The 541,442-nt window shown below is 35.1% G+C and overlaps 12 protein-coding genes and 2 long non-coding RNA genes across 17 annotated transcripts; 9 read left to right on the forward strand and 5 right to left on the reverse strand.

The window, feature by feature from the left end:
• Positions 1-9,758: 9,758 nt before the first annotated feature.
• Positions 9,759-15,469, forward strand: LOC111516252 (uncharacterized). The gene is made up of 2 exons (XM_023172429.2): positions 9,759-10,242; positions 14,608-15,469. Exons 1-2 carry the CDS (start codon positions 9,816-9,818, stop codon positions 15,423-15,425), a joined length of 1,245 nt encoding a protein of 414 aa, XP_023028197.2. The 5' UTR covers positions 9,759-9,815; the 3' UTR covers positions 15,426-15,469.
• A 42,207-nt stretch (positions 15,470-57,676) lies between these two features.
• LOC111516253 (uncharacterized) lies at positions 57,677-69,209 on the forward strand. Its single transcript, XM_074186831.1, has 2 exons — positions 57,677-58,207; positions 68,348-69,209. The coding sequence occupies exons 1-2, from the start codon at positions 57,766-57,768 to the stop codon at positions 69,160-69,162; spliced, it is 1,257 nt and encodes a 418-aa protein (XP_074042932.1). The 5' UTR covers positions 57,677-57,765; the 3' UTR covers positions 69,163-69,209.
• Positions 69,210-78,619: 9,410 nt separating this feature from the next.
• Positions 78,620-85,406, forward strand: LOC111514347 (uncharacterized). The gene is made up of 2 exons (XM_023170583.2): positions 78,620-79,122; positions 84,533-85,406. Exons 1-2 carry the CDS (start codon positions 78,696-78,698, stop codon positions 85,345-85,347), a joined length of 1,242 nt encoding a protein of 413 aa, XP_023026351.2. The 5' UTR covers positions 78,620-78,695; the 3' UTR covers positions 85,348-85,406.
• A 9,204-nt stretch (positions 85,407-94,610) lies between these two features.
• On the reverse strand, positions 94,611-103,939 carry Gmd (GDP-mannose 4,6 dehydratase). The gene is made up of 5 exons (XM_023170582.2): positions 103,695-103,939; positions 98,283-98,718; positions 97,544-97,776; positions 96,711-96,926; positions 94,611-94,855 (listed from the first exon to the last, which is right to left on the reverse strand). The coding sequence occupies exons 1-5, from the start codon at positions 103,755-103,757 to the stop codon at positions 94,724-94,726; spliced, it is 1,080 nt and encodes a 359-aa protein (XP_023026350.1). The 5' UTR covers positions 103,758-103,939; the 3' UTR covers positions 94,611-94,723.
• A 2,451-nt stretch (positions 103,940-106,390) lies between these two features.
• LOC111514349 (uncharacterized protein CG1161) lies at positions 106,391-107,536 on the forward strand. Its single transcript, XM_023170587.2, has 4 exons — positions 106,391-106,586; positions 106,645-106,772; positions 106,831-107,071; positions 107,120-107,536. The coding sequence occupies exons 1-4, from the start codon at positions 106,524-106,526 to the stop codon at positions 107,264-107,266; spliced, it is 579 nt and encodes a 192-aa protein (XP_023026355.1). The 5' UTR covers positions 106,391-106,523; the 3' UTR covers positions 107,267-107,536.
• A 4,932-nt stretch (positions 107,537-112,468) lies between these two features.
• LOC111514348 (ADP,ATP carrier protein 1) lies at positions 112,469-119,470 on the forward strand. Of its 2 annotated transcripts, XM_074169191.1 has the most exons (5): positions 112,543-112,684; positions 112,764-112,792; positions 115,766-116,027; positions 116,229-116,463; positions 119,004-119,470. In XM_074169191.1, exons 3-5 carry the CDS (start codon positions 115,768-115,770, stop codon positions 119,244-119,246), a joined length of 738 nt encoding a protein of 245 aa, XP_074025292.1. In that variant the 5' UTR covers positions 112,543-112,684; positions 112,764-112,792; positions 115,766-115,767; the 3' UTR covers positions 119,247-119,470. The 2 variants fall into 2 exon arrangements, with proteins under 2 accessions (XP_074025287.1, XP_074025292.1); XM_074169186.1 differs by lacking the exon at positions 112,764-112,792 and having other exon boundaries at positions 112,469-112,684.
• A 2,765-nt stretch (positions 119,471-122,235) lies between these two features.
• On the forward strand, positions 122,236-125,392 carry veli (L27 and PDZ_signaling domain-containing protein veli). 2 transcript variants are annotated; one of them, XM_023171100.2, is made up of 4 exons: positions 122,236-122,388; positions 122,483-122,576; positions 122,625-123,025; positions 123,161-125,392. In XM_023171100.2, exons 2-4 carry the CDS (start codon positions 122,540-122,542, stop codon positions 123,314-123,316), a joined length of 594 nt encoding a protein of 197 aa, XP_023026868.1. In that variant the 5' UTR covers positions 122,236-122,388; positions 122,483-122,539; the 3' UTR covers positions 123,317-125,392. The 2 variants fall into 2 exon arrangements, with proteins under 2 accessions (XP_023026868.1, XP_074025341.1); XM_074169240.1 differs by lacking the exon at positions 122,236-122,388 and having other exon boundaries at positions 122,395-122,576.
• Positions 125,106-132,480, reverse strand: LOC111514859 (Vacuolar H[+] ATPase PPA1 subunit 1). Of its 2 annotated transcripts, none has more exons than XM_023171099.2 (3): positions 132,286-132,480; positions 131,647-132,073; positions 125,106-130,693 (listed from the first exon to the last, which is right to left on the reverse strand). In XM_023171099.2, the coding sequence occupies exons 2-3, from the start codon at positions 132,062-132,064 to the stop codon at positions 130,467-130,469; spliced, it is 645 nt and encodes a 214-aa protein (XP_023026867.1). In that variant the 5' UTR covers positions 132,065-132,073; positions 132,286-132,480; the 3' UTR covers positions 125,106-130,466. The 2 variants fall into 2 exon arrangements, with proteins under 2 accessions (XP_023026867.1, XP_023026866.1); XM_023171098.2 differs by lacking the exon at positions 132,286-132,480 and adding an exon at positions 132,125-132,267.
• Positions 132,481-134,749: 2,269 nt separating this feature from the next.
• Positions 134,750-136,587, reverse strand: LOC141487567 (uncharacterized). The gene is made up of 3 exons (XM_074186695.1): positions 136,349-136,587; positions 136,128-136,256; positions 134,750-136,065 (listed from the first exon to the last, which is right to left on the reverse strand). Exons 1-3 carry the CDS (start codon positions 136,410-136,412, stop codon positions 134,750-134,752), a joined length of 1,509 nt encoding a protein of 502 aa, XP_074042796.1. The 5' UTR covers positions 136,413-136,587.
• Positions 136,588-138,285: 1,698 nt separating this feature from the next.
• On the reverse strand, positions 138,286-481,737 carry LOC111514858 (uncharacterized). The gene is made up of 7 exons (XM_074169249.1): positions 481,363-481,737; positions 227,160-228,420; positions 173,897-174,028; positions 160,888-161,075; positions 147,500-147,643; positions 145,578-145,702; positions 138,286-142,586 (listed from the first exon to the last, which is right to left on the reverse strand). Exons 1-7 carry the CDS (start codon positions 481,578-481,580, stop codon positions 142,495-142,497), a joined length of 2,160 nt encoding a protein of 719 aa, XP_074025350.1. The 5' UTR covers positions 481,581-481,737; the 3' UTR covers positions 138,286-142,494.
• On the forward strand, positions 241,779-242,344 carry LOC141480603 (uncharacterized). Its single transcript, XM_074170796.1, has 2 exons — positions 241,779-242,019; positions 242,129-242,344. Exons 1-2 carry the CDS (start codon positions 241,906-241,908, stop codon positions 242,342-242,344), a joined length of 330 nt encoding a protein of 109 aa, XP_074026897.1. The 5' UTR covers positions 241,779-241,905.
• On the forward strand, positions 267,923-270,692 carry LOC141479917 (uncharacterized). The gene is made up of 2 exons (XR_012464063.1): positions 267,923-270,193; positions 270,313-270,692. It is a non-coding gene; the product is annotated as an uncharacterized lncRNA (long non-coding RNA).
• Positions 273,982-277,611, reverse strand: LOC141479913 (uncharacterized). The gene is made up of 3 exons (XM_074169200.1): positions 277,090-277,611; positions 276,899-277,001; positions 273,982-276,608 (listed from the first exon to the last, which is right to left on the reverse strand). The coding sequence occupies exon 3, from the start codon at positions 275,331-275,333 to the stop codon at positions 273,984-273,986; it is 1,350 nt and encodes a 449-aa protein (XP_074025301.1). The 5' UTR covers positions 275,334-276,608; positions 276,899-277,001; positions 277,090-277,611; the 3' UTR covers positions 273,982-273,983.
• On the forward strand, positions 277,623-278,241 carry LOC141479921 (uncharacterized). The gene is made up of 2 exons (XR_012464065.1): positions 277,623-277,742; positions 277,862-278,241. It is a non-coding gene; the product is annotated as an uncharacterized lncRNA (long non-coding RNA).
• Positions 481,738-541,442: the final 59,705 nt, after the last annotated feature.

Consider the following 541,442-nt stretch of genomic DNA (forward strand, 5'->3'; position numbering starts at 1 on the left):
CAGTCTCGACCACAAGAGCAAAACGGTATTTGTCGTGGAGTTTTCAGCTCCTAGCGAGACGAATATCGTCAGAAAAGAGGAAGAAAAACAGATAAAATATCGAAATTTGCTCTTCAAACTCCGCAGACTCTATCCAGATCACTCTGTCGAAAAGATTGTTCTGATTAATGGAGTCCTTGGTGGAATGATGTCCTCTCTACTCTCGAATCTTAAAATCATACCGGCTCGCCGCACTAAGGCAGAAATCTCAGCTGCACAGATGCAGAAGGCTGTCATTCTTGGCTCACTGCGTTTGCTCAGGGCACATGATTCTCGGACCCAGTGATCACTTACCCCACGGTGTGGGGAGTGGTCATTGGTTGTTAATGCTGGCACGCCCCCTTCCAAATGTATCGGGGCTTCGGGGGATAGAGCCTGACCAGCGCCCACTACGGTGAAAAAATAATAATAATAATAATAGACCGAATGTTCGAAATAAGATATGAGCACTGAGGGTCGAAGAGAGGAGTCGCTGGATGTAAAGAGAACCTGCTTATTGATAGATGTGTAACGCAGGACTCGATACAATATAAGAGTAACCTCTATATGGCCTGGATCGATTACCGTAAGGCATTTGATACAATTTTGCATGAGCTCATTTTGCATTTGCTCAAATGCCTCGCAGTACCCGACAAAATAGTGAGATGCATTGAACAGCTGATACCACTTTGGCGAACTCGCTTCACCATAACATCTGGTCAAGCAAGAGTCCAAACAGGGTGGGTCACTTTCAGAAGGGGTGTATTTCAGGATGATTCCCTCAGTCCCCTTCTCTTCTGCATCTCACTATTGCCATTATCCGTTGCGCTCAGAAATACGCGAGGGTTTAACTGTGGCACCCCCGAAAACCGGAGGCACAAGGTCACCCATTTGTTTTATATGGATGATCTTGAACTTTATGCCTCTGGAGGGAAGTATCTCCATCAGTCCTTGAGGGTGGTGGAAGAGTACACGCATGATATTGGTATGAAATTCGGGATAGACAAATGTGCAATGGTCCATCTCAAAAGAGGACAATGCGGGGACTACAGGGAGGATGTGCATCTAGTAGATGGAAGCATCCTACGCCATCTGAATACCGGAGAGGCGTATACTTACCTCGGGGTGGAACAACGCCACTCACAAGAGGTAACAGCAGCGAAACACTCTCTCCGCGGCAAGTATCAGCACAAACTTCGATAGATCTGGCCATTGGAACTGTCAGGGAAGAACAAAGTTGCTGCAACAAATATGCTTGCCGTTCCAGTCTTACTCTACTCGTTTGGAGTAGTGAAGTGACTCGGAAGGAGCTGTATCAACTCGACGTAATGACCCGAAAAATGATACATCTCTATAGGAGTTTGCATCCAAATCGTCCGTTCCACGGTTGTACTTCCCCCGACAACAGGGAGGCCATGGACTTTTGAGTTAGGAGTGTACACATGACAGATTGGTACTGGATACAGCCTGTAAAGTTGTCAAGACTTCAGATCCTCTTCTCTGCATGGTCCGTGACCATGAGAGAGCAGGTGACCACAACTCTGTCAACGAGTTGGAACCCGTTCAGCAAAAGTCCAGATAAAAGCCGCAGAGATCAACTTACTTCTGCGGAAACACAAGAATAAGACAATACATGGGGTCTTTTTCAATAACATTGGAGACCTTGGCTTATCAAAACGCCTGACGTTCGCTTTTCTCAGGTCGAGTGGGCTGAAGTCGGAAACTGAGGGGTTCATCATGGCTTGCCAGGATGGTGTCTTCAACACCTCAGTCTACCGCAGTCGCATGATGGTTATACAGGTTCCTCACACAAGGTGCAGGGCCTGCCGCCAGGCCCCCGAGACCCTAATGCACTTGCTATCAGCATGTCCAGCATATGCGGTCTCGACCTATGTCCATCGACATAACGCGGCCCTAAGAGTGCTATATTACCATATACGACAGTCTTACGGTATTAACGAGACATCGGTGTTGCCCTACGCTCCGTGGGACTCCGCTGACTTTTTCAAGTCAGCTGGTAAGGGTGGTTAGATCGGGCACCAATAGCCTATTAACTGCATGTACTTTTTGCTTACCACAAGATCCAGCATATTTTGAAAAATGTCCGTGAAGTACGATGAACATATTTTGATGTTTGGGCTATCAAATTATTTATATCACTAACGATCGATTTATGAGGTCGAATGAAAACTTCAAATTGGATTGAACAAGTTTCACAAATGAACTATAGTCATGGAAAATCCTTAAGAAAATCCAAATGATTTTTCCAATTTCCATCTATATACCAACAATAGGTTCGACTTGTGTGCGGTGATTCGACCAATTAAGCTCTCTTGAGAAAGTTTCAATTTTCTTACCAAGTATTACTAATTCATAAATTCTTTTTCAAGATATGATAGGAACCTCAGATAATTTTCATTTTTCGGATTCCTCAATCAAGAACAGCAGTAAATAACATTTTTAATATTCAGTAAACAGAATAAAGTTTAAAGTTCATTTCTTTAGATCTAAAATAATATGATATGTGTCTCAACATGCACGACCTATATTGTCTCAATTCTATAATTGAGGATAGAAAATTAATGTTTCAGTTGTCACTCCTCAATACCCACAGTAGATTCACTCAGTCATTAGTTAGGGAAGCTATGGAATATACTGTAGACGACCCCTCCCGATATAGTAGTGAACCATATAGGGCTTTTCATAATGAGCGTTAATTAGCCGTTTCTGACAAACTATTTAACGGATCAACCTGAAAATTTCACAGTATGCATAAATCAATATGACCTACACGCCTAAAATATTTCAGACGAAGCGGCGTTGTCGCTTCTACTATAAAGTAGCGGCTTCTTTAATTTTTCAAATGGAACACCCCGTATATAATATCATATTATGATTCATTATCACTTTGTAAATAAATTCATATACTATTTCTCTATACGTATCTATTACCGTTTAGAATATATAAATTAATTTCGATATTTTTTTTTACCAAACCTGAACTTTTATAAATCTTGAACTCCCTTGCACTAAAATGATCAAATTTGAAATGGAGTGGAGTGATACTATGAGGATCTTCATTCCGAGTCATATTTTCATTTGCCTCATACAGGGTCTTCAAAAAATGCAGATACTTTGATCTCATGAAAAAATGAGTGGAACTCAATTTTTTCTATTGGAACACCCTGTATATTTCAACATTTTTGAGCTCCACATCCAATTTTAGAATAACTTTGTTCAGATGATACTATTTCTATTTTGAACCGTTTTCGAGATAAACTGTTTCAAACGGAAACTGACGTGGTTTTCTTGCTCGTTTTTTTTGAATTCATCACTTATTTTGGATATTCAACATTTTTTTTATACTTAGTAATATTTCTTTTTGATCCAGTTTTTTAACTGTCTCAGATCAGTCAATTCGAAATTGGTATGTACCTACCTTAGAAAAAGTTACAATTTGTATACATTGAGGTATTGGTCTCTAAAGTACAACAGTACACATTAATATTTTTTAATAGTGTGCTTTGAAAAAATAAATAAACCAATTATTTAACGTCAGACTTTCGTTGGTGGTTTTGACTGATTGTGATAGCTACCAATTATAATAGAATAATGTCAAGATTAGGTTACAGTAATGAAGATTTCTTGAATTTATTAATAATTCATGGTGAGTGTAATAGAATTGTAAGTAGAACATGCCGAATATTTCACGAGAAAAGATATACACAACTTCCAAAGCTGAATAATAATGTGATAAATCGACTACTAAAAAACTGTAGGTTGAATGGAACCTTCCGTCCAAAAATCATTCGTAAGAAGACTAAAGTGGATGATGATGACAATGGTATAACAGTTTCGAGATACTTTCATGCATTTCCAAATGCTTCTCTGCATGAGGCTGAAAGGGAGATAGGTATACCCTACGTGACAATTTGTCGAATTCTTAATAAGCATAAATGGCATCCCTATAAGTTCTACTGTGTCCAACATTTGAAAGAGACTGATTCACCTCGTAGAGTGGAATTCTTTGAATGGTTACTTGTCAAGACTCAAGAGGATGAACATTTCGTTGCCAATATCATATGGACAAATGAGGCCAAGTTCACAAAAAATGGAGTTTCCAATAGACACAACAGTCATTATTGGGCGCCAGAAAATCCCCATGTTGTCCGCCAAAGGGGTTTTCAAGGTAGATGGCAATTCAATGTATTTTGTGCCATAAAGAATGAGTCAATTTTTTATATCGAGTTTTATGATGATAATTTGAATGCATCAAAATATGAAGATTTACTGAGGAATGAAATTCAAATTATTTTAAATAATAGACCAGGAAGAGAACATATTCCGAAATACACTGACAAATAAATTAACTCATTAATTTATGGGTTTATTATTTTCAGTTCGTGTTTCAGCGTTAATAAAACTATTGTTTGAAGAGAAGTTTCATTCGATGGTTGAGGAGTATTTTGATAATTATCTTTTCATTGTATTATATGTGACTAATTGAGAAACATCAAACAAAATCTGTTCTACAAAAATGAGTTATGAACAAGGAAACCATGTCAATTTCCGTTTAAAACAGTTTATCTCGAAATCGGTTCAAAATAGAAATAGTATTATCTGAACAAAGTTAATCTGAAATTGGATGTAGAGCTCAAAAATGTTGAAATATACAGGGTGTTCAATTTGAAAAAATTGAGTTCCACTCATTTTTTCATGAGATCAAAGTATCTGCATTTTTTTAAGATCCTGTATGAGACAAATGAAAATATGACTCGTAGTGAAGATCCTCATAGTATCACTCCAGTCCATTTCAAATTTGATCGTTTTAGTGCAAGAGAGTTCAAGATTATCAGCATTTATAAAAGTTCATGTTTGGTAAAAAAATATCGAAATTAATTTATATCTTCTGAACGGTAATAGATAGGTATGGGAAAATAGTATATGAATTTGTTGACAAAGTGATAATGAATAATAATATAATATTATATACGGGGTGTTCCATTTGAAAAATCAGAGAAGCCGCTACTTTATAGTAGAAGCGACAACGCCGCTTCGTCTAAAATATTTTAGGCGTGTAGGTCATATTGACTTATGCATACTGTGGAATTTTCAGATTGATCCGTTGAATAGTTTGCCAGAAACGGCTAATTAACGCTCATCATGAAAAGCCCTGTATAGAGATATGGTTCACCGATGACTCGGTGAACCATAGTTCCATTGCACCTGCCATGCTGCGCAGTCATTAAGAAACTATACACCCCGAGTCTAAAGACAAGAATGAAACATTTTTTGTACGTAAAAAAGAACAGTTATTGAAAAGTCAGAAAACTATGATGCATGTAACCCAAACTATCAATGAAAAGGCCAAGGAGATATACACATTTAGTTAGCTATCACATTGCGCAAGCAAGTGCAGAGCTATTGCTGGTTATCGTGAGATACGAGTATTCATATGGACGTTCTTTTCAAGGAGACATGCTACCCATTAACACTACCGAAGCTTTTTTTTAAATAAATATATTTTTTGAAGAAAATAATTCCAGCTGAAACGATTGCATAGACATTTGTACAGATGGGGCCAAGGCAATGGTGGGTAAAGCAGCAGGAGCAGTGTCACCAATAAAAAATTAAGCGCCTAATTGTAGTTCCAGGCATTGTATCCTGCATGGACGAACACTTGCGATGACGCAAATGCCGTCAAATCTAAAATTAATTGTGGATGAAGTGATAAAAATCATTAATTTTATCAAATCACGACCACTACAATCTCGATTATTTTCATTATTGTGTGAAGATTATGGCAGCAAACATAAAACACTGCTGCTCTATACAGAAGTACGATGGCTATCTCGTAGTGAAACTTCAACAAGGATATTTGAACTTGAAGCCGAGTTACAAATATTCCTTTCAGATTCCTTCAAGTTGAAAGACCGTTTGTATAATAGAACTTGGTTGTTTCGACTGTTTGGATATCTTTAAAAAACTGAACAAATTAAATTCATCACTGCAAGGTGATAACTGCCTTTAAAAGAAATTTAGATTTTTGGATTACTTGCTTTGGTAAGAGAGGAGTAGGAAGCCTTTCGTCATTCAGTAAGTTTGTTAGGGATAACGACTCAGATATGTTTCAAGATGATGTATTTGAAAAATTGGTTCAATATATCACTTCAATGCGCGCAGTACTCTCCCGAAAGACAGAATACACTAATGAAACTAAATTCATGGATTCATAATACCTTTTTACCCAACATGCAGAAGCCAGAAAGAATGTTAAACGAGATATCATCAAACACAAGTATGGAGTCACTGTTCAAAATGATGCCTCTCAACGATTCATGGTGCAGAATTCGTGAGGAATATCCAAAGCTTGCCAAAATGGCTCTGAATATCCTTCTCCTGTTCCCTTATGGTGAATCCGCTTGTTTGTTTTCGACCCTTTTTCGCAACCAAGTGTTGCCTATCCTTTACACTTGGCTGTACCGTACTTTTACTTCTTCTTCGACTACCTCTATTACCTTCTCATCTCATCAAATTGTGGAAAATTCTTTTCACGCCTGATGCTTTGTTTCAATTTTCCCCAAATAAACTTGATGGCACTGAAAACACACAAAATGAGGGAAAGTCTCAATATGGTGTATCTATACTTTTCAACAATACTCTCAAGGGCATATACGTTATCAAATGTTTTTCTCTGTAAAACTTCAAGTGATAGGCTTTTGATATAGTTATCTTCGAAATACATATTGTTATCCATTAAAAAACTCTGTATTTTATTTTTTGTGAACTTTTATTCGGTACTTTGATAAGCTGTTGCGAATGATAGGAAGCGTTGTCAAGAACTATTACACTATTCGCATCCAAATTGGGATCAATGTGTTTTCAAACCATTCCTCAACAATATCAGCTTCCATGTTCATTGCAGTTGCACATTGCAGTTTTCAAGTTCTTATCCACATAATTTCAGAGAATTCCGAAACCATCCGTCACTTCCTCCGCAATGCACAATGATTGGTTGCGATCCTTTGTTTGTAGGCATGTTGGGCGTACACATTCTCGAACCATCAGTCCACCCTTTCGTAACTGTGTCATGAGGTCATGAGTGTAATAGCAAGTTTCGTCCGAATAGAAAATTTGCCGTTGTTCGTGTCTACATTTAATTATTTGTTCTAAGTATTTATTACGCAATTCCACTATTCTTCTGCTTTCCATAACTGCTTGACGTTTGTTCATTATTTCAAATTTGAATCCTAGTTTCTTTATCCAATTCTGAAGAGTTTTGTCACAGCAGCTCACGTTATGACCGAAAGTATTCAATTTCTTCCTTATGATTTCAGTTGTAGGAATCTCATTGCTTTTGTAAGAGTCGTATATTTTATTAGATGAACATTTAAAGGTTTTTGGTAATCCCGTATCACATCGCGTCTTACGTTAATGAGGTTTGTTTACAGGTTTACGTACAGTTGAGAAAGGAATTTCGGTCAAATCTGATATTGCTTTGATAATTGTTTTGTTTCCCTCGAAACCAAATTTGGGATGTTGATTCTTATATACATTGAAACATACTCTCTGTGTTCCAATATTCAAATACATCTGAATCTGATTCACTGGTATATCTTTTTTGCATTGTTCACCATCGCTATTGGAATCACTACACAGAAAAAAGTCTGCATTGTTATCACATTCGTTATTACTATCAGTACTTGTTCAAGGACGACACATTTCAAACAGATAAAAATTTCAAGTAATTATAACTGCACCACCGTAACATGACTCACCGTCACCGTAACATGACTAATAATTTAATTTTATGACTATTCAGCCAATTATTAAACTCGGTTAGTAAAAATCATCCAGAACGAACCGACAATTTTTCAGTCCACGTTGACTAGTTGGCAGCGTCTTTATTTCTCTGTGTTGGTTTTTTTGGCCTTTGAGCTCGCCGACAGCTTTAACTATGCACTATACCGGTTACTTCGACTATAACTGTTACAAGCTTATTAATAGAGAATACATTTTTAAGAACTATCATTTTGTTGTAGGGTTTCGTCAAGTATTTCGCTTTTCAAAAGGGTTCCGTCACAAAAAAAGTTTGATAACCGCTGCCACAAAAAGATGTAACGTAAAAAGTTTAATTTTATCAACAATCCAAAACACTTGTTACGAAATGTATCATTTAATTGTGGTAATCATAAAATACATGTATACAACTTCAGAGTTCCAATCTAGTAAACATCAGCTATTTTATTTTCTTGATAACTCTGTATTTCAGTGCATAGTTGATGTACTCTGGGGAAGAGAAAAAGAAACGAATTATTATTAATGAAATAAAATTCCAAAAAGAAAGAATGCTCAATGAATACTTCATACAAAGTAGAAGTATTGCCATTGGAGTACACAAAATGTCGTCAACGTATACGTCACGGCGCAAAGGACGAGTTTGTGTTAATACTCCTGGTCGGATGTCAACCTGAAAGGATTTTGGGTGACGGTTGAGAAACGAAAGTAGAGTGTGTCACGTCAGTTACCATTTTTGTGTTGCGCATTATTTTAGTGGAAGCCTTTCCCTTAGAGGAGGTGAGTTTTTTTAACCATTTGATTTCTGGAACCAATATCACAACCGAGATCACTTTCTGTAGATCTGCCGGTTTCCATTAAGCTACGGACAAGTACAACCTTTGGTACTTTCCAAGAAGCGTGGGTCGTCCAACCATCCCGAACGTTTCGTTCTGGTTTGGAACCTTTTGGATCCCCAAATATCGTCTTTTGCTGCCGACCAGTTTTGAAAAAAAAAAAGTTGATTTGCTCCAGTTCGACATATACCTTTCGAATCCAGGATATTTATAGTATCGCCTGACAGCGGAACTGTTTCGTTCTCTGATCCTCCATACTACATCCAGAATCTACTCGACCCCTCAGACAGCCTGTTGCTGATAACATCCAGGAAAGAAGGGACTCATTTGGTGAGGAATTTCCAATTTTTTACATCGGAGTTGATTTCCACTACACAGACAACCTATTTTTGAAGACCAACTATATACCTGTTGTTTCCTTTTTGAATAATATGTACCTACATGCATCTAACGTTTCAAAAATTATTTCCAACGTTTCAATAATTATTTTGTGTAGACGTAATGAAAGTCATATGAATTTACTTTATAACGTTGTTTTGTAAGATTCTACTACAGCTGCAGCCGCGTCGTATTATTTCATTTGTTGTGTTACCGGATCACATACTTTTTTTAATGAAAACAATAACCGCTTTTTTGTCTACCATATTTTTGGAGTTTTAGGCTGCAGCAACTATTAAATAATTTTCTGACGTAGGTATTCATATTTTTATTTCTTGATTTTAGCAAAATCAAATCAAGTGGCGCCCTATCCCAAAAAAAAGGTTGTTCCACAAAATAAAAAAGCCACGACCACTGCTCTCCCAATATATTGACTGCCGTTAGCAAATTTCATTCGATCATCATAAAAATAAATATCAGAAAGAGGTAATAAGGAAACACTGTGGGAGTGTATAAGGTGATAATAATAGGCCAACAGATATAGATATTATTATTACTTTTTTGATTTATTTATAGTCAAACTAATAAATGAGAGATCGCCTCAATTTTTTGACTCATGCTAGTCATAGGTAGTACAATTATTATCAGTGATATTCATTTACATATAAATCACAAGGTTTATTGTATGATAAGATTTGCTTTGAAATATCTGTTGTGTAAATGATTATAAAATTTTAAGTTCAATGTAATTTTCTCTACAGTATTACGTGAGTGAGTGTGAGAACAATGTCTGAAATAGAGCAAATTGAAGATTTGTTGAAGAAACATATAGGAGAAAATAAGTCCATCGTGGATGTAAAGATCGAGAATTTGGTAGCTCCAGGAGAAAATTATGGGGGAGAACTTCTTAAACTAGAATTTGTTACGCGTCATGAAGAAAAAGGAACAGAAGAAATTCATTATGCAGTGGCTAAGAAAATACCTCCAAATGAATTCGCCCAAAAAATGTTCAATATTCAACAGACATTCAAAGGTGAAATAAACTTCTACGACAAAGTTGTACCGGCTCTTCAGAACTTTCAGCGTGAAAATGGAGTCAAGAATGTTCTTGATTGTTTTGCAAAATGTTATGGAGCTAGAATAAATTTGGATGAAAACAGTGAAGTTGTTGATAAGAAAGCGGTTATCATGTTAGAAAATTTACATATTTCAGGTGAGAATCTTTTACCATTATGAAATTTATAACTTGAGAGATTTATTTCCACATCATTTCCTTCTTGTTTTTTTTGAGAAGTTGATAGTTATTGCTTTACAGAATGTAATTGGTTTCTGTTTAATGTCAAAGTTTCATCTGAAAATATCATGTCTGAAATCGAGTTACTGATCAACTTTTCGATAGATGATTATTACCATCATTTTCCAGTGATGACCTATGTTTTCTTTCGAAATTATGAATTGCGGGCACCTTCCCCTTTTCTTTTCGATTCAGATTGAATGCATTATCATCCAATATATAATACTGAAGTGAATTGAGGCTTTGAAAAGGTCAGCCATTCGTTCATTTGTTCAATAAAATGCGTTATCGTCGTGTACCTCGCAAATATAACAAGCTTCTCTTTTGATAATCATATCGCCCACAATTTTTCCAAATACCTTTTTGTTATAATATTCATAATTGAAAAGATATAAATATCCTTTATGTCCTTTTGAAGGATTCCTCCAAAAATGTTCAACAAAGCCATCTTATAATAACCACTCAACCAAGAATACAGAATTAGAAATATATAAATAGATTTTCAGATATCTGTTGAAAAAAATGAAACGGGAAATATCCTAAAGCACTTTTTTTGGTAACTCGAATTCAAGATCATTGTGTATTCAGGCATATTTTTTTAAATCTATATCTGAAAGATAATAATGAAAGCTCTTTCATATTTTTTTCGATATTATTATATGAATATAGATAGTAACAGCCTGATGAGATAAGGATTGCTGAAACTGTTTGGTTTTATTAGTCCGGTCAATTTAGACATTCGAAGCTACCTAAATTCCCACCAAGCTGAAAATCAGTATAATTGTTTGAAATATAATTGAAAATTAAATTTGAGAGTTCCCCATCTTTCCCTTGCATGGAAAAAATTTCATTCAATGTCAAAAGTCAAAAAAATTAGTTTTTCACGATTTTCGGCAAAACTGTGAGTTTACCATAAAAATACTTCAGACAAAAATTGTAGATCATAAAAAATATTTCAAAATGTTTTTCCTACGAGCCACCGTTTTTAAGATATAACGATTCAAAAAGTTGTAAAAGTTGTAATCGTCATAATATGCGCATACGTTCCCACGCCACCTATGAGATACTGTACTTGGCGCATTTTTTCAACGAGGTTTCTCAGTAGCCTATACCACGGGTCAGTTGTGATCCTGTTTAGTTTGAAACTATTGCAAAATAATGGATATTAGCAGAGATTGAAAAGATAAAAGCAATTTAAGTCGAAAAAAAGTAGTGAAATTCAATTGGCCAAATCGTAACTTTCAAATTCTTCTTCTTTTTCTTCTTCTTGATCTTCTTGTTCTTGTTCGTCTTGTTCTTCTTCTTGTTCTTCTTCTTCTTGTTCTTCTTCATCTTCATCCTGAGTACATGTAAACTGCGTTAATAGCGATGTATCGCATGTTGCCTCGTTGGAATCAAACGGGTCCTCTTCTGTTGGTGATTCAATATTAGAGCACGACCGGCCTTGACAAAGTACACATGCCAGAGAACAAAACAGTTCGGTTTTTTTGCAACCACATTTATCACTGCACCCCTTTTTGCATTTGCAAAAAATTGTGTTCAACAGTTTTTCCGGCGCAGGTGGAAGCAAGGTTTGGACTGGTTCCAATGAATTGTTGGCCAACTTCCAGCCCCAGTCTGTAGGGTCTAGCCAATAACCAAGCCACGCTTGAACTGAGTAATAAACCTGAAAAACATGTTGATGAGCAGCAACTGAGTTTGGAGAAAGACAAAGTAATTGTACTTGTTTTTTACTTCTGGTATTTTTAAAGAAACGTGCATATCTATACTTATCTAAGCAAGTAGTTTTTTTAGGAGCTCAGTACATAGAAAGAAGAAAGCCAATGCTGTTAGTGACTATTTCTTGTCGAGTTGAATTACTTTTTTCTTTAAAACTTCAGCACATTGAACTGAATTTTGTTTCTCAAACATTCTGAAAACTGTTATTTGACCCCTCCTGTAAAATGCAGATATCGTATCACAGCCAGTTATTTCGTGTAACAATAGTACTTGATTTCAACACTTTGCCAAAGTAGATAAACTTTTTGATGAATATACTTCCGATTGATTTTTTTCCTGGTTCTAAGAAGAAAATAGTTTTTTCGGTTGGAGTTCAGTTTGACTGGACTATATTCTGTAGGATAGAATATTCATTTTGATTTCTGAGACCTGTATCATGTGCAACGTGTCTAATTGTCAACATCTTCAGAAGATATTGAGGTTGTTGATTCAATCTGAGGTTATGAACGAAGTTAGCCAGATGCTTCTGTTGAACATTTTCAGCCAGCCAATCTGTGATATAAGAACGGAGATACATGATCTCTGAATTTTAAGCCAAAAATCAATATTGTATATTTCTGATCTGTTTGTATTCTTAATGACGATATTTGATCGAGACAATGGCCATGAGTGATATTGCAGTAGTTGCATGTTCGAATTGAATTTTTTCGTCAATCCATAGGCCCTTCACATTATTGAATTTTCATGTGATTGGAGAGTAATTTCCAGTTAGTATCAAGTCCCAAACATTTAATTTCATATTTTCACAAATAGTCAGTGGGCATACTTGAAGACTGGCCAGTCTCTACTACAGGATCTACACCTGCACTGTAGTTTAATGAACTGGCACCTATCAGAAAACATCTACTCCCCTGGCTAACACCACGAAGGGCGTTGGATTATATCCGACAGGTGTCTGTCCAGAAATCTCACAGAAGTATTCCCTGTGTGTTAGCGATACAACTGCCGGAACTGATTTTCAATTACTGAAACGGACACACTTGCAGACCAGTTTCCGGCTATTTGGCCTCTCGTCACTGCCAGATAGTGGCAGTCATCAACATAGAGTCGATATATTCCATGATTAGAAATCGAATTCCTTAAAGAGTATCATTTCTCGAACCAGGCTGAAGTGAACGACAAACAACACATTTGTCATCGCTCCATCTAGTAAACGGGGTAATAACCAACTGCATATCCAAAGTTGCCCAATTCATCGTATAAGGAAAAAAAACTTGTCACATATAAGCAGTGGGCATACTTGAAGGCTAGCTGTAAATTCGATTATCTACTCTGAAAGGAATTCGATTTTTAATTAATAAATATCATCGACTCTATGTTGATGATGGCCATCACTTTGCACTGACGAGAGGCCAAATCAATTTCGACAGTTGTGTCGTCAACAGCATATGCAGGAAATACTTCTGTGAAGATTCCTGCACTGACTTCGGACAGATGTAACCAACGCCCTTCGTGGTATTAGCCAGGGTAGTAGTTGTTTTCCGGTAGGTGTCAGTCCATTAACCTACAGTGTAGGTGAGTAGATACTGGCCCGAACGAATTGTTCTTGTAGATTATTGGTTTTAATTTCGTCGATATTTTCAATTTTATCGACCCATCTTTAGAATTTCCAAACATCGTAAAAGATGATTTGTTGAAATTTATGTTCAAGCAATGCTTTTTAGAGATATTCACAAGTTTGTTCAAAGAATCCTCTTGTGAGATAATGACAGTAATTCAAATGATACGTAATGGAATAAGCCAACAATTGATGAAAATTCGTAATGTATCCAAATAACATTCTATTGTGAAATTTCCAAAATAGTGCAGTTTGCAAAACCGCAACACATATTTCGCTATAATATAGCTTTCTCGGGAGAAGAATTCAATTATATTTGGTCATTCGGTAAATTATTCGAAGTCTTAAATCTATACGTTTTCAAGCATTCCAAAAGATTGAGTTTTAAACCTTTCTCTTTGAACTTCTGAAATGTTGGGAAATTGATAGAATCAAGAATCCGAAGAATTCCCTGAATGACCAAATTGAATTATTCCCTTCTGTTGAATCAGTCCTCTGATGTGGAAATTGGTAATCATTTTATATCAAGTAAATGCTCTCACTCCCATTTGTGAGTGTGTGTCAAATACCTCATCAAATTATCGGATCTATGAAACCGTAGAAACATCATTCTTTCAAATAATAAAAATGCTATGATTTATTCTTTCATTCCCACTATTTTCTCGGGATTTCGTAAAAAAATAAATTGTAGTGTGAGATCTTTCTATCGCTTCGTCTGAATCCAAGTCCATGAATACTTATTCAACTACTTTATTATTTACATTTCAAATCTGCTCACAAACAGATTAGCTATGCTGCCTTTAGGAATAGTTTCAACCTCTAGTAATATTATAGATCATCTATGATTGATAGAACACATCGAAAATAATTTGCTGTCAAAGATGTATAATGTTACAATGTGCTAGTAGTACAATAAAAGTTTTTACTTGTTCGAACATTTTTTCTAGGATTCATGAATGTGGATCGCCACGTCGGGTATGATTTCGAATCAGCTGAACTACTTCTACGGGACTTAGCCAGTTTACATGCAGTTCCACTGGCCATGAAGCTGAAAGATCCGGAGATGTTTGAAAATAAAGTTAAACGTTACTGTGTGAATACGCTTCATCTCGAAGAGTCAGAAAAAGATAAGCACGCCGAATTTTTTTCACTTTTCATCCAAGAAATACTTTGGGAATCTGACAAATGCAGTTCTTTCATACCAAAAGTAAAGGAGATATTGAAAGCCCCAATACAGTTGCAGCCTGAAGTCCGAGAACCTTTCGCTACCTTTTCACATGCTGACCTGTGGGTGAACAATGCCATGATCAAAATGAAAAATGGCACACCAGTAGCGAATAAATTTGTCGATTTCCAGATATACACTTACGGGTCCCCTGCTTCGGATCTTCTGTTCTTTTTATTCACCAGCGTGCGGCTGGATGTCCTAAAGACGGACCTGGATACTTTAATAAATCACTATCATTCGGAATTTATCAAAAACTTGACTGAGCTTGGATGCGACACGACACCTTTTCAATTACCTAAATTCAAAGAGGAGTTGGCTCTCGAAGCTAAAGGTTCGCTGGGACACATTTTGATGTTCCTTTGTATGGTTATTTTTGGTGAGAAGAATAAGGCTCTCACGCCTCCACCCCAAAACGGAGAACCACCAGATATGACTAGTAACTTAGTCAGAGACGAAATGAGAAAAAACATTCATTCCAAAGCTAAAGAAAAAATTTGGTTCACAATACAATCATACGGGAGTAAAGGATGGCTGTGAGAATTAGGAACTGATTACCAATTAAATAAATTTGCATCTACTTATTTTCTTTGTCAGTATCATTTTTCTTCTACTCCTCTTTAGAAACATGTCCTACGGTAGCCGGTCGGGTTGACGTGGGTGCTTTGCTCCACTCAGTCAATCGACCGCTATGCCAGTCGGTCGTTCAAGCCGCAGTTTGAACGATCGATTTTCACTTGCCAGTGTAGGGAATCACACGTTGAAAGGTAAGACCAAGTTAGTCCTCAGGTAAGAAGTCTCCTTCAATGGAGACTTATTACCTGATGTACGATCATAGAATTTCATTGAAAAATATTCGAATAAACGAGAAAGAGAGCTCAGATGAGTGAGATAAAAGTGAGAATAATATCTGGAAAATTATAGGAAGAAATAAGAAATGAACATACAATATTAGAAAATATTAGAAAATGAACATACAATATTAGAAAACTAGAAAGCTTTGGTATTATTGATGATGTTTTAAAATGGATGATGGAATATTTAGATAATAGAAAACAGAAATTAAAATTAAATAACATTTTATCTTCAGAAATTATAAACGAGTGTGGTGTACCGCAAGGTAGCGTGTTAGGTCCTCTTCTATTTTTATTGTATATCGATGATATTTCATTTATAATTGATAGATGCTTTGTTCATCTGTTTGCAGATGATACTTTAATATATTATGCATCAAATGATCTGCTTGATATAATTAATGTAATAAATGAGACACTAAAATCTGTATATAACTGGTGCTGCTTCAACTCGTTAAAAATTAATAAAAATAAAACAAAATTCATGATTATAGGAAATGAGAAGCAGTACCATGACTTCAAAAAATATAATTACAATATTAAAATATCAAATAATAAAATTGAGTTAGTAAGAAAAATTAAATATTTGGGTGTAATTGTAGATAATAGAATATTTTTTAAGGAACATGCTTTATATATTATTAAAACAATAGCATTCAAAATTAATTACATAAGTAGGCAATCTAAGCACTTAAACCAATGGTCGCTTTTACTTTTGTATAATAGCTTGATTTTACCTCATTTCACTTATTGTGGAACCATCTTGTACTTACTAAACCAAAATGAAATTGGAAGACTTCAGAAACTTCAAAATAGAGGAATGAGAATAATATTATCTTGTGATAGAAGAACACATATAACATTAATGTTGAATACATTAAAATGGTTATCAGTAAAAAATTACTTTCGTTATTTAGCATTAATATTTATTTTTAAAATTAAAACTGGTGATGTTCTTGTATATCTATGTGACAAATTAAAGTATAACTTTGAATATCATGAATACAATACAAGAAATCGCAATAACTTTCATATACGTCAGACTAGTAATGTCAATTCAAATAATACAGTTTTCATTAAAGGAGTTCAAGCATTCAACGAACTACCGGAGGATATTAAGAATGCTACCTCTCTAAATATATTTAAAAGAAAATTAAAAGTGCACCTTTTAGACCTACAAAGTGTTTAGTATAGGAACCTGCTAATACAGTTTTTTTTCTTCATTTTATTTTATTTATTGTGCTGTTTTTATTTATATGTTTCAATGTACATGATTTTAAATTTTAAATTTTAATTGTGGCATTTAAATTTTTAAATTAGATTAAGACTAATATTGTAACTGCATTAGCTTGTGCTAAATAAACGATACATATATATATATATATATATATATATATATATATATATATATATATATATATATATATATATATATATAAAAATGTACTCCAATGTGTGAATGAAATAAATTGTGTCACGACTAGATATAAAATTGAATAAATAATATGGGTTGAATGACATAAAATTCAACAAAATGAAGTAAAATGTTAATAACATGCAAAAATCGTGTTACTCACACGTTTAGACTTCTAATCAAAAGTTTCCACACAGTGCTAATTTTCAGTCTGATTAGCAGAAGGTACCGTTGTTCGCAGGTGCGTTATTCAATGCCATCAATTCAAATTCAATTACTCAATGCAATATCTCAAGAAATGTCTTGCGTTACTTAACAAACACACGAGATGCCATCAACATTGGGTGCTAATGTGGAAAACGCGCTTCTTATCTAGAGATAAACAAATGTGCAATATTAAAGAAATAATTTATTGCGAGATTTTCACTATGCAGTTTTACAAAAAATGCAACACGTGTTTCGCTTTACAAGTTCCAGAACTGAACATTGACAACACGACTCTTATAACCATTCTCGCATTCTATTCGTCACCCTAACATGACTTCAAATGTAATTTTATGACTCTTCAGCCAATCATAAATATTGGTTAGTAAATAAAACAATTATTGAAGGTTGGGATTTTAAAATTATTCTGATAAGGGAACAGATTCTAAAATATAGTTCAACCCATTTTATAGTATCATATCTTAGTACCATCATCAATATTCTGATGTTCATCAATTTCTATTTTGTCCCCTTCAAATTAGTCCTCAGATATAAAACACTTATACCAGCGTTTTTTCCAGCCAAAGAAGTAGTTCCGATATGCACCTTTTGGTTTGTCTTTGAGCTCTCTCAACGATTCGAATGTATTCTCCTCAATTGTCGCAAAACCACGTGCTTCCATGGGTTTCTGCAATTTCGGCAACAGAAAATAGTCGCAGGGAGCCCCATCTGGTGAAAACAGTGGCTGAGGCATGATCACGGTGTTGTTTTCGGCAAAAAAAATTAGAACAAGCAATGAGGTGATGCATTGACGTGATGCAAAGTCACGTGTTGTTTCACAATACCGGAGGTTTTCTTCGTAATGCTTCTCGCAAACGGCGCATTACTTCAACATAATAGTTCTTATTGACAATACGACCATGTGGCAATAACTCCCGATACACTTCGCGATAGTTATCGAAAAAAAACAGTGAACAAAACCGTGTCATTTGATTGAACTTGGCGTGCTTATTTTGGTCTTGGATCTCCTGGGCTCTTCCATTAACATGATTGGAATTTGGTTTCGATGTCATTACTACCCAAACATCACCAAATATTCATGGAATATTCCCTCTATATCATAAAATGGACGTATATATTCCAAATATTCATAGAATATTCTTGGAATATATACATGCCTTTAGAATATTTATAGAATATGCTTGAATGAATATGGCAGGATTATACCCAAAAGAATGTGCATAGAATGTCTATAAATGGATTATTCTCCCGTGAATATTCTAAGAATATTGTCGATTGGATATATCATATGGTATATTTTTAGAATATACCATAGGGTATATTTCGGAATATTCTATACGGTATATTCCTGGAATTTTGAATTATCTTATGATAACGTATTCAAATAATTAGATATTATTAAAAACAAAAATATTTGAAGATTTCAATCGAATGAATAACCCTTATAGTGTTAACCAGTTTTTGAACTCATCGCGAAGAATCTGATTGGAAACGACAAAAAAATTCGAATGGTCCAATAAATGAATCAATTGCACTAATAAATCGGTTTGTTCTCACCCTATTTTTATTTTTGTATTCGAAATTATTCAATTACAAAGCGACAAATCCTGGCACAGAGGAATGGGGAAGTGAAGTATTGGAGTAAACATTTCTCATTGGTCAATTGAAGTGTAGCGCGCGACAATCAAAGCTCTGTGAAAGCGACTGCCCCTTAACGCTTGACAGCTTTGCTTTGAAATCGACAATAAGTCATGGTGCTTAACCTACAATACCTCATTTTAGGTCCGAGGAGAGTTGGTGTGTGGGATTTGTTGGTTTGACTAAGTACATGTTTAAACTAGCGTGATTTCAGTTGTGTATCTTCAGTAGAGAAAAGTAAGTGAATGACACATTCTTTTGTATAATTTGTTTTCATAATTTTTATAATTTTTTTGTCAAGACAGTTTCAATATGGTCAAAAGTAAAAGGAGTGGTACCTGGCCAAGAAACTGAAAAAGTAATGAGTACTTTTCAACAACGGGAATGCAAGTTGCTCTCCAGGTCATAAAAAGATGTAAATGTTCATGGAAACCTATGAGAAACATATCTATTTGATTTTTATTCCAATTTTGTTTTGCCACCTCCAAATAGCAATAATGCATTCCAGGTATCAATAATGAAAGACTGACTGATGCATTGTTAGACAAAAATAGGAAAACTCTTCTGATGAGCAAAGTTTGGATAACTTTAAGTAAGTGAAACTCATTGAAGAACTCATCATACCCTTTATTTAAAATACTTCTTTTGTGGATTTAGTTTTTGAAGTAAGAAACCTATATCTCGCTTTCATGTAAAACATGATATATTTATTATTTTTCAATCAATGCTAATGCATTCACAGAATTGTTATATCATTATACATTTTTTTGAGAGTAGGAACTTCCAAATTTAAATACATTTCTAATATTTGTGACATGAACATATTCAGGAATATTGGTAGTGTTTCTAGTTAAACCTCTCAGTGTGTATTGTTTTTGGAATATATTTGTTTATGAATATTATGTCTAATTACTCGTGTGGATATATATATATATATATATATATATATATATATATATATATATATATATATATATATATATATATATCATACACATCATACTCACACTAAAAATTAGTGAAAAACAATAAATTGAAGATATAAATTGACGTAAGAGTTAACATGTATACAATTTTTTTGTGGGTTTGACAAATGTCATACCTTCACATAAATGTCATTTTTCAATGGGTATGATGATTTGATAATTTTTTACTGTAAAGAAAGAGTTATTGATTGATACATCTTTCATTATTATTATGTTTTTGATGTAGTTCTAGTAAATTACTATATATACTGCTGAGATTATCAATGTCAGTTTTCTTATTCATATAATCAAAAGACTTATTAATTTCCACCATTTCAAGAAAAATAATTTGAATACTAAATTGAAACATAAAACTGATACAACAAAAAAATCAAATGTGATTTATAACATTCCTTGTAACAATTGTAACTTGAATTATATTGGAACAACATCTAGAATTCTTAATGATAGAGTAACTTCACATAAAAGTGATATAAAGCTCAATAAAAAATCATGTGCATTAGCACAACACTCTATAGAAACAGGTCATAAACCAAATTACTCTGATATCAAAGTTCAACATACAGAAAAAAATATTTCCAAACGCCTTTTTCTTGAAATGGTGAAAATTAATCAGTCTTCTGATTGTATGAAAAAGAAAACTGACATTGATAATCTCAGCAGTAGATATAGTAATTTACTAGAACTACATCAAAAACATAATAATAATAATGAAAGATGTATCAATCAATAACTCTTTCTTTACAGTAAAAAATGATCATACCCATTGAAAAATGACATTTATGTGGAGGTATGACATTTGTGAAACCCACAAAAAAAATCGTATACCTTACAACTTTTACGTCCATTTATATCTTCAATTTATTGTTTTTCACTCATTTCTACTGTAAGTATGATTTGTAATGTTATTCTAAGGCAAAAATATTCACAAATCATCAAATTATAGGCCCTGAAGAAGCTTCCCATTAGAAGAGAAAGCTTGGCAAAGTAAAGAAGAGTTTGATTTTTGATTTTTTGACTGAGACCCTGTTAATCCATTTCACCATACATTTCTCTAGTCGCTAAGATTATTTACTTTATATATATATATATATATATATATATATATATATATATATATATATATATACATGTATATATATATTACAATGTAGGTTTTCACGGATGGTAGAATATGATGTGTTGTTTTTCCGGGTGTTCATCCGTTGTGTACTATTCGATAGTCGACGTTTCGCCATCATCTCAGATGGCATTATCAAGACGAGTTACTGCTTCGCTTCGAGAGGTGTAACTGATGTCAGGTTCTTCTTGTGGTATTTTTATATGGTGTCGCTTGCGTAAGTAAGCAGTAACTCGTCTTGATAATGCCATCTGAGATGATGGCGAAACGTCGACTATCGAATAGTACACAACGGATGAACACCCGGAAAAACAACACATCATATTCTACCATCCGTGAAAACCTACATTGTAATATTTCACACCTCTACGGGGAGGAGACATTGAGAAATTTCAAACATTTTGAAAAGCTCCGATGAAAAACATCAACACTCGCTTGCGACATCATCTTTTTGATACGATGCAGAGACAACCATATAACACCAACATGCACGAGACTATCCTACCACCTGAAAACAAGAAGAAGTAGCGAGATCCTGAAAAAGGCAAGCTTGTCACTTCTAAGAGAACACATAAGAGAGAAGCGCAAAATTTTAGCAGCTACAGAGAAGGAAACATATCAACTACATATACAACTGAGCCAGACCCTGTACCCTTACATCTGGACCGAAATTGACAAAATCACCGCCTGGAGAACAGAGACAAACACACAAATGAAAACAGAAAAACTTAAGAAAACGTTTGAGCATCTCGGACACACCACCAAGTCCCATACGACTTCCGAAACCAAAACGGTAGTGTATAATATTTCGGATCACACTCTCACCGACGACGAAATACACATACTCAGTAGAGGTTTCAATTTTGCCATCACACCAAAAACAGTCCCAAATGAGGAAATAATCTCCAGTTTGGAAGCCACCTTACAAGACATGCCACCAGAGACCACAGAGGATATACGACATGAAGTTGCACATGTCCTAAAAACACAAAAACCACCCAAATCCAACTTACCAAGGAAAGAAAGAGATGCCCTTCAGAACTTGAAAAATAACAAGAACATCATAATAACACCGGCAGACAAAGGCAATGCGACAGTAGTCATGAATACCACGGACTATCAGAAAAAGATGATGAACATCCTCCAAGACGGTTCTTATAAACCATCAGCCAGAGACCCGACGACATATTTAGAGAAAACCACAAAGGCCAAAATCCAGTCTTTCAAGCTAGGTCGGGAAATCGAGCAGAAAACCATACCTCGGGAAAAGTCCAGCAAATGCCCGAAGTTGTATGGCCTTCCAAAAATTCACAAGACGGACGTTCCACTAAGACCAATAGTGAGTGCCATCAACTAACCGACACAAAAGCTAGAGAAATACTTATCCAAAATCATGCAACCAAAGACGGAGCTGGCAGAGTCTTATGTGAGAAACTCAGAGCACTTGGTGGATATCATTAAAAACATCAAACTTAACGACACCGACATCCTTGCCAGCCTAGACATAAAATCCCTCTACCCGAGTATACCCATAAACGAAGCCCTAGCCACCATTAGAACTGATCATAACTTTCCGCAACATATCACGGATCTAGCAGGGCACTGCCTTAAAAACACCTATTTCATATTTGACAACCAGATCTATAAACAGGTAGAGGGAGCTCCGATGGGTTCCTCCCTATCGCCCGTGATCGCAAACGTGTTCATGATGCACTTCGAGAAAGAAGCACTTAACAACGCCCGCCTCAAACCAACCCTGTGGAAAAGATATGTAGACGACATATTCATCATCTGGCCCCACGGAAAACAAGAGCTAGACCGGTTTGTGACCTACCTGAACAACATCCATCCCCGCATCCAGTTCACTACCGAAAGAGAGGAGAACAGGCAGCTACCTTTCCTAGACCTACTCATAACACGAAAACCAACTGGCAACTTGGGTTATACAGTTTACCGAAAACCCACACACACCAACCGCTACCTACAAGCAGCATCACACCACCACCCTACCCAGCTACAATCCGTAGCCAACACGTTAATATCCCGCAGTTTCCGCCTAACAGAACCAACAAACAGGGCAACAGAATTGGGGGAGACAACAAAGGCTCTGCGACAAAATGGCTACGGACCAAAGATCATTCAAAAGGCCATCGACAGACAAAGAAGAACCAAAAAAACATCCACTAGATCGACAGAAGACTCTCCACATGACAGACAATCTGTGACACTACCTTATATCAAAGGTGTGACCGACAAAATCGGGAGAATACTAAGACGTAAAAACATTCGGACAACCTACAAACCGCACAAAACGATATCCAGTTGGCTGCCCAGACCGAAAGAGAGAATTTCCCTAGAAAACCAAGGAGTATATAGCATCACATGTAAGACCAACAGACGTATATCTGCCAGAACCCAGGAGCACAAAAACTCGATAAGAACAAAACAAACCTCCTCTGCCCTCTTTCAACACCATCTACAAACAGGTCACAAGATTAATTTTGAGTCCACAAAACAGATAGCACAGGTGCAAAACCCAAGAATTCGACAAATCAGAGAAGCTATCGAAATCGAAAAGCAAGGCCTCATCAACAAAAGGGATGACTCACTAAACATCCCAAGGATTTGGAAAACAATAATTAAAAACAACCACCAAAGACAACCACAAATTGATAATGAACCATCGCAGGTAGGAGAACCGCCAGAAGCCATTAACAACCCTCAGGTAGAAAAACAGGTAGGATAACTACCAAAAGCCATCAACAACCCGCAGGTAGAAAAACAGGTAACAAATCCATACAACTTAAGCAAGCGAAACCATATAAAAACACCACAAGAAGAACCTGACATCAGTTACACCTCTCGAAGCAGTAACTCGTCTTGATAATGCCATCTGAGATGATGGCGAAACGTCGACTATCGAATAGTACACAACGGATGAACACCCGGAAAAACAACACATCGTATATATATATATATACAGTGTGACCCATTTTTAATGGAAACACCCCCCTAAAATTTGAAGTTGTAAATCGATTCTAATAATTTTTTTTTGAAATGTCAAGTACTAAAAGGTCTACCTGGATTCAGAGTGCCTCTAAATGGGTGTGACCAAAATTTCATGAAAAATATTCATTATTAACAAAGTTATGACAACTCAAAAATTCGAAAATTCACACAGCCAACAGTCACAATATATAATTTTTTTTATGATCTCAACAATAAAGTGCCGCCAGATGAAAAAAAAAACAAATAGTGTAAATATTTTTAGTGAAAATAACGGAATTACATTCACACAATTCAACTAACAATGAAGCAAAAAATTTTAATAAACGTAGCTAATAACTGATTATTGAAATGTTTCGATTCAGTGCAACAATCAATTCTAACTCATATTCTAGTACCCTCTACTAATCCACCACGTATTTCGATACATGTGTCGTAGCGCTTACGAATGTTTCTGATTACATTCCTTAGTTCTTGAGGGCTAATATACATACCTGGCGAATTCTTGCACAAAGTTCATTTCTATCTCTTGAGCGCTTTTTGTAAACCTTTTGTGTGAGAAGTCCCCAGAGAAAAAATTCCAAAACTGTGAAGTCTGGAGATCTGGGTGGCCACTCTATAAACGGACTACCACGGTCTATCCATCCATCGGTTTGGAAAATGTTCATTAAGCCATTGCCTCACAGCTCTGGCATAATGAACTGAACACCCATCTAACTGGACAATTAAATTTGATCGTTCATTGATTGGCAGCTCGTGAATAGCATCCCAAAGCAGTGTGTTTAAAAATTCTAGAAACCTCTGCGCATGTTTTCCCCAAAAAAGAAAGGAGCAATAACTCGTTCGTTATTTTTTAGGAAATTTCTACTGTTAAAATATTCCCCTTGGGCCCATAAACAATATTCCAGGCGTCTTGCTTCGTCGTCTTCTTGAAGTGTGTGTAAAAATTTTGGCTTGAAAGGTTTAATATTCTTCGCCTTGAGACATCTCCGAATAGTTTCTCGTGGAATATTCAAATCTAAAGTGGCATTCCTTATACTGGCATTAATCCTTATACTGGCATCCGAAATAATCTAAAATGATTTGATCATTCCTGTTTCGTCTTTGTACAGGATTACTTTTTAACATCATTTTTGATACTGCACCAGTTTCATTGAATATTTTATTTATTTTATTTACCGTACCGCAGCTAATACGAGGACGATCTGGATGTCTCTCATTAAATACTCTACAAACCTCTCTAGCACTTCTAATGTCATCTCCCGAAAGGCGTACAATTTCAATTTTCTCTCTTACGCCCAATCTTGCAGCCATAACACAAAATAATTCGAAGAATTATGAATATTGTTGACAATAGTACACTTAAATCTTACACAAGTGTCAAACTATAATATCATTTCCTTGGCAACTAAGATTCAAATTTAAATACTAGGTCTTAGTTTTAGTTAATTTGCGTGAAATCTTGAATGTAATTCCGTTATTTTCATTAAAAATATTTACGCTATTTGTTTTTTTTTTTCATCTGGTGGCACTTCATTGTTGAAATCATAAAAAAAATATTCTCATGGCTATATGTTTTTGATGAATATTTTTCCATTAAATTTTGGTCACACCTGTTTAGAGGCACTCTGAATCCAGTGGCGTAGTGATTTTTTCAACATGTTCAGGGTTGCCCCTTCCCTCTCATGCAGACCTACGACTTTGTAGGTACGTGTGGCAGATTCCCAATGGAATCTGCCACAATGGAAAATCAAAATAAATAGATAAGTACTTTTTGATCACTCCCATATTGATTTCAATTTAAGAGCCACCGGTAGACAGCCTAGTGAGCATCGTCAGTACCAGGCAGGCGGTCCTCGATTGAAGACAAAATACAAAATGGGAAAAAACCAAGAAAGTACTTGATAAAAATAGCTGCGTAAACGCAAGCGAAACATAAGTGGAACCACCTATTGGTGTGACACCCAAGTCAACTTGCCAAGTTTTTATGTCAGTGTTGGTGGTTTGATCAATCAACCGACAACTGCGGTTGTCGGTCTGCCTGAAATGTCATCGGAAAACGAATCCACATGTTTCTAGAAATGATATGAAACCTAGAAAGGTTAATGCAGTCAAGTTGCTCGAAAATAATTCCATGAAAATAAAAAAATAAATAGATAAGTACTTTTTGATCATTTCCATATTGATTTCAACTTGATTTCAACAGACAGTTGTTTCAGCCTATTGGGCATCGTCAGTACCGGGCAGGCAAGTTGACTTGGGTGTCACACCAATAGGTGGTTCCACTTATGTTTCGTTTGCGTTTACGCAGCTATTTTTATCAAGTACTTTCTTGGTTTTTCTCATTTTGTCTTCAATCGTATATGTGTATACATATATATATATATATATATATATATATATATATATATATATATATATATATATATTATTTATATATATATATATATATATATATATATATATATATATATATATATATATATATGTATATATATGTATGTATACATATATATATATATGTATATATGTATACATATATATATAGTCCTGGAATAAATATCTTTTGCTATTTATTGCTACAATACATTCATCCATCATCACAAACTTTACTTATTTATAATATTATTGGTAGTAGAATTGTTAGTATTTCCAATGTATTTCATTCTGGTATGCTGATACCAGTAACCTATATTTCAAAAATGGAATCAATATAGATACTTTCTGTTTCTATTTGTCACAAGAAAATATACTTGATGGAGATGACTGTGAGAATTCCGCTCTGATTTTCAAATATTACTATTTGCAATTGTTTCATTGATTTTTAGGTACTTAGGTACTTAGTAGATTTTACGAAGTTACATTGGTTCAACTTCATAGTATCCCTGCAAAATTAATTGGTTATTATTATATATGAGTATTTTAGATTTTGCCAATTTTGTTGCACCATTATGAAAAGAAAACATTCAAAAGTCATATATATATATATATATATATATATATATATATATATATATATAAAATTTAGAGATTACATAATCCTATAAGAATCAATGAAAGTCATGGCTACTTGAGCAAGCTTTCATTATAAACAGCAAACAGAGTAGTAGTTCTAATCTCATATAACCAGACACTAATTTTGAGGGGTGGAGAGGGGAAGAAATAGAATGAATATGTAGATAGAGAAATATATTTGTGATGCGCTCTGGAAAGCATCTCTAGTAATAGTTATTCCTCATTCAAGTACGAGTAGAAGCATATCATAATAAATGTCATGGGAATGCTTTCTAAATCAACATTCTTACCATCCAACATTCCCGAATGCTTCTCGCCCACGAGAAGTACCCAGACATCAACGTTTTTGCAGAAACTGAGAGAAAACTCAAAAATCTTGAATATCAAACTGCTTGTATGAAAAAACAGTTGAAAAGATGTAAGGCCAAATTGTAAAAAAAGTAAGATACACCAGCAGAGATAACAATAGATGACTCTAACTCATAATTTTTTTTCTGAAAACGCTCATTTAGCAAATTTCATAAATATGCAAGTGTCATAATTGAGAAAAAAACGAAAGGATGACATTATTTCGCATCTGGAGAGCTGTATAGCATCAAACTCATATACAGTGTCATCCCAAAGTATGCACCGTATGGGAAACTTCTTTATTAAGGGTTTTTCGACAAAAAGTTATTCTTGATAAAAGTTTGTGAATCCCTTCAAACTGAATATGCACTAACGAAATACAGTAAAACACACGTAATATACGAGGAGCCTTCAAATGATTGATTCTGAGACAAGATTAAAGTACCATTATTTTAGAAAATGTTCAGCATTGGAAAATACATGTAGATTTGAAGTCATGGCTATCTGAGTGAAGTTTTATTTTTTTACCAATTTTTTTTAAATGGGGACTACGAAAAAAAAATTGCTAAAACAATAAATAGACAGGCATCGTTTATATGACAGTTTATTTTGGGAGCCTATAGTATTACGAATCACACAACTATGGTGTTAACCACGCTCAATTTTTTTGAAGAGTGAAATAATTTTCCAAGTTTTTGGTGCAAAGTTATTTTTATTCTTTGTTAACACCGAAAATTACTCAAAATTATGCAGTATTGTAACAAGAACTTAATATTCAATAATATAAAATCACAAAACATTAAAATAAAATAGGTATTTTGGAACAAACTCATTGATTTTCTGAAGATTATTTTGGAGAATTATTTCGGACAAGAAAATCTCCAGAAAATCAATGAGTATGTTCCGAAATACCTATTTTATTTCGAGGTTTTTTGATTTGATATTATTGAATAATAAATTTTCGTTACGATACTGTATAATTTTTAGTAATTTTCGGTGTTAACAAAAAATAAAAATAACTTTGCACCAAAAACTTAGGTACTCTTCAAAAAATTAACCGTGGTTAACACCATAGTTGTGTAATTCATAATATCACAGGCTTTTGAAATAAACCGTCGAATACAGGATGCTGTCTATTTATCGTTTCAGCAAATATTTTTTTCGTAGTTCCGATTTTTTTAAAAATGGCTAAAAAAATAAACTTCACTCCGATGGCCATGACTTCAAATCTAGATGTATTTCTTAATGCTGAACAATTTTTTCAAATAACATTTCCCAAGATTTTCCAAAATAAGGTTACTTTACTCTTGTCTCAAAATAATATATTTGAAGGCTCCTCGTATATAACGTATGTTTTACTGTATTTTGTTGGTGCATGTTCAGTTTTAGGAAATGCACAAACTTTTATCAAGAATAACTTTTTGACAAAAAACCCTTAATAAATAAGTTTCCCTTATGGTGCATACTCTGGGGATGACAGTGTATAATATACGTTAGAAATTTTGACGTGAGGCTCCGTGAAAAGTTTGGACAAAAAATCTACAATGCATGAACATCTACAAGAATCAAAACACAAGACAAGTAAACATAACTTCAAAATTCTACAAATATATGTATAATGAAGGGAAGAAATTTAACAAATCAATTGAAAACGCCTACAAGAGCAACTCGATTTATGTAGGTCCCCACTCTTGAATTTATGAGTTTAACAACCCGTATAATCTTCAGTGTTGAATTTTTTAGTTGGCACCCTTGTTCATTTAACTACGACTTCATCTAGCTTAGCTAAAAGCTCCCGATGTTAGTTTTATACTTGGTAATGAGGTAAAACCCGAAACCGGTCGAAAGAAATAAAATAACTAGTGGAAATTAGACAAAAGTGTCATTTCATTAAAAATATCGTATTATCTCTATCATTCAACATGTCCTGTTGAAAATTATTTGAATTTGTCAATGACATTATTATTAACTTGAATGAAATAGATTTGCAAATGTTGGTAGTTGTAAGCGATATCGGTCCAAATTATATAAAATTCATTTATTCTTCAGATATTGTTCCTGAAAAGCCCTTTTTTATATTAATAATAAAAAAGTTGTATTCAGTTTTGATACCCCACATCTTCTCAAAGCAATAAGAAATGATTTGACAAATCATCATTTTATATTCAACGACATGAAAACTTTATGGGAACATATTTTTACATTTCACAATCTAGATAAGAAGTATCCCATAAGAGGTGCCTCAAAGCTCACTCATTACCATATCAATCCTTCAAACTTCGACTAAATTGAAGTGAAGTTGGCTGCCTAATTTGGGTGTAACTGTTTCTAGTGGTGTGAATTTATATATTTCTTTAGGTTTTCTTTCTGGGGAGGCAGCAGCTACTTCACTGTTCATTGAAAAGATCCACAAACTGTTTGATTTGCCTAATTCATCGAGAACGAAAGCAGCAGAAGCATACAAGGAAGTAATGGAGGAATGTTATAATTTTGTTAGGACTCTCAAAGTTTCTAATAGCGAAGGAGTAGATATAACAAATACGTTGAATTGTATTGAATGCTGGCAAGTTTAAATTGAGGGGATATTAGAATTATGAAATATTTTGAAATCAAAGGGGTTTTCTCTTTTCATAACAGGAGAGTTAATCATGATTGCCTTGAAAACTTTTTTTGGGAAAATTCGGCAACAAAATGGAAACTGTATGAATCCTACCCCAATTCAATTTGTAAATTTTTTCAAAAAGATAATCTGTTTGGATATAATGAAATGCGGGTCAGAAAATTGTGAAGGGGCCACAGAAAAAATATTGTTCAGAATTATTGACCTATATCCTAAACAAGAAACTCCTCACCAAATAAAATCAATGAAGTTATAAATCCAGATTACCAACATTCAGATCTTTCACAAAACAACTTAATTAGATACGTCTATGATTATTTGCTCCAAAAGTGTTTAAAAGGCTATTCTACATCATAATGTAGATGACTCTAGTTCATTTTGATGTATTAAAGTATTTCAAAATGGAAATTTAGACACTTTTTGGAAATTTATAAATGCCTCATAATAGTTTTGTAATGTATATTATGAATATAGCTTCAGATCTACACTGATGCAATTATGCAGACATCTTATAGTATCCTAACTCAACCAACATTCACAAAATGAAGATTCAGAAAGTACAGAATCCATGCCTTCGGTTCATATAAATATCCAAAACAAGCACAGTTCCAAACATCAGAACTGCAACGTTCTTCTCGATGCGCGTTCCACCAATCAAGTCTTCAGGAGATGATGTAAACTCGTGAGGTTATTAGTTCAAGTTCTAGACCCCAACCATGCGGTCATACAATTACCAGATCACAATGGTTTTGGCAAGCCAGGATATCTCTTGCTTATCAGTCACCTACTTGTGGTGAAAATTTCAGAAAAATCAGCAAAGAGACTTCACAATCGACGATCGATGTCGAAGCTTGCTCTTACAATAGATCGCGATAGGAACCCTTATTCATCTTAGATAGCTTCGAAAATCTCTGTCGATCCCGTAGATGGAGGAAAAATGTATATTATCACTATCTATAGGAACGTTCTTCAATAATGCATTCATGGCTCAACATGACACCACTTATGAGACCTTTGGAAAGTAAAAATAGCACTATCTGTTTACATTACAAAAAATATGTTTTTGAGCTCTCGTGTCCATCTAATTGTCCATAATGATTAGTTCCCAGTAGCTCTTCTTGATGTAATGGTATTTTGATTTTCAGTTTCTTCTTATAGCTTCTTCTGGCAGCTCCTACTATTCAAAGTAATAAACGAATGTAACAAACTCCATTCACTTCTCATTCAGAAGTTTTATTCATTTTTATTTCACTTCAACTTTTTGTATATATTCGTATGAATCGCTTCATTCAAACATACACCAAACATTTTGCTTATCCGAGTAATGAAAATCAAATTACATGAAATATGTATTTGCGTAGTACGATTCAGTCATTTACCTGGACCAAGGTCAGAAGCAGTTATCCAAGATATATTTCAATTGTAAAGGTATGTTTTCCTGGCGAGGTGTTTTTCGCGCAGCAGGAACCGGGTTCGTCCCAATCGCGTCGGCAGGGGCGTGAAACTTATCAGGGGCCTTTTAATGTTTTCTTGAGCGAAGCGTGTTTCTCTGTTCAGTTGAAGTACTGACGGACAACGGACAGTGTATCAGTGTGTTATTATGTAACGAATCTAATGAAGAAAAAAAGATGGCAATGATTATTTTTGAACAAATGAAAAATAATGAAGAGGAGGATCATATTTTCTGGAAACACACGAAAATTAAAAAAGAAATAGGTGAATTTTAGAAAAATCGGAAAAAAATCATTTTGCGTTGGAACTCTTTCATCAATCACTTCTGGATCAGAAAAATCACCTTCCGCAGTCAAAGTTGGCTGTTGATTTTTTGCTGCAGTTCGTGAAAACCTACAGTTCATCCTCCACTTCGTCCAAAAATTGCAAAAGTTACCACTAAATTGCCCTATATTTTTCAGCGGCACTTCCTGTGGATCCTTTTTCTAATTTTTTTCCCTTCTGTAAGGGTCTCTGACACTTCTCCTCCGTTTCTTGCACTTACCTCTTGTAACGCACAGAACAAGACTCCGTAAACCTCAAAAATAGCATAATTATATAAAATGTAATAGTTGAATGATGGTTCAAACTCTATTTGAACAAAACCGATGGCAATAACAGGTTCTGGTTCGATGAAGCTGCTTACATCACCCTCCTTTGCAAGGGAGACAACAGCTTCATTGCCAGAGACAATCTGTTAAGTCTTCCTATCGAGAACAGTTGTTTTTGGCAATTTGCTACCAATTTAGACGTTGCTCGGTAGGAGCCAAGAACTTCCAACGCCGCTTAACTGTCCAAGAATATTTTTATTGACTTGTGTATGAGGTTGAATTCTTCCAATCTCTTCGCACACAATTCAATAGCGTAAATTTCCACTTGAAATACAGTCGCATAGGTTCCTAGGCGGGTTTATATCTATGTCCTGGGTCCAAAACCGGAAGGTGTTTTTGATTCTTCTGTGAACCAACAACTATCTGCTCTTAATATTTCCTTCTCCCTGAGGATCCAATCCTCTCTACTCGGGAACAGTACTTTATGAAGCAGTTCGTAGTTGACAGTTGGATGCATAAAGTTAGAGGTCATTTCCAGAATGCTGTGACTTCAAGTATCAACCAACAGTCTGTTGCACTATGCATCAAATTGATTTGTGCAATTGGCAATGTCCACAAGTCTATATGCAGTCCATCTAGCGTCTCTCCAAAATAATGTGGAGATGAAGTAGATCTTGAAAGATCTCCATGGCCGCTGACGATGTGATACTGATAGCATCACTGATGGCCAGACGTCGTAGAGTTTACTGGCTTTTGGATACCGCATATCACCGTCTGCTAAAAGTACGATAGTAACTGAGGTGTTGGCTGTGCTTCAAACAAAGTTTGTGTCTATTGTTTGTCCCCTGCTAACCACATAGAATAGGAAGAGAAAGCCAAGGAGTTTTGTAAGCGTTGGGGTTTTCCCACTGATTGGAAGCATGGCTCCGTCATAATCAGGAAGTCACTAATAACAATAAACGAAACAAACGATCTCAGACGAAACCTGAGAGACGGTGTAACACGTTTACCGCATCACGTCGGCGTGGAACGTGTTGCGCTCTTTGGAAAAAAGAGTCCTATTGGATCCCTATGGTAGGGTAGGCGATGTATTAAGCTGGGCGTAACACATCGCACGCGACGCGATAAATGCGTCGCTAGGAAAACAGGGCTTAATATTCATAAATATAGTAAACTGATATCAAGAAGAAACATCACTAGTCCGTAAACTAGAACTGATGGATAAACTGTTTCAAAACCTGCCAAATTTTGTTAACAAGAACATCAAATTTGCAATATCTATAATATCATTATGAAAATGATATAAATATTATCATGTATAGTGTTATCAATTTCCAATCAAGTAACGGATCAGAGTGCATATTCATAGGTTTGCAATACTTTCTTGAGCAGGGACAGGTGGGATTCAGATCTGCTATACATATTACAAAGTAATCGAAAAACGAAAATCGATTTTCTGAAACAACTGATGCATTTGTTTGTACTGGATAAACTGATTTCAAAAATTTGTTGACTTGTAGGGAGCAACATTATCGGCGATTGACATGGGCTGTATTTCATTTTTAAAAAAATTGTGAGCTCTATAAAAATCGCCTCAAAGTTCATTTGACGTGTCTGGGAAAAATGTCTAATCAATTTGACAGCCCTACTTTGCTGCTCAATTGCTGTTCATTTTGTGATTGTTATAAAGTTATCTTTTATTTTTGTTGGACAGTAGTTAAAGATAATGTGCACACTTCCTAGTGATTTAGTACCTATGACACGTCTGTCAATGCTGACACGTAACCTCATTTTCGGTGACACGCATCTTCAAAAATACAAAAATTCATAATTCAAATATTTGTCTCACATAACGGCCAAAATTGGCTTTTAATTATAATATCATTACTTACGTTAAAAATAATCGATAATTCAATTTTGAAACTGAACGTTCATCTACAACCATAATAATATTGCGTTACATATGTATATATTGAAAACATTGTTTCAATATTTATATTAATATAAAAATTCCAAATTCTGGAAAAATGTACTTCGGGCATTCATCGAGTGTGCTCGGCTACATTCGGTAGTCGGACGCACTTGATTGTCATGTTACGTGGTTGGATAAAGATAAAGATGTACAGTGCAACAGTACTGTACGGGACATTCTCTGTGTCGGAGAAATATATAGAAATATATACTTTGAGAACAGTCTGACAAGGTTGCAAAAGAAGTATACACATATTCTCTTAACTTGAGACAATAAATAACCTCTTGATTTCATGAGAACCAATTTCTCATCAAAAACATTATATGGTGGCAGCGGAAAAAGTGCTTAATGGTTATGCAAAGAACACTACTTGGAAAAGTGCTTGAAGGTTATTGAAATTCGTGCGAAACCAGTCTTGAAAAAGTTCGAACGTTGAGAAAAAATGGCCAAGTTGAAAACATCGAAAATAATACTGACAGTATTTGTTAAGTTTTATAGTCGAGAAATGGTGTTTACGAAACATTGCAGTCCTCAAGTTTCTTTCCACATAATTTGAAATAATTTGGAACCCATCCTTCACTTCCTCCGCAATGCACAATGATTAGTCACGATCCTTTGTTTGCAGGCATGTGAGGCATACACATTCTCGAACCATCAGTCCACCCTTTCGTAACTGTGTCGTAAGTGTCAGCAAGTTTCGTCCAAATAGAAAAATTGCCGTTATTCTTGTCTATATTCAGTTATTTGTTCTGAATATTTGTCATGCAATTCCTCTACTCTTCTGATTTCCATAACTGCTAGACGTTTTCATATTATTTTAAATCTAAATCCTGGTTTCTTTATCCGAATCTGAAGAGTTTTGTCACAGCAGCTCACTTTATGGCCGGAATGCTAGTGAAACTTTATGAAGTCAACAATGTTTATAGGGTTGAAAAACGTACATATACGAATACACATAAATAAAACAATATATAAACCATTACAGATAATAAATGAATAAATCATTACAGATGTGTAAGCATCTGAAATACTAAGAGTTAAAATACATCTTCGTAATTTTCAAAATTTTTTATTTCCCTATAGCACATTGGAAGGTGGTTGTATATTTTCTTGCTCTCAAAGAAAATTTTCTAATTGCTGATTTTGGGATTGGCAAGGGTGAATGACGTTTGTCATTATTTGCTGCTGAGTTGGAGTATATTTTTGTGAATTAGGTAAAAGTTTTCTAAAAGGAATAAACAAAGTACAGTAAGAATTTTGTGACTGATGAAACGTGGTTTGCAGTGGTCCTGTGATTTTGCCCTACATATGTATCTGACAGCCCTTTTTTGTAGAACAAATACTGAATTTAGTGGTTGCTGATTACAAAAGCCCCAAAAGGCAATTCCGTATCTCAAGTGCGACTTTATTAAAGAAAAATACACAGTTCTGGCTGAGGATTGATTGAGTTCGTTAGAAACAACTCGAACTGTATAGCAGCCAGATGCTTTTTTTTGCATAAATTTGTTATATGCTCATCAAATTTCAATTTATCATCTATAAATACCCCTAAATATGTTGTGTGAGTTTTGTTAACTATAGCGTGATTTTCTATAAGTAAGTCGTCGAAATTGAGTTTGAAGCAAACTAGGTTTGTTTTATTTGTGTTGAAATATAAGGAGTTTGAATCGCACCACTGTTTAACCCTATAGAGATCCAGATTTATGATGTCTCTGAGATTGCCAAAGGATCGTGGTGTCATCCGCAAAAAGTGTGAACTTCTCTTTAATGTCAATGGTTACCAGATCATTAAGATAAAGCAGAAAAAGGATAGAACCCAGAACCGAATCTTGTTGTACACCTGATGTATTATTCTCGATATGCGATGATTTCCTTGGAGTTTTAGTAACTGCTTTCTGCCTGTTAGATAGCTGTAAAGTCAATTATATGACAATCATCTGAAGGCATAGCACTGAAGCTTAAATGAAAGTGTTTCATGGTTCACGCAGTCGAATTTTGAGAAATCACAGAATACTGCCCCAATAGATTCTTTATTCTTTTAACCAATACAGGGCTTTTCATGATGAGCGTTAATTAGCCGTTTCTGGCAAACTATTCAACGGATTAACCTGAAAATTCCACAGTATGCATAAGTCAATATGACCTACACGCCTAAAATATTTCAGACGACGCGGCGTTGTCGCTTCTACTATAAAGTAGCGGCTTCTTTGATTTTTCAAATGGAACACCCCATATATAATATCATATTATGATTCATTATCACTTTGTCAATAAATTCATATACTATTTTCCTATACCTATCTATTACCGTTTAGAAGATATAAATCAACGATAAAAATAAAATAAAAACAACAATAAAAATTAATTGGCTCTCCGGGGCGACTTCATTGATTCCAGTGGCGCATTTGCTTTTTCAGCTGCAGGAAAACCCGGAAAAACCTGCAGCACCACATCATCTGAAGATCTTGATCTAACAATGTCCTCTCTCTTATAAAACGAAATGTAGGGTGTCTCCAGAGGCTCCAATAAATTCAATGCATCACCAGAACACTTCGTGACACGACTATCGTCAAACTTAAACCAGTCCATAAATTAATTTCGAGGTTTCTCACTCCGAGTCATATTTTCATTTGCCTCATACAGGGTCATCAAAAAATGCAGATACTTTGATCTCATGAAAAAATGAGTAGAACTCAATTTTTTCAAATGGAACACTCTGTATATTTCAACATTTTTGAGCTCTACATCCAATTTTAGATTAACTTTGTTCAGATAATACTATTTCTATTTTGAACCGTTTTCGAGATAAACTGTTTCAAACGGAAATTGACATGGTTTCCTTGTTCATCACTCATTTTTGTAAAACAGATTTCGTTTGATGTTTCTCAATTAGTCACAGATAATACAATGAAAAGATAATTATTAAAATACTTCTCAACCATCGAATGAAACTTCTCTTCAAACAATAGTTTTATTAACGCTGAAACACGAATTGAAAATAATAAACCCAAAAATTAATGAATTAATTTAATCGTCAGTGTATTTCAGAATATGTTCAAACACATCTCCACCTCTACTTAAACAAACATGTAATCTCTTCAAAATATTGTCATGTGTAGCGCTTCTGATCAAGTCTGGAGTCAAACTATTGAAAGCAGTTGTAACTCTCGATTTCATATCTTCCATTGTTGTTATTGGAGTAGAGTAAACCATATTTTTAATGAAACCCCTCACAAAATAATCTAATGGATTGCTTTCTGGTAATCTAGGAGGCCAACGAAAAGGTCCGTTATTACCAATCCATCTGTCTTCGAAGATTTCGGTTAAAGCTTCGCTGACTGAATGAGAATTATGGGGTGGAGCACCATCCATTTGGTACCATACACGTTCTCTTCCTGGTCTATTATTTAAAATCATTTGAATTCCATTCCTCAGTTAATCTTCATATTTTGATGCATTCAAATTATCATCATAAAACTCGATATAAAAAATTGACTCATTCTTTATGGCACAAAATACATTAAATTGCCATCTTTCTTGAAAACCCCTTTGGCGGACAATAATGACTGTTGTGTCTATTGAAAACTCCATTTTTTGTGAACTTGGCCTCATCTGTCCATATGATATTGTCAAGGAAATGTTCATCCTTTTGAGTCTTGACAAGTAACCATTCAAAAAATTCCACTCTACGAGGTAAATCAGTCTCTTTCAAATGTTGGACACAGTAGAACTTATAGGGATGCCATTTATGCTTATTAAGAATTCGACAAATTGTCACGTAGGGTATACCTATCTCCCTTTCAGCCTCGTGCAGAGAAGCATTTGGAAATGCATGAAAGTATCCCAAAACTGTTATACCATTGTCATCATCATCCACTTTAGTCTTCCTACGAATGATTTTTGGACGGAAGGTTCCATTCAACCTACAGTTTTTTAGTAGTCGATATATCACATTATTATTCGGCTTCGGAAGTTGTGTATATCTTTCATGAAATACTCGGCATGTTCTACTTGCAATTCTATTGCACTCACCATAAATTATCAATAAATTCAAGAAATCTTCATTACTGTAACCTAATCTTGACATTATTCTATTATAATTGGTAGCTTTCACAATCAGTCAAAACCACCAACGAAAGTCTGACGTTAAATAATTGGTTTATTCATTTTTCCAAAGCACACTATTAAAAAATATTAATGTGTACTGTTGTACTTTAGAGACCAATACCTCAATGTATACAAATTTAAACTTTTTCTAAGGTAGGTACATACCAATTTCGAATTGACTGATCTGAGACACTCAAAAACTGGATGAAAAAGAAATATTACTAAGTATAAAAAAAAAGTTGAATATCCAAAATAAGTGATGAATTCAAAAAAAACGAGCAAAAAAACCACGTCAGTTTCCGTTTGAAATAGTTTATCTCGAAAACGGTTCAAAATAGAAATAGTATTATCTGAACAAAGTTAATCTAAAATTGGATGTAGAGTTCAAAAATGTTGAAATATACAGGGTGTTCCATTTGAAAAAATTGAGTTCCACTCAGATTTTCATGAGATCAAATTATCTGCATTTTTTTAAGACCCTGTATGAGGCAAATAAAAATATGACTCGAAGTGAAAATCCTCATAGTATCACTCCACTCCATTTCAAATTTGATCGTTTTAGTGCAAGGGAGTTCAAGATTATCAGCATTTATAAAAGTTCATGTTTGGTAAAAAAATATCGAAATTAATTCATATCTTTTAAACGGTGATAGATAGGTATAGGGAAATAGTATATGAATTTGTTGACAAAGTGATAATGAATCATAATATGATATTAAATACGGGGTGTTTTATTTGAAAAATCAAAGAAGCCGCTACTTTATAGTAAAAGCGACAACGCCGCTTCGTTTCAAATATTTTAGGCGTGTAGGTCATATTGATTTATGCATACTGTGAAATTTTCAGGTTGATCCGTTAAATAGTTTGTCAGAAACGGCTAATTAACGCTCATCATGAAAAGCCCTGTATATACATCTTCCAGAAAAGAGAAGATTGCATCGCCTATGTTTTTATGGCTTTGGAATCATCAATTTATCGAAGTGAACTAAAAGATTGTATTCTCGGCATACATTTCTCTAATACTATTTTCAGATGGTGGAGGGTGAAAAATTCCCAACAAGTTAAAATCAAAAACTTATTGTCTCCACAAAAAAATGAATTTCTGTATGTTAGTACAAGGTATTGCACGAGTGAAATCATCAACATCATATCTTGCCTCCTTTACTGCAACTTTCAAATTTTTGAGGAAGATCCAAAGATTTATTGTGTTTACTATTCCGTTTCTTAGAAAACACAAGTTTCAGGGTGAAATTTTAAAATAAGAAGTACCTCACGTTTTGTTTTGTCATCTTTGTTTCGGCTTCATCAGCCGAAAGTAATTCAAAGTAATATCATTATGGAAACTTTTTAACAATGATTTCCATTGTTTCGATAATTGTTTTGATTCAAATACTTTCTCAAATAAATTAATCGATAAGATAAATATTCGATTACGAGAATAAGAATTGTAACATTGATTAGGATAAAAAAAATACAAGATTTGTTGTTTGAAAATTCAGAATATCAGAAGTGACGCTGATAATTACATAATGTAGATAAGAAACCTGACGAAATATTCAATATTAATGAAGTTAAACTGAATAAATATGAAGAAACAATGAAAATGTCTTTCGAAACTATTTGTTTTCAAATCTTTTTATGGCTTTCTATTACACTATCAGTAAACAGAGATTATGAGAAACTTTCAAATAAGGGAAGAAAGAAAATCAATATAAGGTAGGGCATACGGAATTTTTTTCAGTTACGAAATGAAATAAAAAACGCTTTCGAAATGACAGCTCTCATTTGAACATTGAATTACATGAAAATCACTATTCCTATTCATTTTGTGATACAAATATTCATTACGGATTTGAAACAAATATCATAGGAACCATACACAATTGGGATCGAATACTATGAAACTCGATGGTGTACTTTGAAGTTTTCGAACAAAACACTTGTCTTACCACCTCACAGCAGCATTTTGGAGAACAGTAGAACATGAGTACTCTTTTCTTCCATAATATAACGACTTTGTTTCGCCGGTAGTGACAAATATGCTCCTACAGCGCTCTAAGAGCGCCTCAAAAATCTATCAAAAACACATTTTCCGCATCAGAACAATTATACTATATCTTGACTCAAATTGTGAAAGCTCAAGTCATCTTTCGAGAAAGCGAACTTGATTAGCGAAACGCCCGTCAAGAGACAATATTTTTGTTCTGGGGTAAAAAAATTATTTTCAATAGATTCTTGAGGCCCTCTTCAGGCGCTACCTAAGCAAAATCAATGATTCTGGCAAGATTGAAGTGTCAGGCTGTTTCTGTCAAGCTTTTACTGTCTTCTAGCTCCACAAGGAAGAGAAGCCGCCACAACCAGTACTTGTACTTCCCTACATCAGAGGATCATCGGAAAGGGTAAGAACGATTGGGTGCAAGTATAACATTAGAACATGCTATCCGTAGCAGCCTCACGAAAACCAGGCCACCAAACGCGGACTGCGATTCCAAGAATTGCATTTACCGGATACTCTGTGAGTGCGGAGAATCATACATCGGTAAAACTAAGAGGCCATTGAAAGTTCGCATTGCTGAGCACAAGAAACACACCCAGCGAGGAGAAACCAGCAAATCCGAAATAGTAGATAATGTTTGGACTCATCAACATAACATCAAGTGGCTCAAGCTGAACTCATCCACAAGGAGGAACACTGGTTCAGGAGAAAATTCAAAGAAGCCGCGTATATGTTGTCCAACAACGCATTTAGCCAAGCTAGCGTAGAGATACGTAGCATATGGAAACCTCTAATTAAACGGAAAACGACCAACTCCCGCCAAACGGTCATCTCCCGCTAAAACCAATGAAGCGGATAGAGGGAAGCGGGGATAGTCAGATCTAGAAGTTCAATTATCACCCGATTGTGGATACTAATAATCGAAACGTCGTGACGTAACTTGGTTTGCAATCTTTCAATTTTTAATTTAAATTTTTTAGTTATTAATTTTTTTTTACAAAATGTCACTTTTCATGAAATTATTTTTCCCCGGTCCCCGTGTGGAAAGTGAGTAGTTTTTTCACGGATATATATATATATATATATATATATATATATATATATATGAAATCGAGAAAGGTTAATGCAGTCAAGCTGCTGGAAACTAATTCCATGAAAATCAAAAAATGAATAGATAAGTACTTTTTCATCATTCCCATATTGATTTCAATTTAAGAGCCACCGGTAGACAGCTGTTTCAGCCTATTGGGCATCGTCAGTACTGGGCAGGCGGTCCTCGATTGAAGACAAAATGGGAAAAAACCAAGAAAGTACTTGATAAAAATAGCTGCGTAAACGCAAGCCAAACATAAGTGGAACCACCTATTGGTGTGACACCCAAGTCAACTTGCCAAGTTTTTATGTTAGTGTTGGTGGTTTGTCCAATCAATCGACAACTGCGCTAGCAGAAATTTGGGAAGCTACCCTGAAATGCCATCGGAAAACGAATCCACATGTTTCTAGAAATGATATGAAATCGAGAAAGGTTAATGCAGTCAAGCTGCTGGAAAATAATTCCATAAAAATCAAAAAATGAATAGATAAGTACTTTTTTATCATTCCCATATTGATTTCAATTTAAGAGCCACCGGTAGTCAGTACCTGCCCGGTACTGACGATGCCCAATAGGCTGAAACAGCTGTCTACCGGTAGTAGTATTGAAATCTAATACTTTTTTCCCTTGTATAATAAATAACTATAATTTTCAGCTTGTATTAATATTTCAATTTTTTATTTTTTTGGTCGTTGCTTGTATGTTATTTTTTTGTAATTTCAGTTTTTTTTGTTTGATAAAATTGTTTCGGTCGATCTTTTCAATTTTTTTACAAATTCTTTCAGGGATTTCAAATCAATTTATATTATATTAGACAATGAAAGTCCAAACTGATGAAATACACTACGAAACATTGTCAACCATCTTCAAACAAAAGCAGATATTTTGTTGTTTTTTATATCAGTCAACATCTGTTTTCCAGGGGAGAACCCTAATTTACCTGAATCCTACCGACCCATATCTTCATTAACATGTATGTACAAAACTTTCGAACGAATAATATAGATAATACTGAAAAACAGTTACAAACCTGCATATTGTCTTCAGAATCTTAAATAATATCGATAATAACGGAGTTTAACTTATTGGAATTTACTCTAACCTCCGAAAAAACCTAAACTACAGAAGATTCGTTGCGTTTTTTGTGCTTAACAAAATACTGTTTTCCGGAAATATCAACACAGCTCAAAACCAAAAACAATTACCTTGTTAATATTCTTTTCAGTTTCGCGTCTTCATGTTCAGATTTACTATCCGACGTTTCGTCTTCTGGCAATCATCATCAATTTTTTTCTATTGGGGGCCCCATATTTTATACTGATTTCTGATTTCACTGATGAATAATTTGTTATGATTTGCTCTTCTGAAACCAGAGGTACTTAAAAAAAAACTCTTCATTTAAGATGGTCATGAAAATTTTGTTCAATGAACACTATTTGTCAGAACTCGTCAAACATCATGAGTTTGCAAAAATAATTCATTCGAAATGTCCTCGTTCACAAATGATGAAAACAAGAAATGTTGAAACTTCATTATGAATTTGATAGGAACAGTACGAAAACAGCACAAATTTATTTTGAATTATATCCGCAAAGACAACAGCAGAATGGAACATTATTCAGAATTTTGGACAAACACTTGGCTGAGTACGGTGCGTTTCAAAAACCAAGAATGAAGTATGGAAGCAGAATGGAACAAAATACTAGAAATAACTTAATAGCCGAGGTAAAATAATTGTTCTTTCGATATTCGAAGAAGAATAATAATTTTTGATACTCGACAGATATAGATGTGCCACAGACGAGCGTTTGGAGGTAATTCAAAAAAAGGGGTTTGAAATGTTATAAGATACATATTTCACAGAAATTACATCCAGGGTATCCTGGGAGAAGGAGTTTTGGATACTTTCTTGTGGGGCACTTTGAAGAACAGACTCTATGGAGAGCAAAAATAGGACATTGCTCATATTTTCAAGAGAAAGGCAATCTCTTCGAACACTTGTTCTAATACTTTTTGTGATTTTTAAATAAGCTCATGATTTCATTCTTGGTTTTTGAAACGCACCGTACTCAGCCAAGTGTTTGTCCAAAATACCGAATGATGTTCTATCCGGCTGTTGTCTTTCCGGAAATAATTCAAAATAAATGGGTGCTGTTTTCGTACTATTCCAATCAAATTTATGATAAAGTTTCAACAAATGTCGTTTTTGTTCATTTGAGAATGAGGACATTTCGACTGAAATATTTGAGCAAATTTATGATGTTCTATGAGTTCTGACAACTAGTGATTATTGAACAAAATTTTTTGAAGGAGTCATGACCACCTCAGATGAAGTTTTTTTTTATACCTGTGGTTTCAGAAGAGCAAATCATAACAAATTATACACTAATTGAATTAGAATGAGAAGCACTACTTTTCTGTATAATGGAACAATATGGCGTCCATAATAGAAAAAAAGTTGATGATGATTGCCAGAAGACGAAACTTCGGATAGTAAATCTTCGAATAGTAAAATATGAAAACGTGTTGCTGAAAAAAGTATCAATGATAATGTGTTTTTAGTTTTGAGCTATGTCGTCAAATAACGCTAGAAAAAAATAATAGCGACATTTCCGATTTTCAGTTTTTTCAAAGATTCCAAACAGTAATTTGTTTAGCACAAAAAAACGCAAATCTGTTCCAACTCTAGCTTCGGCGTATCTCCTGTAGTTTAGGAGATCCCAATGGTGGTGGTCGAATTTGAATCATCCTGTATATTACACTGTATATTACAATTTATCCAACATTAATACCGTTACAATATCGATCTCTCAGTGTCCCCCAAAATTAGCTACCTCGGTATTATGTAGACAAGAAGCTAACCTCAATACGATATTTTTCGTTTTTATTTAAATTTTTCACAATGAGTGTGGAGTCATCTGCATAAAAAATGGAAGACACATCAGAGTTAATACTCATACCTAAATCATTGAAATATATAATAAATAGCAAGGGTCCTAAAACGGAGCCCTGTGGGACACCAAACATAACTGGGTACTCAGCAGATCTCCGACCGGAGACACTCACAAAATACTTTCGTTCCTCCAAATATGACGAAAAAAGCTTCAAAGCCACGCCTCTAACCCCATATCTTTCCAATTTTAATAGCGAGAAATCATGTCGTATCGTATCAAATGCCCTTGACCGGTCGTAAAACCTCGCCTCACAAAACTGACGACTCTCAAAGGCATCCACAACAACTTCATAAAATTCACATAGAGCCAATACAGTAGACCGGTTAGGTCTTTAGCCAAATTACGTATTACACAGTAGCCTATTTGACTCGAAAAATTGGAGTAACCTTTCCTTAAGAATTAGTTCAAATATTTTACCAATTAGCGGAATGATAGAAATTGGTCGATAATTATCAGGAAGGTTAATATCACCCTTTTTATGCAAAGGGGTCACCTTAGATATTTTGAAAGCGCCGGGAAATATTCCCTGACACATACACTCATTGAAAAGGTTAGCCAAAGGTGCTGCGATGTCCTTAATTATTAGTTTTATAGCAGTGGCATGCAATCCATAAATGTCAGCAGTTTTTGAATTTTTCAAGTTGGTGACAATTCTCAGAATTTCCATATCATCAGTGGGATGCAACCAAAAGGTTGAAGTATTGAGAGGAATTTTCATAATTAAAATTTCAAGATGACTGTGATTGAAGTCTGTTATAGTTTTCATCAAATTATCTACATAGTCATTGAAAAAGCTGGCAAAATCGTCAGGTAATATGTTATTTTTGTTGACATTATTGTTTTTTCCGCGCTGTTTATTAATTATTAGCCCTCTGTCTATTATCAGATTCCGATATTATTTTGTCATTTAAGAAGATTTTTGTTTTATCAATAAGTATTCTATATTCCTTCTTTAGTTTATTGAGAAGTGCAAAATTATCCGAGGTCCTAATTACTTTTGCAATGATTTGTATTGCATCTAGCTTGTTTTTAAGATATTTAATTTCAGGAGCTGTTTCAACATGCTTACTAAAATCTGTAGTTTTAGGATTAATTTGCTTTACAGGAAAATAATAATTGAACATGTCAGACAAAGTATTAACAATATAAGTTGCCAATTCATTAGGAATATTATTGGATCTCTGTCAATTCATAACACTAACTGCAGTAGTGAAATTAGAAATTGACTTTTTCGTCATAGGACGGCATACGAAACTATTATTACATTTTTGCAAGGTACCTCTCACTGTCAACACAATTCCATGATGATCAGATAGAAATGGATCAATAACATTAACTTTTAGTTTATGGTCATCAAAATTGGAAAACAAATTATCAACTCAGGTTCCAGTTGTTTTTCTCACTCGAGTATCAACGAAAATCCTCTCAAGCATGTTATGCGACAGAAAAATATTTTTACATGCGCTGGTATTGTAATCAATCAGCTTAAAATTGTGATTGAAGTCTATAACTATTATATTATCATTCAAGCATGTTTTCTCTGTTAGCATTTTATCCAGATTATTCAAGTAAATAGCACTGTTACCACTAGGAGAACGATATGTGCAACATATTTTTAATTTAAGACTTTTTACTTCAAATAGACAAAACTCGGAATCTATTTCCAGACAAAAATCAGTTACATTTATGTCACACAGCGTTAAATTTGTTTTTGCATATACACATATACCGCCATGAATATGACTACGGCGAATAAAACTAGAAACTAACGTATAACCGGGGAAAATAATAATATCTACGTCATCCACTCCCAACCAAAGCTCTGTAAGAAGCAACACATGAATATTATATTTCTTCAAAAGTAGTTCCAGTAAGTTTACCTTATTTCTAACACATTGTATGTTAATATAAAAAAAATTAATTTCTTTTTCGTCACCTGGAAGTGCATGCGCATCCGAGTTTACAACTGGATGTTGTCCCATGTTTAGTTCATCTGAACTCGTCTTGTCTCTTGAGCCCTCCAACGAGTTTTTGGGTATCCCCTGTGCTGGTATTGTTTTTTCTGTGTGAGGTGTCGATATAAAAACTGGTTTATTTCAGCCCCCTCTGGCCATAGAGTAGGATTCATTGCACTTGACTCATTTGAATCATTTATTATCACCTTAAAAGATGAATAATAGTGTGGGTATTTTGCTACTATTTTTTCAGCAACAACTTCAGGAAAAATTGGATTTAAAAAGGCGGTAACATCGTCAACAGTCATGTTTGGATCTAGCTTACATACATGCAGGTGACTTTTTTTGGAAGCCACTTTAAGAATACAGTCAGCATTACTCTTGGTACCAACTATGGCTGTATCTCTCTTCTTTCTAGCTCCCACAACTTTCCATTCTTCTTTATTGGGCACACTGCTACTTCGACGTGCATCTTCATTGGAAACATGTTTGTAGCTAACAGTGGAAGTAGCATCTTTTAGAGCCACTTTCACTTGTTCTAATTCAATACACTCCTTGTTAGACGAATTTTCAGTATTCATATTTCTTTCACAAAACTCTGAAATTGTCCCCGAATTCGTCACAGTTTGAATAGAGCTGGCAACATTGGCTTCATGTGTACCATTAGAACAGTTTATATTTCTAGTTTTTAACAGATTAATAATTGTCTCTTGATTGCTAATGGTTCTTTCGAATTCCTTAATTAAACGTTTTGCACATGTTAGTTCCGTATTCAGACATTTGATTTCACACTGCAATGCACTTAACCTTACTTTTTCATTACAGTTTGTTAAGTCCCTATTGCTGTCATAGAATACGTTGTCCCCATTTTCTATGAAGGTTGTCACGTTATCACTAACCTTGACACCATCTGGGACATTTCTGGTCACTATAATTTCTATTAAATCACTTTTCTTTAGTTGATTTAACTCTTGGTACATGTGTTCATTCACGGCCGTGGTTAAAAAAAAAATATATATATATATATATATATATATATATATATATATATATATATATATATATATATATATATATATATATATATATATATATATATATATATATATATATATATAGTTAATCCAGTCACTAATGATTCTGTTATATATATATATATATATATATATATATATATATATATCTGTTTAAAAAAATGTGTTTAAAATCTGTTTTTCCGTTAACCAGCTGTCACACCTCTACGAACGACAACCCTCAGAAGTCAAAACTTGTGCGAGGTAAGGATTAACGAGTCTAACCTCTTAACGTGTGATTCCAACCGCACATTTGTGGTTCCAGTTAGAAGACCTAAAATTCCCAGGCTACATCTAACATGACCACGTAGGCAGCTATAGCTACCTGCGTGACATCCGGGTCCAGGATATAAATACAAAGAGAGATTTCATCGAGTGGATGTGATATAAGAATCAAAAATGAAACAATTAGTGGACACAACACTCCAAAAGTGGGGCAAACCGCAGACAAGTGTTTCTGGCTATTGGCCTCATCAGCGCGGTGCAGCCAAGTGTAAAGATGGGCAACACTTGTTTGCCGAAAGCAGGAAACAACATATATGCACGGAGTCAACAACAGGAGCCAACCGCACATTTGTGGTTCCAGTTAGAATTTCCAGGCTACATCTAACATGACCACGTAGGCAGCTATAGCTACCTACAGGATATAAATACAAAGAGAGATTTTATCGAGTGGGTACGTGGTCATGTTAGATGTGGCCTAGGAATTCTAGGTCTTCTAACTGGAACCACAAATGTGCGGTTGGCTCCTGTTGTTGACTCCGTGCATATGTGTTGTTTCCTGCTTTCGGCAAACAAGTGTTGCCCATCTTCACACTTGGCTGCACCGCGCTGATGAGCCAATAGCCAGAAACACGTGTCCGCGGTTTGCCCCACTTTTGGAGTGTTGTGTCCACTAATTGTTTCATTTTTGATTTTTATATCACATCCACTCGATGAAATCTCTCTTTGTATTTATATCCTGGACCCGGATGTCACGCAGGTAGCTATAGCTGCCTACGTGGTCATGTTAGATATAGCCTGGGAATTTTAGGTCTTCTAACTGGAACCACAAATGTGCGGTTGGCTCCTGCTTTCGGCAAACAAGTGTTGCCCATCTTCACACTTGGCTGCACCGCGCTGATGAGCCAATAGCAAGAAACACGTGTCCGCGGTTTGCCCAGTTTTGGAGTGTTGTGTCCACTAATTGTTTCATTTTTGAGTTTTTATATCACATCCACTCGATGAAATCTCTCTTTGTATTTATATCCTGGACCCGGATGTCACGCAGGTAGCTATAGCTGCCTACGTGGTCATGTTAGATGTAGCCTGGGAATTTTAGGTCTTCTAACTGGAACCACAAATGTGCGGTTGGCTCCTGCTGTCGGCAAACAAGTGTTGCCCATCTTCACACTTGGCTGCACCACGCTGATGAGGCCAAAAGCCAGAAACACGTGTCCCCGGTTTGCCCCACTTTTGGAGTGTCCACTAATTGTTTATATATATATATATATATATATATATATATATATATATATATATATATATATATATATATATATATATGAATCAAAAATTGAACAATTTGTGGACACAACACTCCAAAAAGGGAGGTAAACCGCGGACACGTGTTTCTGGCTATTGGCCTCATCAGCGCGGTGCAGCCAAGTGTAAAGATGGGCAACACTTTTTTGCCGAAATCACAAAACAAACGCACGGAGTCAACAACAAGAGCCAACCGCACATTTGTGGTTCCCCCTTTTTGGAGTGTTGTGTCCACAAATTGTTTAATTTTTGATTTATATCATGCACACTCGATAAATATATATATATATATATATATATATATATATATATATATATATATATATATATATATATATATATATATATATATATATATATATATAAACCGTAATAAACCACGCTGGTTTATTACGGCCCTACATCTATCGTGCATCGACAAAATGAGATTGTCAATGTCTTGTTGAGGTACATTTGCCCATTCAGCGATTAAAAGCTCTCTCAATTGAAACGTTGGGTGAATGTTCCCCATATGCGGAGTAATTCTTCGTTGAAGCATGTCCCACATATGCTCGATGGGATTCAGGTCCGGTGATTGTGCTGGCCATGGCAATATATCAATTCCTTCGTTGGTGAGCCAGTCAGTCACTAGACGCGCGACATGTGGACGAGCATTATCGTGTATTAGGTGGAAGTTTTTACCAACAGCACCAGCAAACGGACGGACGATAGGTAGAAGAATGGTGTCGAGGTACTGTCGAGCTGTGAGGGAGTGATTCGGAAAAACGAGATCGGTTCTGCCGCCGATCGTGATTCCGCCCCATAGTATTACTGTACCACCTCTGTATGTGTGGACTTCCTGGACGTGTCTCAAACGTTCATTATTTCCAGGTCGTCTCCACAGTCTTACTCGACGAGAATCTGGATGAACTCCAAATCTGGATTCGTCTGTAAACAAAACTGTGGCCCAATCATTTGCATCCCAGTTTTGATGTTCTTGACACCACTCTAATCTTCTACCGCGATTGCCTCTCGACAAAGGTGGACATCTAAGTGGCCTTCTTTTGTGGAGATCTGCTTCATGCAGTCGATTTCTGACAGTATCACGACCAATGGTTACCTGGTTCGTCTGCTGCAACACGTTAACCAACTCAGGTGCTGTGATTGTTGGTTGTCTTCTTGCGGTTAAGACCAAAAATCGGTATTGAACTGCAGTTGTAGCACGTCCTCGCCCTGGATGTTGTTCGGCTGGACTGCCAGTTTCACGAAAACGCCGCCACAATCGACTGATAACACTTTGGGAGACCCCCAAACGAAGAGCTACATCATTTTGTCGCATGCCACCTTGAAGAAGTCCTACATCTCTATTCATCTCAGCCAATGGTAAGTGATGGCGTTCCATGTTAAAGCACAATATTTCCAGTTTAATTGCTGAGCAAGAACTGCATAGAATGTACAAACTCGACACTTTCAGATTATTCATTTCAGCCGAAAACCTACAGTTTGTAAAAAACTTGATAAAAGATTAGTTACCGTTTTTGCAGGCTTTGTTCAACCCATAGAAATCTACAGGGTGGTCGAGTGTACCAATTTAATCGAAATTAAACGACCTCATGCATTTATTTTTATGATATTTAGTATGTTATAAAAATATCCCTAGACTTTTCCGATGTGTGTATATATAAATGGGGGCGGTTTTTCCCCATTTTTTGAGTGTTCTGTCCACGAATTTTGATTTATTCATATATATATATATATATATATATATATATATATATATATATATATATATATATATATACAGGGTGTCCCTGGACTTCCTCTTTTCCTCTCGGAAATGTATAGATGAGGTCAAAATATCACCAGTACTTCATATAACTTTTTTTCCCAAAATCCTTCGTTACCAAGTAATGGGCCCTCGAAGTTACAAAATGAAAAATGTTTTTCTTTGATAACTTTTCAAGTGAATATTCAAAATCATCCAAATTTTGGTAATTGACTAAACAAATGAATTCCTTCGATGAGCTTTCATGCAGGAGTCATTTGTTTTGCTACAAAGTCAGGAACGGACTACCCCCGATGGTCCACACCCCAAAACTTTGAAATGACAGATATTTTTCAATATTTTTCAACAAATTAAGGTTACTTGGACAATTTTATGAATAAAAGTACTCGTGTGGAAAGTCGATCGGAGCAACGAGTCTTGATAAAAATGTAGTTTCACTCGACGACATCAAACCCGCTCGTCCACCATTATTTGAAATGAATAATTATCAAAGCAGAAATAATAATGATAACGTTAATTCAACAACATTTATCCTGAGATGTGTACCATTATTCGAAAATATTAGTTTTTAAGGAAAATGGAAATGATAGGTAAAATGTTCATAACGAATTTTTATAATGCAAACACGTTTAACTAACGAAACTCAAGAGCCTCAAGAGCAAACAGAAATGAAAAATCAGCTACAGAAACTGCTCGATATGACCACCTTCTCTCTCTATACATTTTCTTAGTCTGCGAAGACACCCTCTCTGTACTTGAAATAGCATTCCAGGGTCGTTTCGTATGGCTTCACAATGTAATGTTATTCTATTCAACAATGCATCTCTTGTGTGAATAGGTGTAGCGTAAACAAGGCTTTTTAGATGCCCCCACAGAAAGAAATCCAATGGATTTAAATCCGGAGACCGCGATGGCCATGAATATGGCCCACCTCTACCAATCCATCTATTGTGGAAAATATGGTTCAGATGGTCACGCACAATCAAACTAAAATGAGGAGGAGCGCCATCATGCATAAACCACATATCTCTTCGGGTTTGCAATGGAACATGTTCCAAAAGTCCATTCAAATCGTTCTGAATGAACTCCAAATAACGTTCTCCATTCAATCGGTCCTGTAGAACGAATGGTCCTATAAGATGGTTTCCTATGATACCAGCCCAAACATTCACGTTGAATTTCCGTTGGTGTTTGGTTTGCAATATCCCATGGGGATTTTCTTCGGCCCATATATGGAGATTATGAGAGTTGATAACTCCATCTCTACTGAAATCTGCTTCATCAGTCAATAAAACTCGATTAATAAAAGTCATATCCTCTCTTTGCCTATCCATGAACCAATTGGCATATTCCAGTCGTGCTGGAAAATCTTGAGGTGTCATGGCATGTACCTTCTGGATGTGAAATGGGTGGAGCAGTTGTTCCCTAATTATTCTTTGAATAGTGGACTTGGATGTATGGAACTGTTCTGATAGATTTCTGATGCTCATTGAAGGATCATCAGCGACGGCTTCCAAAATATTTTCCTCCAATACAACGGTACGTACAGTCCTAGGAGCGCCCTCACTACCTCGTTTTGGCAAAACTGTACCTACAATAATATCGAAATAAAACAACGTGCTCAAATTAATTATCAATTATTACATACCTGTCTCCCTCAAGCTGCGATCGACACGCTCGAATGTTTCTCTTGACGGTACCGTTCGATTGGGAAAATGCTCGGAATACAGACGACGAGCTTCTGCAGCATTACAAAATGCTCGTCCATAAAATACATGCATATCTGCATATTCATTGAATGTAAACTGTTCGGCCATATCAATAAAATTCAAAATATCCTATAGAATATTGACAATACAATGATAGTCATATGGCAACGCACCACTCAACAAAACAAAATCGCATTCCAGTTTCTCATTTTTTATCAAAACTTTCTAAAAGGTTTTTTTGTCAACATCTGTGAAAGAAATGGAACATAATTATTCCCTGGATATTATTCACCTGATCATGTGCAGCCGTTTTTGTAGTTCATTCGTTTGCTTTTTATTAGTATAGTAAATATTTTTTCCGATGTGCGTTTTTTCAGCTAAATTTAGATTCGTGTTAAAGAATTTCTCCCATAAAATTATAATTATCAGTGAAACTCCTCAACAGTTTAGCTGTGAAGAAGAATTTGAAACATTCGAATGTTGAGTTTCATGAGATTCAGATAACTGATCAACACGAAACGTGATTATTCCTCACGTATTATGTACATACAAAATATGGAATGAATTCGATATTTCATAGTAGAGTAGCTTGTTAGTTCAAAAACACCACGATCTACAGAACTTGATATTTCTTTCGAAAAAATATCTGCTATCACAATTGTGACTTAAACTTCCATATAGGTACTGTACTTTTTGTTTACGACTTCATTTTAGCATACTTTGTATTATTCCTGTTATAAATGTTGTTGAATTAACGTTATCATTATTATTTCTGCTTTGATAATAATATTCATAAAATTGTCCAAGTAACCTTAATTTGTTGAAAAATATTGAAAAATATCTGTCATTTCAAAGTTTTGGGGTGTGGACCATCGGGGGTAGTCCGTTCCTGACTTTGTAGCAAAACAAATGACTCCTGCATGAAAGCTCATCGAAGGAATTCATTTGTTTAGCCAATTACCAAAATTTGGATGATTTTGAATATTCACTTGAAAAGTTATCAAAGAAAAACATTTTTCATTTTGTAACTTCGAGGGCCCATAACTTGGTTACGAAGACTTTTAGGAAAAAAAGTTATATGAAGTACTGGTGATATTTTGACCCCATCTATACATTCCCGAGAGGAAAAGAGGAAGTCCAGGGACACCCTGTATATATATATATACAGGGTCCTGCAACAGTGGCGCGGTGTTCCATATCTCTATATAGGAAGCAGATAGGAATCTAATTTTCTATAATATTACCTTATTGCTCGAGCTCGACAAAATAAAAATATTGGCGGTCACACAGGGTGTTCGATTTTTTCTGGGCGGATCCCAACTGTGTCTTTTTAAATGGCAACCTATATTTTTTATCGCTTTTTCGGTTTCTTCATAGAAAATAAAATAAACTTCATGAATATCTGCACTTCGAAAATATTGATGGTTTTCGAGATATCTAGCATGAAAGGTTTTTTTTTCCAATATTCGTCACTCAGAATATTTGAAATTATAAAGTGGTGCCAAGTCCAGTTGAAATTTTTTTTGGTCGAATATTCTACATTGGTAACTCTCTCAAACGATATATCTGAAATCCACCTGTGATATACAGGGTATGAAAAACCGCTTGCCAAATATTGTAAATGAAAATTTGCAAAATCTTCCTTATATTAAATGGAACACCCTGTATATTATTGATCCATAAGAAGCGCCAACGAAACCTCTACAAATTTCATTAAGTATTCCCTATGGCTAAGTTCAATAGTTTTTCTTAAATGAGCATTTCTTTCGAAAAATGGTCATTTTTTCAAAGCGAAATCCATTTGACGACTGATAAAAATATACGAAAGATATCTTGTTTCAATTTTGTACATTAGAAGGTGTCCAAACAAATATTTTTTAACGAAATAAATGTATGTACCTATCACTTTTTGCTAAATGGAAAATTATTTTTTCATTGGATGCAGAATTTCACTCATAAATCGTGCAATATCAAACCAAACAAGTTAAAAGAAAGAAACATTATAAATAACTATTTTTTTCATGTTATTATATTCATTCAGAGCTTGAGTTCTAGATATTCAAATTTGTCAACTGGCAAATTACAAAACTACAAAAGGGAGAGTTTAATTAAGGTTGATAATGAAACTTTTATAAAATATGTTCAACATGTCTTCCATTTTCTTGAATGCAGAGCTGAAGTCTATGTTTGAAAGACTGTTCTACCCTGCGCAAGACAGCTGGTGTAATGCTGCGAAAAGCATTCGTTATTCTAAGTCGCATATTCTCGGGAGAAGTTGGTGGCTCAACGTAAACCATATTTTTTATGTATCCCCATAATAAAAAATCTAGTTTCGTCAAATCTGGTGATCTAGCGGGCCACCGTACAGGCCCATTCCGTCCTATCCATTTATTGGGAAATACTTCATTTAGATGATCTCTCACTTCTGCCGAATAGTGAGCAGGTGCACCATCATGTTGTAACCACATTCTATTGCGGAGGTCAAGAGGAATATCATCTAACAAACCTGGTAAATCATTTCGTAAGAAATTGAGATACATTGCACCATTCATATGTCCTTCAAAAAAGTATGGACCAATTACATATTCTCCAATGATGCCTCCCCAGACATTTATCGACCACCTATGTTGATAATCCACCTGTCTCAATAAGTGAGGATTTTCTGTCGCATAATAATGGTAATTATGTCGATTTACAAATCCATTTTTATGGAATGTCGATTCATCCGACCATAAAATATTATTGAAAAAATATTCGTTTCGACGAATTTTGTTCATGGCCCAATTGCAAAATCTCACTCTTTTCTCGAAATCAGCATACAGTAGTTCTTGATGTAACTGAACGTGGTATGGATGCAAGCGATGTTTCTTCAATACTCGTTGCACTGATCTCTCACTTATATCCACTATTTCCCCAATTTGTCGTTGACTCCTACTAGGATCTTCTTCAACAGCAAGAAGAACTTGCAATTCATTATCTTCATTAGTAGCTGGCTTGATGCGCTCATGTTTGGAATAATTAATAGATCCAGTTTCAACGAATCGTCCCAAGACCTTTCGGAAAGATCTTTCATCTGGATGCCTTCTATCTGGATACCGTTGAGAATAAATTCTACTTGCCAATAAACAATTCCTGTCTGATTCACCTAATATGAAAATCATATCAATCAAATCACTTTTTGATAACAACATTCTGATGAAATTATACCGACAGTTCAACTTCACGATTGACTAAAAATTTCAATATTCATTTGCAGCCAAATATTTTGTTCTGTCATTTGCCAGACTACTTGATTTCCAATAAATATTTCATTCGCTGAAAGGTTGTTTTAGACCGAAAGAATATGGCACAAATTCCGAGATTTTTGAAATTATTGTAACTATTCAAGAACGTCCATTTTGTGGTGTAATTCGCAACTTGTTTATCTAGCAACAGGTAATTTTAGGAATGGGCGATATTTTAAGGAAAGGGTATTTTTTGTATATTCTTATCAGTCGTCAAATGGATTTCGCTTCGAAAAAATGACCATTTTTCGAAAGAAATGCTCATTTAAGAAAAACTATTGAACTTAGCCATAGGGAATACTTAATGAAATTTGTAGAGGTTTCGTTGGCGCTTCTTATGGATCAATAATATACAGGGTGTTCCATTTAATATAAGGAAGATTTTGCAAATTTTCATTTACAATATTTGGCAAGCGGTTTTTCATACCCTGTATATCACAGGTCGATTTCAGATATATCGTTTGAGAGAGTTACCAATGTAGAATATTCGACCAAAAAAAAATTTCAACTGGACTTGGCACCACTTTATAATTTCTCTATAATTTCAAATATTCTGAGTGACGAATATTGGAAAAAAAAACCTGTCATGCTAGATATCTCGAAAACCATCAATATTTTCGAAGTGCAGATATACATAAAGTTTATTTTATTTTCTATGAAGAAACCGAAAAAGCGATAAAAAATATAGGTTGCCATTTAAAAAGACACAGTTGGGATCCGCCCAGAAAAAATCGAACACCCTGTGTGACCGCCAATATTTTTATTTTGTCGAGCTCGAGCAATAAGGTAATATTATAGAAAATTAGATTCCTATCTGCTTCCTATATAGAGATATGGAACACCGCGCCACTGTTGCAGGACCCTGTATATATATATATATATATATATATATATATATATATATATATATATATATATATATATATATATATATATATATATATATAAATAAATAGATAAGTACTTTTTGATCACTCCCTTATTGATTTCAATTTAAGAGCCACCGGTAGACAGCTGTTTCAGCCTATTGGGCATCGTCAGTACCGGGAAGGCGTAAATCGATCCCTCCACCTGCCATTTTTGAGACAACGACGCTCAGTCCGATTCTCAAAAAATAAAGATCAAAAACATAGGAAAACATGACCAGAACCTTTACTAGCGATCATTATCAAATAAGAAGAACAACAGCACTTCAACATCATTTACATTTTGAAAAGTTATCAATAATATCAAGCAAGGAAACCAATCAAATACCCAATGCACGGAGCCACCAGCAGGAGCCAACCGCACATTCAGTGGCTCCGTGCATTTGTATTTCTATCTTTTGGTAACCAAGTGTTGCCCATCCTTACACTTGGCTGAACCATACTGATGATGGGCCAAAAGTCCCAAACACGTATCTATGGTTTGCCACTTTCTTGAGTGCTATGTCCGATATTAACTTCTGTTTTTATATCAAGACACTCAATAACTTTCATATTCGTATATATATATATATATATATATATATATATATATATATATATATATATATATATATATATATATATATATATATATATATGGGTTGGCTTGATCCTTGTTCTGTATTTTTTGTTTGATTCTGTTTTCTAATTTATCTATTGTCTTTAGGGTGTATCCGTTTTCGTTCGCTATTTGGTATATGATTTTCCGTTCTTACCACCAAATAGCGAACGAAAACAGATACGGAAAAGGAGCCCTCATCTTCATCTAATGATTCAACAAATTGCCCAGTTTTATTTGTATGTCACGATCTACTAATGAATTCTGAAGTACACTGCCCAAGAATTCTCATATTCATCCACGACCATCCCAAAATCAGATACTAAACAGATACAAACTTCAGATACTAATGTAAGCACAGTAAAACACTCACATTATCGATAAAAAAAATACGCTCAAATGGTTAAATCGAAAACAAAATAACTCGAGCTACACTAAATCTTTTGAGGGTCGATTTGACAAAATAGATCATAAGTAAACACTATCGATCATAAAATTCGCGGCAAGAGACAAAAAGGTAAATGTTGTAAACTAGTGATATCAGGGACAGTTATTGTTACCGAGGTTCATTGTATGATAAGATGTGCTTTGAAATATCTGTTGTGTAAATGACTATAAATTTGAAGTTGGTGTGATTTTTATATTGTATTACGTGAATGACTGGGAGAACAATGTCTAAAATAGAACAAGTTGAAGATTTATTGAAGACGCATATAGGAGAAAATAAGTCCATCGTCGATGTAAAGATAGAAAATTTGGTAGCTCCGGGAGAAAATAATGGGGGAGAACTTTTCAAACTAGAAATTATTACGCGTCATTCAGAAAAAGGAACAGAAGAAACGTATCATGCAGTAGCAAAGAAAATACCTTCAAATGAAGTCGCCCAAAGGATCTTCAATATTCAACAGACATTCAAAGGTGAAATAAACTTTTACGACAAAGTTGTACCGGCTCTTCAGAACTTTCAGCGTGAAAATGGAGTCAAGAATGTTCTGGATTGTTTTGCAAAATTTTACGGAGCTAGAATAAATTTGGATGAGAACAGTGAAGTTGTCGATGAAAATGCGGTTATTATGTTAGAAAATTTACAAATTTCAGGTGAGGATATTCTACCATTATGTGATTATTATTTGAGAGATTCATTTTCACGGCATTATCTTCTTCGTTTTTTTTTGAGAAGTTGATACTTACTGCTTTCGTGAATTATTATTATGTCTGAAATCGAGTAACTGATCATCGTTTCGATAGTTAATAATTACAATCATTGTCTGGCTATGACCTATGTTTACTTTGAAGATTATGAATTCAGGTTGAATGCATTATCATCCAATATATAATACTAGAGTGAATTTAGGCTTTAAAAAGTTTTTCTGCCGTCGGACGCATAGTCCATAATAGTCAGCAACTTAACGTTTTTTTTTTTCTCAATTTTCGAAAACAAGGAAAAGGGTTTTAGGATATTACTTTTCACACCCAGGGGTCGATTAGGATGACTTTTCACACAATAGGTAAACCGCGGAGGGAAAAAATTTTAAGGATGGGGACATATGCACATAGAATTCACATCACGTCTCCTCTACAACTTTAAGTTACAATCATTCACGAATTTCATCATAGCGTCTATTACTTGTGGTTTGTTCAGTACTTGTAAGTGAAGCATTTTTAACGGTGTTATTATGTTTTCCCGTCTTAATGTTTTCATGAAATCTTTGGTTTGTTCCTGATATTCAGAACAGTTAAAAAATATATGATCAATATCAGATATTACGTTACATGTGGCACATTTCTTTGAATCACCGATTCCTATTTTGTAAAGATGAGCTGGATAGCATACATGTCCGAATTTCAGTCTGGTTATTGTTACAATTGTTTTCCGTCCGTACTTCATTTTTTTGGGCCATATTTCCGCTGGGAAATAAGTGTATATGTTCAATGAAACGCGTTATCGTCAGCCGCCATCTTGATAGTGTAGTTGTGATAATTTTTTAGTTCATCTCACGAACTATAACAAGCTTCTCTTCAGATGATCATATCGTTTCAAATAACTTTTTTTATAATATTCATACTTGTGATGCACTGCTGGAAACCTTTGGTGCAGTAATGAATTATATTGGAGTTCTATCCCAACACCAAACGTGTCAACACCTCGACACGTGTTTCAATCACCAAGTGATCATCTTCAAGAGAAAGATTAAAGTAAATCTGCAGACAATGTTGTCCTTATTACTACCATAGATACCTCTGCTAGATACCTACGTCTTAAGGTGAGTATTCACCAAAAAAGCGAGCACGAGCGAACAAGAGCAAACAAGAGTGAAGGAGCATTCTGCATCAATAATCTTCTGGTGAGTACGGGCTAGCGAGCGAGCGAACGTATGTTTGTTCGCGTTCAGAAAAGATCGAGAAGAAGGCGGTACATCAAAAGGTGCTCGCACAAAGTAGATGGATCAACTACGACTACGAACTTGAAGATATTCGCTCTGGTGTGGACGAGACATCAATATGTCGAACAAACACGAACGAACATGAGCAAACACGAGCAAACATACACGAATGCTCGCTCATGCTCGCTCGTGCTCGCTTTTTTGGTGAATACGCACCTTTAAGTGTCTAAAAATTAATTTCAGGTAATTCTGATGACTAAAAATATTATTTTCATAAGCTATATAGTAAACAATTAGGCATTGGTCCAACATCGTAATTCATAATATTGTGGCAAGATGATGACCTATGCGGTCAAGGACTCTACCCTTATCACTGAATTAATTGAAGGGGTTTTAAACCAACCTGTTTGATGGATGATCCAGCTGCTGGATACGCCTCCGCAGGTCCTCAAGTTCTTCTTCTGTCGTCCTTCGGTAGTTATCTGGGCCTCTCTTAGACGCATCTCTGGAGGTGGAAGGCGGGGTTGTAGTAAACAAAGGGCCCTCTTCTCTTCTCTCTAGCATGAAGTTTGTTGTTTCTACCTTCTATAGATTCTCTCGAAAAGCCTTCATGGAATCATTCTTCATCAAGTTCACCTTTTCTAACAGGGTAGGTTTAAGTCCTCGTAAAACAAATCCAATTATCTCACTTTCGTCCATCTGAATGTTAACCGAAAAAACACAATTTCAAAATGTCGTGTAAAAATGTCCAAACGTTCTCGTAATGTCATTGTTTCCGTTTTAGTAGTTGGAAATAACACTGTTCTCCTTTCATAGAACTTTGAAAAGCAGCTTTCAATTTTGTTTTTTCGTCTTCAAAAGTAGTACATTCATTTTTGGGAAAGAAAGTTTTTGGCTTTCTACTACTCCATCTTGATACAAAAAAAGAAGGATGAGGGAATCTTCCAAAGAAAGGAAGGAAGTAACTCTATACATGGATGTGTAGATCATGCAAAGAAGTAACTTTCAGATACAAACTGAAAGAAAGTCCTCCTGAAACAGCTACTTTCATATAAAAATTTAATTATACGAAAGAAAATAATTCTTTCGAGACAAATACTTCTATATGAATACTGAATTATACAGAAGATACTTTTTTCTACTCAGTTTGTATTTCAAACATTCGTTGTGAAATAAAAATCAGATATCATTCACATGAGTTCTACTTTAAATGAATAGTAACAAATTGCACTTACATAGAACACTGTCATCCTCACTGGTATACACCGATTTTTCGCCTTAAGACTTGCCCTAAGGCTCTTTAGTACCAAATTGGATAACATTATAGAAAATACACACACTTCATTCACGAATTACGATTTTTTAATGTCACGGAATAAGCTTGATCTGCTTATGTCATCGATGACATCGTAATAACATTCGTTCACCTATTTGATGTAATCCCAGCCAAGAGGAATCTTATTTGAATTGAAGGGGTTATATTCTTTAGGAGTGATTCATTTTTGGGAAAGAAAGTTTTTGGCTTTCTACTACTCCATCTTGATACAAAAAAAGAAGGATGAGGGAATCTTCCAAAGAAAGGAAGGAAGTACCTCTATACATGGATGTGTAAATCATGCAAAGAAGTCACTTTCAGACACAAACTGAAAGAAAGTCCTCCTGAAACAGCTACTTTCATATAAACATTGAATTATACGTAAGAAAAAAATCCTTTCGAAACAAATACTTCTATATGAACACTGAATTATACAGAAGATACTTTTCTCTACTCAGTTTGTATTTCAAACATTCGTTGTGAAATAAAAATAAGATGTCATTCACATGAGTTCTACTTTAAATGAATAGTAACAAATTGCACTTACATAGAATACTGTCATCCTCACTGGTATACACCGATGTTTCGCCTTAAGACACTTGCCCTAAGGCTCTTCAGTACCAAATTGGATAACATTATAGAAAATACACACACTTCATTCATGAATTACGATTTTTTAATGTCACGGAATAAGCTTGATCTGCTTATGTCATCGATGACATAAGCAGATGAAGCTTATTCCGTGTGTGTGTATGTTCTATAATGTTATTGAATTTGGTGCTGAAGAGCTTAAGGGCAAGTGTCTTAAGGGGAAACATCGGTGTATACCAGTGAGTATGACAGTGTATGTAAGTGCAATTTGTTACTATTCATTCAAAGTAGAACTCATGTGAATGATATCTGAGTAGAGAAAAATATCTTCTGTATAATTCAGTGTTCATATAGAAGTATTTGTTTCGAAAGGATTTTTTTCTTTCGTATAATTCAATGTTTATATGAAAGTAGCTGTTTCAGGAGGACTTTCTTTCAGTTTGTGTCTGAAAGTTACTTCTTTGCATGATCTAAACATCCATGTATAGAGTTACTTCCTTCCTTTCTTTGAAAGATTCCCTCATCCTTCTTTTTCTGTATCAAGATGGAGTAGCAGAAAGCCAAAAACTTTCTTTCCCAAAAATTAATCACTCCTAAAGAATTTAACCCCTTCAATTCAAATAAGATTCCTCTTGGCTGGGATTAAATCAAATAGGTAAATGAATGTCATCACGATGTCATTCCCAAGAATTATTCATTCCTAAAGAATATAACCCCTTCAATTCAAATAAGATTCCTCTTGGTTGGGATTGAATCAAATAGGTGAATAAATGTCATTACGATGTCATCGATGACATAAGCAGATCAAGCTTATTCCGTGACATTCAAAATCATAATTCATGAATGAAGTGTGTGTATTTTCTATAATGTTTTCTAATTTGGTACTGAAGAGCCTTGTGGCAAGTGTCTTAAGGCGAAACATCGGTGTATACCAGTGAGGGTGACAGTGTTCTATGTAAGTGCAATTTGTTACTATTCATTTAAAGTAGAACTCATGTGATTCAAAGATTTACTCCTAAAGAATATAGCCCCTTCAATTCAAATAGTACATTCACTCTCAATTGTTTCATAAATGTCTAGAGCAGCTCCTTCAAGATAGTAGGGAAATTGCAAAAATTTCGTTTTTTCACACCAATGATTCGCCTTCGCAGCTCTGTTGAAATTTTTGAAAAATCTTCCACGTTTTAATTTGGCTTGCCTGTGAACGTTTTCGGTGTAACCGAAGTGAAAACTTCTTCTATTGGCATCTTGGTTTCATCATCTGAGTTCTGAAATTCTTCGTCGGATTCTTCGTTTTTACTTGCAGTCAGTGAACCACTTTTTAACTGAAGTTTTTTGAGTCGGAGTCTAGTTAACATCAAGTTGTAACACTTTTACAAATATTCACTGGCTTTTACGGGGTGTCCGCTGGCTAAAACGGGTTGCCCGGTGCCTTCACCAAATTGGTTACAACTTCGGTTTGGAGGTGACTCACTTGTCTAACTAATCTCAATGAACTAAAGTCCATGAAATAGTTTTGTTTCAAAACATGCCGTTTGACCAGCTAATTTTCCTGGTCTTACATATTTTAGGTGTGCTAAGTGTTTCTTATATCTTATTTTAATATATTTTCAGTCTGTACATATCCTGGATCGCAACATATTGAGGTCATTGTAAACTTGAATGGAGAAATATATTTTTAGGAGAGATAATTTTTGGGAAACGGAAGTTTTGGATTTCTACTTCTCCATTATATACGAACAAATGTTGGAGTCTTCCAGAGAAAGAAATAAAGCAATCAATTTCAAAATTCTAAGTTCAAACAAAGATGTGTAGATCATGCAAAGTAGACAAACTGGAAGAAAAAACCCTCTAGAAATAGCTATTTTCTCATGAATATTGAATTACGAATGAAAAGTACTTTAGAAACAAATGAAAATCATGATCCCATGAATAATTCCATGAGAATCATGGAATTATCTTCCAGCAGATTGACTGCATTAACCTTTCTAGATTTCATATCCTTTCTAGAAACATGTGGATTCGTTTTCCGATGGCATTTCAGGTTAGCTTCCCAAATTTCTGCTACCGGAGTTGTCGGTTGATTGGTCAAACCACCAACACTGACATAAAAACTTGGCAAGTTGACTTGGGTGTCACACCATTTTGTCTTCAATCGAGGACCGCCTGCCCGGTATTGACGATGCCCAAAAGGATGAAACAGCTGTATACCGGTGGCTCTTAAATTGAAATCAATATATATATATATATATATATATATATATATATATATATATATATATAAAGAGATATTTTATCGAGTGGATATGATATAAAAATCAAAAATGAAACAATTAGTGGACACAACACTCCAAAAGTGAGGCAAACCGCGGACACGTGTTTCTGGCTATTGGCCTCATCAGCGTGGTGCAGCCAAGTGTAAAGATGGGCAACACTTGTTTGCCGACAGCAGGAAACAACACGAACGAACGGAGTCAACAACAGGAGCCAACCGCACATTTGTGGTTCCAGTTGGAAGACCTAGTTGTATTGTTATACTTTACGATATCAGGAATATAATTATATCTGACATTATTCCCGTTAACTTTTGCAAGTCCATTGAAAGTCCACACTGCCCTTTCTCCGAACGCTGCCTTGGCTTCTAGAAGGATTGTTTTATGTTTCTTGGTAAGATCTTCAACGATGAAGATATTACAACCTTTTAGTTTCCCTACATTTTTCATAACCAGAAGTTTGTGTTCATACTGCTGGAATTTCAGGATAACTGGCCGGGGCTTTTGGTGCCTGATGCGGAAAACAGTTCTTATGTCATCCCTCTTGATATCTATTTGACCCTTTTTTTCAAATGATTGAATCAAACGCTGGGTTATTTCTTCATCCGTGTGTTCGAACATCCTATATAGGCATATATTATTGAGTTTCTCCTGCTGTTCTAAATTATCCATTTTTTGTTAAAGATTTTTAATTTTATCATCCAAATTGACTGTTTTATCGACATTGGTTCGTTTATGATAAAGCAACCCATTTTTTTCGACATATTGATTGGGATCAAGTTTTCCATCTCGAAGTAATGTCAGCATGTTTTGAATTTCTTCATTTCCTTTCTGTTCTATGTAGGCCCAATTATTATGAGAAATACGGCTAACATTGGTTGACGGATTTCTACTCAAGTAGAAATCCGTGGTTGACAACAATGTCAAAATTGAAATCTTGCATGTACACCCACCATCTAGCTACACGAGGAAGCAAATCCCTTTTTGTAGCCGTAGCTTTCAAAGCATTGCAATCGGTAACCAATATAAACTTGATACCAAGCAGATATGTTCGAAAATGTTTTAATGCTTCCACCACAGCCAACGTTTCGAGTTCATACGAATGGAATTTGGAGTCACTGTCAGTAGTTCGTTTACTGAAATATGCTACAACTCTGGGCTTATCCTCATACTTCTGGATCAAAATCGCACCATAGCCCAGACTGCTAGCATCGGTGTGGAGCTCAGTTGGTTGAGCAGGATCATAAACTACTAGAAGGGGTCTTGAAGTTAAATGACCAATCACATAAGATCTGGCGTTTTCTTGATCTTGGCCTCATTCAAATGGCACATAATTTTTTGTAAGCCTAGTAATGCAAGCCGTCCGACTTGCAAAATCTGGAATGAATTTTCTGAAGTATCCAGCGAGGCCCATGAATTGTCTTACTTGCTTCACATTCTCAGGTACTGGGGAATCTAACAATGCCTGAATTTTTCGTGAACCTGATCGAATACCCTCTCTCGATATTTCTCTACCCAGATAATCGATGGTAGATTGGAGAAATTTACATTTGCGGATATTCAACGAAAAACCAGCTAATTTCAAGGCATCTAGGACTTGTCGCAAGAATATTAACCTTCATCAAGGGTTTTGCTCGGAATCAAAATGTCAATAGATCTTATATATATATATATATATATATATATATATATATAGATCTATCAAATTGAAGCCACTAGTTAAAACATTATATACTGAGCCACCCATTAAAATTCATTGAAAATGGTATTTTGAAGATAATACTTCATTAATAGGATATAAGCCACCTATTTATCAAAATATACATGTGATCTATCAATTTTTTCAGATTGAGTGAAAATTAAAATATATGTGCATTCTTTTCATACTATCTTGATCCACTAAGAATATCCATCAAAACTGAACCATTTATATAACTCTATGGACCCGTGTAGACAAATCTGAGCCATACATTGTTGCCAAAGTGGATGTTCTTTTTATAAATTAAAGTTGAAGAATTATTACTTGATGAGATCAGTGCTACACACCATTTAAAGCTAGTAATTTCAAGTGAAAATCTCGAAACGAATAATTTTGGAAATTATATATACAATAACCAAACATAGATCGATTGTAATTACTACTAGTAATTACTAGATTATTGTTGATTGAACTTGTCTATATAGATTATCTCTCGAACATCTCAGAAGTACGTGGCCAGTTCATTCCATTCACAGATATTTTTCCAAGGCGTTTGATAAAGTCAACCATACTCGTTTATTAGAAGTACTTGAACACATGGGAATTTGTGGCAACCTCTTATCTTGGATACAGTTATTTAATAATCGGATACAGATAACTCAAATTAACGGATTTTAATTTTCTGGAAGTTTAGTACCATCCGGTGTTCCCCAAAAATCTCATTTGGGACCATTGATGTTCATTGTTTTTATTGACGATATTCAATAGGTACCTACTTCTTTTCTAATGCAAAATTTCTAAGCTTAGCAGGTGATTCGAAAGTTTACAAAGAAACCGATTCACCATGCGACTGTGTAGAATTCCAGAGCAAGCTTAACCATAATTTTTAGCCGTAAATTTTTAGCCTTAACGTTCGTTCATACTATAAATCGAATTCCACTCAGTAATGTAAAATACTTGGGTTTACTCCATCTTGAATACGTATCTTCTATATGGAACCCATCATATGCAAGCCACATCAATATAATAGAACAAATCCAGAGAAAATTCATAAGATTGATCGCGTTTATATCCAGAATTATTTCTAAGAACTAGATATATAACACTCTGTAACAGAAGGGTCACTATATTGTAATGAATCTGAAGACAGTTAATTCTTTAATTCGTTACAATATAAAGACTTGAAGATATTTTTTTAAATTATTAATGGACTTGTTCATTGTCCCTAATTGCTATCCAAGATTGAACTTTCAGTATCTCCTAAATTTTCTAGAAATAACAAAACAAATCAGTACTTCATTGCTTTTTGCCACGAACTATAAGAGCGGCAAATAAAACTGGCCTCGATTCCTTTACTACTGCATCAGAGTCTGTTTCAGAGGCAGTTTAATTCAGTGTGGATATAGTTTCTGCTAACGTCTTTCTAATAGAACATTTATTCCAGTGACATTTTTTTATTTGGACATGTATTTGATTATTGGTTGTATTTTTTCAATTTAACTAGTTTTATATATATTTTTAATTCTATCTGCACTTTTGTATTTGGTATTGTGTGTAGCTATTTCTAATTTTCAAACTGTATTGAGTGAAATGAGTTTTGAACCCATAAATAAATGAAAAATGAGTATAAACATGACAACTGTCAAATCATATTCATAAATAACTCAACTAATGATTATTCTTTTGCCATTCAATTGAAACATTCCAAATGACAGAATCGATTGGATCGACAAAATTACCTGCATACTATTCTCAATTAATATCACCTCAATGAAACATTGAAAAATTAAATTGGAAAATAAACTTTACTTCACTTATATAATTTTCATTATAAATAATTCTCATTGAAAAAAAGAAGTAATATTCAAATCAAAATGGAATATTCAGTTTGCCGGTATAGAAGTTGTAGGTACACCACATATTTTATATAGATGTCCATTTTCCGTCTTCAAATGAATCAGGATATTCTGTAGAAATATATCAACTTCGTTCTGTTTTGGAGCTGATTTTCCCTTGATATTATCAGCAAAATATTTTGTGATAATTTTTTTTCGTTCCAAAGACCATGATTGTTCAAAGAAGTCCATTTTGCTTTTTTTTGATAATAAAAATTTGAATTTTGTTTCACTTCATCATTCGAAGTACTCTGTGTATTACTAGGTATTTGTTCTGTGACCATTTCCTCTACTTCGCAATTTTCAAAAATAGGATTCAAATCGATATCTACAAGATGTTTCAAATTCGATCCTCACTATTGAGTTCTCGGAAACTATGAGAGATACGATAATAATATGCCGTTGAGAAATATCTGAAATTCCGAGTATACCCGGAGATATCCGGACGAGCGGGTTTGATGTCGTCGAGTGAAACTACATTTTTATCAAGACTCGTTGCTCCGATCGACTTTCCACACGAGTACTTTTATTCATAAAATTGTCCAAGTAACCTTATTTTGTTGAAAAATATTGAAAAATATCTGTCATTTCAAAGTTTTGGGGTGTGGACCATCATGGGTAGTCCGTTCCTGACTTTGTAGCAAAACAACTGACTCCTGCATGAAAGCTCATCGACGGAATTCATTTGTTTAGTCAATTACCAAAATTTGGATGATTTTGAATATTCACTTGAAAAGTTATCAAAGAAAAACATTTTTCATTTTGTAACTTCGAGGGCCCGTAACTTGGTTACGAAGACTTTTAGGAAAAAAAGTTATATGAAGTACTGGTGATATTTTGACCCCATCTATACATTCCCGAGAGGAAAAGAGGAAGTCCAGGGACACCCTGTATATATATATATATATATATATATATATATATATATATATATATATATATATATATATATATATATATATATATATATATATATATATATATATATATATATATATATATATATATATATATATATATATATGTTACAATGTACTCGAGGTACAATACAATTTCTCACTTGTTCACGTCTTTTTTCTAGGATTGATAAATGTGGATCGCCACGTCGGGTATGATTTCGAATCAGCTGAACTACTTCTACGAGACTTAGCCAGTTTACATGCAGTTCCATTGGCCATGAAGCTGAAAGATCCGAAGATGTTTGAAGATAAAGTTAAACGTTACTGTGTGAATACGTTTAATTTCGACGAGTCAAAAAAAAATGAAAACGCGTATATTTTTTCACTTTTCATCCAAGAAATATTATGGGAATCTGACAAATGCAGTTCTTTCATACCAAAAGTAAAGGAGATACTGAAAGCCCCAATACAGTTCCAGCCTGAAGTCCGAGAACCTTTCGCTACCTTCGCACACACTGACCTGTGGGTGAACAACGCCATGATCAAAATAGAAAATGGCACACCAGTAGCAAATAAATTTGTCGATTTCCAGACGTACAATTACGGGTCCCCTGCTTCGGATCTTCTTTTCTTTTTATATTCCAGCGTGCGACAGGATGTCCTGGAGATGGACCTAGACACTTTGATAAATCACTATCATTCGGAATTCATCAAAAACTTGACTGAGCTTGGATGCGACACGAGTCCTTTTCTATTACCCAAATTCAAGGAGGAGTTGGCACTCGAAGCAAAACATACTCTAGGACATATTTTGATGTTCATAACTAAGATTGTTTTCAGTGAGAAGAATAAGACCTTGTTTCCACCCGAAAACGGAAACCCACCAGATATGACTAGTTCCTCATTCATAGACGAAATGAAAAATAACACTCATTCCAAAGCTAAAAAAAAAGTTTGGTTCACAATACAATCATACGGGAGTAAAGGATGGCTGTGAACACTAAGAACTTATTACCAATTGAATAAATATACATCTACACATTTCCTTTGTCAGTATCATTTTTTTTTCTACTCCTTTTCAAAAACATGTTACTTCAATCCTTCGATGAAGACTTTCAACCTAATAAGTGATCATATAATTTGTTTGAAGGTGATTGACAATATTTCATGATGAATTTCACTAGTTCGGACTTCCATTGTCTAATAATATATAAAATGATTTGAAATCCCTGAAACAACTAAAAACGAAGAATTAAAAATAAATTTCTGTAAATAACAATTATATTAAGCAAAAAAATCTGAAATGAAATAATACTGAAATAAAATACAAATAAAAATAAAACAATTGAACAAAAAATAAAAATAAAGAAATACACAATGAAAGTAAATATGAAAATAAAAAGTTAAGAGATTTCCAAGCCAAGTTAGTTCACGACATTTCGATTGTTAGTATCCACAATCGTCTTCGGGTGATGACTGGACTGATTCCTTCGAGAAATGAGTATTTATGGGTCGTTCGAGTACTTTCACTTATCCCCGCTTTCCATTTTTTTCGCTTCACTGGTTCAGTGGGAGATGACCGTTTGGCGGGAGTTGGCCATTTTTCGCTTGATGATGGGTTTCCATATGTTGCGTATTTCTACGCTATCCGTCTTCAGATAGCTTTCTCTAATGGGAACCTGAAAGAGAGAACGAATCTACCTATAGAAGTAATTATGGAATTACTAGGATGCTGTGTACGAAACTGTTATTTCCAACTGAAGGACGAATTCTTTATACCAGATGAGGGACTGCCAATGGGATCGCCACTCTCACCAGTCATAGCCAACATATATATGTAGTGGTTTGAAACTCTGGCCATTGAAGAAGCCCACAAGAAACCTAGAGTCTGGTTGAAATATGTTGACGACACCTTCATAATATGGAGCCATAGGAATACTTAACAAGACGCCTTCCTGAAACACATCAACAGCTTGAGACCTTAAATCACTTTCACAATGGAGAAGGAAATCCACAACGAATTGCCATTCTTAGACGTTTTGGTGAAGAGGACTGACACTAAGTGGAAAACATCTATATACCAAAAACCCACTCACACGGGACAGTATCTGAATCACGGATACAACCACCATCAATCAACTAAAAAAGGAATCATCAAGACTTTATTAGACCGTGCTTTCGGGCTTTGTAACACGAAGGAAGGTCTCGAAAAGGAACTAGACATCATCAAAAATGATATTCAACGGAATGGCTACTCCAAAGCGATGGTAGAAACGATTTTGGCTAAAAGACAGCAGGAGCCTAACAAGGAAGAGAAGCCGTCACAACCAGTGCTTGCACTTCCCGACATCAGAGGATTATTGGAGAGGATAAGCAGAATTGGTTCCAAGTACAACATCAGAACCTGCTTCAGATCCGGTAACACTATCCGTAGCAGCCTCACGAAAACCAGGCCACCAAACCCGGACTGCGATTCCAAGAATTGCATTTACCGGATACCCTGTGAGTGCGGAAAATCCTATATTGATCAAACCAAGAGGCCTTTGAATGTTCGCATTGCCCAGCACAAGAAACACACACAGCGAGCGAAAACCGGCAAATCAGGAATAGCAGACCATGTTAGGAGCCATCAACACAACATCGAGTGGTCCCGAGCTGAGATCTTACACAGAGAGAAACATTGATTTGAAAGAAAATTCAAGAAAGCCGCATACATGCTGTCCAACAACGTATTCAGCCAAGCTAACGTAGAGATACGCATCATATGGAAACCCATCATCAAGCGAAAAATGGCCAACTCCCGCCAAACGGTCATCTCCCACTGAGCCAGTGAAGCGAAAAAAATGGAAAGCGGGGATAAGTGAAAGTACTCGAACGACCCATAAATAGTCATGTCTCGGAGGAATCAGTCCAGTCACCACCCGAAGACGATTGTGGATACTAACAATCGAAACGTCGCAATCTAACTCGGATTGAAATCTCCTAACTTTTTTATTTTTCTATTTTTATATTTATTTTCATTTTGTATTTTTTTTTATTTTTTGTTATTTACGGCTATTTATTTTTAATTCTTCTTTTTTAGTTGTTTCAGGGATTTCAAATCATTTTATATATTAGACAATGGAAGTCTAAACTAGTGAAAATCATAGAATTTCATTGAAAAAATGTTCGAATAAACGAAAAAGAGAACTCAGATGAGTATATGATAATCGAAGATAATATGTGAAAAATTATGAGAAGAAATAAAAAATTAACACGCAATATGAAAAAGGACTAACGTGTAATTGAAATAAATTGTGCTATGACTGGATATAGAAATGAATAAATAATTTGGGTTGAATGAAACAAAATTCATAAAAATCAAATGAAATGTTACTTTTAATGCACTGTTTGGAACTTTTGGTGTAGTGATGAATATTACTGAAGTTTTTCTCAACAACAAACCGATATTTCAACACCTCGACACGTATTTCGATCGCCAAGTGGTCATCTTTAAAAGGAAGATATACTTACAATAATTTTCCTTATTTATACCATAGATACCTCTTCTAGTTACCTGCGCCATTTTTTAAAAACTACGAAAACCAAGATAAATATATCCCAGTTCCATACTACCAATACACGAAAAACGTTGAAAACATTTTCAAGGAATTACGTATGAAGATGGTTTTTGAAGCAAGGTATACACTGCAGAGCCTTAGGAAATCCAAAAGACAAAGTCGAGAACTCTGAGAAGTCTGAAATTCACGAAATTAAATGTAAGGACTGCGATTATGGACAGATAAAAAAACTATTAAAATAAGATATAAAGAACACTTAACACACCTAAAATATGGAAGACCAGAAAAGTCAGCAGTTGCTCATCATATTTTGCAAGAAAATCATTCCATAGACTTTAGTTCATTAAGATTAGTTAGACAAGTTTAGAACAACAGGCATTTAGATGCCTATATGAGAGTGTAGACATAAGAATATTATGACTAACGATGGTGGACCAATGCCTTATAGTATACTATATAGCTTGTTAAAATAAAAGTTCAATTAATTATTAGATTTACCTATTACATAAGGACATTTAAGACTAGTGGATAGGACAATATTTTGAAATTCATTTGAGATAACTTCTACGCAGGTACCTGGAAGAAGTATCTATGGTATAAATAAAAATAATTGTTGTAATTATATTTAGTTTGAACTTTCTCTTGAAGATGATCACTTGGTGATCGAAACACGTGTCGAGGTGTTGAAATAATGGTTCGGTGTTGAGAAACAATTCCAGTAATATTCAAGTAAAATGGTGATGACGTGCAAAAATTGTGTTACCCACACATTTAGATTTCCAGTTGAAAGTTTCCATACAGTGACGATTTTCAGTCTGACTTGGCAGAATCTACCGCAGCTCGAATCAGTTTCCCGAAGCTTTGGTACACTTTTTGTTTACTGCTCGAGAGCAGTGTGATATAAACAAATATGAAATATTTGTTTGAAGGTGGTTGACAATGTTTCGTGGTGTATTTCATCAGTTCGGACTTCCATTGTCTAATATAATATAAATTGATTTGAAATCCCTGAAAAAACTAAAAATATTAACCGGAAATAACAGTTTTTTTAAACAAAAAACTGAAATTACAAGGAAATAACATACAGCTACAACCAAAAAATAAAAAATTGAAATAATAATAAAAGCTGAAAATAAAAAAAATATTATTAACAAAAAATGAAAAATAAAAATTGAAAGATTCCAAACCAAGTTCAGGGATTTCAAATCAATTTATATTATATTAGATAATGGAAGTCGAAATATTGTCAACCACCTTCAAACAAGCGTTAATAGGGTGGTGATAAATCATAGGTATATGATTATGAAATCGAAACCAAAGTCCAATCGTCCCAATGGAAGTGCCTAAAACCAAAAAAGCACGCCACGTTCGATCAGATGTCAAGGTTTTGCCCACTGTTTTTTTTTTTTTTCGTTTACCGTGACGTAGTGCATCAGAAGTTTTTGCCACATGGTAGTATCGTCAATAAGAAGTATTATCTCGAAGTAATGCACCATTTTCGAGAAGCAATATGGGATAAACGTTCGCGCTATTGTGGAAAAATAATTCATGGCTTTTGCATCATGATTATGCACGTGCTCACTCAAAATTGCTTTTTTATTATGGCCGTAATCATGCCTCACTCATCGTATTCACCAGATTTGACTCCCTGCGACTTTTTCCTGTTTCCAAGATTAAAGAGACCCATGAAAGGATGAACTTTTGCGACGATTAAGGAGAGAAAATCCGAATCGTTGAGAGAGCTCAAGGACAAACCAAAAGGTGCACATCGGAACTACTTCGAACAAAAGGAACAAAACCCTGAAGAGGCATAAGCCGATAACAAGGCCCCTCTTTATATCATTATACCTATGTTACTTATTCTATCAACCACAAATTAATAAACGAATTATTATTCTCGTGTATTGAGGTTTTCACCTGTTTGAAAATAAATTAATAAATATTGTAAATTTCAGATATGAAGTCACATTTTTCCACCAGCTTTACTTTTTGAGATATAAGAAAAACGTGATTTTCAGAAAAAAAAATATTTTAATTTATGGTAATCATTACAAAAACAATCACTATTTATCAAACAAATTCCTTTCATAGGATTATCTTGCTCGATTTGGTTCACCATTTTTAATGCTTCAACAATGATCTCATACCGCTTCTCTATAGTTAAAATATTTTGATGGAACCATTCCCCCAGTCCTAGATCACCATGATTTTCAGAAAAATTATCCTAATGGCTGTGATAATATTACAACCAAGCTGCTGAAAGTGCGACAATATATTTGCAAAGTACGCAGCATAGCTTTCATCCTTTTCGTTATCTAGAAAATTTTGTGCAATCCACACGAATTCATTCCAGACATTTTTTTCTAATATCAGTAATATAACTATTTTTCGTCCTTCATCAACCTTCTTATTTCTGTACCGTCAAAAATTCCTGCTTTTAGTTTCTCTGTACTCATATTACAAAACTTTTTAGAGATGTATCCTTATTCGGAGCTTTGGCGAATTGTTTCATGAGCCCTAGTTTGATATGCAGATGCGGCAGTATTATATGATCCCTATAGTCCGTTCATAATTTGTTGATAGCTCACTGCAAGTTTGACCCTCATTAGAGAACTGAAATACAGAGAGGACAGCTAATATGATATAATAACAAAAACCAAACTAAAACTGGCAGTTTAAGATGTTTTCGACTAACCCACCTTGTATCTGAAGAAATACAATACAACTATAAAACTTTTAATCCGATTATGTAGGTATTTTGAGTGGAAATGAGTGACCAGTGTCGTAGAGTATATGATTAAAACATTAGTTACTTTAAATAAATAAATATATTAATATTCTTAAACTGTAGGTACTGTAAACTGTATTTTTATTTTAAAAAAAATTCTTTACTTTATTCAAAAATAATAAGTTACTTGCAATTTGTAAAAGATACATTTATTTAATTAATACCTATTTTTAAATGATATAAACTACAATTACTTACAAAACTATTCAAATTCAAAATAAACAGGATCATCTTCGGAATCCGAGTCGTCTTGCAGGTTAATAATTAGCGGTTGTGTCTCTACAGTCGCATCAATTATATTGTCAAGATCCCACATTTTTTGTTCTTCTTCTATTGCATGTCTTACTGCATCTCGCCAATTTTGTTCTGTAATATGTTGTAAAGACTCATATAACAATTCACGTACAGCTTGTATTTTATATGACGTATTTTTTCTAGCTACATAGCTTTTCATTTGTGCCCAAATGAGTTCAATTGGATTTAATTCGCAGTGGTAGGGTGGAAGTCTAAGGACTGTGATGTTTCGTCTTTCCGCCATTTTGTCAACTACGTATTTCTTGAACTTAGATTTGTGTTGCCGGGCAATTTTTAAAAGTTCTGCTTTAACCATTCCATCTTCGTAAGGCAGGGACTTATTCCGCAGCCAGTCAATGATATCCTGTTTCTTCCACGCAGTCGTTGGAAGTCTTTCAACTAGTCGTGAATGATAAGGTGCATTATCTAATACTATAATTGAGTTTGGTGGTATATGTTCAATCATCTGCTCAAAATACTTTTCGAAAACATCAGCTGTCATCTCCTCGTGATAGTCTTTTGTGCTTTTGGATTCAAATTCCAACAAACCATGCTTAGCAAATCTTTTTTCACTGCCAATGTGAGAAACTATTAATCTACTGCCTTTACCAGAGGGTGGGGAAATACCAGTAGACCAACCTTCCATAAAGGCTTGCCTGGAGCTTGATATATTTTTATCTGTCCAAATTTTTGTGAGAGTATGACCTGCGTTTACCCACGTTTCGTCCTGATAGTAAATTGGCCTTCCTTCAGCCCGAAATTTTCGTATAGATCTTAGATACTTTCTTCTCCAACATATTATCTCTTTCCGGTCAATCAAAAGTGATTTTCGGTCTGATTTCTCCCACCGGAAATTTAATTCTTTTAAAACTTGCCACAATTTGGTTCGTCCGACATGAGGCAAATCCGGGTCGTCTCTAACTTCTTGTAAAATTTTGTTTAAGTTGGGTATTTCTTTTTTGTAAAAAAATTCGTGAATTTTCCTTCGAATACCATTTTTGGCAAATTCATCAATTTCAATAGGTTTTCTCCCCTCTTTAAGTATTCGTTTGTATTTGGGTTAGCTATCATTTTTTTTTCTTTCTGATAGGAACCTGTATATTGTTGACTCCCCTACGCCCGTCATGTTGGCACAACTCTTGATTATGTTTTGAACAGTGTTTGTGGGATTCTGAGAAACCAGAGCATCGTGAACGTTCAAAACAATAGTCTTCTCTCTTGGTGAATAGACAGACTTACTGACTGTACGCAACAGTACCGGTGTAAAACTTGATGATGTTGATGATGATGACGAAGCCATCGCAAGCAATCAAACAAAACAAGCAGGAACGAAAGGTACGTATATGTTTGTAGGAATATGAAAAAAAGTTACTCACGCACTGCACAAAATTCGCAAAATAAATATTAGAGACGTTAATTACTGCCGTAGACGCCGAAACACCAACGAGCCGTAAATTAAATGCGATTAAAAAATGTACTAAACCAAAAATTATTTTCGTTCGTAACAACTTCACCCTTTCAAGGCAAGTTTCGAATATAAACTGAAGCTTTATATTTAATGAATAAACACCTCAGGAACCTCCGCCTATGATTTTACGAGTTTTACGACCGTTTTATGACTTGGGCCCTCATTTTGTGCTATCGACAAATTATGAACGGACTATAGGTACTAGTGGTTCATTCGTCACATCCAATTTCCCCAGAGCCATTACTTGCCTGGAAAGTCAGTCTTTTCTAACCCAGTGCTGATATCCCACAGACAAATGATACGATAATATGTTGTATAACCTCCTTGTTGTTTGAATAGAAAATTCACCATTTTTAAATCTACAGATATGAGCCACTTCTGTTCGTGTTGTTTGATTTCCCAATAACAGAAGCTACGATAGCATATTCTTGTTCTACTTTAGTTGAATGTTCTATCCGTAAACCCGGGGCCGCACTGCAGGATGCTAGATGGTAGCTGGGAGGGTAGATGGTAAAGGTGGATGGTGGAGGGGCAATGCATCCTGGACGCAGTGAAATGAAGCCAGTATCCAACTGACGGCGGAAAAGTAACAATCATGCCTCTCTCTAAAGTTGCGAATTTTTTTTTAATTAGTTCATATTCGAGAATTATAGTGGCATATAGTGTTATAAAAAAACCGTGGGTGCATACTTACAATTTGAGGCGTCAACAGGACGGAGAAACGGAGAATTCGTGAGAGTCTACAAAAAAATTACGACAACACCCTTGACAAATTTTATTTGTATTTCATGATGTCAGTTGAGGCATTCGACCTACTTTCGAAGTTGACTGAATGCAAATTGCAAAGGACTTCAACGAACTTCAGAGAAGCTGTATCAGCAGTGTCGTCAAAATTTTTGAATTTTTGCTTAATGGGTCTGCTGGGTCCCAAATTGTCCTTCTTTTGTACACAGAACTTATTACGCTTTCCTCCCTAGCTAGGCTACCCGGCTGGAATATCAAACACGACTGATTAGGTTGGATAGACGCCTGGCATATCTTCGGATGGTTTCTGGAGGTAAGATGGTAGTGGGGGGCCACTGCGGCTACCGTTGTTCTGTTACTCACGTTTATGAATAGCAGGATGTTCGCCAGGCAGCTATCTACCATCCACCATCCTACCAACCTTCCTGCAGTGCGGCCCTAGCCTAACGAACCCAGCACAAGCTACGTTTAGAGGAATCAATGAATCAGCGCCATTAATTCGAGTCATATTTATCTATTCCCATTGCTTTCAATAAACCGAAATATCTGAACAATAAACAAAGTTTATCATCTTCAGAAAAGAATGAAAGTGAATTTTTCTCTCTGTGCAACAGTATGAAATTATTTTCTTGAGTTGAAACATGTTATGTTTCAACTATAATCTCCAATGTTTTCGTAGGAAAGCCAAGGTCACTGACCCATTCGTTGAGTTGTTTCTGATTAAACGGTTGAGGAAGAATATGTGCATCAAAATCAGTTGATCCACTTCACTTGTAGCACTAATTTATCACCAGAGTATAAGATTGGTCTAGCAATAGATAACACGTTGAGCTGTTTCTGATTAAAAGGCTAAAGAAGAATATGTGCATCAAAATCAGTTGATCCACTTCACTTGTAGTACTAATTTATCACCAGAGTATAAGATTGGTCTAGCAATAGATAACACGTTGAGCTGTTTCTGATTAAAAGGCTAAAGAAGAATATGTGCATCAAAATCAGTTGATCCACTTCACTTGTAGCACTAATTTATCACCAGAGTATAAGATTGGTCTAGCAAAAGATAACACGTTAGAGGGGTACAACCATTTGGACCGGTTTCTGATATTAATCCCGTTTATATCAACCACGCAAAAAAAACATTTCTGATGCTTTGAAGGATCCTGACAGATAATTTGTGTTTGATACTTTAAATGGGGTCTTTTCTAATTCGCCCATAATTTCAAAGACTCCACAGTATTAGGCGTTTTACGAACTCCGAGACACCTATTCTACAAGTTTTGAATGTATATTCACCACTTACGTTACAGAAATAGTTGGGATCGTTTCTACAGATATTTCTTGATGTAGAGATTGTAACAAAAAAATGAATGTGATGAAGAATCACTCTGTTTTATGAAAGCTGGTACACAAATATTTCCATAGCTGTATCTGAAAAACTAAAGGTTTTGGAAAAAAATAAAGGGAAGATTCGAAATCAGCGACCTAGAAGTAGCCATGAAATTCCACACAACAAAAAACAATTGATTTCTGTTCCCTTGTTATCAGTGATATTCATTTCAAATCACAAGACTGAATGTGTGATAAGATTATTTCTCAAATATCATTGCATGAATGACTATAAGATTCAAAGTTGGATGTAATTTTCCTATTGTTTTACGTGAGTAAGTGTGAAAACAATGTCTGAAATAGAGAAATTTGAAGATTTATTGAAGAAACATATAGGGGAAAATAATGATATTGTGGATGTAAAGATCGAGAATTTGGTAGCTCCAGGGGAAAATTTTGGGGGAGAACTTCTAAAACTAGAAATTATTACGCGAGATAAAGAAAAAGGAACAGAAGAAAATTACCATGCAGTAGCAAAAAAAATTCCTACTAACGAACTTTTCCAAAAGATTTTCAATATTCAACAAACATTCAAAGGTGAAATAAACTTCTACGACAAAGTTGTACCAGCCCTTCAAAACTTTCAGCGTGAAAATGGAGTCCAGAATGTACTGAATTGTTTTGCAAAATTATACGGAGCTAGAATAAATTTGGACGAGAACAGTGAGGTTGTTGATAGAAACGCTGTAATTGTGTTGGAGAATTTACAACGCTCAGGTAAGAATCTTCACCAATTATGAAAATCACATCTGAAAAGATTACTTTCCAGCTCATTATTTTTTTCGGGTCATCATTGAAACCATATGTTCGTCTTCAATCATTGAGGTTACAGTTGAAGTTGAAGACTTACATTGTCCAAAAATTGAGTAGTGCTTTTGTACTAAATTCAGTAGGTACATTTATAACCTTAAAATACTTTCGGTATCCCGTTGAATGTTTTTGAACTTTTTCATTTTCGTCATGATGTTCATCAGATCAGTCCAACTTTTCAGATTCGCACCATGGGATAACTCGATAAGTGGACTTTGGAACCTCTGATTAAAACCTCTATTAAAAACACTTTTTTCTCACCAGTGTTTTCAATAGATGCAAAACATTTGTTATTTTTTACATTAGATCATTCTCACATGTTTCCTTACACATTTCCATATTGGATTGTTGTTGTTGAATTGAGTTATGAAATCGATGAAAAGCTGTAACTATAGCAAGAGAAAGGGTGAACCCATGTTGAATCTATCAATTATTCACGGATTCGCTTTTTCAGTACCTTTTTAATCAATCCAGCACTTTTTTGTTCACATACTAGTACTTTTCATCAAAGAATTGCGGCAACCAGTTTTGAATTTTGCCTGATACGGTAAAATTAACGTTTTTTTTACGGCAATTTGAACCTCCGTACGGTAATGCGGTTACCGTACACATTGAGATAGTAACCCAGGAACCCAGGAAAAATTCATATTTATTATATATATATATATATATATATATATATATATATATATATATATATATTATTTAATGAAAAGGAGCAAATGCAGACGGCAGCTCTTCGTCGGTTGGCACTATGGGTTCGTTTACAAACAAAAGTATATCATTGTACAGTAATCGACTGGTCAAAAAATAGGAGGGGCGCCACTGGAACTTTTAAAATGTCTATGTCAAAGAGTACTTACTTGGAAAGTTGAGCAACTGAGTAATGACTAAATAGTTGTTATACCCAGAACTATAAGAGACTTCACCATATGATGTTATCAAATTGATGAGTGTTAATCAATAAATAAATAAAACATAGTAAAACATACAAACATTTAATATTAATAACTCTTCAATGGTTCGGGGCAAAAGTTCCCAGAAATAAAACTTGTAATTCTAATAATAATATTTAATATTAGATACTTCGAGAGGTTAATTGATTAGGTAGATGTTTCAGGAAATTACTTTCCCAGCGCATAGTATTATGTGGTGGTTTACATATACTTTAACCCTTAATTTGGCAGGATAGGCTTTGCCTAGATTTTCTCGTGAAAGTTAATTTTTCCTGAATGTATATCTCACAAAAAACATGATTCTACAACATGATCGCCTCTAGTTCACATCCGCGTCGAGATGTGGCGTAAGTAGTTACCAATTATGTTCAATTGAAGTGTATTTGAAACCATAGCAAGTTGAATTCACTCGATGAATATCATTTTTGGCTTACCTAATTATGTGGTTCGAATAATATGTATCTTATAGATTGCATTGCAAAATTAAGGGTTAACTTGGGTGTATCTAGATTGAATGTACATTAATAATTAAAAATTTAAATGGTACGACTTTATCCTGTATAAAAAATATATAAGGAAAACCTGCTCCTCTGGCGACAGCACTTTGAAAACTTAGTACAGAATCCCAGGCCAACCAGGACTGAAGTGATGAGTGGAGCGACACTACGATAGCTTTATTCTCTCTGAGTGCAATCAAATGTTCATTGGGCTGAACCATGGAGTATACACTTCGGGCAAGTGAGCCTTATTGGAACCATAATACCAAAAATATCCTTGAAATGAAGACGAGGGGTTAAACCAAAACTTGGGAGATAACCAACCAGAACAGAACAGAAACCGTGACAATTCCCTGGGTAAAAATCCTACGTGTACAACAACCTTATAAATGTTTTTTTAGAAACTCTCCTATATTGTCGCTAGCAAGAGAACAATGAAAAAGAAAGTAGGAAAACTCACCTTCCATGAAGGGTTTTATCTCATAGCGAAAAGGGGTTGGCGTGGTACAAAGTATTCAAACACCAAATTGTCGTAAATGTTCAATATAGGCCTCTATCAAAAGCCAGGGCGTAGTGGTTGATAATAAGATGGGTAGAACAAAATATCCACTAAGAATCATTTAACAAATTCAGGATTCGTCAGCCGAACAAAACCAGAAACACCTGTAGGGCAAACACCTGTCGTTTTCGCGAAATCTACCATCCTAACTGATCAGAAAAGAATTTCTTCTTTTTCTTTTCGGGAGATAGGGTACTAGCGTTTTGATCTATCAATATTTGCATATTCCATGCATAAAGGACCAATCTGAACAGAATAAAGTAATGGTATGTTTGGTTGTATCTGGTCAGACACCCCCTATAAAGCTAAATTGGCCACACTGGCGAAAAATGAAACAGTTGATAGTCGAAATATCATCAAACAGCTTACAATTAAAATTAAACAGCAAATACCAACAGAAAATTTCAACTCGAAGACACTCCTTGTGAAACTTATCCATAACCAAAACATTCGAGATTAGCAATGGGATGTTTATAAGGTTTCTATGGATGAGGTTAAGCAACCAACTTTACATATCTGTTTGTTATTTTCGCGTTCGCTGAGGGTAGGTCACCACGTAGTGAAATCTATCGTTTTCATTTATTTACAAAAAAAAGTAGGGAAAATGTACATGCTACATGTATATCAGTCATACCAATTTTGTTTGGGTTTCGGCTGATTTTGATTGATAAATTGAAGAAATACGAAAATTATTGTTTCGCCTTTAATTAATAAAGATTTTAAAGTACGCCTCTGGTTCATTGTCAAAAAGGTTGACGTGTTTGAATTATCTACTTGTCAAAAGTGTTTATAACTTGAAAATTTACCTAAGCTATTGTTTAACGAGACGTTTAAGTGTTTACATAGGCAAAATGGTACGTACTGTAGCCGACAAAGTAGCAGCTATCTTAATAATTGGTGAATGTAGAAACAATTTCCATGCAGCGGAACGACTGTTTAATGAGAGGTACCCTGATCGCCCTATATCGAGGGTTTATTTGAGGGAGCTTCTTCGGAAGTTTGAAGCATCAGGTAGTGTTCAAGATGCCAAACGATCTGGTCGACCAACAATTAGTGATGACAAAGAAATTGACATACTTGGAGAAATGGTAGTGAACCCTACTTCTTCCACAGCCCAAGTTGCGTCTATCTGTGAAGTCAGTCAAAGGACAATACATAGGGTGTTGGCTAAAAACAAATTTCATCCATACAAATTAAAAATGGTGCACCAACTTTCAGATGATGACCCCGACCGAAGACTAGAATTCTGTGAAACTATGTCCGATAAAATGAACCAACAACCAGGCTACATATAGACAATTTGTTTTAGTGACGAAAGTACTTTCTTTCTCAATGGAAATGTTAACACTCAAAATGTGAGGTATTGGAGTGACACAAATCCTCACATCTTTCGTGAAAAACATACTCAATTTCCAGAAAAAGTAAATGTTTGGGCAGGTATTTTGGGAAACCACATAGTTGGGCCTCTTTTTCTCAATGCTAACTTAACCGGTGAATTGTATCTGGAGATGTTACAAACTGATATTGAGGCGTTAATTCTTGAAATTCTGGAAGATAATCCAGATGAATTCGACAACTTGGAAATAACGTTTCAACAAGATGGTGCTCCTGCACACTATTACCGTGCAGTAAGACGTTACCTAGATGAAGAATATCGTGGTAGATGGATTGGACGACGAGGTTCGATCGAATGGCCAGCTCGGTCACCGGACCTTACACCATTAGATTTTTTTCTATGGGGGTACTTGAAATCTAAGGTTTACGCTACAGCACCTGACAGTATTGCCATTCTGAAACAACGAATTGTTGTTTCAGAATGGCAATTTCCGCTGACACACTGGGACGAGTACGACAAGAGTTTAGCAATAGGATGCATTACTGCCAGGAAGTAGATGGAGCACATTTTGAACACTTATTATAAGAACTGGTTCTTAAATCTTTATTAATTAAATGCGAAACTATAATTTTCGTATTTCTTCAATTTATCAATCAAAATCAGCCGAAACCCAAACAAAATTGGTATGATTGAATAGGTATTTTCAATACCTTTCAAACGAGCTGTCACTTGCCATAGGGTCCCATTTGAAATTTTTGGTCACAGTGGCCTTGTGACGTCATTTATGACTATTGCGTCACCTGTTATGACCAGTTAAGAAGCCTACATCCGTTTATTTCCACACTCCAAATTTCATTATTAGAAGAGGGGACTTTTGACTAGCATTGTATATATATATATATATATATATATATATATATATATATATATATATATATATATATATATATATATCTGATCAAGGCTTCAAAAAACAGGGTAATCATACTCACACACTCATGTTTTAAAATAGAATAATTTAATAAACTGAAAGCAATTTTGATTGAGAACTCCTTTTCTCGGCACCTGATGAATAAGTACATCTTTCACACATAGGGATCAACCTCACCCGCTGAGAGCCCACTGATGATTCAAATATTTTTCACTTCTTCATATTGAAAATCTTACTCTTGAACTAATGCATTCATTCAAAGATATGAATATCAAAATTCCAAATAAATATGTAAAAAAGTCTACAAAGTCTACACGTGGTCCAGATTGTTATTTTCTTGTTATAGTATTTAATTGATTTAAATGCAATTTCATCACATCATGCTCCTTTCTTAGATGTCTCGAATGAGAAAATAAAGAGTTTCTGTGGACAAGAAATTGTTTTTTTGAAAGCAGTAGTAGCAACTGTTGGAAATATTTATGAAAATACTGATATAGTCTCCACACAAATCAAAGAACACTTCCAGCTCTTTATGGTTTTCAATCTTCCACGAAACCATGAAGGAGCCATCTTTCGAAACTATAGAAAGTTAATACTCTACTCTTCATTTCATCTATTTTCTCCCGAGTTTTCGAGAAAAATTCGATATACGTTTATTTGAACTATCTCAACTTATCGCTTGTCTTCATTTCAATTCTGCTCATGAACAGATTAGCCATTAAAAGCAATGGCTAGGTGAAATTTCATCATCACGGTGCCCTTATGTTGTCGTCAAAAACAGTTGTTCCCATATCTTTCAATTTCACTATTTCCATAATTTTACTTTCATGAGAGTAGACTTCTCATTATTCTGTTTATATAACAAACCCTGCATCAACACCGTTTTAGCATCAGTATAGATCATCTTTTCATGAATCCAATTTGGTTGATGAAACGAGTTTGGGAGAAATATTTATTACAGTTTTAAGCCTATTCAATAATAGTTATAATACTCATGTAGTGGAATGAAATTTCTCACATTTTGACATATTTTTTCAGGATTCGTGAATGTGGACCGCCACGTCGGGTATGATTTCGAATCAGCTGAACTACTTCTACGAGATTTAGCCACTTTACATGCAGTTCCGTTGGCCATGAAATTGAAAGAACCAGAGTTGTTCGAGAATTCTGTTAAGAAATACTGTGTGAATACACTTGGTACGGATGAGCAAGAAGATATTGATCACGCAAATTTCTTATCTATTTTCATCCAAGAGATACTATGGGAATCTGATAAATGCAGTCCTTTCATACCAAAAGTTAAAGAGATACTCAAAACTCCACCACAACCTGAGTCTGAAGTCAGAGAACCGTTTGCTACATTCGCACATGCTGACCTGTGGGTGAACAATGCTATGATCAAAATGGAAAACGGCACACCGGTAGCAAATAAATTCGTCGATTTTCAGGTTTACACTTACAGGTCCCCTGCCTCGGATTTGTTGTTCTTTTTATTCACCAGCGTTCGCCTGGATGTCCTAAAGAAGGACCTGGACACTTTGATAAATCACTATCATTCAGAATTTATAAGAAACTTAACTGAACTTGGATGCGATACGACACCATTTCTATTACCCAAGTTGAAGGAGGAGTTAGCTTTCGAAGCAAAGAGTACTCTACACCACATTTTGATGTTCTTACCCATGATTGTTTTTGGTGAGAAGAATAAGGCGCCCATAACTCCCGATGACGGAAAACCACCAGATATGACTAGCTCCTCAGTTAGAGACGAAATGAGGAAAAACACCCATTCCAAAGCGAAAGAAAAAATTTGGTTTACAATACAATCATTCGGGAGAAAGGGATGGCTGTGATCATTTGGGACTGATATAAATCACCAAAATAAATGTGAATATATTTATTACCTTCTCTAGTCTTATTTTTCTTCAACCACAGAAACATATTGTTTCGATCCTATAGTAATTTGTACATCAAATCATCGTATTTCAATGAATAATACTAAAATGGGCAATAAACAGGACTCCCAATAATTACTTCAATTAATACGTTTGTTTTAAAAAATATATTCCCTTTTGATTCAAATCAGATTTCTATGGCTAGGATTAAATCAAATTAGCGAATGAATGTCATTACGTACCTACTATCATCGATAACATGAGTAGATTCAACTCATTCGTGACATAAGGTCTAATTTTATGAATGGAGTACTTTATTTTGTAATGTTGGTGAAGAGGCAATAAGACAAACATTTTATTCCGAAGCATCGATATCCACCATTGAGAATGACAGTGTTCCATGTAAGTGAAATTTTTACCTCTTTCATAAACTAAATTGTGTAGTAAATATGTGAATGATTCTGATTCAATTCCAAAACGAATATAAAAATAGTTGTTTCAAATGTATTGCTACGTTTTTTCCCGTAGGTTCACCAATAATTGACTACACTGAATAATCAAACTTAACTTTATTTCATTTTAAATACACAAATACTTCAACTAAAACTTCAACTATTATTTGAATCGCCTTACTAGATCACTTCGTGTACCGCATTGTAACGTCCACTTCACTGTGTACTTGACTGTCCCGATATCCTCGTGGCTAGCCTTTAAATATCGTAATCGAATGTTGTCGAAATTTCTCCGAAATTCTGTCGAAGTCGGTAACATTATTCTCGCTACTTCTCGATTGGCGGGAGAACATCGTACACTCTCGCGCTTTTAGCCACGTCACGCCTGGTTTATGGCTACCAGTGACGGCCGGCGTTATTTTCTTTCGGGCATGATTTACAACAGTATTTTTTCTTTCATGTAATTCAATGTTTACAAGAAAATAGTTGTTTCGAGGGGGCTTTTTCTTCCAGCTTTGTCTGAAAGTTACTTCCTCGTATAATCTACACATCTTTGTGTAGATTATACATCTTCATTTCTTTGGAAAATTTCCACATTTTTGTGTAAAGGTGGAAAAGTAGAAAGCCAAAACTTTCGTTTTTCAAAAATGTATTTCTCCTAAAAATATATTTTTCAATTCATGTTAACAATGTCTCATGTTGAATGTTGGGACTCCGTCTGAAAAAAGTGTGAATATATTTCATATTTAAGTGAATTCACGAGAATGAAGAATCGTAGAACAAAGAACGAATTGACAAAGAACGAATAAACAATGAACATGAAATGTAGAAAAATATATAAAAATAAAAATATTATATAGACACGTAATAGAAATAAATTGAATGTACTTATGGATAAGAACAAAACAAATATTTGAAAGTAGTATAATGCTAATAATGTAATGTAATGTACAAAAAAGCGAAATACACTCATAATTTTTTTCTTATATTATTTAATATTTTAATTATCGGTTTTTCAAGAAACTCATCTGAATATTTCTATAGTAGTATTTTTAATATTTCTATCATTTATCTTCTTTTAGATTTCAAATAATCTTCAGACACTCGAACTTCTAACATTCAACAATAAACATTGTCAAATATACAATACAAGTTGGCGTCTGTAAAAATACGAGATTAGATTAAAGGAAAAAACTGAATGGAAAAAATGTGACTAGAGCGGAATTTGAAACCGACTCTTCTATCCTCTAGAGAAGAGCATTCACCAACTACGCTATCGGAGTCACCAAGCAGAATAATAGCCGAATCACATCTCCAATTCAGTAGGTATGTCTTGGTGTTAGTGAGGAAGGAATGAAATTTTTCAACTGCGACAGAGTTAACGAGTAACTCTCATGCATCCGAAGATCATTTGTTTTTTCATTCTAGAATCACTCAGATAAAAGGACATCAGCAGGATTTTACAATATAAATCCCATTGCATGAAATACACTGAACATACGTACAAAACGGAAGTTTTATCGTCTATAATTTAAAAATAAAAAGGTTGATTTTCGGTATGCAGAAAAATAAAAGAAAAACTAAATTGAAAAAAATGTTAACTGACTGATTTGAATCCGGTTTTTTCTGTTCTCTAGACAGGCGCGTTTACCAACTATGCTATCGAATCACCGAGCAGAGTAACGGCCAAAACTCATCTTCAACGGTGTTAGTGCGAAGATGTTAAAATTTCTTAACTGTGATGAACCTAACACTATACCTGCATGCATCCGAAAAATAAATTAACATTTAGAAACATCATCATGAGTTCATAAATGAAACGACATAATAGAGAAGTTAGTGTCTCTTACATAAGTACGAAATATTATACCTGCGGTATACTGACACATGAAGTTCATCACAATTAACAAGTTTCGTTCTGTTCACTCTAACACCATAAAAGACTGAATAGAAGGTGTCATTCTGCTATCCCTCTGCATTATTAATTAATGCACCTTGACTTTGATCCAATAAAGAATATGCTAAATTCATGCTTTAATAAAAAAAATATCCAAGGTTTCGAATTAATTCAATAATCGTTTTTTTAGATTGAAATACCTAATCAGCTCCATCGATACTAGAATTTCAAGTGGAGAAGACAAGATTCATTTTGAAAAGCCTATTGCGAGTGAATGACGATAAGATAAGTCTTTGTAAAAAGTCCGAAACATGAGTACCGAAACAATAGAATGAAAAATATTGAGGATTTGTTGAGATACTAATAGGAGAACAGATCCGAAAATTGAAAATGCGGTGGTTGATGAAAAAAATATGGCTACTGCTACTAATTTAACATAAGGTTTTTTTTAAATTCACTAATGGTAAAAGCCCCATTTGAGGCCGATTGCATAAAATTAGTCAACACATATTTAATATTCAAATTTTCAACTCCCAAAATCCGGCAATTGAAGTATTATGGTATGTAGAACATTGGACAGGGACATTCACAATTCGAGGTTGAAATTTATAATCATGATAACAAGTTTACTCGCTGTGGAATATGAAATGCCCACAGTTTATCATGTGTAAAAATAACTTTTTGTAGCATAAAAGCATCAAAACCATAGAAACTTTTCAATAAGCAATGTAAACTGTCAAACGATAGTTATATATTATCTTTTGTTTCCAAAATCTAAGAAATTGCCTGAATCGTCGACGATTCACCTTTGTATATCTATCTTTCCTCGAAATACTGACTACAGCTATCATCCAAACAAGAGCTATATCTGATTAAACGCAGACGTTAACTGTTAACCTCTTTCACTTGTAGAAGAAAATGGTGATTTATGAAAGTTCAGCTCAAGTCTATGAAGAGACTTTAAGCTGTACTCTCCCATCATCTTCTGAGGAACCCGGAACGGAACCATATCGAAATCAAGCAAGCTCTTTTTAACAATTTATATGTGTCTTATCGCGTATTTCATTGATGACGCATGTATATTCTTTCGTCGACCCAAATGTATTCAAGAGTAGTCCATAATATACGGAGTTTGATTGACCTTGATTTGCCCAGGTGCACCAAAATCATGTGAAACCTAATCGATCTAGATCAATACAGAATATTTAATAAATGCAGCATCACTTCTGATGGAATTAGTCAGGTCTACAGATTATCTGGAAGTTTAATGACAAGGTTAACATCAAAAAATTTATATTTTGAATATAAATTCGAATGTTGTTGACAGTGGCTTACGGTTATTGTACTTTGAGTCAGAAAAATGTTTACAAGTGGTAATAGTTTTTCACAGGAAGACGAGAAAATGTGAATGATGACGCTTGCCCTGGACGTCCCAGCACATCAATAACGGATGAAAATGTTGAGAAAGTGAAGAAAATTGTTATGAAGAATCGTCGAATCACTATTAGAGAAGTTGCAGATAATTTCGGCATATCGGTTGGCTCATGCCATGTTTTTTTTTCGAAAATTTTGGGTATAAAGCGTGTGGCAGCGAAGTTCGTTCCAAAATTGCTAAATTTTTACCAAAAAAAACATCGCATAAGCATCGCTCACTAATTATTGAATGACGTCAACAACAATCCAGATTTGCTAGTGACGAATTATAGGTATATAGTTATAACATCAAAACCAGAGTCCAATCATCCCAATGAAAGAGCCCAGGAGAGCCGAGACCAAAAAAGAATGCCAAGTTCGATCGAATGTCAACGTTTTGCTCACTACTTTCTTCGATTACCGTGGCGTAGTTCATCAGTAGAGTATTACTTTGAACACTCGCACGAAGCAATACGAACAAAATATCGGGTATTGTAGAAAAACAATTCATGACTTTTACCCACTCGCCAGTGTGAGTGTCCAAAAACAACACCGTAATCATGCCTCAACCACCTTAATCACCAGATTTGGCCTCCTGTGAATTTTCTCGTTAATAAGATGTAAGAGACCCATGAAAGGACCACAAAACCCTCCTATGGGAAGGTTGTCGTGGGTATCAACCTGGGAATCTTGCAACTTGACTATCCGACTACCTCATTACCAGAGCATATACCTTGTGCCTGCCCCGCTGGGGACCGAATCAGGTCTTTAGAGTACGGTGGAGCCGTACTCTTACCATCTCACCTGAAAGACCACTCACCATACAAACTAATTGGCTTCGATAAGAAGCTGGGTTCATTTGGCCTAGTGTGAATAGGTGTGAGCCACAATAAACCCTTGCGGGTTGTAGTGGAGGGTCGAATAGACCCACTCACTTTGGACCTAACCTAACCTAAGGACAACGTTTTGCGACGATTGAGGATTCAAAAATCGAATCGCAGAGAGAGCCTAAAAACATACCAAAATGTTCATATTAGAACTGCTTCAAGAGTTGGAACAAACGCTGGCATAAGATTCTGAGGGGGAGTAGTTTGAAGATGACATGATGAAGATTGTCGGGGAGCTAGCCCATAGCCTGACACACTACGACCTTTTCAGATCTATTGTGATGCTCCTTGGTTGCTAGAGCTCATTGTCTAGCTTGATCTCTTTGAGACTCCATAGCATTGACACTGACCCCTTCATATAGCTGGCAGCCTCTGGTTTTTCTTCCCCGCATCATGCGTGTCTCAGTCTTGCTGTCGCTTCTCATTAACAGAGCACATGCAATGCGGTTTCTTCCTCTTCTTGACAGAACCTGCATTAGGTTTCTTTTGTCAGACCCTTGTTGCTCATATGTTTTCTGAGCCGGCTATGCCCCGTTAGTAGACCCACCACTACCCTTACAACCTTACTGTGGTTTAGCAGGTCTTCCGTGAATCTGGGCGATGGTTTCTTTATGAACTCTTTCGCCTGCTTCATTCCTGGGAGCTTATTCCACCAATCTATCCATTCGGCTTGCATCCATGAATTTATGGATGTCTTTATACATGCTTTCGCTACCCCGCAGAAGGGTTCTGGGCTGATTATAGGCTTGGATGCGCCTTCACGGGCTAGAACATCGGCCTCCTCATTGCCCTTGTGATCCTCATGTCCAAGTACCCAAGCTAGAATGACCCTATTTTGGGTACTTAGCTCCTTGAGTGCACCCAGACAGCTTCCCATCTAGCTTGAGAAGACTTGAAATGAGCTGAGCGCTTTAATTGCTCGAACACAGTTGTATTATGTCCGAGGCTAAGTGCGATTCTTGTCTTTGCTCTGCCTCCGTATATACAGGCTCCTACTTCTTCTTGGTTCTTTGAGCCATCTGTATACCAAGTTTCTTCTGCTTTTACCGTTGGGCCGTTTTGCCCACCGGTATGATGATTTTAAAATCTTTTTGAAAGTTGTACTGCGGAACTGTGTTATCCACGGGCAGAGCCCAGGAGAGTCAAGACCAAAAAAGCATGTCAAGTTCGATCGAATGCCAAGGTTTTACTCACTATTTTCTTCGATTTCCGTAGCGTAGTGCATCAGTTCTTGCTACGTGGTCGTAAGGTCAATAAGGAGTTTTTTTAAGTGATGCAACGCTTGCGAGAAGCAATAAGAAGAAAACATCCGATATTCACTTATTTTTTTAAAAGAACCCCTATAATAAAAAAAGTTGACATTCAAAACTTCATTTTATTCTATGATATAAATATTTGAATATATAAAAAATTAACTTGGTGCGCCGCACCGTTGACTTAATACAGGTAATACAGTTACAGGTAATAAGAGGTACGTAATACGAAAAGTCATAAGTTCGAAAAAATGAGTTCTTGTTGCTCTTTTTTTGTAACTATCTTATGAAATAAAAGGTAAAACTGAAAAATCTGTCGTAGAATTAATACAATACATGAACTTTTCCAAAACATCAGACCTGCAATACTCTTTTCAAGGCGCGTATCACCAAGCAAGGTGGCCTATTCAGAAGATGAAGTGAAGACGTCCACTTGATTGGTGAAACGCGCATCAGGATGATTATTTCAGTTCTGATGTTTGAAAAAAGTACTTGCTGGGCAATATGGTATCAATCTGAAGTTAATGGCAGGAATATCAAAAGACTAATCTAATGCTGAAGTCATAATGGGAAAAAAGTAGGTAAATCATGAGTTCATAAATGTATATTTCAAAATTTTGTTTTTTTGGGCATAAACTCAAATAATTGTTTATAATAATCAAGATAATTCAGATGTTTGACTGGGATAGGGTATCCATTGCAGAAAAGCAAAAACCAGAAAAGATACCAAAATCACATTAGCCACCAAGCATATGCATCTTGAGAATAGGTTAGACTGTCAGAATAGGGAACTTCTTTAATTGGTCAATTTTCCGTGACTGTATTCCGTTATTATGCATAATGTACAAGCCATTGCTTGTTGCTTACTACTCGTAAATTTCGCATCTGTCACGGCTTTTTCTGTCACTGTATTTAATATTTAGGTTCGGAAAATGTCCGTGATGTCTGTAAATTTTTTCTCATCACCCTCTAATTCTACTAGCCGCTTATAATATGATAATATTTCGGTGCTGAAATATGTACCAAATGTACCTTACCACTAGGGTTCCCAACCCCCCAGTATTGTAAGGGAGACTCCCAACTTCCCGGAGTGCAATTAATTCTCCGGTTTCTCTAACAATTAAATGCATCCGTCGCTCGCTTGTCGCTACTCATTCGCTTTGCGGCCACGACACCGCGCGCTGTTCCGCTGCCGGTCTAAACCTGTTCGTCTCGCCGCTTGCCGAGTGTGACACGAGTCACGAGTTGTGACAGTGTAAGATGCCAGGTTTTTAGACATCTTATGACAGTGATGCGGAAACAAATGCAGTCTTATGTATTCTTTAGTTTATACAAAATATAATGCAAGTCTTTCAGAACGCCATTAAATTACTGGAATCCGACAAAGTAGCACTGAAATTCATGACATAAATGATTGATCTGAAAAAGAAGCTGCAAAACAGACAAGCTGACAAATTTCATGGTAAATCTGCCATGGATTTATTAAAGCAGTTTGATGAACCACAAAAAACAAATTTCAAAACTGAGTGCAATAACTTTTTTACACGATGTTTGACATATTTACAAAAGTGTGTGTTCAGTATGATGGACCAAGTATGGGGCAAGGAAAGAAACTGAATGAGTTTTTCTTTAGTAAAAGCAGAGTTACAAGTATTAACAAACTTCGATTTTTCATATAAAAACTTTTATGATTATCTGATGAAACACCGACAAATATTAGATGCTGCTCGAAAACAAAATAAATATAAATTAAATAATCAATTAATGATTTTCTTTCAATCCCCCGCTCCCTCGAAAAATGTCTTAAACATAAAATTCAACCAGGTTGGTTCTTTCGAGAGTTTACAAACCTACTCACCACTCATGTAGAGAATTTTTGCCATAGGATGTTGATCACGTTTTCCCTCCCACGAATTAATATATAGGGAGCAATATAAATGACCTAATCTAATCTTTGCCTAACCTAACCCTTCACCGAAAAATAAACTTTCCTATTTCAATTTTTTTGTACAGCGTTTGGTTGAGACAAACCCCAGTTGTAATTACTATTTGAATGAATAAAGGCCGTAGAACTTTTGGCAAGCAATTATTCTCCAACTTTTCCAAGATTTTCATGTGAACTGAATACATAATAATGAAAATCAATTTTTATTTCAGTACTATAGAAAACATACATTTTTAAGTGGTATCATATGACTCCGAAAAAATTCAGCACGGACTTGTAGTCTATACTACCTATCAGCAGGGTGTCCTGAAAAAAGACCTGGATCTGAATAAAACACAATCATTTGGAATTCAACAAAATCTTGACTATTCCAGGATCAAAGAAAAAATTTGATTTATATTAGAGATATTCAGAATATTTCAACTCCGCATCGAGAATGAAATGCTTTCATCTGTGACTGAGATAAATAATTTAGAATTGTGGTTTGACCCTGAACTTTGCTTTACCAAACATATCAGCTATCTGAATAAAACTTCTCGAACGTTCTCAGGTAACTGTTCCAAATTGTGATTTGCTCAACACTAACCTTAAACTTCTGTTATGCGAGTCACTGATGTTCTCAAAAATGTCTTATCGCAACAGTATTTGTGGACTTGATTTGAGATAATCGGATGGTCTTTGTCTTCTACAGCGTATTCAGAATAGCTGTCTGAGTTTCTCATTTGATATCCAGAAATATGACCATATATCCTCAGCCAAGCAAGAACCAGGATGGTTAAAAGTAGAGAAACTCGTAACTTTGCACCTACTCACCAAAATATATGAAGCTTTGACCTCTCGTCAACCTGGTTACTTACTGAAGAAGCTTAGAATGTCCTCAACAGTTGAGTTTTAGTCATCTCCAAACACAAATCTTCCATCTTCACAAGTTGCTTCCCTTACAATCAACTACCCTGTGAGTTTAAGTTCCATACAACTAACAACTGACTAACTAAGTGACCTCTCGTCCATTTCTGACTTTGCCAATAAAAAAAGGAATTTTCTAGAGCGTTTCCATTAACTAATTTCTTGAGCTTGTGATCATATTATCACCATTAACTCGATTTTCCCTGTTATAGTTTTTTAATTATTATTCCCAGATTGAGTTGAAAAGCAGCCTTGGCTGATACTTCATCTATTCAGATTTATACTGACACTACTTGTTATAGTGAATGAAAACTATTATCATCATTATTATTGTCATTATGTTTGGAAGAAAGTACTACTTTTTGTTCACGCCCTGAAAAATCCCAATGATTGAGTTCCTCGAGAGAGTAACTTACTAAATTTGAAATATGTAAGGAAGGCGCTCACTTTTCTTCAAGTGACACTGAATGATTTCTCATATTTTATATTCAATCGTATTCTGTCATAAAACAATTTGATTTTAGTTCATTTTCTTTGGGGTGGAATGTTAATTATTTCTTCTTGTGAGGTAATCATGTTTTTCATGCCATAGGATTCTTTTTCATGAGTTCTATGTCCGAGTCCATCATATCCTTAACTAATTCAGGAAATGTTACTTTCGGTGACCAACCAAACTTCCCTTTAGCTTTTGAAGCGTCTCCTAATAAAAGATCCTGAAACAAAACGAAGTCATGTTAAATGAAATTATTTGATAGTAGTTTTAACTTACTTTATAATTAGATCTGGGGTTTTTAAAACGTTCGACAGGTTTTTCTTTATTAGAAAAGTAGGGAACTGTTGAAAACTTTTGATTTTTTAGGTTATTTTTTTTTAATGTCACTTCATATCTTATAAAGTTCTGATCTATTGAAATGAGTGAAGTAGCAAAATAAAAACGTCAACAGAGTTGGTGAATAAAATGAGTTTATTATATTTACAGATGAATCCATTACTCTTTGTTGAAGCAATCCATCATAAACTTTCTGTTGAATTATTTTTGCACAATAAAAAATATCACACAGATATTTTTTGTGTCACAACTCACAACACTATATAGAGTGCTTCGAAAGTATGGTCAATTCCAATAACAAATTATATAGTTTTTTTGTAGTTTGCAACTATTCAAATAATCATATATGAATTTGAAAGAGGAGTGTTATGTAACCAAATATTTTGAGTTTTGAGTGAAATTGAATATGAAACGTACTAAAATTTTTATCTATGTGTAAAAAAATTCAGTTATTTCTACTGAGACAACTCAAAAAAATCTCTAACGCAAACACCTTACGGCGTTCAAAAAATAAGTTGAAGCATTTTTTTAAGAGCCAATATTTCAACTTTTCCATTACGATATTGGAAATATTTCCTTCTCAATTAATTTACACTACAATTCACTCCATTAATTTACACTTCCATATTGCCTGGGAACTTAATGTTCTCTAATCAAGGATTTCTGTATTTGTAACTTGCCATAAATGTACAACTGTATGTGAAATGGTCAAATAAAGTACTCTACTCTACTATATATGTTCATCTAATAATATTTCAACTTTTGCTTCGTTTTTACAACCTGAATTTGTTACAATTATACGGAGATGTATGAAATACGGAAATGAAATTAAATGAATGAATACTCAATGGTTTGAGGGTTGCAAAGACAGGTGCTCTAACTATTCTTTTAAATATGTATTTTGTTTCCTTTGTATGCTATATTTGAATTCATTTATAATAATGGATCATTATGAACCCAATTTCTCACCATTCCACAAATCAAAAATTGTTAGAAAAACAACATTCCTGAATGACCAACAAGTTTATTCTTTCAGCCAATTTTCTCAGATCTGTATTTGTGGTATGAAGAGATTTCAGTACACCTTATTTCAATGTCTGCAAATAAGGAAAAAAAAATACACGGTAGACACGCAAACCTGAAATTGACAGTAAACTACAAACTTTCAACTAAAAATCATGTCTCTTAATATTTTTTCTCTGTTGGGACAGTTCAACACTCGTTTGTTCATTATTCAGATTTGAGTAGCATGAAATAGAACTCATTAGAAATACCGATAAAGCTAAACTAGAATATCTACTCAAACTGTCAATCAGTTTGAGTAGAGCCTAGATGATGACAGCACGACCAGCTGTCGAAAGCGCTCGCATATAATTAAATAGGAGTCATAAAGCTTCAAATCCTTTTTGTGACTGGTACAGAGTACCAATAACTATGATTTAAGATGAAGTTTTAAGCGTTTATTAAATGTCATTATTGTGTTTGAAATCACTGGGCAGTTTATTATACAGGTTAGAGAAAATATATAAAGAACTACGAGTAAAAAGTGCCGAGCTGTCATTTCAATTTTATTTGTCCTTTCAGAGACTTCAAATTATATTATATTAGACAATGGAAGTCCGAAACATTGTCAACCACCTTCAAACAAAGACATTTTGTCATTTTATTTATTTTGTACCAATCATTAGCTGAATTTGTACTGAAATATTGTATTAAGGTCTGTGAAATAAATATCTTACCACTTCAGTGGGTCGAAAATATTTTGGATTAACCCTGACCCTGATGATACCTGTATCTTTCTCTTTTCCAACTTCGTCTTCGTCTTTACCCTCCCATATGATTTCTTTGCCTACATGTCTGAAAGACATTTCCACAAATTCTCTAACGCTATGTATGATTCCAGATGCTATTACATAATCTTCTGGCGTTTCTTGCTGCAACATCAGCCACATCGCCTGGAAACGGTAAGATATTTGAGGAACTATATAATTCATACTGAATAATCGCTATTCCTGAAACATTTTATACTAGTCAGCTCAAAAATTTGCCAGTTAGGCCCTTTATCCACTTTGAGCGCTTGTTCGGTCCATAATTTATCAGAAATGTAAAACAATGTTTTAGTCTTTTATAAATACAACGGTAATGAAGTTATTGATAATTCATGAGCCAATAAAAATACTTCAAAAATATTGATAGAAATATAGAATTTGGAGTTTTATTAGAGCTATGAAAATGTAACTCATCAATAGTCAAAACCAAACTTTCTTAACAAATCAATTTCCAAAAAAATAGGTTATGGTAGCTTTTACAAATTCCAAAATATTTCATTGCTTGTGTAGACAATAAGTTTCATGATTTTAAAGTCGAATTTTTGAAAAACAGGAATTTTTTAAAAAATTATAGAATTTTTATAATGAACAAAAAAGGTCCCAGAGTTATTACATCTCTCCTAACGATAAAATAAAGTTCTAGTCAAAAATTAAATTTTGTTAGCATGGAAAATCTAATAATCTTGAACTAAACCAAAGAGATTTTTTTATAAAGATAGGTACATAAAAAAAAATTATTTCACCTCTACATAATCTTTGGCATGTCCCCAATCTCTTTTTGCATCTAAATTACCAAGTTCCAAGAATTCAGATATGCCCAAGTGGATCTTTGCTACTTCTCTAGTTATTTTTCGCGTAACAAAGGTTTCTCCTCTTCTTGGACTTTCGTGGTTGAAAAGAATGCCATTGCATGCGAATATGTTGTAAGCTTCTCGATAATTGACTACTATCCAGTAGGCATATAGTTTGGCACACGCTGAAAGGAAACGTAATAATGTTTATAAACACGAAACTTTCAAAGACTAGATTTGAGACGATATAGATGTTTATGACTATAAATAATGTTGTGAATCATGTCCTTAAGAAAATAACACCGGCCGACACTGGTAGCCATAAACCAATTGTGACGTAGCTAAGAGCGCGCGAATGTACGATGGTCGCTGCCGCTCTAGATGTAGCGAGAATAATGTTACCGACTTCGATAGAATTCCGGCAAATTTTCTACCGCATTCGATTACAATATATAAACACTAGCCACGAGCATATCGACACAGTCAAAAGGAAGTTACAGTGCGGTACGACAAGCGATCTAGTAAGGCGATAAACATTCGAATAATTGTTGAAGTTTTAGTTGAAGTGTTTGTTGTATTTAAAGTGAAATAAAGTTAAGTTTGATAATTCAAGTGAAGTCAATTATTGGTCAACCCACGGGGAAAAACGTAACAATAATATAAATATACTTGCGAATGATGTGTAACTTACCATACGGTGATCTGGGATAGAACGGCGTTTTTTCCGATTGTGGAATTTCGGCAACTTTTCCGTACAATTCAGAGGTTGAAGCTTGATAAAACTTGGTGGAGTTTTCCAAACCACACGTTCTGATGGCATCTAGAAGTCTCAACGTTCCCACAGCATCCACCTCTGCCGTATACTCGCTGAGATCAAACGATACTTTCACGTGACTCTGTGCTGCAAGATTATAGATTTCGGTTGGTTTTATTTTCCCGACAATTTTCACCAAACAGCTAGAATCGGTCATATCACCATAGTGAAGGTGGAAATTACCCCCTTTGTGTGAATAGGGGTTCGAATATAAGTGAACAATACGGCTAGTGTTGAAACTGCTTGCTCGTCGGATTATACCGTGTACTTCATAACCCTTGTCCAAGAGAAATTCTGAGAGATACGATCCATCCTGTGGAAAAAAAAATTGAGTTATGTAAGGTTAGGTCCAAAGTGAATGGGTATATTCGACCCTCCACTGCAAACTCGTCCAAGCCCTGATTCGTTCCGCCAGGGCAGACACAAAGTATGTGATCTGCTGTGGCATCATCTTCCAAACTGAGATGGTAGGCACTGTCTTTCGACAGTAAGTAGATCTCTTAAACAACATACTTCGAAGGAATAAATGCCTTGGAATAGACCAATAATGGTGAATTTTGCCAGACTTGTTTGGCAAAGCCTTAAGAGATGCCAATGACAGGTTCTGGTCCGATGAAAACGCTTGCAGCACTATGCCTTGCAAGAAAGTCAGCAGCTTCCTTAACTTTCAGGTCAATGTGACCAAGAATTCAAACCAAAAATGATTTCTTGAGTGTTCCTATCGAACACTTCCTTGAACTTGAACGTTGCTCGGTAAGAGCTAAGTGCCTCCAAAGCCACTTAGCTATCAAAGGGTATTTTAATTTATATATCTGTGAGGTTTTTGGTCTCCAAACATAAATCAATGGTTCTAGGCAAGCTGATATCTTATAACTCAATGGATATTGGTTAGATTTTGGAAAAAAAAGCATAAAGCATTTTTGTATTGCTAATTTTTCATTATTCATGAAATGTTTTGAGCTCTGGGTAAATCGATGAGACACAAATTCGACGGAAATTCATTCTAGGTCACAAGTGAAAAAAGGTAGGGCCGTTTCTTTTCAGCTAGAATCAGTTGTCAAACTATCCAAGGCTATTAAATTTCTACTGCTGATAAAATTGCAGCATGCTGAATTTTCGCCAGACCTTTATTTCATAATATAGAAAAATTTCTGACAAAATAGAACAAATCTGAGTGTAGTTTTTTATTCGATATTGAAGATTCAGAAATTAATGTACCTACCTGGGAAAATCATGTTTTTGTTTGTTATAAAAGTATCTACGAAAATAGTCTCTTTTTGGAGCACATCACATAGTTTCTCAATTTCTCAATAATTCGTTATTCACATGATAATATTTACAAATTATATGAAAAAATAAAAATATTTTTGAACAGTAGGTATGATGAAAAAATGAGGTTATAGTTTTTGAAGAAATTCATTACATAAAAGTTCTAATGATATTTCCGTTAGCCAACGTTAGTGAATACATGATGGAGAAGTCACAAATTTCGAAAAATACAGCCTTCAAATCATAAAATATATTAATATAATATTTCATATAACAAAAGATATTTTTTAACGTCAACACAGTTAGTATTGCTTTATCTTCCAATGGCTCTAAGGCAACGGTCAGCAACAGGCGGACCGCGGTCCGTTTGCGGACCGCGAAAGGTTGAACCTCGGACCGCCAAGTATACCAAGTTCAAATTACTATGTAGATAAGGCATACAATACCTTAATTGAATAAAAAAAATGTTTGAGCCACATAGAATTTAACTCAGTACTTATTTTATTTTGAGTTTCCTAGCTAACCTGTTTTACCTACAACTGATATGATTTGATTAGTTTCCCATCTAGCCTGGCTAATTAAAAAACAAGTAACCTCCATTTTGCAAAACTTAGATACGCAGAAAGCCAGAAAGCACACAAACAAGCGCAATATGCTGGTTGTGGCTTTCCTAAAAGATATTTTGAAATATTTGAATGCGTTCAACACAGAGTTACAAAGAAATCTTAAATTAATATGTGATCTGATACAAAGAGTGTCTGCTTTTCGTCGCAAGCTGGATATCATTGAAAACGATATCGCAAAATAAACATTCATTCATTTTCCGACAATTCTCGAGTATAAAAAGAACTCTGAAGAAGACAGTTATTGTGAAATTTCTGGCCTATCCTTGGAACGATGTAGCGGCAGAATTGACAGTTGTGGCTGCCATATTTTAATTTGTCAAAGCCATCACCTCAACTAGAGATAATCGATTTTCAAGATGTGTCTTTGCAAATGTATAAAGCGGCATCCTAATGAGAATTTTGGACCAAACATGTCCCGGAAAAATATGAAACTTGCAAGAAAGTAGCTATAAATTTAGTCACTATGTTTGGCTCGACATACGTACCTATGTGAAACATCTTTCTCAAAGATGAATTTTTTGAAAAATAAATATCGGTCAAGATTAACGGACGCCAACATAGAAGACCCACTTCAAATTTGCTGTTCCTCTCGAGAACCAAACTGTCTCAAGACCGTCGGTGTAGTTTCTCACATTAATTTGTGTTTCTTGTGTTCTTGTGATTCGAAACCAAAATAATACATGGGTAACACGTCATTGTTCTCAGTTGTTTTTTTTCTGGACCACATTAAAATTTCCATCTATTGGATAAAATTAGCAAGCCTTTTTAGGCATTGCCAATCAAATTTAACTGCAATCGGCCTGGCAGAATTCATGCGGGTATATCGCTACAGGATCGGAGTGGTGAATTACCTTTTAACGCCTTTGGTGTGTACATATACAGTATTTTGAAGTTTAAATATTTTAAAATGTCAAGTACTGATAGTACTGAAACTGTGTCCCTACATTCCACCTAAAAACTTATCCTATACCCAGCCGCATATCACTAAAAAATAATAATAAAATTTTGGTTGTTGCTTAGTGTCACTCTGTACAATAAGCCTTTTCTGGGAGATCACGTGCACTATGCAGGATAATGTTTTGGATCACTTTCTTGCTTAGATGGATAGAGTAGAGTATATATTTACTTTTCTCATGACAGTGCCTATGTTTTAGGAATCGATATTCTATTTGGATGGAGGAGCAATATCCAAGGTCGTAACCAGAGGAGAATCAAGAGGGATTGATCCCCCCCGAAAGTTCTACAAGCAACGGCCATCCAAAAATTATATCAAATACGATTGGCTTGTTTAAACATCACAGGAGTCATGAGAATAACACCAACCGCGGCAATGGAATTAATTACTGGTCTGTCCCCTCTGGACCTGTACGTTAAGAAGGTTGTGTTAATGGCCATGTTACGATTGCACACAGCTGGTGTAAACCTCGAAGTAGGAATGGGTCAATTCAGGCTGAGCCTATGGCGAGAAGCGCACACTGCGCAACCTCTGCTGCAGGCAACCAGTGATGCAATTGTACCCCTACAAAATACAAATAAAACAGAACACGAAATCAGATGCTACAAATGCAATACGCATATATACAGACGGCTCAAAAACCAAAGGAGGCTCAGGATGTGAAGTGTACTCCAGATCGCTAAGCCTAAGGATTGAGGGGAGAATGGGAAAAAATACCAACGTGGTACAAACAGAACTGGCTGCTATCTCAATCGCCACAAAAGAAATAACCAGGAAAGGAATTTCTGGCAAAAAAATAACAATCTGCTATGATAGCAGACAAGCCCTATTAGCCTAGTACTAGAGAGTCACCAAGATTTAGCCAAATCCTTGGTAGATAATAACATTATCCTGAGGTAGATTAAAGGACACGACAGGAGTAAAGGTAATCGCATTGCCGAGTCTTCGGCCAAGGAAGCGGCTGGACTAAGAATTTTAGGACCCAGTGGCACCTTCGGCCTGATGACTTCGACAATTGCTCAATTCCCAAAGAGATGGGATGAAATCAAAGAACGCACTCTTGCCAGGATCACCCTGGGCGTCCCTGGGAAGCTGGCGCCGAAGAATTATCTAGCGATGACCAGGAAAAAACTACGCTTAACAGTAGGATTTCTGACTGGCCACTGTCAACTAAAAAAACACTTCCACAATATGGGGCTAGTGGACACACCTCTATGCAGGATGTGTGAACAGGAAGATGAAACTGTCAGGCATGTCCCATGTGAGTGTCCGGAGTTATCGTCAATAAGAGAGTGTGTGTTCGGTGAGTCTTGGCCTACACTTGCCGATATAAAGGAGATGTCTACTAGTGACCTGTCTACCTTCCTGAAAAGGACAGGATCGACGATGACTTAGGAGGACCACTCCTTGGGAGGATGTACAATGGGTCACATGTGGCCTAAGTGCTGTGGGCCTACATTCACCCTCCCTACTCTACAGATACAGATACTTTTGGAATTATGAAATCCGTTAGAAATGTTATCAAGTCCTTGGCAAAACGAACCAAGTGTTCGAAAGAGAATATTGAAAAAAACTTCCCTGAAACACAATGGAAAAACCATACGGCAATGTGCGTACAAACTTTCAAAGATCTTGGTGACACTACCTGTTTCCAAGTGTACCCCTGAAAGGACTTTTCTTCTCTGAAACGCCTCAAAACTTATTTAAAAAACTCCACAAGCCAGGAACGACTAAACGGTTTGGCGTTAATGTCAATCCACCGAAGAATTGACATCGACACCGAGGAGGTAATTGATTTGTTTGCTGCAAAGAAAGCTAAAAAACTAAATTTGATTTGTAAAAAGATGTTTATATTTCTGTAATGGTTTTCTAATAAATATATATGATCATGTAACATTTCTTTCGTTCGTTATTTTTATATTTCATGTTTTTCTACTGTTCCACCAAACCATACACCCCCAGAATTTTTTTCTGGCTACGGCCTTGGCAATATCTGCTTTGATTTATCATGTGTAGATGTTGAATTCTGTCATTTGTTATGTTAGGTTAGTATCTCTTGTACTGAGTAACCTTTCAGTAAAAGCATTTATTATTTGGGATGTGTATCTGAAAACAGCGATTCTCAGGAAGACATCTTCTAGTACCTAAATACCATTTCGACATTTCATTCAAATATTTTCGGTGTATAATTCATTTGGAAAAAACTATGAGAGTGTAGCCTTTAACTTTACCTTCTATAGATTAATAATAAAGAGCGTTCCCTACAATATTGTAATTCCGTACTGATGGGCACGTAGCTACTACCATTTTATTTTGTTTTGACTTTTGACAGTTTTTACTAGAACTTAGTAGTTTTGGGTTAAAAGATGATATTATAGAAATCGTATGCACTAGAGTTGTTCATATATATTCTACTCTACTGTCAAACAAAATAAATACCTGTCCACTTATTCCTGTGATAAGGGCAACTTTTCTTTCTTCCTTGTTGCTAGATGAAGCCATTTTCCGGTAACACACGTATTAGAAATTTCTTATCTGCCCATACATTTGAATATAGAGCGAACTAATTTAATCGTTCGCTCATTCCAGTAGTGAATTCACCGAATTCGAGTACTTATCACTATATAAATTAAAATAATAAAATGTAATGCATACTTGATGACAATGTTGCCAACGAAGCCGTTGGAATGTAAAAGTTCCTAGAAGCTGGACTTTTGAATTGTAATGTCTTGTACAGCATACATGAGTTCTTCACAACTGAATGTGTTCTCTCAGTATGCGTATGTGGTTGTAGTTTAATTCCAACTACAGCTTAGCCATTGACTTAAAAATCGACATTTCATCTTTATCAATAGGAATAAAATTTCACCCTTTCGTGTCTATCTGAGAGATACAAATAACCGAACACTAACGTACAACCAAACAATGCGTACGACTGACAACTACAACTACAATTTAAAAATATTTTATATGTATTGGCAACAGTGAAATTCTATCAAAGTCACGAAACAGTAGTTTCAGAAATAGGCACCGACATAACTTATAACTTATGTCGATGGAAATAGGGTATGAGTCGATCGATGAGGGCGCTAGCTAGTGTTGCCAATAGGTGGATAAATATCCCGAATGGGTGATAATTTGATGATTTATGGAAAATTTCGCGGATACGTATTACTTCAATCAATCAATCAGTTTTTTTTGGAACATTCACATGTATAGGAATAGTTAGTTTGTGTTGAATACAAATTTAGGAAATTGTAAACAATTCAGCGAAAGTTATAAAAACATACAATAAAATTTTCATCAAAATACAAATATATGTTTTTCATACATTATCAAATAATGAATACCAATTCATATTATAAAATTAGTTTATAAAGTTAGTTTAGAACAATTTAAGTCTTCTTATGAAGAGTATTACGGAGTCACAAGACCTTGTTTCTTTTGGTAGAATGTTAAATTTGTGAATATCTAGTAGATAACTTTTCGAAAACAAATGATGATCTATTGGTATTTATTCAACATGTGGGAAAAGTTTCCAAATGAATAAGGTAGCGAAAGAAACGCCTGATTTTGATAGATTGTTTATTTCCTATCTGTTTCAGAGTAGCTCACATGATTTATTTGTACAACAAAATAAAAGCAAGTAGTTATTAACTGACAAACACAACCATTTTTTTTTCATTTCAAAGAGTAATTATTTTTCCATATTTGAAATCGGAGTCATCTATAAGCGGGAAAAACGTATTTACCCATTATTATAATTGAGAATGAACTGATACAATGGAGACACATTATAATATAGTCAGATCACAGAAATATTTTAGTATTATCTCAAAAGTTACTAGAATATGATTTGATTTGAAATGAATTTAATAATTATTTTTATGTATATAAACTTCAATAGAATATACAATAGAATGGCACTCTTTCCAATATTTGATACATAGTTCAAGTGAGTGAACATCATCAACTATAAATAGAGTGTGTGATAGTATATCAAGTAGAATTTTAACCTAAAATAATCCCCACTTTTCCAAGACGGTTAAATAATACTTGTAGTGTGAAGCTTGCAGCTTCATTTCAGTTAAAGATAATATATCTACTATCGATGGCATTTTTTTCTTCACTAATCTATGAAGAATCATATGCCATCTAAAGCAATTTGATTTTTCCTGGCCATGCACATGCAAAAAATGAAGATGGGAATTTGTTTCCCAAAAAACTTCACACACGAAATTAAAAACCATTTTTCGAAAGTTTACTTTCGGAAATTCACTTCTCCACTGTACATCAAATTATCAAGACATCTTGGGATAGAGAAGTTGCTTCTTGAAATTTGTCTCGGGGATATCACCAGAATGAGGGCAGGATCAAATCCAGTTTTGCTTCAATGATTAATTCTAGAAAACTTTCAGAAATTCATTCCTCCACTGCACATCAGATTATCAAAACATTCTTATTATATTGTTGTGGAATTGGCCGCGGTGGTAGTGCGCCCGACTCACGATCGGAAGACCGTGGGTTCGATTCCCGCCTCGACCAGACATTTTTCTCGAGAGAATTTATCTGGCTGAAGCTGGGATCTCGTTAGTCCTCAGCTCGCACAAGTTCTCAACTTTCGAGAGTTGTCGTTCGTATGGGGGCGACAGCTGATTAACGGAGAAACAGACTTTAAACAGATATATCTGAATTCTTATAATTTTCTAAAATATTCGAAATACAAAAGAAAAAACACCAAAAACATTCAACAATTAAGGGAAATGAACTCTTAAATTCATGTGAGCATCGGATACTCAAATTTTGACAAGTGACGATCTATTTAGTCCACTATTATATTCTCTAGGGATCTTCGGTCAATAATACATACTAGTTTTAATGATGCTTGATGATTCAATTGGGACACAACTTCAAATACTACATCCAAATAACTTCGTTATTTCCAATTTTGTATTGAAAACAAATGAAAGTTTTGAAGTTTGTAATTCAAAACATTTTTCACGACTTTATTCAGCATATTGTACTAATGAAATAAAAATATTTCAAAACTGAGACATTTGCGTATTTTCTATGTTGGAGTTTTCTGAGGATAAAAAAATACATGAGTCTTCTCTTACAAGTGAGTTATGGCAACACTGGTGTTAGCTCTGCTGTTAAAGATAGCTGCTAGAATAAAAATGAAAGTTAGTGAAGTGAATGGAATAGTAATAAATAAATAGTGTATATCCATATTTTTATTATTTAAATTGATTTGTATTCAAAAGTTGAATGATGGAGTTACATTTTTATATAGTTGTTCTTTTGAGTATATATTTGTTACCAAAATCAGAGGTACAGTAAACCAACAGGTGAATACAAATGTAAAATGTTCCACATCAAATAATTTCAGGCTCAGTCATACGAAGATAAAAGATGTAAATGTATCTGCCCAAGCATTGCTTCTGTTTCAAATAAAAAAGAAACCAAAAATCTTACATCAAGAATTTTGTATATAACAAATGATCCACCAAATAAATGGTATACATCTACTTCAGTGGAGCACAAAGACATAAATAAATGAACTATTTTATTGCAGTAACTGTGACGGAGTTATATTGCCCAGGATAGGACAAGACATTTTTGGAATGGAAAGAGAATTTTGTCCTCGATGTGAATGCAAATATGAAAATCGCAATACAACAATCATAAAAGTTGTTGTTATCATCGTCATTTGGGTAATCTCGATATTAGTGATATACATGGCATTCCTTATAATACTGGATCCCCTTTTGAATAAGCGGATAAAAGGAAATTATCAGGAACACACAAATGAAGAAGTAATTTCTTGAAACTGCGTTTATTTTTTCTGAGAATTTGTTTTCCAGGATGATGTATCTGCTGGACCAATGTCACATAACATGAGTGTACGGGGAAATGTTTTGAACAGGGTTGGACACCAGCAAGACAAATGGAAAAGACAAGTTAAAGAACAACGGCGTAATATTTATGACCGCCACACAATGTTAAACTAGTAGTACTCATTCCTTATATATTCTGTGTATTGAAATTAAATCTGTCTGCAAAATCTGATGTGGCACATCTAGTGATTCTAATGGTGTCAAATGAAGATATATACTTCATGGTATAATTATATGAAATCACTTAGGCAATAGGAGGATATTTGGGTGAAGTACAAGTGCAATTTTTGAAGTTAAATAGAAATGGGGACCTATATTCTGAAAATTCATTATTATAACACTTTCAGAACCCATATGTCAGTAAATAAATGATATTTCTAAGGATTTCACTTAATAGATGCAGCATACCTATCTCATTTCCAAGGAACATGTGTTTTGAGATAACTAAAAAAATGACTTTTATCACCCTCCCGAGCTCCCTCTCAAAAATAGGTTTTCAAGGTAACCAGTAAATAATTCATCTTTTCCCCAAAATGACATCTTGCAAAGTGAAAAAAATCTGGGGCAGTCTAGTGAAAAGGGGTTTTATTTCCATTGACAATATCAAAATTCAGTTGCAACAATTTTTGTATTGAATATTTTTGTCACGAAGATATTTTATCTTGAAGTGAAAATTGAGTTCTGTCAAAGTAAGAAGTTTCATTCTTCACCAAATATATCTGAAAGAAAGGCACATAACCCGTTTTGCCTATGTGATCGAATTGACCCAATTTGTTGAAAAAAATATGCTGTTTTCGTTAACTAGCTGTCGCCCCCTTAGAAACGACCCTCAGAAGAGGAAACTTGTATGAGCTAACGAGGTTTTGCCTATTAACGTGCGTTTTATTGCAGTTGATGGAAAAACCATTTAACGTATTTGAAAAACACTTCAATGTGAAATTTCCGCAAAATTGTTTGTGAAAATCTCACTGTAATGTTATTAAATACCATTTTCAGTTTTCTGATGAAGATATTACTTCAAAATATAAAAACAGTTAATAGATAGTTAAATATGTTGAATTGAAGGGTTTTTTTTAATATGTTATTTCAGAAAATAAATTTTAACGTAATGTTTCAAGGCATTATGGTTACTTGATTTGATTGAAACACTATGGTATACACTTTGGTGACCTGAATATATATCAGCCAAAAAAAATATGTACTTTTGCAGCTTTACTTTCATTTTTTTCCCTAAATATACAAAAAAAATTCAATGTGATATGGAGCAATTGAATCCACCTTCCTTTGAAATATTACTAATTCATTAGAATAAAGCAAATTACTTATCCTTAAAACATATCAATATGGCTACAAATATTATAAAGGGTGAACAAGTCATTAAAATTAAATGATATGACTATTGATTTTCGATTATTTGAAATTTATCAATAATAGCCCATGCAGGATAAGTATTTCAGTCTGTAGTCATTTGTAATTGAAGATTGTTTTGTCCAGTTTTGTGGAGTGTCGCGCAACATTTGTAACATGCTATGAGAAGTATTTTTAACTCTTTTTAAATGCGTAGAAGAGGCATGCTATTTTATTTCCAAATTTCCGAATTTAAACTTGGATTTATGTTATTATCCACAATCGTCTTCGGGTGATGGACTGGACTAATTCCTCCGAGAGATGACTATTTATGGGTCATTCGAGTACTTTCACTTATCTCCTTTTTCAGCTTCACCGGTTTAGTGGGAGATGACCGTTTGGCGGGAGTTGGCCATTTTTTGCTTGATTATGGGTTTCCATATGTTGCGTATCTCCACGCTAGCTTGGCTGAATACATTGTTGGACAAAATGTATGCGGCTTTTTTGAATTGCCTCCTAAACTGATGTTCCTCACATGCTCTTCTATTCATGATTTGCTGATTTCCCCATGTTGTGTGTGTTTCTTGTGCTCGGCAATGCGAACATTCAATGGCCTCTTAGTTTCACCGATATAGGATTTTCCGCGCTCACAAGGTATTCGGTAAATGCAATTCTTGGAATCGCAGTACTCGTTTGGTGGCCTGGTTTTCGTGAGGCTGTTACGGATAGTGTTTCCGGATCTGAAGCAGGTTCTGATGTTTGACTTGGATACAATTCGTCTTATCCTTTCCGATAATCCTTTGATGTAGGGAAGTGCAAGCACTGGTTGTGACGGCTTCTCTTCCTTGCGAGGCTCCTGCTGTCTTTTAGCCAAAGACTGTTCCGTTCCGTTGAAGATCACTTGATGATGTCTAATTCCTTTTCGAAACCTTCCTTCGTATTATACAGCCCGAAAGCACGGTCTAATGGAGTATTGATGATTCCTCTTTTAGTCGATTGATGGTGGTTGGGGTCGTGGTTCAGATACTGTCCCGTGTGAGTGGGTTTTCGGTATACAGATGTTTTCCACTTAGTGTCGGTCCTCTTCACCAATACGTCTAAGAATGGCAATTCGTTGTAGCCTTCCTTCTTCATTGTGAAAGAGATGGAACATATTACGCTGTTGATGTGTTTCAAGAAGGCGTCTAGTCCAGTATTCCCATGGTTCCATATTATGAAAGTGTCGTCAACGTATCTCAACCAGACACGAGGTTTCTTGTGGGCTTCTTCAATGGCCAAAGTTTCAAACCACTCCATATATATGTTGGCTATAACTGGTGAAAGTGGCGATCCCATTGGCAGTCCCTCATCTTGTGTAAAGAATTCGCCCTTCAGTTGGAAATAACAGATTCGTACACAGTATCCTAGCAATTCCATAATTACATCTACAGTTATATTCGTTTTAGCTTCCAGGTCCCCGTCTTCGGATAGCTTCCTCTGTATGATTTGGAGTATTTCTTCGACCGGCACGTTGGTGTAAAGGCTTTCCACATCGAAACTGATTAGTTGATCACACAGGATTGTGGTTTTATCCTATATCAATAAAACACAATTTCAAATAGCAATATATAGGAAACCTACACAAACAAGCTCCACCATACCCGCAAGTTCAAACCATCCACCATCACACAAAATGGCTGCCTATAACGCATTCATATATAGAATGTTAAGGATACCACTCAGCAATGAAGTCCGAAACAAAGAACGGAAAATCATATACCAAATAGCGAACGAAAACGGATACACCCAAAAGACAATAGATAAACTAGAAAACAGAATCAAACAAAAAATACAGAACAAGGATCAAGCTACCCCAACAGACAAAACAACACAACGATGGACAGCATTTACGTACGTAGGACACCAAACCAAAAAACTAACAAACATCTTCAAACCACTGAACATCAACATCACATACAAGCCGAACACGAAGATAACACAAAAAATAAACAACTATGAAAAAGAAGAAGACAAAGACCAAAACGGGATATACAGTATACAATGCTCGGACTGCAACAAATTCTATATCGGCCAAACCAAGATAAAACTGATCCAAAGGTACAATGAGCACAAAAAGGCATACATAAATCCAACAGTATATAAATCAAACCTTGCAACACACGCCATACAAAACACACATAATTTCCCCCCACCAGAGAACATAAAACTAATAAAACAAATCAACAAGGGAAACCGCATGGACATTTGGGAAAACTTGAACATCCATAAATTCAACAGTCATAAATCACTTATCGAGGAACAAGTACAAATCAAAACACAACAAGATCTCACATTCAATATATTAAACAAAACCATACACATTCCTAGAGAAGATCTAACACGAAGAAGAGTACCTGATGCAGAACAAATACAGGCAAATTTACCTAAAGTACCTGAATACCTGAGTTAAGACGCTCTGACCGTATAAAGAGACAGACAACAAGATGACCAGTTAAGTTTGAGGAGTGGCAGAAGATGACAGTACTACCAACTGTCGAAAGCGCTCGCAGATAATTAATAGAAGATATAAAGCTTCAAATCCTTTTTGTAGAATTTAATATTGAAATACCCAAAATAAAGGAAAATTAGTTGCATCAATCAAATATATATATATATATATATATATATATATATATATATATATATATATATATATATATATATATATATATATATATATATATATATATATAAAGAGATATTTTATCGAGTGGATATGATATAAAAATCAAAAATGAAACAATTAGTGGACACAACACTCCAAAAGTGAGGCAAACCGCGGACACGTGTTTCTGGCTATTGGCTATATATATATATATATATATATATATATATATATATATATATATATATATATATATATATATATATATATATATATATATATATATATATATATTTGAATGATGCAACTAATTTTCCTTTATTTTCAGTAGGCTCCAAGAGGAGCCTACCGTACATTTGTTATTTCAGTTAGGAGACCTGGAATTTCTAGGATATCATAACATATCATCACGGAGGCAGCTACAGCTACCTGCTACTCTGGCCATTGCAGAAACCCACAAGAAACCTCGTGTGTGGTTGAGATACGTTGACGACACCTCCATAATAGGAAACCATGTGAATACTAAACTACACGCCTTTCTGAAACACATCAACAGCGTAAGACCTTCCATCACTTTCACAATGGAGAAGGAAAGAAGGAAATCCACAAAGAATTGCCTTTCTTAGACGTAGTGGTGAAGAGGACAGACACTAAATGGGAAACATCTGTATATCGAAAACCCACTCACACAGGACACTATCTGAACCAGAAATCCAACCACCATCAATCGACTAAAAGAGGAATCATCAAGACTCTACTGGACCGTGCTTTTGGGCTCTTATACAAAGGAAGGTCTCGAAAAGGAACTAGGCATCATCAAAAATGACCTTCAATAGTAGAACAGGCCTTAGCTAAAAGACAGCAAGAACTCTACAAGGAAGAGAAGCCGCCACAACCAGTACTTGTACTTCCCTACATCAGATGATTATCGGAAAGGATAAGAAAAATTGGATCCAAGTACAACATCAGAACCTACTTCAGATCCAGAAACACCTTGTGAGTGCGGAAAATCCTATATCGGTGAAACTAACAGGCCATTGGATGTTCGCATTGCCGAGTACAAGAAACACACACAATTCATTTCAGGTTTTTTTATAAATATAATTGTTATTTTCAGCTATTCATTTTTAATTCTTCTTTTTTATTAGTTCATTCAGGGATTTCAAATAATTTTATATGATATCAGACAATGGAAGTCCGAACTAATGAAAGTCAGATTTTGTGCAGTTTTGACGTCAACCTCGCACAAAACAACCGATTGGGCTGGCAGCACTGTTTATGCCTGACGTCACCTATGAAATATTAGCTGAATTTCTGTCAAGTCAAATTCTTTCTTTTCCTTTCTGCTCGCTTGGCGTGAACGTGTTCAAGTGGAGTAGTGAAAATGACGACCGATCCTAAGGCATTTCTCAAAGATTTCCTCGCTGGTGGAATATCAGCCGCTGTAGCCAAAACCGCAGTAGCACCAATTGAACGAGTTAAATTGCTTCTACAAGTACAAGCAGCTAGCAAACAAATATCTGCAGAAAATGCATACAAAGGTACTTACCACATTTATCTGGAACGTTTTGAGTTTTTCATTGATTTAAATTGAAATATTTCATGTTTCGTTTTCTGCAGACTGCTGAGGAGTTCAGTATGATTTTGAGGTAAGTATTTAAAGAATTGCTTAGATATTTCCACGTGTTTGCAGTGCCTAAGTACCCGCCATATTAGCACATTCTGTTGATTGTTTTTCCCTTCATGTATTTGCTATCATTAGTTTGGAAAACTCCATTTCCAAATGCAAAACCCAATACCCGTTCTTTTGAAAGACCCTTCACAATATTTTTGAAATTATTTCAATATTTGACAGATGTGACGTCATTGACGAAATTATTTCCCCAAAAAAATGTTTTCCAACAAATTTTAACAATTTTCTATAAAAATATGACTATGATTGTGCGATTCACGAATAATTTCAATAAATGTGACTCTTTTTGTATAACAGTTATAGCTACAAAAATAACTTTTTTCTACACATAATCGAAAATCATTAATTTCATTGATCCATCAACAAGTAATTGTAGGCCATTCAGTTAGATAATTTGAAGAATCAATACCTGTTTGTGAACATGGGCATTATTACTGTTATCTTACTGTTCCCAAAATTTGAAATTCGGAAACGTTCAAAGATATTATTTGAGGACTGAATGAAACGAAGACATATCCTTTGAATTTTTTTTGTGACTGAAATTAAGACTGAGACAGGAATTGAGATGTATAAATTGGCTCTCAGAGCAAGTAACAAAAATGGACTATTAGTTAACAAGGATTAAGCAACAAATGCCATACTATTTATGAATTCACAATTGAAGAGTCGCAATAATATATGCAAGTGCTTAGGGCTTAGTAGCTTTGTGTTTTAGTTAGGCAATGTTAATGACTCCCTGAGACACCTAGGGAGCATCATGGCTATTTCCTATCCTGTCAGTTTAAAATTGCATAATGATAAGCAATAATTCTCAAAAATATTGTATTAAAACGAAAACGTTGTCAGGTAGTGATTCTACATATTTTATCAGATGATAAAGTATATAGAATTACCTGACAACAATGTTTTCGTTCAAATGCCATATTTCTGAGAATTTAGTGCCTACTATTATGGAAATTTAGTATAGTAACCTCAGCCGAACTTCAACTAGAAAATTCTCTCAAGAAAAATTTCTTGTAGGAGTTGGATTCAAACGTATTGTTTATTGAGTTTGTACTGATTTTTGTGCTAATTTTCTGCTTCACTGTAGTATGTGTATATTGTGTATTTTTTTCATCACCACTCCTAAGAATTTCTAGAATCTGAAATTTGATAAATTAGGTTTTTAATTAATCCCTCATTTGTCTATATCTACATACTAATGAAAAATTTGGTGCAATTAAAGTAAAAAAAGTTATAAGTTGGCCAACTTCTATTTCTCACTTGTTTCCTGCCTATTAGAAAGTGGGAATTTCAACTTATAACTGATGATTTTCACTTGCTAATCGAGTATTACATTCACCTTTAATCAGATGAATAAACAGCTTATGGCCCAGGAAAGAGAGAAGTTAACTCTTTCTTGGCAATTGTTGTAAATGTACAAATCAACACAAACTGTTCTTTTTGGACATCAATAAGTTTGATCACAAAAAAAAAATTGAATACATGAGAAAAAATATGACAAATGTGGGATTATTCTTCTACATTCTTAAAATAAGTGACTACAACTGTAGACAGCTACAACAATTTAATAACAGGAACAAATTCTATTTTGTCAGAACCGAAATTTTCCATCTAGTCCGAATAAATGCTTTCAGCAGGTCTATAAAATTAGCACATTGCACTGTTTTAGTCAATTTGGAAATCAGGAGCGATGTTGGCATTCAAAACTTCATGTTTTTCAATTCAATTCAAAATTCCCTGAAGTATCCAAAGTATGTCAAAATCTGCATCTTTGTTTCTTTCTTCAAAAGGAAAAAAAAAAATTCCCAACATATTTTTGTCTTTAGAAAGTTTTTACCTTTACTGTTGCATTAGGTGATGTTAAATTTTAATGAACTAATAATTAAGGAATCAATGGGACCATTGAATTTTGTTTGATACCATTTTCAAATATTTATTTAGCATGCAGATATAGTATTTCATATATTAGGATACAAAAATAACAGCTGTTACGGTATTCTAATGAGTGCAGACGAAAAAGTCATTAGGTAGGGTAGATGTGGTCTCTACTTATTAGTGTATATGCAAGGATTTTTGGACACTTGACTATTGAAATTGCACAACTATTTGGGCCAATTACCTACTAAAAAGATTAGGATTACGATACTATCATGAAATGCTGAAAGGCAATTGATGACAGTTTCAAATAATTTCTTTAAATCTCAGTTTGTTTTTAAAAGAAACTTTATTTTTTATATTTCGTTCATTATAATTATTGTATATTAAAATGATATAGCACACGCACAGGTTTATCCTTCTGTGGGAACTATATTTATTTGTCGTTAACTAAGATTATTGTGTATTTCAAATTGAATGGCAAATAAATATTATTATTATTATTATAAATACACTTATCCTACAGATGCATATATTAATTCTAACTAACCAAAATAGAAACATTGTTCAGTATTTGAATAAAATGTCTTATGTAACATTATTTCCAGTCTTCATTCATTTGCCATTACTGAGACTAATTTTATTCCTATTTGGGAACAGGTAGAAAGTGCGTATTTCGGAGCCCTGAATCTAATGTTTTACTGTTACCAGTAACAAACCAAATTCAAATTATGCATTAATGTTGAAAATTTCAACTGGCTAGTATCAGAACTTCTTAATTTAGGATCACTGGACTGCAGATATACTTTCTATTTCATATAATATAATAATGATAATGTAATAGTTTTTTTTTCTTTGAGTCTTGACATCAGAGGTCATTAGCCTAACAAATAATTTTTATTTGCTAATATATTTTGCATGATGTTTCACGAGTGGCTGAGCCAAGTTTGATGACTATAACTTTACCACTACCCATTCACTGACATTTCTGGATGTGTTAATGTATTTTCAAGTTTTGTTATTGTGTATAATCAGCATTTTATTTTTATAGGTATGATCGATTGCTTTGTTCGTATCCCAAGAGAGCAAGGTGTATTGAGCTACTGGAGGGGTAATTTAGCAAATGTCATCAGATATTTCCCCACTCAGGCTTTGAACTTTGCCTTCAAAGATGTTTACAAATCAGTATTTTTGGGAGGAGTTGACAAACGCACTCAATTCTGGAGGTATTTTGCTGGAAATTTGGCTTCCGGTGGTGCTGCAGGAGCTACCTCACTCTGTTTTGTGTACCCTCTTGATTATGCCAGAACGCGGTGAGTTGTAATTTCAGATCATTATATGATTCCATTTACTAATTTTCAACAAATTTGTATTTTCACATGATGCTTTTTTATTGAACTGAGCCTCATTTGATGACTCTAGATTACCACTACCCATTCACTGATGCAATACTTTGCACAATTTGAACAAATTCGGGGCCGACACTAGAATATCATCTTATTTTCTATTTTCAGTCTTGGAGCTGACGTAGGCAAGAATGTCGGTGAAAGACAGTATACAGGTTTAATCGACTGTCTTGTCAAGACTTTCAAATCTGATGGACCCATTGGTTTATACAGAGGTTTTGTAGTCTCTGTGCAAGGTATCATTATATACCGTGCAGCATACTTTGGGTTCTTTGATACTGCTAAGGGAATGTTGCCAGATCCTAAAAACACACCGTTTATCATTTCCTTCCTCATTGCCCAAGTAAGTATAAAACATAAAATTCTATTTAAAAAATTGTTGATTGTCTGAACAGGAAAGCTCCCAATTACAAAACATCAATATAATTTGAGAACATAGGCTTTTACGACCAGAATCAAGATCATAGAACAAAATCCGGGCTGGTAAGCCATGGTTGAAAAGAACTTGATACTTTCATCTTCGAATACACCACTGAAGATATTTGCCACAGTAGCAGACAAAAAGATTGGTGGTACAGGTTTCTTTTGACTTCGGCCTAATAGCTCTGATTTGTTCTCTCTAATAATTTTTAGCTATAATTTCAAGGTAAATATGGGTCAATAAAAAATACACGTGCCTTATCAATTTTTGCATCGGCTATAAGTCATGAATTAATGAAAACGAAATGTTTGCCTAGTGCTAGAAACATCACTACCTTTTGATGAGGAATTGCTTTCATTTTTGAAATTCACTAATATTGACAACCCCCCATGTAAAGATTTTGAGTTTATAATTATGATATGAAATTGACTTTTGTTTGAAGGTGGTTGACAATGTTTCGTGGTGTATTTCATCAGTTCGAACTACCATTGTCTAATATAATATAAATTGATTTGATAACCCTGAAAAAAATCAAAGATTAACCAAAAATAACAATTTTATTAAACAAAAAACTGACATTACAAAGAAATTACATACAACAACAACCAAACAAATAAAAATTGAAATAATAACAAAAGCTGAAAAAATTGTAAAAATTAAAAAATATTAACAAAAAAAGAAAAAATAGAAATGATAACTGTTATCACCCGAAAATGATTGTGGATACTAACAATCGAAACGTTGTGACATAACTTGGTTTGAAATCTTTTAATTTTTATTTTTTCTTTTTTTGTTAATATTTTTAATTTTTTAAATTTTTTCAGCTTTTATTATTATTTCAATTTTTATTTGTTTGGTTGTTGTTTTTGTATGTTATTTCTTTATAATTTCAGTTTTGTGTTTAATAAAATTGTTATTTTCGGTTTATCTTTTTGATTTTTTTCAGGGTTATCAGATCAATTTATATTATATTAGACAATTGAAGTCCGAACTGATGAAATATGAAATTGACTTACTGTGAAATATGAAATGCCTACAGTTTATTAGTGAAAACAACTATGTGTGTAATAGAAAAGATGAAATCTTGGAAACCCTGTAGTAAATAACATGTGAACATTGTTAACTGTCAAAAGCATTAGTACATCAATTCTCCTCAAAATCTAAAAAATTGCTGATTTAAGTTTGTATGTACTGATTGCAAAGTATCATCAACAAGAACTTTCTTTGATTAAAAGCAAATCTTAGTTGTTTTTGTCTTCCTTTTTATTTGGTAGAAGAAAAGGATGCTATATAAAAGAAGGTTTCATTGTTGACCCAACTATAATCTACTTCTGTGATAGGATCAGAGAAATTCTGAGCAAGACTTCATTGCTTCTTGGCTTAGAGGTACGCTAACATTTAATTTCGACAACAAATCTGGACAGTTTATCATACAGTTAATTAGTTATCTCAACACAATATTTTACTATAAATAGAACATGTTATGAACCTTTCTGCAACAAATCCACTTGCACTAAGATTGTCTTAAGTCTTAAAGGTTCTTTAATTTTTAAGAAATAAATAAATAAATAACATAGAAAAGTGACATACTTCAAATCTTTATTGTATTAACATGCTAACAAAAAAAGGTGTGCAGTGAGTTGCACTCTGAAAAGCAGTTGATGTCTTCAATGACAATCTGTGCATTTTGGATATTGTACAATCTCAATCTGGTCATAACACGCAACATTTCAGCAATTGTCATTTCATTCGAAAATTGTTCTCTCATAGTGCTACTATATTCAACTTGGGAATATGGCTCCTATGCTATGCTGCCAATTTGAATAGAAATAGCCACTTTCGTTGATAGAAATATATTTTTTTTGTTGAAAAGTAGATTTTTTATTGTTTCAAATATTGGTGTCAATAACCTATAACTCAATTTCAGATTGAAATTTTCAATTTTATAGATAAACTGTTGCATAACATTAACAAAATATAACATTTCTTGTAGGTTATTCGAAAATATTGGTTTATGAAACATTCAAATTGTCTAGTTTATTGCTTGTATATATTAGAGATTTTTCTTGAGGCCTTGAATTTCAGTTATAGCTCACCTATATTTTTATGCAAGTTTCTGGAAGTTCCTACACAATTTTCTATGCTTTTGAGAAAGAATAATTGACATCAATTTGCGCCTGGGCCCAAATACAATGTACACCTGTGAAAAATCCAGCAATATTGCTCTCCATATAGTGCCATGTGAAATGGAACAATACCCAATTTTCCGCGATAAGTTATATTTTTCTCTATATAACAATTGAAATAATTGAACTTTTTATACAAATGATGTTATACTCTTGGCTGAGCCTCTTTTGATGACTCTAGATTACCACTACCCATTCACTGACTTATTTTGAGATATTTTTATAATCTAAAATGATTTTTTATTGAAATTCTCAACATTCTATATTTATTTGCAGACTGTAACAAGTGTGTCCGGCATTATTTCTTATCCTTTTGATACTGTAAGGAGACGTATGATGATGCAGTCTGGTCGTGCCAAGGGTGACATTATGTACAAGAATACTCTTGATTGTTGGATGAAAATTTCTAAGAATGAAGGACCTGGAGCATTTTTCAAAGGTGCCCTATCGAATGTACTCAGAGGTACAGGGGCTGCCCTTGTATTAGTATTCTACGACGAAGTCAAAGCTCTTCTATAAAATGTAGACATTTGAAAAAATTATTTATTTTTGTATGAGTTTGTATGTGAAAACATTCCGCTGTTGCGTTTAAGTATAACACTGATCATTTAGGATTAAATGTTCCTCTGTTTCTCATTCCTGGTATTTTGCATTGGTATTATTTTTTGTGTCAGAAAATGTATTTTTTGAGTGAATTGTTATCTGCATTTTATTGAGTGGAATAAAATGTCGAATTTATAGAACTTTTTTTTTATAAATTGTAAAAATCTACCTTTAAGCAGCTTCGACATCTCGTTACCTAATTATGAAATCCAAATTTCTTGTATCAAAGTGAATATTTGGACTTATTTCATATAAATTGGGCAAGTCATCTCGGCACATGAAACACATGTGTACTTTACATGTACAAAACAATCTGGAATATCTTTGTCAAAAGTCAAAACTTAATCCTTTTTAAGACTCTAGTCGAGTCCCATCTGAACTTAGTATCATTGAACTTGAACATTGAACAGAAATTATTCTTTAGAGGTGCTTTCCTAAGCTATCACTTATAATCAAAAATATTCGATTTGAGGTGGCTGTATTTTATCAGATTTTTCGTTAACCAGCTGTCGCTCCCCTAAGAATGACAACCCTTCAAAGTCGAAACTTATGCAAGCTGAAAGTAACGAGGCCCCTCTGTATACTATGCGATTCCTAGTATGTTAAAAGGCAAGACCTAGTATTCATCAATCTTCAGTTTGTATATGGAATATGTCTAGGATGTTCTGACGAATCTAAAAAGTGAATTATAAGCGGTCGGTAGCCAGGCGGTTTGACGTGGGTGCTTTGTTCACTCACTCGAATCGACTGCCTTGTTGATCGGTGGTTCAAGCCCTAGTCTGAACGATCGATTTTCACTTGCTATCGTCCAACCCGTGTTAGGAATCACACGTTGAAAGGTAAGATCTCGTTAATCCTTAGCTCGCACAAGTTTCGACTTCTGAGGGTGCGACAGCTGGTTAATTTTTTTTTTGTAAAGTTGAAATGCTCTGTACATAACTTTTTTGGACACAATGGTGCTTCAAACTACTTTAGTACGATTGGGGACACATAAGACTAATAAAATAAATTTAAAAAACCGGACATTTCTGTTAAGATTCGAAGTTATTAGCATTTGATTGACCAATTTTGGGTTTTTGTACTAAAAATCGTAAAAGTTCCCTTAAAAATCAAAAACGCGCTAGAAAATAAAAATGTTTGTATGAATATGTTCTACATGGGCTAGTGTATCACGCCCTTAAAGTTTTGCACCTAGCTACCAAACACCCTGTATATATATATATATATATATATATATATATATATATAGTACAAGAATACGACAAATCAGGGAAGCTATCGAAATCGAAAAGCAAGGCCTCATCAACAAAAGGGATGACTCACTAAACATCCCAAGGATTTGGAAAACAATAATTAAAAACAACCACCAAAGACAACCACAAATTGATAATGAACCATCGCAGGTAGGAGAACCGCCAGAAGCCATTAACAACCCTCAGGTAGAAAAACAGGTAGGAGAACTACCAAAAGCCATCAACAACCCTCAGGTAGAAAAACAGGTAACAAATCCATACAACTTACGAAACCATATAAAAACACCACAAGAAGAACCTGACATTAGTTACACCTCTCGAAGCGAAGCAGTAACTCGTCTTGATAATGCCATCTGAGATGATGGCGAAACGTCGACTATCGAATAGTACACAACGGATGAACACCCGGAAAAACAACACATCATATATACATAGAATAGTGTATATATATATAGAATAGTATATATATATATAGAATAGTATATATATATATATATATATATATATATATATATATATATATATATATATATATATATCCCTTATCGTTTAAAAGTGACCCCAACTAAGGAATGCTGAAATTGTTTTTTGCCATCCTTTTGAAAACTTTATCCTATTGGTAACATTTTCGTTGTTTTCTTTGAAAACTCATTTCTTTAAACATTGTTTTCATATATTTTGAAATACAAATACAATATGAAATCAGAACTTGGAATATTTCTTACGAAGTGGAAATATCAGCCACAAAAAACTTTTTATCGTGATTCCGCAAGTGAAACGTCAGTTCAGTCTTATAGGCCAAAAGCGGTAAATTCCATGAGAAATTTCAGACAAGATAACGTTGCTGATTATCAAAATAATTCGCGGTGCATTCAAAAACTTCCCTCTTTAATTTGATCACGCGCACCCTGATTTATTACTAAAAAGTGAGGATAGTAACACTACTGATATCTATTTAAAATCTGTTTTTCCGTTAACCAGCTGTCGCACCTCTACGAACGACAACCCTCAGAAGTCGAAACTTATACGAGCTAAGGATTAACGAGGTCTTGCTTTTTAACTTGTGATTCCTAACACGGGTTGGACGATAGCAAGTGAAAATCGATCGTTAAGACTAGGGTTTGAACCACCGACCAACACGGCAGTCAATTCGAGTGAGTGAACAAAGCACCCACTTCGAACCGCCTGGCTACCGACCGACCTAATATAACTCGACTTGACCGTCTCATGAAGGGACCACTTGTAGTTATCTTATGAACATTCAGAAAAACCTGCATACGACCATAATTAATTATCAATAATAATATAATCAATTTGATGAATTATCAATGATTATTAGAAAGTACCGGATGTTTAAAATACAACTGAATAGCCCTCTCTGTGAAAAATTAGAACTAAGTATTTGTCCAGCTAGGAGTTGAGCCAGGGGTACGTTTTTTGTTGAATGTTGAATTTGTTGAATATTACCTACTGTTACCGTCAGAAACTATTCTGTTCTGTCACAAATACTGTCTTAACAACGAAATTAATTCTTGTTAGTTTAAAATTAGCCATTGTTTCCAACATTTCTCAGAAATTTATTTTTGAAGTATATTACATAGGGTGGGTAAATGAAAACGAAATGAGGTCGATTGCTCATAGGTTTTATATAAAAAAATCGCCTTACTCCCAATTTACTGCTAAAAATGATGGTCCAGAAAAAAATTAAGAAAACCGATAATATGTCAACATCAAATTTCCAAATGTCCTACGTCGAAATCAGGTGTTCTGTGTCATCGAGGAATCAAATAATTGCTTATTGCTTGGTAAGAGTAGTGTTGGTAATTTTATTTTGGTATTCTATTCGGTGGCTTAATAGGCTGATAAGGTTGGGTACTTATCAAAATTTCTTGATTCTAGTTTAAAAAATTTTTGAGGAGAATTCAAAATATCCACCATATCTGAAGACAGATAATAATGGCCCAAATAGGGGAACCATTAACTTTATCAAGAGGTAAGATATTTTATTAAACAGCATGTATCCTAATTATCAACATTGTAGACATAAAAAGATCCATAGAACTCTTAGAGAAATTGCAAAAAAGTGGAGAGGTACCTGCGACAAAGCTGGCTGCTCTTCAGAAAGTTTTACAGAGTGATTTCTTGAATGCTGTTCGTGAGGTGTATGAACATGTATATGAAACTGTCGATATCCAAGGGTCCCAAGATGTTAGAGCCTCCGCCACTGCTAAAGCAACCGTGGCTGCCTTCGCAGCCAGTGAAGGACATGCACATCCCAGAGTAGTAGAACTACCAAAGACCGACGAAGGTCTGGGTTTCAATGTTATGGGTGGAAAAGAACAAAACTCTCCTATTTACATTTCGAGAATAATTCCAGGAGGGGTGGCAGATAGACATGGAGGACTCAAGAGAGGAGATCAACTTCTCAGTGTGAATGGAGTGGTGGGTATCAAAGTTCTTAACTGAAGTGAGGATTTGGTAAATATTCGTTTTATTCAATTGCTCAAATTTTTTGAAAAATTTTCAATTGAACTTGCATATTTTTTTGTTGTAGTATAAATATACTATTGCTTTCAGTCTGTAGATGGCGAGAATCATGAGAAAGCCGTTGAGCTTCTGAAGCAAGCACATGGATCAGTTAAATTGGTTGTTCGTTATACGCCAAAGGTTTTAGAGGAGATGGAGTTGAGGTTTGACAAGCAGAGAGCTAGGAGAAGACAGCAGTATAATTGAAACGTTAGTGAATGAATTCACTAACTTGAGGATAATCCAATTTTAAAGTATTATTTATTATTTGTGCTATGTTGAGGAGAATAATATTCCAGAGTTGTAATCCAAGTTGAGTAGAAACTTCAGTTTGGTAATTGATATCAGTATCACTGGTTAGTTCTTACCTTTTTACAATCACTCAAAAATAAGTGATGGAAAGTATTCTAATTTTATATTGGTTTGAAATGATTCTCACATTTTATACATAGATTTGCAGTTCTCAATATGTTGGGTAATAATGAAATAATTGTACAAGTCACCATTTAGTTGTTTGTGGGGTAGGAAACTTGAAATGAGGATTTAGTTCATATTGAAACTGATATTTCTAACAATGAAACAGTTGAAAACATATTCCAGTTTAACCGGAAATGGACACCACTCAAAAATTTTGAGTAGAACTATATATATTTTTCTAATGATGCACTGTTTGGAACCTTTTTTACTGGAGTTTTTTCCCAACACCAAATCGTTATTTTTAACACCTCAAGTCCATTGGACAGGATATAAGTCCTTTTCCAATAAAAGAATTATTATAAAAGAATTATTGGAGATTAGAATATTAATATAATAATTTGAAAAGTCATATCACATAAAGTTGAAATTTTCATTCAAAATATCCCCACGAAAGCCATTATTTCCAAATTCAATATCACAATATGGCAATATTCTCGAACAGCTTGGTGTAATGGGAAACAGAAGATGAAATTTGTTTAGTTTTCATGAAAAAATTCAAGAAACAAAATTTTTATTCAATTCACAGAGTTTTTAATTATTTTTTAAATACTATTTTTACTTCAATTATCTTAATGGAAAGTAGTATTCATTAAACTCGTATTGAGGTATAACTTCTTTGATGAGAAAACATGTTGAAGATACTGTACGTTTCAGTTTTCTGTTCTAGTGAAAAAATGAGTGAGTAGTTATTATCTCACAATGAGATGGAGTAGATTTGAAACTTGCACTTTTTCACTCAGACTGAAAAATGAAATGTATAGTAACTTTGACATATTTTTGTAGTATAAGAACAAATCAAATTTCGACTTTTGTTTGTCACTTCATTAATTTTGACAATATTTCCATAGATGACGTCATAGTGCCACCATATTGAACATGGAGAAAACGACTCCTACGCCGTCATTTTGAAAATAATTGGCAGTTGTGTCATATTGGCGAAAAGAGAATTATATATTCTATAACCGATTTTTTTTTGAAAAAGTCAACTTCAAGGTCTGTGCCCACTATACCGTACCAAACCATGACCGTGCTAGGACCATATCAGACACAGAAAATAACACAACAAGGTCTACCTTGCCCACTGTAATGAATCAACCGTGTTCTAAGCCGGTTAGCAACACGTATAATGACCGTATCATACGGGTATGATGACCGTTAGATACCCGTTTGACAACTGTAGGTAATGTGAAGTATTGTATGTTATTCCGGCTTAATCATCCGTGTAGTGTGAACATGTAGAAGAGTTTATGTGAAGAACGAATATGGCTATGATATCATGTACATTTCAATGGAATGTATTGCTGAATAAAATGGAAAATGATTTACAACCCGTTTATACACAGTTTCGCTGCCAGAGACCTACGGTTTAGCAACGTGACGTATCATGCACGTTGTGTATCAGCACCGGCAAAATATTCCCGACTCAAATAGTCATGGCACATGCATGCTACGCTACGTGCCGGACCGGTGACGAAACTGTCTAGTGGGCGTTGGTTCACATAAATCGTATGAAAGAATATTTACATGTGCCAGGACGTTTACGGTCATGGATTGGTACGGTATAGTGGGCAGAGACCTTTATTCTATTTCCAGTTAAATCGTAGTGGATTTTCAATTGTTTTATCATTAGGAATATCGGCTCCAATGATCTATATCCAAATTTCTTATCTCAAACAATTAAATGGCGCCGTGTACAATGATTTCTTGTCACCCAGTAGAGGTTTATCTGATTTAATTATTATATAAATTTTATTTGTTATTATTTGAGTATTTATTCATTGGTTGTATTCATGAAATAATAAAATGTTGAAACAAAACAACTTTAACAATTCAAATCTATCAATAAAAAATTATTAAAAACCGGAGGAATAACAAAAAATACATGAAAAAGGAGATTTGATGAAAGGATTGTTTTTTATCAGTGGTATAGATGATTTTATTTCACTTTAATTTTATTTCAGGGTTTTTTTGCTTAATATAATTGTTATTTTCAGCTATTCTTTTTAATTTTTCATTTGTATTGGTACTTTTACGGATTTCAACTCATTTTATGTAATATTAGACAATGGAAGTCCTAACTAATGAAATTCAGAATGATCAAGGGTTTCTATGGATACTTGCTAGACGTTTGGTTCAAATGCAAACAGAATCATGTTAAAAAGTCACGGGCCTCGAAATAAAGAAGTTGTATCTCTAATATTTACATTTATTTTTAGTAAGAGAGTTGATTCTTTGAGATAGCAAAAACACATGTAGAAAAATGAAAAATTCAGAAGTTAATATCTGTTTTTTCTGTTTATTGCACTTGGAGTGTGCATAAATGTATGTATGCTTTTGTTTTCAGTTGATGAAATTTAATAAAATATTTCATGATTGAATTTTCATGCTTTTTTAAATTGGTTATTCCACCATCTTCCTAAACATCCTTCCGAGGGTAACTATTCCTTGTATTCGTTAGTGCAACAAAATTGAGTAAATTAACAATGACCTTCAGATAATAAAGCATGTATCGATTGATTGATATTGAAAATTCGAATTACATATTTCAGTAGGCAGCTCGGATTTACACAAAAATTAAATGTGAAGGGTGATCGATTTGAGAAAAAAGTTATTAAACTCACCAAGTTTGGACTTACCTTGTAGAGACATATAATCTACTAATTTCATGGTTTGAACAGTTACTAATCACTATATAGGTGATTGAATTCATGATGAGAAAATTGCCATAATTTATTATCTGGTATTCAATATTGCACAAAAGGAAGTAATGTATATTCAGTGTTGTGATTTTGTAAAACATCTTGAATTAAACGAATTATTTCAATATACTCATAGTTCTGAATGGATATGTGCCTATATATTTCAGACTATTTTCGTGAATAACCAGATCCAAAACTATAAATCTGAAGATTACACCTTTTTTAAAAAATGGAATTACTAGTCACTTCATGATCAAAAAGTCGAGTGGATTATTAATTCAATTAGCAGTAAAATGTTAGAAAACTGATTATTATTGAAGAAAATTACGTATATAAAGTTTGTATTACTAATACAGACTCAAACAATAAAACATCATTGGCAATTATTAACTGAAGGAATAGGTAGCAATGAAAAATTTGAACTGAAAAAAATTATTAGAACAGTCAGCATACACATTTATTCAAACAGTTCAGCAGTAACATTGAAATAAAAGAAAAAAACAGTAAGTAAAAAAGTACCTTGGAGATTTTTATAATGGATCTTCGAAAAAAAAAATCCATTCAACTTTCTTGCAATATAGTTGATGAACCACAGGAGTATCCAAAGACTTGTCTTATTATTCAACAAATAAAACCTAAAATTAAGACTAGAACCTCCCAACAATGAACAAGTCAAATAAAAGGAAAATCAATTGACACACATGTTTTGAACGCATCTCAATTCAAAAAATTAAACAAACTAATTTCAGAAAGAACAACCGAAAACAAATTCAAACAAAAGAGCAAGCTATTCGGATCAAAATTAAAAAAAAACAAACCTAAAGCTGAGATTAGGAATCTCAACAACACAATATGAAAAATTAATAAATAACGATATGTTTTTGATATTCAGCTGCCGGACTAAGTCCTGGCCGGTGAGAAGCCCTTCCCTCCCAAATTTGCCTCTACATAAACTGCTTTTTATATATCTACAAAAACCCAAAAGGCATTTTAATATCCATTTATTGTTTACCCCTTAATCCGTACTACGTAAAATTGCAAAATTTCTATTAATTTTCTCCCTAATTCTTTGTCATACACTGACCCAAACTTTACGCAGATACGATTTCTCACACAGGCCATTACTCAGTCCGGTAGCTGTACATTTCTTCTTATATAAACCAAGAAGACAATTGCCAAACAATGAAATGAAATTCAGACTAGAAATGATTTACACAAAAGGAAGATATATTAATAACTATGGTCACTACCTTTAACAACATTGTTCAAACTAAACCTATACATTGAGACATACGAATATATAGTAAATGTCATTATAAACTTATGTATAAGAAATTGAAGTTGGATTTTCATACTGACTACAGATTTTTGGAAAACAATGATATTTGTGATCGACACACTACCGAAACAGAATCTAGAGTTATTCTAAATTTTATACAAGCTCATTATGACACCCACTATTTGTAACTATTCTAACAAATAACTCAAATCATTTGATAGTAGATATTGGAGATTAGGATATTAATATATTAATTGGAAAAGTCATATCACATAAAATGAATCAGTCGTTTGAGAAACCTCACTTGTACGCAAACTAAAGCTTGTGTAAAATCAAAAAAATGTTTCAAAACCTGTCAACTTGGAATAACGCGAACATTTATCAGGTTTGTAATGCTTCCTTGAACCGGGATAGGCGACGTAGTAAATCTGCATTAAAAAATACTTGAAAAACTGGAGGGCTTTCAAATGACTGATTCAATTATCACAAAATCATTTAAGTCAAACCTTATATAAATGCAACAAAATACTGGACTAGACATCAGATATTACTCAACTAATAATTTTAACTAAACATAAAAACTAAAGAGATCATACAAATGGTCCTACCATTTTTTTATCACAAAAACAAAACAATTATAGTAGATTTGTACAAAATTCAAGAGAGACTACAAAAATCATATTGATACAAATGAAACTGTCTATCAAAAATAAATCACAATTGTTGAATCCCTGATGAACTGACTAGATAATAAAATCTAAACACGAAATTTGAAAGCAAAATGGAACACTTTTCAAATGTGAGTGGAATATTAAATTCCTGTTTAGGGAATTGCCCATAAGTATAAGGAAAACCTCTAAAATATGTGTGGATTCAGGAAATTCGAGCATATACCAAATCATTGTACAGGACACCATTCATTTGTTTGTGACGTGGAAAATTTGATATTCGGAACGTAGCTATAGTTCACTGAAACCAAACAATAGAAAATTCATACCCGTTCAACCAAAATGAACCCAAGTCAAAACTTTAGAATATAACCTTGTATAATTTTCAGACCATTTGATAGCATATAAAATTTTCTTCAATATAATTTTTGTAATTTATTTATCTTGAAAAAATATGAAGTAGTATCATTCAAACCTCAACAAAATAATGAACCTCTCTTAATACAAAAAAATGTCAATGTGGTTCATTAAAATTTTTTTTAGAACTATTCACTGAATTTATTTCATATAAAAAAAAATCCAATTGGACTTGACAATAGGTGTCATTTCTTTTCTTCCATTTCATAAAAGAGGATATATGCCTCTTCACTCACTAGCGATTTTGATGTAATTTGAGACACGTATGAATCGTTGTATTTGTGTCACGTGCCAGTGTAGAGGTGTCTGTGAAATGCCCCCTGTGATTCTAAAGTTTATATAGATTATAACGACAAAAACCCACATTGCGTGCTACATAATCGCTCACATATAATCCTTCCAGAGGAAAGTTTATGGCAACATTCAATTCTTACTCTAAATTTTTTCATCGGAGAGAATATTTTTATATTGCACCTTCAAACATGTCGGTTCAATTGACCAGTTCTTTGTGGTATGGGGAGAGAAAAATCCCAGAAAAGATCGAAGGTTACTGATGAGTATCCACAGTGTGCACACTTCATCGTGGATTTTAATTGACCACGAAATTTTCTACAATCTTAAGAGTTGTATATTCTCAAATATTTCTGCCATGACTCTTGTGCTTTTTGCTGTAGCTCAATTTTTTGTCAATCTCTGTTTTGATCGCTTCAGCTTTCTCAGTAATTCTATTAACGTCCTCATGTAAATCTTCTGACAGATATCGAAGGATTTCCTGGATGTCTTGATGGGCGTATCCCACGAATCCAGGGGCAAATCTTTAAATCCAACTTCTTCAGCAGAATGTTTACTACTCCATCAGATGAATCTTCTGAATACGGTTTATTTGTCTGTGTCAGTGTGAAAGTGAGGTTTTTCTATTGCATATATTGGAAGGAAGTTTGTAAATACATGAAAAACTCAGCAAAATTCGTCTTGTTTCTCACTACATCAAGTTGCTTGACAATATTTCCATAGTATCAACATATTAAATTCAAATAAAATGGCAGTTAGATCGTGAGAAAAGGGAATTTAATATCCTATCAGTCTAAAAAAGTTTTATTTAAAATGTTTGACATGAGTTTATTTTAGGTTAAACCGGTATAGATTTTCAATTGTGTTTAATTAGTAGCAATATTATTTTCAATGAACTATACCTTAGTTGTGAATATCAATTTATTACCCCACAAACTGAATGGAGCTATGTACTAAGTTTTGGTGTCACCATGCATAGTTCATCGACTTGTTAATTTATAACTATCAGTTACAATTTCTCCAGTTTATGCTATCAAATGCTACAAGTAAAAAAATTAAAAGTGGATCATATTACTTATTTTTTCTTACAAAATGTTTTCATGAAACATATGATTGAGTCCATAATTATTTGATCTATTTGAAGTCAATTCAGACGCAGGTGCATGTTATTCCAATTTATCTTGAAAAATTTTGCATAAAATAATTTTCATAAGTTGAATTCTCCAGTAAAGTTATGCATAAGTTGAGTTGACTTGCATAAATCCACTTATACTCTGGATAAAATTCAATTGAAACTCAAATGCAAAATTTCAAGAGATTTTTCCATTGCTAATATTGGAAGTATGTTCTTATTTTATAAAAAACAAAAAAAATTCATAATTAAATCAGACGAAGAGAATTTTTCATTTCAATAAATTGGAGGACTTAGGAGTTTTACTGTATTTTGAAACCTAGTACCCAGTAGATATCTGATATCTAATAATTCTGTAATTTTTTTTTATAATACACCACTTAAAGTGATGCATTTAGTGGATTTTGTCCCCCATTTGAACTTTGGAAACCATATATATTCCCACGATTAGACCAAAAAGGCCAATAGCACTGCCAAAAATTTCAATAACAAGTATTTTCATAAACAAAGTAGCATTAGCAGCATCAGCTAAAGCTGCTCCTGAGCCTACAATTCCTACTGCCATTCCACAGAATAAATTGACCATTCCAGTTGATAGACCAGACCCAAACATGAGGTAGCCTGCAAAAGTATTATCATTAATATAAGTTATTAAGTACCTACCGGAGAGAAGTAAGCATAGTAGTAAGCACTTTGAGACATTTTCTCAAAGCAATTTATAAAAACACATGTTTATATTACACAAAAACTTCTTCAGATGTGTATTCAACATGTTAAACCATTTTCTGGAAATCTTGAATTAAATTATTGGTTAAATTTTGATAAACAGTGCTGAGCAATTATATTGAAATAAATCAAAATATAAATTATGGTTATCATTTTTCTCTCCTCAATTTCAGTTATAATTTGATGAAATTTAAAAATGAAATTAAGGTTTATATTCAGATTAGACTTTATTGTGGAATTCACATGTTTATATTCAGATTAGACTTTATTGTGGAATTCACATATCAGTAGAATTAGGAAGAAAATTACGCTTCTTACAGGCATATTCAATGAAATTTAAAATATATCACTAAAATATTTGAAAATGATATATTTTCTTTCAAATTACTGAAATTATCAAAACCCAACATCAGTTTGGGTATCATATCTTCCTCTTTTGAAACAACAATGATTACAAAATAAAATGTATCTGTAAACAGAATTGAAACGAAAGAATTGGCAATTAGCAACAAAATTATTTGCTATCAGGAGAATATACCAGAGGCAAGGCAACTAATAGTAATCAAATATGTTGAGAATGAAATGAGTCAATTATATAAAAAAAATTATATTTTATAGTGAAATTCCTGATAATATTGAGAACTAAAATTGTAAAAAATTCAAGACAACTGAAAATATATATTTTTGAATAGATTGAACTATCGTAACATTTAAATATTTTTAGCTGCTGATGTATTATTCTCAATTCTTTTTTCAATGTTTGTGTCATATTACCCCCACTAGGAACAAATGCCATGTTAAGATTAATAAATTAATTAATTTCATAGGTAAACTAGCGTTTTGTATACCTGCCAACCAATTCTTCGACTTGAGAAATTCATCATTCACTACTAAATTCCAAGTGAAGTCTTCCATGTATCCAGAGAGCACAATGGCTATAATCAAACCATAAATCGCAACTGCCTCACAAAAAATTACAGATACCAAATTTTTGGTTTTAATTCGAGGTGCCTTCACTCCTCCTCCCACAATGCTGACTCCAGTGGTATGAATTCCTACTGCGGCTCCCACAATCGAAAGAGAGACGGATAATCCTATTCCAAGACAGCACCACATATGAGGTGAAGTACTTTCCAGGAACCATCCTACGCTTATTCTTTCACCCTTTCCAGTAAGAACATGGTATAGAATGAGAATGAGGGTAGTTATCAAGGTAGTAGCAGAAAAGGTGTAAGCCAAGGTAGATCTAATGCTGAGATGGGTCATGTTGGGAATCTGCAAATATGCAAAATGACATCTGATATATTACTGTCAATTTTAACTAACCCGTTGCGAGAATCTTGACGAAAAATTTTACTGTTTGGCGATATTATTTTTATAAAAACATAAAGTGAGATATGCTTCCTCCCAAATATTGAATTTTGAACATATCAATAAATTTGTAGATGACAATCAGTGCTACCACCATCTAAAATACTAGAACTTACCAATTCTCATTAAAAAGATGTTATCAAACCTTCAGCTTTTTAGAATAGTTATTTTTGTATTAAGTGAGTGAAATGAGTGTGTTTTAAAGGCACATGAGGGTGTTGAAATTCTCTGGAATCTGCCATGGAAACACAAATTTAAATATATACACGAAATACAAACAACATTTTTTGTACAACTGGAAATGTGAATTTACATCGTCTGAAATATATCAAAAATAAATATATATTTACAATACATCAGATGTGATTTTTTGTCCTCATAAGTTATCGCTTTTGAACGATTGTTGTCTTGAAGATATTAGTTGTTCAATGTTTTCAGTAAAATCGTATTCAAAATTTTTTTCTGTCTGAAAAAAATAAGTCCAAAATAACTAAATGGTACTTCTCTATTCCATACATTTTATTCTTGATGTTATCAATACTACCATTACAATTTCACAGCATTCAGTGGTCTTTCTGTGCCTTTACTATAGAAACGGTTAGTTGGCAGGTCGCGTGTTTGTGTTTGCTTGTAGTTGCTTCAAATTCAAGTTATTTTCAAGAAGATGGCTGTTGATTGTAATAATGGTAGTGATATCCCATAAGATATATCTAAGAAAGCAAATGTAATAGTATATAATATGTTACCGGTAAAATCCAAGTTAGTAGTTAGTATATGAGAAAACAAATGACCAATTTTGTGAATGGTGCGATAAGAAACGTGAGAATTATTACATATAACTATTGATGCCATTGAATATGCTGGATCTATATTGATTTTTAAAATACCTATTGCGCAAGAACTTTTACTGTTTCAAATTCTGATTACCTGTATTGAGATATAGCGCAAGCATATAAATTACAACGGCCGTATCATTCAAAAAGTGACTAATTATTTTTGAAATATTCGAGAGGAAAATGTATTAACCAACATTTGGGGTTGAATGAAATAGGAGAAATTTCCAGCTTGATTGCAAAATGGCTTGGTGAAGACATGTATAAGAGCTACCTACACAGGTCATTGATTCGGCAGAAGCCGCCAGATCCGTTCTGGCGAAGCTTAATGACGTCATTACGAATCGTTTTTAAATACATGCTGGAATCCGACTAACCGCCAGGAAAAAATTCTCTCTCTCTATGTTATTGACTTTTGCTTCGATTAATTCAGGCGCATTAAGCCAACCAAAAAACACTTAATATCGGCAAAAAATAATAGCTTTGGGCGCATGGAACAAAAGGTGCGTTCAGATGTTTACTCCATCGAATCATTTCACTGTTTTCAGTCCGTTGTTCGAATTTTGGATCAGGACTGAGAGTAATCCACTTTGACGTTAGATATTTTAGGAGTGAAATGAAGAGAAGTATTACAATACTGCCGTGTGAAAGTAAAAAGCAGTAAGTGCAATGATAATGATTTCGAGATATTGTCATTTTAGTCTTTTTTGTTCTACGCAATTTATTTTTATTTTGATTTCAAATAAAAAGACATTGAATATCGTTATTGAATATGTATTATTTTTTCACAAAAGAGAAAATTCTCTTACTTTGGCTTTTGTGGAGAAATCAGCAGTTACTGCTGTTTGCCTAAAAGTAGTGCAATAAAAAAATGATATTCGAAACAGTAAAAGTAAGTAATATTTCAGATTCATGTAAATAATATCGGCTCCATGAATAAAACAAATACAAAATGAATCAAGCAGTTTATTATAAAGCAAAGCAAAAAAACATTGACATGACACTAAAAGAAAACAATCAGTAGGTACCTATATTATTAACAAATTAATCGTCGTTATCTATCAAATCTTCTACATCAGCTTCTCTCAATGAAAGCCAGAACTGTCGTCTGTTTTCAGGCATGAGGGGACATAGTTGCGAAATTATGCCTTGTTTCTTTCGTGTAGAGACACCTCTAGAATTATCCCGTAGTTTATTGGGAATTTCTAGTTTGAAATTTACTTTAAGAAAATTATATTCTTTAAACTTTTCGTCATCAATATTGTTTTTATAAAATAATAATCGGCTCCCTCGTCTGAACTGAACCACATATATATCGCAGAGTAAAGGTCTATCTTTTTGTTTGGATTTGGCTTTTGAATCTCCAGGCTTCCAGTTCAAAACATCATCATTTGTCAAACATATTGCGTTCATTTTTCTCCCATTGGAATTTTCTACGGCCTTGACAAAATCGTTGAAGTCATAAATGTTACCTTTGTTTGTAGTTTTCATGCTCTGTTCCACCCCGTGATGAACAGAATCCGCACTCATGAATGTGTGGCCAGCCTCAAAATACTTGATGGTAATTTCAGACGCGGCTATTACATTTGAATTTATAATTGTGACAAACATGGTGTATAAGCACCAATTTTTATTTTGGGCAGAGCAGTTGTCTGTCCAATACATCACTTTAAGGTAATCTCTTTCTTCAACTAAAGCTTTATAATGTGCAGATGCAATTTCTTCTTTCTTCCTACCAGCCACAGCTTCATGCCATAAAACTGCTATATTTTTTCGTCTCTGATGAGTCTCTACTCTTCACATCTGTCATTGATGCAAATGTTAGATGAAAAACTACAATTCTTCTTGTAAAAAATGTTTTTTGGCTTGCGGGAATCCTTGGCAGCATTATTACTTTTTGCAAGTCTACACTCCTCACTGCTTCGGTTTCTATCTTTTTCCTTGCCACATCTTTCCTGTACTCTACTCTTCTTAATTTGGCAAATTCAATATGCTGTAACCATTTCATACATGTTGTACAAGAGGCTCGAAATTTAGTAGTTGAAGATTCCAGAGCTGACAGATTCAGATCAGTAATAGCAGTTTTACCAGTACTATTTCTGTGTGTTGTTTCATATTCATTAGAACCTTCTGCATTTTTAAGATTTTCGTCTACTTCTACTACTGTGGCTGTTGCCTCATTATGCGATTTAATATGCTGAATCTGCATCATGCAGTGGTCGCACTCCTCATTTCCTAATTTTGTAAAGCTTATGTTCATGTCAGACACTACTTTCCGATATGTGTAATAGCTAATTTTATTTTGCGGAAATTTCTGAAGATAATCAGCATGCATACTTCTAATTGTGATATCGTGAGGTAGATACAAACGGTTAGGAGCATGTTCTCTTCGGTAGTGACTTATACATGGATGAAAGGATGAAATATGTTGTTGCAGAATTTCACGATTACACTTATTTTTCGGTGCTGCTAATCCTCGTCTGTCTCTATTTGGGGTTATGCTATCCGGTGCCAAATTTTTAAAAACCGTTGTAATGAATTTATCATTTTTTTCGTCATAGCCAAGAGTTCTCAAAAAAAATTTTTTGCATATAGTCTGAGAATGTGCGTTTTCATCAGGTAACGTATACATCAAAGATCTACTTCTCTTCCGTACTTCCACCTTCGTTGTTGAACGTGCTTTACCTTTTTGTTCAATTCGACCATGTACCCAAGATCTTCTTGTATTGTAATCCATTTTATAGAATTCATTCCAAATGGCTACTCTTCTCTGTTCATTTATTTTTTCCACACATCTCTTCTTGCATGCACATGGGCTCCTTAATTGATGACTGTTCTTATCCCTTTCCCTCCTCTCTGAATTTTTCCTTAGTCTTCTCTTTTTTCGGGTACAGATTATTTCATTATTCATGTTTTCATGTTCATTAGCTTCGCAACTTGTATTATCTTCTGAGCTCTCAGATTGTTGATAATTCGGATCAACAATTGAATCGTCAGAGTATCCAGTAATTTCACCAATTTCTTCATCGTTTTGTGCATTTTTAGCCGATGTTTGTAAAAGTTCTGAAATAACGAAGTCATTATTTATAGTTTGAATCACATTCATTAAAAAATCATGTGCTTACCTCTGTGATAAGATGCTGTCTCATAAGAAAATGCTTCAGTAGTAGTTGTTTGAATAATAATAGGTTCATCTATTTCTTCTTTGTTTTGAACTTCATTAGCTAAAGTTCTTGAGTCCGGTGTTGTAAGGTCTAAAATATAAAATTATATTGGATTTCTGTATGAACATGTCTAAATAATCCAATAAAATATTCTATTTACTTCATTTCAATAATATACATACCTTGAGCTAATACTTCCGTTCGATTATCTGTTGCCAAAGAAACTAAATATTTGCCCCGTGACATTTTATTTGAAACTTCTTGATAAACACAAAGTATATTTCAAAATGTTAGTTGGCGTACCGAGCAAGTTCTCGCATGTCTACGCACGCCAAGAAACTGAGAGCAACTAACTACCACAGTAAAGTTGAAGCCTGCGCAAATTCATGCGAGGACAAAACGTGTCATGTGACGTTTAGAACAAAAGCATATCTGGTAAAATACTTCCTCGTGTCTTGAAATAATACAAACAACATATACAAAAGTAGAGGTAAAAGGCAGTAACAAATGAAGAAAGTAGATACTGCTTTTTACATTCACATTTGAAATTATCTTAGGAGTAACTGTGTAGGTAAACAGCAGTAATGTATTATTATGTTAGATACTGCCTATTACCATAACACTGTGGTGCCAAATCGTCAGTTACTGCCGTTTGCCTTACGATTTATGGCCTAAGTTGATTCGTAAATGTATACCAAACCATGTGTGGAGTTAGCGCAGTTACTGCTTAGGTATGCAACATCAATATCTGATTTTTGGCAAAAGTGTTACTTACTGCCCTTTACCTTCACACGGCAGAATAGTATCACAGATCACAATGTAGTTGTAATCTGTGAATAATATCGTTATAGATACGGATTTTTGTGAATCTCTGGCCTGGATACGCCCATCATTGTTTTGGTGTTTATCAAGTATACTTACCAACTTTTTTTTAGTATGGTCTTAGTATGATGTTTGATGATTGTAAATGACTTTAGGCATTCTCGATTGAAGTTTGCGGTTGTTATTAAAGTTACATCAATTTTACATTGGTTGTATTTCTTGGACAATGGATGATATAGAAAAAGCACATTAGAAGCACATGTATTTTTTCTGACTTTGCTACGTGGGGTTTTCGTCATTAATGAATGCACTGAATGTCACAACAAACTCTATAATATGATAAACTGAAATACATATTTTACATTTAACTTTAAAGATGTTACCTACCAACTCTATAATATGATAAATTGAAATACATATTTTACATTCAGCTTTACAGATCTTACCTACCAGTTTACCATTTGATGTCATTATTCAACACGTAGTGTATCTATACTCATATATGTCATGTTCATTTTCTTCAGGTTGGAAATTTTTTCCCTTACCCTTTCAACTGTCTTTCGTCAGGAGAACGAGTGGTTCATAACTGAAGGTGTTTTTTGGTGACGACATTAATATCAATGACCTCTATGCCGTCCTGGCCTTGTGTACCCCTTCCTGACTGGGGTATTTGACGAACAAACTGTTCATTTTAACAGACGCCGTGGGACCTTCAATCAACCGAGCGACGGGGCCTTCTGTATCGTAGGGGTCGTCTATAGTATAATCTACAGCTTCCCTAACTAATGAGTTATCATGAGTTTCCGCTGACTCGAAAACTCTCTGATTCCTCGACTGAATGGACTGCCGTATAGCTTCAATACTCTGCGGACCGCACGAACCATGGAGCATTCACCAGCATCCTAAGAAGTTTGTTTTGCAGTCTTTCCAAAATGAAAAGATTTGACGGAGCAGTAGCGGCTCTATCAGTCATCAAAACGTTTATATAGTTTCTATACAGGATGTCGTTTGACCTTGGACGACCTTCGTGAAAGATTACAATTTAAAAAAAATCGTTCTAAATATCAATTATTGATCCATCAGGTTTTTTTATCAATTAAATTACGTTTCGCGAGCAGTTGAGACAATGAGTACCGCAATCATGATCTTTTACATAGGGTGGAACACTTGGTTGCATCGGCCCTATTCGAATTATAAAACTATTAATTCTCTTGAAAAAATATCAGTGTTCAGACCATTCCATCTCACCACAAAAATACAAAACCAACAGTTTATTTCAGAAATAAAACAACACATATTATTTGAATAATCTAACTTACTTTATTAAAATATATTTATACAACTCTGAAAAATATATTATTTACAAAACAATCATATTGATGCTAAAAAGGTACATTTATCTACTGAAAGATGTTTCCATGTCACTATGAACATTGCAAATCATGTCCCGTTAGCCTCGTAGAAAATTTACAACTTACATACAAACTTATCGATGAAATAATAAGCAATTACAATTTCCGATAAGTCACAGTCTTTTTCCATATGTCTCATATTTGCTTTAAATAAATGATTTAGGGCATGGTCCCAATTTATAATCATCGGATTTATCTTCTGAAATGTTAGTCGGATGTTTGATGTCATAGTAAAAAGTACACTCACATAATGCCTGAAATGTTTTTTGATACTTCTCAATTTGACACTATAGTAATTATTATTCTTTCATTTCAAATGGAACTATGATTTTTTTAAGATGATCTATCATCGTTTAAATGAAAAAATTTGAACAATGCTGAATTGACTTCAAACTTATTTTTGTCATGAATTGTGGAAAGTTTTGACAATTCAATAAAAGATTTTATTCAAGTATCCTGATATATTGTTTTTGTCTATATTGTGTTTGACTTCATTATCTTTTGGATTGGAAAAATATCTAGCCTAATTGATTGAGTTGGTCAATATTATTTTGAAAGTAAAACTGAAATATTTGAATGGGTTTATATGTAACTTAGATCGATGTGATCGAAATCATCAAATATTTCCCCAGCAACAAATTCCTCATTTTTCATTTGAATTAATTTCTCATGAATACAGATAACTTCGAAATATTTCATACTATCCCAATTAATATTCAATTGGAGCTTTGAAACTGATATAAACAAGATTTGGGCGTGTTCCAAGAATCAATCGTTGTGGAACGTCCCAATTAAACTTTGATAGATCAAAAAAAAACTTCTATAGAAACGACAGTAAATAGAAGTTAGAGAGCCCATACACGAGCCACATTTTGCGGTCGGATCGACCACACAATTGCAGTCGCGTTCCAGCGAACTCAAGCCGCCCATAAGGAATACTGTACTACACGTACACGGGCGTTCACGAAAGTCAAAACGGGCGTCTGCAGTCAACTTGCTGCTGATCTCCGCCGAGATGTCATCGCGACATTCGCCGTACACTAACCGCAAACTTGCAATCATACCCAACCGCGTACACCGTCGTGTACTTTTTCTCATATTGGTCTCACAGCGTTCAATTTTTGATTTCAAAATTCTAATTAATTCATCATAAGAACTATTGGATATTCCGAAGTAATTAAAACATTTTTTCCGTCTTGCCGGAGTTTACCGGTTGTTGCTTGTATGCTATTTCAGTTTTTTACTTAATAAAATTGTTTTTTTTTGCTAACCTTTTTGATTTCTTTACAGATTCTTTCAGGAATTTCAAATTAATTTCTATCATATTAGACAATGGAAGTCCAAACTGATGAAATTGCACCACGAAACATTGTCACCCACCTTCAAACAAAATATAAAAATTTCCTTCCTATTGTCGCGCAACCAGAAGTGGATGTACCCAAAACGATCGTACATTCCTAAATCTTCTCCTTCTCCCCAAAATAAGAAGTAGTAGTGGTTCTTCTTCGAAATCCATATTGAAACTGGCACTAAAATCTGACACCACAAAATATAGATGTCAGTTGCCTCAACTGCAAGTGCGGTTTATATGACTTCAAATCGAGCACAAAAATGTGGTTGTGTCAACCACGAAGTGCAGTCAACGTGGACACAATGTTGTGGTTGCCTCAACTGCAAATATGTGGTCCGTGTACGGCCGGACTTAAACTGTATGGCAATACAATTTTTTTGAAATTGGATAGAAATGGCCGATACTTGAAGAAACGTGTTTTATATACATAGCTTTTTTGCTTGCTATCATATAGTGAAACATGTGTCGATGTTTTGTGAAAATTGTTTAGTGTAAATATTACAGTAAATTGTATCAGTTAATTTTCACTAGATGCTTAAATACACGAAACAAACATTTCAATCATTATTATTGCATAGTTTTCTGTTGTTTTACGAAACACTTTGCGCCACTGCATACATCGCTATTATTATTAGTTCAATATCATAACTATGTACTGATAAAAATTATCTATATAGGTTCTTATTTCTGTATCGATTTATCTAATTCAACTGGGGGGGAGGGGGTTACTGGTAACTTAACTTATAACATTCATAAACGTTCAGTAACAAATTTCTGAAAATATGTATGATAGTGGTGAATACTTCATATTGTGTTCGAAAAATAATATACCTATTTGAAATATGAGTACAGACTATTTAGATGAATTTTTATTTATTTGTGATACCAACTTCCAGAAATTTGTTACCGGTGATGTTGAAACTTTCTCTATTCACGTTTCTGTAGTGATGTGTGTCCAATTTTGTTGATATACGCTGTGCAATGAGCTGAATAGAATCAAGTGTATAATTATTAAAAGTGGCATTTTCAAAAAGCACTCGAAAAAGACGATTGGTATTTTTAGTCGCGTATTTTTCAACAAAAACTTGTAGTATGTGTAACAGTGGCTAATACTAATTTTTTGAATGCATTACTCTGTATATTATTCAATTCATTGATTCTTTGGAAGATATTTGAAGTACAATATCTTATACAGCTTGTCAAATCTAGGAAGTGATTTGAGAATTATCTCTCTCTATCTCTCGTTTTCATAGTCTTCCAATGAACGCACATCTAGTAGACGGGACCATAACGGAATTCAGAAAGCTCTTCTCTACATCTGACAAGCTAAATCTATCTTCAATTGTTTCGGAAATTTTGATTATTTTCAGATTGGCTACAAAACACACAACAAACACACTCAAAACATACTTATTTCCAATTCAGGTCTTGATAGTGATAGTGAGATACACTATTTCAACGCTAACTTTTACTGATATAAAATAGAAGAAAAATGTTTACTTTAGTGGTTAAATGGCCAGTACGATACCGTGATCTGACGTCATTAGACTTTTTTATGGGGACATGTCGAAATGTTTGTATATAAAAATGAACTCCTCAACGTAGCTGATTCAAGATGTCGATAGGGATTTGATCGATCGCATCTGATATGTTGTAGAAATTTCTATTATAAGTTCAAGATATTGGTAAGACATTCAAACACTTTCATTGTCTCCTGATTGCCATGATTGTTTTTACATTATCAAAAAATAAATATTATATAACAATACTTATTAGTTTTTAGGTGTGTTTTTTGACGTGTGTCAAAGAAAATATTTCTGCAAGTGAGGCGTAGTTAATTTTTTGGGTTCTGAAAACGGAAAAGGAATAATTCCGAAACGTTGACATAAAAAAGTTGTGTATAGAAATTTCATTTTCTGTTACTGACTAAATGAATTCTTCAATGGTTTTTATTAATTAGTAACGTTTCGAGCGAACTCTTCATTATTATACTTCAGAAGATTCTCTATTGATTTAACTTTGTTTATGTTTCAGATTGCAGAAGACAATACACAAAAAACAGTAAGAAGCATTGTCTCCTCTACAAAAAAATATTTTCAAAATAATTTCTTTTTCATGGTAACTTTTTCAATAATTTTCAATATTTTTAATTTTTCAGGAAAAATTTTGAAGTTATGTCTAGGTCTAGGCTATGTCTAGAATGTTTTTGAGGAATTCAAAAACTGAATGATATACAGAATACTATACTTGAAATGGAAAAGTTGGTGTTTGCCACTATTATTAGGTACACTCATCCTGTATAAAAATTTTTTGTTGAAAAAAATGCGAAACTAAAACTACACTAACAGACGAATCTGAGCGTTTCTGTGAATACAAATTTATTCTATGTGGCCGATACACACTGTACATACGAAACGTCGTAGAAATCTAAATTTTGATGAGCAAATCAAAAATAGTGCAATTCAGATAAATATAGTTCTTGTTGTTTCTTAGAAACAAAAAGTTATGAACAATTTCGAATCTTTCAAATGTATCAGTGAAAAATCATTACAAAGCACAAAAAAATCAGACACAGCTCAATCGAAATGAAACGTTGCCTATTCCTATGAGGTAAAAAGTAGGTAAACTCTGTGTTGAGGATTTTGTCTGAAATAAATAATTTTATGATCGATGAATGTTTAACGACGAAATGAGGATGAGTTCACCGGTGATTATAAATTGGCTACTTCAGTTTGAATTTAAACTAGGTACCACCGACGAAACTCCTTGGTTTGATCATCATTACAGATTTCTTCAATGTGTAATCCCATCCTTTCCAACGGAACCAAACTATACCTGAAAAAAGAGACGCATACATTATTTATATCAGATTGCGTAGAAAAGCATGTTATATTGGCGGATACAGGTGAGGTAGTCATCGATCCTCATCCGCACTAAGAAAATTTCAGGTTCGGGACCATATTTAAGCCACTCTTCTGCTGATGAGTTCTGGTCCTTTCAGGCTAGTGCGACCTGGAAGGCAACAAAGCGAGAGTCAAGAGCTTCCAAGGCCGCTTGGCTGATCGAGAATATTTCCGCTGATTTACGTGTGAGGTTAGTTTCTCCACACATGAATCAATTGCGTTTCCTAGACAGGTCCTCGTTCTAGACTGTATTACAACTTTCCCGAGTGGTTTATCACTGATGAAATACCTTCATATTTCGGGATTTGATAATTTTATTTGTCAAATTATCTAAGAACAATTCGTTCAGGCCAGTCTCAACTCCTTACACAGTAGGTTAATGGACTGAAACCTATCAGAAAACAACTACTCCCCTGGCTAATACCAAGAAGGGCGTTGGATTATATCCGACAGGTGTCAGTGCAGGATTCTTCACAAAAGTTATTCCTGCATATGAGGGTTGGCGATAAAATGCACGCAACAGATTTTCAATTATTGGAACACACTTGCAGACCGGTTTCGGGCTGTTTGGCCACTCGTCAGTGCAAGGTAGTGTATATTATCAATATAAAGTCGATGATTTCCGATAATTGAAAATCGAATTCCGTCAGAGTATCATTCCTCGAACTAAGCTGATAGTCTAGTTCACATGTACTTTTTTTTGTAACATTTTTCAATCCAAAAATTACGACCAAGGTGTCATTCGATTCGTATTTTTGCCTAGAAAGTTAAAAGAACGGTCCGAAAACGCGCCGATGAAAATTAAAAAAGTTATAAACAATTAAGTGAAAAAAAATGGCGCTTTAGTTTTTTTTTAATATCTCGGAAAATTTTCAAAATTTTGGAAATTTGAAAAAAGATTTGAAAAGATCAATGAATTTGCGTAAAAAAAGTCCCGACTCCCGAAACTGTATCTCGATTATTTATAATTTTTACAGAGCCCTGAAAATAGAGCCAAAAGCGGATAGTCTGGCTTCCGCGCGCCTTTCGTCACTCTGACATAAAAACAAAAAAAATTATTTAAACATATTAAATGTAAATATTAAGGAATGAAAAAATTCATGTAATGTTGTAATGTTGGGATACATTAATAAACAATAATCCGCAGTCAAAAAATTTGTATCCCAATTTTAACGTTAATTATAAATTTGTTAATTAATAACTTTTTCTGAATTGAAAGTTAATATAAAAATCCCTATAATTATTAAACTAAAACCCTGGCATTTTTTCCTTTGGTGAAGTTATCCTTAATAGGCAAAAAAATAGATTACCGTTGCCAAAATAAAAAAAAATTATTTTCTATTTTTTTATTGACAAGGATTCATTCCGGAAAATGAAATTGAAATCATGTAGGCTTCGAGATGAATTTGCAAATTCTATGCAAACAGTTTTTCTCAGGTTAACTATAAGTCTATTCCTGTAATACCATGATGCACTGTTTGGAACCTTTGGTGTAGTAATGAATATTACTGGAGTTTTTTTTCCAACACCAAATCGTTATTTTTAACACCTCGACACGTGTTTCGATCAGCAAGTGATCATTTTCAAAGAGGAAGATTAAAACTAAGGACTAGTGCGAGCTAATCCTATTTATGCTATAAAGGTAACTCATACAGGTAAACCATCCAGGCATACCAACCTAAATTAATTTTACAATTTTGCCTTATCTATTATTTTACAATATATGTTTATATAAAACAAATTGTTTTATATAAACATATATTGTAAAATAATAGATAAGGTTTACCTGTATGAGTTACCTTTATAGCATAAATAGGATTAGCTCGCACTAGTCCTTAGTTTTAATCTTCCTCTTTGAAGATGATCACTTGGTGATCGAAACACGTGTCGAGGTGTTAAAAATAACGATTTGGTGTTGGGAAAAAACTCCAGTAATATTCCTGTAATACCAGTCATCAAATTCCGAGTTTACAAGGTTATGCATTTCTTCCGTTGTTTTACTTGAAAGAATAATTGAAGTGTCGTCTGCGTAAAGGTATATCGCACCGTTATTTATATTATTAGATAGATCATTCACATATAATAGAAAAATTAGTGGACAGAGTACACTGACTTGAGGTGTCCCATTTGTTACAAGGAATTTATCGGACATTATATCATTCTGTTTCGCCTGGAAATATATATTTGTTAGGAGATACATTATAAGCTGATTTATGTTTCCTCGAATACCAATCTTAAATAGCTTATCTGATACGAATTTAATATTCAAGGTATCGAAGGCTCTACTCAAATAAAAAAATAAACCCACCAAAATGTTTTTCCATCCATTGAATCATGTACTTCTTGTACAAAGCTGAACGTTGCAGTTTCTATCGAGCGATTTTTCCTGAACCCGTGTTGTCACTTTGTCATTAGATTGAATGTTTTCAAGTAATCATTTATTCTGCCAGATATAATTTTTTCAAACATTTTTGAGAATATACTGATTATTGATACGTGTCGATAATTGTCGATATTTTTACTGTCACCATTTTTTAGTATAGGGACAAGGACCGCAATTTTAAGCAGATAAGGATATTCTCCAAACAAAATACATAAGTTTAAAATATATCCTATAACTTCAGATAATGTATCCACACATTCTTTGGTTATTCTTGTGGATACTTCATCATTGTCATCTTATTGTCTAACGAGGCTATAACTGTTTTTACTTCATCCGTAGTGACTGGTTCAAAAAACATGGTTGCATTAGTATTTGACATTGAAGTACAACTTTCTGAATTTTTCCCTGGGGAATGTGTCCTGATTTTCTCGTTAATTTTTGTTGAGAAATACTCTCCGAATGCTACTACAACTTCTTCTTCGCTACTGATTATTATATTTTGTCTAGTTACTAAAAAAATAACACGAGTGTTTAACTCACCTTGCCTGGCTGTGAGGTCTTGTGGATCATTTAGATAAAGACCATTCAATCCTCTACCGCAGGATTTCCACCACCATCCTCCTTTCAGCATAGACGCACAGTTTAAACTTGATCTGTCATTATCTCTGAAAAAAGAAGCATTCATTTGATGAAGTGAAATTCTGCTGAAATATATTGACTGGCGATTATTGGGGAGCAACTCTATTCAACGGCATTTCTGATTCCGCTTCTTCCACCCTCAAGTGAGGAAAATTATTCTCCCTAAATTTTTAAATGTAGGCAATATATGAAGATGTTTTTTCAAATACCTCAGAATTTTATTTACAGAAGTCTTTGAGTTTAAAAGTACAGCCTAATAGGTTTGTAAAAGATGACATTTGAAAATTAATTACCTGTTCAAATTGATGATTCGAAGATTTTATTCAAAGCGTTATGGCATATTCCGAAATATCTTCAGAGTGATTAGATGGCTGTCCCGACGACAAATTTTTTATGCAAATATTTTGAAGTGGGTGGTTGTATTTTGTAGCTTTTAATTTAGATGTATCTGTATCTGTAGAGTAGGGAGGGTGAGTGTAAGCCCACGTACTTAGGCCACATGTGACCCATTGTACATCCTCCCGAGGAGTTGTCCTCCTAGGTCGTCGTCCATCCTGTCCTTTCCAGGAAGGTGGACAGGTCGCTGGGAGACATCTCCTTTATATCGGCAGGTGTAGGCCAAGACTCTCCGAACACACACTATCTTATTGACGATAATTCCGGGCACTCGCACAGGACATGCCTGACAGTCTCATCTTCCTGTTCACACATCCTGCATAGAGGTGTGTCCACTAGCCCCATATTATGTAGGTGTTTCCTTAGCTGACAGTGGCCAGTCAGAAATCCTACTGTGAGGCGTAGATTTTTCCTGGTCATCGCCAGATATTTCTTCGGCGCCAGCTTCCCCGGGTCGCCCAAGGTGATCCTGGCAAGATTACATCCTTTGATTTCATCCCATCTCTTTAGAGATTCAGCATGGGTGTAACTTTTGACTAGTTCCGCAATTGTCGAAGTCATCAGGCCGTGGGTGCCACTTGGTCCTAAAATTCTTAGTCCAGCCGCTTCCTTGGCTAAAGAGTCGGCAATGCGATTACCTTTACTTCTGTTGTGCCCTTTAACCCACCTCAGGATAATGTTATTATCTATCGAGGCTTTGGCTAAATCTTCGTGGCACTCTAGTGCTAGCCCTGAAGTAACACGGTGTCTGTTCAAGGCTAATAGTGCTTGTCTGCTATCAGTGCAGATTGTAATGTTTTTGCCAGAAATTCTTTTCTTGGTTATTTCTTTTGTGGCGATTGAGATACCAGCCAGTTCTGTTTGGACCACGCTGGTATTTTAGATGTAATCAGACGAAATTAAATCAGAAGGGGAAAAATCTGGCGACCACGGAGACCAATTAATATTTCCTCTTCTTCTAATTCAATGCCGTGGAAAATGTTGATCCAAATAAACGATATGATGATGTTTCGATAGGACGAAATCCTTTCGCATCCTGCCTTGCTTGTTCGTCATTATTCAGAACAAAATTTTCGTCAACACTGGAACGGATGGAGAAGCAGCATTGAATAAACTCCAATTCCACCTTATTTGTAGCCTCTTGATATCTTCTACTGAAGGAACATCTAAAAGGTGGAATAGAACACAGCCAGCGTAATTGTCGATGAGTGCCGTAGAATTAGCCCGGAAATGCTTTGGAATGTGCGAGAACGTTTCGCACTTTCCATCAGTGGTCATCAGTTCGAACATACAATAAAATAAGTGGGAAGTGAGCACCTAAACGAATTAAAACTTTCAAACGAAACTTTTTACAAAAGTATTGATTGATTTGATCGAAAGAAGTTTGCCATGGCCCTAATACGACATCTTTTTCGAGGATCTCTCACCTGTTATATGTTGAGAATGGACTATTGTTGCTTCCATACCAAGGATCATTCAAGGAATCTCCTGCATTTCCTTCGTACCCATCAATTTCGAGTTTATAGTAATCGGCTTCTGAATATATTTTGAAATGGGAATATTGGGCATATCTGCAAAATAGGTAATATTCAATTATCTTATTAATATATTTTGATTTGTAGAGTATAGTCCTTAGCTCGCAAAAGTTTAGACTTCCGAGGGTTGTCGTTTGTTGGGATACGAAAAAAAACATACTTTCAACATATTTTTTTAACCACATCTGTAACATTGACATATCTGCGATGTCACTTTATTACGTAGAGGCGATACTTAGAGATGATACGCAAAATGATTAGATGTTGCACTGTGATGGTAATTTGTTAGGTACATTTTGAATATGAAATATTTCTAAGTTGTTGATTGACTTTGAAACATTTGATGTAGTACAAATTATTCTCTCATATTAGTGTATTGCCATTCTGTTATTTCTGTGATTTTCCATATTTTCCTGGAAAATTGGTAACCATCAATTATTTCAAAGAAAGATATAGAAAATGATATATTTGCAATATACTTATAGTAAAAAATACATACAAATTCGAATGTTTCAAAGACATTTCATTTCATGTTTTGAATTACTTTTGACGTTTGTGGATAACACAGAAGATAACAAAAATAACACAAATTTGAGAAGGAATAGAAATAGATATAGTTGATTTTTCCAATTCCTAAAACGGAGGCAAGCAAAGTATCTTTTTCTACAGATTGGGAAAGGCAAAAATTTCTGAAAAATTGAATAAAAAACTCTGATTTATTGCACAAAAATTACTTTTGTTGATATACAAACAGGACCGTCGCCATGGGGGGGGGAAGAGGGGAACCTCCCCCTGCTTTTTCAACTTGGGAATAAGTTGATATGAATAGTCCACAAATTGTTAAGTGACAATTTTACGAAATTCCCAACTTTTCGCTGTTTTTTCGACTTGGTAAAGTCGGGAAATTTCGGGCCGTGAAGATAGAAAAAATAATAGTAGAAAACAAAAAACACAATATTATTTGAGTGTTGTTTCCTTTCATTTGTATTGAATATTCCTATACATGGTGAATATGGTGGGAGACCAAGGATCTTGGTCCAAGGTAGAATAACAACCATTATTATTTGTGTAATTAACAAAATTTATTTTTGTTTGTGCATACCCTAACGGGCATTAGCATTCAGTCAATCTTTGGATAGCTAAGTAAGAAAATTAATATATTATAGTAGTAAGTAATCCCTCGGCTTTCATTTTTCCGAATGTTGGGAAATTTTGCTGGTGGGGTTGGGAAAATTTGGATTCCCTTTCCCCCCTGATTTTTGTTTTCGCTACGGACCTGTATACAAATATTCTTGTTATTATTTCAGGTTAGAATGTCACACATATTTGAACATATCTCATATACCTACAGTCTATAAAAAGTTAATCCGAACATCTAAATGAAAGACTAATGTACCGAGCCTGATAAATTTACTGGTTGATACCATATTGAACCTTCCACACAAAAATAATTATTAGACAAAAAAATTTCACCATACCATACAAAGAAACTGCCGACTTTCGGTAACTATATAGTTTTTATGTCGTATATACTATAACTAATACACGATTTCATTCAACTGTTGAAATCGCATAGTGAATTTTCATTTTTTCCAGGATGTGGCATTTGTTACCAGATATCTTCGTTACGAAACTCGTTTATATAAATATACCACATTAACATTTCGTGAGCAGCCTTTGCCAGACATTATGGCGTACATTTATGAAATTAAAAGATGGTTATGCTGTTACATCGAAGATCGTGTAATGGATGCGCATTATGATATATTATAATGTCAAAAGTAAAGTGAGCGATATTACGTGCATTCGTTACCTCACTGTTGAATAGAATCACTTGTGGCTGCTATAGATAATATACAACCTTTCTGATGTATTTGTTCCTCCGAAAAAATTGATTATGCAAAAGATGGCGATTAAATATGAACAGTCATTCAGTGTGTTAATTTTTTACTGTAAGATGGTTTCTTCAAAATATACACATCGCCAAAATTCTTGGACCCCCTTATGTTTATCTAAATAAGACCCTATTATCATGAGTCAAGAAGTTACATAACCAATTTGGCTATGTAACTTCAATTAGCTGAATTTAATTTTAACTGAACAAGAAAAAAAATACAAACGAAAAATAGTTCATAATAAAATGATTATCAGAGTCTGAAATGTAAAAGAAAACCATTTGAGCGAAATCAAAAATGCATTAATATTCGGTGTGTCCTCCCCTGTACTAAGGTGTTAACTAGCCTGAGCATCCATTGGGATGTTGTTCCATTCTTCTTGGGCCGCGAGTGTGAGTTCTCGGATGAGGCTGTTTGAGATTGCTCGTTTGAAGAAATCCCACATGTGCTCCATGGGATTCGTGTCTGGTGAATTTGCTGGCCACCGTACAAAAGGCACCAATTTTAGGTGCCTTTTGTACTCTTCTCGTGCGATGAGACTCAGCATTGTCATCCATGGAAATGAAATTGGAGAGGATAAATAATGGGTTCAATAATGTTTCGAATATATCTATTCCCTGTCATAATAAGCTGCGTACGGCGACTATGCAAACATTAACTGATCCTCCTTGGTATGGAATGACTTCTCTAGCAAATGATAGTCTTTCTTGTCGCCTTGGACTTCTCCAAACTCTGTGTTGCCGACTATCACTAACTAAACCAAATCTGGTTTCGTCCGAAAAAAGGACATTTCGTCAATGAGCTAAAAGCCAGTTACTGTGTTTCTGTGCCCACTGTAGAAGAGCGGCTATGTGTCTGGAAAGTAGCCTGGGTACTCTTAATGGCCTCCTGGATTGCAAATTGGCTCTAGCAAGTCTCCGCCGTATTCAACCAAACGTTCTTCTTGAATGAGTTCGGACTGCTGAGACTGTTATGGTTCGATTCTGACGTACAAATCCAGCTAGATACCGATCTTCTCTTGCATTAGTTACTCTAGGACGCCCAGTTCCACGTCTCCAGCCAACGCTGCACTATTCGGATAACTGAAGCGCGGGGAATCCTTAGTCCGTAGTCTATCCGCGATTTGATGATTCGGCAGACTCACATCATGCAAATCCACTATTCTTGCTCTATGGAACACTGAAATTCTATTGCCAGGCATAATTGCAAAGAAGAACCCAACAATCACTTAAACACGCCGAATCGATATGAACCACTTTTTTAACATTGGCATCTAGAATTAGAGGAATTTGTTTTTGTAAACATTTTTCTACGCCTAGCACAGGTAAAAGAAATAAAGATGAAATGTACAAAAAACTAGCCATGATTTATATTTCTTTTTACAATTTACGAGGGGGTCCAAAAATTTTAGCGATGTGTGTACAATGAGTCTGAAACCTGACGAAGTTTTCGGAGCATGAAAGTGGTATTGAATACTCATGTAATAGTTCAGCCAAAACATCAAGAAATATTTTGGAAAATAATTATTTGAAGAAATTGTCTGAAGGAATATGTTGGATGAACAAAACAGATACTTGACAGAATGATATAACAACACAAATTATATTTCATGATCTGGAAAAGGTTTTAGCTGAATATTATGAGATAGGTTACTCACAGTTTCAATGAATGGGGTGAACAATTCAAACTATGTTGGAATACATCAACATTTTATCGATACATTTCCATTATCTAACAAAAAAATTGTTATTTAGCAATGCCATGAGAGCAAACAGCATGATAAATCCACAAGCCCGTGGGACTAGTTGTTATATTTATTGCTGGTTGCTTGATTGGTATTGCTCAAAAATAACAGAGTTTGAAATACTTCCTGAAATATTTTTAGTTAAATGCATGGATATAAAAACAAAATATCAATTCATAAATTGAATTAATTGTATTACATGAAAAACAAAAAAATTTAACGAAAACATTCGCTTGAAAGTACAAGTGGATTCTCTGGGAAAGGTACCACCCACTATTCCCACATTGGAATTCACAATGCTGGAAATTACTTTTCGACACCGTCTATAGTCAGGCGAATTCTGAAACAGCTCAATGTCAACAAGGCGTCTGGTACTGATTAAGTATCCGTCATCGTACTTGAAAAGTGCGCAAATGAACTCGTACCAGTATTTTGCAAACTTTTCAACCTGTCTTATATTATAAGGAAGGTGTTTTTCATTCTTGTTGGAAGATTGCTCGCGTTCAGCCTATTCCCAAAAAGGCCAAGAAAAATCTTCCAAAGACCTGATAGACCAGTCGCTTTACTATCAGTAATATCAAAAATCATGGATGCAGCCGTAAACCACCACGTCCTTGAGTATCTGGGAGGCTTCAACATCTTGAGCAATCATCAATATGGCTTTCGGAAGCTAAGATGCGACCTTTTATCGCATGCCACCCATATTTGGAATAACGCAATCGAGAAACATGGAGAGCCAAGAGCTGTTGCGCTCGATATTTCTAAGGCATTTGACCGTGTGTGGCATGAGGGTTTGCTTGCCAACCTTCGATGCTATGGCTTGTCGGATCATTTTTGTGTATGACTTTGCAGGTTCCTGAAAAAACGTTCACTGCAAGTGGCCGTCGATGAATATTGTCTTAAACCCTTCTTTATTGTATATCAACGACTTATTGGAAAAAACCAAGAATCTAATATATTGCTTTGCGGACGACAGTACACTTGTCTCATCATTCCGTTTGGAGTCCAGAACATTCGCTGCGGATGCATATCTCCACCGGCAGCAGGAGGTTGCACATCTTAATGAGGATCTAGAAGTGATTTCGAATTGGGGTTCAAGTAACCCGGTTCAATTCAATGCCACGAAAACCAAGGCATCGGTTTTCTTCATAATGATCAATTTCTCCGAACCGGATATAATAATGTCAGGACAGACAATTTCGCTTTCTTCTTCGATAAGTTTGTTGGTACTTCCAACAGGAACTCCCGAACTTTGATAATTGATAACGGCCATCCGTAGACGGATATAGCATTCAACAACACGTGAAAATATTAAAATTGTTTTATCAAAATGGATGTTCTGTTCGGAAAACGTACCGCGCGCTTCGCACATTTTACGGTCGTCATAATCGTCCTACCGAAAGGAATATCCGCAATGTGGAGGATAAATTTGAGTCCCCTGCCTCAGTAAACGATCGACCAACACCCGTACGTCAACAAAACGCAAGATCTGCCGAAACATCGCCACTGTTTGTGAGAGTGTGCAGGAGAATCCGAGGTAGTCGATTTCGCGTAGCTCACAAGAACTCGACTTTCAAAACCACAAACTGACAAATTTTGCGTCGTGACTTGGGCCTGCACCCATACAGAATTCAACTGACTCAGGAACTGAAGGTAAACGACCGTATAGTCTAGTTCACATATAGTTTTTTTTGTAACATTTTTCGGCCCTGTCCAAAAATTACGACCAAGGTGTCATTCAATTCGTATTTTTGCCTAGAAAGTTTAAGGAAAGGTCCGAAAACGCCTCGATAAAAATTACAAAAGTTATAAACAATTAAGTGAAAAAAAAATGAGGCTTTATTTTTTTCATAATATCTCGGAAAATTTTCAAAATTTTGGAACTTTGAAAAAAGATTTGAAAAGATCAATAAATTTGCGTAAAAAAAGTCTCGACTCCCGAAACTGTATCTCGATTATTTATAATTTTTACAGAGTCCTGAAAATAGAGCCAAAAGCGGGCAGTCTGGCTTCCGCGCGCCTTTCGTCACTCTGACATAAAAAAAAAATTATTTAAACATATTAAATGTAAATATTGAGGAATGAAAAAATTCATGCAATGTTGGGATACATCAATAAACAATAATACGCAGTCAAAAAATTTTTATCCCAATTTTAACGTTAATTATAAATTTGTTGATTAATAACTTTTTCTGAATTGAAAGTTAATATAAAAATCCCTATAATTATTAAACTAAAACCCTGGCATTTTTTTCCTTTGGTAAAGTTATCCTTAATAGGCAAAAAAATAGATTACCGTTGCCAAAATAAAAAATTGTTATTTTCTATTTTTTTATTAACAATTTATAAAAAATACATTACAACATTTTTTTGTAATGTATGACATTGATGAGTTGTCTCCAGTCCAAAGGAAAATCGATGGTATTTGTTTGGTTTCCTAGTCATATAGGAATTGACGGTAATGAGAAAGCTGACAATGCAGCAAGAGCTGCAACTGAGAATGTCGAGCTGAATATACCTGTGAGTCCAAATGACACAAAAAAATTCATTAAAAACTCAATACTCAACACATGGCAACACGAATGGACAAACAACGATTCAAAATTGAAAGATATCAAACCTGATATTGCAGCCATGAGACTTCCACAAGGGCTAACGTGAAGAGAACAAGTCATAATAACACGACTTAGGATAGGACATACCAACTTAACATCCTCTTATATACTAAGAAGACAAAGACAACTATCCTGCGAAAATTGCCAAACTTTGATGACGGTTAAACACCTTCTCTTAGAATGCCACCAGTATGAAGCCGATCGACAACGATATAACTTACCGGATGATATCAGAACTTGCCTCGGTACCAAAGCCATAAGAAATGTTTTGAACTTTCTGAAAGCAACAGACCTTTTTAACAAAATATAAACAGATATCGTATACTACAAAATGGCTAATGACCTCAGCAGTCGATGCCAAAAAAAAAAAAATATTTTGGCAACGGTAATCTATTTTTTTGCCTATTAAGGATAACTTCACCAAAGGAAAAAAATGCCAGGGTTTTAGTTTAATAATTATAGGGATTTTTATATTAACTTTCAATTCAGAAAAAGTTATTAATTAACAAATTTATAATTAACGTTAAAATTGGGATAAAAATGTTTTGACTGCGGATTATTGTTTATTGATGTATCCCAACATTACATGAATTTTTTGATTCCTCAATATTCACATTTAATATGTTCAAATAATTTTTTTTGTTTTATGTCAAAGTGACGAAAGGCGCGCGGAAGCCAGACTACCCGCTTTTGGCTCTATTTTCAGGGCTCTGTAAACATTATAAATAATCGAGATATAGTTTCGGGAGTCGGGACTTTTTTCGAATTTCCAAAATTTTGAAAATTTTCCGAGATATTAAGAAAAAACTAAAGCCCCATTTTTTTTCCCTTAATTGTTTATAATTTTTGTAATTTTTATCGGCGCGTTTTCGGACCTTTCCTTAAACTTTCTAGGCAAAAATACGAATCGAATGACAGGGCTGAAAAATGTCACCAAAAAAGAGCTAAATCGAGTACATGTGAACCAGACTAGTATACAACGACGTGTGTTCGCTGAATGGGCTCTGGAGCGGTTGGCAACTGACACTAATTTTCACCGAAAAATCATCTTTAGCGATAAGGTTAATTTCTGGATGAATGGGTACGTGAACAAACAAAATTTTGGATTTTGGGCTAGCGGTGTTATCGGTCCATATTTCTTTGAGAACGATATTGGCCAGGCCATCACTATCAACGGCGAGCACCATAGGTCTATGATTACCAACTTCTTTTGGTCTGAAGTGGATGCTCTGAACATCAACGACGTTTGGTTTTAACAGGACGGCGCTACGTGCCACACAGCTCATGCCACATTGGGTATTCTCCACGAGCGATTCGAGGACATGGTTATCTCACGTGGAGGTGATGTAATCTGGCCACTGAGATCGTGCCATTTGACCTCGTTAGACTTTTTTGTGTGGTTTTCTCAAGTCGTAGGAGTATGCGAATAAGCCACACACCACAGATCCTCAAAGTCAACATAACCATGCCATCGGTCAAATTTAGCCTGATCTATGTGCCAGAGTCATGGAAAATTGGACGTTTCGGTTGCGCTCCACCCAGAAAAGCCGATATTTGAACATTTTATATTCCACACATAATGGCATTAACGGATCTTTCAAAGGAATTAAAAAATCGATATCTCACACAGACTTCGCTTTATTCAAATTTAGAGATAGAAAGCGCTTAATGAAAGACCTGTTATAAAAATAATACAGATCTAAAAGGTATAACTCCCAAAAGTTTAGCATTGGCTAACGACTAATTTTTCGAACATATTAGTCTTTAAAATCGATTCTGTTTTCAATATCTTGTTGATGTGTTAAAAATCAATTTACACTAATTTCTGTTATACAATAAAAAGTCATTAGGTGAAAAATCGGGGAAATACGGGTAACGAGTCATCGAATCTCGTACAAATCATGAATTGTTCGATTTGCTGTATGTGAACTATTGTTGAACCGAAGAATGATGTCTTTTCTTTTGTTTTTTTTTTTCAAATTTCGTTGAAGGATTTTGGCAAACAATTCGTTGTATATCATTAATTCAAACCCAACTGTTTTCCGATCATCTCAAGGAATGGTCGGTGAACCCGAAAAAAAAGCGAACTTTTCTGGAGGTGCATCGTGAATAATCAACTTTGGTAGGATTCGATTATTTGGAAATGTCAACCACGTTGCCATATCATAAATACCTAATCAATGTATTGTAAGTGGCGAATAAATATTACAATTATTCGACGTAAATCAGGTTATTATGATGCAACCACATGTAAAGATGTGTCGTTTTCAGTTGTTGGTACGTAGATGATGACTGCTTCTATGAACTTTGAAGGTACCATATTTCATTGGAGTATACATTTAACCACTGGTTAATTTATACTACATTAGAAAATACTTCATAATGATATTATAAAAATTGTGAAGGTTCATTGTGAGAAGGCAGGTATAATGCAAACACTCTATTTGAATCCACTGTGTCGTAACTGTTCAATGGTTTGGACCGGCAAATAGACAATAGTTCAGTTGATGAATAATTGCTGATGGTCTACGATTACATGAAAATTTTTCACCTCCATAATTATGCGTTATTGTATAGCACTGAAGATAAATTTGTACCAGATCATTAATACTTCCATTACATGTGTGATGACCTCTGAGATATCATGTCAGCTTTTCACCAGATGAACGTGATCTTGAATAGAACAATATGCTATTAGTATTTTGGGATCAGAGGTGTAAAAGTGCAGTTACGTAAAAATTTTCAGGTGCATAAAATTTTATTGAATACACAGTATGAAAAAAAATCATTTGACAGTGAATTACATTTCACTTGAAAAAAAGTTTTATTAATTAACTCTACCTTTCTATTGGTATTATTTTATTTGTATTTCCTGCGTTTCTCATTAACTCACATGGTAAGATTTTACTATCTCAACTTGTTTCTTACATCAAAAAAGAGGATGCTCTGAGCTAAAATGCTGATCATCTGTGCTTATAATACTTAATAACTATATAGGGTGTCCCATGAGAGAGAATATCCATATTTCGTGAAAGCATATGATTTTGATGTCAAAGGGTCGTTTCATTCGCGAAGATATCCAGCAATAGGTGTCATCCATTAGGGCGTCGCGACATCGACGGCAATTTTTTAAAATGGTAACCTAGATTTTACGATTCGTTTTTGGATTCTGCATTAAATTCTGAATTCAGCCATATAGCACACTCGTAGTTTTCCTGGAATACTGATGAAAAAAAGACAGTTTTATTGCATATTATAAAGAGGGCCACGAATAAGTCGAAATGAATGCAATAATACGAGTTTAATAAAATGAATCCATCAGTTATGATTTCATTGTCTGTTCAATTTTATTTAGTTGCGTATTTCTGTACAAATTGAAATAAATATTTCAAATTACCAAAAAATATGTTACTTTGACCATAACTCGACTAACATGATGATACATGAATCAATTAGTGATAACAAGAATCATTTTAGTAAGTGTTCGAACTGCCTCCCTTCACGTAAAATACACATATTGCATCTTTTTAGTAATTCCCGATTCGTGACAGCTAAAAGCGTCTCTCGCGTTTCGCGTTATGGAAGCACAAACATTTGTGATACTATTTTTCAAATCCTCTACATTTTGTGTACGTCGCATATAAACTAAGTCTTTGATATATTCCCATAAAAAAACTAGTGGAGTAATATCAGGACTTCGAGCTGGCCATGGTATTGGATCCTTATTTCCAATCCATTCCTCATTAAAAGTATCATCCAAATATTTGGTAACTATTCTATTATTATGTGGAGGTGCCCCATCTTGTTGAAACCACATATTCAGTCGAGTTCGTATTGGTACATTCTCCAAGAGATTCGGCAACACATGTAGAAAAACCAAGTACTTCTCCCCATTGAGAATTCCTTTAAAAAAATGAGGTTCTATCAAATAACCATCAATGATTCCGCACCAAACATTAACCCCCACACAGACTGAAATCTCGTTTCTTGCACCCAATGAGGGTTCACGTTAGACCAATAGGACAATTATGTTTGTTTATTATACCGTTGTTATGGAAACGGCTTTCATCACTCCATAATATTTTTTTCAGAAAAAGATCATCATCATGAATACGGGTGGACAACCATGCAATGAAGTTTAATCTTCTATCAGCATCTCCTGAATATGGGAATATATTTTAGTTATTAAAAATGAAACATGAAGATCATTACCTGTTACATGTTACAATGCATTGCTACTTGTCTGGTGGAACTATATGGTTCCAACATCATTTGGCCTAGCACTGCAACACTGTGATTATCATCAGTAGCCGTTTTTGTTTTTTTTTCGCTTCTGTTCATTAATACATCCATTTCGTGTCAAAGATTTGGATAAACCAGCGAATGTTTTGTCTGACGGTAATTTTCTGTCAGGATACCGATTAGCATAAATTCTCACTGCTTCTTTTGAATTCCTTCTTGCTTCGCCATAAACACATATCATATCCAAATTTTCTGCATTTGATAATTGAACCACCACCACAAAACTAAATACACTTTCGTCAAATCTGACCTTCTGACAGATCGATAAATACATTATTGCATTTATTTTGACTTATTCATGGCACTCTTTATAATACGCAATAAAATTACCTTTTTTCATCAGTATTCAAGGAAAACTACAAGTGTGCAATATGGCTGAATTCAGAATTTAAGGCAGAATTCAAAAACCTATTGAAAACACTGTGTTATCATTAAAAAAATTGGCGTCGGTGTTGCGACGCTCTAACGGATGACGCCTAGTGTTGGATCTCTACGTAAATAAGAGGAACCTTTGACACCAAAATCATCTGCTTTCATGAAATATGGATATTCTTTTCCATTTTTTAGATATTTGCCCGCGAAGTTTTATATGGGACACCCTGTATATACGTTTTTCACTCCAGACAAAAATACAGCATTTCGATGCGAGTTTCGCTAACCAAGTTACCATCATCAGGAGATGACTGGAACTGCGGCTATCTTTATGTATACGTCTGGGTAAATCTTACCTGAAGAGGGCCATTGAATTAATTCCTAATATAACTCATTGTTTTTATTTAACCTAACATCAATTACCCTCTGACATGACAGCTAATCTTCACTTGTTTTTTACCTGAAATTGTTACGTACGAGAGTAAACAGGCTGTTTGGAATGAGACCTTTGTCGCTGTCCACATATGTCCTTATGTAGAACGAGAACTATGAACGGTGATGAAGATACCATTCTCAATAGCCAATTGTTTGCCCTCGTGTTGTGGGTAGAAAAAGGTGAACACTATGTGTCATTAAAGGTAGTAATTAACATCAGGAACAATAACAAATATAGCACAATAAGTTATAACTAAGAATTCATTTAATAACCTCTATTAGGTGAGTTGATGGTCTGTCCCGATGTATATGAAACGTCCAGAAATATAGCCTGTAAGACTTATTACGGCCCTGATAAGCACTTGACTGAAAGCAATTCTTTCTTTTTTAATGTATTACCGCTTTTTCTCAAAACTTCACACACCTCTGCTATTCCCACGTTGTACAAATTTGAGTATTTTACAAAAACATAAACTTTTATTTCCAGCGCTCATTTCGGCTCTCGCGGAGTTTATTCATGAGCCAATAATTAACAAATATCACGCATTATTTTTACTCCTTAGATTTATTCTAAAGAGTAGAATACACATGAATGAAACAACAGAAACAACAAATACAAAAACCAATCCCGAGGCTGGACAGAAGTGCTCACCTCAATCTGAGGCGGTGGCCAATCTACCGACTGGAATGAGGCTGGACATAGCAGATCACCTCCAACAGCAAAGGCACTTCCTGCGGCGGGCGCCAAGAGCTCTGCCTTGAATGAAGGCAACGAACCGGCTGCCCCTGCAGGACAGCTCCCTCACTTGTGCACCTCCACGGAGGAAACCCCAAGAAGGTTGAAGAAGCCGCGCAACGACAGTAATATCGCTGCACCTTCCAAAACCTTCGCTGAAGCCACCGTGAGACACCTCAAGGTTGCCAAAGAGAGTGTGTGTTCGGCGAGTCTTGGCCTATACCTGCCAATATAAAGGAGATATCTCCTAGTGACTTGTCCACCTTCTTGGAAAGGACAGAATAGACCATGACCTAGAAGGACAACTCCTCGGACAATGGGTCACATGTGGCCTAAGTGCTGTGAGTCTACACTCACCCTCCCTACTCTACAGATACCAGAAATATAAGGAGTAGGCAGATTGAGACCTTAAAGAGAACTCATGAGGAGACCTGAGGAGTAGGCAAATCGAGGCAAAGGTGTCAACTCACATCAATTTCTTGAAAATGGACCCAAAATGGGAGCCGAAACGTCGAACACAAAACTTCAGATGCGGTTCAACCCGAACTTAACGACAACACTTGGTTGCCAAAAACGGGGAAAAATACAAACGAACGGAGTCACCAACAGGAGCCTATCGCACATTTGTGGTTTCAGTTAGGAGATCTAGAATTTCTAGGATATCCTAACATCACCACGCAGGCAGCTACATCTACCTGTGTGACTTCATGGTCTAGGAAATAGGTGTTATCAAGTGTCTATGATTTATATCAAAAAGGAAAGGATTAGTCGGAACAGCACTCAAGAAAATGATTGGCAAACCGCAGACCCTTTTTTTTTGGTTATTGGCCTCATCAGCGCGGTGTAGCCATGTGCAAAGATGGGCAAAACTTGGTTGCCAAAAACCGGAATAAAGCACAACGAACGGAGTGCTGTTTGGACTAATACTTTTTGTAGTATGTTGTACTGTAGTTCTGCGTCTGTAGTTTTCATCTGTACTTGACGTACATGATTCGACGACAGAGTTGTTGATTAAGAACTTTAAAACTATCTGCATCCTTTTGATTTCGAAGTTTTATATTTTTTACTGAAGGCATTTTCTACCAACAGTAGATCTACCATGCTCACCCACTGAACTTCAAATTATTCAAAGTCCACCTCACTCACGGGTCGTAAGTATCGGAGAGTTAAAAAAAAGTTACCTTTTGTTCCCCTCGAAGTCTTCCAATTCAACTCGCAGAGAATATTCCTCGTTGTTTGTCAGCATATAAATGTTCTCATTTCCCAACCAAAATTCTTTCGATGGATCCCCGAAACCGTTTTTGTAGTCGTTCCAGTCTCTGTTAAAGTTTTCCCTTGGATACCCGAAATCGTCTCTCCTCTGAATTACCTATTGAAGATGAAAATAAGATTCGATCAATACCGTATAGCAAATACAATTAATATGTTAGATTATTTCGTAACTCATAACTGACAAAACAGATAGTTTAACATTTGGGAGGAATCGAAAAGTTTTAACAAATGTTTAATTAGATAACTAGTTATGGAGATTCAAGGGTTTTCATCTGAAGTCACATTGATTTTTTCCGTTATTACATACGAGGTCTGTTCAAAAAATAAGGTGAATGTTCAAACTTCGCTGGCTACGTACATTCGATTAGCGAAACAACCGAGAAACCTTTTGGTAAATTTGTAATATGATTTCTTGTAGTTATAAAAAGTTGATTCATTTTCTTGATCAATTATTTGCAGTCAGATGTGAAAGAGTTGAAGTGAAGGGACTCCAAAATTGAAACGATAATTTCATTTTTGAAGTATTTTCAGTCACAGATCTTTCCTTCTATGTTCTGTACTATACAGTGCATTTCTTTAATGTCAACGGGTCAATTAAAAAAATTGAAATTTGGGATAATGAAATTAATGCATGAATACTTTATTTTGAAGTGAAATTGACAGATAAAATTTTCAAGATGGCGACTGGGCGCCATCTGGGAAAAAAATTAAATGGAAAGGGGGTCTTGTGATACATCTTTTTGAAGCTCCTGACAAAGTCTTCACAACACTAGAATATAATGTTAATATCTTCAACTACTACAAAATGGCGGAACTTTTAATAATTGCCTGAGTATATTAATATTTAACTACATGATATGAGGTAATAAGCTTGAGGTCAGTTCAGGAGATGCTCGAAATAGTTGCCTTGAACTTCTTGACATATGAACAGCCCATCCGATATTTCACGCCGAACATTTTCGAACACAGTAACGTCAATATCTCTACAAATATTTATTATTCTCTGCCGTATATTCAATATTGAAGCAGGTTCAGTTTCGTACACCTTTTGCTTCAAATAGCCCCATAAAAAAGTTCAAAGGTGTCGAATCTGGCGAGCGGGCTGGCCAGACCTCGACGGCCAATCCAACAACCGGGAAAAGAAGTATCCAAATAGTTTCTCACTTGTCTGAAGTAATGTGGTGGTGCTCCATCTTGTTGGAATAGAATATCCATATCGAATTAATTAGGATTCGCTTCGACGATTAGAGGGTCGACAGTAATTTCCAGCATATTCAAATACAGTTCCCCTGTTAAATTTTGATCAATAAATGGAAGTCCTACAATGTGGTTTCCCAATATTCCTGCCCAAATGGTAATTTTTTCTGAATATTGGGTATGTGTTTCCCGGAAAACGTGAGGATTGGTGTCACTTCAATAACGCCAATTTTTGTCTGTGAACATTGTCATTTAAGAAAATGTACATTCGTCACTAAAACAAATATTGTGGAGATATGTAGGATGCCTTGCAATGGTTTCCGTCATGACTTCGCAGAATTCTGTTCTTCGTTCAGGGTCATCTTCAGTTAATCAGTGTACCATTTTAATTTTGTATGGATGATACCTATTCCTCTTCAAAAGTCTGCACACAGTAGAAGGAGACAGCTCACAAACATTCGCGACGAAATAAGTAGACTGTTCAGAATTTACTACCATCTCACCAATTATTTGCAATTGCTCTTCTTCCGGAATGGACGGACGTTCTAGGGGATATTTGTTATGTACACCACCTGTAGTTGTGAATTTGGATACAAGTTCCCTCAAATATTTTCTACAGATAGGACGATTTGGAAAACGTTCATTGAAAATCTTTTCGGTCTCGTGAAAGTTACGCGTCGAACCGTAAATAAAAAAATCGCATCAATATTTTTTTAAAATGGACGAGAATTGACCATTTTAGTGAAACCGAAAACTAAATGAGAATATTCTTATTGAACCATGATGTTCATTGTCGTACTGATATTTTTGTCATTTTTATAAACAAAAAATAACTAAACAAACCTTATTGGATTGTTGGAATTGCCATATGGCAGATAAAAAGGAATATTTCCAAAATATTGGTATTAATGTGTTTGTTTTCAGGAAACTATTAAATGTTCCGCCATTTTGTAGTACGTGAAGATATTGGCTTCATATTCTAGGGTTGTGAAGTATTCGTCAGGAGTTTCAAAATTATGTGTCAAAAGACCCCCCTTTCCATTTAATTTTTTTTCCAGATGGCGCCCAGCCGCCATCTTGAAAGTGTCATCTGTCAATTTCACTTCAAAATAAAGTTTTCATGCATTAATTTCATGATCCTAAATTTCGATTTTTTGAGTTGACCTGTTCAAAAAATAAAAGGGGGGGCATTAAAGAAATGCACTTTATATCAAACAGCAATGTTGTTGGATCACATATTTCAAAAGTGAACTGATTCCTGTATGTGGATAATTTGAAAAATTGAAATGAAAATTTTCAAAAGCCCGATGTAGATCAGTTGGTTTTCCTGATGAAGTTAACTTAGTCCATGAAACGTGTGTTGAGAAGAGTGGTACTATACTGGCGTGCTGCAAATGTGTACTTATAATATATTAATGGGTCTAATATAGTGTTTTCAGTTGATCAAATTTCAGTATTTTGAAAGAAAAAAGATAACTGATATTCGAAAATAAATGAAGTTGATCACTTCTTATATTTGGAAGTGTGCATTATTATAATTTCACAACTTATTTCCATGTGCATATTGTCCAAAAATCTCCTGCGTAATACATCCTTTGATAAATATTCCCTCATTAAGCGACAAAGACGGAAGCGAAATGATCATTTCCAACACTTCCCTTTGCTCTAATAAAGTCAAGTTGTAGCTTTCAGCTAGTCATTTTACTATAAGCCTAATCAGCCGTATTTGGTTAGAACAGGTCATACGAGACCGATACATTTTTCCACCGACATCGACATGTAAATTTCACAATACATTACCTCACGAGATTTGTGACTTGGCGTTTTCTAGTGTAGTTCCTTATCCTTGGTTGCGTAAGAAAAAACATGTGATGTGGATTTTTCCAATGGAATCAACACATACATAAAGAGAAACCAATATTGTTGAAATTGGTTTGAGATGAAAAAAGTTCAGTATTTAGAATATAATGAAACAAGGTTTTCATCGAAATATTGAAAACAAAAACAAAATATTATCGAAGTACACATTTTCTTGATCAATATAGACCTTTTCTCTAGTTTGCTATTGGTCAAAAGTTCAATTCTTGAAGTTAGTAGGTTATATTTTGTTAGACACCACGTAGGGGTGTTTCTAACCATCTGTAACTTGTAGATTTCTTTTCTTCCAGGGGTTGATATAACCATTTATTACTCTGTCATCAGCTTTTCTGCCTAATCAATAAGCAGCATTTTCGGCGACGAGTATGATTTGGAACGTCTGGCGTGAAAAGAATGTATTGAGAAATATTTCCTCTCACCAGAACAACATTGCTGTCTTTTGACGCGCTAACCATCAGGAGTTGACTAGTGTTAGATCTTACAAACTATGTTAACCATTATTGAATGCATCTACACGATTCATTACTTTCCAAAATGAAGGACAATAAATCAATTCCTAGTATTTTGTTACTGTCCTATTGTTACCTTTCTTTCTACCTGTAATTACGTACTAGTGCGAATAATGAGCAACCACAAATGAAACACGTTCCTTTTGTAGCTAGCTATTATAGTCCACTTAGTTCCTCCAACATATTTTTTATCGCAATACACACAGCTTATTTCGTAAATATCACACTTTTTCTTTCCCGACGTCTCATCTTTCGGTTTGCCCAACATTTATTGAAGTGTACAGGCAGTTTCGAAAGCCATCTTCACACCCATTTTTCAAAAAATTCAAACGAATCCTTTGGTGTATTTTGGTTCGTACGAAAGGAATATAACTCATGAGTTTTAATTTTTCTTTTATCTTCTTGATAACTGCTTTCTCAATATTATATCTTTCTTTGCTCCAAGGGAACGTGATAAGCCTATGAATTAGAAAATGTAATCCCGCAATTTCGAATTCCAAACCTTAATCAGTATTTTTAATAACTGGAACATCCAAGAATGGTAACTATTAGTTATTTCCAATATCATAAGTGAACTTTATATTTCGGTATTTGTACTAAGACAAGTCACAAATTCCTGTAATTTTTCGTGTCAAAAATGACAAATACATCATCCACGTATCGGATCCAAGTTCATGGAAAGTAAAACGACTCTAAATTCCATTTCATATCTGCTTTAATATACAGGGTGTTCCTTAAACACATGCTAATATTTAAGGAGGTAATTCTTAGACCCATTCTAAGGAAAAAACGTCCTATGGATGTATGTCCTAAACGCCTTAACTTTTGAGATACAGGGTGGCAAAGTTTTCAAAAATAATCAGTTTTTTAATAATAACTGAGATAATTTTGTAGACATTTTTGGCATATTTGGTAGATATGTTCCATGCCTCAAGGCGCATTTTCTGATGTACAATTTTCTTGATTTTCTCTGCCAGTGGCGTACGTACGAGTTTTGAAATGTATATTTTTGGCGAAAAAAATACTACGCCACTGCTTTATCTTGAATTGAAAATTATTTTTAAAATTCCCTTACATTTTTGAGCACATTTGATTTACTAGGTTTTCTTTGTCCGACGCATGGTTTTCGTTCAAAAAATTAAAAATTGCTTTACTTAAGGATAAATTCCTTAAAAATCTGATGCGGTATCGTGCATCGACTGAAAGCAAACTAAGAGATCAGATTTGTTGCAAAATAATTGAGGATCTAAAATGTATTTGTTTGTTGTCAGATGCACTGTTCTCAATTGAAATTACGTCATAACGCAGCACCGAATATAATTTTTGAAAACATAAATTTAGTTATCCTGGAATAAATGACGTGTAGCAGAATTTATTTAATGCACCTCTTGGAAATATGGAGTTTGTCGATATGTGATTTCTTTTAAAGATTAAAAGCAGAAAAAACAGCGTACCCACCATAGCAATAAAAAACGAATTCTCTGTATGTACAAACGTCAGTAGCTAATATTGATGTTGGTTTAAAGTAAGGTGTTGGTGTTAAAAACTGTCACAGCGCGTTTTGATTGATTTTGAAGTGTTATTGAAGTTATTTTGGTAGTCCGCTGTTTTTCTGAATATCAGTAAATATGGTAAATTATACGAATGCGGAAATGGCGCAAATGCATTACGTATATGGCCTTGCCGATGGTAATGCAACAGAAGCCAGGTGCATTTATCAGGAAAGATATCCTAATCGTGCCTTACCAGATAGCCGAACCTTTTCAAATATTCATCGTCGACTTGGGGAAACTGGTAGTTTCAAGAAAGGGATTCTGGAAGGTAGACTCCGTGTAGTAAGAACTCCTGAAATTGAGGAAGCGGTGCTGCAAGAAATTGAGGAACATCCTGAGACGAGTACGAGGAAGATCGCTAGAACTCTGGATATTTGTCATCAAATTGTTTGGCGTATTTTGGTTGATTTTTTGTTATACCCATACCATATTTCAAGAGTGCAGGCATTACTCCCCAGAGATTTTCCACAGCGTGTGAACTTCAGTCGGTGGTATCTACAAAGTATTGCACTAAATCCGCAGTTTAAGACACAAATTTTGTTCACAGACGAAGCAAATTTTTCTCGGAATGCCATTCAAAATTTTCATAACAATCATGTGTGGGCTGAAGAAAATCCCCATGCAATAACCGAAACCCATTTCCAACACCAATTTTCGGTTAATATATGGGCAGGAATTATAGGTGATCATCTAATAGGCCCATTTTTTCTACCAGGACGCCTTGATGGTCGTTCTTATTTACACTTTCTCGAAGAAGACTCACCTGGTCGCGGAGGACCTATTCAAGATCCCCCGATTTCAACAGTTTAGATTTTTTTTATGGGGTCACCTTAAAACTCTTGTGTATAAAACTCCCGTTAATACTTTAGAAGATTTAAGAGAGCGAATAGTTGCCTCGTGTGAAACTATACGAAATACGCCGGGAATATTTGAACGGGTGCGTAATTCCATGCGTAGAAGGGCGGAAGCATGCATACTAAGTGCAGGTGGCCACTTCCAACAATTTTTATAATCAGTTTTGGTATTATTACTAATTAACAAATTTGTGCTATTCGTTTAGACTTACTGTCACAAAATAAAATAAAACTCATTTTTGTGAAAAATTTATTTTTTTGCAGATTATGTTTTCGAATACTATTAGGGAATTGATGATGCGTTATGAAGCAATTTTCAGTTTCTCATTCATTTTAGAATTATCTAATTTCTTAATTTGCTTTCTGTCGATTTTTATTTTTTTGAGTGAAAATCATGCGTCGGACAAAGAAATACCAAGAGATCAAATTTTCTCAAAAATAAATGAGGATTTCAAAAATGATTTTATTTTGAGAAGAAAGCATTGGCGTAGTACTTTTTCCCCAAAAATATTCAATGCGAAACCCGTAGGGATGCCACTGTTTGAAAAAATACAAATTTTTGTACATCAGAAAATGCGCCTTGAGGCATGGAACATACGTACCGAATATGCCAAAGATGTCTACAAAATTATCTCAGTTATTATTAAAAAACTGATTATTTTTGAAAACTTTGCCACCCTGTATCTCAAAAGTTAAGGCGTATAGGGCATACGTCCATAGAGAGTTTTTTTCTTGAAATGGGTCTAAGAATTACCTCCTTAAATATTAGCATGTGTTCAAGGAACACCCTGTATACCATGAACGGAAATAATGGGTTGAACATCACCATGTATAAACAGTAAGTGCACTGGAACCAATTCTGTCCCATGCAAAGTTGTGTGAGCTGTGTCTTTTGAGAAAGTTCTTCTATACAAACTTAACCAAAATATATCAACGGATTGGTAAAAATTGTGGTAAAAAAGTTGCTTTCAAAAATGTTCGTACACTTCAACATATGTTGGGCAACCCGAAAGACAAGACGATGGAAAAAAGTTTATGATTCACGAAATAAGCTGTGAGGATTTCGTTAAGTATGTTACTCAAACTAAGGGGATTATAATAGCTCGCTACAGGAAACATTTGGTTTCATAGACCAGTATTGGTGAACATGTTATTGAGAATGGCCACAGAATGCGCGGGGATATTAAAAATTATCGAGACCAGTACATGCCAAAATTTTAGATGCCTTTTAGTGTTTTGAAATGAAAAAATATGAAATGAAAACTATGAAAGGTGATGAAGGTCCCATTCCTAATGGCACATTGTCCGCACTAGTGCGTAATCACAGGTAGAAATTAGGTAAAGATCAGATATCATTCTGATAGTAAATAACAATAGGACAAGAACAAAATACTAGAAATAAGTTTAATGATCCTCATTATGCAAGGTAATGACACGTGTAGATGCAAATGATAACGTTAACATAGTTTGCAAGATCTAATCCTCGTCAGCTCCTGATGAAGATAATTTGGTTAGCGCGTCAAAAGGCAGTAATGTTGTTCTGGCGAGGGAAATATTTCTCAATAGATTCTTTTCACGTCAGACGTTCCGAATTTACTTATCATCAAGAAACTGCTTACACGGTTAGGCAGAAATGCTGAGGACAGAGTGATATGTACTATGTAATAAATCGTTATATCAACCCCAGGAAGAAAAGAAATATATTCCAAGTTACAGATAGTTAGAAAGACCCCTACGTAGTGACTAACTGAGTAAATAACTAACTTCAAGAAGTAAACCTCTGGTCATACAGGTGTATTTTTGTTCTGGTGAGAGGTGTGAAGGTCGCATATTCTGCTACTCTTCCATGCCATGACATTAGTTGACCCAATATACATATATCGAACTTGTGCCAGGGTCGTGTTAATGTCAAAGTGTTCTTCTGTTCCAATCTCGTGGAAGTTGATCCTGCACATCTCTGGAGTGTGCTATTAGTGGAACCATTTTATACATTTTCATTACGTTGATTGGGCATATCCACTTACGATACCTTAAGCCCTCGCGAAGGAATTACGATTGTCACTAAACTTAGTATTCATTCCCTGACACTTGCACCAACCTGAGAGACTCGCTACTGATTGGGTTGAATCAATTCAGATGATCATCTTTCTTCTGGCTAGTTCCTAACACATCCATGGTCCATAGATCTGGTTCTTTAGAACATGCATTTAAGGTTGTGGCACATATTGGTTGTCAAACTGTTTTTCTTTGTGGTTGCAGGCTCAGAACTTCCAGAATTCATATAGGATTTCATCTATCACAAGATGCATATCGTATCCTGTTCATTGTTTTTTTTCCAAATTTTTTCATGACACCTATAGCAATAATCTTGTTCGTTTAACTAGTTTGTACAGATGATTTGGTGATACCTTCATCGAATTTTCTACGATTTCCCAAATTTCGGAAGGAAGGGTAGCCATAATCATTTCCTAGTTTCCATCCCAGAGCCAAACTTGCACTGACAATTACACAATTTTTTTGAAGTGGTTCTGGTCCTTTTTACAGTATTACTCAATGAATCAGGAGAAGTGCATCAGGAGAAATTATTTGATAATTTGGACTCTTGTTTCTGTGTACTCCTGGTTTGTGTTTTAGATCATTTATTGAGGCTTGAAGTCTCTTTGAGAAATTCTTTTAGAGTCGAGTAGATACTTGAGTTTGTTTAACCTCTTTACAATTCCTCTTCAATTAATTTCTTTTAGATTTCCTTTGGTTTTCGTTGTATTCGGTTAGAAAACTTTTTCATTAGTTCCTTATCGTTTTTTTATACCATTGCACTTTTGAAAGGTGCCAGATCTTCATACCAACACGGACATTCCTGTTTGATAATAGCTGCCAATTCTTAGTCCATAGAATTGCTTATTTTATACCCCCATCAAGTCTGAGCAAGATACGAAGTCACTCTTATAGGGTTCCCAGTTTATTTTTCGGGGGTTTGGGTTATATAAGATCGAGCTATGAGATCCTCTGATGTCAAAGTTTATATGTCGATGATGTGAAAAATTTGTTTTCAGTGCTTCCTCATAACAGTTGATGTACTCGTCATATCACAGTTAATTAGGATCTATGATCTGAAAATGTGTTGAGTTGTATTCACATCATCTAGATTTATGTTCAGACATTTATGACAATATTTTTCAAGTCAATGTGTGTAGTGAGTGGATAACAGTAGGTATAATCTATATAAATAAATAATCGTTTATTATATTCGATAATAATGAAGAGTTGGAAGTTCGAGCACCGTGTTAACTTGAAATTTTTAGTGCAATTCGGGAAAAATCAAAAGACGCATATTATTATCTCGCAGTAGTACAGTTATTTCAACAAAAACACATGCACACACCAAATCTGCAACAGCCTTCTAGATGCCCGTTTCCCCAACCGATAAGGTATCACTAGGACTAATACACTGAAATCGTTGAAAAACAATAGAAAAAAGATCGTTGAGGACAAAGGTATCCGTAAGATTGTAATTGATAGGAAAGTCTTTGAGAAATTTCGGAAAATCATAAACTGAAATCAGCAGGAATGTCAGACATCGAAGTTTGGTTAGCAAATTCTCATGACAGATATTGTCGAATGATTTGTGAATATTGAGTGAATCGGCTCAAGTCTCACCATGTTATTGAATCGTAATAAAAAATAGGTTAGATATGGAAGGGATAGCTATCGATCTTTTCTTGTAGAAAGCGCTTTGACGTTCGACTCTCATGTTGATTATTTCAAAAATTTCATAGTATGCTAATTTCTATTTTTCCACAATTTTTACTGAACCTGATTCGGTCCCCAGCGGGGCAGGCACAAAGTATGTGCTATGCTGTTTCATCATTTTACAAACAAAGGCATTTTACAAACAAAGGCTCTGCATATGATGATTCAAATGACAGTGACCAGTAAGAAGGCTTATTAGACATCGTAGTTCGTCCATACTGTAGTCCAACAATTGTTTGGTATCAAGCTTCGAAGGGTGAATAAACGCCTTGAAGTGAACCAATCCTGGAATATTCTGCCGGAAGTCCATACATCTTCTCTCCATCCAGGTGTTCAATCTTTGTTTGGCAAAGCTTAATGATAGGTTCTGGTCCGATGAAGCTGCTTGCAGCATCCTCCTTTGCAAGGGAGTCAGCAGCCTCATTGCCTCCAGACCAGAGATAATCCGTTAAGTATTTCCATCGAGGAGAGTGGTTTTTGGCAATTTACTACCAATTTAGACGTTGCTCGGTAAGAGCCATAAGCTTTCATCGCCGCTTGACTGTCCGAGAATATTTTTATTGCCTTGTGTATGAGATTGGATTCTTCCAATATTTCCGCACACAATTCAATAGCATACATTTTCTCTTGAAATATATTCGCATAGGTTTCTAGGCAGGTTGATATCTCTGTCCTAGGTGTGCGACTGAAAACACCTTCACCAGAACCGGAAAGTGTTTTTGATCCATCTGTGAATTAACAACTATCTGCTCTTATTATTTCTTTCTCTCGGAGGATCTATTCCTCTCTACTAGGAGACAGTATTTTATAAGGCAGTTCGTAATTGACAGTTGAAGGCATAAAGTCAGAGGTCAGTTCCAGAATGCTGTGACTTCCAATGTCAACCGACAGTCTGTTGCACTCTGCATTAAATTGATTTGTGCATTGGCAATGTGCACAAAAGTCTATATGCAGTCCATCTAGCCTTTCTCTCTCCAGAAAAATGTGGAGAGGTCAGTAGTCAAGCGATTCGGCGTGAGTGCTTTGTTCACTCACTCGAATTGACTGCCGTGTTGGTCGGTGGTTCAAGCCCTAGTCTGAATGATCGATTTTCACTTGCTATCGTCCAACCCGTGTTAGGAATCACACGTTAAAAGGTAAGACTTCGGTAATCCTCAGCTGGCACAAGTTTCGACTTCTGAGGGTTGTCGTTCGTAGGGGTGCGATAGCAGATTGACGGAAAAATAGATTTTAAACAGATTTTTTAAACAGATCTAGAAGGATCTCCATGGCCACTGACGTTGTGGTACTGATGGCAACACTGATGACCAGACAAGCCTGTCTCTGAAAGTCAGAGAGCTTCGCCTGGGCCGTTTTCTGTAAAGCCTTCGGCCACCAGGCAATTGCACCATAAGTGATATCAGTGGGTACTACAGCCAAGAATACTGAGGAAACAGTACGCCACTGACTTGTTGTAGTTTTTAATTTTTTTATATTATCAACTTAAAATACAACTCCTTTGTCGCTTGTGTTTTCTTCATTTCTAGCTTTGTTTTCGAGAAAAACAATTGAACCCACTTTGCATATCATGAACACCCGCTTTGTAGACCAGCTGTCAGTGATAGTGTTGTCATATCAGTGTTGTCACTTAGTGGTGATTCTATCACTAACAACTTCATTAACACTGAAATGGCTTACAAGCACATCGTTTATGGATTAGCAAACAGAAATGCGGAAGAAGCACCGAAAATTCACCAGTACAAATCTTAACAGACTAATTCCATGTGCTAAAACATCTAGAACGCTACATTCAAGATTATGTGAAACTGGTAGTTTTGATAAAAATGCAGTGGTGGAAGACCAGAATCTGTAACGACGCCTGAAATAGAAGGAGCTATATTTGATGCGATAGAAGAAGATCCTTCAAATAATATCAGGAAGATTGCATTGCAGCTGAGAGTCAGCCCAAAAACCTTATGTACAGTTCTAAAAAAGAACCTCCTATACCCATATCACATACATATCTACGCTCTACTGCGTAGATATGTATGTGATATGGGTATAGGATGATTTTCACCCAAGATTAATGATCTGCAAGTGATTGATTCATACGATGGCTCACAATGATAATTTCTTATAAAATATTTTATTTACGGACGAAGCAAATTTTTCACGAGATGCTGTTTGAACTTTTACAATGACCATTTTTGGACTGACGAAAATTAGAGAAACCCATTTTCAGCAACAATTTTCGCTGAATGTTTGGGTAGGAGAGATTGGTGACTTCCTAATTGGACCATTTTTTTCTACCAGCAAGATTAACAGGTCAATCCTATACGGACTTTTTGCGAGATCATTTACCAATTTTGTTAGAAGTGCTGGTACTTATAAGAGGCAACATGTGGTTCATGCACGACCGACGGGGTTCCAGCTGATTCTAGTGTTCTTGCTCGTCAGCATTTCGACATCACCTACCCTAATCGCTGGATTGGACATGCAGAACCTCAAAATTGGCCAGCTCGCAGTCCTGATATGAAGCCTCTCATCGTGTTTATTAAGCTTCCGTACTAGATGTGAATGACCTGAAGAATCGAATAATTGACAGTTGTCCTAAGGAATACCCCAGATTTTTTTGAACGTGTCTGACAACGAATGACAAATCGATTGCAGTCGTGTATTTTATCAGAAGGTGGACATTTTGCTCATTCACTTTAAGGTCGAAATTGTTTATTATTTACTTTCAGTTTTTATTTTATGTTGTCCATGGGTAGTTTTCAGAGGTGTTTTTTTTTCTCGAAACGGAGCTTGGTATGAAGAAAACACAAGCGACTAAAAAGTTGTATTTTCAGTTGCTTACTCTGAAAAAATCAAAAACTACAAAAAATTCAGTGGCGTTTTTTTTCAATATTATTAGCTGTGGTGCTCACTGGACCTAATAATTTCAATCCAGTTCGGGCTAAATACCCGCCTTATTACTTCAAATAACTGTAGCAAATTTCAACCTATAAGGATATTCATGATATTTTATGAATACCGTTTTTTTTTAACTTCAACGCCCTGTATCTCAAAAACAAAGCAACTCCGGACATATTTTCATATGAACTTTTTTCTTAAAACGACCTAAAGAATCACCCTATGAAGTTTCGTACCGTAGTAGGAAACACCCTCTATATACCTACTTCAAGAAGGAATACTCACCGTCCAACCACCATCGGCTATTTCTTGCTCGCAGAACACTTTGAGAAACCAGTAAGTTGTTCCTCTGATCTGGAGGTAATATATTCCAGAGTTTCTCATTCCGGCACTCAGGAAATCGACGCAAGAGTAACCCTGGAAAAAAATATAGAGTTAATGTAGAATTATATATAACCAAAATGCAAAAATATACAATAATAATGATGATGTTTATCATGTTAAGAAAAATTGCTCAAGTTTCTATTTCTCTAGCATTGAAGTATTGATTTCACAACAATCCTCTGCTATTATACTGGGTTGATAGTAAAATATTATTTTCATGATTTGTTAGGTTAATTGTTATATTGTTTTTGTGTTCATCTGATCAGCTTCACAAATTATTCAGTCCAGTACTGTATTTTTCAAATACGGTACAACCTGAATCATTTCAAGATTTTTGCAACAGTTTTCAAACACCAAGACAACAGTTTCCTATTTCGGGAAACTAGGATAATCTCTTTTCAGATCCAGAATATCAGTGGTTGTTTTTGAAAAATTCGCGAATTGTCTAATTTCGTTTTTCAAAAACAACTAAGTTTTCAAATTACTTGATAAAGCTACTGTGCTAGCGAAACATGTTTCATTTTTCAAATAAAGTTTGTGGAAATCAAATCGTGAGGTGTAGTTTTTGAAATTAGTATGGATGTTCATCAAGTAACGGCCAAATCAGTCAGAGAATTTCGTTTTATGACTCTATTGCCTCTATTGCCATTTCAAACGATATAAAAAGGCTGAGGAACCTTCAATTCTGTTTCATATTTGTTATAATCCGATATGAACCAATTTTACTGCGACGTTTCAATCATTAGATTTCATCATCAACTCAACTTTTCAAATACGAACCTCATCGATTATTGTAGCCACTGAAATAACATATTCAGCTAAGTATGTACCTATTATATATAATATATAATTCAGGTATTTTTTGACGATTTTCTCATCGTCACTGTATGATCACATACTTTCCGATCTGAGCTACATCATGAAAGAAGGTACCGAAATTTTTTGGGTCTAGGAGTCAAAGCTATACATACATTCCACACATTGAATAAACATACCCAGTAATGAAAAGAAAAGAATTAATGTCAGATTGACGTCCATCGTTCTTCAAACACATAGTATTTTTATGTCAGTTTTTTAACGTTTGTGGAGTTACAGCAATGCAAGCCTTCCTTATTGTTTGGCTCACTCCAAGGCGTTTATTCACCCTTCGAAGCTTGATATCAAACAGTTGTTGGACTACAGTAGGGATGAACTACGATGTCTAACAGGCCTTCTTACAGGTCATTGTCATTTATCTGTTTCAAAATCTGTTTTTCCGTTAACCAGCTGTCGCACCCCTACGAACGACAACCCTCAGAAGTCGAAACTTGTGCGAGCTAGGGATTAACGAGGTCTTACCTTTCAACGTGTGATTCCTAACACGGGAATCATCATAAACAGAGACTCGGACTGTTGGAAGACAATGTGTGTCGACTCTGTTTGGAAAATAATGAAACAGCAGAGCACACACATTTTGCCTGCCCCGCTGGGGACCGAATCAGGTTTTAAGAGTTCGGTAGAGCCGTACTCTTACCATCTGACCTGAAAGACCACTCACCATACAAACTAAACGGCTTCGTTAAGAAGCTGGTTCATTTGGTCAAATGTCAATAGGTGTGAGTCACAATAAATCCTTGCGGGTTGCGGTGGAGGGTCGAATAGATCCATTCAATTTGAACCTAACCTAACCTAACCCTTATTGTTTCTTTCAATTGATCAATATTGCCAAAAGTTGAGCCAAATACCTTATTTTTAATGAAGCCTCACAATGAAAAGTCCAAAAGGGTCAGATTAGGTGAATGTTGTGGCCCTCTGATATAACCATTGTTGCCTATTCATCGCCCCGGCATAGTCATATTGAGAAAATCGCTGCAAATAGTGGAGTAGCTTCATCATGTTGGAAACACTGATATATTCTTAGAATATGTAAAGGCAAATCTTCCAACAACTCAACTAGAGTCTCTGACAAGGATTTCAAGAATAATTTCTCCGTCAAAGATGTCTCAAAAAATAGAGACCCATAATCTGAGCCTGGTGGCATAGTTGATGTAAAGATAGGCATTATGGATTTATCAATTTAATGTCTATGTTGATAAATTCTTCAACAAATCCCAAAGTGTCTCATGTGGATCTGTTGAATCAAAAACATCTGAATATACACATTTGAAAATTCACCACAAAATAGTTTTATGTAGGTAACTGAATAATTTAGGAATTGTGAACCATTCGGCAATTAATTCTAGCCTATTGAGGCCAGAGATCAAAATCATTCTCGGCTCATAATCCTAATTTTGTAGTGAACGATGCAGCAAATATCACGTACGAAACTGTGAATTTCTTTAATATAATCCAAGAAATTTTAGTTTTCTTTTCATCATCTACAATAAGATGGTCGATAATTTGCAAACATTTACAAGTGCCACGCGATGGTCTAGCAGAATCTATGCAGTTAAACCATTACGGTATCACCTCGAGAAAATATTTGATGCTTTGCCGGAAATATCTGGTAATTAGTCGGAAGCTCATTCGCTTGCTTTGAACATACAAAGTTATAGATTTATTTGCTCGGTAGTGGTTTGATTCGATATTTTAAACGAAGTTAATGCTTTGAGCAAAATGACGCAGATCTCCAAAATAAATAAACAAATCTGCGTAAATTTATTGAATAAGTTGATTGATAAGTTCACAGGACATCGCACGGCTTTGAAATATAGAGTAGAGTTTTATTTCAGAATCCTACATTAGGCAATAACTTCTTTAAAAGATATATTCGAGGAGTTAAAAAAAATTATCGGCGAATTTGGTGTTTTTATTGGTGATTTATTCAATTACTCCAAAGATGAGTTGATGAAACATTGTAATGATTGCTGGTGCAACCTGTTAAATGATCAAATCGCTTTAGTTCACTAGTATAGTCGAAGTAACCTATATTGTGCATAGTTAAAGGTGTCAGCTCCCTCAAAAGCCAACAAAGCCAAACAGAGAAATAAAGTCGCTGCCAACTAGTCTACGTGGACTGAAGAATTGGCGGTTCGTATTGGATAATTTATACTAACCGAGTTTTATGATTGGCTGAATAAAATTAAATCTGAAGTCATGTTACGGTGACGAACAGAATGCGAACCGTCGTGTTGTCAATGTTCAGTTCAGGAACTGATCGCGATTTGAGTATTGAAATTTTTGTTATCTGTTCAAAATGTGGCGCAGACTGTTTCCTGTGTAGTGATTCCAGTAGCGATGGTGAACAATACGAAAAAGAGATACCAGTGAATAAGATTCGGAAATTATGTGGAAAAAACTTGAGGACTGCAATGTTGACTATCATAAGAACATGGAAGCTAATATTTTTGATGAATGGTTTGAAAACACATTGATCCCAAGTTTGGATGCGAATAGTGTAATAGTTCTTGACAACGCTTCCTATCATTCGCGACAGCTCATCAAAGTACCGAATAAACATTCGAGAAAAGATGAAATACAATTGTTTCTAATGGATAACAATTTGTATTTTGAAGATAACTATACCAAAAACCAATTACTTGAAGTTTTATATACAAAAAACATTTGAAAAAGTGTATGCCCTTGAGAGTACTGCTGAAGAGTATGGACACACAATACTGAGATTTTCTCCCTATTTTTGTGTCTTCAATCCCATCCAGTATTTGGGGAAAATTGAAACAAAGCATCAGGCGTAAAAATAATTTTTCAAAATTTGATAAGAAGGTAATAAGAGTTAGTTAAAGAATAAGTACTAATATTACCGAAGAAGACTGGCAGAAAAGGATTAAAAAGTAATTTCAATTGAAAAAGACTATATGGAGATTGAACACATTCATTTTAATGGTGGAAATAAATTCATTATTGATTTAAATGACGACAGTGATAGTGAAACAAAGATATATATATATATATATATATATATATATATATATATAATATATATATATATATATATATATATATATATATATATATATATATATATATATATATATATATATATATATATATATATATCACCCTGTTATTTGAATCCCTACTTTCCCACTCACCTATACGAAACGAGGTCGCAATCTCCGTTGCACCCAAGTCTCGTTACTAGCACTATATCGTTTACTATAAACAGTACTAGTAAACAAAATTCAGGTACTCAATCAAGCTGAGCACCCCTATTATAACCTTCAGTGGTGTTACATAAGGGCTAATGTAATCAATTGTTAGTTTAATGTATAAGTTTGAGTGTCCTTATTGGATGAAACCGCAGTAACGTTAGTTACAAATAAAAGTGGTAAAAATCATAGAAAGTTTCAATTCTCTTTTCTTCAAAAATTACTAAGTACCTGATCAAAATAAGTATTTTTTCTTTCATCCCACAATAATGAAAAAAACATTAAATAGCTCAGGGGCACGTTAATAAATCTACCAGTTATATATTTACCCCTATGACAACTCTACCATATCCAGATATACCCCTGTCAATTGCAAATACACCATTTATATTTTTACCAACATTGATGTCAACCAATCAGAATCGAGTTATATCTATATCAGAATCGAGTTATATCAATGATAAACATCATATAATTGATATTATTTGATTCTGCTATAAAATAAAAAATTTATAAAATTAATATAACTGGTAGATTTATAAATGTGTCAACTCAGCATATGCAGTCGTAGGGCTGTAAAGTCGGTATTGTACGTGGGTGGTCAAACATTAGTGAGATAATCGTCAATCGCTACATGGTCTACATTTCGTGCATGCTTCGGATCGTTTTGATGTGAAGAAGCGAAAATATGATGAAATGGTGGGGAAACAACAAAAATTCTGGAGAAGAATCTCAGAAGTGAAATGCTGATTTTTCTGGTAGGTCAAAGTGAGACATACCGTTTTCCACTAAAAATATTTATTGATTCGATAGTACTAGTTGAAAAGCTCTGTATATTCAAAAAGTCAGTCATAAAAAACGTGTCAAACAGGAAAAACAATCTCAAGCAATGTTACGTAATCGATATTCTGGGCAATTCATGAAAATGTTGTAAAACCCACAACTCACAAGCAGTCTCGGATTTATCAATGAAACTAATGAGAGAAAAAAGTAAGTTTCTCTTTACGAGTTTTAATTTGAATATTCATGGCACGTTCTATCTGATCTGTAGGCTACAAATTTGTTGAGGCCGACGTATTAATGAATGGGCTCGAGATAGTTAAAACGATACGTTGAGTTCTGTTACCCTAAAATATGGCCTCGCGTATCGATACGTTACTTTCTTTCTAATGTCCGCATGACCCACTCTAAACTATTAGATAACGCTTGGTTTCTGTTTGTTTCATATTGAAAATCGCAACAATTTCACAGTCTTTCATTGGGAATAGTAGAAGGTGAGTTTCGTTTACTCTCTTCAAAACAAGTGTAGTTTAATATTAAATTGTCACCGCTTAGCGTGAAATTGAAGCGATACGTTTACAGAAGTGCGAATGTAACGATAAATCCTGTATTCAATCTACAGTACATTACAGTAACTGTAACTGCAACTGTTGCAAGAATCTCATCTAGTGGAGAGAAAACAAATAGTAAGGATCAACAGAACTGAAAGTGAAGAAATATTGATGGTGCAGTTTTTTCAAAGACAAAACACAAGCACTACAGTAAAATCCTAGAGATTCATATTGGATTTGAATCGCTGGATATTAAATCCATTTGGAAAAACGTTCTCAGGAAGTTTATTACACATAAATGCAGTTCTCCAGATTGGAGAGTTCTTGAACAATGGAGTTCGAGGTGTACTGAGATGAACCTTAAAACGATGAGCAGCCACAGTCCGTCGCGTATTTCTGATATGCACCGCTCTTGGTGGAATCAAATGTGCCAAGTCACCAGAACACCTCCCGTGAAAGAATGTATAGAAGAGAGATAAATCTCCAACCTTTCACGTGATGTTCGCGTCTCCAATCAGGCGGATGGCTCTTTTCTGGATGAAATCCAGCAAATTTAGGGTATGAATGGGGACAGAGCTCCATACATGAGAGCGATACTCCAAAGAAGGTCTGATCTGAGCTTTATAAAGCACCAAAAGTTGCTGATGTGTATATAGTTTTCTGGTTCGGAACAGTGTTCCAAGCTTTTGAGAAGCAGTCTATGCAATTTCAGCGACATAATTGTGCCAAGATATATTGATTTTCATTTTAAACCGCCAACAAACTTATCGAGGCAGAAAGCGGAATAGTCTGACCTGACATTATTATATCCGGTTCAGAGACATTCATCTTCTTGGAGAAAACCGATGCCTGGGTTTTTGTGGCATTGAATTGAACCTGGTTGCTTTCACGCCAATTCGACATCACTTCTCGATCCTCATCAAGATATGCAACCTCCTGCTATCGGTGAAGATGTACCTCCGTAGCCGATGTCCTGGAATCCAAATGAAATGACAAGACCAGGGGGCAATGGCTGGTTTGACTATAGACAACTTTAACTAAACTTCAAGAAAACAGTGTTCATGCCCTTTGCAACGAATATTCTTCACCATATTATCAAGTGCTCGCTGTAAAAGATGAGTTCCACATATGATCAAGTCCATAAGTATATTTTTTGGGATTTACATGTGGCATTTATTGTCATAAAAGTGTGTTGTATCTCATACAAACTTCGACAGCCAAAGAACATAAAAATGCAAAACAGACTTGAAACAGAAAAAAAATCATTAAAGTTTAATACAAAGACACCTCACATATTGCATGTTAGGTTGGGGGGAGTATCCATAACCTATTTACACTCAATTGAAGTAATTCAGGGAAATATTTTGAACCTTATCATGTACGAAGTCTCTAAATATTCTAGTGACTAATTGTAGGTAGGTAGGTAGGTAGGTCTAAAATGGATGGGTCTATTCGACCCTCCACCGCAACCCACAAAGGTTTATTGTTGCTCACACATATTCACACTTGGCCAAATAAACGCAGCTTCTCAACGAAGCCGATTAGTTTGTATGGTGAGTGGTCTTTCAGGTCAGATGGTGAGAGTACGGATCTGCTGAACTCGAAGAACCTGATTCGGTCCCCAGCGGAGAAGGCCCAAAGTATATGCTCTGCTGTTTCCTCATTTTCCAGACAGAGGCGACACACACTGTTTTCCGACAGTCCAAGTCTATGCATATAATGATTCAAATGACAGTGACCTGTAAGAAGGCCTGTTAGACATCGTAATTCATCCCTACTGTAGTCCAACAACTATTTGGAATCAAGCTTCAAAGGGTGAATAAACGCCTTGGAATGAGCCAATCCTGGAAGATTCTGCCAGAAGTCCATAAATCTTCTTGCCATTCAGATGTTCAGTGTTTGTTTGACAAAGTCCGAAGCCCAAAGCCCAATGACAGGTTCTGGTCCAATGAAGCCGCTTGCAGCACCCTCCTTTGCAAGAGAGTCAGCAGCTTCATTGCCTTCCAGACCAATATGGCCAGGAATCCAGACCAGAGACAATTTGTTAAGTCTTTCTATCGAGGAGAGTAGTTTTTGGCAGTTTGCTACCCATTTTGACATTGCTTGGTAGGAGCTAAGGGCTTCCAACGTCGCTTAACTGTACGAGAATATTTTTATTGACTTGTGTATGAGGTTGGATTTATCCAACCTCTCCGCACATAATTCAATAACGTAAATTTCCTCTTGAAATATAGTCGCATAAGTGCCTAGGCAGGTAGATAACTCTGTCCTGGGTCTGCGACTGAAAACTCCTGCACCGGAACCGGAAGGTGTTTTTGATCCATCTGTGATCCAACAACTATCTGCTCTTAATATTTCCTTCTCCCGGAGGATCCAGTCCTCTCTACCCGGGAATAGTACTTTATAAGGCACTTCGTAGTTGACAGTTGGAGGCATGAAGTCAGAGATCATTTCCAGAAAGCTGTGATTTCCAATGTCAACCAACAGTCTGTTGCCCTCTGCATTGAATTGATTTGTTCAATTGACAATGTGCGCAAGTCTGTATGCAGTCCATCTAGCCTCTCTATCCAGAAAAATGTGGAGAGGAGGTAGATCTAGAAAGATCTCCATGGCCGCTAGATGCGTAGTACTGATGGCATCACTGATAGCCAGACAAGCCTGTCTCTGTAAGCCAGAGAGCTTCGCTTGGCCCGTTTCCTGTAAAGCGTTCGGCCACCAAGCAATTGCACCATAAGTGATCATTGGTCTGACAATCATCACATAAATCCAATGGATTTGTTTGGTACCTAAACCCCAAATTTTACCACAAATCCTTCGACATGTCCATAGAGACAGTCTGGCTTTGTGTAAAACTTTTTCCAAGTGAGCGTTCCAAGTGAGTCTTTTATCAAGGACAATGCTAAGATATTTCACCTCCGTTCCAAATGAAATGACCACACCATTGAGGGAAAGTGGCGTTAGATCGTCCAATTTTCTTCTCTTTATGAAGAGGATTAACACAGTTTTGCTGGGGTTGACAGGCAACGTCCAACGCGCTTTGGCGGATATTACAAGCTAACCTTCCCGACGTGAACCTTGCCAGGATGACAAGGTCATCTGCATAAGCTTGCAAATCAACTTTTTTTTGTAGAGGGCATCAAGCAGACTATCCACCAGGAGCGACCACAGAAAGGGAGATAGTACCCCACCTTGAGGGCAGCCCCTGGTGACCCTGAACCTGATAGCCTCGCCTTGAAGAATCGTAGTTGCAGTTCTGTTTACTAGCATGGCAGTGACTAATTGTATAAAGAGACAGAAATCTTGGACGTGAGACAAATTCTCTTCAAATAACTCGTGAAGAAACAATAACAAGAAGTCAAAAAACTGAACAAACCAAACCATAATTATGACACTCACAACAAAAATGAGTACTTTATACTTTTTGCTACCGACGCGATGAAGAAAGACAAAAATCTTATCAATTCTTGGGAGCCACTGCATTTAACATATTAGTTGTTGGCCGCGGCTTCGCTCGCGTAGGAATTCGGTTTGTCACATTAAGTTTCGTGACAAACTATTTCAAACAAATAGTTACAATATTTTTTTAATCAACCCAAATCTTCAGATTTCCAACGTCAAAACTGACGAAATTCAATACAATCTTTGAACCCCTACTTTTCCCCATTGGGGGAGGAAATTCCGGATTTCCTTTCTTGATGCTTATTTACGCTATACAAAGAACCTACCTGCATATTTCAAGATTCTAGGTTCAGTAGCTTCGGCTTTACATTAATATAAGAGCAGGCAACAGCTAGTAATTTATATATTCACTTCAAAAATACAGTAACTGAAAAAATCTGCCAACAGCACTAAGTAATGAATAGCTTTGAAATTTAAATTATGTTACCTATAAAGAAAGTCGCAAAACTAACACAACCTCACGGGTCTGCCCGCGTTCGGGTCACGTTCTCGGCGATGGCACTTCATTGCTTAGACCGCCCGTCTACCCCCACACATCGTCTCCCGCTGTCTTATAGTAGACGCGACGCGTAATGGCTCACTACGTTGCGCCAAGTTAATCTTATCGTGATAACTTTCAACAGATTCGTCCAAATTAATTAGTGTAAAAGACAAAGTTTATCTATATTGAATACTCAAAACGACAATTGTACCAATTTTCACAAGAATTTGACAGATATTCTTAAATGTGTATTGTTAAATAACTTTCAAATTCAAATGTATTTATGGCTCAGTATTTGCATATAGTGCCTACCACATAAGAGTTAGCTATATGCTATCGCGAACTTTTATTTAGAACTATTCAAGATAAACAATATTACGGTACATTAACTGCAAGCAACTCCAACGGTATAAGCAGCCCTCGCCAAGATAGCTATCAGAGAGCCAGAATTTTTCCGACTTGATCAATACTTATCGTTATATTATGACCAAAATCACACAAAACCTTTGTAAATTGTAGCTTATATGTTATTCTGATATATAAGCTGTATTTATGTAAAGTTTCAACTAAATCCGTTCAGTAGTTTAGGCGTTGAAGAGCCACAAACATACATAGATACATCCATCTTCACAAACTTTCACATTTACATTAGTTTAGATGGATTTCACAACTGAAAACAAATTTTATATTTTCCACGCCTCCCTCACAAATTTCAAAAATATTCGAAAGAGGCAAATGAAAACATACTTCTGAATGAATATATGAAGTGTTGATGAATTGTTTCTATCAGGAACGACCACTCTCGCAGTCGTTTTATTTACAATACATAATGATTAATATTCGTATTAAGATTTTATGTATCACTTTCAGCACAGACAAGCAACAATAGTTACTTCTGTGGACTTTTAGATGTTCATTTCTAGAAATGTTTCATACAGGTGTATACATATTTCAGTTGTTCAAAATAAACATGATTATTACTATATTTTTTTTTCGATCGAAAATATTTACCATCAACGGTGGTGTTCCTCAGGGATCCGATCTTGAACCCATATTCCATTGTCGATCAACGACCTACTGGAAAGGATTGAAAATTTCCAATATATTGCTATGCTAATGACAGTAGGATTTAGATTTTTAGATGCTTGATGAACATCAGCTGCCAGTGTATATTTTTACAGACAACGAGAACATTTCATTGAAGATCTGGACGATATTTACTACAACTGATCATACTGACGTCAAGGCTCCTAATTCTGCTAGCTGCGCCGATCAATTTGTTGACTGTCAAATATGTCTTCGTACAATCACGTTATTGGAATACAAAAATGGGTTGTTATTAAGTTGAAAAATCATTCAGAACTTGACAGTAGGACCTTTTATTGAAAACACAATTTCACAAAACACATTCCCCACCAGATATTTCAATTCCCCCTCTCTTGGAACATTGTTCGCGTATAAGAAGCTCAGCCTTTCAGCATACCCTGAGGCTCTTGGACCTTATATAGAAAAAAAATCCTCCTAATTGATAAACAAAACATCACAAGCAACTTTGGTTGCCTGGAACATACTGGAAAGTTGACGATTTGTCTATTTTTCACAGATATTTTCGTAGACTGTTCAACTAACTCACACCACTTGATTCTATCGAGAGTATAATGTCAAGCTATGGGTGCTGCTTCATCATTTCGCGGAGTACTGCATATATTGGAACAACTTATTTTACCATTCACCAACCTCAGGCAGGTAGAAGTTAATAAGTTTGCTTTAAGTGCTACTAATACATCAAAGTAAGATGAGATTAATTGTTTTCAGTGAATACTATGTGAATGTCATCTAAAAAGAGAATAACAATGAATAACATAAATGAGTTGTTCGGATCATGAAAGTCTAGGGAAATGCAGCCTTTCCCTATCCTCGAAGGTTGCTTCAAAGTCGAGGTAATCTGAGATAGAAAAATACAGAAGGTGGTAATTCCTTACGACTGCTGCTCTCCAGATTATGTATGAATGCATGCATGAGAATGAAGTAGTATATCAACAGAGAAAGAGAAAATAACTGATTGCAAAGGTCTGCTCATCGATAGAAGATAGACTCAGTTCAGACTCATTGCAATCTCTCTATGGCCTAGGTCGAGTACTGCAAAGTATTTGTTGTGAAATTGAATATGAATTGATGTTTTGCGGTATCCGAAAAAATAGTATGATGTCTTGAATAACTGATAAGTATTATTCAGGAGAACTCACTTCATCATAACATTTGATCATTTCAAGTCAGGTCTAAGCATAGCAAATTTGTATTATGGTTGTACCCTTGAAGATGTCAACTTCTCGTATCAGAAAACTTGGAGAAACCAACCAAAAAATGCAGAAAATGTTACATTGTTGAATTCCAGAGCAATTTTTTCATTCCCCGTCTTTTGTGCATTTCACATGTACCACTACAGCAGATGCGAATGCAAATTCGCGATCTGAACCAAAAGCCATTTGCACATCAAATACAAAGTGTTTTCTTATTTCTCTCTCTTGTATTTTTTTGTTGTTATCTTGTTATTTTGATGCGCAATAAATGTATTATTATTATCATCATTATTTTGATTAATCCTACACCTACCGCCCCTCTTCATATTCCAAATTTGAAATGAATCTACGTGTGTTTCGTTTTCGCACAGGAATAACTTATGAAAACGTTTAATTCTTCAAATATTTGTCAATTACAATAGTTTCAAGTTTACATAACAATATAATTGTCGAAAGCTTCTAAAAAACTTCCATAGCCAGTCACGTATAATGTACCCACCTACTTTCATTTTCATCAGTAAAAACGAATCATGATTTTTTCGCTCTTCGAATACCACAAGTAACAAACATATTTATTTATTCTAGGTCGATATGATTGATTGTGCTCATTTATTCTCAATATATTTCAATAAAAAATCTCATTATTGCTGTCCGACAATAAAGACCATGTAAGAAAGTGATTACTCAACTTTTTATGTATCAGATAATAATGCCGGTTTATATCAATTATTATTTAGACGGAACTATTTTTCTTGTTGTCGATAAGGAATGTATAACACTGGTGATCAAAAAAACTTCTGCACCAAGACTCTTTCTATTGGCGGTGATAGGGTTTTTACATTATGATTTGCAAAAAAAATAAAAGATAGAAAAAACCCGAACTCAAATGCATTGATCAGAAATAAGATTGGAAGGTAAACCTAGAATCTATGCGGTGGAATAAATTCAACGAAAACATTTTCCATGATATTCGCCTTTTACCAAAAAAGTTTTTGGGGTTAGGAAGTGAACATTTCACTACTTTGTTTTTTTGTTAGACAAGCTTGAAGAAAATACATTGCTATCAAACATTGAAGATGGAAAGTGTTTTATATATGAAGGCAGATATAGGCAATAACGTCAAACCAGTCTGTGAAGATTGATATTATTATTATTATAATATAGTACAGTCATTTCATAATTACTAATGTTATATTTCGTTTCAGAACGAGCCCTTTAATAAATTACCATCAAATAAATTGCCGAAAATGGTTTCAGGAATGAAAAACACATTCAAACATATTGAAAACTCAATCATACATAATTTGGCATGGTTTCTGAATCTGCAGTTCCCAAAATATGTCGTTTACCTAAAATTCTCAAGTTGTTGCGATCTACTGTTTCCGCCCTAGGTTTCCCTACATATGTACAAATCACTTGAAAAAGCTAATGTCTTAGCGAAACATGTTGCGATATATTTTTCAAATGAAGTTTGTGGAGATCAAATCGTTGAGGTATAGTTTGTGAAATTACTATGGATCTTCATCAAGTAACGGCCGAATCAATCAGAAAATTTCCCTGTATATGAAACAGTTCGGAATACTCCCTATTTCACAATCCAGTTTCCTCGTTATTTTCGATAATTCCTTTAACAAAATCTTCCAAATATTGAACGAACCTTTTTAGGATCAATGCTCTATGTGATGAAGAGGTCGAATGAGTTTTTGATGTTATTTTTACGTGTGTTCTACCAGATATTCAGATTCCCATTATTTGAAGAAACTTCTTCATGTGATACAGTTCCTCGGCGAGGCTTCCTTTCATTATTCTTTTCTTGGTATTTTGGTGATAGCTGGATAGGTCTGAAGTCAGAAGTTCACAAATGGTAGAATATTTATATAGGAATGTAGGAATTCACGGCTGGCGACAATGTTTTCGATGGTTCCGGATTTTGACGTGGTCTTCTTTGGTTATAATCTCGAAACGTTTCGACTGCAACTGCGGCAGTCATCTTCAGTGGCGTGGTCGAAGTACTCTTCTTGGCGTTTCAACTGAAGAGTACTTTGACTACGTCATTGAAGATGACTGCTGCAGTTACAGTCGTAACGTTTGGAGATTATTACCAAAGAAGATCACGGGAAAACCCGGAAACCATCCAAAACGGCAGAAGATTTATTTATAGAGAGTCCCGCACTACTGAATATGTACTTTTCCAATAACCACCATTTCAAACAATTCCAAATACACCTATGTTGAAGTTACCAATTTTATTGACTGACTAGTTGGTAATATCAGTTTCAGTCACAGCATTTATGATTCCACCCAATGATAACCTCGTTATGGTTTCTAGATTCTCGTCTTCGGATAGCTTTCTCTGGATGATCTGAAAAGCTACATCGAAAGGAGCGTTGGTGTATCGGCTTTCAAAGATACATATTATTTGATCTCCTTCAGTGATTTCAATTTTGTCCAGTAAACCGGAAAAGTGTCTTCACAAAAGGTGATGTTTTCATTTGCAGAGGCTGGATAATTGAAAGAGAGATTCTTGGCAGTTTATGACAGAAACTCACTGAGTGACCATTAGACTATTAGACCGTGCTTTCGGGCTCTTTGATACGAAGAAAGGTCTCGAGAAGAATCTAGACAACATCAAAAATGATTTTCAACGAAATGGCTAGTGCAAAGCAATGGTGGAAGAGATTTTGGCCAAAGGACATCAAGAGCCTCGCAAGGAAGAGAAGCTGTCTCAACCAGTGCTTGCACTTCCCTACATTAGAGGATTATCGGAAAAGATAAGAATATTTAAATTTTTTATATTTTGTTCAATTTTCTTATTTCTTACTTGTATTTTATTTCACTGTAATTTCAATTCAGGTTTTTTTAAGGAATATGTTTTATCCGTCAACCAGCTATCGCACTCCTACGAACAACAACCCTCAGAAGTCCAAACTTGTGCGAGCTAAGGACTAACGTGTAATTCCTAACACGGGTTGGACGATATCAAGTGAAAATCGAGCGTTCAGCCTGTGGCTTGAACTTGACTGAGTGAACAAAGCACCCACGAGCTATTGTTTTTAATTTTTCATTTGTAGTGTTTTTTTAGGATTTCAAATCATTTTATAATAATTTAACCTTCAAACAAAAGACCAAGATATGCTTCTCACGAGGGGTATATCATTGACTTATGTCTGAACAATTTTGAATAGTTTTACCAACCTAGTTTCTGTTATTACCTACCATATTCATAATATTTATCTTAGCAGAATTCCGTTACTTATGAACGGTTTTCAATGATTATGATAAGAGGAAAGGTCATCGACATCTCCACTTATCAAAGTCGCCTATCTATAGGACCGACAGAGAACTCGAATATCAGATATAAACGAGGCTCTCAAAGGCGATCAGTTACAACGTTCTTTGTCTTTAGTATAGCTTCTACTGCAAACCAACTAGTAGAAAACCAGATCCCAAACACAGCTTTATGATTAAACACCAGACAGCACTGTTTCGACCCGCTATAGGCCTCATTAGCATTAAGGGTGCTAGGCTGAACCATAAATGCTAGATTCGCCCTGTCTTTCACTGCAGCTTTTACTGAAAGGCCTATGGCGTGCCGAAACAGTTTTTGGGCTCTAGTTTGCAACCAGTCGCCTTGCGTTGAAAGACAGAGGACGAATCTCGTCTACGGTTGATGTCGAAGCTTCGTTTTGCAACTGACCATCTCGGGCAGCATCGTTTATCTTTGGCATTCGAAGATTGAGCTCTCTGTTGATCCAATAGATGGATGGCGTTTTCGCAAGGGGAGACGTCATCTCTCGTACTTATTCACTTATACTTTAAGTACAATTGGGTCCAGTACTATCTGGACACCTGTGTACGGACTCTGCTTTTCAGCTGATTACGATAATGTTAAAAGACATGTAAGAATACAGAAAATTTAATCAGTGAAGAGTTTAATGAACATATATTCATTGTAGCCCCGGATCTTCAATTTTTTTCAGGCGGGGCAAAAACTGTAAAATACCGCCCCGTCCCACTTATATTCATTTTCACTTTTATTATTTTTATAATATCAGCTATCAGATATCCACTAATTGATTGACATTTGGACAGGCCTTCCGAAAATAATGAATCCATCGCTGTTCATTCTGCTATTTCTGCCTATTAATTTACAGACATATAGAATATTACTGGAGGTTTTTTTCAACACCAAACCGTTATTTCAACACCCCGACACGTGTTCCGATCACTAAGTGATCATCTTCAAAAGGAAGATCACGTCTCAATACTGTGTACACCCCCACCTCCCCATGCCCCCTCCCGGGTTGAGTGCCCTAAAGTAGAAGCTTCCCCCCCAGCTATTTAGCGAGGAGAACCTACTACCCCACTCCATCCACCCCCGCTCCCTGAGCGCTCCTCAACTTACTGATGGGCACTTCAGCAAGATTGACATCTGACCTCTTTTGGTCGAAAGTCAGCCTTTAGGTGCTATTCTTTCGCGATCGGTAAAATTCTGTATGGTGTTTACTGTGTATTAAATACTGTGTATATTAAAATACTGTGTACAAATTCTGTGTCGTGCTTTTATAGTCACTTGAATCATTATGACTATTATTACCTGATATATTTCTACATGATTAATTCATTGCCTGAACTATTTACCCATCTAGAAACAACTGATAAGACTGTAGAAAAATTATTATAAATTTTACCTGAACCACAATTGTACCTAGTTTCAGGAACTGTCATGATCATTAGTTTCTTCGTTGCAAACTGAATTCAATGAAGGCAAACAATTCAAATATATTTAATCATTGAGCAATATTAAAATGTTTACATCTATTGATTTCTAAAAGATGAACCTTTCTCTTCCAAATGCAATACTCCATTGTTACATAATTTTCAGTATCATTACTTGAAACTTGAAGATCAAACTTTGATCTTCCTCTTGAAGATGATCACTTGGTGATCGAAACACGTATCGAGATGTTAAAATAACGATTTGGTGTTGAGAAAAAACTTCAGTAATATTCTTTATTACTACACCAAACAGTGCATCACAAGTAGATATAAAGAGATGAATGTGTAGGACATATATTTTATACGTAGCACAGAATAGGATAAAAAATAAAAATATATATAATAAAAACTCTTCGAGTTTTCTGTACAGCAAATAAATCTATGGGTTTGTCAAAATTTAATAAATTATATAATAATTATATAAATTATATAATACATTGCCAGTGTATTTTAAGGAACTACCTACCCATAATTTCAAGATACTAATTCGAAAGTATTTGATGTCACACTGCTTCTAGTCGACGGGGGAGTATTTGGAGGTCGGTGTGAGTTCATGAGAAATTACATAGTGTCATAACAAACACATCACTACAACACATGCCATTGGGGAGCCTTCGCCCGATTTAATTCTAGATAATTTGAAATGAGGAAATCTATTTTAAATTGTAGTTCTGTTTTGAATGTGTGTTTTATTTTATTTTATATTTTTTTTATTTTTATTTTATTTTATTATGCTATTTCCTGGACCTACCACAAATAGAATAATACTCTATAATGTGGCTGAATGAATAAATAAATAAATTTCAAGTCGTGTGCAATTCGATTTTCTATCACTGAGGTTGCTAGAGTCGATAAGCGTTCCTGGCTCGCGAATAATTTTTAATAAGTTTTACTTTCTTGAAACTTCGCTCACAGCTTGCGTACGTAGAAGGAAATGCGCATAGATATGTTGCAAGCGATAGCAACCGTTAGCCCTTTCTATATTACCGAATAAAAGTAGAGCTCGCCCGTTAAAAACGTTGAGTTCCTGGAAGAATTCAAAGGTTATCAAATCTCGCTCGTATTTTCAAGCCAGAGCTGCCTCATACGTTTGCAGTCCTCCAATTTACATTTTCAAAATATTAGTACCATTAAGAGGAGGAGAATTCAAATTCAGCATGATAGCACAATCAAACCTCTTTTTACTTTTTGATATCATTCGATCAAATACCAACAGCAATCCTTTAGAAAATAGGTGAACAGGTTGGAGTGTTTATAATTCGTCTTCACACATCTCATCGAAATGTTTTTTACGTTTCGGAATTCGTTTTTTTTGCAAAATAGGCGCAACACCACTTTTTTTCAGCAATTTCTCCAGCCTCTTTTATCCAATATTTCATTGGATTTTGTCTTATTTTTTGCAATGTTTTGGGCAGACAGAAAGAGCAAGGATAATATTTTCTTTCTGAATTTCTAAATTCATTCGACTGAGTTCACGGACAATATTCGCACAAATAATTGAATTAAGAATAAGTTTTAAATTCTTTGTAGCACTTAAGAGATATGACCTGCCTCGTACTTCTAGAGCATGATGAGTTTGCTCAACTTCTTCTGAGGGTTCCGCTACAAATTATTTGATAGGGCATTCACAGCACTATGTTTCGCCGACCATCTCGTCTGACTACTCACTTTCAAATTTGTTTCAATATTTTTTTTCATATAGCTTATTGCTTTCTGTGATCCTGGCTTGTACTCCTTTATATATGCCGGCCATATTGGACCCACTATCGTAAGATTGGCCACGACATTGTCCAATATCTAATATGATCGACAAGTTCTAAATAGTAAACACAAACAGACAAAACACATTTGTGATGCACTGTTTGGAACCTTTGGTGTAGTAATGAATATTACTGGAGTTTTTTTTCCACAACACCAAACCGATATTTTAACACCTCGACACGTGTTTCGATTTCCAAGTGATCATCTTCAAGAAGAAGATCACTTGGTGATCGAAACACGTGTCGAGTTGTTAAAGTAACGGTTTGGTGTTGGAGAAAAAACTCCAGTGAAATTAGACAACACACATGTTTGAAACAAAACACTGTCGTGAAGATAAATCGAACGAGGGAGTTCTCAAATACACACATCGGAAAAGTCTAGGGATATTTTTTAAAATGACAAAAATTTTTTTTTAGATCGCTTTAGGGAAAAAAAAGTTGACGGGTGATTATTAAACGAATGTAACTTACAACAAAATTTATTAAATGGTCAAAAATACTGAATGCGATATAAGCAAACCTAAAAAAAAAAATTCTCTTCTTTGGCACCCCGAAAAAAAATCATAATACAAAAAAAATTGGAATTAGTACAAAGTATGGCCTCCACGCCGGTATATTACGGCCCTACATCTATCGTGCATCGACAAAATGAGATTGTCAATGTCTTGTTGAGGTACATTTGCCCATTCAGCGATTAAAAGCTCTCTCAATTGAAACGTTGTGTGAATGTTCCCCATATGCGGAGTAATTCTTCGTTGAAGTATGTTCCACACATGCTCAATGGGATTCAGGTCCGGTGATTGTGCTGGCCATGGCAATACATCAACTCCTTCGTTGGTGAGCCAGTCAGTCACTAGACGCGCGACATGTGGACGAGCATTATCGTGCATTAGGTGGAAGTTTTCACCAACAGCACCAGCAAGCGGACGGACGATAGGTAGAAGAATGGTGTCGAGGTACTGTCGAGCTGTGAGGGAGCGATTTGGAAAAACGAGATCGGTTCTGCCGCCGATCATGATTCCGCCCCATAGCATTACTGTACCACCTCTGTATGTGTGGACTTCCTGGACGTGTCTCAAACGTTCATTATTTCCAGAGGTCGTCTCCACAGTCTTACTCGACGAGAATCTGGATGAAATCCAAATCTGGATTCGTCTGTAAACAAAACTGTGGCCCAATCATTTGCATCCCAGTTTTGATGTTCTTGACACCACTCTATTCTTCTACCGCGATTGCCTCTCGACAAAGGTGGACATCTAAGTGGCCTTCTGTTGTGGAGATCTGCTTCATGCAGTCGATTTCTGACAGTATCACGACCAATGGTTACCTGGTGCGTCTGCTGCAACACGTTAACCAACTCAGGTGCTGTGATTGTCGGTTGTCTTCTTGCGGTTAAGACCAAAAATCGGTCTTGATCTGCAGTTGTAGCGCGTCCTCGCCCTGGATGTTGTTCGGTTGGACTGCCAGTTTCACGGAAACGCCGCCACAATCGACTGATAACACTTTGGGAGACCCCCAAACGAAGAGCTACATCATTTTGTCGCATACCACCTTGAAGAAGCCCTACAGCTCTATTCATCTCAGCCAATGGTAAGTGATGGCGTTCCATGTTAAAGCACAATATTTCCAGTTTAATTGCTGAGCAAGAACTGCATATAATGTACAAACTCGACACTTTCAGATTATTCATTTCAACCGAAAACTTGATAAACGATTAGTTACCGTTTTTGCAGGCTTTGTTCAACCCATAGAAATCTACAGGGTGGTCGAGTGTACCAATTTAATAGAAATTAAACGACCTCATGCATTTATTTTTTGATATTTAGTATGTTATAAAAATATCCCTAGACTTTTCCGATGTGTGTAGATCTTTATCATTTTTGTATGCACGGTAACCAGACGCGTGCTGCCGCGATTCCTGTGTGCGCGTATTTTGAACTATGTATACGCGTCTCGCGAATAATAATCAGAGTTGCCAGCCGTAGCGGAATTCCGCTACCGTTGCGGAATTTACTCGACGGTAGCGGCGTAGCGGATTTGATGATAAAGTGGCGGAATTTTCTACAAATAATCAAAATTGAAAAAAATATCGAAGAAGATGAGGCAGTGGATAGCACTCGAAGCTGACAGCTGACACTTGAATAATTGAATGCACAGTCAATAGGTTATAGTCTTAGTAGTTGAGACCATTATATGATGAAAGAGAAGAAGAATATTTTTGATATTTTCATTACTATCATAAACCATATAACCTTCAATATCTTGTAACTATATGTCTCGACTGTCTTGAGTTCTACGAATTATATGGAACAAATTACAGTGGAAATGAAAGATACTACATCTGATTGTAGCTCGAGCAGTTGAAATTGAAGGGAACGGGACATGTTCAAAAAAATACAAAAAGTCTAGAAAACAAACTTTTTCTCAAGATTCGTTGTCTGTTTCTAACTCGAAAGGATGGATTTGACCTGTAGCGAATGATCGTTCAAGAGCTCAGTGTGACTAAACGTACGTGAATAAATTGATATTCATTTTTACTTTTCAAAATCATTATTTCAAGCTGAGAAATATTTGGTCGATACAACAGCTTCCAAAAATTAACTGCTGTAAATTTTAAAAATTAGGTACCATCTACTGAGTTGTGCGGTTAAAAATTAACAGGATCCTGATTTCTGATATTAGTGACAGTTCAGTTTTATGGTATCTGAACACAAACTACAAATTGTAAGTTCTGTGGTATTTAATTTTGGATAGGGCGCATGCGTCCAGGCTTGCCGCCCCCTAGATCCGGGCCTGATTCATTAATAGCTGTGATTATAAATGATCAGTAGTACCCATTCCTATCCTAAAGGTGAATTAAAAACGAATCAATATACATAATATTATATTTGTTGGTATCTCATTAGATACTTCTCAGAGCACTCATAAAACCGAAACGCAGCTATCTTTAAGTGGCCATTAAGCGGGTGTAACCGACAGGTTTCTGGCTAGGAAGTGAAAATATATCAATTGATTATGTTGTGTTGAAAGAACACGGTTCGGATCGCTTATGCCCACCGACTCGTAACAATTTATCGATAACGTCACATCAAGATTCGGGTACCTTTTGTGCGATCTTGTTTCTGATGATGCCGACGCGGTCGGTGTCAAATATCAAGCAGGACCGTACCATGTAAATTTTCGTTGACTGAAGTATTAGTCGTAGAGCCGCAATTTTGTATGATGATGTGCCAGATGTTGCAGTGTGAATTAACTTATTGATTGATTCATTGTCTCCGCTGTTGACGCCCGAAGATGCGGTTTTGTAAACCACCGAGTGGAAATCTCACATCGAAGTGTTTTTTAATACATTACAATAGTAGAAAAAAATGATATATCTTGTAAATTTTCAATCTTTCCTTTGTCATTTCGTTTTTTTATCATGCAAAGAAATGTTTGTTGATGATGAGTCAAAACAGCGCTTTCTGGTTACAACATACCACAAATTACAAAATGAGAAAAGAATGAAATGTCTTATGAATTTTTTGTGTTTCGTTTGTCATTCCGATAATTTTTTTTTCATGAAAAAAAACGAATTAATGTTAAGAACTGCTAATTAGGCTATGGTGAGTCGAAATAGCGCGTTCTGGTGTTGGATCAATAGCAATAACAATATAGAGCGTGATGGGCATAGAGGTTCTTGACATATGGTGCAGGGCCTGCCGCGAGACGTCCAAGACCTTAATGCACTTGCTGTCAGCATGTCCAGCAAATGTTGACTCGGCCTATATTAATCGACATACCGCGACCCTTTTATTACCACCTACGGCACTCTTACGGTATTGGATATTGAATCCGTTGTGGGGAACGAGAAGTGCCGAATTTATTGGAACTATTCTTACCCCACCCTCAGGCTCATACAAGTTAATAAGCCTCATGTAGTCCTACTCGACGAGTTTTCAGCTTCGAACTCCGCAGACTCTATCCAGACCACCAATTACTAGGATTTAAGAAGAAGTTTCAAGCGTTTTTCAAATGTCTTTATCGTGTAGAGTCTGAAATTACTGGGCAATTCATTATAGAGTTTGGCTGAAATATAGGAAAAACTACGAGTAAAAACTGCCGAGCTGTATTTGGGAATGACCAAGAAACATCCATTTCGAGTATAATAGATGTTTAGATGTTAGTCTGGGAAAAACTAACAAGTCTGTTATATAAATAATCAGGGTTTTTCTGTTGGAAGTAATTTATGTATGTTTGTAAGGATATGTAGATAGCGTAGTGTTTCAAGCCTTAACCATTAAACCTACTACTGATGTGATCAAATTTACGTCCACCGAAATAAAATCTTAAACAAGAGTTTTGAATTGAATTGAAGGGGTTATATTTTTAGGAGTGATTGATTTTTGGGTAAGAAAGTTTTGGCTTTCTACTACTCCATCTGATACAAAAAAAGTTTTGAATTCTTTGGAGACGAAGAGTTATATTGAGTAAGTACAAGTCCATACATGCAATGGCAATGTGATAATTTAGAAAACAATTAAGTTTCGCAAAGCCTAATTTTGAGTTGTGTAGTTTGAGAGTGTAGTTTGTTGGGAAAAATTTGTCTGAGAATGTTATAAGATGATTGACAAAGATGACTGATATGTTAAGAAAATCTCAAATCGGAGTCAATCCTCAAACCCAAGTTTTTACTTTCAGATGTGAAGAGCAAGGCAACATCACTTATGTGGATCTTGATCAGGTTAGAAACTCAGTCTCCTTTTAGATTTGGGTCCAAATAACATAAATGATGATTTTTTTGTATTCATTTTTGAGTTATGTGCGCTTGAGATGTTGTACAGCGAATTGAGATGTTTATTTATGAGTTCTTGTGCTTTCAAATTGCCTTCGGGAAAAAAAGAGGTGAATTGGTTATAATCAGCGCAGTGAGAAATAGTGAAAAATTTTATACATTTATAGAAATCTGAGATAAAGATATTAAATAAAAGAGGTCCAAGAATGGAACTACGTGGGACCCCAAATTTAGTATTCAGAACTGCTGATTTGAGGTGATAAAGGCTGAGTAAGCTGTTCCAAAAAGCTTTTGATAAGATCTACGACAAATTTATCTAAACCAAAGTGATTTAGTTTATTACAAAAATAACGCGTTGTGTTTTGTCTCTGGTTTCAACCAGTTGCTTTTCAGAGACAATTGCAGAAAAGGACAACTTTCCTCAGTTGGCCGATTTGGACGCTTGGCTATTCAATAGACCACACTAGGGAGCCTTGTTTATCTTTGACATTAGTGAATCGACTCTTCTGTAGAAAAATATATTCTGCCTCTTCTAATTGTAGAAATAAACCAAAAAAATTCGGCATCTAGCTTGCAGCGACTTTGGGAGCAAACATTTTTAAGAAATATTGAGAACTACTCCATAAAGATTCTAGGGCGTACAATTTAACAAACCAGTTACATTATTATACATAGTGAACAGATTTTGTATTGATAATGATATCGAAAATTACTTCGACATAAATGGTTTGTGAACGTATTTGATTGTTGCCGAAAGCACATTGGTTTCTTTTCTAGAAGTTGTACCAGAAGCGATATTACGCATATAGCAATTTGTGATATCAATTTCTGAATTATTTAGGTCAGCGAGTAATACCCAATAATTTATATTGACAATATCACCAATGTAATTAGAGTCATAATAATTATAATAACGTATTGAATCGTGCGAGTAAAAGTTAATAGTGAATGGATCGTTTCATGTCGAGAAAATTTGATCGCATATAAAAATTGGTAATTTATAAGGTAAGTATATGAGGTAAGTAGTCGCTAATATTACTAACTCAAGGCTTTCAATTGTATTTTTTTTCGTCGGATTTTGAAACAAAATATTTGAAATTATGAACCGTGTTTTCAGTAGCTTTGCCTTGAACACAATTTCCCTGTCAAATGAATATTTTCGGTACATTTTGAAGAAACCATGGGCAGGAATTCATCCGTTGATGAAAAGTCTTGAGGAAGCAGAACCTGAACTCGTTGAAAGTGATAGGGATATAATAAATAATCATGCAGATTCCTCTAAACTGGAATATGAGCGATACTTGAATTATTGGCAACTTGCCTCCTACTTATTTCCAGATTTTCATCAATTAAATTTGAAAGCTATCTCAATTGCTGCGGTTTTGGCATTCGATAAGCTTTTTCAAATGATGAATTTGTCCCCCAACGTCATGTTTCACGTAATCTTCTGTGGGTGCTTGAAATTGAGCATCAGGAACCATTTTGTTTGAAAAAACCTCTTTATACAGTCGCTTGGTTTTATATGCGTTCCCGTCAGCAAGCCCATGCAAGTAATTCATGTCTGCTAATTTGGTATTTGTTGAAGTTAGCATGTTTTTCTTTGATAAACAAGATTTTATGATTTGGATATTGTCACATATCTAGCCAGAGAAGTGTTAAAATTATTTATGCTGACAACAACGAAATCAGCACTCTAGATGTCTTCAGCACCGAAAATATCCTACTACACTTCAACGGATGCTATGGTATTTATGCTATTTGTCTGGAAAAGGGGAAGAGGCATATTATGATTTTGATGAAAAATGTGACAGAGCAAGTCAACACGGACGTCAATAATGTACTAATGATTTTGTTTTGGTAAATTTCAACGTCCTGTATCTCAGAAATGAAGCAGTTGCAGACCTACGTTCATATGAAGTTTTTTTTAAATACTTCAAGGATTATCGCCTTTCAAGAACAACATTCAATTATGAATTACCCTGTATATTACAGACATAAATCTTTCTTGGATATCAAATTTTTTATTACCACAAGTGATTCAATTACATTGTTCATTTTCTGTCTTTCATTTGATTTTGTTTTTATGAAAATCTCACGGATGTACTTAAAAAAGTACAACTTAGAAAGTTTTATAATTGGAAGGCATTTTCCGGTAGATTTATTGAAATATCGTACATTATGTAATGAAATTAACAAGTGAACTATTGAGTCACTAAGATAATTTTATAAAGCACAAATGTGTATGCAGAGTGGGCAAACGTGAACGTACCGTCCGCTAGAACTTATTCATTTATTTATCTGGCAAAGCCAATTTACAAAAACATATTTGATAAAGTGTGAAGAACTACAAAGTATTTTCGAATGCTCATGTCTAATGTATACATTACAATTTACAATTTTACAAAACATTTAGCGAAGTGTGAAATACAAAATATTAATGAATCCTTATGTCTACTGACTACATTACTAAAAGATGAAGCAGATCTGGTACTCACAAGGAAAAAGATGTAACAAATCTGGCACTTACAAAGAAAATGGTAAGGTAAAGAAGAGCTTCGGAAATGATACAGACTTCCCAATTGATTTTTTAAAATCTGAAGTGGCAAATTAAACAGAACTTAGTTTGGATTGAATTTATCGCTTTATCAATATCTGTAAAAAAAGAGGTCCGTATTTAAAACAAAAGTTGATTGTGACCATGTTGACACGAAACGTTTTATCGAATATTTATTATTACATCGTCATAGTACATTTCGAATACAATAACATTTTCCTTTTCCATTTTTTGATATTCTACGAAATAACAATTCCATTCGAAAAAAACCAAAAATTGCATTTTTGGTTTTCCCCGTATAATGTTTGGAATACAAACTGAGTAGAGAATAGTGCCCTCTGTATAATTCAGTGTTCATATATAAGTATTTGTTTCGAAATAATTTTTCTTTCGTTTCTATGAAAGTAGCTGTTTCATGAGGGCTTTTCCTTCCAGTTTGTGTCTGAAAGTTACTTCTTTACATGATCTACACATCCATGTATAGATTTACTTATTTTAAAATTGATTACTTTCTTCCTTTTTTTGGAAGATTCCCAAATTTTTTTGTAACAAGATGGAATAGTAGAAAGCCAAAAACTTTCTTTCCCAGATCTTAGTTATTATGATATTGATTTCCCAGCTTTAGAATACGAGGAATCGGACTGTTCAAAGCATAATTGGTATGGAAAAAAAATATATGAAAAATGTATCTTTTTGTTTGATATGAAAAGTTGTTAGTTGAACTTGTAAGAGAAATAAGTTTGCCTATAATAGATTTTCCAAAAAATCTAAAGATGGATTGATTTCAAATAAAATCTTATCGTATTCAATCTAAATGTTGAAGATACATTTTTTCTGAACAATTTGCAGTTTGAACGTTCAAGAAGTATTTAGTTTTGATTCAAATAGGCATAGTGTGTGGATAGATATTGTCAGATCTATACGAGAGAAGTTTTAGGAAACGACGTTGTACTGATTTAACTTTCTCTGTATACAACTGAAGAGATGGATCCCAGATTATGGATGCATATTCTGATTTTGATCTGACGAAAGCATAGTACAAGGTTTTCGATGTCGATGAATCCCAGAACTCTCTGTAGATTTGTGCAATAAATCCATACATTCTGTTTGCAGCAGACAGAATGGCTCCAATGTGTGGTACGAAAGACAGTTTTGTGTCGAAGGTAACACCTAGATCGGTGAATGTGAGAGGCCGTTGAAGTGGAATATCGTTTATTAAATATTGATATGAAAATGAAGGATTTTTTAGTGTGTACGTCTTTACATTACATTTACTCGCGTTTAAAGGGAAATTATTGCGAAAATACCATTGCTCAACAGGTGTCAACACGGAGAGTTGAAGACAGTGCTCGATGCCATTGATCTCACAATATAATTTCAGGTCATCCGCGTATATTAAACAGTTGATGTCATTGACCCCAACTATGTCGTTTATGAAGGCGTTAAAGAGAAGTGGACCTAGGTTGCTTCCTTGTGGTACACCCGACGTAGCTGCATATTCCACGGACTTGAAGCCATCGAATATAACATACTGACGTCTGTCAGTGAAGTATGATATAAAAAGTTGGATCAGGGTCAGAGAAAAGCCGTACCTGTATAATTTAGATAGCACTAATCCGTGATCAAGTCTGTCAAACGCCTTAGAGACATCAGTTTATGAGTTTGGGATCTCCTATCAATGTTTTCTGGAATATATTGGGTAACATTGAAAAGGTTGGTGATTGTCGAGCGACCCTTCATAAAACCTTGTTGAAGTGGTGTAATTTGATTTCTCGAATGAGGATATAACCTGCTATAGATGAGGATTTCAAACACTTTGGCGAAGTTGCATATTATTGATATGGGTACAAAGGAGCAATGAGACAGCTGGTCAGGTTTTTGATGTAATGGTTCTATGAAGCGATTTGAATTTTTATCACTTGAAATGAAATTCATCTAATGGAAAAGTTATCGTTGAGAAATTGTCAATTTATTTATTCAATAAAAATTTCATATTTGAAATCTTTTTTTTTCAACTCCAATGAAAAATGAGTTATCGAGGTTCACTTTCATTTCATCTCCATCGATTATTGGAAAACATTCGAGTCTTCCAATGTGAACCAGTCGGGGCCATGCCTTACAAAGAAACACGGAATCGCTCGTACATAACTCACAAGGTAAAAAGGAACCTATTCACATGGTAGTTTATTACAATCCCGTTTCTCCGAAAGAAAAGTTACAAGAGCGCTCATGCGACCAACCAAAAAAGCCATGTCATTTCGTGAAATATTTACAAATTAAACGCACGTCCAATTACCAGGGAATAATATTTAATTTGGCAATATAACAGCACCGAACGGATCAAAGTGGTGAATTAACTGCATTCACAACATGCTTCTTTGGCATTTCTTATGAGAAAAATCGTTCTTTCACAGTCGTTTCCAGTGACGTGCCGAAAGAGTGGTGGATGAGGACAAACAAGCTCTGCCCATGTAGAAGAGAGGTGGTGCCTTTTTTTGAATATAAATGTGCTATAATAGATTTCTTGCAAGGGTATTTCCCATATTTTCATATATTAAAAAGGAAACCCCTACTGCGGACCTCAAGCGATTTCATCTTTGTGCAATGATCACAATCAAAGATTACAGTTTTACATCTGATGAAAGAATACAAGCTGATTGAAATCAATTGAACAATACTGTAATTTTTCGTATTCAACAAACACACTGTAGTGTGAGATTTCCACTTTAAGTTTACAATACCGCGTGTTTCGCTATGCGATAGCATTTTCGGGCATCATAATACTGTTTGTACAAATTCTGTGTCGTGCTTTCATAGTCATTTGAATCATTATAAATATTTACTACCTGACAAATTTCTTCATGATAAATTCATTGCCTAAACTATTTATGGTCGGTTGGTAGCCGGTCAGTTCGACGTGTGTGCTGAACGATCGATTTTCACTTGCTATAGTCCAACCTGTGTCATTAATCACACGTTAGAAGTTAAGATCTCGTTAGTCCCTAGCTAGCACAAGTTTCGACTTCTAAGGGTTGTCGTTCGTAGGGGTGCGACAGCCGGTTAACAGAAAAAACACATTTTAACACATATTTTACATCTAGGAACAACTCATAAGACTGGAGAACAATGATTACAATTATTACCCGAGCTATCTTTTTACCTACTTTCAAGATCTCTCCAAAATACAAATTTCCTCGTCGCAAACTGAATTCAATAGAGGGAAACAATTCAAATACATTTGACCATTGAGCACTAATCCCGAATTTTTCAATCTGTTAATTTCTAAGCATTCCAAAAGGTTGAGTTTTGAACCTTTCTCTTCCAAATGCAGTATGTCATAATCGTGATTGAACACGTGCCCCCTGTCAAAAGATGCTTAGTAAATGTTGAATTAGTCTTACCATTCAGTGGTATGCTCTTTTATTCTTTTGGAGGAAGTTCTTTCGGGTCGTTTGATATAAAGTTTTGGATAAGTCAACTTGTATAAAATGATAAATAATAATAGCAGGGGAGCCCACGATGCAAAATGGGGATTTACTCGAGCGTCATTGAGACATATTAGGTTGCAAAGCTTAGATGATAAGAAGAAAAAAATGTTATATAATATATACCTTTTCATCGGTGGGGGAAGCGGCTATAGATTTTTAAATATGTAAAAAAATACTGTTGCACGGACCGAGCGCGCCAGATATTGATAGCATCAATGTCCTACGTATTTTTAACAATGTTGGTATGTTAATCTGATCGTTTGCGTGATGTGGGTGGTTGTACGTAAGGGTTAAAAGTGAAAAGAAAAAAAATTTAATCGAGCGCGTCAGATTTTCTAAGGGGGTGTTAAGTACAACAAAAAAAGCTCCCATTCAATAATCTGACGATTTCGATCTGACGCAAACTCGCGGCCATTATTATAATGTGCAAAAAAAATTCGCCATTTTGAAATACTCAAGCGCGTCAGATTAAGATATATATGGTTCATCTTCATGTTTTAGACGGGCTGTCTCATAATCTGACGATTATCTAGAGGGATTCGCTTAATCTCACAAAAACAATATTTTCTTAAAAAAAAATCAATTCATTGAACTTAATTAATTGGAAAGCTCAGGAAATAGCATGCAAATAGATAAGTGAATATTTTTTAAGTAGAATACTTGTATTTATAAGAAAATAATTGAAAAAAAAATGCTCAAAAAAATCTTTAATTTTTATAATCAATTGATTAATTAATGAAGAGAAGAGAAATGAAACTTTCTATGCTTTTTATCACTTTTATTTGTAACTAACGTTACTGCAGTTTCGTCCTATAAGGACATTTTCAAACTCATATATTGTATAAGTTTGAAAATATCCTTATATATTGTAAAAGTTTGAAAATGTCCTTATATGACGAAACTGCAGTAACGTTAGTTACAAATAAAAGTGGTAAAAAACATAGAAAGTTTAATTTCTCTTTTCTTCATTATGATTTCCTACCACGTAGTAACGGGTAAATCCATCAACTGATTGATTAATCATCATCTTTATCTTCATCACGAACGAGTATCTGTGATAAGCTGTGATGGTGTCATGGCAACAGAATTCAGAGTGGGGACGGAGTGAGAGACTGATAGATAGAGAAAAAGTGAATAGAGAATAGAGGAATAGAAACTCGGAGAGGGAAATATAGGTATCACACAGCTGCACGCATTAAACTCTATCGACGAATTTTTGTTATTTCGGCTTGCGGAAATCGTCAGATTATATATTTTTCGTTATTCTTGAATTACTCCCTTCGGAATAAAAAAAAATTAGCTACGCTCGAGAATGTCAAAATTACGTTATTTTTTATACAACTTTGCTGCCCTTCCATTTCTTTACGTCACTCTCAAATTATTAGATTACTGGAATATACACTTTTTAGCAGGTAATTAACTATCCTAATCTGACGCGCTCGAGAATTTCTGATGATCAATTTTTTTTGCTGATCTGATCCTTTATCCCTCACAGGCGGATATGGGGCTCATATTTGGTGGAGGTACTTAACCGGGTACAAGGTATCCCCTGTATATTAATCTGCCGCGCTTTAGTAAATCCCGAAATCCCCGCCCAAGCGGGGATTTCGGGATTTACTAAATCGCTTGAGCGGGGATTTCGGGATTTACTTAAAGGATCAAATGTTTGATCCTTTAAGCTAGTGTATAAACAAAAAGGATTAGATTAGATTAGGTCTGAAGTGAGTGAGTCTATTCGGCGCTCCACCGCAACCCACAAGGGTTTATTGTGGCTTACAGAGTTCGGCTCTGCCGAACTCTGAAAACCTGATTCAGTCCTCAGCGGGGCAGGCACAAAGTACATGCTCTACTGTTTCATCATTTTCCAAAGAGAGGCGATACACACTGTCTTTCGACAGTCCGAGTCTCTGCATATGATGATTCAAATGACAGTGACCTGTAAGAAGGCCTGTTAGACATCGTAGTTCATCCCTACTGTGGTCCAACAACTGTTTGGCATCAAGCTTCGAAGGGTGAATAAACGCCTTGGAGTGAGCGAATCCTGGAAGATTCTGCTAGAAGTTCATAAATCTTCTAGGTGTTCAATTTTTATTTGGCAATGCCTAATGCGATGCCAATGACAGGATCTGATCCGAAGAAGCTGCTTGCACCACCCTCCTTTGCAAGGGAGTCAGCAGCCTCATTGCCTTCCATGCCAGTATGGCCAGGAATCCAGACCAGAGACAATCTGATAAGTTTTCCTATCGAGGAGAATCGTTTTTGGCAATTTGCTACCAATTTAGACGTTGCTCGGTATGAGCCAAGAGCTTCCAACGCCGTATGACTGTCCGAGAAAATTTGCATTGACTTGTGTATGAGGTTGGATTCTTCCAGTCTCTTTGCACACAATTCAAAAGCGTAAATTTCCGCTTGAAATACAGTCGCATAAGTTCCTGGGTCTACAACAACTATCTGATAGTGAACCAACAACTATCTGCTCTTAATATTTCCTTTTCCCAGAGGATCCAGTCCTCTCTACTCGGGAACACTACTTTATAAGACAGTTCGTACTCGACAGCTGGAGGCATAAAGTCAGAGGTCATTTCCAGAATGATGTGACTTCCAAAATGGGACATTCCGTTAAAAGTAACATCGTATAAGTACAAACAAAAAATACAGAATGAGGATCAAGCCACCCCAACAGACAAAACAACACAACGATGGACAGCATTTACGTACGTAGGACACCAAACCAAAAAACTAACAAACGTCTTCAAACCACTGAACATCAACATCACATACAAGCCAAACACGAAGATAACACAAAAAATAAACAACTATGAAAAAGAAGAAGAGAAAGACCAAAACGGGATATACAGTATACAATGCTCGGACTCCAACAAATCCAAAGGTACAATGAGCACAAAAAGGCATACATAAATCCAAAAGTATACAAATAAAACCTCGCAACACACGCCATACAAAAAACATAATTTCCCCCTACAGAGAACATAAGACTCATAAAACAAGTCAACAAGAGAAACCGCATGGACATTTGGGAAAACTTGAACATCCATAAATTTAACAGTCATAAATCACTTATCGACGAACAAGTACATCACATTCAATATATTAAACAAAACCATACACATTCCTAGATAAGATCTAACACAAGGAATAGTACCTGGTGCAGTACAAATACAGACAAATTTACCTAAAGTACCTGAAATACCTGAGTTGAGACGTTCGGACCGTGTAAAGAGGCATACGACAGGATGAAAAGTTCAGTTTGAGGAGTTCAGTCTGGGATGACAGTACGACCAGCTGTCGAAAGCGCTCGCTGATAATTAATAGAAGATATAAAACTTCAAATCCTTTTTGAAATGTATGTATATATATATATATATATATATATATATATACATATATATATATATATATATATATATATATATATATATATATATATATATATATATATATATATATATATATATATATATATATATATATATATAGAAATATATAGAAAGAGAAGTTAATATCGGACATAGCACTCATGAAAGTGGCAAACCATAGACACGTGTTTCGGGCTTTTGGCCCATCATCAGTATGGTGCAGCCAAGTGTAAGGATGGGCAACACTTGGTTACCAAAAGATAGAAATACAAATGCACGGAGCCACCAACTATCTTTTGGTAACCAAGTGTTGCCCATCCTTACACTTGGCTGCACCATACTGATGATGGGCCAAAAGCCCGAAACACGTGTCTATGGTTTGCCACTTTCATGAGTGCTATGTCCGATATTAACTTCTCTTTCTATATCAAGACACTCAATAACTTTCCTATATATATATATATATATATATATATATATATATATACAAAGATTTTATCGAGTGTGTATATATATATATATATATATATATATATATATATATATATATATATATATATATATATATATATATATATATATATATATATATATATATATATATATATATATATATATATATATATATATATATATATATATATATTTATATATATATACTAGTGGAAAAATTAAAAATCTGATAAAGGTAGCTACCAATAGAGCAGCAAACCAAAATTCGAAAAAATGAGGTTGATAGTTCATTTTATCTGTTCTTCCTAGGGATTCTGAAGTATTCTGAAGGCTATCTCATAGAAACACTAAGAAACAATAAGGTGTAACATTTGGCGGAAGAGCCAGGACAAATTGGTAACATTTACCTTAATGCTCCTAAGTTTAGGCATCAGCACCCATTCCGTTCCGAACAACCTCAAACAATAGCTTTTTATGATATGAGTGTTAAAAGTGAGGTTCCATGTTGTGGGTGAAACGAGCGTAGCGAGCTGAGCGATTTCACGAACAAGATAAAACTTACTTTTTACACAAACATCAACCATGTTTGTCCTGTTTTAATAATAAAATAGATGAATTCAATATTTCTATGAAAATATATTTTGACATCTCTTGTCAGTTAACTATTTTCATGTTATCGCATTTGTGACCGTGTCAAGTGACGCGGAATCAACCGGTTACCAAAAAAATCGGCTCAGCAGTACGGCATCGCATATAATAATTTTCTTAGCTGGTGTAGACTTAGAAGGAAATTTTAGCGAAACCGTCTTCTTAGCATATCTAGAAGAGAAATAAAAAATTTGGAACTCGTCAACTTTGTAGAGCAAGTGTTCAATCATAAAGTCGAGTGCGCTCGTTAAAAAAGGTGTTAATATAAGCAAATATTTCAAGGTAATAACATTTTTGAAGTGGAAAAATGAAAGTTATATGCCCAAAAAATCAAAAACTGTTATGTTTAAACAAGTCCAGAGGTTTATAAATGAGGCGCTAGATGAAAAATATCTGATGATGAAAGTTGCTACTATTTTTGGAATGTATGGAGCATGCCGGCGTGAAGAGCTGTGCCATTTATTAACAGAAGATATTGAATTACTGAATAAATCATTGATTGTTCAAATTCGAAATACAAAAACGAAAATTGGTCGTTCTTTTGCATTGCTGGAAAAACATTGACTATTTTAATAAATACGTTGCATTATGCTCTTCTGTTATCAATCATCAACGTTTTTTGCTGAAGTACTAAGATTGTAAATGCAGTGCCAGCCCAGTTGGTATAAACACGTTTGGAAAAATGCCCTCTACCATTGCTGAGTATTTGAACCTTCCGGAACCAAAGGAATATACAGTTCACTGTTTCAGAAGGTCTTCTGCTTAGTTGCTAGCTGAATCAGGTCACATATAACGGATATTGAGAAGCACGGAGGATGGAAGTCTACAACAGTAGCTGAAGGTTACATCGATCAATCTATTTCTTATAAAAAGGCTGTCGCTGAAAGAATAATCCCAACAGCTAGTACATCGTCCTCTTTACTTCAAGAATTAAATGTTAATGGCCATGAAATTGTCAAGTCAGCTAGTTGAAATATATTACAAAGCTTTTCAATATTGTAAAGCGTTAATATCAGCAGTAGTTTTAATTGTACTTTTTGGTTCCCGAAGGTAGGTAGGTATCCCTTAACAACCAGACACAGACAATTACACAGTGGCGTAACAGTGTTTAAGGCAACTCATATTTAAATTTTATTCATATTCCCAACAAATATTAATGTTCATAAATAATAATAATAATGTGATTAATGTATATCATACACTTATAACAGCATTCAATTGTATCTAGATCTATTGTTTATAAAATAAACTTCCTAAAAAATTGAATAATTATCATTTGTTTATTGCTATTTGGTCGACAAAAATCGTGTTAAAAATACTTCCAACACTAGTGTTAAAAATATTTTTAACAAGCTACTTTGTAAACATCATCTTTTAATACTCTTGACAACCATTAAAAATGTCACTTTGAATGACAGTTGTACAAAAACTATTTGTTGAACTCTCCAATGCCCGGGTGCAACATATCATACAATACGCTGTCAAATTCCATCTCTATCGATATTCTCTCCTTCTTATTTTCAAAGTTTTCCTACAAGAATATTACTGAAGTTTATTCCAACACCAAACCGTTATTTTAATACCTCGACACGTGTTTCGATCACCAAATGATCATCTTCACGAGGATGTTTAGTCTTCCTCTTTAAGAGAAATATAGATTTCTGCAGCCAAAAAAAGATTCTCATTTTTTTAAATCGTTGTTATCTCAAGAATGCTTCCAAAATAAAAGTAGGAAAGTAGGTATTTCAGTATACAGTAGCTTCGTCAGTTGTGTCTTCCGTATTATGAAAATGATTTGTGATTGTTCATTGAAAAGGAAAAATATTATAAGAAGAGTTATTTCAAAACACCTAATTCTACTAGTCTATCAGTATATGAAAAATGGGGAACTTTCAAAAGGAGGAATTAACAATAAACAGAGACACCCTGAATCGTTTCCTAGACCACTTGAACGGCCAACACCCGAGCATAGAATTTACCATGGAGATTGAGCGAGACCAACGGATAGCTTTCCTAGATGTACTAGTAGAACGATGTGGTACCAGACTAACCCACAAAGTGTATCGAAAACCTACACACACGGATAGATACTTGCACGCACTATCAAACCACCATCCTAGCCAAAAGAGAGGAGTTATCTCCACTCTAACGGAACGAGCTCGGAGAATATGTGAACCAGAACATCTGGAGAGGGAACTGAAATACCTGGAAGTGACTTTGAGATCGAATGGATACAGTGCCTCCGAGACCAGAAGAACCATGAGACCGAAGGGTACCACGGTTCAGAAAGCGAAAAAGGATCAGATGGTTGCACGCGCATATCTACCGTTTATCCCTAGGGTCACGGATAGAATTGGAAAACTATTGGGCAAACACGACATCGAAACAGTCTTCAAACCCACGAGGAAGATACAACAAAGCCTCAGGTCGGCTAAAGACAAAAGAGACCCATTATCAGCAGCAGGGGTCTATCGCATTCCGTGCACTTGTGGAAAGATATATATCGGAACCACCAAACGATCCATGGGAACAAGACTTAAAAAGCATAAAAGGAACTGCAGACTAGGCCAGACAGACGAGTCAGCTGTGGCAGAACACGCACTGAGTGAAGGAGACCACAGAATTTTGTTTGAGAACACAGAACTAATTACCCCCAACCAGGGATACCATAGCCGACTGGTACATGAGGCAATAGAGATCCACAAACACACGGATAAGAAAAGAAGAAGCGGTGAACCTCAATCAAATATGGAACCCCTTCAGGCAGCAAGATTGTTAATGTTCCAGGTTCAAGTGCAGGTACGAATACAGGTACAAATTCAGGTACAAATACAACTGATTACCTGTCAAGGCATAAATACGCTTTACGAAGCCTAAAAGGGTAGTCATCGGACAGCAAGCCATCATGGTTAAACCTCTGAAGAAGCTAGCCACTCGCGCCAGCGAAACGTCAGGAAGAAATTCCAAAAACCCACGGCTTTCAAACTCGATTACTTGATTATGAATAGTTGTGAGCTGTTGTTCCGTGAAAAAAAACGTTTGTGTATGATCTAAGATTTTCACTTCCTATGTGTGTATTACAGACGTTATTTTTCATTCGATCGTTCAGTTAACATAACCTAACATAACGAAAAGAAAACTGTGAGGAATGATTTGTGTTATATTGAATTGAAATGAGATTTGAAAATCATGAATATTACTGAAGTTTTTTCCCATCACCAAACCGTTTTTTCAACACCTCGATCAAACGAGTTTGATCTTTCTCTTGAAGATGATCACTTGGTGATTGAAACACGTATCGAGGTGTTAAATGTAACGGTTTGGTGACCAATATTATTCATTACTACACCAAAGGTTCCAAACAGTGCATCACAATTTCAAACTCATGTTCAATTATATTATCCATGATAGTAATTCGAACAATCCTCAAAAAAAAAATATTTTCTAGACTCGGTGGAGCTACGGTGTTAGTGAAACGCGAAATATAACTTTCGGATGTCAAAGTCCTTTTTTAAAAATTAATTTTATTAACAAAAATTGATGTTAACAGTATGAGAGCAAAATTATAACTGAATTACAAAAGTATTCTTCCCATGAAGATAAGAATGCTTGCACATCAGTTTCCCAGAATCGCGAGATTCTGCTTCAGCATGGTCAGCGGTTCACATGGGAACGGGCGATATAATTCCTCCCCCCGAAGATTCAACGTAGGAGGGTCAGCGAGGAAGTTGAACCCTAGACATCTCGATATCTTGACTTGGTTCGGATGGTCCATTGGTTTTGCACCCTCTGAAGCCAATCTTCTTGTGCAGTAGGTACAAACAGATTGATACTAGGACCAAGTAGATAAACATCGTCCAAAAACTTGGGATATGTGCTACGTCTTTGAAAGATATAATCGGTTCGTTTTCCATTATTGCGGTTTTTATTGAATGAAGTTCGTCCAGGTTCAGGTCATCAAGTTGGATCCCTATTGATTTGGGTGGCTCTGGCTTCCCTTCTTCCAAGTCTGGTAAGATGATTGGTTCACTATTGGTAACTTGGTGATCGTTGGTTATGATTTGGTTGCCACAGGATAACTGGCATCCAATTGGAATGTCGAATAGATAACTTCCAGGTAGTAGGTTCTCGATTTCGTTCTGGTTCTGGCACTTGAGTTTGGTAGTTTGTTGAGCCGGTAGGAGGACAACCCATTTGTTTGAGTTATCTAGTTGTCTAATGGCTGGTCTCGATAAATGTATGACAGTCTGCTTACAAGTGGAGGTGTTCTGGACATTGAGTAGCTGGATTTCGCATGGATTGTCTTCTGTCAGCTCTCTGATGTTGGTGGATGGGCAGATATAGGTTCGATGGGAGATCTCCAAACAAGGATCGCTCAAGAATGCATACAATTTTTCGTTTTTTGACAAATATTTGTTTTGAGGTATAACAGCCTTAAACTGACCCTTAGTTAATATCGGAATAGAAAATAGGTGATAGTAATCGAAATTTGATGGATGGGTAATTGGAATATGCAAGATATAGGTTATTCTGAAATTTGATATATAGCTTTTGAGGCTAATAATTTTTTCATAAAGCAAAGTATTCTCGAAACTTATTTCAATTGGTAGTTGGTCTTTCTCAACAATTTTATTCAATTTTTGCAGTTCTTTGAACAAATCTTTTGTTTTTATAATACTAGGATGAAGAATGTTCAGTCTAGAAAATTGTATTGAGTTTTCAACATCTTGCAAAATTGAATTTATGATTTCAAATGTATTGATTATCTGATTCAAGATGTCTTTAATAAACATAGAGTTTTCTTTATACGTTTGATTTTCAACAATTTTCGCTATTTGATTAATTTTTGATTCCAAAAGCCTTTCGTTATGTTTCACTTGCTGAACTGTACTATTGAACTGATCAATTAATGAGATTGAGAGTGAGTTTTGCTTCTTGATATTCGTTACTAGATTATTTTGATCATCTTGTAATTCTTTGATCAGGCGGTCATATTTTTCACCATCGTTGGAATCTAAATTTCCTGTGATCGACTTGAAAATGGATCCAATTCCGTTTATAAGACCGCGCTTTGTTCTAAGTGGATGTGGTAAAATATTGTTGAGTCTATCAGTCACCTCCTTTTCCGAAAATTCTAATATTTTTAAATAGTTAGATGTGTCCCATGAGTAGTCTTTGTGACTGCCTACAAGTGTCCTTACATTTTTTGAATGGAATTTCAGTTTATTTACCTCCACGATTATTGGATTTAAATCATAATAATGAATAAGTGAATATGCGTGCGTTTCGACTTTGGCTGTTCCAAGTTTGACAGGAATAAGTCCTGGATTGTTCTTTAGGTTTTGTTTAGATATATTTTCCTGGAGTCCGAGAGTTCCAGATAATCTGAAAAATTAATCAATTTTTAATGGGAGATGGGTATTTTTTGAGGGGACGTTTTAAATTGTCCATGTGAATTTTTTGTTGGTTTTCTGTAGAAACTGTTTTCATTGTATGATCGACCGTTTTGATTTGAGTTGGTTTTTGAAATTTATTTGCATCCTTCTGCCTAATATGTTTTTTCACGTAAACTTTTTGTTTGGTTTTGAATACAATGGGATCATCGCGTTTTTTATTTTCTCGTTCTACTATCTTTTCCTTTTGCTTTATTAGATCCGAGTTTATTTTGGAATAGAGGAGTTTCGATCGTTCCTTGTGATCATTGGTGTAATCATTTAGTAATTTCCGATCAATATCAATATTGAAAGGATCATTGGTTGAAATGTGACCACTTATGATGTCAATTGGCTTGAGTTTTGTGACCGAATGTATAGAGTGGTTGTATGCCAAAATTGCGTACAACATTTTCATTTTTGGAGGGGTTTTCAAAAATCCTCTAGTGTTGAGTAGACGAATGTGTTCTAGAATGGTAGAATGGAACCGTTCTATCATTCCATTGGATTGAGGATGGTGTGGTGATGTGAAATGAACTTCGACTTTGTGTAAAGCCAGGAGTTCCGAAATGAGAAAGTTATTGAATTCGGTACCGTTGTCAACGATAATTCGTTTGGGGATACCATGATGAGAAAAAAATTGAATGAGGTTGTCGGCTATTTCCGTACCTGTCAAGGAGTTGACTAGGTATGCCTGTGCGTACTTTGAAAAACTGTCTATGATTGTGAGGAATTTTCTACTTTCGATAGTGAATGTATCCATATGTACGATTTCGAAAGGTTTGGTTGCTGTAGGGGTGATGTTGAGCTTCATTTTGATGGGGTTTTTGATGGGAAATATTTTTGAATTGTTGCCGAAAATGGTTCATAAAGTTCGGGGTTTTCAAAATAGACATGGTACTGCACTCCTGGGGCGACATATTCTTTGATAAAATTCAAAATATCGTTTTCTGTATTATTTTGCGATATTTGTACATGAATTCTCATCTTTTTCTCGAACAGAATGGTAGTTTTAGGTTTGGCCGGAGAATGGAGAACTGAGCTTATAATCAACTGATTGAGCCCTAGGTTCACGGCACACTGCGCTATTGGAATTGTTACAACAGGGTTCTGTTCCGCATTTGAGTGAATGGTGTCATCTTCAAGGTTTTCGCGTTCTGGTAGGGGTTCATCTTCTATTTGTTCGATATTAGGTTGCAATGGTGAAGAAATGTCATTTCTTCCATTACCTGTGGAAGGTAATTCATTGTCTTCGTGTATTCTGGGTTCTGGTAGGGGTTCATCTCCTGTACGTTCGGTATCAGGTTGAACTTGTAAAGAAAGATTGTCATTTTCTGTGTGACTTTTCGGAGGTAACTCGTTGTCCGTATTATTTACATGCATTTCGTTAGGAGGAATCATGATGGGGGAATATTCAGTGTCCAGATTGGGTTCTCCAATCATCAAAATATCGGAAGAGGGTTGATAATCCGGGGTTTCAAGGCAACGACTTACTGGGTTTCCTTGACCACTGAAAGTGACACCTTGATTTGTTAGACGTTGTGATTCGTCTAGTATGTCATCCAATTCCTCCCAAAAGGTTTTGGTGTCCTTAGTGTGGATTTCGACACGGGATAAAGCATCGGCGTTGGTGTTCAACTTGCCTTTTTTGTAGATTCCTAGTTTGTAGATTTTGTAGATTCCTCTAGTTTGATCCGCCATCTCAGCAATTTTGAGTTGGGGTCCTTCAGAGAGAATAACCACTGAAGGGGTTTATGGTCAGTGACTATATTGAACTTTCGTCCAAAGAGATATGGGCGGAAGTATTTGGTAGCCCATACGATCGCGAAAAGCTCTTTCTCAATGACTGAGTAATTTTGCTCAGAGTCATTCAGGGTCCGAGATGCGTATGCAACTGGAAGGTCTTGGCCTATAGGGCCTTGAGAAAGGACAGCTCCTAGGGCGAATTTACTTGCGTCCGTGGTGAGATTAGAAGGTTTAGAAAAGTCGGGGTACTGCAAAATCGGATCATTGATTAACAGGTTTTTGCAGGTATTGAAACATTCCAAAAACTCTGCATTATGTTCAATTTTTGCGCCTTTCTTCAGGCATTTGGTTAATGGTTTCGTTAGTCTAGCGAAATTATTGATAAAGCGTCGATAGTAACCTAACAAACCCAAGAATCCTTTGATCTGTTTGGTGGTTTTTGGGACGGGGAAATTTTTGATGGCTGTGATTTTATCTGGATTCGGCTTGACACCTTCGGGAGTCACGACATGTCCCAGATAGGCTACTTCCTTTCGTAGGAATTCCGATTTATCCAGCTGAATTTTGAAGTTTGAGCTTCTCAGCCTGTTGAAGACAGATTTAAGGCTCTCAAGGTGTTCTTGGAGGGAAGTCGAGAAGATAATAATATCGTCGAGGTATACCAAGCACTTTTCGTTCTGGATACCACGAAGGATATTATCCATTACGCGCTGAAAGGTAGCTGGCGCGTTTTTCAAACCAAATGGCATTCTCAGGTACTCATAATGGCCATGTTCCGTATTGAAAGCTGTTTTTTCAATATCGTCCTCTTCCATTTCAATTTGATAGAAGCCACTGGCCAGGTCGAGTGTTGTGAAATACTGGCATTTTCCCAGTTTGTCCAGAAGATCTGTGATGTTATGTAAAGGGTATTTGTCATCTATCGTTTTCTCATTGAGCTTGCGATAGTCAACAACAACCCTCCATTTTTGCTTCCCAGAAGCATCGACCTTTTTGGGTACCACCCAAATAGGCGATGACCAAGGAGAATTGCTTGGCCGAATAATTTTCTGGTCGAGCATTTTTTTGATCTGATTTTCGACTTCTTGCTTGTGTATGAATGGGTACCGGTATGATTTTGTATACACCGGTATTTCATCAAATGTTCTAATTTGGTGCTTTACACGGCTCGTAAAAGTCAGCGGGGTATTTTCATAATAAAATATGTCAGAGAATTCTTTGCACAGCGAAAGTATCTTAGATCTTTCCTCGTCATTCAAATGGTCACATCGAATTTTTGAAAAATCTAAATTTTGCTTAGGGGAATCATCAAAATTATGAAAATCGATTTTTTGAATTTCGTTCTTATCAAATTTTTCAACAGCGATTGGTTCTGAAAAATTCAGGGTTACTGGTTTAGTGGTGTTGTTCAAAATTGTAGTGAGAGCTCTACCTTTATTTGCAACAGTAAGACACTCTGGCAATTCACAATTATGGAAGCGTTGGTGAGGTATTATTATTTCACCACTCTGAATTGATGTTTTGACCTGTATCACTTGCTCAGATCTTGGAGCAATCGTAATTAAATTGAGATCGCTTTTTGTTTTTTGAAACTTCAGTTTTATTTTCGCATAAGGAGTGATAAGATAGCCATTACCAAAATCTAGGTTAGCTTGTAAAAGTTTTAAATTGTCAAGACCAATTAATCCTTTGAAAATGTCATGAAATTTGAAAAGGAAAAATTTTAAATGTTTTTGTTGTGGCAAATTGAATAATTTTGAAGCCGGCATAGATGCGCTATATTTATGAGCTGATTTTTGGAACACTGTGGAAACAATAAACGGGTCGTATTTAATTAGATTTGGAAACAGTTTTTGAGCAATTTCTGGATCTATAAAAGATTTCGTGGAGCCTGAATCAATGAGAAATTTTGCGTCATATTCCGGAAATGTTATATATGATAATTCGCTAGAACTAGAATTATTGAAAGAAATGATTTGCGGAACTAGGTTTGATTGTTCGTGGTTGGCATTTCCTGAAAATTTACCTCGGAATTGTCAAAGTTACTTTCCTGATTTTCATTTTCGCAGTATAGAAATTCGTCATAATGTTCGTTATAATCTTCTTCAGCGTAATATTCGTGTTCGCTATAATTTGGTTCATTTTGAGTGTCACTAACTACCGTATTAAATAATTCCTCTGATATAAAATTTCTTTGGGGTTGGTTTTGAAATGAGTTTGAGGGACCTGATCGATAATTAGGGGCGTTTCTTGTCGAAACACTCATTGGTACTGGTTTATTTGTTTGATATGTATTTCTGGTGGATACACTCATGGGTGTAGGTTTTGTGAAGTTCTGATTCTGATTGGGCCTGAAAACATTTCTGTTTTGAAATGGTTGTCTAAAAACTTGCGCGTTGGTAAAGAATTTTTGGGGTTGGCTTGGTGCTGGTGGCTGAATTGGTATTGGTTGTGAAGGAAATTGATTTTGCTGTCTGAAAAAGTTATTTGGTGTACTATAATTATTGACAGGAGAAGAATTTGGCTGTCTTATCTGAATTGGTGTTCTAGAAGGTTGAAAGTTTGGTCTAAATGTATTCTTATTTGAGAAATTTTGGAAGTAATGTACATTGTCTTCCTGTAAAACAAACTGCAATGCTTCACTGAGAGATTTGGGTTGCATACAACGTATTGTAGTACCCAAGGGTTCCTTGAGCCCAGAAAGGAAGGTTTTCAATGCCAAATTGCTATATAAATCTCTTTTACACCTTTTAGATTCTTGTGTGATTTCATGAACGTCGATATAATTGCACAATAGGTTCAATATATTTAAACACCTATCATAGAACTGTTGAGGCTTTTCATTAGGGGATTGCCTAAGCATAACCATGTCTCTGTTTAGGCAAGTTTCATCCCTTTGGTCGGCAAAGTTTCTGGTTAATGTATCTTTGAGTTCTCTCCAATTTGAAACATTCTGTATATTGGCTACTACTTTAGCATTGCCTGATAATTTTGAAATGAGACAGTTCAGCAAATAAACATTTTGAAAGCTTGTCGGCTCAGCCACATTATAAAAAGTATTAATTATTGAATCACAAACTGCTAGATATCTATTTAAATCATTAGGGTTGCCGACGAATTCAGGCACACACCTAAGGTATTCTGAGTTGAATTGATTAGCCATTATTATATTCGAACTACTAGAAGAATTAGGCAAAGAAACTGAAGAGTCAGCTGAAGGGTTTTCGTTATTCAAATTCAACTTTCCAAGAATTTGAGATAAGTTATCAATAGACATTTAAAAATTACGACTTACATTAAAATTGTAAGAACTTTGAGCATCCTTTATAAGGTAGACGACTGGTTCCTCGATTTTTGATTTCCAGAAAGACTTCCTTGCGAGACTGGACGATTCTGTTCCACTCCCCGATGATCTGCCTGTTGAGGGTAGCTAAAGGTCCACGATGGATTGGGTTTCTTGAGGTTTGAAGAGCCACTCCTTCACAAACACCCCCACAAGGCAAAACAACAAGTTCGATACCCGATAAATCGTTGAAACGAAAACTGCACGTTCGATACGTTCAATTTCGAGTATCCTACCGACTGCGCCAAATATAACTTTCGGATGTCAAAGTCCTTTTTTAAAAATTAATTTTATTAACAAAAATTGATGTTAACAGTATGAGAGCAAAATTATAACTGAATTACAAAAGTATTCTTCCCATGAAGATAAGAATGCTTGCACATCAGTTTCCCAGAATCGCGAGATTCTGCTTCAGCATGGTCAGCGGTTCACATGGGAACGGGCGATATAATTCGCGTCAACAACATAACTTTTCATGAACATTGTTTAATTATTATCATGGATAGAATTATTCATTTACATCAAATAACGGGTCAGTTTGTTCATATCATGTTCAATTAATTTTGTCAAGAGATAATAATAACATTTTTAACGTCAATTTAAAAAAACATTGAAGTCACATTTTATCTAGTGCAATTTTTGAAGCCTTCATTATTTCAGAACAATTAAAAAATCTATTAGAAATTTTGTTGATTTTTTTAAGGGAGTGAAAACCTAGAGGTATCAAAAATAAACCTTTTACGGTGAATTGTTGAATCGAAACTAAAAGAAAACTGTATGAAACGATTTTCGATTAAGTTTTTCAGGAGAGAATATCAAAATCACAAGTCACCATTGTCATTCATTTTTGAAACACAGTGAGTACTTAGATGAAATTCAAATAATATTGGACTTTGCAATAAATTGAAATATCTTCTGGATGAGGATTGGTGACGACAGTAACGGAAATTTTATCGATAGTCGATAAGGAAAAAAATAATTTTCCTGTGGCTAATGAGTGTTCTTCTTCTCGTGTACGACACTGCCTGTCGCAATATCACAGTAATTGGTAGCTTAATTTGGGGAAAGTTTATATTAAAGTGGTCGGTACGATTGGTCGTCGAAGTAATTGAGAAGCCGATTTTTGTTTTATTTCGTCATGCGAAGTATATTTTTTCAGATCCATAATCAAAGGTATTAAAAACGTAATTTTAATTCGATTCCGTTCGAATGCGAGTTTTTCTGCTTTTGTGAATGCCGACGTTGCCCATACTGAGATGCGGATGCTTATCGAGAATCGGCTCGGAAATATTTTAAAAGAAATCGGCATTTCCGTGAGAAGTCGCCAGCGAAGATCGCACATATGAATCACGGGAGAAATTGCCCTCGACAAAAGAAGCAAGGGAAAGGCTGGGTAGAAATATGAATAGGTACTTATATCCTTTGAAATACTTTTTTTTTATGAAGTCAATATTTCTTGACGTTTTTTGCGTATTAATCGTTAAAAACAATCTGAGAAGAGGACGAAGCAAAATCAATAATGAATCTGCAGAAGTACATCTAAAAAGTTCATTACGGAAAGTTACTGTGTAATATTAGCTACTGAAAATATAATCAGTTAGTAACGTGTCGTATTTGTTACGAAACTGTTAGGAAATCTATTTTGAATCATGCCAAGAGAGTTGTCAATTTTTGCCAATGTACCGTCAATAAAGAGTAAAAAAAGTTTTGCCGATAAATCGTATTGTTGTTGGGAGTTTGCAGTAATCGCTGTACGGACAGTAGGTAAGCACATTTGACAATTTTCATTGAACTAAGAGAACCGGAGTCAAACGGGTAGTTTTTTCTTCTGGACGACAGTGACATGACAGTTGTCATTGAAGCTGTTCAGACTACCATTCAAGTACTTGTTGTTCTTTCCGAAGTAAAAGTATCACCAGATACATATATGCTACGACTTAATTTGGTAAATTTTCGTTTTGAGGGCACCTGACGATTTTGAAAAATGTTTGAGTGCACTTACGTATTTTGATGCGTAGATTACGAATCCGAAAGAAAAAAGCGGCGCTCTTTCTTATTTGCAAAGTTACGGCCCTTCAAAGTTCAGAAAAGGGCAACTTTTCAGCCTTCTTTTTCATAAAATAAACTATTTAAAAACACAATCATTTATTCACTAGGTCACCTTTACACCTTATTCCTCCTTCTTTGACACTTTTCACTTCAATAATCAACATTTTTCCAATAAAAACGTTAAAAAAATATATGGAGCTGATTTTTGGTTACATATCTCTGTATTTTACGTTTCTAAGGTTAACGGCATGGTTGGTACGACTGATGCAGTCAATATTCCTAAAGTAATTCAAATGTTTTTTACTTTCATTCTTTAGATCGTGAATTGGTTTTTGGTGGTGTATTACGAATTTGAAATAGTAGGCGGCGGCAAATACCGACCGCTTTTTTCTGAAATGTCATTAGTAACTAACCTAGAAATAGAAGAATGTCACCAGGAGAGGCATTCATTTTTAAATTAAGTTTTTTATAAGAAAAATGTTGATTATTGAAGTGAAAAGTGTCAAAGAAGGAAGAATGAGTGTTAAGGTGAACTAGTGAATAAATGCTTGTATTTTTGAATAGTTTATTTTGTGATAAAGAAGGCTGAAAAGTTGCCCTTTTCTGAACTTTGGAGGGGCGTAACTTTGTAAACAAGGGAGAGCGCCGCTTTTTTCTTTCGGATTCGTAATTATGCATCAAAATAGGTATGTACACTCAAAAATTTTTTCAAAATCGCCGGGTGTCCTCAAAACGTGATATCTACAGGGTGCATCAGTGATAGATTGGTAAACGGCAGCTGCTTCCGTATTAAAGATACAAAAAAATGTTTCGAGAAAAAGTTGTAGAGATTAATGTAAGCTATATTTAAATAATCATTATTGGGTGTCCAATAAATGTGTGAACGACCACACTTATGTTATTTGGATATTTTCACAATATTGAAGAAAATATTCAGGAATTTCCTTCTTTGCCAGTATTTGTGTTGAATATATACAATATTCATGATTCTACTCTAGTCTAGGTATTTCTAAACTAGTCTATATGTTTCTTCAATAATTGAATCGATTCGAAGAATATAAGAGAAGTGAGAAAAATTTCGAAGAAGTGGAGAAAATTTGGAAAGGTTTGTAGTATTTAGGTTATTTGTGTGAATATTGTGAGAAATACATGATTCTCTCTATTCTATGTGTTTCTACAATATTTGAAACGAATTTGGGAAGAATATCAGAGAGGTATAATTATTAAGTATAATTTGTGGTTCAGAAGTTATAGTGAAATTCATGTCAAATAATGGGTTCATTCAATATAGTGTATTTTCATTTCGTTTCCATAACTTTACCAAAGGTCGCTTTTCCTAAACAGGGTAAACAAAACTCGCGATAACTTTTTCTCAGTTTTTTAAAATGGAACACCTTGTACATAGCGCCATCCTAGAATGGTATTATGAGCTTTCAGAAAATGTAGGGATTGATTTCTTTTTTTTTTCATCGGACGTGAATCTAATTCTTGAGGAACCCTTGGCACAATCATGTCACTGCAATTGCAAATGCTGCTCCTCAAAAGCTTGAAACACTATTCCGATCCAGAAAACTGTACACACCTCAGCAACTTTTGATGCTGTATAAAGCTAAGATTAGACCTTCTTTGGAGTATTGTTCTCAAATATAGAGCTCCTCGCCTGAACGTACTTTGAAGCTGCTGGATCCCATCCAGAAAAGAGCCATCCGCCTGATTGGAGACGCGACACTTGCAACCTTGATAGTCTGGAACATCGAAGAAAGGTTGAGGATTTGTCTCTCTTCTATAAATACTTTCAAGGAAAGTGTTCAAGTGACTTGGCACATTTGATTCTATCAAGACAGGTACATATCACTTCACTGTTCAAGAATTCTTCCATTTGGAAAACTACGTTTATGTGGAATAAACTTCGTGAGAACGTTTTTCCAAATGGATCCAATCTCCAGCGATACACATCCAATGTGAATCGCTACTTTCGCACAGGCACCGCTCTTAGAGCGCCTTAAGAATTTTTCTGTAGTGCCTGTCTTTTCTCCTTAAAAAAATCAAAATGAATTCAAACAATTATTTTTCTGTGAGTAATAAACTCGATTAACGAACTCTGAATGGATACTTTAGACGGGTCCATTATTTGCCGATGAGTTTTCATCCTGCTGTTGAGAAGTTTATGTCGTAGTATTTGATATGTGACATAAAGGAGCGGTCAAGATAGGAACAAATGCCTGTATCAGGTGTTTCAAGCTGATCTCGATATTTTCCATATATCCATCATCTAGAATCTAGATGTTTCCCTATATACTCATATCAACTTTCTAATATTGAATTATAATGTCACTTCATTTGATTATTGTTCGAATTCAAATTATGTACCGTATATTAATCCAGTAAATCTTTCAAGACATTAATCTAGTGCCGTAAATCTTTCCAATTAAATCGTACAGGACGTATACTGAATGATTTTCTATTGATGTGTTTATTATTAACGGAAGTATTTACAATAGTGGGTCTTTAACTCATCAGTAGCGATGTACGAGGTCAGTCGAACAACAATTATTTGAAATGGAAAGTACTTGCTGAATTGTTGAATGAGATAAGATGAACTTATATGAAATGTGGGTGATTGTTACGATGTTAAAAATAGCACAATTGAGTTGTTGGTATTCTGCTGTTTTTGGTCATTCATATTCACTCGGGGAAATTAATGTTCAACGTGAAAAAACAACAACAAAAAATACAAAAATGCAAATTAAACAACTAACAACATTTGCATCTTCAGGATATGATCATTTCAACATTTTCAAATCAATTTCTGATATCTGTCCGAAATGATACCCAACAGTTTTTGAAGAAAAGGAAATTTTTGCTAATTTACAAAAAACTTCGAACTCGGTTTTCTTCAAAACTGGGCGTTTGAACTCCCTATAACGAATCACAAGTAGATAAATGATATGAGCTATGAAATAGTAACGATTATCTTCAACTGAGGTGATGGTTAGGAGATGATTTTTACATCTTTTTGTCACCGAAAAAAAATGGAGCCAACATTATTATTGCCTTAACTTGCTTAGTGTCGATACAAGGGAGTATTATAAATAATGAAAATGAGTTTTTATTCCAAGATCTACAAGAAAAGTCATTTGAGTTTTACCGGATTGTTTTTTCTGTTATGTCAATTTTATTTCAGTTTTGTCATTTGACGAATAATAACCAACCCCTAACAAGCTCATACTCCATTTTTATTGGATCTACAGACACCATAAACTCATCATTCTTTCTGTTTTTCATGAACTACATTTATACTCAGAATAATTGTTTTAGATTTTTACTTTTTGAGTTGAAAAAACACATAATTCGAAAAAAAAATGACTTTCATTTCATTTTCAATGAAACATTTTTCACCCGCGAAAAGGGATGACATCCACCACCAAGGGATGTGGATTTCTTTACATTTGGAATGTGTGTTTTTCTATAGTGACCAGTTGAAATTTAGACGACATATCTCCTATGATTAAATCAATACGTGAAATCTTAATAACCTTTATGTGAAACCTTATAAACACTACCTAACTGCCGAATCACGATTTTGTTTGGTATTGAGAATGTTCAACAAGCTAGTTCTCCACTCATTTCTCCTAAAGAAATATAAAACCCATGTTTTCGAACGCAATCTGAAATTGATTTACTAAATCATAGTTTTTAATACCGTGTACGAATTCTTTCATGTCTCTGTATGATGTTTTTTCTTTCACAAGCCTAATAAATTCAGTTTTTTTCCAATACTTTCGACGTGATACATAAAATACTTCAAAATTCATTTTGTTCTTCAATATACAAAAAATATCATTGGAAGATTTTCATTTGGAGCAAACTGCAAAAAAATATAGATATAAAATGAAGTTACATCGGTCACAGATTAAATGACTTGGTTAAATACCCCGCACATTTTAGTGTATTTTATCAGAAATGCAATAGTCTTTCAGTTCCAGTTATACTTTTTATCTCATACAAATTTTAACGTCATTTATCAGCTTCGTAGACTCGATCAATAACAATTAACGGAATTGAAAAATATGAATTGATGGACAATACAGGATGTTTCAAATTCGATCCTCACCATTGGGATCACGGAAACTATGAGAGATATGATGATTGTTGATTCCGGGCAAAGTTGCAAATTTTCCTGACTAACAATATGCCGTTGAGAAAGTTCTGAAATTCCGAGTATATCCGGAAAAAAAAAACAGAAATTTCAGAAAATGGTTTTAATTTTTTTTCTGGCTTTATTTTTCGAAGGATTCGAAAATAAATTGAACTTCCATATTGCCACTTTTTTCCTGCAACATAATGATGTTTTCAGATTTGCTATCTGACGTTTCGTCTTCCGACCACCAACATCAACTTTATTTTTTTTATTATGGGCGCACATTATATTCTTTCTGTTTCGAATAGAACCAGATTTTAACTTCATTCATAATGTTATCATTCTTCTTCGAAAAATTGAAAACATTGAAAAAAATTAAGTATCATCATAATAGGCTTTGACTTTGATGTTTCTGAATATGACTTTCAATTTGTTAAACTCGATGACATTTTGTTATTGTAAAAGTCATTAAATTTTTGGCGAAAAATTGCTTTCACGAATGAAGAAAAAAGAGATATGATACAAATTTATTACAAATACAATAGAAACAGTGTTAGGACATCGGAAATGTATTTAAACTTGTATCCCGAAAGACGAAAACCACATCGAACTATGTTCAAGTTATTGGATCAAAATCTCACCGAGTTTGGTTCGTTTGAAAAGCCAACAAAAAAATACGGTGACAGAATCTACAATCAAAATTTGATAAATGAGGTGTGTATGAGGTAAATTAGACATTGTGTCCTTTTCAATGAAAATAGAACTCTGAACAAATAACAATAATTAAGTGAAATTTAGAAACAAAAGTGAATCACAGCAAATGCACAAAATGCTGGCCTCATGATAACACAACTGTGCCCTTCTTCGAATATTATTCACTGCTCGATTAATTTCCCTCCCCATCAATCTTCCTAACTCTCTAACAATGCTGTGTTGAAGGTCCTCAATATTTTGATATTTCCTAAACTCTATTTTTCAGTGTACTCTATAAAAATGTATCCATGACATTTAAGTCTAATTCCCACTTGAGGTCGAATTTTTTGGAACTGCTTGGGGTTGTTTATGCTCCAATTGTGTTCGTTATTTCGGTTGAATATCCCACAATTCGTAAAAGTGCTTTCATCTGTTCAAATTACATTTTCCAGGAAAACAGGAAAATCAGGTCTTCCTATTAGCCTATTACAAAATTCTAATCGCCTTTCGCTTTTTTGCTTTTTTTAGATGTCTTCTAGCACTTGTATGACAAATATTCGTTTCGGAGGAAATTTGACGTATACATTTCCCCAGGTTCATGTTCATCTATAAATTATTAATTTTTATTAAAAACGACACAATGTCTAAGTTACCTCATGCATTTATCAAATATTCTATAGCTTCCTGGTCAATTTCGTCTCCGTATTTTTCCTCGGCTTTTCAAATGAACCAAACCAGGTGAGATTTTGATCCAATAACTTGAACATAGTTCGATGCGATTGTTGTCTTTTGGGATATAAGTTTAAATACATTTCCAATGTCCTACCACTGTTTCTGTCCTATTTGTAATACATTTGTATCATATTTCGTTTTTCTTCATTCGTGAAAGCCATTTTTCGCCAAAAAGTCAATGACTTGTACAATAACAAATCGTCATTGAGTGTAACAAATTGAAAGTCATATTTAGAAACATCAAAGTCAAAGCCTATTATGATATGAATGAATTTTTTTCAATGTTTCCAATTTTTCGAGAAAGAATGATAACTTATGGTACATCATTGAAAAAATAAAATCAGGTTTCATTCAGAACAGAAAGAATCCAATGTATTGCCCGTAAGAAAAAATTAAGTTGATGATGGTGACCGGAAGACGAAACGTCGGAAAGCAAATCTGAAAACACCATTATGTAGTAGGGAAAGAGTGGCAACGTGGAAATGCAATTTATTTTCGAACCCTTCGAAAAATAATGCCACAAAAAATTAATACCATTTTCCGAAATTTCTGTTTTTATCGGGTATACTCGGAATTTCAGAACTTTCTCAACGGAATATTGTTAGTCAGGTTAATGCGCAACTTTGCCCCATTTTAACCATCTTTGTATCTCTTAGAGTTTCCGAGATCCCAATGGTGAGGATCGAATTTGAAACACCCTGTATTAACCATTATCTTCAGGTGAAGTTAACTTCTTTGAAATGACAGCATTTTTTCATATTGTAAAATGAACGAGGGCACGAGTACATCATTTGAAGGATCATATTTTTGATAACACATGAACTCGCTCGAGTTATTTGTATTTTTTGTAAAATTTGTTGGTTCCGGAGTTTATTTTTCCTAATGATATTGATAAAAATATGACGGAGCTGCCACAAATTTTATATTGGTAGTAGGAACTTCTCCAATTCAACCCCTCATGACTATTTTTATGGAATCATTTGAAATCTAAATTCTACTATAGAGCAAATAAAATCGATGGATCAAAAAATGAGGCGAAAATATGATCAAATCATACCAGAAATGACAGAAAATGTTTCAAAATAACTCCTTTATCATTGTTGAGAAGCCAGGGGCATTCATTTGTTACATTTCATATAAAACTTTTCTTTTTTTTTGCGTAGTGATATTGAAAATATAATATTTGTCAACAGAAAATACATAGTAATTTCATAAACCTCATATTGGTGGATAGAAAATTAAGCTTTCACATGTACCGGTTTCAATTAAAAATTTCAATAAAGGTGCTGTCACTGCAAGGGCGTTGAGTGGAAAGTTATAAAATCATACTTAAAAATTGTTTCGGAATACTCTAATAATATTTCATTTAGCCAATGAAGAATTTATGCGTTATATCTGAAAATTTTTCAGGTTAAACACCGATGTCAACATTATTTGGAAAAACTGTGAGCTGCCTTCAAAAAAGAAGGATATTCTCCTTTTGAACTTTCAAAATGTATCATAATTCACATAATTAACAAAGAAACAAAAACTCACCTTTACGTCCTTCAGTCCCTGGGAAACATCTGAAGTAATGAACGTTGAATTAACATTCGTGGGCTTCTTTTTAACACTAGGAAAAATAACACCTCCCTTCCTCTTCTCCACTCTCTTCTCAGAAGTACCACCAGATCCACTAACTTGGTTGAAGTTATTCTGGCCTGATGTTTGAATTAAAGGTGGAGGCAAAGTGGTGTAGCCAACTGGCAACGTGGTGTCCGTAACGTAATCTTCGATAAACCCTGTTGATTCATAGTCGTTTATATTCTCGAGAGATGGATCTAATAAAATTTCAGCGGGAACGGGCTTCTGTGCCAAAGTGGCAACATCGTCCTCTTGCTTTTTGAGCCTTTTTTCAACCTTATCCAAATTGGCAATGATCTTGTTGGTTTTAGTTCTCAAGTCATTGTGAATTTCACCAATAGCTCTTTCCTGTCTTTGTGTTTGAGTGAGGAGCTCGTCAGATTTTGGAACCAAATCGTCTACGGAACTCTTCGTTCCTACCACCACATTCCAGACTTCCTCCATTTTTTCCGAAACTGTAATTATTGGCTTGATTTGCTGCACCAAATTGTCGATTTTATTGGCTTTGGATGAATCAGGTCTCTGAGTTGTAGTCGTTGCACTTGTGTTATAGTAATAGGTGCCGTATCCCTTAGGATCACCAACTATGGCATGATGCACATCTGTCATCATGTTCAAAACCTTTCCTAAGTTTTCCTGAACTAGGTTGATGTGGAACTGCAATTTCCTGTCCACTCCAACAGTGACTTCTTTCAACTGACCGAGTTCCTTAGTCACATGATTGATCACTTCGGTGTTGAGGGCTTTGGTGATTTCCACAACATTCATACTGACCGAACGTTTCTCACTGGCTTCTGCATTGATATCTTCCCCCTGTAGAGAATTAGTATCCAACTGATTCTTCAAAATACTGAGTTTATCGTCTATATCACTAACTTTTTGATCCAACACTATCAGTTTTCTGTTCAAGCTTGTAGAATCCTGCTCAGGGAACTCATCTGAATTTTTGTTTTCGAATGGTAATCTATTAGGGCTCTGAAACAACTTGGAATCTAAATTTCTCAATTTTGTTATTACTGACTCTGTTTTGTCTATATTACTATTTACTCTAGTATCTAAGCCTTCTACTCTCCTCATCAGATGTTCCACAGCTTTGTCTAAGTTTTCTATCCTCTGAAGTTTTGATTCGAGTGTTGAAATGATGGCTTCGAAAACGTTGAAGAGATATTCTTCCCTGAAAAAAAAAACTGTTTACATCATCTAAGTTATCAAATATTTACATCATGAAATTATAATGTATTGAATATTCGAATCGAATAATATTTATGAAAAATATTTATGTTTCATCACATGTGGGAATGATTCATAGGTCCCCAAAACTGATATTGCTATGATTGCTTAACAGGCTTTGTAAATTCAGAATCAGGTTTCATGTATCGGGACAGTTCAAAACATGAGGAAATCGACAATGATAAATTAGTGATTGCTATTGGGATGCTATTAGATTGAGGTATATATCTATAGAACTAAACGAAATAAAAACATTTGAGTAGACCAAAACGAAAAGCAACTATAATTATCGAATGGATGACTCACGATGCAAGTTTCAATTTCAAAGGTAATGATAACAAGTTATTGAAGTTTTGGATAAAGACCTTTCATTGGTAATGTTTCCAATGAGAAGATCGGAAAAACAACCTGATCCTCACAGTCAGGACTCTTTGAAATATAAACGTAATCTCTCTACGACTTGGATCGATTACCACCAGATATTTTATGCAACCACATGAACTCCTCATGTATTTGTTCAGGTGCAGGTTGACCTAAACAGATCACGTTTCCTTCAAAATAAGTGTGTTTTAGGGTGATTAGCTCAGCTCCTGATTTTTTCCGTCCCATTATTGTCATTTTTAGTGTTACCTAGGAAAACTGGTGAACATTTTATGCCGCAGGAGGAAAGATTTTCATCAGTCTTAGAGTTGTTCGAATGGAGTTTGGAATAGACAAATGTCATAAAATTGTATAACTGAATGATGAGAGGAACACGCAGAGAAGATACAATTCGGTGGACTAAAGTAACTCCACTCACAAGAAGTTGTTGCTATAAATATTCTTGTGGCTTAGACTTCACTTCACTCTTTTAAAGTAGTGAAGTTGATTCGGGAGGAGCTGTACCAATTCGATGAGAGAAAAATGAAGCATATAATGAAGCATATCCACAGAAGTTTGATTCTACATTGTTTGTTTCCCGACAATCCGGAGAATATGTAATTTAGAATTTGGAGTGTCTATGTAACAGAATGGTGTTGACTAAAGGCATGTAAACTCATCAGCTGGGTTATTCTGTTGAATTTAATTTTCATCGTAAAAATGTTCAACCGCGATTTTTAGTGATTTTATCATTTCAATTTTGTCATATCCACTGATAGAATGGATGAAAATAAAGTTATAATAATGTATGATGGTATTGTTAGTCTTTCATAAGTCTACAGAAAAGTCTTCCATGGCATAAGAATAACTTAATGAACCCATTTTAATGTGGTAAATAGAAACCAATTTAGATGGAAGAGATATTAGTTCTTTATTGAATTAAAAACGTTAATTATCTGGGCAGTTCATGTACGTTATAATGGATATATGTTTCCTCTGAGCTTCACTTAAAACTTGCCAGAAATTGCTTTGGTGATTTGTATCAGTGGTGAGTTTTTTGAAACAAATCACGATTTATTTCCATCATTTCCATTGCGTTATCAAACACCTATAATATTTTACCATTACGCCAGATGAAGCCATTGTATGGCGAAACACGTGTTGCGTTTTTGTAAAACAATTTAGTGAAAATCTCACAATAAAGTGTTTTTGGAATACGTTAGTTATGGATTTTCATCAAGTATCGGCCGATTCCATCATATATCATTATGTATTGTATGGTCAAAAAAACCTAGTCATATATTCACTAATTTGCACTAGCTTTGAAATTTCCAAAAATTCGAATCTCAAATCTATTGACATGTGTTGAAGGTTCCAACAATTTTCGAAATAGGTGGGTGTCGACTCAAATTTGTCTTGCTTTCAATGGCGTAAACTTTACATCAAATAGTTAACCATTTTCATATGTTTTCTATGGAATTGTTTAGTGATTTAATGTATAATAAAAGGCAACTGACGTCTGTCATCCGATTCTTTCAACAGATAATCGCTGATTGGAAAATAACCACATTATTACAAATTTTCTCATACGATTACAACGTTTATCATTGAGTAATGCTTTAATCGGAAAATAAACACATTCTCTTCAAATGCATACCAACTAGCCGAAGTTACGTAACTCGATAGTTGGTACGGCATTCACCATCATTCATAGAAAGTGAAATATTTCCCGTCATTTATAAAATAAAATTAACTTTATATCAAGGCGGAAATGTATTTGAAAGGGACTCGAGTAACTTTGAAAATTGTCTTTGTTTTATGTTATATATAATTGTCCTTGTCTTACGTTATACCAAAATATGTAGCGTATATCAGTACGAACAGCAGGCCGTTTTTTAGCTGATTCCACACTATTGCTATCTCGGAAACGGTAAAACCTACAAGGTCGGTTGAATCGGACGAAGGTTTTCTAGTTTGGACATCTAGAATAATCTTTTTTCACATCGAGAATGAGTGGTTGTTTCAGAAATATTCGCCAAAAACTAGAATTGTCAAATTTAATTTTTTGCGATACCGCCTCCATTTCGAATGATATAAAAATGAAGCAGAGAAACCTCCGATACTGTTTCATATTTGTGGATCAACGTTCGGAGTTATTCTCTTCATTAGACCATGGCTACCTAGGCCGAATAACCAAAGTTTCGATATCAAAATTTTGTAACAATGCACACAGAACAAACACTGTAAACACCGTTTTTGGAGTTCCGTGGTGGCCGTGGTAAGGGACGGATGTGCTGATAACGTCCGCTCACAAAGAAGGTAGGGAGATGCCATGTGCTATCGTGAAACTCCGTTTTTGTGTTGTGCTAGTCTATTATGTTAATTACGGAAATGTGTGAGTGTCATTGAAAAAAAGTGATGAATAAAGGGCCCCCTTCATTCACGCCGGTATCCAGGCCGGGGTGGTTCAGATAACCACGTAAAGAGGGCTATATATGTGGAAAAAAAACCAAAAAGTCCCCCAAGCAGGAGGCGACTCCATAAAAACCAAATTGTTTTTATTAATCAAAGGAAGAGCATTGGTAAAATGCGCCTGAAGATAGGAAGCAACGACCATCCAAAATAGAGAGAGAGATAAACATCGTTTTTTATTTTTGTTCTATGTTTGCCGGTTTTGCTTGAGTTACGTAATGACGATCTTTGATGATTTTCAGTTCTGAAAATAGTTTGGATGTTGAATTTAAAAACACCAAGGAAGTAAGGTTTTTGAAGAAAGTGGCTGTTCTTGTGAATTTATGATCATATTTGTAATTATATCGTATTGTAATGACAAATGGAATCAATTCAATTTTCAATATTCAGAATTGTCTTTGAAAATTTTTGGATAGTCATTATCCCCAAGAACATTTTTGATGAGGTTAATTTCCTTGCGAATTTAAATTTTCTTCGATCGAGAACTTTCATGTCCTTGTATCCAGTATTTTTCTTTGAATTAATGAATTAATTCATTGATGTGCCAATCTCATCATCACCAATTTATTCTTTTCGAGAGCAATCACTCGTACCGAGCGATGAGCAGAAAAGCCACAAAAAGGACGTTAAGAATTAATGCCCGGACTGGATTTGTTACACGGCTGAAAATTCCGTGTACTTTTCAATTTCGAGACAGTTCAGTTTCATCGAAAGGAAAGCTTCGCCCCAATGTGTCGATCAATTTATTAATTTTTTATACAGCTAGTTGGCCTATTTGACCCTCTACCGCAACCCGCAAGGGTTTATTGTGGCTCACACCTACTCAAACTCGATCGAATAAACCCAGCTTCTCAACTAAGCCGAATAGTTTATATGGTGAGTGATCTTTCAGGTCAGATGGTAGAAGTGTGGTTCTACCAAACTCTGAAAACCTGATTCAGTCCGCAACGGGGCAGGCACAAAGTATACAATACTTTGCTGTTTCATCATTTTTCGACACACACTGCCTTCCGACAGTCCGAGTCTCTGCATATGATGATTCAGACGACAGTGACCTGTGCTTTCTAGGCCAGTAGGAGTCAATAGCTTCCAACGCCGCTTGACTATCCGAGAAAATTTTTATCGACTTGTGTGTGAGGTTGGATTCTACCAATCTCTCCACACACAATTCAGTAGCATAGATTTCCACTTGAAATACAGTCACATAGATTCCTAGGCAGGGTTATATCTCTGTCCTGGGTCTGCAACTGAAATCACCTGCACCAGAGCCCGAAGGTGTTTTTGATCCATATGTGAACCAACAACTATCTGCTCTGGAGAGGAGGGAGTTCTAGAAGGATCTCCATGGGCGCTGATCATGTGGTACTGATGGCACCACTGATCACCAGACAAGCCTGTGTCTGTAAGCCAGAGAGCTTCGCCTGAGCCGTTTTTAGCCACCATTTGGCCACCAGTGATCATTGCTCTGACAATCATCACATATATCTAATGGATTTGTTTGGGATCTAAACCCTAAGTTTTACCACAATCCCTTCGATCTGAATTTTTGTAAAACTTTCTCCAAGGGAGCATTCCAGGTCAATGCCAAGATATTTCACCTCCGTTCCAAAAGGGATGACCTCACCATTAAGGGAAAATGGCGTTAGATCGTCCAAAGTTCTCCTTCTGGTGAAGGGGATTACCACAGTTTTGCTGGGGTTGACAGACATCTACCCCTTCTGTCACCAACTGTGAACCACGTCCATCGTACGTTTGAGGATATTACACGCTATAATTTCGGTAAGAATTAATAACAGTTTTCATTTTATAGATTCATTTTTCTATCTCGGCAACAATCCGAGAAGAAACCACTTGTCAGACGCTTTTTCTTTGGGAAAATAAAATTTTTCCCACCCAGTCCACTAGGACGGAAAGAATCACATCGTTGTTGTCATTGTGAATATGGAAATGTTGGTAGTTATGGTTTTGATAAGTTCAGATGATCATTACCATAGCAGCGTAATTATCGCAATAAACTATGGAGAGCAGCAGCAATAGTGATTTTGAAAATGTTCAATGCAGCAGCTGCTGCTACAGTACGGAAACGTTTATGATTTGTTCTCGAAATTGATGTATATGAAGGATGTAATTTTGGCTCTGCTGGCACATTATGGAACATGTACTCTATGTTGAAGAGTACCATTATAGTGCAGAAAAATGTAAACATAGCCACTTTGTCAAAGATGAGAGATTATCGCTTTTCTTGAAAGAAAGAACGTTTCTTATAGAGTAAAGAAATTAGAAGTCTCCAACAGCAGATCAACAAATTCATTAGGCAAGCAAATAATGAAACATATCTAATGTTAAAGGTGAGTTCAATAAAATATTATAATTATATAAAAGTATCAACTTAATTTGCTTTATTTTTCAGGTAACAATAAGTATTAGGTTAGTCGGTACGTGTAGATGGAAAGAACTAACAAAAATGTCAATTGATCTAATAAATGACAAAGAAAACATTTTGCTTGTGAAAATATCAGATTCCAAAACACATAATGAGAGAACTTCTGTTGTAATTGGGCAAGAAAACCTGATGTTGTATATGCAATATTTTTCCTTTCGGTTATCCTACAGATTATTCGTGCATTACAGAAAACATTTTCAATTCAGCCTGTTGTATCCACAGTTTTGGGAATCACAGATCCAGATCAGTGAAATCAAGTCTATTCATAAATATGCAATAAAAATAACTTTCAAGAAACCAGTTATATTTCCATCAAAGTTTCATTCAGGAAATATTTCTACATTCTACAAAATCAGTACCATTTATATAAAAAAAAACATTTTACAAGTGGGTACTGACATAATTGAACATCAGTTCAATACAAGATCAAAGACCAATAAATGCTTTCGAATTGCAAAGTGAACTCAACATTCAATGCAAAAACACTCATATGTATCAGTTGTAAAATTTACCATATAATTCCACACAAAATTGAAAAGTCTTTAAAAAACACGATTGCATATTAGATAATACACTATTGTTGACACATTTCTCCATTTCAAATTATTATTTTATTTTTTTGCATTTTTTTTATGAACAATCTCTCTTAACAGTTGACGCAAAATTCCCAATAACCCTGTCAAACACAAGTGTTTACACTTAGCAGACTGTGTTAAAATACTATGCATGTACAAACAAGGAAGAAGGAAAGAAAAAAAGAAATGCATTCATTCATAGACCAACTATATGGTATCGAACATGTCAATTCATACTTATAAAATGATTTTCCAAAGTCGATAAGATTTGAAAAAAGTTAATATACAATTTTAACTGTTAATGCAGATTCGATAATGAATAGGTAAACAAACAAACAAACATGTAAATATACATTAAATACACATATACATAGATCCCTAAAATATAAATATATTTATATACACATATGTATAAATGAAAATGTAAAAAACATAATAATGCACAAGTATGAAAATGTAAAATTAAAATGTAAAAGAATGAGATTATTTACACACAGATATCCACAAAACGCAATCATCGAAATATTCTTGTAATGTATAATAAGCTTCAGCCAATAAGAAATCTTTCAGTGATTTTTTGAATTCGAGAGTATTACAGGCCTTCATTAGATTAGATTTTAATGTGCAAGAAACATTTATATATGTAAATGCAGCAAACTGTCAAAATCTTTTTACTCTTGAAAATTTCCCTGCAAAAATCACGTAGCTTCATATTAAACATCGATCTAACAATACGTTTTGTAACAAATATCCTATATACTAATGTATAATAAACTTGGATAAGAATACTCTCATGAAGTTTATACCTCAATTGTAAAATTGTGAAGTATGTGAATATGCTCAGACCATGAGAGTGATTTATCAATCATTACACCCAGAAACTTAGTGGAGTTTTGTGTCTGAAGGACTTCACTATCGATCAGATTGTTATTATTGAAATATATAATTTTTGTTTTCTGTGCCAGTTTATTGGAATGACAATATTTTGTCATTTCACTAGTACCGACTTCAATCGATAGAATCATATTCTCCATAGATGATTCAAAATCGATGAGTTGAAAGCGCCTATCCACATTTATTGGGAAGTCATAGAGAAATAGTAAGAAAAGCATTGGCCCCAGAATTTAACCTTGCGCTACTCCAACATCAAGTGAGTATCTGAATATTTACAGACATTCGTTTGATATTGTACATTTTTAAATAAATTTAAATTTGAAATTGGTATTTTTTCAGCGATTGTTCAACTTCCGAATTTCTTTAAACAGGTTGTTTTTCGGCTGCTCATCCATTGAGAGTTCTCAAAGGTTGAAGTTTCGCCATCATTCGTGATAACTGATAACATTGTTGAGACCATATGTGCCCGAGCATTGATCACGAAAAATTTTCATCATTCGAGAACGCGTACTAATATGCGGCTCATTCAACATCGTTAACTTTTATGTCTTTGCATCCAATATTTTCCCATGATTTCACGACCGAATCGAATTGATTGATGTGCCAATTTCATCATCGTTGAATCATTATTTTCGAGAACAATCCCTCGGTCCGAACGATGCGGGCAAGAGGCCGCAAAAGAAGCAACAAGAAGTAATGCCCGGACTGAATTTGTTTAAAGAAAGCGTTAATTACACGGCCGAAAATTCCGTGTACTCTTCAATTTCGCGACGGTCCGTTTTCGACCAGACGAAAGCACCGCCTTAATAAGACGATGATGCGGCCGCGAGTGATGAAACACTTCATTAAAGCTGATTGATATCCGCGACCGGGTGCGTTTTTGAATGCGGCTCGCTTTTCGCACATGCACGTCCACTATTATTTATTTCTCGTTAATGAGCATCTTGACGGATCCCGATGCATGTACGACACAAAACCGTTGATCTTGCACGTTGCTTCCAGTCTCACTGACGACATGATTTACCGACGACGCACGTAGGGGTAGTCATTTGTCTTGAAATGCGGACATGAGTGTTGATTTTTCGGAATTTGTCGCGAAACTGGTTATTACCTGGGATAAAGGAATATACGGTAGACAAAGAGTCGCCATTCGTTTCATGTCCCCACTCTACCAAAAGGCGATAGCCCCTTCTTAGTGTTGTTCCTGGTGGGATAAAATACCATTTGGCTACACTTTCTGATTTGTGGTTGCACTGTTGCACCCTTTTTTGAAAATCATGCAAAAAGCGTACCCGTTCATTTAATATTTTAAATGGGTTTATTGTGTTTCAATGCCACGTGATTCTCGTAGATGTCATTTACAACTGTCAATTTCTCATTACTCTCATAGACGTATTTTTTTATTCACCGAAACTGAATAATAATAATAATAATAATGTGGCCCCTGAAGCCACAAGAACTGACTTGTTTGGATGAGCAGCTTCCTAGTGTTCTAACAGAAGAGGCTGACATCCGGCAAATCAACACCGCCGTGTATAACGTCATCCAATCGCTTTCCGAATCGAAAGGACGAAATCCCGGCCTTGCGGTTCGGAAGATTTAACGGCGTTTACACAAGATGGAGGCTAAGATCACGTCGACGAGACAATACGCGTCTCGTATCCAATGTGTGATGGATTACAGGGCGGCCAACAGGCCCTTCACGTCCTCAGTGCGGCAAATAGTCGTCAATCTACGACGTATCCATCACACTTTAAGTCAAGGCATGCTGTTGACCACCAAACAGCACTGCCTTGATAGGATATGAATGCTAGTGGCTGCTAAAAAGTCACTAGTGAGCGAGCGAGAAGTATAGCCGAAAACCTTAGGTTCCACGAGAAACCTTCTCGCTTATTTCAAGAGCCTCCACGTGTTGTAGATGATCTGCCGACCGCTGATCAGGTGGAATCCTTCTGGAAGGATATCTATGAACACCCGCAGCCACTCAACTTAGACACTCCAGCCCTAGCGCAGTTCGAAGCTTTCAACAGAGAGTTTCGAACTGCTCAATGAACTGCGCAACCCGATAACCCCGGATGACGATCGAAGAGCCCTTGTGGGTTCCAAGAACTTTGCTGCTCCAGGCCCAGATGTGCTGACCACTTATTGGTGGAAAAAACTACCAAGCACCCACCGCCATCTGGCCAGAGTTCTCAACTCATGGCTGGACGGAGAGCAGCCGATTCCGGATTGGTTTGTCGAGGGGGAGACCGTTCTTATTTCCAAAGGCGGAGATTTGTCGATTCCTAAGAATTACAGACCGACAACGTGCTTGAATTCGTATTATAAGTTGTTTACAAGCATCTTATACACATGAATACTCACCGCAGTTGACCGAGTGTTCGAGCGGATATATGAGCAGACAGGGTGGAAGAGAGGAGTCGCTGGATATAAAGAGAACCTGCTCATCGATAGATGTGTAACGCAGGATGCAGGATACAATATAAGAGTAACCTCTATATGGCCTGGATCGATTATCGTAAGGCATTTGATACAATTTCGCATGAGCTCATCTTGCATTTGCTCAGATTCCTTGCGGTACCAGACAAAATAGTGAGATACATTGAACAACTAATACCACTTTGGCGAACTCGCTTCACCATAACATCTGGTCAAGCAAGAGTCCAAACAGGGTGGGTCACTTTCAGAAGGGATGTTTTTCAGGGTGATTCCCTCAGTCCCCTTCTCTCCTGCATCTCTCTATTGCCATTATCCGTTGCGCTCAGAAATACTCGAGGATATAATTGTGGCACCCCCGGAAACCGGAGGCACAAGGTCACCCATCTGTTTTATATGGATGATCTTAAACTTTAGAGAAGGATCTCCATCAGTCCTTGAGGGTGGTGGAAGAGTACACGCATGCTATCTGTATGAAATTCGGGATAGACAAATGGCAATGGTCCATCTCAAAAGAGAACGATGCGGGGACTACGTAGATGGAAGCATCCTACACCATATGGATGCCGGAGAGACGTATACTTACCTCGGAGTGGAACAACATCACGCACAAGAGGTAACAGCAGTGAAAAACTCTCTCCGCGGCAAGTATCAGCACAAACTTCGACAGATCTGGTCATCGGAACTGTCGGGGAATAAGTTGCTGCTCGTTTGGAGTAGTGAAGTGGATTCGGGAGATGCTGTATCAACTCAACGTAAAGACCCGAAAAATGATGCCTCTCTATAAGAGTTTGCATCCCAAATCGTCCGTTCCACGGTTGTCCTTCCCCCGACAACAGGGAGGCCGTGGACTTTTGAGCTTGGAGTGTCTACATGACAGAATGGTACTGGATACAGCCTGTGAAGTCGTCAGGAGTTCGGATTCCCTTCTCTGCATGGTCCGTGACCATGAGAGAGCAGGAATTGAAGCATTTCTTTTTAGAGCAGTTGCCCGAGCAGCTGATGAACTCAGTATAGTTTTCGACTCTGAACGAGGTGACCACAACTCTGTCACCGAGTTGGAACCCGTTCAGCAAAAAAGCTCAGATAAAAGCCGCACAGATCATCTTACTTATGCGGAGACACAAGGATAAGCCAATGCATGGGGTCTTCTTCAATAACATTGGAGACCTTGGATTATCAAAGCGCTTGACGTTCGCTTTTCTCAGGCCGAGAGGGCTGAAGTCGGAAACTGAGGGGTTCATCAACCACTATTGCACTTGCTATCAGCATGTCCAGCATATGCGGTATCGGCCTATATCCATCGACATAACGCGGCCCTGAGAGTGCTATATTATTATCTACGGCACTCTTACGGTATCGACGAAACACCGGTGTTGCCCTACGCTCCGGGGGATATTGAATCCGTTGTGGGGAACGAGAAGTGCGGAATTTATTGGAACTATTCGTTCCCCACCCTCAGGCTCATGCAAGCCAATAAGCCTGATGTAGTCCTTCTCGACCACCAGAGCAAAACGATATTTGTTGTGGAGTTTTCATTTCCTGGCGAGACGAATATCTCCGAAAAGAGGGAAAAACGGATGAAATATCGAGATTTTCCCTTTGAACTCCGCAGGCTCTATCCAGACCACTCTCTCAAGATGGTTGTTCTGGTGGAATGATGCATTTTCTACTCTCGAATCTTAAAATCATACTGGCTTGCTGCAGAAATCTTTGCTGGATAGATGCAGAAGGCTGTCATTCTTGGATCACTGCGCTTGCTCAGGCTACATGATTCTCGGACCCAATGATCAATTACGCCACTTTGTGGGGAGTGGTCGTTAATTGATAATGCTGGCGCGCCCTCTCGAATGTATCGGGGCTTCGGGGGATAGGGCCTGACCAGCGCATACTACGGTAAAAAAATAATAATAATGTTAAATTTATTTCCCATCAAAAAAAAAACAAGAGAACAAACAAAAATTTTACAAGAGAGAGAGACAGAGAAAAATACACTTTGTATTCGATGTACAAATGGCTTTTGGTCCAGATCGCGAAAATGAATAAAAATAATTATATTAGGGCTTGAAGAGAAGGAAAGATAGGAGAAAAAAAAGATAAGTAAATATACCTATAGATATAGAGATATATGAATAGCTAAAACCTTTTTCCGCGCGAACCTAGTTATTCTGAATGCTGAACAACTGACAACAGTCTAATCAATTGGTGAATGTTAAAAAAAAATTCTGATTCGATTCTTATGGAGAACAGTGAAATAACAACGATATTAAACTTCTTTTTGTCCTTATATTTATCTTAGGCAATACAAATTTTATATCTGCATTGTAATTGTTTGCATTAAAATTGTGATATGTCATTGAAACAGAGCAGAGATCGGCTCTCTGAGGCATATTGAGCGACTTCTCTGATAAACGGAACCGAGTACATGAAACATGTTTCTTGAAACACGTTATTCTAGTTCGCTCAGTTTGACCAACAAACTTTTTGTCACCGCTCTACCTAGCATGAGGGAAATGATGCAGTGTCAAATGGTTTCCAAATTGAAAAGAAAGTTTTCTTCATGCAAGGCTGAGTGTTCCAGGAGGTTAGCAGGCCACCCATAGGCTCAGTTGGCGATCAGTGAGGCTCAAGTTTCATCCACCGTTCGGCACAAGTCGCATAGTTTCCTCACTGGAATAAATCACTTTTGCGATCATCTTTGGCAACAGGCAGAGGATATTTGTTATACATGCTGCCTTATTTCTTCGTATATTTTCTTTATATTACTAGAAATGTGTTTTGAAATAATATTTTCACCATATTTTTTCAATCTAATATTGCCTAGTCAACTCAATATAGTCCCATCATTTGATCCTGATTGACACTTTCAGCGGTATGTAGGTACCTTTTCATTTTCAGTAAATGTCCCCAAGCGATGTGTTGGTCCTCATATTGTGTGGGCCAAATAAAAATAATAAAACATCGGCTGGAATTAATCTGATCAGTATTATAGACTTTAATTAGTACGTTAAACTTTCGCCTGAAGGGCGTGTTTTACCTACCGCATGTTGTACACAAGAGTTTTTCTCTCGCTTACGTTTTGTTTAACATATTCATTTAATACAAATTCGATTTAATGGAGGCAATGCTGTCATCATAAATCAGCATCTAAAATAATTATTTTCTGTTGCTGGAATGGCGAGTTTTTATGAGGAAATTATAATTCCTTGGGAACGGATTCAGTGGGTTGTTCAGAAGAATTATTTATACACGGTGAACTGATTTCATGTACATCCTAAATAATCGACGGCGGTATTTATAATAATTGTCATTATATGATACTGGAGATTGCCGATTTCATATGCATACCAAGGGAAATGGAGTGGAACAAAGTCGAATAACTACTATTAATATGAACTACTACACAATGTCCTCGCTGAAGAAAACGAACAGGTGGTTACTATCACCTACAGATAATAGCATATAGTATAATAATATTATACAATATTATAGATTACCAACTAAAGGTCAAGTTTTTCAACATTAAAAAAAATCTTTTCATATTATTGCCGATCTCTGTAATGTTTTGTTTTTTCATTTCAATGTTTTTAGGCTATTTTACCGTTGTTTCATCATTTTAAGAAACAATATTATCCAAACAAGGCCATGTTTACAGAAATAATCCAATTAATTATTGTGAGAACAACTTTTAGGAATAAGCCACTTTTGTAATCGCCTTTGACAACAGGCAGGGTGATACCAGTTATCACACGAAGACGATTGTGGATACTAACAATCGAAACGTCGTCAAGTAACTTGGCCTGATATCTTTATTACATTGTGATTGTCTCTGCCTAGAATAATTAGTATTTTCAGATTGTGAGATTGTCATTGAACAGCAACATAACTTGGTTTGAATTCTTTAAATTTTTATTTTTTTTAATTTTTTGTTAATAATATTTTTAATTCTTCAATATTCTTTTCAGCTTTTATTAATATTTCAATTTTTATTTGTTTGGTTGTTGCTTGTATGTTATTTCTTTGTAATTTCAGTTTTTTATTTAATAAAATTATTTTCGGTTGATCTTTTTGATTTTTTTCAGGGATATCGAATCAATTTTTATTATATTAGACAATGGAAGTCCAAACTGATGAAATAGTAAAATTTCATTTTGTAAGTTCCCGAATTGAAAAAAACTCGATAACTGTCAGTCTTCATTTTCTTTTCAGAAATAATCATTTCTTTTCATAAGACCTGCGTATATTCAATATGCCTGAAGCATTGTCAAAACAGTCTCAACAAATAGTAGCGTCTTTAAAAGACTACTTTGAAGGAGAACATGGGAATGGAGGACCTTTACTTCCACTAACTGCTGTTAGAGACGTAAGTTATATTAATTGTATTAATTACATCTATAAGAACTAAACAAAAATTTTACAGCGAATATATAAATGTTGGGTTGGATTAAATATTTGTCGGGTGTTGATTTCAGAGGGTTGCAGATGCCTTGAAGTTGAGTATTACTACTGTAAACCGTATTGCCACTAAATCTAATAGAGGTGAAATATTCAGCAATCCATCGAAGCAGTGGAAACGGGCGAAACCAGTGGTAAATATTGATGATTTCGATCAAACTGCCATTCTGATCTATGATATGTACAAAACAAGTAAGTATTTTGTATTGATTTATTGTATATACAATATTTGACGACAACAATAATTGAAAGATGAACTGGAAGAACGTGATCTTCTCAAATGCGGTGAGATATCTTTATGGAAAATAAAAAATAAGATCCACTTCGTGGTTTAATGGAGCTGCCTAGTATTGCAATGAAACATATACAATTTTTACATGATTACATGTCACTTAAGAACGAGGGATTATGCTAGTTTGTATTCTTGGATGAAACTTGGATATTCAAAGATGGTGGTGCAAGGTAAATACAACTATAAAATGAACACAAAATACACTAACTGATTTTTTTTATTTCAAGATATATTGTACTTCATGCTGGATGCAGTACAGGGTTTATTCGTGGAGCAGACCTAATTATTTGTTCATAAATGAAGAATTGTGATTACCACGGCGAAATGAACCAACCAAATTTTCTGCATTGGTTTGAATACCAACAAAGAATGAATTTAGTTAGAGTCATGGATAATGCAGGTTATCACAGCACTGTTGTTAATGAAGCCCCAACAACATCATCGAAGAAAGCTGATATCCAAGAATGATTATCAAACAACATTCCCTTCGAAACTACTTTTCTCAAACCACAAATGGTGGATTTAGTTGCAAAGTAAATGAGATTGTTATTCGAGCTGAATCAATACATTATAAATTTACGTTGTAGCAATAAACCAGCACCTATTTATGAAGCTGATACGCTTGTAGAAAAATATGAGCTTAGTTTTTCACCGTATCACTGCATGTTTAATCCCATCGAACATATTTGGGGATTAACAAAATATTTTTATAGGGAAAATGTGGGAAGAGATGACATTTCAGCTGACAAATCCCGGGCTATATGGAAAGAAGCTTTCGACAAAGATACACTTGATGTATGGGCTGAAACTATTCGACATACCGAACAAAGTATAAAATTATATTGGGATAGAGAAATTGGGTTTGACAGGGAAGATGTTGAGCCTTTTATAATAAATTTCGATTCCGATGATGATTATGACGATGATGATGACGAGTTGTAATTAAAAAATATATAAAATTGAAGAAATTTTAATAAAATATTTTAGTTTTCATTACTCGTTATGAAACCACTCTGATTTTATCTCAACTGAGTAAGTTGATAGTAGGTGAAGTTAATAGCAATGAAACAAATCAACAGTACAAAAAAAAATGGAATTAGTTCGAATTAGTTCGAATTAGTACACATGTTGGCAACGTCGTAACTTGTCATCTTGTGACGTCATTCTCAGGTCTTTCTCACGTGAATATCCTATATATCTTCATATTTTTTCTTTCCATTACAAGAAATGAGTTTTTAAATTACATATTCACCAAACTGAATGGAGAAAAGTGTCTTGTATAATTCGGTTTGCATATTGAAGTATTTATTTCTGAAGTATTTGTCTTTCGTGTAATTCAATGTTTATATGGAAGTTGGTGTTCAGAGGGAGCGTTTTCTTCCATTTTGTGTCTGAAAGTTACACCTACTAAGAGGTAGAAGTGTTTCATACAAAAAAAATCAAAACAAACTCTGCCCTCACGTGCTCACGAAAATTTTGAAGTTTTCATATTACTGAAACTTTTACAATGCTTACTCTCGAAACATCTGTTACTTGTCGGTCAGTCGGCAGCCAAGCGGTTCGACGTGGGTGTTTTGTTCACTCACTCGAATTGACTGCCGTGTTGGTCGGTGGTTAAAGCCCTAGTCTGAACGATCGATTTTCACTTGCTATCGTCCAACCCGTGTTAGGAATCAAACGTTATAAGGTAAGACCTTATAACACGTTAAAAGGTAAGACCTCGTTAATCCTTAGCTCACACAAGTTCTGAGGGTTGTCGTTCGTAGTGGTGCGACAGCTGGTTAACTGAAAAATATATTTCTTTTTGTACTTGAAATAATCGTTTCAACATAGCAATAATGTATTAGTGCATTATTTACAATACCAATGAAATTATTGTGTTGCAAAATATATCCAAGAAACAAACATGTTTTTTGATTTATATAGTTGCAAAGTCCGTTCCTTTTTGATATTCAGTTCTGTACTATATCAACTTTTTGCTCTTCTCATATTTGAAACATTGAGTCCATTGCTACCCTTTCTCTCATTTTCGGCTACTCATCTCTCTAGTAGCTTTTGGTAGTATTCTTACTCTAATGCGTTCTGTTCCTACCGCCGTATATTTCACAGACGCAGATGCTGATCTTCTGTTCATTCAGATGTGTTGCATTTGAAGCCATCTAGATATTTTTGCGTCATAATGGTTTTCTCTCTGTGCTTAGAACCTTGTTCCATGTACGCCGTCGCTAGATGCCTATATTTGAAGTATTCGAAGCATCTTCCTGATCAGTGTTTGTTAGGCAATACTTGGGGGGTGCCAGGTTCTGGTCCAATGAAACGGCTCACATCGCCTTCCCTTGCATGGAAGCCAACATTTGTTGCTAGGCTAGTATGGGCAGCATTTTAGACCAGAGACGACTATCCTACTGAGGATTGTGTTTGATTAGTTCAACTCGATCTAACTCCTCTTCATCTCGAAGGTAGTCTGTATCTTACTTCAACGACATTTGTGCTTCCGTAAAGGTGCGATTCTTTTGATTCCACCTATCTGTGGTATACTTATCGAGTTTTCTCGTGTGTTATTCATGTCTATCTAGGTTTTCTTTCGTTTTGGATTCCTTCAATTTCCTGGTCTTATGTTCCCGTGCAATATACCCTAGCCATATTTTGAAGCGGTTTATATTTCGGTATATAAAGAAAGAATACCTTCTTCTACATCTTCTCTGTCTGAGTCTTCACCGAACTATGTTCGTCATTAGAGACCCCACCATAATAACTATCGAATTCATCAGCACTCGTAGCAAAAAACCGTCAATTTAGATATCGAGGGGAAGTTCAAAACCAGTGCCAGTGGTATTTTAGGTTTAAACCCCTTACCCCTACTTAATAATTTTAAATGGCACCCCCTATCTTGTAACACATCATTTTAAAGATCTTAAAAATTCTCACTCAACCCCGTTTAGAAAACTGAAATTGGTTGATATGTAAAATAGGGAAAAAAGAAAATTAATTATAACAAAATGCAAAAATTTATGGAACCGCTACCACTGACTCAATAACGGTATCTTCATGTCTCTTTTATACACATAGTTTTTTGCTTTAGCTGAAAGTGAGATGAGGGCACACAGTTGCTTCTTGGCGTCAGTTACAATTAAATGGTGAAAACATTTATCAGAATTAGTTATTCCTGATTTTAAACTGTTTGTCAAGTGGTGTCAGTTGCACTGACAGTAATACAAATCGTAATGGTGTACACTTCACAAGAAAGAGTATTCTTCAGCAACTCAGTGAGGATGACTATGATAGGAGAATTTAATTTTGTGAAATAATGACTGCGAGAATTCAAAATGACCCAAATTTAATAAAAAATATTTGCTTCAGTGATGAATCAACTTTTTTTCTTAATGGCTTTGTAAATGAGCATAACTGTTGATACTGAGATAATGAAAATCCACACATGTTTCGAGTGGATCATACACAATATCCACAAAAAATAAACGTCTGGGCTGGAATTCTGGGAAACGAAATAATTGGCCCTATTTTTATTGAAAAAAATTTAACTGGTAAATTGTATTTGAACTTATTGGAAAATGTAATCGATCCAGTCATAACACGGTCCTTAGAACGCCAAGTTGATGAAGAAGACAACCCACTCTTGGATGAACAAAATTTACATTTTCAACAGGACGACGTATCGCCACACTATGCATTGCATGTCCGACAGTGACTCGATCAACGGTATGGATTGGCAGAAGAGGCGCTCTGGAATGGCCGGCGAGATCTCAGGATTTAACGCCATTGGATATCTTTCTCTGGGGTTATTTGAAGACAATGGTATACAAAACTCCCCCGCAGGACATTCAGGATCTAAGACACAGAATTACTGACACATGCAGACAAATTAATAACAAACATTCACAAACGTCCGACAGGAATTCGAGAATAGATTGTACTTTCGCTCAGCTACCAATGGTTAATATTTTGAACACCTAATAAAGTAAGGTACATTTATATACTTGCAATAGCTATTATTTTATTTTTTATTATAATTAATTTACTTTTTGTCCTATTTTACGAGAACGGATCAACCAATTTCAGTTGTCTAAACGGGGTTGGGGGAGGATTTTTAAGATTTTAAAAATGATGTGTTACAAGAAAGAGGGTGCCATTTATTAAGTTGGGGTAAGTTAGAGGTAAGGGGGTTAAACCTAAAATACCACTGGCACTGGTTTTAAACTTCCCCCTCGATATCTAAAATGACGTGTTTTTTGCCTACGGCAAATTGTCCCTGCTAAACGAAGTACTAGGGGCGAGAAGTTTTGAAATGAAGGCACTACATAAAATCACAGATCACGAATCAATGCAAACTGCTCATGTTAACGGAAATAATTGATGGATAACAGAAGTGAGATTCGAAACATTAGCATCAGTAACTGCCTATCGAGATGGTACTGGAAACAACTATGCACCATGAGAAGAGATATATGAGATGATATATTTTAAGAATATTCCTTGGGAATATTCTCGGAATATATTATAATATTTTTAGAATATGTAAGGTATATTCTATTAAGAATATTCCAGGAATAGAACCCGAGGAATATTCATAAAATATTCAGGATATTCTTAGTTTATTGTAGAAATATACAATAGGGAAACACCATAAAATATTCTTTAAATATATTTTATGAATATTCTAGGAATATTTGGAATATTCCAAGAATGTGACGAGTAAACGCTATTAGGCATGTATATATTGCCTTTTGATGCAAGATTCACACAAGTAATAAAACACATAATATTCATAAACAAATATATTTTAAAAACAATATACACTGAATTATTTGACGTTTCAACCAATATTAAAAATAAAAAATCTAATTCAAAATATTTATTCACTGAATGAAATATTCCTGAATACTGTCATATTACAAATATCAGAAATGTATTCAAATAAGGATGTTCCTACTCTCAAACGAATGTGTACTAAAAATATACTAAAATAACAACTCTGTGAATTCATCAGCACTAATTAAAAAATAATAAATATATCATTTCATTGAAAAAGAAAAAATGTATTACATCAAGAAATAGGTTAGGTTAGGTTTCTCACTTACAAAAATAAACTCACAAATGAAGTATTTAAAATGAGTGGTATGATGGGTTCTTCAATGAATTTCACTCACTCAAAGTTATCCAAACTTTGCTCACCAGAATAGTTTTTTTTTATATTTGTCCAACAATGCCTCAGCCAGTGTTTCAATAGTAATACCTGGAACAAAATGTACAATAACGTTCATTATCACTATTTGAAAGTGGCACAATAAAACTGGAATAAAAATCAAATAGATATTTTTCGCATAGGTTACTCATGAACATTTACAACATTTTATGACTTGGAGAGCAACTTGCATTGTCTTGTTGAAAAGTACTCATTACGTTTTCAGTTCCTTGGCGCACCTGCCTGTACCAGGTACCACTCTGTTTCCTTTTGGGCAGAATGATACTATCTTGAAAACGAGTGATAAAAATTATGAAAACAAATGATACAAAAGAATGTATCATTCACTTACTTTTCTCTATTGAAGAAACACAACTGAAATCACTCTAGTTCAAACATGAACTTAGTCAAACCAACAAATCCCACACAACAACTCTCCTCGAACTTAAAATGAGGTATAGTAGGTTAATCACCATGACTTTACTATCGATACTATTGCATTTTACTTACTTTTCTTTAAGACTGAATATATGCAACTCTCCTGTTTGAAGATCCAAAATCAAACTATTCGCTGTACTGCAAACTGGACAACCCCAAATTATAAATGGTACACTGAACGTGACAGAATTATACTTTGATAATAACACCAACACACCAAGCATTACACACGCGAACCTGCCACGTCAACCGCCATGTTGAATCAAATGTCGAATTTAACGCAAAGGTACCAAGCATTAAGGGACAGCCGCTTTCACAGAGCTTATTCGACTGTCGCGCGCTACACTTCAATTGACCAATGAGAAACGTTTACTCCAATTCTTCACTTCCCCATTTCTCTGTTTCCAGGATTTTTCGCTTTGTAATTAAATAATTTCAAATACAAAAAGACAAATAGGATGAGAATTAACCAATTTATTGATGCAATTGGTTCATTTATTGGCCCATTCAAATTTTTTTGTCGTTTCCAACAGTTGCTGTTGGAGCAATTCATCCAGAATCTTCGCGTTGAGTTCAAAAACTGGTTAACACTATCAGGGTTATATACATTAGGTTATGCATTCGATTAAGATATTCAAATATTTTTGTTTTTAATAATATTGAATTATTTGTATATGTTATTATAAGATAATTCAAAATTCCATTGTGTAGAATATTCCAAAATATACAGTGGGGATATATTCTGAGAATATACCATATGGTATATTCGATCGACAATATTCTTAGAATATTCAAGGGAGAATTATCCATTTATAGACATTCTATGCACATTCTTTCGGGAATAATCCTGCCATATTCATTCAAGCATATTCTATGAATATTCTAAAGGCATGTATATATTTCAAGAATATTCTATGAATATTTGCAATATATACGTTCGTTTTATGATATATAGGGAATATTCCATGAATATCTGGTGCTGTGTGGGCAGAGGAGTCAGAGAAAGCAGTTTTCATCCAGACATAACAGTCATGGCAAGAGAAGTGAACTAGTTGAATATTTGAAAAAAGAACAATTCAGTGGAGTATTATTGTAGTATGTTATGGTCTGCGTAGTTATTCTATTCCAAACTTTTTTCATATATGTGTCGGCATATGCCAATATTTATGCGATACCGTTTGTTACCAAATAAATTTCAGATCTCCTTCAGATCTACATATTTTATTCCGCCAAACCTACAGCAAGCGATAACCGAACACGATAATTGATTTATTACTTCATGCTGCAGTGTTTGCATGTGAAAATAAATCAGAATAATATATCGTGTAGAAATCGGTCAGCGGTATGTGCAAGACGTAAAATTAGTTCCTCATTAAATTTTCGAAAAGACCACACAAAATTTAAAACTTCTTCGCACGCAAACCGCTACTCAGTATCATAGGATGGCTTAGAGGTGTGCTACATCAATAAGTTGAATCACCTCGAAATATTCGCTATTTTTCTTTGGGTGGCAAGGCGGAAATGAAAAAGCATTCTGTCTGTTTGTTTATGGTGATTAATATTTGGAGAAAGATAGCTTCAGGTATCGTGCTCCAAATTGAGTCATCCAGTGTGAATTAGATGTGACTAGATGCCACCGATGATTGAGTGTCTGGCATAATTGAGTAAGTACCACCCAAATTCATATCTGAAAATTCATTTCGGTGAATACCTCCGAGGAAGCTTGCATAAGACCCAATTAGTAAAGGTGCTAACCCAAATTTGTCATTTGATTTGTAAAAAGAAAGCTAGTAATCAAGGGAATTGTAGGGTTTTTTCTACAACTATTTAGTTCAGAAACATTTCATTTCGTTACTGATTTTTATTTTTTCACACACTTTATATTAGTTTTACGTTTATGTATGTATGTATGTTTGTTCGTAACTCTCCTTTTCATTTCATATCGGGATCTGTATTTGACAGAATTATCTACATTATTGCTTGATCTATTCGCGGACAGATGGCACTGTACGTAACCTTGATATAATTCGAACTCACTTTACATGTATTTCTTCATTTGAAAACAATATTTTTTTCATCAACACGCGCGCCTGCTGCCTTATTTGTAACCCTCCTTTGCGCGCCTGCTGCCAGGGGCTTGGTAGCTGATTTTCACGCTCTCTCTCCGGAATCGAAAAATATCAATGGTCATTTTTAAAAACAATATACGGCTTATTGATCCCAAAGTTTAGATGAATAAATAGTTTGAAAAGACTTAAAAACACGCTTTTCTAGCATACGACACTAAAATATGAAAAATAAATATAAACTAGAAAACACGCTTTTGAAGAACATCGAACAAAAAAGTTAAAAATATTTTTTTTCAAGCCTAAAACAATAACGAACGGAAAATACTAGTATTATTGTGAAAAAAGCATGGGCGCTCTGTGCCATATTTTTTGTATATATTTTAGTTCGATGTTCTTTAAAAGCGTGTTTTTTAGTTTTTAAATCTACATTTATTGTATTATAAATTCTAGTTAGGAAATTAACTTTTCATAATTCTTATTATCGAGCAGTCGTCCATCTGCTTGGGTTTTTGTGTTAATTCTTTTATTTTAACAGTCGCCACTTGGGGATGTTTCAAGAAGGTACTCATAGTTAAGGATTTTATGTATTGAGACAAGGGCCTAAGTGGTCGACCCTTCTCGAATATATTTATGACCTCGACAAAAACTGTTAGTGGTGATTTCTCAAGAGTTAATTTCAAACACATGTTTTAGCCGATGCTTTCATTTGGTTCTGAGATTTCGACCAGGAACTAGTCCCAATTCTAATTCTCATTCTCCTAGCCACGAGGTTACACTATTTTTTTGTTTGTTTATTTGTTGGTGTTTTAATAAATTATATTATTTGTAAACGCTGTGTCCGCCTGATTGATAATTCACGTATCACTAGTCCCGACAGAATAAAGACTAATGACAGTTTTGAAAAAATAGCTAGAATATTTCCTAAAAAGACTGTAAGTAAACGTAAAATCTAGAGTGTTTTACTAGTATTTTTCAAAGAGAAACTGTTTTTCTTCATCTCCTTTAGACCATTTGATTTTGATACACCTAATAATCCAGAAGTTATCACTTGTCCGAAAGATTCTTTGACTCAATGAATCAATGAATTTTTTGACAGTAGTACATGACACTAGACTGAATGCTCAAAGAGAAAATAATACTCACGCAATTAGTGATACATGACTCTCTTAGATATAAACATGATTAGCATTTATTTACCATATTATCCTCTCATGATGCCAACCCAATAGATGGAATGTGCATCAAGAAATGTGTGGCAGTTCTCTTTGTGTCGAAAAAGATTCCAGTTCCATCATTCAATGAAGATGTATGATTGACATTTTTGCACATTTTCCCGTTGAAAGATAGTAGAAGATTTCACGGTGTCAATAATTCTATTGATGAAAAATCATATCAACCATGATAATTATGATAGAATTTTCAATGTAAATACTATTTCAAACGCGTTTCGATGCACGGTAGCTTCATCAGTTACTGATATATCAAATTATTCCACAATGTCCTCTATATAACAGTGGATAATGACAAAACTCATTGAGTAACTGACTGAATCTGGTTAAACAGGTGAATTTTACTTGTGATGCACTGTTTGGAAGTAGTAATGAATATTACTGGAGTTTTATCCCAACACCAAACTGTTACTTTTAACACTTCGATACGTGTTTCGATTACCAAGTGATCATCTTCAAGAGGAAGATTAAAATTGTGAATTTTGAATAAACAATTAGGTACAATACAATATCACTTCTAGGAAACAGGTAAAATATGGGCATCTTATGTCAAAATCCAATTATTTTTTCACAAACTACACTTAAACGATTTGATCTCCACTAACTTTATTGAAAATAATCATAACATGTTTCGCTAAAACATTAGCTTTTTCAAATGATTAATCATTTGAAAAAGCTAATGTTTTAGCGAAACATGTTATGATTATTTTCAATAAAGTTAGTGGAGATCAAATCGTTTAAGTGTAGTTTGTGAAATTACTATGGATCTTCATCAAGTAACGGCCGAATCAATCAGAAAATCCAATTAGATAAATGATTCATACTGGCAAAACAGGTAGCTATAGAACGCACTAAATACGTAAATTGAATTGTATCAATTCTGTTTATCATGGATTTTCATCAAGTATCGACCAATTCAATCGTTTATATTGACCAATGTTAATATTTACCAATGAAAGGAGATCACCACTAGGCCTCAATTAGTTCTTTTCTGCCAAATCCATTGCCCCAGATAGCTTTTATGAAGCAATAGTCTACAGGTGTCCAAAGACATTTATTTACTTATATACTATTCTACAGGTTACACCCAACTACTGAACAGGGATATAAGTCAAATCACAATACAGTATAATTACAATAAAAAAAAATCAATACAGTGTATTGTATGATTTTCACTATAAAGGGTTTTACTAAAACCGCGACACGTGTTTCGCTATACAATAGCTTTCTCAAGCATTCTTGAGCTCAAGCTCAAGTATCGGCCACTTCTATTCAACAATTACAATAAGTTAAAAGATAAAAACAATACATTGTGGCGTACTTACTTGAAAAACGAAATTTCTGCGTCACAACCAAGGCGTGGATTCGAATTCTTATATATATATATATATATATATATATATATATATATATAATTAATCAATAAAAATATGATAACTTGCCAATAGGTTTGCTCTTTTAACTATAAAATATAACTGAATTAGCAAACAAGTAGCAAGAAAATAAATTCACATGAAACACGGAGATTTGTTTTTAATGAAGCCCACAATTATGAATAGATATATGAACATCAAAATTTCATAATAATTATAACCCAATACTTTTAATCAATAGGAATTGTTCAATCAACAGCTGTCGATTAAATCACAAATAGGTATACAAGAACAATATTGAAGGGAAAGCATTTACAAGTTTAAACGATCAATAAATAATCATTTGGTAACAATAATAAATAAAACGCATAGCTTCTTTATTTCAATAGTCCACTTGACATTGAAGGAGAATGTAGGTACTCACTCTGTCTCAAGAAGTAGGTTTTCACGTACTTATATATATCCGGAAGGGATGAAATTCCACGAGTCTTCCTAAAATTGCAGACACGACCAGACCGAAATTACTTAAGAAAATTGTCCTCAACCCCGCTAGTTAGTGGTGTAACTCGCTTCGAATTTTTTATCAAATGAACATCGGCTCTCAAGGTAGACAATCGGACAACGACGTAGCAGGCAGTGAACGATCAAGATATAAATGAAGCCAAATTTCCTGGATAAAGTTGAATTGATTGAAATTAACGTCAACTCAACTGAATCTGATTCTTCTTGATTTTATTCCTTCCTTTAGGCCTGAAACGAGAACATCGTTTCTGCAAATCTACCACAAAAACTAGAAATTGTAATATCTTGAATGATTTACCTTAGCTTCTTTTTAGGCCTTTGAAGTTAAATAGGTACACTAAGTGTAAAATTTATTTTATCGAGCAGCACCGACCCTTTCTCTGCTCGATGTTTGTTCACTGAAGCCTCGCACTGTCGCTTCAATCGTCCTCTGTCCACCTGCACGCCATTTCAGTTGAACTATCGAAATGTACATACAGGTTGTCCCAGTATCTCATAAATGAACTGTTACAACATAAAGAATTGGCTGAAGTAAAAAGACCTAATCTCAGAGATGGAACAGTAAAAAATGTCGAGCTGACAACTTGCAGAATTGCATTTGACATACATGTTATGCAGAGGTGAACGTTTCAGAATATTTGTACGTGGTTTTGGCAGATAAAGAGGATTAACCACTCTAGAGATTGGTCTAGATACATTTAAATTCAGTTTTTGTAGAATATGTGGTTCAATAATTAAATTATTAATCAGTTTAAAAAGAAAAATTGTGTAGTGACAATCACGACGGCAACTCAAGCTATTCATAGCATGTCTAGCTAACAATGCATCATTGTCTGATCTATAGAAGAGAAGTTTTAGGAAACGACGTTGTACTGATTCAACTTTCTCTATTTACAACTGATGAGATGAATTCCAGGTTATGGATGCATATTCTAATTTTGATCTGAGAAAGCATAGTATAAGGTATGGATCCGCGAAATCTCTGGAGATTCGTGCAATAAATCCATACATCCTGTTTGCAGCAGATAGAATGGTTTCAATGTGTGGTACGAAGGAAAGTTTTGTGTTGATCGGTAAATGTGCGAGGCCGATAATGTGGAATATCGTTTATTGAATATTGATATGAACATGGACGATTTTTTAGTATGTACGTCATTACATCACATTTACTTGCGTTTAAAGGAAGATTATTGCGAAAACGCCATTGCTCAACACGTTTCAGATTAAGGGAGAGTTGAAGACAGTCCTCGATGGCATTGATCTCATAATATAAATTCCGGTCATCCGCGTATATCAAACAGTTGATTTCAATTACCTCAACTATGTCGTTTATGAAGGCGTTAAAGAAAAGTGGACCTAGGTTGCTTCCTCGTGGAACACCCGAGGTAGCTGCCTATTCCACGGAATTGAAGCCATTGAATATAACATACTGACGCCTGTCAGTGAAGTATGATATAAAAAGTTGAATCAGGGTCAGAGAAAAGCCGTACCTGTACAATTTCGATAACAGTAATCTGTGATAAAGTCTGTCAAACGCCTTAGAGGAGTCCGTATTCATAAAAAATCAGTTTGGGATCTCCTATCAATGGTTTCAGAGATATTTTGGGTAACATTGAAAAGGTTGGTGATTGTCGAACGACCTTTCATAAAACCATGTTGAAGTGGTGTAATTTGTGGATCACCTGTGCATCATCCTACATTTTCATCCAATTTTTTCATCACCGGAAGGCCTAGTTTCAAGAAATTTGACACCGGTTGCTAACTTCAACAATGCCTACTGCACTGCTGAGACAAACAATTTCATGAACCATCATAAAGATGATTTAAATAAGCGAAGTGTTTAAATCATGATGAAAATTGAAAAGTTAATCAAGTACTAAAACAAAGTTCCTACAGTGAAATGTAAGTCGGTAATATTGATCAAATCTGAATTCAATGAATAATATTTTTGAAGTGTTTCGTTTGAGCAATGTACCGCGCCCCTCGCCCATTCTACGGTCATCATGATGATCCTACTGAGAGGAATATTTGCAATGTAGTGGATACATTTGAGTCCACTGGTTCGGTGTACTTACGATCAACACCCGTATGTCGACGAAATGCAAGACCTACTGAAAACATCGCTGCTGTCTGTGATAGTGTGCAAGATAATCCGAAGAACTCGGCTTTTCGCAGACCACAACTTAGCGAATTTTGCATCGTGACTTGGGTCTGCACCTGTACAAAATTCAACTGACCCAGGAACTGAAGGTGAACGACCATAGACAACGACTGTGTTTGCTGAATGAACTCTGGAGCAGTTGGCTACTGACCCTAATTTTTATTGAGCGATGAGGGTCCATTTTTGGATGAATGGGTACGTGAACAAACAACATTGTCGAATTAGGGAAGGTAACAATTCACATGAGATCCAAGAGTGTCCAATGTATCCCGAAAAAGTCACTGTTTGGTATGAATTTTAGGCTGGCGGTGTCATCGGTCCATATTTCTTTGGGAACTACGTTGGGCCGGCCATCACTGTCAACGGCGAGTTGATGATTACCAACTTCTTGGACACCTGGACACCAACGAAATTTTTTGAAAACAACTTCAATAGTGGTGAATGAATAATTTCCTGTTGGTCTTTTCAAAAAATTGAATATTTGCGGTTATTGAAATCCAGAGATTCTAGTAGGTAGAAATAATTTTCTTCAGCTCAAAATAGTCTGGGGTCTAATACATAGATGGCGCTGGTCTTATAGCATTCACTGCTGTACATACCTTCATGAAAAAGCTGATGAAATTTTATGATAATCCACTCATAAGTTTGTGAGTTATTGTGCTAAGAATGATACTACTTTTATTATTTTCATAACAATGGATCAAAAACAAATTCGTGTTTTAATTTTACACTGCTTCTTGATGGGAAAAAATATAGTTCAAGTGGAGCAAAGGATTGAAATTTGTAATGAAGACTTCGCAGAAACAACAATTAAACATTGGTTTGCTGACTTCAATTGTGGTTTTAGAGACACCGATGATCCAGAACGCAGTGGACGTCCAAATGAGGCAGTAACACCAGAAAACATAAAATAAATCCACAAAATCGTTTTGAATGATCTGAAAGTGAAGTTAGCTTACATTGTGAAGATATAAAAAGAACTTGTGGGCTTTATATTGCATGGGCCTTTGACTATGTACATCTGTATATCAAAAACCCACACACACAGGACATTATCTGAACCAGAAATCCAACCACCATCAATAGACTAAGAGAGAAATCATCAAGACTCTACTAGACCGTGCTTTCGGACTCTGTAGTACAAAGGAAGGTCTCGAAAAGGAACTAGGCATCATCAAAAATGACCTTCAACGGAATGGTTACTCCAGAGTGATGGTAGAACAGGATTTAGCTAGAAGACAGCAAGAGCTCCACAAGGAAGAGAAGCCGACACAACTAGTACTTGTACTTCCCTACATCAGAGGATTATCGGAAAGGATAAGACGGATTGGGTCCAAGTATAACATCAGGACCTGCTTCAGATCTGGGAACACTATCCGTAGCATCCTCACGAAAACCAGGCCACCAAACGCGGACTGCGATTTCAAGAATTGCATTTACCGGATACCCTGCGAGTGAGGAGAATCATACATCGGTGAAACATTGAAAATTCACATTGCTGAGCACAAGAAACACATACAGCGAGGGAAAATCAGCAAATCCGGAATAGCAGAGCATGTTAGGACTCATCAACATAACATAACAAGTGGGCTCTTGCTGAGATCATCCACAAAGAGGAACATTGGTTCAGGAGAAAATTCAAAGAAGCCGCGTATATGTTGTCCAACAACGCATTTTGCCAAGCTAGCGTAGAGATACGTAACATATGGAAACCTCTAATCAAGCGAAGAAAGACCAACTCCCGCCAAACGGTCATCTAATGGAGCATCTAAAACTAATGAAGCGGAGAGAGGGAAGAGGGGATAGGTGAAAGCACTAGAGTGACCTATAAATAGTCAGATTTCGGAGGAACAAGTCCAGTTATCACCCGAAGACGATTGTGGATACTAATAATCGAAACGTCGTGCCGTAACTTGGTTTGGAATCTTTTAATTTTTCTATTTCTTTTTCTTTTTTTTTTGTTAACAATATTTTTTTAATTTTTCAATTTCCAGCTTGTATTGATATTAAGGTTTTTTATTTCAATTGGTTGTTGCTTGTATGTATGTTATTTCTTTGTAATTTCAGGTTTCTGTTTGATAAAATTGTTATTTGTCGGTTAACCTCTTAAATTTTTTCACAGATTCTTTCAGGAATTTCAAATCAATTCATATTATATTAGACAATGGGAGTCCGAACTGATGAAATATGAGAAAGCTCTGTTCAACGTACGCGAGTTGACTCTTGACCAAAATCAAGAAAGTCTTGACAATTCTGAGCAGTGTTTAGCCATGTTCAAACATGACACACCGGAGTTTTTCTTTCGATATGTGACAAAGGATGAAACATGGATCCATCACTTCACTCCAGAATAGTGGAGAGCAACTGGTGAACCTCATCCAAAGTGCCCGAAAGCACAACAATCGTCTGGAAAGGTTATGGCCTCGGTATTTTGGGATGTGCGTGGTGTAATATTCATCAACTATTTTGAAAAGGGAAATACTATCAACAGTGAATATTATATAGCGTTATTGAAGCGTTTGAAGACCGCATATGGCGAAGAAAAAAATTGTTCCATCGGGAGAACGAACCGTGTCACAAGTCAATCAAAATAATGTCAAAATTACATGAATTGAACTTCGAATTGCTTCCACATACACCGTATTCGCCAGATTTGGCTCCCAGCGACTATGGCTTGAACAAAAAATACGTGTTTTCCTTCTTAGGCCCGGAACTTCTCAGCCCATATGTTATGTTCGGAGATTCTCGTTCTCAAATTTCTTGAAGTCCTTTCTATAAAAAATTTTGGGCATGGTCACATGCTACTTTGTAGAACTTTGGTTAATGTTATTTTTTGTTAGTAGTCTTTTATTTTTATCCGATGATTTTCCTGTATATGTTAGTGTTTCGTAGTTGTAAGTGTCATTTTTAATGTGAGGGCATACTTGATTAATGGCCAGTTTAAAAAGTTTTTTGTCAAGGACGTGATGAATCAAAAAATTATATATTATTAAAGAGATATCCACGGTACACAATCGGAGCGGGAATACAAAAATGCATATAATGCAGGTACAACATTCGAATGTGTGCATTTCACAAGTAATTCATATGCTCTATCTCTCTCTGATATGTTAATTTGAGGTGAATGCTCGGTTGGTGCATTATCAGCCTTTTGAAACATCCGTTTTTATCAAAATAACAATTAGCATACTCGTATTTCAATTAATCGAACATATGCTTGAGAAATACTCTATCAAAAAAATGTATCATTATATTATCTTGCGACATTTGTGGCTATAAGTTCCTGAACGTTCATTTTCTCTTAGGCAATGTCTTTAATAAAGATATGTAATTAAAATTAAACATTAATTCATTTTATTCACATGTGTGCCGATACGTATAAATCATAAAATTTTATTGCGGTACGTTTATTACTGTTTCTAATTATTTCATTACATAATAAGGTATACGTTTCATTCATATATATTTTCCAAATATAGAATATGTATCTGTACTGTTTCTATCCACTGATGGACAGGAAAATGACAAAAAACTATGTTTTTCAACCGATGCCACTTCTATGTTCAATTGAAAATATACACGATTTTCGAAGCAGTCGAAGAAACATTTCGATGTGTGAAAGTTATATGTAATAACCAGAAACCCATGTTTTGATAATTATTCCAGATACACAGGGCGTTGTTTTTTTCGTAAATGGTGAAAAGGATATGTTTTTTATTTAGAAATACAATTCTATTTTTTCTCCGTTTCATAAAAACTCAATGGTCAAATTCTGTCATCGTGTTCTATGGTACTGTTTTTGAGTTGCGGATAAATTTGGCCTTGGTCAAACTTCAATTTTTCGAATATTTCTGTTACTGCGATCGCAATTTTGAATATTAAATACTTTTATATCGACTGAAATATTCATATATCTATTTTCTTATATCAACTGAAATATTCATATACTGTCTATTTAAAAAAAATAACGTGTTAAACATATATATTAATTGTTATACTTCACTAACTGTTTTTTGTGCATACATGTTATGAACTTTTCACCATTTGCAAATAAATTCATGGTTAGCTTAGGTCCAAAGTTAGTGGGTCTATTCCAGCCTCCACCGCAACCCCAACCGAAAAGGTTTATTGTGGCTCACACCTATTCACACTCGACCAAATAAACCCAGCTTCTTAACGAAGCCGATTAGTTTGTATAGTGAGTAGTCTTTCAGGTCAGATGGTAAGAGTATGACTCAGCCGAACTCTAAAAATCTGATTCAGTCCCAAGTGGGGCAGGCACAAAGTATGTGCTCTGCCTTTTCATCATTTTCCAAACAGAGGCGACACACACTATCTTCCGACAGTCTGAGTCAGTGCATATGATGATTCAAATGACAGTGACCTGTAAGAAAGCATGCTAGACGTCATAGTTCATGCCTACCGTAGTCCAACAACTGTTTGGTATCAAGCTTCGAAGGGTGAATAAACGCCTTGGAGTGAGCCAATCCTGGAAGATTCTACCAGAAGTCCATAAATCTTCTTGCCCTCCAGGTCTTCAATCTTTGTTTGGCAAAGTCTAAAGCGATGCCAATGATAGGTTCTGGTACTATGAACCTGCTTGCAGCACCTTCCTTTGCAAGGGAGTCAGCAGCCTCATTGCCTTCCAGGTCATTTTGGACAGGAATCCAGACCAGAAACAATCTGTTAAGTCTTCCTATCGAGGAGAGTCGTTTTTGGCAATTTTCTACCAATTTAGACGTTGGTCGGTAGGGGCCAAGAGCTTCCAACGCCGCGCCGCTTGACTGTCCGAAAATATTTTTTTTGACTTGTGTATGAGGTTGGATTCTTCCAACTATCTGCTCCTAATATTTCCTTCTTCCGGAGGATTCAGTGCACTCTACTTTCTACAACTCCATAAAACAGTTCGTAGGCATAAAGTCAGAGGTCATTTCCAGAATGCTGTGACTTCTAGTGTTAACCAACAGATTGGGCCTTCGGCAATCAGTCAATTGCATCATAAGTGTTCATTGGTCTGACAATCATTACATAAATCCAATGGATTTGTTTAGGACCTGAACCCCAAGTTCTACCACAATTCCTTCGACATGTTCATAGGGACAGTCTGGCTTTGTGTATCACTTTTTCCAAGTGAGCGTTCTAGGTGAGTCTTTTATCAAGGACAATGCCAAGATATTTCACCTCCGTTCCAAATGGAATGACCTCACCATTGAGGGAAAGGGGTGAAGGGGATTATCACAGTTTTGCTGGGGTTGACAGGTATCTGTTCTCTCAGGCACCAACTGTGCACAACGTTCATCGTGCTTTGAAAGTAGTTTTTCAAAATTTCAACAGTTGGGCTGAAAAGTTCGTAGGCCAATATAGAACATATTTTTTCTTATATAAAATTCAATTTTATTTTTCAATATAGTAGTCATACAATTTTTCCTCATAGGCCTCGTACCTCAAACTGAAACCTCAAAATAAGTCCAGCCAGCATTCTCTAGAGGTCTGAGAAGCAGAAAAACTCGCTGGGCCAGAATATATCAAAACAAGTTGATATTACACAAACCCCTAACATCATTAATGATCATTTTTTAAATAATATACCACATATTGATGCAAATAATTCAATATGAGAATAATATGTGAATGAGAATGAGAATTTCGTTTTCAACTTGTTGATGAACCAATTGTTCTGAAAACTCTGAAAAAAAAATAAAAATATTTTCCCGGGTTTGGATAATCTGTGTATTGTCATCGGAATTTACTAATTCCTGGAAACATGCGCGTATAACCGCAATTCAGAAAACTAACGACCCCCAAAATCTCTCTGACTTGAGACCTATTAGTATATTATCGGGTTTATCTAAGCTATTAGAAAATATTATAGCAGAACAATTCAGCCAATGATAATCACCTTTAGCCCTAAATTTAGTCAGGTTTTAGAACAGGGCATAGTTCGATCACTGCACTTCTTCACGTTACTGATCACGTGTTTGACATTGTAATGGTCTCTGAAACATGGCTGGCCGATCAGTTTGATTATAACTGTGATAGTTTGCTGCTAAGCCATTTCAACTACTGTGACTTCATATATGGGCCATACTTATATGATTCAGATAAAAAAAGAATACTAAAAGTGCAAAATTCTTGTTGCCGCCTAATTTATGGACTTGGTGAGTATGATTCAATTTGTGAAGCCTTCAAAAACTCCCGCAGGCTAAATATAAAAAACCGTATGATTCATCAATTGAGTTGTTTTGTTCATAAATTGATTACCCTTCCCAATTCTCTCCTTTCAATACAAAAACTAATTCTGCCTGAAAATATTCACTCAAGAAACATTAGACATAAAAACAAATTAACTATGCCACAACATCGCACTGCACAATTCCAGATATCATTTCTTTTTGGTGCTATAAAACTCTATAATTCATTGCCCGAGCAATTGAAAGATTCAAATCAGGAAATTCAAATTCAAATATACAAGTTAGATCTATGATAATCAGTAATATCAACTTTTGCTCATTGGATAAATTAATAAACAACAGATCAATTAAATTTAATTATTCATCAACTCTCTTTAGAGGGTAATCGCAAATCATTATTTTTATTTATGTTTCTTATTTTGCGGTACCACCACTGTTAGTTGTCTTTTATTTTTGTATGTTCGCGTGCATTATGGAGTGGTGCTTGTTGGTTGAGTGAGAGTAGCTTTGAGCTAGACTTCGCCAATGAGAACCAGAATCTCCTGAAACTTATTTTCATTTTGAAATGTAACTTTGTGTTGTTTTTTTGTATTATCAATAAAGCCGATTCATTATTATTATTATTATAATTTAGAAAGTATAGCCTTGATTATGCTTAACTTTAGCAAAGCCATCGATACTGTTTGACATAATACACTACTTCGATGCTATTGCTTGTCGGGTCCAGCTCCTTGAAAGAACGTTTTCTGCAAGTGGCCGACGATGGATATCTCTCGAATACTTTCACCATCAACGCTGGTGTCCCTCAGGGATCCATATTGTCTCCAACCCTCTTTTTATTGTATATCTACGACTTATTGCAAAAAAACAAAAATCCAATATATTGCTTTGCTGACGACAGCACACTTGTCTCGTCTTTCTATTTGAATTCCAGGACATACGTTACGGAGGCACATCTTTACCGGCAGAAGGAGGTTGCATATCTTATTGAGGATTTAGAAGTGATTTCGAGTTGGGGTGAAAGTAACCAGGTTCAATTCAATGCCACAAAAACCCAGGCATCGGTTTTCTCCAAGAAGATAAATATCTCCGAACCGGATATAATAATATCAGGTCAGAAAATTCGTCTTTCTGCTTCGATAAGTTTGTTGGGGGTTAAAATGGACACCAATATGTCTTGGCACAATCATGTCGCTGGAATTGCAAAGGCTGCTTCTCAAAAGCTTGGAACACTGTTCCGAACCAGAAAACTGTACAAACCTCAGCAACTTTTGATGCTTTATAAAGCTCAGATCAGACCTTCTTTGGAGTATGGTTCTCATGTATGGAGCTCTGCACCCAAACATACCCTGAAGTTGCTGGATTCCATTCAGAAAACCATCTGCCTGATTGGAGATGCGAACATCACGTGCAACCTTGATAGCCTGGAACATCGAAGAAAAGTTAGACATTTGTCTCTCTTATAGATAGTTCCACGAGAGGTGTTTAATTGACTTGGCACTACGCAACGGACTGTGGCTGCCCATCGTTTTGAGGTTCAAATCAGTACAGTCACTGTTTAAGAACTCTTTCATCTGGAGAACTGCGTTTATGCAGAATAAACTTCCTGAGAACGTTTTTCTAAATGAATTAAATCTCCAACGATTTAAATCCAATATGAATCGCTACTTTAGCACAGGCACCGCTTTGAGAGCGCTTTAATGATTTTCCTGTAGTGCTTGTGTTTTGTCTTAAAAAAAAAGTAACGATAGTTACAAATACAAGTGGTATAAAAACATAGAAAGTTTCATTTCTCATTTTTCATAATGATCTCCTACCGGCTACATCTATCAATTCCATAAATAAATTGTTTAACACGCATCTTTTCACAAAACGAACGAATCACGAAGCTTTCCAAAAAAATACCAATATCATTTAATGAAATGAAACAACTTCGTTTATGTCAATTAAAGCAAGAAATTATTGTGATTCATAAAGGGCGGGATATTCTTAATGAAAAACCGAACTAGTTTATGCATCGACAGTTAAAATAATTCATGTTTTTTGTCAATATTTAAGCTCAGCGATGCTAATTAGTGACGGAATTAATGATGTCAATAAGTCGTCGGAATATATGTGGCATCAATTGAATCAGTTCAATTCATATTTTCAGTATTGAATGGAAACTCATGTAAGTTATAATATATAAACTATGAAAAAATATTATCAATTACTTAAGGACGTAATATTGCAGCAAAATGTTTGAATTTTATATTATTAATATTTAGAAGTTACGAGGGTCATTTTTTAAGTAAGAACCGCTTTGTAATGGTGTAAGGAAAATTTAAGTTAGGAATATGAATAGAATATGATTTTTTTTTAATGTATAGAAGTCACCATTAGTATTCAAAGAACTCTCAAGTAGTGGTATCAGCTTTTGAATTTCATCATCATAAAACTGTGACTCCTAATCTTTGAACTAGTTGTACCTAACTGTATTTTTTACGTGTTATCATTTTCCATGTGGTTTCCACCAAAAGATCCAAATCAAAATTGTTGAAGCTTCCGTGTTGTGATTTTTTAATTTGTTTATAGAAATTCAAAAACTTTATAATTTTGTATACCAATTACAATTGACCAGATTCATAACTCACTATCTTTTAGCTAATCACAAAGGCATAACTTTACAGTTGCCCTACTATTAGAGATAGTGGGATAGTGGGCCGTAGTCGAATGGAACCTGAAGTTTTGTCTGCTACTGCGGCAGACGTGATTAGTACGTCTTACTAACGAACATTTCGTAACTCAGACTTCGAGATATAACTCCCATCCTCGCAGTAAACACATTAACCACCGATAATTAATGACTGTCATAGCAGCAGAAAAAAAAATCTGTTTAAAATATGTTTTTCCGTTAACCAGCTGTCGCACCCCTACGAACGACAACCCTCAGAAGTCGAAACTTGTGCGAGCTAAGGATTAACGAGGTCCTACTTTTAACGTGTGATTCCTAACACGGGTTGGACGATAGCAAGTGAAAATCGATCGTTCAGACTAGGGCTTGGACCACCGATCAACCCGGCAGTCAATTCGAGTGAGTGAACAAAGCATCTACGTCGAACCGCCTGGCTACCGACCGACCGAAACGATTGGTACTTCATGTTTCATTCGACCACGCACTATCAGCCCGGATTTTGTTCTCTTCAACTGTGACTCCGCCCGTAAAAGCCCATTTTCTCATATTGTCTTTCTATCATTTTTTAAATCGCAAGTGAGCCTTGAGAATTTCCTACTTCAAAATATGTTTTCCAACGTCAAACCTAATCATTGAACTGGCATTTCTTTTTGGAAGTAAGAAAGGAAAAGTGAATGTACCCGCCTAGAAATTTTCAATGTGGTGAAAAATTTGATATGTTTCGATAGTTCGTCACCTAATAATAAAATGAAAGTAATTATAAATTCAAATAGCTTAATGACACACTATCACGAGTATTCATGGAAGCACTCCATAAAACTGCTGAGGATATACATGATGAAATCATATTGTGGGCTGAAAAGAACCATTTGAAACTCAACAAATCTAAAACGAACACCATATTGTTCAGCAGACGTGGTCAAAGGGATTCGAATGCGATACTATTTGAAAATAGTGAAACATCAATTAGTCCTGTAGAAACTGTAAATATGCTAGGAATTGTTCTAGATAAAAATTAATATGGAATGAACATATTGATACCTTATGTAATAAACTGAAGAAATCATTGCAGCTCTAGTATACTCTTAACATTGTACCATACTAACTTCCATTCACACCTTCGATATGGCATTCTCAACTGGGGTATGGGTGCTTCTGTTAAAAGGATATTTCTCCTCCAGAAATATGCAGTTAGAATAATAGCTAAGCTAGGGTACCGTGATTCATGTAGAGATGCTTTTAAACAGCTGAAAATTCTTACAGTTGCCAGCACCTACATACTAGAGTCTAGTGCATACGTTTTCAAAAATAAATCTAATTTTCAGTCCTCTCTTCCAAATCATAACCACAATACTCGTTCGAAAGATCTAATTGTACCAAACGCTCATAGAACTTCTTTGTATGAAAAAAGCGTAGAGTACAGTGGGTGTAAATTATACAATATGCTTCCAATAGCTCTTAAGAATTCCCCAATTATTAATGTTCTCAAAAGTCAGCTGAAAAAAATGCTACTTTAAAGGACTTGTTACACCATTCAAGAATTCACCAATCAACTAACCTGAGATCTTGAGCTTTAGCACATTTGGTTAAAGTGTTTACTTTCAAAACATGAGAAATTGTGTGTTGATTATATTTTAATGGCTTTTTTATAATATATAACTAGTTACATTTATATCTTACTTCTATTACTTATGCATCTTTATCACTGTTTGTGTTATTGTGTTGTTTATATTATTTGGACTGACTTTTATAAAATGGTTATATGTAGTTATTTACATTTATATGTTTTTACATTTACAGAAGGACTTCCTTTCAGTTTGTGTCTGAAAGTTACTTTTTTGCATGATCTACACATCCATGTATAGAGTTACTTCCTTCCTTTCTTTGGAAGACTCCCTCATCCTTCTTTTTTTTTGTATCAAGATGGAGTAGTAGAAAGCCAAAAACTTTCTTTCCCAAAAATTAAAAATTAATCACTCCTAAAAAATATAACCCCTTCAATTCAAATAAGATTCCTCTTGGCTGGGATTAAACCAAATAGGTGAATGAATGTCATTACGATGTCATCGATGATATAAGCAGATCAAGCTTATTCCCTGACATTAAAAATCGTAATTCATGAATGAAGTGTGTGTATTTTCTATAATGTTATCCAATTTGGTACTGAAGAGCCTTAAGGCAAGTGTCTTAAGGCGAAACATCGGTGTATACCAGTGAGGATGGCAGTATTCTATGTAAGTGCAATTTGTTACCATTCATTTAAAGTAGAACTCATGTGAATGATATCTGATTTTTATTCCACAACGAATGTTTGAAATACAAACTGAATAGAGAAAAGTATCTTCTGTATAATTCAGTGTTCATATAGAAGTATTTGTTTTGAAAGAATTTTTTCTTTCGAATAATTCAATGTTTATATGAAAGTAGCTGTTTCAGGAGGACTTTCTTTCAGTTTGTGTCTGAAAGTTACTTTTTTGCATGATCTACACATCCATGTATAGAGTTACTTCCTTCCTTTCTTTGGAAGACTCCCTCATCCTTCTTTTTTTTTTCCGGGCTATTGAATCTATTCTATTCTATCTATATCTATCTATTCAATCTTGAGTCGAATATTATCACCGATATTTTTTTCACTCAACTTTGAAAATATTTTAAATCGAAAAAAAACAAACAAAAATAATTGATATTTATAATGTTTCTTCGGTGGTTTTGAGATTATTTTTACATACTCTGCAATGGGATACATATTGGGTCTTCCATTAGGCGCTTCCTATTTTTAAATTTAAATAAAAAAGTGTATGTGACATATCATCAAATTTTTTTATTCTTTTGAAAGAGCTATTGATGCCATAAGTGTGGAGTAAAGCATCTTGCAAATGTCCGCCACGGCTTCTCTGGGTGGAGCACATTCGAAACATCCAATTTTCTATGACACTGGTGCATAAATCAGGCTGAATTTGACCGATGACATGGGTTATGTTAGCTTTGATGGTCGCGGTGGTTTGTGGCTTATTCGCATACACCTGCGACTGGAAAAAAATCCACAGGAAAAAGTCTAACGAGGTCAAATCGCACGATCTCGGTAGCCAGTTCACATCATCTCCACGTGAGATAACCATGCCCTCATATCACACGTGCAGAATATCTCATGTGGCATGAGCTTTGTGGCATGTAGCGCCGTTCTGTTGAAACTACATATTGTTATTATCCTGATCAACCAATTCAGTCCAAAAGAAGTTGGTAATAATGGACCTAAAGTGCTCGTCGTTGATAGTGAAGGCCTGGCAAATGTCGTACTCCAAGGAATATGGACCGATGGCGGCGCGTCTAAAATCTCATAACAAACAGTGATATTTCGAGATGCCTTGGACGCTCTTGTATCTCGTGTGGATTGGTATCTTCCCAAATTCGACAATTTTGTATGTTCACGCAGCCATTCATCCAGAAATGGGCCTCATCGCTGAAGATGATTATTCGAAGAAGATTAAGGTCAGTTGTCAAATGCAAACACGACGTTGTGTATGGTCATTTACCTTCAGTTTCTGGGTCAGTTGAATTTTGTTCGGATACAGGCCCATATCACGACGCAAAATTCGCCAAGTTGTGGTCTATGAATTGTTGTGAGTGACGCGAAATCGACTGCCTCGGATTCTCCTGCATACTTGTCACCTCACAAACCACAAGAGGGGACTAAATCATCTGTCGGTAACAAATAAGACAGATGGGTATCCGCGGCTAAGCTAAACAGTGGAGACGGGAGTGGGTTAAACAACTTAGCAAATTTCAAATAGATCTTAATGGGCGCCAGGTAAATTTAATCCTCCAGATACCCTAAGTAACTCACAATATCAATAACTTACCAATTAATATTGGAAATAAAAGATAAAAATCCCCAATATGATTTATTCAGTAATCCTAACTTACATGGATTAACCAACAACGCTTTTAAGACAACAATGCAATATTCACACTACTACGCGATGTTCAAATGTCCATACAAGAGCGCGGTGTATCTAACCACGAATTCAATCAGCCATAAATTACGGTAGTAACGACGCTCAAAAAAAACTACAATACGTCGAGTAAAACTACCACGAAAATTGAGTAGGTGAAATCGTAAATACTAGTATCGGATGGTAAGACAAACTCGTTTGCGTCGCGTGAGCTCAGGCGTAGGCGCATCGGTGTCAATCAGCAATCGTGAAAGGAAGAATATACCTCAATTTCCGTTTCACAAATATCTATGTCGATCAGGTATCAATAACAAACTCTTAATCAATAAACGATAAACAAACACTATATCAACAGGTATCAATAAACATAAGGGCAACAATTATTCAAATATCTCAGTATATCACAAATATTCAATTAAATCAATTATAACTTGCGTGCTCCTTTTGGGCCACCCGGTATATGGTGTTAGGCTACCCTGTAGTATGGCGGAGATGGATCACCCTGTAGCACCGGAGATGGATCACCCTGTAGCACCACCAAGATAGATCACCCTGTAGCACCGGTGGATCACCCTGTAGTACGGCGGAGATGGATCACCCTGTAGCACCACCAAGATAGATCACCCTGTAGGGCACGACAAGCTGGACCAGTAATGGATCACCAAATAAGATCCAGAAAGAAAATAAAGGGAAACAGGAACCCTTAACGAAGACAAAAAAAAGCAGGAAGAAAAGCAGGAAGAAAAACAGGAAGAAAAACAGGAAGAAAAACAGGAAGAAAAACAGGAAGAAAAACAGGAAGAAAAACAGGAAGAAAAAGCAGGAAGAAAAGCAGGAAGAAAAACCCTACGGAAGAAAATTCTCAATCAGAATCAGATGAAACAAGGTGAGATTCAACCCCCATTCAATAGGACTATTTGACTAATCAATACCCCTGGTATATTTTCATCAAGCAAAGTAGCAAGATAACAAGAGTATATTTTTGGGTGCCCTGTATAACCATATGATCCGTAAAAATCAAGAAAATTGAATGAGTGTTGAAACCTCTCTTCAATACTAATATTCAGTTGAGATATAACGATGGAACCAGAAATTACTAAAATCATTTAAAACACATTTAATGGTAAAATTCTTACCCTGGCCAAGGGGTTTTCTATACGATTCTTCGTGTGCGGTGTTCTGCACGGAAGTCCTGCTGGGACTTGATGAGTGACTGAGGGCCTTCTGTTTCTTATGAATCTAGAGACGAGAAACGAAGGTTGTAGAATTGAAGAAGTGATATCATAGCTAAGATCACATGAGAGATGCGACCGTGATTCAGACATACCTAATTTCGGAAATCCTTCCACCTGGCACGAGTTCGGTATCCACCACAAATCCTCAAAAGAGCTTAAGTTTCCGACTGCAAATATCCACACCAAAATGACCAATCAGTCTTCCACTATACAATCCTGACTTGTAGAAATAATCCCCGTGAAGGATGGCACAAATACAACCAAATATATCCTACAATCAGTCTGATGATACCCTTTGAACTCCGAACCAAGCTCACCGAAGGCTAACTTCCAAATACTAAGAGAATGCCACATCTGACAGCTAACCAGTTGTTGCCACAGTGCATCCAATCTACACTACAAGCACCAAGGGGGCGCTGTGCACAACATCATAAATCTAACAATTCCTCCACAGCCACTTGATACATCATCAACAAGTCCATGACCCATCAAAACTCCTTCTCAAAGCAATGCAACCCTAAAACAACCCTTGACAACTTGAGTAACCGATCAATCCTCCACCCGTGAACAACTGTAGAACTAGTTCGGTGTAAGTCGACGGAACGATACTACGAAAGTTCGGCAGATGTCAACCAACAGCTGTCTCTTAACCTTGTATATTAGAATGTTTACAAAAGTATTCACTCCAACCTATTTTCAACTATTTACCATTCCTTATTCATGCGATGGAATAGTAACATACAAGGTAAGTCGCCACATCCTTCCCTTTCAGTACAAATATTAGAGCATTCGTATTATGCAGAATATTTACCGAAAATATCAAACAGTATTCAGAAACCAGAGCTAACTAATATTGTTTTTCAGGCGATATGGCTCTAATATGTAGTAATCCTTCTGGAAGTGATGAATAACAATCTATGCAAGAAATATTCTCGGAAAGGTATAGGGAATAAGGCAGACAACGGCTGAAAAAAAATGATAGGTGAAGAAAACTGAGAAACAAACAATAACAACTATTTCAACCTAGCGAGGAATTTCGGATCTCCAACGTCGATTGGCAATAGGAGAATGCGTAAGTACTGGTCAAAGCAGTTAGTCAGGGAGCATACATTTATTCTTATACATTTCAGGTATGGTTTTCTATGGAACGGAAGATTCCCATTACTATGATGTTAAATGAATAAAATGAACTTGTAACTGAATTACATTGTTAATATCCTCTGAATAAAGATCTTAAAAGGTAAGGTAGTGTTTTTGAAAGGTCACATAAGAGCAGTCTGTGACGAAAAGTTCGTCATCAATAAATGACAATTCTGTCGATTCCATAGTAAATAAACGAACAATATCTACAATATTTACAAGTAAATTTAGACCGTTACAATTCCCCCCTTGCCTCAAGAAAATTTACTAGCGTAAATTTTCATCAGCGCTAGCTGACTTTAGGTCTTTCGCATTCCATATTCCCTTATAATTACCGTCTTCATCTCTTAATTCATATGTCCACGGGGATACCCTTTTTTTAATATAAAAAGGCCCGACAAATCTTGGCGCTAGCTTAGCACTAAAATATTTGTCCGCCTCTGATACCACAAAATTCTTCCTCCAAACGGGTTGATTTGGCCAAAATTCTTCACTCCTTCTTCGAAGGTTATAAGTTTTTTCATTCTTTCGAGCAGCCACATCTAACCTTTTCCTTATCTCCTCAAAGAGTTTTCTGAATCCTTCAGGCCTCGAATCTTCAGCAGGTTCACTATCAACCAATAGATTTTTCCTCCGAGAGATCTCCTCTCCGCACAAAACCATTGAGCGGCCGAAATTCACGAAATATGGAGTGTGGTTAGTCGTCTCATGTCGAGCCGTTCTCAAGGCGCATGATAGCTTGGGTAAGTTGAAATCCCAGGTCCTGTGATTATCGGACACATACATAGCCAACATTGACTTCAATGTTCTGTTCACTCGTTCAGTCGGGTTTGCCTGAGGATGATAATGGGCATTATACCTAATTTTCACCTTATATTCTTCCACGAGTTTTCTCATCTGTCGAGATCGGTATTGCGGCCCATTATCGCACAAAAGAATTCGGGGAACTCCATATACCAGAAAAACTTCCTCTTCGATCTTCCTTATGATGATTTCTGCTGTTGACGATCTTAGCGGAAAGACTAATGAAAACTTGCTAAAGTAATCTGTTACGACTAAGATAAATTTATTGCCTTTTGTAGATCTAGGTAAGGGTCCCATGATATCACTGGCGATCATTTCCCATGGCCGGGTCACTTTCGGTTGTGGAGTCATTAGTCCATTTGGTCCTCTGAGGTCGGGTTTATAGGCGGAACAAGTGGAACAATTTCGAACAAACTTCGACACGTCAGATTTCATCTTTGGCCAATAATGCCTTTCCCTGATACGATGGTAGGTTTTGAATATTCCTTGATGTCCTGAGGTCGGGTCTGCATGAGCTTCAATAAGAATTTTCTTCCGATCCGCTTTTGGTACAACTAACTTCCAAACGTCGGTTTGGTCTTCTAATTCCACGTAACACGGTTTGACGTACTTGTAGAGTGATCCCTGAGAGAATCTCCAATTGGGGTATTTTTCGGGTTGTAAACTCACTCGATCTTTCACGCGCAGGTACCACTTGTCCAAAATCTCTTCTTTCATCTGCTGGTTGATGGCATCAATGACTGGGACCGATCGAGAAAGGGTGTCAGGAACGATGTGATCCTTCCCTTTCCTGTGAACAATTTTGAAGTCATATTGCTGCATGCGGACTGCCCATCTTGCCAGTCGTCCTGATGGATCTTTCAAATTCTGTAACCAGACCAAGGAATAGTGATCGGTTATTACGGTGAACGGAATAGCTTCTAAATAAGGTCGCAGTTTTTCAATCGCCCACAGCACGGCCAAGCATTCCCTTTCTGTAGTAGAAAAATTGCGCTCTTGTTTCGTCAATGATCTACTCAAATAGCAAATTACTACGTCCTCATCCTCGCGAGTCTGAGTGAGAACAGCGCCAATTCCAAATGCCGAGGCGTCTGTTTGCAGAACAAATGGGAGGGAATAATCCGGACAGCTCAAGACTGGTGCTGATATAAGACGTTCCTTCATCTTCTGAAAAGCGATATCGCAAGTTTCGGTCCAATCAAACTTTCTACCCTTTTTCAGCAGCGATGTGAGTGGAGAAACGATGGATGCAAACTCAGGTATGAATCTCCTGTACCAGGAAAAAGTACCCACCAGTCTCCTGACATCTTTTACCGATTCTGGTCTAGGAAGCTGCAACATAGCCTTGACTTTATCGGGGTCGACATGCAATCCATTTCTATCTACAACGTATCCCGAATACTTCATTTCTGGCCTACAAAATTGACACTTTTCGAAGCTAACAGTGAGATTTGCTTCTCTCAATCTGCGGAAAACTTCATCAAGAATTATCAGATGTTTCTCCAGAGTTTGGGTAACGATCACTACATCATCCAAATAGACGAAGACGTGTGGTTCTAGTTCAGGTCCTAGGACGGTATCGATCAACCTCTGCCACGTTGCTGGTGAATTATGTAATCCGAACGGCATCCTTTTAAATTGGAACAAACCACGCCCAGGAACGGTAAACGCTGTATACGGTCTCGACTTTTCCGCCACAGGAACTTGCCAATACGCAGACTTGATATCAAGAGAGGATAAATAATGTGCATTTTTCAATTTATCGAGCGTGTGGGAAACATATGGGAGAGGGTAGCTGTCTCGTTCCGTTACCGAATTTAGTTTTCTGTAATCAACGCAAAAGCGGTAGCTCCCATCTTTCTTCTTAACGAGAAGAACCGGTGACGACCAGCCACTATTCGACTTCTCGATAATATCGTTCTTCAACATCTCTGTTAGTTCTCGATCAATATGTTGTTGAATAATAGGCGACACTGGATAATAACGCTGCTTGATGGGTGGTGAGTTGGTCACGATGACATGTTCAGCTAGATTCGTACAGCCTAAATTATTCCCCATGAGCTCCTTGTTCTTCTCTACTACAGCGTTTAGCCGGGCCTCTTCCAATGGTGATAAAACTGTTTGTCCTCGAAGATGGTCCAATGCGTTCAGATAGCAAATTTCCTCAGAAAATTTCCACTCGTTGTGCCTCAGATTCGGAACCACTCCCATTGCTCTCCAGAAATTCGTTCCCAAAATTAAGTGATGAGGAACATCAGGAACCACTAAAACTCGAATTAATTTCAGCTTGCCTCTTAAACAAAATGGCACTTCACATTCTCCTATACTTTCACATACTTGACCATTGGCAACAGTGCAACTAATTCTCTTTGCTGAATTCAAATGTACCAAATCTTTTACGATTTGCCAACCTGGGTGTCCCAAGATAGTGGCTGAGGCACCTGAGTCTAATAACCCCAGTAAACTACGCCCCAAGACTTCAACTTTAAGGTAGGGTCTCTCATCGTTTTCGGCGTGATCCAGAATATAATCAAGGATTGGTTGAATAGCAGTCGCCGAGTGCAATTTGCGAGCGCCTTCCCCTCGACGATTCAAAGGCGTCGCTTGTCGTTTCCCGACACGGAGCAGTTTGGACAATTACGAACGGTATACCCTTTTCTCTTACATCTGTAGCATTCCAGTTGCTTCGGTAGAGCACATCCTATAGCACGATGTCCGGGTTGATCGCATCGGAAACATACTATCTCCTTCGACTGATTGTTCGACGGAATTCGTGCCGTTGCTATCTCTAAGGCATTCAATTCCTTGGTGACCTCTACGAAAGCCAAATCCTTCTCTATCACGTTGCCACGACGTGCTGATGGTTCTACGTAGCTATTGATTATGTCCCTTCTGGCTTCCATTCTTCGACATACCGAGCGAAGTTCTGAAATGGTTGTGGGTAAGGGTTCACGTAATCTGTCTTGGTAAAAGGGATGTAAATTCTTCATAACTATGTTCAGCTTAGCTTCCTCTGTCATTGGGCAACCTAGGCGGCTGAAGTAGCTTGACATCACTGCAAGATAAACTCCGATGGTTTCTGAGTGGTGTTGAGTCCTTTTCTGCAATTCTTCGAACAATGCGTCAGAATGATTGGCAGAGAGATATTCTTCTCGAAACTCTTCCACTAGTTCTTCCCAGGTCGATACTCGATTCCGACAATCTTTATAAAATTGATACGCCTTGTCAGCAAAAAGGTCCACACCTGAGTCCAACAAAACAGCGTTGGGGACATGTCGCGCTAGTCTCAACTCCTCTATTCCCTCGAAAAATGCTGTCACCGACATTCCTTTACCATCTCCAGAAAACTTCTTCAGATTCCATTTATAAGGCGGGATCATTTTACTGGTTGAGTATGGGTCAAAGACTGGATCTTCCGTCAGAGACGATCGAGCAACTGCTCCTAAGTTAGCATGGAATGATTGCGCTCCCAATCTGCTTTCTAATTGATTTAGTGCAACCGGCACACGCTTCGTATCACTTCTCTTGCTGCTGTCAACTTTATGTGAAAATTCGTCCATCAACGACAGAGCCAAACCCAGGAGTTCGGATTTCCGGGTTTCTTTGTCCTTATCCTTATCTGGGTCCATATTGTCTATACGATTCAACACATGTGCTAGCTTGGTCTGAAGTTTCATTGCCCCGCTACTCGTTCCAGAATCGGTTATGTCATCAATCAGCCTTCTGATATCATCTAGTTTCCCTCTGATTGCAGCCTCATCTTCCTCGAAAGTGAATGGATATGAAGGATATCGAAGACTCTCGCCGTACCTTTCCATCTGCATTACTTGAACCAAACGATGTCTCATTTCCTCACAAGTGCCACTTGCTACGCCCCGATATGCTAATTCATAGGTCAGTTCGTCTTTATCAAGACGATTTATTACCAGTCTTCTTGCCATAACGCTATTCTACTAGAGTGGTATCAATTAAAAAAAAATATTTATATTTTTCCAAAGTTTCCAAAAGTCACCTACTAAAGCCAAAACGCAAAAAAAAAAAAAAAACCTTCTTTTAAGGGCCCCACGTTGGGCGCCAAACTGTCACCTCACAAACCACAAGAGGGGACTAAATCATCTGTCGGTAACAAATAAGACAGATGGGTATCCGCGGCTAAGCTAAACAGTGGAGACGGGAGTGGGTTAAACAACTTAGCAAATTTCAAATAGATCTTAATGGGCGCCAGGTAAATTTAATCCTCCAGATACCCTAAGTAACTCACAATATCAATAACTTACCAATTAATATTGGAAATAAAAGATAAAAATCCCCAATATGATTTATTCAGTAATCCTAACTTACATGGATTAACCAACAACGCTTTTAAGACAACAATGCAATATTCACACTACTACGCGATGTTCAAATGTCCATACAAGAGCGCGGTGTATCTAACCACGAATTCAATCAGCCATAAATTACGGTAGTAACGACGCTCAAAAAAAACTACAATACGTCGAGTAAAACTACCACGAAAATTGAGTAGGTGAAATCGTAAATACTAGTATCGGATGGTAAGACAAACTCGTTTGCGTCGCGTGAGCTCAGGCGTAGGCGCATCGGTGTCAATCAGCAATCGTGAAAGGAAGAATATACCTCAATTTCCGTTTCACAAATATCTATGTCGATCAGGTATCAATAACAAACTCTTAATCAATAAACGATAAACAAACACTATATCAACAGGTATCAATAAACATAAGGGCAACAATTATTCAAATATCTCAGTATATCACAAATATTCAATTAAATCAATTATAACTTGCGTGCTCCTTTTGGGCCACCCGGTATATGGTGTTAGGCTACCCTGTAGTATGGCGGAGATGGATCACCCTGTAGCACCGGAGATGGATCACCCTGTAGCACCACCAAGATAGATCACCCTGTAGCACCGGTGGATCACCCTGTAGTACGGCGGAGATGGATCACCCTGTAGCACCACCAAGATAGATCACCCTGTAGGGCACGACAAGCTGGACCAGTAATGGATCACCAAATAAGATCCAGAAAGAAAATAAAGGGAAACAGGAACCCTTAACGAAGACAAAAAAAAGCAGGAAGAAAAGCAGGAAGAAAAACAGGAAGAAAAACAGGAAGAAAAACAGGAAGAAAAACAGGAAGAAAAACAGGAAGAAAAACAGGAAGAAAAAGCAGGAAGAAAAGCAGGAAGAAAAACCCTACGGAAGAAAATTCTCAATCAGAATCAGATGAAACAAGGTGAGATTCAACCCCCATTCAATAGGACTATTTGACTAATCAATACCCCTGGTATATTTTCATCAAGCAAAGTAGCAAGATAACAAGAGTATATTTTTGGGTGCCCTGTATAACCATATGATCCGTAAAAATCAAGAAAATTGAATGAGTGTTGAAACCTCTCTTCAATACTAATATTCAGTTGAGATATAACGATGGAACCAGAAATTACTAAAATCATTTAAAACACATTTAATGGTAAAATTCTTACCCTGGCCAAGGGGTTTTCTATACGATTCTTCGTGTGCGGTGTTCTGCACGGAAGTCCTGCTGGGACTTGATGAGTGACTGAGGGCCTTCTGTTTCTTATGAATCTAGAGACGAGAAACGAAGGTTGTAGAATTGAAGAAGTGATATCATAGCTAAGATCACATGAGAGATGCGACCGTGATTCAGACATACCTAATTTCGGAAATCCTTCCACCTGGCACGAGTTCGGTATCCACCACAAATCCTCAAAAGAGCTTAAGTTTCCGACTGCAAATATCCACACCAAAATGACCAATCAGTCTTCCACTATACAATCCTGACTTGTAGAAATAATCCCCGTGAAGGATGGCACAAATACAACCAAATATATCCTACAATCAGTCTGATGATACCCTTTGAACTCCGAACCAAGCTCACCGAAGGCTAACTTCCAAATACTAAGAGAATGCCACATCTGACAGCTAACCAGTTGTTGCCACAGTGCATCCAATCTACACTACAAGCACCAAGGGGGCGCTGTGCACAACATCATAAATCTAACAATTCCTCCACAGCCACTTGATACATCATCAACAAGTCCATGACCCATCAAAACTCCTTCTCAAAGCAATGCAACCCTAAAACAACCCTTGACAACTTGAGTAACCGATCAATCCTCCACCCGTGAACAACTGTAGAACTAGTTCGGTGTAAGTCGACGGAACGATACTACGAAAGTTCGGCAGATGTCAACCAACAGCTGTCTCTTAACCTTGTATATTAGAATGTTTACAAAAGTATTCACTCCAACCTATTTTCAACTATTTACCATTCCTTATTCATGCGATGGAATAGTAACATACAAGGTAAGTCGCCACATCCTTCCCTTTCAGTACAAATATTAGAGCATTCGTATTATGCAGAATATTTACCGAAAATATCAAACAGTATTCAGAAACCAGAGCTAACTAATATTGTTTTTCAGGCGATATGGCTCTAATATGTAGTAATCCTTCTGGAAGTGATGAATAACAATCTATGCAAGAAATATTCTCGGAAAGGTATAGGGAATAAGGCAGACAACGGCTGAAAAAAAATGATAGGTGAAGAAAACTGAGAAACAAACAATAACAACTATTTCAACCTAGCGAGGAATTTCGGATCTCCAACGTCGATTGGCAATAGGAGAATGCGTAAGTACTGGTCAAAGCAGTTAGTCAGGGAGCATACATTTATTCTTATACATTTCAGGTATGGTTTTCTATGGAACGGAAGATTCCCATTACTATGATGTTAAATGAATAAAATGAACTTGTAACTGAATTACATTGTTAATATCCTCTGAATAAAGATCTTAAAAGGTAAGGTAGTGTTTTTGAAAGGTCACATAAGAGCAGTCTGTGACGAAAAGTTCGTCATCAATAAATGACAATTCTGTCGATTCCATAGTAAATAAACGAACAATATCTACAATATTTACAAGTAAATTTAGACCGTTACATACTCTCACAGACAGGGGCGATGTTTCCGTCAGATATTGAGTTTTTCTCAAGGACAAAACACAAGCACTACAGGAAAATCCTTAAGGCGCTCTCAGAGCGGTGCCTGTGCGAAAGTAGCGATTCATATTGAAATTGAATCGCTGGAGACAAATCCAGCCACAGTCCTTCGCGTACTTTTGTTTTGATATGTACCACGCTTGGTGGAATCAAATGTGTCAAGTCATTTGAACACTTCCCGTGAAAGTTTCTGTAAAAGAGAGAAACATCAACCTTTCCTCAATATTCCTGGCTATCAAGGTTACAAGTCATGTTCGTGTCTCCATACATGAGAACAATACTCCAAAGAAATTCTAATATGATCTTCATAAAGTATAAAAGTTGCTGAGGTGTGTAGAGTTTTCTGATTCGGAAAAGTGTTCCAAGCTTTTGAGAAGCAGCATTTGCAATTTCAGCGACATAATTGTGCCAAGACATATTGCTGTCTATTTCAACTCCCAACAAACTTATCGAAGCAAAAAATGGAATTGTCTGACCTGACATTATTATATCCGGTTCGATGACATTTATTTTCTTGGAGAAAACCGATGCCTGGGTTTGTATGGCATTGAATTGAACCTGGTTACTCCCACCCCAATTCGAAATCACTTCTAGATCCTTATCAAGATATGCAACCTCCTTCTGCCGGTGAAGATGTGCCTCCGTAGACGATGTCCTGGAATCCAAATGTAATGACGAGACAAGTGTGCTGCCGTCAGCAAAGTAAAATATTGAATTCTTGGATTTTTCCAATAAGTCGTTGATATACAATAAAAAGACAGTTTAAGACAATATGGATCCCTGGAGAACACCAGCGTTAATAGTGAAAGTATTCGAGAGATTTTCGTCGATGGCCACTTGCAGGGAACGATCTTTCAGGAAGCTCAACAGCTATACACAGAAATGATTCGACAAGCCATAGCATCGAAGTTTGGCCAGCAAACACGCATGCCACACACGGTCAAAGGCCTTAGAAATATCAAGCGATTCTCAATGTTTCTGGATTGCGTTATTCCAAATATGGGTGACGTACGATAGAAGGTCGCCTGTTGATCTTTGTTTTCGAAAGCCATATTGATGATCGCTCAAGATGTTGAAGCCTTCCAAATATCTGAGGATATGGTGGTTTACGACTTTCTCCATGATTTTAATATCACTGATAGCGAAGCGACTGATCTATAGTTATTTCGTCAGCTTGATCGATCGTTCACTGAACCAGTGTGTTCAACTCATTTATAAATAATAGCCAAAGTGTCTACGGAATGGGTCAGTCAGCAACCGTTGACGAAATGCTCGTGAGCTTTCGAGGCAAAGTTAGATTCAAGATGTATATGCCAATGAAGCCTTGCAAGTATGGCATCAAAATAATAGCTCTAACGGATGCTAGAAATTCTTATCTTTTCAATGCATACATATATGCAGAAAAAGATTCTGATGGGATTGAACTTGATCCCGAATTCAAGGAATTTTCAAAGCCAACGCAAGCGGTCTTACGCCTTGCACGGCCTTTGTTTGGGACCAACCGCAACGTTACGGCAGGCAACTGGTTCTCCTCAGTGGAATTGGCAGATATCTTGCTGGAGAAAAATCTCACTTACGTTGGAACGGTAAAAAAAAACAAAAAAGAAATGCCACCTTCTTTTTTACCCAACAAAAGAAGGGAAGTCGAAACAACATTATATGGTTTCCGTGAACAATCTACTATGATCTCATATGTGGGAAAGAAGAACAAAGCATCTATACTTATCTGCACGATGCATGATCGGATTTTCACTTATCCAGAGTCGAACAAACCTGAAATAATCGTTTACTAAGATGCCAATAAAGGAGGAGTTGATTCTCTCGAAGAGAAATGTGCAAAAAGTAGGTACTTCAAGTCGTCGTACACGCAGGTGGCCCTTGGCAATTTTTTTTCGTATCCTTGATGTCTCGGTAGTAAATTCCTATATATTACACCAATGTTATAAAAATAATCAGGTATTAAAAGAAAAATCAAAATTTGCTAAAGAATTAGCTGCAAAACTTGTAAGAGGAAACATGGAAAGGAGATTACAGAATCCCCGTATGCCCCGCGAATTACGCTTCACTATATCACGTATCCTTGGCAGACCGGAAGAAAATGTGCCTGTGAGACAGGTAGATTTGACGCTACAAAAGCGAAAAGCATTTGTGTCATAAGACGACGCATCGAATGACGAAATATCTGTGTGTGGAGTGTGTGAAGCCAGTATGTCTGGAGTGTTCCAAGACGAAATGCAACAATTGTTCAAACAAACCTTCAATTCATGACTTGTTAGGACCTTCCAATAAACACCTTTGGTTAGTTTTTCTTTATAGATACTGCGTTTTGTTCATTATCAATCGTACTATGCATGAAATTAATTTCTTTTGAATGATTTTTATTTTTTTTGTGGATCTTTCCAAAATCACTACCAATTTCTGTTATAGTTGAAAAAGATTATTGCGAAATTATTTTTGATCAAGTTTTTGTTCGTTATTTTATGCAAAAATATTTCGTTACTAGTTGAGGGTTAAAATATTTTTCATTCATACCTTTGGTACACATCAACTATTTGAAATACATTGGCCAAAACTTCAATATTAGATTTTCACAGAACATTTACAAACCCGCAGCGTTTCACTACACAATAACTTCTTCAGGCGTGTCTAATACTACTAGTATCAATTGGATTTTCATTAGTTATCAGCTGGATCCATCATAAATATTTCTGATCTATTCTCACTATGTGGGAATACAAACAGTTTTGAAAATAACCCATTCAAGTAACATATTATCCACACATTATCCTAAAGCTGATGAATGCGCCAGACGCGGATCATCAACTTCAGTTATAGGTCCTGAACTAGCTCCGGGGGTACCAAAATCATTGGTACGAAACCAGATTAGGACATGGACCAATAAGGAGCGCACAGAGTACTGGACAAAAGTACCTGGCAACAAACATAGTAGAACCTTCATTAGGGAACCGTCCGAGAAAAGAACCGAAGAACTACTTCAATATAGTAGGGATCGTCTGAGAATAATTACAGGGTTACTAACGTCCGCTTAGAGGAAACCTGAATAAAAAGGGGCTGTTCAACAGAGACCTCAGCTGCAGATTATGCAACGAAGGGACAGAAACAGCTCCACACATCTTATACGAATGTGAGGCACTGAATCATAGGAGGCAGGCAATATATGGACGTACAAAATTACGTCCAGAAGAATATGACGAACATCCAACACGGAACCTGTACAAACTAGTACAGGGAACGAGACTGATGGAATTGGTGTCATGAAAAGATGGGAGAATAAACGCAATGAGCTCAAGAGGCTGCAGTGTTTTCTGAAGACTTGGACTTAATGGACAAGTCTGACAGCTCCCAAGGTATAAAAAAAAACATATTATCCTGAGATTTTCACTAACAGTTTACTGCAATACTTGTTTCACTATGAGTTCAGTAGCTCCTTCAAGCGTGTTCAATATATGATTTGAAAATAATGTATAATTAATTTTCATTAAACTCTCTTGTTAATTGAACTCAATTTCAGTAGATCTATATAGAAGTAACTAGCCTTTATGATACTTATGAAAATTGTTCCATTGGAGAAGATACATTTCAATTCACGTAGTTTATTGAATGGATTCCTATTCAAACATATTTCAATTTAAAATTATTACTTGGCAATCACTCGCGGACACGAAAAAAATTGTGTAATCCCTTGTAGAATCGAGATGTAAGACTTGCTGTGGGTGTTCTCATTTGAATATGACCGAAACTGAAAGTAAAATCTCATTTATATCCACTGGCCACCGAATTCTTGGACATCAAACAGACTCTCATACCGAAAAATGATTTATTGCTATTTATAATTAACAAGAAAAAACGAATTGTCTTCATAAATTCATGAACAAGCACTAATTTATGTATAACTCGTTGAAGACACGCACACAAGCGATTATGCATTACCAACACTTCCATAAATTATTAGAAAAGTGTAATGTCATAATATTCGAACACAATTTATTACCCCTTTTATCGTAATTATAACTATTCCGATGGGCGAACTCAACAGTATATTTCAAAACATTCAAAGGTGTTGCATAAATAATATTTTGAAAATGGTTTTCGTAATTTGATATTAATACGGAGAATCCATTTACATTTTCGTGTTACAAGGTTTTGGAAATATAATTTGATTAGGTGAAAAAATTTTCAAATACTACCTTCCTGCTGTACCTACTATCACTCGAAAGAAAGCACATGACATAAAGGAATAGAGTAAAAGTACTATACAGATTCTGGGACAGTAATTTTCGCATCTCCGAACGGAACCTTGTGGAACACCCAACCCAGTTTATAAAACAGAATAAATATTGATTGGGTGGTTGTGTTACATGAAATTGAACTCGGGGATGAAGGTTGAAAAATAATAGTACAATAATGATAGAACATTAAAAATTTTGAAGGTGAAGTCGTCGGCGTTAGAGGTGGAGGGGGTGGTAGAAAATGTATTAGGATTTCTGAAATGAAAATTTGAGATGGCGCAACATGTCAGAAGATCACTAAGCCGCATATTCGTTAATGATAATCGGATATTCGCGCGTAGTACGTCAAATGAAAGGGAAAGAGATGAAGAATTTATCGACAGAGAATAAACTAAGATGGCGCAACATGTAAGAAGAGCACTTAGTTGTATCTTTGTTAATAATAGCTGTATCGCTATGTGCATCACATTAAAGAAACGGGAGAGATGCAGAATCAATTGACGAAGAAAAAAACAAAAATATTATCAGAAGGCACCAAACCGTGTCTTTGTTAAAAATAGTTGAATCTCTACGAGCAGCACATCAATCAAAAGGGAGAGAGATGCCGGTGTATTTTTCACTCATTTCTCAAGCACAAATTTACTGCAGAATCAAATTTCATAAATAAAATCTTCATATATTGTGAACTTATGTGTGACCATATATTGAAGAAGAAATAGAAAATTGAAAGAGTTATCTGCACATTCAATATCTCTCAGGTTAAAATTTTCGAAGAATTTTATGAGGTGTACTTGGAAAGATATAACATTGTATCGTTTTTATTTTTTGCTTAATTTTTTGCCTAAGTATAGATCTGAATAAAAAATCAGAATATGCAAATATGAATTTTACTGCAAAAATGTTACTATTGTGTGGCGAAATCAAAATCTGATGTTACGTAACTATCAAATCTGTATTAACATAAAATCAACACAACCCATCCTTTGAAATATTGAATCATTGTTCAAATTTTTACTGATGCAAAACTCCATGCAAAATCGATACGCCTACAGACAGAATATAAAAATAACAATACAAATACAATGCCAGTTCCGGCAGTTCCTTATTAGAAATTTGTGCCTGACTTATAACATAAATTTTGAAGCATCTGCTAGATTTATTATCTCCTTTCACTATTGATTGTTCAATAAAGTGCCAATAAAACATTGTTTCGAATCCTAATTAGATGAAATTTGTCAAAGGTGAGAATCTGTTATTCAATAGATCTGACTTTGAAAAACGCAAGTGATATTGTTTCATTATTATCTTCATCAAAATGGCAGGTGAAACTTTACTGAATCGTTAACAAAGTTCCTTTCCACTTCTCACAATGTTCTCTAGCTTTTTATTTCCATATTTGTCCTGGAAAGGAATCCATGGTGGACTTACTGCAATTCATTTTCATATTGCTAATCAAATTGTCACCATCAGGAGATGATAAAAACTGAATAGATCGAAAATTATAATTAAATATATAGTTTCAAAACTCAAAAAAGATTAAAGTCGATGTTGTTACAAAACTTTTGGTTTTCTAGGCTTCCTGTTAGTCATTCATACGTTCTCTTTCGAATGTTCAGTAAATACTTAAGGCTTTCGCGGCCAAAGTGTCACTATTTTTAGGGTTTGCTAGCGTGAGTGGCTAGCTTTTTCAGAGGTTCATACATCCTGAGTTAATATCGGATGACTGGATATTATGGCGACGTAAAGCGTATTTATGTTGACTCAGGTAATTTGATGTGCTAATACCTACTTTTGGATTAGGTAAATTGTCAATAACATTCTTTGACCCTTTTCTAAATGGCGTCACGCTGTTTACGGTTTCGTAACAGCGAAAGAGTGCTAATACCTGTACCTAAATTAGGTAATTTATCAGTGACATTTATTGTCAATTTAATACCTGTCGTCATACTGTTTGCTATTCTTGATCTTCATAGAATGGTATTTCATATTCGATTGAGGTTAACCGCTTCTTCTCTTCTGTAGAAATTATCCGTGTGTTTGTGGATCTCTATTGCCTCCTGTACCAGTTGGCTATGTTATCCCTGGTTGGGGGCAATTAGTTCTGTGTTTTCAAACAGAATCCTGTGGTTTCCTTCACTAAGTGCGAGTTCTGCCACAGCTGGCTTGTCCGTTTGACCTAGTGTCAAGTTTCTTTCATGCTCCTTCAGCCTCGTTCCCATGGATTTTTTGGTGTATCAAGATGGTTGGTTGTACTATCTTCTTATTTCCTTCTCGTTGACGTAGATTGCTCCACAATCACATTACATCATCATAAAATACTGGCTAAGTCAACAGGTCAAACAAACATAAAAAAGTCAATACAAAACATACATAAAAAAAGTGAATGAGCTACAGTAAAATTAGGATTCAAGGAGAAACTTATCTATTTCGCAATAGAAAACTAGTGAGTCGCCTTGTTCAATTTCCATTTCAGTTGCGGGATATAAATGAATACTTTGGTGAGCAGATGACATATAATTGATATTTTTAGTGTCAGGTTTGGATAAGCTACTATTGACAGTTGAGAAATAGTCACTGACACAGCATACTTACGCGTTACGAAACCGTTATATTCAGGAAGAAATTCCAAAAATCGACGTCCTTCGAACATGAAAAATAGTGACACATTCAATAAATACTGTTACAAATCCATTTTGGAGTCTATATAATTCATTACAGAAATGATGTTAATTTTGTAAGGTCACATATCAACGAGAATTACTTTCCAGATTTGATTTTTTCTTATCGTCATACATTTATTGGTTATTGGAAAGTTATCCTTGATTTGCTTTTCACGAGAAAGAAAAACACATTTTTTATACTTCAGTGTATTTTCATTTGAACGTCTTTTCTGGTACGTTTATGAATAATGTTTTGAAAATATTTCTGTGACAAAAAAGTTCATGCACCTTTGAAAAAGTGTTTAAAACAGTTGGTTATAAATTTCCTGGAGCGTCAAGAGTACAGGAAATAACGAATATAGGAAAGTAAAATTTCAGCTACTGCAAATATCGAAATTCTCTATAGGACCAATCTTATTCTCCTTAAAAAATTTATGAAAATTATCCGAACGTTTTTTTGCAATCCAGTTTGTATCTGGAAGTTACTTCTTCGTATGATCTACACTATATAGACTTTACAAAGGCGTCATCTTTGTAAAAAGTTTATTTTGGAATACTTTGCTTTCTTCCTTTTTTGTATGTATTTTTTTGTATAGATAGGCGAATGAATGTCATTATGTACTGTCATCGATGACATGAGTAGACTTAACTCATTCGTGACATTAAGTCGTAATTTTATGAATGCATTGAGTGCTTCATTTCGGATAACACAGTACCATGTAAGTGAAATTTCACCTCTTTCATAGATAAACTATATTGTGTAGCAACCCTGTGAATAATATCTGATTCAATTCCATACCTACTGTTTGTAATACAAACTGAATATTTTGATTGAATTCAAAAAAACTTGAGAATCATGTTTAGGTCTTCTTACGTTAGTCGTTGCGCTCCAATTGCTTCAATTTTATATTGCATGTGTGTTGAAATGGAGAACCTCGTTATATACCGGTAATGCATCGTTTGATATGTGATTAGTTCCACCAGTGACCTCACTAAGGTTAAACAGATTCAAAATGAATTGAGAGCAAATAAAAACAGTGACACTAATCCTGTATCTGGTTTCACTCTATAAGAAAAGTGTAACCGCAGGGCTATCATGAAATTCCATCTTTATCAAATTCTAGTATTCCAAATTCGCTTTGTAATGAAAGAGTTCAAATTTGATTCCATTATGAATGAAGAGGAACCTGTTTTCCACATCTTCTACTTGTTTTCCATAATGGTTTGTGAAAGCCTTAAGTAGTTGCCATTCGATTTTGAACACCCGCTATCGAATCAATAACCCATGTAACCAACGTTTGTTTGAAGGTGATTGACAGTGTTTCATGATGAATTTCATTAGTTCGGACTTCCATTGTCAAATCATTTTATATAATATCAGACAATGGAAGTCCGAACTAATGAAATTCTCCATGTAACCAAGTTTGTGATTATACATATGAGGGATGCTATTGCAGGAAGTTATTCAATGTTAGTATGAGCGTGATTCAAAAACTTGAGTTTCCTAGTTGTAGATTTTTAGATACATTCGTAGGTTGTAATGCTCCATAAGGCTTCTCAGCCTTCCTGTATTCACCAAAAAAGAGAGCACGAGCGAGCATTCGTGTATGTTTGCTCGTGTTCGCTCATGTTCGCTCGTGTTTGCTCGACATATTGATGTATCGTCCATACCAGAGCGAATATCTTCAAGTTCGTATCAGACAATGAATGGAAATTCCTTATTAACCAAAAACCCAAGAACAGGAAGGATTAAAGTATAATAAAGTGAACTGAAATTTTATTCAATTTTATATATTTTATATATATATATATATATATATATATATATATATATATATATATATAGATAGATAGATAGATAGATAGATAGATAAATAGATAAGTACTATTCTGATCATTCCCATTTTGATTTCAATAAGAAAGCCACGGGTAGACAGCTGTTTCAGCCTGTTGGGCATCGTCAGCAACGGGCAGATAGTCCTTGATTGAAGACAAAATGCGAATAACCAAGAAAAGTACTTGGTAGAAATAACTGTGTGTGTAAGTGGAATCACCTATTGGTGTGACACCCAAGTCAACTTGCCAAATTTGTATGTCAGTGTTGCTGGTTTGCCCAATCAACCAACAACTGCGGCAGTAGAAATTTGGGAAGCTATCCTGGAATCCAATCAGAAAACAAATCCACATATTTCTAGAAATGAAATTGAGAAAGGTTAATGCAGTCAAGGTGCTGAAAAATAATTCCATGAAAATCAAAAGATACATTGATAAGTACTATTCTGATCATTTCCATATTGATTTCAATTTGAGAACCACCGGTAGACAGTTGTTCAGTCTATTGGGCACGCGGTCCTCGATTGAAGACACCAATGTCATCTTAATTTTGAACAGGTGGGATCTTGGCTTCCTCACCCTTACGACTGGCGTAATTTGACGACTGTCAGAAGGACAAATTCGTCATAACTGATCATGGGATGGCGGATTGAATGTCTTCAGACATCGGTGAAGCCCTTCACGGTAAACCCCTACCTGGCTGGGGTGAGATGGATGAAAATATTGTTCATCAGTTAACGGGAGACATGAGGGTTTCATTCGACAGAGTGTCTGTGCCTTCTATATCGGGAGGGGTCGTCTACAGCATAGTCTATAGCTTTCCTAACTAACAGATTTTTGTGAGTTTCCGCACTATCAAAAACTTGCCAATTCCTCGACTGAATGGACTGCGGAGCATTCACGATCATTCGTGTCAACTTATTTTGCAATCTCTACAGAATGGAGATGTTAGACGGAGCCGCTTATCCCCAGATGCCTGAAGCATACATGATGACAGGCTTGAACATATTTTTGTAGATCGTAAGTTTGTTCTTTAGGCTAGGCTCAATTTGGATCGTATGTTGATCAGAGAGTACAGACTTGTGATCCGACCTTCGATATTTGCCTTCACGGTTATGATGTGCGGGTTCCAGGTGAGCCTACGATCTATTAGAAGACCGAGGTACTTTGCCCGCGCTTGCTGGTCGATCTCCCTTCCAGAGATCCTCACTTTTCTGGCAGTAGGAAATATCGTTCTTCACATGGTTATCGCATGAGTCTTGTCCGGGTTCACTCGGATCTTCTATTCGAAGTACCAGTGCTCGAGATCGTCCAATGAACGTCTCACTGGTGTAGAGAGAGTACAGCGTGGGAGAGAACACAGCCCCTTGTGGCACTCCAGCGAGGATATCTCTGTTGTCAGACAGAGAGCCCTCTACTCTAACTTGAAATGTTAAGTATTTTAGGAAAGACCCAGTCAGACCCAGAGGCAGGTCGAAGGCGACCAGTTTATGCAGAAGGCCTTCGTGCCATACAAGGTTTTCGAAATGTCTAATGCGATTTTGGTTGAGCTCTGCGATGGTGTTTTCAACCAGTCTCAGTGCTTGTAGCTCAGTGAAGTGTGCTCTTTTGGAGTCGAATTGGTCGTCTGGCAGAACATTTTGGTTCTCGAGCGATAATTTTGCGTGAATAGCAAGTTCTGACCCTGTTTTGGGATAATGACAACGATGGCATGCTTCCACCTTCTGGGGAAGTATCTGAGGGCCAATGAACTGTTGATGATTCACAGTAGATTTTCAACGCAGTTTTCCGAAAGCCTCTTCAATAACCTATTGGTTATTGAATGGACCCCCAAAGCTTTCTTTGCCTTTGCGGTCCTGATATGACCTTTCAGCTCTTCCACAGAAGCTGGGCGAATGTTATCATCGTCATCCTCCCTGAGGATGGTCGTTATCATCATTGTCGTCAACGTTAAGTTGGAACTGACGTTTCATCGAGTCGGCTCGATTGAAGGCAAAATGTGAATACTTGATAAAAATAACTGTGAAAACGTAAGCGAGACATAAGTGGAACGTGTGACACCCAAGCCAACTTGCTAAGTTTTTATGTCAGTGTTGGTGGTTTGACTAATCAACCGAAAACTGCGGTAGCAGAAATTTGGTAAGCTATCCTGGAATGCCATCGGAAAACGAATCCACATATTTCTAGAAATGAAATTGAAAAAGGTTAATGCAGTCAAGCTGCTACACCGTTCTGAAGAGACCATGCCCGTTACTGATGATGAGGCAAGTACCCCTATATAGAAATATAGGGACAGAGAGGACTATCACAAGAATATTACAGGCATTCAATAAAGAACCGCTATATTCACCACAGAACGGAACACAGAAACGATTGAATAAGATGTCAAGTACATTCAAAGGAATTCGAGAGGAAGCACACTAAGCCAATGAAGCTGCAGTTTTCCTTGAAGATTTGAAAAGAGTGAGCGGGTTAGGCGGCTTTCGAAGAGGAAAAAATCAGTCATTGCTAGACCTGAAATATTAAATCCTGCAAATTCAATGAGCTGAATTTTGGGATATCCGAAGAAATACTACAGTTGATTTTGTTAATAAACTAATTTTCTAAATTATATCTCTTATAATAACTGATATATATATATATATATATATATATATATATATATATATATATATATATATATATATATATATATATATAAATTATATACGTAAATGAAACATAAAATTAGATTTTACTGAAGATCTATTACTTATCATGGAGTGCGTTGAATTTATGAAAGTTCATGAAAAATGATATTATTTTTGATGATAATAATGAATAATTTTCTATCTTTCCAGTTTGTTGCTGAAAACAGACCACCATCGTAGAGGCAGGTATTCCGTTTATCGAACATAAACACACCTTGCTCATTAGCAAAATGTAATGAGCCTACGTTGAAACCATTTCCGGAGACATTTTCTAATACTTTACTTCACTTTACGTACACTTCATAGCCACCTGTGTCCACCATTAATATTGTCAACTCAAACAGTTTGTTCTTGTATTTGTATAAAGATGTTTGCAGAAAGTTGTAAACGATGATTATGTGTATTTATGGGTAGCCATGAATTAGTAATGACATTCCTACCAAGTTTTAAATGAGTGAGTGGAAGAATATTTCATTCTGAGATTGGCACTAAAAACAAGCGCTTTCTCTGTGGTGATGCAAAGTTTATACAGGACTTCGTTCTACATCTGAATGAATTTGGAAATGATGCCCCAATTTTTATCGATTTTTTTGGGTCCCTTCTACTGTCTGAAAGGCATTACATACAGTATTTTTCACAAAGAAACATTTTCAATTCATTAGTAATTTGTAGTATTTACAAATTTAGCAGATCAAAAAAAAAACTAAGAAATCATACAGAAAATTATCTTAACGTTTCAGAAGCCGAAATTTGCCTGAGTTTTCATAAACTAGTTCACAAGTTGGAAATGGTGAAAAATGGAGATATTGGTCTATCTGAAATGCAAAAATAATTGCAAGAAAATAAATTAATGAATGAAAAACCGAATTATTGAAAAAAAATAATTGAATCAATTGCAGATTGAATCAATAAACAACATTTCGTTAAATTGTATTATCATATTTGTGTTATATATCATGCTAGAAGTAAAAATATAGCAAGAAATGTCTGTTATTTTCATGAACAAATACAAATAACAGTTTACTAATAATATTCACAAATTTTTTGAGAAGCTTATTTGAAAGATTCTCTATAAAAATGTATTCAAAGTTTATTTTCATATCTTTAATGGTTTCAAAGTTATATTAATTTTTAGTTTACAAATCGAGTGGTTCATGCAACTTTTCTGGCACATGATTAAAAAAAAATGTTCTTTGTTAATTTGTAGAGAAATGTCAATTATGATTTCCAAAATAGAAAGCATTTTTCAACTAATTATCACAACACAACAAAGTTTTTGTTTCGGGGTTGAAATTAAATGATTTTAATGTATTTCCACGTGTTAAAACCGAAACTGACCATAAAAATTATATATTAGCTCTTGTTTTCAAGATATAGTATCATTATATTATATATATATATATATATATATATATATATATATATATATATATATATATATATATGTATATTGAGTTTTCAACAAATGAAATATTTCATCACTAACAGTTGGTACACATGTTTGTTTACATAACACCCCTCTCACCAGCTGTTCTTAAGTAGTAAACATAACCTATGTGAGTTTTTCAATTGTACGCACGTGGTTGCTATTGAAATTATCGTGTGAAGTTGATTTTTAAATTAATTTAAGTGCTGATCTGAAATGCCTCGAAAGTGTGTGAATTCTGTCGATAGCTTTTGCTATATATGTGGTGAAATAACTTTTAAGGCTCAGAAACGTAAAATGACACCTATCGTTAAGACAGCCTATGAACATTATTCTGGTGTGAAAGTTGGGGACCAAGATAAATCATGGGCTCCTCATATATGTTGTAATTCTTGTTCCGTCATATTGCGAGAGTGGCTGAAAAATAAAAACCGGGCAATGGCTTTTGCAGTACCTATGGTTTGGCGTGAGCCTACCAATCATACAGACGACTGTTATTTCTGCTTAACTCCTCCCATTAAGCAAGGTTTATCTATGAAGAAAAGAGGAACGGTTAAATACCCTAATCTCCCATCTGCTCTTCGGCCTGTACCACACTCAGACAATTTGCCAGTCCCTTCTCCACCCCAAAACTATGAAATTTTAGAGGAAGGTGATGAAGACTGTTTAGAAGGAGCAACCCATCCTTCTACATCCTATGACCCTGATTTTGAGGTAAGCGATAGGTCTAGTGATCCGCACAGAATTAGTCAAGCAGAGTTGAGTGACCTTATAAGAGATCTTCGATTGTCTAAGGAAAAGGCTGAGCTGTTAGGGTCAAGACTACAACAGTGGAATCTTCTAAAACATGATGTGAAAATATCTCAGTACAGACAGCGTCAAAAAGATTTGCTTCCTTTTTTTGAGAAAAAAGAAAACCTCGTAGTTTGTTCTGATGTTAATGGTTTGATGGACTGCTTGAATTTGGATCACACTCCATCTGAATGGAGACTGTTTATAGACTCTTCAAAACTAAGCTTAAAAGCTGTACTTCTGCATAATGGAAATCAGCTACCCTCTATTCCTATAGGTCATGCTGTTCACATGAAGGAAACGTATATAAATATGAAAACACTTCTCCAATCAATCAAATATGAACAACACAAGTGGCACATCTGTGGTGATCTGAAAGTCATTGCTATACTCCTAGGAATGCAATTAGGGTTCACCAAGTACTGTTGTTTTTTGTGTCTGTGGGACAGTCGGGATAGAAAATCTCACTATAAAAAAATGAACTGGCCTACACGAGACCTAAACCCTAATGAGAAAAATGTAGTTTACGAGCCTCTTGTAGATCCTAAGGATGTTCTCCTTCCCCCATTACATATTAAGTTGGGACTAATGAAAAACTTTGTGAAGGCCATGGACCAGGAAGGACAAGCTTTTAAGTACTTGAGAGCAAAGTTTCCCAGGTTGAGTGATGCTAAAGTCAAGGAAGGCATCTTTATTGGGCCTCAAATCCGTGAAATCGTAAATGATCCTGCTTTTGACATGATTTTAACAGGAAATGAAAAAAGAGCCTGGGAAGCCTTTAAGGGGGTTGTACATGGGTTTTTAGGTAACAAAAGAGATGATAACTTCACAGCATTGGTTAAAGAGCTTCTTCAAGCTTACCACCAACTTGGATGCAACATGTCCTTAAAAATTCATTTTCTTCACTCACATCTTAATTTCTTCCCATAAAACTGTGGAGCTGTGAGTGACGAACATGGAGAAAGATTCCATCAAGACATTGCCTTAATGGAACAGAGATATCAGGGCCGTTGGAATGAAGCAATGCTTGCAGACTACTGCTGGTCTGTGTGTAGGGATGCTCCAGAAGTGTTTTATAAAAGACAAGCTAAACGACAGCGATCTTACAATGAATCGGATGGACTTAATTGAAATTTGGTGGTACAAACTTCTTTTATTTGTCAAAACACTAAGAATATTGTTTTTTTAAATTAATTTTGTACTTAAAATATTCTAAAAGAAACATAACAATATTGTTTTATGTACTTTCACTTTTCACGTATAGTATAACTACTCTTTAAGATCAAGTACTGTGTATCTCAAAAACCAGAGCTAATAAAAATTTTTCATTGTTATTTTCGTTTTTATCACCCCAAAATTAGTAGAAATTGACTAATTTAGTGTAGGAAACATTAAAAAAATATTTTTTTGTTGTGATTTGACCGAATGTCTTTATTTATTACTATAACGGGAATATGATGTTAAATTAAAAAATATATAACAATACGACGATTTTTTATTTTTTGTTGCTTCAAAAATTACAATGAACACGTTCCATGAAGCGGAATATCTTTTAAATATCATTTAAACACTTTTGTGATTTTCAATGAAGACGCAAGTCAAGTAAAACATTGTTACTTTTCAGTAATTCATTTTAAGATTTTTTTTCAAAGAATTCAATTGTTTATAGTATTCAGAATACACTCTATTTTGAGTTCATTCATTCATTATTTCTCTATAGTTTTTGAAATATTTACAAAACCTGAATACCATTTTTTAAATTGCATGGTGCACCGCTTTTGGTGCGTCTTGTTGATTGTTGATCGACTTTTAAAACATTCGATGTAGTACAAGGTGTTCTCTGGCATCAGTCTATTGCTATTTCGCCACTGTCCAGGAGCTGTTCGAAATATACTTCTCTCCAGATATGAAAATATACGCGGATGCTTCAACTTTACGTCTCTTAAAGTGGGGTTCATTGACAATCAAGATGTAAATGTCTTGTTCCATTCAACTCGATTTTCACCTGATTTCAAAACATGTTTGATCCTACCTAATTCTGATATAATCGTGATATTCATACTCATACAATTTCAATGTTCCTGAAGTATCACCAATATAACTTTCACCACAAGATCAAAATATCTTATAATTGCATTACAGGGTCATTTATTCAATTGAGTGTTGTTACTACCTACTGTTGTATGGAGTTCTTAATTAAATTTTGGTGTTTTTTCAGACTGTGAAAGGTGAAAAAAAAGCAATAAAAGACAATAAAAACTCAATTTCCAACCACTCTAAGAAAATTATGTTTTTATCTGACATGAATCTGAATCGTGATTATATCTGGATGCTTTTTGAAATAAATTTAAGAAAGTATTAGTTTCAAAAAATCATCAAAGGCATTATTGTATACTTACTATTTTCCATAGACTCTGATATAAAACTCACCTGGAAAAAAAAATTACAAAGGTTAATAAATTTGAAATGAGACAAACAATAACAAAAGTTTTATGATTCGTTGTAATCAATATTTATATTGATAATTTTTATAAATCCTTTGAATTATTCATTTTCTTTAAAGTGATAATTTCAATTCACCAAATTGAACAAACTTCCAATTTAGAAAACTAGCCTTTACCCGCGGCTCCGCTCGCATTTATGCCATTAAAAAAGTGTAAGTACAATAAAAAATATACTAGATTAATGCTTGGCTAGATTATTAATTTTTAAAAATTATTGCATACCATGAAGTTTCGAAAATTTAAAATATGCTTTATTGAATTGCAACAACCAATGTTGAAATATATTGCACTGTAACAGAAATTAATAATTTTCAATTCTTACAATTTGAAAAGATAAAATGGAGATTATTAATTTAGGATGTTTTTGTAGACTGTTTTGAGTTTTTCCGTCGGGTGCAAATATGTCGACGTCGTCACGACGAAAGGGCGTAAGCGACATTTGGTAAATTTTACAGGAGGCGGAAAAAACGTTTGAATGTGTTATATTTCAACTATTCTTTACAAGTTTTGCATGAATATTCCTCTAATATGTCCTTCTCATTTATGAGAGAAAAAATATCGAAAAGAAATTTAAATTATGCAGTTATTGAATAAAATGTCGCTTACGCCTTATTCCTGTTTTCGAGTGGCGCTTAAGCCTTTTTCGATGGCGCTTGCATAAATCAGGTTCTTTCCATATCCATTCAATTTGGCGGTTAGAAGTCGATTACGACTTTTCATTATTCGGCAATCAAATGAAGAAAAACATGGTGGTTACGACTTTGAAAAAATAAAATAAGTAATAATATGATTATTTTATTAAAACTCAAAAAAACACAATATATACTGTACAGAACAGAAAAAAACACAACAAAGACTTATATTTTTATTGTCTCAGAGACAGCTAGATTTATCGGAGGTATCGGGATAAAAAGAGTTATCGTCTGTTCTTATCTTCATCGCCATATCCATGATTTTTTTGGACCTTGCCGACATCTGAAAAACAGGAAAAAAAATTTGCGTGAAGCGAATATTTCAATTATAGAATAATTCAAAAAATTCTTGTACCTAATACCAACCACAACAAGGTACATGGATGATTCATTGAACTAATTATTGGAAAACTACTTTGGTCATACAGTGCGTTCAGAAATGAAAGAAACATAACCCTTCCACTTCGTCGTTTCAACAACGTATTGCTTTGAAGAAATCAGGTATAATTATGATTAGTATTATACCATGAGTCGTTAGCGCTCACCATAAGAAAATTCAACACTACAGGGTTTAATGCAGTGAGTTTGAAAGAGTTCAGAGAAAGTTATTTATCATACTGAAAGTTGCAAATATCCGCCATTAATATGACCTGTCGCAGATACTACAGCGTCATGTATATTAGGTATAGAAAACTTCGAATACAAAAATATCTCCGAATTTTTCGAAATAGGTAACTTATAAGATTAATAATCGAACCCATTGTCGTTGAACTCCTAATTCTGGGATGCACTGCCAATTCTGGGATACAATATTATTTAAAATGTTCGTTAGAACAAAAAAAGAGTGCATTTTTCATTCCGACACGGAAATGTATCATCCTGTATCTAAAAATAATAATTATGCGTAAAGTAAAACTGAAAATTGAAAATAAAATCAGGGGCGTAAGCGACTAAGCAGAAACCAAAACTTAAAGAGACATTGAGAAAGAATCGAGAGATTTTCGACGAAATATTGAATCAGTTTTAATATATATATTGCTGTTCTACAGGTTGTTACCATATTTATTCAAATTATTGAACGTTTTCCAATTAAAAAAGTGTATTGAGTACTCAATGCTATAGATATAGGAAAATGGCGCTTACGCCCACCTAGAAATCAAAAATAGAAAAGGGCTTAAGCGACATAACCAAATAAATCGATTTTTCACTGGGCTAGATCATAATTTTGATACCTAAATATTCTTCAAAGGCATGCTAGGATTGAAGGAAATAACATTCGAGTGATTACTTCTTACCTTGTTGAGGATTCACTTTAAAAAAAGGATTGGGCGTAAACACAACCTCACAGCATGGGAACTAGTCAGTTACTACCGACCGAGTCGATTTTTTACTGGAACATTTTTGTCGCTTAGGAAAGTCAAAGCCAAATTACTCGCGGTACGAATTTTTGTCGCTTAAACGTTTCGCACCATGAATAGACACGATTTCGAGCAATACATCGCGATGAAAAACAGTTTTTTCAATTTTTGGCGCTTACGCCCTTTCGTCGTGACGACGTCGATGTGTAGACCCCGTGGGTCTAAAATTGGCCACACAATGGAGAAAAGTTTAAGTTTCTTCTTAAAAACCAAAACATTTCTTCATTTCACCCATATTTTTCTCTACTTCAAAATCGGTGATAGATGAAGAAATGATGGTATATCCGAGAAAAACTATGTAGTAATATTTTTTTATTCAACAACGAATTATTTCGATATTCCCGCTGAAACTACGTTGAGATGAAAGAATAATCGATGAAAAATGATTGGGCATTGCACAAAATATTCAACAATCATATACAAAACATATATTCGTTTCTTCATACATGATTATCATTATTTCTCTACGATATTTTTCGAAATAAGAATGACAGAAGAAAATAACAATAAATATAAAAAAAATCTAAACAGCTGAAACTATAGTCAATTGGATTGGATTGGATTTGACATTGTCGTGACTGTGAATAATACAGTGCGACGGTATTACGGTATTAAGCGTTGGAACTTCATTACTGGAACGCTAGATAACGTAAAAGTAGCTAGATTTTGAGATTTTTTTGACATTTCACATAAATAATATTTTTTTCAATGAAAATACCTCCAATAACACGTGGACAAAATTTCATGATGATCGGTTGAGTAGTTTTCGTGTGAAACCGTAACAAACAAACTTACATACATTAATAGAGATGAATCAAAACAGTATGATTATATCATCAATTAATTTTTTCTCTTTTCATTTGAATGCTCGAAAAATTTCTGAGGAAAGAGAAAAAACAGTGAGTATCAATGAAAAAATTGAGAAAAACCTGAAAAAAATCTTTCCGAAGGGAAATCATCGTTTCTATTTTCAACCTGTATACTTTTTGTTGGACGTCGATATGAAGGTTTTTGGGTCTATACTGAACCACTTCAATGAGCCTGGTTTATCTTTGATATTGATGTATCAAATTAATGCGCCAGTAACCTCAGGCATTTCAAGCACAATATAATTGCCCTTTATACCATATAATTGAATTTAATATCTTATCGCAAAATTAAAAGCATCGGGTGAAAAAATGAACTGAAGTACCACAAATCGGCATGTATAATGAAGAAAGGTTGCAATTTTGTTGGTTTTCTTTCATGTAGTGAATCACCAATCTCTTCTTAGGTTAAAGTTTGTTTGGTTTGTTTTGGGTTGTTTTCAAATTGATAGGTACTGAATTGAAATTGAAATGGATGGATGTGAATTTCAACAAAGGTCATTATTATTGAATGCAAGCTGATGGGTTTCTATGATTGAAAAAAATGGAGATATCAACCTGAAAATTTCACAGTATGCATAAATCAATATGACCTACACGCCTAAAATATTTCAGACGAAGCGGCGTTGTCGCTTCTACTATAAAGTAGCGGCTTCTTTGATTTTTCAAATGGAACACCCCATATATAATATCATATTATGATTCATTATCACTTATAAATGCTGATAATCTTGAACTCTCTTGCACTAAAATGATCAGATTTGAAATAGAGTGGAGTGATACTATGAGGATCTCCACTCCGAGTCATATTTTCATTTGCCTCACACAGGGTCTTCAAAAAATGCAGATATTTTAATCTCATGAAAAAATGAGTGGAACTCAATTTTTTCAAATGGAACACCCTGTATATTTCAACATTTTTGAGCTCTATATCCAATTTTAGATTAACTTTGTTTGGATAATACTATTTCTATTTTGAAGCGTTTTCGAGATAAACTGTTTCAAACGGAAATTGACATGGATTCCTTGTTCATCACTCATTTTTGTAAAACAGATTTTGTTTGATGTTTCTCAATTAGACACAGATAATACAATGAAAACATAATTATTAAAATACTCCTCAACAATCGAATGAAACTTCTCTTCAAACAATAGTTTTATTAACGCTGAAACACGAACTGAAAATGATAAACCCATAAATTAATGAATTAATTTAATCGTCAGTGTATTTCAGAATATGTTCACATATCTCCACCTCTACTTAAACAAACATGTAATCTCTTCAAAAGATTGTCATGTGTAGCGCTTCTGATCAAGTCTGGAGTCAAACTATTGAAAGCAGTTGTAACTCTCGATTTCATATCTTCCATTGTTGTTATTGGAGTAGAGTAAACCATATTTTTAATGAAACCCCACACGAAATAATCTAATGTATTGCCATCTGGTGTTCTAGGAGGCCAACGAAAAGGTCTATTATTACCAATCCATCTGTTTTCGAAGATTCCGGTTAAAGCTTCGCTGACTGAATGAGAATTATGGGGTGGCGCACCATCCATTTGGTACCATACACGTTCTCTTCCTGGTCTATTATTTAAAATCATTTGAATTCCATTCCTCAGTAGATCTTCATATTTTGATGCATTCAAATTATCATCATAAAACTCGATATAAAAAATTGACTCATTCTTTATGGCACAAAATACATTGAATTGCCATCTTTCTTGAAAACCCCTTTGGCGGACAACATGGGGATTTTCTGGCGCCCAATGACTGTTGTGTCTATTGAAAACTCCATTTTTTGTGAACTTGGCCTCATCTGTCCATATGATATTGTCAAGGAAATGTTCACCCACTTGAGTCTTGACAAGTAACCATTCAAAGAATTCCACTCTACGAGGTAAATCAGTCTCTTTTAAATGTTGGACACAGTAGAACTTATAGGGATGCCATTTATGCTCATTAAGAATTCGACAAATTGTCACGTAGGGTATACCTATCTCCCTTTCAGCCTCGTGCAGAGAAGCATTTGGAAATGCATGAAAGTATCCCAAAACTGTTATAACATTGTCATCATCATTCGTAAGAAGACTAAAGTGGACAGAAACGACAGCTTTCATAAGTGAATGAATCATTTTTTTGTTTTACTTTTATATTAACACCTAATCACTTGTTTTAGAAGTTACGTAGTAACTTCAAAATGGTAGCTGGTAGACCAAAATCAAAATCAGAACTTTTCTCCTGAAAAACTGTTTTTTAATACCCAGGATTGTTTAAGTATTAAAAAATGTATGTGAAAGCTCATTTTTGCATTTTGACATTTTGAAAAAATTTTAGGCAGTGAATATTGTTGAATTCATAATTTTATATTTTAACTTGTGACAAGCTTCATTTCTATCTTTTAACTGACTTGCAAAAAACATCTAACTATGAAGTTATAACCCGTGTTATCAATATACAATTTTTTGAATTGTGTTCTCCGGAAATGTATGCATTTCCGAAAAAGTGAAATGAAAAACAGAGTTCAAAATGAGTTTTTTCACCTGGAATCTAAAGGTCCACTTGGATAATAAAAATGATTCTGTTTATGATTGGCGTTTCACCTGAATGTTATTTATTTTCCAAAACAAACACTGAAGATCAGAACTACAACACTCTTCTTGACGTTCATTTTGTCAACCAGGTTGGCCTCTTCAGGAGATGGAGTAGATAGTCTACTTGTTTGGTAAAACACGCGTCGAAAAGAGTATTTCAGTTCTAGTGTTTCATTTCGATTTCAATGTGATTGTTGTAACTGTATTTTATTTTAAATAGGAATTTTGATTTTGCATCTCAAAATCCCAATCTTTCAATCCATCGAAATTATTTTTATATTTATATCAAAAATCAAATATTTTGTGATGAACTATTATTTTGAAAAAAAATTAGACTTTCAACTTCCTACAGAAAATATGGGGCACTTCCAGAGAAAACTAGTCTCTCATAAAAATTTATATTTCAATTCAAACGAAGTTGTTATGGCTGGGATTGAAATCACTAATGGAACATTTTTATGAAAAATGCCTCCTTCAGTAGTTTTATTATTTTCCATTTAGGTAAAATTTTTACAGTAATATTCTGCATATACACTGTCTGTTCCAAAAATGAGGTGAACTCCCATTTTTCTCGAAAAATATTCATTTATTCATCAATTTCAATTTTGTCCCCTTCGAAGTAGTTTCCCTCAGATATAAAACATTTGTGCCAGTGTTTCTTTCCAATCACAGGAGGCTAAATCTGGTGAATACGGTGGCTAAAACATCTATATCTGTAGAGTAGGGAAGGTGAGTGTAGGCCCACGCACTTAGGCCACATGTGACCCATTGTACATCCTCCCGAGGAATTGTCCTCCTAGGTCGTCGTCCATCCTGTCCTTTCCAGGAAAGTGGACAGGTCACTAGGAGACATCTCCTTTATATCGGCAGGTGTAGGCTATTACTCGCCGAATATACACTCTCTTATTGACGATAACTCCGAACACTCGCATAAGACATGCCTGATAGTTTTATCTCCCTGTTCACACATTCTGCATAGAGGTGTGTCCACTGGCTAAAACATGATTACTGTCATAAAAACACGAACAAGCAATGACGGGTAAGCAGATGCATTATCGTGATGCGAAAGTTATAAAATGTTTTTCCACAATACCGGACGTTTTTTCTTGCAAGCGGCGCATAACGCCACGGTAATGAAAGAAAACAGTAAGCAAAACTTTGTCATCTGATCGAACTTTGCGTGCTTTTTTGGTCTCGGCTCTCTTGGGCTCTTCCATTGGGACGATTGGACTTTGGTTTAGATGTTATAATCATATACCCATGATATGTCACCAGTTGTGGCCTTTTTGAGCAAATCTGGATCTTCGTTGACGTTAATTTATCCTGAGCGATGCTCATGTGACGGTTGTGAAAATTCAGTAATTTGGGAATGAACTTCGCTGCCACACGCTCGACATTTTCGAAAAAATTGTCATGGTATGAGCCAACCGATATGCCAAAATATATCTTATAGTGATTGGATGATTTCTCCATGACAATTTTCTCCACTTTATCAACATTTTCTTTGATAAATTTTTTTCGATAGCAGAAAATCGTCGAACACGCCAAACTCTTTTAACTTTTATGATTTGAATATTCAGCCTACTTTTTGAATAGTACACGTATCAGGTTGTGTAGCATTACTTTGAGTGGTATCTGTTTTATTCCTATTACGAATAATGAAATTACTAACTGAATGAGAAAAAGTGATTTCTGTAATATGCTTGTGTCCATATATTTGATAGCAGTAGTTTTGGTTGGGGTTGATTTTTCAGTTCGTAACTGAAAAAAACCTCTGTACATAGTCTACACATCTTTGTGAATATTTTTTAATGAGGCTGACCCCTTTCTGCCTCTCTCTGAAAGTTTTCCATATATTTTTGTGTTTGTATAGAGAAGTAGAAAGCCAAAAGCTTGTTCCCAAAAAAATATGAAAGAAATTGTTTCCAAAAATCATAAAACTCCGCTTTAATTGATCCTACTCGATTTTTTTCAATTTATTCTTTGCTACTTGTTCCTTAATGATTTCTATATAATAATTTTTATTGACTATAATTGATTTATCGATAGACCTAAAACACATACACAGAGATTTTTCCTCACCTCTAAATTCATCAAAATTTATTTTTAAGAATATGGAAAGACATTTTTAATAATAAATCAATCTGTATTCATCCAAAGTTGAAAAAATACCGGTCTTATTGCACGCCGCGAAACTAAAATTCCAATATTGTTCGGTCTTTCAGTTTGTAAAACAAAGTGTTTTATCTTTCACTCAGGTCGGATATGTAACATTCTTACATGAGTCTTTGAAGGTATGCCGATATTGATTATAGTAACAGTACTATATAATTAATATTTGCGAAATGTTCTTGGAGAAGGTGGAAAGTGTAACTTTTGCTATATTTTAATGGTGATACTTGTGACACAATCGATGTTCATCCGCGTTGATAATTGATGTATTGAATAATCCTGGATGATAAATGATACATCCTACTTTTAGAATAAAATATAAGTTAGCAGGTATTACTTTTGACATGAAACTAAATCAATAAAAATTGTCTTCGAGTAAGAATTTCTAATAGTGGTCTTGATATATTTCAATTTATTATATACTGGGTATGATGATGAAGTTGAAAGACAGTGGGTGGTTACGAAAAATATAGAGATATCAGATTTTGGGAAATATTCACGGTTCCGGAAATAGGTCCAATGTGAAGAACTATAAAAAAACAATGATTTATCTTCATTTCCAACATATTTGTCGATCTTGTCACGATTCCACTCAATTAGAATTACCTATGAATGTAAGGCTGACAAAAATATTCGCAAAAAACATCCACGGTAGATAACATATGAGAAAACTAGGACCAAAATAACCGTTTTTTAATATAAATCTCCATATGAAAAAAGTAGATCATACATGCCATTTTTGTCACTAGATTTCCCAAAAAGTCATTAGCTTATTCAAAATGTCCCTAGATATGTCCAAAATATCCCTAAATTTCTGCAAAAGTCCCTAGGTTCACCGTAGAAGTCACTAGATTCTCCCTCCAAAATACGACACCCGAAACTAGCTTGTTGATTTTGTTACTATTTTCATTAAAAAGACCTTTAGATTCCCCAAAGTAAAAGTCCCTTGTTGTAAAAATCGAACATGACGGCAGGCCAAAAGGGTACTTAACTGTATCTTTATATGAATGTTGCATCTCTGACCCTTTCATTTGATGTGCTGCACATAACAATCCAATCATTATTAACGAAGATATAGCTAACAGCCCTTTTGGCTTGCCGCCATGTCAGATTTTTACAATAAAGGATTTTTATTTGGGGGAACCAAGAGTCTTCTCAATGATACTAGTGACAAAATTGAAAAGTTACATTTGGTTGTCGTACTTCTCCTACATGATTTTGGTGAAGAATCTAGTGACTCCTTGGGGAAATATTCAGACTTTTTGAAGAAATCTAGTGACATTTTGGACTAACCCAGTGACTTTTCACAAATATAGTTTCTTTTTTGGAAAATCTAGTGACTTAACGATCAAAAATAGTGACTTTCAACATGTACATGGGAAAACGGTCATTTTGGCCCTAGTTCCTTCATATCATATCTGACATCCACGATAAGTAATCTCGCAAAGATATTTCAGGAACACACTGTAGGTTAATGGACTGACACCTATCAGAAAACAACTACTCTCCTGGCAAATACCACGAAGGGCGTTGGATTATATCCGGCAGGTATCAGATATGTGTGAAATAATCATATGGTAGACATAGGGTGAACTACGTTATTTTAGTTATGCCATTTGATTGCATTATGCTTTGAACATTTTTTAAATACCAAATTCGGATAGATGAGCACATTTTACCCAGTTGAATATGCATGCTCGCTGGAATCACGGTAAATTCACTGTAAAATAGAATCGATATAAAATATGAAGCTTCATTAATCCTTTTGGATTACTCAAAAGTTTTGACGTGTGTTTCGTTTTCAGTTTTTTTGAACGAAGAAAGACAAAAAATAGGTAACTCCAATATAAATATAAACTGAATAAATATACTGAATACTGACCCTCCACAAATTAATTCAATTTTGAAAGATGATATAATAACATAAATGATTGAAAAGATTATTTGATGGTATGTACATACTCTCTTTTGGTTTTTGGAGAAGTTGAAGATGATCTAGTTTCGAAAATGAAAGAGAGCCAGATTAATAAGCATTCCACAAATAAATATCTTTGTTTGATATAAAAGTCTTTGTAATACAGTAAACCATCGAAATTCATTATAATATCATAAGAAGTATATCGAGTTGTTCTCAAGATCACTCTCATTTCTTGATTCTGCAATTTCTGTACTTGAAATAATTTATTCTGATTGGAAAGATGAGGTTATACTATGCGAATTTTTTTCCATGCATAGACTCCTGGTTATTTTGAAAAAAGTTCAGTTTCTATAAGTTTCTACAATATTACATGTGCTATTGTCATGTGCTTATGTCATTTTATAATGAAAACTAAATTTTCTGTAGTGATTTCCCATATGACAGGTTGTCATCGACTTTTCATTTCCATCATAATATGATAAGAGCTGAGCTACCAGTTGTTTTTTTCAAATAGGATACTGATTTTGTTATTTTCTCTATTTATTTTCTGATTAGTAAACATGAGATATTACAACGTCTTGATTTTCTCAAATAAATAATTGAAGGATAATCATATCTTTATAATGATAACTTAATTATGGTTATGAATTCAATATTGAAATTAATTTACTAGTACCAGTTATGGGCACTATTAGTGAATAATAATACCTTGTACAAAAATTTCAATTATCTTGGGAAGTGGGCCATACATCTGCGTGTACTTTCATTTCTAAAGTGTATGAAGTTTGGACGATAATGAGCAGAAACAAGCAATATTGACTACATTTCTGAAAATGTATATAAATGAGAAAATTATTCAGTATGGGTTTTTCCAGTAGAGAACTGGTACGGAATCAATCATCTTTTATTATGAATAATTGCATAATTTTCAGAAATGAATGAAATATCATCTCCTTTTCATGAAGTATTGCAATGATTGATTGATTCGGCCGTTAATTGATGAAGATCCATAGTAATTTCACCTCAAGATTTAATGTTCACAAACTTTATTTTCAAAAATATATCACGACATGTTTCGTTGTCACAGTAGCTGAAAAAGCTACAGTGACAGCGAAACACGTCGTGATATATTTTTTGAAAATTAAATTTTTGAATGTCAGATCGTGAGGTGTTCTTCATGGAATATTTTCTTGAAGTTGGGTGGAATAGATTTTGACTTGTTTTATTAGTTCTTTTGGAAAAAATGGGTTCGATAATATCTACCTCGTTACCGTTGTTGACAGCAATTTGTTTGATGAAACTCAGTTCTCGCCGGAAATTACCTTCTGACAGTGAAATATTCAATAGTTTGTGATTCCTACTATTGAAAGTTACTACTTTATACTTATAGAAATGTATCGAGGAGCAAGAAAAGCCCACTACTTGATGACCAAGAATATGAAAGACCAGTATTCAGCTAATTTTATGGAGCAAAACTCGAGTATACTGAAAATATTGGCTCCCAATAGTGATACGAATAAGGACTCTTCCACACGGGGAGCCTCTCGCTCCTATACGGAAGCATTTATCACTCTTACCTTCCGCTCATTCACACCGAGAGCCTTTTTCAATTCCTGGCTCCTTGTAGCAGGGGAGCCCAGGATACAAAATGGGGATTTACTCGAGCGTCATTGAGGTTAGGTTGCAAAGCTTAGATGATAATAAGAAAAAAATGTTATATAATATATACCTTTTCATCGGCGAGGGAAGCGGCTATAGATTTTCAAAAAATTTGTAAAAAAATACTGTTGCATGGACATATTCGAGCGCGTCAGATATTGATAGCATCAATGTCCTACGTATTATTAATAATGTTGGTATGTTAATCTGATCGTTTGCATGATGTGGGTAGTTGTACGTAAGGGCTAAAAGTGAAAAGAAAAAAATATAATCGAGCGCGTCAGATTTTCTAAGGGAGTGTTAAGTGCAACAAAAAACGCTCTCATTCAATAATCTGACGATTTCAATCTGACGCAAACTCGCGTCCATTATTATAACGTGCAAAAAAAATCACCATTTTGAAATAATCAAGCGCGTCAGATTAAGATATATATGGTTCATCTTTATGTTTTTGACGTGTTGTCTACTACCACGTAGTAAGGGCTACATCTATCAATTAATTGATTAATCAATCATCATCTCCATCTTCATCACGAACGAGTCTCTGTGATCAGCTGTGATAGCGTCATGGCAACGGAATTCAGAGTGGGGACGGAGTGGGAGAGTAATAGATAGAGAAAAAGTGAATAGAGAATAGAGTAATAGAAGCTCGGAGAGGGAAATATAGGTATCACACAGCTGCACTCATTAAACTTCATCAACGAATTTTTGTTATTTCGACTTGCGGAAATCATCAGATTATATATTTTTTGTTATCCTTGAACTATTTCCTTCAAAATAAAAAAAAAATAGCTACGCTCGGGAATGTCAAAATGACGTTATTTTTTTACAACTTTGTGCCCTCCCCTTTCTTTACGTCACTCTCAAATTGTCAGATTACTGGAATATACACTTTTTAGCAGGTAATTAACTCACCCTACCTTAATCTGACGCGTTCGAGAATTTCTGTTGATCAATCTGCCGCGCTTTAGTAAATCCCGAAATCCCTTCTTGGGCTCCCCTATTATTGAGCTCAGTCGTAGAATGGATCGCACGCGAGTTGTTGCCAAAGAATGAGTCGGTTGCAGGCAACACTGATTACTAGCTCAACATCATAATCTGCCATGATGACTATTGTGAATCGATAACTAGGGAGAGACGTTTCCACAACTTTCGTGGAAACCCCCACTTATCCTTTTGCATTTTGGGAGGTGGGGAGACGTGGCTCCCCGGCTCGAAGTGCAGGAGACGTGAGAGCTCTCATCTCCCGAGACGTAGTGGCTCCCACTCTCCGTCTGAAAGCTCCATTGGACTCGTTGCATTTTGGCGCTGAGAGACTTTCTCTCGGTCCCGAGTAAAAGACTTTCCCTGTGAGAAGGCACTAAAGAGTTTCTGAAGTGAATATATCCGTAAGAATCAAGCACATGAGTTACTTCGGATGGATCATTGAAGAGAGGTCAGTGTCATACCGCAGACCATTGCGTACGCTGCTGGTTGAGCACAGAGGTCGATAATGTGTCGTAACGTCATCAGTTCCATTCAATGAACGAAAAGCGTTCGATAAATGGATTAGATATCGAGTTGCACGGATCAGATCAGTTCAAAGATTGATTCCGCCAAAAAGCGACAAGTGAATAAATGTTTTCCCTTAACCAGCTGTCCTCCAGCCCTACGAATGACAACCATTAAAATTCGAAACTTGTTCGAGCCAAGGATTAAAGAGGTTTTTCCTTTTAACGTACGATTTTTAACACGGTAGGTAGAAGGTTAAAATATAATATTAAAATACTTTGAGTTTTCAAATAGGATTTTTGAATTTCATCAAGATTAACACTTATTACTGAAGAATCTACATAGAGGTAATAATATACTTGAGTTTTTGAGTTTCATATTTGATTCTGTAAGTGGTTGGTCTGTCGAAGACGTGAGCTGTTTCTTATTTTATCAATCAGTGAACGTGATAAGTTCAGTGTTTTTTTATTTTTCTTTGAATAAATGGTATATAAAAACTATTGTAGGGTTTTTGCTACAACTACTTAGTTTTAAAAACATATTTATTTCTAATATGTGTGATTGATGACTTGTTTACTTTATGGTAATTCATGATCACTTAAATGAAATTAATGAAAACACTTTTGTTTAAATACCACTGGAAAATTTTATTTAAACGACCGATTTCGGGTTTGGCCCCATTATCAAGTTTTCTACTTGATACATTATCAAGTTTGATACATTATCAAGTTTTATACTTGATAATGGGATCAAACCCGAAACCGGTCGTATAAATAAAATTTTCCAGTGGTATTTAGACAAAAGTGTTTTTATTCATTTCATTCAACACCCTCATCGAGACTCGAGTGGAGGACCAAAGGATTGAACCTTCTTGACTATATTTATGACTGAAACGATCGGCAGTGGAGATTTTCAGAGAGTTACTTCGAACACATTTTTAGCCAAGGCATTCATTATGTTCTGGGATTTCGGCCGGGAACTAATTCTGATTCTGAGTCTCCTCGCCTCAAGGTTACAATGTTATTTTCTGTTTGTGGTTTTATTTTTGTTATGAATTAATTTTATTATTGATAAAAGCTGTGTCCGTCTGATTAATAATTCACCTATCACCAGTCCCGACACTATAATGTAACTTTTATTCCAACTTATACCGTTTTAACAAGTGACCTATCCCATGAGTCCACTGTAATATCTGTTCACTATCAAAAGTATAAATTTTTCAAATGATACTATTTTCAGAAAGAGAAACGTAAAACAAATTCGAAATCAGATGAACGAATGTGTTCGTTTCATGTCCAAGATATGAACACTTAGCAAGAATGTAAGCTCGCAAACAGTTATCGCAAACATATTATATTCGCAATAAAACCAATTATTATTACAATTATGCCACTCACTGATTTCAAAACGACGTTATCAAAAAAACGAGACTCTGAATTATGTAATGTTTGCCGCTTATTACATAAAGCGACGCGTTAAAGAGTGAAAATATAAACCCGCATGCGAGGATAAATATTATCGCGTACCAAAATACCGTAAAATTCACCATTCAAAGGAAGTGTCTACAGACCCGGCTTTTATTCCTATTGAAATATAACACTCACATCTAAATATACAGAGTGTTTTAGAATGAGACGCTGATCCTCAGAAAAGTGAATCCTAAGGTGTTTTAAGAAATTCTGGAATATACTGAACTCTGAACTTTTGAGCTACAGGGTGTGGTAATGTTTTCATCATCACCTAGATATGTTTGTGAAATTCAGCAGACGCCCACTAAACATAAACATCCACTTATTGATGAAAGTCTATATAAAAATGTCTTTCAAAGCTTTCCGTACACTCCAACAAGTATTAGGCAAGTCGACAAACAGGGTGCACGTAGAAAAAGTCTGGGATTTATGAAATGAGCTGTGAGGATTGCGACTAAAAGTGAGTTGGTGAAACTGAGGGAACTATACTAAGGTGGTTCAAAGAGCATGTTCCACATATTGGGTGTGCCTCAGAGCTCCAATCTAGGTCCTCTTTTGTTTTTATTGTTTATTAATGACTTACGTGAAAGTTCAGCTTGTGAGCGGTTATGCTCCGCGGTGAATTATTTTTTATGATTAAGGAAGTATGTGATTGTGTAAATCTTCAATCTCAATTATAATTTCTTGTTGCTTGGTGTAGCAATAATGAATTGAAACTCAATGTGGAGAAATGTAAAGTAGTGAATTATGGCCGAAAAAAAGAGGTTTATACATTCCCGTATGTAATACAGGATTCAGATCTGCTGAGATGCAATGAGATCGAAGACCTAGGGGTAATATTCGATCATAAATTAACATTTGGTAGACATATTTCACAAAAAGTTTCAGAATCTCTCAGAGCTTATGGTTTCATTGTTAGAAATTGCAGAAACTTTCATAATATTAAAGCCATGAAGCCGTTGTATATCACCTACGTACGTTCAAAGATAGAATATGCAAGTATCGTCTGGAGTCCATTCTATGAGATTCATAACATAGCCATTGAAAGAGTTCAAAGAAAGTTTTGTAAATTTCTAATTTTTAGAATAGATCGTTCTTACCCTGAAAGAGGTATCAGTAATGATGTCATACATGAATGTTTGGAACTTTTTAGTTTAGAGCATCGCAGAAAATGTGCATCGCTCATATTTTCATTCATGTTAGTGAATGAGAGAGTTGACTGTTAAAATTTTTGAACAAGTTAACTTCAATGTACCACGGCCAGCTTAACGATCTCAATCCATTTTTAGACCTCTCAGAGCAAGAACTAACATTATGCTCAATTCCCCAATATATCTTATGTGCACAAATTTCAATAGCATTTGTGCCCATGGTGATTTATTCTTCATTAACCTTCATAACATTATTAGAATTGCTAACATGTACTTGAAGTAGGTAATTATAATTAGTTTTTCTTTTTTGTTCATTTTATTTTTCGTTTATGGTCAAGTATTGTGAATAAAATTTTACATTGTCCTGTAAATAGGTAACTGTTGGACAATAAAGCTATCATTATTATATTATTTCGTAGACCAGAAAACATGTCGCTAACATATCTTAGATAATAGACTCAGAATAACCCTCCTACATTATAATTAGAAAAAGAAACCGGATAATACTAGGCACATAACAGGTAGTTATTGACAAATAAATGGGGAACCAAGATATTATTACGAATACTAGAAATTCGTTTATTGACCTCATTTGATGACCCTCATCATGAGAGGTAATGATGCATATAAATATATCTATCTTAGATGTAGAAACTCAGTCGTGATTATCAGCTGATGTTGTTAACTTGGCACCCCTTGGCACATGTGGCTAGAATCAATGATTTGAAAGGTAGTGCCAATCAGGCGGACTTGAAAATTTGCTCCGATAAATTCAGTGAAACATATTTGACAAAAACGTAACCTGCCTGAACCAACGTCTGCAACTATCGGGTACCTAGTCAATAACATTTTTTAGGGTTCCATTGCTTCTATCTGATGATATTGGTATAACTGAAATATCGATCTCTTTAATACAGCTGAAATTTATCGTGAAATTAACAAGTGAGAATACATTGAATTCAACAAGAAAAAAATCTTCGAAAAAAAAGAACTTTCATGTATCTCATAGAAAAAAGAGTGAGGAAAAGACACAGTGGACTAGAAATAAAAATATCTGAAGAATTTTCGTCGACAAGCTCCTACAAATGACCAGAAATTATAAAGTTTGAGAGGCAGGTATTCGGTTGTTTCAAAAGTTTTGTCCGATTTTATGAGTTTGTTTCAAAGTGTAATATCTCAGTGAATACTTATTCAATTTGATCAAAATAAGCGCAATTTGAATCAGTGTACTTTTGCCAAAATAACACAAGTCGAATAATTCATACAGCATATGAATTGGGTAATCGGAATTCGATGAAGTGGACGAATGCCGTTTTTGCCTGGTCCTGATTGGCGGAAGTTCTATGATTAGAAAGTTATCGAAGTGCTTGGAAATATGGTAGTCGGTTGGCGAGAGATCTGTGGAATATGGTGGGTGAGGCAGAACTTCGATACTCGATTCGTTCAGTTTTTAGAGGGTAATTTGTGGAACGTGCGGACGGGTGTTGTCACGGACCAGGATTGGACCTCTTTCGTTGATCAGTTCCGGCTGCTGCTGATGCAATGTTTAGTACATTTCGTCGAGTTCCTCACAATAGAACTCTGCTGTGATTTGGCCCGGTTGCAGAAAGTTATAGTGAATCACCCCACCCGCTGACCATCAAACAATAATCATGGTCCATTTTTGGTGGGTTTTCTCATTTAAGAAGTGCCAGGGTGGCTCTAACTACTGTCCTGAACGTCTCCTGTTGTCATAGAGGATCCACTTTTCACACGTAGCGATCTGATCCATAAAAAATCGTTTCAGTTGCGCAGCAAAGAAGAACAGGCCTCGAAAAGTGACAATTTCTGTCGATGGTTCAAATCGTGGGGCACCCACTTTAAGAGTTTTTTGACCTTCCCAATACGTTTTAAACCATCAAAAACCTCATGGGAGCTGACGCCTAGTTCTTTTGCCATCCCACGCACCGTTTGTGATGGGTCAATCTCCACCAGGGTTCTTAAAGCCTCGTCCTGGATTACTGTAGGTCGACAATTCCTGGGCTCACCTTCGAGGTTAAAATCTCTGAAAAGAAATTTCGCAAAACAACGTCGAACAGCGTTCATTAACCTAATCATTGCCAAATATCTGATTTATTTCTCAAACAATTGAGATGAGAACAAGTATATATGATGATACAACAAATTTATATCTGAGTATTATATCTGAGTAAGCACGTTACCGTACTGGTGGTTATACATACACTACTACTCTTCATACATGTACTGAAAAGTGAATGGATTATCTCCTCTGGCAATCTGGAAGTCATAATACACCTGTTCCAGAATATATCACAGGTGTACTAGGATTATTGAAAAGAAATATTACAATATGATTTGTGAGCTGATGAATCTGATAATTATTAATTAGGTTCAATATGTCATAGTGAATTATTATTTCTTTTAATCCACGATAAAACTCTTTTTTCATGAAACTCAAATATAACGTACCTATGGTAGTATTTATTCATTGGTAAAATCATAGAGTTTGAGAAGAAAGAAATCAGAGAAAATATTTCCTTTGTAATCGTTGATATTGTGTTTGGATGGCATTTTATTCTGCTTTGATTATATCAGAAGGGTTTTTCAACTACGGTACAAAACTTCAGAGGGTGATCCGTTAGGACATTTTAGGAAAAAAGTTTCTAGAAACATATGTCCGGAATTGCTTCATTTCTGAGATACAGGGCGTTGACGTTAAAAAAACGGTATTTATAAAATATCAAAAATATCCTTACCCCTATTTGGTTGAAATTTGCTACAGCTGTTTGAAGTAATGAGGCGCTTATTTAGCCCGAAAGAGATTGAAATTGTTAGGTTAAGTAGCCCTTCAGTGAGCACCCTGGGTAACAATATCAAGAAAAAAAAGAACTCCAGGAATACCTGGAGTATTCCTTATATGCCATTGCAATTGTCAATTATTCGATTCCTCAAGTCATTCATATCTAGAAAATATAAATTTATGATGTCCTCAGATGACCCCATTGATAGAAATCTAGAGGATTTATATCAGGACTGAGAGCTGGCTAATTTTGAGGTCCTGTACGTCGAATCCAGTGATTAGGGTAGTAGATGTCGAGATACTGACGAGCAAGAACACTTAAATGAGCTAGATCCCCGCCGTTCATAAACCACATTTTTTCCTCTTACAAGTACCGACGCTTCCCCTAATAAGGTGGGGATTTTAGTCGGCTCAAAAATGGTCATTGTAAAAGTTCATAATACCATCTTGTGAAAAATTTGCTGTGAATAAAATACTTAGTGAAAAATGTTTATTTTATGCCATCGTATGAATCAATCACCTGCAAAACATTAATCGTGTATGGAAATGTCAAGGCAGTAGAGCTTGGACACGCTGTATGTGATATGGGTATAGAAGTTTTTTTAGAACTGTCCATACGGTTTTTGGGCTGACTTTCAGCTGCATTGCAATCTTTCTGGTACTATTTGAAGGATCTTCTTCTTTTGCATCAAGTATAGCTTCTTCTAGTTCAGGCGTTGTTATAGTTTCTGGTTTTCTACCACCTCCATTTTTATTAGAACTCCCAGTTCCACATAATCTTGCATGTAGAGTTCTAAATGTTTCAGCACCTGGAACTACTCTGTTAAGATATCGGTCCTGGTGAATTCTCCGTGCTTTTTCCGCATTTCCATTTGCTAATCCATAAATAAAGTGCATGTCAGCTATTTCAGAGTTAATAAAATCATTCATGATGAATTCATTGCTAATTTACAACTCCGACTTTCACTGATATGACAACACTATCACTTCCAGCTGGTCTCAAAGCAGGTGTTCATGATATGCAAAGTGGCTTATTGTTTTTCTCTAAAATGAAGCTAGATATGAAGAAAACATAAGCGACAAAAAAGTTATATTTTCAGTTGAATAATCTAAAAAACTACAACAAGTCTGTCGCTAACTTTGTTTATCACAATATTGTTTGTTATGGTATCCACTGAGACTCCAGTGGACCTAATAATTTAAATCTAGTTAGCGCTAAATGAGCGCTTTATAACTTAAAATAAATGTAGCAAATTTAAACCAAATCGGTGTGAGGATATTTATGATATTTTATAAATACCGTTTTTTCATAGCTAAAATGCATTTTCTTTATATGTTTATTAAGGAATTGTATAGTTTGTTTGGCAATATACTATGGATAATACTTAACATATAATATAACATAAATCTTACATAACTAATTCATTATAACATTAAAAATGTACAGTACAAAAATAACATTTCAAAACGCTCAAAGGTGCGAACATGTTTCCTCCTTTTCATAAAAGAGGATCATGCATCTCCACTCACAAACGATTTTGGTGAAATTGGTGACACGTGTGAATAATTGTATTCGTGCCACGTGCCAGTATAAGGTTGTCTGCAGAATGATGTATAATGTCCGCTGTAGGTAGATCCACTGTGATTCGAAAGTGCATAATTGCTGCATAATTGTTCATGTCTAATCCAGCTAGAGGAAATTCGATGGCAGCATTTAACTTGCCTCTAAATCTTTCTGTTTGAGGAAATCTTTTGAAATGAATGACTAAAATACGGGGAAACTTATGGATTGATAGAGACTTTTTGCATTTTCTTCTTACCTTGCAACTTGAACACGTCGGTTTTTCATGTCCATCCAAAGTTTCCTTTCTTGTGAAGAAATCCAAGCACTGTGATACATTTAATTGGCCAGTTCTTTGTGGTATGGGGAGTAACAAATCTCAGAAAGGATCGAAGGTTACAGATGAGTCTCCACAATGTGTGCACTTCATCATGGATTTTAATTGATCAACGAAATTATCTACAATCTTAGAGTTATATGTACTCAAATAAATCAGCCATGACTCTTGCTCTTTTTCGCTGTCGCTCAATTTTTTGTTAATCTCCGTTAAGGTTGGTTTAGGTTTCTCAATAATTCTATTAACGTCATCATGTAAACCTTCTAAAGGATATCGAAGGAAGTCATGGGCGTCTTGATGCGCATGACCCATGAATCGAGGGGCAAAACTTTGAATCTGACTTTTTAAGGAGACTGTGTTCACTGCTCTGTCAGATGAATCTTCTGACCACACTTCCTTGATAACTTCTGCGAAATTTTTGAATAAAGCACCCTCCGTATTAGAAATATCAGTATTGATATCTTTTATGTACTCATCCTTTTTCAAATAATCCAGTAACCATCTCATATTTGATGAACATTGGATTGCACTGTTCATGAAACAGGTGTTGCCAATATTTTTCAACCCATTAAGCCCAAGGGTTTTGACTGACGAATGTCTCACTAATTCAATTGTGTTGTAGCTGTTGGTGATACGTTCGCCACCGCTGTTTTCATTCCAGTAATCACGGATATAATGATTTTTTCCATTATTGGACAAACGGCCCACACAGCACCAGATATTCGTGGAATATTCCCTGTATATCATAAAACGAACGTATATATTCCAAATATTCATAGAATATTCTTGGAATATATACATGCCTTTAGAATATTCATAGAATATGCTTGAATGAATATGGCAGGATTATTCCCGAAAGAATGTGCATAGAATGTCTATAAATGGAATAAGAGCTTTTATAATTTCGGCTGGAAATGAAAATATGGCATCAGGGAGATATCTGAACTGGGAAAGTTTCATACCTAGTGAAACTCTCACATATAACTGATTAAATTTTTTTATATATTTTTTGTATATATATATATTTTTTTTTATATATAATATGTATGGATGGTACACAATTTGAATAACAAACCATTTCTTATCTTTTCGATACCCATATAGATTTAAGACGACCGTATACATTTTTTTAAATAATTCTGTAACACTGGCAACAAAACCAATGAAGTAAGTAAATTCGATGACATCTCCCCTTACGAAAAATACATCTATGGGATGGGGAGAGGTTCCAGTCGTCGAATATCAAAGATAAACGTGACTCCCTAGGGGGGTCAGTTGAACTTCGATATCGACCGTTGACGTTTTGACTTGCCATATGTCTACAAATGCATTGCTGGACTCAACTGTCCTTGATAGATAGCGCTATCTGGTGTTGAATCATAAATGTGTTGTGTTTAAGCTCTGACATTCAGATAGTTACTTTGCAGTAAAAGCTGCAGTGAAAGACAGAAGATGAATCTCGTTGGTGGTCGATGTCAAAGTTTGTTTTTGCAATTGACCGCCTTGTTCATCTTTGATATTCGAGGATTGAGTTCTTTGTCAATCACTCACTCAGGCTGTCATAAATGTGTTATCTTTGGGCTATGGGTTTAACTATGAATTGGTTTGATGAAATTGATACAATTTTGATTGATAATTGATAATTTAATTGATACAATTATGGAAAAAAATGAAAGTGGCGAGTTTTTAGGGTACGCAGAATACTGTAGTGAAAAGTTTTCATTACCAGAAGTGAGTCCTGAAATAACTGATTTTTCGACTTTCGTCGAAAGTAGACCACAATTTAACTTCAAATTCGTGATTAGTGGACAAAATATGAGTTCCAAGAAAATAGTTTTTGAAAAAGGCGCACGCTATTAGATATCCCAATTGTGTAAGTGCTACGATGTTCATCGTTTTCATTCGGTTCAATTTGTTGAAATATTCATGGCCTACTGTATATATGCGCTCTGGCTTCAACATTATCAACAACAGATCCACCCAAACATGAATACCAACCAGAAATATTTCTGTAATCAACTTTGGAACGTCATGTTTTCCGAATGCCGAACAGGTTGGTCAGGAGTTTAGGTATTTCAATGAATTTATTCCTCGAATAACTTCGACTGTAAAAACGGGTTTTTCATGCAGTTCATATAATACAATATTTATATCCTACAAAAATATCGTAATGAGCTCTTTCCGTCGGCTATCTCTACAATTTATATTATATCCTGAAGATCCGATAAAATTCACGAAGAAGATATAAAAATCAATTTGATATGTCAATTACTGTTAGTCTATTGAGTTATTTTATGGCGCCTAATCGCAATATATATCCACCTCACAACTTTCTGTTGAAGAAACTGCAGGTGATATCAGGTATTCCAAGCTGTTCGAAGATACTATAAACTTTAACTGTTAAGGTAATACGCACTTATGTTGATAGTAAGTATCGATAAGATACGCACAATCACTATGAATTCACACATTTTCCTATGAATCACTACCATTACACAAATTGCATAAAAAAATGCCATTTTTTTGATGATGAATTTTGCTACGAAATCAGTTTTAGAGCTGAGAAGGACAATCAAGTTTAGGTATTAGTAGTTTCGTGTTGTTAGTATGTCAAATCAATAAACACTTTTTTTCAGAAGCATTATTGTCTTCATATCTCGGATGAAAAGGTTTTCCGTTGTCTATTGTACTACTATGCACGGTGAGTATAATACCGAAATTTTGGCTAACCAAAGATTACAAAAGCGCTAACTTCAAACGTGCGATTAACAAGACAACAAGATTGTACTAGACATCAAACTTCCGATGTCTTTCCCTGATACTCCCTTTGAGAAGCAATGCTTCTTTTGAAAGAGATACCAGGCAGTTCCCTAGAGTACTTATCAATGTAGAGAGTACCAATGTAGAGGACCAATCTCTTTCCTCACTTTTCACTCACGAAAAAAGATTGTACCACAAGTAAGAACTAGGGAAATCGTTATTCCACCAATACATTTCCCCTAAGATAGTTCGAAACTGTAATCAACCAGAGATGTGAAAGAACTAGTGATGCAAGCATCTCGTAATCAGCTGTGATGCCTATGCTGACCATCTAGCCTGATGATGCACTGAAACCGATGAAAAAGGTGAATATTTATCATTACTTAGATGTAGACAATAAGCCTTTTTTCTTAAATATGTAATAAAGTAATAGACGTAACATCAAGTACTGCATTAATGAGTTAGCATGTTTTGATCATTGCCTCGAAATAAGAGAGTCTCGTATCTATATTTCATCAAAACTGCAAAAAGAGATAGTTTGGAAAGCCTATGAAGCCGACTGAAAAACTCTATCAAACCGGATGAGTTTTGAAATGAGTAGTTCATTGACTTCGAATTGCCAACAAAAACTGGTCACAGAAAGCTTACATGCCTACGTACAACAGTCATCCAGAAATCAAAGATAAATGAAGATCTAGCTCGGATGAAAAGTTTACTTCAGGAACTGAAACTTCTTATAGCAAGTTAGATTTTGAAATACTTCCTGAAACATGTTGTTGAATATTCAGGGCGAATTGAATCGATCATCCAGCTAGAGGAAGATTGGTAAAACGACCACTGAAGAAACCGCAGATTACTTAGAGGCGAACTACTTGTCAATAAATTGATTGATGGTATCAATATAGACAGTTTCATTTCTCATTTTTCACGAACTACTTGTATTCTGAACCATTTTGAATATGAGATACTGCGGTATGCAAAAAATTTTGTTATATCAACTCAGGACAAAAGTGATAATATAGAGAATAGCCATATGTAGTAGACATCATAACAAGGCCATACTTGAAGTCATTGACATCAACTATTTGATATACGCGGATGACCTGAAATTATATTGTGAGATCAATGGCATCTAGGATTGTCTTCAACTCTCCCTCAATCTGAAACGTCTTGAGCAATCGCAACAATCTTTCTTTAAACGCCAGTAAATGTAATGTAATGAGTTACACACTGAAAAATCGGCCATTTTCATATCAATATTTAATAAATGATATTCCACTTCGACGGCCTCTCACATTCATCGATCTTGGTGTCACCTTCGATGCAAAACTTTCCTTCGTGCCACACATTGAAGCCACTCTGTCTGATGCAAACAAGATGAATGGATTCATTGCACGAATCTCCAGAGGTTTCTTGGATCCATCTACATCGAAAACTTTATACTATGCTTACGTCAGATCAAAATCAGAATATGCATCCATAATCTGGAATCCATCTCATCAGTTGAAAGTACAACGTCGTTTCGTAAAACTTCTCTCCTATAAATCAGACAATACCTATGAGTAGCTTCAGCTAATTGATAATTCAATTATTGACCCACATATTCTGCAAAAACTCAATTTCACTGTAGCTAGACCAACCTCTAGAATAGATAATCCTTTTTATCTACCAACACCACGTACAAATATTCTAGAACGTTCCCCTCTGCATTACATGTGTGTCAAATGCAATTCTGCAAGTTGTCAGCTCGACAGATTAGGTCTTTTTACTTTAGCTAATTCTATATGTATTGTTTTCACCTTATAACTCATTGTAAATATATTGTATTGTAATTTAACTCATATCCTTGTTCTGTTGTTGGGTGTAACCTGTGGAACAGTGTATAAATAAATGAATAAATATAAGGACCCAATATGGGTCCTGTCAAACGATCATGGTAGCGTTCACTAAGAGAGGCTAATGGCTCATCGACATGGAGAGTGAAACCACCGTATGCATTTTTGATTTAGTGACCAAAGATGATATCTGGGAACACAAGAGCAACAACCACCTCAACAGCAGCTTTGATACACTCTTGGATGTAATCTTCCACGTTATGCAAAAACGAGTCTGGTAAACTCTTTATGAACTACAACTGAATGAAAAAAAAAATATACGAACATTCAATAAAATTACTATACAAACTTTTGAGGTGCATCAAGATGAATTCCAATTCCTCCAACCTCCAATGTAATAACTTCCATGAAAGTACTAACTCTTCAACTAACCATATAATTAAGAGATTTCATGAAACGAAGCAATCATCTTCTCTTTGAACCCTTCTGCTTTTTTGCAGCTCTCACTTTTCCACAACACCAGAACTACATCACTCTTTTCAACGCGCGTTCCACCAATGGAGTTGACGTCACTCGTCTACTCCATCTTCTGGAGACGCTAGCTTGGATGGTGAAACAGGCATCAAGAAAAGTGATGTAGTTCTGGTGTTTCGGAAAAGTGCTTCTTTTGCATTAATTCTCAGCCATATGTACCAGTTCTACCTTTCTTTGAAGATACTAGAATTCAAAAGCGGTGTATTCATGTTGAAATATTGTGGTAAAATCAGTAACATATCGAAATAGCTATTTATTGTCGGATCAAGGATGTTATGCTTGTTATATTTTATTCGTTTGGCGTGATTCAGGCTACACATTCAAACAACGTTTTTTGTAGCAACATCATCATGAAGTTCATCTGTAAATTGAAATCAACAAACTGCGAGATAAGGTCAAGTTTGTTATGATTTGTAATCATTACATAAAAACAAGAAAGTATGAATATGCTAATTACAAATTTTCACCGAAGGTAGAAGAAATCAAATACATGATTATAACGTCAATAGGATGTGCTCGCTCAATTATTATGTTACCAATTTTGATCTTGAATTAGAACAATTTCTCTTTCTAATCCTATTCAATAACGACATGATTCGAATCATTTTAGTCAGTTGGAATATACGTGGCTTTGTTTTCTTGTAAGTAGCATCATGCAGATGCCGCTCCTGTAATTTATAAGTATCTATACTTAGTAGGTAGTCATCAAAAATGTGACACGTTCGTAATTGGGAGCGGTTGTGACGTGTTGAAATGAGACACATCTCTGCAGGTCACTACCAACCTGACATACTGATGATATGATATTTGATCTTCACAATGATTATTGGTCGTTCGGTTGGTTTGAGAATCCAAAAAGCAAGAACTGAGAAATAATCAGCAGATTCAATTAATTTCATAACATTCTAGAAGCTACCCTAGAAATAATTATGAATAGGAATATATACGTATGTGTTTTTTGAGTTGTGGGTATTTCATATATTTCTCAGTGATCATTTATGGTTTCAATGATACTTGCTCGATTGATGACTTATTTATTTTGTAGAAATTCATATTGAATATAGGATAAAGAAAATAACTTTTGTCTGATTTTTTATTTGTAAAAACCGGTTTCCGTTTGTTAAATCATTATCAAGTAAAGTGATACATTTTGTCAAAACAAATCCATGAGTATACAATGATACAGTCAGGTACCTGCAATAGGTATCTGAAATAATAAATGTTATACCTGAATTATCAATACCAATGCTAAAACAATAAATATTCATCTTCTATAATATATCAAAATTACCAGCTATTGATCCCCAAAAACCTTCTTGTGGATTTTTCCAGCTATCAATGGATCCTAAACTAGTTGTGATGCACTGTTTGGAACTTTTGGTGTAGTATTTAATATTAATGAAAGCCGACAAAGGTAACAAAGTAGTAATTCTGGATAAATTGGACCACTGCGAATGAGACAATACTCTCATCACTAACGCACAGAATGCGAAATTGTTCAGGAACCCGTGACCAAAGATGATTGCCGAAGTAAAAGAAGTCCAACATACTTACCTCTCAACTGAAATGGAACTTACAAGTTTCCAACCCAACGGTGTCAAAGCTATATTGCCTCCCAAAAATACACAAACCGGGAAAATCAATGCGCCCCATTGTGTCAGCTATTGGATCTACTACCCACCAAATAGCAAAATGGTTCACTGAGAAATTTGAAGACTTGTCTATTGCGGAACCAGAGTCCCTCAGAGTTCATACAACATCGTTCAGCAAGAAGGTGAGATTTTGGTTTCTTTTGATGTCAGTTTTTTATTTCCTAGCGTCCCTATTCCACAGACCTTACAATACCTCAGGGAATTACTAAAGAAACATAACTTCAATAATAACGAAATTGATGAATTCGTTTCTCTTACTAATTTGTGTATTAAACAAAACCGATTCCATGTAGAAGGTTGCTTTTATGAACAACAGGAGGGAACGGCTATGGGTAACCCTTGTCCCCCTACTTGGCAAACCTGTTCATGAACAGAATTCAAAGAAAAGTCAAAGTATTTTCCTATGATATGGATGATGTTTTCGCGATATTCGATAACAAAAAGTCGAATATTGAGGACTTTGTTTCCCTTTTAAATAACAGATTTCCCTCAATAAAATTCACGTATGAGTTAAAAAATGAGGGAAAACTTCCATTTCTTGACGTTTTGGTAATAAGGAACCAATATAGAGGGCTACAATACGATGTATTCAGAAAAGAAACAAGTACATACAGGTATATTCACGAAAGTTCACATCACTGTTGACAGCACAAACTTGCTGGGCTGAATTTTCTAGTGCATCTCTCACACATGAGAGGTTCACAGAAAAAAACCGTATAATACAGGAAATAGTAGCCACTAATGGTTTTTCGAGGAGTATCATAGATGACATAATGAGGAAGAAAAAATTTAGGTTGAGAATGAACGAAATCTAGACTTTTAAAAATGACAAAAACCAAGATAAATATATCTCAGTTCCATACCACCAATACACAAAGAACTTATGAAAGATTTTCAAGGAACTAGGTATGAAGGTGAAGGTAATTAAAACAAATTATACACCACGAAATTAAATGTAAGGGCTGCGATGCAAAATATTATGGACAGACAAAAAGATCTATTGAAATAAGATATAAAGAACACTCAGCACACCTAAAATATGAAGGACCTGAAAAATATGCAGTCGCCCTTCATATTTTGCAACAGAACTATTCCATAGAAGATCAGTTAGACAAGTTAACAACAGCAGGTATCTGGATGCCTATGAGAGTGTAGAAATAAGTAAACATAATAATATTATGAATAACGATAGTGGACCAATACCTAATAGTATACTATATAGCTTGTTAAAAATAATATTTTGCTCTTTCTAACTACCAGCAGAAACCACTGTGTACTCAGGAGAACTTTATGCGATCATTCAAACTTCTTGGTAATTACCGACTCACTGAGTACACTGGAGGCAATAACAAAGTTGAACCCAGAACACCCCATCATACTTCACATAAAACATAAGCTCCACTGAATCATTGAGAAACGTAAACACATCCACTTTATGTGGGTTCCATCACATGTTGGTAAAGCAGGCAACGAAAGGGCCGACCAGCTGGCAAAGGATGCTATTACTATCCTACGCACAGATATTGAAAAAAAATAGCCCACTCTGACCTGAAACCGTTTTACAAACAAATCCTTACTAACGTATGGCAACAGCAATGGAATGGCTCCAACTCTGAGTTATCAGCAATCAAACCATTGGTCATACCCTGGAAATCACTTCCAAAAACGAGAAAATTGCAAGTTATCCTGTCACGTCTTCGATTAGGACATACTCGCCTCACTCATGAATACATCCTCAACGGTAATAACCCTCCAACATGTGCAGTTTGTGACTGTGCTATAAGTGTCAAACATATTTTATCTGAGTGCGCATCTTACTACAACGAGAGAGTCGCGTGCGACATCCCCCCTTCAATAGAAGCAACGCTAGGAAAAAATTGTAACTATGAAAAACTATTTGCCTTTCTAAGACTTATAAAGCTGCTGCACCGTAAATGAAAATTTATTGTAAGAAATCAATATTTCTATGAAATTTGAATTGTCGCTAATAACCCTCGAGGTTGATGCGACATTAAATAAATGTAATTAAAAAAAATATTACATTTACGTGACACATTGTAAAATTAATTCAAGACTAGTAGACAAGGCACTCAAGACGCAGATACCTAGAAGAGGTATTTATGATATAAATAAGGATAATTCTGAAAGTATGATTATATTTATCCTCCTCTTGAAGATGATCACTTGGTGATCGAAACACGTGTCGAGGTGTTGAAATAACGGTTTGGTGTTAGGAAAAACTCCAGTAATATTTCTAAACTAGTTGTCAATATTCACAAATTCAAAAGGGGAGGAGAGCTTCATAGTTATAGTTGATCCTTGAGGGTTTTGAAAGTGGGGTTTTGTACAATTCATTAATTTCCAATGCTCCTTTATTGAACGTATGAAGAATTTTCATATTTTTTTTATTTGCTGTTTCTACCAGACATACAGAAACTTCAAACTAAGATACCAGGAGCATCTATTGTCAGATAAAAAAATCATTCATATATAGACATCTACAAGAAACAAACCACACAATGAATAAAGAAAACATGAACATTCTCCATACGTGCAATGAAGGAATGGGGATGAATTTGTTGGAAACATCGGAAATGAATGAATTGTACAAAAACCCCAATTTCAAAATCCCCCAATGATCAGCTAAAACTATGCAGCTCTCTCCTTTTGAATTTGAGAATATTGACAACTAGTTTAGGATTCATTGGTGGCTGGAAAATTCCACGAGTAGGGTTTTGGTTATCGATAGTTGGTAATCTTGATATATTATAGAAGTATCATTGTATATTTAAGGACTTGTTTTGACAAAATGTATCAGTTTACTTGAAAATGGTTTAACAAACTGAAACCGGTCATGACAAATAAAAAACTATATTTAAATGACACATCATATTCTTTCAAATGCAAATGATTTTGTAATTTTTTCTGGAAAAGCCCGAATTTATTAGAGATAATGACACCACTACTAGCCAAAACAGTAGTTCCTTAGGAAGATGATAATAAATCTACGAAACGTTGTTTTCGACTAGTGAAGTCTGGAAGATATGTCAGACATAATCAAATATCCATCGTAGTATTATCCAACGGAGTAGTTGTGTTCATGTAGACGTTAGTCATATCTACTGTGTAGATATGACTAACTTTTATACCTCTCCTGAACCGATTTTGATTTATGTTAGACTTTTGGTACACAGGATGCTTCTTTCCCACTTGGGGCTCTATTCATGACATGAAACTGTTAACTGTTACTAACTGTAGTTGAAACAGTTCCTGTCAGATATGAAAGATTCGTATATGCGGTCGAGCTACAATGAAATTATTCATGTTTCGGTATAATTACATGATTTAAATCTGATTCCAAAACGTTTTTATTGAAATCTTTGTTGTTCACTGCCTAGGCAGAATGAGTTGAATGAATTTAACCGATGATTAAGACGCATTTCCAAATCATGAAATATGAACATTCAGTATGAAAATCTTCGAGTTTCATCCATAGATTTGATTATCAATTTGATTATTGAACCGTTTCAAATGTCCAAGTCATAGTTCGCAGTGTGTCTATTGAAATCAATTGAAACATATATAAATACATCAATTGATACGATAAGCCATTATCTACTTCTCGGAATACTAGAAAATATTAAATTCAGTTGAAAACCTCTTTTAAAACTTTTTTCAACAGATATGACAAACTAACCATGAAAAAAGAATTCAGAACTATTCTATATGGTGTTACACAACGGACAGTTTTCGGATCACTTTTGTTCCACATTCATCTAAAAGAACTTTGCAGAAAATGCCACTGTAATTCACAACGCCAAAAATTTGGGCCAATTAGAAACTGTAGCTGAAACAGACTAAAATTGCAAGATCACTTTTAATCTTTGCTAGAATTCACTTTTATTTATCTCCTGATGATACTTAATTTGACTAATAAAACACGCTTTGCCAGAGAGTTAAGTGCTTTTGTTTTCATATACGAAAAGTGTTGGTATGTACACTTGGGCTGAGAAGTCCCGCGTCTAAGAAAGAAAACGGTGTTTTTTGTTCAAAATCAGCCTTATTCATCAACGTATTATTCATTTCAATCCAGCACCGCTCTAACCCTTCAATACCACTTTTGTAGAACGATTCATCTTTTGCCTCAGAATAGGCCCCAATTTCAATAATGACCTTTTCATTCCGGCCAAATTTCTTACCGGTGAGCATTCTTTTGAGGTCTCCTAACAGCTCGTAGTTGTTGGTAACGAAATCTGGTGAACATGGTACATGCGGGAACAATTCGAAGCCCATTTCATGCAAATTTGCCATCGTTTTCATTGATTTGTCACACTGTGCATTATCTTGATGAAGCAGCACTTTTTTTCTCCAAATGGGGTCGTTTAACCGCAATTTAGGTCTTGAAACGCTCCAATAACGCTATATAATATGTTAATGTTGTTTCCTTTCTCAAGATAGTCGATGAATATTACACCACACACATCCCAAAATACCGAGGCCACAACATTTCCAGTCGATTGTTGTGCTTTCGGGCGCTTTGGACCAGGTTCATCAGTTGCTTTCCACTCAGGTGACGATCGTTTTGATTCCGGAGTGAAGTGATGGATCCATGTTTCATCCGTTATCACATATCAACGCAAAAATTTCGGTTTGTTATGTTTAAACATGGCCAAACACGGCTCTGAATAATCAAGACGTTCTTGTTTTTGGTTAACAGTGAACTCGCGCGGCACCCACTTTGAACAGAGCTTTCTCATAGTCATAGATATATTTACACTGTCAGTTAACTCACGCAACTTCACTGTTCGATCACTGGTGTTAACTGCCTCATTTGGACGTCCACTGCGTTCTATATAATCGGTGTCTCTACGACCACGTTTTGAGTTTGAAGCAAAACAACGTTTAATTGTTGTTTCTGACGGAGCGGAGTCCTTATAATACTTTTCAAGCCATTGCTTCACTTGAACATGAAATTGTTTTTGATCAATTGTTTTGAAAATGACAAAAGTACCTAGTGTCACTCTTAGCCCAATAACTCACAAACTTATCAGTAGATTATCATGAAATTTAAACACGTTTCTTTTGGACAAGTTATCACCAACTGAAAGAGCACTGAAAGCAATAAGAGTAGCGCCATCTTTGTGTCAGTCCCGAGACTTTTTAGCCAATTTGGTATGAACACTTTTATGTAGTGATAAGCTCAGTCAGACTATCTAAGATGCATCAGTTTGGGTTCATGTTAATTTGAGGATGAATATGTTTCATAATTTGGTGAAATACAAAAATGTCAAAAAACAAAGCATACAAAAACTTCTATTTTGCAAGGTAATAACTGAAAATTATCGTTGTATCGAAAGAAAATGTATATATTTGAAAGTTTTTTGTCTTTTTTCTGGGTCTCTCTGGGCTTCTCTTTCTTGCTTCAAACTTAATACTTGAGGTAAAAGTGGCTCCTACACAAAATAACCAAGTGACCGAAAAAGAACTGGGTCATGTCAAAATTCAGTATCTTTAGGCGTGGTGTGCGAGGCAAATGTTGAAATGTCACCGAGACCACACCTGGATGTTCTATTTGTTGAAAATTTCAGCGTCATTTTACGCCCCCTAAAGAATATATGCTGAATATCAAACAGGCGGAATATACACTCTCGAAGCTAATCATAAAGTATAATGGCTATTTCTTTTTTTGAATGCTTTCCTTCGTGCTCTGTCATTTCGTAGCATAGTAGTTGGAAAAATTTTGCAACGGTTTAATTTATGGGAGGTACCGACTTTTATTGACACTACATTATCCGCAAAATTTATTCATATCAACATTTGCATAAACATGACGGCTTTTTCACAAGAAAATATGTAATTTGGTGACATCACACATTAAAAAATATAAACAATGATGAGTCCAGTTCCTGATACAAACTGATTTTGTGCGAGACTTTCTCTTTCAGATGGCGACAAAATGGGATATGGATACGGAAATAGACAAAAAAATTAAAAAAATCGATGAATCAGACTGAAGAGATAATGCTGTTGATTTCTTATGTGAAACTATTTTTAAAAGAAATTCAATCTGTAAATATAATCGTCAATTTCACCTTCAGAAATTGGAAACATGAATAGAAAACGAAGAAGTTTTGAATCAGTTTTCCATTGAGGAATTTAATCATATTCGGGAGGACAACGGAATGGGCGACATCTAGGTTTGATAATTCAAAACCTAAACTTGAGGAAAACAATTATTATCGCTGAAAGAAACAGTCACAAATATTAGTTGATATATTATTTATCTACTGTGATGTTCTTTTATGAAAATATGAAAAATAGCTCTTCGAAATGACTAGTTGTTTAGTTAGCCAATGTATTTGACGATATATGTCTGTGCACAGCTGTCTCCAAGATCCGGAACAGGCAAAAAAAAGGAATCTGAAAAAATGAACTTTGAACGACTAATAAGAAATGAAAGGAAAATCATTGCACAAAATTAATATCCAGAATCAGTAAACTACATTGATAATGTAAAATAAAATTATATAAACATTATACTGAATGTAGGTATCAGGAAATATCTGCATCTGAATTGAAGAATAAGCTTTTTCTTCTCAGAATATCCCTGAAGATCAGGTTGTTAAAACGAAAGACGAAGTATTTAGGAGTAGATACATATTTTGTTGTATTCTTCAAGGTTCCGTACTGGGCCCCATCTCTTTCCTCTTATATCTAAATGATTCAGCTGCTAGGGAGGTTCATTATTTTCGCGTATGATACCACCCTCATCAAGCATAAAAAAATACCTCGAATAGGCTAGAAACTTTCGTTAGGGACTTGAACGGAGTCGTAAAATGGTCTGATCTATTCCCATATGTTTCAATATTCAAAAACCGAACCTATTCACCTCCAATTTTGATTGCGGAGATAGGAAATATAAAACATTTCAAACTCTTACGACTATTTATGGATAATAGATTGAAATTTGATTAGCGCATAACAACATTGAACAAAAATTTAGCATCAGTATGCTACGCATTAAGGGCTGTAGCAAATGTACTAAACTCAACTACAGCAAAAATGATCTACTATGTTCTCATGAAATTCTATAAAGAAGCTCTGCCGTGATTTTTATATTATAATTTTTTATACAATGTCTCATACTCACTGCAGCATATTTGTTGTTATATGTTTCATTTTTTTTTCAACTTTGCCTATATAATGACAGATTGCAGAAACTATTCGACTACTGATCTGGTTTACAACTGCATACACGATACAATTTATTCACATTTTTCGTTAGAGATCCCACTTCGTGTTGATACGATATTGAAAAAAAGTTAGTAGTTGAAGAGTAATATATTTGCTAAATCCTCTATCTCGCCTAATGTAACATGATGACCCTAACAATTAGGTACTCTGACTTCGACTATAGTTCGAGTATTATTTTTCGCCAACAATATTTCCATAAATGATATAAAAAAATGTTGAAATATAATAACTTGTGAATTCAAATATAAAATATAATTTTGTTGCTTTCTTTGAGTTGCGACAATGGTGTCCCAACATATAACAAAATAATATGCGAAAAAGAAGAATACACATCAAAGAGAACAGAATAAAAACCCCGATGATTGAGATATCACAACAATATATAAGTGATCTGAAGTCGAGATCACCTCTAAAGAAAAATTCTGGTTTGAGAAAGCCGTTTATCTAACGATAAATGACGCATTTAATCATTAGAGTACAGAAATAAGCTTTAACAGAGTTCCGCTTCATTTTGCTGGAATACAACCACACAAGCCGAAGGCCAAGGATTTGTTAGTGATATACCGAAGAGTAAATTAACATAACTGAACATGATTCAACTTTTTGTTTTCATTCAGACTTCAAAAACGATATTTCATTGTATTACAAATATTATACGACAACAACATACAACATACATTTCTATATTCCAATATTTTTTATATACTCTGTAATATCATCATTTCCTTCAACTGGGTACTCCTGTTGGTAATAAATCGCTTTTTTTTTCTATACAGTAAGATTTCTTCAGGATGATTGCAGTATTTCTTCATGCATGATGTAAATATTATAAAGAACAAGGGTGCCAATACTGAGCCCTGGTTAGATTCTCTTGTTTGAGATTTTCAGTTATCATACACATTAACCTATTGAGGGTATTGCGTGTGTTCTCCGATTAGCATGACCGTTAAGAGACAAAGTATACTAATCAGTAAACATAACGTCTTCTAATTGGATGATATTGTTAACCAACATGTCCATCATTTGTTCACATAAGTTCTTCTGTCAAAATCGTCTTCCATGAGCTCCTGAGTAGATATCTTTTTATAGGGATGCATTTTATTTTCTTTTAATATGTTTACTATCGATGTATCGCTAACATTCAAAGTAGTGGATGCATGTCTACTCGATGTATATGGGTTTTCCTCAAACTCAAACATGACATCTAATTTGAGTTCATCACTCATTGCATTGGTAGCTGTTTTTTTTTATCTGGCCCACATAACCAAGCTCGCGAAACTGCTTCTCTATTTTGCTTAGTGTTCCTTGAGATATGGGCGGTAAACTAGGAAATTTCTCAAGAAATAGGCGCGCTACTTCCTGTTGTGTTTGGGTTTTATCTCCTTAACCAATCATGTTATTTTATGCATTTCCGTTAATCTAACCATTTGTCAGACTTAAAATTAATGAACATTAAACTTGAATTGAAATACTGACAACTGATCTTGTGACAAACAAAATGAGTTGACAAGGCGTTTAAAACTAACGTGACCACGTGAATTATTCACAGTTTTTTAAAGAATACCACCCAAAAAGAGCATTGCTATGGTTTTTGCTCACTTTCTTACTATCAAAACCTCAACATGAAATGAGTTTTGAGTATGGTGAGACAATTCTCAAATCAAGTGAAACCATTAATTAAATGACAAGTAAGATAATTTGTAGATTCACCTAAGTTCAGTTTTGGTGGCCTCAGTTTTACAACAGCACTGAAAACTCCATTGAAACCTCTAGATGAAAATAAAAAAAATGCAAGAAACTTACCAAGAAAAAGTGAGTACTGAGCTGTCCAATGGTTTCACGTGCTCAACGTTCACGATGAAAAAATATAATATTGGCCCGGAATTTCTTAGTGCTGGTATATCATCTGAAAAGTTTCCCATCAAAATCAAGAAAATCAATGACCTGTAGAATTCACTCTACATGGTACGAGTAGTTTTTGAGTTTGATACATGTCAAGCACGAAAGTTTTTGTTCTTTCTTTACTTTTTGTTCTTTATTCAAAAGTAAACTGGCAGTTTATTTTCCTATTTTGATAAAGTATGTGTTTCTGGTTAACATTTCAATGCTATTTGACAAAGTAATATCTTTACTATAAACTACTTTAGGGAAACATTATTCTATTTATTTTATAATTTCGAAAAGGTGGTTCATTTATGACTCTTAAGATAATGTATCATGTATCAAGATCCAAAATATAAGGAATATTTTGAAACCAGTGAAATAAACTTGGTGAATAAAAGTTAAATATTCAGTATATCATGGTCGCGAGTTGTTATTATTCAATTATGTAAATTGTGTGTGAATATCTGATGAGTTTTCTCATTGTTATCACAACATCCGGTACAATTTAAGATCGCTGCGAAAGTGAGATCCAATGGTTTTTGTTTATGTGATTATCGACATCATGAAGTTATCGAGAAATTCTATCCTTACGTCGGACCTATCTCTAATTTCTTCATACTTTCTATAGGCGCTAACGATTTAGTGGCTATTGAACATATCCAATTAAAGCAAAACAAAAGATCGTTGCCGAAGATATCACGCATATGCTCATTGAAATTTCTTGCTTATTTGGTGTCGCTTCTACCCGGTACGGATACGCTTTCAGAATACACAAACATTCTTGACGTTTCTTGAAGGAATCAACTTCACATGAAATGAAACCAATACTTAAATGAACTATGATTTACATTGAATATATTATAAATTCAGTATAACTTTACTGTGTCTTTTACTTTGTCATTGCATAATGCGCCTAGTGAAAATGTCACTCAACATTATTGAAGGGTAGATAGAGTACCAATTCACTCACAAGGATAGATGAAGTGAAATATTCATTATTTTTATGAATCAGTATATCACATTCGATAGATAGACAATTTTACCACAACTTTGTTGCACTCTTATACTTCCTCTTTGGTGTTTTTAAAAATTCCAATTTGACAATAAACATTGCCGAAAACATTGTCAATTTCAGGCTGGATTCTCTCTACAATAATGATAACGAGCTTAATGCACCACAAATAGTTATATCACCTTAATTTTTCGATATATGCTTCGGCACCTCACGGTAGGATTCAGCAGCATTCCTGTTATTTTAACTGTTACTGAATCAGCACCTGCATTTGCTTATATCTTTTTTTCAGAACGTCAAAAAATGTCCTGGGTATATTTCCGGATTTGGCAGTTTCGGAATACCAACCTTGTACATAGTAAAAATTCCCCCATGTTGACCAGTACAATTACTGTGACGACTTGTTATGTGGCATGTTCTCAGAGCGAAAGGCAATGAAAGGCATTGTACTTTCCAATGATTTTCAAAACACTCATACGAGGATTGTACTTCCTAATACGAGAATTGTACTTCCCTATACATGAAATGTACTCACTTGTACGAGAAATGTACTTCCTCTTACGAGAATTTTACTTTCTAATACGAATGGTACTTTCTAATACAAGAATTGACCTCCCTAATATGAGAATTGTACTTCCTAATACAGAAATCGTACTCTCTAATGCGATTTTATTTTTCCTAATACAAGAATCGCACTTCCTAATAGGAGAATTGTACTTCCTGATACGAATTGTACTTCCTAATACAAGATTTGTACTTTCTAATACGAAAATCGAACTCTCCAATGCGATTTTATTCTTCCTAATACAAGAATTGTACTCTCCTATACGGGAAATGTACTTTTTCATACGAGAATTGTACTTCCTAATTCAAGAATTGAACTTCCTAATACGAGTATTGTACTTCCTAATACGAAAATCGTACTCTCTAATGCGACTCTGTTCTTCCTAATACAAGAATCGTACTTCCCTATACGAGAAATGTACTTCCCTATACGAGAAATGAACTTCCTCATACGAGAATTGTATTTCCTAATACAAGAATTGTACTTTCTAATACGAAAATCGTACTCTCTAATGCGATTTTATTCTTCCTAATACGAAAATTGTACTACCCTATACGGGAACTATACTTCCTCATACGCGAATTGTACTTCCCGATACGAAAATCGTACTCTCTAATGCGACTCTGTTCTTCCTAATACGAAAATTGTACTTCCCTATACGAGAAATAAACTTTCTAGTACAAAAATTGTACTTCCTGATATGAGAATTGTACATCTTGATATAATTGGACTTTCTGATGATTTCCAAAACACTCAAAGGAGCATCTTTCTTAGTGTTGCATAATGTGTGATGTTTCTTGGTTTTCGTGTCAATGAGACTAACTATTGTGTCAAAGCTATTTTCTGAATTTTTCGGACGTGGTTTTTATCCTCGACGTTTCGTCTACTACTGAAGTAGATTATCAAAGGCGATGAGGCAACGGTCGAAGTGCTCATCTAAGAGCACATCCAAGCAATATACTTCGTACAGGTCGCTCGATTTTCATTTGCTATCGTCCAACCCGTGTTAGGAATCACACGTTAAAAGGTAAGACCTCGCTAGTTCTTAGCTCGTACAAGCTTCAACTTCTGAGGGTTGTCGTACGTAGGGGTTCGACAGCTGGTTAACAGAAAAATAGATTTTAAACGAAAGATTTTGTCAAACCAACCTAAAATTATCGACAAGTGATAAGTTGTTATTCTAACACAAGCAGATATCCATCTGCATCTTCTTTTAGAAATCTAATAACCCCTTCAGCTTCAAGAATTTTGAACTTGTGTCTTTGTAGCTTCTGTAATTGTATCGTTACTTCATTAATAATTGCACACTTTTAAAATATCATAATTTTCTTTCAGAAGTTTAGTCGACTCTAAAATATCGTTTGATACGGTCATATTGATGATGGTTTTACTTTTTCGCGTTTTCGGTAATTATGCCAAAAGCACTATTTCACCGGCCGTATCGATTTTCTTCACTTTTCTCCACTCATGAAAGTATTCATATTTTTTTTGTGAATTATTACTTAGTTCCAAAAGTTCTGTCTGTTTTGATGTCACGTGTTTTCGGTGCCACTGTGGACCAGCCTACCCAAGCTAAGGTGTAAGGAATCGTGCCGGCAGCTGAATGGCCGCAGAGTGATGTAAGGTTACAAACGATCCCCTTGGGGAACTGGACGAAACATTGTAATCATAATGAAGAAAAGAAAAATGAAACTTTCTATGTTCTCTACCACTTTTATTTGTAACTAACGTTACTGCAGTTTCGTCCTATGCTCACCTCAATCTAAGGCAGTGATTAGGGATGAACAGAAATATCTACCCCAATCTACCGATTGAAATGAGGCTAGACATAGCAGATCACCTCGTGATGTAATACAAAGGCCAAGGCGTAAGCGTATTTGCGGCGCAGATGCCAAAAAGAGAAAGAGAGCGAAAGAGGTAGGAATGGCAGCAATTATAAGTGCACCCTCCTCCTCCCCCACGCCACACCCAACAAAAAAGGCACTTCTTGCGGTGGGCTCCAAGAGCTCCACGGAGGGAACCCCAAGAAGGTTGAAGAAACCGCGCAACGACAGTAATGTCGCTGCACCTTCCAAAACCTTCGCGGAGGCCATTGTGAGACACCTCAAGGTGCCCAAAGAGAGTGAGTGTTCGGTGAGTCTTGGCCTACAAGTGTCAATATAAAGGAGATGTCTCCTAGTGATCTGTCCACCTTTCTGGAAAGAACAGGATGGACGATGACCTAGGAGGACAACTCCTCGGGAGGATGTACAATGGGTCACATGTGGCTTAAGTGCTATGGGTCTACACTACACCATCTTTTCAAGCACTTCGATAATTTTGTCACCTGTTGAACCTTTGCCAATCAGAACCTGGCAAAAATGGCATTCGTCGACTTCTTCGAATCCTGTGCACCCAAGTTTTATGCTGATGAAATCAATCGATTAGTGTTACGTTGCCAAATGTGCATTTATTCAAATGACACTTATTTCGATTGAATCGAATAAGTATTCGCCGAGATATTATAGTGGACAAAACTTTCGGAACCACCCAATAGTTTGACTTTTGTGGCAGTAACTTTGCCTCTGCTGCCTTGCACGCAGAAATTAAAATTTTGATAATAAAAGAATCGCACAGCTATATTTGCCAATATTTGATGAACATCTATAACTAACGTATTCAAAAAACACTTCATTGTGTGATTCCACTAAACGATTTCACAAAAACGCAACACGAGTTTTGCCATACTTCTTCGGACGTGTCTTTACTTTAAATCCAACAGCAACCCCCTAGTGACTCATAGCAGAATATTATTGAAACAATTTAGTGTTTATGAAGTATTTATGAACTAATGAAGAAAAGAGAAATGAAACTTTCTATGTTTTGTCCTATACGGACATTTTCAAACTAATAAAATAAACTTTTATTGTATAAGTTTAAGTTTGAAAATGTTCGTATAGGAAAAAACTGCAGTAACGTTAGTTACTAATAAAAGTGGTAAAAAACATGAAGTTTCATTTCTATTTTCTTCATTACGATTTCCTACCACGTAGTAACGGCTACATCCATAATTTATATATGAACTATTTTTCTATCAACTTGTGAGAGTCCACCGGCGAAGAGTTTTCGAAAATCTATGCATTCCAAATCTGTTTGATGAAACAAAGAAATCAAATTTTCCGTTTTCTCCTGTATATCTCTGAAATCAAGAGGCCTAGCTCAGATGTATGTTTTCAATTATCAGTGGCCATATTCAATTCCTTTTGTTATTCTCACAGGTTTTCGATATCTCCATACAGCGACACGATTTTAGACACCCGGTATACCACATTTGTCAATGCATGTAATGATTTGAAAACATACGAACATCTGTATCAATTAGACTTTTACTTGGAATATTCCACACCCATTCTGAATGAAGATTCCAGATAAACTTGATAATTACAGTTTCTATAAAATTTGCAAGTAACTTTGTATTTAATGGTATTACCGCCAGATTTCCGCTTCATGAAACTGTCAAAACACGACGTTGTTAGACATTTTATGTCAGTTATGCAAGTTTCGTTGCGCAATAAGCATATCTAGTGCCTGTAATCGTATTATACGTTTTTAATTGGGTATTTACCGCATGATAAAGGTCAAGCCCAAGACCACTAGCATTATAAAAAGTTACTTCTACGATGAGCACCGTTATTTTTCAGTTTTGCATTCTTTGCTTTCGAACATATGAACTTAGGTAATACCTAGGTAATAGCAGATTTAGTGAATAACTTGATATTCGCGTTATAGAAACTTTGTATGAAATACGGAATCAAACATGTTTCTTTCTGTGCAAAATTTTCAACGTTTATGAATCACCACAAACATGTTTTTCTTATAATATTTAATGAAGAAGTTATTCGGTTCTGTTTGCAGGAATCGATTGTTTGAAGTTGGATTCAGGGCAGAAAGTCCCAAGGCGTTCAATTTTTTTTTTCTGTGTTAAAGTCATCTATTTTTTTCTTGCACTTCATCGGCTTATATTCAATTTATTACTAATTTTTTTGGAATGCCATTGATTTTCTACCCTGAATATTCATTTCACCTTTCACGCAACATGCTTTCAAATATGTGGATTTTTATGAATTCAATTAGATTTTCTGAACAACCAGAATAGTGATGAATTATTTCATTGAACATATGTGATGAAATTGGTCGATATTTGATTAAAATCTATAGTATTCAAGTAACACTTCATTGTGAGATTTTCACTGAATAATTTACAAAACCGCAACATGTATTTCACTACACAATAGCTTCCTTAGGCGTGTTCATACTGACCTACGTCTACCTGATCAATGCTTCATATAACAATTTGAATCATACGACCTTCATCCTACTTAATGACTGAAATTTTCATCTGAGTTCAAGTATAGCCTAATCAAAAATTTGAAAATTTTGACAGAAAATTTACCGTCTATTGTAGTCAAAACCAATTCATCAGCGGGTAAGATTTCAATTATATCTGGTCATTCGGTGAATAGGAGTATACAGTGTCATCCCCAAAGTATGCACCACATGGGAAACTTCTTTATTGAGAGTTTTTCGACAAAAAGTTATTCTTGATAAAAGTTTGTGCATCCCCTAAAACTGAACATGCACCAACAAAGTACAGTAAAACACATGTAATATACGAAGAGCATTCAAATATTTGATTTTGATACAAGTGTAAAGTACTCTTATTTTGAAAAATCTCGGGAAATGTTGTTTGAAAAAGTTGTTCAGCATTGAAAAATACATTTAGATTTGAAGTCATTGCCATCTAAGTGAAGTTTTATTTTTTGTACCCATTTTTTTTAATGGGGACTATGAAAAGAAAAATTTGGTAAAACGATAAATAGACAGTGGTGGTCCTACTATAGACAGCATCCTGTATACGACGTTTTATTTTAAAAACCTGAAATATTACAAATAACACAACTATGGTGTTAACCACGGTCAATTTTTTTGTAGATTAAAATAATTTTCGAAGTTTTTGGTGGAAAGTTATTTTTATTTTTTGTTAACACCGAAAATTACTCAAAATTATACAATTTTGTAACAAGAATTTAATATTCAATGATATTAAATCACAAAACATCAAAATGAAATAAGTATTTTGGAACAAACTCATTGATTTTCTGGAGATTATTTTGGAGAATTATTTTGGACAAGAAAATCTCCAGAAAATCAACGAGTTTGTTCCGAAATATTTATTTTATTTTGATGTTTTGTGATTTGATATTATTGAATATCAAGTTCTTGTTACAATACTGTATAATTTTGAGTAATATTCGGTGTTAACAAAAATTAAAAATAACTTTGCACCAAACACTACGAAAATTATTCTACTCTCCAAAAAAATTGACCGTGGTCAACACCATAGTTGTGTAGTTCGTAATATTACAGGCTAGAAAAATAATTCGTCTTATACAGGTTGCTCATTTATCGTTTTAGCAAATTTTTTTTAGTAGTGCCCCTTTTGAAAAAATGGGCAAAAAAATAAAACTTCAATTAGATGGCCATAACTTCAAATCTAGATGTATTCTTTAAAGCTGAACAACTTTTTCAAATAACATTTCTCGAAATTTTTCAAAATAAGAGTACTGTACTCTTATCTCAAAATCAAATATTCGAAGGCTCCTCGTATATCACGTGTGTTTTACTGTATTTTGTTGGTGCATGTTTAGTTTCAGCGGATGCACAAACTTTAATCAACTTTTTGTCGAAAAACTCTTAATGAAGAAGTTTCCCATATGGTGCATACTTTGGGGATGACACTGTATAAGTTTGACTTATACTTTTTTCAAACCTTTTTTTTGACAAAGGGAGTTCAATCACAAAAATGACATATTACATTTGGAAGAGAAAGGTTGAAAGAGAAAGGAATGACCCAATAGAATTGAATTCTTACCCCCTGTTGAATCTGTTTTGTAATTAGGAAAATGGTAATCAGTTTATTAATTGTCTATTTATTGAGATGGAAATGTTTTGTTCTTTCTTTGACCTCCCCAAACCAAGTTTCTACTTTTTCTATTGGTTGATGAAGAGAGAAAATCGTCGGGTACTAGACAAAGTTTGGAGTTACGTCCATGACAGTGTTCAAATGATGTCCTTGAATGAATCAAGGGAAATTGGAAAATGTTTGAATGAGTGTTAATAATACGAAATTGTTATTCATTTGGATCTCTTTCAATGGAACTAGATGGCTTTCAATTCCTCTATTTCGAGATTGAAGATAAAAACTTTGAAAAAGATAATAGAAACTTTACAACACAACGTTAGAAGAACATGTTAGGATTTTTTCTAAAAACTTACATAATGCGGGGGTTGAATAGGTTTTTTTGCATTCAAAAGCATATAGGCACAAATTTCTCAACGTATTTGGAATATACCCAAGAATACGTTTTCATCATGACATTTCCTGAAAGCATGACAATTCCTGACAATATTTTTCAATTCTGTTCGCAGAAATCGATTGTTCAAAGTTGGATCTTGAAGAAAAAGTTCTTATGACAAATAAAATGAAAATATTTCTTGATTTTTTTTCTGTGTCAAAGTCATGAATTGTTTCTTATTCATTTTACCAGCCTGTATTTGAATTATTCTATTGAATTTTTTTGGAAACCCTTGAATATCTATGTCACTTCTCACATAAATTTTTTTTTTAAACATGTATGGGAGATTTTATAGAATTCGTAACAAAAAATTGAACAAATAGTTGACATGTCTATACAATCAGAATTCGAGTTCAGAATTCGAACACCAATAAAAAACTTCAAGATTCTGTTGGAAAATCAGAAAAAAGTTATGACATCATAAAAAATTTAGGTACTGTCATAAAATTATTCTTAATCATTAATATTTTAGTGGAAAAGGAAATATTGCCAGTTGAAAACATAAAACATTCTTCCTTATTATAATTGTGACTCAAAAAATGAAAGATAAATCAAAACTTTCATTACTTGACAAATTTATAACCTCATCCGTCATTTGAGAAAAAAATGAGGCTAGAGGCTATTTCAGTTAATATATGTATGGGATGCGAGTTTTGGGCTATATAAGATATACTATCTTCTGATATTCAAGCTTTCGAAATTAATTTATTCTGTTTCCAAGAGTATCTACAAAATAAACAATGAAAAACAAACAATACAATGAAAACTCTTACTAAAGTCAACAAAGTTAGATCGAAAAATAAATTGGCATACACTTACAATATAACTTCAAATTGTAAAATATAGGTGGGCTAGGTGTTGGTGGTGGTGGTGGGCTAGTTTATTCAATACATATAATACGAGTATCAGCTGATAGGGTTTGCTAGAAAAAAAACTGATCAAATGTTGTAGAATGAAATGAACAGACTTGGGAACATGTTCAGCGATTGTCGAAAAATAACAAATGAATTGATTACATCAATTTATTACATTACACAATTGAAATGATATAAAACCTTTTCGCGAGATTAACCTATGTGGATAAACGAAAATACGATATGTAATTTGAACTCAACATGAGTAATTCAATCCAAAGCTTACGTTAGTTTTTTCAGAACATAGGAGTGGACATAATTCAAAAATGTTTTCAACTAATAATTCATCTTCAGCATATCGAAACTAATGGTTGCAGTTTCACTAACGATTCAATGAATATTTTTCAGTTATCACCCGAAGACAATTGTTGATACCAACAATCGAAACATCGTGAAGCAACTTGGCTTGGAATCTCTTACCTCTTTATTTTTTGTTCAATTGTTCTATTGTTACTTGTATTTCATTTCACTATTATTTCAATAAATTTTTTTTTGCTTAATATAATTGTTATTGTCAGCTTTACATTTTTAATTCTTCTTTTTAGTACTTTCAGGGATTTCAAATAATTTTATATAATATCAGACAATGGAAGTTCAAACTAATGAAATTCATCATGAAACATTATCAATCACCTTCGAATATTTTCCAACCAATGATTAGGCCAGATTCTGGTGCAGCACAAACAGAAAGCCGAAAAAGAAGACACGCATCTTTCTAGTTGCCAGATGACACTAATATTCTTTAATTGATATCACACAGACTCTGAATCTTCAGATATTGCATACTGAAAAGACTTTTTCTGACATTAACTAAGTTAGCGAAATGGAAAGATGTTTTCAATAAATACCTCTTAGATATTTCAATCCTTTTCTGCTAGTCTTATTCGGTAATATTAGATATTCTTCTTCAATTAGCTCTATTACCTTATCATCAAATTTTGAAAAATTATTCTCACGCCTCATGCTTTGTTTCAATTTTCCCCAAATCAACTCGATGGGATTGAAAACACAGAAATAGGAGGGAAGTGTCAGTATGGCGTGTCCATACTTTTCAGCAATACTATCAAGGGCATACACTTTTTCAAGTGTTTTTGTCTGTAAAACTTCAAGTAGGTGATTTTTGGTATAATAATTTTCAAAATACAAATTGTTATCCAAAAAAAACTTTGTATTTAATCTTTCCTCGAATTTTCATTCAGCATTTTGATGAGCTGTCTCGAATGATAGGAAGCGTTCTCAAGAACTATTACACTATTCGCATCCATCCTTTACTTCTTTCGCAATGCACAATAATCAGTCGCGATCCTTTGTTTTCAGGCATGTTAGGCGTACACATTCTCGAACCATCAGTCCATCCTTTCGAAACTGTGTCGTGAGTGTCATACCAAGATTCGTCCAAATAGAAAATTTGCCGTTGTTCTTATCTATATTTAATTATTTGTTCTAAGTATTTGTTCCACTATTCTTCTGCTTTCCATAACTGCTTGACGATTGTTTATTATTTCAAATCTGAATCCTAGTTTCTTTATCCAATTCTGAAGAGTTTTGTCACAGCAGTTCATGTTATGGCCGGAAGTATTCATTTTCTTCCTTATGATTTCAATTGTAGGAATCTCATTGCTTTTGTAACAGTCGTATATAGTTTTATTTAATGATTTCATTAGATGAACACCTAAAGGTTTTAGTAATCATGTATCACATCGTGTCTTGCGTACATAAGGTTTGTTCCTGACCATTTCAAGTACAGTTGAAACAGGAATTTCGGTCAAATCTGATGTTGTTTGTGATAGTTTGTTTTCCTTGAAACATACTCTCTGTGTTTCAATATCCAAATGCATCCGAATCTTATTCACTGTTATCTCTTTTTCGCATTGTTCACCATCGCTATTGGAATTACTACACTGGAAGAAGTGTAGTAATTATAACTGCACCAATTTCAATTCAACACCCAAATCGGGGTTGAATTGAAATTGAACACGAAGGCGATAACCATCCTCGCATTCCCGATTTCTATTCGTCACCGTAACATGACTTCAAATTTAATTTTATGACTTTCCAGCCAATCATAAAATTTGGTTATTAAAAGTTATCCAATATGAACCGCCAATTCTTCAGTCCATGTGAACTATTTTGCAGCCGGTTCATTTCTATGTATTGATCTTTTGGCCTTTGAGAGTGCCGACAACTCATATACACAGTTACAAGAAATATCAGAAATGTTAAGGGTGTCAGATCAATTCCTGTCCCGAAGTCCGAGTCCAGAATAAGAAATCTGAAGTATAATCAGTCTATTGAATATTAAATATAACATACGCTTATGAACTTTTAAACCCTGGCGTCCAGCAGCTTTTTCAGCCATTTACCAACATTACACGGTTCATTATACCAACCCTCCCAACGTAAATTTTCGATACAAAGCGAAGCAAACGCGATAAAAAATGCACCCAAATAAATTTTTAGTGTTAACGAACAAAGAAGTCGTAAAGTGACCGAATGCCGCGAAAGCTCTTTGCTACCTCGGAATTATCCGCTCACCTTATATAGATGTTGTATAGGCTCGATAAATTGTCTTTTTTGCCTAAATTATTGATGTAGGTGGCCTCTCTTCCTTTGAAAGCCGACACAATTCCCGAGAATCAAACGTGAAGAGAAAATGCTTCGAGCTTCCGGTCACTGAATCTTTTTATGGAAATGTCTCGAGTTCTCATAATTGGTGCAAGTTTTTATTCAGTAGATCGTTGAATTAAAAGGTGCACTGAAATCTGATTACAAGAATATTTTTCTAATCGGCATGATCGTTGTAATACCTGAAAAATCTGTGGTGAGTGAAAAACTGTGTATCTTATTCTGAAGAAGAAATCTTCACAATTAGAAAGAAATACTACAAGAGACTTAATTTTTTTTCTTATTTCAACTTCCAAAATAAATTCTTATAATAGACGGGAAAGGAGCTCACCTACTGTGTTTCCAATCGATACTGGATCGTTTTCTAAGAGGTTATATTTATAATGGGCTGGAAGATTAATGGAAAAGCAAAATTTTTGCAAAAAATCCCACATATATGTAATAAAGGGAGAAAAATGAATCTGTCGAAGGCCATGGAAAATAAAAATCGATTAAAAACCAGAAACATATACCCCTAAACGAGCAACTTGATTTATGTAGGTCTTCTCTCTTGAATTTATGAGTTTAACAACCCCTAGAATTTTCAGGATGGTATTTTAAGTTGGCATCCTGTCTCTCAAATACCTGTCCTTGCAGCATACCTGAAAATTCTATAAAATCGATGTTTCCAAATTCAGATTTCAATTTTATATGACCCGAAACCGGTCATATAAATGAAATTTTCCAGTGGTATTTAGACAAAAGTATTTTTATTCATTTCATTTCATTCATCATGAATTACCATAAAGTAAACAAGTCATCAATCACACATATTAAAATAAATTTTATTTCGAAAGACTATCTCCGAGAGAATAAAATTTAAGCATGAGTGGTCTCTCCCTTCGTATTACATATGATATTTGTTTAACACATCTAATGTGTTGGTCGATAATAAAACCGAAAAATTTAATGTATACGATGATTTCTATAACCGGGCATTTACAATTGAAACTTTTTGTGCAGTTCATTTTGTGGAACTTAGGTTCATTAATATGCAGATGATTATCTGAATTGAGTGAAAGAGTCATAAATTTTGTTTTTTTGACATTCAAACTCAATAAATTATCTATCATTTAGCCAGAGAAGTGATTTCACAGATTAATTTCAGAAGTTTTGTAGACTGCATCCTAACTTTCACCAGTAAAGATCATCAACATATATGACCGTCAAATTATTTATTCAGCGTTATTGCGTTTATGTAAGCAAGAAAAAGGATCGGGCCAAGTATTGTTCCCAGAGCTTCCAATTTCAACAGTTTGTGTCCGTTCTTTTTGAATAATCCTGCGTCAGTTCCAAATCCTGACATCTAATTGTTGATTACAGAAATAGGCTGTTAATTGCACATACCATTTGGACTTCCAGATTTGAAGACTGGATACTCTACATTTCACTGGAACGGTATATTTCCATTTTTTTAACACAAATTTATCAAACGTACTAGTGGTTTCAATAGATATTTATGCATGTTTTATCAGCTTTTTAGTTATTCCGTTGGGACTTGGTGAACTATAGTATTTAGGTTTTGAAATTAGACATATTATCTCATTGTCTATCACTGGTTCAAAAATAGGGAGGTTGTAACCTAGATTTCATTTACAAGTCATATTTTTTCAATTTTCTTTGTTGTGGAACTGGCCGCGGTGGTAGTGCGCCCGACTCACGATCGGAAAATCGTGGGTTCAATTCCCGCCTCGACCAGATATTTTTCTCGGTAGAATTTATCTGGTTGAAGCTGGGATGATTCTGCAACCGTGTTAGGAATCACACGTTAAAAGGTAAGACCTCGTTAGTCCTTAGCTCGCACAAGTTCTCAACTTCCGAGAGTTGTCGTTCGTATGGGGGCGACAGCTGATTAACGAAAAAAACATATTTTTTCAATAGATATCCATACCTACATTATGAAGAAAGTTATTGAACAGATTAGCTTTTTCTTTATTGCAACTTATTTTTTCATCATCTTCTTTAATGAATGGTGTGTTTTCAACATTATTTTCATTTGTATCCATGTTCGTAATATCTGGGTAATGGTAACTATTGATGGGTAACGCCTGATACTGATGAGTAACTCCTGACACTGAGACATGGAAGTGTATTTCAGTTGTTACTTAAATACACGCTATTGAAATTTACAAGTTCTAGTTTCATAAAATTGAATTTCAACAAGTTTCAAGAATTGTTGAACATGTTGGATATTTTCTATGATCTTTACCGGCTCAAAATGGTAAGAAAACAACTTGTAAACATTATTCGAAAACATTCATCACAGCAATTTTTTGAAATATATTGAGTCACACCTTGTTGCATAATATGAATGCAGCTTTATGATTCCATTTCAATCTGCAAAGCTCAAATCATTTTTTTGCAGATTTGGAATCTGAAAAAAGTAACTAATTTCATTTTAGATATTCCACCGCCACTGACTGAGAAAATAATTTGAAAAATCGTCTATTCTCAGTCAATATGTTTACATTTCTCTTGAAGGTTCAGCAATCGCCAATAAGCACATCAATATGCAAAAAAACTAGAAAGTTTTTCAATGAATAAACACCGGTCAATGAAACGATCAATAATTTGAATACCAAATAGGACTAGTACGTTGAAGAAAGTGTTAATGGTTTGCCAACTAATAAGAAGAGCAAATTTTGGAGGCGACACGAGTTATCAATTTTCAATACATCAAAAGTAATTTTTGAAAAAGTAGGTAAATTTTAATGCGTATAATCATGCCATAGCGTTAACAAAAAATTATGACGGAAACAAAAAAGAATTGAAAACCCATTATAGGCAACGCATGACACGTGATATTGACGCATAATTTTTGACAATAAATAAAATCTAAGAGTACTGAAATTTGGTATTTTTTTGAATATCGAAGGATTTTGACGAGCAGAAACAAGACAACGATGAACAACAAATTCAATATCGGTTAAATATTGACAATTATGTCTGACAGAGATGAAATAGAAATACATAACACAAGATTAAATCAAAATGCCCGCAGAAGAATGCGGAAAAGAAGTTTAAAGTTGACCTACTCTTGATTTAATATTGAATTACTTCATTCTGCATGGAATGAAATGTGCGAAAGCAATATTTTAATTTTTCAGTGATGATGTTTATGGTGATGCTAATAGTAATTCAACTCAACACGCAAGGTACTGAAAAGTTCCATATTTGACATAAATAAACACTTCCGAAACCTTTGAAAGACATTTTAACGAATTTAAATCAATAGAAAATTTGCCAAAGTGGCAAACTGGAAAGTTCACTTCGAAAAATTATTGTGTAATATAAATCATAACAGTGATAACTGTTATCACCCAGTAAATACTTGAAACGACCATTGTATCAATTTTTATAAGGATTTGATAGACATTCTGAAATATTCATTGTAAAAAATAGGTAGATACTCGTATATGCTATCGCGGACTTTTATTTAGAACTATTCAAGATGACAAATCATACGGTACATTATCTGCATGTTACTCCAACGGTATGGGCAGCGAAAATAGCTCTCAGGAAGGAAACATTTTTCTCACTTACTTATTATTATTATATGCCCAAAATTACACAAAACCTTTGTAAAGTGTAGCTCATGTGTTATTCTGTGTATAATATGTATTTATGTAAAGTTTTATCTGAATCCGTTCAGTCGTTTGGGCGTGACTGCTACAAACACACATACCTATATACATTTATCCATCCTCACAAACTTTCACATTTTAATATTAGAGAATTTAATAGAATATAATAGAGTATAGATATAGATTGTGTAGCGATCCTGTGAATGGCATCTGATTCAATTCCATAACGAATATTTGTATTACAAAGTTAATAGGAAAAGGTATCTTTTGCATATTATAATGTTCATATGAAAGTAGTTGTTTTTTTTTCGTGTAACTCAAAGTTTATATCAAAGTAATTGTTGAGGAAGCGTTTTTTCATCCAGTTTGTATCTAAAAGTATCTTCTTTGCATGATCTACACATCTCTGTAAAGATTTTTTGGAATTAATTGCTTCCTTCCTTTCTTCGGAAAATTTTCAATTTTTTGTATAATGATGGAGAAGTAGATAGCCAAAACCTACTTTTACCAAAAATGACTATTTCCTAAAAAGATGCCCCTTCCAATTTAAACAGTACTTCTGCTATAGTGTAGTAAAAGCGTTTTAGATTATTTTACGCCAGAAGTCTAACTCTACCTATCAACCTGTGATATATGTGGTGTGAATACGAATAAATTAATTCCAGAGATACTCCCCGGATATTATGAGATTTTTGTTCATTCAACCCTTTTTCATGAGTTTTAACAGTTTTCAATCGAAAATTTTCAAGAGGTCTCACAGGGTGATTTCTGTATTTTGTCTTTAGAAAAATCCTTCAATTATATACATATTAGTTTTACGATTATATGTATTGTAGAACGATTAACTAAGAAACCAAAGTGCACCTCCGTGTTAGAAATCACACGTTGAAAAGAAAAACCTCATTAGTCCTTAGCTCGCACAAGTTTCGACTTTTGAGAGTTGGGCGACGGGTGCGACAGTTTGCTAATGAAAAAACAGATTTCAACAGAAATGTGTTTTATAAAAAAATTATGAGTTGGTTTTTCAAAATTGATTTAATTGTTTCTCCATAGAATGAGATTACAGTTATGGATCGAATAATTATGAAGTATCTGTCAACATTGAATTACAATAATATTGTGAAAATACCATAAAAACCATTAAAATCAATTCTGCAACAATCTATAAGTAGGCAGTTTGTAGTCCGTATATCTCATTCGTCATCAACAAGCAACAACCTTTTCCATTTGCATACAATACGACCTTCACAAGTACACCGGCGGCTAGAATATATTCTGAAACTGTATAATTTTTTTTATCTGTTCCTGTACACAAGACAATCTCGTGCACTTTCCGTTAGAAATGATTACTGATCGATTTTTTATTAGTTCACAAAGACTGTTTTGAATTATTCATTATGTTTGATAATTTACTATGATCTAATCGACGAAGGACGATGTAAGGATATTTATAATGACAATGATTGCATCGATAAATGCAAAACGATAGTAAATGAAACAACATCTGCAAAAAGATGAATGCTGGTTGTTTCTCCGTGACTTTCTTCAAGTTCTTGTTTGGAAAATAAAAAAGCTAGTGGGGTGTGGGGTTGGCCTTGAAAATGTTCCTATTGTTCTGGAAAATGAACACAGGCACAATTGATGAGTTCTTAAGTATCTGTTGTCACGATAATCTTTTGATTCAAGTTATTGTAGATTGTATTTGTCAACTAAATGATCTACTGAAGTTGGTTTCTTTGTGACGCTATTTTGCAAATAATTTTTCAAAATGGTTAGGGGTGTACCAAATTCAAATACAAAAGAATGAAATGCACCAACTCACCGGATACTTTTAGAAATAACAACTGCAGAAAATTTATTCGGTAGGTTACTGGTGATGTATTAGGAAATAGACCTTTTTTGCATATTATTATATGCAAAAGGCGCACGGTATGATTCTTCAACTAATTGTGGCTTTATGAAAATTTAATATTCCTAAGATATGTCTGGGTTTCCTTTCCGAATAGTATTTCGAATAATTTCTCAGTAATTCATTACTGAATGTATTCAATGTTGGAAATAAAAGAGAAAATCAAAGTTTTGAATTGGCGTTTACTATATTGATAATGGTTATTTTGAAAAACTCAATGAAATATCAAGTTCCTATTTTGTTGTTAGCTCTAATACAAGGTAAAGAAGTTTCAAACGTCAGAAAATATGTATCTGCAATTCCTCAAAAGTAAGAAAAAAATGCACCTGAATGAAAACAAAAGCCAAAAACATAGAGAAAGGGAAAAGAGAGAGAGAGAGAAGTTCGATTTAGAAAGCTACAGAAGATGATGTAGATGACTTTTAGTCGGCACCTCTCATATTGAATTTATTTAACAGTAACATCTGCCATCACAGAACTGTCAAGAATGAAAAAATTAGTTTTTGAATTCAATACGTAATGATTTTCCACTTCTAAACTGAATTTTATATATTTATATCGTTTTCTGATGGGGAATGATCCTCTTGACGAAAATCAAGTAGTTTTCATAAAAGAGCTATAAAAAAGAAGAATGAAATAATGCATTCAACATTTAAAGGGATTCGTTTCTATTTCACCATTTGGCAACTAATGAAGGACAATGAATCTGTTACATGTATGAGACAAACAAAGATGACATGTTTCAGAGGCGTGCTGTTCTGTTTACTTATGTTCCGAGTTCCGGGACATTCTGTTTCATATGACATTTTGTGCACCGAACCTATCTTCCTCTATATAAATAAATAACAAAACAACTGTTGTTTATGTGGCTTGTGGAGGTGGTGAACTATAATGTATATTTTGCCTTAATTGTTGATTTATAAAGATAATTTTCCTTTTTTAAAGTAGAATATCTAGGTACGTATAAATTATTTCAACTTGATATAGGCGCTGTTGCCAATATGTGAATTAGAAACAAATCCCTTTAAAAATTAAAACTCAACATTTGAAACATCAGTTTGAATCCTTATCGAAATGAATTTAAAAAATCATGAATTGAACTGCTGTAATAACCCAAATTGAGGAACATTTCCCATTATGGATTTTCATCATCAGTTTTTATTGAAGTTGATTGAATTTGCATAATGAGTATTCCGTTCCAACAATGGGCTTCTTTCTATTACACGTAAATGAACTATAGATTTTAGGTTAAGTGGGTTTGAAGTGTTCAAATCAAAACAGTCATAATTGAAAAAATCAAGTATCTGGGTCGTGGAATAATAATCAAGTCAAAAACGTTACTTACATTACGTCAGACGATTACCGGTTGAAAAAGTATCATCACTCTGGCATGGTAGGTGTTCACTATGTATTGATTGTATCATGCTAGGCTTCACTGGTCAGAAGGTAAGACCTTATTAATCCTTATACTGCACAATCTCAATCATTTGAAGGTGGGTGTTTATGAGGCGTTTATAGTTGAATGAAATTGGTTTTTCATATTTTCAAATTTTTCAACTCTTATAAGAATGAAAAGTTTTGTCAATTTTGAAGAATTCCAGGTATTGAAGAAACCGCAACAAAAAGTCCCACGGTATTTCATTTCATGAACAAAATACCCTTTCGCTAAAAATACTCATATTGTCAATTGTTAAGTTTTCTGATCTCAAGGAATTGAAATGATTGCAGTAAACTCAAAAACAGATACTGTGAAAGACTTAGAACTTGAAAGTTACAGGAAATACTACCAGGGCTTAAAAGTCTCGGGCCTAACACATAGATAGCGCTAGCCGTATTGCATCCACCCCTTATTCAATTAGTACTAACCTACAAAAGAAAGTTGTTGGAGTTTCATGTGTTCTACTGATGAGTTCGTGATATATCGTGCTAAGAGTGACACAACTTTTGTTATTTTCAGAACAGTGGATCAAAAAAAAAAAATGTGTTTTCATTTAACTCTACTTCTTGTTGCAAAAAAATACCGTTCAAGTGAAACAATGCTTCGAAATGTGTAATGAAGACTCCGCAGAAACAACAATTAATCGTTTGTTTGCTGAATTCAAACGATGAAACACCGATGATCCAGAACGCAGTGGACGTCCAAATGAGGCAGTAATACCAGAAAACACAACAAAAATCCACAAAACCGTCTTGAATTAGTGAAGTGGCGTGATTTACCAGACATTGTAAATATATCAAAAAACGTATAGGCTTTATATTGCATGAGCATTTGACTATGAGAAAGCTCTGTTCAAAGTGGGTACCGCGCTGTCGACCAAAAACAAGAACGTCTTGATGATTCTGAGCAGTGTTTGGCCAAGTTCAAACATAACAAAACGGAATTTTCGCGTCGTTATGTACTAATGAAACATGGATCCATCAAGGTAACGCACAAGTCAATCAAAACAATGAAAAAACAACATATATTGAACTTCGAATTGACATTTTACGGACCTCAACAAAATCTCACTGGTAAGACATTTTGTTCGATGAAGGCAAAAGATAAATCGTTTTACAAAGTGGTATTAAAATGTTTGGGCGGCACTGGAATAATTGTGTGGCTCTTGATGGAGATTACGTTGAACAATTAAGCCAATAAAAAAAACGCGTTTTCTTCCTTAGGCCCGGGAGTTTTCAACCCATTGTTACTAACGCTAAGGTTATTTTGATATGCAATAAATAATTGAAATGAAATTGATGATTGGTAATCAAATCATTATTGAAGAATTCTCAAAAGCATTGTCTCAATCATTGATTGGAAAAAATACTGGAGTTGAACTCAAAAACTATTTTTCCATTTTCAGCTAAACATAAATTCTGAATCATGCAATAACATATAGAATCCATCTCCAGTTTTTTCTTAAATATTCGATTCTTGAAGAAATCTAGTCAATCATCTCACTATTGAAAAACCTAGATATTACCTTCAATTCTATATATTGAATATGACAATTCAAATTTTGAAAATTCTTCATAACCCTCAACTGTGTGTTTACACAATCGTGTTGTACTTGAAACTAACATAAGATTATAGAAAAAACCATTCGTATTCTAAAACTAGAAAAAACCTGTCTCCATGATCAATCACGTTCAAAAACAGTTCCCATGTTATTATTTATCATACTTTCATAAATTAATAATTACTGAAATATTGTCGGTTGCATTGCAAATAAGGATATGTACATGGATTTGCCGATGTAATAGTTAAATGAATAATTTAGAAGTAGTTACAAATTGTCAAAAAAATGAATAGTTGATGTAATAGTTATGTTCTTAGGACGTGCATAAATTGGCTGTTATGTTAATAATTATACACCTTTTCCTTCAATCAGTAAAAGGTCTTTTTTGTATTATAGCATGTTTCTATAGATTTCTACACAGGTTTCTAAATATTTCGTAAAATGATACTTGATTGCGAGACTGAATATTATTATTTTTCAGCATTTTGTTATCATAATTTTTCAATGACAAATTGCAAACATTTTTCAACAAATGTCACACGATGTTTCTGAGATTTAAATTTAATAAAGAACAGTTTTTTTACTGTTATCGTTTCATGGAATGATAAAGTACATATGTATGGAAAGGCACAAATATTCTCCTTCAATGCACGGTTGGACATGGTTGTGTCCAACTTCTCAAAGACGCCGATTAGGATATTTGGTGAGTTATCTTTCAGATCAGATGGTAAGAGTCTCTGACAAATCCTCAAATTCTGATTTGATCCACAGTGGGGCAGTTACAGGGTAACTGCTCTTTTGCTTCTTCATATTCCAAACAGAAGAACACAGCACTGTCTTCCAACTGCCCAAGTCTCTGTATATGATAATTCAGACAGTGACCTGTGAGTAGGCCTTTCAGACAGCCAGCAACCTTGCTGTAATCCAACAACTGTTTGTGTGGCGAATCCTAATTCGATGCTAGTGACAAATTCAGGTTCAATAAAGTCGCTTGCTGCGCGACAATTGGTCCAGTCTTCCTATTAAGAGGTATTTTATTGCAATACACCATCAACTCGGCCTTTGTTCGGTGAGAGCCAAATGCTTTCAAAACCGCTTGATAGCCCCATAATAGTTTCATTGATTCATGTGAGAAGTTGGTTTTTGCCAGTTCCTCCACTTAAAATTTAATGGCTTAGATTTCTGCTTGAAATACGGTCTCATAGGTTCCTAGACAAGTTACCCTGGGCGTGAGATTGTATACACTTGTCCCAAATTCTGATGGTGTTTTTAATACATATGTGTAACATTCCTACATAGTTTTATAAAAATGGATAGAAGTATTACCAGAGCGTTTTGAAGTAGAGCTTAGACTTGGAGGGCTAAAAGATTAAATTGCTTATTTAACTACCGGTCCTGTCTAACTTTCTTGGTGACCTTCCAGTCGTTTTTTTGTAGATAATTACTGAAGTTATAAAATGAAGCTCCATCCCTAAGTATAATTTTGTTAAAAAAAATTAGCACCCACTCCTTGATATTCAGTAACCCAGTCAAAAAACTTTCTTCAGGATTAGTTCTTGTGTCATTGGAACTTAGTAAGCGTGTAGAGGTAGAATTTGAATGAGTTAAGGGGGTAGAGAGCTTCCTGAAATTTGTATTTTTTTGTTCATAACACCAAACTGATGTAACTGAATTGTTGTTGTTGATCCTTCCCAACGTTTTGAGAATAAGTGGAGTTCATCATTGGTGTATACCAAGATACATTAGGGGATAGAATAATCAAATGAAAAAACTGAACATAGATTTAGATTTCAAAACTGCTTTACTAAATAATCAATTAGTTGATGATCCCAAAGACATCTTATGAAACACGCTGCGCATATCAGATTGCTCAAAACAAAAATCAGATTCACTCAATACATCATCGTGAATGATCATAGAATGAAGGAAGAATGAATGTTGTTCAAACCGGTGCAATATACTATACTACCTTTGTATGCTTTCAAAAGTCTGGAAATGATGAAGCGTGAGAAAATTACTTTCGAAACAACTACTTTCATATGAACATCGAATTATCCAAAAAAAAATTCTTTGTCAGTTAATAATCCAAATTTATGAAATTGAATCTGATGTTTCGGAATGAGACACTTGCGTTATTGCCTCTTCTAGCACCAATCCGGATAACATTACATGATGAAGCACCAAATGCATTCCTAAAATTACCACTTCATGTCACGAATGAGATCATGTCATTGATGACAGTACATGATTAAAATAATTTGCTTATAGAGGAGTAGAAAGCCAAACCATTTCTTTCCCAAAAAACAATTGTACAGGGTGGGCCAAATTGGACACTTTCAAAGGGAAACATCTGTTTTCAAACTAGATACATGAAAACTGATGGCTGTGCATTTTCGAAAAGTTGCTGTAATTTTTTTTGTCAAATATTGATGGGAAACTATTTTTTATTGGGACACCCTGTATATTCTTGCATATTTCAATAGAGCTTAAAATTACATTTCCAAAAATGTAGCACACACGGCGATGATACAGAAAGAGATTATTCAATAGGAGCTATCAGATGTTGAGAAAGCTTTTCAAAGCAGTGATTAAAATGCAGTTTTAGTAAAAGTGATAACAAATAATGCTATATTTACTACTAATGAATGAAACCTGAACAATAATAATGATGATAAAGAACAAAAAATGAAATAAATTTCTTCAGAGAAGGTGTTCGAAATGTCTACCAGCTTCTTCTACACACAGGCGATACCTTTTCTGAAAGTTTTTTGTCTGAATAATTAGAGTACAAAAGGAGAAGCGAAACTTTGCATCACTGCCGCTTCCAATTCGTATCTAGGATTGGTTGGCAATTTAAAAATAACATCTTTCAATCTTCCGCAGAGGTAAAAGTCCATAGGCGTTGGGTCCGGTGACCTGGCCAGCCAACGGTTGGGTTCTTGGTTGGCTATCCAATTATTACCAATATTTGGAGCCAAAAAATTCGTGACGATTGCAGTGTTCGTAGACTATGCAGTTGATGAATTGCCACTAACGGACGTTTTGAGGTCCATTAGTGGCAATTCATCAACAAGGGGTTCAGTATTTTGCCTTAAAATTTCTAAATACTTCTGAGATGTGAGAGTACTATTATAAAAAATGAACGGGCTGATAATTATATCTCTAAAAACACCTGCCCACACACTAAATCCAAATCTTCCTTGACTTCTCTGCTCCACAATAGAATGAGGATTTTGTTGTGCCCAAGCATAAAAATTGGGAAAAGGCAGCGAATATGGCAACCTTCAGGATTTTCATGAAATTTTGACAGATGGTTAAAAACTCACCAAAAACGATAAAAATCATGAAATTTTTCTGCGGAAATGTTTTTTTTTTGAAAAAATGCTCAGCGGTGGTTGGTGAAAATACACAAACACAAGCAATTTATCTGCACTATTTCACTGATTTTAGACTTGCAACATATGCCAGAACACATAAAATAGTAATTTAGAGCCATACAAAAAGTGCTCACAAATATTCAAAGAATAATTAAAATTATCGCTTATTTCAATGATTTAAAATTCATGAATTTGACATTTTCAAAAGCAATAAATGTCAAAAGTGGAAATAGGAGAACATGAGATTACATTACGACGTTGCCAATTTTTCCAAAATTTCTTCATTCTAAGTAAATATGAAAAATTTTCTGCGAATAGTTTCTAGAAATATCTGCGCTCCTAAAATTTGTGATCTAGGGGCCGAACGCGCGCATTCCCATTACTAGTTTGCTATTTTTCTCAACTTAGTATAAAAACTTAGTTTTTTGTAGACCGCCAAAACAAACAACCCGATCACCATTCAGTATTGAAAAAGAAGTGAAGACAGTATACGAATTATCCAATGTTATTTGCAAAAAAACAACAGTAAATAGGTGAATGAAGGTGCAGTTGGTGTGTTAGGTGCAGTTGGTGTGTTGGGTACAAAAAAAAAGTTTATAGTGTTGTACCGATTGCTAAAGTGACATTTCCCAAAAACCCATTTTTCCAACTAAAAAAGAGCATATTTCCTAAAGTTATATTTTCCGCATGAAAATTTTTCTTGCTACAATGTTTTTTTCATGTTTTGAATCATCTGTGCAAGTTTCATGAAGATCCTGAAGGTTACCATATTCGCTACCTTTACCAAGAATTGTAGTTGTTGAAAATGTCGGCACTGTTCACATAAGCTTCCTTTATCCAAATACAATTTACCGAAAAATCACGCACTTGGTTACAAAGGAATCACTGACAAAAAGTCATGCGGGGTCAAAGTCTCCTAGTCTGAGTTGATGAACTTTTTTAGTCCTGTATGGCTTGGATTTGTGTTGTTTCAATTAGTTCTTGACAGACCTGTTGATATTTTCAAATTTCGCTTTGACGTTTTGAGGTTATTTTCAACAGTTCCTAAATCGACTATTTATTCCAATTCATCATCCCTACTCGATTCATATAATTTTGGCATTTTCTTTTCAAATTGACCACCATCAAAATGTCTCTAGAAGTTTATCTTCTCTGGATGCCTCTCGTTATACAAATTGCTTGTTGCTTCTGCATTTTCCCCGGTTTGTATAAAACAGACTATCACATGCCATTTTTCATTATTCTCCTCCTTCATTGCAAATGTGTGAAAATTGAACAAAAACCACTAACTGAAGAGCGTCTTTACTGCTTAAATCAAAATTTAACAGCTACCAGTAAAGATTTACATTCTGTTTCATTGCCGCATCGTCCAAAGCTTACTTTATCAAAGTGTGCGTTTCAAAGTCTACACAAGTCTTCTGTTTTTACTCACAGATGCTCTCGTGAATTCAGATCCTACACGTTGGAAAACTTTAAAAAAAGATTCAAAGAGTATTTATTTGATTAGTTCACTTGCCTCATGCTGACCGTTTACACAAAAGATTTGGTGATTGAATAATTTTTTTTTAAATTGTTTGTATGTACTGTAATTTTCATTTATTCATTTCAAATTTCATTTTTTTCTCGAAGGTTGAGTTTAAAAACAGCTTTGCTGACACTCCGCCCATTCACCTCAATATTTATTTTTGTATATTCTGTATGTTCTTACTTCAGGTGAATAAAGACGTTTTATTATTATTATTATAAAACCTAGAAGCTCTGTATTTCAAAGACGACCCTAGCAGAAAATCAAGTTGCTACATTTTTAGAAAGGTAATTTTAGGCTCTATTGAAATATGCAGGAATATACAGGGTGTCTCATGAAATAAATAATTTTCCATCAATAACTATTGATATCTCATTTGGATAAATATGTTTTTCACACTATTGAATTCTACGTGAAAAGTGCTTTGGAAGTGTTTCTATGGAAACACGAAATTTTTCACGAGAAAAAAGTTACAGCAACTTTTCGAAAATGTATATTTTCGAAAAATACGCGGTAACTCAGAAACGATGATAGATATCGATATGAGGTTTTCACCATTCAGTTTTTCATGAAATTTAAGCTCCAGACACAGCCATCAGGTTTCATCTATCTAGTTTGAGAACAGGAGATTCCCTTTAAAAGTGTACAATTCGGCCCACTCTGTAGATTAGAAGCGTTTTATTAATTTCAGCCTCCCTAATAAATTTCAAGCATGATATTATTTTTCAAAGGAACTGAATGGTATTTTACATTGAGAAACCCCCTATAATTCAATTATATGGAATTTCCTTCGAGAATTGGTTTTGGCATGTATGCTTCATTGAGAAATAGAAACTAGAATGGCGAATTCATAAGCCGAATCGAATTTAACGTGCAATTGATATTTTTCCTAAAGTGGTAAAAGATAGCTATTTCTTGGGCGTTTCTTTGCTGGGTGGGTCATTATTAGGATAACGGACAACACCACAATGGCTTAACAACAACTATTAAACCGTGTTATGTAACATACTTATATTACCTTTCTAATATCTAGTATTATTTCTGTCAGCACAATAAAAATAGAAACGAGTTTCATTTTATAACTTATCTAATGATCGATTAATTCAGAACATACGCTCAAACATAGTTTTGTATCTGTTTCTTAGTCTATTTATTGAAAAACTTCAAGAGATGGAGTCATCAGGAAAGAACAATGTAATGGAAAGTTTGGAATTATTCCATTGAAGATATCCGTTTCGAAAACCCTTTATAATATGATTACAACGGCACATCTAGCTAATTTTTCGAAATCAAATCAACGTACTTAATAATTGCATCATTTGTTATTGTTTATTGCATCTGTGCCTTCTTTGGATATGTCGAAGTACAGATACTTCACTAGCCCTTTCTATTCGCTTGTTGAATTTTTGATGTTCTCGTCCACCATTTCTTTCAGTAAATAGGATAGGTAATCGCATGAGATCCTTCCGACAAAGGTCAAGACGGTACTTTTCAGCTTGAACCGTTTGAAACAATATCTTTACCTTCTCAAGAGGTATTATAACGACCAAAACCAAGAATAATTCATTGAGAGATAGGAAAAATGTTATCCTAATTACTCGAATTTCCGTTTTGATATAAAAATGAATCTTTATCCATTTAATTGATGTCCATCTAAGCAAGAGAGTACTTCAAAACATTATCATGTATAGTGCACGTGATCTCTCAGACAAGACTGCTTGTACAGAGTCGCACTAAGGAACGACCAAAATTCATTTTTTTCAATAATATGCGGCTGGGTGGAGTGTCGGGACACAAATTAGCAGTATCTTCAGCAGTATCAGTACTTGACATTGTGAAAATTTCAAACTTTAAAATATTGTGTATGTACACATCACAGGCGTTTAAACGTAACTGATTACTTCGACACTGTAACAATAAATAATTCCGCCAGCCGATTGCAATTTAATCTGATTGTTTAGCGTGAGGATGCTTGTTTATTTTACTCGGTATATGCAAACGTGCGTGGTGATCATGCCTTGATCATGGATCTATTTTTGTTTGGGTTACCTACTTTGTTTGTTGGATGGATATAGTTTAGAAGTCATTCATAGGTGTTTCTACAGAAACTTATTTGTGACAAAAGATGACTATCCTAATGACATCTACACAGAGTATAATATTCGTGATACTAGAGAATTATTATTTCTTGTAGTTTTTTTGTAATATAAATATGAATAATAATTGTGTACTTCTGAATATACAAGGTATAAACAAAAAAATGTATAATCAAACCTCATCATCTTAGACTAAAATTAATGATTTCACTACCTGATGGAATTGAATTTGAAATGAAATCAAGAGTTGTCCTTATTACGCACGCACGATGAAAAGCGAGACTCCCGTTAATCCTTAGTTCGCACAAGGTTCGACTTTTGAGGGTTAATGTACAAAGACTACATTAAGTTAACGGAAAAACTAGTATCAACAGAATTTTTCAAACAGATATAGTGTAAATAATATTTTTTATTTTTAGCGATATCTTCAGTATCAGATCTTATTGTTAGTGTGAGTCTTGAACTCATATTCACATTTAGGATCACTTAGGTCTTTGTATTCTATGATTTGTGGAATTGGCCGCGGTGGTAGTGCGCCCGACTCACGATCGGAAGACCGTGGGTTCGATTCCTGCCTCGGCCAGATATTTTTCTCGAGAGAATTTATCTGTTGAAGCCAGGATGATTCTGCAACCGTGTTAGGACTCACACGTTAAAAGGTAAGACCTCGTCAGTCCTTAGCTCGCACAAGTTTCTCAACTTCTGAGAGTTGTCGTTCGTATGGGGGCGACGGCTGATTAACGGAAAAACAGATTTTAAAGAGATTTTTTTACCAGATTTCAATAATGTTAAGTGTTGAGGTTAATGTTGAAGCTTTTTATTCCTAACACACAAATGGGCAATCTGCTTCGGAAGAAATTTTGTATCTATTCATTTTTTGTATAGGTATAGTTGATGATTGAATATGGATTTTCAGGAATTGATTCGAATTGGAGAATAGTTTTTCTTCTCGAATATTGACAACTATGAAGTCTTAAAATTGTATTTTTTGAACACCGGTTCAAAGTTGTTAAACAGGATCATTAGGTCTGAATAATTTCAATAAATTAAAATGCGAAGTATTTGCACTTTCTAGTGGAGCTAAAGGTAGGTCCTGTATGATTTACTGATTTTTTATAGCAGTTGCTGTTTCATATGCAGAGGAACCGAAAAAAATCTGCATACTTGTCGAGTTAATCTGTAATAAGCACTGAACTCAAAAAATGATTGAAAATAGAATAGAAAAATGCATTGTTTTAATTGGTAAAATATTCAGCATGTTGATAAGCAGTTCAGTCCCTTATCTTCTGATTATGATAATCCTAGTCAGAGTCGTAGTTTCTACATTTACGAAAACAATTTATTTCACATAATTTTTGATAGCAAGCAGCACTGTTTTTTATGAATAAAAAATGTATTTAGTATCGAGATGAAAGAGAAAAAAATTTTTTTCAATTCCCTGAAGAAATATTTCGAATTATAATTCAATTTTCAAATAATTTTCAGTCTAAATATTCAACACTCACTATATGTTTAATCATTTCGTCTATTAATTATATTCTGCTACACTAATTGACAGAAACAATTCTCACATGACGAGCAAAAAAGTATTACAAAATATGGTATCAACAAACGAAATGTTTTAGTTATAATGTGTTTGCTAGCACGTCAATCATCCTTCTGAAATGATTGCTTGCCACAAATCGAATAGATCAGCGGCGTGGGATGATAGAAAATTTGAGTTCTCGAAATTTATTTTTTTTTAAATTTCATTCATGTTTCCAAAGCATTTGATTACTATTTGATCGTTTATGTGTTTACCAAAAAACTGGTAAAAAACTTTGGATGAAGATATAAAGAACAACAAATCAAATAGTGACAAGGAGAACAATTCAGGTGTCTAGAAACTTACTGTGAATCGAACCCAAAAGTTGATATAGGAAAAATGTCTAGGAATTTCAAAACGGGAATATCAGAACATAAGAAAGTGTTGAACTAGAGAAAAGAAATTTGGCATATGCATTTCACCTTTCAGAGACAAACCATAATTTTGAAGTGTACTGAGATGCATCACGTACAGGAAGTAAAGAACAAAACTAGAAGTTAATCAGACTTTCGTATTGAACTTGTTTTCAACAAATTCCAAGAATTACTTAATAACTACCTAGTGTTTTTCCTGAAATTTTCCTGCTCAGGTAACTAGGATTGATATTGTATTGTGACTTCTTTGAATCTGACTATTTACCTGAAATTGATTATTATCAACTAATTAATTACCGTAATATAGAATATATCGTGGAATAGTTCATAGAACAACTGAAAAAGCTACAGTGCAGGTAGTAGAAACCTGTTTTGAATAAAGTTCTTTGCGTTAAAATTGTTTGATTATTATCATGCAGTGCAGAACAGTAAATCACCTCAATTTCAAATGGTTCTAAAATATTCTGGACTATTCTAACCCATTCGAAAATAATCTGTGAATTTCTAATATTCTATTTATTGCCATGAATGGTTCAAAAGTGATTGCAATGGTTCTAGAATGATCGAGAAAGTTCTTTAAAATAAAAAAAAAATTAATCAATGAAAACCAATGAAAATTGGATCGAAAAATATAACGGAGGCTCATTTTTGAACCCAAATAAGGGTACAAACGTAATTTCACCCAGAAAAGTGGTTGTTTGTAGTAAATTGGTAGTACTGTCATCTTCTAGGCACCCCTCTTTGAGGAGTGCCTAGAAGATGACAGTACTACCAACTGTCGAAAGCGCTCGCAGATAATTAATAAAAGCTATAAAGCTTCAGATCCTTTTTGTAAAATTTATATATTTATATATATCTATATAAATAGATAAGTACTTTTTGATCACTCCCATATTGATATCAATTTAAGAGCCACCGGAATACAGCTGTTTCAGCCTATTTGGGCATCGTCAGTACCGGGCAGGCGGTCCTCGATTGAAGACAAAACGTGAAAAAATCAAGAAAGTACTTGATAAAAATAGCTGCGTAAACGCAAGCGAAACATTAGTGGACACCCAAGTCAACTTGCCAAGTTTTTATGTCAGTGTTGGTGGTTTGACCAATCAACCGACAACTGCGGTAGCAGAAATTTGGGAAGCTAACCTGAAATGCCATCGGAAAACGAATCCACATGTTTCTAGAAATGATATGAAATCTAGAAAGGTTAATGCAGTCAAGCTGCTGGAAAATAATTCCATGAAAATCCAAAAATAAATAGATAATATATATATATATATATATATATATATATATATATATATATATATATATATATATATATATATATATATATAATTGGATAATGTTAGCGACTGGAGAAATGTATGGTAAAATGGATTAACAGGGTCTCTCAGTGAAAAAATCAAAAATCAAACTCTGCTTTACTTTGCCAAGCTTTCGCTTCTAATGGGAAGCTTCTTCAGGGCCTATAATTTAATGATTTTTGAATATTTTCGCCTTTGAATAATATTACAAATCATACTTACAGTAAAAATGAGTGAAAAACAATAAATTGAAGATAGAATTGACATAAAAGTTAACATGTATACGATTTTTTTTTTGTGGGTTTGACAAAAAAAGCGTTTTCGATTCGATGTGACTTCAGGTTAAAAAACATCAGAAGTAAAAATTTAGCATCATATAATTTTTTTGTTTAGTATTTAGTAGATACAAGTGATACATTTTTTTTTGTACCTTGGGAGCTGTCTGACTTGTCCATTTATTCCAAGTCTCCAGAAAATACTGCAGCCTCTTGGGCTTATTGCGTTTATTCTCCCATCTTCTCATGACACACATTCCATCAGTCTCGTTCCCTGTACTAGTTTGTACATATTCAATAAGTGCTCCTCCACTTGTTCCGAAATTTCTATTCTGTCCGATCTTTTGTAGTTCGGTGAGTTTTCCAGTCTGAATTGGCCCATTCTGGCCTCCCCCATTATCACAAAGTGTAAAGGAGGTAGATTCAGGAGTGTCTCCAATGCAGCTGTTGGGGTAGTTCTCATTGCTCCCGCCATTCCCAAACATGCAAGTCTTTGCACCTTGCCTAGTTTGTTGATGTCGGTCGCCTGCTTCATCTTTGGCCACCAGACCAGAGATGCGTAGTTTATCATGGGTTTAACCATCAATATACCATAACCAATATACCATAATATAATAGCCAATATACCATGTCTGGTTTTAGCCCCCATGTTTTCCATAGGTGCGTATGGCGAGCATCAGTGCTACCTCCGCTTTCCTCTTTATCCTGTCCAAGTGTTGGTTCCAGGTCAGTTTGGAATCTAGAATTACTCCCAGATATTTAACCTCCCCCGGAACTTGTATTTCTTCACCCCGAAGTTTTAGAGTTCCGAGACCCTCCGTTTTAGTCCTCTTAGTAAATGCTACCATGGTCGACTTGGATGGGCTTATGTTGAGCCCTTCTTCTTCGGTCCATCTTGTTATAATGTTCAGGGCCTGCCGCATGCATCCCTTCACTACATTTTTGTATTTACCCTGAACTAAGATGACTAAGTCGTCTGCATAGCCCAGTGCTTTATACCCATCATGGTCCTAGAGACATAACATCTCGTCCATTACAAGGTTCCATAACAGAGGGAATAGAACCCCCTCTGAGGACAGTCCCTTGCTACCCGTGCCACGACTGTTTCCCCCATAATGGTTGTATGTATATACCAATCTTCCCCTAAGCAAGCAGTCTATCCACCTACAGCTTTTCTTGTCGATCCCTCTTCTCCTCGACGCCTGGATGATTGATTCTAACGACGTATTATCAAATGAGCCCTCAATGTCCAAGAAAGCAGCTGAAAGTATTTCCTTGTTTTTGTAAGTATATTCTACTTGAATTGAAGGGGTTATATTTTTAGGAGTGAATAATTTTTGGGAAAGAAAGTTTTTGGCTTTCTACTACTCCATCTGATACAATATATATCTAGAAGATGACAGTACTACACTACTAAATTGTACTATGTGAGTACAATTTATTACCATTCATTCAAAGTAGAACTCATGTGAATGATATCTGATTCTTATTCCACAACAAATGTTTGAAATACAAACTGAGTAGAGAAAAGTATCTTCTGTATAATTCAGTGTTCATATAGAAGTATTTGTTTCGAAAGAATTATTTTCTTTCGTGTAATTCAATGTTTGTATGAAAGTAGCTCTTTCTTTGGAAGATTCTCTCATCCCTTTTTTTTGTATCAGATGGAGTAGTAGAAAGCCAAATATATTCTACTTCTGTTGTTACCCGACATAGAGCCGTTTCTGTTGACATACCTGACCTGTATGCATATTGGTCTCGATGTAATGGTCTGATAGCCAGTGATACGTCCCTGATATGCATGTCAAGTAGTTTTTCTAGCGTTTTCAACGCAAATGACATGAGACGAATTGGTCTCAAAGTCTTCGCCGAGTCCTGTCCGATTTTCCCAGGTTTCGGAATGAAGGTGACCCTGATCAGTCTTCAAATTTTTGGTATGTGTCCCAGTGCTAAACTTGCCCTGAGAATTATACACAGTAATGATACATTATAAATATGAATAGAATGATTTCATTGGCTTCAGCAAAAATAGCGAGATCTACAGTAGCCTATTACTAGATATTCGTTACTCTATCATTAATTGAATGCACGAAGCTCTGATTTTTCTGATTTTTTTAAAGTTTGTTTTTCTATATTGTAAAACCTTTTGAAGAAATCTATTCTTGTTCGATTAAAAAAAAATATTCGTAGTACGATTAGTATTGAAACAGTATATTAGATATTCATTCAATTATTATAGTATTAGCATTAAAGTTGTGTTTGATGAATATGATAATGAAGGAACTGAAACAGGCGAGAAAAACCGAGGATATATAGGAAGTACTCCAATCGATTATTTATTTGAAGATTACATGCCTCTAGATACAACTAGATACAATTCTAGGAAACGGCTTGTCCGAAAGTAATTATAATTGGAATCAAGCAGAAAACGATGCGAATCATTCAATTGTTTCATTATTTAGATAAGTATTCTTCCATGATATAGTTGTAGTATTGGATATTGATGTGAGTATTGATGACTTTGATACTGGATGATGAATGTTTTTCAAACCACTCAAAAATAATGCCTGATACCCACTTTATTCGACATAATCCATATTGATTACATACTAATATTAATATTGCAACAAATCATCTCTTCTTCATTCATGAATTTACTGGAGGTGAATACATACATACATACGTACAGGATTGAGTTGTCAACTGATATATATCTGACAACACTATACAACTCAGGCCGTTACCTCCGATAGAGGATGTAGCAAAATAACAGTTTACTTACAAGCTCAATAATGGAAATACGACCGACTATTATGCTCTATTATTACCTCTCAAAAGAAGGAGGCTGGCTGAAAAAAACATTTTAAAAATAATCGATATAAATCATCTTGCATATGTGTTCAAAATAATTTTTTGAAACATATATTCTTCAAGTAATTTATTAAGCGGAGTGTAACTTATATGTCTACGATTTATTTCAGCTGCTCAAATTTCATCATTAGAATAATAATGGGAATAAGAAGTTTTTATTCACCAAAAGAAACAACCATAAAGATACAATAATGGAAAAATATTGAGGTGAATGAGCGGAGTATGGCCGGACGATCAATTTTCACTGTGTATATTCCAACCTGTTCTAGTATTCGCACGTTGAAGATAATACTTCGTTAATCCCTAGTTCGCATAAGTTTCAACTTCTGAGGGATGTCTTCCGTAGGACGGCGACAGCCTCCAGGACAGGAATCACACGTTAAAAGTTGAGACCTCGTTAGTCCTTAACTCGCACAAGTTTCCCAACTTCTGATAGTTGTCGTTCATATGGGGGCAACAGCTGATAAACGAAAAAAACAGATTTCAAATAGATTTCTTTCAAACATATTGTTTTCAACAGTATTGGCCTAAGCTATTTTTGAACTGCCACAATTACAAAAAACATTTGTAAAATTTGGCAGTATTGTATGAAAAGCTGTGAGTGAAAACAGAAGATTTGTTTTCAGAAATGATCAAGACCGCCCTGTTTCGTGTGAAAATATTATTTTTTTTCCAACTCAGATACTGTGACATTCCGATGTTCCAGACTTCGTGGATGTTTGTAAGTAGTGGCGGTGTTCAGAGTTTCTTTGGTTTCAGCCAACCTGTTTCCTTCATCTGTTTAAGAAAAATCTGTATTTTTGTTAACCAGCTGTCAAAAGTCGAAAGTTGTGCGAGCTGAGGACTAACGAGGTCTTACCTTTTAACGTGTGATTTCTAGCACGGTAATACCGGTAATATGATTAAGCTACTATATTATTCTTTAGTAAGGCCTAAACTAGAATTTGCTTCTATTATTTGGTCCAGGGAATATCAAAAGTATCTATATGAATTGGAAAAGGTCCAGAATAAATTACTAAGACATTAATACTTGAAACAGTATCATGTGAATACTTTTTTTGATAAATTGAAATACTGTTTTCCAATTAGGGCTGTTACCAGTTGAAGTTAATTCAGCACCCAGTTGGAATACTACTCTCCAACAATACCTTTCTCTACAATATTATTTCTAATGATGTGAATAATTCACTTACACATTTTTTTTACTTCTAGCACTTTTATCCCTCTTTTATTTATCACTGATTCTGTTGTGTATTGCACTTAGTTTTATTGATTTTTTAATAAACAAATTAAAATTCCCTTTACCTCTCTTATTACCCTTTACTAGGTCGAAGTTATAACACAATACAAAACATAAGTTTTTCTCTCACCGCCAAACTAAATAGTACCATTTTAGTTTTTCAATTCAGTCTTCGAGGGATGTTTTCGTCAAAAATAACCTAGTAAGTTACAGGAGAATCTTTACAGAAATTAAAAAAGATTAGCTAAAAAATAACAATAATATTGAGAAAAAAAAATTACGAAACGTCATGAAGTAACTTAGCTTGGAATTTTTTTAAATTTTTAAAATTTTTCATTTTCATTTCTTGTTAATAATTTTCATCCCGTGTTTATAGTTCAATTTCTTTATTTTTTTTATTGTTGCTTGTATTTTATTCCATTGTAATTTCAATTTTTTTTGCTTGACATAAAGGGCTTCCAATCACAAATAATATAAAAAAAACAAAATTTGAAGAAAGCATTAAGATCTGTTTCTTAGAGGACTTTAGAAGAATGCCTATTGACATCAGAGTCCCACGGTTCTATCCTTATCAAGCACGCTACTGAATTTAATCGCTTTGGTTTATATATTTTTTTACAAGCAACAAATAGGCGTTGGTCCACTCACCGAGATCGGTGCAGCGATTGTATTTGCGTTCGCATAGAGCACAAGCGAATGTTGCATGCAGTAGGCCTTGGTCAAGAGAATGACTTATGGGACCAACAAACTGTTGCATAACGCTTGTTCTTGTCGGCCGCCGGTCAGTGTTGCAAATCGACTTAATTATTCCGCAGATATATGTGTTCCTCCGGTCATTCGCAATAACCAGCTGGAGATAATCACCAGATAAATTCGTACGCGCAGCTCCACATTATTCATCATAACTTGAGGTATTGAGTCTACACGGTGGATGTACGAGGTGTACCAATAATTTCGTGAAATTGCGAGAAAAAAATTGGGGAAAAAATAAGTCAAAGGTTCATAGAACGCTATTGCTATATCAAGACATATCTCCAGTATTCTATTGCGGTGGAGTTTTTACTGATACAAAAAGGCACTGGTTAGGTTAGGTTGAAAGTGAATGGGTCTAGTAGATTTTCCACCACAACATGAAAGGGTTTATTGTGGCTCACACTTTTTCACACTTGACCAAATAAACCCAGCTTCTTAACGAAGCCGATTAATTTATATGGTGAGTGGTATTTCAGGTCAATTGGTAAGAGTACGGCTCTGTCAAAGTCTGAAAACCTGATTTGGTCTCCAGCGAGGCAGGCACAAAGTATGTGCTATTTCATCATTTTCCAAACAGAGGCAACACACATAGTCTTCCGATAGTCAGAGTCTCTGCATATGATGGTTAAAATGACAGAAACCTGTGAGAAGGCCTGTTAAACATCGTAGTTCATTCCTACTTAGTCCAACAACTCTTTGGTATTGAGCTTGGAAGGGTGAATAAATGCCTTGGACTGAGTCAATCCTGGAAGATTCTGCTAGAAGTCTATAAATTTTCTTGACATCCAGGTGTTCTTTATTTGTTTGGCAAAGCCTAAAGCGATGCTAATGACAGGTTTCGGTCCGATGAAGCTGCTTGCAGCACCCCTGCTTGTCTTATATGCCAGTATGGCCAGGAATCTAGACCAGAGACATCGAGGAGAGCCATTTATGGCAATTTTCTACCAATTTAGACGTTGCTCGGTAGGAGCCAAGAGCTTCCAATACTGTTTGACTGTCCGAGAATATTTTTATTGATTTGTGTATGAGGTTGGATTCTTCCAATATCTCCCCACACAATTCAATAGCGTAAATTTCCGCTTGAAATACAGTCGCATAGGTTCCTAGGCAGGTTGATATATCTGTCCTGGGTCTGCGACTGAAAACACCTGCACTAGAAGCTGAAGTTGTTTTTGATCCATCTGTGAACCAAAAACTATCTGCTCTTAATATTTCCTTCTCACGGAGGATCCAGTCGTCCCTACTCGGTACTTCATAAGGCAGTTGTAAGTTTCATAAACTGAGAGAAATAGTCACGGGTTATATCCCAAGTGCAATAAGTTCAATCGGTTGAAATAATAATTTTGTAAAATCTTGAGACCGTGGGTCGAGAGATTATATCAATTATATACGAAAACATTGAAATAACAGACAAAAAAGAATATTTGGAAAATATTGACACGCGAACAGGATTCATCACATTTTTGAATATCTCACCAAATTATCTATAACTACAATGACTCACTGACCTTAGTAATATCACTCCTTACAGAAGAATATTGAGGTACAAAAACCAAAATTCGTAAAGTGTAGTTGGGAAAGGAAACTTTTGGTTTTGTACTTCTTTGTGTGGGAAAAGTTACAAAAATTAGTCTCTCCTGAAAATAAGGACCTTTCAATTCAAACAAGATTTCCATGACTGGTATTAAATCAAATAAGCGAATGAATGTAATTATGTTTTGTCATCGATGACATGAGTAGATTCAACAATTTTATGATATGAAATCGTAATTCTACGAATGTATTGAGTCCTTCATCTTTTAATGTTGTCCAGATTGATGCTTAAGAGGCAATAAGGCAAATATGCTAATCCGAAACATGTAAGTGAGAGTTTACCTTTCGTATATTGTGTGGCAATTCTGTGAATGATATCTGATTCAATTCCATAACGAATGTTTGGAATTCATACTGAATTGGAAAAAGTATGTTTTGTATAATTCATTGTTCACATAAAAGTAGTTGTTTCCAAAGTATTTTTCCGTGTAATTTGTGTAATTCAATTTTCTTTCTCAAAAATTATTTTGTTTTGAAAAAAATGCCCGTTTCAGTTCATTCTAAGACACTGTTTGTGAATGAAGCTTACTTTGATCAATAATTTCAGTTTTTCACCGAGAACAATAAAAATGATCATTGAATGTTTGTTGAATGAGTTTCATTCATTTAATGACAAGAATGGCCTTCTGAAGTTGTGAAATATTTCGAAATCTCTCCAAAAAACGTTAGTTAGTCGCTCACAATGACGAATTTACGTTACCTCACGTTACGGTTATAAAAATAATTTTAAGTGAGTTGTGAAATTCTTTCTCCAAAACGGTGTTTAAAATCAGAAATGGCTATAAAAATTGTTTTATTGCATATGCACAATTTGTTTATAACGAGCGACCTGTTTTAATCGTAATAAAATATGTGCGAAAAACGGTCGAACATAAATTTTATTACACATAATTAACACACGAAAAATATTTTATATTATTTCATTATGAGAGAAAGGAGTACTAATTTTATGTTTGAGAATCAATATATGTTAATAAATATCGCACATAACTTTCGAGATTTGGGATGTACGAATTTATTACTATACAGTGTGTCTCGCTTCTCATGAAAACACCCCCGTATCTTCCGTAATATTCGAGGTAGAACGATGAAAATCTCTGGACTGATGGAAATGCTCAAAATGCACCTACCACCTGAATGGGGTTGGCCAAAGTGATATACACTGTCCGCCACTCGCGATGGAACACCTCATAACTGAAGTAGATTTTTTTTTTGGTTTTGAAATCAAAACATGAACATCAGTCCTGAGAGTTTCATCGTTCCACCTCGAATATTACGGAATATACGGGGGTGTTTCCACGGAAGATACGGATTTTACAGGACTAAAATTTTTTCAGGAAAAAAAGTGTATTCGTAGTAAGTTGGTAGTCCTGATCACGAATCTGAAGGAATTTTGAGCCTATTTTGCCCCCTAATATGTTTTACCGTAAACATTGGGTGTTCCATCGCGAGTGTATATCACTTTTGCCAACCCCATTCAGGTGGTAGGTGCATTTTGAGCATTTCCATCAGTCCTGTACCTCGAATATTACGGAAGATACGGGGGTGTTTCCATGAGAAGTGAGGCACACTGTATGGTAATATCGAGAGTAAAATATACTACGAGAATATTTCATTGAACAATTAACGATTTCGAGTAGTATATTTTTTCCAATAAAACGTCTCTTGAATTGGTAATCAGTCTGATCGCCGTTGAAATTGGTGTTATGACAACAAAAATAATTTTTCCTCCTTATTTTTCTCTCCGATGACCCCTTCAAATTCTTTCAGATCACCTACAGACCAGTTTCGAGGTATTACTTCTCATCAGTGCAGGAAAGATCCGACCCAGACAACAAAGTGCCTGGAATTCGTTTGATTTCAATCGATATAGACATCAAATTATCTACAAGAACAATTAGCTCAGGCTAGTTTCTACTTACCTTCATTGTAGGTTAATGGACTGACACCTGTCAGATAATAATTACTCTCCTGGCTAATATCACGTTGAATTATATCCGACAGGTGTCAGTGTAGAATTCTTCACTGAAATCATTCCTGCATATGCTGTTGGCGATACGATTGCGGGAATCGATTTTCAAATATTGGAACAAACTTGCAGACCGGTTTCGGGCTGTTTGGCCTTTCGTCAGGGCAAGGCAGTGTCTATCATCAACATAAAGTCGATGATTTCCCATAATTGAAAATCGAGTTTCTTCAGAGTAGCATCCCTCGAACTAGGCTGAAACGAATTTGCCAAAATTCCTCGTGTGAGGAAAACAACTGTACATAATAAGTGGGCATATACTTGAGCAATCGAGCCGCGTTGAAATTATTCGAGTCTCAGGCTCTCTGCTTTTTGAGTCGTATCTTTCCTGCTCTGATGAGAGGTAATGTCTCGAAACCGGTCTGTAGGTGATATACTCGAATGATTCCAACATGATCCTGGTGCTGGATGAAAGAGAAACATATGCAAGACTTACCTCTGTGGGGTATCTTGCATAAATCTATGTCGGATATAATTCAATATCCAGCGTGGTGTTAGCCTAGAAAGTAGTTATTTTCCGATAGGCATTTACCAGAACCCACTGTGTAGGTAGTTAGGAGAAATATTTTGAAATTTCATTTCCAGAATAATTCAGTCAAGAAGTGCTTCTCGATCAACAAACACTCAATCTGAACTCGATGATAACTTTGAATATATATGAATATTGTGGCATAGATGTTGGGAGAGGATTGAACTGAATTATTCAATTACTATATGAAGAGGAAAGGGCCCAAAACAGAATCCTATGGTGATTTTTCGCTTTGACGAGGTTACATCCTCGATAGCAACATAATGGATTCTGCAGTTGAGAAAACTACAAAGCCAGTGATGAAAAATTCCTCTCATTCAATAAAATAATTTGATTGGCGTAGTCGAATGATCTGCTGAGATAACAAAAAGCCTAGCAGGACACTCACCCCATCATCTTTTCATAATATTTGAGTATGATTTGGGTGGAAATTCTATTTTCTGTAGAATGATATAATTGGTTGTAGACCCAGAAAACATTGAGAAATGAAAAATATTGTTTTTTTAAGAATACCATATTCGTAAAAAAATAATTCATTTCATGTGATGATAAATTTGATTGAAATTAGCATTCCCAGAAAAACTTATCTTTTTTCTGAATTTTCAATGACTGTCTTATTGATTTTTTCATTTGGTTTTTCATAAAGTCCTGGAATAGGACCTTCAGCAGTACTATGATTCTCTCAGCAAAACCCTTTTTTTAATACACAAGACATATGGTTTCTTTGGGACAAATAATCGAGAAATGAAATTTTTGCAAATAACTGTCTTTCTGTCTGTCTGTCACTAGGATCGAGCACCCACAATAGCAATCGAACGGAAAGAGATATAGACCTGAAATTTTCTTCACGTTTGAAGTTTGTAAACAAAGGATGGAATTTTATTATACTAAAAGGAAAATCTGAAACTGGGGAAGTGGTTTTTTCAGCGATTTTCCACCAAAAAATCGACGGCAAAAAAATTTTCGATTTTTCAAAATTCTATAGAATATTCAATATAATACTAACAGTTTTGGCGTAATTGCTATAGTTCAGAAAATACCTACTGTTCAAAAATGAAAAAATCACGTTCTTCTCATAATTTCTAAAACTTAAAATAAAATTGAAAATTTTTACCACTGATTTTGAACTCCCCATTCCGATCTTTCAGAAAGCTCTGATATTTTTGTACGAAAATGCTTTACCAGGAGAGATAATTACACTTTTGCAAAATTATCAACATTTACTGTGAATGACAGATAATTGATTCTAGTTTCGTTATCCGCTTGTTTCTGCTCTCTATGTCTAGCAGTTTTCGATATTTTGGGGTAGATAGTTTTACTACGACCTTCGCGGACTCTCAACTTTTTAATTTGAAGAGACGGATCAAACTAGTTTTCGTTTTGACTTGGGTTCATTCTTATACATACATACATACATTATTATATTATCTCATGTTAACACCATACTTACAAAGATCGTCTAAAAATAGACTTTTGGAAGACTGTGTCAAAATTCCGATTTTTCAAATCTTCAAACTACAGAACTATCAGAATTAGAATAAAAAATCAATATTACTGTTTCATTGGAATGATCATATCCTAAACAAGTAATTTATCCTTACACCAGAACTGTAACACTTTTCTCGACGCGCGTTACATCAACCAAGTTGGCATCCTCTTTGCTCTTTGCATTGCTCTTTCTGGACTTTTGAAGGCATCCAAATATCTAATGTTATGTACCGATCTCAACGATTTCAAGCCGTTTTAATTTATCCCATGGACGTTCTCCAAAACTTGTTCAACGACTTTAGATTTTTCTGGTCTCCGAAATCAGATATGTTCTGCGCGTTCTTTAAAACGAGTTTTAATAGCTCGCCTAATCTGACCGATTTTTTGTCACAGTCCTCACAATTTATTTCAGACTGTATATTTTTCAACATCAGCTTTTCAGTGCTAGCCAACATTTATTGAAGTGAGCAGTACATTCTGAAGGGTATTTTCACGAATACTGCTATTTAATCCATCAATCCATCAGCTATGTCCTTGATAACAATTTTCTCGATATCTCCGTTTTTTCATAAAGGGGAACCTAACAAACCTATGGACAAGAAAGTTCAGTATTGCCATTTTATGTTGTGAACAGTGGTGTGAGCTATCAGGAGTATATCCATATATCATATCATATAACTGAAGAAAATCTCATCATATCACAATTTGGAAGTATATACTATGAACTGAAAATGAAAAAAATACAATAAGTAGAAACTCTGGTGAAATCATCAAGTAACATCCCAGCCAACATGGGTGAATCTCACTTTCACCACATCTCTGTCTTCAAATGATCTAAAACTATGCAAGTCAGTCGCACTAAGTCTTCGCAGTCAACGCCTGTACCAATAAAGACGTATGCCGCAGTAGCAGATGAAATGTTCACTGCTACAAGTGTTTTCGACTAGCTGGTATGAGGACTCGCGACCCCTGCAGTGAAAATCCACTTTTTCATATGCATTTTATATGCAACTACTCTGAAGTAAGCACTGGTTCCATCTCGTGAACCAAGCTTCACGCGTAGAAGACGAAGGTTTTGTATAAGCAATGGAGTCTCGATGGAGTCAAATACCAGAGAGCACTGTTGTTTCGATTAGATCTCTCTTGCACTGACGTGCACAACGTGACTGTGGGTGATCACTTGATTGATTTCAGCGAGGTCTTACTACTATACAAAAGAGAATAATCTGCAATAATCTTCTCTGTGAGGAAACTTTTACGAAGGTCGAATACCCGTCGTGGCATTAGCCAGGAAATTAGTTGTTTTCAGCAGACATTTGGCCGATCTTACTATGTAGGAACCTCGGCGTCGGTGAAGGCGAACGCTTCGTATTTGAAATATTGATTTTCCAGCATGTCATTCTTGGTTCAGAAAATAAAAGTACTGAGAAATACTAAAGTGTGATATTCAAATTTTCATACTGTCACCTATCGTAATAGACAGTGGTTATTGCTTCAATCCCAATCGGAACAAATTCATGACATCAATAATTGCACATTGCAACGAGGGTACTTCGTGATCATATCTCAGTTATTACATTCATTAAAAACCAATTATACATTTCCCATGAATCATTACGACTGCATAAAAGTGATCTCGTTTTGAAACTGCGGGTTCATTTTCATCATTATAACCATGAGAAAATTTCAAGATATCTGTTTTGCATCGAGAACCATAACTCTGACATCCATGGCTTGGATGAATTCATAATGAGATATTAAAGATCAATTATGGTAATATCTTCTTTAGAATGGATTTGAATTTTCTCAGGCGAATATGCCAAATTATTTGTTGAATTTTGTAGCAGTTTGAAAATAGTTTCCATTTCGAACAAAATAAATTAAACTACGCTCTTTCGTAGCTTCACCACTTTCTTAATAGGAGTTAACTATATTACCATGCCTTAGAGAACTGCTACAGCCTACTTCCAAAAAGGACAAGAAAATTCTTCCAAATAACTATAGACCACTCGCTTTGCTATCAGTGATATCAAAATTCATGTAGAAAGCCGTGAACCACAATATCCTCAAACATTTGAAAGGCTTCAACATATTGAGCGATCATCAAAATGCCGGAAATAAAGATCAACAGGTGACTATCTATCATATATCACCCATATTTACAATAACGCAATCGAGAAACGTGGAGAATCAAGAGCTGTTGCGTTTGATATTTCTAAATCCTTTGACCGTGTGTGGCATGATAGTTTGCTGGCCAAACTTCGATGGTATGGCTTGTTGGATTATATCTGTGTATGGTTCTTTAGCTTCCTGAAAGAACGTTCAACGGCAAGTGGCCGTCGATGGATATCTCTCGAATACTTTCACCAGCAACACTGGTGTTTCCCAGGTATCCATATTGTCTCAAATCCTCTTTGTATTGTATATCAACGACTTATTGGAATAACACAAGAATCCAATTTATTGCTTTGCCGACGACAGCACACTTGTCTCATCATTACATTTGGATTCCAGGACATCGGCAGCGGATGCACATCTTCACCGGCAGCAGGAGGTTGAATATCGTAATGAGGATCTAGAAGTAATTCCGAATAAGGGTGAAATAACCCAGGTTCGATTCAACGCCACAAAAACCCAAGCATCGGTTTTCTCCAAAAAGATAAATATTTTCGAACAGGATATAATAATGTCAGGTCAGACAATTCCGCTTTCCGCTTCGATGAGTTTGTTGGGTGTTAAAATGGACACCAATATGTCTTGGCACAATCATGTCGCTGGAATTGCAAAAGCTGCTTCTCAAAAGCTTGGAATACTGTTCCGAACCAGAAAACGGTACACACCCCAGCAACTTTTGATGCTTTATAAAGCTCAGATCACACCTTCTTTGGAGTATTGTTCTCATGTATGGAGCTCCGCCCCCAAACATTCCTTGAAACTGCTGGATTCCATCCAGGAAAGAGCCATCCGCCTGATTGGAGACGCGAACATCACTTGCAACCTTGATAGTCTGGAACATCGAAGAAAGGTTGAAGATTTGTCTCTTTTTTCTATAGATACTTTCACGGAAAGTGTTCAAGTGACTTGGCAAAGTTGATTCCATCAGAAATATGCGATATGCGACGGACTGTGACTGCTCATCGTTTTGAGGTTCAACTCAGTACACCTCAAACTTCACTGTTTAAGAACTCTTTCATTTGTAGAACGTTTGTGTGGAATAAACTTCCTGAGAACGTTTTTCCAAATGGATTTGATCTCCAGCGTTTCAAATCCAACGTAAATCGCTACTTTCGCACAGGCACCGCTCTAAGAGCGCCTTGAAGATTTTCCTGTAGTGCTTTTTGTTCTTGAAAAAAAAGTGAGAAATTGTTGGAAATATTGAGACCGGTACACCTCAAAATGTTTTCAGTTGTCTACGAATATTTAGGAACAAAAAAATGTGAAAACACGTAGTAATTAATATCAGGCCTTCGTTCCAAAGGAAGTGACAATGTTTTTTGGTAGATGTTACAAGTTAACAAGTGTTTCAGGATACCATGTTCAAATTTTTGAAAATACTTTGAAATTGCTAAAACAAAATAATCGGATAATCGAACAGAAAAAAAGTGAAATGAATAAGCAATGAGCACACAAATTAAATTGAATTGAAATCAAATAGAATAATGACGATGACTGATTAAAAATGCAAAAAATTATATAATAAGTAATAAAGAATAAAAAGAAAGAATAGGAAAGAATGAAAAAGCAAGATTCTTCACGACGTTTCGATTTTTAGTATTCACAATTATTTTTGGGTGATAAATGTTGTGTTTTTTCACCACAAATCCTGTTTTTTTTGCCAAACCTTTTATTATAATCTGTCTACCCTACACCTATTCAACCAGAACCAGCAGAATTTTTCTGCTGAAAAGTGTAACTCGTGTATTTGCTTACAAATAATTGAAACATCTTGACGGTACTTGCGTTGAAATCTTTGCTGATTTTCTCTAATTCTTTGATTTTTTTTATGTTATCATTTATCTCGACTATTATATTTTATTTTCATTTAATTTTTGTTATTTTGATATTTCATTTGCCATTTGGGTGGTTTATTGTTGATCCGATTAATAATTCATTTTCATTATAAGTACTAATTATTTCGCTTTACAAATTACTATTTTAACGTTTTCTGAATGTTTATAGTTATTGCTGAGATATCCATTTTTGCTCTTTTTTCGTTAATCTCCTGAAGACCCCAACTTGGTTGGTGAAACGTGCGTCAAGAAGAGTATTGCAGTTCTGCTGATTGTCGAAATGATTGTTTTGGATTCATTATATGCCAGAGGTTCTCGTTTGAAACTTCTCAAACCTTTCTTTGACAAATCTTCAATTGACAGTTTACTTCGATTGATTATAGTTGTTTGTGGGTATTTATGAGTTGTATTTCCTGGAAGATATTCTGCTTTTTTCGGCAATATTTTGATTATAAATATTCAAAGATTTGTTATTTGAGGCATTAAGTTGTTATTTCAGGATAATGAATAACGTATAGATTCGCTTCAATAATTCACGTTGAATTAATGAGCCCTCAGAGTTAGTGTCCAAGGTCATGAGGACTGCACATTTAAGGTCAAAGCAACTTTTACCACCTTCATATACAGCATATGAAAATGCAATTATTACGATTCTAATAATGATTCATTTTAGTTCTATAGACACCTACTTAACGAGTGATACGTGACTTCAGGAATGAGAAAAAAAAATAGTTTTCAAGTTAATTCACAGTATGAGACATCATTTTTCGTTCTGAAATGAAATGAGAATTGAAAACTTTCTATGTTTTTTACCACTTTTATTCGTAAAGGACGAAACTATAAACTTTATAGTTTAGAGTATAAGTTTGAAAATATCCTTATAGGACGAAACTACAGTAATGTTAGTTACAAATAAAAGTGGTAAAAACCATAGAAAGTTTTCAATTCTCTTTTCTTCATTATGATTTCCTGCCACATAGTAACTGCTACATCCATCAATTAACTAAATCTTAATTCTTGAATACAATAGTTATACGTTTGTATAATAATTCTTCTCTTGAATTGAAGGGGTTATTTTTTTAGGAGTAATTAATTTTTGGGAAAGAAAGTTTTTGGCTTTCTATTACTCCATCTTGATACAAAAACAAAAATTCCCACATCCTTTTTTTTTGTATCAAGATGGAGTAGTAGAAAGCCAAACATTTTCTTTCCCAAAAATCATTCACTCCTAAAAATATAACTCTTTCAATTCAAATAAAATTCCTCTTGGCTGGGATTGTATCAAATAGGTGAATTAATGTCATTACGATTTCATCGATGACATAAGCAGATCAAGCTCATTCCGTGACATTAAAAAATCGTAATTCATGAATGAATTGTGTGTATTTTCTATAATGTTATCCAATTTGGTACTGAAGAGCCTTGGGACAAGTGTCTTAAGGCGAAACATCGGTGTACACCAGTGAGCGTGACAGTGTTCCATGTAAGTACAATTTATTACCATTCATTCAAAGTAGAACTCATGTGAATGTTATCTGATTTTTATTCCACAACGAATGTTTAAAATACAAACTGAGTAGAGAAAAGTATCTTCTGTATAATTCAGTGTTCATATAGAAGTATTTGTTTCGAAAGAATTTTTTTTCTTTCGTGTAATTCAATATTTATATGAAAGTAGCTGTTTCAGGAGGATTTTCTTTCAGTTCGTGTTTGAAAGTTACTTCTTTGCATGATCTACACATCCATGTATAGAGTTACTTATTTTCAAATTGAGTACTTCCTTTCTTTCTTTGGAAGATTCCCCCATTTTTTTGTATCGAGATGGAGTAGTAGAAAGCCAGAAACTTTCTTTTCCAATTCTTATCTTCTTGTTAACATTGATATTTCATAACAACCAAAACATGTTTACGAAAATGATCTTACTTTTTTAACATATCCCCAAACGAAAAACGGAAAAAACTATAAACGAAAATGGTTAGATCAGTTAGAAAGTCTTGTTAAATACATGAAAAAAATTGTTGGATGTGAGGTGACATACTGTTAACTTTCTAAGCACTATGAATATTTTAAACTGAATGAAAAATTTTTTGAAATATATCTTGAATATGACACAATATAGAGAATGATTTCATAGAGTTGGAGAAAATGAAGGAGTTAATGGATGAAAAATGAAAACTTTATATGTCTATTTACCACTTGTATTTGTAACTAACGTTACTGCAATTTTGTCCGATAAGGACATTTTCAAAAGAAAACAATAACATCATTGTAGATAATAACAGAGGTACTCAATTTAATTGAGTACTTGAATTTTTTTATTGAGAACAAAACACAAGCACTACAGGAAAATCCTTGAGGCGCTCGTAGAGTAGTGCCTGTGCGAAAGTAGTGATTCACATTGAATTTGAATACCTAGAGATTAAATCAATTCAGCAAAACGTTCTCAGGAATGTAATTCCATATAAACACAGTTCTCCAAATGAAAGAGTTCTTAAACAGTGAAGTTCGAGGCGTACTGAGTTGAGCCTCAAAACGATGAGCCGCCACAGTCCGTCACGTATTCTGATATGTACCATTCTTGGTGAAATCAAATGTGCCAAGTCACTTAAACACTTCCCGTGAAAGTTCGCGTTTCCAATCAGACGAATGTTTTTTTTTTGATGGAATCTAGCGGCTTTAAGATATGATTGAGAGCTGAGCTCCCTACATGAGAACAATACTCCAAAGAATGTCTGATCTGAGTCTTATGAAGCATCAAAACTTGCTGAGGTATGTACAATTTTCTGGTTCGGGACAGTGTTCCAAGCTTTTGAGAAGCACTCTTTGCAATTCCAGCGACATGAATATGCCGTCACATGATTGTGCCAAGACATATTGGTCTCCATTTCAACCCCCAACAAACTTCGAAGCAGAAAACAGAATTGTCTGACCTGTCACTCCGGTTCGGAGATATGTATCTTTTTAGAGAGAAGCGATGCCTGGGTTTTTGTGGCACTGAATTGAACCTGGTTACATTGACCCCAATTTTGAAATTACTTCTAGATTCTCATTGAGATATGCAACCTCCTGCTGCCGGTGGAAATGTGCATCCGCAGCCAATGTCCTGCAATCCAAATGAAATGAAGTGTGCTGTCATCAGTAAAATAATATATTGGATTCTTCATTTTTCCCAATAAGTCGATGATGTACAATAAAAAGAGGGTGAAGACAATATGGATCCCTGGGGATCACCAGCGTTGATGGTGAAAGTATTCGAGAGATATTCATCAAAGGCCACTTGCAGGGAACATTTTTGTAGAAAGCTGGAGAGCCATATACAAAAATGATGCGACAAGACATTTGGCCAGCAGTTGGGCCAGCAAAACTTCATGCCACATACGGTCAAAGGCCTTGGAAATATCAAGTGCAACAGCTCTTGACTCTCCATATTTCTCGACAAAAGGTTGCTTGTTGATATTTGTTTCCGAAAGCCAGAAAGATCTTGTGAGTCACATTAATCGCTGACCACCAAAACCATGTAACCATGGTCTTTATTTGGTGAGCTTTTGCCTTTGGGATGTACCTGATTAGCTCATCGTGTCCAACAACTGTCCTGAACGTCTCATTTTGTCGTAGAAGATCCAATTTTCATTACTCGTGACGATTCCATCTAAAAATGGATCGTTTCGGTCACGCAAAAGCAAAGAATAATATTCTTCAAAGAGTCAAATTTCTGGGGACACCCACTTTTGAAGCTTTTTGACCGTTCCAAAACGTTTTGAACCATTGAAAACCTCAGGGGAGCTGACGTCCAGTTCTTCCGGTATACCACGCACTGTTATCGATGGGTCAGTCTTCACCAGGGTCCCCGAATCCTCGTCTTGGATTACTGTAGGTCGACCACCTCAGAGCTCTTTGAGGCTAAAATCTCTGAAACAAAATTCTGCAAATCAACGTCGAACGGGGAGTTCATTAATACTATTATTGTCAAATGCCTGGTAGATTTTTCGTCCTGTTTGGAAAAATTAGCAGCATCAAGGTATAGTGTACAAAATTATTTATCGGTCAGTATTTACCACGACACAGTACAATAAATATTCATTGAGACGTTGAGCTACAAAAACACACGACATTAAAACGGACAAAACTCCGGAAGTAACCCAATAATAAAAAGTAGTCATTTACATCATGTTTTTTTTACGCTGAAGCCAAGTCTAGGATAATTTTTCCAGCGTTGTTTAAAGAACAAATAATTGAATCAATAGAAACAAACGAACTCATTTCAATGCGACACGAGTAAAAAAATCTATAGAGACAATATTAACATTAAATAAATTATGAACCGGTCAAAGCTGCGAAGTATTCTCTAATGTCTTTGTTGATTGCTTCATTTCCCAGATCCATTCTTCGGATTTCAGATCTATTCCTTCTGGATTTTATTAGACAATAATTCAATAATATAGCTTCTACTGGGTGACTCATTGCAAAGTCTTAATTACAGGTAAATGGTTAATAGTTACGATTCTATTATTGAAATCGTGTGACATTTATTAATCACGATTTTTTCATCGTCAGCGGAGTAAACCAGTAAGTTGTAATGGGTGATTATCAGTAGACAATTTCCGTGTTTCATCCTCATTATAATGTCTTGTTAGGTGAATATTGAAATGTTCCTTGTATTAATCTGCATATTGATATATTTTTTAAACCGAAATATGAGTCTAATAAGGTTGAGTTGGCTTATCATTTGAACATAGAACTGTTCAGTTCCGGTCGGTAGTCAGTCGGATCGACGTGGATGCTTCGTTCACTCACTCGAATTGACTGCCGTGTTGGTCGGTGGTTCAAGCCCCAGGCCGAACGATCGATTTTCACTTGCTATCGTCCAACCGTGTTAGGAATCACACGTTAAAACGTAAGACCTCCTCAATCCTTAGCTCGCACAAGTTTAGAGTTCTAAGGGTTGTCGTGTATAGGGATGCGACAGCTGGTTAACGGAAAAACATATTTTAAACAGATTTTTTTTGTTTTTTTACAACACATTGAGTAGATGTGAATTACTGAATTCCATTGAATTTTTTGGACTGGGTTTCTGAATGTACCAACGGACACTTTGAGGAAATCCTTTGAGGAAAAACTGTGCAGACCTGACGTACCCGTTTTATAGAAAAAGCCCCAGGAATCCTACGACGTTTTCAGTTTATCGGTATCAAAATTATATCAGGAGGTTCTATAACATTGAATTTTTCCAGTCTACGCACGAATGCAACCCCTATTTTAACCCTGTGGTGACACTCCTTACTCCCCATTTGCTTAAAACATGGTTCATATTCATAGACTTCTATGAAACCCTCAAAAAAACGTGTGTTTACTCAAAATCTGTCCTTCAAGTTCAAAACACAAGTAAAATTTAAATCTTAACACTGATTAGTCCATGTACTGCAATAGCTAAGCACACACATACACGCCTAGGCAGTTCAGGACTGAACAGTTACACCAAATGATTTTTCCATCTTAGTCCAGCCAACTGTACAGTCCTTTAAAACAGTGCAGTTCTTTACCACACAGGAACTGAACCAAAAATTAATTGAATCCATTTCTTCAATTGCTCAAAACGCGAATATTCATACAAATATTGTAGCGGACTTTCTGACCTTGTTTTTGTCTTTCGCACAAACAGCAATAGGTATAATAATAATACCTACATAGCTGTGAATTGGCGCAGTGGTATTACGCCCTACTCGACCAGAAGGTCGTGAGTTCGATCCTAACCTCGACCAGATAATTTTCTCGAGAGAATTCATCTAGTTGAAGTTGGGATGATTCTGTACCGTTACATGGCTGACGGACTGCGAATAGCCAAGACACGAGACTAATGACCAATGTAGTCGATGCCGATGACACAAAAAAATAATAATGCATAATAATAATAATGATAATCATAATAAAATAATGAAAATATTTATTTTCATTCTTGACATGAAGTGTGGTACAAAAGTACTACAAATAATCGTGAAGTTGTCACAGTAAAAATGGCAATTTATTTACTAAGACCAAATTTCAATTTTGAACTGATTTTTCAAAATAGTCATCTAGTGAGTGAAAATTTTTTTAGTAGAAAGCCACTTTAAGTTTTCCAGAATAAATAATGACTGATAAGGATTATCATGTTTTTTCAGCTCACTCTATAGTTTCGCTTGAGCTGTATTTTTTAAAAACAAAATTATCTAATAAAAAGTTGTATAGTTCGGTGATGAATCTGCACGATTATCCCACAAAAGATTCCATTTTGTCTTAATAATACACTGTCTTGATTTGTACTAACACAAAAATATTTCAACATCAAAATAATTCAAAAAAATAAACAAAAAAACACGAGAGTAGAAACGATAATCCATCTGGGAAAAAAATAGGTACTTGACCTTTAGGTGGAGACTCGTACAAGGCTAAGCCGAACAGATAAGTCCATGGACCGTCCGTGAATTATCAGGCCCATCGGCTATTATCCAGCAACCTTAAAGATCAATCATTCTTTGGTGATTTCATCAAATCCGGTCAAGATATTTTTTCTGCGGGCATACTTTTAATAAATATAGTCTTTATGAAATAATGCCAGATGAAACTTATTGAGTGGAATACTTTATATAATAAAAATTGTGAACTGTATTATGAAGAACACTTCCAAAATACAAATCATTAATTATAAAACAAAAACAAAAATTAATTGGCGTTTCGGAGCGAATTCATCGATTCCAGTGGCGCATTGCTTTTTCAGCTGCAGGAAAACCCGGAAAAACCTGCAGCACCACATCATCTGAAGATCTTGATCTGCCAATGTCGTCTCTCTCATAAAGATGGAAGGACAAGGTCTGCTCATGTTGCGATTTCTCTGTAGCATGGTCAGAAATTGAATCCTGCCATTTGATAGGAGATTATATTTTTGTTTATATATATATATATATATATATATATATATATATATATATATATATATATATATATATATATATATATATTTTCTTTGTATTTTGTTTCCTATCAATAAAAGCAATTATTATTATTACTGAAACAAAATGAAGGGTGTCTCCAGAGACTCATAAATTGAATACATCGCCAGAACACTTAGTGACACGACTATCGTCAAACTTAAACCAACCCGTTTCGTCTTTGACCAAGGCGTAATAATGACCAGATTCAACTCCAGAACCACAGTGAACAATGACTGCATGAATAATAAAATAGTGGTCTGCTAGATTGAAGTGTTTCGAACCTTCGTAAGAGTTTGATGCTTCCTTCAGAGTGTCAGAGTGTTTGCAGATATCAGTGTTATTATTAGATTGACTGGTGCCTCGCATATTACGAAAAACTTATTACAGATATATTTTCCGAAGTGATTCAGAATATTTATAAGGTTTAGAGTGAAGAATACAAGGAACAAAACTTCTCCGAGAAACGTGATGATGGCTCAGGTAAACATACATGAGTTGAAAAGGAAATCAACACATAGGTACTGAAGGAAAACATGGAAACTCCGTCATAGAATGAAAACACTTTTTCCTTACCCCCGCACTGCAATACTACCACATTGGTATCATAAGAAGATGATCTGAACTTACTTACAACCTGCAACTTAGTCTATTAATATTTGAGAGGATCATACTTCATTGATTTCTTGAAACAGATCATCGGAACATCTACCATTTATATGAATCATAAAAAAGTAAACGATGCGTTGTTCAGAATGAGACCCCTATCTTTACCGTTTATAGTTCTTACGCCACACTTTGCGATTTTCAGATTTTCCAGAGCGCCTTGTAATGGCCCAGTTGTCAGATACAGTCATTTGCTGATAATGTCCACTTGGTGGATCAAACGAGTACTAGAAATAGGATTTCCTGGTCCGTTAGATTCGTATCAGTGATATTCAGATATTCTATGAAAAGTAGAAAAATCATAAAAACATGTTTTGAATTATATTTTTAATGAAATTTGACAAATTTGGATGCCACATAATTAGCAAAACTCAACATGAAAAATTGGTAGTTAATATGAAGAAGGAAAACTGACTTAATCGATTCTACTGCCGGAAATCAATGATACAAAACACAAGAAGTGATAAGAAGATGAGGGTAGTGAACATTAAAATCAAAAAATTTCTAAAGAATATGACATTCCAACTCCGCAGCAAAATGGGAAAACAAACATAAAAATGGAAAGCATTGTCAAAAAAAGTTTTTATAGAAGTCAGTGAGTGGTGAAACTCTACTTTCATTCAGAATATAACTGGAATAAATTCTATAAAGATAGTAAAATTCTCAATCCGTTCATAAAAGTTTATGAAAGTACTTTCAGATATCTCCACGTTCAACTATTATTCGTTGAATTGGAGTGAAATATGCATAAATTTTCAGAAATATTTCGATTCGAGAAGTGAGCATATCTCCAAAGTGATAAAACAAATCTTTTGTTCTCCTTAGAGTTTTGAGAATGCACACTATCAGCAATATGAAAATATGATAACGAATTCATTATCTGTTTTCCAAATATGGTTATTCTCATACAAAAATTTGAGTTGAACTATAAACAACATTATGAATGCTAACTAGTTTAGTGATCCTTTAACTTTTCTGAAGAAAGGTTGGTTGAGTAACGGAATCAATTTTTTCTTTAAAAAACAATTGTTTCTCCAAATGAAAATACAGTTGGGAAGCATTTTTTCTCGAAACAAAAAAACAAAAACACCACAAAAATAATAATCCAATATAGTGTACAAATTGAACTGTGGAAGCTGTCACGAATGATATGTTGGTCAAACCGGACGGTGTCTTACAACATGAATTTCAGAACACATAAGACACTGTGACACTAAATATAAAAAACCCACAGCCCTCGTTGAGCATGAAAAAGAATATGGACACATTTTTTATTTTGATCATCCTACTATTCCAGATGTTCAACTATATATTTCCAAACTACTTCAGAGCGAAATGATACATATTCTCAAATGCGATAGTGAAAAGAGATGTCGATGGGCTAATTACTGTATACTTAAATTTGATAAGTAAAATACCTGAATAATTTAATTTTTTTCATTAATTTTTTTGTCATTCATTAAAAAACAGATACCACCTTATCAATCACAGATAAAGCCATTCGTTCGTTTCCTATCGTTTTGTGTTGGTGTTCTCTCGGAAATTTGGTTGCAATGTTTCTAATTTTTTTTGGTATGTATTTAATATTTGTTTGAAGGTGGTTGACAATGTTTCATGGTGCATTCAATTAGTTCGGACTTTCATTGTCTGATATGATATGAAATGATTTGAAATCCCTGAAATAATCAATAAAATTAAAAAAATTAGCTGAAAAAATTACAATTATATTAAGCAAAATAAAACTGATATTACAATGAAATGAAATACAAGCATCAATTGAAAATTGGATAATTAACAAAAAATGAAAATTACAATTGTTATTTTTTTAATATTTTCAATTTTATTGATTCTTTCAGGGATTTCAAATAATTTTTCATCATCATTTCTCATAAAACTGAAACGATAATTTCAAAAACTACACCTCACGATTTGATCTCCATAAACTTTATTTGAAAAATATCTCACAACATGTTTCGCTAAGACATTAGCTTTTTCAATTGATTTATACTTCTAGTTGTTCTAGTTGTTCTTAATATTTATATACTACAGGTAACCATAGTTGAAACCACCTCCAAAAATTACCTGAACCTCTATCTAACGTACCTGTTCAATTATGATCACCTGAAGCATATTACCTCACATTTACATCAATAATAATTCTTTCTCGGTTTTTAAGAAAACAAGTTCAATAATGGTGATCTATTCAAATCTAGTTGGTCATTCATTAGAATGTTTGAATTTTTAAGTTTATTAGTTTCCATTGCTTCCAAATGATTCAATTTCAAACCTTTATTTTCTATGTGCAAAATTTCGAACTCTTCGTTGAAGATCTTCTTCTAGAAGATGATTTGAATATGTTGAATTTGTTTTCTCATTTACATAGCTCGAATGATGTTCCTGGATTTGATTCCTAAATGTCCTGTCAGTTTGACCAATATATACCTTAGGACACGTTCCAGACTTTAATTTATATACTCCTGATTTCTCAAATTTGGATGTCCGAGAAAGAATTATTATTGATGTAGATGTGAGGTAATATGCTTCAGGTGATCATAATTGAACAGGTACGTTAGATAGAGGTTTAGGTAATTTTTTGGAGGTAGTCTCAATTATGGTTTCCTGCAGTATATAAATATTAATATAAGAACAACTAGAAGTATAAATCACTTGAAAAAGCTAATGTCTTAGCGAAACATGTTGTGAGATATTTTTCAAATAAAGTTTGTGGAGATCAAATCGTGAGGTGTAGTTTTTGGAATTACTATGAATCTTCATCAAGTAACGGCCGAATTAATCAGAAAAATATATATATATATATATATATATATATATATATATATATATATATATATATATATATATATATATAATATAATAATCCTATAAGTTTTGTGGGAGGTATGTTTAAGAAAATCCATTGTTACAGAGCCCTGAAGAAGAATTTAATTAAACTCAAAACGTATGCAAGAAAACAATTGTTTTTTTAAGAAAAAATGATCATGTTACCTAAACAACCTTTATTCGAAAACATTATGAATGTTTTTGTTGGTTGAGGTGTGGTTTCACATCCTGACTGAAGACAATTTATTGGAAAAATGTCTACCATTTTAAAAAAGTTTTCTGGGCGTGGTGAAAGATTAGTAACGGTCACAACCAATCTCTCACCTCGCTTAGATAGGCTTTCGTTATAAATTTCGAATTTTTGTTTCAAGGGCCGCCGCAACTGGAAATATATTCATTTATTAATTGACGGAAGTAAAGCATATATATTATGCGGCCTCATAAAATAGTCAACTTAATCTACCTAGTATCTCCTTACGTTGGGTTTAGTCAAGATCGATGATATAATTATAACCATATAAGTGAAACCATTCGCCATCAGTGTTGAGGTTTTTTTTGCTTCTGATTCATTATACCCAATCTCAGAAAGTTCAAAGAAATTAATAGTATTCTAAATTGATTCGCGGTCAGCTAATTTATTGGAATATAATTGAATTTCATTGGAAACTTTGGATATCAGCAAAAACTGAATGAATAGCTGATGACAAAAATGTAGATAACAGAGACAGTATATGAAATAGAAGAAATTTCCAGCAACTTCTCACAAAATAGAAATTGTCGGTCAATTTCTTCAAACTTATATTTTTGCCAACTTATTTGAGAAAATAAAAATGAATTACTCTTTTTATTGTATATCAACGACTTATTGGATAAAACTAAGAATCCAATATATTGCTTTGCTGACGACAGCACACTTGTCTCGTCATTCCATTTGGATTCCAGGACATCGGCTACGGGGGCACATGGTCAGTGACAGCAGGAGGTTGCATATCTTCATGAGGATCTAGAAGTCATTTCGAATTGGGGTGAAAGTAACCAGGTTCAATTTAATGTTCAGGTGTCGGTTTTCTCTAAGAAGATAAATGTTTCCGAACCGGATATAATAATGTCAGGACAGAAAATTCCGCTTTCTGCTGTTAGGGGTTAAAATAAACTCGAATTGACTGCCGTGTTGGTCGGTGGTTCAAGCCCTAGTCTGAACGATCGATCTTCACTTGCTATTGTCGCTGGAATTGCAAAGGCTGCTTCTCAAAAGCTTGAAACACTGTTCCGAACTAGAAAACTGTACACACTTCAGCAACTTTTGTTGCTTTATAAAGCTGAGATCACACCTTCTTGGGAGTATTGTTTTCTTGTATGGAGCTCTGCTCCTAAGCATACTCTGAAGCTGCTGGATTCCATCCAGAGAAGAGCCATCCGCCTGATTGGAGACGCGAACATCACTTGCATCCTTGAAAGTCTGGAACATCCAAGAAAGGTTGGAAACTTGTCTCTCTTCTATAGATACTTTCAGGGGAAGTGTTCATATCAGAAATGCGTGACGGACTGTGGCTACTCATCGCTTTGAGGTTCAACTCATTATACCTCGAACTTCACTGTTTAAGAACTCTTTCATTTTGAGAACGACGTTTATGTGAAATAAACTTCCTGATAAAAGTTTTTCCAAATAGATTCAATCCCCAGCGATTCAAATCTAATGTAAACCACTACTTTCGCACAGACACCGCTCTAAGAGCTGTGCCTGTGATGCTTGTGTTTGTCCTTAACAAACAAACAGAAGATCCCATTCTCAAACCAGTAGAAATGAAGGGATTACTCGTACATCATCATTGTGAATATTTATTGACTTGTTCAAAGGATTCGATATCTTCAGTCATACATCTCGTCTTAGAATACTTGTGATATACTGTTTGAAACCTCTGGTGTAGTAATGAATATCACTGGAGTTTTATCCCAACACCAAACCGCTATTTTAACACATCGACACGTGTTTCGATCACAAGTAATCATTTTCAAGAGGAAGATTATCACTTGGATGTTGAGACTAAACTCCAGTAATATTCGTCTTAGAGTGGTTGATCGACATAGTGGAATATTCGTATGAAGTCAAATATTTGGAAGTTACATTGGACAATTACATGAAATTGTAAATCGTATAAAGTCAAATATTTGGAAGTTACATTGGACAATCACATGAAATTGTAAATCGTATAAAGTCAAATATTTGGAAGTTACATTGGACAATTACATGAAATTGTAAAGCGTATAAATAATATCGAATTGAAAATTACACTAAATAAATTTTAAACTCGAAGAAGTTATCGAAGTTAATCATTTGTCCTACCCCATTAGAAAACCCCTCAGTGCGAAGCCACGTAAATTGCAACAACCTTTCTGCACATAAATATAATACATGAACAATTTGGTGTTCTATAAACGATAAAAAATACCGTATAGCGAACGTTTTTTAAAAATATTTCAGAAACATTTCAGAAAAATGTACAAAAATGTTCAGGAGATGTTTCAAAACAGAAAAGTTTGTTTCAGTCTTCCATTTAGTATTGTAGTTATTAGAGAAAACTCAATTTGACTTTGAGCCAGCGGGCTGAATGAGGCTTAGAGACAAAATAAATACTGAATAAAAGTGATTTTTGTGGACCTTCTCAGGGTATTTTCATCTCCCATAATCTGAAAAATATGAAAATTTTAATAGAGAACTTTATACACGTGTAGAAAGGGACAATTTTTCAGTTAACAATTCACTGCGTAATTTGAAAGTATTAGACACGAGAAAAACTGGTTTATTTATCAGTAGTTAACGTCGTATTCAATAATTTTGCCTATAAAAAAAATTGCATTTCTGAGATACCTTGTACTTGTGGTACAAACCATTAAAAGTGCGTATGAATGAACATCAAGATTATATCAGGAATAGAAAATTAACAGGAACAAAATTGTTAGAACACATTTTGAAGTCAGACAGTGAACATCGAGTCAAATGGAACAAGACGAGAATGATTGCCAATAAACCCCACTTTAAGAGACGTAAAAGAATCAACGTATATTCTTATATCTAGAGAGGAGTGTATATCAAATAGCTCTTCACGAATAGATTGTGACGAAAAAGCGACAGACTGATATCAGAGAAAACCTCGTACTACATCGAATATTTCAGAAATCATGACATATTCCACATTTCAGAACTCCTTTGACATCTCATTTGGTCGGTCGGTAGCCAAGCGGTACGGCGTGGGTGATTTGTTCACTCACTCGAATTGACTGCCGTGTTGGTCGGTGGTTCAAGCCCTAGTCTGAACGATCGATCTTCACTTGCTATTGTCCAACCCGTGTTAGGAATCACACGTTAAAAGGTAAGACCTCGTTAATCCTTAGCTCGCACAAGTTTCGACATCTGAGGGTTGTCGTTCGTAGGGGTGCGACAGCTGGTTAACGGAAAAACAGATTTTAAACAGATCTGTCGAGAAATGAAAAACATTTACGAATAAAAAACTGCTTATGAACTATATTTTTGACCAATTCTGAAGACGCAGGCAGATTTTAGCCTCCGAAACGTTGAGATAAGTATTGTATAGTTTCTTAGCTCTTTTTCTGATAGGTGAAATTATAAACTACATGTGACCTATAAATCGAACATTTTGTTTTGTGGAAAATACTTAATATATCAGGGTGAACTAAACTGTTTCCCATTTCTCGTATATAAAGTTATTCATTGAGATTTTCATATTTTGCAGAATGTGGAAAATGAAAATACCCAAAGAAAATCAATAAAAACACAATAGATATATCAAATATCTGAAAAGTACGGCTTTTTTGAAAAGTAGTTACACTTATTCTTGTGGAGAAGGGACGTGAACAGTAAAACAAAGAATAAAATTGTTATAGTAATGAGAGAGTAAAAAAATCAACGACTTTTTCTTTGCTACCCAATGATTTCAAGGGTGACATTTGATCTTTTAACATTTTTTATTAAAAACGTGCAAGTGCAGAAATTTTTATTTCAATAAGAACTTGAAACCGATTACTCTCAGTGTAGACAAATTCTAATTACATAACATTCTGAGAGAGTTTTCGAAAAATGCTGCTGACCTGCCCATCCCAATAAGGATTACGGCAACTTTTGCAGTACCCATGTTGGAAGCATACCCCATTGAATATTTAGTCCTTAAACATTCCACATAAAAACGCTTCATCATTTGTTATATCATTGATTTTCAGACCTATAAACTACTCGTAACTATTATGATGTCTACATTGAGTCATTAACCAGATGATTTTCTGTTATGATTCTTCAAACATATAAAAAAGTCGCTTACTCATTTCATAATACGTCTCGTATTATGTTGCGTCACAATTTTTTTCGCATTGTGCTTATTCCACCATATTTAGCAACTCGGGAAATTCATATTTATACCGTAGAAAGTTTTTACCAGAAAAGTGAACGCTCCATTCGCAGAAAAAGATTTACTTCACGATTTCATGCCGGATTTATCTGTGATAGGGATAAAAACAAATAAGTTACGGTTAAAAGGTAACTGAATATGAATATAGTTGTATTACCAACAAAGAAATTGTTCAAAAAATTCCCCTGAATACATATTTTTTTGGTATTTCAGAATTTGAGGTCGAAGTTATTGATGCAATATGTTTCTGAATCAACACAACTTTAATGAACATAAACTTGAAGTAGTGACCCCAATTTTTCATCTCTCTGACCTATCTACTATACTCCTACATATTGTCTATGAGACAATATTTTCTCAAATTTGGAGACTATAATTGACGAAAAAAGGGATGTTAGATGACAAAGCGATCATTATCTGTCACGGAAACATGTTTTCAAACAGTAGGGTGGAACGGTGGTTCAAATGTGAGAGATTCTAAGAAATTTCCAGAAAGCACTAGAAGATACACGGCGTTTTTATTCTTCGAAGCAGTTCTGATATGCATTTTTTGGTATGTGCTTGAGCTCTCTGAGCGATTCGGTTTTTATTCGGTTCATCAATGCCAGATATTTTGGAGAATTTTTCAGTTTCCATGAATGATATTCAACTTTCTCGTCAGGATTTCGTTGTTCAAACTGAAGGAGCTCCGATTTGGAGGACGCAATCAACTGCAATTATGCATCTGACTCACCTTGGGGCCGACAGATTGTTCTTTAAAGAATGCTAATAACCTTATCTCACCTGAAAGACTTTTTATAACATGTTTCACCGACAGGTATGACTGACTTCGATATTGCCATCATGAAGGAAACTCACCTGAAACAAAAGTGAAAGAATTAATAATTGAAATGAGATTACAAAAATATATTTCGATATTTTTCAATAAGATTTTGATAAAACTCCGTTACAAGTTGTTACCTATCTATTGCCAATCGAAGGATTTTTGTTGAATTGATTAGATGTACTTGTGTTTCATTATTAACATGAATTGATTGATATTCATTCAATATGTTCTATTTGATCTTCATCATATTTTGAAAATAACAGAATGAATTGTCATATGAAAAAGTTCGTAATTGTAATCATTGCTATATCGTTCATCTGAAACCTTACAAGAATGTCACAACAATCACCGTTGATATTCGCACGGATGCCGTGAAATCATAATGTCATGACCAGTTAATCTCGTCATCTTGTTTTCAATAAAAACATTCTCGATTCTATTTGAACAATGCACGAAGAAAGTTGTCCAATTTAAAAATCATCAACAATACATCTCGAGAATGAGAAGCAATTGTCTCCAAACCCAGAACTATTTACATTTGCTCTGAAAATAACTCGTCGGTTTGATCTTGACTCTCGCTAAAACAATTATTACCTTGAGAGGTGGAGTACATCACGTCTACCGAGTCACTGATGTATAAATGATTACTGAATTTATAATAATTCAGAATAGTAATGAGATACGCTTCGATTAAATTAACACAAGGTGAAGGCAGAAATTAATATATCATGGTGATGAATGTTGAGTAACAATCCATTTATTGTAAAAAGGCATATTCCAATAACTGGACTGAAAACTGGAGAGTGATCTGTCTAGAATGCATTCTAATAAAATTGATTATTCATCTCCGATTACCATTATTTGAGCAATATGGAAATGATTAGTTATGGATTATTACAGTTCAGATTCTTTAAACATCGGATTCCTTTTTTTTCAATTCAGAGTAATTTTCCCCATGAAATGGAGATTTCGGATTAAATTCGAAATCAGATAAAATCTCCCATCAAATGGAATATCACAAACAAGTTTTGAATGAAATAAATCAACGCAAAGCTGGAGAAACTGATATCAAATAAAATATGTAAATGGGGATCCTACACTGATGAATTTTCATACAGTATTTACTACCAGAATATTAATGGGTAAAATCCTAAAATGTTAGAGTTCCACGCAGCAATACTGGAACGTCAAAATGATCTAGAATTTACAATGCCAATTGTTTCCCAATGCCTTCAGAGAAGATCATGATATTAACCTAACAAATAATACCAAGGGCTGATAGCTGTGAAAAACGTCAATACTTTATATTTCTTGGATCTCTATGAAGAGACAACCACAACACCGAATATAGACATTGCAGAAGATAAATTAGGTGTAGACATACATATCTTGACTCTATACTTGGTAAACATTCCTCCCAGCTCATTATTGAAATACTTATTTCTAGAACGCTTCATACATTTCGACATGACAAACCTATCATAATAATAGGGATTTTAACGCTCCGCATTTTGGTTATATTGAAAGTGATTCTAAATATCAATTGATTAAAAATGTTATTGAAATGTTCGCCATGAAGCAATATAATAAAATTACATTAAACCAGAATAATCGCTTACTAGATTTACTTCTCAGTATCATAGAATGCCACCTAGATAGGAATATTCAAACGCTTGTACATTAAGACCTTCATCATCCATGTTTTTCTTCTTCTCCCAACCTCTATACACAAACAGAGAAACTTTCATTTCAATAAATGAAATCAAAATATTCAACTTCAGAAAGGCAAATCTTCTGATGTATGAATTAGTATCATCCGTCGACTGGAGACAGATTACTTGAATGCTCGCCAATAACAATGATTGCGATAAACTTAAAAAAAACTTGTCACGAATTCTTTGAATTTTCGTTTCTCTCGGCTATAAAAGCTACACGTAAGAAGAAACGAGCATTTGAAAACTATAAATATTTCAATACACATATTTTGGTTGGTTTTCGGATTTTGCCGTAATCTTCTTAGGTTACAATCTCCGAACGTTTCAACTTCAACTGCGTCAGTCATCTTCAGTGGTGTGGTCAAAGTTACTCTTCTTTACGCATCAACTGAAAAAGTTTCAGTGATGACTATTCGTGTGTATAAGATGCTCGAAAACAACTTATAACACGAATTTAAGCATGTTATCGGTCTGTAATCCTTAGGAATCCATAAATCTCAGCTTTTGGAAATGAGAACGACCTCCCCCTCGAGAAATCAATCCGGAATCGGCTGCTCTCCATCCAGCCATGAGCTGAACACTCTGGCCAGATGACGGGGCGGGTGCTTGGTATTTTTTTCTACCAATGAGTGCTCAGTCCACCTGGACCTGGAGCAGCAAAATTCTTGAAACTCACCAGGGCTCTTCAAATGTCATCCGGGGTTATCAGGTTGCGCAGTTCATTGAGCTAAGGACGTCAAAGCTCTCTGCTGATAGCTTCGAACTGCGCTAGGCAGGAGTGTCTGAGTTGAGTGGCTGCGGGCGTACATAAATGTTCTTTCAGAAGGATTCCACCTGATCAGTGGTCGACGGATTATCCAAAACATGTACAGGCTCTTGGAACAAGCGAGAAGTTTTCTTGCGGAACCTGAAGTTTTTCGCGATACTTCTCGCTAGCCCCACTTGTGACTTCTTAGCAGCCACTAACATTCGTATCCTATCAAGGCAGGACTTTCGTATGGTAGTCAGCAGCACGTCTTGACTCGAAGTTTGGAAAATACGTCGTAGTTTAGCGGCTATTCGCCGCATCGCTGGCCTGAAAGGTCTGTTGGCTGCCCTGTAATCCATCACACTTTAGACACGAGAAGAGTGTTATCTCACCTTTGTGAACTTAGCTTTCGTCTTGTGTACCCGACGTTCAATCTCCCAAACCGCAAATCCGAGATTTCATTCTTCCGATTCGAAAAGCGATTGAACGACGCTGTACATGGCGGTGGTAATTTGTCAGATATCAGCATCTTCTGTTGGAACACTATGACACTATGAACCCTCTGCATCCAGAGGCCTAATTCTGTGGAGTGCCCAACGTGTTCTGATTATCTCCAATGGTGGCATAATGCGATTCTCTTCTTCAGTCATGCCAACGGGTGGTAGAACTGTCACTTTCACCACTTCGTTAGCAGGCTGGGGAGGAGTCATATGGCCCTGCGGCTAAAGGTAGGATACGTAATCCCCAAGATTTTGGGCGGAAAAACGGTATGTTCTGGGTTTGTTTCACACCACAGAGCATGCATTCTCGCCATGCACCCTCTTCGCGCGGGCTTAGCTCATGGGTCCCCTGAAAACGTCGGTTGTCAAATCATCGTTATGGGCCACACCACCTTGTCTTTGATCCCTCAAAGCAGATCGGTTGAGGGGGCCCCTTCTTCGACTACCCGAAACCGCGTTATGTGTCTACTGGGTGGTTAGCCCTGTAGACCCACGGAAGACACAGGAGAGAGAATAGTGTTCTCCTTCCCGGGTGCGCCGGGGCTGTCGGTCCGGTTTTGCACCAGTTACTTGGGTAAGTGGTGGCGCAACTCACCACAGGCCACACGTGTATTATTATTATTACCATTATTGTTATTATAATTGATAGCATTTATTAGTACGCACAAGTATGTATCTTTCCATGAAATAGTCATCAGATTAATTTTGATTTTTGAAGGTGAACTACCTTAACGACATGAAAATCTCCCTTTTTTGGAAAGTAAAACTGACAGAAGCATCCGATTTTCCACAGCTTGTAGGAGTTCACCAGGAATATGGCTTCTGTTGAAGTATTGGTACATGGGATTCTCTTTCCCCACTTGGGAAAACAGCAGTCCCGCATACACTCCTGAACCTTTTCTGAATTAACCAGGACTAATACTCCGAAATTTTTCTGTACGTTATAACTCGATTTCTTTCATCAATGTCCTGCTGCTAGAGAAATGAGAAGCATTTGCAAGAATTTTCACTGGGAGGAAATTTACACAAATTACTGTCGAATATAATTCAGTGACCAACTGCGGCAATGGAACTGAGTACTGGTCTTACCCCTCTGGAGCTGTACGTCAAGGAGGTTGCGTTATTCGCAATGTTACGCTTGCGCACGGCTGGTGTGAACCTCGAAGTAGGCATGGGTCAATTGAGGCTAAGTCTATGGCGAAAAGCGCTTACCGCGCAACTTCTTCTGCAGGCTGCCAGTGATGCAATTGAACCCAGGTTTGTATTCAGTAAACCGTACAAAATACAAATAGAACAAAACACAGAGTCAGATGCTACAATTGCAATACGTATATATACAGAGGGCTCAAAAACCAAAGAAGATTCAGGATGTGGAGTTTATTCCAGATCACTAAACCTAAGGATTAATGGGGAATGGGAAAATACCAGCGTTGTTCAAACAGAACTCTCCGATATCTCAATCGCCACAAAAGAAATAACCAGGAAAGGAATTTCTGGACTGATAGTAGACAAGCCCTATTAGTCTTGAATAGAAAACTCAGGGCTAGTACTAGAGTGCCACACAGATTTAGCCAATTCCTCGGTAGATAGTAACATTATCCTGAGGTGGATTGAAGAGCACGACAGGAGTAAAGGTAATCGCATTGCCGACTCTTTAGCCAAGGAAGCGGCTGGACTAAGAATTTCAGTACCCAGTGATACCTACAGCATGATGACTTCGACAATTGCGGAACTAGCCAAACGTCACACCCATACTCGTTCCCTAAAGATATGAGATGGAACAAAGGATGTAGTCTTGCCAAGATCACCGTGGGCGACCTTGGGAAGCTAGCACCAAAGATATATCTGGCGATGACCAGGAGAAATCTAGCCTTCAAAGTAATATTTCTGACTAGTCACTATAAACTGAGAAAACACCTCCATATTATGGGGCTAGTGGACACAAAATTATGCAGACTGTGTGAACAGGAAGATGAAACTGTCAGGCATGTCGTATGCAAGTGTCCGGAGTTATCGTCAATAAGAGAGTGTGTGTTCGGTGAGTCTTGCCCTTCACGTGCCGATATAAAGGAGATGTCTCCTAGTGACCTGTCCACCTTCCTGGAAAGGACAGGATGGACAATGACCTAGGAGAACAACTCCTCGGGAAGATGTACAATGGGTTACATGTGACCCAAGTGCTGTGGGCCTAGACTCACCCTGCCTACTCTACAGATACAGATATAATTGGTATCAGTCGAGAAAGTAGTTCTTTTCCGGCAGACTTTTTTTTGATCCCACTGTGTAGGGTATAGGTACATTGAAAGAAGTAAATATTTCCAATTTCATTTTGTAATCGTAATAAGTACTCATCTCTTCTTGGAACTGTTTTCAGGCTATTGTGATTCAGTTCTTCATTTTTATTCAGATTTTCTCTTCCACAGAATCCACATAATGTTGTTGATATTTTTTCAATGCTATTTGTTCATTTCATTCATTACAATCATTACATTTTCTTTTCGATATATTGAAATTTTGTTAACCAACAATAAACTTTATCGGGCATTTTTAAGTAAAAATGGTCCATTACATATATCAGAAGGGTAGTTCTAGGGAACTGAACACATTTAATGCTCCCTGAAAAGGACTGGCACCTTTGTGAAAACCGAGATTTCAACTTCCACTATTCTGAAAGATTCACAAATAAACTCATATTTTATTCACCGACAACAATGTATCTATAATAGAAATGAAACGAGCTAGTAAATGGAATAAGAGAGAGCTGGGGCGTATTCCTTAGAGGACGGCATTATGTGAGTGAGTGAGTGGAAAGAGACGTATGCGACGTAATCGATGCATAGAAGGATAGAATGAGTATCGGAGAGATTCAGTATAATAACAATAGTGAATGAAAAATCAAATTAAAGAAAAAAACATAGCGGCATTCAGTGCAGCGTTAAAGAAAAAAACATGGCTGCCATCGGGGTTAAAAATACATCTTTAAAAAAAACATGACGTCAATGTATACAGGATGTCTCAAAAATACATCATTTGAGAAGAAACATGACAGTTTAACATGGTTCTATCGTTTTAGCGTGCGATTCTTCAATGTGTACAGAGTGTCTCGAAATACGTCATTTGAAAAACATGTCAGTTTAACGGGGCTCTATCGTTTCAACGTGTGATTCTTCAATGTATATAGGGTGTCTCGAAATACGTCATTTAAGAAAAAAACATAGCAGTTCAACGGGAGCCTAATGTGTAACGTGCGATCCCAATGAGAAACGTTTGAAAATGAGGCAATTGGGGTATTCGGAGTATTCAGCAATGACATTTCAAAATACGTTACTTACATGCGTTTTTTGGTTTTTGCGTTTGAATACATATCAAACGTTAGGCGAAAAATGGAGAAGTGGGAACAAAGAGAACACGCCGCCCGTTGAACTGCAATGTTTTCTTCTCAAATGTCGCATTTTGAGACACCTGTACACAGTGAAGAATCACACGTTAAAACGATAGAGCCCTGTTAAACTGTCATGTTTTTTCTCAAATGATGTATTTTGGGGACACCCTGTAAACCCCGACGGCAGCCATGTTTTTTCACGTTGGCAGCCATGTTTTTTCTTCAACGAAACCCCAAATGCCACCATGATTCTTTTTCTTTATATTGATTTTTTATTCATTATTTTTCTAATAATTCTTTTATTTTCGTAATTCAACCACGACGTTATCTCTCAACTGAATATCTACGATACTCATTCTATCCTTTCATGCATCGATTACGTCGCACACGTCTCTTTCCCACTCACTAACGTAATGACGTCCCCTAGGGAGTACACCCCAGCTCTCTCATCCCATCTACTGAGTCTACAGTACTTTCCTACATTTTGAGTAACCTTGAGAAAACATAACTTTCATTCAGCGCCAAATATTCTACAACCCCTGGAAAAAGTTTCAGTCTGAGAATTTTTGGGAGCATCAACTACGAATCTATAATCAGATTATTCATTTAGTGACCCAGAGTAGGTTTTAGATACTGGAAGTAACAGTGGCATTCTTGAAAACAGGAACACGATCAAACTTTGACTTCCTAGAGTGCGAAATGTTTGTTTACCATAATTTGTTGAAAATTGTCTTATTGAATTTTGCTCTCTATTACACAAATGATATTTGGTAATACATGCAGCACTTTTGGATTCTGGTATCATCAAATTGGTTCATTCAAGCCAGCATCAAAAGATAAATCAATCCTATTGTATTCTGCACAAATCCTCAACTTGCTTAGAAGTTATTATATGTTCATTCAAGTTCACCATACTTCTAGATAAAGTAATAGTAATCGAAATGACGTCAATAAAAAGTGAGTTATAACTCTATTTCACAATGAACAATAAATTAAAATAGCTCACAATGAAACGTCCAATTACAGATTTATTATTCCACCTTAATTATATCAAGTCGCGCACGTTCAAGGGTTTCAAATTCTCAAGGTTATTTTATTATTTATTCTTATAAAATGTATTGCAAAACTACTTTGAAAATTTGCATTCATGTACTGAGGTCATATGGTTAAATATTTAATAAGGTATTATCACCCTATTTTAAAGATTATTTTTGATGATTGTCATTCCATGGCTTACAGAAAATTCCTAAAAAGTTGCTGACAGCAGGCAATATGCTTGAAGAAATAAAGAAGAGGGAATTGAAACTTTCTATATTTTTTACCACTTTTATTTGTAACTTACTTTATTGCAGTTTCATCCTATAAGGACATTTTCAAACTTGTACATTAAACTAAGAGTTTATTACATTAGCCCTTATATAGCACCCCTGTAGGTAATAGAGGTACTTGGCTTGATTGAGTAGGAACCTGAATTTACAATTTACAATGCGGATGTGCTAATTTGAAAACCGGTGAGTAAATTAAATCGATTTGATCATTTCATCATTGATCAACAGGTTGCACCCGCAATGTTTATGCTTGTGAATTTCCAAAGATTCTAAATAATTGAGTTTGAAACCCTTTCTTGCATAGTGTAAAATTTCAGTATCGTTCAGATTCGGGAACTTGTGGTTGCATGTCAAGGGATGGTTTGAAAACGTCGAATAATTTTTTCCTAGCCTGCACGACCTTTCATTTTCAGTAAACCGTCTTTGGAGTTTTCGACCACTATTCGAACACTATTACACTCCGGACATTTAAGCTTATAAACTCCAGATTTCTTTAACTTGTCCACTGGCATTGAAAAGGAAATCAGATAGGTAAGCTGGCATGCTCTGTGCAATATTGAATTGTCGGCTGCTAATTTATGACTGTTTGGATGGAAAGAATCGCTTGGGATGGTAATGTCTGTGTAGCTAGATTTTCTGAAAACATTGAATTTGAATTTATTCTGATTATGTTTAATGGTTAGGTTTAAAAAATTTATCTGTTTCTCTATCTCTGTTTCGAGTGTGAACTGAATGTTGCTATTGAGATTTTTCATGAATGTCATAAATTAGTTCAGCTGTCGTGTAGTACCTCTGAAACAGACGAGAATATCGTCTACATATCTGTACCAAAAATGAAATATGTTTTTTACCCAGGTCGGAATTACTATAGTGGTCTCCAAGTTGTTCATAAATATGTCTGCTAAGAGGTGAGCCCCATTAGTAAACCTGTATCCTGTTCATAAAATTTTTTGTTGAACTGTAGGTAGCTCTGATTTAGGCACTCATCGATAGCTATTGAAACTGTAACGGAAGTGATACGATCTACTTTGGCTTGATCCAATATATCTAAAATGAGGAGCTTACACTCGTTGTACGGTATGTTGGAGAACATACTCTTTACATCGAATGAAACTAAAATTGGATTATGTGGCGTAGTTTGGTTTCTTATGTTTCTGGTTGGTTTCTGCTGAAGTCAGTGAATTTTTAATGCTGTGAGGTGGGACAAAATTGGTAATATTTTTGAACAAACTGTTAAGACGTATTCCTAATTCTCCAAAAACGGTATGCTGAATATGAAAGGTCCTTCAGACTAGGAAAAATAATTCGACGTTTTCAAACCATTCCTTGGCATGCAACCGCGAGTTCCCGAATCTAAACGATACGGAAATTTTGCACTATGCAAGGAAGGGTCACAAACTCAATTATTTAGAATCCTTGCAAATTCACAAGCATGAACATTGCCGGTGCAATCTGTTAAATGATCAAATCGATTTAGTTTACTCACCGGTTTTCAAATTAGCACATCCGCATTGTAAATTCAGGTACTCAATCAAACCAAGTACCTCTATTATTACCTACAGGGGTGCTATATAAGGGCTAATGTAATAAACTCTTGTTAGTTTAATGTATACGTTTGAAAAGGTCCCTATAGGACGAAACTGCAGTAACGTTAGTTACAAATTAAAGTGGTAAAAAAATAGAAAGTTTCAATTCCCTTTTCTTCATTATGATTTCCTACCACGTAGTAAAAGCTACATCCATCAATTTATGTTTGGAGAGTTTTTTCATTCAGTGGAACAAACTTGACTTGATTTGCCTATAATCAAGAAATAAAAAAGATGCATGGAGCAGAAACTCATTCAATGGTTACTTCAGATTAAAACCTCAAAAATGTGGTGAATATGATAGCAGTTATAGTTTTTTATAAAAATTAGAAGAAGGCGATAATGTATAATAGTTATTTATGTATCAAGGGAATTAAGAGGGCCTTAATTACCGATGGCAAAGTTTGCGTCCCGAGGGCCTCTGGCCCGAGGGACAGCAATTGCCTGAGGTTATTAAAGCTCATTAATTCCCGTGGTACATAGATAATTTTATTTCTGACCGATTTCAATAAAATTTTGTTCATTTTTGAAACGGAAAAATGTACCAATTCATTACCTTCCCGGTATATTTGAATCAGGTACCGTTGATTATAGTAGAGTTTTCTTGTTGCTAGGTTGTTGCTATGTTACTTGTTTATAAACAGAACTTTGTTATCAAGCTGTGTTTGCGGTGAAAACGTGTTTTCTACCCCAAATATAATGGAGGATATTTTGAAAAAAGCTGAACAAGCAAGAGAGTCATTAATTCCATCGAAAAGTGAAGCCGTATACCAAAAAGAATACAAGATATATCTGGACTGGCTGACACGGAAAAATGTTATGCCAAAAGATGTCACTGAAACTGTATTTCTGGCATATTTTCAAGAACTGGTAAGGAATTTTCTATGTTTTTCGGTAGATTTGGTAGTAATTGTGTTTATTCGTTTCAGTCAGAAACGTATAGTCCGAATTCTTTATGGACTAAATGGTCAATGCTAAAATCGATGGTGACTATACATGAGAAACGAGATATCACCAAGTTCAATGAACTACAGGCTTTTTTGAAACGGAAGAGTTAGAGTTATATGCCGAAAAAGTCTGCTGTTTTATCTCCTAAAGATGTTATCAGATTCCTAAAGGACGCTCCTAATGATATTCATTTATTGCATAAGGTAATTTTTTTCTTATTTTCCTTTTTGTGTGTATTTATTTCCTTGTTTTTTTGTTTTGGGTTATTTTGGAGGATGCAGAAGTCAGGAACTTTTGAATATGAAGATATCGGATATAGAGGACCGGGATTCCGTTATGGTAGTGAACGTACCGGAAAGTAAAACTGGTGTATCGAAGAAATTTACAGTTGTGGATGAAAAAGAGTTCTCCGCTTTGCCTTTATTAAGACTTTATATGTCTTTGCGTCCTAAAGGTATTGAACGATTTTTTTTGAGCTTCCGACAAAATAAATGTACATCTCAGCCAATTGGAAAAAACATGTTTGGGAAAATCCCCAGCAAAATCGCAATGTATTTAGGATTGCCAAACTCATCTTCCTATACGGGACATTGCCTTCGTCGCACTTCTGCTACTGCTCTAGCCAATGCAGGAGCAACTATGACTAACTTCAAAAGACACGGAGGTTGGAAAAGTTCCACGGTGGCGGAGGGGTATTTGGAGGATAGCATCGAATTGAGAAATAAAACGGCGCGTATGTTGTCTACTTTGTCATCAGAAGAGGCAGGTACCTCGACAGTAGTGAACAGAAGCTCCAGCCATACAAAAGAAGAAATTGTTTCCAGTGGCGGAAGTAATTTTCAGGGAACATTTCAAAATTGTACATTTATTATTTGTAATGACGTGAATAAATAAAATATGGTTCAGTTTTCATTTCTATTTATTTTTACTTGTGAAAGGTAGAGGGAATTATAAAATCTATAATGTCCTAAGGGAGTTATGACCCTCTTTATTGATAGCGTAACTATGACGATATAAGCTTATAATATCCCGGTCAGAAATAAAATGAATAAATCGACGCCGTTGCAGCTGCAGTAGTATCTTGTAGAAATTTAGATAACTTTCACTGAATCCCCTTATTAGAATAATATTTGAAATGTGATGCAGACAATGACAGAAAAACGAAATACATTAAATGTAATTCAGTTGACACCGGTTACTCTTTTTTGTAATGATGGTTTTGAGAAAACAGTCTCTCTCAACTACTTTTATAGATAAATCACATCAAACTATCCGATGTATTGGAAATTTCACCATTAAGTCATATGTACGAGTATTCTAATGTATTACATAACAATACTGATGGACAACTGAAGAATAATATGTAATCAATCATTACATAAACATTTTAGTTTTTCTTTATTTTCGGTGATGGCACATAGTGAAACAAGGTACTCACTTTCGAATAATTGTTGACATTGTGTCAATGAACGTATCGAAGAATGGCAAAAGTTGTTATGTCTAATTCATCAACAATTACTGACATCGAAATATCTTTCAAATGAATTTTACATTCAAGTTCTCTTATGAGGTGAATTTCCGATTATTCAAGTTCAAAGAAAAATAGAGAGGTCATCATTGAATCATTACAATAGTAGTTCAAGTCGTTGAAGAAATGGTTTTAAGAAGATATGGTTTTGAGAACTGAAAACAGTTTTTGTTCGAAAGTTTTTCATAATATTATTTATGGAATGATGGTGATGAAGACTGTCATGATCCAAAACGATAAAATGAATTCAAATCTGAAATATGATGAATTTAAAAAAAGTAGAAATTGAATGATGAAACTAAAATTTCCAGACGAGTTGGTGAATAAGTAAAAATGGAAATAGTGACAACATATATAGAAAGGAAATTTTTGTCGATTAGACACCCAAATTTGAAGAAAAGTCAGATGCTAATTTCGAAAGATTAGAAGATGATTGTAAAATTACACAAGAACATTTTTTTTAAGTGAATACTCGAATGTCCACCTTTTCATTCGATTCTAGTAATAATAATTTCCAGGGATATTTCCGATATTTGAGGAACATTGGCAATGCTTCTGAACATTATTCTTCATCGTATAATGACGATTATTTAACAAAATAGTTTTTTATAGTGAATAAAAAATGTGAAGTTTTTTGAATTTCCAGTTCTACCTTTCTGTAGCATCACAATTTACAGAAAATTACTTAGCGCTAAGATTTCCATCAGTTGAAGAGTAATTAAGATATGCAGAATTGCTCAAGACCTAAAAACAAACGAACTAATACAAATAACTATAAAAGCTATAAAAGCTATAAAATAGCAATTGGACAAAATAGTTGTTCATTTCATCGGGATTCGAGAGGTGATTGGGTAATAAATATTGTTTTTTTAACGAACATTGAGGTTAGAGAGAGCATTCCAAGTATTGCGTGGTATTTTTCAGAACAGACCGATTTGAGATATGTCCTTTTTTCATTTCTTACTATTGACAAGGTATAATTTCTCAATTCTTTATTCCTCATATGATCATTAACAGATTTTGTTTTTTTTATTTTTTTTAAACGAGCGGGAGGGAGGTTTGGTAATTCTGATTTTTTAAGAGAAGTAGAGATCAAAAATGAATTGAAATTGTACAATTTATTATCAATATCATTTTCACTTATAATTTCGAACTGCGGCAACTGGTAAAAATCTGATAAAAAAGCATGCAAAGTGAAATTATCGAAACAGCGGTTTGTTACAAATTTGGGTTCTATTTTGAATTTCTCTGTTAAATATTCAATGTAAACTAGCCTGTGATCTGAAAGACCTTAGGATAATAAAGTAACATATTTCATAACATGATTATTATTACTAACGAAAATTGGGCCAATGAACGTGCTAGAAACGTTGATGATTCTAGTAGGCTCAAAGAATTTGTTCGAAATTCTAACATTCAAAGCAATTGAGTAGTTTGAAAAGGTCAACGTTGAAGTCTTCCATGCATATCATATCATCAGAAATAGGGCAAACAGCGGATAAAATATTATCAAGGTCACCAATCATACTCAAAAAATAATTATTTGGAGGCATATAAAATACTCCTAGGGCCAGACTCCTACATCCAAGTTTCACTTCAAAAGATCCTTCAACCACGAAATCAAAAGTTATTTTGTTGTATTTTAAATCATTTCTGAGATAAATTCCGACCCCCCTCTCCATTTTCTATCCTCACGTATAAACTTGTAACCATAAATTTCAATCAAGTGAGAATCAAACTGGTCGGTCAGCCACGTTTCAGAGACCATTACAATGTCAAATTTGTTCTAATGTATAAGTGCATTGAGATCATTAAAATCTGTAAATATTGACCTAAGATTCAGGTGAGCAATTTTCATAAAGGAAACGTTGAATTCCAAATACAGGAAAAAAGCAGATTGTTTACTCATTAATTATATCTATGATGTGAATATTGGAAATACAGCAAATACATTTTTTTTTATAACTGAGAGGGAAAACGGATAAAAGGCTATGATTCAATAAAATTGAAAGAGATGGCCACCGTTCCAATAGATTTCACATATTAAAATTCATGAGCAGAATAAAATAAATGTTCAACTCAGTGAATCGTAATTTATTGTAAAAGTATTATTTTATTTCCTACATTAACAACTTTCTCGTTTTCAATCCTTCAAAACTGTGATAAATATTTATAGCATTAACTTGACTGGAAAAAAGCATCTAGATACACAGCAACAAAGTTTCGGTCTAGTGCAATGATTTCACTTTCTTGATGAAACCATAAGCTGAATAAAATATTCTGCTAGCTATGTTGATGTGGTTAGTGGTTATGGCGTTAATAATTAATTTTATCTGCGATTAGCAGAATTAAGTGCTATATTGGCACTTGAATTTATGAAAAACAATATAGTATTTTAATTTTTATATTATTTTCAATATTAGATACTTCTTACGCCTGATGCTTCACTTCAATTTTCCCCAAATCAACTCGATGGGATTGAAAACACAAAGTGAAGTCTCAGTATTGTGTGTACATACTCTTCAGCAGTACTCTCAAGACCATAAACTTTTTCAAATATTTTTGTCTGTGTAACTTCAAATTGTCGCTTTTTGGTATAGTAATCTTCAAAACACAAATTGTTATCCATCAAAATACTTTGTATTTCATCTTTCCTCGAATTTTTATTGGGTACAGCATATTTGCTGTACTTGGGTCAAGAACTATTACACTATTCGCACCCAAATTTGGGATCAATGTGTTTTCGAACCATTTCTCGAGAATATTAGCTTTCATGTTCTCATGATAGTCAACATTGCAGTCCTCAAGTTTTTTTCCACAAAATTTCAAAGAATTCGGAACCCATCCTTTACTTCCTTCGCAATGCACAATGATTAGTCGCGATCCTTTGTTTGCAGGTATGTTTGGCGTACATATTCTCGAACCATCAGCCCATCCTTTCGTAACTGTGTTGTGAGTGTCATACCAAGTTTCGTTCAAATAGAAAATTTCCCCTTGTCTATATTTAATTATTTGTTCTATGTATTTGTAACGCAATTTCACTATTCTTCTGCTTTCCATAACTGCTTGACATTTGTTTATTATTTTATATCTAAATCCTAGTTTCTTTATCCAATTCTGAAGAGTTTTGTCACAGCAGCTCACGTTATAGCCGAAAGTATTCAATTTCTTCTGTGTGATTTTAGGTGTAGGAATCTCTTTGCTTTTCTAACAGTCGTATATTGTTTTTTACAATGATTTTGTTAGATGAACATCTACAGGTTTTGGTAATCTCGTATCACATCATGTCTTGCGTTCATAAGGTTTGTTTTCGACTATTTTACATACAGTTGAGAAAGGAATTTAGGTCAAATCTAATGTTGCTCGTAATAGTTTGTTTACCTCAAAACCAAATTTGAGATGTATATTTTTATATACATTGAAACATAGTCTGTGTGTTTCATTATTCAAATGCATCCGAATCTTATTCAGTGGTATCTCTTTTTCGCATTGTTTACCATCGCTATTGGAATCACTACACTTGAAAAAGTCTGCGTTGTTATCACACTCGTTATTACTATTAGTACTTTTCCAAGGACGCCACGTTTGAAACAGATAAAAATTTGAAGTAATTATAACTACACCAATATCGAATTTCCACACTCAAATTGCGATCAGTTTACTCGGTTAGTAAAACTTATCCAATACGAATCGCTAGTACACGTGGACTAATTTGCAGCCTGTTCATTAATGTGTTGATTTTTTTGGCCTTTGAGAGTGCCGTCAACTTTAAGAGTGCACAATATTGTTTACTTTGACTATACACTACATGATATGTCAAATACGCTGTGCAAATATGCTGTTCGATCAGACCTGCAGCCTCATAAAACGCGGTTTTCAAACAGTCTCTTATGGGTATAGGGAACTGTAGAGTAATGAAGCAGTAGCAAGCCAAAACTTTTTTTTAATTGATCTATCAAACAAAAACTTCGTTAGATGACATTCAAATCACTCGATTCAAGTTGTTTGGAAACAACAACAAAGTCATTTATTTTCTTGTTGGTGAAATAACCTGTAATCTATAATCTATACATTCATTTTAATATTTACATTTTGGATAGGTATGTTAATTTTCCATCTGAATTTCCTATTCTGCATTTATTTAAGACAACTTCTACATTTTTCATTGCGTTCATTTATATCCCAAATCAATCACACCAAATCAAGTCATCAATCAGATCCAGAATTCTGATAGAGTTGATTATGATTTCTCATTTGCATTTATCCTATTTCTTTTCAAAATGTTCGAACCAACGAAACTCTTTCATGTGCTCTCAACTCAACTCAGTCATGTAGAGTTGATTGTATGAATAATTGTTTCAAACATGGCAGAAAATATGCTAAGAAATTATTCATATAGTTTCATAAGTTTTTGAATTTTAAAACAGTAGGAAGTTTTAATCGGTAATTTTGAGTTTAATAATATTAATTTCTCATTTGAAAATGTGAACGACGAATTCATAGTTTTCAATAATAAGTTTCCGAATTGTCTATTAATCCTTTCACTTTCTCGTAGCCTATTGGTAACTAATCATGAGTGTCACACACGAAAATTCTCGAGAGTTGAAGTACCATTTTGAAGCAATTGAATGATAGAAAGATAAAAAAAACATCAAACAATAAACGTTGATTGATGGCTCTCTTGTAATAAACCATATAAGCATCCGTAATAATTCGATTGTTAGTGTCGACTTGAAATGTTGCGCTGTTCATATAGAGTTACAAGAACTTTCATTTCCTTTTCATTGTCAGTCCATTGGATTGACAAAAAACATATGTATATGTTCCAATAGGATGAACTATAAAAAAAGTCCACGTAGATATTCTTTGTTACTTTTTTCTGAAGAGAGTAATAATAGTTTTCACTGATTCATTGAGGGGAAAAATTGAATTTGATGATTTTGAATGAATGAATTGTGTATATAGTCAGAAATGACAGGTGTGGAAATCTTCCAAAAAAAGAAGAAAGCAATTTATTTCAAAATAAACACTATACAAAGAAGTAACTTTCAGACATAACAGGAAGAAGAAGCCCTCACAAAATAACTACTTTCATATGAACATTAAATAACACAAAAGAAAAGGTAGGTACTTTCGAAACTATTTTTGAGTATATAAACATATAATTATACAAGAAACAATTCTTCCTATTCAGATTGTACTCCAAACATTCGTTATGGAACTGAAATAGATATTATTCACAAGATTGCTGCACAATATAACGTATAAGAAATAAGTAAAATATCCCTTACAAGGAACACTGTCATTTTCAATGGCGAACATTCGATGTTTCGAAATAAGACACTCGCCTCACTGCCTCTTCAGCACCAATCTCGATAACATTACAAGATGAAGCAGAAAGCCAATACATCTCTTTCCCAAAAAGCAATCTCTCCTAGTAATTTTATATACGTTCAACTCTGGAAAGTTAGGCTGTGTTCAATTTCCAATGTTCATATTTTGAGTTGGGCTACCTATTGGGCGCGTCCCCAGGTGGCAGGGAACTGGTAGCCCTGTCCGGGAAACCAATGTGACCTTACGGACGGGGTCGCCGGACTCCTGGTCAGTGGCAGAGATAAGTAGGGTGGGGGAAACCAAAACTCCTCAAAAGACTTTGCGAAACGTGCCACCGTGGACCAGCCTACCAAAGCTAAGGTGTAAGGAATCGTGCCGACAGCTGAATGGCTGCAGATATGCGGATACGAAACGGGCGAAACCTCATTGTAATCAGCCTTCCTCTGGTAATGCGGGGCTCTGCCAGAGTGACCAACTCTTCACCTGCTAGTCGTGGGAACACACATGAATGAAACAAAAACAGACACAGAAGAACCAATCCCGAGGCTGGACAGAAATACTCACCTCAATCTATGGCGGTGGCTGGGGATGAACAGAAATGTTCACCATAATTTACCGCTCGGAATGAGGCTCGACATGGCAGATCATCTCGTGATATAATACAAAGGCCAAGGCGCATTTGCGATGTCGAGAAAAAAGGAGAAAGAGAGCGATAGGGGCAGAAGTGGCAACAAATATAAGTGCCCCCTCCTCATCTTCCACTCCATCTCCAACAGCAAGGGCGTCAAAAGCTCCGGCTGCCCCTGCAGGAAAGCGCCCTTACTTGAGCACCTCCACGGAGGTAACTCCAAAAAGGTTGAAGAAGCCGCGCAACGACAGTACTGTCGCTGTACCTTCCAAAACCTTCACGAAGGCCACAGTGAGGTTGCTAAAGAGAGTGTGTATTCGGCGAGTCTTGGTCTTCACCTGTCGCTTTAAAGACGAGGTCTCCTAGTGGACTGTCCACCATCCTGGAAAGGACAGAATAGACCATGACCTAGGAGGACAACTCCTCGGGAGGATGTACAATGGGTCACATGTGGCCTAAGTCCTGTGGGTCTACACCCACCCTCCCTACTCTACAGATACAGATGAGCGTCATCTAACGTTTCCAATTGAAAGTTTGATGATTTCAAACACGAACTTCTTCAAAACTTGCTGTCATTCAACTGCGATTTTGTAAGCACTATAAGCTTTAAAAAATCGTACCTTATTTATATTGAATCATGAAAATTTTTGGGAGATGATTTATTACGACTTGCGACATGGATTATCAACTTTTGACGATAATCCCCATCCTTAGCCATTGCAAAACCAAAGCTCGACCGAAATCAATGGCTTTTGCTAGACCTTTATTTAATATATTATGAGACTAAGGCAGTCTTAGACATTCGTTTCTAGCATACATAAAATATTGCATGATCATAACTCTGCGAAAAAGATTCGTTTTCGATGGTTTCCACATAATTTTCCGAAAACTCAAATTCTTATTTCTGGTGGTGCAAATGATCTGAAATAAAATACAATACCGGTGCTTCAAAAGACGATTGTGACGTTTTAATAGGTGATGAATCATGGATATTTGCATATAAGTCGGAAAGTATGGATATTTTAAGATGATTGAATGTAACTGAAGAATACTCGATGCAAATCCATATCGAAACTTACTAATAAGAAAATTATGACCGAATAAGTACCTGAGTGGGTAGCTCTTATTTGTGATTACGTGGAGTATATAAAAAATTAAAATAAATAATTTTCCGAAGTGAGTTATTTACTTCGGAAAAGCTACTTTGGTAGCGAAACATGTGATATTTTTGATAATAAAGTTTTTGATGATCGAATCGTTAGGTGGAGTTTGTGATATTAATTTCGATATTCACTATAATTACACTGGCTTCGATATACAAAAGTTCTCTCAAGCAACACCTAGCGGTTTTGTAAACCTGTTATAGTGATAATCAAAATATATGATGTCGGTAGAGTTTTCAAGACGAGCCAAATCCAGCGAAAGTTCATCGCGAAAGATTCACATCGAAATATTTTTTTTGAAAAACTGGTCATGAGAATGGTGTTTTGTGAAATAAGAGAACTAACTAGCGGTCGGATCATTCTTTGTCACACGGTCTTCACACGGTTGCAGAATCATCCCAACTTCAACCAGAACGAGAAAAATATCTGGTTGAGGCAGGAATCGAACCCACGACCTTCCGATCATGAGTCGGGCGCACTACCACCGCGGCCAGTTCCACAACTTATTGTAAAACACCAAGAATCCAATATATTGCTTTGCTGAAGACGGCACACTTGTCTCGTCATTCCACTTGGATTCCAGGATATCGGCTACAGAGGCATATCTTCACCGGTAGCAGGAGGTTGCATACTTTAATGATGATCTAGAAGTGATTTCGAATTTGGGAGAAAGTGACCAGGTTCAATTCAATGCAACAAAAACCCAGGCATCGGTATTCTCCAAGAAGATAAATGTCTCTGAACCGGATCTAATAATGGCACATCAGACAATTCCGCTTTCTGCTTCGATAAGTTTGTTGGTGGTTAAAATGGACACCAACATGTCTTGGCATAATCATGTCGCTGGAATTGCAAAGCCTGCTTTTCAAAACCTTGGAACACTGTTCCGAACCAGAAAACTGCACACACCTCAGCAAATTTTGATGCTTTATAAAGGTCAGATCATACCTTCTTTGGAGTACCCCGAAGTTGCTGGATTCCAACTTTGGTAACCTGGAACATCGAAGAAAGGTTGAAGATTTGTCTCTATTCTATAGATACTTTCACGGGAGGTGTTCTAGAAAAATATGGACCGATAACGCCTCCAGTCCATAATCTTCATCAAACAGTGATTCTTTCGGGATGTATTGAATGCTCTCGGGTCTCATGTGGATTGGCATCATCCCAAATTCGACAATTTCGTTTTTTCACGTATCCATTCTTCCAAAAATAGGCATTATCGCTGAAGATGATTTTTCAATGGAAATTAAGGCCAGTTGCCAACTGCTCCAGAGCCCATTCAGCGAACACACATCGTTGCCTATGGTCGTTTACCTTCGGTAACTGGGTCAGTTGAATTTTGCACGAGTGCAGGGCCAAGTCACGGCGAAAAATTCGCCAAGTTGTGGTCTGCGAAAGGCTGAGTTCTTATAAGCGATGCGAGATCGACTGCCTCGCATTCTCCTGCACATTCTCACAGACAGCGGCGATGTTTTTGGCAGATCTTGTGTTTCGTCGACGTGCGGGTATTGGTCGATCGTTTAATGAACCAGTAGACTCAAATTTATCCACCACATTGTGATGATTATGGCGACCGTAAGATGGGCGATGCGCACAGTACGCTGACCGAAAAGAACACCCATTTTCAAAAAATAATTTCATTATATACACTTTTGTTGAAAGCTATATCCGTCCGTTGATTTGGCAAAATAGGGTGGATAAATGACAACTAATTTGACAGTTGTAGCTTCCACTCATATCTCTTTCTGAAATGAAGTTGTGCATTTCATTTCAAAATTTCCTTTCGAGTACATATTTATATCAAAGCACTTGAAATGATTATTCTCTTTCTTATATTCCAGTTATCAGATTTCATATGCTTCAGTTTCAGTGGTCAGTGAAATGTAATATAAATAAATATTAGCTTTGAAATTAATAATCGACATAAGAGAATGGCCTTCAGAATATTGTTAATGATCTTGTCCCTGTTTTACAAAGTGAATATATCGTTGTGATCGATTTTTTAATAACTTTTCCGGCTTGCCACTCCAATTCTACGAAGAAATAGTTACGTGATCTCAAGTATCACACCCGATATAAACCGTTAATGATCTATTTGCATAATTGGGTTGAGAGACAATGTAGCAATCAAGAACACTAATATTGGCAATAGTTCACCTTGCAACTTCGATTTACTTTTCAAAATTCAACATTAATAATTGCATTTGGAAAAACATTGAAACGCGTCTTTCTGACAAGGTTAGGTTAGGTTAGGTCCAAAGTGAGTGGGTATTCGACCCACCACCACAACCCGCAAGAGTTTATTGTGGCTCACACCTATTCACACTCGGTCAAATAAACCCAGCTTCTTAACAAAGCCGATTAGTTTGTATGATGAGTGGTCTTTCAGGTCAGATGGTAAGAGTACGGCTCTGCCGATCTCTGAAGACCCGATGTAGTTCCCAGCGGGACAGACACAAAGTATATGCTCTATTAATGAGGTAGTCGGATAGTCAAGTGGCAAGATTTCCACCTTGATACCCAGGACAACCTTCCCATATGAGGGTTTTTGTACGTTAACTACACCTGACGATGCCTTAGATTCAGCTGTGAAGAGCATTTTCGCCTATGATTTTGGTGAATCATCTTCTGAGCGCAAACGTTTGCTAACCTGCTCATGGGGGGTTTGTTTCCCCACCTGAGACAGATTCTGCGTACGCCGCTCAAGAATTTCGTGCAAGGTGGTTTTATAAGGTACCCCGCTCTTGAGGAGATGACTCAGTCGTTTCCTGGCTGCCCCACCAAACTTTTTTCAAGTTCAGTTGTTGGATCGTAGTTTTTGGAGTCGTAAACTCGACCTCTTTCTCCTCATCCATCTCCTCTGTAGACTCGCTCCTGAACTAAATTTACAGAGAGGTCCGTTGTGCTCGTAAACTCGACATCCATCTCCTCTGTAGACTCGCTCCTGAACTAAATTTACAGAGAGGTCCGTAGGACTCGTAAACTCGACATCCATCTCCTCTGTAGACTCGCTCCTGAACTAAATTTACAGGGAGGTCCGTTGGATTCGTAAACTCGACATTCATCTCCTCTGTAGACTCGCTCCTGATCCAAGTTTTACAGAGAACTCAGTTGGAGTCGTAAGCTCGACATCCCTCTCCTCTATAGACTCAGCATCAGAAAGAATTTTTAAGTTTACTCTGTCCATAAAAGCCCAACAAGTAGCTAGGGAAAGAGGTCAATCACGGCCGACCTCCGCATTACCGTGATAAAGCGATGCTACGACAAGAGGGCGCCCGTTATCTCGAAGGTTCCGTAGAGACAGCTGATAGGCTCAGTGTCATTCATCCTCTCAGCACGGATACACACACCTTAGGATCAAGCCATCATTGGGATGCCATTCAGTTAGGGAATAACAGAATCACAAGTGATTCTGTCATTCACGTACCCAGCGGGGCTACGTGGAAGCAGGCATCCGATAGCCGATTTGCTCAACCCCCACATCCCAAGCCAATGCACTCGCCGAAAACAGCATGCACAGTGGTTCGGGCAGTGAAAGATGAACAAGAACAGCCAACCTGATAGGGTTATTCACATTTGTATCAGAGAAAATAAAGACCAATATTATAATAAATTGTCATCAATACCTCAACTTTGTGGAAATGCCAGTTGAAAATAAGTCTTGTCTCAGTTGTTTTAAGTTTCCGTTCAATTCAAATGAAGAGGATATTCAAAACGTAGAAGTTACATAATCAAACAAAAAAAAGTCATCACACTGTTCATAGATTTTCAAAACTTGCGATTCGAAATGTAACCAGTTGAAAATACTTTCTGATGGTACCAACTTGATCAACGAGATGTGTGTTCGAAACAGTATTGTTCTAGTTTCCGATATGTCTAAGAAATAATCTTGTTCAAATCATTCTACGCCAAAGAAACATCTAGTGATGATTTGAAATTGAAAACATTCTTGAAAAGAAGAAAACCAAGTTCTATGGCCGTCAATATATAGTATATCAAAAGATGACTTGAACCTGATCCTTCTCAGGCATCGCAAACGATGCGTCCGGTCACAGAAAAAGCTAAATAAGATTATAATAAGAACGAAGTACCTTGAGCTGCTTTTTTGAAAACTGAGGGCCCATTAGAAAATATAGAATTCAAGTTTCCAAGTCAGTGAGATAATCTGTAAGTGGGCAGATCACATGTTTATATGCAGATGAATATAAACGTTCATTATAAAAAAAATAATTGTGGCGTGAGTAACAATGAGTCAGTCTTAAAGGAACTTTCAATCCTCTTGCCACGAACCTTTAAATTGACGAGCTACTAGATCTTCTTCAATATAATAGTTATGAAGAGTTAGCTAGTACTCGAGGCGAACTGTCATGAGTATAAGACAACATAAAACAAAGAGCCTTCCACATCCATACCAAGAGGATGAAGATGGTGGGAACAGGACTGTCAAATGAAGGATTGAAATCAAAACATAGGTAGCGCAGATATTGATCAGATGTACGCAAGTTCAACACGCGATAAACAGCCTTCTTTGATTTAGTAGTCAAAGACGAAACAAAAGTCCGTACTTAACAAACCAAATCAGGAGCAATGACTGTATTTTTTGGAGCAATTCAGACTAGAAATCTCACTCAGATTCAAGGCATTGAATAAAATCAGAAAAATCGATATATAAGTATGGAAAAACACATTAAATATCTTTACTAACCACATAAAACCAAAATACATTAAACTTCACAATTGAAATTATCCACAAAAAATAATCAATTTGAAGCATCAACGAAATGAGAGAGATAGATTCAAACGGATCAGATAATAGTGGTAGTAAAGAATAGATTGAATCTCTACCAGGTATCGTGACCAGCTCAAGTGGGACAGAAATAATTGATAGAAAACCATATACCGGCCCAATGAGTAACATGAAGAGCACAGAAAAAATATATTAGAGAATGAATACAGGAAAAACGGCATGAAGAATCCCATGAAATAACTATTTCTACAGAGATCGATTCCATCCATTTACAAGATTTCTGAACCAAATGGGCTGTATATTGAAAATCTCAGCTGTATTCATTGCGAAAATGGGAAAAGGCAGATCGTCAGCAGCTGTTGAATAACAAAAAGTTACTTCGGAAGAATGCTGAACATCCAACAAACAATTTGTACAAAGTAGTATAAGGAACAAGAATATTTGAGAGGTGATATGACGCAGTGATAGTGTGCCCGACTCACAATCCAATGATAGTGAGTTCGAATGCACCTTCGACCAAATATTTTCTTTGAGAAAATTTATCTAGTTAACTACCTATGGATTAATTCTGCCAAGTTGCACGACTAAAGGATCTGCAAGTAGCAATGACACTTCCTTGAACGGATTCATAAGCTCTTAAGGCTGCAGTGTTTTCTAAAGAGTTTGAACGAATCAAAATGTTAAACAGCTTCAATGTAAAAATAATAATATTTGTTCTTAATTTTTCAGTTATTATTCAGTTACCTGATGAAAAATATAAGGTAAGTAGCTAATCAATATTATCTATTGTAGAATGAAACAAAATTTCTGCATGGGAAATTTTTGATTTGAGTATAAATAGTTCCATCATATACATTTTTTTTATTCAGCAGATAAACGTAAAATACCACACTTCGGCTATTCAACGTGCCTTGTAAGAAGTGAACTATTCAAGATGACACTGGAAGACCTTAGCACTAATAAAACGAGTATTACTTAAGAATTACTGAAATATATATCGCCAATAATGGACATGGATTACGAAATAGTTCGAGCAGCTTACGGCAGGATCTTCAATAAAGGTTAATCACTAGACGAGTTTGAAAATTTTCTAAATTCTATTAGATATGTATTGGTGGACGAAGCTAAATCATGGTCAAGTTTGATGTGTATGAATCCGGAAATCCAGATGTCCGGAGTTTTCTTCAACATTGTTTACAAATTTTCAGGAAATGTTACAGTTGTTAAAATAATAATTGATGCTATAGGCAACATGTGTGGAATAAAATTGTCAATAGATCTTTCCAAGACAAAAGATGGAGTATAAATCAGGAAAATTTGTCTCGAGCGATTCCATCAAAGCATAAAACTTATAACAGCCTTTAAAAGATACACCTAATAACTATTAACCTCCTAAGTTGAATAAAATGAAATCATAAATTTCACCAAAACAGAGTCTAAAATATTTAATATGTTAATTTTCTGTGAGACTGTATATAAATTGCTTTTGATAACATCACTAACGGTTAGTTCTTTTTTCGCCTTGATCTTAGACCTATTCTATACGTACATTTTTTCAAATGTATCCATATGTTGTTTTAATAGGAATATCGACAATAGTACTAAAATGAAGTGTATAAATTGGGATTTTTCGTAGGAGTATCAATTGGTATTGTATCAATTTGGCAAAATTTAAGAGAACAAAATTACAAAGGCACTTGGATTTCTAGAGGCAAATGCGTAATCTAATCAACCAGGCTATTAAAAGAGAAAAAAAAAAGGTTATTTCGCCCATGAATTTGAATTTGTGGACAACTCTCAAGTCTAACAAATTCATACCTGAGAAGAAACATGATATACCAGAAATTTTGTAAAACTCTCAAGAATTGAATAGGTATTTTGTAGATTCAGTTTCACAAAGTGAACCACCGCAAAATTTATTGAATTTTTATAAAAATAAGAAACGGGTTGATACTGAATTCAAGTTTGCCGAAATTAACGATCTGTTTGTTTACAAAACTATTTGTGAAATAAAAACAAATGCTTAAATATGCGACGGGCTGAGTATCAAGCTGATAATGCTGTGTTGCCCTCATATCGTACCCTATTTCACCCATATCAATAATTTCTGTTTAACTGAGAATTTCTGCCCAACTATCTGGAAAAGAGTCATTGTGTAGGTTCTTCCTAAAACACAAAATCCAATGTAATTTAAAGATTTGAGGGGTATCAGTATCCTGTCTGTATTGTCAAAAATTCTGGAGAGAGCCATGGAGTTTCAAATTAAAAACCATATTTTGAACTTTTCTCTGTTGCCTTCTGTTTAATCGAGATGTCGGAAAGGGCATAGCTGTTCAACTGCCCTTCTACATATTGCGGATGATATAATGAAAGCAATAGATGAAAGCAAATGTATGGCGTTAGTAGTACGGTTCTGCCAACGCTCTTGCATTATTGACGGACTATTTGACAAGTAGACAGCAACTGGTTAGTATAGAAAAACACAACTCAGATATCTTCAAATCAAATCAAATCATTTATTCTCAAATATGAAATGGAAACCATACATACTATTTATTTTAAGAATTAGAATGTAAGAATAACAATTAATACAATTTTAAGTAATTTGAGAATAAATTCAAAATCCCACTGAGGTTACAAACCTGTGTGTGGTTAAAAAATTTAAAAATATTAAGAAATATATAATAAAATACGAAATTCATATATCGGAACGAATAATAATATTAAGTAAATACAATAATAAAATAATATGACATAAAATGTAAAATGTAATAAATAAAAATAGATAAAAATAAATCCTTAAGTTACATATAATATGAAAGTTGAGAATTTAAAAGTAACCTTTTTTTTTTTTTTTTAATTTTTATTTTTTTTTTTATTAAAAGCTAATAAGCGAAGTAAGGTAGAGGTACTATACGGAATTCAATCAATATATTCTCGTATTTTTCTTCTTTCTTTACTTGATATATGTTTTTTCAACAGTATTTTGAATTTTTTCAAAGAAGTTTCAGATTTTAAGTTCTCAGGTAGGTCATTATATATTTTAGGTGCTATATGATGAAAACATTTCTGTCCAACTGTTTTATTCATTTTGGGTATCACATATCTATTTCTCTGTCTAGTATTATATGAATGGGCAGGTAATATCAGATTTTTTTTATTTAAATGTTGTTTTATACAAACCTGAATATAAAAAAGTTGCCTAACATCCATTATTTGTGTCTCGAGGAAGAGATTTTCGCTAGGATATCTTTTATCCTTCTGTAGGATCATTCTCAGAAATCTCTTCTGGGAGACTTCGAGCATATGCATGGACGTTCGTGATACCCCTCCCCATGCTATAATGCCATAGTTAAGGTGAGTTTCAACGAGACTTTTGTAAACAATTTGTTTTTGTTTGTAATCAAGGTAGGTGATGAGTTGTTTGAATCTGTATAATATACATCTTAGTTTTTTTGTTAGATATATAATATGTTCATTCCATTTCAGGTGGGGATCTAAAAATATACCTAAGTATTTTATTTTGTTCACAGGTTTTAACATCAGATTATCTTGGATCATCAAGTTATAGTTGGGAAGAGAAGTTTCTTGGCTACTAAAAGGCAGGTAATGGGTTTTATTGAAGTTAATTGATAAAAGCCTACTATCGAACCAATCTTTCAAGTTGTTCAAGTCGTTTTCTGCTTTTACTTTTAGGTCATACCAGTTTTCAGCTTTGTAAATTATCACGGTGTCGTCTGCAAAGCTTATTATTTGACCATCTTTTTCTTGCATGAAGAGGTTATTCATATAAATTGTAAATAGCACGGGTCCCAGAACTGTCCCCTGAGGTACTCCACATGTTATTATTTCTTCGGTACTAGATATATCATTGAGTTTTACTTTTTGTTTTCTATCCGTCAGATAGCTTCTGAAAAGATTGAATGTTGTACCTCTGATGCCAATTTCATGAAGAGTATTCAAGAGGATGTTGTGGTCGACGGTATCGAAAGCTTTGGACAAGTCGAGAAAGACACCTAATGATGGAATACCTTTATCCAAGCATTCATATATCGTACTTGTCAAGACATGTATTGCATCTTGAGTCGATTTTTGATCACGAAAACCATACTGTGCATCAAATAAAAGATCGTATTTTTTTAAAAATTCATTTAATCTATTTTTTATGATTTTTTTTATAACTTTACTTAATGTTGTGATAAGTGAAATTGGTCTGTAATTACTAATATTTTGTTTATCTCCTGTCTTATGTACAGGATTAACGACTGACAACTTGAAAGCGGTAGGAAAATAACCTACTTCAAAGGATTTGTTGATGATGTATGTCAAAGGAGTACTAATGTAATTTGAAATTATTTTTAACGTTTCCGCTTTGATGCCATCATAACCTGGAGCTTTTTTATTTTTCAAACTATTTATAATGTTAAAAACCTCCAATTCATTTGCAGGTGCGAGGAAAAGGGAGTTTGGTGTTATTTTTTTTTCATTCCTATAATTTTGATTTGTAGTAATATTTTTTGCTAAATCTTTTCCCACTTCTATGAAATACTTGTTGAATAACCTTGTCATTTGCTCAGGGTCGCTGATTAAATCGCCATTTCCATTTTGTATCTCATTTATTTTACTTTGATGTGAGATCTTTAGTATTTCATTTACCGTTTGCCAAAGTTTTTTAGATTCATTTTGCTCTTTCTCCACACGTTTTATGTAATAGTTTTTTTTGCCTGTTCAATTAATTGTTCAACTTTATATTTCATTTTCATATATTCACGTTTTAGTACTTCATCATTTGGAGATGTTTTCCATTTAAGATACATATATTTTTTTTTGTTGACTGATTCAATGATAGACTTCGTGATCCATTTATTTCTCTTTCTTTCATTATTTTTAATTCTTATTTTCTTTGTTGATTTCTGTATGCATTCCTTTAATGTAGCTATGAATTTATCTGTTACAGAATCAAGATCCTGTTGATACGAAAGGGTTTCATTCCAGTTGATGTTTTTAACTGATTCGATTAATAGATGTTCACATATTACTTTGTAGTAGTTTCTGTTTGAGTTACTATTTGTTTTGTTACACCTGCTCATTACGATCTGTATTATTGTTATATAGTGGTCGGTTATTGAAGAAGCTATAGTGATAGGTAAAATGAAATTGTAGTTATTACTTTTTTCTTTAATAAATATGTGGTCTAAACAAGTTTTCGAATTTTTTTTTCTCTAGTGGGGGTGTTAATTGCAGAATAATAACCATATTCGCTTAGAAGATCCAAATAGTTTTTTGATAATTCATTTTCAGTGAGTAAATCGATATTAATGTCACCAAGAAATAAATTGTACTGATATTCTTCTTTTTCTGAAGCTAGTATATCATTCAATTGTCCCAAAAACAGATCTACATCAGTCGAGGGAGATCTATAAAAAGAATATATCAGTAGTGTACTATTTGAACATTTTGCTTTTGTTTTGATTATAACGCTTCCGTTGAGATCAATTAAGCTATGGGACTGATATAAATTTGATTTTATGAACATAATCACCCCATCATTTTGATTCAAATTCCCGTGGTTATACAAAGTGGTGTACCCTTCAATATCATAAATGGAAGTATCGGGAATTTGCCATGTTTCTGTTAAAACGATGCACTCGAATGAAGTGTCAAGTCCCTCAACGAAAACCTTGAATTCATCAATATTTTTCCCAATACTACAAATGTTATTATGAATTATTTTGAAATTTATAGAATTTTGGTTAATTTGCAAAACTTCTTTCGCCTCTTGGGTGTTATTTAGTGGGTAGGTTGGTAATGATTCTATTTGGAAATCTCTTAATAAGGCTCCATTCCATAAATCTATCTAATTTCCTTAATTAAATACATTAAAATTCACTAGAGTTCATGAAATTATATAAAATATACTACTACTACTCACTAATTTGGTCTATGCTTTGTTGAACTACAATATTTTCACGGATTTTTCCTGGTTGTACGGGTTATAGTTGGTTTCTTTGGGGTTTCCGTATTTGACGTAGGTTTTTTGTTTCTTGATTTCTGATTGATTAGTTGATTTTGGGAAATTGGTTTTTCTTCTTGGGTTATTTTCTTCTTATCTACTATAGCCTCTTTTTTGTTATATTCATTCCCTTTTCCTCCTTCTTCTGCTTCTTCTTCTGATGATATAACGAATTCTTCACCCCTTGGTAAAGGAGTTGACGGGTCGCTGAGGGCTTTCCCTGGATTAGAGAATGGGTCGTTCGCGCTTTCAGTCTGGATATCAGAAAGAGTGTAGGGGATTCCTTCAATTATTAGTTTATTTCTTCTCAAGATGGCTTGTCGATTATTCTTTTTGGCCTCTTTCAGATGAATTAACAGAATTTTTCTTTCCGCGACTTCTTTTTTAGTGAGATCTTCAGACACTGTAAAGTTTGATCCTTTTAGCTTATAGCAGTTTTTAAGAATCTCAATTTTTCTCAAGTTCGAGAGTAGTGTTAATAGCACGGGTCTTGTTGAGTTACTCCTTCTTCCTAATCTGTATATGTTCGTGATTTCTATCACTTCCAATTTGATATGAAGAATATTTTCGAAAATTTGGATGATTGTTTTTGTCAGACTAGTAGACGTTTCTCCCTCTTCTTCTTGTATACCATATACTATTAAGTTATTTCCTTTCAATTTTTTTTCTTGTTCTTCGACTCGTACCCTTAGTTCATAGTTTTCAGCTTCTAATGATGAGATCTTTTTTTCAGCATCGGTGCATTTATGTTCTACAATCATCAACAACGATTTTATTTCATTATCTATAGACTCAAACTTCTTGATGAAATTTCCATTCATGAATTCCAATAATTTATATACATCTTCCACAGTAACATTTTTTTTATTTTCTTTAATTTGTTCCAGGCAGTCGTTCGTATTATTCATTTTCTTCCATATATACTCTGGGGTTCTTATGAATATTTTAATCCGACCCTGGACAGAGGTCTACCGGTATGTTTTTGTAATGAATTTTTTATTTTATTTTTTTTTGTATCACTTTCGGTTTCTTCTAAGAATTTCAGTCATGGCACTCTACACTTTATGCACTATTTTCTTCGGTGATTCTTAGTATTTTTCGGTGAACCTCATACCATCGTACAGGCTTTACTTTTATGATTAATTTGGTATAACACACTCTTTTAGATTCAGTCAACTTCAGCTTAAAAAGACGATATATTCGAGAGACGTATCATACGTGTTGCTACACAAACTATATCTTGCCTCAAGGATTCATACTCGGCCCTTATGTTCTCTATATATACATACAACTCACTACAGTCTCTTCACACTTGTCAGGTGCATTCATATGCTGATGATAATCAAGTATACCACAGCTTTCCGCCAAAAATGGGAGACAATGCTTGTGGTGTTATGAATACAGATATAAATAGATTTGTTGAATTGGCAATGGACCACTGTTCATTTATAAACCCTAGTGAATCAAATGTAATGATCTTTGGTCCAAGATTTCGCCGTTCCATTGTGAATAACTCTGTGAATATCTGCATTCGCAATGAGCCACTAGAAGTTAGTGAAGCAAAAAATCTTGGTGTTTTGATGGATGTAGTGAGAAATTTGTAAATAAACAATTACAACGTGCCTATTCTGCACTGAAAATCTTTTATGGAAATCGACATATTCTGCCTTATTATGTAAAAAAGTCCTTATGTGAATCTTTGGTGCTTTCGGTTTTCAATTATGCGGATGTTCTTTATGGCCCATGATCAACCAATCAATACAATACAATACTAGAAGCTTTTCTTATCACGTTCAATTTGTCTTTTTCATGGTTCAATAGTTTACCGACAAACAATTCTTAACAGCTGCTGCAATACATTCTCTTGAGTAGAGTGAAATCGCGGTGTCAAGGATCAACAGGTCTGTTAATCTCAGATCAGGAATTTTCAAAAACAATTCGACGTGTGGAATTCCTGATCCCCGATAATGCTGATATCTTTGATTGAATACCAATTAGTTGCCACTAATTATATTTCTCAACCTTGACTGAAAAGAAACAGTCGGTGGTCTGTTATCAACGATTAGTTGAATCTAATACGGGTTTCAAATGGATTTACTACATTTCAAAACATCATGAAATGTAATTCAGCCTTGTATCACCCTTGAAAATTTTGTGAAGTAGACTGATAGTTCAAGATTATAATAGAAACTTGATATGAAGTAAGTTTTGCCCATTACTTGTTAATAATTCGAGCGCGTATTTTAAAACGAAATAAGTGAAAAAAATTATTATGTTGAAAGGTTTTATTGAAAAAAAAACAAAGACATATATAATGTACTAAAAACTAAAAAATGATTCGGGAGGTCCTAGGAAGCAGTCATTACATCACTCGCGTATGTTCATATTTACTCAGGTTACGCTACGTCCAACGATTTTATTATTTTTCTGTCTGATCAAAACCTACCGTAGACTGCTGAGTTTTCAGGTTCAAATTTTTATCCACCCTAATGCCACACAGTTATCGCCATGTTTTAACCTTGTACCTCAACTTGGATGGTGTAACCCTATCGACGTATCATTTTTAGCCACCCTAAGAGCGCCCGTACACGAGCCACATTTTGCGGTCGGGTCGACCACACAATTGCAGTCGCGTTCCAGCGAACTCAAGCCGCCCATAAAAGATACTGTACTACACGTACACGGGCGTTCACAAAAGTTAAAACGGACGTCTGCAGTCAACTTGATGCTGATCTCCGACGAGATGTCATCGCGGCATCCGCCGTACACTAACCACAAACTTGCAGTCATACCCAACCGCATATTGGTCTCACAGCATTCAATTTTTTATGTCAGTTGCCTCAACTGCAAGTGCGGTTTATATGACCGCAAGTCGACCACAAAAATGTGGTTGGCTCAACTGCAAATGTGTGGTCCGTGTACGGCCGCACTAACGCCACACAGTCCTCGACACGATACAAAATCTTGAGTTGGGTGGGAGATCTATGCTTGCATCTCGATTCTGAGTTGACAAAGTTTTTTGTAGAGAATATATTGGATTTGCATCTTTTTCATATTGTCATATTTCAACTAGTCATGCCCTGTCGTTTGATACCCATATAAAGGTATTTGTAGCCATTTTGTAGCTGCGGCCATCTTGGATTCACTATGATACAAAATTTATTGAATTATATTGTCATCAAAACAAAATATGTTTATCTGATTTCAAATCAATATGTCATCAGGAAGGAGGTCAAACTTCAGTTACTAAATTTTACCCAAAGAAATAAATAAACAAACAAAGAGTGAAAGCTAAATAAAACCATTTAATAATAAGAATATATTGTGAAGAATAACCCGAATGAGAATATTATTGAATTTTATAACAAGAAACAACCTCAAATATTTCCAATTTTTATGATTTTATTCAACTTCAGAAATATGTTAAAAAATATCGAAATCCCGTAGTTGGTGTGATTTGAACTCTTTATAATTGGTTCACAAGCCTGCATTCAATCTCCGCTTCAATAAACCTTCTTACAAATTTGCATTCGAGTTTCCTCCTACTCTCATTTAGTTACTGAGTGATGAACTTTTGAAAAATAATAATTTATTTTCACTATACATGTTTCATTATTTTTCATGATAAACTGCATTTTTTAAAGTGAACACAACTATAAAACAATCAATTTTCTGATTTGTTATTAGCCTCGAAGGTGTTGAGTGATGTATTTGGTCAACTGCTTTTGGTTTGAAGGCATAAGAGTAATGGATCATTGTCTACTCAAAGGACGAAACAACGGTTAATTATCTAACGAAAAACGGTCATATAACTGACACTTTTTCCAATCGTCATAGAAAAAGTATACTACGCAAGTAGTGAATAATATTCTGATAGAATAATAGTATTCTGATTAACGGAAAAGAATATTTTTTTAAACATATTCACGAATGTGAATATTCATATTATCATATTATCCAGAGCAAAATTATATTAGTCGTGGAGTTTTCAGCTCTTGTCGAGACAAATATCGCCAGAAAAGAGGAGGAAAAACATATAAAATATCGAGATTTCCTCTTAGAACTCCGCAGACTCCAGCTCACTCTGTCAAGATGGTTGTTCTGATCACTGGAGTCCTTAGTGGAATGATGCCCTCTCTACTCTCGAATCTTAAAATCATACCGTCTTGCCGCACTTAGGCAGAAATCTTAGCCGCACAGATGCAGAAGGCTGTCATTCTTGGCTCACTGCACTTGCTCAGGGCACATGATTCTCGGACTCAATGATCACTTACCCCACGGTGTGGGGAGTGGTCATTGGTTGATAATGCTGGCGCGCCCTCCTGAATGTATCGGAGCTTCGGGGGATAGATCCTGACCAGCGCACACTACGGTGAAAAAAAAAATAAAAAAATAATAATGATAATAAACGTCTACAACCACAAAAAAGAATCACAATATCAAGTTCTAACTACATACACATATGAAGGTATAGTACAAGGCGAAGTTCAATTTCCGCAGCTATGCAAATAACTGCTAAACTATTCTTCCACTTAACCTAAAAAAGTCTCTGCATGGGTATTAATAACAGTTGACATACCTATCGTAACTGAGTGATAACGTATTAAAACCGACCACTTGAGATGAATCAACTAGTGTTCCCAACCTCGTGGCGCGAAAAGCTCCTATTTTTGTGCGACTCTTTCAAAAGTTATATGTTTTCGTACGTGTACGTACGTGTACGTGATCATTAACATGCTGAGAATCGCACGTGATTCCTCACCTCGAACAAGTTTCAAATTCAGAGGGTGTCGTTCGTAGGAGAGTGAAAATTGGTAAACGGAAAAACAGATTTCAATAGAAATAGATTATATTCATTCAAGTGGTTATTGGGTGTATCCAGAAACATGAGATCCCACTAGGACCATTTCATTACATTTGGAAAAGTGCTTTTCAATGTAACGTTATATAGGCTCTATTTTAAAATTTATTCCTTCAAGGCTCTTTATTACTTTTACATAATTTATATGGGAGTTTGTCGTGATTTGTTTTTATGTTTCTGTGCTTCCACCTGATAAACCCCCCACAAAAATAAAAATAAGGACTTGAAAGTTATACACTCTTTATTTTTGAAGGTATTCAAAGAATAATATTCTGATAATAGAACAAATCTGTTTCAATATTCTTCCGTCTCATATAAAAGTAGATATATTATAAATAACATTTTCAATATGGCTCTGGAGTTTAGGTTGGTATTTGTCATCGGTGACAAGCTACAAATACTCGTAAAGTGAGGTTGATTTTATTTGGTCGTGTTTGAGTAAGTGTGAGCCACAATAAACCTCTGCGGGTTGCAGTGGAGGGTTGAAAAGACACATTCACTCTAGACCTACCTCCAAGTGTGATCTTTTGTTGGTAATGAAAAAAAAAACCGTAGGAACGGTTGAAAAGAGCATCATCATGAATACGAGTATCCCAAATAAAGAAAATAACTGGAGGTCTGTTTCCAATCACCGAGAGCGATCATGAAGAAATTTTCGAAATGGCTACTGATGCAATACTTAGTAGAGAGGTGAATTTCTGGACCTACTATATTTGTACTTTTGGACAAAGGAAAACATTCCAACTGATACGTTTTCCTGCTTTCGTTAACCGCGCCTTCTGAATACTACAGAGAGGTAGGTGGAACATTTGAAATGAACGAGATAGTTTGAAGAAGGGAGGCTCGTAGACATTCCAAAGGTAAATGATCGACAATAGGTGCTCACGAGAAAATCATACAAATTGTTAAAATATAACAGACATTTTCAAAAACGTTGTTCTCAAGATGTCCTTTCATAATCAACATTCTGTTCGACGGTTTCTTGAAGTCAACATCAAAAGAATTTTAGGTTATCTCGCTCTCATGGTGAAAGAAAGTACTGAGCGTCTGCCAATCTAAGAGACGAGCAAATTCGATCAGGCACCCAAAAAATATTTGAAGTTACGTTAAGGCCGACCACAAATGTACATTTTTAATTGGTATATATTGGTCGACACTGCATGTGTCTCAATATCGCTTAAACTCAACTGTTAAGGTATAGTGAGTTCGAAGTTTTCAGCTGGAAGGAAAGGATTGTTTGGAGGTTCAACTGAACACTGCCCAGTTCAGTTTGTTTCAATATCGAGCGCATTCTGGTTTTGTTCACTTCTCATTTGTAATATGTCGCAATAACAAAACTATTTAGGCCGTTTCGTTTTTAATTTTTCTCTGAAACTGAAAATGTAAAGTGAGAGAGCGAAATTGAATCCATCGTTGAAAACTGAAAATTATAATGAAGAAACCGTATAGTTATAATTGACAGTTAAAACTGTACGTGTCTGGCTGGCCTTAGATATCGTATCCAAATAACTGAGGCACTAACGAACCAATCAACAATTATACTTTCTGAATTCATACCGAACATAGAGAGCCAAAAACGGAACAAGAAAGTTTGGTAAACTAGTTGGTGACGCTATTTTCAGACCCATTATTGGAAGAAAAGAGAGTTTTCTGTAAACTTATAATAACAGACACTGAACCTTGAGGTATCTCACGTATACTTTCAACCACTGAAGAGTAATTTATGAAATTAAAGCTTCTATCTTTCTATAAGTTTAAATTGGAACTTATGCGTAGCTAGAATATCTTACAAATTCATTCAAAGAAAACCAGTTTTTAAAAATTTGAACTAAGAATCACCATACGTTCTTTTATTTCAATTCACAAGATTGCGAAAATAGCTAATAGTCAAATGATAATTTCGAATCAAGTACTTCAGATTTGCATATCTGTGGATCTATAATCATAAATCAATGTATAGCACAGTTTTATTGACAGTCTGAATGAATTTATAGCCTAGTCAATTTTCGAAATATAAATTAGTGGCGAAGGATAAGTTATGTAGTGAAAACTAAAACATTAAATGCGAAATTAGAACGTCCATATGTTGAATGATGAATATTCTTTGAATCGAGCATAATGTATGAATCAACAAATTGATTTCGATAAGAGAGTTGCGCTCAGTGGTTTCGAATATAATTCTGAATTGATTTTTCACTGTTGTGAATGTTTATATTCTTAGAAGCCATTATTTTCCAAATCTGTGAAAGATGTCAATGTCGAATTCTAAGATACAAGTATGATAATGCTAACCTTGAATCATGCCAATATAATATGAGTTTTGTGAGGTGACGTCACGAGGTATTCAGATTGTTAGCATTTTTGATTCTTTCAGAAGACATTTGTGTTTCATAACAATGAAAATTATCCAGTTAATTGTTTTGTCCATATCAAAGTAATTTCGTAGCTAGACATGAATATTTCAGTCGTTTTCCATTCGCAAAAACCAAAAGCGATTACAAAAAAAGTTAGGAGGAGATACTGGAATGTAAGTGAACCACATGAAATATTTGAAATATTATAGTATTCCGTACGAGAATAAAATAAAATCAAAAACGGAATAAATATGAATAATATTGAAATGTAAAGCAAAGTAGTAAAATCTCATATAGAATCAGTTCAGTTACAAATAATAGTAATCTAGTGTATAATTGTATTAATTGTATTAATTGTATTAATTGACACTATGTTTTTTATCTGAAATTGATTTTACAACCAATAGGTGTTATGGTAAATATTCATTTGAATATATTACGCAGATATCCCTAATACCTACAGAATTTCTGAGACAAGTCAAGAGAAGTTAAAAACGGGTTGGATAAGATCAACTAACATTTGTGTAATTGATGACTTGGATATTTTGTGGAAATTCATGATCACTTCAAAGAAATTATTGAAAACACTTTTGTCTAATTTCCATCAGTTATTTTATTTTTACGACAAGTTTCGGGTTTTATCCCATCATCAACTATAAAAATTAACTAATACATTTGAAATCTAAAAACGTGGTTATATAGGCAATTTGTATGTAATCTGTATGGGGAGGTAATTAAATGAACAGGGATGCCAAATATAAAAATTCAACACAGAGCGTGGGAAATGATCTGCAGTATATACAGGCCTAACTGATGAAATATATGAACATCTGCAAGAATCAAAACACAAGATAAGTAAAGATAATTTCAAAATCCTACACAATATGTAATAAAATAAAAAAAAAGGAATTTGTTGGAGGCCATGTAAATTAAAGAATCAATTAAAAACCCGAAATATATAACCATAAAAGAGCAAATCGATTCATGTAGATCTCCACTCTTGAACTTATAAGTTTGACAACCCCGGTAATTTTTATAATCTCCAGTGTCGAATTTTTATATTTGGCACACATGTTTATTAAATCACCTACCCTTCCAGCATACCTACAAACTCCCAAATAACCTGATTTTCATATTTCAAATGCATTAGTTATTTTTATACTCGATAATGGGATAACCCAAACCGGTCATAAAAATAAAATAACCAGTGGAAATTAAACAGAAGTGTTTTCAAATCATCTAAAGGAATAATTCATTCAGGCCAGTCTCAACTCCCTACTCTGTAGGTTAATCGACTGACACCTAGCAGAAAATAATTACTCCCCTGGCTAATACCACACAGGGCGTTGGATTATATTCGACAGGTGTCAGTGCAGAATTCTTCACTCAAGTTATTCCTGCATATGCTGTTGGCGATACAACTGCCGCAATACATTATTGGAACACACTTGCCACTCGTCAGTGCAACGTGGTGCAAGTATGTCAAAAGTTTTTTATTAATTTTCTTGAAGTGATCAACTAACATGGCATAACTACCAGAGGTGAACAAGAAACTGGACAAGTAGAAAAAAATGAAAGAGAAACTCAAAAATATTTACATAGCCAGTCATAGTACAGTATTTTTCAGTTTTACTAGAATAAGCAAGACCACGAGGAGATAAAACTATTAAGTTTCAACCTTCGATGACCTGTTATTATGAGACAAGTATCATGCCAACATGAACGTTTGGGTGGAAAAGATTTGACCTAATTTTATTTTTTCATTAAAGTCAAGCACTAGAAATACTGCAGACATTCTAAAAACAGTAAACGTAAGGTTTGTAATAGTTTTGGACATACGATGAGAACATACTTAAGCTGAAAATAACAAACACAATCAGATATTTAGAAATCACTATCGACCCAAAAATGTCATTAAAACCACATATTGCAAATATTACTTCTAAAGCACTAAAAATGATAGGTTTGATTCTTAGACCTGCAAATGAATTATCTCTCACTTCAATAAAAATCCTATATTGTTCAATTGTTAGATCAATAATCGAATACAATTCCATGATTTTGTGCCCTTTTGTTCCAGTACTGGGCAGGCGGTCCTCGATTGAAGACGAAATGAGAAAAAACAAAGAAAGTAGGTACTTGATAAAAATAGCTGCGTAAACGCAAGTACTTTCTTGGTTTTTCTCATTTTGTCTTCAATCGAGGACCGCCTGCCCGATACTGACGATGCCCAATAAATAAAACAAATATACCAAAGCAATTTCGATACAGATATCAGTTACCAAAAAGTATATGTGAATATATGACGCTATTGTAACCGGCGTAATTATATTTCCTATTCAAAAGATCACTATTCTGGATAGTTTGTGAATCCTCTTCTTGGGAAAAAGGAACGAAGAAAAAATTTGGGTTCAAAATTAAGAAAATCAGTTGTAGGTATAGTGAAAACAGTTTGTAATGTTTACCAAGCAAAGTTCACAGTTATGAAAGAAACGAAAATGAGAAAATAAATAAACATTCTAATAGGCAAATGCGTAACCTTGATTAGGTAAAAGACTATCTTTCTCATTCGCTAACAAACAAAAAACAATGAAATAAATTCCAGCACATATTTGCTTTTGGAATATCAAACAAAGATTCACTTCAATTAGGAATGTGAAGTTTCAACATAATCATTTTAATTTGGTATTAACCGCGTGCGGCACAATTATAAACACTGAATATTCATGGATGAACAACAGGTCGACTCCATAAAAAGAATTGTGATAATTAATTAAACATGATAGTCAACAAAGTTTCAGATGAGTTATTGTCCTAGAATAGAAAGTGGATATTAAGTTTGTTATAATATATTTTTGTAATTCAAATAGTATCAAGTTCTCAGAACATTGTAGAGTTAGGGGTTACTTGGCGATAAATATTCTTTAAGTTTCTAAGTGTTCGCGACATGGTCAATCTCTCTGAAATTCATTTCCAATGTAACTTTTTGTCTTATCATTTGTTCACCATTTAAAGATGTATTTCCGATAGCCTGTTTCATTTTAAATAAAAAATGTCTTTTGGGTTTTTTGCCCAAAATAAACCAGTTCGCAGCAAAAAAATTATTTTACGAACAACTACAGAGATACGTAGTCATAAAGGCGAACTGGATTTATTGTTATTCTGTTGATACCTGCATTAAACGATTTGAAGGTAAGAAACAAATCTAATTTATTAATAACAAACACACAACATGTAGAAATCATAGTAAATGTTCAATATGTCTACCTTCAGACATTACGCATGCGTCTATACGTCCGCGCATTGAGCTACGTATTCGCTCAAATATTCATGAAGTCGATAAACCAAATGCTGTGAATGGCCTCAAATGGAGAAATCGAGAAGATTGAGATCCGGGGATCGGGCGGGCCAGTTCTGGGGTCCTCCTCGACCTATCGACTGATTTGCATATGTTTCAGTTAAATGCTGACGTGCTACTTGACTGAAATGGGTGGGCGCCCCATCATGCATGAAAAACATATCCCTTCTGACGCCCAAAGGAACTTCCTCCAGCAGTACTAGATGCATTTCTCTTAAAAATTGAACGTATGTCTGTCTCACCATTTAATCGAGGAGGTAGAAAAAGAAGCCCAATCAAATCATCCCTAATTATTCCGAGCCACACGTTAGTTTCGACAATAGCGTGAGGGTTTTCATCAGCCCATATGAGGTAATTATGAAAATTGATAATCTTGTGCCGAGAAAAACTACATTCGTCTGTGAATTATATCGTCTTCAGTTAGTCACAATCTCTTCTAATCATTTCCAGCATCCAATTGCAAAATTCAAGACGGTTCGGAAAGTCTCGCGGTAACAGCGCCTGTACTCGTTGCAGATGGTAAGGGTATAAGAGTTGTTCCTTTAAAATTCGAAATACCGTCATATGATCAACATTTAGCTGGAAAGCAATCTTTCTAATACTGGTGGTAGGTTGTTCTTCAATCAAATTAAGTACTGCTTCCTCAAGCTGTGGTGTTCGTACTTCTCGATGGCGACCACAATCCTGCGTTTTTTTGTCGAATGAACCTTATTCTCGTAATCGTTGATGAAGTCGAGCAAATATTCTATGTGAAGGATGCTGCCGTTGAGGATACATTTCAGCATATCTTCTAGAAATTAAGAACAGAACAACAACACACAATTAGTATTAATTCAATTTCGAAAATTCACAATCTGACATCGTCATACAAATTTAATTGTCACTATCGCTAATAGCGACCTACTAGATAGATTAGTTTCGTATTTTCGCATTTATGACGATGTATCTCTGTAGTTGTTCCTGAAATAATTTTTTGCTGCGAACTGGTTTAGTTTGGGCAAAAAACCCAAGAGACATTTTTTGTTAAGAATGAAATAAAATAGACTATCGGAAATAAATTTTTTAATGGTAAACAAAGAATAAGACAAAAAGTTATATTGGAAATAAATTTTAGGGGTTGCGTTTTCCACCCCTCACAACCATGGGTTAAACCAAATAAATTTTTGGCTAAGTGTCTTTTTGGTAGTACAAAACGTCAGGTTAAGTTCAATATTGTAACTTTTTTAGTGCTTGTGAAAAAACTTGTTACACAAATTTTATGTACACCCTTTAAGGAGCTGTATCTTAACAAGGCATGCTCCAATGACATTTCTTTATATGAAAGATCTTTTTTTCGATGAGGAATCATCTCCTTGAATGTTTTACACTTATTTAGTTACACCCTGTATTTCATATGAGAGCGACTGTGTGGTCCCGATTCTCTATATTCGCTATGTAGACTTTAAAATATTGGACTTTCTTTCGTTATTGGTTGATTGGAATTTAGAAAATATAAACAAATATTTCCACCATTTTCACAGAGAAATTGATTTTCTATCATCACAAAATTACTTTGAATTTTTACGCAAGCAAAAAAGCATTTTATTCGTGTACGTTTTGAGATATACGATATCAAGTCAAATCAAGGCCGTGGGTTCGATTCCTGCCTCGACCAGCTATTTTCCTCGAGAGAATTCATCTGGTTGAAGCTGGGATGATTCTGCAACCGTGTCACGAATCACACGTTGAAAGGTAAGACCTCGTTAGTACTTAGCTCGCTCAAGTTTATCAACTTCTGATTAACAAAAAACAGAACAGAAATCACTTTATCAATCCTGTAGAAAATAATTCTCAAAGTAAAATTAAACCTAACGTACATGAAAGATTGTCATATGCATACAATGATGGACAAAACATATTAGCTTCATTAAATTAATGTGATAGAGAAATAAAATTACGGAATATTGGGAAATTCATCTATTGTATAAAAATTATGATCTAATAAAAATATTTTGAGGGTGGTTTTGAAAACCTGAATTGTATTAGTAGTTTTTGAGGATTCCGGCCGTTGGTTGTAGAGGAATCACACGTAAGACCTCGTTAATCCTTAGCTTGCACAAGTTTACTGAGGGTTGTCGTTTGTAGGGGTGCAACAGCTGGTTAACGGAAAAACAGATTTTTTTAGCCCCAAGTAAGAAGGTGAGTTAGCGATTATATTATATTTGACGGGTTTTATGTGATAATTATTGCACTTTCTTTTATTTACATTATGGTAAGATAAAATGCGACCTTTTGGTGTGTATGAATACACACATCTCAAAAATGAAAATATCCGGAAAAGTTATCTTATTAACGCCTGCTAAAATTGGTATAATCTTTTTTTGGGCAATAAATACATTTGAAACCAATCAACAGCTTCCCCAAATACAAATTCCATATCTGATTTTAGATTCTATATGTGCATAGTACTAATTTACTAACTGTTCAGTGGTTCATATCGACTTAAGATTTCGTATCAGATACGAAACAGAACTAAGTTTCAATATCAGTTTATTACAATGACTCTTCCAGTTCGGACAATTATCTAGCGTGAGTCCCAAAAATTTACATTCATCGGATAAAGTGTTTTCATTCTCATTGATTTTAATTTCAAGATTTGAACAGATATTTTTTGCCTGTGTTGAAATCGTACTAATAAACTTTTTCGAGAGTTGAAATGAAGTGAGTTGGCGGTACACCATAAAACCAAATGATTTGACACCTTGTTACAAATTTTTTTACAAAATTGTGTCATCTTTGTCCGAATTAGAAGTAATGTGTTATCTGCATACATAACGCACGTTTTCTCAGCAATCGCAGCCTCAACATCGTTACAATATAATTTAAATAACAGCGGTGCCAACACTGATCCTTGAGGTTGTCCAATGGTCAAACTTGAGTATTTGAAATACATTCATAATGACTATTTTCAGATCTATGATTCACCGAAACTAATTGACTTCTGTTTCTGATGAAAGACTCTATTCATATCGTGTAGTCGACGCAGTCGAATTCCCTTCTGAGATCACAAAATATTCCAGCAGTGCATTCACCAGCCTCGATGTACCCCAAGATTTTCGAGTAAAAAGCTATCACAGCAGTAATAGTGGATCGAAAACCAAACTGAATCAGGGAGATAATGTTATACCTCCCACTGAAATGTAGTAAACCATGTAGGTATGTGTACATATTCAAATATTTTTGAGAAACCAGATGGAACGATGATGGGATTATAGTTCTCTGAAAGATATGGATTCGATTTTTTGTGGACAGGTACAACTTTTACAATCTTCAATTTTTCGGGAAACACTCCTGTCCTTTAGACAGATTGACTAAGTAAGTCAAAGGATAAATAATGTATTGCTGAGTGAAAGCTATTTTTCGGTGTTCCTGGCGTAGCCTGCAGGTTTTCATGCTTAACGTTTAGTCTACTACTGCGGTATACATTATTGAAGACGATAAAGTCGCAGTGCTCGAGTTGTTGTTGTTTCTCATTTTCCAACGCAGAAACTACAATGTTGGTATTTGACTCCGGCTTTATATCATTAATAATGGGCGTCACTTGATTTCACTTAATTAGATAACCTGCTTTTTTGAAAACTGGATTTGTTGTTAACAATACATTTTTCTTTTCTCGGCTTTCCTCTAAATACTAGGGGAGACCAAGTATGGTTGTTTCACGGGTTGGTTAGCATAGCGGCCATATTGAAAAATTGAACGAACGAAAAAGTTTATCGAACAGAATCGAAGGATCCTTCCTTCATTCTAAAGTCACTTCAGATCACGCTCATACTGTGTGAGGGAGATATGTACATTTGTTTTTTTTTTCAGACGGCGAAAGTAAATTTTTGTGCATATGTGTCGAGTCTCATAAGTATACTATAATTTTCCGTAGATATATATTATTTCATGTATTTTTGATGAGACATTTCATGATATCACCATTCATTTTTATGAATAAATATTGATTCAGAGTCATTTTAGGGGGTTATGTTTTGGAATGTGTTTTGGGACTCGTTGTCTCAACTTCACGGGGGTTGGTAGTTACATGTGACAAACAACACCATATACAATTGTGCTGCATTTCTTGTTGGCTTTTTGAGCGTATGCTACATACACTTTAGTTTGCATTAGAGAAAATCATAGAAATTGCCTGGCATCATATGAGAAAATCTGATTGACTAGTAGTTCAGGCAATGATACTGCGTGCTGCAAGATAAGTGATTTTGGGATCAATTATTATTGCAGTCTGACATTGTTTTATAAAAAATAAACTGTCGAAGAGATAAGCAACACAGTGTTACCAATATCATCAACAAAAAATTGGTTATCAAAGATATATGCAAATCTTCACCCACAAACAGAAGAAAGAGTTAGAAAAATACAAACTTACCTACATGGCTCCGAGTATTTATTTCGGTTCGTCTCCCAAGAATATTAAAAAAACTGCGTTCCATTCATTTGCCAGATTTCATTTGCCATAATTGTGAATTCGAATATTCACTGAATTTTAGACTGACTTCATATAATTTCGCTAGGATGGTATTTTTAGTTTACAAGAATTGTTGAATAGAACTGGCCGATACTTGATGAAAATCCATATCAAAAAACTAATCAATACAGTTTATTGTATAATTTTCACCATAAAAGAGTTTTACAAAAACTGCGATACGTGTTTCGCTATACAATAGCTTCCTCAAGCATGAACAAGTTTATGCTATACAACAGCTTCCTCAAGCATAAACTTGTTCATGCTTGAGGAAGCTATTGTATATCGAAACACGTGTCGCGGTTTTTGTAAAACCCTTTTATAGTGAACATCATATTATTATAATAAACTGTATTGATCAGTTTTTTTTACAAGCATTGTGACCTGATGGACCTATATTTTTGGTATTGAAGTTACCAGATGGAAGTTTTTTTATTTGGAGCAAATATAAGACACTTTTTTTCCTTCTTGAATATAATTAATTACGTATATTATTCCACTTTCAATGAAAATTTTCATTTAAATATTTCTTATATCCCTCAATTAACTATGTGGCTACCTGCCCAGATACTGTGACAACCATCCCCGGCCCGGGTTTAAAAGTCACATTTTTCCCTTTCCATATGAATTGTTATATTTCCTTCATGGATGATGTTGAAGAAAAACAGAATATTTTTTTTCCAAATGAGTATAAAAACACTATCTATTGATATAAAAATATCATTGATAATTCATGAAAAAGGACACTAAAAATGCAAAAGACAAAAATGTTACTTTCATCCCCGGTCTCCCCTACATTTTTCATTTTTCAATATTACTTTCAGAACGTATTATTTAATGCCTAAATGAATCATTTAATTAATCCAAAAATTGAGGAGTGCCTCGATAATCAGATAAAATAACTATGTCCAATGAACTTGATCTGATTGCCATAAAAAAACGAACTGAAACTGGGATAGAATTCACTACATCTTCAATTATGGATAATTTTCTCATGATTATTTTCATGCAGTACGTAAATGTTGATTTTATTAATTGATTACTGAAACATATTATAATTTATTTGTTGATATATTTGAAGTTCAAATGTATATCTTTCAGTAAGTGAGAAGCTGGCAGGTTGGCTGTCTGTGCATGCTGTTTTTTGCGAGTGCATTGGCTTGAGATGTGGGGGTTGAGCAAACCAGCCATCGGATGCCTGCTTCCACGTAGCCCCGCTGGATACGGAAATGACAGAATCACTTGTGGTTCTGTTATTTCCTAACTGAATAGCATCCCAACGATGGCTTAATCCTAAGGTGTGTGTATCCGAGCCAAGAGGATGACTGAACCTATAGCTGTCTGTACGGAACCTTCGAAATACCGGGCGCCCTCTCGTCGTATCATCGCCTTGTCACGGTAATGCGGAGCTCTGCCGTGATTGACTTTCTTTCCCTAAATGACCTAAATGGGACTTTTATGGACAGACTAAACTTGAAAATTCTATCTGACGCTGAGTCTACAGAGGAGATTTATGTCGAGCTTACGACTCCAACTGCCTCCCTATAAATTTAGATCAGGAGCGAGAGCTTCTCAACTCCCCAACTCCTGATCCAACAACTGAACCTTGAAAAAAAAGTTTGGTGGTGCAGCCAGGAAACGACAGGTGGGGGAACAAACCCCCCATGGGCAGATTAGCAAACGTTTGCTCTCAAGTGATGATTCACCAAAAACAGAGGCGAAAAAGCCCTGCACGACTGAATCTAAGGCATCGTCAGGTGTAGCTGACGTACAAAAACCCTCAGGTATCAAGGTGGAAATCTTGCACCTTGACTATCTACCGAATCAGGTTTATAGAGTTCGGCAGAGCCGTACTCTTACCATCTGACCTGAAAGACCATTCATCATACAATATAATCGGCTTCGTTAAGAAGCTGAGTTTATTTGGTCGAATGTGAATAGGTGTGAGCCACAATGAACCCTTGCGGGTTGCGGTGGAGGGTCGAATAGACCCACTCACCTTTGACCTAAGCTAAGTGCGAAGCTGCCATTGTTTCACAAATTCGTGATTTGTTTTATAAATCTACTCACTAAGGTATTGATCATAGAGTTTTATCAAGTGCAGTAAAAATAGAAAATGGGTATCGTGTTCTACAAACAGCGCTGGAGATATATCAAATATCCTGTATAAGAAAAAATAGCCTCAAAGAAGAAAAATTTACTATAATGAAGTTCCAACTCCCAAACTCTATCACCGATATTCATAAATTCTATTTAATGGTAAAAATAGGACTAAAATAGCTCCATTTTTGAAAATGATGATTAAAAAACTCTCAACGGAAATTGAAACACAAAATTCGATTTAGAAATGACGCACCCTGTATTTGCATTGAAATACTAAGATTCGTGTGAAAATCTACATATCCTATGTAAATACAATGGATATGCTAATTCTTAATTAACCATTCACAGACACGCCCAACTTGCAAAAAGCAAACAATCGATAAAATATCAAACAGGAACCGAACTGAAGGTCATTCATTCTCAAGAAAATCAACATCCAATATCCCATACCTACTTACAAAAACCAACTATCGATTTGATGCATATGTTCACAGATTATGATTGTCCTTACTCCAAATATGTCTCTTATGGCTGATTTTTTCGATACTTAAAACTCAAACAACACAAATTGGCCTTGTTCAAAGGTCAACCGGTTACAGGTGCTTTTATCTTCATAAAAACTGTTCGAGTAAAATCCTCAAACTTTGTTGTTGGTAACAGGTAGATTTTATGTAATTCTTGATATACTGGTTCCAGCCAAACAATACATAACCCGGTTAACGAATGGACTGGTTGAATAACTTACCGAAAGATAGAGTTTAATTCAGATTCTCGTGAAAAAACAGACTGATGTTTTCGATATAATTTCAGTATCACTTGGAAGAATAAAAACAATTCAGTATTTCGAAAACCCAAGATCGAAATAATTGATAATTCCTTTTTGGTACAGAGTGAAATGATCAGGCCTATCAGAATTTGAAATACTCTTTGTTTATATTATGCACCTCGTTAATTCTTAGCTTGCACAAATTTAGATTTTGAGGGCTGTCGCTCGTAAAAAGGCGCTAGCAGGTTGTAGCAAAAATAGATTTTTTTTAAAGATTTTCCAAAACTAATGTATTTCAATCAGGTGAAAAATTGAACTTTTGAAACATGCAACAACTTTGAAAAGTGCTACTTCGTGTATTTAAATAAAAAAAATTCTTCTATCAAAATCATCCTCATACATTTTTGTAGTATCTGCATTTCATGGAGATTGAATTGATGTATTTTCATTGCTTATCTTTCTTTTTTTTTTTTCGTATAAAGATAGAGAAGTAGAAACCCAAAACCTCCATTTTTTTCAAAATGAATTTCTCTTGAGAACATTTCATTTTCAAGTGAAGCAAGATTCCTATGGCTGGGACTTCTCATCTATTTCGTCCCGTTCGTAAAAAAACGACACTGGCCTCTGCAAGAAATATTTCCGTTTAAATAATAGTGAATTGGAGTAGGGTAGGGTGTGGTTAATTTTACTTATATCGCAGCATAACTTTAGATGCATTACTGTCCTACAAGAAAATTTTATTCCAGTGAGTAGAGCATTTCTTCATCTTTATTCTGATATAATGAGGCGATATAGAACGTCGATTCGAGTGATCCTTGATATCCAATTCATGGGGCATAAAGAATCAGTGCTGGGGTGAAAAGAACCAATCAAAGTTGAAGGGTATTTCACAACGAAAAACCTTACAAAATAAAATCATATCAAATGAGCTACTTACTCTTCTCATTAAATAACAAATGTCTATTAATTCAATACTCATCCCAGAACAATGCAGAATATACAAGTCTTCATAGGAGTTATTGTTTACAGTCAACAGTAAACACAAAAGTGTACCTTCAATATAAAAAACCAGTTAACCCTCATCTGAAGTACAATTATTGCATACATAGTTTGTTAATGTCAGAGAAAATTGGTCAGTGCATCTGTTTCAGGCCAAATCTTCACGAGAATATCCTTCAACATGAACTTTTTCCATTTCTTCTTGCACAGAACGTCTTTTTTACTGGTTTCTTCCTCACAGATGAGTCAATATATTTCCATGGGTTGTGGTGGAGGGCCGAATATATCACTTTGAGCTTAACCTAACCCTAATCTTTTTTACAAGATACGAGTTTGTTTTTGTGTTGTTTCAAACTCTAATGGGTATTATCAGTCGCACTACAACACTTACTGGAGAAACACATTTGAATATGTTGGGGAAGAGAGTGCGAAACATACTTCATATATAGTAAAAATTATGGGACTCATCCAGCCGCCTGTGTAACCTGCACGAACACATTCTGTTGGTCCGTTCGGTACAAAACCTCTATTAACGTCACTACCTACCAACAACTTTAAATTGGTTCCTATTTCAGTTGGTGTTACTGATCCAGCGTATCGTTTTTCTGTAGCAGTAACCATTGAAATATCTGTTTCATCAGCATTCCAAAATTTATAACGGGTACATTGCTTTTGCGGGGCTAGACGATTTGCTACGGGGAACAATGATTCACACATTAACCTATCAACCCCAAAGGTATGTTGATGTTGATTTCAGGTTATAAACATAACAAGTAAGTTATTTTAATCTACAGGCTTCATGTGAAACACTACATAATACCCATATAATTCAAGAAATTTATAGTTCGGATTCATCAAACAGAATCACCGGACTATTAACAAATTATTAGTGAAAAACTCTCTAACGTGAGTTATTTGCACTGTGAACATGCATACTCTAAACGGAGCCAATGAGCTATCTGTATCCTAAATGCCTACCCAAGATTTTGAGGTACTCACTCGATAATTCTTGAAAAATTCGTTCAAGATACATGCATTTATCTTGAAAACTAACCAAGATTCATGCATTTATCAAGTACTAACCAAAATATGTGCATTCCAGACTGCTTTTTTTCTTTGTTTTTTGTATAAAGAGGAGAAGAAGAAGTAGAAACCCAAAACCTTTATTTTTTTTTTCGAAAATGAATTTCTCCTGAGAACATTTCTCTTTCAATTCAAACAAGATTCCTATGGCTGGGATTTATTCCAATAGGCGAATGAATGTCATAACTGTCAACATTACTTACTATGAACATGAGTAGAATCAATCCATTCATGAATAAAATCCTAATTTCATGAATGAATTGACTGCTTCATCTTATAATGTTATGCATATTGGTGCTGAAGAGGTAATAAGGCAAGAGTCTTATTCCGAAACATTAAATATCCACCGTTGAGGATGACATTGTTCCATGTAAATGGGATTTCACCTCTTTCAGTTACTATACTGTGTAGCATTCCTGTGAATGATGTATAATGATTCAATTCCATAAAGAAAACTTTGAATTGAAACTGAAAATATGGAATAAAAACTGAATAAAAACGTATTTTCTGTAAAATTCAATGTCCATAAGAAAGTAGTTTTTTCTTTCGAATCTGAAAATTTTTTCAAATACAAAACACAAGCACTACAGAAAAATCCTTAAGGCGCTCCCAGAGCGGTGCCAGTGAGAAAGTAGCGATTCACATTGGATTTGAATCGCCGGAGGTTAAATCCATATGGAAAAACGTTATCAGGAAGTTCATTCCACATAAACGCAGTTTTTCAGATCAAAGAGTTCTTAAACAGTGAAGTTCGAAGTGTACTAAGTTGAACCTCAAACGATGAGCAGCCACAGTCTGTCGCGTATTTCTGATATGTACCGCTCTTGGTGGAAGCAAATGTGCCAAGTCACTTGAACACCTCCTATAAACGTATCTATAGAAGAGAGACAAATCTCCAACCTTTCTTCGCTGTTCCAGGCTATCAAGGTTGCACGTGATATTCGCGTCTCCAGTCGAGCGGGTGGCTCTTTTCTGGATGGAATCCAGCAACTTCAGGGTATGATTGGGGATAAGGAACTTTATAAAGCATCAAAAGTTGCTGAAGTGTGTAAAGTTTTCTGGTTCAGATCCGTGTTCCAAGCTTTTGAGAAGCAGCCTTTGCAATTCCAGCCACATGATTGTGCCAAGATATATTGGTGTCTATTTTTACCCCCAACAAACTTATCGGAGCAGAGAGCGGAATTGTCTGACCTGACATTATAATATCCGGTTCGGAGAAATTTATTTTCTTGGAGAAAATCGATGCCTGGGTTTTTGTGACATTGAATTGGGCCTGGTTACTTCCACCCCAATTAGAAATCACTTCTCAATCTTTATTAAGATATGCAACTTCCTGCTGACGGTGAAGATGTGCCTCCGTTGCCGATATCCTGGAATCCAAATGGAATGACGAGACAAGTGTGCTGTTGTCAACAAAGCAATATATTGGATTCTTAGTTTTTTCCAATTGGTTGTTGATATACAATAAAAAGAGGGTTGGAGACAATATGGATCCCTGGGGAACACCAGCGTTGATTGTAAAAGGATGTGAGAGATATCCATCGCCGGCCTCTTGCAGGAAACTTTCTTTCAGGAAGCTAGAGTGCCATACATATAAATGATCCGACAAGCTATAGCATCAAAGTTTGGCTAGCAAACTCTCATGCCACACACGGTCGTCAAAGGCCTTAAAAATATCAAGCGCAACAGCTCTTGATTCTCCATGTTCTATGATCCACACATCTTTGTATAAAGTTTTTTTTTATTGGTTGTTTTCTTCCTGTCTCTTGTAGATTCCCACATTTTTTGTATAAAGATGGAGAAGTAAAAAGCCAAAATTTTTCTGTCACAAAAATGAATATCTCCTTAACATATCCCCCTCTCAATTCAAATACCTAATTTCCATTAGTGAAGATCTGGAGATAAAAATGTTAATTTATAAAATGTCAGTGCTTGGATGTGCAATTCTAGACGGTGAGTTTTTTCCAGTTGAGCTGATCTGAATTGTTTTCGAGGGAATCTATAGTAAGTAAATGTTCTGAGGAGGGTTTTTCTAGAAAATGGCAACTCAATGACCAAAATGATAATTTTCTGTAAGAAAATTTGAATGACATTACGATAGTTTCCCCCTTTTTTTTCCAAAACCTTATTTTTCATGCTCTCATTCAATCACCTTTTTTGACAATATTTGGCAGTGACAAATATTTACGTTTTGGAAAAGTCGACAATTGTCTTTCACAGTTGCTGCAGGCAAATTTATATGAATATGAAGGATTATCAAACGATGAAAATGATCAATCAGATCACTTTCTTGACGACCATGGATTGCCAGAGTTGGCTGATGTTCCTGAATTATCCAGTGTTGAAGATTCATATCTTGAATTTGACATTCCTCTAACTACATGACAGACAAGTTGGTACTTCGAAAGGACTGGACAATCAAGAATTACCTCAATATTTTTTGGCGAAGGAGTTTTTGCATATATGTGCAACTACATGAATAACAAATTCATGAAAGAACAAGACAAAGCTCTCAACCTAACTTTGGAGGAAATCAAAAAGTTTCTTGGTATCATCATTTGAGCTTCATGTTTTGGGCCATCTAATACATTTTCTCAGAAGGAAAAGAAAAATATGCATTTACGAGCAGTTGTGAGAAATCTAAAAATTCTGTTGCAAAACGGATAGTTGTCAAAAAAAACTGAATTCCACACATATTTCTATGTGTACCTTCAGATTGCAATTGTTTCTCTGAATATCGTAAAAGATGAAGTTCGTTTACGACTTAATTCAGGTACTTTATTTCAAAAAACAAATTTACACCACGTTATTTTCTCGTCACCTACAGCACTCTTCTGACCATTGAAATGGACGTACATTTTTTGCTTCAAATGACTTTTTTATTATTCAAATGTAAACATTCATCAGAAATTGAGTGGGCATACTTGGAGGCTGGCTGTAAATCTAATTATCTAAAAGAACATTTAGTTCAGGCCAGTCTCAAATTACATACACTGTAGGTATCAGAAAACAACTACTCCCCTAGCTAATACCACGAAGGGCGTAAGATTATATCCGACAGATGTCGGTGCAGAATTCTTCACTGAAGTTATTCCTGCATATGCTGTTGGCGTTACAACTGCTGCAATCGATTTTCAATTATTGGAATACACATGCAGACCGGTTTCGGGCTGTTTGGCCACTTTGTCGTTCGCTTCAGCCTAGTTCGAGGAATGATACTCTGAGGAAATTCGATTTTCAGTTATTGGAAGTCATCGACTTTATGTTAGTGATAGACACTATCTTCCACTATCAAATGGTCAAACATCCCGAAACCAGTCTGCAAGTGTGTTCCAATAATTGAAAATCGATTGCGGCAGTTGTATCGGCAACTGCATATGCAGGAATAACTTCAGTGAAGAATCCTGCACTGGCACCTGTTGGATATAATCCAACGCCCTTTGTGATATTATCCAGGGGAGTAGTTGTTATCTGATAGGTGTCAGTCCATTAACCTACAGTGTAGGTAATTTGAGACTGCCTGAACGAATTGTTCTTTCAGATAATTTCAAATGTAAATATGTATTTCCCTTAAACCTAATCCCATTTTGGATGTCAAATTGTGTTATAAAGAAGGTATACCGGGTGTCAACGAATCTATTAGACAAGTCATAATTTCTAGACTATTAGGAGAATTGAAATGAGATTTGGTATAGTTGAATGGTATATGGAGAGGAATGTTTTCACATATTTTTCACTTTCCGGTCACTTCCGGTTTCAGCGGAAATGGCTCCGGTTCTGAATTTTTAAATGGAACACCCTGTATATTGTAACATTTTTGGATTTCTGAGACAATTCTGGATCAGAAACTGACATTTCCGGAAGTTTTTCAGCCTACTTGATTTTTTCAGAGTCACTTTTAAAATTGCATCTAGGTGGCCATGATCGGACGTAAACTAATCTATGGACCTCAGGTGATATCAGAAAATTGCAATAGCGGAGTTTTAGTGACTAGTGTGTTGAATATGAATGAGACAAGTTTACAAAATAACATTTTCGTGTCTAACTATTATTTTTCAAATGGCGACCATTTTTTGACAAGCAATTTCCGAAAAAAGGATTTTTTGACGAATCTAACGTTACTAATTTATTTGCGATTGGATCAACAAATTTAACAAATTTAACTAATAATTTCAGCGATGCACTTAGATTTTTTGCAATATCCTAAGTTCTTGAAAATTCCACTATAGTAAATTTTCAAAGTGCATCCCTCCTTGTTCAAGACACATTTCAGCTCGTTCAATTGTTTCTCTCAACACGTTTTGTAACATTTGAGGCGATATACTTCTAAATGCCTGTTGAATCTTTTCTTCTAAGATTTCGAGAGTGGCTGGGGCTGTTGCATAGTAGAACCGTTCTTTCACATATCCCCAAATGAAGAAATCTAACACAGTCAGATCCGGTGAGCGGGCAGGCCACCGTACTGGACCGTTGGTTGCAATAACTCTATTATTAAAATGCTCTATTAAAAAATCAAGTACGTCTCTGCTATTATGGGGTGGTGCTCCATCTTGCTGGAAGTAAATTTGCCGTGAAACTTCTGAAGGCATATCATTAAGATGATCCTCGATTTCATTTTGAAGAAAACCCAAGTATCTAACCCCTGTTAACTGACCTTGAAACAATATTGGACCAATTATTCTGTTTCCAACGATACCAGCCCAGACATTGACGCCAAACCTTTCTTGAAAATTGCCCTCTCTCATTGCATGTTGATTTTGTTGGACCCAGTACCGACAATTCTGCTTATTAAACATGCCATTATTTGTAAACCGTGATTCGTCGGAAAATAGAATGAAGTTGATAAAATTTGGGTTAACTCTATGATTTTGAAGCAACCAATCACAAAATACTACTATTCTATTGCCGTCGTCAGCATACAAATGTTGATGTAACTGATATTTGAATGCTCGATATCCGTGCTTTTTCAGTATTTTTCTTGCTGATTCGTGACTTATCTGCATTTCTCTACTAATTTCTCTTAAAGAAACCGTTTTGTCAACTTCTACCATAGCAAGAACGTTAATCTCAGTCTCCTCATTTATGACAAACCTCTGTTCTGCGTCTCGATTTCCCTCTTGCCTAAAACGACTCTCAACATAGGGAAAATACTGATGAGATGGGTTTGCCGATTGGGATATCTCTGAGCATACAACTCAGCAGCTTTCCTTGAATTTCTATGGCATTCTCCAAACAATAACAACATATCCACTTTTTCACTTTGAGTATACATTATTTCGACGAAAAATTAAACTAAAATTAACGAAAATCAAGAGAAACTTCTACTTTCTGCTCATAAAGCTTATGTCACTGTCATAACCTAGGTGAGCGTTTTGTTCTCCAAAGTGGACTTGATGGAAATAACCGCAAAATATTATGCATCATTCCTATCCATGGCACCCTTGACAAAAGTAAATGAATTTGTATCGAGTATTTTCCTCAGTAATATTTAATTTATGTTCTTATTTGTAATCCAATCGCAAATAAATTAGTATCGTTAGATTTGTCAAAAAATCCTTTTTTCGGAAAGTGCTTGTCAAAAAATGGTCGCCATTTGAAAAATAATAGTTAGACACGAAAATGTTATTTTGTAAACTTGTCTCATTCATATTCAACACACTAGTCACTAAAACTCCGCTATTGCAATTTTCTGATATCACCTGAGGTCCATAGATTAGTTTACGTCCGAGCATGGCCACCTAGATGCAATTTTAAAAGTGACTCTGAAAAAATCAAGTAGGCTGAAAAACTTCCGGAAATGTCAGTTTCTGATCCAGACTTGTCTCAGAAATCCAAAAATGTTACAATATACAGGGTGTTCCATTTAAAAATTCAGAACCGGAGCCATTTCCGCTGAAACCGGAAGTGACCGGAAAATGAAAAATATGTGAAAACTCTCCTCTCCACATACCATTTATCTGTACCAAATCTCGTTTTGATACACCTAATAGTCTAGAAGTTATGACTTGTCTAATAGATTCGTTGACACCCGGTATATGTAAATTCAGTATTTGAATAAATTGTTTCATGTAAATATTTTTCAGACTATTGGGCATTTGGGATATAAAGAAAATTACCTGGGTATATATGTAAATTCAGTATTTGAATAAATTGTTTTATGTGAATACTTTTCGGACTGTTGGACATTTGTGATATTTTGAAAACTACGGTGTGCATTTCGTGTATCCCAACTACAATAGCAAGTAGAAAGTGCGCATTTAGAAGCAATGAGAACTAAATGAGACTTCTTCTTATTCTATTTAGCCTTAGCAGGGGTGAAAACATTCCTGATCCACTTGAAAAACAGTGTCTTTCACGACGAATGTTTGTTAGAAATATATAGAGAACGATTCAGAATAAAAACTTTGAATTTTGTGGTAGTGAGTTTTACAAAATGGCCTTCTCAAGTAAAATATTTTCAACTTCTGAATTTCACAGCACATTTTAGGCCCACTTTGTATAACAATGCCTACACCCAAATTTGTTAGTTTTCGAGATAATCATTTTTTTCTGAAAAATTTGACAGTTACAGCACCACTCCGAAAATATCATAAACAGTATCATAGACAGTAACAGTTAGAAATGTGAAATTTCACAGAATCACACCTTAAGCATCAAGTCATGAACAGGTCCATCGAATTTTCGAGAATAATTTACAGGGTGGTCGAAATTTCCACCTGAAACATAATATCGAGAAAACTGATGAAACACGATTTTTTCAAATGGAAACCATACACTATTCTATTATTTTTGGATACTACGAAAATAAAAATCAAATTCATGAAGAATGCCCTCTACCTAAAATACACCCCTGGCAAAATATATCCGATTTCGGGAAATATTTGAAATGTAAATCATTCGAAGCAATACCAAAGCTTTGAAAACAAATGAACTAATAATAACTCTGTCGTTGGTAAAAGGTAACTCAACATGAGAATGGATGGATTGAAATAAAATACTATTAGAGAGATGAATTATATCTTTGTTTATTGATATCGAATACAGTAATTTTATTTTGTTTATATTTTTTTAAGTTAGATTTTATTTTAATGTTAGAATTTATCTTAATTTTTTTTAATTCAAATAATATTGTGGTTCATTTTAATAGATGTTCAAAGACATTGCCGTTTCGTTCTAAACAAGAATATATTCTTTTTTGCATACCACTATTTGTAGCTTTATGTATGGAGTCATGAATCAAATTATTGAAAGCTCTCAGAACCCTTCATTTCATGTTTTCTTTATCATTCACAGGATCCGCATAAACATTTTCTTTGATATATCCCCAGATGGAGAAGTCCAGTGGCGTTAGGTCTGGAGAGCGAGGAGGAAATTTAAATGGTCCATTGTAGCAAAGCCACTGATCTTCGAACATCCCATTCAACAACCCAGCAACGGTATCAGTACTATGTGCAGGGGCTCCATCCATCTGGTACCATAACTTGCCTTATGGATTCACCAGCCACATGCCTAATTATATGCGAATATCTATCGCTATTCAAATTCTTTTCTTAAAGATATAAACATAAAATTCGGCCTTCCTTCATAGCGCAAAAAACATTGAAACTCCACAAATCCTGGAAGTTGCGCTGGCGAACGAGCTTTGGATTTTCTGCTGCACAAAAATGACTATTATGGCGATTGTACATACCATTCTTGGCAAATTTGGCTTCATCTGTCCATTCATGAACGCGGGGGGTCCTCCTGTATCTTGATAAGAAACCATTCGCAGAATTCCACTCCTGTAGGTAATTGGTGAGGTTTCAGATTTTGAACCTGTTGATATTCAAAGGTACTCTACTTATGTTTGATTAAAATCTGGTTCATTTACGAACATGATATTCTCAGTGACTTTTCTGCGTCTTTCAACGAATTTTCTGGATAGGCTGTGAAGTAGGTCAAAACTACAATTTCGATGTCCCCACTGTTTACGAGTGTTTTTTTTTGTTGATGACAGGCGAGAAAGATCGCGATTCATCATACCGTGTGATTCTGTGAAATTTCACATTTTCAACTGTTACTGTCTATGAATTATGATTTTTTCGAAGTGATGCTGTTACTGTCAAATTTTTCAGAAAAAAATTAAATAAATGAAATAAATTGGGGTATAGGCATTGTTATACAAAGTGGGCCTAAAATGTGCTGAGAAATTCAAAAATGTAATAAAATACAGGGTGTTCTATTTGAAATAAGGAAGTTTCCCTCAACTTCCGGTATAATAAAAAGAGGCCGGAAGTTGAAAATATTTTAGTTGAGAAGGCCATTTTGTAAAACTCACTACCACAAAAAAGTTTTTATTTCGAATTGTTCTCTATATATTCCTAACGAACGCTCGTCGTGAAAGATCCGGTATAATCTCCGGATAGTCCAAAACATTCTTCATCTATTATTTTGGTATACATATTATTCAGAATGACTAATATAATCGTTTACGATCTACTATTATGAAAGGAAATTGGTAAGTACCATTCGTTCCAATTCCCTTAATAATCCTCTTAGAAGGTACGTTCGTGCTGTTAGACAATCACACATTATGCAATGATATCGTTATTGATATTTTATGGTCGACCTAGCGGTGGTTGGTCATTATCCGTTGTGTACTAATTACTATTACGAAACATCAGAATATTTTCACTTACAATTTAAGGAATGAGCTAATTCGCAAGTTACTTCAACGTTGTTTGCGGAAAATTATCATATCTTGTTCATTTGTTTCGATCAAAGTGACGTGAACTTTCATTGTGATCAGTTTGAAAAGTCGCTGCCCTATTCACTTATGAATTTCATATACAAGACACATAACATTAACTCAAGAATTTGATGAACATTATTTTATCTAAATTATTCTAGATAATAATTATAAAATTTTAACAACTAAATTTCATATGAGGCTCATTTCGCTACACGGTAGCCTGATCAGTTGGAGTGGTACATCAAACTGTTCTACAGCGTCTTTTATATAGTTTGATGTATAAGTCCAACTGATATATACTGAAATCTAAATAAATGAACTTTAAACGTTCAAGCAAGTCTCAGATATACCTTCACAGTAGGTTGAATGGACTGACGCATATCAGAAAACAACGACTCTCCTGGCTAATACCACGAAGGGCGTTGGATTATATCCGACAGGCGTCAGTGCAGGAATCTTCACAGAAAATTTCCTGCATATGCGATTGGCAATACAACTGAAAGAGTCGACCTTCAGCTTTGGAACGTGCACACTTGCAGACAGGTTTCGGGCTCATTAGCCACTCATCAGTGCAAGATAGTGACCTTCATCGACCTAAAGTCAATGATATTCCATAATTGAAAATAGGAATTCTTTCAGAGTATTTCATTCTCTTCCTATGTTGGAGCGAACAACAAAATGTCACTCCATCTCGTGGACGAGGTACTAACCAACTGCATATCCTAAATTTGCCCGATTCCTCTGAATAAGGAAGAAAAACTTTCTTATTAGTCAAATGTTTTCTGATAGGCGTCAGTCCATTTAACCTACTGTGTAGGTATATCTGAGACTGGCTTGAACGTTTAAAGTTCATTTCTTTAGATTTGTTTACTGCCAGTCTTCAAGCATAGCCCACTGACTAATAAGGAAAAAAATTATATATAGTGTTATTGATTTTCATTATGTGAAGGGTTACTTTTTTTCAAGGACAAGCACTACAGAAAAATCCTTAAGGCGCTCTCAGAGCGGTGCCTGTGCGAAAGTAGCGATTCACATGGGATTTGGATCGCTAGAGAATAAATCCATCTGGAAAAACTTTCTCGGGAAGTATATTACACATAAACGCAACTCTCCAGTGAAGTTCGAGAAGTACTGAGTTGAATCTCAAAACGATGAGCAGCCACAGTCAGTCACGTATTTCTGATATGTACCGCTCTTGGTGGAACCAAATGTGCCAAGTCAATTGAACACCTCCCGTGAAAGTATCTATAGAAGAGAGACAAATCTCCAACCTTTCTTTGATGTTACAGGCTCCAGGTTCTTTTGTGGATGGAAACCAGCAACTTCAGGGTATGTCTGGGGGCAATATTCCAAAGAAGGTCTGATCTGAGCTTTGTAAAGCATCAAAAGTTGCTGAGGTGTGTACAGTTTTCTGGTGCGGAACAGTGTTCCAACTTTTGAGAAGCGGATTTTGCAATTCCAGCGACATAATTGTGCCAAGACATATTGGTGTCCATTTTCACCCCCAACAAACTTATCGAAGCAGAAAGCGGAATTGTCTGACCTGACATTATCATATCTGGTTCGGACACATTTATGTTCTTGAAGAAAACCGATGCCTGGGTTTTTGTGGATTTGAGTTGAACTCATTCCCCAACTCGAAATCACTTCTATATCTTCATTAAGATGGTGAAGATGTGCATCCGTAGTCGATGTCCTGGAATTCAAATGGAATGACGAGACAAGTGTGCTGTTGTCAGCAAAGCAATATATTGGTTTCCTAGTTTTTTCCAACAAATCGTTGATATACAATAAAAAGAGGGTGAGAGACAATATGGATCCCTGGGGAACACCAGCGTTGATGGTGAAAGTATTCGAGAGATATCCATCGACGGCCACTTACAGGAAAAGTTCTTTCAGGAAGCTCAAAAGCCATACACATATGATCCAACAAGCCATAGCATCGAAGTTTGGCCAGCAAACCTTCATGCCACGCACGGTCAAAGGATTTAGAAATATCAAGCGCTATAGCTCTTGATTCTCCATGTTTCTTGATTGCGTTATTCCAAATATGGATGACGTACGATAGAAGGTCGCCTGTTGATCTTTGTTTCTGAAAGCCATATTTACGATTGCTCAAGATGGTGAAGCCTTCCAAATATTTGAAGATATGGTAATTTACGACTCTCCCCATGACTTTTTATATCACTGATAGGAAAGCGACTGGTCTATAGTTATTTGGAAGATTCTTCTTGCTCTTTTAGGGTATAGGCTGAACGCGAGCAATCTTCCAACAAGAAGGAAAAGCCCCTTTCTTGTAAAACAGGTTGAGAAGTATATAAAATACTTGTGCGAGTTTATTTGCGCACTTTTCAAGTGTATTCATAAAAGTCATCTAAATTGACTATGAATCAATATAGGTCCAGTAACAAGTTGAGGTGAGACAATTGGCAACACTACACAGCTAAGAATCGAGGATCCCACATTGTCAAATGAAGAGCTAGGCAAATGTGGATTTTTCAGTTTATTCGAATGTTTTCAACGAAGAAGTCAGATTCGTAAAGAAGAGGGCAAAATCATGTGCCTGAAAAGTTTTCGCTAATCAGGGCTAAGAAATAATAATTTGTTGTACATGCCAAACACTTAACACGTTTTTTCTCAGTTCTCCACCTCTCGAATTTGCAATCACAAATTATTTTCATTTCTGGTGATGAAATGAGACGTGTATATGATTTAAAGGTGATTGACAATGTTTCATGATGAATTTCACTAGTTCGGACTTCCATTGTCTACTATATAAAATGATTTGAAATCCCTGAAACAACTAAAAAAGTAGAATTAAAAATGAATAGCTGAAAATAACAATTATATTAACCAAAATAAACCTGAAATGAAATAATAGTGAAATAAAATACAAGTAAAAATAGAACAATTGAATAAATAAAAATAAAGAAATGAAAAAAGAAAATAAAAATAAAAAGTGGAGAAATTCCAAGTCACCTTAGTTCACGACGTTTCGATTGTAGATAGATAGATAGATATTCATTGGCTACGTTATATACATGAAATATTTGTAGCAAGTCAAATAGGAACATATTCACACTCGTGTTCTTGAAAAATTCATATAAATATACCCACACACACATATATACACATATACATACACATATACACACATATATACATGTATATAGAAACATACACTGTCGTAAAACAACTAAAACTAATACTTAAAAAATATACAAGTCATTTCAAAAGTTCAGTAGTTGGCGTACTCATATATTCGTCAATCGAATAAAAACAGTTTTGTATTAATAAATTTTTTATTGTCGCTTTAAAGTTTGCTGGTCCTAGTTTCTTAATTTCCGCTGGTAGTTTATTATATATATATATATATATATATATATATATATATATATATATATATATATATATATATATATCCAAATCGAGCGAATTTTTTTTTGATATTCCTAGTCTAAACCTCCTATTCAATAGAGAATCGCCATGCCTAGTGTTATAATTACTAACAATTGTAGATACTAACAATTGAAACGTCGTGAACTAACGTGACTTGGAATTTCTCCACTTTTTATTTTTATTTTCTTTTTTCATTTCTTTATTTTTATTTATTCAATTGTTCTATTTTTACTTGTATTTTATTTCACTATTATTTCATTTCAGATTTATTTTGGTTAATATAATTGTTATTTTCAGCTATTCATTTTAAATTCTTATTTTTTAGTTCTTTCAGGGATTTCAAATCATTTTATATAGTAGACAATGGAAGTCCAAACTAGTGAAATTCACGTGTAGATGATTCTGGAATCCATTCCAGATTCTCGGTTCCAAGTTTCAGTAATAGAAAATAGTCATTCATAAATTAGGTGCATGGCAAATTATATCAAATGGATGAAGTAAATATAGTATTGAAATTTTTCAAAAACCATATTTTGAAAAAACCATAATGAAAACCTTTTGGTTTTCCACTTGTCTGCTATCGAATGGAAAACAAAAAAGAAATACCAATAACACTCTAACTTATTAAAGGAACATCAAATCACTCAAAAATCACTCACATTAATTAACATGAATACCCAGACATGAAAAAATTTGAGGAATCTTAGAAAGTTATAAGGGAAATGAGTGTTGAAGAATAGGAAGTTTTTTCCCAGCACCAAACCGTCATTTCAATACCGCAACATGTGTTTCGATCACCAAGTGATCATCTTCAAGAGGATCTTCCTCTTTACCTATATAGTAGGAAGCGGATCGAGTATGGTCGGTCGACTTTGGAACACTTTACAGAAATCACCAGTAAATGACAAATGAGACTTGTTCGTAACGTCGTGAGATCAATCCCATTGATGATAATAGCACATAACACGGATCAAAACCCGGAAATCAGTTCAGCATATTTCTGTCCGTGAGAACCTGCCCGGTACTGACGATGCCCAATAGGCTGAAACAGCTGTCTACCGGTGGCTCTTAAATTGAAATCGATATGGGAATGATCAGAGAGTACTCATCTATATATATATATATATATATATATATATATATATATATATATATATATATATATGGATTTCATTTGAATGAAATCCATCCACGCATTAAATTTACGAAAGAAGTTGAAGAAGGCAACCAGCTCGCATTTCTCGATCAAGCCAGCTACTAATGAAGATAATGAATTGCAAGTTCTTCTTGCTGTTGAAGAAGTAGGAGTCAACGACAAATTGGGGAAATAGTGGATATAAGTGAGAGATCAGTGCAACGAGTATTGAAGAAACATCGCTTGCATCCATACCACGTTCAGTTACATCAAGAACTACTGTATGCTGATTTCGAGAAAAGAGTGAGATTTTGCAATTGGGCCATGAACAAAATTCGTCGAAACGAATATTTTTTCAATAATATTTTATGGTCGGATGAATCGACATTCCATAAAAATGGATTTGTAAATCGACATAATTACCATTATTATGCGACAGAAAATCCTCACTTATTGAGACAGGTGGATTATCAACATAGGTGGTCGATAAATGTCTGGGGAGGCATCATTGGAGAATATGTAATTGGTCCATACTTTTTTGAGGGACATATGAATGGTGCAATGTATCTCAATTTCTTACGAAATGATTTACCAGGTTTGTTAGATGATATTCCTCTTGACCTCCGCAATAGAATGTGGTTACAACATGATGGTGCACCTGCTCACTATTCGGCAGAAGTGAGAGATCATCTAAATGAAGTATTTCCCAATGAATGGATAGGACGGAATGGGCCTGTACGGTGGCCCGCTAGATCACCAGATTTGACGAAACTAGATTTTTTCTTATGGGGATACATAAAAAATATGGTTTACGTTGAGCCACCAACTTCTCCCGAAAATATGCGACTTAGAATAACGAATGCTTTTCGCAGCATTACACCAGCTGTCTTGCGCAGGGTAGAACAGTCTTTCAAACATAGACTTCAGCTCTGCATTCAAGAAAATGGAATCAACCTTAATTAAACTCTCCCTTTTGTAGTTTTGTAATTTGCCAGTTGACAAATTTGAATATCTAGAACTCAAGCTCTGAATGAATATAATAACATGAAAAAAATAGTTATTTATAATGTTTCTTTCTTTTAACTTGTTTGGTTTGATATTGCACGATTTATGAGTGAAATTCTGCATCCAATGAAAAAATAATTTTCCATTTAGCAAAAAGTGATAGGTACATACATTTATTTCGTTAAAAAATATTTGTTTGGACACCTTCTAATGTACGAAATTGAAACAAGATATCTTTCGTATATTTTTATCAGTCGTCAAATGGATTTCGCTTTGAAAAAATGACCATTTTTCGAAAGAAATGCTCATTTAAGAAAAACTATTGAACTTAGCCATAGGGAATACTCAATGAAATTTGTAGAGGTTTCGTTGGCGCTTCTTATGGATCAATAATATACAGGGTGTTCCATTTAATATAAGGAAGATTTTGCAAATTTTCATTTACAATATTTGGCAAGCGGTTTTTCATACCCTGTATATCACAGGTCGATTTCAGATATATCGTTTGAGAGAGTTACCAATGTAGAATATTCGACCAAAAAAAAATTTCAACTGGACTTGGCACCACTTTATAATTTCAAATATTCTGAGTGACGAATATTGGAAAAAAAACCTGTCATGCTAGATATCTCGAAAACCATCAATATTTTCGAAGTGCAGATATACATAAAGTTTATTTGATTTTCTATGAAGAAACCGAAAAAGCGATAAAAAATATAGGTTGCCATTTAAAAAGACACAGTTGGGATCCGCCCAGAAAAAATCGAACACCCTGAGTGACCGCCAATATTTTTATTTTGTCGAGCTCGAGCAATAAGGTAATATTATAGAAAATTAGATTCCTATCTGCTTCCTATATAGAGATATGGAACACCGCGCCACTGTTGCAGGACCCTGTATATATATATATATATATATATATATATATATATATATATATATATATATATATATATATGTGTTAACTCGAAGATTCTCACGGATAAAGTATGATGAGCTGTTTTCTCGGGTTTCGCTCCGTGTTCTGTGTATTTTCTCCCCATAAGGATTATTTTCACAACGTTTCGGCAAAGTCTCATTTGCCATCTTCTGGTGATGTCTGGTTTTTTCAACTGGACTGATTAATTCGAACTCTGTGTCTCAATTTATAGGGATGGATGTTTCCCTTTACCTGCGTTGCTGCCACTACCTGTGTTTGCTCGACTACCTGTTTTGGTCTTGTTACCTGAGCTGCCTCTCCTGTCTCTGTTATTGTACCTGTATTGTCCTGTACCGAGTTTTGCCTCAGGAGTTGAGCAGTCTGATTGCTTGTGCGAAGTGATAAAACGGATCTCCATGTTGATGGTAATCTTTGCGCATCATCCCTCTTGTTCATATTATTAGGTCGTTTTTCAATTTCGATTGCCTCTCTGATTGTTCGTGAGTAAAAGTTTTCGTTGCTTGCTAGCATTTTTGTGTTGTCGAAATTGATGTTATGTCCTGTTTGAAGTACGTGTTGGAAGAGAGAAGACGTGGTGACTTTTCCCTTCACTGCTAGTTTGTGTTCATCTTTGCGAATGTTGATTCGTCTGTTGGTCTGGCCGATGTAAGTCCTGTCACAATCATGGCATGGTACTTCATACACTCCTTGTGATTCCAGTGGTATCTGATCCTTGGGATTACGAAGCATGGACCTTATTGTTCGTTCTGGTACGAACGAAGTTGATATGTTATGTCGGTGGAGTATTCTGCTGATTTTATCTGTTGTTCCTGCAATATATGGTAGTGTGGTTGTTATGACCGGTGTATCTCGAGTTTTTTGTTGTTTCGGTGTGGTCTTGGCAGCCGCTTTTATGCTTCTTTCTGAGTAGTTATTCATTTGTAGCGTTGTTTCGATGGTGTTCAACTCTTGTTGTCTGTGATCGTTGTCTGCCAGCCTCCTCGAACGTGTAATGAGTGTTTTTGCCACCGCGTGAATTTGTTTTGGGTGGTGGTGTGAATTTGCGTTTAGGTACCTGTTCGTGTGTGTTGGCTTTCGATATACCGTGTGACCTAATGTTCCGTCTGGCTTTTTCATAATCAGTACATCGAGAAATGCGAGCTGGTTGCCTTCTTCAACTTCTTTCGTAAATTTAATGCGTGGATGGATTTATATATATATATATATATATATATATATATATATATATATATATATATATATATATATGGATTTCATTTGAATGAAATCCATCCACGCATTAAATTTACGAAAGAAGTTGAAGAAGGCAACCAGCTCGCATTTCTCGATGTACTGATTATGAAAAAGCCAGACGGAACATTAGGTCACACGGTATATCGAAAGCCAACACACACGAACAGGTACCTAAACGCAAATTCACACCACCACCCAAAACAAATTCACGCGGTGGCAAAAACACTCATTACACGTTCGAGGAGGCTGGCAGACAACGATCACAGACAACAAGAGTTGAACACCATCGAAACAACGCTACAAATGAATAACTACTCAGAAAGAAGCATAAAAGCGGCTGCCAAGACCACACCGAAACAACAAAAAACTCGAGATACACCGGTCATAACAACCACACTACCATATATTGCAGGAACAACAGATAAAATCAGCAGAATACTCCACCGACATAACATATCAACTTCGTTCGTACCAGAACGAACAATAAGGTCCATGCTTCGTAATCCCAAGGATCAGATACCACTGGAATCACAAGGAGTGTATGAAGTACCATGCCATGATTGTGACAGGACTTACATCGGCCAGACCAACAGACGAATCAACATTCGCAAAGATGAACACAAACTAGCAGTGAAGGGAAAAGTCACCACGTCTTCTCTCTTCCAACACGTACTTCAAACAGGACATAACATCAATTTCGACAACACAAAAATGCTAGCAAGCAACGAAAACTTTTACTCACGAACAATCAGAGAGGCAATCGAAATTGAAAAACGACCTAATAATATGAACAAGAGGGATGATGCGCAAAGATTACCATCAACATGGAGATCCGTTTTATCACTTCGCACAAGCAATCAGACTGCTCAACTCCAGAGGCAAAACTCGGTACAGGACAATACAGGTACAATAACAGAGACAGGAGAGGCAGCTCAGGTAACAAGACCAAAACAGGTAGTCGAGCAAACACAGGTAGTGGCAGCAACGCAGGTAAAGGGAAACATCCATCCCTATAAATTGAGACACAGAGTTCGAATTAATCAGTCCAGTTGAAAAAACCAGACATCACCAGAAGATGGCAAATGAGACTTTGCCGAAACGTTGTGAAAATAATCCTTATGGGGAGAAAATACACAGAACACGGAGCGAAACCCGAGAAAACAGCTCATCATACTTTATCCGTGAGAATCTTCGAGTTAACATATATATATATATATATATATATATATATATATATATATATATATATATATATATATATATATATATATATATATACAGGGTCCTGCAACAGTGGCGCGGTGTTCCATATCTCTATATAGGAAGCAGATAGGAATCTAATTTTCTATAATATTACCTTATTGCTCGAGCTCGACAAAATAAAAATATTGGCGGTCACACAGGGTGTTCGATTTTTTCTGGGCGGATCCCAACTGTGTCTTTTTAAATGGCAACCTATATTTTTTATCGCTTTTTCGGTTTCTTCATAGAAAATCAAATAAACTTTATGTATATCTGCACTTCGAAAATATTGATGGTTTTCGAGATATCTAGCATGACAGGTTTTTTTTCCAATATTCGTCACTCAGAATATTTGAAATTATAAAGTGGTGCCAAGTCCAGTTGAAATTTTTTTTTGGTCGAATATTCTACATTGGTAACTCTCTCAAACGATATATCTGAAATCGACCTGTGATATACAGGGTATGAAAAACCGCTTGCCAAATATTGTAAATGAAAATTTGCAAAATCTTCCTTATATTAAATGGAACACCCTGTATATTATTGATCCATAAGAAGCGCCAACGAAACCTCTACAAATTTCATTGAGTATTCCCTATGGCTAAGTTCAATAGTTTTTCTTAAATGAGCATTTCTTTCGAAAAATGGTCATTTTTTCAAAGCGAAATCCATTTGACGACTGATAAAAATATACGAAAGATATCTTGTTTCAATTTCGTACATTAGAAGGTGTCCAAACAAATATTTTTTAACGAAATAAATGTATGTACCTATCACTTTTTGCTAAATGGAAAATTATTTTTTCATTGGATGCAGAATTTCACTCATAAATCGTGCAATATCAAACCAAACAAGTTAAAAGAAAGAAACATTATAAATAACTATTTTTTTCATGTTATTATATTCATTCAGAGCTTGAGTTCTAGATATTCAAATTTGTCAACTGGCAAATTACAAAACTACAAAAGGGAGAATTTAATTAAGGTTGATTCCATTTTCTTGAATGCAGAGCTGAAGTCTATGTTTGAAAGACTGTTCTACCCTGCGCAAGACAGCTGGTGTAATGCTGCGAAAAGCATTCGTTATTCTAAGTCGCATATTTTCGGGAGAAGTTGGTGGCTCAACGTAAACCATATTTTTTATGTATCCCCATAAGAAAAAATCTAGTTTCGTCAAATCTGGTGATCTAGCGGGCCACCGTACAGGCCCATTCCGTCCTATCCATTTATTGGGAAATACTTCATTTAGATGATCTCTCACTTCTGCCGAATAGTGAGCAGGTGCACCATCATGTTGTAACCACATTCTATTGCGGAGGTCAAGAGGAATATCATCTAACAAACCTGGTAAATCATTTCGTAAGAAATTGAGATACATTGCACCATTCATATGTCCCTCAAAAAGTATGGACCAATTACATATTCTCCAATGATGCCTCCCCAGACATTTATCGACCACCTATGTTGATAATCCACCTGTCTCAATAAGTGAGGATTTTCTGTCGCATAATAATGGTAATTATGTCGATTTACAAATCCATTTTTATGGAATGTCGATTCATCCGACCATAAAATATTATTGAAAAAATATTCGTTTCGACGAATTTTGTTCATGGCCCAATTGCAAAATCTCACTCTTTTCTCGAAATCAGCATACAGTAGTTCTTGATGTAACTGAACGTGGTATGGATGCAAGCGATGTTTCTTCAATACTCGTTGCACTGATCTCTCACTTATATCCACTATTTCCCCAATTTGTCGTTGACTCCTACTTCTTCAACAGCAAGAAGAACTTGCAATTCATTATCTTCATTAGTAGCTGGCTTGATGCGCTCATGTTTGGAATAATTAATAGATCCAGTTTCAACGAATCGTCCCAAGACCTTTCGGAAAGATCTTTCATCTGGATGCCTTCTATCTGGATACCGTTGAGAATAAATTCTACTTGCCAATAAACAATTCCTGTCTGATTCACCTAATATGAAAATCATATCAATCAAATCACTTTTTGATAACAACATTTTGATGAAATTATACCGACAGTTCAACTTCACGATTGACTAAAAATTTCAATATTCATTTGCAGCCAAATATTTTGTTCTGTCATTTGCCAGACTACTTGATTTCCAATAAATATTTCATTCGCTGAAAGGTTGTTTTAGACCGAAAGAATATGGCACAAATTCCGAGATTTTTGAAATTATTGTAACTATTCAAGAACGTCCATTTTGTGGTGTAATTCGCAACTTGTTTATCTAGCAACAGGTAATTTTAGGAATGGGCGATATTTTAAGGAAATGGTATTTTTTGTATATTCTTATCAGTCGTCAAATGGATTTCGCTTTGAAAAAATGACCATTTTTCGAAAGAAATGTTCATTTAAGAAAAACTATTGAACTTAGCCATAGGGAATACTTAATGAAATTTGTAGAGGTTTCGTTGGCGCTTCTTATGGATCAATAATATACAGGGTGTTCCATTTAATATAAGGAAGATTTTGCAAATTTTCATTTACAATATTTGGCAAGCGGTTTTTCATACCCTGTATATCACAGGTCGATTTCAGATATATCGTTTGAGAGAGTTACCAATGTAGAATATTCGACCAAAAAAAATTTCAACTGGACTTGGCACCACTTTATAATTTCAAATATTCTGAGTGACGAATATTGGAAAAAAAAACCTGTCATGCTAGATATCTCGAAAACCGTCAATATTTTCGAAGTGCAGATATACATAAAGTTTATTTTATTTTCTATGAAGAAACCGAAAAAGCGATAAAAAATATAGGTTGCCATTTAAAAAGACACAGTTGGGATCCGCCCAGAAAAAATCGAACACCCTGTGTGACCGCCAATATTTTTATTTTGTGGAGCTCGAGCAATAAGGTAATATTATAGAAAATTAGATTCCTATCTGCTTCCTATATAGAGATATGGAACACCGCGCCACTGTTGCAGGACCCTGTATATATATATATATATATATATATATATATATATATATATATATATATATAATATATATATATATATATATATAGATAGATATAGATATAGATATATATCTATATATATATATATATAGAAAGAGAGAGAGAGAGAAGATGAAAGCCAAAACCGTTCTTCCAAAAAATTTATCTCTTCCGAAAATATACCCCTTTCAATTTGAACACTGCATAGAGTCTGACAATTCTATCCCGGTAAGAAAGTTTCTTCGACTATTATGTTAAATTTTTTGTTCAACTGTATTCTCAACATTTATATTCAACTTTGTTTTACATAATACTCGTTTACGAAATTATGATGATTGGATATCAATATTCAAAAACATTTGTGCATTCATGTGAGAATTAATATGACATAAAAACGAAATACAAGCACACATATTGTTTTTATTCCTTGTTTATTTATATGCTGTATAAAACCAATATATATTTTGATGTTCTGCCTCTGTTGAAATACGCTGAAGAAAATTTCATTATTCGGTTATTCAATCTCATAGGAAAGGAAAGAAGAGTCATCTGAATACTTTCACCAGATATAATCGATATCCATTTATGTGTATTTTCTATTAGTTGATGATTCGATCGATAATTCTGTATTGCATTCCAAATAGCGGATTAAAAATTTTATGAGAAAAGTCATCTATAGTAAATACAATAAAATGCATGAAAATCATTTTTAAACAAAGTTGGAAATGAAGAAATCGTTTCATCACCTTTAAGAAAAATTTTGATGTCAAGTACATCGTCTTTTGTCTACATGAACGAGGTGTGTTTTATGATTTGTTTCGAGAAAGAAGATAAATTCATCCAGTGAACTAATTTCCCATTGCATATAACGCCGCAGAAATTTGAAGAAATGAATAATAATGATATTTCCATCGAAAATACTTTCCCAACACCAGAATAAAAATACCGGTCTCTCGACGCGCGTTTCGCTAACCAAGTTAGCGTCCTCAGAAGATAATTATGACTGTCACAATGATCTCCTGAGGACGCTATTTATTCACCACATTCTAGAAAATGTTAATGAACGTTAGAAAACAATAACTCCCCTCTTCCCTATAGATAACTATAACATCATTATTTCAATTCTGTTCCGTTGAAGGTGTTTTGATTCTTTAGATTCTTGTAGTCTTCTTCTGGTACTCCATTAGCAGGAGATGCCGAGACTTCGCTGCATATACGAAACCTTCATGTGAGACAGAATAAAGTAATTCAAAGTAGATGTGCAGTTGGTGACCGAAATCACTGACATCTGTTGATAATGGACAATATACAACATATACATATACAAGTATATATAAATATACTCATTTGGATCATTATAACAAACATTCAGTTGAAAAATCTGTTAAAATCTATTTTCTGTTGATTAGCTGTCACCCCACTACGAACGACAACCCTCAAAAGTCCAAACTTTTGCCAGGTACGGGTTAACGAGGTCTTACTTTTCAACGTGCGATTCATAATTCTAATATTTTCATCTCTTTGATTACTTTAATTTCATATTCATATACAATATTCGAATTAATGAAAACTCTTACTCGGTCGATAATTTTCAATCAACTATGTTTTTATTGAGACTTCTTATATTGTTAGGCAACATTTTCAGGTATCTTGTCCAATTCTTATCTCTCAATACGGTTTGAACATCAGCAAAATTCACTAAAGTTAATATTTCTAGCGTGTTTACTCGTGAATCCTTAATTATTATCCCATATTTTCATAGAAAAAAGTTGTTCAAATTATGAATCATTTAAAAGAGTGTGAGTGAACAATAGATATTTTTCTATAAAAATGAACTAAATAACTAAACAATGACTCCGTCCACTGAAAATACTGTTTCTACCTGTCTCTCAACACACGTTTCTCTAACCAAGTCAGCCTCATCGAATATGTTATCCATCTCCTGATGATGATAACTTGGTTACCGAAAAGAAAGGGCTTCAAGAAACAGTTTTCTTCTTCTGGTAGAAAGGTGTTTCAAAAAATGATTGTTCGTCAGAAATTGCAGTTTTACTTATCAAATCAACCGAGTGGAATTCACTATCCATCCTCACCTTACCTTGTTCAGTAAGGGCTAGTTTTATTGGTATCTGTTCCGGTTTTGAAGATTGTATGTGGTCTGTTCCGTGAAGTTGAAGATTCAGTGGGATTGATATTGAAATTGATGGTGGATTTTGAGTCACATTGTTTAATAAACAAAAATGCTGCTTGCAAAATCCCTCTTCTTATCATAGTTATCATATAAATTCTATTGTCTCCAATAAGAAAGTCCTATTGACTGACTGACATTCTTATATTAACGTACAGCTGAAGCTACTGAACCTAGACTGTTGAAATATGCAGGTAGGTTCTTTGTATAGCGTAAATATAAAGGAAGAAAGGGAATCAAGAATTTCCATCTCCAATGAGGAAAATCAGGGGTTTGAAGATTGTATTGAATTTCATCCACTTTTGAAGTTAGAATCCTTAGGTTTGGGGCTAATAATAAATATTGTAACTATTTGTTTGAAGTGGTATGTCGCGAAACTTAAAGTGACAAACCAAATTCTACGCGGGCGAAGCTGCGAGTAACAACTAGTATTGTATATATTTCAGAAAAATGTATATCTGATCAGGTAATAATTTCAATAAATCGTTTTCCTGCAACAGCGGCATAGCTATTGAAACTCACATGAGTCAAAAATCATGGTCAGAACAACATGAAAAAATGCAGAGGAACTTATCTACTGTCATTACCTTCATAAAAATTATTGCATTTGACAATATTAAAATAACAAGAAACACGTTAAAAATACTAAATAAAAATCATTTCTTATGTCAAACTATCTACAATTATTACAACCATTATTCACGTGATTTTCACGACAGTCAGCCTAATTATCAAAGATAAAATGTTTACGAGGAAACAAGATTTCAAGAATTTAATTTTGATTTCATTAAGAGGCCTGGTTAATGAGCATACTTTTTTCCATGTCAGCAAGTGAGACTGCGGTAATCAATATAAATTTCGAGCTCTTGTAAAACGCCCTCCGTATCTCTGTAATGGATTCTTTTGGATTGATACCTATTTATTACGAGCCGAAAACAACCTTATCTGAACCGAAGAAAGATTGTTGGAAAGTATTTTGAATTAGTGTAGCCAGTACTGTTTGTACGTTCCTTTAGAGACTGTGACAAATTTATTCTTTCAAGGATTTCATGTTGTCTGAACAGGGATGAAGACATTTTCTGAATGTCATCAGTGATTTATATTCTAATGGATTGAGCTGAGGTGGATCAATATTTATTTGAATTTGAACACAGTTCGATGTGGTTGTCGTCTTTCGGGATACAAGTTCAAATACATTTCCTTGTATTTGTAATAAATTTGTATCATATCTCTTTTTTTTCATTCGTGAAAGCTATTTTACGCCAAAAATTCAATGACTTGTTCAATAACAAAATGTCATTGAGTGTAACAAAATTGTCAAATTGTCAAATTGAGTCTAGTCAAATTTATAAACATCAAAGGCCAAGCCTATTATGATAAGAAATAATTTTTTTTCAATATCTCAATTTAAAAAAAAATGGTAACTTATGATACATCATACATTCTATTCAAAACAGAAAGAATCCAATGTAGCGCCCATAAGAAAAAATAAAGTTGATGATGGTAGCCGGAAGATAGCAAATCTGAAAACACCATTTTCTGAAATTTCTGTTTTCTCCGAATATCCTCGCAATTTCAGAACGTTCTCAACGGTATATTGTTAGTCAGGTAAATGCGCAACTTTGCCCCAATTCAACCATCTTCGTATCTCTCATAGTTTCTGAGTTCCCAATGGTGAGGATCGAATTAGAAACACTCTGTAGAGACTCAAGTACATAATATATCAAATAATTTTTTGCCGTGGCACTAAGAGTGTAAATGATTCTATTGCGATTTGCTCTTCTTGACTGAAAATCCATTCCTCATAAACAAACAAATCGTAGCAAATAATAAAAATAACTATTCAAGGCCAGGGTCATGGTCCATGGCATGTACGCCTTGTCACGTAAGCAGTGATTTAGACAATATTCAAGAAATATCTTCATTGAAAACTGATAGTTTCTTAAAAACTAATTAACTAAATTCTGCACTCCCTATATATTACTCATGAATAATTTAGGTAAGGAATTTGAGAATTGCTCGAATAAGCGACTAAAAAAACTCATAGATGAACATAATATCTCACCAATTTCGATTTCAGAAAATAATTGGGGCCAAACAACCTCTACACTTATCAAAAATTCATTGTTTTTTGTTTTTGTAGAGAAAATCAAAGTTTCTTTTATCGACTATTTGGAGTTAAAAAATCTTTCAACTCCAAATAGTCTATATTATTGATTGATAAAGTGTAATTTTGAATGCGTTCAATTATTATGCACAGGTACAGAAAATTAAACTGTGTTTAATTGAACTGTTCCTAATATTGATTTGTATTACTTTCAATAAAAATACTTCAAATTTACTTCAATAAAAAATAAAAGAAAAAACATTTCTTACGAGAGTGAAAATCCTGAAAATATTGCTCAGCTCCAAATGTATCTCTCTAATGGGAACTTTAACTCGGTTTATGAAATTTCTGATAACATTATTTCTACTTCTGATTCATTTCTGAATACGAATATATACTTTTTTGTAAAACATGCCCCACTATAAAAAAGACTATTACTTTCTATACAAAACTCAACAAGAAACTAACTAAGGAAATTATTCTTTGGAAATTATTTTAAAAACTTGTTCTGGTTAACTGGAAATGTAGATGTTAACATTTTGGTTCAGCTTTGCTCAGTTGCTTTTTTTGCCTGTACATCCAGATGATATTTGTGAAATAATTTCGGGTCTGGAAAAATACCATCTTGGTGGAAATAAGCTGCATATACACTATTGTGAGGCATAAATATGAAAACTTTCATAATTAATCCATTAGCACACATAATAAATCTGTTTTCTCGAATCTGGAATATTAACTGACAATCTTTAAATAGAATTATCAATCACAATTTTTCAAAAAGGCGATCCTACAATCATTAGGAATCATAGACCTATTACAGTTCCTATAGACCGGACGGTAGCCGGTCGGATCGACGTGAGTGCTTTGTTCAGTCACTCAAATCGACCGCCGTGTTGGTCGCTAGTTCAAGCCCCAGACTGAACGATCGATTTTCACTTGCTATCGTCCGACCCGTGTTAGTAATCACACCTTAAAAGGTAAGACCTCGTTAGTCCTTAGCTTGCACAATTTCAACTTCTGAGGGTTGTCGTTCCCAGGGGTGTGATAGCTGGTTAATGGAAAAATAGATTTTGAAACAGATTTTTTTTAAAGTTATTGGCAAGATGTTCGAAAGATGAGTTTATTCGAAACTGCTTTTTCATTTCTTGACAAATACCACATACTCCCTTAATTTCAGTATGGTTTCACTCGAGGTAAGTCATCAGAAAGTGCGTCGTATATTTTCTTTGGTAATAAAAATGATTCATTTGATAGGGAAAAGTTTTTTGATGCACGAGGGTTTGCTGGCCAAACTTCGATGTTATGGCTTGTCGGATCAATTTTGTGTGTGGCTCTTCAGCTTCCTGATAGAACGTTCCCAGCAAGTGACCGTCGATGGATATCTCTCGAATTCTTTTACCATCAACGCTGGTGTTCCCCAGGAATCCATATTCTACCCTCTTTTTATTGTTTATCAACGACTTATTGGAAAAACCCAAGATTTCAATATATTGCTTAGCAGACGACAGCACACTTGTCTCGTCAATCCAGTCATTTCATTTGGATTCCAGTGAATCGGCTTTGGATGCACATCTTCACCGACAGCAGGAGGTTGCGTATCTTAATGAGGATCTATAAGTAATTTCGAATTAGGGTGAAAGTAATCAGATTCAATTCAATGCCATAAAAACCCAAGCATCGGTTTTCCTAAAGAAGATAAATGTCTCCAAACTGGATATAATAATGTCAGATCAGACAATTCCTCTCTCTGCCTTGATGAGTTTGTTGGAGGTTAAAATGGACACCAATATGTTTCGGCACAATCATGTCGCTAGGATTGCAAAGGTTGCTTCTCAGAAGCTTGGAACACTGTTCCGAACCAGAAAACTATACACACCTCGGTAACTTTTGATGCTTTATAAAGCTCGTATCAGACCTTCTTCGAGGTAATGTTCTCATGTATGGAGCATACCTTGCATTTCGCCACCTAGCATACCCTGAAGCTGCACTTGCAACATAGTCAGGATAGTCTGGAACATCGAAGAAAGGTTGGGGAAGTGTATAAGTCTTGGCACATTTGAATGCATCAAGAGCGGTACATATCAGAAAAACGCGACGTACTGTGGCTGCTCAACGTTTTGAGGTTCAACTCAATAGACCTCAAACTTCACTGTTTGAAAACTCTTTCATTTGGAGAACTGCGTCCATGTGGAATAAACTTCCTGAGAACGTTCATCCAAATGGATTTGAACTCCAGCGATTCAAATCCAATGTGGATTACTACTTTCGTACAGGCACCGCTCTTAGAGCGCCTTAAGGTTTTGCCTTTAGTGCTTGTGTTTCGCCCTTAAAAAATAGTATTTTCGTCAGATTCATTCTGTGCAAAATGTTCCTTCTGAAAATGTCCATCAATCTCATTCTACTTTCGCAGTAAATAACAAAAGTATATATTTCCTACATTTCAACTAACTGTATCCGACATTCACGATAAAAGTGCATTATGTAAGATCTGATAATGGTTAATTAAAATAAACGTAGGAATACTAAAACCTACATTAAAATATTACAAGGTAATATTTCACAAAACTGAAAAACATCCGTATTTATTTCCCACTACTATCATATTCATTTCATTATCTCCATCAATATTCAAATCCACTCCATGAAACTGTTTTTCTGTCATAACTGTTTTCATTCAAAAAAGTAATGGTTGCATGATTCCACATATTGTTTATATTTATCTTATAATCTTAATACCTCTGAAAAACAATTGTTCACTGAACCCTGAATAATTAATGAAACTGTAATAGCTTCTAGGAACTTGACCATTAGGTAACTGTTTAGTAAATGAATAAATAAGTGGTTCTCTGATCTGTTATCGAAATTCATATCAAAACGTTACAATGAGTGAATCAAACTCAGGGTTCTCAATTCCATATGAATAATTCATCAGTATGAAGGAAAGAAATTAACTGATAATTAGAGAAAGAGGAGAAAATTATATTTTCGGTAGATCCAATCTCATATATATGTCGTAGATTCCGACGATACCAAAATGTTCAGACATTTTGAATGAATACTTTCAAAATTGATTTAATTTTAGGGAAATTCCAAAACGAATTTAAAAAACCCAGATATACAGGGTGTTTCCTAACTACGGTACGAAACTTCAGGTGGTGATTGGTGCGAATGTACGATGTTCCCAGCCGCTTCAGATGTAGCGATGGAATTCCGCTTCGATGGAATTCCGGCGAATTTTCTACCGCATTCGAATACAATATATAAACGCTAGCCACGAGCATATCGACATAGTCAAGTGGAAGTTACAGTGCGGTACGCGAAACGATCTAGTAAGGCGAAAGACAGAATAATGGTTGAAGTTTTATTTTGTTGTTTGTTGTATTTGAAGTGAAATAAAGTTAAATTTGATTATCCTTCAGTGTAGTCAATTATTGTTCAACTCACAAGGAAAAACGTAACAATAGCATTTCATATATATTTCAGAAAAAAAAAAATTTGAATATTTTCTACATTCCCATAAAAAAGTGCCTGAGGCTTGTTTCAAAACAAAATGAAGGATTCAACAATAAGTTCAATCAAATGAATTTATATTTTAAAATTTCTGGGGTTGATAACTATAGATCGAAATATATCGTGTTTATACATCATGTTTATAAAATTATTGGTTCAAACCTTATAGTTAACAGAAAAATCACACCAATATTATTTTCGGTACATACAACAGAAAACAGTAGATATGTGCCTTTAACAATATTTTTTATCCAAACCTTACCTATGTTATCTGTTTATTCAAAAACCATTTTCCAAACAAAAATACTTTGAGTTATCAATTTTGGAATACCTGTTTGAAGAAATGTTTTGCCAGAATTTCAAAGAACAGTTTAATATGTTGATAATTGTTAGATATTCTACTTTGAAATTCGATGTCACAAGTTTTATTAATATTTTTACTTATATGACTGTACTGTAAAAACTGTATTCGAGTCTCGTGAATTAAATAAACCAAAAAACCCGCAACCATAATTAATAGTCGAGGATTATTATTTCATTCAATAGTATATTTTAACGAGCCGGCTATTAATTTCTTTCCAGCCGTAGTAGTAGTACCCATAATATCAACTTCGTCACGATATGATATAAAATTGGCCTCAATTGATGAATGAACTGAACGCTCTCTCTATTTGATATGCAATAACATTACGTAAGGTATTAAACTTCACACATCTAGCCATCAATTATTTGAGTTTCACATTACATTTTTAGCAAGTAATAATTCGGCGCAAGCCAATATATTTTTTCATACTTGTGATATAATTCTTTTCTATAGATATACGAATGATGGAAGAGAAGTTGAGAGGTACAGGATATTTTGGTCGATGAATATTGTTACTTATGTAATATTTAGTTGGCATGTGTTGAATAATTTATTCCATCCCTTTCAAATGTTAAATAATCCAGGGCTATCACACTTCTACTATTTATAAAATTTTAGCGAGCTAAATTTTTTACTAGATATTCATAACTAGCTCTTTCGGTGAACTCTTTCGAACAGAGTAACGTCAATATCTCTAAAAATATTTATCTATTATTCTCTGCCGTGTATCCAATATTGAAGCAAGTTCAGTTTCGTATATCTTTTGCTTCAAATAGCCCCATAAAAAAAGTCCAAAGGTGTCAATTCTGGCGAGCGGACTAACCAATCTGTAGGACCTCGACGGCCAATCCAACGACCGGGAAAAGTAGTATCCAAATAGTTTCTTACTTGTCTGGAGTAATGTGGTGGTGCTCCATCTTGTTGGAATACAATATCCATTTCGAATTCATTAGGATTCGCTTCGACGATTTCAGTGATGATAGGGTCAGTAGTAGTTTCCAGTATATTCAAATACAGTTTCCCTGTTGAATTTTGATGAAAAATAGAGGTCCTACAATATGGTTGCTCAATATTCCTGTCGAAACGTTAATTTTTTTCGAGATATTGGATGTTTCCCGGAAAACGTGACGGTTGGTGTCACTCCAATAATGACAATTTTCTACTGAAGTCTATCCAAATCCAAGATAGAGTAAAACAAAACCGAAGCGTGATGTTTATGTGATCGCCCAGTGTCAGATGGAAAGGGCAGCGTTCATTGGTGAATTCGCCTTCTTGGTACGAGTTCGGTACCAGCACAGGATTGTAATCAGTCGTTTGCGTGTTTGTGTAGTGTGTGTTATAGTATATTGTTTAAAATTGTTTTCCAAGATGTCCAGTACAGACACTGCTGATGACACTGTGAGCTATCCTCTGAGTCCAGCCAGGAAACGATCCAAAAAAATACATTTGAGTGTTGAGATGGAACAAGTGATTTTAAATGTGTTCAAGAAAGAGATGGAAGAAATTGAGACATCGACTCTCGACGAAGTCGTATCGAAAGTTTCCAATAAAATTGGAGTGTGTTGCGCTTCGATTCACAATGTTTTACGGGAATATAAACAAAATCATACATTTTCCAAACCAAATACAAATAAGAATCGTCAAACCATTATAAAATCAATAGATGATGCTGATAAACATGCAATCAGGAGGAAAGTGCATGAGTACTTTTTCAGAAATGAAATACCCACGATAGACAAAGTACTCACAGAAATTAATTAAGATGTTTTATTGCCAAGTTTTAAGCGGTCAACATTCCATAAAGTATATAAACATTTGAATTTTGTATGGAAAAAACGAGGGCGCAATAGTTTATTATTGGATAGAGAGGACATTGTGTTATGGAGGAGAGAGTATTTGACCAAAATTAAATATTATAGGGAACAACAGACAACAATTTATTATATGGATGAAACCTGGGTAAATGCGGGTCATACTACCCCTAAAGTATGGGTCGATGAAACTGTGACCTCATATAGGAGGGCCTTTCTAGATGGACTATTCACCGGATTAACAAATCCATCAGGTAAACTTATATTTATATTAAGACCTGCCTCAATCTCAGTATATAAAAAGTAAGCCTCGTATTTGTTTTATTTACTTACTCATAATTGAGTGAAGGAAAACGGCTTAAGGTGTGGTGTTTTGAGTCGAAGAAAACTGGAGAAATGAACGGCGAATCTTTCGAACAGTGGTTTTCCAAAGTTCTACCCCATCTGGAGGATAATGCTGTGATTGTAATGGACAATGCACCTTATCATTCGCGACGGTTAGAGAAGATTCTGACAACGTCTTCAAAGAAGGTTGAAATCCAAAATTGGCTGTGATTAAAGAATATTAGCTTTGAAGACTCAATGCTAAGAGTACAGCTACTAAAAATTGTCAAGGAGCGCAAGCTTGAATACCAAAAATATATAGTTGATGAGATGGCAGCAGGCCAAAACAAAATTGTCCTTCGCCTGCCTCCATACCACTGCGAGCTCAATATGGGCGGATGTGAAGAATTTTGTAGCCCAGCATAACACCACGTTCAAATTTGCAGATCTCAAAGTAATTTTTGATGAGGCTTTGAAAAGAGTCACAGCGGAGAAATGGGAGAAGTGTGTTCGGCATGTGATATCGGAAGTCGAGACAAAGATGTGGAAGCTTGATAATATAATAGAGGCACAAATCGAGCCACTGATAATTCAGATTGATGAGGATGACACTACTGATGAAGAGACAAATTCATCCAGTTGAATAATTTTGATTAATATTCCTTTTGATTCAACATAAAATAAAAATTATCAATGGAGAAATAATTACGTCTCTTTTCATATAATGCTTGAGTGCGCTGTGAAAAATCCAATGAAAATCTTTTTATATTACACATATTATCTGCATTTTTCTCGTTAAACTGCAAAACTTGTGCATTTCACTCGTTATTATAAAAAAGTTTTCCTAAGTATGATATAGCATTTGCGATCAACAAGATGTTGGTTCTGAATACGACCCTGGCCAATTCTTGGGATTTTCAATATCACGTGCGTAGGGCATGTCAATGTTTACATCCACTCTATCTTAGATTCGAATTTGCTTTAGTGAAACCGAAAACTAAATGAGAATATTCTAACTGAACAATGATGTTTATTGTCATACTGACCTTTTTTGTCGTTTTTATAAACAAAAAATAACTTAACAAACCTTATCGGCTTGTTGGAATTGCCATATGACATATAAAAAGGAATATTTCTAGAAATATCGATATTAATGTGTTTGTCTTCAGGAAATTATTAAATGTTCTGCTATTTTGTAGTAGGTGAAGATGTAAACTTCATATTCTAGGGTTGTGAAGTATACATCAGGAGCTTCAAAAATATGTATCACAAGAACCCCCTTTCTATTTAATTTTTTTTTTTCCAGATGGCGCTCAGTCGCCTTCTTGAAAGTTTCATCTGTCAATTTCACTTCAAAATAAAGTATTCATACATTAATTTCATTATCCCAAATTTAAATTTTTTGAGTTTACCCGTTCAAAAAATAAAAGGGGGGTGACATTAAAGAAATGCACTGTATATATACTAGGTCCAATACAATTTGAAAAACAGAAGAAGAAAAGACTCTCACTCTCTTGTGAAAGGCGCCGTTTTGAAAAATTAAATTTTTCATAATAATAAACTTTATGAACGTCATCACAGATGTTAAATACTAAATGTAGGTATTTTTTCATGTAGATTCTCCGGATCTAGTTGGTTTTCGTTTGTTTTTCTGGGTGATTCATCGGCCTGTCTCACAGCTTGGCCAGTGTCATTGTCAATCTTGAAGCTAGCCACACATGCCAGCTAAACGCCAGGAAAAAATTATAAAAATCAACGGACTTCAAACCCGAATAAAAAACAACATGACGGCAGGTAGAAAAGGGTCAACTAATGTTATTGCCAAATGTATTCGTTAGCATCAATTACCACTTGTTTTGAATATAGACTCAAGAATTGGGCAATTGAAATATGTATTCAAGTACCTTTAATTTGAACAAATACCGTTCAACTGTGAAGATAGAAATCACGTTTCCTCTCTTACTTTGAATTGAAGTCTCTCGATTGCTTCTAAAATATCAGGTATATTACAAGGTAAATGTTGAATTGCATTTCACAATGCAGAAGCACTTGAAGATTGAACTTTCTGACTTCTTGGGTAACAGAAGCTAAAAACGTTGTGATCTATTCATGATATCAACGTTTCGACGACGCCACTCGGATATTATCGCAAACTTCTCCGGGAATATATTGAGATAAAACGACATTTTGAATCATTATGGAAAATAAGATGGAAGATTCCTTTCACTTCTTCAGAATGAAATGGTCCATTTCTGAAATTAAATTGTTGAGGAGAATATGCTTGGAGCAATATAACTGTTCTTCTAGCCACGAGATTTATCTACCTCGGGGCTCATTATCATCATGTTAGAAAATTCACACAAGCTCTAATTCTTTCAGATATACTCATCAGAAAATTTTGCTCTTTTAAAAAACTTCTGCAATGTCATAAACCAGGAAAATCTACCACAAATTGAAAAAAACATTTCATCACATGAAAAGAACCAAAAATTTTGTAATGTAGAAAATTTTTATGAAAGAAACTTATTTAGAATGACATCATTTACTCCGATATTTAACGTGGCCTCCTATAGCATTCAAAAAACTTTCATTACTTGTCTCAAAACGACTGACAAAGTTGAAATTTTCACGTCAGTTCATCGTGAAACATGAATTATTTTGGTTTTCTAATAATCAAAAACTATTTATGCTATTTTCAAAACTGAGGTTTGAAACGTGATAAATTGAGTGAAACTAGTTTTGGAGCTAGAAGGTTATAAATTCATATTCTGATGGATGATGCCAATCTAAACGACTTTCCAGAATACAATTTTTATGTGTCTGAAAATATAAGAGTAGTTCACTGCTGCATCAATTACTGATTTTTAGTTCCTCCTATATGATGAAACTTTGTTGTTTAGACCTTCTTTGGAGTATTGTTCTCATGTATTGAGCTCTGCCCCCAAATATACCCTGAAGGTGCTGGATTCCATCCAGAAAAAACCATCCACCTGATTAAAGATGCGAACATCACGTGCAACCTTGATATCCTGGAACATAGCAAAAAGGTTGGAAATTTGTCTCTCTCATGGAAAGTGTTCAAGTGACTTGGCACATTTCATTCCACCAAGAGCGATACATATCAGAAATGTGCGACGGACTGTGGCTGCTCATCGTTTTGAGGTTCAACTCAGTACACCTCGAACTCCACTGTTTAAGAACTCTTCCATCTGGAGAACTGCGTTTATGTGGAATAAACTTCTTGAGAACGTTTTTCCAAATGAATTTAATCTCCAGCGATTCAAATCTAATGTGAATCGCTACTTTCGCACAGGCAGCGCTCTGAGAGCGCTTTAAGAATTGTTCTGTAGTGCTTGTGTTTAGTCCTTGAAAAAAAGAGGAACATTTACTCACATGTTACCTAAAGAAGATTTGAGGATAGTTTACTCTTGCATCAGTGCCTCGTGTTTTATTCTCCCTGTATGACAAAAAATTGTTTTCCGAAATTAATGTGTGTCATCAAGATTTGAGATGATGTTGAACTTCTTCAAACAGTAAACTTTTCCAACAAATCGACAATAATTTTTTGTTCATTTATGGGAAACAATTTAAGTCTCTTCAGGAAAAAATTAAAAATTCTATTTCATTTCTTTCACTTATATTCGACTTGATTTCTTACATTCATAAAAATTGTTTGCCCTCCAACTGCAACTTTCAACGGACTTCACAAATATGTCGAAGAAAACAATTTACAGGAAGTTATATTACAAAAATCACCTGCTCAGAGTTAATTCAATTTCAGTATGAGGGCTGGAGTCCTTTTATACAGGGCTATTCAAATTCGTTTCTGTACATGGGGATCTCGTGAATGATAAGATATAGAGTTTCTGTTAAATTGTAGCAAAGTTGTGTATTTTAGAGACCTATTCAATGATGTAAAGAAATCGAATATAGCTCTTTTGGTTCTGGAGATACAGGAAAAACCAAAAAATCACAAATTATTTTTTTTCCTATATCTTCTTTATTCGCAGACATATTGAAAATCTGTCCACATTTTGCTATTGGCACTTGATGTGGGCTCTCAGAATATATCCATGAATATACAGGGTTTCATCTGACTTGGGCCACCCCAATCTTTGATTTTTTAAATACGGACCTGTATTTTTTGTTGTAGTTTTTGGATCGTAGACGTTCACTTCATACTGAGAAATCAAAGTCAATTTTATATTTCGGTATGTTTCGGTAATATTCGATTACAATTGTGTGAATTATTCCCTTTCAAATTACGGCCCTGGAAATTGGTTGACTGAGTTGAATAAAAACATAATAGCAACTTTCACGTCTTCCTATGTATCGTAGAGTTTTTTGAGATTTTTTTTTCATTTTTAGGTACCTATTCATATTTTTTCTATTGCTCTGAGCGTTTACTATAATAAACTTCGAATAAGAAAACCTTTTATGATTATTTGAAACATATCTACATCGAAATTATATTATATGTATTTTAATAAGCAAAAAAAGAAATGATAGCAATAATAACATCCGAAACGAACACTATAATTGTAATAAAAATTGAAATGAAGTATTTATATAGGTACCCAAAAAAATTTTTGGCGCAATAAATGTTCGTATTGGAGTCCTTCCATTTCGAGACCTTTTTAAACTTGGTTTTTCATATTATTTATTGCCCTTAATACACTTATTTGCTGCATTGTTGCGAAATAATTCAAAATCCTCAATCTCGAGTCTTCCACATTTTCTATCTCTCTGCTAGCGTAAATCCTATTTTTCAATGTCCCCCATGGAAAATAGTCTAAAGTAATAAGATCTGGTGATCTTGCAGACCATCTTATTGTCCCATTATTTATTTCGAAATGGAAGGACTCCAATTCGAACATTTATTGCACAATTAATTTTTTTGTGTATATAAATTACTTACTTCATTTCAATTTTCATTATAATTATAGTGTTCGTTTCGAATGTTATTAATGCTACCATTTTTTTTTCTGCTCATCAAAACACACATATTATATTTTTGTGTAGATATATTTCAGATAATCATAAAAGTTTTCTTATTCGAAGTTCATTGTAGAAAACGCACAAAGAAATGGAAAAATATGAATAGGTACCTACAAATGGAAAAAACTCTACGGTACATAGGGAGACGTGAAAGTTGCTATTGTGTTTTTATTCAACTCAGTCAACCAATTATCAGGGCCGTAATTTAAAAGGGAATAATTCACACAATTGTAATCGAATATTACCGAAAAATCCCGAAATATTAATTTCTCAGTATGAAGTGAAAGTCTGCGATCCAAAAACTACAACAAAAAATGCAGGTCCGTATTTAAAAATTCAAAGATGGGGGTGGCCCAAGTCAGATGACACCCTGTATGAAAAATTCATGGATATATTCTGAGAGCCCACATCAAGGGCCAATAGCAAAATGTGGACAGATTTTCGATATGTCTGCGAATAAAGAAGATATAGGCAAAACAATAATTTGGGATTTTTTTGTTTTTTCCTGTATATCTCCAGAACCAAAAGAGCTATAGTCGATTTCTTTACATCATTGAATAGGTCTCTTAAATCGCAACTTTGCCATAGTTTAACCGACACTCTATCTCTTATCGTTTACGAGATCCCCATGTATAGAAACGAATTTGATTAGCCCTGTATAAGATAACCATTCGATTTTTTTTGGCAAAACACATGCACTACAGAAAAATCCTTAGGGTGTTCTAAGAGCGGTGATTATGCGAAAGTAGTGATTCACATTGGATTTGAATTGCTGGAGAATATATCCATTTCTATAAACGTTCTCAGGAAGTTTATTCCACATAGACGCAGTTCTCTAGAAGAAAGATTTTTTTAACAGTGAAATTCGAAGTGCATTGAGTTGAACTTCAGAACGGTGCGCAGCCACAGTCCTTCGTGTATTTCTGATATGTACCGCTCTTGGTGGAATCAAATGTGCCAAGTCACTTGAACACTTGGAAGAGAGATAAATATCCATCCTTTCTTCGATGTTCCAGACTATCAAAGTTGCAAGTGATGTTCGCGTCTCCAATCAGGCGGATGGAACTTTGCTGGATGGGATCCAGCAGCTTCAGGGTATGCTTAGGGTCTGATCTGAGCTCTATAAAGTGTTTCAAGCTTCCGAGAAGCACCTTTGCAATTTCAGCGACATGATTGTGCGAAGACATATCGGTGCCCATTTTAACCCCCAACAAACTTATCGAAGCATTAAGCGGCATTGTCTGTCCTGACATTATTATATCCGATTCGAAAACATTTATCTTTCCGGACAAAACCGATCCCTGGGTTTTTTGAGGCATTGAATACGCAAACTCCCGTTGCGGTGAAGAAGTGCATCTGCAGCCGATGTCCTGGAATTCAAATGGAACGACGAGACAAGTGTGCTATGGTCAGCGAAGCAATATATTGAATTCTTGGTTTTTTCCAATGATTCGTTCACATACAATAAAAAAAGGGTTGGAGACAATATGGATCCTTGGGGAACACCAGCGTTGATGGCAAAAGTATACGAGATATATCCGTCGACGGCCACTTGTGGAAAACGTTCTTTCAGGAAGCTGCAGTCATACTTAAAAATTATCCGACAAGCCATAGCGAAAGTTATTATTATTTGGAGGATATATCCTCAGCGCAAATTCAGAATATATGATTTAAATATAATGCGGTATCTCCTAATAAGAGAAGTAGGCAATCTGATTTTCTGTATCGAACAGTTTCCTAACGAATCGAAAGAAGTGGTGTGTGGACTACTCGTATAAATTCCCCGGACATTATTCACTTGACTTTTTGTGAGGTACTCCAAAATATCCTGTTTATCGGAGAGAAAAAGGACCCCTTGCAATATCAGAATTGAATATTGAACACGAGAACTACCAATATAAATATCTGTTATAATCAGAAAATTAATTTGAGTGATTTGTTTGTCAACGTTGAATTGCTGTTTTCATTGAATTGCTGGCTTTTTTCTTGGTTAAAAACTAAGATCGACAATGAAAAAACTGTTTGTTTTTCACAACATTATTACAGATCTATCTACAAAAAACGAATAAAGTTTTCTATCTACATCAGGATTGAGTAGAGATGATGTTGAAACTTTGCCAACTATTTCTACCTTTGATTGAACCATAACGAGGTTCTGAAATTGTTATTTTCACGGAAGGTCGCGGAGAACAAAGGATTCGAAAGAATAACATAATTCGTTTTACTGAATGATAATTATACATAATAGACATTTTTTGTTATCCGAAGTGGGTCGACATGAATTTCAGTTGTTTTGCTAGACATATTCAGATTCTTTGTTATTCAAGTCATTGCCGCAAATATTGATGTATTTCACTGTGTTTCAGTAGACTGAATGATACCATCGAATCAATCGTATTAACAAGTTTTCGTTTGGAATGTTTGAGGGCTCTCACATGAAAATGTATGTTGGATGTACAAAATTCTTTTTCCCAAGTACTGAAATTTGTCAGATCGAAATGTATCAGTGATATTGCAGTCTTGCTGGCCGATATTATTGATAACATAAAATACATTTTCAGGATCTTAACAGAAAAAAAACCTTAAATAACAATATTCGAAATGAAAGAGGTTTGCATTGTATCCACATGTATACTTAAAATGAATATAATAATACTGAAAGTAAAACTTAATTGAAATTCGTTATTTTTCCAATATGTATTCCTCCAAGTTTCCACCTCTATTTTAAATTGAAAAAAATAGTCAATTCCAAACCTCATCTAACTATATTGATATATCCACGACCTGGAGGAGCCACAACAGTGATAAATCGTTATATTTAAAATAATTTAAAATTATATTCAAAGTGGGAAGCATGGCACTGAAAGTGATATCCAATGAAAGACTAATTATTTCATTAAAATGTTACCATCAATATTCATAAATTATTCAAAATACTCAAATTCCAAATATTTTGTGAAAATAAATTGTTTTTCTTTTCATTTTAAATCAAATCGTATTGTAAAGAAACTGAAAACTTGTTTCATCAATGAATTTTCTTGCAGGGGCATCAAGATAAAGCCACCAGATTTCAAATTGATATTATGTAAATAATAATGAATCTGTTTTGTTCACACTAACATGTACATTACTACTATTATGAACCACCAATTTGGAGGGTTTTCATTTTTAACATAAAGATGAACCTGAAATCACCAAAACACGGAATCAAAAAAACTGACCGATTAATTTAATAACCAAAACAACGGTATTATTCATTTAAAAAAACGATAATCCTCTTTCGATATTGGTCACATAAATAAGAAAAAATATCAAACTTCAAATAACAAAATTCCAAAAAATGATAAAATTCAATAGGAGTGAAAGTAGTTCTCTAAAAATTAAAATATTCCTTTGTCCTAAAAAGTTTATTCAAATCTCAAAGATAAAATATCTACGACATGTGTCGAATATACTGTGAATAAATTAAAAGGATATGAGTTCACACTGATCAGTATACAATATGAATATTACTGGAGTTCTTTCCCAATACCAAACCATTATTTTAATACCTCGACACGTGTTTCGATCACCAAGTGATCATCTTCAAGAGGAAGATTAAACTTTTTTCACTTGGTGATCGAAACACGTGTCGCGGTGATGAAATAACGGTTTGGTATTGGGAAAAAACTCCAATAATATTCATTACTACACTAAACGATCGAAACAGTGCATCATAAGTATAAAATATATTTCGAAAAATTAATGAATATTATTATACTGTGGCATTAGCAAAACAAATCAAATATAAAAATGCTCAATTCAGTTTCAAAGACACAAACGTGAATGATATGTGAGTCAGTTAAAAATAATAACTATGTAGATGATTCGAAATAAAAAAACTACAGCACTAATGAACATTCAGATGTTCTGAGTACCATTTATTATTATTAGCATAACAATCTTCAGTTTCAATTGCTGTTTTCAACTCAGAATTATCAATCAATACATTGATAAAAAAATAATATAGAAATATATTCTCTTCATTACTGTGATAGTTTGTTATTGTTCATCTTTTTGAAAAAAAAACAGGACAAAGTTTAACGTTAGATGTGTCTTTCAAAAAAGAGTGTTAGTCTCAATTCATCAATGAGTACTGAGGGGGATAGCAAAAAGTTTCGAAACATCGGTACAAAATCTAAGTTCATTCGTAATTTTTTTCAAAATAAAACCCACCAAGTTGACACCTCATCTGAAAATGAAAAAGTTGGAAACTTCCTTCTCCAAAAATATATTTATAGTACTTCAACCCTTAATTTTTTCCAACTCACCTAACTCTACTGCTAGATCCACGACCCGGAGGAGTCCCAACTGTTGCTGGCGATGTCACATTTCGCGAATTTCTCAATTCGTGAATAGTTTTGTTTTGGGCGGCAGCAGCCGCCGCCAACTGACCCGCACTCGTTCTTGGCAACCTCGAGGGTACACTCTTGATACCGTCGGTACCGGTCGCGAACACCAAGAGAAGGCACCACCAGGTACCCCTCATGGTCCTTAATGCTCACACACTCACTTAAAGTGGAAAAGACACAAGAAATAAGTTGAAGGTCCTGATGATGTTCACCGTGAAACGGGCGAGACGTCGAGCATGCGGTAGTTGCACCTGTCACCGTGCAGTCTCCAGTCAGAGTGAGTATTTCTGTACTACTGACCAGCTTTGGCCAGACACGCTTTTGGATGGGGTTTGCTTGATTTTACTTTCACTTGATCGTAGGTAGCTTTTGGTGCAGCGTTGTCAGATAATTGCTATATAACTAGATCGAGGAACTTAAAAGGATGTTTGAGTTTGCCGACAACTAATGACAGAAAATCTGTCGTAGAAAAATTATCGATTATTATATGAAGAAACTTTATACAGGGTGACACATCGAAAACAGAGCAGCATGATTTACGGCTATGTGCTCGGGCTCATATACTTTTGTTTTCATGGGGACATATTTATAATATGCAGTAACTGTACATAGAATTTCAATAAATAAACGTGAAGTTGGCCATTAGGACCATTAAGTTTTCGCATGGGCCTATTAAAATATTCAACAAAATTTTATACAAACAAATAACTATTCTATATTATTCATTCAGGTTATTCTATTTCTCACCAAACTTCATTAAATAATAATATATATCATCAGAAAAAACTTCATAAAACACAAACGCGTGGGACAAATTGTATAAAACTACTGAAAAATACTTATAAAACTAGACATTTCTGAATTGAGCATGGTTTCAATTCCATGAGAAAATTTACCAAACATTTCTGAAAATTTTGAGGTTCTTTCATTTGATATTTAGTGGTAATTTATTGAAAAACTTGATTGATGCTGATAATTCGCTTATTTCACTCATACATCTATTTTTATTTGTTGTATTAGTTTTAGTTCGTTATGATAAGGACGTATTACCATTATCATTATTACAATTATACTTAATTTTTTCCCTAAGGTTGCAGCGTTCGGACCCTATCCCCTCCGAAGACTCGATATGTTCGGAGGGCGCGTAGGGCAACGCCGGTGTCTCGTGAATACCGTAAAGATGCCGTAGGTGGTGATGAAGCACTTTCATTATTATTATCATTATCATTATTATCGTGATGCATGTGATGGATGTTTTTCTGATATTAAGTGCAAAATTCTTCCAAAGATATGTAGATAATGCATAAAAATTACTTTCAAATACAAAGTAAAAGAAAAAACTTCCCCAAAACAGCTACTTTCACATAAATATTGAATCACACGACAGGAAACCTCTCTTCCTGATGCTTTTAAATTTGAGCTGTGGGTTATCAAGACATTTAATTTAATTTTCCGTTAAATACTCACCTGTTACCTTCATAAATGTTAAAAATGAATGCCGCTCATCCAAAATCTTTCTCACATGTAATACATACTCGGGAGAAGTGCCATCTTGCTGAAGTATTGAATTTTTTTCATGGTAACGTTTTCCATAATGTCGCGCTGGGTTGATGGCATTTTCTAACAAGGCTAAGTGATCATCCAACATACTACTCCAAATGTTTAATTTTTGAAGATATTTAGTATGAACCTTACAGTAGATCCAAATGTATCGAAAGACAGTTTCATTAAAAAAATGCTTCTGAGACAGAAACATTAGGAAAATAGTTGGGATTATTTATTATTATTTCGGACATTATTTCACAGAATTTTCAACAACGACACTTGTTATTTTTAATCGATTGAAGATGTTGAATTTTACATTTTTTTTTTTCTATACACTTGTTCGCTGAACTTCAGTTACATCGAAAAGTTTTCTTGTACCTAATGTAAGGTTCATAGTATCTTGACACAAAGTACTCCCCTCCTTTGGAAAAAAAGGGAAATGTAACTCCCGCTAACGGGATGAAGTTGAACTAAGAAAATAAATATTTTATTTTCTTATTTTAGACTTCGGAATAATAATCTCTCCCAACTACATACACAGTAGGCTCCGGTGAACGTCTGTCGGAAATTAACTACTTCCACGGCTAATACCACGCTGGATATAGAATTATATTCGACAGACATTTGTGCGAGATACCTCACAGAGGTTAGTACTCCAGATGTTTTTCGTTTATCCAGCAGCAGAGCCTACTGTGTACGTAGTTGAGAGAGATTAAAATTTGAAAATTTCATTACAAAATATTTATTTCCTTATACGAATGTATAGTTTTCGATAGTTTTCACTTCGGATTGAGTTGTTACTAAATATTACTGGACTTTTTTCTCAATACCAAATCGTTATTTCTAACACCTCGACACGTGTTTCGATCACCAAGTGATCATCTTCAAAGAGGAAGATTAAAACTAGAAACCAACGCGAAGCTAACCCTATTTATGCTATATAGATATCCCATACAGGTAAACCATCCAAGTGTACCACCCATACAGGTATACCAACCTAAATTAATTTTACAATTTTTCCTTATCCATTATTTTACAATATATGTTTAACTGTTATAGCTGTATATAAAACAATTTTCAGCTATATAAAAATTCATTGTAAAATAATAGATAAGGAAAAATTGTAAAATTAATTAAGGTTGGTATACCTGTATGGGTGGTACACCTGGATGGTTTACCTGTATGGGATATCTATATAGCATAATCTACATAGCATCTTCCTCTTTGAAGATGATCACTTGGTGATTGAAACATGTGTCGAGGTGTTAAAAATAACGATTTGGTGTTGGGAAAAAACTCCACTAATATTCATTACTACACCAAAGGTTCCAAACAGTGCATCATAAGTATGAGTAGTTACTAGTTAACAATCTTTCTTTTCATATATATAGCGGAGCCCTGTTGAAATTGAATGAGTCCCAGGCACTTTCCTATCTGGGTAGGATCTTTCCTGTACTGACGAGACGAAATACTTCGAAACCGCGGTCTGCAGGTGATCTACTTGAATAACTCCAACATTGTCTTGCTGCTAAATGAAGGATAAACATATGCGATACTTACCTCTGTGAGTTATCTTGCATTAATGTCTGTAGGACATAATTCAATATCCGGCGTAGTATTACCAAGGGAAGTAGTTGTTCTCCGAAAGACGTTCACCAGGGCCTACTGTGTAGATAGTTGGGAGAGATTGGTATTTCGAAATATTTATTTAATGAAGAGAAGAGAATTGAAACTTTCTATGATTTTTACCACTTTTATTTATAACTAACGTTACTGCAGTTTCGTCTTATAAGGACGCTTTCAAACTTATACATTAATTTTATTATGCTTATGTATTTCTCCTCGATAGTTTTCACTTCTGATTGAAGTTACACCATTGAAGTTATTATGTAAACATGTTTCCCTGAGAATAAAAGTATAGGAGTCCTGGAATGCTGATAATTTTCACATGTGAAGCCGTAAACCTTGCTGGAATATTTTCGATGGACTCCCCTGTATAATCAGTTCCATTTCTCTGGTTGGTATTTTAACTAGCCAAATCGTGTGCGTGTGTGAGCTTCCCATATTCATCATTCGAATGTCGCTTCAGGGTTATTGAAATGCAAATGAATTTAGAGATTTTTTTATTGAATTCACTAGCTCACTGAAACAGGAAATGCCGAGATTTATTTTGAAAATATTACGGAACAAGACTGATGCAATTGCGTCATAAGAATAGCTACACGACAGGTGACCGTTGATTAAATGTATAAACAGACGAAAAGAGAACCAAAATCTTACAAGTGTTATTTATTTTCCAACGGAAAAAATGATGGCTTTCCTCCAACAATGCCAATGTTTCGTTTTAAATGCAACTACAATTATTGTTAACGTGTTCAAGTAATATACCATTATGAGATTTTTATTGAACAGTTTCCAAAATCATAATATATGTATTTACAACAATTTTTACTATTCTTTTTGAGCATTTTAAAAAAATTATTTCCTCATAAATACAAGTATTCCACTTAAAAACATACACTTATCCATTTGCATGCTATTTCCTGAGCTTTTCAATTATTTAGGTTCAATGATTGAAAAGAAAAATATATGTTTTTTGTCAGATTAGGAGAATCCCTCTAGATAATCGTCAGATTATGAGACAGCACGTCTAGAACATAAAAATGAACAATATATCTGACGCGCTTAAGTGTTTCAAAATGGCGAATTTTTTTTGCACATTAACATAATAGCCCGAGTTTGCGTCAGATTGAAATCGTCATATTATTGAATGAGAGCTTTTTTTTGTTGCACTTAACACCCCCTTAGAAAATCTGACGCGCTCGATTAAATTTTCTTTCTTTTCACTTTTAACCCTTACGTACAACCACCCGCATCATGTAAACGATCAGAATAACATATGAACATTATTGAAAATACGTAGGACATTGATACTATCAATATCTGACGCGCTCGAGTATGTCCATGCAACAGTATTTTTTCACATATTTAAAAATCTATAGACGCTTCCTCCACCCATGAAAAGGTATATATATTATATTACATTTTTTTCTTCTAATCATCTAAGCTTTGCAACCTTATATGTCTCCATGACGCTCGAGTAAATCCTCATTTTGCATCGTGGGCTCCCCTGTTACAGAGGAAGGCTGATTACAATGATTCCCCAAGGGGATCGTTCGTAATCGCATATCACCCTGCGGCCATTCAGTTGTCGGCACGATTCTTTACACTTCATCTTAGGTAGGCTGGTCCACGGTGAGTAGTTGTTTACAGCTGATTCTCGGCCTCCCCCCACCACTATGACGTATTATTTGCTTTTTTTTATTGGTTGTTGTTTGGTGAAGTCAAGGTGATGTGACCTTGAAGGGTGTGGTGTATGGATCGTTCAGAATTTTTTTCCCGGTTCTAATCCTCCCCCACCAATATGACGTGTTATTTGCTTTTTTTGTTGTGCAGTGAAGTCAAGGCGTTGTGACCTTGAAGTGTCTGGTGCATGGATCGTTCAGATTTTTTTTTCATATGAGATTTTGTGTGTTTATGTGTGTGTGTGTGTGTGTGTAGGAGAATGCACGGTACAGGGTTTCATCATGTGCTTGTTTGTCTATGTACAAACATACGTCTGCATACTTCGAAGATCCTCCAAGTAATAAATGCTCCATCGGTGTTAGGGCACCAAGTTAGTAGTGGAGTGACGTCACAGCAATAACCGTTCAACGGCTAGAGAGCGACATGTTCACTCCACGACGTGTGGCAGAGTAATGCGTATTCATCGGTCTGCCCTCACCTCTCCCGAAGCGATGAAGGTTGTGATGTAACGCATTGCTCTAGCCCCGCTATCGATGGTGACACCACGGCAGCCGAGGACCGTCTGCCTAACGTCTACCCTCTCCGAGACCGCAAAGACCACTGCTTGCTCGTATATCGACATCTGTTATCGCATTCAGTTGGGAGGTAATCTTGGCGCATATAGTTGAGAAGTGGGGTTGGCTATGACGTCTTGACGGGTCCTATCAGAGTGTATTTAAGAAGCGTACGAGTGTTGGCTATGTCAGTTTACATCAAGTGAGTTAGTGAGAACTATTATATAAAATGTATTCCTGTGACTGTGGTAAATCTTTCACTCGTAGTGATAATCTTCGTCGGCATCAGCTCCAGAGTTGCCAAGGAGGGCCTGCAGTGAAACGGGTGAGAGTGGATAATGCAACACCTATGTATACGTGCAATTGTTGTAATGTGACAATTCCTATGACCCAAGTGAATTCTCACCGAAGAACCATGAGTCATAAAAATAATGCATGTGTTCAATTGTCTGACGGTGTTCAAATTATAACGAATGCATTCAATTGCCGCATTACTACATACAGGGTGGAGAGTTCGATTGTAACCAGTGACTACATGTCATTTTTCAATGAGATTAGGCAGAAAGTCATTGAATTACTGGAATCAGCCATCAGGATCCATAAAAGCATCAAGGTGAATATGGAAGTTTTTGGGAATTATATTCTTCAGACTGATGATTCGAGGGACACGAAGTCATTTAATTCCCAAAATAAAATAGTGGACCAATCTTCAGATTTGAATGCTGTTTTTGATGGATTCCGTGATGTAATTGTGGCTCAAACGACTGAGTTCCAGGATCGTGACTCAGGTATTTATTTTTTAAAAATTTCAATAAGATTGAATAGTAATTTTTTTTTTATAATTCAGGTTGGACTTGTGAAAAAATATTGTTTCTCGAGGTCAACATTAATAAATACACTGGAAGGACGTTCATATGTGAAGCTGCCTCAATGTATTCAATGGAAGAAAGCTGTTGTGAATGTTCGTAATGAAGATCAATATTGTTTTGCTTGGGCTATAACATCAGCATTATATCCTGCAGATAGTCGAGTGTCCCAACTTACGTCATATCCACATTTTTCCACTGTTTTAGATGTCACAGGTATGGATTTTCCGGTTAAAGTTAATAATAAGAGTATTGAAATATTCGAAGATAGGAATGATATTTCAATTAATGTTTACGGTTTAGAGAATACATTTGAGAAGGGTAAAATGAAGTATGAAGTGATTGGTCCATTGCGATACTCACAGAGAAGACTCCGGAGACATGTCAATTTGTTGTTTATAACTGATGACTCCGATAATGGTCACTATTGTTGGATCAAAGATCTTTCAAGATTAGTTTCTAATCAACTATCAGCTCATAGACAGAAAAAATATTTTTGTGACGGATGTTTGATATATTTTTCTGATGAGAGATTGCTTTTACGTCATAATATTGTAATCACATTAGTACCACAACACCAACTACTAATTTAAAGATCAATAAATATGGTAGAATGGTTGCGGAAAATAAACTAATGTTTGAAAACTTTGAGAGGCAAATGAGGGTGCCATTTGTAGTGTATGCTGATTTTGAATCAGTGCTTAAACCGATTCATGTGAATGAGCCAAATCCTGGAAGTTCATACACGATTAAAACATTCAAACATGCCCCATATTCATTTGCTTATTTGATAAAGTGTTCATATAATGATGATTTGTCAAAATTTGTTACATATAGGGGTGTAGATGCAGCTCAGAAATTTGTGAGTAGCATTGAAGATGATTTGAAAGAGATACATGAAAATCATCTCAGAAACCCTAAACCAATGGATACACAAACTGTCGAAGAAGAAGAACAGTTTGCTGCAGCCAGAACTTGTGGTATATGTAATAAAGCATTTACTGATGGCGAAGTCAAAGTAAGAGATCATTGTCATGTCACAGGAAAGAAAAGATCACATGCCGCTCACTCGAAATGTAATTTAAATTTCAAAATACCAAACTTCATACCTATCATTTTTCATAATTTAAGTGGTTATGATTGTCATTTATTCATAAAAGAATTGTATAGGAATAAAGAGAAAGTTGATGTTATCCCGCAAACTAAAGAGAAATATATATCTTTCACGAAGCATCTCTTTACACACAGCTATACCGATAAAGATGGTGTGGTTAGGAAGAATTATCTCAAAATGAGATTTATCGATAGTTATAAATTTATGACTAATTCGTTGGAGAAGTTGGGTGCAAACTTGACCTCCGATCAATGTTTGGAGATGCACAAACATTTCCCACAAATTGAGAAATTTAATTTGATGAGACAGAAAGGTGTATTTCCATATAGTTTTGTTGATGACATTGACAAATTGAATTATCCATTACTTCCGACAAAAAATCAGTTTTATGACACACTCAATTGTGAACATATATCGGAAACTGATTATGATAGGGCTAGAAATGTTTGGAATTTATTCGAGTGTCAGAATTTGGGGGAATACACTGATTTGTATTTGAAGTCGGATGTATTGCTACTATGTGATATTTTTGAAAACTTCCGCACCACAAGTTTAGAGATATATAACTTAGATCCGGCACAATATTACACTGCACCTGGATTATCATGGGATGCCATGTTGAAGTTCACTAATGTTGAATTGGAATTACTAACTGACATTGATATGATTCACTTTTTTCAAAAAGGTATACGAGGTGGAATTAGTCAATGTAGCGAGAGGAAACATATAGCAAATAATAGATTTTTACCCAATTATAATCCCAATGAACCTTCCACATTCATTACATATTTAGATGCAACAAATCTATACGGTCACAGTATGTCACAACCTCTACCAACAAGTGAATTTACATGGTTGACACCAAATGAAATTCTTAATCTTGATGTGATGGATGTGAGTACTGATAGTCCGTATGAGTATGTATTTGAAGTGGACATTCATTATCCACAAGAGTTGCATGATAAACATTCTGACCTTCCATTTTTAGTCGAAAAAATAATACCACCTCGTACACAATCGAAAATTCCCAAATTAATTCCAAATTTGAATGATAAAAGAAAATATATTGTTCATTATAGGAATCTACAGCAAGCTGTCAAAAATGGATTGATTGTAATGAATACACATAGAGTATTGAAATTCAAACAATCATGCTGGATGAAACCCTATATAGATCTTAATACTGAAATGCGTAATAGGTCTAACAACAAATCTGTTAAAGATTTCTATAAACTAATGAATAATGCGGTGTATGGAAAGACAATGGAGAATGTAGATAATCGAATTGATGTTAGACTCGTTACACATTGGGAAAATATAAAGAAAAATATAGGTGCCAGCACTCTCATAGCCAAACCAAATTTCAAAAATTGTTCAATTTTCACTGATAATTTCGTTGCCATTCAATTGGGTAGAGTGAAGGTTCATTACGATAAACCATTATATTTGGGATTTTCCATATTAGAATTATCTAAAACAGTCATGTATGACTTTTTCTATGGATGCATCAAACAACACTTTGATGAAAATGTCTCTTTACTTTACACAGATACCGACTCGCTCATTCTTAAAGTAAACACAGAAAATTTTTATGAATCATAAAAACTAACATAAGTAGATTTGATACATCCAATTACAGTATAGTTAACCAATTCAATATTCCAGTAACAAGTTCAGTCTTGGGTAACTTCAAAGATGAATTTCCAAATGATCCAATCATGAGTTTTTATGGTACATGTGCTAAAGCATATTATGTGAAATCTGTTGATGGTGAATTTAAGAAAACCAAAGGGGTTAAACGATCTGTAATAAAGAATGAATTGACATGCGATGATTATCAAAAAATCGTCGAACAAGGTGGTATGATATTCAGAAAGATGAATTCATTTAGAAGCGTGTTACATGATATGTATACTGAATTGAAAAATAAAGTTGCATTATCATATCACGACGATAAACGATTTATCATTCCGAATACTACCCACACTCTTCCTTGGGGTCATAATGATATTGAATTTTATGAAAACGATCCAAATGAGAACATTCGTTGGATAAGTAATATTATTCAACAATCACAATCTCAGGAGACTCCATTGGATCAATTGATTAATTTATTATCTGCCGAGATCAATGATTGAAATATCATTCAATATCTTCAAAACCGGAAAATTCAATATTGATATTTATGTAGCCATTTATAATTAATAATATATGATAGAAGTAATGTGATATTAATGTATTATGTATGTATGTATATGTATTACTGTAATGAATATAAAATGATTAAAATTTTATTTGTATTATTTCTATTTCCCTAATCAATTACTGCAATATATAGTATAATGTAAATGACAGAAATATCAGTTTGAAGAGAATCATCGTAGAGTGCACAATGTCTAAAACAATCGATAAGTTTGGTAGAAAAAGAAAATGGGGTGGTAATGTCATTCGAGGTCCTCCTGGGAATGGTTTTAAATTAACAAAAGATGGTCATTATGACATGCAAAGGAAAATATTGAAAAATACAAGTGAACCAATTGACAAGAGTGATTGTGTAACTGTATCATATCTTGAGGGGGAAATTAATGGAGCAAAGGAAGTTATACTTCTAGCCCTACAAGCTGCAATACAATCCACAATAGGCAATATTGCTCGGGACGCCCGGCAAGCATTTGACGATAAAATTGCAGAGGCTCGGATAACTTTCACTCGTAAATTTGACAAACTAACAAGTGATGTAGACATAAAAATGTCTGACATAACAGCGTCTACAAATAAAAAATTTGATGCTATGTCAAACATAACAGGGACTACAATGAAAAAGTATGATGTACTGGAACAGAGAGTTGAAGTATTGGAGAAAAACCATAAAGAAGTTTTGGAGAGAAACTATAAAGTCAGGCCATCATCATCAGGTGGACTGGGATATCCAGGACTGAACATTAATCCAAATCATAGAATAATACAACCAAAACCAAAACCAACTGACGATGTATTAATGGAACCAACATGGTGAATGTATTCCCTCGTTAGGTTAGGTTAATAGTTACGTTAGGTTAGCTGCATACTTACGTTAGGTTAGGTGTTAGGTTAGTATTCCTCCGTTAGGTTAGGTTAGGTTAATAGTTACTGTAGGTTAGGTAAGATTAGTACTTAGGGTAGGTTAGCGTACTAGGTTAGGTTACGTTAATACAAACGTTAGGTTAGGTGTTCGGTTGCATAGCGGTAGGTTAGCGTACTAGGTTAGGTTACGTTAATACATACGTTAGGTTAGGTGTTCGGTTGCATATTATGTTAGGAACGCGCGCGCGAAGCGGGCGCAGATGTCTCTCCAGATGTCCCGCCTACCTGGGGCCAGAGGCCCCACCCACCTGGGCGGAGCCCAGGCAGTGGGCGTGGCCCTAACGGGCCACGCCCCCCCCGTCGCCACCAACTTTTCGGATACCCCGCCCCTTCCCGAAGCCCCGCCCCCTTTCCGAAGCCCCGCCCCTCCCCTCCCCGAAGCCCCGCCCCTCCCCTCCCCGAAGCCCCGCCCCCGACTCCCAACATTTGCGCATGTACACCCCTACCCTCAACGCGCATGTGCGCTCCCACCATTTTCCCACCACTCACGCATCGAAGTCGATACCCTCCGGAGAGCACTCTACAACATTCAGTTCGAGAAGTCATCTCATCGAGAGCAGTCCACTCCACTTCAAGGCAGTAGCTTCCAACGACTAACTTGACATTTGAGTAAGTAAATTAAGAATGTTATTTTTTTATATCAACTAACTTTGTATTATTTCTTCTTTTTCAGAATGGCAACCAATACACAGGAGGTGAATAATGTGCTGTGGCGTCTATTCTGCCGGTGTCCGCTGACCAGGAGGAGGCAGCATCTTCGAGAGCGGTGACGGGTGACCAGGCAACCACTTCGCGTTCGCGAGTTAGGTGCAGATCTTCTAGCCCTGACTTATTCGAGGAGGAGGAGGAAGTCAGGGCTGTGAAGAAGGTTTGCCAACGACCTGCAGCAAAGGTTGGTCCTATTTCAAAGTACCGAGCTACTTGCAATAGGACTAATCCTTATGCAGGTAGTTTTTCGACCTCTCGTAAGAGGGCCTCCACACCAGCAGCAGCACCAGCAGCAGTGGAAACTCCGAGGATTCCTTCCCCGGAGTTGGTGATATTGTCCCCCAACAGATGTAAGGAAGCAGAACGAGCTTCCCGATCTAGCGAGGCCGCGTTGGTTACCATGAAGCGACAAATGGCTGAAATGGATAACCGACGGAGGGAAATCCAAAAGGAAATGGCCGAAATAGATCGGAATTATGCATCTCTGCAGGAAAGGTGTAAAGCAGAGACCTCTTCGATAGAGCTGTACAAAAAAGTAGTGACAGTTATGGACACTCTTTTTGTAGATAAAGTGTAAATATAAGATTAGTTTTAGGTTAGTTAGGAATATTTAATTATGGTAGTTTTAATTTTATATTTGTTAAGTTTATATTGAATAAAGGAAAAGGAAGTGAAATAAAGGGTGTACACTGTTTTTTGGTTTGGTACACATTGAACAATGCGATGGTTGGAGCATTTTTCTTCACTTCCTCTTATTATTATTAATATTTTTTTATTTCAATTCCAAGTTCTTCTAGACAAATACCTCACATCAATTTTTGTGTTCTCTAATCACTTGTAAATAATTTCATGTGAAGAAAATTTGAAAAATAAAAAATAGACATGTTTCATAGTGAAATCGACAAGTATATTTCATTTGTATTTTATCCATTCAAGTATCTCTTTCATTGAATATGTCTTATGTCACTTTGCAATTTACCCCTACTCATTGAATATGTCTTATGTCACACTGCAATTTACCCCTACTCAATGTCCCACTCCTCTCCCACTCCCTCTCGAAAGTATAAAAGTAGAAATCATCTGATGAAACATTCAGTTGATCAGCTAGCATCGAGATGGAACCCGATTCAACCTCCGAACCCTATAGCTGCCCGGATCAGGGGTACAACTTCAATTACTGGGATAACAGCCAGGTACCGCTAGTCTCTTCTACCACGGAACCCCACAGTCCGCCATATGAATACCGGGATCACGACATCAGGATGCAAGTTCAACATGTCACTGGCAGTGACGAAGGACACTTGGACGATTCGGAATATCCAGATCCTGACGGATGGTGGGACCCTGCTTATGATGACATTGTCCCAATGAGCAGCGACGACGACGATGATGACGACGACGACTCTGGCGATGATGCTGATGACGAGCTTGACGTTAGACGTCCTCCACCATCCCCTATCCTCATCGAGGATAGTCCTCCGCCATCCCCAATCCTGATCGATGATGATGTCCTCAATTCCGATGATGACATATAATCATCTACTCGTCCATCATTTCCTTTCCTTCCACGGAGTACACACTTTTTGGTTGGTGTACACGAGGCACTGCGAGGCTGGGGCAGTGTCTTCCTCCCTTCCTCTCCCTTCCTCCCCCTCTTATTAGTTTTTTTTCCATAATAATCACTAAGAATTTCTCCTAATAATCGCTCAGAGTTTCATTCTTGATGTTTTCGAATCTCAAACACTGTTCTACATTTCACCCCCTCCATTTCATTTCTTCCAATATAAATATAGCAACAATCCCAGTTCTATATCATTCTTCCACAATGTCGAGTACAGGACCCATCCAAGTACATGGAATAGATTCAACGTCTGATCATTTGAGTACAACCTTCGCTCAATTTCTGCAGCGAATCTATGATCTTCCTGATGATTTCGCAGAACGAGTGGAACAAGGTATTCAGGACGACATAGATGCTGTTGACGATAATAATGCGGATGATGTGATTAGTATATCATCTGATTCAGATGATTATGACGACGACGACATCATGAGTATATCATCTGATTCAGATGACTATGAGGATGATATCATTAGTATATCATCTGATTCAGATGACGATACCATAATTATTGTTTCTGATGATGAGGAGCGTTAGTCCATATCATTGCATGGATTAATAAAAAAATAACAGCCCTTTTCAGGGCTACAATTAAAGACTGAAACAATAAAAAAAAATAGCTCTTTTCAGCTCTTTCAAACAGAAACAGATTCATACCATTGTTAACATTATGTTAACATTATAATCTCAAACGAAATATATGTATGTGAAAGTATTCATCATTATATGCATACAATGATTGACAAAATGCCAACTTCAACTTTCATTTAAAGTAGTACTCATCATATGCATAGATATTCAATGACTATCAAATTCCAAATTTCGACTTTTCAGTCAAAGTAGTAATTTATTTGTCATATAATGTATAGATATTCAAAGACTAACAAATAGTAATTTATTTGTCATATAATGTATAGATATTCAAAGACTAACAAATTTCCAACTTAGACTTTTATTAGTCAAAGTATTCATTTTTCACATAATCTATGAATACTAATACAACTAACTACTGTTTGTGTGAATAATGTAGCCCTGAAAAGGGCTGTTGTTTTTTTTTTGACCAGTAGGTCCACGGTTATTGTGCCACAGGTTGGACATTATTACATATAATACATGTAGATACTCGGGTGAAGTTTGTTAGTGGCCTCTCGCAAGCTTCACACCAATTCTGTCCCATTTCCATAATTGAGACAGTGTTGTGGGTGTTGACATGGGCATACCACCCTCCATTATTGTTTCTATGCGAATAAAACCGAAAGCAGCACCAACATAGTTTTTTGTTCTCTCCATCTATTGTGCTGATCAATACGTATGCATCCATTGCACAATACAAATCCAAGGGATCTTCCAGTGTCTCACTGACATTGAGTGTTCGCATACCGATCCTCATAGCACCATCACCTTCAGTTGTGTCAGCTTCTATCCCTTCATCATCTCCTTCTTCATCCATGACCCTCTCAAACTCCATCACGTCATCATCTTCGTCGCTTTGGTTGGCCTCGTTTTCAACTTCGTCTATCTCATCTTCATCGACTCCAACATCTTCTGCTTCAACTATTACTTCCTCTAGCGGAACATTGACATCCTCATCATCTGATTCGTCTATTCAATTGTTTTCATCAACAGCAGATATTCTATTTAATGCAGCATTTATTTTTGCAGAATTCATCTTGTTGTTGTTTGCTCACAGTTATAGAGAGTGAATGAATGAACTCTAGGTTTGCAAATCAACTTATATAGGAGGTGATGCGACTCCCACTTGACTCGTTTAGAGTGGAATAGTAGGAGAAGTTATCCCACTATACTTCCACATGATGTTGATTTGTATAAATTGAGATCGTAGGTATAGGAGAGAGCATTCAGAGTTTCTGTAAGTCATCTCTTAATATTTCTAATCGAATTAGTAAAATGCCGTTTCCAAAAGAGTGGAATGAAAAACCAAAAGTGTGTGTCTACCCAATGATGATTGCAGGGGCTATTGTGTGCTACTTTTGTCAAATAAGTAGACCTAAGGATTCAATCAATCCATGTACTGGTATGTGTAGTGATTGCGTGTTGCGGATTCAACTATCGCCTCCTTCTCATCCACCGAAGCGAACAAAATCGGATTATCGTCAACAACAGTTACAGTGTCTGAAGTGTTCCGAACCTATAATATTTAACAATATAGGTATCTGTAGAAATATTTGTGGTACCTGTGCTGCCGTTCCAACTCCACTGCAACGTTGTTTGCGTTGTGATACATATTCCATGAATTGTTGGAATCATGTATGCAATGCATGTAGAAGTACTTGGGATCTGTGTGAGAAGGTTGGTCAACTCTACCCCAATAGGAGAATCCATTTTTTTCAATGTTGGTGTTTGACGCACGAGCAACAACTATTGAGGAATAGAGTCAAAGAACGTTCCACATCCACAGAGACATATTAACATTTTTCATTTTTTATTATCGTTATTGTCCTCTATTATTAATAAATATATATATTTATATATATATATATATATATATATATATATATATATATATATATATATATATATATATATATATATATTTTGAATTTATTTGTATTATTTTCTAACATTTAAAAATACATGCATGCAACACAAAGTTTTCCTCTTAAATGACAAAGATTGTTACATGCGTGAATAGTTTAGTGAGAGAGCGCATGTGCCAGTTGATGAAAGAGCGCATGCGCTAGTTTATTTTCTTCTAAAAATGGTGAGGTCTCAGTAACATCATCACCTTTCCTATCCACATTCTATTGCTATCACATATCATTCCTCAGACCTTAATAATCATGAGCTCTATGCCGCTATTGATTGCTGAAGATGGTTCACCACTTGTTGATATCGATCAGACTGATTTTGAAAATATTCCAGTATTACATTTATCGAGTCAAGATTCGATAAATGATTTTGATATTAACGACTTCGTTAACTTTGCAGATGTGCCAGAACCAAATGAGCAAATTATTATTGAAAATCCGATCGTTTCGCAATTATCATCACTCAAACACTCTTCATCTACCCTTCCTCTTGGTGTTGATAAGAAATCTAGAACAATCAAGAGGAAGGTTACTAAGGCATCTTCATCGATTGTCACTGACTTTAAAGAAAAGAAAGAATCCAAAAGTGTTGTGCGACAGAAAAAACCCGCAACGAAAAGTGACAGATCGAAGAGGAAGCCAAAAGGTACTCCTAAAGAAATGAAGAGTGATTTGAAAGCTGAACCGCTATCTTCTTTCAGTCCCCTCCATCGGTTTGGGGAAATGAAAAGGAAAGCAAAATGCCGTCTTGTAAAGGCACAGATGACTATTGCTGAACTTGAAAAGAGTGAGCGAGCTATTAATGCTAATTATGAAACTCTTGAAGCATTAGATGCCAAGATTGCATTAGCGAAGGTTGAATTGGCTAGAATGTCTAAAGATGCTAATGAACTCCGTTCAAAAATTGGTAAAGATAAGCAATTCCATCAACGTTCGAGAATGCAAGCTCAGGCTGAGCTTGAGGAGTCGACTAAGCTTTATGAGACAGCATTATCAGTGAGAGATAATTGGCAAAAAGAGTTGGATACTGCATTTCAAAGTGACGGCGATTAGTTTTGGGAATGATAATGTGTTTTCAATATCGTGAGTTGAAAAATATAAGCGGGAATGGAGTATACAATTAATTTGGTTTGGTATACACAGAACATTGCGAATGGCTGGGGCAATGTTTACCGCTGCAATATTTTTCAGTTCACATACTTATAATTGAAATGAAAACAATAATGAACTTTAATATTACTTTATTCATAAAAGTCACTATTATATACATTTAAACCATATTTGATTCATCAATCCAAGAATTTTGTTCGCTAGGAAGGCCTAACCACTTTACATATACTTTATTTTTTCTTCTCTTCAACACCTTCTCAATCAGATATACGTCAGGATTCTCGGTTCGTAATAACTCTTCTTCGTAAAAACATCCTCTAATCGGCTGTTCATTCATATCTTCAAGATTATAAGTCGTTGGGCTGGTTTTATTAATTTTAACAATCTTGAATAGCTCCGTGGTAAAATTCGCAGTGTAAGACTTTTCAAAAATATTTTTGTATTTACTTATACGTACAATATCATTTAATTGGAATTTGGGTTTACTTTGTCTTCCTCCAATTCCATTGATACCCTTGAATTTTAATTTTGTTGTTTAATCAACATTGATGGGTGCCATACCTATTGTACAATGAACTTTATTATTATATCTACTAGTTATAATTGGAAGAATATCAAGCCATTTGTGGTGACCTCTCATCGAAAATTCCTTGTAGAGCCATGCCTTTATTGTACGAATCACTCTTTCTGCTATAGCTGCCTTCTTTGTGCTAAATGTTGAATAATGATTGATATTATATTCTCGCATGAGAGATGAGAAGCTTTTATTGAAAAATTCTTTCCCTTGATCGCTTTGTATGTGTTTGGGGGAGTATTTGGCTTCTTTCAGTACATGTTTCATTGCATTAGTTACTGTACTACCTGTTTTATCTTTAACTGCTACAGTCCACAGATATTTGGAGTAACAATCTATCACTACAAGTATATATCGGTATCCTTCATTACTTTTTGCATAAGGTTGCAGTTCAGCTAAATCTATTTGCCATAGATCTGCAAAACCTTTGATGGTGGTTATTCTTCTACGAAAATTACGTCTTGCAGGTTTATGTAATTCATTAACAACTTGTCGTTTGACATCACTTATTTCATTAGTCATTCTATTTCAATATGATTAAAGAGAAAAGGTGATAATGTTACTGCATTGAATGATGATGTGACAGTGATCATTACATGTGAATATGTTAATATATTATACCTTCTTCACGTAATTCTTCAATTATTGAAATTATTTCATTATCATGTCCGGTATGTCCAGCTGACTTTGAAGCTACCAATAGTCGTAAGCGAGCAACTAACTCTTCCGGTGAATTCCAGTACACATGATTCACAGGTTTAGAATTATATATTTTCTCCATTTTCACTCGTTTGAGTGCTCCACCAATTTTACTTCTACTTCTTATTGGATATTGTCGTGAGTCTAATAGAGGTTTGATAACTTCACGAAATTTTTTAGAATTCGTATTTTTAAAACCATTCTTCAGATGATATTGTTTATATGGAGCATTCGTTATTTTCAATATTTTGGAATATACTTGACGAGTTTCTTCATTATCAACATCTTGTGGATTCTTCAAAAAAATCATATCATACAATTCTGGACTACCTGCGCATTCATATTTTTTCACTTTATTAGCATCCCAAAATGAAATGTTTCCATCTTTGAAATGTACCACTAGACTTCCCATTTTCAGCTTTTGTGTAATTGGATCCATACGTACGCCAAATGTTCCATCATATGCTGGATTTCTAGATTTTATATTATTCAAATGTTTCATCAAAACATCTTCACCACTTTCATTCATAACAGGTGAGATGTCAGGATCCGAGGAATCGATGTGGGACGATAATGGTGTTTCGAATAGAGTTGTTCTCATATCGTCTTGAAGTGTGCTCGTGTCACTATTCACAGATGAAACACTACCAAAAGATTGTTTTCTTCCTATTGGAGTACTCATGGGATAATTTGAAGTAGATTGAACAGTTCCATGATTTGGTGATAACACTGGTGATTTAGAAATAGCGTTTGATGATAAAACATTCAATGGTTTCATTATGGGCTCATACAATCTTTCAAGTGTCGTACGATTTTCAATATTATCATTCTTGATAGAGTTGAATTTCTGCCTGACAGCTTCTGTTGTCTCTACTAGTTGACGTTTCAAATTTATTTCATTGTTTTTATTTTCAGGATTTTTTTTGTATTCATAATGCCCTTTTTTTTGAATTAAATCTTAATTCGTTGGTGAAGTGACCTCTACAATATTCAGTGATCGAATAAGTTCCAAAAACAAGATCATGGGTATATAAAACTATCGAATCCTTTGCGATATCTACCTTCATCTATTTTTCTATCCTTATCAATGACTAGAAATCCATATTGTTCCTCCCAGCATTTAACACACATCAATTGGAATTGTTTGAATGTTACATCGGGTGAAACATAATCTGAATAAATGTGATGTAAATTCGTCTCATCTTGTTTGAACATTATAATGAAATTGGTATTGTCACGCACTAACTGTTTGGGTACCCGTGAATATGTCTGTGCTAGATAAAAACAATCAACATCCTTATGACGTCCCATACAGAAATATGATCTAATAATATCTTGCTTTTCACATATCACATCATCGAAAATGAAAACAGAATTAGGCTTAGCGTCGGAGGGTTCCACTATTTCTGCATTATTGCTGAATGTATAAAAACCTAATCCTTTTATAGGTTCCAAAACACTTCGCAAGTACTGATATTTAGGTTGATTGAGTGATTTCGAATAGAGATACACATTTCTAAATCTCAGTCCTTGTGGATGTGTTAATAGTGATATCATTGCATTCGTCTTTCCACAATTTGAAGGTCCTATAATGAGTCCTCGAACTGATGATGGAAGTAGTGGACCATGTCTGAATACCCTTTGTCCATTCAATCCACACCCAAATTTCTCATCTAGATTATCTACAGCAAACTTTTCTTTCTGTTTTACAATGCGCATCGTGCCGTGGTTGGAGACTATATAAATGTTATTAGCTTATTCATTTCAATGTGTACCATCAAACGATACGGACGTATTGAAAGTGATCGTAAAATTGAAAGAGGTTGTGGTTTTGTTAATGATTTAATAAACAAACTTCCTTTCGAATTACATCTACCCGGAGGTTATCAATACTGTGGACCGGGTACAAAATTGAAACAACGTTTAGCTCGTAACAACCCTGGAATCAATAAATTAGATATTGAATGCAAAAAACACGATATTCAATATTCTAAGCATCCATCCGATCTTGCAGCAAGACATTTAGCCGACAAAGAACTTGAATACAGCGCTTGGGATAGGGTTAAATCGAAGGACGCGAGTATTGGGGAAAGAGCAGCTGCATTACTTGTCACCAACATTATGAAAGCGAAAAGACATATGGGCATGGGTTGTAGTACCAATAAGAAGAAATGTAAGAGGAAACAAACGAAGAAAAATAAAATTAAAAAAGTTGCATTTGGTGCTGGGATAGTCCATAAAGTGCGAAATGTATTGAAGAAAGCTGGTGGGAATCAATTTGTGACGAATAATAGCAAAAAAGCTATCACTGTGGCATTGCAGGCGGCACGTAAATACCTTAAAGCTGCCGGTGGAAAGAAGAAAATCCGCACACCACGCATAATTCCTGTTCCCAAGATCGGTGGACTTTTACCATTGATACCAATTTTTGCTAGACTATCCGCACTAGGAAGTTTGGCGGGAGCCGCTGCTGGTATTACCAAGGCCGTGAATTCGGCAAAAGCCAGCAGAGCGGCTTTAATGGAAGCCAATCGTCACAATAAAACCATGGAGGCTGTAGCATTAGGCAAACGCGGAAGTGGAATATATCTCAAACCATACCGTAAAGGTTTAGGACTATATTTAAAACCATACAAAGCCACAAACAAAACAAAAAACTAATTGAACCCCTACCTCAGAGGCCTCTTACTGATCTCGATCTCAGTTATTATGCACAAAAAAATGAAAATTCCACATTTTCGTGGTGTTTTTATGCGTGATAGATTACCATCTTCAGGTCCAAAACAAAACGAGACAGCTATTGTTAATTTAGATGGAATAAGTGGACCAGGAACACATTGGGTGGCATATAAAAAATGTGGGAAAGAAGTCACATATTTCGATAGTTTTGGAGATCTACCCCCACCATTGGAATTGACTCGATTCTTTCGAAAATGTTCGAATGTAAAAATCAAATATAACTATGACAACAGAAATTTAATACAGTTCTCTGTGGTCACTTGTGCTTGCAGTTTCTCTCTAAATAATTTTCCAAATAAAAATGGATTCAACACCAAAACTGGATCGTGAGGCTATCAAGGGAATGGGGTTTTCACTTAGAATGTTTTCAAAATATGGTACCTTGAAAAAAATGGATAAAGTGATGCTTGCAAATATGCCTAAGGAAGTGATACTTGCATGTGTTGCACATGAGATTGCATATGTTTGGGAAAAGTTGCCTAAGCATCTGCAAGATGACATCGATATAATGAAACATAGATATTGTTATGAGCACCACCACCACGATCAAAATTCAGAATCGGATGTTAATGACGGTCATATACCTCGGAAATCTATGTGTTGTATTTGTAATATAGAGGATGTGAATATTGGTATCAATAAAAATGATACTTATTACAATACAACACCTTCCAAAAAGTGTAAATTGTCTCAAATGTGCTGTTGCTGTGTACAATAATAAATTGAAATGTGTTTCAAAATATTCATCAGTCATGTCACGAAAGTTCGAGCAACAAGCTGTCGGGACAAGTGTCTTGAGTGCGGATTTTTTTTCCACCAATTGAATTGGATAGGAACAGTCGTTATGGATTAGGACTTTTGGGATTCTATGGGTGCAATACAATCAATAATATAACTGAAGCTAATAACTTAGTTAGTTTTAGAATCAGTAATGACAACTCATCGATACCGCAAAAGTTGACAATTGAAATTCCATGTGGTGCTTATGAAATAGAAGAGATCAATGCCGTCATACAGAAACATATCATGTTCAGATTGTTTCATGATAAAAAACCAAATGATGTCGTTGCAGATGATATTTTCTATCTACACGCCAATAATAATACATTCAAATGTGAAATGCGATCCAAATATGAAATTGATCTGACACATCCAAATTCAATAGCAGAAATGATGGGGTTCGCTCATGAAATATTTTCACCAAATCAGATACATGAATCATCATTACCAATAAACATTACAACTGTGAAACTTATCCGCTTAGATTGCAATATAATATCTGGTTCATATATAAATGGTGAAGAATCCCACATTCTTTTCTCATTCGATATTGATGTTGAACCTGGCTACAATCTTACTAAAGAACCACACAGTATTATATATATGCCTGTCAGTCCAGAAGGTCGTCAATTGATTCACAACATTACAGTGCGTATTTTGGATGAAAAAAATAACCTTATCGATTTTGGAAGTGAAGAAGAGATTTTCATTATTTTGGAATTGAAGAAAATCGAATAACTGTTGTTATGGGTTTCATTTATAATAGACAAAATCGCATTGAACAATCCCAAACGAGTTGCACTATCAAAAAGAAAGGTGTGCATAAAAAGAAGCTCATTCCACAAGTGTATGCTAAACAGTTAGCACATAACGCTCTGTCTGTGAGTGATCTTAAATTTTTGAAATCGATTGGATTGAAAGTGAGAAAATAACAATGGTGCTCGAAACAAACAATGGAAAGTTGAATATATTCAATGAACCAGTGCTCGATCATTCTCTCATAAGTTAACATGAGCACACATATAAGCCCTATGGATCACCGCTATTCAGGAATTCGGATGAAATCAGAATTGCAATCAATAATCAAGATGTTATACTAGATATTGCCGAGAGCTTCATTTACATAGAAGGTAAATTCACCCCCAAAGATGTAGCGAAAACATGCTATCTCTCGAATAATGCAATTGCATTTCTCTTTGACGAAATTCGTTATGAAATGGGTGGTGAACAAGTGGCTGTTGTTAGAAAACCTGGGATAACATCTACAATGAAAACCATGATATCATTTGGACAATCTCATGCTAACACATTATTGACATCTGGTTGGGGACTTTCACAATTGAAGCAAGATATCTTGGATACAAACAGTCATGTTTTTAGTGGAAAACTACCACTGAAATATTTGATGGGTTTTGCTGAAGATTACAACAAAAGTATCTTGAATGCCAAACAGGAATTGATTTTGATTATCGCTCGATCATTCAAAAACTCATATATAGGTGAGGTTGATGCTGATTTGGAAATAAATAAAATCGAATGGAAAATAAGACATATTGTACCAGATGATAAACACAAGCTCAAACTTTTGAGTAGAATAAACAAAAGCGGTCTGAATGCCAAAATCAAGTTAGCGTATCGTATGTGGGACCTCTCTGAACTACCATCATTACGTGGGATTTCTTCAGACATATGGGCCATCAAAACAACTAACGCATTGGAAACTCCTCGTTTTGTCATCATCACATTCCCAAGTACTACCACATCTGAAGATAGAACACAAGATATTACAAAATTCACAACTGCCGATATCAATAGTATTCGAGTATACTTGAATTCTGAAGTTTATCCATATGAGCGTTGGAATTTGAATTTCGATAAAAAACTTGATGCTCCTACTTATTATGCTTTTGAGAGTTTCCAGCGAAGTTATTATGATAAAGATATGAGTGAACCTCTGATGGACATTGGACAATTTAGAGAGAATCCACTATTCGTCATCGATTGTTCCCATCAACCGAATGCAACAAAATCATCAACTATTGATATAAAGATTGAGTTTGAGACGAGGAAGACCAAGTTTCCAGACAACACTAAAGTATATGCATTAATTTTGCATGATACAGTTTTAACATACAATGCATTGGATGGTTCAGTTCATAGCAGATATTGACACTTTTTTTTCACTCTATCATGTACTGTTTTATGATCTTTTTTTTTTTATTTGTAACTGACTTATATCATGTATTGTATTTTATATCATATTTATTGTTTTGTAATCATTTTCTATTGTATTTCATCAGATTTAAATAAATAAAACATGAAAATAATACAAAGTTTTTTATTTGACATTATTTATGATTTACAGGAACATACAGACTATCTAAAATAACTTCTTCCTCATAATCATCATTTTCGCGACCATCTTCAATTTCCTCTCGATTTTCATCATTCAATTCAAAGTGATGAATAATCCATTCTGGCAAGTATGGTTGGAGGCTATACAGGAATCTTCTTAGGTTCAGTTCAATCATAACCTCACAAAGTTGCCACAATTCCAATTCATTATCCAAAAATTTGTTGCAAACTTCTGCACCACTCCAATAGTTCTCAGCATCACGAAGGCATAATTCGATTTGTTTTTCATCATAGCATACACTCATATCATAAACGCTTGCATGTTCGGCTCCATCACCCAACACCTTCAATTTAGACGACAAATGTTGAACCGATGATTTGAGATCTACAATATCGACCCAATCTTGACTTGCGTACTGCATCCACATCTTTAAATGGTGGAACTGAAATCGAATAAAAAAAACAATAAGCAACCTCCAATTTTTCAGTGATATAATACTCACATTCCCATTTTACTTGTAGTTACAAAGTGAGTGTATTCAACTAAGTTAGTAATGTTTATATTTCCATATAATTATCATCTAATATATGAATATTAATAAAACAATAAGAAATTCATTATAATTACTATTATTATTCAATCATATTGAATTTGACTAGAGTTATCGTTTTCACACCAAAAAAACTTTGTAAGCTATGACCTAAAGAAATTCACTATAAATTATTACTATTATTCAATCATATTGAATTTGACTAGAGATCGCGTTTTCATGCCAGCAAAACTTTGTTGGCTCTGTCCTAAATACATCATCGTATATTTACCACCTGATGAGTTGATACAAGATATATCGTCATCACTGAATTGCAACGAAATACGTTTTGGTAGCCATGTTTTAAATAATTTATCATTGCTCACATCTTGCAAAGTTAATAAAATTGATTTACCAAATCGTGTAGAATAAGTTGACATATTTTTAATTATGTACACTTCATCAATTGGCAATGATGATAAGGCCTTTTGCTCTAGTATTTCAACCTCCTGTACAATCAAATTATTAATTTTATTCAAGTCTACTTTTGAAACGGACATGATGAAAATATATATGAAAATATAAACAATTTCCAACAGACAAATACACTCACCGTCTTCCTTCTATTACGAACTGAATAACACTCTACCAATTGCTAACTGCTGCAGATATATTCGTCTACTGATTTCATAGTGTGCCAGGCATTTCTTTTATATTAAACAGTGTGAGTCACCCCCACCATGAAACCGTGAAAGATTCACATTGCTAGTTGCTATCCACTAGAGATGCCTGACGTCACAGCCAAGCCCATCTCCCAACTTGATGCGATAACAGTTGCCGGTACGAGCAAGCAGTGGTCGTTGCGGTCTCGGAGAGGGTAGACGCTAGGCAAACGGTCCTCGGCTGCCGTTGTGTCACCATCGATAGCGGGGCTAGAGCGAACCTTCATCGCTTCGGGAGAGGTGAGGGCAGACCGATGAATACGCATTACTCTGCCACACGTCGTGGAGTGAACATGTCGCTCTCTAGCCTTCGAACGGTTATTGCTGTGACGTCACTCCACTACTAAGTTGGTACCCTCACACCGATGGAGCATTTATTACTTGGAGGATCTTCGAAGTATGCAGACGTATGTTTGTACATAGACAAACAAGCACATGATGAAACCCTGTACCGTGCATTCTCCTACACACACACACACACATAAACACACAAAATCTCATATGAAAAAAAAAATCTGAACGATCCATGCACCAGACACTTCAAGGTCACAACGCCTTGACTTCACTGCACAACAAAAAAACTTCACCAAACAACAACCAATAAAAAAAGCAATTAATACGTCATAGTGGTGGGGGGAGGCCGAGAATCAGCTGTAAACAACTACTACGGTGGCATATTTTGCAAAGACTTTTGGGGAGTTTCAGTTCCCCTCACCCTACTTATTTCTGCCACTGACCAGGAGTCCGGCGACCCCATCTATAAGGCCACATTGGCATCCCGGACAGGTCCTCCAGTCCCCTGGCCGTCCCCCTATCCGCCACCTGAGGACGCGTCCGATAGGTAGCTCAACCCACGGGTGGTTCAGATCGTATTGGAAAGGTAAGAAATCTTGAAGAGTGGGTGCTCCACGACTTGAATGATCGACATAACTTGTCACGTTTCGAAATCTGATTTTCTTTGCTTTTGCGCAACCAAACCGATCCTTTTTCAATCAAATCGTCACTTGTGATGAGAAGTGGATCTTCTACGACAACAGGAGACGTAAATTATAGTGGTTCAGTGGTTGGACACCGATAAGTCACCCAGGCATTTCTCAAAGGTAAAAACCCATCAAAAAAGACCATGGTGGCTGTATGCGGGTCAGCGGCTGGTGTAGTTTCCTATAACTGTCTGCAACTGAGTCAAACCATCACAGCAGAGTCCTAATGTGAGGAAATCGCCGTCTGCAGTCAGCACTGGTCAACGGAAGAGGTTCGACCCTGCTCCAGGGCAAAGCCTGTCCACACGTTCCACAAATGACCGACCGAAAATTGAACGAATTGAGCGTCGAAGTTCTGTCTCATCCACCACACTCCCCAGACCTCTCGCTAACCGACTAACATGTTTTCAAGCACTTCGATAACTTTCTCACCGGTAGAACCTTCGCCTATCAGGACCAGGTAGAAATGGCCTTTGTCGACTTCATTGAATCCAGAGCAAACATTTTTGCGACTTGTATTACGTTGGCAGAAGGGCACTGATTCAAATGGCGTCTATTTCAAATAAATTGAATGAGTATTCAATGAGACATCACAAATTGAAATAGACTCATAAAGACGGTCAAAACTTTTGAAACAACCTAATATTTTCCTTCAAAATTGAAATGTATGTATTTGAAAAACACACAAAATCGTATCTATTTTTGTGAAAGAATTGTGATGAAATTGGCAATACTTGAGGAAAATTCGTGATTAAGGTATATAATAAAACTTCGTTAGATTTTCACATAACAGTTTATAAAACTGCAGCACTTATTTCACTATACAAGGTGAATCAATGATCCGTGGAAGATACCTGTTTTCATATTTGAGATATGAAAACATGTCTCACACAAAAATTGTAGAAAGTCGTGGAAAATGTTACAAAGTGAATACCCATGTGCATGGTGCCCGATAAACGTGTAATCATCAAATGAAATTGAAATAAATAGTTGAAAAATAACAATTATATTGAGGAAATAAACCTGAAATGAAATGAAAATTAAATACAAATCAAGCGAAAAATTGAAAAATTGAAATGGAATTTGAAGCCAAGTTACTTCACAACGTTTCGATTGTTGGTATCCGCAATCGTCTTCGGATGATAACAGTACTATTCCTCCGAGATATGAGTATAGGTCATTCGAGTGCTTTTACCTGTCCGGTCTTCCCTCTCTCCGCTTCAACGCTTTAGCGGGAGATGACCGTTTAGCGGAAATTGACCGTTTTCCGCTTGATTATGGGTTTCCATATGTTGCGTATCTCTACGCTAGCTTGGCTGAATGCGTCGTTGGATTTTCTCCCAAACCAGTATTCTTTCCTGTAGATAGTCTCAGCTTGGGACCACTTTATGTTATGTTGATGGTTTCTCCTCGCTGTGAGTGTTACTTGTGCTCGGCATTGCCGACTTTCAATGGCCTCTTAGTGTACCTATATGCAAGGTGTAAATCTTAGGGCACTTCACTAATAGGATAATGTAAGGAATAAATTCATTGAATTTGAAAATATTTTCATCGTTTATGGACAGAATCTGGAAATGTATATCATTCCGCTAATTACTCGGTTCCTAGCAATATGTATTTATGTTAACAAATTCACTTCTCACATTTCAAAATGTTTCTGGGGTAATTCCGTAAGTTGTATATTCGAAACGTTAGGTACTACAAGAAATAAATAGGATCTGTTGCCTAGGATATTGATCAAAATAGATAGGGGTGTGCCATCTCAGACGAGCCACCCCGTATATTTCTTATCCCATAGTGAGTGGAAAAATTTTCCGAAACACGTCGAATGATTTTGTTTGGGGGACATCTTTTGACGTATATTTTAGGCTCCAATGAGCAACCCCCTAATAGGAGACTCTTCAACTCCTCAAACATGAATAGGGGAGAGGAGTTGAGTGATACTTTATTTGAAAGGTCTTGAAAGCCTCTTTACAACGATGTATGAAAAACATAAATTTGATGAGCCGTTTTCGCCAAAAATCAATTTTGCAGCTCGAATGAGCCACCTTGAATAATTTGGTTAATTTTACATGTACAATCCCATTTTTATTAAGCCCTTTTCACAAACTTAAACAATTTTCAAACAAGCACGTTCTTGTAAAAATTTAATTGTTTTATCATCATGCTTACAATCAAAAAAATCAAATCTGCGTGTTTAAATCAAATGTTCAAATTGTCCTCCATTGACTTCCATACAATAATACAATCTTGACTGAAAACCGTCTCTGACATGGTTAAGCATAATTGGAGTTATTTGACGACACTCATTCACAATTCTTTGCCGTAGTTCGTCCAAATTTTCAGGGTGAGTCACGAAAGTCTTGGACTTGAGATGTCCTCACAAGTAGAAGTCCAGAGGGTTTAGGTCAGAAGATCATGTAGGCCACTCCATAGGACCTCTTCTTTCAATTCAACGACCGGGGTATTGCAAATTGAGGTATTGGCGAACTGATTTGGCGTAGTACGGAGGAGCTCCGTCTTGTTGGAAATGTAATTGTTGTTCAAGTAGTGGAGGATCGTTTTCTAATTGTTCAGTTATTAACGGATCAATCGCATTTTCCAGCATTTCAAGATTACGTTCGTCAGTTAAATTACCAAGAATAAACAGAGGTCCAATTAGGTGGTCTCCCAAAATTCCTACCCAAACGTTTAGCTTTTCTGAATGTTGAGTGTGAGCTTCTCAAAATACATGAGGATTTGTATCGCTCCAAATTCTACAGTTATTCCGGTTAGCCTCTCCTTTGAGTGGGGTATATGCCACAATACCAAATACTCCCTAAATTGTCCTTGAGAGAATAATTTTTCATTCGTGATTTCATCGAGTGACGTTTTTCCATTCAGAGGTAACCAAAATTCGGGTTCACTCTTTTTCTCTAGTTTTTTTTACTCTCTCAATGAGGTCATACCAGAATTGTCCACACTATGATCTTTTTGCAAATGTAGAGTTTGACTACTTGATTTTCATTGAAAAAAATTTAATTCTAGATCAAAATATGAAAAAGACGTTAAAACAAAACGATGCCGATTTTTAAATTCAATTCTGACAAACACAGCAGATCTTCAAACAATTTACCATTTTAAGTTATGTCTATCTGTAATCAAACTTCTGAAAAAAATTTACTTGTGATTGAACAAAAAACTTCTATCATTTATATCTTTCAGTATCATAGGTATCTCTCTGTAGAACTCTCTTTCAACATACCCCCATCTGAGGGTCCGTTTCTTTCTATCCACTTATTTCCACGTCCCCTGTTCGGAAAATTCCTCACCTGATTTCTGTTATGAGAAGCTGCAAGATCATGCTGGTAATATTACTTGTTTCTGATATCAATACATACATTTTCAAATAAATTTGGTAAATCAATTCAATCTGAATCAATCCCTCTATATTCGTGAACTGAGTGCAAAGAAATATGATCCTACGATCTGATCCCCATTTATGCCTCCCAGATATTTATTGACCACCTGTTTTGGTTATCAACTTCTTCAACCCAATGGGGATTATCTTCTGAATGGTAATGGAAATTGTGTCCATTTACCGTGCCATCACCATTGAATGTTGACTCGTTACTGAACGAAGCCTTTTTCGTTACACTAACATGAAGTGGTTGGACATTACCTTGGAGCTGTTGTCAGGTGCAAATGTGATTCAATAGATCAATTTTGTTTGAAACCTCACCTATCCCACAAGACTCACCAGATCCCGAGCCAACCAATGAACCACTTGCAACTATATCCGGACAACTTTACCAACCCAAACCTTACACAAAAACAGCAATACCCAAGGAAAGAGAGAAGGCGCACTAACCCGACCAACACAGGACAAAAGCACTGTAACCATTCATAAACACCCAACAGGAAGGACTAGATTGAGCTACCCACATAAACAATTATGTTTTTTAATGTAATACTTACTTACCAATATTAAAAGAAAATGAACGTATTCGATCGATCCTCAATTCTTCGTCTGCATTACCCTGTGTATCCCTCAAATATTCAAATTGACATTTTGGTAAAGGTTTTCTCATCATATCTGCTACCTGAGCTGCTCTTGGAATATTTTCAATTTGTGGAATTCAGAGTTCTTTATCAATTTAACGGCACTTTCGTTATCTATACACAATGTAGGTGTAGACAACTTATTAGTTAATACTTCCTCAAAGAGCCTCATCAACCACACCAACTCTTTTGCCGCCTCACTGCTAGCTATGAACTCTGACTCAGTAGTTGACAGTGTAACGGATAGTCGCTTTTGACTCAACCAGATGTAGATTTACGGATTTTTACATCTCCAGCATAGTCTGAATCACTATAAACTTCCAACTTAGCAATTGAAATTTGAAAGTGAAGTCCATAATTTGAAGTGCCACACAAATACTTGAATATTCTCTTTACATTTTGCCAGTGACCTTTCTCAGGTTTTCAAAGTGCTTATGAAACGGAGTTGACAGCAAATGTAATATCTGTAGATAGATAAATTAAATGCCCAACAGCAGATCGAAAAGGAATATTTTCGTTCAGCTCCTTAGAAACTCCCTCTGAACATTGGCATCTGTCAGCTGGACTGGCTACTGGATACTCTTCCATCATTTTGAATTCTTGTCAAATTCTCTCAGTTTAAGGCTGCTGATGAATGAAAGTACCTTTCATTTGACGAATAATATAAATTCCCAAAAAGGTATCACACGGTTCAATCGTGATTTGAAATTCCATTTTTGAATGATCAAGCAAGTCTTTAATTGAGTTTTCATATTTTCCTGCTATCAGTCCATCGTCAACTTATAGAACAACCAAAAACTTATTTTCTCTTTCCCTTATGAATAAAGAAGGATCCGCAATACTTCAAACCAACGAAAAAAAGTCACATATTCGTATATTTCAACATCTTGAGGCTTGCTTTTGTCCATTCAAACTTTTTAGCAATTTACAAACTCGAGCAGTTCCGTCATCGAAACCTTTTGGTTGTTTCACATAGATTTCTTCGTTGAGCAAACCATTGAGAAATGCCGTTTTAACAATAAACTGAGATAAATGCATATTTTCTCTTGCTGCCACTGCAAGAACTGTTCTAATGGTGTAAAATCTGGCTGTAGGAGCAAAAGTTTCATCACAATCTTACCCAGCCTTTTGAGAATATCCTTTTGCAACTAATCTTGCTTTGAACTTAGTTGATGTACCTTTTGAAAATTCCTTTATTCTGAAAATCAATTGATTTGAAATTGCCTTCCTTGATGAAGGAAAATCAAACTTCTTCCAGGTTTGATTTTCTTCTAATAATTTCATTTCTTCATTCATGGCAATGAATGGAACATCGTAAGCCTCCGACATCATTGAAGACACCAGGAGCCACTTCTTTAGTAATTTGACTGCCAGATATTCGGTTCTTAAAGAGAAATTCATCGACTAGCCCAGTGCCTTTCTCAACGGTTTGCCTCCATACCTTCGAAATATATCTGAAGGTGAAACTCAACTCGAATAACTTCATTAATGAATGTCCTTTCAGAACTATATTGCACTACGGCTACTATAAAAAAATCAGTATCAATATATTTTTCACAGAAATGTTTGAAGAAAAAAATGTTTTTCAATGAATGGTCCCGAAATCGTCATATACCTTTCAAGAACTTGATTGGATACATCTTCTGTCTATTCATCTTGTAACGGTCTAAATTTACTTGTAAATATTGTAGATATTGTTCGTTTATTTATTATGGAATCGACAGAATTGTCATTTATTGATGACGAACTTTTCGTCACAGCTAGGGACACATCTGGTTTGCCAGTGTGCCCAACCTACATTTTCAAAGAGTTTCCGTGATTTTTCTCTAAAAAAAACGGTGTTTTCGCCGCCATTTCTATTGTATCTCGTGCATTGTACAGATATCCAACTATTATACTAGATTTTCCTACGATCAAAAATACTTATTTTCTATCTTGCTACCCTATTGGTCCAAAATAGTGACAGCAAGTTGTTAATCAACGTAGTCGATTGTTCTTTTTTCTTAATGAGATTGATAAATCGAGAGGAAGGAAGAAAACCGAGGCCCTCTCACTTTTTGGAGATCGGTGCCCTATTCTGTACGTGATAATTAGCATTTTCCAAATAGATATAAATGTTTTCTCAAACATCCTGACGGGAGTAAGTTCATTTGGATAAATAATAAGTGGAAAGTGTATATTGGGTATTGTTCCAAATATATCGTTGCGAATTTGGGAGGGATGACCCATATTTCCGCACTGTTAGGAGGATTAATAAAGCTAACTATACGTAAGTCAGTCACGCCATTTTACCTCTCGAATGAAAAAAAAATGCTTCGAACTAATTTTCTCATTAAATTTTAGTGGCTATCGAAATTCTAACGTTTACATAAAATCAAAAGAAGATCAGCAAAACAAAGGCGCAAGGTTCTGCCTCTTAACATTTACAAAGTTACGTATACGATCAGAAACAGAATAGAGGAAAAAAAACAACTCTTCTGAAAAGAAGGTAGGTCACGTATATGATGAATTACTCTCGCTTTGCCTAGACATAGTTATTGTAATCACTTCAAAGAGGGAATTTATAAACTCGTCAAAGAATTTCCAAGTGTAAAGCAACATCTTCTTTCTGGTAGACAGATGGTTGCTTGTACACATGAATTTCATGATTGTATTTCTTTTCAAGTAATATTTCCAAAATCAGGCTTTAGTAAAACGGTGGTACTTTATTGTATAGTTAGATATCCGATGTTTTTTATCATAAAATATATTGAAAATAAGAGGATTACCTGGTTTGCCATGAAAAAAAAAATTAAGGAATTGATTGAGAAAGTTACTTTACCTAATTCATTTCAATGGCCTTTATAGCCGTTCCCATTTATTATTATTTCTAATGCATTAATATACCGGATGGACCTCAGGAGTGTTATGATTGGACTCCAATCAAGACCGATCTGCTACTATCATTAATAGCTTCTTGATTTACTTGTAACCCATATATAGATCATAATGTCTCGTTTTTATATACGGGGGGCAGTATAAACATTCAATCACTTTTGGCTTTTCTTATTATATTCCGTTAACGTTAAAATTTAATAAATTTAGGAAGACCAGACCATCTCAATAAATCTTAATGGTTCAAAATTGGTAATCAATAATTCTGGAGAGATTTGACCTCCAGTAGTTTTTTTGTTTGTTTTGCAAACGTTCGATACTTATCTGATACATTGTTTTTGGTTCTTCATAAGGGTTGTTTGGTACGGCTAGATTTTGGATGACACTGATTCTTCGAAGACAGAAAGGGAATCTGGGAACTTACCAGCCTTCACGACAGTTCATTCAACGACCAGGGAGGCATCAAATGGGGAAAGCTAGACACCTATAGATTATTGTTACTTATTTATTTTAATAGGAATATCGAATTTAACCTTTTGCGTCCAACCTATATAAATATTTTTGCGGCGTCTGCGCTCTGGGCCCAAAGCTTTTGACGAATTATTGCACAATATTATCGTGTAAGCCCATATAGGTTGTACGGTATTGAATCCTATATTTTCATGTCCTTGTGTATATATGTATGTATATAGATATATTGAGTTAGTTCTTTTGTCAACGGGAGTTTATTTATTTTGAGAGAACTCTTTCGAGAGTTGTTGTTCATTTTTTTTATAGAAATAATTTTCCGGTGAATGTATTCATTTTGTTTTCAACTGTTACCAATCGGTCACACCGTTGTACAAAGCCATAATAAGAGATCCTGTAATACAAGTTTGGTACTGGTACGTTGTCATTTATTTTTTTATTCTACTTGGTAAATTGAAGGAATAGTTTAATACTCAGGCATTCTATATCGGCAATTAAATTCACCTGGCGCCCAAATATTGCTATCAACATACTTTGAACCCACCCCGTCTCCACTGTGGTGAACCGATAGATTCTTGTCATAAAAATCGTGACTGCATAAACCCGTAACTAAAAAGGCACATTGCAATTTATGCACTGGACTATTCTCTCATTAAATTTCTAACAAGTGCATGCAGTTCTCACCATAAAACGTGACATATAAATCTATATGATTTTCAACAAAAACTATGACAAAGACAGCATTACCTTTCTTATGGTGATTTCACAATTCTCACGTAATGGCCTTTTCACACTTTAAATAACAGAAATGCAGGTTAGTAGTCATACACATGAGTTATGAGATGTTATAAAAAAATGTGAAATTGTCTCGAGCTGGAAAAAGTTTGCCTAACATCATATGGATTTACTACAAAAACTTATAACGACTAGTGACAAACTGGGAATGACAGTATTCCTAGTTTTGTTTATCTAGACCAGGGGTTCTCAACCTTTTTGCACCTGCCTACCACTTGACTTTTTGAGAAATAATGGCGTACCACCAGACCTAAATATTTTAATAACCGTGTAATATTTACTTTTCTAAAAGTTTTCAAAGGCTTTTTTAATTAAATTCCTGAGAAAACTTCATATTTAATGGTTATATATTTGTTTATTTATAACATGCTTATAATAAAGGAGGAATAAAAATATTGAAATGGTATTAATTTACAGTTGTATTTATTACCCATAGGTCTAAAAACATACAAATAAAAAATTATTGAAAAGTCAGCAAAAAATTAATCATCATACAAAATATACTTTTATAGTCTTTAGTGCAAAACTTATTGTTGTTTGCCTGTGATTAAAATATCTACATTAGGAGTAATGGAACTTATCTCCAATCTTGAGTTCTCTTCAACACTTATTCTGCTTCTATATTTATTTTTTATGTACAAGCGTTCAGCAAATCCACTCTCACACAAGTAACTCGTAACAAATGGCATCAAAAATAGCAAAGCTTGCCGCAAGAGCAAAGGGTACTCGGTTTCACATCCGATCCAGAAATTAGTTAAAGATTTCTCTTTAAAATAATCTTTCATTGAAATATCTTTTGTAAGGTCGATAAAACTTTCTTTTAGTTCCAATTCATTTGGTGAGGTTCCCGAAAAAGGATTTCTGATCGAGTCCAAGTGAACAATGAAATGTTGTTGTTGTGTTTGGTCCCTAAAGTCCCGAGTACAGTATGTTGAGTTTGTCAAAAATGTCGGCTAGGTAAGTCAATCTTGACAACCATGTTTCATCAGCAAACAATTTTTTCATGTCATGATTTTTTTCACTTAAAAACATGAAAACTGATCTCAATTCAAAGAGACGGTTCAAAATTTTCCCGCGAGATAACCACCTCACTTCTGTATGCAGGAGTGAAGTTTGGAACTTGCCACCCATTTCTTCACACATCAAGGAGAATAATCTTGTGTTTAGAGCCCTAGCCTTTATGAAGTTGATAACTTTCACAGCATCTGATAAAACGGAGTTGAGATTTTCCGGCATACCTTTAGCAGCTAATGCTTCTCGATGGATGACACAATGCGTACTTTCGCATTCAGGAGCAGCTCCCTTCATTTTTACTGCTGGCCCTGTCAATTTTCCTGACATAGCTGACGTGCGCAATACTTGGACCAGGGAATGCCTACTTTGAGCATATATTCATCAATAACCCTAAAAAATTAGTTCCTCTGTGGTATTTGATTTAAGTGGTTTGCAGAAAAAAATTCTTCTATCACCTCTTCATTACAATCAAATCGCACGAAAACAAGTAGCTGCGCCATGTTTGTAACATCAGTGCTTTCGTCAACCTGTAGTGCAAAATAAGTGCTTTCCTGAAACACAGTCGGTAGCCAAGCGGTTCGGCGTGGGTGCTTTGTTCACTCACTGAAATTGACTGCCGTGTTGGTCGGTGGTTCAAGCCCTAGTCTGAACGATCGATCTTCACTTGCTACCGTCCAACCCGTGTTAAGAATCACACGTTAAAAGGTAAGACCTCGTTAATCCGTAGCTCGCACAAGTTTCGACTTCTGAGGGTTGTCGTTCGTAGGGGTGCGACAGCTGGTTAACGGAAAAACAGATTTTAAACAGATTTTTTTTAAACAGCATTTTTTGACTAATTTCTTGAAGTAATGAAACATAGTATCAGAACAGTATCATCAATGTCTGTTTCCACAAACTACTCAACTGTTACTCGTTAAATCAACTTCTATGGTTTTCATTATTTTAAACCTGTTCTGTCCAACTAATATATGTAATATGCAAAAATAAATATTGTAATCACGGTTGTGACGTGGTATGCTCGATAAAATCCAAGAAATACACAATACAATGCACCTATCTTGGTAAGCAAATAGAAGAAAAACTACTTATGAAGACTTGATTGGTTAAATCATCGAGGTTAAATAACATCCAGAACTGAACAGCCATATACAGTGTGAATTACCATCACTACCAAGGGCCCATAAAATGGAATAGGAGTGGTTCACAATATCATAGGTAGATGTCACTCAGTCTGCGATTTTACGCTATTCCTTAACAGCCATTATCGTTATTCACAAGCCGTCTGTCACCAAAATACACTCAATCATTCAACTAATGAAAAACATTCTTTAACACTGACTCTAAAATAGTTGAAACATCAAATATTTCTTTTCCTTTTTTGAATCAATACTGGTTTTTTGTAATTCAAAATTCTCAAGAAAGAAGCAAATTACCTTCTCTCTACATTTCTGAAAATTACACAAAGACATGACGTGAGTTTGATTGGTTTGATTCACTTTGTGACCATTTGAGTCAATAAATTATTTCATTCATTCATTCATCAGTTCGACCATTAAAAAAATATTTGTCCACCTGCATAAAATTAATCACTTTCGGTAAGTTGCTCTTCCGTTCGATAAATGAAATGTGTTTGCACACAACACCGTTACGTTTACGACTGCATAACGTGTAGTAGAGTCAACAATTGGTGATGCAAGTCTGACCTAAGGTGAGTGCAATTGTGAATCTTGAATGAACACTGGTCACAGCTCGATGACCTCTCAAGAGTCTCAACCCAGCTGATCGTGAATTTTGACTTCGACAGACACCTGCGAAGTGGGTCTAGATCAACGTTGCCGAACTTGTGGAAGTGCTGAAGTATCAGGAAAATTCATACTACTTCAAAGAATGGACTCCATATTTCTCTTGTCGATAATGATGTTCTATAAAATTTTTGCAAAATTCTGTTAAATTTCAGAACTCAACTTTTTAAACAAAAGTGTCCATGTATCCAGCTCAATTACATAACTGGTTTTCTTATTACAGGGTTTTGTGAGATTATCGTAGTAACTTTTCATGTAAAATCTTGTTAAATATCATACGGAAATGAAATAGAAATAACATTTAGGGCAATATCTCTGTGAATATTCATTCAATTTCTTTGGAATAAGCGCCATTTGATTCAGTTTACTTATACCAACGTAACACAAATCGATTGATTCCGTCAGCATGGAAATTGGGTGCTCGGAATTCGATGAAGTCTACAAAGGCCGTTTTTGCCTGGTCCTGGTGGGAAAATTATCGAAGTATTTGAAAATATGGAAGTCGGTTGGTGATAGGTCTGAGGAGTATGGTAGGTTGTAGAAATTTATAATAAATCACACCAACCGATGACCATACAGTAACCATAGATTTTCGCTTTTAGACAGGACCCGAATGAGGACCCAGTGGCACCTACGGCCTGATGACTTCGACAATTGCGAAACTAGCCAAATGTTACACCCATGCTCAATCCCTGAAGAGATGGGATGGAGTCAAAGGATGCAATCTTGCCAGGATCACCCTGAGAAGCTGGCGCCGAAGAAATATCTGGCGATGACCAGGAAAAATCTACGCTTAACAGTAGGATTTCTGACTGGCCACTGTCAACTAAGGAAACACCTCCATAATATGGGGCTAGTGTGTCAGTGTAAGACTGTCAGGCATCTCCTATGCGAGTGCCCGAAGTTATCGTTAATAAGAGAGTGTGTGTTCGGCAAGTCTTGACCTACACCTGCCGATATAAAGGAGATGTCTCCCAGTGACCTGTCCACCTTCCTGGAAAAGACAGGATAGACGATGACCTAGGAGGACATCTCCTCAGGAGGATGTACAATGGGTCACATGTGGCCTAAGTGATATAGGCTTACACCCAGCCTCCCTACTCAACAGATACAGGGCCCGGGTGACTCATCGGTGTCCAACTACTGCCCTGGACGTCTCCTGTTGTCGCAGAGAATCCACTTTTCATCACACGTAACGATCCGATCCAAAAACGAAAATTTTTGACTACACAGAATATCTTCTGACTACAGAAGAACAGATTTCGGAACGTTACGATTTCTGTCGATCGATCAAACCGTGGGGCACCTACATTTACCATCAAAAACCGCATGGGTGGTGATGCCCAGTTTTTCTGCCATCCCGCGCACTGTTTGTGATCGATCAGTCTCCACCTGGATTATTTATTGTACGACTACTTCGGGACTAACCGTCGAGGTTGAAATTTCCGGAACGCGATTTTGCAAACCAGCGCTTTTGTTCAATTCATATGGAAAAATTGCCAGAAAATCGCTTAACAACATCATATAGTAGTAAGCTGAAAAGAGAGAGTAAATCAGTTGAGTTCCTAATAAGAACCACATTTGTCTTTGAGATAAATTAATTGAATAAACATAGTAAATCATCAGAATGAATAAAAAGTTTGCCCTTGTTTGAAAACTGTATAAAAGTCCCCATTAAAATATGTTTTTATTCAAAACCCAAAACATGGTATTCACCCTAAGAAATATGAAAAATTATTCAAGTAGTAGTGTCAAGTAGTGTGAAATTTTTGGGATTTCATTTTGACAGTGAGTTAAAATGGGATCATGAGAAATCTATTTTTACTAAGAAACCTCTCCAGCCAAGTTTCAAAAGCAACTTTTCGAACGGTATGGTGAAAATTGAAAACCAAAAACTCTGATTTTTTCTATGACCACAAAATCATTCATCAAGCACGGAAACTCTGCTGAAATCTTTGTTTTTTCCAAGTCAAGTTACTATTACGTAATGAATATTTTAAATTCTTTTTCATCTTTTGCGAAACAAGCATTGTGCAAACTTACATATAATATTTTTTTTCATTTGAAGTTGACGTCAACCTGAGTACCAGGAAATTTTATTGTGAATGTAATTAACTTCAACCACACTTTTTTGTAAAATTTCACTGCTACTGATTTTGAAGTGTTGAGAATAAGTTGATTTCGCTGACAAGAGGTGCAGTCATCGATAGCTCTAAACTTGAAAATGTGTTTATTGTTCATCGTTTGCACCAAATATAAATAAGTTATGATGCTGTTTTTACCTGTTATGAAATATCGTTTACATACAGGGTGTCAATTTGAAAACTTCCCACCCTTAGTATCTTCCTTCCAGTAAACACTATGAGGAATCGAAAAAACAGGTCAATTTTATTGTGAAGGGAGGCACTTTCAAGGACTATTTGTATAGTCCTCGTGGTTCGACATCTTAGATGTTACCCTTAGAATTATCAATGGGAAGGGGGGTCGAGTGGCACATCATTTTGCTTGTCGTTCTGCTTCCAATGGTACTCTGACTTATTATTTTTTATGAGCATTTTCTGAAAAATAGCGTTCTAAACTTGAACATGTAATTAGAATTTGCCTGTTCTGAGATGTATTGACTCATTTTAATAAAAATGGTTGGAAGAGTAGGTGGTACCTTTCCTCTGAATGACAGGAATAAATGTATTACGCGTGGGATTTTTTATTTGTTGGTCATTGTCCATTTACAAACATAAAATCTACTCACGCTTATCTTATAAGCTGTTCGAAATTTCGTCCATTTTGCTCTAAACAGTAATAAAGTATGTTTTCGAACTTCCCACGGAACATCACGGAAAACTTCACTAGGAATTGAGTGGCATGATGCTTTAATTCGTCTTTTAAAGTTCGGTCTGTTTTGTGTTGTGTTTTATAAACAACTGATTTAAGATGCCCCCAAAGAAAGAAATCTGAGGGTGTTGAATCCGGCCATTCGACTGCTTTCCTTCTGCCAATCGATCTACCCTGAAATCTCCCTTTGAACCACTTTCGGACTGAAAGAAAATAATGAGGTGGATCACTATCCTGCTGGAAATGTAACAGATAATCCTGCAGAAGTTCATTACCTTTTGCATTCATTTGAGTTTCTAGTTCTGGAGTTATAAGATAGTCTCTTCAAGCATTTCAAAGTACAGATTGTCAGTCAAGTTTCTTCTAGAAATAATGGACCAATAATGGCATTTCCCAGAATACCAGCCCAAACATTAACTTTTCATGGGTGTTTTGTATGCTCTTCTAGAAAAATATGTGGGTTATCGTCACTCCAATAGCGACAATTGTGTCTATTAACATTTCCATTAAGGAAACATGAACACTTATCGCTGAAACAGAAGATTAGAGATGATATTGGCTCGATGAGACATGATTTCACAAAACTCTATTCTTTTATCATAATCATCCTCGTGGAACTCTTGAAGAATCTGCATTTTTTAAGGATAAAATGTATGCATTTACAATGCTTTTTTGAGTTTTCTCACAGTCTCGTGTGACATTCCCGTCTGTTCTGATACTGCTCGTTAGGAGCTCGTGGCTCTGCATCAAATGTTTCCAAAAAATTAATTTGAGCTGCTTCATTCAGTACTCTGAGGTTGATTCTTTTTTAATTTGTCACTGAATCAGTTTCGTAAAACTTATTTACCAAATCCAGCACATACCGGAAACTTACATTTCAATTTGGATGTCTTTCGTTAAAAAAACATGTCGCCTTCGTGCGCATTTTCCAACTGCCCTATAAATTAAAATCATTTCAATTCTGTCTTGAAGAATATAAACTATTTTTACACTTTTATATACCTATTAAAGTAATCACTAAACAGTCCAACAGGTACAACTGTATGCACAACACTACCACATCGTTCAAATTTGCTAACCAATTTTTTTCCTGAAAACAGAAACTTTTTACAGCAGGAGTAGCAAAGTAGGACGGCTATCTGTACACTTTCTGCGATAAGAATTAAAAATTCAGCATTTACTAAATGCATTTTTACTACCATCTACATTTTACTATTAGGCTACTTTTTGATATAAATTAATTGAAGCTTGTTACTACTAATAAAGGGTTGGGTACCATTGAAAGCAGAAGCAGAACATCAATCAAAATGATGTGCTACTTGACCTCCCTTCCCATTTGAAATTCTGAGGGTAACATCTACCCCTCCAAGAGTGTTGGACCACGAGGGCTACAAATAATCCTTGAAAGTGTCGCCCTTGACAATGAAATTGACCTGTTTTTTGATTTATCATATTGTTTACTGCAAGGATGGGAAGTTTTCAAATTGACACCTTGTATATTTGTTGTTTGATCAAAAAGAGGAAAGTCACATTTTACGCAAAAGCAGGCAACAAAGATCTTTTTTATTGTTACCTTAAAATAAATTATTGAGGTGGACGTATTCGAAAACACATTTTGATGTGAGATTTCCACAAAACCGCTGGGTCACAAAACTATGATTGTAATGCTCGAAGATACTATCATATAGCGAAACACGTGTCGCGATTTTGTAAACTCCCAAATAGAAATTTCACATTGAAGTGTGTTTTTTAGAAACGTTATAAAGGATTTTCATCAAGTAATTATCAGTTTCATCATATTATTGAGATGGAATTACAATTCTTGTATCTCATGAAATTCATTTTACTAATTTAAACCATTTAAGGAAAACACAGGTTTCCATTTTTATATCATCTATTGCGTATTTGTATGAAATACGACCTAAAACCGTTTGCTCAAATGATAAAGATATAACGAAAAATATAAGCAAAGGTCCAAAAGCGGACGCCTGAGGTACAACGAGTTTTACAAAGATCGCAGTACTTTACTACATGAGACGTTCATAGCTCTTCTATCTTTCTAGGAAAATCGTAATTTATTTTGCACGCAAAACAATACAAACGGTTTCATTTAACTGTATCGATAAATTTATGGATGAAGAATACGTGTTTAAAAAAATATGTTTGAAATATGTTTATCCGTTCATCAGCTGTCTCACCCCTACGAACGACAACCCTCAGAATTCGAAACTTGGCGAGCTAAGGATTAACGAGGTCTTACCTTCCAACGTGTGATTCCTAACACGGATTGGACGATAACAAGTGAAAATCGATCGTTCAACTTGCAGCTTGAACCGCCGACTAACACGGGGGTTGTTTGAGTGAGTGAACAAAGCACCCACGTCGAGCCGACTGGCTTCCGTCCGATTATTATTATTAATCTCTGTGTATATGTAGTACGGAATTAGGTAAAGCTGTTTCCATGAATCTCTTTTTTACGAAACTGTTCTGACAAAATGATCTAAATGATCGATGATTCTACACTACTTTTTCCATCAATTTACATCGATATAAATTGCATAGGGACATTACCAATTTTCGAGTATTGTTAATTACGTTTTCTTCTTAAAGGCAGATCTGGTTTTCTCTGGGGCATGGACGAAATGGATATACCTTTGCAATATTCTTCAGATAAGAATTCAATCATTATTTACTGTTCTTTGCAAAATGCTTGGTAACGGCTATTTTTTGTCCGGTTATGACATTTATAAGCGACATGCATAATTCTTCCTGAAGAACAATATTCCATCTGTCAGACTCATGAATCATGAATCTGCAGAACCGTTCTAGATTTCAAGGTATGTTTCTATCATGATGTAATTGTAATGTCATTAGCTCTTGCAGTGAATTGTGGTGTCTGTATCTAGCCACTGGAAAGTGGTCATGATAAAAAGTGATTGCTATGCTTAAATGAAAGACCGAAGTCGTTTATTTTTGAATTACGTTTCATTATAAAACACTATATAGACATTTCTATACGAAAAGCAAGTTCAAATAGATAAAACAACTTCTATAAAAAATACTATTGGAAATCAATACCGTTTCATTAGTAAATTAGAAATTGATTTTATTTCAAACTGAGGTGTAATTTAAAAATTCACCAAGTGAATCGGCCACTACCAAGCGAATGCATCTGATTTCGAAAGAGAAGCGTAATAAGTGTATTACGAAAATCAAATGAATAAGAAGCTGAATTATATCTATACAGTGTGTTTCAAAAAGTTTGCACCATATGGGAAACTTTTTCATTATCTATTTGTCAGAAAATGTATTTCTAATGAAAAATGGTGCGTTGCGGAAAACTTAGATTTGAATTGTCAAAATTTTTAATTTCGGAACGGTGTACCTATAGGGTATAACAAAAAATAGGAATTTCGATCAAGATTAACTACCCTCATTTTCGACATTATCGAAAAAGTTTATTTGGAGAAGTTGTTTAAATGTGAAAACAATATTCAAATTTGGAATTATAGCTATCTGCGTGCCAAAACAAAAAAAAAACATTTTATGGTTCTAGCCTCATAAAGAGTACTAGGATTACTTACAGATTTGTATTACTTAATTGTTCAGCATTAATCAATTTAGTCAATTATTTCTTGTTGTTAAATCATACTGATACTTATTATAGACATACATACAGGGTGAAATATTAATTTTGCACCAAAAAACTAGTAAAAATTTAAACCGATATATCAGTTCGAATAATGAATTGAAGTAGATATCGCATTGAAATATTATTATAGTAATATGAGGGAGGAACCTAAGGTGTATATGAGTTTCCTGCAATGTATCAATTTTTATCAGGAATAAAATTTTTTGACAGAAAGTTTCCCATATAGTGCAAACTATTTGAAACTCACTGTATAAACGTCATTAGGTATGTATAATCAGAAGGTTATTGTTTTACAATACAGAAGTCAATATATTTGAAAACTAAAAAATTCAATTAATTCAACCAATTATGAACATTTCGGTGAAAGAATTTCGATTTTCAATTATGGAATATCATTGATTTTAGGTCGATGATGGCCACTATCTTGCACTGACGAGTGGCTAAGGAACCCAAAACCGGTCTGCAAGTGTGCCCGTTTCAAAATTGAAGGTCGAATCTTTCAGTTGTGTTGTCAATTGCATATGCAGGAAATTTTCTGTGAAGATTCCTGCACTGACGCCTGTCGGATATAATCCAACGCCGTTCGTGGTATTAGCCAGGGGAGTAGTTGTTTTCTGATAGGCGTCAGTCCATTCAACCTACTGTGTTGGTATATTCAAGACTGGCTTGAGGATTTAAAGTTCATTTCTTTAGATTCGTTTACTGCCTGTCTTCAAGCATAGCTCAACGACCACTAAGAAAGTTTTTCTTCCTAATTCAGAGAAATCGGAAAAATTTCGAGTATGCACATTGGTTATTACCTCGTCCACTAGATGGAGTGACATTTTGTTGTTCGCTCCAACTTAGGACAAGGAATGAAATACTCTGAAAGAATTTCGATTTTTAATTAAGGAATATAATTTACTTTAGGTCGATGATGGCCACTATCTTGCACTGACGAGTAGCTAAAAAACCCGAAACCGGTCCCGAAACCGGTTCCAAAATTGAAGGTCGACTCTTTCAGTTGTGTTGTCAATTGCATATGCAGGAAATTATCTGTGAAGATTCCTGCACTGACGCCTGTCGAATATAATCCAACGCCAGGGGAGTAGTTGTTTTCTGATAGGCGTCGGTCCATTCAACCTACTGTGTAGGTATATCCGAAACTGGCTTGAACATTTGAAGTTCATTTCTTTAGATTTGTTTACTGCCTGTCTTCAAACATAACCCACTGACTAATGAAAAAGGAAATTGTTTCATCGTGGCATTGACGAAATAAGTGGTTTGAATTATATATCACTGGTAGAAGTCAAATTGTCAAAACGTCAACTTCGTTATCAACTGCAGCTAGTATAAACAGTTGTGTCTCTCGTGGGTCTACTGGGCCCCATGATCTTTCTTTTGTATATAAATGATCTGATATCGTTGAATATAAGAGAAAAGTCACATTATTGCAGATGACATTACTAGACTGTGGCCCAGTAATAATCAGATCTTCACAAAATTACATCTTCAGGCATTCAGCGTATCAAGAAGTGTTGCGATGCAGAACTTCCATCTTTAAAAAATCGCAAGAACTAATTCAATACCTTTTCAAGGCAGTAGTCATAACATTCCAATAACTCTCAATGAAACTGTTATCAAAAACGGATTGAGAACTGAATTTCTTGGAATCATCATAGATAACGACTTGAGATTTGATGACCACGTCAGAGCACTTACTAAAAAACTTTGGGTTCTTCTGCAGCTATATAAAACCGTTCATTATTAACCAGTAGACTCCCATTTAAGATATGGATTTATGTTCCATATCTCACTTGAATTCACGAATCGCTTCAAAAAAGCGATTCGTTAATCATTTGAAATAAAACAAGACTCTTATAGGTTTATATTTAGCATAATCAAAATTTTCACAGTTGATGCCATTTTCATATCAGAAACGACTTGCTTGATAAATAAACTTAGTCTCTGATCACTGTTTTCTGATATCTTCTAACAATTCCACTCGTCCTACTCTCGATTTAAGACTACATTTACCTTCCTTAACAGTTCAGTTATTTACACTGGACTGAAAATATTCAATCATCTTGCAAATGACGTCAAATATATATATAGAAAGCCCTACAGAATTCTAGAGAGCAATCAATGTTCCACTTTCTGATAGAGCCTATTATAGTTTGGATAAATTTTTTGAAGAGTTTTCTCTGATATAGATTCTGAAGTAAAACTGATAGCTGAGTTCGATTCAGCAACTACATCAACTCACAGTATTCTTGCGGTCTATTCTGATTGTCCTCTTGGTTTCTAAATCCACATTAACATCTACCTTTCACATGGAGAACTTATAAATGTAAGCTTTTTGCAATGTGAACATCTGTTTCCATTGACTTATCATAATATAATAAGATATGTCCTTCTGACGAAAAAGCTTATTTATGAGTATCATTACTATTATTTTTATCCTTATTATCATTATCATTATTGGTGAACATTAACTCATGTATGTACTTGTTTTAGATAAAAACTAGTTTATTATTGCCACAACTTCAAAGTTCTACTTAAAGTCCTGATTTTAAACATTATTTTTGGCTGGTTTGAGTGGAATCAACCGATACAACAGATACTGAAATTTAGTTCCTCTAAAACCTTATATATTTTTTCTATAACAGGTGAACTTGGAAACGAAGACTTTTTTCGTTTTGATAACTTTTGAAATAGCGCTGTAGTTTTTTTCATGAACTTCTCTGAACCTATAAATAATCTGTGATGGTAGTCCTAGATTCATTTTCACATTGTTGTTTTTGATTTCACTGTTACTCGTACCATAAATATTTCATCCCTGGAAAAATCACTTCAACAAACTATTTACTACAAATCGTCATGATTTCCTCTTCATTAGAACAATTATAATTGAATAGAGAGTAGAAAAAATTGTCAGTAGTATTTGTGTCACCCCTTCAATAAAATGAGCAGATAGGTACGTCCAAATTGAGTTGCTATATCCGACATTCATTGCAACCCATGATAGTATATCATGACTCCTGAGGGCTCACACGTACTTGAACAATCAAATTCACAATTAAATGGACTGAAAAGGGAATTTTCTTGAAGTGTTCTATACTTTTCTTATGATGATGGAGCAGGAGAAAGTCAGAATTTTTTTTCTCAGTAACCTTCAAATGTCAGACAACATAGGTCATTCTCGCTGTCATCTAACAACTGTTTGGTAACATACTTGAAAGAATATAAAAATTACTTGGGATGGGCCAATCCTAGTAGACTTTTCCGAAAGTTTGAAACTCTTCATGTACTCCAAGTGGCCATTGTTTATTCGGAAGAGCTGTAGGCGATGCTAATAACGGGTAATGGTCCAATGAAACTGCTTGCAGTACTTTCACTTTCAATGAAGTCAAGAGCGCTATTACCTGGTCTGTTTGGCGAGAAATCTAGAAAATATTTTGTCTTCCTACTGAGACTTGGTAGGAGCCAAGTACTTCCGAGGCTGCTTGGCAGGCTGAGCGTAAATTTCCACTTAGAATATCGTCTCATAGATTCCTTCAGCAAAACCAGAAAGTATTTTTAATCATCAGTTGAGCAACAGCTACCTGCTATCAGTATTTCCTTTCTAGTGACGATTAAGACTATATAAGGCAGGTGCTATAACTTACATTATAGCTGCTACGCCACAGATCCATCTGTTCTGTGCGATGTGTATATATGCTGTCTATCTAGCTTCTCTATCCAAAAAGATTTGGAGAAAAGATAGATCTAGAAAGAGTTTCATGGTTGCTGCTTGTATCGTACTGATAGCACCCAGAAAGATGTGAAGGGAAGCTAGATCCAAAAACATTTCTATATCCTCTGGTGATGTCGTGATGATAGCACCACAGGTAGTCGCAAAACGCATCTGTCTACTAGAAAGCTTTGCCTAAGTATGTGGAACTTCTAGCCACCAGGTCATTGCTCCGTACCATTGGTCTGATAATCATCTCATATTTTCAAATGGTTTGTTCCAAGCCTTAACCCCAAAATTTTCGACAGGTTCTTTCACAAACCTTGCTCTGACCTTGCGTAAAACCTTTCCTTAGGGTGTGTTCTAGGTGAGTTCATTCAAAGACAATACCTAGATATTTCATTTCTGCTACAAATGGAATACACCTCACTATTGAAGAGAGGAGGAGTTGAATCATCAAACTTACTCATCCTTCACAAATACTAATGACGAACGATTTATTCGATAGCATCTCAGGAAATCAACTCCATCATCATATCCCGTTTATTTTAAATAATTTGGCTATACCGAGTTTCGAGTCGAATTCATAATGCCTTATTTTTCACATATTCAGTCATTCGAACAAACCACACCCAGATTCCCTTACATGAGACAGCCATTCACTACATGTCGAAAATTGTCCCAGCAGTAGTTGGTACATAAAATATATAGACACAGAAAAGACAGAAATGGAGTAAATGTCCGGTGCATAGTAGTTAGTTACATAATTCTCCTTGCAATGAATTACTCTGTGAATTATTCAGATATTCTGTTTGATAAGTATGTTGAAGTAAATTCAAACGTTCGGGATCGCCTGTGGTCACATTCACATGTTTGTAGGGCGTATGTTTATGCAGTCATGTTAACCAGATTATTATATGCTTTGGGCGCATGTAAATTCATACAAAAATATGTATTGAAAAAAGTGAAAGTTTCTACACCCACAAAGTTATACTATTATTCATCAAATTTGCTCGATAAGATTATTTGAGCATTTTTTTTTCTTATTTCTCAGTCAACACTGAGCTGAAGTGGAGGATGTAAAAAGTTATAAGACACGGAAAAAAGTATCGTGGCGAGATTATATCCAAATCCCAAAGGATATTCTGGAGTATTTCAACTACGAACCTCTGGGACACCTGTGTTGACCTTGAGTGATGATTTGATGTATTGGGTCTGGTAATTTTTTGCGAATGAGTCTCTTCAACATTTGAGAAGAAAATGAATGCTTCTGTTTTCTCTTTCCGTCACTTGAGGTTTTAAAAATTTTCTATAAATTCGTATGGTCACGTTTATTATTATCAATTTATTTTTTTGGAAAACAAGGTGTTTCCTAATTACGGTACAAAACTTCAGAGAGTAATTTGTTAATTCATTTTGGATAACAAAGTTCCTATGAACATATGTCCGGAGTTGCTTCGTTTCAGGGATACAGGGAGTTGAAGTTGAATCCCAAATTTTCGCTCCCATATAGCTACAAAGATCAGTTATTTCGTATCGAATATTATTTATCATTCTGGGTTTATTGTAGTACTGCTAAGAAACATATGGTCAAAGCAATAGATTAAAATAATCTATAAGTCGTCTTCCACAGATATTCACAAGAGTACTGATGAATAGTTGAAAACTAGCGTTTTCGTCCTGAACTTTTAGTAGTCCATCTGAAGAGTTCTCCCCACAAGTGAAATTCTATCAAAAAACTGTTTATACATTTCGTTATATATTATTAATTGAAGGGGTTATATTTTTAAGAGTGAAAAAAAGTTTTTGGCTTTCTACTACTCCATCTGATACAAAAAAAGGGGATGAGAGAATCTTCCAAAGAAAGGAAGGAAGTAATCAATTTGAAACTAAGTATCTCTATACATGGATGTGTAGATCATGCAAAGAAGCAACTTTCAGACACAAACTGAAAGAAAGAATGATATCTGATTCTTATTCCACAACAAATGTTTGAAATACAAACTGAGTGGAGAAAAGTATCTTCTGTATAACTCAGTGTTCATATAGAAGTATTTGTTTCGAAAGATTTTTTTTCTTTCGTGTAATTCAATATTTATATGAAAGTAGCTGTTTCAGGAGGACTTTCTTTCAGTTTGTGTCTGAAAGTTGCTTCTTTGCATGATCTACACATCCATGTATAGAGTTACTTATTTTCAAATTGATTACTTCCTTCCTTTCTTTGGAAGATTCTCTCATCCCCTTTTTTTGTATCAGATGGAGTAGTAGAAAGCCAAAAACTTTTTTCCCAAAGAAAATATTATTAATGTTTCTGCAAAATTATCTTCCAAACAATCCCGTTTCCCATAATAGATAAAATTGTTCAACATTAATTAGCTACTGAAACCTCTTGGCATAATCTCGAATCTGGACGATTCAAGATGCATTAATCAAATAAAAAACACTTTTTGTAATTTTGAATTAATACATCTAACATTTTGATTATACTATTCAATTCTTGCTATCAATTCCATGCAGTGGAATAGAGCAGCAAACCAATAATTAGTTAACATTCAAACGGAATGTTCTTTCACTTTCAGAAACGAGTATAGACATACTTAAAATACCTATTTTTTCATGGTGAATTATTACCGCAATGTGCAACAGGCGCTAGCGGTTGGATTATTGATTCAATTTAATAAATAATATTGCATAATATCGATAAATCAGTTTATGAGTCTCACAAATCATCGTTTATTCCATTTTGATGACGTTAAAAACTACCACAATTCGTCGAAGAAAATGTAGCAAAGTTTTATTTTTGTGGTGAAGCGAACTGTGTAAAACCGTTATTAAACGAATTGAGAGTTCGTGAAATAGTTTCACTGTCCAAGATTGTATGTATTTGTTGTTATTATATATAATAAATAGTTTTAGTGATTATTCTAAACTCCCGGCTACGCACAGGCGCAATGCTGATACTAAGTATACATATGAACACGTGCACTGCCGGCACCCCGGTCGGTACCACCGCAACCGCTATGTCCCTGCATTTTAAATCTATCTATCTGTCTGAACTAATATAAATGTGAAAGTTTGTGGGGATGTATGTTTGTGTATCTTTCACGCCTACACTATTGAAAGGATTCAGATGAAATTTTACATAAATACAGCTTATACATCAGAATAATATATAGGCTACAATTCACAAAGGATTTGTGTAATTTCGGTCATAATATAAGTATTAAGTAAGTCGAAGAAATCAGGGGAAGCGGGGATGGTTATCGTCGTCGTGTTCAGTTCAGGAACTGATAGCGATTTGAGTGTTGAAATTCAATATTGGTGCAGTTATAATCACTTAAAATTTTTGTTATCTGTTTAAAATGTGGCGTCCTTGGACAAGAACTGATAGTGGTAACTAGTGTGATAACAAGTAGACTTTTTCTAATGTGGTAATTTCAATACTTACTCACATATATGTACAATCGATCCCTTCAAAAACACTTCACTAACTTTCTTCGAAAGCTTCTGATAATTCCTCTTCCATATTCTCTGTTTCACTATCACTGTCGTCATTCAAATCAATAATGAATTTATTTCCACCATGAATATGAAAGTGTCCAATCTCCATATAGCCTTTTTCAACTGAAATTATTTTTTTAATCGTTTTCTGCCAGTGTTCTTCGCTAATATTGGATACTTCTTCTTTTATTAGCTCTATTACCTTCTTATCAAATTTTGGAAAATTATTTTTACGCCTGATGCTTTGTTTCAATTTTCTCCAAATCAACTCGATGGGATTGAAAACACAAAAATAGTCTCAGTATGTCTCTTTTCTCTTTTCAGCAATACTCTCAAGAGCATACACTTTTTCAAATGTTTTTGTCTGTAAAACTTCAAGTAGTTGGTTTTTGAAATAGCAGTCTTCAAAATACAAATTGTTATCCAATAAAAAACTTTATATTTCATCTTTTCTCGAATTTTTATTCGGTACTTTGATGAGCTGTCGCGAAGGAATCGTTGTCAAGAACTATTACACTATTCGCATCCAAATCTGGGATCAATGTATTTTCAAACCATTCCTCGAAAATATCAGATTCCCTGTTCTTATGATAGTCAACATTGTAGTCCTCGAGTTTTTTCCCAAATAATTTCAAAGAATTCGGAACCCATCATTTACTTCCTCCGCAATGCTCAATGATTAGTCGCGTACACATTCTCGAACCATCAGTCCACCCTTTCGTAACTGTGTCGTGAATGTTTTACCAAGTTTCGTCCAAATAGAAAATTTGCCGTTGTTCTTGTCTATATTTAGTTATTTAGTATTTGTTACGCAATTCCACTATTCTTCTGCTTTCCAAGACTGCTTGACGTTTGCCTATTATTTTAAATCTAAATCCTAGTTTCTATATCCATTTCTGAAAAGTTTCGTCACAGCAGCTCACGTTATGGCCGTAAGAATTCAATTTCTTTCTTATGATTTCAGTTGTAGGAATCTCATTGCTTTTGTAACAGTCGTATATTGTTTTTTCAATGATTTTATCAGATGAACATCCGAAGGTTTTGGTAATCCTGTATCACATCGCATCTTGCGTTCATAAGGTTTGTTTTTGACTATTTTACATAGAGTTAAGAGAGGAATTTCGGTCAAATCTGATGCTGCTTGTAATTGTTTGTTTTCCTCGAAACCGAACTTGAGATATAAATTCTTATATACATTGAAACATACTCTCTGTGTTTCAATATTCAAATGCATCCGAATCTTATTCACTGGTATCTCTTTTTCGCATTGTTCAACATCGCTATTGGAATCACTACACAGGAAAAAGTATGCATTGTTATCACGTTATTACTATTAGTACCTGTCCAAGGACGCCACATTTTAAACAGATAACAAAAATTTTAAGTAATCATAACTGTACCAATATTGAATTTCAACACTCAAATCGCGATCAGTTCCTGAACTGAACACGACGGCGATAACCATCCCGCATTCCCCGATTTCGATATCGTTTACTTCGACTATACCGTAAGATTGTTTGTCTTGAATAGTTCTTAATAAAAATCCACGATAACATATATCTATCTCTTATGTGGTAGTCACTATATGCAAAATACTCAGCCATTAATACAATTAAACTGAATACTATTTTACAATGCAATAAAAATTAATACAATTTACGTTTTAAGATAAACTTTGTCTTTTACACTAAGTAATTTGGACAAATCATTTAAAAGTTATCACGATAAGATTAACTTGACGCAACTCAGTAAGCCATTGCGCGTCGCGTCTACTGTAAGACGACAGAGGACAATGCGCGGGAGTAGGGGGGCGGTCTAAGCAATGAAGCGGCATCGCTGAGAACGAGTCTTGAACACGGGCAGACGCGTGAACGCAGATATCGTTGACGTTTTTGTTAGTTTTGCGAATTTCTTTATAGGTTACATAATTCGATTCTCGAAGTTATTCATTACTTAGTGCAGTTAACATATTTTTTTTAATTACTGTATTTTTAAAGTCAAAATATAAATTACAAACTGTTGCCCGCCCTTATATTAATATACAGCCAAAGCTACTGAACCTAGAATCTTGAAATATGCAGGTAGGTTCTTTGTATAGCATAAATGAGCATCTGAAAAGGGGATCAGGAATTTCCACCCCCAAGGGGAGAAAAATAGATATTCACAGATTGTATTGAATTTCGTTAGTTTTGAAGTTGGAAACCTGAAGTTTTGGGTTGATAAAAAAATATTGCAACTATTTGTATCATTATTCACACGTTACTTCCTTAGAGACAAAATCTTCCTAATGAATACAAAATCTTCCTAATGAATACAAAATCACTATCACGAAATAATTCTTTGTTGAAACCAAAATTTAAAAACTTCTTAAAGAAGTAGGTGTGGTGAAACTGAAACCATTTTTTTCATTCATTTTCAAATTTGAATAGGGTTGCTTCCTAACTTAAATGAAGATTGATTGTGTGCATCAAAACAAGCACTTTTCTCAATCACAAAAAAAAATACTCTTCTCGAAGCACGTTTCACCAAACAAGTTGGCGTCTTCAGAAGATGAAAACGCTATTTCCATTTCCTGAAGACCCCAACTTGATTGGTGAAAGCTCGTCTGGTGATTAGGAACAGTGTTTTTTTTTAATTTATTCTTCGCCAGAGGTTCTAGTTTCACCTTTCATTGATTGATTGATTCATTGAATCAATTCAAGCAAGATGGTTTTGTGGAATAAGCTGACAAAAACTGAGTCATCGTCCTAGTATAGGTTCCTAATCAGGAACTATCGAAGGCCAAACCCATGTGATTCAGAAAGGGTGAGTATCGTCAGGGGAGTTTCAATTTCATTTGTTCCATTTAACTTTTCTCAACTTCAGAGTGATTGGTCGATTTTTATTTTTGGATTTTTTCTTTCACATTTTTATATATAGTGAACATTTCCAAATCTGACGTGAAAAACTGTTTTCCATGTATTTCTATAAAACTTTATAGGTATTTCTCTGAAAGGTGCTTGTTACTAACCTACAAATTCATAGATTTTCTTCGTTTTATCTTTGACAATTTACACCCCTAGTTTTTGTAAGATTTTATATTCTTTCTTCATATCCCTTAATGAATCGCTATCCATTTATGTTGAAAAAATCAACAGTCCACTGTGCGACGGTACAAAAAGTTCCTACATAAAACTGTACCACATCAAAAGATATAAAGAAGAATAGATATCCAGAAGAATAGATACTAATACAACAAACACTGACCATAAGACAAGGGACCAACTAAGAGAAAAAGTCATAGCAACCATTTTTCCACTTCCTTGTGAACGAAGTAGATAGTCGTTAGATTCAGTTACATTCGCAACATGTACATAATCCATAACAACGAAACACGGAACGTGGTAAGTCATTTATTGGTAAAATCAAGGAGTTGAATCTTCAGATTGGTATTCATAAAAAACACTAAACGGAGTAACACTTGCTAATCAAGAGAACTGAAACAACGATACGTGCAGCCAATCCAGAAAGAAGTTTGAACCTAATAGATACACCGAATTGAAAAAAAAAAGCTAGAAAATTAGCGGATTTCATCAGTTCGGACCTCCATTGTCTAATATAATATAAATTGATTTGAAATTCCTGAAAAAATATTGAAAAGATTAACTGAAAACAACAATTTTATTTGAACAAAAAAACTGAAATCACAAAGAAATAATATAAAACCAAACAACAACCACAAAAATGAAAATTTGAATATCAATAAAAACTGAAAATTGAAAATTATTATTAACAAAAAATGAAAAATTAAAATCAAAATTAAAAGATGCCAAACCAAGTTATATCACGAAGTTTTAGAGGGAGATGACCGTTTGGCGGGTGTTGGTCGTTTTCCGCTCGATTAGAGGTTTCCATATGTTACGTATCTCTACGCTAGCTTGATTAAATGTGTTGTTGGACAACATATACGCGGCTTCTTTGAATTTTCTCCTAAACCAGTGTTCCTCTTTGTGGATGATATTATGTTGATGAGCCCAAACATGCTCTGCTATTCCCGATTTGCTGGTTTCTCCTCGCTGTGTGTGTTTCTTGTGCTCAGCAATGCGAACTTTCAATGGTCTCTTAGTTTCACTGATGTATGACTCCGCACTCGCAGGGTATCCGGTAAATGCAATTCTTGGAATCGCAGTCCGCGTTTGGTGGTCTGGTTTTCGTGAGGCTGCTACGGATAGTGTTCCCAGATCTGAAGCAGGTCCTGATGTTATACTTGGACCCAATCCTTCTCATCCTTTCCGATAATCCTATGATGTAGGGAAGTACAAGTACTGGTTGTGGATGCTTCTCTTCCTTATGAAGCTCTTGCTGTCTTCTAGCTAAAGCCTGTTCTACCACCACTCTGGAGTAACTATTCCGTTGAAGGTCGTTTTTGATGATGCCTTGTTCCCTTTCGAGACCTTTCTAATATCAAGTGGGCTCAAGCTGAAATCATCCACAAAGAAGAACACTGGCTTAGGAGACAATTCAAAAAAGCCGCGTATATGTTGTCCAACAACGCATTAAGTCAAGCTAACGTAGAGATACGTAACATATGGAAACCTCTAATCAAACGAATAACGGCCAACTCCCGCCAAACGGTCATCTCCCGCTAAAACCAATGAAGCGGGGAGAGAGAAGAGGGCATAGGTGAAAGCAAGAAGGGATAGCAATAGTCGGATCTTGGAGGAATAAGTCCAGTTATCACTCGAAGACGATTGTGGATAGTAACAATCGAAATGTCGTGACATAACTTGGTTTGGAATCTTTTAATTTTTATTTTCATTTTTCATTTTTTGTTAATAATAATTTTTAATTTTCAGTTTTTATTAATATTTAAATTTGTATTTTTTTGATTGTTGTTGTTTGGTTTTATGTTATTTCTTTGTAATTTCTGTTTTTTTTTTTGTTCAAATAAAATTGTTATTTTCAGTTAATCTTTTTAATACGTTTTCAGGAATTTCAAATCAATTTATATTATATTAGACAATGGAAGTCCGAACTGATAAAATACACCACGAAACATTGTCAACCACCTTCAAACAAACGTAGAAAATTAGCTTTTGATTTCTTCATAAATTCAACTCTCAAGTTTTTTTCCCGTAGTTGATTCCTCAATATAATCAGGCTTGAATTCAGTTGGTCCTATGATTCGTTTTACTACTTCATTCATTTTTCCCATTCTCAGGCTCCAAATTAGTTAATGGTTCTAGACGATGAAAGTGAGAACCCCCAACAAAAAAGAAATATTGTCAACCACCTCAAACGAATATCATTGGTAAAGTTGACGAAATCGCTCGCAGATGTCAAAAACCTTCAACTGAACTGAATTTCAACTGAAATTAACTTTCATTTCCAGGTCCTTAAACACACCGCGAAGTATAATAATCAACTGAATCCAGTTCCAAATCGTGAAGTACAAGGTTGATAGCACTCATAAAAGCAAATAATGGTTAATAATTTGTAAAACCTTCTCAGCAACACCATTTAGAACATTAATTACAACGATTCGTTTGTAATTTAATGTCCGATTTGAAGAAACTGGGTTATTGCCAAATTATACACCAATCCCAAAATTATCAGATGATATAATTCAATCATGCCGGACAGACATCTAATTTCGATGAATGAGTCACTTGATTGACATGTGTAAAGATCATTAAAACCGAATGAGATAATTGCAGAGCAGGAATCGCATGCAATTCTTTTTGGCTTGATCTAGTTTCAGGAATACCACCTGTTCCGCCACTTGTCTAAAACGCTATCATTTCGAAATATTGATACAATCAGTACAGATACAATCCATCTAATTCTTGTGCCAGTCAGCAGTTATGCAATTCAATAAAGCATGTACATTGAATTCATTTCCAAGGTGAATTAGTTGAAAGGTTGATAACTCTTCAAAAATGTTTGCTGAACATGACAACGAGAACGAGACATGACAATGAGAATAGAATGTTCTTCAGTCAACAAAATTCAGATTAGCAGTGAAGTCTCCAGGACATTTTACGTTCCAGTATATTTTTACAATTGGTCAGCCTATTTAAAGCTGAGTCAACGTTCTTTTTTTAAATATGGCATAGATGTGTAAATTGAATATCATTCTCTCTGAAGAGGTAACCCTTTAATTTTAAATGTGTTCTAGAATTATATCATTTGTAATAATGATAAGCTTTATTGGACAATTCATTTAGAGCAGAGGTGTCAAACTCAATTTTGCAGAGAGTCATATATTGAATTTAGAATGTGTAGTCGGGCCAGATTCAGTTATAAAAGAGGGTAATTATTTTGTGTTCGAGTATCCAGATACCTGACTTCTTTTGTTTTTGACAAGCTCATTGATGGCAGGTATAATGGCAGGTATTCGTTATAATTATTTCTAAAATTGACTGGAGATGTTCATTCGTTAGTATTGTGCGATGTTTGTTCTTATTTATTTTCATTTTCATATAAATAGGTACTACTAAACATGAACAGAATGCGTGCTGCACCTTCACAATCACTACTTCGCAGTACAACTAGAATCCTTCTCCGACCGTATCGCTTCGATTACTCGACTCAACAGACTCACATCGCGCCGACGCACTCTTTTCATATTGGTAAGGCCCGGAGGCTGAATGCGGGCCACGAGTCGTATCTTTAACACGACTGATACGAAGGTATAAAAGATATGTTTCAGTTAGCATAAAGGGCAATTAAGACAGCGATAGAAAATATATCACTTATTTCGCTTTCAGAAACAAAAACAGAAAATGTAAGTGTAAAATTTAAGACAGATTTTAGTACCGAGAGAATATAAATAAATAGTAGTCACTAATATCTAGATACACACATCATATAAATGTTCAAATGTTATTAGATGCCCCTGAAATACAAAAAGTATTGTTATAAAAATGAATGCAGTGTTTTTTTCATTTCTTTGTATTTTGAAATGTGGAATACTGGAAAATATCAAATCTCACAATCAAATTGAAATCAAAGGTGATAATTTTGTCATCACTAAATAAAACGTTCATGGTTTTCTATTAGGACAGTTATTTTTTTCATTCATTTCATAAAATTAATTTTTCTAGTTCATTTTTGAACTTACATTCATTTCTTATTGTTTGTATTGTTGTTGGTATCGTGTTGTATATTTTAATAGAGACATACGAGTATGCTCTATGTGATATCAATTTTTTAACAGGTTGAACGATTTTTTATGTTCCGTGTGTTATAATCGTGCCTAGGAATATCTGTTTTTTGTTGTGATATCCAATATTCTCACAGAAATAATGTAGTTGTCTCATATCAATTACCAGACTAGTTTTTCGATATGATCAATTTCAGAATCTTTTTTGCATTATCTATCCGTAGTATTGACCTCCAAAGTAGTAAACCATATCGTAGGTAACTTCCTATCTATATTCATACATATATATATCCTAATATACAGTCGATAAGTTTAGCTATTAACCACTGGCTATTGAACACAGATTAGAATTATGATTGTACTTAAGTGTTTATGTATTGTGATCAAGTTAGTTTCACATACATATCTGTATCAACTATTTCATATTGATTATTTTTGTCACACTTTTCATTCACTTCATGTCATTTTATATATTTTATGTTACTCACATAATTGGGATACGGTATATTTTGATACATACATTCATTCATCTCTTTGTTAGTTCTCAATATTTGACTCACTTTATATAGTTCATGTTATACGAGAAATGAAACCTTCTATGTTTTACCACTTTTCTTTGTAACCAACGTTAGTGCAGTTTCATCCTATAAGGATATTTCCAAACTTATACATTAAAGTAGGTATGTGATTTATTGTCCTTGCCAATTTTTCACTTGCAGTTCTCCATATGTCTATTTGAAGAATTACCACTCTTGTATGCTAATCTAATCTTCTGTATAATTAGTATTTCTATAATTTTTTTGTAGTGTGTGTTTTGTATATGTAAGTATTATTTTCAAAGTGAGGGTATACTTAGTTAATCGGTTGTTTGGGTTGAAGTTTTCATTTACTACACATTTTCTGTGGATACAGATGAGTCTATGAATCATGCTGCTAATTAATGTTGTTGAGAGTAATAAGAATGGTCGTTGATAGTTGTGTCTGTAAGGTTTATTTTGTGATAAATCATATTTGTTGTTAATTTTTGAAATTTTGTTATTTTCAGTTATCATTTCATTTTTCTTTCCATTTCATTTCATTTCTGAACTAACTGAAAAGATGACATTATACATGTTTGTTCAGATAAAAATCACTCACTATAAAATCTTGGAGAATGAGAATGAATTTTCTTAGTGAATAAAACGCCTATTCGATATTCTTGTCTCTGGCTGATCCTTCATATTTCATGTTAAAATTTATTTAAACTATTTTCGCTTAACAGTTCATAAATTCAGCAAGATCCTCATTAATGCACACAAGGTGGCAATAACTTGTTATAATATAACATGTGTTTCGCATGTAAAAGAGTTGTTAGTACAAAATATAATTACATAATTCATGTTTCAATCGAAACTATTCATTATAACCGAAATCGATTAGGAAATTTCGAATTCCATCATTGAAAATGAAATACCATTGAGCGCGTAAGTGAGATCACTCATTTATACAGGTTGTTTCAAGAATCAAAGCTAACTTCTGGAATATCCGGACAAAACTTTTGAAACAACCTAATAGTATCGATTATTTCACAATACAACTGTTACAAATGAAAGTAAGAATGAAATTATATACTGAATTATTTGCAAGCTGAAAACTTTTGATTGTCATGCATAGTGTACCAAATTAAAAACATTCGAAAAAACTGCGGAAGGCAATATACAAAGAGACTTCAAGAAATTTGTGACTTTTACATGCTGATGCTAGAATTGTATGGGATCGTTAACTTGATTTTATATTTGTGGATATACATTAGAATTCGTTGGCAGAATATTTGTCTTGTATCAAGAATATTGGTCTGTGAAAATAGCTTGTCACCCTTATGTTCTTCTACAGAATCATTTTCAGGATCCATTTTTGTGTGGTACTCAAATTATGTACGTTATTTTCTGCTACACTTTCACATCCTAAGATTTCGTAAGACACCTGAGATTACACAAGTACAGCTTTTTCAAATTTTTCGTATCCTACAATTCCACCGTATCCTACAATCAACGAATCTATTAGACAAGTCATAATTTCTAGACTATTAGGAGAATTGAAATGAGATTTGGTATAGTTGAATGGTATGTGGAGAGGAATGTTTTCACATATTTTTCACTTTCCGGTCACTTCCGGTTTCAGCGGAAATGGCTCCGGTTCTGAATTTTTAAATGGAACACCCTGTATATTGTAACATTTTTGGATTTCTGAGACAATTCTGGATCAGAAACTGACATTTCCGGAAGTTTTTCAGCCTACTTGATTTTTTCA

Source organism: Leptinotarsa decemlineata, unplaced genomic scaffold (genome assembly GCF_025532065.1).
Source record: "Leptinotarsa decemlineata unplaced genomic scaffold, Ldec_3_MD MMD2_P_RNA_scaffold_11, whole genome shotgun sequence".
Classification (NCBI taxonomy): domain Eukaryota; kingdom Metazoa; phylum Arthropoda; class Insecta; order Coleoptera; family Chrysomelidae; genus Leptinotarsa; species Leptinotarsa decemlineata.

Excerpts from the sequence above, each read along its gene's own strand:
- LOC111514858 (XM_074169249.1), bottom strand. The coding sequence starts at position 481,580 with ATGAGGGGTACCTGGTGGTGCCTTCTCTTGGTGTTCGCGACCGGTACC. Across the intron at positions 161,076-173,896 it reads TAGCCGATGGTGGTTGGACG|GTAATTCAGAGGAGAGACGA; the intron begins GTGAGTATTCCT and ends CATCTTCAATAG. Across the intron at positions 147,644-160,887 it reads GACTTCGAGGGGAACAAAAG|ATATGCCCAATATTCCCATT; the intron begins GTAACTTTTTTT and ends CCTATTTTGCAG.
- LOC111516252 (XM_023172429.2), top strand. The coding sequence starts at position 9,816 with ATGTCTGAAATAGAGCAAATTGAAGATTTGTTGAAGAAACATATAGGA. Across the intron at positions 10,243-14,607 it reads AGAAAATTTACATATTTCAG|GATTCATGAATGTGGATCGC; the intron begins GTGAGAATCTTT and ends CATTTTTTCTAG.
- LOC141480603 (XM_074170796.1), top strand. The coding sequence starts at position 241,906 with ATGCCTGAAGCATTGTCAAAACAGTCTCAACAAATAGTAGCGTCTTTA. Across the intron at positions 242,020-242,128 it reads CACTAACTGCTGTTAGAGAC|AGGGTTGCAGATGCCTTGAA; the intron begins GTAAGTTATATT and ends TGTTGATTTCAG.
- LOC141487567 (XM_074186695.1), bottom strand. The coding sequence starts at position 136,412 with ATGTCACGGGGCAAATATTTAGTTTCTTTGGCAACAGATAATCGAACG. Across the intron at positions 136,257-136,348 it reads AACGGAAGTATTAGCTCAAG|ACCTTACAACACCGGACTCA; the intron begins GTATGTATATTA and ends TTTATATTTTAG. Across the intron at positions 136,066-136,127 it reads GACAGCATCTTATCACAGAG|AACTTTTACAAACATCGGCT; the intron begins GTAAGCACATGA and ends TCGTTATTTCAG.
- LOC111516253 (XM_074186831.1), top strand. The coding sequence starts at position 57,766 with ATGACTGGGAGAACAATGTCTAAAATAGAACAAGTTGAAGATTTATTG. Across the intron at positions 58,208-68,347 it reads AGAAAATTTACAAATTTCAG|GATTGATAAATGTGGATCGC; the intron begins GTGAGGATATTC and ends TCTTTTTTCTAG.
- LOC111514859 (XM_023171099.2), bottom strand. The coding sequence starts at position 132,064 with ATGACCCATCTCAGCATTAGATCTACCTTGGCTTACACCTTTTCTGCT. Across the intron at positions 130,694-131,646 it reads GTCGAAGAATTGGTTGGCAG|GCTACCTCATGTTTGGGTCT; the intron begins GTATACAAAACG and ends ATACTTTTGCAG.
- LOC111514347 (XM_023170583.2), top strand. The coding sequence starts at position 78,696 with ATGTCTGAAATAGAGAAATTTGAAGATTTATTGAAGAAACATATAGGG. Across the intron at positions 79,123-84,532 it reads GGAGAATTTACAACGCTCAG|GATTCGTGAATGTGGACCGC; the intron begins GTAAGAATCTTC and ends ATATTTTTTCAG.
- LOC111514349 (XM_023170587.2), top strand. The coding sequence starts at position 106,524 with ATGATGGAGTTACATTTTTATATAGTTGTTCTTTTGAGTATATATTTG. Across the intron at positions 106,587-106,644 it reads ATTTGTTACCAAAATCAGAG|GCTCAGTCATACGAAGATAA; the intron begins GTACAGTAAACC and ends AAATAATTTCAG. Across the intron at positions 106,773-106,830 it reads AATGATCCACCAAATAAATG|TAACTGTGACGGAGTTATAT; the intron begins GTATACATCTAC and ends ATTTTATTGCAG.
- veli (XM_023171100.2), top strand. The coding sequence starts at position 122,540 with ATGGCCCAAATAGGGGAACCATTAACTTTATCAAGAG. Across the intron at positions 122,577-122,624 it reads ACCATTAACTTTATCAAGAG|ACATAAAAAGATCCATAGAA; the intron begins GTAAGATATTTT and ends TCAACATTGTAG. Across the intron at positions 123,026-123,160 it reads TTCTCAGTGTGAATGGAGTG|TCTGTAGATGGCGAGAATCA; the intron begins GTGGGTATCAAA and ends TATTGCTTTCAG.
- LOC141479913 (XM_074169200.1), bottom strand. The coding sequence starts at position 275,333 with ATGGCAAGAAGACTGGTAATAAATCGTCTTGATAAAGACGAACTGACC.
- Gmd (XM_023170582.2), bottom strand. The coding sequence starts at position 103,757 with ATGGCTTCATCTAGCAACAAGGAAGAAAGAAAAGTTGCCCTTATCACA. Across the intron at positions 97,777-98,282 it reads CTATCCCAGATCACCGTATG|CGTGTGCCAAACTATATGCC; the intron begins GTAAGTTACACA and ends GTTTCCTTTCAG. Across the intron at positions 94,856-96,710 it reads ATTTTCGACCCACTGAAGTG|GATCTTTTATTAGGAGACGC; the intron begins GTAAGATATTTA and ends GTTTTGTTTCAG.
- LOC111514348 (XM_074169186.1), top strand. The coding sequence starts at position 112,528 with ATGACGACCGATCCTAAGGCATTTCTCAAAGATTTCCTCGCTGGTGGA. Across the intron at positions 112,685-115,765 it reads TGCAGAAAATGCATACAAAG|GTATGATCGATTGCTTTGTT; the intron begins GTACTTACCACA and ends TTATTTTTATAG. Across the intron at positions 116,028-116,228 it reads CTTGATTATGCCAGAACGCG|TCTTGGAGCTGACGTAGGCA; the intron begins GTGAGTTGTAAT and ends TTCTATTTTCAG.